The following is a 522,782-nucleotide window of genomic DNA, read 5'->3' on the forward strand; positions in this document are numbered from 1 at the left end:
GGTCACCTGTTCACCCAAAGAGCCAAGGTGACAACACTTGACCTCAGCCCTTACCCATGGGAGGGGTCCCTCCTTTTGAGTGTCCACAAGGGGGCATTGTGATCCCACAGGCTTGAGGACCAGACCTCAGGCAGGACCTGAATGTGAGCCACCCACCACCCCCAAGTTGCACCTAAGCATACAGGACTGAGCACCGGGTGCCTTGAGGTCTCTTCCCTGAGTCCTGGGTACCCAAGTCCCCACTCAATGAACACTGAACAGCCTGGGTGCTCTAGGCATCTGGCTGCTCCAGGCATGCGGCTGCTGATGACTTGGAGCACCTGCCATCCCTCCATAATCTGTTCCTCTGGGTGGTAGATGACCAATCTACTCCCTGTCTAACCCCTGAGGGTTAGGGCAAGGGTTAATCCAGTCCTGTGGATGGAAAGTGTGGCTCCATCTAGCAGCCTCCAAGGCCCAACTCTGTCAGGCCCAGCTCTGCCTCCCTCACACATCACCTCTCAGCCCCTGTCTCTACCCCTCTCTCTAAGACATAGGGGAAATGGTGGTGCTCACCTGTCCCTGGCCATGGTGGAGTCCTTGGGAGGGCTGGTCAGGGTCAAATGCTCTCTATGGTGATGATCCTTGTCCTCCCAATTGTAGGTCCTTCCCTTGCCCACACCCCACTCTGGCTTTCCTCTGCCTTCTGCCCTCCCTGCAGAGAAGGAGGCCAGTGGCCAAGGGAATGTGCTCACCCAGAGCCTGTGCCCCACTTCTAGACCATACCTTAGGGGCCAGGACGTGAATTCCCAGGACAAACAGCCCTGTACAAATCTTGCACCAGTTATGACCTACAGAGGGCAGGTTCCCTGCTGGTTTGTGCAGCCCTGGTGAGGTACAGAAGTGCAGACAGCTCAGTGGCAAGCTGGGGTACACTCCCAGGAGAGACTCAGCTACAGGAACAGGGGCCAGGGCCAGCTGACCTGCCATGTTCAGGTTCATGCAAAGAGTGCAGGGAAGCCTGAGAGGGTAAACCCAGATAGGCTTTCCAGGTGCTGCAATGGTCCAACACGAGAGACGTGTTCAGCCCATGGCTTGTTGCTTGAGGAGCAGCTCTGGCATATTCTGATGACACAGGTCTGTGCCTTTCCTCGCCCCGCCACCAGTGGACTAGCTGAGATGTGACTGATGATTCCTCCCAGCTGTGCAAATTCTATCCTCCCACAGTTCAGGAGTTCATGATTCACTTCTTTATGTATTTTTTTGCGGTACTGGGGATGGAACCAGGGCCTTGCAAATGCTAGGCAAGCACCCACCACTATGCTACATCCCCGAGTCCTGATTCTGTGATTCCTTTGTAATTCTGTGACCCTTTTACTTCTCTGATGCTGGGAGGGAGATGGAGCAGTGGGACCCCGTAGACCAAGCTTTTCTCCGGAGTGACTCGTGAGCCTTGCAAGGTTCTGACTTTGGACATCCAAGAGGGAAACAATGGTGCTTGGCCCAGAGCAGCGGCCATGGAGATGCCAAGAGCCCACCTGATTCTGTTGCTGAAGGAAAAGCCAATGAGACTTCTTGGCTGGCCGTGTCAATGGGGTCAGCATAGTCACCACCCAGGCTGTCTGTTCCTGAAACATGTAGGTGTGCTGCCTGGTGTGGGGGGCAGACTGAGGACTAGGTGAAGTTACAACTCCCTGCTGGCCAACATCCCCAAGAGCCCTTCCAGGGTCAGACTTTTTCTCCATCTTGCTCCATTTTCCTGGCATAGTTAAGACTGGGGCATTTTTTCAGTTACTCCAGCCCCAGAGAGAAGATTCTAGGGTTCCAATCCTTCCTACAGGAGCAGAGAGGCTCCATGTTTGGGCCACCTGCCTGGATCCATGGGGTCAACTCCTGTGGCCCTTAGTCTTCTCTTCCAGGCCTGGGAAGTAGAACTTCCTAAACTCCCGAGGAGGCTGGCAGAGCAAGCCTCTCCCAGTGGGTGTCCCAGGGACGGGGAGGATTGAAGACACCCCTGAGTGCCTGTGACAAGCTGCAGTGGTGGGTGTGGAGCATGGTGCTCAGGTTCTCCAGGACAAGAAGCCAGTGGGCCCCAAAAGGGAGAGGGCCACGCCTAGCGGACTCCTGGTGCCCTGGCAAGTTTCTCTCTGTCTAGTCTGCATGTTTGCATCTGTTTGGCAGACAGAAGCCAAGAGGGCCCAGGTATCTCTTGAAGTGCAAGTGAAGGGGAGCTAAGAGCAGGACTGGCTAGAGGACAGCAGGGAGCCAGGTCCCCTCTGCAGGGCTCCTGGATGTACCTTGCCAGGCTAACACTGGGCACTTCTTCCCAGTGGGCCAGAGGATCTCTGCAGAGATGAGGTTCTGTGTTGAAGACAGAGGACATGGTGTACATGTACATGGTGCTGAGACCCCAGCCCCATCCTACCCTCAGTGCCCAGAGAACTGGACAGAGGCCTCCCCCAGACAGGACACCACGTGGGGTCTCTCTGGGGTCTGATCAGCTGGGGAGGATTTCCTGCCAGGTCAGTGCCTGGTGAAGCCCCCAGGGGCAAGCTCTATGAGTGTCCTCTTCCAGCCAGTTAGGGCCCTGGACACCAGAGGATGCCTCTGACAGAAAGAGAGAGACAACAAACAAAAGGGCTACCTGTAAAACAGACTGCTCTGGGAGAAGATGGCTCAGAAAAAACTACTATCATTATTATTATTCCAGGGTCTGGCGATGTCCCGAAGCTGGCCTCAAGTTTGTGGACTCAAGCGACCCTCCTACCTGCCCCTCAAGTAGCTAGAGCTACAGGAACGGCTCAGAAAGGATCATTAACATCTTTTTGTTTGTTTTTGCGGTACTAGAATTGAACCCAGGGGCACTCTGAGCTATATCCTCAGTCCTTTTTCTATTTTTAAAGCATTATTTCTATTATTCCTTTTTCTATTTTAAAGGATTATTATTAAAATAGAAATAAATTTCTATTTTTAGGATTTTAAGCCCACATAAATACAGTTATCTCATACTAGACAAAGTTGCCAAAAACATACACTGGAGAAAAGATAGCATCTTCAACAAATGGTGCTGGGAAAACTGGAACTCCATATGCAGCAAAATGAAATTAAGTCCCTATCTCTGCACAAAACTCAGCTCAAAGTGATTCAAGGACCTAGGAATTAGACAAGAGACCCTGCACCTAGAAGAAAAAGTAGGTCCAAATCTTCACCATGTCAGATCAGGCCCCAACTTCCTTAACAAGACTCGTATAGTGCAAGAAATAAAATCAAGAATCAATAAGTGGGATAGATGGGGCTGGGGATGTGGCTCAAGCGGTAGCGCGCTCGCCTGGCATGCGTGCGGCCCGGGTTCGATCCCCAGCACCACATACCAACAAAGATGTTGTGTCCGCCGAGAACTAAGAAATAAAAAATGTTGGAAATTCTCTCTCTCTCTCCCTCCTCTCCTCTCACTCTCTCTTTAAAAAAAAAAAAAAAGTGGGATAGATTCAATGCTAGGAGCCACAGAAAAAGTATTATGATACATGACACCTTTGTTTTAGGTGACTGCCAGCTAGCCCTTGAGATGATATGAGTATGTTAAGATTTACATTCATATGGAAATTGGACTCCTGCTGTTCACCTCGGCCTGTTCCGGGACTCGTGTTACGGGACTCCCGGAGAGTTCCCATTGGTTGGGGAAGGATGGTAGGAGGGTATTTCCAGGGGAAGTGCGGGGGGGGGGGGGGGGGGGGGCGAGCCGGTTCCGGTAGACACACACATGTGTGTGGACCGGCTCGCTCGCTAGCGGGACGCACATGGACCACTGGCGGCCTTTTTAAAAATAAAACTTTGTTTCTGCTCCAACGGCTTGTGTTTCTGTGCCCAGCCGGGTTGTGGCATTGCAAGCCGGCACGCGTTAGCAGCGGCAGCGTGAGCACCGAGGTGCCCAGCAGGAAGGTGGCAGGCTGAGGCGCGCCTCAGAGCCCGGCGGAACCCGCGTGTCGCACAGCCGCGCAGCCTGCGGCAATTCAAACTAAAAAGCTTCTTCTCAGCAAAAGAAACAATTTGTGAGGTGAAGAGAGAGCCTAGAATGGGAGCAATTTTTACCCCACACACATCAGATGGAGCACTAATCTCCAGGATATATAAATAACTCAAAAAACACCAAAAACAAATAACCCAATCAATAAATGGGCCAAAGAACTGAACAGATACTTCTCAGAAGATGAAATACAATCCATCAACAAATAAATGAAAAAATGTTCAACATCTCTAGCAATTGGAGAAATGCAAATCAAAACTACTGTAAGATTTCATCTCACTCCAGTCAGAATGGCAGCTATTAAGAATACAGGTGGGGCTGGGTTTGTGGCTCAGTGGTAAAATGCTCGCCTAGCACATGAGAGGCCCTGGGTTCGATCCTCAGCACCACATAAAAATAAATAAATAAAATAAACATATTGTGTCCAGTTACAACCAAAAAATAAATAAATAAATAAATAAAAAGAATACAAGCAACAGGGCTGCGGTTGTAGCTCAGTGGTAGAGAGCTTGCCTTGAACATATGAGGCACCAAATAAATAAAGATATTGTGGCTATATCAACTAAAAATTTTTTTAAATGAATACAAGCAACAATAAGTGTTGGCAAGGATGTGGGGAAAAGGGCAAACTCATACATCATTGCTGATGGAACTGCAAATTGGTGCAACCAATCTGGAAAGCAGTGTGGAGATTCCTTGGAAAATAGTGGACTTGAACTACCATTTGACCCAGCTATCCCATCCTCTGTCTATACCCAAGGGACTGAAAAACAGCATACTACAGGGACACAAACATCAATGTTTATAGCAGCACAAGTCACAATAGCTAAACTGTGGAACCAACCTAGGTGTGTTATGAGCCAGGCTAGGCAATGACCAAACAGACTCCATTTTACCCTGAGACTCCATATCAGGTAAGAAATGCTTCTCCCGTGGGAAAGCCCCACCTCTGTACCCATTAATAGTTACCTAGCAATTCTTATACAATGTAAAATTATTCTCTTTGCTTTCCATATTTCTGGGGCAATGTACCTTGTCAGATTAATTGTCTAGACGTTAGTAACCATTCTCTAACTTATATTCAACTAGGGTCACTTTGACCCACTTCCTTTCTGCTTGCTTGCTGCTCTGCCAACCTGGAAAGTCCTGTGGGAAATACCAATGTACCCATTGCATTGTCTCGTTAACTGCCCAATTCAGCTTCTGAACTTGCTTGCTTACATTAGCTAAACCCCCAAATGTCCCTTTTGTGGTTTTTTGGCTTAAATATGAGGCCAACTGAAGGCGGGCACGTCATTCTGCCCATCTCGCTTTTAGAGAGTAGAGTGTCCGCCGCTGGCCAGCAATGAAGGCTTTATTGGCATAAAACTGTGGTCTGAGAGTTATTTGAGGGTCTCAGTGTAATATTCATTTTGGTATAACAGATGCCTTTCAATAGAAAGAAACTATGGTATATATACACAATGGATTATTACTTGGCATTAAAAGAGAATAAAATCATGGTATTTGCAGGTAAATGCATGGAGTTGGAGAATATCAAGTAAGTGAAGCCAATCCCCAAAAAGCCAAAGGCTGAATGTTCTCTCTGATAAGTGCATGCTGATTTTGAGTGGGGAGCATAGGAGGAATGGGGGAACTTTAGAAAGTTCAAAGGGGAGGGAGAGGAACAGAGGGGGCGTGGGGTAGAAAAATGTTGGAATGAGATGGACATCATTACCTTAAATACCTGTATGAAGACACGAATGGTGTGACTCTACTTTGTGTACAACAAGAGAAATGAAAAACTGTGTTCCATATGTGTACTATGAATTGAAATGCATTCTGTTGTCATGTATAACAAATAAATAAATTTTTTAAAAAGATAGGATTTTGCTGCCAGACATGGTGGCACAGGCCTATAATCCTAGCAGAGGCTGAGGCATGAGGATCACAAGTTCAAGGCCAGCATCAGCAATTTAGTGAGGCACTAAGCAATTTAAGAGGCCCTGTTTCAAAATAAAAAAATAAAAAGGGCTGGAGATGTGATTCAGTGATTAAGCATCCCTGGGTTAAATGATCAGTACCAAAAAAAATGATAGGGTCTTGCAAAGTTTCCCAGGCTGGCCTTGAAATTGTGATCCTCCTGCCTCTGCCTCCCAAAGAGCTAGGATTACAGAAATGCACCAGTGATTATTGATATCCTTAAGAAGGAAGCATAAAATTTTGTACATTTTCATGAAAAAAGAACTGGGCACTGGAAAGAAGGAATATTTAGAGAATACGAAGAGCTGTTGAAAATTAAAAATATAGTGATAGAAACTGAAAATGCAGTACAAGGTCTGAAAAATAAGAATGAAGAAATCATAAAGAAAGTAGAGCAACATAATTGAAGGAAAAAAAATGAAAATGAGAGAAATATCAGCATCATGAGCATGCCTGCAATCTCAGCTACTACTTGGGAGGCTAAGGCAGGAGGATAGCAAGTCTGAGACCTCAAAATAAAAAGCCAACTTCTGGGTTCAATCCCCCAGTACTGAAAAAGGGGGAGGGAGGAGAAAGAAGGAAGGAGAGAAGAAAGAAAAGAAAAAGGTGAAAAAAGGAGAGTGGAATATTTGAAGACCAGTAAAAGGAGGTCTAACCCCTCCACATAAGGTCTAGAAAGGGCGGGGAAGACACCATCCAAGAAATAATCCCCCAGCATTTCACAGGCACTGACCCAGTTTCCAGGTTCCACTGAGTGCTCAAACCAGGGGAGCAGAGTTGCACACTTAGCTTAAGGGCCACCAGAGGCAACTCTGGAGTCAGGGGGAGAACAGGGACTGTACAGAGGACCAGGCCCAGAGTGGCACCAGGATCCTCAACAGAAAGGTGGAAACTCAAAAGAGGATGAATGAAAGATCTCAAAATTCTGAGTTAAATTATTTCTAACCTAGAATTCACACATAATAAACTATTAATCCCGAGGGAGGGTCAAAGAAAGATATTTTTAGAAAAATAAGTCCCTCAAAGAAAGTGCTTCCCTTCCCCCTTTCTCAGAAAGCCACTTGTGTCCCTCACAAAGAGGGAGCAAGGGCTGGGTTGTGGCTTGGCGGTGGAGCGCTGGCCAGCATGAGCAAGGCCTGGGTTTGATCCTCAGCACCACATATGAACGAACAAGTGAAGGTACTGTTTCCAACTACAACGAAAAAAATAAATTAATTAAAAAAAAAAAAGAGGGAGTGAACCAAGAAAGGGGAAGTGGTAGGATCTGGAAGCAGGGGATGCTACTGAGGCCAAGGGAGGTCCCAGGTGAAGGCTGTGTCCAAGCTTAGAAAGAAAATCCAGTCGGAACTGACAGAATATCTGATATGCTGGAATATTTTGAGAGATTTGAACAGAATCTTGGCAGAATTTGGAGTTGGATTAGTAGTAAAAAAGCAAAACAAATTAAGATGACATTTATTAATTCCAGCGAAAATAAAAAGGTGAGCAGGAAAGGAGAGTTACAATGAAAAGAATTGGTGTGGTATGATGACTCACGCCCTGACCCTGGACCAAGCTAAGGGCACTGTGAAGGTGCTGCAGCAAGAGCGTGTCGTCTGGAGGTAACGGAAGCGCCAGGGGACATCTCTGGCCATGGACCCCAGGCAGGTGGGTGCTGTGTATAATTTTGAAAGACTCATGGAACCATGGAACTCTTTAAACGACACGCACTTGTCACCCTCCTGCAAAGCAGAAACTAAATGCAAGCTACATTCAGGGGCTGCCCCCAGCTTTGCCTTGGTTACTCAGCAGGACCAGAACACGTGTGCCTCAGGGCCACTCTGCGTGTGTGTGCGTTCCCCCACTTAACCGTACCTCCATCTCTTTGTTTAAGTGTTTCTGTATTCACTTTTCTTTTCTGGTCACATCCAAGTCACCATATCTGCTGGCTCTTTCTTTTATACTCTGAAGTTGGTCATCTGTACTTGTGGTCACTGCACCACAACAGGCCACCTTATCTCTGGGACATGTGGCCATCTGTATGTTCTTTTAGTGTGTTTTTGAGATCTTTATTAAGTCTTTGAAGTGGCGAGATTTACTTGAGGACCTCTCCCGGGATCGTAGCTAGGCATCCTGACATTATTTAAGAATCAGTTGGGCTGGGATTGTGGCTCAGGGGTAGAGCGCTCCCCTAGCATGGGTGGGACCTGGGTTCCATCCTCTAGCACCACATAAAAATAAAGACATTGTGTTGTGTCCATCTATACCTAAAAAATAAATCTTAAGAAAAAAAAAAGAATCAGTTGAGGGCTCAGTGGTAGAGTGTTTGCCTGGCATGTGTGAGGCACTGGGTTCAATTCTCAGCACCACATACAAATAAATAAAATAAAGATCCATCAACAACTAAAAAATATTTTAAAAAAAAGAATGAGATAAGTGGTCTTCAGACTTTTACAGAATTAAATAAACAAAAGCAGCCCCTCTTCTGTATGGGTCAATTTGAGCCACACATGGGCTCTGCAGACAGACTTCCTGGGTGCAGACCCCAATTCCTCAATGTAAACCAGAGATTTGGAGGTTTGTCCCCATGGCAATGGCGATTTCCTAAGCAAGGTTCATGGTGAGTGACCAGGTGACAAGGTCAGAGTGCGGCTTGACCAGTCTCGGGATGACCCTCCTTTTACAGGCCGTGAGTGAGGAGGCTGTATCAACTGGTGGTCTTGAGTGTCTGATAAGCATGTGGCCTGTGGACCTGGGTTTTCTGATATGAATTTGATCCATCTATGCACCCTGTGCTTCTGAACAACTTGATAAGTCCACAGGTGGTCATTCTTACTATCACAAGAAGTAATTCAGGCACCAGTTTGTGCCGTATGGTGGTGCTGGGCAGATGGTGCTTGTTCATTTGTACAACAAGGTGTGGAATCTTCCATTTAGAGTCAGCACTTAGAGGCAAAATGGAGTAGTGAAGGGTCAGGCACAGCCTGAAAAGTGGTGCTCTGCACCCCATGGAGCCTCCCGGGAGGGCTGGCCCCTCTCCAACCACCTCACACCTGTCCCAGAGCCTGTCGTCCAGGTCTAGCTAGGGAAAGATCTGGGTGGCTGGTGGATTCCCTGGAGAGGATGTGGACCTTCACGCTGGGAAGACCACAGCTTCCCCTACCCTGGCTCCGTGGACTTCCCCTTCCAGACCCCAGTGCCTTCCTGGAGGTCACGTGGATGACAGGGTGTCAAGAGGTGGGGGGAGTAGAGGAGAGAGAAGCCTTCTGTGTGTGCAAACTCTCCTCCTCCACCGTGGGCCGGAAGCTCAACCCAGAATAGAACAGGCTGCTTTCATGTCCCAGACCCGGTTGTTGCGAGGCCTGAGAGCAGGCGGGTTTAGATGTAAAAATAGAAAAGGGGCATGTGCGTGGGCCGGGCCTCCACCCACGGGGTTGGTGTTTTTAAACAGAACTTCCTAGGAGGGTGTGCCTCCCACTGTCATTTTACATAGAAAACTGACCCAACCAAACCTCTTGGAGGGCAAAGCCAGCAGCCAACCAGGGCTAGGGGTGCCAGGCAGTCCCACTTGGGGAAGAGAAGAAGATGTGGGGGGCTGAACTGGGAACTGCTGCTCTGTACACAGGGAGTCACGGGGGGCAGGCGCAGCCTGAGGACTGCTGCTCTGCACTCCTAGGCGGCCTGATCTACAGGGCTCTGGCTCAGACCTTCCTCTCTGCCCTCCAGGGCTGAGCTCCTGCCAGAAGAGCTGCAGAGGTCGTCGGGCCCAGCCTTGTCCCACTATCCCCAGAAAGCCTCTGTTGACATTGTCAGCTGGTGGAGAAGCCAGGCCTGTCCTCGGCACAGGAAGCAGTAGGCACAAGAGAGCACATAAGCTGGAGTTAACCATCAGGTCAGACTCTGAGCAGGACCCTGGGCTAAACAAGCCTGGGGACCCAGAGCTGACCAACAGGGCCCTGGCCCAGGGAAGGACATGGGTGGGCATCAGGCAGCCTCAGGCAGCAAAACGAGGCTGTTTCTCCTAAGAGGCATAGAGGAGGGCCTGGAGTAGGGCTGAGACCTGAGCAGACCTGGGGACGAGAGCCTCCCCACCTCTGGCCTGCCACACAGGTTCCCGTGAACCACCCTCTGACCCTGTCCCCTCTGCTGCTCTCACCTCTTCCCAGCCAGGGCAAGACCAGTGTGAGAGGGCCACAGTGGGAAGGTCTGGGATCAAGGAAGGCCAGGGGCCCAGAGGGCAGCTCCTGCCTGGGCCAGATCCCTGGTGTGTGTGCTTTCAGCTCACTCTCCTGGCAAAGGACCAGCCCTGGACCCTGTCCTCACAACTGGGCCACCTCCTTCCCAGACTTCTCTTCCCAGGTAGATGGTCCCCCAGTGAGCTCACCCTCAGCCTCTCTCATCCCTTCAGTGCTCCCTGGTGGCCAGGGAGTTCCCAGCATGACTCCTGCCAGCCTCCCCAGGGGTGGGAACCTGCCCCTGCTGTCCCTAACCCAGCAGACTTTGACCTTGGCCCTACCCAGGAATAGCCCTGCCAAGGTGAGGCAGCCTGGTAAGAAGGTGGTTGGTCCACCGTGGGCACATCCTGTGGATGGGAACAAGTGAGAGGGCAGGTTCATCCTCTGGATACGGGAACCCAGTTAGATAGCACTGACTGAAACCTCGCCTTTCTTTGAGCTTTTCAGGTTTGGCTTCATGTATTCATCCATCAACCATTTATTGAGCTCCTACTGTATTCTGGATAGGTGTTTAGCCCTGTGGTGTAGCAGTGGCCTGGGCCAACATAGGCCTGCCTCTGTGAGGTGACCTTGTTGGCACAACCCATCATTCAAATCCATGCCAGGGACAGGCACATGGGGGACCAGATCCCTGTGGGCCTCACCTGTGTGCCCTTCCTACGGTGCTCTGCAGAGGCTTGGTCCCTCTCTGTCTAGCCAGGGGCCTTGCCTCCCTCACTGCACTGCTCACTGCACTGGACCTGCATCCTGCACACCCTCCCCGCTGGGGGCTAAGTCCTCCTCACCCACGCCTGTCCTGCGGGCTCTGGTGGGAACCCCCAAATGCCCCCTCCTTGGGCCTCAGCCTCCTGCAGCTCCTCACTCTGACGGCTTCTATGAGCCATCCTGGGCATCAGCCAGGGCTCCCTCCTCCAGACTGGGGTTGGGCTGCATGGGAGGAGAGGAGTGGCCCAGTGGTCAGAACCTCCAAGGTGCAGGCTGCGCCTGTCCCCATTTAGCCTCAATGCCCTGTGTACTACAGCAGACTTGCATTGCTGGACATTATCCTCTGGGCAGTGGGTCCATCCAAATACTGCAGTGAGCTTGGTCGCTGCCTCTGGACTCCCAGCCTGGCATCTGAAGCCAGCTCCATCCCCATTCATGCTCCTGAGGGGGCCACCATGTTTGGCTTGGCTCTCCTCCTCTCCTGGTCTTGGTCCTCCCTCCCCACCATCCTGTGGGGATAGGACACTCTCTGTGACTCAGTGACATCTGCTCACATGTCTACTTGCCCCCTTCCATGAGCCACAAGGATGGGGATTTCCCTGCATGTAGGGGGTTTCCAGGGCCTGGCAGGGGGCAAGACCCTTGGCTGAACTGGACACCCAGGTCTTGTGTGTCCAGACCTGAGGTCACGAGTGCTGGGTCATGAGCCTCAGCTCAGTCCTGAGCCCAGTCCCAGGAGAGAGGCAACCATGTGGGGTGCTAGTGGGGGTACCCAGGAGGCGTTTCTGAGGGCTGGGAGAGCAGGATTTGGGGCAAGGCAGCCTGGTACCCAGCTTCTGGGCCCTGGAGGGCCCAGCAGCTCCTATCTCCTCCTCCTCTCCCAGGACAAGTTAAAATGGTCCAAGGCAGGAAGTGGCAGAGGGTCACAGGCAACTCTAGGTGGGGTGAACAGAGGGAGACCTGGGTAGCCAGGCACATGAAACCTTGCTTTGGGACATAGGCAGGCAGCTGAGAAAACTAGCATCAGCAGCCTGCACAGGCTCCCGAGTCACTGGGGTTCAAGTCCAGTTCTGAGAGCTAGACTGCAGGTGGACAGGGCAGCTCTGGGCTGAGCCAGAGAGTAGTTTCAACCTTGAGGGCTAAAGGGCTTCCCACCAGCTTCTCCCATGTGTCCCCAGCAGCAGATGGCCCCTGTCATCTCACACATGGGGAAACTGATGCCCTGTTGGCTAAAGGCTCCTTTTCTCTCCTGCCTGCACCCTCCAACTCTGGTGTGCCTGGTCTCTTGTCTAGGCTCAGGGTCTGGCCACTAGTTTTCTGGTCACTTCCAGTCCCACCAACCTAGGTAATCTCTCTGACCCCAGTGTGTCTCACCAGCAAGGAGGTATATCCAGGAACCAAGTGTCCCCTTCTGGAACTGGGAACTTTAGTGCTGGGCAACCTTGGGATAGGTGAACAGTGACTGGGCTCATTCTCAATCCAGCTACTATCCTGGACTTCCCCTTGATCTAGTCTGTCTGCCAAGGTCCTCAGGTGTCTCAGCCTAGATCATTCTCACCCAGTCCTTCACCTGCTACTAGTCAGCCCCTGAATGCCCCTGTCCCTGCCTGCTCTGGAGTGGCCATCCAGTCCCTGTCTCTGCTGCCCTGCCACACTTGGGTCCCTCAGGCCCAGCACATCAGGGCAGATGTTGGCTGGCCTCCCATCTGGGTAGGGCCTAGCCCCTTGTCCTGCCCCCAGCTCTATGGCCACCGGCCATATCCTGTCCTTCTTCACAGCTTCCTGGGCTCTGGGATTCAGGATCTAGTCCCCATCCAGATCAAGTTTAAGCAGTAGGTGGCTTCAGTGGAAGGCTCCAGTCTTCCACCAGCTCAGCAGGCCTCACTCATCGCCCAAGGACACCTCCTCTCCAACACTGGCCTGCTCCTGAGGGCTCTCCCAGGAAGTCATTTCTTCCTAGGAAACCCCTTTCCCCCAGACCCCTGCCCCTAAACAGGGTTATCTGGGTCTACAGATGGATTTGTGCCCCACCTCCTCCCCACCTGGGCAGCAGCAGAGAGGCCTTGGTGCTTCTGCCCTGGTCCCAGCTGTTGTCTTACTGCAGTGGCTGAAAAGTGTACTGGAGGCTGCCTGGAAACAAGAACAAGAAAGCCCTCCCCAGCCCTCCCCAGTGCCCCATCCTGACTCTGGACCTGAGTCGGACCCACTAGGCAGGGTCGCTGTCTCCCCCAGGGTCAGGATCAAGGGTTGAGAGGTGGCCAGGTCTCCTCCAGCGGGGCCCCCAGGTTTGAAAGGTGCGGGGATGTCATGGGGGTAGACACGCAGGAGGTTGGCACTGTGTTGTCATGGTCTCGGGCCTGCATTTAGTGAGCACCTCCTGTGTGTCGGACGCAGACCCTGTGCTTAAGCAGTGCCCACCTTCTTCTCTCGGCGGGGGCGGGATGTGGAAGGACCAGAACCAACGGAATTGCTAGCTCAGCCGTGGCGTCGTCAAGGTCTGGGCCCAGAGGCCAGGGGGCGGGGCGCCCGAGAGGAGTGGGGCGGGGCCTGGCTTCCGGGCGGGGCCTGGGCGGGTTTACGCCCGGGAGGCGGAGCCTGCAGGGCAGGGCGGCGGGACCCGCGGGGCCGGCGGGCGGAGCGCCTGGCAGCGGGCCGGAGCTGCGGCGCCGGCTGCCGGCCGAGCGCTACCCGGACGTAGTCGCCGGGCGGGAGGAGAACTCGGCGGTAAGGCACAGGGCGCGTCTCGCCGGCGGGCCCTGGCGGGCGGGGTGCGGTCGCGTCCCCCGGGCTGGCCGGGTCCCGGGGCGGGTCCTGCCGCGGGGCGGGAGCCGGGCGGTCAGTCCCGGCGCGCGGACTGACCTGGACACTGCCGTAGGAAGCGCGGAGCTGGGTTTCGGTTCCGGAGCCCAGGGTGGGGACAGTGTCGCGTCTGTCCCGCGTTCCCGCCGCCTCCCTGGCAACTGCCTGCCGCTGGGTCCCCTGCGTGCGACCACCTGGCCGGGCCTCCACAGGCTCAGGTGGGGGTTTGCTGCCTCTCTTTCTGTCATCCACACTTTGCCCCACTGGCGCGGAGTTCTGAGTCTCCGAGGGGATGGCCGAGTGGCTGGCAGCTTGGCGTGTCGGAGTGCCGGTCCGGTCCCGGCAGCCCAGCCTTGCTCCGCTCGGGGCCTCGCCCCCTCTGGACGGGTGGAGAGCCCGAGCCCTGTGCTGCCCCCTCCACCACCCTGCATGTGCTCAGTGTGCTCATTCCTTGATAGTAGTGCCTCCCATTTGAGCGACCATGCCGAGTGCCCCTAGGAGGCCAGTGAGTGCTCCAGATGGGTTGCCTCATGAACAAGGGTGTGTGGTCTTGCAGGCTGTGCTCATAGCCAGGACCCTGCTCAGGAAATGTTCCGCTGTGACCATGACGAAATGTGTGGAATTTTTTCACAACGGTCTTGAGGGCAGAGCCCTGGGTGCTGTCCTGGGCTGGGAGAAGGTTCCTGGTTCAGGTCAGCCTGGCATGACTCCAAGTGACCTGGGCAAGACTGCCAGGCTGCCTCAGGCCCCGCAGGGTCAGAGGGAGTGCTGAGCTCCACTGCTTCCTCTGTCCTTGACCCAGACACCCTGGCAGGGCCCCAGTGAAAGCCCAGCCTTGGGGCCCACATCCATTGCTCCTCTGCTGGCAGAAGCAGGCCTGGGATGGAGGCTCCAAAGGGCTGAGGACTCTGTTCACCTCCCCTTCCTGCCCCCTTTGCGCCCACTGGCTCCCTGCCCCATGTTGGAGCACACCCTGGAGATGGTCAGGCCAGAAGGATGGACAGGTGGGCAGTCCAGTCCAGAACTGGTAGCAGGATCATCTGGGAAAGGGTGATGATAGGGAACCTGGCCTCTCTGTGGAGTCCCTTGGGCCTAATGGGCAGGGAGGAGCTCACTAAGCAGGCTGGCCTGAGGGAGACAGAAGAAGGGATCATGGGCTGCAGGTCTGCTGTGGCCCTTCCTGTTCACATGGACAGAGGAAGTAGGGTGATGAGCCAGCCCCAACGAGCACCCCCACTTGGAGGCAAGCACACACGCAGGTCTACAGATGGGAGGCCCAAGGGTCAGGAGAGAGAAGATAGCCAGCCTTGGCCACAGAGGGGCTGGAAGGAAGAGCTGGGTTCGAGTCCAGGGGTGGCTACTTGCCAGCTGCATGTCTTGCCTAGGAGCCTCCCACACTGAGCCTCCATTGGCTCATCTGCAAGACCAGGTGGTGAGCTTCCAGCTCGGGGTGTCTGAGCACCAAGGACTGCTGGTGGCATGTGGTTGGCATGGAGTGACTGTGAGCCACTGAGGGTGCTTTCTCTGGTCCTAGGCTGCTCTGTATCCTGGCCAGACAGGGCCAGCTGGGGTTAGAGTAGGTGAAGAGCCAAGCCTGGAGAGGCCTGGGGCAAAGGGCAGGCTTCCAGGTTCCTGATGTGGGCAAAGCCCTCAGTCCATAAAGATCTGGCTGGTATTGGGGAGCTACTTGGGACCTCCCCGGTTCTTTCCTCAAAGCTCCATTGTGGAGACACCAAGGGTCAGTGACTGTGGCAGACCCTGCCCTCTTCTCACTGGCCAGTGGCCTCAGAAAGTCCTGGGCACTTTCAGCTCTTTGATAACCTCAGGTGGTTTGTGAGGTACTGGGGGGAGGGAGTAGGTGGTTGGGTAGAGGTGGGCAGCTGGGGAGCTGGGGAAGGTGAGGTCTGCAGGCAGGAGGAGGGCCTCGGAGCAGGGTGGGCAGGCACAGAGGCAGGGATGGGCTGAGCCAAAGCAGGGAGTGATAATGAATCCGGGTGAGTGGAGTGGCCTGTGTACACCAGATGTGGCAAAGATGTGGAGGGGCCTGGGGATCAGTGGAAAGAGCCCTCCAAATCCTGGAGTCCTCTCCTCAGAGTAGGCCTCTGGATCCCTCCAGTTACCATTAGGGAGAGGACAGGAGGAAGCCAGAGAAAGCATATGCCTCTGGGCCTTGGTCCAGGAGACCTGAGCCTTCCAGACAGATGATGCTTCCCACCCTGTTTTCTGGACTGTAGAACAGGGGCAGCAGTCCTGGCCTGGGCCACACTGCAGGACTCAGGCTCAGTACCAGGCTCCCAGCTGCTCATGAGCTCCAGGGGTGTGGCCTGTGACACAGAGGGCCAACTCAGGGGCAGCTTGGCTCAGAGTGAGGTCCTCCTGGGCATGAGGTTGGGAGGACTTCCAGGAGGGGCCGAACTGCCCCAGCTGCCCTCCCCGCCCTCCTTCCTTCTCCCCAGGCACTACAACTTCTGAGGTTACAGCTCCAAGGCCACCAGAGCCCCCCCTCTGCCCCCCATGGAATTGCCAGCCCCAGGGTTCAGAGGTGGCTGTCCCACAAGGGTTGGGCTTGGTGGGTTCCAGTCATACTTAATTGATCCTTGCCAACTGGCCTCCAGGAAGAATTATGGTTTTGGCTGTGACAGTGGCCTGGGGAGATCTCAGGTCCTGAGGGAATGGCAGGACACCTTCATGGTATCCACGCCCCATCCCTGTGGCCACATTGATTCCGAGAAGTGCCCTCTGCTTCCAGTGAATCACAGGTTGTTGTGCGCTTGCTGAGCCCAGGGTGGGGCAGCCCCCGCCAGCACGCCTGCTCCAGGTGGTGCTCAGCATGGCCAGGGTTGTGCTCCCTCAGTAGCAGAGGGCTGTGCCGGCTCCTGCACCTTCCTTGCAGAGTCTCAGAGCAGGAGCCATGCATGTGAGGCACAGAGCTTCTCCCAGAAACCAACGAGGAGCTGTGTTCCCGGCCTTGGGAGCAGCCTGTGTCTTTGTCCTCCAGTGCCTTGTGACATGGGGTTCAATCAGGTTTGACTCATTATCAGAACAATTAAATGAGATGCTATGAAGGAGTCCTCACTGTGGGCAGCACAGGCTCGGTGAGAGGCCCACCAAGGCCGTATCCTCAGGCTTGGCTGGGCCTCCCTACCCTTCACCCTGCATGGGTGCGCAGTTCCATTTCGGGGAGTGTCTCCAGCCTGGGCACAGGTGCTTTATACTCTAGTGTCATGTTCTGTGGTATTAGAGAGCCATCCCTTTGTCCCTACTCCCTGGCTCGCCACTGGAGCCCTTCCCATTGCCTGAGCCAGGAGTAGGGGTTGACCAAGTCCTGGTCCTCACTGCTGGCTGTCCCTAACCTAAGTGGGAGAAGTCAAGGGCAGTGTGGGGCCGAATGCTGGGGCGGGCCTTGGCTCTGCCTCACAGCCTTGGGCGCAGGGCAGCACCATGGCCTGCCTCTGGGCAGAGCTCCTGCAGCCCTGTGCCCTTCTGTGCTGATTTCCCGTGCACCCGTTCAGGATGAGGCCCAGGCTGCAGGAGCAGACAGGCCCACAGGCCAGAGGGAAGGACTCGCTGGCCGAGGCCCACAGGTAGCAGCTCCGCCTGTCTGGCTCACCTTGCCCTTTTGTTCAAGATATGTGTCCTTCTTGCTTAGTGCTCAGGGGACCCTCCTTGGCTACCCTGGCCCAGGCAGTGGTCATTGTGTGTGGTGGCCTGTCTGCCCTCCCCTCCTGCCTGGGAACTCCTGTGACACAGGCTCTGAGTGCCCAGCCCTTGCAGTGTCTGCAGGTTTCCAGGGGACAAAGGCCCTCCCAGCCTCCCTCCTGGGTCTGGACCTTCCTGCAGGCCTGAAGCAAGCAGCAGGCAGCACAGCCCTCTGCCAGGCTCTCCCCCCCACCCCCGTGTTCAGCTCTCCACGGGGCATCGGAGACAAACGCACCCCGTCATCCTGGAAGCTGCGCCTGCCCAGGTTGGCGGGGTTTCCAACCAGATCAAAACAGGTTGTTGTACCGTGGCCACCGCCTTCGTGAAGCTCTCCAAGTTTCCATCACAGGACCCACCCCTTTGCCGGCTCCAGCTGCTACCTGGCTGCAGGAACCCAGCCACTCGGGTGGGTTCCAAGTGGTCCCACCCTGAAGGGAAATGTTTCCTTTCTCCTTTGGAAAGGTGTGTTGGGGCCAAGATTGGGGTTAGCCTGGCCTCTCCTGAGCCGCCTGCCATAGAGGGGTCCTGGGTGTTGGGTCCTAAAGAGTTGGCACTCAAGGTAGGTGCCAGGAAAAGTGGGATTTGCAACCACTGGAGGAGTGGTGGAAAAGGAGCCAGAAGAGCTAGCCTTTGACCCTGAATGGACAGGTGAGGGACACAGCCTGCACGGGGCTGGGCTGGAGTGGGCAGAGGTATGCCAGGAAGTAGCCTCATCTTGTCTCCCTAACCCTAGCTGCTTCCTCCCTCCCATGTGAGGCCAGAAAGGGAAGTCCCTTCTGGAGGAGGAGCCAGCGGCTAGCACTGTCCCTCTTGGTCCTCCTGTGGCTAGGCAGGTTGTGTGCGTAGAGACTGGCACTGGCAGGCAGAGCAGCAGTCAGCTGGGTGTTTGATTTTTGCAGTACTGGAGAATTGAACCCAGGGGCTCTACCCCTGAGCTACCCCCCTAGCCCTTACTATTTTTTATTTTGAAACAGAGTCTCATTAAGTTGCCTTGAACTTGGGACCCTCCTATCTCAGCCTCCCAAGTAGTTGGGATTATGTGCCAGTTAGTTGGGTGGGCAAAGGATGGAGTCCCCTCTGCACAGGTCAGGAAGTGGCTTCTCTGCCATCAGCTTCTGCTGTGTAAAACCTTCAGGAGCACAGAGGTGACTGTGATGGGATGCAGGCACCCTTTGCAGTATCTGGGCTGGACAGGGACAGAAGTGCGGCTCATGGGGTTTCTAGGGGTGGGGTTGCCCACTCAGTTGCTGGGGGTTGGACACATGATAGTGACCACTGGCAGCTGTGCACAGAGCAGGCCTCAGAGCCTCCAGAGTTGGCACTAAGCCATGAGACCTCCCTGCCCACTGGAGCTGATGGGCACTTGGGGCCTCAACCTGCTGCTGGAGTCCCTGCCACCGGTCATCTTCACCTACCCAGCTTCAGGTTGCACCCCTGTGCCCACTGGTCACTCTCCTCCATGAATTCCTCCCTATCCTACTCCTTGTCTATCCAACGCCACCCAGTAGGGATGGCTCTGGGGGTACCTTACCCAGCACTTTGTGCCTGGCAGCCTCCAGGGTTAGGACCCCCAAGGACAGCTCCTTGACCTGTGGGGGAGCTGTTCCAAGGTGAGGCTATAGGGGCAGAATCTCTGGACAGATCTTCCTAGGGGCCCTCTCCAACTAAGCTCTTTCCATTCCAGACCCCAGAAGACCACCTAGGAGGTGGGGTGGGGCAGGCCTGAGGAGGCGGCTTCCGAGAGGAGGAGGGGCCCTGGCTCCAGTTTCACTTGATATAAAGTTGGGGAGGGACAGAGCCCACCTCTGAGCACACCTGCCATTCAGGCCTGGCTTGGAAAGTTTGCCACTTGTTGAAGGGACTATTTAAGATCCGTCTTCCCATTTTCTCAAGGATGTGACCAAGAGGGCAATGTGCTCTGGCCAGTGTTAGACATACCCACTCCAAGGGCAGGAAGTTGCTGGGGAAGAGGGTTGTGAAAGGAGCTTCCCCTTGGGCAGGGCCCCTAGGCCAGGGTTCCTGCCCTCTGGGCCCTCTGGGCCAGCTGCTCCAGGGCTGCTGTCCCGAGAAGTAGGACGAGACCCACTCCAGGGCCTGCGCCAGCCTCCTCAGAGGCAGTACCCAAGGTGGTGCCCTGTGGTGCTCTGAGTGGGGCCCTGGGGAGCAGGAAGAGGGCCCAGGCCGAGTCAGGGAGAAGGGAGAGAAGCTGGCGGGTGGGCCAAAGGCATGGAGATCCCAGCAGGGCTGGTTGTTCTCAAAGCTCCCCTGGGATTTAGGGACCTTGGCCCTGCAGTGAGTGGCCCAGGTGGCCCAAGGAGACCCAGAAGGGGCTTGTGCAGTGAGGGGCCTCTGGAGGCCTGTGGGTGATAGGTGTAGGAAGTTCAGAGGGCCAGGATAGGATTAGGGACCTCAAAGAGGGGCCCCTGGGGATGGGATGAGGAGGCTGACTCTGCTGAGACTGGAGGGACATTGGGCCCTGGAGATTCTGACTGTCCCCGGGCCAGCCACCCCCACCACCCAAGTTCAGATGGCTGGTTTTCTGACGGATGGTGGCCTGGCCCCTGGCTTTCTCCCTGGGGAGGAGGGGGCCACACCCCATACCTTAGGCTCCACTGTTGACCTGTAGCCCTTGGGCCTTGGGGAACCAGTACTTTGTTGAACATCAGATGGTCCCACTGGGCAGATGACCTGGCCAGCCAGGCCCTGCACCTGGGGAATCCAGTGATGCCTTCTGAGGCTCCCATGTTGGGTGGTGGGGGGTACAGCATGGATGGGCAGATAGATGAGAGAGCCCAGGTTTGCAGGGTCTTATGACCCTGTTGTGGTCAGGGTCCCTGATTGGACACATCTGCATCTCTGACGAAGGACCAGGCCTGGAGAACCTTCTCCAGGGAACAGGCTCTGGGAATGCCCAGAAACTGTGTTGGGGCATCGTCACCTGGCCTGACCAAGGGCATCAAGGAGTCTCGGGGTGACCTGAGCTGGGGACAGAAAAGCAGGCAGGAGTTTGTGGGTTTGGACAGCACAAGGAGGTCAGGGAAATGTCCAGTGTGGCAGAGCACCAGGCAAGGACCCTGAGCCCTGAGGACAGGCCCAGCTGCTGTGAGAGCCCCTGGTGCTGTGTCTAAGGTGGGCACTCAGAGCAGGAGGCCTGGGCACAGGGGCCTGGCCTGGGAAGGTGGACAGGGCAGGGGGAGGAGGAGACCCATGGCTGGAGGAGGAGACCCATGCCCTCCTGTCCCAGGACTGGGCCAGACTGCACTGGAGGAGACTGGGGGCTGGGCTCCTCTCCTGCCCACCTGGGCTGCCGCCAGCCCTTGTCCTCACAGCACCTCTGAACAATGGAGCAGTGTGAGGGTGCCTGGGAATGTCTGGGTCGGCCTGGCCCCTGTGGGCCCATGCTGAAGGGTGAGGGCAGGAGCCAGTGGCCATGAGTCATCGCGTCCACTGACCAGGCCCGGGAGGCTCTGGGGTTCCCAGGCCCAGGAGGAACAGGCTTCTCTCAGTTCCCCAACCTGGGGTCTGGCCTGCTGCTCCTGCTTTGGGCCTCTCAGCACCTCTTCCTGTGCTCCTCCCAGCTCCTAGCTCCTCTGTCCAGCCAGTGCCCCAGGCCTGAGGGTGGCCGCAGCCTGCTTCCCTGGCTCCTTTCCACTGCAGCTCCCGTGGAGGGGCTGGCCTGGCTTCTGAGCCCCCTCCAGGGGTCTTAGATGACCCAGAAGTGAGGGTGTAAGACCCAGCCTAGCACAGAAATCAAGGCTCCCAAGAGCCCCCGAGGTGTGCACCTGCAGTCCCAGCTACTCCGGGACCTGAGGCAGGAGGGTCCTTTAAGTCCAGGAGTTCAAGGCCAGCCTGGGCCACATTATAAGACTAAGGAACAAATATAACAAAAGACAGAGAAGCTGGAATGCAATAAATCCAGTGCCAACTGGCTGACACGTCAACGTGGACAGAACACCCTGAAAACAGTTTTGAGATACTGGTGTCAGAGAAAGAGGGGAAAAGCCAGGGGTCCTGACAGAAGATACCTACCCGCCAGCGGGCGAGCGCAGGGAAGGGCCCTGCTCTGCTGACTCAGCCTTGGCGGCCTACGGGCAGTGGGCCGGAACACCCTCTGGACAGATAGGGTACTGAGTGGGATTCCTGGGCAAGCGAAGGACCTGGGGACATAGCGGTGCCAGGAGGAGCTGAGATTGGGGGCCATGTCTGGTGACGTGGGCCCTGGTCCATGAGCTCATCTGGTGAAATACTGCGGGCGAAGCTCTGAGGAGCAGAGGTGGCTTTGTGGGCCAGAAGGAGGCTGCCATGGCACAGGAGAGACTGAAGTGTCCTGTTCAAGCAGCAGGTGGCAGGTGGGCCCAGGTTGGAGCTGGTGGCCCTGCACCTGCCCTGGGATGTCCCCCAGGTGGCAACAGTGTGGAGGGCTCATGCAGGGCCCAGCCTGAGAGGTAGCCGGCGCCCAGGCAGGGCCCCCATTGTGGTCAACCTGACCTCTGCCGTGGGCTCTGGCCAGGACAGTGGGCTGCACCTCGACGCCCCCACCCCACAGCACACTGGGCATGAGCTTCTTGGCTTCTGCGTACAGTGTGCCCCTTTGTTGTCCCTTGCTCTGGGGTTGGGGCTCAGCAGGGTTCCCCTCACCAGGCACCCTGCACTATGCTGGCTCTGCCTGTGGCAGAATCCCCATGAGCCTCATCGGGCCCATTGGAGGTGAGGAAGAACTTGGGGAGTGAGGAGAGCTGGTCTAGAGCATAGCACAGGGCGCAGAGCAGGGATGCAACCCAGGCCTGCGTGGAGCCTGGGCCCAGGAGCTGAGCCAGGGCAAGTCAGAGCACCCATCTGCCCATGCTGGGCACATCATGGCCTTCACAAGTGGTTCTGATGTGCCCACCTCTCTCCATCATGTCTGAAGGTACGCACATTCTCTTTCCCTGACCCCAGGACCTTTGCAAAAGCCTTCCTTTGAGACACTGCCCATGTAATCTCCTTGCTTGGCTAGCTCATGTAGAAGATGACTTTCAGATCACTGGCTGACGTGTCAGTGTCTGGCAGAACGGATGTCACAAGGCTATGAGTCAGAAGAGGCTGTTTCCACAGCAGATTGGTAGCCCCCGATGGAGGATGGCAGTGGCTTGGATGCTGGGGTGCAGGGTGTGGTGTCTGCCTGCCTCTGTCCTGGTGTCATGGGAGTGTGGGTGTGGGGAAACACTTATGGGAGACAGGTCCACTGCACACTGTGGTGAGAAGCCCCCTGGTCCTGTATGGCACCCTGCCCTGCGGCTGTCAGGCGCTGCCCATGTGCGTGGCACTTCCTTCTGCTGGAGTGTGGGACCCGCTGGGCTGGGCTGGCAGCCCTGGATGCCATGGTTCAGGAGACCGAGGCCTGGGTCCTGAGAGCCAGGCTGGGCAGGGCCCAGGCCATGGTGTGGGCCGCGCGGTCCCAGGGGGTGGGTGGCTCCAGCCATCCTGGCTGGTGGCCAGGGTGGCTGCCCGCACTGCCTCAGCCTTAGAGTCCCCGATGGGAGGGCAGAGGGCTTGCCTTGGCGGCTGACAACTGAGGGCCAAGCTGCCTCCTGGCCCGGGGGGTGTTCCTGGGGCTCCCTGTCCCCTTCTGGCGCTCCTGACAAAGGTGCTGCGGGTTTCGCCTCAGCCACAGCCCTGGAGACAACAGGCCAGACCAGGCTGAGGGTGCGTTTGCGTGGTCCCGGCAAGGGAACATCCTGCCCTTGCTTTCTCAATGCAGACACTGAGGCTGGAGAGGTGACCCGGGGCCCAGCCCTGCTTCCTGGGTGCTTACAGGTTCCCCTGGAATGAAGAAGTGGGGGTACTTGGGCTGGATGACTGATTTCGTTTGGCAAGTGACCCTGTGCACTGGGCGCCACAGGCACCGGCTGCTGGAGTGTAGGTGACCTGAGCTCGTGCTGCAAGCCAGTCCTGGTACGCGTGTCTCGAAGGGCACTGTTCAGGCTCTGGGGACGCACAGAAGACAGACAGGTCCCTGTCCCCAAGGACTGATGCCAGGGTGGGACATAGCCCAAGGGTGGGAAGAGGAGCGTAGAGGTGGCAGGAGCTGGGAGGAGGTCCCACAGACAGGGCAGTGGGCTGGGTGAGGGACCCCCGGGAGGGTGGTGCCCCAGTGGCCGCTCTGAGGGTGGAGGTGGACAAGGGACCAAGGCTGGGATGTTTGAGTGGAGCTCTGACCTGGGGGGATGAGGTTGATGGCGCCTCCATGGGCCAGCCCTTAGGGTGTGACAGGAAGCACTGCTGGACTCTGAGGTCCTCCCCCCCTGACTGGCTTGGTGACAGTGTTGCCAGTGGAATCCCAGGGGTCAGATGTCCCTGGAGTAAGCCCACCCACCACTCGGCCAGGTGGCCCATACTGGAGCTGTCAGCCCCACTCATCAGACGAGGAAACTGAGGCCCAGAGTGGGCCGCAGATCTGGGAGGAGGGGCCTGAGTTGGGTCTGCACCCTGTGCCGCCTGCTTTCTGACCACAGCGCCATCCTGCCCACCAAGGTCCTGCAGGTGGAGCAGCACTCTGGAGGGGGAACCGTGGGCCAGCAGGATGGAGTGTCCTGAGCTGGGCTGGGGCTCAGGTGGCCGGTAGTGAGCCCCAGGGGCAGGCTGCTCTGTGGGAACTGGGGGGCCCACGGCCACACTCGGGGGCTTTTCTCAAGCAGTTGAAGGGAAACACACCCGTGTTTGTGGTGAACTCGAGTGTGAATCCTGCACCCTGCACCCTGTGGGAGGTGGGAGAACAGCTGGGGTGTGCAGCTGCCCCACCAAACCAGCCCCATCTTGCCCTCATGCCACTGCCACCGGTCGTCAGCTGGGCCTGGCATCTCCCTGCAGCCACCACGCAGTCCTCCGGGCAGGACAGAGCTCAGCACCGAGTGAGCCAGGGAGACGAGGGCATGCTCCCTGGGGACTGTCAGCAGCCCTGGCAGAGGAAGGCCCCGGTGGGTCCCTTCTGGACGAGGACAGAGCGTCCCACTGTAGAAGACCCAGCCATGTCCCCTGCTTGGGCTCTGCCCCCCAGAGGCCCTCTTCCTACATTTCCCTCAGTTCCCTGACCCCTTGGATGGGGAGGGAGTGGCAAGTCCTCCACGGTGGGTGGCCCTGGGATTCCCCAGGGCATCTGGACCCCAAGCACACTGTCTTTGGGGAGACCAGACGACTCCTAGGTATTGGCACCTCTCCACTGTTCAGTGAGCAGCCTGGCACACCGACCAGTGCCATCTGGTGTCCTGTCTCACCCAGCAGAGGTCCTGAGGCAGGGCAGGGCAAGAGCTGCAGCCTCACCAGACACCAGTCCCTTGAAAGACTCTTGTCGAAAGTCCCACCACACAGGTCCGCCCCGCACGTCTGAGCTCCGGGGATGCTGTCACTGCAGAGCAGAGGTATGGCCTCACCCGGGACTGAGCCTGTCTTCCATCTGTTCATCCACCCACCTCTTGGGCTCTAGGGATTGGGTGGACCCAGGCCCATGAGTAAGGATGGACACCTTACGGTGACACTGGTGGCAGCGCGGTGCCATTGATGCGAGATTCCAGAGCAGGGGTGAGGTTCTAGATGGTTCCACCAGAAAGGACAAGGGCTTTCAGTTTCTGGGTGGAGACTGTAGGTGCTGGGAAGGGGCAGTGTGGCCCTGAGTGAAGCCCACCAGGGGTGCGGGACAGGTGAGGGGCCTCTGTCCACAGTGAAAGCAGCCTGGCTGGGCTGGGAAGGGAGGCCAGCGAGGGGCGGGCAAGTCTGCTGAGGGTGGGCCGAGAGTGGCCTGCTGGGCTGGTGACCAGCATGAGAGCTGTGGGAGGCAGGTGGCTGGACATCAGGGAGGCCAGCTCAAGGGTGCCCGGCCCAGCTGGACGCAGCTTCACAGAGCCTCTCCCTGATGGCAGGCCAGGAGGTGTGGTCAGATGCGAGAGATGCTGCTGAGCATGCTGGGAAGGGACTCGGAGAGGCCTCTGTGGATCTGCACCGGGATGCCCCGAAGGGCCGACCCCCAGGGCGGGAGCAAAAAAGATGTACTTCTCTCATTCCTGGAGCCAGAGGCAGGCCACGCTGCCTCCCAAGGCTCCGGGGAGGACCGTCCCTGTCTGCCCAGTTGCTGGGGGAGGCTGGCCTTTTGTGGCTCCTGGGCTCCCAGCCACATCACTGCGGCCTCTTCCCCATGATCACATGCCGTCCTCACTGCTCATGTGCTAGGATGGTTGTCATTGGATTTAGGGCCCATCTGACTCAGGCAGAGTGACACCTCACTTTACTACATCTGGAGGCCATGGGGTCAGAAGGTGGACATATCTGCAATGGGGCCACCATTCAGTCCAGGTGCCACCAGGACCTGAGCACGGCCCTGCCCTCTGGGCCACTCCCTCCCTCTTTCCAGGACTGAGTTTCCAGGATGCTGAGTCTCGCCTCACTGGGCAGCAGGCAGAGTGAAGCTAGAGACAGGAGGGGGCTGGCCAGCAAGAGCCTGGGCGCTGGTGGCCCAGGGCGGGCCCAAGCCCTCTGGGAGGGGTTGACTTTCCCCAGGGGGGTCTCCCATCCTCCCTGTGCCTGGAAGGCCCTTTGGCATGCTTACATCTGTAGGCAGCCAGCAGGTACCAGGCTGGCAGGAGCCCCGGGTGCCAGGAAGTGGGTCCCAGTTCCTTGCCACGGGACCCTGACTGGGGGCCAAGCAAGTGCCTTCCTCTCTGAGCCTCAGTGTCCTCCGAGGCTGAGTGCAGACGGCAACAGGGCCAGCCTCAGGCTGTGGGTGCTGAGATGAGACGGGGCTGTGAGGCGTGAGGTGCCAGGGCAGGGTGGGCTGTGCCTGCAGCAGACACCACCGCACTGGGTGTTGGCCTCACTCCCGGCAGGCGGAGGTCCTCAGAACCCAGCGTGAGCATGCCCTCTTCTTTTGCAGGCCGACTCTGAGCCCCTGCCCTGCCCCGCTGTCAGCTCCTACCACCTGGTAAGTGTGCTGTGCCCGGGGGCGGGAGGCAGTCTCTGAGCCTGGCAGCTTGGGACATCAGCCAAGTGTGGGAGGATGGAGTGTGGCACTCAGCTGCTTCACTCAGGTGGCCCCAATGCTTGCCACCCAGCCACACACGTCTCTGTCGGTGTGGGTCATCTCCATGGTCCCCAGCCCAGGGCGAAGATTATGGAGTCACCATCTGGGTTCTGAATGTCCTCTGGCTTCAAGAGTGGGAATGACATTATTGTTTGCTGCAGGGATTAAATGAATTCTGCCTTGGGAGGAGATGGGAGGGCTCTTGGAGAAACTGAGGCCCACAGCCGAGGGGCTTGCAGAGGCCACATAGCAGCTTGGGACTCCTCACCCAGCCTTCCTCTGGAAGGAAGGACTTGGGGAGGGGGTCCAACATGGGCCTGCCCTGCATGGGGGTCCTTCATGCAGCCTAATTCTCTCCTCCCGGCTGTGGCCCCAGCCTCACAATGCTGCACCCAAGGTGGGGGCCTGGGGGGGTTGGGTGGGGGGGGCCTCTGCTCACTTCTACCTCCTGGTGTTTATAAAGTGAGGCCCAGGGAGAGGGGGTCTGGCTCCTGCCTCTGCATAGGCCTTGTTCATCCTTCTGTGATCTGGAGAGTGGCACATCCTGGAGAGGGCTGGCTGGCTCCTGGCTCATCTCCTGGGGGCTCTCATCCCAGATCGTCACGCGGCCTCCCCTGCCTCCTGGCCTGTGAGCTTCTCCCAGCTCTGCGAGGGGCCACACTCCTTGGTGCCCCCTCTCCTGGGAACTGCCTCCCTGGCCGGTCCTGGCTGTTGTGTGGCCCAGGAGCCCTTACTTGCCATTCTAACTCCACCCTGCTGCAGAGGGAAGTACTCGGGAAGGGGCCCCCCTGCTGACCCTCCTGTGCCCACCCCCTGCCATCTGTCTATCTGTCATGCCCAACTTTCTACTAAAGGTGTAGACTGCCCTTGGCCACCCGAGGCATGAAAGCTGGCACAGGCTGGAGAAGCCTGAAGCACTGAGCCCCCTTAAGGAGGCCCTGGGCATCAGATTCAAGCTTCCACCCTCCAGGAGACAGCAGGTGGTCTTGGCCATGTGGGGCCTTGGCAGCCTGGCTGGTGGACATAGCCTGGGGGACAAAAGCTGCCTCCTTCTGCTTCCAAGCTGCCCTTTCTGGGTACCCGATGGCAGGTGGAGTTGGTGTGGGATCTTGCCCTAGGACCCCGGGAGGCAAGAACAAGACCCTCAGCTCCCAAAGGCCCTGTGGTCTGCGGCTTCTGTCACCCTCAAATCCTGCCATGAGCGTGGCCCTCGGCCCCAGAACATCTTTTCTCAGCTGCCTCCTCCTAAGAGTCCTGTCCTATCTGGGACCGGAGCTCAGTGCAGAGGAGCAGGGACTGGGCACCCTGTGGCTTGAGTTGGAGCCCTGTTGGGGCTGCCCAGCAGGGGCCGAGGCAGGAAGAAGGCTGAGCTTGACGGAAGCAGAACCGCTGGAGGGGGCTGAGTTCTGAGTGGGCCTAGGGAGGGGCCGATGGCAGGGTGTGCTTTGTCACCGAGGCCTTTCTCTCAAGCTGGGTGATTAGCAGAGCTGGAGGCTCTGAAGGCAGAGAGACTGAGAGACCCAAACCCACCCTGGTCTTCCACCATGCGACCAGGCCTGGCCTTCCACCATGGCTCCCCACCCTGGTCTCTCCGTCCCTTGGTGTCAGAACACACAGAGGGAGCCACTTTGAAACCTACAGGACCCTGGTGCAAGAGGCGCAGCCCTTTAGGCTCCAGAGGACAGGAGTGGGCACCGTGTGGGCCGGGGAGGGGCGTGGGGTATCAGCACTATCATTGTGTGGGGCCAGTAACCTGGGCTGTGAGGGGCTGTGTGGTTTGCTGGCCAGAGGCTAAGTGTGCAGAGGTGACCTGGGGAGGGAGGGACAGCATGAAGTTTCCTCCCAGGGGCACAGCTGCCCTGGAGCCCAGATAGCTGTGCCTCTGACCACAGTGGGGAACAGGAGGATGGTGAGTGGGGACTAGACCCCCCAGACAGACCAGCACTGGTAGGCTGCAGCTTTCAGGGCCTTGCAGGTGGAAGGCAGGAAGTGCTTGTTCCTTGGGGCAGCCCAGGGAACCAGCAACAGGAAGTCCCAGACCAGGAGGAAGCCCTACCAGCTACAGGTCTCAGAGGCGCAGAGCTGAGCTGTGGCACAACAAGCCGGGCAGCCAGGGGCCTCGGCCTCACATGCCTGGGAGATGCAGGGTGTGGCCTCTCCCCACAGCCCCTGAGCTGCATGGCTTCCCTGGGCCCCAGGACACCAACCTCCAGCAAGTTACCAGGCAGCAGGAGAGCCATGTGCTGGGTCAGTGCCATCAGGTCAGTGGGGTGGCTGTGGCAGAACCGCAGGGCTGGGCGGGGTCATGGGAGCCAAGTTCCCCCCAGGGCTGGCCTGTGAGAAGGGTCAGGCGCTGAGAAGAGTGGTCCCAGATGGGCCCAGAGGGAGCCAGAAGGGGGACCCCATGCAGGAACCTGGGGCGCCCCTGCCCTGCTTCCTGCCTCTCAGCCTGCAGCCCTGGGAGCTGCGCCCCTCCCACTCCAGCCTTGCCTGGTGGCCTTGGTGTTGGGGTCCCTGTGTGTGTGTACACATACCTGTGCAGGGGGACAGGCAGGGAAGTGTGGGTCCCCACTGCCCGCGTGGGACGCTGTGCTCAGGGGACCTTGGGCCCCAGGGACCCGCTGGGGAGGGGGTCTGTTCTCGGCCCCTTGGCTAGCTGTGGGCTCTCTGGCATGGCTGGTCACTGGGCCTTTCTAGGAGCATTTTGGTTTTGATTCTTTTATAGAGAAAGATTCTGGGAAGAGGAAGGAGGGGGAAGGAAACTAAAAGCAGAGTATGAAGTGGTGAGAGGCAGGGTGCCTAGGGGACTGTGCTCGAGGAACCCACTAGTGCATGTGTGTTCTGGGGAAGTGCTCCGCTTCTTGGACCCTCGGTGTCTTCATCAGTGACATGGGATGACTGAGGTTTAAGCTCTGGAGTGGCGGGGTGAGCAGTGCTCTTGCACAAGTCCTGAGCCTCTCCCAGCCCGTGTCCTTGGGGAGTAAATGTGCAAGAATGTGTGGGTCACACACAGAATTGTGAGGTTCCTGAACCCACAGGACCTGGCACCAGGCTGGGCAGGGCTGGGGTGGTGATTCTGGTCTGTGCCCGAGCGTTCTGGGGACCACTTATAAAGGGTCTTTTTGGCCCCTGGTGTGTTGTGTGGATGGTGCTCACATGAGTGCGAGCACGTGTGTGAGCATGTGAATGAGTGTGAGTGTGAGTGTAAGTGTACATTCGTGTTTGTAAGTGTGAAAGTGTATATGTGGAGTGTGAATGTGCTTGAGTATGTGGACAGGACTGGATGCGTGTGTACATGTGTGCATGAGTGTGTGTGTGTGCTGTGCACTGGGGGTCCTCGTCTCTGCTCCCTCAGGCTGGGACGCTGGCCCTCCCTCGCTCTGCGGCTTCACAGCAGGGCCGGCCTAGTCTCCGTGAGCAGTGAGTCCCTGACACCGTGGTCACCCAGGGCGCCGCTCACTTACCACAACAGGCCATGTCTGCAGGAGCCCGGTGCCTCAGGGCTGCCATGTCACTCTCATGCACAGGCTCACAATGTGCACATATATGTCACACACACACACACTGGTGTGCACGCGTGTAGTCTCCCACTCACTCCCATGTCTTCTGTGAGTGCACCTGTGACATTAACTGGGCTTGCGGAGCTGCACCTTGTGTGTGGGCCCCTGCAGGTGAGGAGCATGCATCCTTGGGGCTCAGGGCCCCAGAGGTGGGAGCCGCAGAGCTGCATTGGTGGAACGGGCTGGGGCTGTCTCACCAGCCTGTGCAACCCGTCCCCATTCCGGCAGCTTCAGGGTCCTTGAGCCAATATCACTGAGGGAAGGTGCACCCCACAGGGCCACACGGGCTCAAAGCACTTCCACACCTGCACACGCGAGGATCCTGCACCTTGTAGAAGGGTTCCTGGAACCTAGCAGCCACCACCAGCTCCAGCCACTCCAGGCTGACCTGCCTCCAGAGTCCTCCTCAGTCCCTCCTTAGTGTGTTGGGCCTTGGAGGAGTTAACTCTTCCATGCCCTTTTTTTAAAAATTTTATTTTTGTAGTTGTAGATGGACAGGATGCCTTTATTTTATTTGTTTATTTATTTATAAGTGGTGGTGAGGTTCGAAGCCAGCACCCCACGCATGCTAGGCAAGTGCTCTACCCCTGAGCCCAGCCCCCGCCCTCCCATGCCCTTTTTTAACAGCAGGAGATGGCGGCGCTGTGGAGGATGAGACCCAGAGAGATCTGAAGGCAGGCTCTCTCCCTCGTGACTCCCACCCACGGTGCTCCAGCCAGTGCTCCCACCAGCCCAGGGGCATCCCTGCGGGTGGGCATCTGAGGAGGGACGAAACTACCTAGCAGGTCGGCAGGAAGGCCTGTGGGAGCCCCTGGTGAGTGAGTGGCATTTAGCCTTCAGGTCACGAGGGAGACTGCCTGGAGGTCAGCTACCCTCAGTGTCCCCAGGCACAGGTAGGACTGTCTATGAGCGAGGCTAGGAAATGTGGGAGCTGTGTGGCACGGTGGCCCACCATTGTCCAGACCCTCGGGCACCACTACCCGTTTCTGCTTCCAGCCTGGCCCAGCACTGGGTTCCTGGGCACGTACTGTCCGGGCTCACCTGCTGGGGCAGGTTGGGGCCCCTCTGGAGAGGGACTATGATGTCAGCATGAGGACATTCCCAGGGGAGGTGAAGGTGGAGCATGACCTGCCCTCTTCCCAGGGTCAGTAAATACCTCCTGAGCACTTCCATCCTGTTGCAGGGGGAAGGCACCAGCTGGAGATGAGCCCTTCTCCTGCCTGCCCCTGCCTGGCCACTGGGCTCAGACAAGGTGGGGCATCACCTGCCCAATTGCTCCCCCAACCTCCCCCAGCCCCAGGAGGAGGTGGCTCTGTCCTCACAGTAGCTCTGACACAACTGCCAAATGTCCATTCGCTCAGGGCTGGTGTGATATGCCAGGGTGGGGCTCTGTGTCAGCCTCTGTCCCTCTAGCCACCCACCAGGGCCAACACTGCTTCCTTCCTTGGGGGCACCTTGGGTGCCCACTCTGCTGGGCCTGGGCTCTAAGGACAGAGGACTGTGACAACCTAGTACAGCCAGCATTAGGTGGAGGGAAGGCTGGGCTAGCCCCAGGGTGGGGACAGGATCTTCTAGAGGACCTAGGAGACCTCCTGGAAGAGGGGATGCCTGAATTAACTTGTCTTTCCACTGTGGATTGCTCGCTGCTGGAACGGACGTAGAAACACAGTGGACTTCCGTGTTGACTGGGATCCCGCTACCTTTGCTGAACTTGTTTGTCCTAATATTTTTCTTGTGTGTGGAATTCTTGAAATTTTGTATATATAAAATAATCTCATCTGGGAATGGTTTCACTTTTTTCTTCCAATCTGGATACTTTATATTTCTTCTATTGCCTGATTACTTTGTCCATGACCTCCAGCAGGACACTGAGCAGACATGGAAGGACGGACATCCTTGCCCTGCTCCTGTCCTTGGGGAAGAGTGTTCAGTCTTTCACCACTAGAAATGATGTGAGCAGGAACTTTTCAAAGATACTCTTTATCATGTTGAGAAGTTTTCCTTCTATCCCTGGTTTGTTGAGTGTTGTCCCTGTTTTGAAGGATTGTTGGATTCTGTCTACGGTTTTTTCTGTAGGTGGGTCTGTTTTTTGTCGATGTGGTATATCACATTGATTGGATTTGAAAAGTGAACCAACCTTGCATTGCTGGAATAAGTCCCACTTGACCGTGTTGTCTAATCCTTTCTATATGTTCCTGGATTCCGTCTACTAGTGTTTTGTTGGGGATATTTATGTTTATGTCTGTAAGAGATTGGTTGTAGTCTTCACTTGTGGTGTCTTTGTAAGGGGCGAAGAGGGCATGAGTTCCCTCTTCTTTTTTGGAAGAGTCTGTGAGGGATTGGTGGTCTTTGAGCCACCTCTTGAGGGCTGAGATAGTTCAATTGCAAGTACAGGCAGTGGCAACAGCGGGAACAAGCCTAGAGGTGGTTGTGGGCGGAATTAGGGGTACTGTGTGTCTGGCTGGCACAGGTGCACACAGGGCAGAGGGCAGGAGGAGAGTTTGTGAGAAAGGCCCAGAGGGGCCAAATCGGGAATGGCTAGGTGTGCATAAGGAAGCCCAAGACTTAGAGAAGTGACTGGAAGGGTCATGTTGGAGGACGTAAGGCAGGCACTGGAGAGACTTTAGAAGAGGAGGTGCTGGGGACTTCTGAGAGCAGTGAAGATGCTGATGGGCAGCCTAGAGGGTTTTGTAGGATTCAAGGGGAGATAAAGGCAGAAGCGCTGGGAACAGGCTTAGAGGTGGCCAGAACCAGGATGGAAGCTGCAGACTCCAAGGTGCTGGGAAGAGCACCTTTGAGGTGACCTGAGGTGGAGGCGTTGGAACCAGTGAGGGTTGCCCAACATGCAAAGCTGGGTAGGAATGGGGCCCAAGTTGTTCACCACCAAAGGGCCAGGGTAGGGCCTTGTGCTGCATTCTGCACAGGTGGCCCATCCAGCCCCAGCCTGTAAGTGCTAGGAGATGGAGGAGGCAGGCAGCCTAGTAGCCACTGAGGGCCTTCACAGCCTTTGGCCAGTCAAAGGAACTCTTCCGGGAGAGGTGACCTGCATGCCATGGCCTAAGCAAGTGGGAGCTGCCAGTGAGCAGACCCCCGACTCCTGGGAATCCCTGGGAGACACTGGCAAAGCAAGTCTGCCCTGGGGAAGTACGACCACTGTCCCAAGGTGCTTGCCATCAAGGAACCAGGCGGGATGGAGACGTAGGCGGGGGCTAGGAGTTGCAGGTTTGGGGGCTTCTGATTCCCGGTTACCCTTATAATTGGCTTCCACTAGCTGCAGTGCCGCACGTGGGGAAACTGAGGCCGGGAGTGGGCGGCCCGCCTAAGGTGACGTGAGGGGCGGGCGGGTCCCTCACCTGCCCGCGGACCCGCCCCCGTCTGCGAGGGGAGGAGCCGGCGGCCGCCTGGGCCTGGGGCGCGGCGGGCATGGCGGGCGCTGGGTCCCGGCCGCGGAGCTGGGGCCGGCGGGAGGCGAGCGCCCGGGACGAGGCGGCTGCCGGGATCCCCGGCCCGGGGCCGTGTCGCTGCGCGCAGGGGAGATGGGGGCTGGCCGCTCCCCGGAAGCCGGCGGTGCCCGCCGCGTGGACGCCGTGAGTACTGAGCCCGGACCCGACGTCCGCGGCCCCGGACTCTTGGCTTCAAGCCTCGGGACCCCAAGTCCCCAAGCCCGGGCCCCAGACCTCTGGAGCACGACCCGGGACTCCGGGTTCCGGGAGCCGCAGGCACTGCGCGGTCCCCTGGAACAAAGGCGGGCGTGGGCCGGCCGCTGGGTGGGCCGGGGGCTGCGGCTGGGCGTGGGGCCCTCCGTGTGCCACACTTCCCCCTGGATGGGCGAGAGCACCCGGTGCCCATCTCCCTTCCCGCTGCTGGGCTCTCACTGCCCCGCGGGGCCGGGCAGAGCGGGGGTATGGCCGCGCCTTTGTTCCCAGCCTCAACCCAAGTTGGGGTCCCAGCTGCCCAGTCCTCACTCCCGCCTCCCTGCATGGAAGAGTTGGGAGCCATAGGGGACAGCTGGGTGGCCCCGACCTCCAGGCTCCCACTTTCTCCCTGGGGGGGGGGGGGTGGGCACTCTGTGCAGATGAAGCCTTGGGAGACAGTAGCAGAGGCTATGGGGGCATTCTGTGTCCTTGGGGTGGTGACTTCCTTTGCTTTTTTGATGGAGTGGACAGTGGTTTTCTTATGTGTGTGTTTCTGGTTGGAGCTGTAGTGGCAGGAGTCCCAGCTGATCTTGGCCTCTGGATCTGACCCTGGCTGCTCCACCTTGGGCTCTTAAGATACTGGCCACTATCCAGTTGCACCAGGGTCCCAAGCTAGACCTGCCCAGGGTAGGCACAGACTAAACAGAGCAGGATTGGGGGACTTCAGACATGACTGAGCACTTGGGGTGCCTCACAGGAGAGGAGCCCTCACTGTTGTTCCTGAAGGACAGCCAGTGGGATTTCTCCATGTGGGTAGTGGGGAGGTCACTGCAGGCAGAAATGTTCAGCAGCCCAGCTGGATCCAGAGAGTCTGGGGCTGGAGTAGTGGGCAGGGCCTCTGTGACAGTGTGCAGCGTGGTCCCTGAGGCTCAGACAGGGAGGGTGAGTGACCCCCCAGGCTGAGGAGGTGGATGCCAGTGAACTAACCACATGGTTCTCAGCCACTGTGGCAAGGGTGTGCTTTGGGACAATTTAGTCCACTTTTCCCTCATGGAAAAAGTCCAGCAGCTGAGGCCTGGGAATCCCCCAGAAAGCCAACCAGGACACAAGACCAGGCTGTTGGAACTGGGGGTTCTTGGCTGTCTGTTTCACTGATGCTTGGTCTCAGGGCTTCAAGAAAGGGATGGACAGAAGCTGCTGAGGATGGACATCCAGGGGCTATGCTCTTTACCTCTTCCCCACTGAGGGTCAGAGCTGGTGGACAGGGTATGCAGGGTGTACCCCAGCCCCTGTACCTCTTTAATTTCTACTTTCAGGTTGTGACCCCAGTGCCACCTCCTCCAAGAGGCCACTCCTGACTTCCTGTCTGGGCAGGCCCCTTTATGGCTCACCTGGCATTGGGACTTGGGGTCATTATGGCATAAAGCCTGCCTTACCTGGGCTGGGTTCCCTCAGGCCACTCGTCATCGTATGCTAGCCCTCACAGGGTGGTGCACTCACCAGATATGTGCCCAGTGAACCAGTGACAAAGGACACAGTTCTCAGCATCCTGGGATTGTGGCCAGGGACCAGGTGGAGCTGACCAGGTGGACCACCCAACCTTTTCCCCAGGGTCAGTTCTGGAAGGCTGGGTCCTTCAGGAAAGGCGTTTCCTCACCCCCACTGCCTTGACCTTCCACACTGCCTCCTGGAGTGTGGCAGTGTCCCCGTGAGTGGCCCAGCTAAGACATTCCCTGTCCCTACCCCTGGCTGAGCTGTGTCTCTTCCTCTGTGATTCCAGCTTCATGGCGGCTGAGGAGATGCATTGGCCTGTCCCCATGAAGGCCATCGGTGCCCAGAACCTGCTGACTATGCCCGGGGGTGTGGCTAAGGCTGGCTACCTGCACAAGAAGGGCGGCACCCAGCTGCAGCTGCTCAAATGTAAGTCCCCGGGCAGTGGGCACCACAAGGGAGAACTTGTGGCAGAACTGGGCCCTGTTCCTGTTTCTCCACTGCTCTGCTGGGACTTCTGCCACCTTATGTCCTGGGTCCTCGGGGGTGTCTCTTCCTTCTGTAATGGTCAGCTCCCCTGGGGGACCTGAAGGCAGCCTCTCCAGTCCCAGAACTTGACAGGGTTCAGGGTGGTGCCTGCAGCTGGTCAAAGAGGACAGTGCACAGTGCTGACCAGCTGGCCATGGGAGCTTCTGCCTGCATCCAGAGCGGGGTAGCCTCAGAGTGGCCTGGAGGTCTGGCCCCTGGGTGCTGCCCTTTTCCTCTCCGCAAATGTTCAGGGAATCTGTTGGCCCTCACGTGATGGGTCCATGTGCTAGGTCAGAAGCCAGCCGAGTACTGGGACTCTGAAGCTGCCTGACGCTCGGGTGTTGGCCCCTGGGGACAGTGGGCTGCGAGATCGACAGATGTCCAGATATGAAGGCAGAGAGAACCCGGGCCTTGCCTTTCTCTCTGATTCGCCATGGGTACTCCGTGCCTGTGCCCCAGCAGTGCCCTCTGCCAAGGGTTCCCTGCTCCAGAGCTGCGTAGCTGAGGTGTGCCCCACAGGACAGTCATTTCTGGGTACCAGTCTAACTGGTACCTTCTTTGCATAGGGATCTTCCAGAGAGAAACTGTAACTGACCTTCATCCAGGCCTGAGTTGGTGGAGCTTGGGGCATTGCCCAGCTGGAGTACAGTCCAGCCCAGGGGCTCTCTTACCCCTGCTCTCCTCATCTGCCAGCTGGGCTGAGGAGCCTCCTGCAGCCCCACAGCACCCAGCAAGGTGGTTGCGGCCTCCTGGGCCTCTGGCCCTCTGCGGTTACTGCACATAGCCCCTGAATGGCCCAAGGTGCACAGGGAGGGGTGGGCAGGCTTGCCCAGGGGCTGGCCCACATGCCCTGGCCCACATGCCCCTCCATTTGCCCACACTTGGCCCCGTCATAGACCCCTGAGGAGGGGCTGCAGCCCAGCCTGGCTTCCTGTCTTCCTCTCAGCAGTTCTCAGCAGCCTGAGGCTGGCCCAAGGTGCACAGGCCTCCGGAGGTGCCTGGCATGGCCAGCCTGGCATGCAGGGTGCCTGGGGTGGAGGGTGCCTGGCGTAGAGGTGCCTGATGTGGAGGGTGCCTGGCATGGAGGTGCCTGGTGTGGAGGGTACCTGGCGCGGAGGTGCCTGGTGGAAGGTGCCTGGCGTGGGCCACTGACAGCCCTGGTGACCGTGCCCTGCCTGCAGGGCCCCTGCGGTTTGTGATCATCCACAGACGCTGCATCTACTACTTCAAGAGCAGCACGTCGGCCTCCCCACAGGGCGCCTTCTCCCTGAGTGGCTACAACCGGTGAGTGCCCACCCTGCCCAGAGCGTCCCCTCCCAGCCCACCTGGCCAACAAGGGCTTGGAGCCAGCTCTCACCCCCGCCCCTGGGGAGGACCTGGCTCTCCCCAGATGGCCTCCAGCAGCCCAGCCCTGCCCAGTGTTCCCAGGCCTCTGCTGGAGCCTAGGAGTGAGCTCCTTACGGAGGCTTCCTGGGGCTTTGGGGTCAGGTGTCAAGGGCCTGGACAGCCTGCTCTGCAGTCCAGTCAGTTGCTGCCCAGTGGCATCTGCTTCCCTCCCTACCCTGCCCCTTCCCCCTCCCAGCTCTTCCCAGGATACCATCCCCTGTGTCCTAAACACAGGCCCTGTCCAGACTTCCTGGCTCCAGGGTCCTCCCAGGCTGGGGCCAGTTCCTTGCTTCACTTGTGCCATGGGCTAGCTCTATCCAGCAAGTGGCCATGAGTCTGCCCTTCAGGGCTTCCAGGCTGATGGGCAGGGGGACACTGGGCCAGAGCCCTCTGGTAAGTTGTGGCATGCTGGAGCTTGTGGGCCTGGTAGTCCCACCTGCATCCACCTCACAGCCTTGGGCCCACAGAGCAGTGCTTGAGTTCTGGGCCCAAGACTCTGCCACCTGACCCGTTGTCCAGCAGCACTCGTCTGCCTTTCACCACCCCATTAAGGCCCAATCCTTCCATCCTGTGAGCAACCGTGGGTCACTAGGTCTTAGTGGCAGGACTTGCTTTGGTAGTTACTCAGGCCCAGCTCCCATTCTGCCACAGCCTTGGTGGGGCAGCCTTGCCAATCAGCCAGTCTAGCACCAGGCCCCCATCCACCCAGGGCCCCGGGCAGCAGGCAGGCACTGGTGATCAGAGCTTCCCCAGGCAGTCACTTTCTTCCCTCAGACACGCGTGTGCCAGCCAGTTCACAGCTGTGTCCCAGTGTCAGGTACAGCTGTGCCCCCGGGAGTTAGTGCACCCGTCAGGCCAGCTGGGTCTGAGAGGCTCTGTCCAGGTCCCCTGGTAGCTTCCCCCAGGTCGACTTTGGGATCACCGTGCACAGCCCACAGCCTGTGTGGGTTAGTAGGCCGCAGAGCAGATACGACATGAGTCACTCCCAGAAATGCATGGGGGGCTGCTGCTGGGCAGCGGGCAGTGGGGGCTGGCCAGAGCCCCATGAGGGTCTTCAGCAGTCAGGCCAAGGGCACATGGGGCAGAGATGGGAGGAGACGTCCGATTACAATGACACTGGTGGGCTGTGGGGTGGTGTGACCTCATCTTTGAGCCTGCATTGCTGCTCTCCCAGGAAGCCTTGAAAACTCAGATACCCACTGTTGCCCACCTCTGCCATCTGCCCATAGCATCTAGGTCCTCTGCCTGGAGTATGGGCAGGCAGGGACTGTCCAGATCTGCTCCTGTCCTTGGCTTATAATGCTGGGTGCCAGACCCAGACCCACATAGGATGGGCTGCTCAGGCCACCCCTGTGAGTAGAGCAGGTAGTGACCCCTGTGTCCTCAGAGTGATGCGGGCGGCCGAGGAGACCACATCCAACAATGTCTTCCCCTTCAAGATCGTCCACATCAGCAAGAAGCACCGCACGTGGTTCTTCTCTGCCTCCTCTGAGGACGAGCGCAAGGTGATGGGGTCTCCCTGTTTAGGAGGCTCCCTAGTCCCAGGGCCCTGGCCTCCTGTCAGCTCTTGGCAGGAGGCTGACACCATCTTGTCTAGGCCCTGAGAGATGTACTGAGCAGGGGAAGCCGGGTGGTGCTGCCCAGGGCCTGGCACCAGGGCCCACCCTAAGAGTGTGCCATTCGGGAAGAGCTGGGGGGCTGAGGGGCAGCTGCCGACCCAAGGAGGGGAGGCCACACCTGAGTCACACAGCCTGGGCTGGACACAACTGGGGCTGTCTTCGCTGGCCTTGGTGGTCACTGCAGAGTAGCTGGGGCGAATGAGGGAAGAGGGTGATTGGGGCCCTGTCCTGGCCCTGGCCCCTGACCCTGGCTAACCCACAGAGTTGGATGGCCTTGCTGCGCAGGGAGATTGGCCACTTCCATGAGAAGAAGGAGCTGCCCCTGGACACCAGGTGAGCTACAGGGCCTGGAGGAGGGTGGCAGTACCTGGGGCTCCTGGGTTTGACGTGCATGTCCGTCTCCAGGCTGGGTGGCCTGGCCACAGTGCGCTCCTTGAAGGGCCACGTGGATGTGGAAGTGTGCACCTTGTGTATAAGCGTGTGCGTGTGTGCCTGTCTTTCCCTGTCCTGCTGTCCTCTCCAGCTCCATGTCACCATGTCTGACTCTGTCATCTGTTGGCAGCTCCCCATTTGGGGGTCACAGCATTTCAAGAGTGTAGAACTTGGGGTCCCAGCCCCCGACACCTACCTTGGCTCTCTTGGAGGGAGAGCAGATGCATCGTCCAGGGAGGGGTTCAGTCCATCCTGGTCTCAGCACCCTCACCAGTGAGATGGCCCAGCAGGTAGCAAGGGACTCTCCAGGGGGTCCTAGACCTGTCCTTGCTTTCGTTGTCAGGAGCAGGTGGACACATGGGCCACTGGACACTGGGCCCAGCCCTCAGCTCTCCAGCCAGTCAGGGTGGCAGGCACCACAGAGGCAGGGAGGGCGGCACTGGTCCACAGCCCCTTCTGTCCTTGCAGTTGTGTGTCTATACGCTTGCCTGTGCACGTCCTGCCTGGGGTTACCTGTGTGGCCTGAGCGTGTGGTCACAGGATTGTCCCTGCCTCTCCATGTCTGTCTGTGCATAGGCGGTCTGCATGCATGTGCAAGAATGTGTCTGTCACAGTGTCCCTGAGTGCAGGTGTCCCTGTGAGTGAGTGCCAAGGACCCCAGGCCTGGTGCTGACCACCTGCCCCTGCCGCCTGCCCTGTGTTTCAGTGACTCCAATTCAGACACAGATAGCTTCTATGGTGCTGTGGAACGGCCCGTGGACATCAGCCTTTCTCCATACCCGACCGACAATGAAGGTGAGGGCTGGGCCACACCCGCCCCTCCAGCTCTCCACACCTTCCTGCTGATGGCCACAAGGGACCAGGGCCCCTGTTGGGAGGCCCCTCCTGCCATGCCTGTGCCCTGTCCTACAGTGTAACAGTGGCCTGGGTTCAAATCCTGATGCCTTATCCTAACGCTCCCGCCTCCTGGGTGCTCAGCTCCTGTGACGGGGCATTGTGCTGAGGCACAGTGGGCACTGCCACCCCGTCTTGTGTGGGCTGGGCCTGAGTCTCACCCTCCATCTGCCACAAACAGACTATGAGCATGAGGATGAGGAGGATTCATACCTGGAGCCCGACTCCCCAGAGCCTGTGAAGCCCGAGGGTAGGTGCAGGGGCCTGGGGGTCCCGTGGGTAGGGAGGGGGCTGGGGATCTGGTTAGTAAGGCCAGGGGCTGGGGGTCCCGTGGGTAGGGAGGGGCTGGGGGTCCCGTGGGTAGGGAGGGAGCTGGGGATCCCATGGGTAGGGAGGGGGCTGGGGATCCCGTGGGTAGGGAGGGGGTTGGGGGTCCCGTGGGTAAGGAGGGGGCTGGGGGTTCCATGGGTAGGGAGGGGGCTGGGGGTCCCGTAGGTAGGGAGGGAGCTGGGGATCCCGTGGGTAGGGAGGGGGCTGGGGGTCCCGTGGGTAGGGAGGGGGCTGGGGGTCCCGTGGGTAGGGAGGGGGGCTGGGGATCTGGTGGGTAGGGCTAGGAGCTGGGGATCATGTGGGTAGGGCCAGGGGCTGGGGATCTGGTAGATGGGGGCAATGGGGAGTGAGTAGGGGATCCGGAGGGAACAGGGTCTAGCACCAGGAGTGGCACCTAGGCTGGGGGAGGTGGGTGCCTGCCTCCTTACTGTGACTCACTATTAAGAGGTTCAGAGAGGGTCTGGGGATGTGGCTCAAACGGTAGCGTGCTCACCTGGCATGTGCACGGCACTGGGTTCGATCCTCAGCACCACATACAAATAAAGATGTTGTGTTCACGGAAAACTAGAAAATAAATATTAAAAAATTCTCTCTCTCTCCCTCCCTCCCCCTCCCTCCCTCTCTCTCTCTCTCAAAAAAAAAAAAAAAAGGTTCAGTGCTACCCTGTCCCCCACCTCCCAGGTCAGGCCCCATAGACAGAGGGGAGGGATCTGGGGAGGCTGAGGCAGGAGGACTGCAAGCTAAAGTGACATGTGGAGCCTGGGTAGCCTGGCTTCCACAGCCTCCACTCTTGGCCCTGAGGACCACCTGCCTAGGATCCTGGATGAGTCCCCTGGCTCTGGGGACATCAGGGCTGCAGTTGTGCCCTTCCTGCCTGGGAAGTGCCCGGATGTGGAGCGTGTTGGGGGTGGGCTGCTGAGAGTAGGGACGAGCGTGAGGGTGGCCAGTCAGGGGCAGGTCTGTGTCTGGGCTGCCAGCTCTCTGGAGCACAGCCATAGGTCATGCTGTCACCAGCAGCCCACGCCCACCCACCCCACTCCTGGAGCACTCGGGCTCCTGGGGAGGCGGGCAGACAGTCATGTGAGGGTAGTGGAAGTGCAGGGCTGGGTGGGGGTGATGCCTCTGTCCTGCCCTCTGTCCCTCATGCTCAGTCCTTGACCCCCCCGGGTCCCCTCTCCAACCTCTCTAGAACTTTCTTATCCATCACTTTGTCTTGGGATGACATCCCCCCCCTTGACCTCTAGTGAGTGGCCTTTGTGACTCTGGGTCCCCTCTACTTTGGGTACCAGTGTCTTCCTCACTCCTCTGGGGCCAGCTCCACAGTCCTTCAGCCCCTGGCCTGAGGCCATCTGCCTTGGTCACCTCCCACTCACACCTCAGCTCAGCTGCCCAGGTCTAGAGATTCTCCCTCTGTCCCATCCTGCGCTGCAGATGAGCGCATGGGAGCCACCTGCAGACCTACTGTGTACTCCTGTTCCACTCTCCCTTCCAGCCTCTGGACCCCACACACTGACCTCCCCTCCCTCCCCTTCCCAGACCAGCACTCTACACTGCCAGGTGTGCCCGGCTGTGCCAGCATCTACTCCACACCCTCCTTTGCCTGATGTGCCCAGACCCCCACCAGCTCCTCAGCCCCTGGGCCCATCTGGAGGGACACCACCCCAGGGCTCAGGCCTCCTTGCCCTGAGGCAGGACTTGACCCATGATAGTCCCTGCAGCCATGAGCCACAGCCCTGGACTTCCCATAGCAGGACTTGACCCCCCACAGTCCCTGCACTGTGACTCTGGGTCCCCTCTACTGTGGGTACCAGCCCTGGACTTCCCATAGAGTTCTCTCAGACCTCGTCTTCCCAGTGCCCGCTCCTGCTCGCCTCTGCTCTTGGGAACCCACCCCTCTCTCAGCCTGACTTCCTGGGTGTCCTTGCTCTTCTCTCACTCCCGCCTCTGGAACCCTCGGCTCCTCCTGTGGCATCTAGGTGTCAGGAAGCTTGTGGGGCTGCTGCTGGGGGAGGGACAGGGAGGGCCAGGTGGTGGTGGTGAGCTGGGCCCGGGGAAAGGCTGGACAGGGCCCTGGGCACTGGGCTGCAGCACAGCAGGCCGCCTAGGGTGGGTGTGCTCTTACTCAAGCCGCTCAGCCCCAGTGCCCCACCCCAGCAGGTGGTGGCATGGTCCAGCTTCTGGGGGTGGCGCTCACTTGCTTCTCTTTGCTCTGTAGATGCCCTGACTCACCCGCCGGCCTACCCACCACCTCCAGTGCCCACGCCCAGGAAGCCAGCCTTCTCTGATTTGCCCCGTGCCCATTCCTTCACCTCCAAGAGCCCAAGTCCCCTGCTGCCACCCCCGCCCCCTAAGCGTGGCCTCTCAGATGCTAGTCCAGCTCCTGAAGACACTAAGAGGGACCCACTGGGCCTGAGGCGGGCTGAACCTGGTCTCAGGGCGCCTGCCACTTCCCGAAGGATGAGTGACCCTCCACTGTGCAGCGCGCCTGCTGGGCCTGGCCTCCGGAAACCAGAGCCCTGGACCCCTGGCCATGGGGCCAGCCCTGCCTCCAGCTCTGCCACCACGGCCATTGCCACCTCCAGGAACTGTGATAAGCTCAAGTCCTTCCACCTGTCTCCCCGGGGGCCACCCGCAGCGGAGCCTCCACCTGTGCCTGCCAACAAGCCCAAGTTTCTCAAGATCCTGGAGGAGGCCCCCCCTAGGGAGACGGCCAGACCTGGACTCCTTGTGCCCACTGTGGCTCCCAGGCCTCCTGTGCTGAAGCTGTCTATGCCTGAGCCCACAGCTCGGCCCACGGTGCTGCCCAGGCCAGAGAAACCGCTGCTCCCCCACCTCCAGTGAGTCTGGCTGCAGTGGCGCCCTGCTCCGAGCTGCTGGGACCCCTCCCCAATCCAGCCTGGTCTCTGGCCAGTGCCCTGCACCCCCCAACTGCACTCAGCCCTGGTGGGTGGCAGGTGCCAGAGTACGAAGGCCTGTGTAGGCGGAGCGGCCTCCCTTCTGGCTGGCCCTGGCTGCCCTTGTGAAACACATGGCCTAGTCAGGGGGCCTGGAGCAGCAGCTTCAGGGTCAGTGGTCAGTATAGCTTTGGGGATGCAGGTTCCATGGAGCTGCTGCCATGCAGTCAGCTGAGTGATGGGGAAGGTGGCTCTGAGCCACCAGGCCAGCATGCTCCACAGCCCCGTCCTGGACCTGGGCCCAGCCCTGTCTGGTTCTGGGCGTCTCCTGGCTCCAGAGCCAGCAGCACTGCCTTTGTGTCCTTCCCAACTGGGAAATGCCTGGAATGTGGACCTGTCCTGAGTCAGCCTGGAGGCCTGCTGGCATGCCTTCTACCTGTCGCTGGATAGTGCTAGGGCCTACAGTGTCCCCCATTTGGTCACCAGTGGCCCCTGGTCAAAGGTGTCTGGGACCCAAGGTGAGCTTTGTACCTCACTTGGTGGGTGAAGGCCCTGGGATGCCCTTACTGGCTCACCCTGAATGCCTTTGACCACCCCTAACCCAGGGTTGTGTTGGCATCTCTGAGATCCATGCTGCTGGTGGGAAAGTTTCTGGGGGACCCCTCGCCACACTTGCAATTCTCTCTCATGATTGGCCACAAAGGAACAGATAGTCAGCTGTCAGTCATTGTGCCCAGACCTCAGTCTGGCAAGGGCTATGGGTTACTGTCCAGGACCTTGCCCATAGCCAGCAATCTGACCTGGCATGTCCTCGTGGTCTTCTGGCCATTTGGGGCCTCCTTGGTTTCCCTAAAATCCTGGAGGTTTGGCTGAGGACCACCTGGCCACCTGTGCGGTGTGCAGGGCTCTTAATGCCTGTCCACATCTGTCCACTTCCGTGTGGCTCTGAGAAGAGTGTGACTTGACCAAGGTCACAGAGCCATCAGCAGAGCTGGGGCCTCAGTGGTGACCCGTCCACTTGTCCACTGGAAACATCTGTGTTTGAGTGCCCAGGATCCTGTCCCCATAAGGACCCACTGGCTCTGACCTTCTCCTGGGGCTTCCAGGCCTCAGGCAATGCTTGCTACCCCAGGCAGTGAGGACTGGCCTCTTGAACCGGGTCCTGGACCTTATGGCCATGGAGGCAGGGACACTGTGGATTCTAATTTTGCTGTCTGCCCTCCTATGGGGGCTGCATGAGCAGGGGACCAGGAGCAGCCAGTTGGGTGGGAGGGTGATGTGGTCTGCCTTCCTGTTCTGCCCCATCCCAGGCGATCACCCCCTGATGGGCAGAGTTTCAGGAGCTTCTCCTTTGAAAAGCCAAAGCGACCCTTGCAGGTGGACACTGGCGGGGAGGACTCAGATGAGGACTATGAGAAGGTAAGACTCAGTGGATAGAAGGCAGGGAGCTGCAGGCTGGGTGCCCCTCGGCTTCCTGAGCAGAGCCCCCAGGACTCTGGAGCTAAGGGGACAGGACCCTGCAGAGCCCTAGGTGGGAACTGTTTGCGGGAGAGGTAGTGTGGGTCTCCCTGTCCTCTGCACACAGCCCTGTTGACCTCTCCAGGTGCCACTGCCCAGTTCTGTCTTTGTCAACACCACGGAATCCTGCGAAGTGGAAAGGTCAGTGTGAAACCCCTCTTGTACTTGTATGAAGGTAGGTTCCCTGTTCTCGGTCCCCTCTTTGGACAGTCACTTGACCAAGTGCATGGTGCCAGGTGCAGCAGAAAACCTGAGGGACTCTTAGCTCTGTCCTTCCCACTGGCTGTCCTGGCCTCTGGGCCATCCGCTGCTCTCAGGACTCAGGGCAGAGGCCCACGGTGTTCAGAGGGCAGAAAGCCGAGCTGTGGGGGTGCGGCTGGAGGGGCCCCACCAACATGCTGTCCTATTTTAGGCTGTTCAAAGCCACGAACCCCCGGGGAGAGCCCCAGGACGGACTGTACTGCATCCGGAACTCCTCCACCAAGTCGGGGAAGGTGGGTCGCCCCATAGGGACTCGGGCACTGTGCACCCAGCTGATGGGGGCCCAGGAGTCTTCAGTTCATAGGTCACCTCCCCATGCAGCCGCTTACTGAATTCTGTAGGGTCCCAGCAGCACCCTCCATCTATTCTCTGGAACTAGATGCCCTCTAAAGATCAGAGGCCATGATGTCTCCTTCTAGCAGGGCTGTGGAAGGAAGGGGAGGGCTGGGCTGCCAGGACTCCAGGGATGGGCGGGGGTTTGTGTACCCAGAGTGGGGGGGAAGCCACTGGGTGGTAGGAGTGGCAGGGGTCCTCACTCCCTGTGCCAGTCAAGGGTGTGGTGCTCCACGTCACTGAGCTGCACTAGCCCCATGTGTCAGAGAGAGGTGGGTCCCGGTGGACTGGGTACCCCTGATGCCCAGTTCTCACCAGGGGCTGAGAGCAGGAGGAGCCCCTGCTCAGGTGACCGCAGCTGGGCAGGGTATCTGCAGCCCCTCCCACCTCCCTCCAAGGGCTTCAGCACCCAGCCTGGTGGTCTGGCCCACCCACTCTGGCTCCCGCGATGGGTCCTGCACCCTCTGGTGAGACATCTGCTTGACACTGCCCTCCCTGTAGGTTCTGGTTGTGTGGGACGAATCCTCTAACAAAGTGAGGAACTACCGCATCTTTGAGAAGGTGAGGGGCTCTGAGGGTAGGTTGGGGACTGTGGCCCCAGGGCTCGGCTGGCATCAGGCAGTGGGTGCACTGAGACTGGCACTGCAGGGAATCAGCCCTCCCTCCCCACTGCACAGCCTCCCTTCTCTCCTTGCCCAGCTTGTCCGCAGGGACCCTGGAAGGGCTGGTTTATTCACAGATCTTTCCTGCAGTGCCTGGGTGCAGGCTCTGTTTGGGTCACTGGGGACGGGAGAGTGCGGCCTGAACTTGGGGAGCACAAGCGTGATGGGGCAGCAGGAGCAGGCCCGACTGTCCTTACTGCCTACTGCCTCATTTTACATCCGGGGCTTGGGGCAGAGGAGACAGGCTGAGCGTGGGGGACTGGGCCCCCCTAACCCTGCTGCCTTCCGCCCGCAGGACTCTAAGTTCTATCTGGAGGGCGAGGTCCTGTTCGTGAGTGTGGGCAGCATGGTAGAGCACTACCACACCCACGTGCTGCCCAGCCACCAGAACCTGCTGCTGCGGCACCCATATGGCTACACCAGGCCCAGGTGACACCTGCCCTGCACGGCTGCTGGGCAGAAGCAGCCAGAGGGCCACGACCCTGTACCACACAGAGGGAGCCTCACCTGCATGGGAAGAGGAGCTGGAGTGAGGCTGTGCTTGATGCGAGGCTCAGAAGCCTGGTGAAATTTGGCCAGGCTCCACCCAGCAGCTGGGTTCTGGGCTGGATCAGGACCCAGCTCCAGAGGACTCTGTGTCTCTCCAGGCCGACACACCCCGCTTCCTCCTTCCCAGGAACCCAGGCTCCAGGACCACGCCCTGCCTGGGCTTCTAGGACTAGAAGTCTGGTCCCACTGCACACCACCCTGCAGTGGGCTGGGAGCCAAGCAAGGCTGGGGCAGTTGGGTGGGACTGGGGCTGGCCCTAGACTCTCCTGGGAAGAGTAAGACGCAGGCTCTGGGAGGGAACCTTGCCTCCCAATAAATCAGAAATGATCTTTGCCTCGGTGACCAAGGCTTGATTGGGAAGGAGTGGGGTAGCTGCTTACTGCACACCCACTGACATCCATGTGGGGAGTGCTAAGAGTGGTCTCCCTGTCTGCTAAAACACAGGTCACTGAGTGACTTGCCAGATTGCACAGGGTCACAGGTCAGGACTCAGCTGGGGCAGTCTTGGCTTGGAGCCGCCACTGTTTCCATGGGTCACACCCAGGACAATGGGGCTCCAGAGCTAAAGCGCCCCCATATCTATAGTTGGCTCATTCTCTGCATTGACAGAAGGCTGTGAGTGCCTCCTGGGCTCTTGCCCCAGTGCTGGAGCCAGGTGCACTGTGAGCAGGCCCCAGGCTCAGGGTGGCCACGCTCACAGCCCAGCAAGGGGACAGCTGGATGTGAGGTGCAATGCAGTATCCAGGGCAGTAGGATATGCAGTGGCTATGAGCTTGGAACCCCATAGGTGCTCCAGGAAGACTTCTTGGAGGAAGTGATGGCCACTATGGGGCAGGAAGAGTTGCCTCTGAGTAGGCCAAAGAGAGGTGGGGACAGTGGCATCCAGATGCCCAAGTCCTCTGAGCAACACCCCACTCAGGTGCAGCCTTCATCAGTACCCTGTTTCTTCAGGCCCTGCTCCCGGGCACAGCCTTTCCAGGATGGCTTTTTGTGAAAACCAACACATTTGGGAGTCAAGGTTGGCAGGGCCCCGGGTCATCTGGTGCCCACTTGCTTCCCCTCACGTTGGGTCATAAGGTTGAGAGGTAAAACCCAAGTCGAGGACTACACTGTGCCCCAGCCAGTGACTGCCCAGAGTTGGCTCTTTGTTTGGGTCCCCAACCCCTGCTATATTCTGGGGGCCTGTGGTCTCCTGGATGAATCGGGACATCACATGTGGGAGGCTGCCACTCCAGGGCACCTTGGCTGCAGTGGGACAACAGGCTGCCACCTGCTTCCTGGAGCCAGGTGTCTACCTCTGCAGGTGTTTCCTCTTCAGCCTTCCCTGGGAGAGGAGTGAGAGCACAGAGAACCTTTGGTATTCCAAACCACCTCTGGGAAATTGGCCAGTCCTCCTCCCTGCAGTCGGAATTCTTAGCGAAGTCTGCCCTAACCCCATTAGGGTCCCCAGAATGGTGCACACCACTCCCCCCTGTGGCTACAGTTTCCAGTCCTGTGAGATCTGCATTTTCTGGTGGTGCCTGGGGGTCTGCTGGCTGTGCCACAGAGCACTTGCTTTTGGAGCCAGCTCGGTGGCTAAAATGTTTTTAATACGTTTTTTTAGTTGTAGTTGGACACAATAACCTTTATTTTGTGGTGCTGAGGATTGAACCCAGTGCTTCTTGCGTGCTAGGTGGGCACTCTACTGCTGAGCCAGAACCCCAGCCCAGATTTTATTTTTATATATATATAAATAAATAATATTCTTAGTTGCAGATGGACACAATAACTACTTTATCCATTGTAGGTGGTGCTGAGGGTCAAACCCAGTGCCTCACCTGTTTGAGGAAACGCTCTACCACTGAGCCACACCCCAGCCCTAGAATGTATTTTAAAAAGCAAAAACTGGGCTGAAGGTTTGGGGGTCCTGGGTCACAAAGCTAGGTGATGAGTCCTACTGGCTGATTGGACATCTGAGCCTAAGGCTGCCCAAGGCCCACCCCCACCTCAGGCCTGGCCCAGCCTCTCCTCACCTCCTGGGTTGTGGGCCTCCCACCCACATCTTTGTGGATTGCGCCTGGCCCAGGGCCTCATTTGCAAGGGCACAAATGTGAGTGTTGGAGGGTTCCCAGTCTTGGTCCTGCAGTATGAAGAAGGGTCCCTAAAGGGTTCCTGCTCTCCGGAGACCTGTGATGAATTTCTGTTCCACGCATGGGGCTGGGGGACGTGGTCACCTGTCTCTGAGGCAAACTACATTGGAGGTGCTGAGCTGAATACTTGACATAATTGGCTTGGAGAAGCAGTTTCTGTTGGAAAAAATATTCCTTTGGCAGCTGAGAGAACCAAAGTCAAGGCCCAGCCATGGGCACTCACTGTGGTGGTCCTGTCTGCCTCACTGCTCAAGCCAAGGCCCGCCTGGCTCCCCGAAACCCCTCGTGCCTCCCGCAGTCACTGTGGGGTGTCCTCAGCTCTGTCTCCCACAGCTGGAGGGTGCCCTCTGCCACCCAGGGGACCAGGCTCTGGGGAAGCACTCCTGCTGCTGCTTTGCCCTGTGGTCCCAGGCTGTGAGGACAGCCTCAGGAGGCCCAGGCCCTGCCCTTGGGCAACCCCATTTCCCCACTCTGCTGACAGACATGGGGGCTTGGAGAGAGTGACTGTCTTGCCCACCATCGGGATGTGTGCTAGGACTTGGGAAAGGGGCCTGCACCCTTTTGGAAGTTTCCCCAAGCCAAGGATTAAGCCGGTTTTGTTTCCCAATATTGATCTGTGGGGTGTGGGGAGCCCTCTATGCCTTCTGTGTTTTAACTGAGATTTTTATTGTTAAAAGAGAGATTCTTTTTTATTTTACTGTTATTTACAATGCTAGGATTGAACCCAGGGCCTCACATGCTAGGCAAACGTTTTCCCGCTGAGCTACACCCGGCCCTAGAGACATTTTCAAAATCAGAAGAGACCTCTCACAGGTCCCAGTTGCTCCCAGTTCCCACCCAACTCCCAACTCCCAGTCATGGTGTGGGGAGCGCCCCCTGCTGGTAGGGGCTCAGACTACAGCTCCAAAGGTTCTGCATTCCAGGCTGGGTGGGGTAGCTCTGAGTAGGGGGCAAGGGAGGACAGGACAGTGAATGAGGCATGGAGCCCCAGTGCTCATTGAGGCAGACAGTCATCCTGAGGCCCAGAAGGAATGAGCCTTTTGAGAGTGACTGAAGCCCTGGAGACATCAAGGTCACACAGGGATCATGGGCAGAACTGAGACTTGAACCAAATCCATGTGTCTCTAGAGGTGGGAGATGGGGAGGGCCACAGCTTGTCTCTAGCTGTGACCATCTGCACGTCCTAATACCTGCACCAGGTGGCAGGGAGGAGGCAGGCACCCCTGGAAGTGTCTGAGATCCCTCTTCAGACTCCTGTTAGCTGGAGGGAGATTCTAGAGGCACTATCTACCCTCTTTTCAGACTCTCAGTGAGCTCTGCAGGACTGGAGACTGGCCAACAGCTGCCCTTGCATTGATCTCTGGTTTTATCCCTGGCCACGCCCTGACCTGTTCCAAGCTGAGGCTACACCTTTCCTCCTTTATTTCCTGTGGAATAAAATATACAGAAAATTATACAGAAGTGTACAGCCAACACATAGATCTGTGCAACTTCCAGGGAACAGCCCCCCGATGCCAGCGCACCGCCCCCCCCATCCCAGCACCTGCCCTTGCTTAGGGAAGTCCGCCTTCTTGTTTTTCTAAAAAGCATTCACTACAGATTATGCGCCCACCCCAGCCCCCTCCTGGCTTTGTATTATACAGAATGGAGTGTAGGTGAGCTTTGGCCTCCGGCTCCGGCCATCCTGATCTGTAAGGTTCTTTCATGTCACTGCGATTGTTCAGGCCACTGCAGCACACCCGTGGCTCACAGGTCCCTCTTACTGTAGATGGATGGACATTGGGTTGTTTCGAGTTTGGGGTAATTACAAATGCTGCAACAGTCTTACCTAAGTCCTGTGCAAAGGAGTTGGAATTTCTCCAGGATATGAAGATCTTTCACTGTTGTTTCAGGATACTGTTCTAGTTCACCAACTGGAAAATAATCTCCTTGGCTTCACATCCCTGCCAACACTTGATACTGCCAGACTTTTCATTTTTACCAGTCTGGTATGTGTATAACTTTGGCTCTTATTTGCACTTAGCTATCTACTAATGAGATTGAGAACATTATCATGTATTTATTAGCCATTTTAATCTTGTCCATGAAGTGTCTATTCAAGGCTTTTGCCCATTCTTTATATGCTTGTTTTTTTTTTAAACTAATCTATAGGCATTTTAAAAAAAATTTAGTTGCTGATAGACCTTTATTTATTTATTTATGGTGCTGAGAATCAAACCCAGTGTTTTATACATGCTGGGTTGGCGCTCTGCCACCAAGCCCCCGCCCAGCCCAGCCCAGGCTCAGCCACCCAGGCTCTAACTCTAACTCAGCCCAGAACTCTAACCCTAACCCTAACCCTAACCTCAGCCACCGAGCCCCTCCCCCCGCATTCTTCACATAGTCTTCATGTAGTGATGTGCTGCAAATATTTTCCCCAAGCCATTGGCTTATTTTGACTGATTATGTTTTTTTTTTTTTTTCCTTTTTGGTACTGGAGATTGAATTTAGAAGTGCTTTACCACTGAGTCACATCCCCAGCCCTTTTTGAGACAGGGTCTTCTTAAGTTGCTTTGTCCTCATTGAGATGCTGAGGCTGATTCTGAACTTGGAATCCTCCTGCCTCAGCCTCCTGAGTCTCTGGGATTACAGGCATGTGCTATCACATTTGGCCCAGACCCTATAAATTTTAAAACTAACTTGTCCATTCCAATAGCAACAACCCATTGGCTTTTTTTTTTTTTTTTTTTTTTTGTAGTACTGGGGATTGAAACTGGGGATGTTTCATCACTGAGCCATACCCTAGTCCTTTTTAAAAATTTGAGACAGGTTCTTATAAAGTAGCTGAGGGTTTTGCTAAATTGCTGAGCCTGGCCTCAAATTTGCAGTCCTCCTGCCTTAGCCTCCCAAATTGTTGAGATTATAAGCATATATTTTGACACCCAGACACATTTTGATTGGGAATAATAATGTATTCCATTATAGCTATGAATCAGCTTCAGGAAAATTGACAACTTTATAATCTTGAGTCTTCAGATACATGAATGTGATCTATCTTCATTTGTGTCTTCTTTAAGGTTTGTCAATAGGATTTCGTAATTTTGTTAGTTTAATATTGCTTATTTTTTTTTTTACTAAGTATGCTTTGATGGTACTTTATATTTCCTTTAGTCTATTGTAAAATGTGTATTTTCTTAATTTACCAATTTTTTGTTAATAGCATATTAGATGTATCTTGTCTTTTTACTGGAGTATTGTTTGCATTTAATGTAATTAAACTTATTAGTTTATTTTATTTGCATTGCTGGGGATCAAATCCAGGGCCTTGTGCATGCTAGGCAAACACTCTGCCACTGAGCTACATCTCCAGCTCTTATTATTTTTTTGAGGGGTTACTGGGGATTCAATTCAGGGGCATTTGACCACTGAGCCACATACCCAGTCCTATTTTGTATTTTATTTAGAGACAGGGTCTCACTGAGTTGCTTTGCACTTCACCATTGCTGAGGCTGGCTTTGAACTCATGATCCTCCTGTCTTAGCCCCCCAAGCTGTGGGGATTACAGGTATGTGCCACTGCACCCATTTTTTTTTTAATATTTGTTTTTTAGTTGTAGTTGGACACAATACTTCATTTTATTTTTTTATTTATATGTGGTGCTAAGGATTGAACCCAGGGCCTTGCACATGCTAGGCAAGTGCTCTACCGCTGACCTGCAACCCCGGCCCCAGCTTATGTTTTTATTGTTCCTTTTTTTTTTTTTTGAGATGGGGTGTCTCTGTTGCCCAGGCTGGTCTTGAACTCCTGGGCTCAAGTAGTCCTCCTGCCTCTACTCCTGAACAGTAGGAATACAGGGGCACACCACTACACCTGCTTCTTTTTCTATCCTTTTTTTCATTCTTTTAGATTGAACAACTTTTGAAAAATCATTTCACTTCTCTTTCTACTAGTTCAAAAGTCACATACACACTATTCTTATTAGTGTGTGGAGTTAAAACCATTAAATCTTGGGCTGGGGCTGTAGCTCAGTGGTAGAGCACTTACCTTGCACGTGTGAGGCGCTGGGTTCGATCCTTAGCACCACATAAAAATAAATAAAATAAAGTTATTTGTCCATGTTAAAAACAAAAAACAAAACAAAACAAAAAAAAACCATTAAATCTCCTCCACAGCACAAGTCCTTGGGTGACTTTGCCTTCACTGACCTCCTTCATGGTTTCATACATATTGTACATCATTTGTGGATTTTAACCCTACGTAGGCAGTATTCTTTTTGATTTTTTTGTAGCTGGAAAGAGAAGGTAAATTTTAATAGCACTGAAATGGTGAGATCTACACAAGATAAAAAGAATCATTTGCCATTTCAAAGTACATGGTTCTGTGGCTTTAAATATATCCACACTGTGCAACCATCACCACCATCAATCTCCAGAAATTTTACCTTCCCACACTGAAACTCTGTCCCCATTAAACACCAACTCCCCACTCCCCTGCCCAGCCCTGGGCATCCACCATTCTACCTTCTTTGTCTTTAAGTACTTGTACTTTATATTCATACAGGTGGAATCAAACCTTAATCCTTTTGTGAGTGGGTTGCTTCACTTAGCAAAATGTCTCAAGGCTCATCTGTGTTATTCCATGTATGAGAACTTCCTCATTTTAAAAGGCTGAATAGCATTCCATTGTCTTTCCACTCATCATTCAGTGGACACCTGAGTTGCTTCCATTCTTGGGCTATTGTGAACAATGCTGCTGTAAACACGTATGTTACAAATCTGTTCAAATTCTTGTTTTCCTTTTGCAGTACTAGGGACTGAACCCAAGGGCACTTTTCCAGAGCTGTAGCAGCAGAGGACGGAGGCAGGTTGATACTAATTGGCTGTGCCATTCTGTTTGCTTGGTTGTTAGAGCTTAGATGGGCTGATGGACATTAATACAAAGACCTGCATCCTGGTGCCAACTCCCATCCATGTGCCCCTTCCTTAGAAGTCTTCATCCTCTAACTTCCAGATCACCACTTCTAGGATCCTGACCAACGAACTAAGCCTCATATCTCTCCACACAAGGGAATGGCTGGGATCTCCCCTGGAGCTTTGCTAACTGGGGTCAGTCCTAACTACTGTCTTTCACTGCAGCTGCTGAATGGGTTTCAGCTCACCAATATACTGAGCCCACTTTCCTTTGCTTCTTGTCAGTGTACCATGCCATTCGTATGAGCTGAGTGACACTGGACTGCGGTGGGTGACAAGAGGTCTAGACTACCTATTTCTGTACCTGCTTGAATCCGTTCTGGATCCAAAACTGTTTATGACTTGGTGGTCAAACTCAGCTTATGACAGATGGTTCTTGCCTCAGAGTTAGTTTTGGTGTTCCATAGAAAATTCCATTTCTATTGGAACCCAGAATTCTAGAAGTTACTTTTTAAAGCTTCTTAACCTGTGGGTTTGTATCTTTAAATATTATTTCTTCCTTCCAGCTGCCATCACCATTTTCAGGGAATATGAGGATGAAGTGGTCCTAAAATTCTGCAGTTCAATCTTTCCCAGATTCTTTCTGGTTTAATTTAGTTCTTCTCCTAGCCTTCAAGTTCAGGAATCTTTTGTGTCTAACCTATTAATCCCATCCATTGTATTTTTCACCTTTACATGTTTTTTGTTTAATGTCTCCACTCTCTAGTTGACATACTTTCCAGTCTTCTGCCCCACCAGCTTTCCTTCAGCATCTCCTTTTTGTTGTTGCGGGACTGGGGATGGAATCCAGGGCTTCACGGACGCCTGTCAAGCACTCTGCCACTGAGCCACATCCCAATCCCCTTCAGCGAGACCACTGCACTGGATGCTGAGGATTCGGAAGTGAAGGGACAGAACTGGGGTCCAGCCATCTGAGGACAGGCAGTAGGCAAGAGCAGGTGCCTAGAGTAGGGGCTGCTGGCGCTAATCCACGGCAGTCTCCCTGGCCCAGAGGCTCCGACGGGAGCAGAGGCCTGCGCGGGCTTTCTTTGGCTGTGCAGGGAACAAGAGCCCTGCCCAGCGGGGACTCGGACGAGACAGTAGGAGTAGCAGTGTGCGGCTGGACGGCCTGCCAATGGCCGCTGCAGGCTCATTTCCCGGTTCTGCGGAGGTGCCTGGCGCTTGGCATCCGCAACCAGCAGGCTTTCCAGTCGGCGCGACCTTATCGGGGCCCGCAGGCCACGCTGTCCCGACCCCACCCTGACTGCCAGCCGGGCCCCAAGCCTGCCTGGGGCCCTCCCGTCCGCGCTGCCGGGTACTGGGGCCCGCCAGCGCGTTGCGTAGCGGGGCCGCAGCAAGCCCCCGAAGCAGTCGCACAGTTGCCAGCGGCGGCGCCCCACGTTTCCGGGAAGCAGCCCCAAGGGGCCAGACCCCGCCCTCCCTACCGCCCGCGCGGCCGGGCTTGCGCAGCTGCGCCGCAACCGCGAGGCCCCGCCTTCCCCAGGTGCCGCTCCCCGCGTCTCGCCAATAGGAGAGTGCGATGCTGGATGGTGGCGGCGCAGGCCGGGCCAATGGAGAGGCGCGTCGTTGAGATGCGGCGCCGCAGGCCGCACCCAATCCGGGCGGCGGGGGCGAGCGAGGGCGGCGGGGCCGGGTGGGCCGCAGCCGCCAGGGTGCGCGCGGCGGGCGGGGGTGGAGCCGGAGCCCCAGCCCCAGCGGAGCCCGCAGGCGGAGGCCGCACTCACGCTGAGAGGCTGCTCGTTGCTCTCGATTCTCTGCGGAGGTGAGGCGGGTGGACGAGCGCAGGCCTCCGCAGCAGCGGGCCCGTCGCTGCGGGCTTCTCGGTGCAGCAGCGCGGGCCACGGGCCTCGGGCACGGTGGGGCGGGTCCCGCCGACGTCTGGCGGCTGCGGGCCTGGCGGACGGAGGCCGCGGGGAGCGGGAAGCGGGTCGCCGGCGGCCGCGGCGGGGACGACCTCCTGGTCGTCTTCCTGCGCTCTCCCGCCTTCGCTTTCCCTGCGTTTTGGGAAGAGCCGGAGGACCTCTCCCTGTCGTTATTTTCATTTTTGTTCTTGTCACTCGTAGCCGAAGGTGTCTGGTAGGTGATTTGAGTAGTTTATGCAGACGCACCTTGGGATGAATGTTTTGGTTCGCCCGAAACTGCTGTTGGCTTGACGGTGCGATTTCATGCCTAAAATGACCTAAAGCAATCGCCCTCTCCCAAAGGCCTTTGAACAGCTGCTGATAGCTGTGTGCGTTGCAGGTGAGTTTTGTAGAGAGATTTTTATGTGTCGAAAACTGATTGCCATCTTCGTGGGGATGGGAAATCGAAAGTTGAAAGATCCAGTTCGTCTCCTTTGCAAAACACGTGCGAAAAGGAGCCTTCAGCGCGTCCCGGAGAGGGGAGGCCATTTCAGGCCGAGGGTGGACTTCAGTACGGGGTGGGCTTATGACAGTGCAGCCTTCAATCTCTGGAGAAAGCCAGTGGTGTAGAGTATCTTTAGATGCAAATTTTGGATAATTCGCTTTAGTTCTTTCGGGGAAACTAGAATAATATAGTTATTTTTTAAGGAAATGAATGGTTTTGTCAGTCAGAATTGCTTCTCAGAGTTTTGATGTGGTTTACCCCGGCATCATCCGGTAGTTTACTACTTTGTATTGTGTAGCTTCTAGAGTTTCCGAGACTCAGAGTCTGTGAATGACCTGAATCTAAATCCAAATTCTACTCAGTCTCCAAACTGCGATAGTTTCTTTAAAAAAAAGTGTGGGCGTGCAGTTTTTGCCTTGCCCCTGAGAGGCAACCCTGTACCAACGAGCTACATCCCGGCCTCTGCTGCTTATATTATACAGGCTGATACTTTCTTGCTTTAACTCTTGTGATGTAATCTGATTCTGATAAGGTTTTGCTTAATGTTTAATTTGTTTCTGATTTTACCATAAAAGATGCTTTTTTCTTTAAATTTTTTTTTTTTTTGCAGTAGTACACGGACAGAATGCCCTGTTTGTTTGTTTGTTTGTTTATTTATAGGTGGTGCTTAGGATTGAACCCAGTGCCTCACATTTGCTAGGCCAGAGCTCCAATCCCCAAAGCTGTTTTTTTTATGCTATTGTTTTTAGTTCTTGTATGTAGTCGTTATAGTGATCAGGAAAGTAAATATTAAAATACTTCAAAAGATACCGTTATTTTTATTATATAAAACTCAGAGTTTGATTGCCTTTCTTCCTCCTTTCCATGTTGAACTCTTCACACACACACACATTGAGAGAATAGCAGAGTTCCTGTTTACTCTCATTTAGTTTCAACAATTGTTAGCTCTTAGCAAGTGTTTTTTTTTTTTTCCATCTGACCCTTCAATCCCAGATGTCATATCTGTGTTTTTTTTTTTTTTTACGAGGGGGGGGCAGGTAACTGGGGATTGAACCTAGTGTTGCTTTATCACTGAGCTACATCCCCAGCCCTTTATATTTTTTTATCTTGAAATATAGCCTTGCTTAATTTCTGGGGCTGGCCTTGAACATATAATCTTCCTTTCTGCTTCAGCCTCCAAAGTCACTGGGATTACAGGATGCACCAGAGCGCCTGGCCAGATATCATATCATTTTAACTGTTAAGTGTTTCAGTATGTGTATCTTAAACAATAAGGACTTTTTAAAAAGGTAAATATGAATACCAGTATTAGAAAAAAGGAGTTTCTTTAATACCTTCAAATATGCAACTACTATTAACATTTTGATTGTCTCATAATTTTTTAAAATAGTTTTGAGCTAGGATGCCAATGTCCCCATACCATTGTAACTTGTTTTAATCTATAGGCTCCCCCTCTATCATCATCAACATCTTTTCTTTTTTTTATTTGTTGATGAAACCTGACCTGATGTGGAGTAATCCGGACTTCAGTCTGTACTATTTTTTAACAATACAGAATTTGCTGTAAACTGATGGCTAGATAGAAAGGTCTTATCAGATCCAGATTTGATTTATTCTTTCAAGATGACTTTTAGGTAGGTAAACAGATAATGGTGCATAATCTGGTTAGCAGCCCTTGCTGCTTGGTGCCTAGAGTCATTAAGCTTTGAAAAATATTGATGTTTTAATTCTGTAACCTCATCAATGATTAACTGGAATACTTGTTTTTTTTTTTAAAAATATTTTTAGTTGTAGATGGACACAATACTTTTATTTATTTTTATGTAGTGCTGAGGATGGAACCCAGTGCCTTCCACATGTGAGGCGAGTGCTCCACCACTGAGCTGAAACCCAGCCCCTAAATGGAATACTTCTATAGAGAAATTTTCCTTCATTCACTATTTGATTTCTTCTAGAAAAGGCAGGATAAATGCTTAATTCCTATTATTTTCTAGTTTTCAAAATTAAAGAGTTGATTCTCTAATATCCTTTAAAAGTCGCCTGTGAATTGTATCTATGTGTTTGTTCTTGTGAACTCAAGAGCTTAAATGTATTTTTCTTTTTTTGGTACTGGGGCTATGTTCCCAGGTAGGAGGATGGCAAGTTTGAGACTAACCTCAGCAATTTAGTGAGGCCCTAAGGACTTAACCAGACCCTATTTCAAAATAAAACAGGGGTGTTACTCAGTGGTAAAGCACTTGCTTAGAACATGTGTGCAAGGCCCTGGGTTCAATCCCCCGCACAACAAAGAAAGAAAAGTTAGTGTATATGAAACGTAAATAGGTTATATGTTTAGATTTGGGTTCCATCCATAGATATTTCACTATGTACATGCAAATACCCTAAAATCTGAAAAAATCCTAGACACTTTTGGTCTTATGTCATTTCAGATGAGAAATACTCAAATCTGTGTTTAGAAACAACAGTTCAGGCCTTTGGGCTGCTTACTGTACTAGGTTAATCATTGTTTCTAGATCCTTTTAGTGGGCTGATTGTGTGTTACAGATACTTTCAGTGCCAAAGTATGAATTGTGTTCTACTTAACCTCAGCCTTATACCTGAACCTTTTTTCCTTCTAAGCCAAACATTTTGTTTCTTCTTATTCAATCATTTTAGCCTGCACTGTACAATTTATCTCAGAAGACTGTCAACACAAGCACCAATGAAACTGTTAAAGAATTTTTTTGTGCCCTTGTTAGGTCTATCTAGTCAAATTCTGTTTTAAAGTCATTTAGAAGAGTTACTATGTGGTTTTGCCATCACTGTATGTATAGTTTAGTTCTATAGTTTGGTTTTTATTTTGCTGTCACTATTTAAAAATTGCTTTTTAAAAATTTAATTTTGAGGGCTAGGGCTGGGGCTCAGGGTAGAGCCCTTGCCTAGCATGTGTGAGGCCCTGGGTTCCATCCTCAGCACCACATAAAAATAAATAAACAAAATAAAGGTATTGTGTCCAACTAAAACTAAAAAGTAAGTTTTTTAAAAAAAACTTAATTTTGATAGGGCATGGTGGCACATGCTTGTAATCCCAGTGACTCTGAAGGCAGAGGGAGGATTGCAAGGTTGAGGCCAATTTCAGCAACTTAGCGAAGCTGTCAGCAACTTAATGTCTCAAAATAAAAAGGGCTGGGGGTGTGGCTCAGTAGCTAAATGCCCCTGGGTTCAATCCCCAGTACCTCCCTTCCCAAATAAAAAGTTATAATTAAAAGGCTTTCAAAGTCAAACCCGTAAAACAAGTATAGTTGAATCTCTGTCTCCTTCATCTTATTCCTTCCTTTCCCCCTACATATTCTTTCCAACTTGTATTTTGGACCTGAGATCCAACTCAGGGGTGTTCTAACACTTGTAGGTGGACATAATGCCTTTATTTATTTATCTTTAAGTGGTGCTGAGAATCTAACTCTGGGCCTCACCTGTGCTAGGTGAGTGCTCTAGCACTGAGCCGCCATCCCTCCAGCCATCCCCCCCAGCCATCCCCCCCAGCCCTTCTTAATTTGCATTTTGAGATAGAGTCTGGCTAAGTTGCTGAGGCTGGCTTTGAACTTGAAATCCTCCTGCCTTAGCCTCCTGAGCTGCTGGGATTCAGGCATGTACCACCACACCTGGCAAGTTATAACTGCCTTTTTTTTTTGGTACCAGGCATTGAACTCAGGGGCACTTGACCATTAACCCATATCCCTAGTTCTATTTTGTATTTTATTTAGAGACAGAGTCTCACTGAGTTGCTCAGTGCCTCACTTTTTGCAGAGGCTGGCTTTGAACTCAAGATCCTCCTGCCTCAGTCTCCCAAGCTGCTGAGATTATAGGCGTGTGCCACTATGCTTGGCTAAGATATAACTGCTTTTTAAGGAACATTTAACACAAACATCTTGCCTGGTAATGCTCTTTTTTTAAAAAAAAAGCATTTTATTTTAGTTGTAGATGGACACAATATTTTATTTCAAAAATTTATTTATGTGTGGTGCTGAGGTTCGAACCCCAGTGCCTCACATATGCTAGGCAAGCCCTCTACCACTGAGCTACTGTCCCAGCCCCTGATTTTTTTTCTTATTCTATAATTTGGTGAAGATTTTCTAGTACATTTAAAGGTATAGAGTCTAAAGAAATTCTTCACATAGGGATGATATCATACTCCAGAATTCTCTTCTGTCTAGAAGACAACCTTAGCTTTTTTGTTTTGTGGTGATTAATGACTATAGGTTAAACACCTCAGTTTTATATTTTCCTTTTTGTAAACAGTTGCCCTCAGCCCCTCAACTACAATAATATAGTTTTGTGTTATCTACCGTTTCTGAGGTACAGACATCAAACTCATATTGACATAATAAATACAATGTGCCTTAGTAGTGTTTTCCCCTGTTGTTACCAATGTTCCCTTACAGGTCATCCGCGTGTTCATTGAGCTCTGAGATAAGTGTGTGAGTAGTGTGCCTGTAGCTGTAGTCATATGTTATGATTTGCTCACATCTGTTCTGCCTTCAAGATGCTTCCTCAGGGGCTGGGGATGTGGCTCAAGCAGTAGCTCGCTCGCCTGGCATGTGTGCAGCCAGGGTTCGAGCCTCAGCACCACATACCAACAAAAGATGTGTCTGCCGAAAACTAGAAAATAAATATTAAAATTCTCTCTCTCTCTCTCTTTAAAAATAAATAAATAAAATAAAGGTATTGTGTCCAACTACAACTAAAAAATATATATATATATTTTTAAAAAAGATGCTTCCTCAGGCAGTCCTTCTGTGCCGCCTCCACTGTCACTGCGTGGGTCCTGGCAGTCCCTGTCTCTCCCTTGGACTCCATAGCAACCTCCAGCTGGTCTCCTGGACGCTTCCTTCCCAGCTCCTACCCATCATTTAGGGTGTTTTTCATAAAATACCATTGGATCACGGTCTGTCCTGTTTAAAACTCATCAAAGACTGATAGTCATTGTGTCTAGGTATAGGGGATGGGGTGGCTGTTGGACAGGATTACAGACAGTCCTCAACTTAGAGTTTTTTGAGTTTACAGTGGTATGAAAGCATATCCATGCAAGTATTCTGTTTTCAGTGCAGTATTTAATACATTACAGGGGATATTCAGTACTTAATATATATCAGCTTTGTGCTTGATGACTTTTTAGCCCAGCTATAGGTTAATGTCAGCATTCTGAGCATCTTTTTCTTTTTTCTTTTTTCTTTTTTTGGCAGAACTAGGAATGAACCCAAGGGCACTTTACCACTGAGCCACATCCCCAGTCCTTTTAAAATTTTATTTTGAGATGATCATGTTTAGTTGCTGAGGCTGGCTTTGATTTGCAATCCTCCTACCTCAGCCTCCTGAGTCATTGAAATTATAGGCCTGTGCCCAGCTTCTAAGCATATTTAAAGTAGGCTCAGCTAAGCCCAGATGTTCAGTAGGTTAGGTGTATTTTCAACTTACAGTATTTTCATTTACAATGGGTTTATCAGGCCATTATTCCATCATAAGTATAGGAACATCTATATGCCTTTGGAATTTTGATTATTTGCCTGGATTATGTATTCAGACTAATAAGTTTTATAAAAACAAAAGGGTTCAATTCCTTGTACAAACAAACAACCCCTGCTGCCTTGCTCTTAGAATGACAGTCCTCCATTTGACTGGTGTTATGGTTGGATATGAGGAATCCCCCAAAAGCTAACACATGAGACAATGCAAGAGGGTTCAGAGGAGAAATGACCGTTACAGCTTTAACCTAACCAGTGAATTAATCCCATCATGAATTAATTCCTAATGGGATTAATTGGGTGGTAACTGGAGGCAGGTGGGCTGTGGCTATGGGGAATACATTTTGGATCTGGAGAATGGAATCTCTCTGCTTCCTGATTGTCACCTGAGCTGCTTCCCTCTGCCACACTCTTCTGCCATGATGTTCTGCCTCAACTTGAGCCCTGAGGGAGCAGCAAAAAAGTCACAGCAGCAAAAAAGCTGGCTGAAACCCCTGGCGCTGTTGCACTGCCTGCGCACAGTGGGTGCAATCTGTTGTGGGCAGTGCCTTTGCGTTTCCTCGCCGTGTGTTCCTCTGTTGAGGCGACTGTTGATAAATGGGGATATGCTTTTATTTGGCAAAATAGAAAGTATAGAGTCCACATTATACATTTTGTTTTTCATGTTTTTAAGCACATGCAGTTTGCTAGGTATTGTGCTTTTATGTATATTTAATCCTTAAACCTGACAAGCAGGTCCTGTTTCAGATGGCAAACCAGGAGTTTTACTGAGTTGCCCAGGTCCCACAGCGAGGGGGCTGTAGCTGTAGTCATGTGTAACGATTTGCTCACATCTGTTCTGCCTTCAAGATGTTTCCTCAGGTAGTCCTTCTGTGCTGCCTCCACTGTCACTGCATGGACTCCATAGCAACCTCCAGCTGGTCTCCTGGACGCTTCCTTCCCAGCTCCTGCCCATCATTTAGGGTGTTTTTCATAAAATACCATTGGAGATGTGGAGTTGTGGAGATGGAGTCCAGGCCTGGGGAGTCCTGCCCTCAAGATGATGCTTTTAACTGGCCGGTGCTGCCCCCCTTGGTGGACTCCTCAGTCCTAACATGAGGCCTCTGTTGGCAGCTGCTGTCCTGGTCTTCCCCTTCAGTGCATTCACATCTATCCCTGTGTTGGTTCACTACTGTACTTCTGCAGTCTACCACGGTGCCAGAAACAGTAGGTCTTTAAGAAATATTTGTTCAATTAAAGATTTTTAGTTATTTTTTAAAAGCTTGGTTATGAGGAAGAATGTTCATGGATGATTATTACAGGAGATATGGCATCAATTCCCCTAAAGCAGGAGTTGGCAGATTTCCTTTGAGGGGCCAGGCAGTAAATATTTTGGGCTTTGAGGGCCAGGTGTTCTATTGCAACTGCTCATCTGTATTATTATTATTATTATTATTTTTGTGGTGCTGAGGATTGAACCCAGGGCCTTGGAATGCAGGGCAAGCACTCTAACAACTGAGTTATGTCCCCAGCCCGCTCATCTGTATTTTGAACAAAAACAGCCATGAGTGATATGCATGTGGTTATCATATATCTCATAAGTTGCCCTGGAACTTTTGATCCATTTTCTTCAACCTCTTGTGTAGCTGGGATTACAGGGGTACACCCCTGTGCCTGGCTTGTGAACCTTAAAAATATGAGCATTGGGCTAGATTTGGTTGGGGAGAGTTGTGTTTGTTAATTCTTGCCCAGAGTCTTAAATCTTTTTAGGTCAGATTTGTCACTGGATTTCTGGACAGAATTTGTCTGCCTGTGTTGGTTCTTTGAAAACACCATGCTTTGGTCTGTTTAGGATTATAGATGACATCCTGTTTCTATCCTGCTCCTAGACTCCCTGTGAGTAGACTGTGCACTGTCCATTATAATAATTTCAGCAAGAAATCTTAACTTTTCCTTGAGTAAAGTGCTGTCCCAGAATGAATTTTTATATTTCGTTTTTCCTTTTAACATTTTAAAAATTTTTATTTATTTTTACTAATTTTTTTTAGATGGACACAATACATTTTTTTTTTGTTTTATTTGTTTTTATGTGGTGCTGAGGATCGAACCCAGTGCCTTGCACCTGCGAGGCAAATACTCTACCACTGAGCTACAACCTAATTTTTCACTAATGGTTTCATAGAAGTTCTTGGAGTTACAAAAACCTGGTTATACCTAGCGGTGCAACTTCTGTTTTAGCCAAATTACTTAATTTTTTTTCTTTTTAATACCCTTATTTTATTTATTTATTTTTACATGGTGCCAAGGCTTGAACCCAGCGCCTCGCATGTGCTAAGTGAGTGCTCAACCGCTGAGCCACAACCCCAGACCCCTTAATCTTGTTTTTTGAATTATAAATGAGAAGGGATATTTCCTACTTGTGCCTTTTGGGTATTAGCTGTAGTGTAAGTGAACTGGCTAGTGGTGTGTTAAAAGAAAAATCAAAGTAGAGGAAGACAAAATGAAACAATTAAAAATGGCTATTAATTATTCCCAAGCAGACGTCTTTAATATTTCTGGATGTGCTCTAAATGCATGCATAAATTTTAATTGGTTTTCTGTCCCACTCTTTGCTTTGTGAAAATAGTGTGAAATCATGTACATTTAGGAAGAGCAGAGTTAGGTCCTGCCTTATTGGAAGAGAGGTAGAAGGGAACCCAGTACAGTCAACCGGGACGGGTACATCAGCTGGTGGTGCGTGGGTGCCAGCTGCACTTGCTTCTGACATCTCAGCTCTTGTTTTCACTAGGCAGGGCACAGGCTCTGACTCTAGAACTCCCTGTCTTGCAGAGCGCTGGGTGTGTACTGTATGTGTGTGTGTGTGTGTGTGTGTGTATGTATATGTATTCTCCATCTTCAGTTTTTTATAATTCTCAGAATGAGAATATTGAAAGAAAAGCATAGTAAAATATAGTTTAAGTTTTTTTTTTTAATTGTTGATGGACCTTAATTTATTTATTTTAATGTGGTGCTGAGGATTGAACCCAGTGCCTCAGCTAGGCAAGCACTCTACCACAGAGCTACAACCCCAGCTGGTAAAATATAGTTTTTAAATTGATGTAATTTATATATGGTAAAATGTAATTCAAGTATTTAAGTCACATTTCCACAGGAAAAAGACATTGATCTGATTCCTTGTTCAGCATATTTGCTTGTGGTATTAATACACTTAATTTTTTTTTTTTTTAGAATATGATTTACATTACCTTGAAAGTTCTTCCTGCAGGTAGGAGCATGGTCTAGAATCTGAGGGTGTGGCAGAGCAGTTTGCATCTTTATTGTAAGCTTGTTCTCTGTAGGGATTGTGGATAAAATGTCTAATAAGCAGAATTTGTGATAAACATCAAGTTAATAAAAAAAAGAAAAGATTATTTTTTTTTTCAGTCCAAGCTTTAAACTTTGTTTCTACTTCCCTATCAGAAATCATTCAGTCAGTGTGATGTATTTATTGGCTTGGGCCTTTTGTAGCATGTTTTTTCTCTTGCTCTTTAAAATTCCCTCTGTCCCGCAGCTGTAGTGTGTTGGCTGTGAATGGCAACATCTTTTTCTTTTATGTAAAGTGTGTTCCTTGAGAATTAAAACTCATTAAGGCAAAAAGCCCACTGTTTGTCACTTAGTTATTTCTTCATGTTTTGAATGGTTACTTGGGCAGGTATAAGGGATGTCCTTTTTTGAAATACCTTATTTTCTAATAAGGCTTTAAATGCTGAACCTTATGTAAGATTCAGTTACTTAACAGATTAAATATACTAATACCTCCTTAGTTCTGTCAGAGCCTATCAGCTGTCACATGGTTCCTTAACATAGTTAGGAATTGAGCATAGCATAGTATAATATTAAACTTTAACAGAACTGTTTAATAGTTAATACTTGTCTGACTTTCTGCGTTCAGGATACTTGGGTTGGAAGGAATGAAGGGAAGCAAGTTTAATTCAGTATTCCTTTTTGGCTTTTTTTTTCCCCCTTTTAAACAATTCTTTTTAAAAAATATTTATTTTTTACTTGTAGTTGGACACGATACCTTTATTTTACTTATTTATTTTTATGTGGTGCTGAGGACTGAATCCAGGGCCTCGCCCATGTTAGGCAGGCTCTCTACTGCTGAGCCACTACCCCAGCCTCCTTTTTAAACAATTCTTATGAGTAACATCTAACAGAAATAGCATTCTTTTTTCTTTTTCATTTCTCTTTTTATGGTGCTGGGTTGAACCAGAACAGTTGTTTTTGATCTTGTTACCTTCACAGTGTTGAACATATTTTGACAAGGTTTTATATGAATTTACGCTACATAGGAAGAAGTTACATAGGACTAGAGTACGTAGAACAGTTATCCCAGCTTTAAAAAAGAGAGAGAGATTGAGATGGGATCTTCCTGTGTTGCCCACGTGGGCCCTGAACTGCTGGGCTCCAGTGGTCTTCCTGCCTCTGCTTCCAAAGCAGCTGCAATTGCAGGCGCACCCAGCTTTAGAATGTGGTTTGGTGCTGACATTGATTGAACACATGGCCTTCTGCATGCCAAGTGCGTGCTCTGTCCCTGGGCCACACCCCTAGCCCTGTCCTAACTTTTTACTAAACAGTTTCTTAGGAATCTGCTCTGCTGGTATGAAATGACAACAGCATGTAAAAAATGTTATTTTCGCAAGCCTTTTTCCCAGTCTAGCTTTTAACTCGGACATTGGTCCCATATGTTTATTTGTGTTCACTGAAAGCCTGTTTTGTACGGTGTACTGCCATACAGGGAATGCCCTGTTTTCCTCTCCTGGGAAGTTTGTCCCAATTAAGGAATGACTGGGTGGCATATGGTTTGCGATCCTCCTGCCTCTGGAGCAGCTGGGATTATAGGCTTCTATAATCCCAGCTGCTTCTACTTCTAGGTAGTAACCTGGCTTAAATTTACGTTTTTGTTTGTCAGCAGCAGTAGGGGGTACTCGCTCACTTTCAAGCCTGTTTCTCCCTCATAAAATGAAGTACTCTAAGACACAGAGGAGAGAAGTTGTGAAAACACTTTGAAAATGTAAATGCTGAGTGAAAACATATGTCTATACAAAATCCTGTGTGTGCGGGTTCACAGCAGCATTATTTTAATAGCCCCAGAGTGGACACAGCCCAGGTGTCCATCAGCTGATGAGTGGATGAGCAAAATTGTAGACTCTCCATATAATGGAATAATTTTCAGCTTATAAAAAGTGTTGAAGCACCAATACCTCCTCTAGCTTGGACACCTGGGCAACATGCTGGGTGAAGGAAGCAGACATAAAGGCTAGGTGTTGTGTGGTTTTATTCATGTGAAATGTCCAGAATAAGCAAACCAATAGGGGCAGAAAGTAGATGAGTGGTCATCTGGGCTGGGGCTGAGGAGAGGGTTAGGAATGAGGTGTAATTGCTAGTATGAGTGAGATTTCTTTTTAGGTGCTGAAAATGTCATGGTATCTAGGTTGTGATGATGGCTGCACAGCCCTCTGGGAATGCCAAAGCCACAGCTGTGCAGTTGAAGTGGGTGAAGGTTTTGGTGTGAGATATCTCAGTCCAGCTGTAAAAAGGTGAATCCTGGAGGAGGACTTTCATTCTCACTGAAGTCAGCCAGCTGTCATTGGTATAGTGACAGTGTTAGAGTCATCATGTCAGGGTGTGGTTGTCAGTTTTGTCATTGAAAGTATGTTGGTGATGAGCTGGGGATGTGGCTCAAGCGGTGGCGCGCTCACCTGGCATGTGTGCGGCCCGGGTTCAATCCTCAGCACCACATACAAACAAAGATGTAGTGTCCGCTGAAAAACAAAAAAATAAATAAAATTCTCTCTCTCTCCTCTCTCTCTCTCTCTCTCTCTCTCAAAAATATATCTCTTAAAAAAAAGAAAATATGTTGGTGAAGGTCTCCATCTCTGTGTAAGGCAGTACCAGCAGTGGTCATGTCCAGATGGAGGAGTGTGGGGCCATAGGCCTCGTACTTTCCTCCCTTCCCTTCCCTCCTGTCTGTGCAGAGGGAAGGTGCAAAAGAGGCAGGAGAGAGTGAGTCCTCTCCACTGGCTTCACCCTCACAGTGAATCCCAGGTATCTATCTGAGGGTTCTATCCTCAGCACCACATATAAATAAAATAAGGGTATTGTGTCCACTTATAACTTAAAAATAAATATTAAAAAAAATGGGGGTTGGGGATGTGGCCCATTGGTTGAGTGCTCCTGGGTGTTCAATCCCCAGTACCAAAAATAAAAAATAAAAAGCCTTCCTTGGACCAGGGATAGTAGTGGGCATCAGGGACCCGCAGAATAAGAGAGAGTTCCTGCACTTAAAGGGATCTTGCTGAGGTATTCTCTGTAGGACATAAGGGTAGATCCCTGTGGGAGTTTTTTTTTTTAATATTTATTTATTTTTTAGGTATAGATGGACACAACACAATGCCTTTATTTTTATGTGGTGCTGAGGATTGAACCCGGGTCCCGCCCGTGCTAGGAGAGCGCCCTACCTCTGAGCCACAATCCCAGCCCTCCTATGGGAGTTTTGAGGTCACTGAGATGGTTTCTATCACAGCAATTTTTATCAATTATGGTTTTATAAAAAAACAATATAGTGATTCTTCTTTAAGAAAATGGTAAACAGTAAATAGAAAACATTCTAGATTTTCTTTTTAATTTTTCTAGTTGTCGATTGACCTTTATTTATTTTTATTAATATGTGGTGCTGAGAATTGAACCCAGTGCCTCACACGTGCTAGGCAAGCACTCTACCACTGAGCCACAGCCCCAGCCCCATTTTAGTTTTTCTTGGTGGGTAATTTCTGTTTTGATCCCTTGGTGTGCCAGTTTGAGGGAGAAGTAGAACTCTCATGAAAGCTGTACGTCATAGATTTATATGCTCTATTCACACAATCTAGTATTTGTTTTCATGGAAAATCTTACTTGAGTAGTAGTGCCTTACTTAGGATAATTCTAAATGTTATTAGTAGGGAAAATGGTGATTGGGTGTGTGTGAAAATGTATGAAGAGCGTGTTCAGTTGTGAGGCTGATCCTGAAGTGTAGCCTGGGGTCTATGGAGTGGGTGAGTGTCGTGTCATTGGTCTCTTGGTATTCAGGTTGGCCCATACATGAAACTTTGGTGAAGTTATTACGTTCTGAAACTCAATTTTGTTATCTGTGAAGTGATATGGTGACATCTAAACTTCCTTCTGGAACTAAAAGTGTATGCCTCTAAGGCTGTGTTCACTGCTCTCTTGTTCTATTGCAAATGTTTATATGTACATAATTATTTTATAGATAGATATATAATATATAATTTTATTGGTACTGGGAATTTAACCCAGGTGCTCCCCTCTTTCTTTCTCTTTTAATTTTTTTTTTTTTTGGTAATAAGATCATTGTATTTTAATTATTGAACCTGAAAAACCTATCCTCAGAGCAGATGTTGAACCCAGGTCATTTAGGAGAACACCAGGCATGCTCACCAATATAGGGTGACTACCAACAGCCTGTAAGAAGATATCCTTTCACAGGATTTTAAGCAAAAATCTTGTAGGTAACTATGCTGTTATTTATATATTATTCATTAGTATTTAGGGGAGATTAATAATTTTTAGGCCATAAAATGAATAAGAACTAACTAAACATTTTCTAATGTAAGTTCTATCTTTTGTGCCTTCCTTTTTTTTTAACCTTTATTTCATTTATTTATTTTTATGTGGTGCTGAGGCTCAAACCCAGTGCCTCAAACATGCTAGGTGAGCATTCTACCACTGAACCACAACCCCAGCCCCTTTTATGCCTTTCTTTTTAAAATTTTTAATTTATTTTACACATGCCAGCAGAATGCGCTTTCATACATCATACATAATGGAGTATAATTTCTCATTCTTCTGGTCATGCCCGATGTAGAATCCCACCCGTCATAGGGTAGTAATGTCTACTATCCTTCCTACCTCTCTACCTGCTCGCCTCTCTTCACTTTCCTCTACCTAATCTAAAATCAATCTGTTCTTCCCTTTTTCTTTTTAATTTTGAGATGGTCTCACAAAATTGCCTCAGTGATTCCCAAGTCACTAGGATTACAGGCATGCACCCAGCTGACTTTATTATATAGTACCATTTCATTGTTACATTAATAAGAATTTATTTAATGTTTACTGTGTTCAGAGCATTATGTTGAGAATATCCGAGGTAAATGATATTGAATGACTCCTGCTTTGGGTAAGCTGCAGTCTAGTGGTTGGATTAAGACTTCACTGCAGAGCAGGGAGATGGTTGGTAAGAGGGAACTATTAAGTGGTGGTCATATGTGTCCTGTGCTCCTACCAACAAGGGTTACTCTTGTCCATATAGTCCATACAGATGCTGCTGGTGCTGCTAACAAAATTGATTGCTACATTTATTTGAAGTTTACTGTGTGCATTATACTAAACCCTTGATGTAAATTAACTAATTTAATCTTCAACAAAATAAATAGATAATGATTTTCTGATTTTATAGATGAAGAAACTGAGGCATATAGAGAATAAGAGTGTGCCTAAGAGCTGGGGATGTGGTTCAAGCAGTAGCGTGCTCTCCTGGCATGCATGTGGCCCGGGTTCGATCCTCAGCACTACATACAAATAAAGATGATGTGTCCGCTGATAAGTAAAAAATGAATATTAAAATTCTCTCTCTCTCTCTCTCTTCTCTCTCTCTCTCTTAAAAACAAAAAAAAGAAATCACACATTGTGAGTAGAAGTCTTTCATGAGTGAAAAACCAGACTGATTGTTTAAAAAAAAGAAAAAAGAGTGTGCCTAAGCTAGCACAGCCGGGCTGTGAACTGGGATCAGCACTTAGGGTCTGGTCCAGAGTCTGGACTCCAGATATGACTCAGACACCTTTATTGGTCAGTCAGCACTGGGAGGAGAATGGAGTGTTTACGAAGACCCAAGCCAGATTATTTTCTGTGCTAGTGATATCAGACAGATTTTAGAAATATAAGTTCAGTGAAACAGATGGTTGGCTTATCTCTAACTGCCTCACCCAGGGTTGTTTTAGAAACCACGCCCGAGACTGTTGGTTAAGGGGCTGAGTTAAAGTGAGGAATCTCACCAGAGATGTCAGGTCAGGTGGAACGGGGAGCTGTACTTCAGGTACTGAAAGGTAAAATAAGTTTATCATCGAATGTTATTTATTTATTTATTTTTTATATAAACATTTTTTTAGATTTTTTTTTTTTTTTTTTAGAGAGGGGGAGAGAGAGAGAATTTTAATATTTATTTTTTAGTTCTCGGCGGACACAACATCTTTGTTGGTATGTGGTGCTGAGGATCCAACCCGGGCCGTAGGCATGCCAGGCGAGCGCGCTACCGCTTGAGCTACATCCCCAGCCCCTCGAATGTTATTTTTAATTAAAATGCATTTTAACTTTAGTTGGTTACACTTAATGTTCATGAAATTTTGAAGTGAAGTTTTTGGTATGTTACTTTTGTTTTCTCATCAGGTACTGGAACGATTAATATGCTCATTGTTTGTAGGGTACTGCAGTGTGCCATCATCCTGCTGCCCATCTCACACTTGTCCCTCCTTGCGGCCTCGGCAGTCTTGGAACATATGACTAAGTGCATTTTGTTATAAATGAGGAAACTGAGACACAGAAGATGATGAACTTACTCAAGGTCTAAGTCGAAGGTTATAAAGCAGTAGTGGGGCACTGCTGCTGCTAGGTTGAAGTGTGTGTCCAAAGCCCTGGAGGGGAGCAGAAAGACACTTCACCTTGTGGGGAGGAGGGATTCATGGCATGAGATAACTGGAGAACATACCATTTATCAAAATGAATCTCAAATGGGTTAGAGAGAAATGTATAAAATTATATAGATGCTGTGGAGAGAAAGCAAATAAAATGTTCATCAGAGATATGCTTTAAAACTTTCTTGGGATGGGTGTGGTGGTGCATGCCTGTAATCCCAGAAGCTCAGGAGGCTGAGGATAGGAAGTTCAAAGTCAGCCTCAGCAACTTAGTGAGGCCCTAAGCAACTTATCGAGACCCTGTCTCTAAATAAATATAAAAAAAGGTCTGGGGATGTGGCTCAGTGATTAAGCTCCCTTGAGTTCAATCCCTGGTACCAAAAACAAACAAACAAACAAAAAATGAAAAAAATCCAAATAACTTTCTTGAAACATTTTGTTAGGTGTATGCCTGTGAAGGAATAATGACATGTAGTTGTCAGTATGCAAATGCTCAAGTATTTACTCATTGAAAAATAAAATTATGCTGATGATCTGTGGATAAAAGGACAAATTTTTCAAATTTACAGAATAAATACATCCAGATCTCAACATGTAGTTAGAGGAAGGGAATGAATAGTTCATAAGGGCAATTTCAGATATAAATAAAAAAAAAATCATCCTCGCCTACTACCCAGAGGAATGCCAAAGAAAGCAGAGAGTTTGGCTCCATCAGAGGGAAGCGTTGGCCATGCACTACAGGCTATCCTGTGGGAGACTGATCTCAGTGAAGAAAGAGCTGTTGGGACCCAGCCGTAGCCTAGCAGGCAGTATGTTCTTATTTCAGCCAACAGGTAGTAGGGCTGCGAGAGGAGAGGTTGATAGACACGTTGTTTAGCAGATGTTGGCTTCTGCCACTTTATATATATTTGCCTGTTCCATGGCTGCAGTACAGTTTTTTATTTTTTTATTTTATTTTATTTTTTTTTAAATATTTATTATTTTTTAGTTCTCGGTGGACACAACATCTTTGTTGGTATGTGGTGCTGAGGATCGAACCCAGGCCGCACGCATGCCAGGCGAGCGCGCTACCACTTGAGCCACATCCCCAGCCCAGTACAGTTTTTTAAAAAAAATATTTTTTAGTTGTTGATGGATCTTTATTTATTTATCTTTATGTGGTGCTGAGGAACGAACCCAGGGCCTTGCATGTGCTAAGTGACTGCTCTGCCACTGAGCCACAACCCCAGCCCCTGCAGTACAATTTTGTACATGCTATTTTAAATTTTTTTTGTTATCAGGGATTGAATCCAGGGGCATTTAACCACTGAGCCACATTCCCCGCCCCTCCCTTCTTTTTTTAAAGAGAGAGAATTTTTTAATATTTATTTTTTAGTTTTCGATGGACACAACGTCTTTATTTTATTTTTATGTGGTGCTGAGGATCGAACCCAGCGCCATGTGCATGCCAGGCGAGCACACTACCGCTTGAGCCACATCCCTAGTCCCCCCCCCCCTTTTTTATTTAGAGAAGATCTCACTGAGTTGCTTAGAACTTGCTAAGTTGCTGAGGCTTGTATATGCTTTTTAAAAAACTTATAGCTTGGGACTGGGGGTGGAAGAGCGACCGCCTTGCATGTGAAAGGCACTGGGTTTGATCCTCAGCACCACATAAAAATAAAATAAAGGTATTATGTCCATTTACAACTAAAAAATATTAAAACTTATAGCTTAAATGATTGGCCACATCTTAGCTATTATTTATAAGATCATCTTTATGACAAAATACATTTCCATACAATTTTATAATTATTAAACTATATCCCCTGTACATGTCCATGTTTTTTTTTTTTTTTTTTTTGAGGGAGATAGTCTCAGGCTAGTGCCATTATTCCCTCCTGATGTATTTGATTGGAATTAGGTTGTAGAGTATTCCCGCCCCTATCAGATCTGCAGAGGGTCTTGTCATACTGAGTGTCTGGTCAGTCTGTGCTTCCTGACTTGGCTGGTTTTCCTGTAGTCTTGGTGGGTCACTGGAGTGCCCACATACTGAGTTATAATGTTTCTGAGGTCTGGAGTTCCCCCTTTTCTATTTCTCTGCCTCTGAGGGCCATACATGCTGGTATCTCCAAATTTAGTCAGCTGGAGGCAGATGCAGCTGTGATCCTTCTGCATCTCAGCTTTGGGAATTGACATCATTCTTAGAAACATAAACCCATTTAACTCAGACACAAAACCCAGTTAGATGCACAGTTGTCCCCTTGCAGGGTGGAGTTTCTTTCCGAGTGGCGAGCTAGAGATAGGAATCTGTTTGAGTGTGTGCTCTGTCTGTCCTCAGAGTCTCTTGAGTTGTGTATCGTTGTGAGTGATGACCGATGTGTCACACAGTCAGATGCCACTAGAATCCAGAGTGAGAATTAGATCAGCACTGCGAGTCCATCATGCTCACCCTGGACCTGTATCTGTCCCTCATATGTGTTTATGTGACTGCCTCGGAGTGCAGTAGTGAATGAGACAGCCTCTGGCCCTTCTGGGGTGCGCCTTCCCATGGGGAGACAGTCCTGTTAGTAGCCTCGTTTCAGTTTTTCTCTATGTCTGACATGCATCAGCTGTATGAGGTGGGTACTAGTGTTAGCCTCATAGTTCATGAAGGAAAGTTAAGCCGTACCAAGGTTACAGGGCCGTCAGTTGCTGGGCTGGAATTTGAGCCTCAGCAGTCTTGCTCTGGAGACTCTTCTTTGGTGGTGGTGACAGGTGCTGGGGGGTGGGGGAGGAGACACAAGAACCCTTGTGAATGAGAGCCCAGAGTGGGGCTGCTTCATGTGGGTAGTCAGGGAAGTCAATTTCAAAATTCAGAGGTGGTGTTGGACCTGTGTCCAGAGCCTTGGAAGCAGGAAGATTCTGGGTGTGCTCCAGGACCGGGCGGGGGGGGGGGGGGTGTTTGGGGCTGGCTGGCTGGCTGGTGTATCTGGGACATGGTGAGGGAGGAGAAGGCTGGGCTGGGCTGGGCCACTCCGGGAGGTCCCTGCAGGCTTTGGTCAAGACTTTGTTTGCGACTTTGTTCTTCGGCTGTGCGAAGCCATTGGTGGGAAGTAAGCAGGCACATGGCCTTGGAATTTATTTTGTAGAGAATGAATTGTAACAGAAGTAGAAGCAGGGAGATAAGACTGGGGAGCGCGAAGCTCCCTTCGAGTGAGTTAGGTGTGATTGGACTGTAGATGGCCAAGTGGGTGTTTTGTCAGCATTGACATATGGAAGTGGAGCCAGGGAAGGAGTTCGGCCTAGAGGTGGAGCTGTGTGTCCAGTGGTACTGTGCTGGCACAGCCCATCGGAGTCACCTGGAGCTTTGCATGGGTGGATGTCCAGGTCCCGCTCCCAGAGATTGGGGTGTGCTGGGTGCCACAGTGTTGTTGTTTTTTTAAAAATTTTTTTTAGAGAGATAATTTTTTAATATTTATTTTTTAGTTTTTGGTGGACACAACATCTTTATTTTATTTTTATGTGGTGCTGAGGATCGAACCCAGCGCCCCGCGCATGCCAGGTGAGTGAGCTACCGCTTGAGCTATATCCCTAGCCCTGCCACAGTGTTTTTGAAGCTCTCCAGGCTGTGCCTACAGAGCCAGGCTGGAGAGTCACATGTCAAGGTGCTGTTTGAGACACAGGAGGGCCTGCATGCTGCTGTTAGCACTGCAAGCAGTATTGTCAGGTAGAAGCAGCAGCTCAGGATACTGGAGCACCCCCTCAACAAAGAGTGGTTGAGGGACAACAAGGGAGGCTCACAGGAGTGCTTAGAGATGTACGAGAAAGACAGTGCTTCCTCAGGAGGCAGGGCAGTGCCAGGTGCTGCTGGGAGCCTAAGGTGACCAGGGAGGAGCTGCTGGTAGCTGGATGGAGACAGTAGGTCTTAGAGGCTCCCACTAGGCAGGGTTTTAGGAGCTACAAATAATTTCTCTGTATTTTCTGGTGGTGCTGGGATTCTGTTCCCATCTCTGGGGCTGGTTTTGAGTGTGGAGTGAACCAGGTGCTCAGCCCTTTGCTTCACCGCTTTGCCTCTTGGCTTTTGCTTCCTTTTTTTTTTTTTTTTTTTGTGGGTACTAAAGATTGGACCCAGTGGTGCTTAACCACTGAGCCACCCCAGTCTTTCTTAATGTTTTTATTTAGAGATAGGGTCGGCTGAGTGCTAAGTTGCTGAGGCTGGTTTTGAACTCGTGATCCTCCTGCCTCAGCCTCCCAAGCCACCGGGATTCCAGGCCACTATGCCTAGCTGGCTTTTGCGTCTTTCAAATGGCTGTTTGCCAGGCCATTTGCAGCAGTGTTCAGAGATCTTTGAGAAGCGATTGGCTCATGAGGCCATTAACCTCATCAGTTGATGAACCATAGATGGATTCAAAGCTGAATAGAATATCGGGAGTTGGCAAAAACTGTAGGAGGTGGAGCCTCATTGGAGGACAATCACGGGTGCTTCCTGGAAGGTAAATCTCCTGCCCCTTCCTGGATCTCCCTCTCTCCCCATTCCTCATGCCATGAGCTGAGCAGCTTTTCGCCACCAAGCCTCTGCCGTGAAGTTCTACCTCACCTCAGGCTCAGAGAAGTGGAGCTGCGCTCTGCATTGTTTTTCTCAAGTATTAGTGACAAAAGCCCACTAATGGACTCTCTCCCCTCCACAGTTCTTACCTTTGGCTTTGGCTCTGGCTGCCCCCTGCCTGGAGTGCTTTTCTGGGTGCATGGCCATCACCACCTGAGTCTCTTTGCTTGGCTGTCCCCTTCTTGGGCTTCCTCTGCTCTTCCTGCCTAACATGTGACTTCCTCCCCACCTCCTGGGCTCCAGTCTCCACCCATGGGCCTTCCCTTCATAGGGACTGCTGTGTGGTTTGCTTGTGGCCCCTGTCCTCTTGGCTCCTCTGGGAAGGTGTGCACCCTGATAGCAGAAACCTGCATTTGTTTGATGTTTGGGTGGTTGGACAGTGCCTGGGGCAGGCTTCCCGTAGCCTCTCAGTAGAGCTCAGCGAAGGCTTGACCACTGAGTGCATGTCAACTCTCTGGGAAGTGTGGCGGCAGTGCTGTGTCTCTTCTTGCTGCATTTGAAGCCATACAGGATCTGCAAGTTCCAAGGCCTGTCAGTGGAACCTTTTTGAGTTTGGGTTCTCCCCTCTACCTGCCTCCTACTGTCATGTCTGTTGTGGCACTGTTTTGGTTAAGTAAAAACTAATAATAAAAATATATGCTATTTCCCTTTGTCTGAATTTGCTTTTGGTAACTTTATTTTCCTTTTGTGACTAAATTTTACCCTTTAAAATATCACTTGGATTTTTTTGGGGTGGGGTGGGGTGGGGGGGATTGAACTCAGGGGCACTCAACCTCTGAGCCACATCCCCAGCCCTTTTTTGTATTTTATTTAGAGACAGGGTCTCCCTGAGTTGCTTAGACCTTGCTAAGTTGCTGAACCTGGCTTTGAACTCGAGATTCTCCTGCCTCAACCTCCAAGCCACTGGGATTAGGCATGTGCTGCTGTGCCTGGCATAAATATATTAAGGTGGAATGGTGTCAACGTATTCAAAGCTAGATGAAATAAAAACAAAAGAAAAAAAGAAAAGTGGGTTGGGGGCGTGCTTAGGACTTCACTAAGTTGCTGCGCCTAGCTGGCTTTTGCTTCCTTTGTAGCTTAAGAAGGAAACCTGGCACTGTCCTCAGAAGTCCCAGAGATTGCTGAGCAGCTGTGCTCCAGCCTTTGTGTATACATAACATGGATACATTCCTTAGTGCTCAGCAGTTGTGTAGTTCTCATCCCCTAGCCACTCTTGGTTCAAAGCTTCCTTTTATCATTTGTCTTCTCAGTGAACCAGTCACTTGACAATATTCAGTTGCTGACCATTAGATTCTGAAAGAACTTGCCTGTCTGTTTTTTGTGGTCAGTATTTTAATCTTCCTTTTACCTACAGCCCTGTCAAACTTACCCTCCCTACCCCCCACCCCAATAAAAATTCAAACCAAACCATCACTTAGTCTTAGCATACTGCCCTCATGGAATGAAATTCAGGATAAATTTTCGGGCTGGGTGTGGCTCAATGGTGGAGGGCTGGCTTAGCATATGCAAGGCCCTTGGTTGATTCTTAGTGCTGCAAGGGGAAACAAACCAGGAAAAGTTTTCTTTGAGTAAACAGTAAACTTTGAAAACTTGAGTAAAAATAAGAAAAACCGTAGTGACAGAAGGACAGTCACAGTACCATAAAGTAGCGCAAATAGGGAGAGCACCTGACATTGCTGCAGGATGAAGCTGTGTGCTGCTTTCTTTGCCATGACGGCCGCATCTCAGAACAGGTGACTCATCCAGTAATTCCAATGCAGGCCTCTTGTGTGGTGTCAGTCATTGTCAAGTATATATCATTATGTCTCCCAGATTCCTCTCCTGAAATCTCGATTGTTTGCTTTGTGGAATTTCTTCTTGAAAGCACTTAAGAATATGTGGATTGGGCTGGGGATGTAGCTTTGGGTAGAGTGCTTGCCTAGCATGTGTGAGGCCCCAAGTTCAATTCTCAACCCTGTTAAAAAGAAAGAAAAAAAGGGCTGGGGTTGTGGCTCAGTAGTAGAGTGCTCGTCTGGCATGCGTGGGACCCTGGGTTCAGTCCTCAGTACCACGTACAAAATAAATGAGTGACATAAAGGTATTGTGTCCAACTATAAAATGAATATTAGATTTTTTTTTTAAAAAGTGTATAGATTGATATTGCTCATGGGCCATGTGAAAGTAATGGATGTCACTTTGAATAGAATGATTTGGAATGAAAGTAAATTTTGTTAGTAACACAGAATAATTTCTGTATTTCTTTAGCATTGATTCGTTTTGCAGGTATTTTCTGAGCCCTTTTGTATGCTAAATGAGGGGAAACAGTGCTGAACTGGGAGGAAGAGAGAGGCCTTCTTGTTCTTTCTGCACCAACCCCTTTGACTCCTGTGCGGCAGTTCGTGGCATTTGGAGTGAGTGGTTTTTTGGGTTGGGTTCAGAGTGGGCCATTTCTTTACTGAGGCCTGTGGCACGCAAACTGAGTCAGTTCTTCCATCAGCAGATGAGATTCCTCGCAGGGTCATTGAATCGAGTAGCTTTTTTGTGGATGTGCCTGCGGTATGTGAAATGGCTGCAGTGGGCTTTGGCAGTGTCCCTATGAAATACACATGCTAGCTGTGCTTCTGGGTCCCCTGCATTTCTTTCCTCTCTCCTTTGTATTGTGGGTTGAACCCAGGAGCTCCTACCACTGAGGTGCATCGCAGCCCTTTGTTATTTTGAGACAGGGCCTTGAATTGTTAATACTCCTGTCTCAGCCTCCCAAATTACTGGAGTTACAGATGCACACCACTGTGTTTGGCCCAGCCTTGCTTTTGTGACTTGCATTCTCTGTAGCTGAGTTTGGGAAACATTAAGTCTGGAGGTTGGGGATCATAAGGATGAAGATTTCGGCTCTATCCTGTTCTACCATTTCTTCAGCGTGTTCTCAGCTGCGTCATCTCACTTGTTCACTAGGTGGAGGTGAGGATGCTTCATGCATGTTGAAGCTTCACAGTACTGGGAATGGACTGCCGCCTGACTCCTGGCCTGGTCCTGACCTGTGTGTGGGCTTGAGGTCCCACTGTCAGCCGTAAGAAGGTAGAGGGCCAGCTCTACACCATTCTTAAATCACTGCTTCTCTGATTATTGCCTATTTGACCTGAAGTAACTAACTGGAATTCTCCTCTAGTTATCCATTGTAGGATTGATAGAAGCTCTAGTTAAAAGCAGTGACATCTATATTCAACAAAAAAAAGGTGGAAGGTTTAGGCTGGGATGCTGTTAGCTAAAGATTCCATTGCAGCGAGAGGAGCAAGAGGACCCACCTAGGTAGTCAGTTCCTGATTAACTGGAGATATGTGTGGGACACAGCAGAGACACGGTGCTTTGTCTAATTTTTACATCTTTATTTTTGGGTTTTTTTCTCATTTGAACTGTGCTGAGACTTGAAGCCTGCAATGGCAGAGTACAGTTTCATGAGGAAGGACCTGTGCAGCCTGGCTGCCCATTCCTGCCTGCTTTACCTTCATTGGGCCTCAGTGTCCTTATATGCAGGAAAAATGAATTGACACATATAAAAATGAGTTTATTCAAATCAGTACTTGGCACATGGTAAGCAGTGATCATTTTAAGCTGTGATTATTGTTAAAGAATCTTCTGAGTTTTCATCTGAGGAGAACATCCGGAGACACAGGAATAGAAATGATCCGCTCAAAGTAATTAAAGGCTTTTCCTAAGCCCTGAGGTCTGGATCAGGACACTTTCAGTTTGCTTGAGTGGAGAAGAAGCAGCTTCAGCCAGCGTGAGGTCGTGAGGTTGTGTCTGTCTTTTCAGGGAAGTGGAAGTGCATTCCTAGCAGGCCATGTAAGCAGGGAGGGTTCTGCCCTTCAGTTGGCTGTTCCACTGGGGAGAGTTCAGGTGGGTTCCCTCTTGCCAGTGGATGTTAGGGCCCCCTTTTTAGTGCTGTGGTCTTTCTAGGTTTGCAGGTTTCTGAATTGTCCTGAATTTGGGGGCTCCTGTGCCTCTTCTGCTTTCTCACCCATGGTGTTTACTGGGTGTGCTGACTTTGCTGCCCTGGGCCTGGGTGTGACCTCACTGTTGGCTCCCCCAATCTTTCAGTCTGGTCACTCTTCCCAGCAGACTCTGTCTTTGACTTTGAGAGTGTCCCAAAGATCCAGTTTCATCCTAGATGCCAGCCTTCTCAGAGCCCTTCCTCTCAGAGAAGTGAGTTGTCCCCTGTAGCAGATGACTTACTTGAAGCACAATCTCAGTTGAGCCCCTGCTGTGTGAGATGCTGGTGGTGATGGGGGCTCATTTACAAAACAAGGTAGAAATGGATTGTCTCTGCTCTGATGGCCTATGGACTGGTGGTGGAAGGAGCATTTACCCAAAGAGTTTTGTCCTGTTTAGAAATGGCTTTAAAGGAGGTAGGAACTAGGTGTCCTGGCATGTGGGAGGCCAGGAGCCAGGATTGGGGCAGGCTGCACAGAGCAGGAAATATTTGAGTTGGCCTTTGAGTATGATTGGGATCTGACAGGTTTGAAGGGAGAGAATACTTTAATTACTTCATTTAAAATTTACTCAAGAGAAGGGTGCGGATGGTGCATGCTTGTAATCCCAGTGCTTCTGGAGGCTAAGACAGGAAGATCGAAAGTTTGAGGTCAGCCTCAACCATTTAGCAAGGCTCAAAGTGACTTAGTGAGACCCTGTTTCAAAATTAAAAATAAAGAGGGCTGTGGATTGTAGCTCAATGGTAAAACATCCCTGGGTTTAATCCCTGATACCAAAAAAAAAAAAAAAAAAAAAAAGCAAACTAGTTTATTGGGCATCTGCTGGGAACTAGGCAGTATAAAATCTGAGGGAAGTTGGCCATCAGCGTCCTCACTGTTGCGCCTCTTCAGGGCTCAGGAGGTGTCCTTCACTAGGTGGTGCTCCCTCCCCAGGACGCCTGGGAAGCATCTCTTCTGTAAAGGTTTCCTAGGTATGCTATAACAAAGTAATACAAACCTGGGCCTTAAAAGATGGCGCCTCCCTGTCCTGGCGGCTGCAAGTCCCCATCAATCTGTCCAGGGCTTGTTCCTCTGAAGGCTGCAAGGGCCCTTCTGTCCCGGGCTCAGCAGCTCCTGTTGTCCTGGAATCCCTGGGGCTCCTTGGCTTGTAGAACCACCACACACCTCTGCCTTCATCTTCACAGGGCCTTCTCTCTGCCTGTGAGTCTGGGCAAGCTCCCCTTCTACGAGGACACAGTCTTGGGGGACCAGGGCCCACCCTACTCGAATATGACCTCATCTGACCTGATTACACCTGAAAGGACCCTCTTTCCCTGTAAGGTCACATGCTGGAGTACTGTGATTGAGGATTTTTTTTAATATTTATTTTTTAGTTTTCAGCAGACACAACATCTTTGTTTGTATGTGGTGCTGAGGATCGAACCTGGGCCGCACACATGCCAGGTGAGCGTGTGCTACCACTTGAGCCACATCCCCAGCCCTGTGATTGAGGATTTTAACATAGAAATTTTGAGGGAACACCATTTAGCCCATAACATGCCCTATTTTGCTCTTTCTACCTCCCTTCCTGCTGACAAATGATAGGTAGATGTCTCTCTGGGAAATACTTCAAGAATGTGTAGAAATTCTGGCAAGAGTTTTCCAGCAGGCATTTTAACCCAGAGAACTTATTTAATGGCCACCTTCTTGCTTGTTTTAATCTTTGGTTTGGTTTCAAATCCTGGCTTTAGGAATTCAAAAGTAAATCATGCAAACACTTGAAATAGTTGCCCATTAGTAAAAATATCTGTCAACGTGGAAGGTGCTGAGAAATAACAGTTTGACCAAAGGCTCTCGGATCAGTTCCCTAGATGTTTTAGAGAAAATGTGTCTGTCTGGGTTTTGGTCTGAAGGTAGATCATACATTAGTGAGGATGGATCATTCTGGCCCCGAATACCTTTGTTACAAAAAAGTACAGGAGGGCGCCCTTAGTGTTTCCAGATTCACCTAGCATCTTCGAGTGGTGTCCTCTGGGATGTTAGAAAGGAATGTTAATGATGAAATTGTCTCCCATCCTGATGCCAGTGGAACAATGCTGAGGGAGCGTACAGGGGCTGGCATCTGGAGCCTGTTGTTCAGGTCATCATGGAGCATTGCCGGCCTCCTAACCAGAAGAGCAGGGACCCTGGGCCTCACCCTGCTGCAGTATCACCAGCCCATGGCCAGTCGTCTTCTTGTGTGTACCCCTACCTGCTCCCCCATGTTTTAAGTAGATTTCAGGCATCATTTTATTTCATCCATAAATATTTCTCTGTTTAACCGTGGGAATATCACAATTAAAAATTTTAACAGCAGTTCCTTTCTGGCATTAATATTCAGTTTTGTCCAGTTGTCTCAAATGTCATTTTTGGATTTATATTTTACAATTTGTTGAATTAGAATCCAGGTATTAGCTGCAGGTTTTTAGCAGGGGTGTGAGTGATATGATCTGGTTTTATATTTTAAAACTCTGGCCTAGTGGTGGAGAATGGATTGCTGTGGGGGATGGATAGAGGAACCATTAGGAGGGTGTTGTTGGTCTTGAGAGAGAGAGAATGCTCTGGATTTTAGCTGTGTGTTTGCAGGGGGTGGGACAAAGTGGATGCATGATTGTCACATGGGCAGGCCAACCTTTTCTGTTACAATCCATCCAGACTTGTTTTCTTTTGTGTGTGTGTGTGTGTTGTAAAGGGTTGTTCTCAGGACTTTCATTAATTTAGGTGTCAATATATTGCCCATAGTGAAATTGTTAGGATTTATTTTGCAAGTAAAATTGTAGCAACTTCTAGATTATTGAGATAGAGAAACATTAACCCATACTTTATTCTACTGCTTCAATACTATTTGCCATTATATCATCTTGTCTGTGTATATTTGCCATTATAATATAACATTATATAGCAGAATAGGAAATTTTATAGTTTTGCTGTTAAATGCTCTAACCTTTTTTTTTTTGTAGTATTGGAGATCAGATCCAGGGCCTTATGCATGCACACTAGGCAGGCACTCTACTACTGAGCTGCATACATCCAGCCCATGGTTTTAGTTGTATATAGATATCATGCTAAAGAATTTCTGTAGTTTCATAATTTTGCATTGAACATATCCCCCAGCCACCACATTTAGCCCATTAAGCCCCAGGTTTTCAATTTTGTGAATATTTCAATGGAAGTGACACAGGTGCATTAAAATAGCTTGAAATTCATAATCTAGAGCTTGTAAATTATTATGTTAATATTATAATCATTGTTTAATCATTCATCTATAAGTGTATATTGCATAATTATATATTGTATACTATATTCATATAAGTTCTTATAGGTATTCCATCCACATCTGTGACAATGGGATAAAATGGGTAAAAGATTTGTTTTTCTCTAAGTTGTCAGGAAAAGTAATTTAGAGTGGGATACACTTGCATAAATAATGAAAATATTATAAATATATGAATGTCATAAAGTCACAGTGTTTTGGAATGCTCCAGGACCCTGGAAAATTTTAATCCAGTTTTCTTATTTTACATAATGGGAAACTAAGACCCACACTGGTGTTTAATAAAGGCTGTGGAAAGAAAATCAATGTAGCATATTTCCTATTTTTTTTTTTTTCTGCTGAAGACCATACATCTGCATGTACCTGTAAAGGAAAAATGGCATGGATATTCAGTGCTTAAATTGAGGAGTATTATTATTACAAGTGAAACTTAAAGTTAACAGTATAGATTCATGGGGGGGGGCAGAACACATTTTAAGGGTCAAAATAGTAGATTTATGTACATTCTCAGTAAACTGATTCACTGGGCTTTTAAATTTTTCTGACTTTTGAATTACCATTGGAACGGCATAGCATTGTTTCCTAAAGTTATTTTAGAAATTACATTTCCCATTTTTTCTATAAATAATACTGTGGCTTTTATGATGCACAAGTACACATTGAGACCCGATAGTAATGTTTTCTGATCCCTTGCGCTTTCTGAAATGACAGGCATGCTCATGGGTTAGAGTCCATTGCCCCCAGTCGCTTGAATGAGCTTTTCTTTATTATTCATTTTAATGTTAAGGAATGAACACTTTAGTACCAAGTACTAAACAGCCTTCCTTTAGAGGCACAGTGATTGGAAATAAATATTAGCACAGATTACTCAGTCGCTTTATTTTATTTTTGCTGTTAGCCCCACCCCCAATGTTTTAAGTTAGCTGGGTTTCTTTAAAACTTGTGCTTTTAGTGTGTCATTGATTGATCCTAAACTCCATGCTTGGTCCTTCCAGTCATTCTTTTTTTTTTTTTAAGAGAGAATTTTTAAATATTTATTTTTCAATTTTCGGTGGATACAACATCTTTATTTTATTTTATGTGGTGCTAAGGATCGAAACCAGTGCCCCGTGCATGCCAAGTGAGCACGTTACCGCTTGAGCCACATCCTCAGCCCTCCTTCCAGTGGAACTAATTCTACAATTCGTCCACCTCCCCAATTCACCTGCCCAATTCCTCCCTTTGTGCCCCTCATGAAGCATCTGTGGAGAAGAAAGACCATACCTTAATGAAAGATTCTGCCTCCTTTCCTGCAAGGCTGAGTTCTAGTGACAAGCATGTCTCTGTTCAGCAGCAGGAGAAGCTGCTTGGGAAATGTGGTTTTGAGCAGATTTTAATAGTTAATATTTATTTTGTAACCATTTATTGTTAGACATTAAGATTAGTCCTTTCAGGGCTGTGGATACAACTCAGTTGATAGAGTAGTTGCCTAGCATGCACAAGGCCCTGGTTTAACCTCAGCATCACCACCAAAAAAAAAAAAAAAAGATCTTTTGCTGGGTGCTGTGGCACTCGTCTGTAATTCCAACGGCATGGGAGGCTGAGGCAGGAGGATTTCGAGTTCAAAGCCAGCTTCAGCAACAGCCAGGCACTAAGCAACTCAGTGAGACCCTATCTCTAAATAAAATACAAAATAGGGCTGGGGTTGTGGCTTAGTGGTTGAGTGCCCCTGAGTTCAATCCCTAGTACCAAAAAAAAAAAAAAAAAAAAAAAGATTTGTTCTTTTAAAATTATTATTGTGATTTTCAGTTGTAGATAGATACAACACTTTTATTTTATTTGTTTTTATTTTTATGTGGTGCCAGGGATCGAACCCAGTGCCTCTTGCATGCTAGGCAAGCACTCTACCTCTGAGCCACAACCCTGGCCCTAAAATTATTTTTAATTAGTCCCTTTTAACATTATTCTTAAAATCACATTAACAAAACCCAAAGCCAGAATTGAGAAAGGCCAGGTATAGGTTTGTACTTGAAAAGTAGGATCATGCTTAGTCTTGACTACTGAGCTCAGAATATGTACATTTTAATTCTAATCTTATTTAAGGAGTAGAGTGCAGGCAGGCCTGGTATGTAGATCTTCTCACGCCATTCACGGTTTTGGCAGTTTCCAGCAAAAGGAAAGCAGCCTGTCTTATCTTGAACATGTTGGCTTCACAAAGAATCTTTTCTTTCAGGACTCTGGGAACTCTGGGAATCAAGAAGCAAATCCCACCCGTTACTTTCTAGCTAAATAAGTTTCCTCATCTTTAAAGTGAGCAGAATAATGGTGTATCAACTCAGGGGCATTGAGAACAGATCATATACAGTTCAAGCAGTGTCCAGCATGCAGCCTGGCTGCTGGCCTCCTCCTCCTCTCCTTTAATTGATATTTATGTTTTTTTAGCTGTTTATTCCAGCCCAGAAAGCCATCCCAGGATTGAGTAGCTTAAAATGATTACTTTTTCATATGTCGTTATTTTGCAAATCATGAATTTAGGCAAAGCTTAGCTGTGCAATTCTGCTCCATGTGGCATTCATTGTGACCCCTTGATGGTTTTCAGGGTCTTAAAAAAATATATTGTTTCAGGGCTGGGATTTTGGCTCAGTGATAGAGCGCTTGCCTAGCATGTGTGAGGCCCTGGGTTCAAACCTCAGCCCCACATATAAATAAATAAGTGAATAAAATAAAGGCATTGTGTTCATATGCAACTACAAATATGTTTAAAAAACTCTTTAAAATAAAATTACTTCAAATATCAAGTTGTGGCAGTCCTTGACATTCCTGGATGTGCCTTCTCAGGCAGGACTTGAAAACGCCTCCTCTGCCCGTGGTTGCCTCCTGTGCTCCATGGTGTCTTGTCCAGCACAGTGTTTCCTTGTGAGGAGGGCTACAGCTTCTCCCTGTCCCCGGCTTTTACCTGTGCATGTGGTGTCCAGTAGAAAGCCTGCCTTGGCCAGCGCCCAGGATCTAGCTTCTTGTCTTCTGCACATTATATAGTGTTTGCTGCTGGGTTTGGATCTGTGGTCAGGCGGGCACCAGCTACTTTTTAGTTGCTAATCTGATTAGTCCTTAACTCTCTACCTTCTCATCTCTGTGGCCTGAGGAGCTGATGCTCAGTCACCCACCATTAGAAATCCCTGCCAGTGGCCTCGCAGACATTTGTCTTGTATCTTTTACTTCTTATCCCTTATTTATTGAAAGAAAACATTTTTTTTTTTAATTTTGTTCACAGCCTCGCACATGCTGGGGACTGTGGTAGGTGCTAGTTCCACAGTTGAGATGGCCAGTTTCCCTGTGGTCTTGGCTGTTGTCTGTGGTCACAAGGGCCTGAAGTTGGAGGGAGGAAACCTAGGGAAGTTCGTCAGGGTAGCTGTGGGCCAGGCCAACAAAAACTGCACCCCTTCCTGATGTGTGCTGAGACCTTTGTGTCCTGCTCACAGGTGCTGCTCCTGGGTTGTCTGTCCTTCCCCAAAGGTCCCCACTTTGCCTCTCCTACGCAGCTAGTGTAAGTTCAGTGTCAGTGATTTGTGCTTCCTTCTCCAATTTTCCTTAAGAAAAGGCCCGTGTTTCTGACTCTTCTGGCCCCGTGGCTGGTAGCTGCAGACACTAGTCCCAGGCTGGTCCTTTTCTGGCTGGCTTCTGTGACAGCTTGGTGAACTCTTTAATTTCAAACATCCCCTGGTTTCAGAGTTTTTGTTTTAACATCTCAAACAGTGCCCCTGCCTTTTACAGTGAGTCTGTCTCCTTGCTAAATTGTGTCTGAACTGTTTCTGGAGCGTGGTCGTGTCCAATTTTTGTGCCCAGTGTACAGTGAACTGGATGTAGGAAATGCTCTGTATGCTGTATGTATATTTTTGAAGCAGTCTTTCAGTATTTTATAGGAACAGAAAAGGAACTATTAAATGATTAAAGGCATTTCTTAGGGATTAAAGATGAACATTATATAGTATGTAAGAACATCATTTTAGGTGAGGGGTTGTGTTAAATAGAATGCAAAGTAAGTAGCTGTGTCAGCAGACTTAAATTTGAGCCCTCTTGGCATCTTTTTATATTGTTCACAAACTGGGGCATATTGACACTTCTTGTATTTACTGTTATTTATTCTTGGTACCAAAAATGTGATTGTTAATGGGGACTGTTTCCATCTGCATGAATGTAGATGTGGTAATAACTTCTCTTCCTCTGACCTGTTTGGGGAATGCTTTGCAGGGATACTACTGATACATTTTTTGAAAACTATTAGAAGTCAGATTTCTCAAGGTGGTGCTCTATGCTCAGCATAGAGCATTTGTTAGCGTGTGGAAAGCCCCAGCTTCATCCCTAGTACTGGGCAGGGATGGGGTGGGGGAGGAGAAAGAAATCAGATTTCTCCAGCAATGAACTGTGCTGCTATTAGCAGATCCTTTTTGTGTGGGATAAATCAAGAGTGTGAATAATCATGTAGTCAGAAGTTTAGTGTTCAGTTCTCTTTGGATTTGTCAGTGGACACAGTAGCTTTGTTAGATTGTTCTCCTGTTGTCTGATAAAGAACATGGCCACTGAATATGGAGGACGGGAGACTACCAATCAGCTTGTGCCTCTGAAGCCACAAAGAAACCCATAGGTCATGGCTCCTGTTGTTGGTTATTGTGTCCCCATGCTGAAGGTTGTATTTACCAGGCTGATGTGCTCATGGTGAAACACTGTTGGACATTTGAAAACAATAATTCTTTTTATTTTGTTTCTGTAGGGCCCTAGAAAGAGTGTACAATGAATGGTGATACTCGATCCGCAGTGGTGACCTCACCACCCCCAACCACAGCTCCCCACAAAGAGAGGTACTTCGACAGAGTGGATGAGAACAATCCAGAATACTTGCGGGAGAGGAACATGGCACCAGATCTTCGCCAGGACTTCAATATGATGGAACAGAAGAAGAGAGTGTCCATGATTCTGCAAAGCCCTGTAAGAGGAGTGCTTTCTCTGAGCAGATGTGATCTTCTTATGCTGTTGTATGAGTGGCCTCATCATGTTTTCTACCACAGGAGGTAGTACATCATATCGAGGTAGATGGTTGTTGAAGGAGTTCAGCTTAGTCTGTGTTTTATCAGACACAATGAAGAATCTTCAGTGTCAGAACGGAGAGGAGGCCTTTATTTCTCTTTCTTCCTGTCTTAACTGCTTCTCCAGAGGGCTTACTTTTTAATTTACTTATTTTTTGGTATTAAGGATTGAACCTGGGGTGCTTAACTACTGAGCCACATCTCTAGCCCTTTCTTTTTGTTTTGAGAGAGGGCCTCACTAATGCGGAGGCTGGTCTTGAACATGTGCTCCTCCTGCCTCAGCCTCCCAAGTGGCTGGGATTGTAAGTGTACCACCATAGTCCCTGGCTCAGAAAATAGGTTTTTTTTTTTTTTTTTTTTTTTAAGGTACTAGGGCTTGAATTCAGGGACCCTCGACCACTGAGCCACATCCCTAGCCCTGTGATGTATTTAGTCTCACTGAGTTGCTCAGCGCCTTGCTTTTGCTGAGGCTGGCTTTGAACTTGTGATCCTCCTGCCTCAGCTTCTTGTGCTGCTGGGTGTGTGCCACCATGCCCAGCAGAAAATACACACACACACACACACACACACACACACACACACACACACACACATATATATTTTTAATGTAAGACAGCGGAATGCATTACAATTCTTATTACACATATGGAGCATAATTTTTCATCTCTCTGATTGATACACAGTACATTCACATCAATTTGTGTCTTCATACCTGTACTTTGGATAATAAGGATCATCACATTCCACCATCATTAACAACCCCGTGCCCCCTCCCTTCCCCTCCAGCCCCTCTGCCCTATCTGGAGTTCGTCTATTCCTCTCATCCTCCTATCCCACTATGAGTCAGTTTCCTTATATCAAAGAAAACATTCCACATTGGTTTTTTGGGATTGGCTAACTTCATTTAGCATTATCTTCTCTAACTCCATCTATTTACCTGCAAATGCCATGATTTTATTCTCTTTTATTGCTGAGTAATATTCCATTGTGTATATATGCCACATTTTTTTTATCCATTCATCTATTGAAGGGCATTTAGGTTGGTTTCACAGTTTAGTAATTGTGACTTGTGCTGCTATAAACACTGATGTGGCTGTGTCCCATGTGCTATTTTTAAGTCCTTTGGGTATAGACCGAGGAGAGGGATAGCTGGGTCAAATGGTGGTTCCATTTCCAATTTTCCAATAAATCTCCATACTGCTTTCTAAATTGGCTGCATCAATTTGCAGTCCCACCAGCAGTGTATGAGTATACCTTTTACCCCACATCCTCGCCAACACTTATTGTTGTTTGTCCTCATAATAGCTGCCATTCTAACTGAGGTGAGATGAAATCTTAGAGTGGTTTTGATTTGCATTTCTTTAACTATTAGAGGTGATGAACATTTTTTCATGTATTTGTTGATTGATTGTACATCACCTTCTGAGATGTGTCTCTTCAGGTCCTTGGCCCATTTAGAAAATCATTTTCAACATCACATTTAACTGCATTAAATTGGCAACCCGATGGGGTCAACCAGAATGTATCTTGTTCACCTCTATAGTCTCTCTGTTTTCCCCTGGAACTTCACCACTAGCAGTTCCAGGTGACGTTTAGCTAGCTGCTACATGTCTTTGCACATGTTCTTCCCTGAATGCCCTTCTTTTGCCTCTCTCTATCTCCCTCTGGCATCCCTGTGAAGTCTCGCTCAGGGGGAGTAGGCCCTCTTTTCTTTTCTTTTTTTTTTTTTTTTGGTAGTGTTGGAGATTAAACCCAGGAACATGGAACCACATCCCCAGCTCCATGCTGTTTTTTTTTTTTTTTTAAAGAGAGAGAGAGAACTTTGATATTTACTTTTTAGTTTTCGGTGGACGGACACAACATCTTTGTTTGTATGTGGTGCTGAGGATCGAACCCGGGCCGCACGCATGCCAGGGGAGCGCAATACCGCGTGAGCCACATCCCCAGCCCACAGGCCCTCCTTTCTATGAGCTGTTTCTGACTCCGGTCTATAATGGAACACCTGCAGGACTGGCTCTCACTAACCACTGGCTGAGAGGTTCTGCCATTGCTTGTTCTTCCACATATCCTTGGCATGACACTATTTCAGACAGCAGAAAGGGGAACTTTCTTATTCTCATCCACTCCTCAGAGAATTAAGAACTGTGTGCACACCAAACGCTGTGATAACGCTAGGGATAAAACAGTGATGTTTTCAGAGTATACCTGTTAGAATTTTCTCCGCCCCATTTGTTGTTACAGTGGGAGGAAGGAAAGATAGATTTGGATGGTTTTTACCACCTAGAGTCTGAGTGCATATCTTAGCTTCATCATTTGGTAGTCCTGTAACTTTGGCCAAGTTTCCAAGTTTTTCCATACCTCAGTTTTCCATCTGTAAAGTAGGCTCCTTTAGAATTGTGACAGGGGTCAAGTGGGTGTTATGTGTAAAGCTCTTAGACTGTCTGACGTGGTGGGGTTTTGGGCCTGAGCAGCTAGAAACACGGAAATGAGCATTTCTAAGACTGGGGAGAAGTCGTCCCCATCTCAGCATTCCCACGTGGAGAGCTTTTGTAGGAGTGGGATTTTAAGCCTGAAGTTCGGGGAGAGATCTAGGCAAAGAAGCCAGCGTGGGAGCCCTCAGCACACTGTGTGGGCAGAGGATCTCATCAAGGGAGGAGTGCTGGCAGAGGAGAGGACTGAGGGCTGTGCTCTGGGAGATGGGCAAGAACTAGCAGAAGAATCTGAGAAGGAGCAGCCAGTGGCGTGGGAAGAAAACCAGGAGAAGCCCAGTGCAGGGAGTCTCTGCAGAGGCTGGAGAGGTGGCTGGGCGGAGTCCTGCAGAACCTGGTGTTGGTCTTGGGTAATTTGGTGAGCCGCAGGTGAGAAAGGCAGAGCCCCTGGACTCCAGAGGGTGTGAGGAGAGAATTCGGACTGTAGAGCTGGACAGTTCTTTGAAGCCTTTTGCTAAAAGGGAGCACAGAAGCAAGGCAGTAGCTGGAGGGGATGTGGGACTGAAGAAGTCTTCCTGGTCAGGTGGGTGAAATGACAGTGCTTTTGCACAATGAAGGAGCTGTCCAGGGGAGAGGGAAAAGCCATGGCATATCACTGCAGATGTCCTGCCCTTTGATGGGCCAGATGGCATGGGAGCCAGAGTGCAAGCGGAGGGTGGGTCTCAGCCCAGTGAAAAGGGGGAGGCGAGTGGGGCACTGCCTTGATGGCTGGTGGGTCCAAACAGGAGCTTGTGAGGTTTCTCCTAAAATAGGTAGGATCACCTGCTGAGAATGGGCACAAGGAGTGGCACAGGAGACTGCAGAAGAGAGAGGGCATGAAGAGGAGTGGGGTAAAGGGCCAGGAGAGTCAAGAATGGCCTGGGTTATTGCAAATGGGGACCGAGCAAGAGGCCATAGACTTGGGTCAGAGAGCGCAGAGCAGTTATGTGGCCCGTCTTCATTCCTGCCAGCCCCAGCCCCTTTGCCCAGCACCAGGAGAGGGAAGGAGAGTTGAGATTTTTCCACGTCAAATGTTAAGAAATTGGAGAAATGACTTTATTAGGTCTAAGCTAGGTGAGGTTAGGACACGGAAGGTGAGGGTCATGATAGGATGGAAGAAAGATGAGTTGGCTGCTAGGAGTGGACATATCCGCAGGATGGCCTCGGGATCCAAGAGGGGCATAGTTACCAGGAATGACAAGGCCTGGGGTGTGGCCATGAGGATTGGGGGCTGAGGTGGGCTGGAGGAGGGGGGATCTGGAGGCGGAGAGGCAGCATTAAGGAGACTGAGCTATTGGGAGTTGAGACCGCAGGATCAGGGCGAGGGCCTCGGCTGTGCCTGCTGTGGGGTTGGGTGCTGGGTGCAGGGGGGACCTCCAGGACTCCTGGTCACCGCCCAGCTAGCCCCTGGCCGTTTGTGCTGTAGATGCACAGGACCTCTGCACTGTACCTTTTCCCTTTTGTTTTCTTCACTAAGGTTTGGAGTTCTTATCTAAAGTTTGTCCTCAGTCTGTTCATAGTGGTGTAAGTGGATTTGGAAACCACTGAGATGGGTTGGGTGAGTGTTCAGCCTGAGGGCCCTGAGCACAGAGGTCCTGTTTCTTCAAGGCTCCTCGCACCCCCTGTGGCCAGCATTGCTCACCCGCTAGAGGCCAACTGTATCTCTCTCATTTATTTTTTCTTGGTTCTGTGGATTGAACCCAGGGGTGCTGTACCACTGAGCTACACCCCCAGCCTTTTCTGGAATTTATTTTGAGCCAGGATCTTGCTGAATTGCCCAGGCTGGCCTTGAATTTGAGATCCTCCTGCCTCAGTTTCCTGAGTTGCTGGTGTGCACCCCTGCAGCTGTCCATTGATTATGTTATGATGATTTATTTCTTGGTTGGTTTTCCCTCCCTTATTGACCACCACAAAGTATGATCTGTGATATTACGTATCATGATGTGGTGGTAGGTAGGGGTTCTTGAGGGCTCTTTTTCTTTTTTCTAAGTACTGGGGATTGAACCCTGGAGTGCTTTACCATTGAACTACACCTAGGCCTTATTTAAAAAAAATATATATATATATTTTTTAGTTGTAGATGGACACGATATCTTTTTTTAAAAAATATTTTTTAGTTGTAGTTGGACACAATTGGACACAGTACCTTTATTTTATTTTTTTATTTATATGTGGTGCTAAGGATTGAACCACACTGCACTTGTGCTAGACAAGTGCTCTACCCCTGAGCCACAACCATAGCCCCTCTTTATTTTATTTTTATGTGATGCTGAGTATTGAACCCAGTTGCATGATAGGCAAGCTCTCTACCCCTGAACCACAACCCCAGCCCATTCATCCAGACTTTAAAACAATTTTTTTTTTTTTTTTTTTAGTGAAGGCCTCAAACTTGCCATCCTCCTGCCTTAACTCCTGAGTTGCTGGGATTACAGGTGTGCCCCATGTTGACTAGCTCTTTAGTGGGCTCTGGGGTGACACCTACTTCTACTGCTGAATTACTAGCAGTGGATTTTTTGTTGCCCACATCCCCAGGCTGTCCTTGGCAGTTTTCCGCTGATATTCCCAGTTCAAGCAATGAAGAAGTAGAAGTTAGTTGAATGGGGGATCATCCTAGAGTACTTACGATTACGAGTGGGTCATCATCAGGGTGCTCACGTTTTCATAGTGGATACCACTTACAACTCTCTGATAAGAAGATGAGTATTTCTTTATAGACTACATGAAAAATTGTATTAATTAAGTTTACAGAAACTATAAAATATCTGCTGTTACAATAGTGACTTTATATTACAAGCACCATCAATCCAATGGAACCTTTTTGAGTAATTTAATATTTGGTAAAGGATGTATACATTAGGGTTCCTTTTTCCACTTTAAAAAAGTAATTTTGGAAGCATTTTGGAGAAAATACTGGAAAGCACAAAATAGAATATGAAAATTACTAGTAAGAGAATTATAATTAATGTTTTTTATGAATTTACTTGTAGTCTTTTCTGTTTAGATATATATTTTACTCTTACAGAAACTGGTTATATTGCTTTATGACCATTTTGACTCAAAAATGCACCAAGAGCAATTATCTGCCCTTAAGTTTTTACAGCTTTTGAATGTGTACATAAAGTTCTCAGGGAATCTACTCAGTCCTCTGTTGTTAGAAATGGAGGCTAACTTTCTCTCTTTTTTTCCCCTTTCTATATTGGGGATTGAACCCAGGCTTTAGACATGCCAGGCAAGTGCTCTACCTCTGAGCACCCAGACCCTGTTCTTGTGTTTTGAAAGTAATGCTGAAATGCATGTTTTTATGAACAAATCTTGGAGGACATTCTGATTATTTTCTTGAAATAGATTCCTAGGAATACCTGTTTATATTTTTAAGTTTTTATTTTATGAAACAACTTAGTAGAAAAGAATGTACCTTTTATATTCCCAGTAGTAATGTATGAGAATCTCTCTTAACTTTTCCAGCAATGGCTGAAAACAAACAAATTGGTTTATGTTACCCCTTAACACACAGAAATGTTATTTCACTTGTTTTGTTAGGCTTTCTGTGAAGAGCTGGAGTCAATGATACAAGAACAATTTAAAAAGGGGAAGAACCCCACAGGCCTATTGGCATTGCAGCAGATTGCAGATTTCATGACCACCAATGTACCAAATGTCTACCCAGCAGCTCCACAAGGAGGGATGGCTGCCTTAAACATGAGTGAGTAGTTCTTATCTTTTTGGTGGTACTGGGGGGATTGAACCCAGGGCCTTGTACATGTGAGGCAAGCAGTCTACCAACTGAGCTATGTCCCCAGCCCCATGTTGAGTAACTTGGAAATTAATGTGTTTTAGTCAGTTATGGTGAAAATGAGGCTGTGAACCCAAAATGTCTTGAATGTAGAGGACCCCTTTCCTATTAAACTGAGAACATTCAGTTGTTTCTAAGGCACATGACTTTATGTGATTTCGAGGCCCTTGGTGGATTAAAGTGGCTAATCAGGGATCATGCTCACGTGTAGCACATCAGTTTTGACGGAATTCATTTCATCTAGGCCAGCATTTCTTACACATGAGTATTTCTTACCTGACCTGCCAATTCTCAGTGCTGCTTACAAACTAGTGAGAAGTGCCCTGGTGAGGGTGAGCGCAGAACAGCCTTCAGGGGAGTGCGCTGTGGCTGCCGACTTCATGCACACAACGTGCCTGACCAGGCAGTCTGGCCCCCTGTGTGTGGTGTCCTGGGTTGCTGCCACTGAGTCCAGCTGGAGAGTCAGACCTGGCTGACTCTCAGGTCACAGGTTGCCTGCCTGCTCTGTGTGTTCTCAGCGGGTGACTGGCGGTCACTCCATTAATGTCTGTGGGGCACTGAGAGTTGCATTTGGTTGGCTAGCTGAGGCTTCTGTCCTGAAGTCTGATGGCTGTGGCAAGGTTTTCATGTGTGTGGTGTTTTTTTTTGTTTGTTTGTTTTTTTTAAGGCGGGGGTACTTTTTTTTTTTTTTTTTGCAGCTTTTCATGTTTTTAACAGGTTTCAATGATATTTGGTATGAATTAGATAGTAATAGATTTTTAGTTGCATATTGTTTTCTAATCAAAGATGAAGCAAAAAAAAGGAAAAAAGAGAAAGGAAAGAAAAACGAAGGGAAACAGACCTCCTCCTCTCTCGAGTCCTTTTTCCTTCTTGTGCTACTGCTGTGGCGGGGACCCTGGCACAGTGTCCAGGGTCCAGTGCAAGGGTGAGCGCTCAGTCCTGGCATTGTGCCTCATCTTATGCACAGCACGTTCAGCCTCTGGTCAGGTGTATGTCAGGTTGGATTTTCGTAGATAACCTTTTTGAAGTTGAGGGTGTATCCTTCAGTTTCTATTTGCTGAGAGCTTTTATCCTGAATGTTGTTGGATTCTGTGGAATGCTGTTTCTGAATCTGGTGAGATGTCCCGTGGCTGACTTCTTCAGTGTGGTGTAGGGAGTGCACTGACTACTATTTGAATGCTGAGCCATCCTTGCATTTCTGAGATGAGCCCTACTGGTTATGACTTTTTTTTTTTTTTTTGATAATTTTTTTAGTTGTAGATGGACACAAAACCTTTTATTATTTATTTATGTGGTGCTGAAGATCAAACCCAGTGCCCCATGCATGCAAGGCAGGCTACCACTAAGCTATAGCCCCAGCTCCCGGTCATTTATCTACTGCTGGATTATTTGCTAAGGTTATATTAAGTACTTTTTGGTGTAGGAAAGTTTATGAAAAGTATTCATCTATTTTTCTTGTGATTTCTATGTGTGATTTGGGTAGTAAGGTAATGCTGCCTCATGGATCGAGGTGGCAAGTGTTCTGGAAGAATTTGTATAGACTTGGTATTATTTCTCCCTAAATGGTTGACAGAATTCATAGTGTCATCTAGGCCTACAGTTTTTTTTTTTTTTTTTTTTTGGTACCAGGGACTGAACCTAGGGGCGCTTAACCAGTGAGCCACATCCCCAGCCCTTTTTAATGTTTTATTTAGAGATAGAGACTTGCTGAGTTGTTTAGGGCCTCCCTGTGTTACAGAGGCTGGCTTTGAACTACTGATCCTCCTGCCTCCCAAGCTGCTGGGATTACAGATGTGTGCTACCGTGCCCTGGCCTGGCCTAGAGTTCTCTTTGTGGAAATGGTTGTAACTATAAATTCAGCTTAATAGGACTTTTAGGATATGTGTTTTTAATTTTTAATTCTTTTCTATATCTTCTTTAAAAACCAGCTTCTAATCTAATCAAAAACCTCAATTTTACAACAGTCATTAATATGATCTTATGTAAAAATGTGGATGTGTAACCAATGTGATTCTGCAACTTGTATTTGGGGTTGTCCTGACCGGCAGGACACATCAACGTGGGCAGCGAACCTAGATGGGGAGGAATGAAGGGACAAGAGACACGAAGGGTGACAGCAAGACAAAAGTTCTGATCAAGCTGCAAACTTTTATTGTTCACACAGGGGTATTTATGGGTGGGGATGGGGGGAGCTCTCTTATCGGCAGTTGCTAGAAGTCTTCACAAGGTGAGATAGCGCAGGATGTTTCAGGAAGACAGATGGCCGCAGAATGTCTCAAGGAGATGGATGGCTGCAGGGTGTCTCCCAGGCGAGATGTCTCCCAGGGGGCTGTTTCTTGTAACTGTCAGGCTATTCTTTGAAGGAGAACTCTCTTTTGGTCCCTGGCAGGGGTGAAAAATGGGAGTTCATAACCCACTTGAATCAAATGTATGGAAGATGATATGTCATGAGCTTTGTAATGTTTTGAACAACCAATTTAAAAAAAAAAAAAAACCTTAATTTTTTTTTTCCTAGTTTTTATTTTTTTGGTATGGGGATTGAACCAGGAGCACTAAACTACTGAGCCATAGCCTCAGCCCTTTTTATTTTTATTTTGAGGCAGGGCCTCACTAAATTGATGAAGCTGGCCTTGAACTTTTAGTCTTCTGCCTCAGCCTCCTGAGTTGCTGGAATCACAGGTGTGCACTACATGCCCAGCAGTGCTCTGAGTTTCCTTTTAAGCATGCTACAGATTTGGCTTCCTTTTCTCTCTGTACTTCTATCTTACTTATAGTAATTAATATTGAAGAGCATGGTCTTTCTGTCTTTGAAGTTTTTGAGACTTTATGAATGAATGTGGAAGATAAACATCTCAGAACTTACGTTATTTGATTTAAATTTGATAGGAAACACTAATATTTGAGTTTTGTTTTTCTTCATTCCAGGTCTTGGTATGGTGACTCCTGTGAATGACCTCAGAGGATCGGACTCCATTGCTTATGACAAAGGGGAGAAACTGCTGCGATGTAAACTGGCAGCGTTTTACAGGCTGGCAGATCTCTTTGGGTGGTCCCAGCTCATCTACAATCACATCACGGTGAGTGTCACATGGGGCAGGCGCTGAGCAGGAGTGGAATGGCCCACGTCTGGCACCAGCCCCTGCAGTCAGAAGAGGGAAGCAGCCTTACAATCCTTTCTCTTCAGACGTTAGACTAAAGAAGAATGATCTTGAGAGTTGGCAAGTCAGAAGTTATGAGGATAGCTGTTTTTCAAAATTTCTTCTTGCCTGGTAACCTAATAAATGAGTATTTACCAAATTATAGGCAGTTCCTAAAAATCTTTTTATACTTAAAATTTCCTTCCAAATCAGATCAAGGTCTTCTCTTTTTCACACTTATCTCTTCACCTGCTCCAGTTTTAAGCTTTTTTTCCCAATATAATCAGTCCATTTCTTTTCTTCAGTACATTCTTGTAACAAATATTACCGGATATCTACTTTCTTGTACCAGCCTTGTTCTAATTTGAATTATGTCAGTGAATGAGGAGTCTAACCCTGGTGGGTGGTTCCTTTTTCATTCTAACCATCAGCCCTTATTTGCTTGCTTTTGTCCATCTTTCTTTCATGGTCCATCATTTCAGTCTTGTGCTACTTGCTGCTCCTGCATCTCTGCAGCCAGATCCTTCGGTAGAGTCTCATCACAGACCCCATTGGCTTTCTGCTGTCTTCAGAGCTCCAGACCTGCCCCCCAGCAAATGACCTCATTATGCCACAGAAAAAATGGGCCCTGCCTCTGATCAGACTTCCTCTCCTGGCTTGGCATCTCATCTGCTCCTGCCCTTTTACATTGTTCAGGCATCAGCAGGTGTCTTGTTAGTATTGTTGTTCTTTTATAGAGATGGCTTTTTTCTCTGAACTGCTTCTTTGGGTTGGTTTTTAAACTTTTGCAGTCGCGCGCGCGTGTGTGTGTGTGTGTGTGTGTGTGTGTGTGTGTGTTTCCATTTAATTTCCTTTATTGGATATTTAAAATTATTAATACAGTACCTACTGTTGTAACATCTCTCTTAGGAGGGCCACTTAGATTGTTTAGTCCTTTTCTCTCTCTCACACTCACGCACACTGGCACACATGCATGCACTCGCACGCACACACACATGCATGCACTCACACATGTACACACTCCCATGCTCACACACTCATACTCACACACACACTCCCACAGGATGGTTTTCCGCACATGGACTCGTGCCCAGTGGTGCTTGGTTCAGATATCTTCTGGACTTGAAGGACTGTCCAACTCCCTGAGCTGATAGTCTAGAGCCCACCCTTGTGGCCAGTGTGGTGGGTGTCTGAGACTAGATATTGATCTCAGGCAGGGCTCCTGAGTTGCTCTCTCACTTATTTATTCTCATTGTTTAATGTGAACTTGACAATTACAAAATGCAGGCTGCTCCTGTCCTGCCCATGTGCTGCACTTACATGGTATGGTGCGCGGCTTCCCATAGCAGTGGCCTGGCCTTCCCTCTGTGAACTTCTTTGTTGATTGGCTCCACCCACAGCAGTGTCAGGTCTCTAAGGGGTGGTACAGTCCTGGTCCCTGCTGTGGCCCAGTATCAAGAATGGTGCCTGCTTAGGATCCACGCCATTAGTACCTGTGGGGTGATGAATGGAATGACAGCCCCGCTGAGCCGAAATTACCTCAGTAAAATGACAAGCAAGAGCTGCTAGGCCTTTTGTTTTTTGCTCAGTAATCCAGTCAGCCAGCACATTGTGGGCTCCCTGGTGTCTGCTGGAAAGTTATTGGCCTCTGGTCATCATGCTTGACAGGGTGCTCTAGTGGAGACTCAGTGCTGGATAGTTGCCTAAAAACTAGTTCCATGGAAATGTTTCCAGCTGTAATAGGAAATGTAATCCATGGCTTTAATAAAAGCTTCACATTCTTTGCAGATTTTTAAAATACTGTCTACCACTAGTCCTTTTATAACACTATATTTAGGTAAATCTGACTCATGTAAATTATGTGTTTTTTCCTTTAATTGTTTAGGAATTGATAGAATTAAAACATTATAGTTAAGTGTTTTAGTCTCCTGTGAATGGTCACTTGGGTCTTAATGCTGAGTGAAAAGAAATCCAAGTTACCAAAAATATTTTCTAAATCTTGTGAACTAGAACTATAGTTTTTGAGGAAGAGAGATTTAAATAAATAAATAAGTAAGTAAGTAAGTAAGTAAATATATATAGTTTTTATTTTTTTGTTTTATTATTTGTGGCTTCTATTTTTTGTTTTACTAAGTATTGTCGTATAGATACTTGACAGAAAAGAAATATTAATTAATAATGCATTCTGCTGTCATTTATTTTTAAAAAATCAATAAAAATACAAAAAAAGAAATATTAATTATGTTTATCAGTGCAACAAAATGGGCCAATAGGTCGTTCCGCCCTTTCTTGAAAGCAGGTCAGGGGGATTATCCACTCAAGGGATTTAAAGTGCTGACAGGTCTCAGAGGACTGGATTGGAAGGTCTAGACTAGATCTTTGTTGTGAGATGGTGTTGGATTTAGAGCCTTTGGGTAGAGGAGGGGCAAGCCAGGGTGGCCCAGCTAGCATGGTGGACTCCACATCTTTCCTTGTGGTCCATAGCTGGAGGTGTCTGTATTTTACACTTTCTCCTTTTTGCTTCAGACTCAGAGAATTGTATTTTATAGATCTGCTAAGCTCACAAATGGAAGTGTGTCAGGAGGAAATAAGTCAAAGTAAAACATTATGTACAAATGTATTAAATATAGCATTATTTATAGCAATGGAAAATTATCCAGCAATAGAAAATGGCTTGGTTATTTTTTAGGTATAGATGGACACAATGCCTTTATTTTATCTTTTTTTTTTTTTTTAAGAGAGATTGAGAGAGGAGAGAGAGAGAGAGAATATTTAATATTTATTTTTTAGTTCTCGGCGGACACAACATCTTTGTTGGTATGTGGTGCTGAGGATCAAACCCGGGCCGCACGCATGCCAGGCGAGCGCGCTACCGCTTAAGCCACATCTCCAGCCCTTTATTTTATCTTTTTATTTTTATGTGGTGCTGAGGATCAAACCCAGTGCCTCACACATACTAGGCAAGTGCTGGGCCACTGAGTTACAACTCCAGCCCCATGGCTTAGTTACCCAACGTCAGTTTGAGAGAACATTATATTCTGTGAAAAATAAACTTACATGAAACATGACAAATAAAACATTATTAGAAATGAGAAAATATAAAATATGTCTATTGTTTACAGCAGTGTGAGAATATGTGTACATGTAGACAAAGGAAAAAATGATTTAAAATAACTATGTTTTTTTAAAAAGTGAACCCTGACAGCATGTTTCTAAAATTTGCATGGTTTAATTCCCGATACAAAAAAAAAAAAAAAAAAAAAGTTATAGCCTAGGTCACTGCATTGGTGCACACCTACAATCCCAGCTGCTTGAGTCACTGAGGCAAGTGGATCACAAGTTTGAAGCCAGCGTGGGCAACTTAGTGAGACCCTGTCTCAAAATAAAAATGTCTAGGAGGTAGCTCAGTGGCAGAGTGCCTAATATTGCAAACTAAAAAATTTTTAAAAAGCTTACAATCTGGAAGATTTTGCCCCATATATACCTAACAAATTAATATCCAGGATAAAGAACTATCAATAAGAAAAGGAGAAACCAGTATAAAATACACAAAATGTAAGACAATAACTTCACAAAAAGGGAAATGTCTTTTTGCCGAAGTCTGGCTTGGCACAAATCAGGAGCCACTTGTCAAAAAGAAACTAACTTTATTTTTAGAACTACAAACGCCAAACAAAACAGCTCCAGGGAAAAACCCTCAGAGCCCAACTGCCACCACCGGCTTCCACAAGCCTCTCTCCCCCACACCAGCCTTTTCCTCCCACAATCCTCCTCCTCTTGAGGCCGATTGGCTGGGTTGCGTGGGCAGAGCCAAAGAAGTCACCCAATGAGCAGCTCCGTGGAGGAGCCAATCAGCTAGATGTTGCTGGGGCAGCTGTGAGCCAATCATCAGCTGGCAGTCTGAAGGGCAGGGAAACAGCCCAATGAACATCACCGCAGAGGAGCCAATCAGCTAGATGTTGCTGGGGCAGTCTGAAGCTTGCTGGCAGCTGGAAGTTTGCTGGGGCCCCTTTGGCTGTGGCTCTCAACATCTTTTAAAAAAATGGAATGTTGCTCATTGGTAACCAGAAAATTGTCAGTTAAAATCACAATGAAATATGTTGCAGACTTCAGATTTAAATTTCAAAAAAAAAAAAAAAAGATGATTGTGGAAGCCCAGAACTGTTGAATGCTTCAGGCAGGAGTGTGCATTACATCATGCCCTTTGGAAAGGGACTTGGTGTCACCTCTTCGTTACCCCCTGGAGAAACTTGAGCATGTACATCAAGATACAGGTGCAGGAGCTTTCATAGTAGCCTGGTTTATACAGCAGAAGCTGAAGCCACATGCCTTGAAGGGAGAATAGATGCATAAGCTGTAGCATTTCACAAAGTTGCTGCTGCACAGCTGTGAGAGCAAGCTGCAGCCGTGTTTTGGAGGACATGAGAAAAACATTGGGAAAGACACTGCTGAAGAATGCATAGAGCAGGCTTCCACCTGCATGAGGCTCATAAATAGAAATTAAATATCATGCTGGGCAGAGATGAATGTGTATGTAGGAAAACTGTAAGGAAGAGAAAGCCTATTCTTAATATATAATTCAGAATAGTAGTTATTTTTGAGATTTGGGAGAAATGGAGCTCCTGAGTTGTTATTCTATTTCTTAAGCTGATTGATGGGTTCCTGGCTGCTTGATTTGTTATTATTTTTAAATTATCATATACTTTCCCTAACTCCTGGTTTATTACATGCTGGTTATGTGCTCTACCGTTGAATGACACCCCCAGCTTGAATTTGAAGATCATATACCTTCTAAATACCCTTGTATGTGGGATTTCAAAATAGAAACTTAAGATAATCCAACAGAATCTAAATTGAGTTTTTCTTTCTTCCATCCTTATTTTTTCTTTATTCCAATTAATTAAACAAATTCCTTCTTTTATTTTGTTTTGACCCAACTTGGAAGTTAAGGCAGTTGCTTTGTTTTGCTTTAGATAGTCAAAAAGGTCAGTATACTTTTTTTAGGTAGAAAAGAATTGACTTCAAGAAATAAAACATGCAGCTGAATTACCATTGATGGGAACGTGCAAGCACAAAGCATGCATACGCTTTGGAAATTCCCGAGAGAGCCCAGGCCCCGAGCAGCAGAGCTGCATGGAGATGGGTATTACTGAGTCCGAGTGTAGAGAAATTGTTCGTGATTTACTACTGTTTCTCCTGCTGCCAAGAGCAGTAGTGGTGGGGCAATGCCATTTATCCAGAGCTCTCTTGTGAGTAGGAACCCTTACCAACCCCGTTCTACTGAGAGAATCAGGTGAGTTTAGAATGAGGGTGACATTAAGGGAAGCAAGGATAGTTTCAAATACCTGAGACTTGTCAGAGGTAGAGCTTGCTCTGTGTTGCACACCAGCAACTGTCATGAGAGATGGGACAAGGCGATTCTGCTCAGTGACAGGACTGCCTGATCAGGAGGTCTGTCCAGGTCTTTTGGTGGTTATTGCAGTATCACGGTGCCCGCAACATAGGCTCCCAGCAAGAATTGCTGAGTGATAAATGGAGCAGGCTCCATTAGGTTGTGCCCAAGCCTACCCTCAGTTAAATGGGATTTTCTTGTGGGCAGGACTCTTCTGTTTTACTGCTGTGTTCCTTGTCTGGTGTGTGCTTGGTGCATAGTGCCACATCTGTAGTGAATGAATTTTTTTGGAGAAACATACTTTGGAAGGAGCAAAGAATAGTGAGGTGGTGTTTTTTCTGATGAAGCCCTAAGGAGAGATTGCTTTCATTTATAATTTTTAATCATTTTTCTATCATGCCACAGGTTTTGAGTATTAACAAAAAACCATTTTGACTTTTAAAAAGTAGGTTTTTGGTTTTCCTTATTATACTTCTGAGAGTAACCTTCTTGCCCATTTGCAGTAGAATAATCTGGTATCAGAGGGCTAGTGTGGAACTGGTTATTCTCCACAAATCATTTTTCATGAGTGCCACCAGGAAGCACTTAATGTACTTTATGTTCAATTACTATGTGATATAAACCAAGAAGGCTTCCAGTGCCTCTTGGTTTGTGGTAGGCTCTCTGCCGAGGGGCCTCCCGTAACTCAGCTGTGAGTTGTGCCTGGGAGAGATGCAGGTGCTTTCAGCATGACTTGAGAACTAATGCGGTCATTTTCCCACAGACCAGAGTGAACTCGGAGCAGGAGCACTTCCTCATTGTACCTTTTGGACTTCTTTACAGTGAAGTGACTGCATCCAGCCTGGTAAGAATGTCCTCCTTTGCACCAAGTTTGAACAATCACGCTGAATCTTCAAGTGCTTTCAAATCTGTTGGCATACACAGTACTCAAGGAGTGGGAGAATCCAGTTGACATATAGAACTGATTAATTCAGTTAGAGAACAAGCTTTGAGAGAAGTTGGAGGCTCTTTGAACTTGGGTTTTAAACAGTTTACAGTTGCCAGGCGTGGTGGTGCACACCTGTAATCCTGGCAACTTGGGAGGCTGAGGCAGGGGGATCTTGAGTTCAAAGCTAGCCTCAGTAGCGCAGTGAGGCCCTAACCAACTTAGCAGGACTTTGTCTTAAATAAGAAAAAAAGGGCTGGTGATGTGGCTTAGTGCTCACATGTCCCTGGATTCAATCCATGATACAAAAAAAAAAAAAAATCAAGTTCTCTTAACATTTAAAATTTTTGTTTCTTTTATTTCAGGTTAAGATAAATCTACAAGGAGATATCGTGGATCGTGGAAGTACTAACCTAGGAGTGAACCAAGCTGGCTTCACATTGCATTCTGCAATCTATGCTGCACGGCCAGATGTTAAGTGTGTTGTGCATATTCACACCCCAGCAGGAGCTGCGGTGAGTGCTGCCCGGGGCATCGAGGTCCTCGCTGGAGGTGCTGCACATTACCTGAGTTGCACTTGCTTGTTTCATAATAGGGATTGAGTCCAGGGCCTTGCACTTTCTAGGCAAGCACTCTACCACTGAGCTATACTCTAAGCCACTAGTTTGACTTTCTTAAGAGCAAAAGAAAAGATTTCGTCCTTCTGCAAGGATTACGGAGAAAACTACGTAGAAAGTGGCTCTTGGAAATGGCCTCAAAGAATAGGCCAGATATGACTGGCCAGGTCAAAAGAAGAAGCACCTACAGACAGCCACAGTGCAGCTGTGGACAGCCATGGGAGGCAGGGACCTAAATAGTCACTTGCTGGATCCAGATTAGAATACTGTCCTAGGGGTGCTGTGGTTGTGGCTCAGTGGCAGAGCACTTTACCTCTTTGGGGATGTATGTACAATCTAATTTTGAAGAACCTCTAATAAATCTGAAAATGTTCTTTTGACTGTATGATTAGAGAATCACAGAGGGTTGAGATGCTAGGGTCAAATTTCAGTGTGTTGAGATCTGTGGGGTAGAGGCTGGTGTGGACTCAAGGAGAGACTGTGGACACTGGGACTGAGCCTGCAGATGGGAGGGGGGAATCTCGGAACCAGCCTGCCAAGCTGCCCCACAGACCTTCTGTCCAGAGCCAGAGGACCCAGCCTGGGTCACTGGGCAGAGGCATAGGTAGTGCAGCTGCCAGGAGATCTGGCCTCCAAGCCTAGAGCTCCTGGGACCTTCCTGGGGCCTCAAAAAAGGAAAAAAGAGAAGGTTTTGGAATAACTTCCTTGGTAAGGCAGTTCCTATGAAGGTGGATCCACTGAAAGGAACTCTGTGTGGTTTTGTCTTTTAGATGAGCTTTTCCTCTGTGCTGCTGTGCTGTACGTGTCCGAATCTTTGGACCTTGTCAATCTAGTCAGAGCTGCTGTGTGTAGAAGACCTTCAGAATTAGACATTTTAAGGCCAATTTGGGGGAATTTGAGGAAGTGTAAGGGCTATGTGAACACTCAAATTTTTTTTCTTTCAGTCTTAATTTTACATAAATGTAGAGAAATTGTACAGTCTCATTGTCCTAAACTCTTGGTTTATTTGGTTTTATCTAAATTTCAGGTGTTTTCTGTTTGCAACTTGACATAAAACTATACCATATGCAGTGGCTAAGGAGGCTGAGGCAGGAAGATCGCAGGTTCAAAGCCAGCCTCAGCAACTTAGCAAGGCCCTAAGTAACTCAGCGAGACTCTATCTCTGAATAAAATATAAAAAGGCTGGGGATATGGCTCAGTGGCTAAGTGCCCCTTGGAACATCTATTTTTGAGGAACCCATGAGGCTTTCTTTGTGCTGGACCATGGCTCACTGAGTCCATACGTCTCAGCTTATATAGCACTATAACCAGTGGAAACTCCAGAGATGTAGGTCTTGTCCCGAGTGAGCCCAGAAGTGCTGTTTATGCATATGTTCATGTGTTCATTCACCCCAAGGAAACGTGTGCTTTCTATATCTGTGAGGCGAGTGCTTGCAAGCCAGTTGCAGATTGATGCTGACTTTTCCTTCCCTGGTGACAACTGACTGCTTGTTCTCCAGGTCTCTGCCATGAAGTGCGGCCTCTTGCCCATCTCCCCAGAAGCACTTTCCCTTGGAGAAGTGGCTTATCATGACTATCATGGCATTCTGGTTGATGAAGAGGAAAAGGTTTTGATTCAGAAAAATCTGGGGCCCAGAAGTAAGGTCAGTGGGCCTGGCACCTGGTCTTTCCTGGAGGGAAGAAGAAGTGCTCCGAGGCATGTCCGTCTCGTTGCCTGGCTCCATCCCACTCCATGCTTCCCCTCAGGTTCTCATTCTCCGGAATCATGGGCTCGTGTCAGTGGGAGAGAGCGTGGAGGAGGCTTTCTATTACATCCATAACCTCGTGGTCGCCTGTGAAATCCAGGTGAGGGTAGTCGTCCCGTGGGGTGTGAAGTTCACTTGCTGTTTTCAGGGGTCCTGAGCCTTTGAGCAATCTTTGCCAAAGATGAGCTCATGAATTTGGAACTTGGCCAGGACAAATGCATTTTACTGATTTAAGTTAGCAAAAGATTACTGTACTTTTCGATCCTAATTTTTTATTTTTCAAATACATAAGTTGTCAGCATTTATGGAGCACTGGTATATGCCAGGCTTCATGTTGGGCACTTTTTTTTTTTTTTTTAATATTTACTTAGTTGTAGATGAACATACAGTATCTTTATTTATTTTGACGTGGTGCTGAGGTTTGAACCCAGTGCCTCATACATGCGAAGCAAGTACTATACCACTGAGCCTCAGCCTCAGCCCCGTGTTGGGCACTTTGTGCAGGTTGTGTGTGTGTTATTTCCCTCTGCCTTTACACGCCCCTTTTGAAAACGCTGGAGCTGAGAGGTGGGTTCATCCAGACTCGTGGCCGGGACACTGCCCGAGCTCTGCTCCAGGCCAGGCTCTCACTCTCCCTGACTTAGGTTTGGAGCCAGTGAGGCTCCAAGTCTTGAGGGTCCTGAATGGTGCTTTGTTTTCCTATTTATCTGCCAAGTGTAAATGCCCAATGCCTTTGTCATGCTGGAGAAGAACTCTGAAAGTCGTGTTAGGGTCAGTGGATCAGTGCCCACAGTGCTTTTTTTTTTTTTTTTAATTCTTACCACTGATGGCTCACTTTGTTGAAACCTGCATAGCTGTACAAGTATGTGTCATAGTCGTCTGCTTTTCTGAGTCTCTCTATGGTACGCAAGCCATAGTGTTTGCTTGTTTTGGAAAAGGTTCGGACGCTGGCCAGTGCAGGAGGGCCAGACAACTTAGTACTGCTGGATCCCGGGAAGTACAAGGCCAAATCCCGTGCTCCAGGGTCTCCGGCGGGGGAAGGCACTACATCACCTCCCAAGTGGCAGATTGGGGAGCAGGAATTTGAAGCCCTTATGCGGATGCTTGATAATCTGGTAAGAATGGTGCTGCTACTCGATTAGAAAATTTCTTTCCCGAAAGCACATTGATTTTTTTTTTTTTTTTTTTTAATGGCAAGCAAGATGGCTACTTTTACATGTATCTGAATGTCACCCTCAAAAATCATGAAGCTCGGGCTGGGGTTGTGGCTCAGTGGTAGAGTGCTTGCCTAGCGTGCTCGAGGCCCTGGGTTCAATCCTCAGCACCACATAAATGTAAAATAAAGATATTGTGTCCACCTAGAACTTGAGAATTTAAAAAAAAAAATCATGAAGCCGCCAGGCTTTTTAATTTGTAGGCTGAATCACAGTTAGCCACAGTGGTGTTTTGTTTTCCCAGCTAATGTTGTGTTGGGGCAGGTGGGGCAGGAGCGCAGGCTCCTGCTGGCCAGCGTCCACAGGCAGGCTGGAGGGCCTTGCCACATTGTCAGCCTGGTGTCTGTGTAGTTGTAGCTGCTTGGGGCCTGGTTGCTGGGTTCCACAGCTCTCTACCTGTCGTATTGGTGGGAGACCCTATGCTACTTATGTCAGGGACACAGAATGGTACCAGCAGGGCAGAGAAGCAGGATGGCTTGCAGCATTAATGTCAAGGGCAAGACCACAGACCACAATGGCTTCATGCAGGCCAGGTCTATGCTGGGGCGGCTGAGGACGGATCTTGTCCTTCTACAAGGATCAAGGAAGAAACTGTACGTAGAAAGTGGCTCTTGGAATGGCCTCAAAGAATAGGCTGGAACATGACTGGCCAGGTCAAAAGAAGAAGCACCCACAGACAACCAGAGTGCAGCTGGGGACAGCCATGGGAGGCAGGGACCTGAATAGTCATTGCTGGATCCAGATTAGAATTCTATCCTGCAGGGCAGGGTCATGGCTCAGTGGCAGCGCTTGCCTAGCATGTGTGAGACACTGGGTTCCATCCTCAGTACCACATAAAAATAAATAAACGTGTCTATCTGCAACTAAAAAATAAAAAAAACCCACTGTCCTAGCGTTTTTTTGGTGACTTAATGGCTAGAGATAATTTTTATTGTTGTTGTTTTGGGGTTTTTCTCTGAGATCTAAGTAGTGAACCCAGGACCTTACTCAGGCCAGGCAAGTGCTGTACCCCTGAGCCACATCCCAGCATTGTCCTCGAGTTTCCAGCCCTCCAAACACATCATGGGGCTTTAGTGCTGCCACAGGGCCCCTCTCATGCCACATTGTACCTCTCAGGTGGGCTTTGGGAAGGCCCATCCTAGTGCCCCATGATGGCCAGTGTGCTGCATGTGACGCATCGTCCCCTCCGTGGGGACTCCTCGCCATCAGCTGCATTCCATCAGGGAGGAGGGGATGACAGAACAGTCTCCCGTGACCTCTGCATCCTACATTCACTGACCCCCTTCGCATGGAATCTTGAGAAGATTGCGGTGTTTGGCTCAGGAGTTCATGGCCCTGTGATAGGAAGTGGCAAACAGATTTCAGGTCACTGTGTGATCCAGGGGTGACAGGCACAGTGGGAGGGACAGAGACAGTGGCAGGGCAGGAGCCTAGGGCCCAAATTGGTTAAGGAACGCAGGAAAAGGAGCAAAAGCTAACATATCAGGTACAAGAAGCTGTTGGAATGAGGGGGCAGCCAGAGTTGGTATCCCTTCAGGAAAGTTGTAGCTAGAGAAGAAGTGGCCTGAGTGTCCTGAGGTGAGGAGTGCGGAGGTGACCCAGGCATAGGGTTCCTTCCTCCTGGTCCACCATCCCACCCCGCTCCTAGCCAAGAGTCATATGAGGAAGGGGGAGAGGAGATAAGGCTCTGCATACCTACTCATCTCGTGCTTTCAGGACATTTTGGAAGGTGGAGAGTGAAATCTAAATTAGGCACTAACTCTGATTTAATAGAAGAGGAAGGCTAATAGTGAAGTGTGTCTTACAGAAAGTGTATTTTATTTGGTTTCTTCAGTAAGTGCACATTATTAGCAGTTTTAATATTAAAGTTCTGTGTAGCTTATAAGAAATAAACTGGAAGCCACGAATGATGATGCATGCCTGTAATCCCAGCAATTTGGGAGGCTGAGATATGAGAATCGTTAGTTCAAAGCCAGCTTCAGCAACTTAGTGAGGCACTAAGCAACTCAGTGAGACCCTGTCTCTAAATAAAATACAAAATAGGGGTTGGGATGTGGCTAAGTAGTTATGTGCCCCCGAGTTCAATCCTCAGGACCAAGAACATAAATAAATAAATAAATAAAAAGGGATGGGAATTTAGTGCACCTGGCTCACTCTCAGTACCAAAGGAAGGAAGGAAGAGAACAAACGAACATCAGGCTGGGGCTGGGGTTGTGGCTCAGTGGTAGAGCACTTGCCTAGCACGTTCCATCCTCAGCACCACCTAAAGGTAAATACATAAAATGAAGATATTTTGAAAAAGAAAGAAATGAACTGGACGAGAGTTGCCGACTGTGGTCTGTGTTTACAGCATCTGATTTGCTGCCGTGCTGTCTGCTAATGATGGAGCAGGTAGAGAGCAGGTGAGAGTCCCACGTCGTAGTAGATGTCTCATCTCAAACGTCTACACTTAGGAGAAATGCGCACTTGTTTCCACAGCAAAATAGAACTTCAGCTCCTCCAAAAAGGAACAAATCTATATATCTTGTCTATCTGCTTACGTGTGTGTGTGTGTGTGTGTGTGTGTGTGTGTGTGTGTGTGTGTACGCGCACGTGTGTGCGCGTGCATGCTCTGGGGGTTGAACCCACAGGACCTGGGCACTAAGCACAAGCTCTACTGCTGAGCTACATCCCCAGCACCCCCATATTTTTAATCATGAGCCAAATAATTGTTCACAGGATCAAGTTATTAGAGAATTCTGGTTTGACAGCATTAGAAGGGAAGAATTAAGAAAAACCAGTGCCCTGTCAGAATAAAATGGTGTTTTTGGGTCCTGAGTCTGTACCCTGAAGCCAGGGAGATGCCCCACGTGCAGGCAGAGGCGGCGTCGACAGAGCTGTGTGTCCAGGCAGTGCTCTGTGGCCGAGTCATCCCTCAGCAGAGCTTGCTCATGGAGGCAAAGTGCCTGTGCAGGTAGATCTCGCCTGTCTGAGGAACACAATGAAGATGACTCCCTTAATGAAGATGGCCATTTAAAAAAATTTTTTTTTAGTTGTAAGTGGATACAGTATCTTTTTATGTATTCATCTTTATGTGGTGCTGAGGATGAAACCCAGTGACTCAACCTGTGTGAGGCAAGCGCTCCACCACTGAGCCCCATCCCAGCCCCAGCCTGAAGATGGCTGATTTTAAAAGTGTATCAAAGCAGTGATGGGTAATAAAGATACCCAAGGAGGAGCAGAGCCAGAGAGAGAGACGGTTTCTGAAGTGGGAGGTATCATCCCTACTTCATACTGTTCTTTGTTATCTGAGATGGGGACTCACTGTGTGGCCCTGGCTGGCCCTGAGCTCCTGGGCTTAAGCCACCCTCCTGCCTCAGCCTCCTGAGTAGCTGTGACCATAGTCATGCACCACCACACCTGGCTAGAGGGTCCACCCCTGAGGGCTCCTGTGTGTCTTCAGTCACCCTGTGTCCTTTGGCGAGCATTGTGACGTGCAGTGAGTGCACACCTGTCCAGGCACCGCCAGCCCTGTGCTGTGTGACAGCATAGCTCTGGTGTTTCATAGCCTCCTGGGGGGCGGTGCAGGGCTCCAGGCGCAACTCAGCTCGGTCTCTGCCTCACAAGCCTGCAGTCAGGCTGTTGACCAGGGCGGGCTTCTCATCATAAGGCTCCATGGGTTCGGGGAGGGGTACCCCCCTCTGAGACTCCGTTTTCCTACAGGCGGTATTCATGATGGCTTGCATCTCCAGAGCTAGCAGGGTGGGACTGTACGCTCTTTGTTGCCTGTTGCAAATGCCAGAGGCTAGAAAGCATGGCGGTTGTTGCGCCTGGGCTTGAAGGGCAGGGGCAGTCACAGGTGGAGCTGAGGGCCATCAAAAAGTCTGTCACATCTACTAAGTGCTAAGCTCTGGTGAGGAGAGATGAGGAAGACCCCCCTTGTCTGCAGCTGCTGCCTGGGGGGACAGCTGGCAGGTGCTGCAGCAGAGGGGCACGAGGTGGCACGCACCTGTGCAGGCACAGCTGGGGGTCGCGAGGCAGCGTGGAAGGAGGAATCTAAGTGCCATATGCAAATTTTGCTGAGAACCAGTTGCCATGAGTGGTGTGTGGTCTTACCTGATGGTTACCACAGTGTTGAGACTGTGTGGATGAGTCTGCTCTGTGCAGTTGTCAGCAGCAGGTGAGTCCTGTCAACTTGAAAACTGAAGTCGCCACATAAGCAATAGCCAGATCAAAAGCAATGCTGGTACTCCACAAGCTCTCGGGTCCCTTTTCAGTCACTTGCCATCTCAGGTGGCTGCTGTTTCGTCTCTACAACAGAGATTGCTTTTGCCTGTTTTGTGCTTTTTACAAGTGGACCCAGACAGCGTGTGTCCTTTTCCACTGTGTTTCCCTGGGCAGTCGGTTTGTGAGCATGGTCCACGTGGGTGCCATTGCTAGTAGAGCCTTCTCTTTCCTCACCACGGTCCACCGTGTGAGCATGACAGTTTCTTGTTCTACTTTGTGTGGTTTTCTGGGTGGTTGTGGTTTGCTCGGGCACAGTGGTCCTGCTGTCAGCATTGCGGCCTGTCTTTGGTGAGCCTGTGCCTTCTCGGCCACGTGCTTAGGATTCGAGTTGCAGAGCTGTGTGTTCTGCCTGTGGATGTCTCCACAGTGAACCCTGCTCTGAGATCTGGAGCACTGACTATCTTTTCTTCTCTTTGGACCTAGGGCTACAGGACTGGCTATCCCTATCGATACCCTGCTCTAAGAGAGAAATCTAAAAAATACAGCGATGTGGAGGTTCCTGCTAGTGTCACTGGTTACTCCTTTGCTAGTGACGGTGATTCGGGCACTTGCTCCCCTCTCAGACACAGTTTTCAGAAGCAGCAGCGAGAGAAGACAAGATGGCTGAACTCTGGCCGGGGTGACGAAGCTTCTGAGGAAGGGCAGAATGGAAGCAGTCCCAAGTCGAAGACTAAGGTGTGGACGAACATTACACACGATCACGTGAAACCCTTGCTGCAGTCTCTCTCGTCCGGTGTCTGCGTGCCAAGCTGTATTACCAACTGCTTGGTCTGTGCCTACCTTACTGTTCATAGTTAGATGATGTAGAGCAAGTTGGGCAGCTGGGGCTTCGGAGGCTTTGGGACCCTGCCCTCTGACCCACATTGACTCATGATCCTTCCTTGTTAACTTGCCTTTCTTTTGAGCCAAAGCCCACTTTATGCCTCAGCTCAAACTCGAGTAATACTCTGCTTGAAACTGCTTAAGATACAATGCACCTCTTTAGTCATTGCCCCTGAGGCCGACTCCACTCACAGTGGAGCACTGAAGGACTCACCTGTGCTAACGTGAAAGCAGGAGCTCTCTTGAACTCCAGTTGTGTCGGCTCTTCACTCCTCATGGAGCTCTGAGAGGCCTGACCCGTGCGCCAGTGCTGCCCACCCCTTGCTTCCCTCTTTGTCACAGTGTTTTCTTAAGCAGTTTTCCCCGCGGCCCGCTGGCCCGTTCTCTGCTGATTCTTGTCCTCTCTCAGCACTGTTCCCTGCCCTCTGTCCCAAAGCCTCGGAAGGCTCATGCCAGCTGCCCTCTGCATGGACTGTTGCATGTGAGTAGGCGGCCATGGTGGTGAGTCTTGGACTCCTGTGGGGTGCGGCATGACCAAGTGCAGCGCAGGCCACCTGCAGGCACCAGCGACAGATGCTGCCAGGGGCTCATTTCAGTGTTAGCACTTTGCAGGGTTCCTGTCCCCTCAGAGGAGTCCCTGGTGTCCTGCTGCCAAGGGTGCTTTCCCCTCCCATAGGCCAGCCCTTGAGTCTGTCCAGCTCACACCTCAGTGCAGCAGAGGCCCTTTCTAGAGCCCTGGATGGAGTCCCCCGTGGGGCAGCACAGTGGGGCCAGATCTGGCTGCATGCTGAGCTCAGTAGAGTCGGCAGCCCAGGTGTTCCAAGAAGCAGGAAGCCAACAGCCACATTTCCCCTTTTAGCAGTGCTTTTACTTGATAAGTTTACTTTAAAAAAAAAAAAAAAAAAAGGTTTTGTCTTCCCCAGGTGGTTCTGGTGTTTTCCTGCTATGCAGTTGGCGCGGAGCCACTGTGGTCCCGAGCAGCTGTGTCACGTGGGCGAAGACCCTGTGTGGTGGCAGGCTCAGAGTGTGGGAGCACGTCTCTTCCTCTCCTGCCCTCCCTCCCTTCTTTTCTTTCTTTGGTTCACTGGTTAGAATGGTTAAGCTTAAAAACAGAACCCCTCTCTGCTGCCGCTGGGGTGCTCTGCCGGCTGCCTGCCAGGTCTCTCCAGAGCGTACCCACAGCAGGCTGTATGGCTGTGAGCTCTGTGATGGTCGCCTGGAGGCAGTCCAGTCAGGCTGGTGTAGCTCGCAGCGGAACACCTGCCTGGCAAGTGCAGACCCTGGGTCAGTCTCCCAATTTAAAAAAAAAATTGGAAAAAAGTCACTTGAGGCCTTTTAGTCAATGAGCACATTGAAGGGGATCTTGCTCAGCTGTATTTATATGTGTTTCCTATTTCCTGGATTAATACAAATTCCACGCAATGTTCCCAGGTTGGTATATTTTACTTTATAATAATTCATATTAATTTTTTAAATGGGTTCAAGCTTCTGAGGTGGCTGTTTTAACATTTTGACTAGAATTATTTATAATAAGACGCTGAGTTGTCTTTTCTCTGAGAAGGTAACCGTCAGCGAGTGCCCGCAGCTCCATGCCCATTCCACACTCCTTCGCAGTGGCTAAGCCTTTGACAGTTTGGTTGCTTCCTTAAGGTCATATGGTTTATGGCTATCTTATTGCCTCTCAAAAATATTCCGAAAGGCACAGCATTTGCTTTCAAAGATGGCTTGTGTTAGTGTTCAGTGCCTACTCACGCCTCGGAGTCAGAATCTGACCCAAAGCCCATCTTGATTGGAGGCCTGAGCAGCGATGAGCAGGAGGCACTGAGGCTAAGCAGCCTTTGAGGGCTCACCAGGCGCTTTATTTTGTTGGAACGGTTTTGCAACACTCAGAGGTTTCTTTTGTAAAACATGATGTCACTCCCCCACCTCGTGCTTGGGAGCTGCTGCAGCGTCCCCTGGTGGACAGTGCCGCTGTGTGTCTGGTGCTGCCACTCACTTCCACGCACAACTCTGGTGGTGCCCACTCTGCCTGCAGTGCGGACTCTCGCCCTTCCTGGGTGGCTGCGTCACATTGCTTCTCATGATCCTGTCATCTCACGCTTCCAGTTGGCTTTGGTGTTGGGGGGCTCTCAGGGCGGTGGACCAATGGCCTCTGAGGGGCCTGACCCAGCTGGTCATTAGCCTGATTGCCCCGGCTCTTGTGGGCTTTCCCACTGGCCACGCCTCTAACGCCACCATTCAGTGGTTTCTGCGTGGCCACGTCTCACCCCCATGTCAGTTCTGTAGAGTGGCCCAGGGAACGTGGCCATTGGTTCAGCCGTCTGTGAGGTTCAATGCATGAGCAGATGTGAGGTCAGTTGGACAGACGGATGCTGTGGTGTTGTGACTACTGTCATGACCCTGACTTCTCGACTGTTCTTGATATTGCAGTGGACTAAAGAGGATGGACCTAGAACTTCCACCTCTGCTGTCCCTAACCTGTTTGTCCCATTGAACACTAACCCAAAAGAGGTCCAGGAGATGAGGAACAAGGTATGTGCTGCCCTAGGCACTTGGAGGGAGCTGGGTGCAGGGTTGGAAGGGATGCTGGCTGCTGTGGAGCAGAGGGGTGCTTGCTTCCAGCAGGGCAGTCTGCGCTCCCACTGGGGAAGTGAAGTCACCTCCTCATGCTGAGGCTCCCGCCATCAGTGTGGAGCAGGGGCAGCAGACATCTGGGGCCTGAGGAGTGTTGGGGTTATGCTTGCTCAGTAGTGGGTCTGGAGTAGAAGCCCTAGAGCCTGATCCAGCAAGAGTGGGTGGCTGCTCTGCCTTTCAGACTCATTCAGAGGCTCATAAACTGCACTGATCAGAATGTGGGTTGTCAGATTGTCAGTGTTCACAACCCCCACGTATTCCCCCAGGTCACTGGGTACAGTGAAGGGCTGGGGCCCTGCTGGAGCCTTCTGGAATGTGTGGGAATTGGGACTAGTCCCTCCATTTCTGCTGACCTACACCCTGCTAAGTAGGGTGGGCCAGTGCCATTAGGCAGGTGTTCCTGGGTCGTCTTGCCATCTGGGCTGGGTGGAACACAAGATCACCTTGGGGGTAGTGGTCCAGGTGCACAAGCAACATGACTGACAGCCACAGCATGACCTCTTTGTGCTGCTTATGTGCTTTTCTTTTCCTTCCCTTCCTTAGATCCGAGAGCAGAACTTGCAGGACATTAAAACTGCTGGCCCTCAGTCCCAGGTTTTGTGTGGTGTGGTGATGGACAGAAGCCTCGTCCAGGTGAGAGCTCAGAATGTCTCTCGTATTAGTGGGTGGTGACTCTGTCTGCTCCAGAGTTGTTATTAACTTGGGAGAGAATGACTTTATGAGGTGAGTATCCTAGGCAACCAGTTATCTCTGCTATGAATCCTCTTGATAAGAAGTAGACCAGCCACTTCCCTTGAGTTCTAGACCTAGCATCAGCATGCAGAGGGCTGTGCCCATCCCTGCAGACCCCTCCTTGTAGTGCATGCCTATGTGAGGGCGCGTATGGCCAGCTCCGGGGTTAGCAGGGTGCTGTGTAAGTGCTAGAAAAAGGAGGGTTTGATGGGCCTTTGTTCTGGAACAAGTCACATCTGCAACATAACACTGCTTGGGCTGCAGAGGGAGGGCCTGGTAAATGTGATCCACATTTACATGCATTTCTGTAAAATAACTGTACTTAGTGGCACATTGAAGATAATTGTGTAAGTAGTTATCTTAGAATATGAAGATGCCACCTGATGCTTTCAAACCTGACTCTTCAGGGGTAGATGGTGATTGTTGCATTTTCTGAATCTGGCCAGCTGTGGTCCTCGTTTCATGTTTGGTGTCTGCACGTACCACTGTCACCACTGCTGCGTTCACTGTTGACCGCTGTCCCTGCTGCATGCTCTTAGCTGGCTTCCCCCTGCCCGGGTGGTTGTAAGCTAGGCCTGGTGTGCTCTGATGACTCAGTTTACTGTTGCAGGACGCACCCCTCTCTGACTGTACGGAGACTATCGAAGGGCTCGAGCTTACAGAGCAGACCTTTAGTCCCGCTAAATCTCTCTATTTTAGAAAGGTACTCAATGCCCTGACAGTGCGCGGTGCTCTTCTCCCTTTCCTGCCCCCACCACCTCCTGCTTGAGACCTTGTCTTTGTTTCTGATGTAGCTTGAAAGAGACCTCTAAATCATGTATGAGACTTCAGCAGACTCTGTTTTGCCTATTCTGTTCCTTAATTAAAACAGGGGTGTGAAGCATTGTACAGTATTGAGATATTGCTGGGAAGTGGCCAGTCTGAAGGAGACAGTGGCTGCATTGCTCAAGTTCTGCACATGACTGGTCAGTGCATGCCTTTGGGCTCCAGAGTTTACCTTTCACAAGATGCCCATTGCAGATGGTCTCGTCAGGGCTCTGCTGGCAGCCACAGCTCCCCCACAGCCCCTCCCCTTGCTTGTTCATCTTTGACCATAGCCATCAGGGGTCATTGCAGAGGAATGGATTTTTTATTTTATTTTATTTTTTTGAGAATAGAACCCAAGGCTGTTGAATTATATCACTGCCCCAAAGAAGTGGGAAATAAAAGCAAGACAGTCATTGTCAACCTTCATTGATAAAATTGCATTTATTTTTACCTTTAAAAAAAACTTGAGTGCCTGGGGTTGTGGCTCAGTGGTGGAGTGCTTGCCTAGCATGTGTGAGGCCCTGGGTTCGATCCTCAGCACCACATATGAAGGAGCAAATAAAGTAAAAAAATTCATTGGCAACCAAAAAATATTAAAAAGAAAAACTTGTTACTGTTGCAGGGGAGAAAGTCATGAAAATCTGAAGCCCCACATTTTGATCTCTGTGTGCGTGGGTATCTATCTAGCCTGTCCTGGAGGTAGACAATCCTAGGTAGTAAGGGTCCTGAAGAACTTGGTGTCCATGATGGAAGGTGGCTGCCCACCGTGTCTAGAGTCTTCAGTGTTTGGCCTTCATTCGGAGGCCGTAGCTTGGGCTCTGTCTTCCGCTGTAACATTTTCAGTGTGATGCAAGTCTCACTTACTCGCATTCCAGTTCAGCTAGAAGCAGCTTTGTGCCAAAGTGCCATCTTCCTCCTGGAACCGCTGGTCATGATGTGTGGCTTCATGTACTAATGCAGTGGGTTCTGCTTTCCCCTTGCTTAGAAGTTACTCCAGCTACTGTTTTGGAGGGGTTCTGAGGGGGGAGAAGGATGGGTTCCCTGGCAGCTTGTGTTTCGAGCCAACACATTGGGCCACGAGCCGTGGTGTTCTTGTGGGTTAGCAGCACGTTGTGGATGTGCCAAGTGCCTGGATGGAGTGCGCCCTGTACATAAAGCAGGCCACAGCCAGTCACTGAAGTACTGTCCTCTTGGCACTGTGGTGCCTTTAAAGGATTTCATCTGTGTTGTGTTCAGCTCCCCAAAAGGCAGGCCGGCACGTGTCCCAGGACGTGCTTCTGCCTGGTGTGTCGTCTAGTTACAGCTATGCTCTGCTCCAGTGGTCCTCAAACATTGCACGTCATAGTCACTTGGGTGTTTCACAGATAGATGGAGGGTCCCCATTCTTAACAGAGCCGCCTCACTGGCTGGCCCCAGTTGAATAGATGTGGACTCCCGTCCTTTATTGCCCCAGTGGTGGGGATGGAACCCAGGGCCTCGTGCCTGCTCAGCTACTGCCCCACCACTGCGCTGCCCACACTCCCAGCTTACGTGGACTCTTCCTCGAGATTTGTGCTTCTTATCTCCCCATTTCTGAAGTTCACATTTGTGTTTTGATCTTCACCCCCATCCTGATGAGATATATTTCATTTTAATGGCAAAAATGTGCTTTGACTCCATGGATGTCCTCTACTGGAGCTATTATTTTATTCTACTACTTTTTATGTCAACCTCAAAATGCAGACAGTACTGCTCCTTTGGTGCAGGGAGCTGCTTCAGCGAGGACGTTGTCCCAGAAACTACCCCCCAACATATAGACTCTGCTTCCTGTCTGAGGAACAGCCCTTAGGACTTGGGAAGCTGGGGCTTTCTGAAGAACTTTCTTTTGCCTTTAATTCCTCCCTCACTGGTGACAGCCATTCACAACTGTGAAGGCCACCTTCCCATGAGGTAGTAGTTATCATTTCAGAAAGGAACCCTGTACCCAGTTGGAGGCGCCTTCAGCTTGAGCCTTTGGGCATCTCAGTGCAGACCTGCAATGATGTTGCCACCTTCTGAATTTTATTGCTAGTGGATCGAGTAGCTGGAACAGAGGCGTGAAGGTCTGTGTTGTAAGGTGTCCAGCTAGGAAAGGGACTGCGTGGTCTGTGTGTGCACTCTCCCCTCATGCTGTAGCGTAGGAATGCACAGGGCAGTGAGCCCACCTCTTGGACTCACTGACCCTGTGCTGAGCTCCCAGCATGCTCATGGCCCACCTAGGAGCATCCCTTTGGCTCTGCCCTGGTCTTCCTTGCAGATGAAAAGCTAAAGCTCAAAGAGCTTAGGCCTCAAGCCCAGGCATGCAGAGCTTTAGGGCTGGAGCCTTTGTCTTGCCCAGATGTCTCAGTCAAGTACACAGTTACTGGGCCTCTGTGTTGCTGGAGTCCTTAGTAGGTCACTTACAGTTGGAGAGGGAGGAGGCTCCAGGCAGCCTGCTGGAGGGATGGGCTCTGCCGCGCCCTAACTGTTCAGCCCACTTGTCCTGCACTTCAGGCTCGGCCTTGCTTTCCCTCAGAGCCAGAGGGTCACTGCCTGAGGAGCATCACCATTTGAAGTGGTCACCGTGTTTGGCAGCCCAGCAGATCCCTCCAGCCAGTAGTGAAACTGAGGCTGCTGGACAGGAAGGGGCCTGTCTCAGCCAAAGCTAATGAGTGGTGGACAAGGATTTAATTTGCTGTCTTGCCGTGGCAGGGTTGCTTCTAAATGAAAAGCCACCAACCCGAGGTCAGGCCTAGGCAGCAGGAGGGCTCCCTGCTGTGATGGGCCTCCAGGCTGTGCAGTAGAGCCCCTGCTCCAGCAGGCCCTTCTCCCCAGGGTTCTGTTATGGTTAGCCTTGGAGTGCTTCAGAGTGCCTGGCAGTGCCACTCAGCCCAGACCCACTGGGCTCCCGGCCCTGCCACCAGGACACTCTGCCTCCGGTGGTGCCCCTTATGGAGATGAGTGCTGCGGGCACAGAGGCTCCAGGCCTGGCAGTGTGTGATTCAGGGTCCTCCTGTGTTCACTGGTTTTTGGAAGCTGGCGATGAGTGAAGCCTGTGTGTGAGCTCTTGTCAGTGTTTTCAGAATGGGCCCCAGAGCGTTTGAGAGCCAGCCCCAGACAGAGCAGCTCCCCGGGACTGGCAGCTCTCTCCCTCGGGCTGTGCCGCTGCCTCTTGAGACTTGGCCTAGGAGCTGCCTTATTGCTTTGCTTTTGCTTTGTTTACACAGATGCTCAGTTTTCCAAAACCCTCAGGCACACTCTGGTGTTGAAGGGCATTTTGTTTTGGGATGTGTTTGGGAACTGGTTGTAAACTGTGGGCAAGACTTACCTATGCTTGGGCCTTGCCATGAGAGAAGGGAACTCCCACTGTGATCAGCACAGAGAGGCCCTTTTCTATTACTGTGCTCAGTGGGCAGGTGGAACCCTCCAGGTGGTCCGTGCTCTTGGGTCCGTACTGGGTGCCTTTACTTTTGAACCTGAAGGACCGTGGTTGGGTCTCTTTTCTGGGGTTTGTTCGGCAGAGTTGAACCGTGTTTCCACATCTTCTGCCCCTGACGGCTACGCTCAGTCTAGGCCCTAGGCCCCTGGCTGTGCAGTTTTGGGCTGGCTGTCTGCTCCTGGAAAGCCTCCCTGCCCCGCCTGCAGCCTGCCTGGGAGGAGGGTGTGCCCCTTGGCCAGGCTCTTGCAGACCATGCCCCTTCTGTCCACAGGGGGAGCTGGTGACGGCCTCCAAGGCCATCATTGAGAAGGAGTACCAGCCCCACGTCATCGTGAGCACCACGGGCCCCAACCCCTTCAACACACTCACAGACCGAGAGCTGGAGGAGTACCGCAGGGAGGTGGAGCGGAAGCAGAAGGGCTCTGAAGGTGAGTGGGAAGCTGCAGCCTGAGGCTTCCCAGCGAGGAGAGTCCTGTGCATGAAGCGCAGACTGTGGCCTTGTTGAGGCCTGCACATCATCCAGCACACATTCCCTAGGATTTGAGAAGTTGAATGCATTTGGGAAGAGTGCCGGGAAGGGGTGGCCTCAGAGAACTCTGTGTCCCCGTCCCCCATGTGCACCCTGCACCTGGGGTTGTCCTGCCTGGGAGCGGCCTCAGCAGCAGTTGGGCCCGCTGTGCTGTGCAGAGAGCTCTAGGGTGTGAGGGGCCGGCTGTTCTTCCAGCGGGGTCCCGTCTGTGTGGAGCGATGAGAGATCCCAGGAGAATCCGCTAGTTAGTGGGGGAGCTGCTCGAGTGTCCACGACACTGGCTTTTCATACGCACAGTGATTCAGCTTCACAGAGAAGAGGCTGCCGCTGCTCCATGAGAATCACTAACATTGAATACTGATGGTTCCTAAGGGCCAGCCCCACAGTAAGTGTTCTGCCAGTAGACATCCTGTCTCCTTTTCAAGGTGACCCTGAGAGGAGGGCCCACCCCTGCAGCTGGGTCCTGAGGCAGAGACGGAACTCTGCAGGAACACGGCAGCTCTGCCCGTCCTAGCTCTGTGGCTTGGCGTTTCTGATGTGTTATTTTCCTCATAGACCCTGAGGGTTTCCCTGTGCTGGGGTGATCACTGGCCGTGAGTAGCATGTTGATACCCTGATGATCTCAAACCATGCCCAGAAGGGGCCACATGCTGGCCTAGCCTCCTTCTCTTGGTGACTTACTGACATAGGTCGCCATGATTTTGTGAATGATGATTAGACACTTTTATAACACATGAAAATAAATAGAACTGAGTGCCAGAGTCTCGAGGAGCAGGTATTTCCAAACTATAGGTTTTTTTTTGTTGTTGTTGTTTTAAAGAGAGAGAGAGAATTTTTTTTTAATATTTATTTTTTAGTTATTGGTGGACACAGCATCTTTGTTTTTGTATGTGGTGCTGAGGATTGAATCCGGGCCGCACGCATGCCAGGAAAGCGTGCTACCGCTTGAGCCACATCCCCAGCTCAAAAACTATAGGTTTTGAAAAGTGGAACCAAAAATTTTGAGAACTAACAAAGAAGTAGTCCTCCCATTGCCTCCTGGAATGCTGGAGCAGGGCACATGTGGCTGGGAACTGGGGCTCAGAGGCCAGCACCTCTTCTTGGTCAAAATTCTAGTCCTGCAGGGAGGAGACACTCAGGCCTTTGGTTTCTGGAAAGCAGCAGTGCCCTTGACCGGGAAGCAGCTGGCCTGGGAGAGGGGTCTGTGGTCAGAGAGTGGATGAGAGGTCTGAGGAACAGGGTTGCACGGACTATTTTTTCTAAGTGAGAAACAGGCAGGGGTTTCTGAACACAGGGTTTTAGTTCCTGCAGTTTTGTTTCCTTTTGCCGCTTTATCAGTGGATTTCAGAAAAAGAAAGAAAAATCATTGCAGTTATCAAGTTTACTTTATTGATAAGAATGTTCTGCGTAAGAAATCAAGACCAAAGTTGTGGTGGCATGACACTGGGAGATGGTGAATGGAACTGGGAGGTGGTGAGTGGGACGAGGCCGTGAAGCTGCCGGCCACTCGCTCCACAGAAGATAGGTGGGTCTAGCTTTTCAGTCTGTCGCAGGGACACTGGCAAGTTTTCTTGTGAATAAGAATAGAAATTAACTTTGTACCCAAGATTGGTTAAACTTCAAATAAACACTCACTTGTAGTCAGTCTCTTGATCCTTTTCCAAAAGCTAGCAGGCACAAAGCCCTGCTGTGGCTCTTCCAGAACACACCCTGGGAAGCCAGCATGACCTCTGAGGCCATCTACTGCTCAAGAGGTTGGGCTAGTTGGTTTGCCTCGCTGTGCCTCTCTCCTACCCGGTGCATAGGACACCTAGAAGGGGGAGAGGTCTCCTTGGGCTTGTGGTTCCTGAAGTTTCAGTCCCTGGTTGGTGGGCTCCCTTGCTTTGGGCCTATGGTGAGCAGCTGTCATGGCAGGGAGGGCCTTGTGGAGCACCGCTCCTGCCCTTGTGGAGGCAGGGAAGAGAGATGGAGGCTCCCGATATCCCCGTCAAGGATATGTCCCGCAGGGACCTTCCTCCTCCACCCAGGCTTCCCTGCCTTCCTGAGGAACCGTCAGCCAGGGACCATATCTGCAGCACATGAGCTCTTGTGGGACACCTGTAAACTTCAAAACCTAATGCAGGCTGAGGGTCCTGGGGTTGCAAGTCCCATGCACCATTTTCTTGTTTTGTGTGTACCTGCAGACAATCTGGATGAGGCGAGAGAGCAGAAGGAAGAGAGCCTTCCAGACCAGTCGGCTGTGCCCCACACTCCCCCCAGCACCCCTGTCAAGCTTGAAGAAGGTGAGCTCTGGTGGAGGTGGGGGTGCGGTGGCCCTGATGTGGGAGGGTGCATGCCTGTGCACTGACACCTAGTTGTGGCACTAGTTCTGTTAACCTGAATAAAGAAGTCTGCAGGCCTGACCCAGCTCTGGAGTTCCCCTGGCTTCTCCTCTGTCATCTGTCTGTGCTGGGTAACCTGAGGCAGAACAGACTCCAGCCATTATGATCGTGGGAGGGCAACTTCAGGGGTGGGACCCACCACGGTTCTCGTGCCAGCTTTGCCCGTTGCTTGCCTACTTACCATCCTTCGTCATGTCGAGAGGGCACCTGAGTGCCTTCCATTGTCAGGCTGCAGGATGCTTGACCTGCCACATCAGGCAGGTGCCGAGAGGCTGTGTGTACCCTGCTCGCCTCTCGGACTGTCTCACGTCCGTGATGTGTGATCTGACACGTCTGTGTCTCAGTCTTGTACATCTGTGTCTCCCGTGAAGCCTGTGGCTTCCCTCCCCGTTCTGTGTCCTACAAGAGTGGCTCGGCCTTTCTTGTGGAACCCGGTGGCTGTGACTGAGTGCATAGACTCTCTCCTGTGCTTCTCTTTCTCGCGGCCGCCTTTCAACAGGAGCTGGATGTGCTAAAGAGTACCTGCTGCCCTAGTAAGTACTGCCCGCGCCTGGCGCTCTGCTCTCACACCCCTGCCTCTGCTTTGCCTCGTTCTCCTGCTTCTTTGTTGTTTATTAAGTTTTGTTTTCTGTTTATTCAAAACAAAAACAGAGGCCCTCTTTTTTTTGTACCCAACCCTTCAGTGGCCTCCCCATGAGTGAGTTACCTGAGCACTGTGCAGGGCAGCGGCCTGCATGGACGGTGGGATGGACTGTCTGGGGCCGCCACACACTGCACAGTGTTGCTCAGAGCAGCCTGGGTCTAAAAATGGAGTTTTTTAAGTTCATCCTCTGAGAATCTCTCTTGATGGTTAGGTCAGATGTAAATGCAGATGAGGTTCTGCCAGGTGGGTTCTTCTACTAGGTGCATGGAGTCCTGTTTATTTGGACCTGTGTTTAAACTGGCATTGGTAATTTGAAGTGAGCTGAAGAGGGTATTAATACTATTTAAGAAATGTGACATTTGTCAAATGATAGAAAGTTAGAGTGCATGCCGGGGCCTCTATCTTGGAGCATTAGCTGCTGTGAGCTTGGCAGAGGGAGCCCTAATCCCTCCGGGTGGGGAGGTGCCTGCACCCCCAGCCTTCCCTCCTGCTCTGAGTGTGGCGTGGAGTGAGGGAAGAGGGCAACGAATAGGGTGGACTGTGGGGCACCCCCTGCTCCCTAAGCTACAGCAGTGTCGGGCCTGGAACATGTGTGGCCAGGCCTCTCCAGCCCCGCTTAGCTCCCCATCCTGAGCTGTGCTTGACTTCTGAGTACTAAGTGGTTTGGTGTTGCCTAACATGCAGCTGCTTGTTACTTTGTAGACTACGTAAAACCTCCAACACTGGTGTCCCTAGGGTGGGTGTAGGCATGTGGGTAGATGGAAACCAGGCTTTGTGGAGACAGGTGACATTTTGCTCTTTCCTGTTGTTATTCAGATTGTGAGGGTGGCTTGATTTTGTTATTGTTGTTTCTATAACTTCCCATGTAGTTCCATTTTTCTTTCCACTCTCCAGCCTAAATGGCTGTTTTGTTGGAGGTCTGTGCTCCTGGGGTCTGGGGTTCGCTCATGGTTCTCTCCTGGCTGCCCTTGGGGAAGACCAGATGTTGTAGAACCAATTCTAGGCATAATTTTAGGCCAGAGCTCAGTATGAAGGCTGTGCTCCTCAGGAAGCTTGAGATGCTCCCCGCCGGAGGCGCCAGACATCCTTGGAGACAGACCTTTTCCAAGGTTAGCTTCACCCAGCTAAGGTAGACAAGGTCTAGTTAGAGCTTCTTGTCTTGGAAAACGCAGAGTCCCTTGAGTGGCCGCTCCTTCTGCTGACACTAGGCAGCTGGCGACCAGGCAGGAGCCCTAAAGCCTTTCTCCCACTCCCACCCTGCTGCCAGACCTCCTGCAGGAGCCGGCTCCCGGAGACGACAGCGATGCTGCCACCTTCAAGCCGATGCTATCTGACCTGTCCCCCGAGGAGCCTTCAGAAGCACTTGGCTTCTCGACTCTAGAGGAGGAGGAAGCCCAGGGTCCCCCAAGCCCTACCCCAGACCCCGCTGCTGACCCTGAGCCAGCCTCAGCCCCAGTAGCTGAGGAGACGGCCCCCCCAGCTGCTGAGGAGGGGTCTGCTGTGGAACCCGGCAGCGACGGGTCTCCAGGCAAGTCCCCGTCTAAGAAGAAGAAGAAGTTCCGCACTCCTTCCTTCCTGAAGAAGAGCAAGAAGAGGGGCGACTCCTGAAGGCCTGGCCTGCACTGTCCTGTCTGAAGCAGCCCTGAATCTGCCAGAGTCCCTGGTTATGTCTGTGTTCTGTCCTCTTGTGTAATGGAATGCGAAAAGCCAAGCCCTCTACCTAGCTAGGCCCCTCCCGCCTGTGCCCAGCCCCATGCAGACAGGTGCTGACCACCCATATGTGCCCTCTTCCCCCGCCCCCCCTGCCTCGGGTTCTGGGGGAGATGGGCCTCTAAGTCATGGTCTTGGCTGGAAGGCACCAGAGGCTTCTACCAGCTCTGGCACTGTCCCCCTGGGCCTTGACCACTTCATCCTTCCTGTTGTGAAATAACTCTCTGCTCGGCTTCCTCTTCACCCTAAGGTGTCTCAGGTGACTGAATCGACTTGTGGCTTTTGCTGGCATCACCTGCTCAGTGACCTCCCTCTTTCCTGCACACAGCCTTGGTGCTGTGCAGCACTCCTTTGCCCAACCCCTGGCCCCAGGGCTGCCTTGAAGAGGTGGGTTTGGGCAGGATGCTGGGCCTGCACATGTCCAGTGCTATGCTCCCTATGGGCTGATGGACAACCCCCACCACAAGCAGATTCACAGGGAAGGGGATGCCCAGAGGGGAGAAGAGTCTTTTCTTTTGGCAGGTTTGCAATTTAGCTTCCTTTTTCACTAAATGTGAACAGACCACTTTAGTTTTCTTTCTGGACCTCTGGCAGACTGCAGGGAGCACTGCCTGCCTGTGTGGGGTTCAGAACCGATGGCAGGCTGTTCCCATCCTAACTCGGCCTATAAGATGTCCAGGTTCTGATGAAAGTGAACTCAAGACAGAAGTCTTGACTCGGTGGCCTCTTGCATCCTTCTCTCCTTTGTCAATACTGCTGTGAATCTTCACTTAACTCATCCCTGGAAAAGGGCTGGAGGCTGCTCAGTGGGTGGCTAGGCAAGCCCTCAAAGGTGGCTGGTGCCAGGAGCTGTGGGGTGCCTGCCAGGGGGCCCAGAGGTGTCCCACCAGGGAGCGGTGGGCAGCACCAGTGCCACATCTTCAGCATGGTGGGCTGAATGCCCACAACCCCACCAACACCGTGCCTGAGCGGGACCCAAGGCTGGTGGCAGGGTGGCCCAGGGCCTGCTGCCAAGGTGGCATGAAGTTTCCCACCTTTGTCCTGGACCCTGCCTTTTGTCCCTCCTCACCCCCTCCCTGCCCCATATACGCAGTGACCTTCAGTTTTCACTTTTGTAGTCTAATTCTTTGTATCACAACATGAAACGTAGTTGCACTCACGATGCAGACGCCTGTGTGTCCTTTCCTCGTTGTAACATGTTTTACTCACAAATAAACTCTTTAAGCAGTTTCTGTCTGAGTATTTTTCTTGCCTTAAAGTAGGATTTCCAAGTTTTCCTGTCCCCACCCCCTTTTTTGAGATGGGGGTGTCTTGCTGTGTTGCCCAGGCCCGTCTGTCAACCCAGGGGCTTAGTGATCCCTTGCCTCAGTCTCCAGGCAGTTTGGGTCGCTATCCATGCCACTGCGGCCACTGTCAGTCAGCTGTTCCCTGCAGCTGTGGACTGGGAACGTATATCTAACCTAGTGCCCCTGCTGGGCCTCCCTGGGGAACCTGAGGTGGCATTTGGAAGCTGCTGGACAGGGCACTGAGCACATGAGCCTGTCCTGACAGTCTGTCCCCCAAATGTGAATAGACCAAGCCTCACTGGAATAGGAACAGCAGTGTGGCCATATCTGATAAAGAGGGGTCAGGAATAACGATAGCCTAAGGCTCTGCCTCTTGTCTGCCAGCAGGACTGACCCACAGCCTTGGGTCCGTGCCTGACTCCCCAAGCATCTGCTGAGGAGGACACAGGCTCTGGGACACTTGTGTTCTGTCCTAACCAAGAGCCACCCAGCTGCAGATTCAGCTCTTGGCGGTGGCTGGTGGGGCAGAACAGAAAGGCACTTGGTAGAAAATAGTTGCTTTATTGGACATTAAGAAGCCTGGGCAGTGGCCAACATCACCAATGACAGTAACGAACAGAAAACTTGATATTCTTGGTGTCACCAACCCTGCCTGGGCCTCTGGAGTGAGAAGAGAGTAAGGCTGCCCAGACTCGCCCCATCCCACCCCGGGGTGGGGGAAGAGTGGGCAAGCCTCTCTGGGAAGGCAGAAACTTGGGGACAGGGGCTCTGGTCCAGGCTCCCACTTAGAGCAAGGGTGGCCCCGTGTGGGCCACGCAGCTCAGCTACTCGGCCTTGAGAACTGGCGCTGGATGTCTCAGCTTCAGCAAGAGGAGGAAGGGGAACAGGAAGAGCCCCGAGCACACGGTGAAGCAGACCTGGGCCCCAGCCAGCCAGTACACTGTGGAGAGTCGGACAGGCTCACCCGGGGCCCCAGGACCGAGGACCCCCGCACCCCCCCACTCCCTTTCAGACCAAGTGAGGAGCCAAGAGCAGCGCTGGGTAGCCGAGGAGTCACACAGCACACTGAATGCTGTCCCACAGCCCTTACCTGAGGCAGCTACCATGGGCCCCACCGCTCTGGCCAGGGCACCCAGGCTCCGCAGAGTGCCCATGACAGTGCCCTTCTGTCCTGGAGAACCTGTGGGGAGAGACCTCATCAGGTGCCTGCCGGTCACCTCTCACCTTGGTGTCCTTGGCCCTGGAAGGACTTACCATAGCTGGCAACCATGGAGGACAGGCAAGGCACCACGACAGCAGCGGCTGGTGGGGACATTGGAGGCATCTGTCAGCCCAGAGGACAGGGATGGGGCTCCCCCTCCAGCCCTGCAGGGCTACTCACCGAAGGAGTAGAACAGCAGCCCCAGGCCCAGCACGGGCAGTGAGTGTCCCCAGCCAATGAGAAGGAAGGCTGGCACCAGCAGCAGCAGGGCCTGTGGTGGTCACATGGCTTCAAGACCAGCTCTACTGCCCACCCACAGAACCCAGGATACCACCTATCACCCACTGGAGGAGAAGCCCCTACCCGCTTGACAGCTGCCACTTCCCGGCCAGGGCTGATTCGCCGAGCATAGGTGCCCTGGATGGTGGCCATGGTGAGACCGATGAAGAAAAACATCTTGCCCTGCTGCAGGCTGGGAGGCAGAGGGTGAGTCCAGCCCTCGGCCTGGGGGCCTGGAGCCCAAGTGGGGCAGGGGTGGGGCAGAGGGCAGCAGGCTGCTGGGGGGAACTGAACCCTGAGGCAGGGCCTGCTCAGTGGGACCCACCTGCTAAACTGGAAGTGCTGGTGCGCCAGGAAGCTCAGTGTGTACTCCAGCCCCGAGAACAGGAAGAGGTAGAGGAAGTAGACCAGGCCCAGGCCGCGCAGGCTGCCAAGCTCTGCAGGGCAGCAGGGGGCTCACGTGGGCCTCGGACCAGGCAGCCAAGGTCTGGAAAGCCCTGGTATGTAGGGCAGGCTCCTTACTGTCTCTGGTAGGTGGGTCCTGGCCTCGAGCAACAGCTGCAAAGCGCAGGAGGGCCACTGGGCTGAGCAGGTCAGCAGCAGCGCGGAAGCCCAGGGCGACGGAGGGTGCCTGCGGGGAGTTGGAGAGGCCTACCAGCTTAAGGAACAGCACTGCCCCAGCACTGCAGGCCCCAAGACACCAAAGAGGGCAGCATTGCTCCCTTGGCACCAGACAGTGACACAGACTGAGAGGACATTCCATGGGACCCAACCTCCAGCTTACGCGCTTCTCTGGGGGTAGCGTCTCTGGCAGGAAGCAGAAGATGAAGAGCAGGTTGGAGACTGCGAAGAAGAGGCTGAGCCAGGGTGCCATCTCCACAGACAGGGAGGCACCGAGCATGGGGCCCAGTGTGAAGGCCAAGGAGAAAGCCACTCCAATCACTGCCTGGGGAGAAGGCCCTCAGAGCTGGGCAGAGAGGCCCAGGCCCAGGCCCCCTCATCCAGGCCTGTGCACTCACCATGCCTTGGCTGCGGGCTGGAGGTGAGCCCAGGTCAGCAACGATGGCTGTGGAGAGGCTGACGTTCCCCTTGCTGATGCCCCCAATCACCCTGGAGGCCAGAAAGGCCGCGAAGCTCCGGGATGCTGCCCACACTGCATAGGAGGCAACCAGACCCGCCTGGCAGGGCAGGTGGAGTCACTCGTGGCCAGGAGGGGCCGCGAGGGGGCGAGCAGGCCCAGGCCACGCTCCTTGGGCCCCGCCCCAGCCCCCGGTGCTCCAGGTGGCAGGAGCGGCCCAGGCCGCCCGGCTGGGCCGCCGGCACCAGTCATCCTTCCAGGGCCAACCGTGGCGAGGAGGGACCCACAGCCACCCCTTTTTTGCCCATGCCCAGCCAAGCCCATCCCGCGGCTGCTGTGTGGGCGGGAGGAGGCCGGGTCACCCCGTGGGCACCTGGTTCGAGGAACGTACCAGGGACAGCAGCATCACTGGGCGCCGCCCCAGGGAGTCGGAGGCGGCCCCCGTGAGCGGCGCGGAGAGGAACTGCAGGAAGGAGAAGGCCGAGCCGATCAGACCTGAGCGACAGGGACAGGTCAGGAGCGGCCCGCGCGCCCGGGCAGGCCTGGGGGTCGCGGAGGGCCGCGGGCAGCCTACCTCCAAACAGCACGCTGTGGTAGCGCTCCTCCGCCGGCACCCCGATGGCCGCGGCGAACCAGTCCACGCCGCGCTGCCACGAGCCGTAGAGCGGGTCCTGGGGACAAGGAGTAGGGGCTGGGCGGGCGCGCGGGGCGGGCGGGCGCGCGGGCGCAGGGGCAGGACGGGCGGGGGTCTCACGTGCGCGCGGCCGTGGCTCTCCAGCAGCCCGGGTAGCAGGGGCAACAGCAGCGTAAAGGCCAAGAGGTCCAGCAGCAGGCCCAGGAAGAGCACGACCACCACGCGGCGTTCGGGCGCGGGCCGCCGGCGGATGGGCGGGCGCGGGGTGCAGCTGGAGTCCGCTCCCCACCCCATGGCGCACCGGGCCTGCTGCACCCACCACCGAGGCAGAAGGGCGCGCGGAAACGGACGCGGGACACCGCCCAGGCCCCGCCCCTTCCGGCGGCAGGACGCTCCGCCCCCACCGCGCTGCAGCCAGGGTTCTGGGGTGACTCTGGGCGTTTTTGCGCATTGCACAGCGGGACAGCACCAGTGGCTTGGTCCTGTTTCTCGCCGGCCCTCCCGGATGGGGCAGCCGGGCCAACATCCAGAGCTCACTCAGCTTACAGGGGATGGACTGGAGGCTGTCCAAGGGTCCCGTCTGCGCTTAGGTGGCCGCAAAGAAGGGACCAGCCTGCTCTTCTGGATGTCGCACACCTGGCAAGCCTCCCAGAAGGATCCCAGGTAGCCTGCGTGGGGTCCCCCTGGCCCGCGCCTCACGGGACCGCCTTCCCTCCTGCCAGCCCACAGTGTTCTTGACAATTTTGGCTTGAGCCTGGCATGCCACTGAAGCCAGATTTAAAGATAGGTAGGTAGTTAGGTAAATCGGGTCTAATAAGGATAACAGAATGGAGCCCAGGAAAGCAGAGGAGCACTTGGGAAATTGAAATGTTAATGAAGCAGCACCCAGCAAACATGGAGACGCCAATCCAAAAGGCCTTCCTTCCCAGATTACTCCTTAGGCCCACTTGTCCCCCACCCTCTGGGCCTTCCCACCTACATTCCATGACTGAAAGATAACAGAACAGAGGACAGGAATGTGGGAAAGGTGAAAGATCTTAGTTATAAAAAGGGGAAGTCATCCGCCCTTCCAAGGATTCCACCTCTAGGGTCCCTTTCTTCCTCCAGGGAGAAAAGTCTTTTCTGCTGTCCTTTAATAAAGCCTTCTCTGGTGCTATACTTCAGCATTGGGGAAGCAAGGTAAACACGGGTAAACAGTGGTAACACCCCCTGTTGTCCTGTGCACTCCATTCTGAGCCCCAGACCTGCCAGTCCAACAGTGGCCCTGACACTACATCTTTGTGGTCTCAACGGCACTCCACAAGTGTTCATTCTGGGTCCCAACCGTGGCCACCTCTTTGGTGAGATGTCACATTGCACTAGAGAAGTCAGAAATCAAGGTGACAACAACTCATGTGGACACAATAATCCAGCTGTGTTCAGTCATGTTCTGCTCAGCAGTGAACTTGTGACGAGATGTGTAGCTGGCCTGTTGTGCAGACGTCACAGAGTCCTTCAGTTAGGACATCAAACAACACTAGGCAGTGTCCTCTCATGGGACCACCATCCTGAAGTGAAATACTGTCCGGCACAGTGAGTGGCAGATCCCAGTGACTCAGGAGGCCGAAGCAGGAGGATAGAAAGTACAGACCAGCCCCAGCAATTTAGCAAGGTCTGAAAAGGGATGGGGTAGTTCAGTGTCCCTGGGTTCACTGCACAGAATGGCTACAGTTTATCAGCACAAAACTCACACAGAGGATTGTTCCTAAAGTATGTTTTGGAATTCATTCTATCTCATCACGATGTTTTAAAAGGAACTCAAAACCTAGGGAGACCCAGGCTGACGTAGCACCCCTTCTTACTTTCATTACACAATACAACCTCGCCTCATTTACAAAATAATTTATTTTTTGAACTTCTTCCTCTTGAGAGCTTTCCATTCACCCTCCTGTGTAGCCAAGCTGATAAAAAGCTGCTTCACTCTCCGCTTTCTTTCTGCATCCCTATAAAAGAAGCAAGTGCCCATTTTTGGAGGAAGTCTTGTGACCCAATAACAGCTCAAAACGACACCAGCTACCAAGTCCAACCCAAAGGGAGAGAAACAGGGGGGAGGGTTGGGGGATGAAATTGCTCAGCCCTGTAGAGGCTGCTGCATACCAGTGTCTGCAATCCTGGTGCCAGAGACCAGGGGCCTGGGAGTGCTGCAGTCTCGACAGGGTCCTCCTCCCACCACAGGGTCTTTACCTTTCCATGATCTCTGAGAGCTGCATCCTAGCCAGGAACTGATTGTCCTTGCGGATTTCTCGGACGGCACCCTTGAATTCCCGTTTATGTTTGTGGATCAGCCTCTTCCTTTCCTGTTCTTCCTTACTGCCGCCTTGTTTCCTTCCAAATTCCAGGCTGAAATTGGAAAGCCAAAAGCATTATGGGGGCAACCTCTCAGCCAGAGCCCAGTGCCCTGGCCCCCCCACTCACACTTTGACCAGCCGAGGGGTGAACAGCTTTAGCGGGACTGGCTTGCTCTTCTCACACAGCAGTGGCCGGTAGAGCTGCTTTTGGCTTTCCACCTCTGCCAGTGTGCTTTGAAACAGCTCCTGAAAAAACATGAAGCAGCTGTCCTGGGGCTACCTGTCTGAAGTTCGCCCTCACAGAGTCTATGGGGTCCACAGCCAAGGCAACATGGAGACAGCCCAGCGGCCTCAGCAGCCAGCCTGACCCCAGTAGGTAAGTGAAGGGTGGTGGCTGCTCCAAGGGCAGCACAGCAGTGAGAGGAGGAGCCTCCTTCAAGGAGGAAGGAGACCATGTGCAATGGGACTGGCCACCCTGGCTCAAATAAAAGGCTCTACTTAGGCAGTGAGAAGCCATGATATCCATGCTTCTATTATGAAACTTAACAGAATCTCTTCTTCCTAGAGAAATGTGCTATCGACACACTTTCCATGGAAGTGCAAGGAGCACCACCTCTACTGAGATGGTCTTGGTGCCTGGAGGAAGGTGCTATGGGGCAGCTGGTGGAGCCACACAAGGGGACAGGTGAGGCTGCTGGGCCTTATCTTCACCAGCACCACGGCTAGGACGCTTCAACTGAGTGCTGAGAGGCCACTGTGGGCTTCTGAGGAATCTCCTACAGGCAGCTCGCTGATGCTGGTCCTACACAGGTATGTTCTGGAGCCGGGGCTGCTTGGCTTCCTGTGCCCATAGCATGGCCATTTCTTAGCCCAACCGGATGTAACCTGAGTGCCTAGAAACCTACATATCCCATCACGCACTCTTGGCTAGCCCAAATTCTGTAAGACCAGGAGATAAAATTCTCTGTCATTTAAACATAAACACAGCCATGTCCACAGTAAGTGGGTGCAGGTACAAACATCTCGTCCTCATCTGCATTTGACAAGTTGTCATGACTTTGAGGATGGTGACATGGTTTGCTCTCGGCTCTCGAGACTGGGCCAGGATTAGGACAGCCAAGCCACTGTCCTAGAGGGACAGAGATGATGGGGCAAGCACTCAGGGGTGGTCACACTGAGGGCAAGAGGCCCAGGAAGCACAGTGGTGATGTGGGGAGGCCTGGTGGACAGCCACACAGTTCTAAGGAGAGTTCCAGGCAAAGACCAGATAGGAGGATCCCAGGGCTTCTGAGGCTGAGCCTGTGAGGTAGGAGCACACGAGAGCACAGGCAGACTGCCAGGCTAGGAGGCACCACACTGCAGCGCCCAATGCCGTGGTCAGCACTTGCCTGTTTTTGTTTGTTTAATATTTTTTAGCTGTACTTGGACATAATACCTTTATTTTATTTATTTGTATGTGGTGCTGGGGATCGAACCCAGGGCCTCACCTGTGCTACCACTGAGCCCCAGCCCTAGCCCTTGCCTCTGTTCTTAATGAAAAGGGAATGCAGTGGAGGGCCAGGGCTCAGAGTGTGACTGGCACCTCCTCCTCCAGTGACCCCCTGGGCCAGTGCAGAAGAGCCTGTGCTGTGGGCAGCAGCAGGTGGGGCGCAGGGCATGGATGCACTGGAGGGTCTGTGGTGACGAGGCCCAAGTCCATGGAGGCCAGCCCTCAGGGCTGTGCAGAACAGAGGGACCACCCCAAGAACCCATTGGGTAGCTGCAGAGTTGAGGTGCTCCTTGTGCTGCAGACCCAGCTGCAGGCCCCACCTGGGCTCAGTGGTCTTTCAGTGCAGCTCCCTGCAGGTTCCGCCCAGTAACGGCATGGATCCAGACTTTGCTTGAATCCAGCCCAGTGGTGCTCAGAGACCAGGGACAGTACGATATCATTTCCCATTCCTGTTTGATTTTGTAAAGATGAAGTCCTTAGCTTAAATAGCAACTTCAAGGACAATTATGCCCCATTGACCCACTGCTGGCTCATCAACACCTCAAGGATCAGGAAATCGTACCTGGAGCTCGTGGGGGTGGCTGCAACGCGTCAGGTGCTCTGTCAGGAGGGCCCGGAAGGGCCTGATGATGGCATGGAAGGACGGCAGTGTGCCATACATGAGGACGCAGTGCTTTAGCAGGGCCAGACACACAGCCAGGCAGGACAGTCTGTAGGAACAGGAGACAAAGGCAGGACATCCATTTGTTCCATGACAGCCAGTGACTGGGAAACCAGTACCCTGGGTGAGAAGGTCACCCCATCTGTGCTACCGAGAAGTCATGTGAGGGCCCTCAGCTCACATGTTCCTGGGGGCACCCAGGAACAGCTGTCTCCTTCCCACACAGGAAGGAGGGCTGTGGGGGAGACACTGCCAGCTGGAAAGGACGGCTCCCTTCACTTCCCAGGTTAACACTGAAACTGAGCAGGTATGACTCGAAAAAAATCCACATTTTTAGGAAACTTTTTAGACATCAACCCAAAGGGCATGAGAAACACACCAGCTAAAAACACACTTTCAGGTGGTGAGTGAAAAGTGCCCATGTCTTTCACCCTCCTGGGGTGCTGTCTGATATACCTGGCGTGGGTGGCCTCAGCTGCAGTCGGGGAGCTCGGCCCACTTGCCCAGCGCAGGGGGAGGCTTCCCCTCTGCCAGGTGGCCACATCTTCTGCTTCAGAGACCAAGAGCAATTCGGAATTCTTCCCAAGTGCTCTGAAAGGATGCACCAGAGTAGAACCTGAATTCCAAGCATGACAGAGATGATGGGATGTTACTGACTACAGGTTGAGCCTGTAGCACCTCTGCCCCCAGGCTCCCTGGGTGGTGCCAAACCTGTAGTCAACTCAAGGAGGCAGACAGCATGGGTACAATGCTGCCCTGGCAGAAGCTTTGGCAGGGGGTGGTCAGAGACATACCTGAACCCTGTCTTGGAGGCTTGCTGGCAATAGACTTCCTGTGGACCTACTATGTGTGGTATCAGAGGCTCTAGGCCTTGACCAAAGCCTTGGGAGACACAATAAAACCCACAGAAAGAAACGAACTAAGTAGGAAAAGGAAGAGTGAAAGAGATGGCCAGGAGGAGAGGACAAGGTCAGGCAGTTTTCAAGTCTGGAGGAGGGATGTCAGCAGAGACCCAGAGGGTGTGCAGCAGTTAACCTGCCCACCACCTGGAAACACAGATGCTGGGGGCGGGGGCAGACTGCTGCGGAGACCTGAGTAGGGCTGAGCAGAGGCAGCTGGGCAGATGGTTGGACTGCTGTCAATTGCCCCAGGCCAGGCCAGCTGCGCTTTCCGCCACCATTGCACGCTTCCCAATCCCACTGCATGGCCCCGGGGTAGTTCCTGTAGCTCTTTCCAGCAGAAGTGCTGTCGTCTACCCTGCATTCCCCTTTTGGGGATCACGTGGATGGCTGTGCCTCTTTGCCAACACTGAGCAGGACACACATGTGCCAGCAATGGCCACCAGTGCCACCAGGGACCAAGGAAGCCACATGCAGGAAAGTCCTGTCATGGAAGAAAAGCTGAGGGGCAGGCAGTAGGAATGGAGTCCTGATTGAGGAACTGCCTAGATACCGCTTCAAAAGAGCTCCTACCCAGGCCCTGCACAGGCAGCTCTGCTCTCTGCTAGCCTCTGGGCATGAAGCAAGTGAGATGAGGCCAGAGCCCTAAGTCTGGAAAAGATCCAGATGGGACAGAGACCAAGCACCCATCACAGTTCCAGGGAGGAAGCTGAGTGAGAAGTTTGCAGAAGGAAGAGTCTGCGTGAGGAAGCCCTGACCAGTAAAGGGCACTGAGCCAGGACCAGGTTCAGAAGATCAGCCAGTGATCACAACCCTGCTTCACTACTGCGGGCTAAGTGACCTAACATAGGACAAAAGAAGAGCAGGGTGCGGGGAGGCTAAGGCAGGAGGACTAGTTTTGAGCTCAAGAGATCAGGGCCAGCCTGGGCAATATCCTGACACAAAAACCAAACCAAACCACCATGCACCAGGCCCCGGGCTCCCTCCCATGTACAACTAACCTCCCAAATTAAATTAAGACCGATATTCTGTTTTGTGTGTGTGTGTGGAGCTGGGAGTGCACCCAGGCCCTTGCATGCTGGGCAAGCACTCTACCACGGGGCCACATTCCCAGCCCCGTTTCTTTTCACAATATTATTTCAATGCCTAAGAGAGAAGTGTGTCAAGATTTTTATGTATATTTCTTGACACTGAGCCCTGGCTGCATGGTGTCCTCTTCATAGTCTCTGCTCAGACTTGCACGTGTGACCTCAGGCCTGGAAATCACGTTCCCTCAGCAGCAAGCTGAGTGTAGGTGGGTGTGGGTGTGGGTGTGTGCACATGCACACTCAGAGGACAACATGCTGCTCTGGGTGACAAGACTGCAGCAGTGTTTGTTTTTGTCTCTGGGGAATTACTCTTTACAATACATGTCAAGGAAGTTCCTACACACCAACTCACCTTGGCTTTGTGTGTTTGGAGTCGCTATGTAGAGAATCCCAAGAAGAAAATTAATAACCTCAGGTACGAATCTGTGAGACAGAGCCACAAACTCCAGAAACAAGCAGCACACAAAGAGGCCTTTCACCACGTCTTGAAGCGAGAGCACCGGGCACTGGAAAGGAAGCCACAGGGGAGCTGGTGCTCTGGACTCATGTTCTGGGAACTGTGTGAGGCAGACACCTGGATGCCCAGGGGAGCTGTGCTCTAAGCCTCACCCAGAGCAAGTCCTGCATCCCGACAATGACCCCTGCAGATGACACAGCCTTACCCACGTGTAAGGCAGGATCACTGCAGTCTGTGTGGGCCAACTGTATGCCTCACAAAGGGAACTAATTTAAAATCCATACCCCCAAAGGGAACAAAAGCCCCTATCAGATTGATTTGCCAGCTCCTTCCTGGGGACACATCCTCCACTAACCATGAACCTCTACACCAGACTCCCATACCCCGCCCATCCAGGGAAACGCTCAAGGGTGCTGCGCACCTTGTCTGCCAGACTCTGACCTCTTACTTCTCACAGGTCCTAAAGACAAGTGGGCTTTGGCCTGATCTCACGGTCAGTATCCCTGAACCTCAGCCATGCTCCTTTCAACATGGCCCTGAGATGTGCTGGGAAGAGGAGACACACCTTCGTGAGCAGCTGGCTCAGGCACACGAGGGCAGGGGTCACAACTGGGTGCCGGAAGTCAGAGGTCGGAAACAACATCCCAGCAATCTTCAAATAAATGAGCTGGAGAGAGAGATTGCCACAGATTACAAAAGGAAATGAAGCTCAACTAAAGCACACTCTTGCAAGGGGCCCAGGAGCAGAGCTGGTTTAAAGTCCTGGTGAAACAGCCGGCATCAGTGGGCGCCATGCTCCCCCTCACCTAGGTCTTCTGAAAACATCACCCAGAGAAAGCACGTGAACTGCTGAGCATGACAAGGTTCTTTAGAACAGGCAGTTACTTTCAGTAGGTCCAATCCCAGAGCAGCAGCTTCCACAAGGAGCCTGCCACCAGCAGCAGATGGGGGTACTCAGGGGCAGCTGCCAGGGACCCACGTTAGAGCTGGAGGAGTCTGAAGTGGCCTTCATACAGCAGCAGGGAACCTTCCACCCACACTGGTGAAGATGCCTTCTCCCTGGCCCAAGGCACCGCTTCATTGGTTTGTTTTCATTACAAAAACATACAACAGTTCTGGGTGACATGCAACCTCTAAAACCAGCACTTCCGGAAAGCTGGCGAGGCTCCATTTCCCATCTCGGGTGGTTGCAAGGGCAACGAGCCCAGCAGCAGCACATCAGAGGGGCCGCATCACCTCTGCAAGGTGGCTCAGGTCAAGGCTCCAGGAAACAGGACAGCACTGCCCAGCCCACTGTAGCCTCAGGCCAGGGCCTGTCACAGGTGTGGTGAGGATTCCACTGGTTAGGAAGGGAAGCTCTCTCATGCCGAAACCTTGATATCTCCACCAGTTACTGTAACGTGAAAGCTAGAGTAAAAGGCCACATCCCTGAGGAAGAGGGAGACCTGCCGTCTCCAGGACAGGAAGCTGCCTCAACTGAATTTCCCCAGGGCCACGTCAACACTCATCCATGTAGCTGTTCTCTTTAATGATGGCAGCCAGTTATGCTCGCAGGACACCTATGTGTAAGTCAGATGTGGGGGGCGACAGGTGACACTGACGGAGAAGGGTGGCTGGCAGATTAACTGCCCTGTCTGGACTCTGCAGCATCTCAAGAATGCCCTGCTTGACCAGGGGCACCAAGAAATCCCCCAAAGTACCCACAACTGTGTGGCTCTGACCCATGTGAATTTAAAAATAGCAGACACATGCCAGCAGGCTCCATTTCCTCCTTTCTGGTGGTGACAGGGACTTACTACAGAGCTGTAAGAGGGTGTCCCTACCTTAATTTGGGGGTTCTAAGGAAAATGAGGCCCAGGGAGAGGTCTGAAGGGAGCTCTTGCCAGTGTCCCGCATCCTGCCCCAGACAATTTGACCCAGGGTGCTAGCCACTGAGCCACATGCCCTTTCCTATTTCATTTGGAAACAGGGTATCACTGTTTCCTAAGCTCCTTGAACCCGAGACCTTCTTGCCTCCACCTCGGGAGCTGCTAAGATTGAGAGTGTCTGCCACTGCAACTCCGCATTTCTTCTTCAAAGATACTAAGTGTCACATAAGGCTGTTACAAATAGTCAGGGGTCTCTAGGAAAACACAATGCTTCTGTGAGTCTTAAAGCATCTTTGCCATTAAGACCAGACACAGCCAGGCACAGTAGCATACAACCTGTAATCCCAATGAATTAGGAGGCTGAGGCAAGAGGCTCACATGTCTGAAGCCAGCCTCAGCAACTTAGACCCTGTTTCAAGATAAAAATCTAAAAAGGCTGGGGATGTAGTTCAACGGGAAAGTTCCTGATTTCAATCCCTAGTACCCACCCCACCAAAAAAAAAAAAAAAAAAAGTCAGATATAGCCCTGTCCATATGGAATCAAACCAGAATCTCTATCAGCAACTTCAGTTAACTGTCCTCTCAGGTCTGTTGCAGTCCTCTCCCCACCAGTCTGGAAGCTCTAGGGCACAACCAGCCTCTCAATGCAAAGACACATGCACCCTCCCGGTCCTTGATACCACACTGAACCCGATTCTCATGGCTCAGGACCATGCCCACAGACCCCGCATCGCTTACCACATCCAACCCTGGGAACACTGCACGGCCCTTGGTCTCAATCATTTCTTCCATCTCATGCATGGCATCTCGAAGAACAAATTTTATAGAGTTGCTTGCAGACTCAGGAAACATCTGGCAAAGATTATATAACTGCCTATGAAGCAGAAATTTAAGTCAGGAGAGGACTCTGGACAATAAAACACAGAAAACTCTTGGAAACTCGTTCTGTGCAGTCACCTGCTAATTGTTCAAGTCAGAAAGGGAAGCCTCTGGATGAACCCTTTGAACTCGCTGGCAACCCTCACACGCCAAGGGCCTGACCTCCATGCAATGCCCCAGTCTGAGTGACTCACTCTTTTCCTACTGCTGTCTGCTGAGCTCTCTGATGACCCAGGTAAGTTTTCTTTTTCGGGGGCGGGGAGAGGTACTGGAGATTGAACTCAGGGCCCAGTGCATGCTAGACAAATGCTCTACCACTGATCCACATCCGAAGCACTTTATATTTTGAAACAGGGCCTCACTAAAATTACTGAGGCTGATCTCAATTTGCAACCCTCTTGCCTCAGTCTCCAAGTAGTTGGAATTACAGGCATGTGCCACCACTCCTGGCTCCAAATAATTTCTAATGGTGTTTTATGATAATCACTGTACTTAAAACTTGCTATTTCCTAACAATCTGGTGATGACCTTTGAGTGGAAACATTACTATTGGGCACATTCTATGTGCCAGCTATGGTACTTTACACATTAGCTCATTTATTCCTTGCAAATGCTTTGTTAAGACCATCCTTCTGTGTGTGCCAGCAGTACTGGAAGCCAGAGGCCACCGTGAGCGCCACAAGCTTCTAGTGGAATAAGGGTCAGAGCCCACCCATACCATCCCTTTGTAGGACACAAGAGTGCTTTCCTAGCAGGAGATCACCAGCTCAAGTAGAGCCAGTCTTGTCAGGATCCACAGAGGTGGTGATGGACCTGGCCCACAGGGCTCAAGTTCCAGTAGTGACAATGGGATTCTCTACCATGCATTCCAAATACTTCCCAATCCCCCAGAGCTCCATTGGGAAACTAGGTACTCCTACTATAAGTGAGTCTGAGGGATTCATTTTTTAAAAAACAAGGTCCCATCTCTGTGGGGCTGGGAGCAGCATGAGCCAGAGTGAGAAGGTGTCACTGTTACTGCCATGGGTTTGTTTTGTGAGTCCTGTTCACAAGCTCTGGGGACAGTACACCTACCTGCTATGGTCACGTCACCAGACTGCCTTACTGATTTCAAAATGTGTATTTATGACCTAACTGGGAGAAACATTGCCAGTTCAGCCTCATATCCTTAGGAACATAAACAGTTTTTACTTACACCACCAACTTATCAATTACTTTGAGGTCTGGTGGATCATTTGTAGCCAAATCTCCAATGTATTCCAAAAGGAAGCCGAACAGTTTCTGTAGGAACATGAATTAGGAAGAGAGCTTAGTGCTAAGCACCAAGATCGGAATCTCAGGCATGTAACTTCTGTTTTCTAGTGTGGCAAAGGAGGTGGGTCAAGGGACCCTGCCACAGACATGGGACCTGTGCAAAATGCAGAGGCTCAGCTGGAGCACAGGGACACTGGGAGGTGTCCAAGGACCAGGTGGCACTTGCAGACAGAGACACTGGTCACCAAAACTAACAGGGTGACACGTATCACCTATGGAGCAAGGGGGAGGGACATGTGCTGTTGTCTCAGTAGGCAGAGCCATGGGATTGCTGTGAGCCATTTGCTCTCAAGTGAAAGGAAGGGCCTGTGCCAGGTTTAAGGGAGGTGCCCAGTGCCCAGGGGTGATTCTGTTGTGAGGCCTGCTCACAAGCTCTGGGGGACAGTCATGTGCTCCCCAGCAGGAGGCACCCTTCATATGTGTAACCTCAGCAATCCTGAGGCTCCGACTGGGGGCCTGATCCTGCTCCTGATACTCAGCACCTCATCATTCCAACGTACTTCTAATTTCTCCTTGTTCCCCACTGCAAGACTTGGATGGTTGCATTTCTGAATTCGTTCCACCACCAAAAGCTGCTCTTCCATCGATCTTCCTGATAATGCAGATCTCAGCTCCTCATAGGACTCAGGAGCTACCGAACCCAAACATACTTACATTTAAAATGAGCATGGCTCCCCCTGTGCTGACACAGGGGGACAATGGCCACAACAAGCAAGGCTCCCTGCTTTAACAGAAGAGGTTAAGACACATCATACACGTGCTTTTGTTCACAAACACATCCAACGTAGCGGACACCTAGCTGAACTGGGCTATCTAGGGTTGACCATGCACCCGAGGACAGCCCCAGTGCATTTTTGGCCCACCACCCTTCCCTGAGTAGGACTTTGATTCAGTATCCACAACCCAGGGGTCACTCAGTGTCAGTGTTAGTTTTACTGCCTCAATGCCCCAGATGAGCTGGAAGGAGACACAAGAGCTAAGCAATGCCACCACCCGAGACTCTCACCCATCAAGGTCACGTCCCTGGAGGTGAGCCTCACTGCTAGCTATCCTATGGAAAGAACCTCCAGTCACAGGATAACTCAGGGCTATTTACTTGAACTAGTTTTAGTGAACGTCAGACAAACCCCTGAAAGTTTAGGTAGAGGGTTATGTGGCTAAACAAGTGCTCAGGCCTGAACACAAGCCTCTGGGATCCACAGAGAGAATGTGAAGACACTAGGTGAAAAGGTGTGACTGCCTCATCTGCATACAGCCAGCCCACAGAAACTGCCTGGTGCAGACACAGCAGACTCCTGTGCACTCAAGCTGCACAGCTTAGCCAGGTCACAGAGGTTGTCCCTGGGTCCTAGAGAAGCAGCACCCTGCTACCTGCAAAGGTGTAGGGCAGCTCAGTTCTGGCAGCCTTTTGAGTGTTCTGGTCATCACTTCTCAGTCTCTTCCCAGGAGTCTGCCCTTGCGCTCTCGGTGGCTTCCCACTTTCCTCCTCACTCTCTGCATTCGAGTCCAGGTCTGAATGGCTGTCCGGGTCCCCCCTCTCCCCTTCGGCCTCCTCCTCGTCGCTCTCCTCTTCGCCTTCCTCCTCGTCGCTCCCTTGGATGCCAGCTTTCCCGCTTAGTTCTTTGTGGACATCCTCCTCAACGTTCATCTTTCCATCCTAGAAAGGGACCAGAGACCAGGAGCATCACTGCGCAAAGCACAGATTACACAACAGGTACAGTGTGTTCCTACCTGTCCGTCCCCTGAGCCTGGTCCTCCTTGCCCACCCCCATCTATGCTGTCAGACACAGGAGATGAAGGTTCTAGAATGATTTGGAGATGGTACATCTCTCCAGGGCTCCTGTGTTGGAATCTTCATCCTCAGTGTGGTGCTGTAAGAGGTGATGGATCTGCAAAAGGAGGGGCCTAGGGCTGGGGCTGAGTGGTAGAGTGCCTGCCTAGCATGCGCAAGGCCCTGGGTTCAATCCTCAGCACCACATAAAAATAGATATTGTGCCCACCTGCAACTAAAAAATATATTTAAAAAAAAAAGGTGGGGCTACTGGAAGTTCTTAGGTCAGGAAGGGCAGTGTCCTAGGAAAGGATTATGATAGTTTTCCTGGGACATCCTGGTGAGTTCTCAGGACAGTCTTTAAGAAACATGTGAACCTGGCCCCTCTCCCTCTCCTGACTTCTTGCCTGGTGACATGATCACTTTCTCTTGTCGATACTCAAACCACCATGATGCCTTCACTACAATTGAGAAGATGCTGTTGCCAAGCCTTTGAATGTCTATGACTGTGAGCTACGTAAACCTCTTTATAAAACCACTGAACCTTAAGTATTCCATTATAATAGCAAAAAAAAAAAAGGACTAATATAGGTTCCTAGTGAGTCCTGCCAAGACTGGGTCTATGTCTTGCCAGGGAGCTGTGCAGGAAGGTGTCCAGAAACCCCATTTCTGCTATTCCAGATAACCTTGGATTTTTTTTTGCCAGCACCAGTTTCCCGTCTTGGGCTCTTTTTTGTTCAAACAGAGCCTGTCTATATTTCTGCTTTCACCCTTGCTATACTCTAAAAGGACAAGTGAGTAGAGACCTTTCTCATTTTTGTGAATAAAAATATACCCGTCTTAGAAACTTGATTACTCAAAAATATTCAAGAGCCATAACCCCGCATTAGTTGCCTGTTTTGCCGAGATCCTGCAGCTAACCAGTTAAACTGTACGATGAGAAAGTGCTTATTGTAACAACTGAGGAAAGTGGCAAAGACAGTCCACGTGACTCATCATCAGGCACCTTCTGCAGAGGGAGGGAAGCAGAGCACACACAGGCTCCTTTATGAAGTTCTGATACCTGAAACCCACCAGCACTCAGATGAAGAACTTTAGAGAAATGGTTTCAGATTTGCATTCTCATCTGTGATGAACTCCTTATGTTTTCAAATTAAAAGGAAAGAAAATGAAGCCAAATATCTTACTTTGTAAGAAAGCAGGCGCCTGTCATCTTTGTCCAGCACAAAGCCGTCATTTAAATCATCCGCTGACGTGTGGTTTGGATTCTTCATACTTTCATCCTCCTCCTTTCCAAGCATTCTTCGAAGTCTCTCAGCCTGACAGGAAGGAAAAGAGAAGCCACATGGTGTGAGCAAACACATGAAAAGAGAGTGTGTGTCCAGCTCCGGACCACAGGGCCTCCAGCCTGCCTTCTGCCATCTTCACTCAAAAAAGAAAGAGAGCACTGGGTGTTAAGTGGGAGACTTCCATATTTATCAGACTATTCAATCTTGGTAAATACTTTCCAGCCACAAGGAAGGAAAACCTATTCCTCTAAGATCTGACCCTAATGGAGCTCCACGGACTTTCTCTTTGCAACACAACCTGTGTTACATTAAAATGGCCAAGTGTAGAATAGTATGTCTCTATCTTATCTTTATTTAGCTGTAGTTTGACAGAATACCTTTTATTTTATTTACTTATTTTTAATGTGGTGTTGAGGATTGAACCCAGGGCCTTGTACATGCGAGGCAAGCACTCTAACGCTGAGCCACAAACCCTATCTTATGTTTGTTTAAATGGAACAACATTTAAAAATTTTTTAAGCTAGGTGCTGTGTCCTAGCAGCTTGGGAGGCTGAAACAAGAGGATCGCAAGTTCAAAGATAGCCTCAGCAACAAGCATGGCTCTAAGCAACTTAGTGAGGCCCTATCTAAATAAAATACAAAATAGGACTGGGGATGTGACTCAGTAGTCAAGTGCTCCTGAATTAAATCCCCAGACCCTACCCATCCAACCACCCAAAATTTTAATACACAGAATAAAACCCATAAAGCAATACAGTCAACTACATTGTTAGCAGATATTTTAACAAAGAGAAATTGTAAGGAATGTCCATTATTTTATTTGGTGTGCTTGGGTATTAAAGCATTTTATATTTTTGCTTTAGTAAATACAAACTTTAAACACACCATATCTGTAATCCATCTTTCAAGATAAAGCAGACAGGGCTATAAATGAAAGGCAGCAACTGAATCTTACAAACAGGAAACTGAGATTCCCCAGAGCCTGTCCATGCCTGCTGTGTAGCACGCAGGCCCCTGTACCTCCAGCTTCCTCAGCCGCTCTTGCTCCTCCTTTGCCAGCTCCTCCTCCGTTTTCATCCTATTAGACGGTTGTGCCTTCATTTCAAAGCCAAGCTCACGAACCATTATGTCATATGCATCAGGCTACAGTGGAGAGAAGACATTTTTTAACAGTTTAACAAAAAGAAAAGATCTTTGCTTTGCTTCCCGACACACTCTGCAAGGGCCACGCAGGGTACCATTATCTGAGCCTTGTCCTCTGCAGAGAAAGCGGTGCTACAGATGGCCACATGATGTTACCAAGCAAAATCCTAATATTTCCCTGGGAATCCAGCTGTTCAAACAAAGACACCATTTTCCAACAATTTAGACATAAAAAACAGCAGAGTGAAGCAACACTGTCCAGAAGAATTAAGTGTATATTAAAAGTGTATATTTAAAACATACCTCAGTGTAACACATGTGGAACAGGGAGGTTCAAACCCTACTGTCTCCACCCACAGCACTTCTCGCCAGAGAGGCATGCTAACCACCTCAAGCAGACACTGAAGTAGTGAGTCCTGAGTTGTTTCTAACCCAGCTCAGCACACATCTGGTAATTCAGCAGAGATGTGCAACTGAAAACCGGTCCCAACAGAGGAAGGCCAGGAAAACATCCTGGCCTCAGTTTCTTTCTTCTCCAAAGAAGAACCAAGTCAAAAATGTAAGTTCACTGCAGTTTTCAATCCCTTAATTCCTACCTTAGGTTTCTCTTTTTTCTCCTGCTTCTCTGATTTGGGAGTTTTGTGGGATAGCAGGGTCTGGATTTCTTTCCAGTCTTGGTCCAGCTTCTCCGTGAGCTCAAGGGCATCTTCTCGTTTCGCCTGTCTCTCTCTCTGGAAAAACAGACACACCCTATGTATTGTCAGTGCAGACACAAAAGCAGGCTCAGGGAGAGCCCTCCTCTCTGTAGCAGGGCTACAGGCTTCCCTGCTCACTTAGATGCTCTGGGCAGTCACTACAATATCATGTGCAGTGATAATCACTTTCACAAGCACACCCTGACATACATCCAACACCAAAGCCAACAACTACTGGTTGGAATTCTATGCTTGGTAAGATTAAAAAGATTAAAATTCCTCCCCCAAATGAATGCTCTTATTAAACCCAGAAATGCACAGGGAGAAAGAGTACAAGCTGGGCATTTCCCATACTGGAGCTACTCCACAGAAAGAGCACCAGCTACCCACCTTCTCTTGCTTTGACTTGACAATAAGCTCTTCAATCAGTTCTTTCCGTGACTTTGGTTTTGCCTCTTCCTTGCCTTCTTGCTGAGATATTTTCTTGTGAAGGAGTCCAACTCCGCCTCCAAAGTGGGCAGCAGTCAGCTCAGCTAGAGAGAAACACCAGAAAGCACCACCATAAAAATTGGGCCCTGGTTTGGTAAGCATTTTTTTTTAGCACTCTGCTCACCCTAAGTTGATGACCTAGCTTACTATTTCACTAAAAAATAGTCCGCAGACCACAGTCAACCAGAGTGGTGCTGGGTCCTAGGACTGTGACTCCTCCAGTTATCCAGAGCTGTTTGGGGTAACCCTCACCTCGACACTCGTCTCCCCCTTCTCAGATACCAAGCAAGCATGCCCGTCTCCCCTTCTGTAGGATCACTCTTTTATTGCCCCTACATTAGAACACTCAGCAAGCACTCTCGACCCCACCTCACTCCATGACCTCCTTCGACCCCACCTTACAATGCCCCCAGGATGCTGTGTCTACTCCATCTTGAATCTGACTCCTCTCCAGCTTTGCCCTGCCTTCTGAAATGGAATCCTGCTGATCTGTAGCCAGTACTTGACGCATCTTACTCTCCTCTGGGAAATGCTTTGTCTACATGGATTCTGGCTACCGCCCACCTGTGGCCTCTTGGTCTCCTATTCCTCAGCTCTTCAGGCTGCAGCTCCTGCCATCTCTATCCATTCTTGCTCTCTTGGTGGTTTCATATGGTCTCCATGCTGGCACCTCTCAGTTTGTGCCTTTACCTGTGTTCTCCCTGAGCTAGCCTCTAGCTGCCCTCTGGCACTGTCCCTTGTCTGTCTCACAGGCACGAAAACTCCCCCAGCTTATCTGTCCTAGTTTTCCCCATCTCCAAGAAAGGTAACAATTCCTCCTAGTTGCGTGGGCTGAATTCCTTGCAGCCACCCGAGTTCCTTTCCTCACACTATATCCAACGCACTAGTAAATCCTGTTGACCTGGTCCTATCAGACTCCATGGCACAGACATCTCTAAGGCTTCCTTTCTGAGTAAAAGCCAAGCTCCTCTCTGTGGCCAGAGGTCCTGTGTCTGTATGTTACCACTGCTTCCTGTGCTCTCGGCCAAGATCGCCCTGCTGCTCTGCCTCAGACACTCTGGACTCCCTGTTCCCTTTGTGGGGTGCTCTTGGCTTACAGGGCAACACCACATGTTCTCAGGGAGGCTGGTCATGACTTCCAAAGGTACATTCCAGCCCTTTCCTGGCTTCCTTTTTACTTTCCACTTTGTTAGATGGCATAATGTAGTGACATACTTTGCTTATTGTCTGGATCCCCAGCACAACAGGAGCCGCAAGAAGGCCCCTTCACAGCACAGTAGGTTCTGCCCCACAGGCTGCCTCAGTTCCTCAACCTTTCACCCCTGTATTATCCAGAAGCAAAAGGCAGCTTTGGGGAACAAGCTTTGCTGTCTCAGCTTTCCAGGCACTAAACACAACTGGGAGTCAGTTTTAGTTCTGTGTAGATTTCTTCTGAAGATGTTGGAAAATGGGATTTACCCTTCACTTATAAGGAATGTGAACAAGTTAATATCACGCCTGCAACTTTATAAACAGAACCCAAGATTATTAGACACCAGCCAAGTTTTCAACAGTGATAATCAAGGCCAAGATTTTCTCTATTTCAAGTTATTATCTACAGATAATATATCCTGCACAAAATGACTGTAACTGGTCCTGTAGGAAGACTAAAAGAAGTATGTACACACCATTGGTTCAAAAAGGTCAGGATTTATAAACAGCAGGCAACAAAGCACTGCAGTTTAGTGTAAAAGAGCTGTCTTGTGAGTCAGTGAGATCAGTTTCATTCACAGCTCTAATTCTATCTTAAATGGCGCATTTAAGCCATTGAAAATGGCTTTTTCAGCCTGTGTAAGCAGCTGTCTCCTACCTACCCACACTGTCCTCAAATTCTGAAACTTTTTTAGAAAAAGCTAAATGCAGAATTTACTGAGATGAAACGTGTGTGAAACAACTTTCTCTAGGTCTCTGAGAGGAGGCAGGACAAAGTCCAGTGAGCACTATCCCTTGCAACAAGGCCAAGGCTCGGGTGGCAGCACCTCTGACCTTACCAGACAGCGTTCCTCTTTCTTCATCATCACTGTCACTATCCACGATGTCGTTATGCTTTTCGATGTCTGCCAAAGACTGGCCATAATGGGTTAATTCTTCATCTTCATTTAGGTTGTAAATACTTTTTTTCTCATGATGTCGCTGACAAAAGTGCAGGGCAAATCAGTTTTCCAAAATTATCATTAATTTCTCAGCAAAAAAAAAAAATATTTTTCCATTATGTGTGAAACATGACAACATAGCCTAACCAGCCTTAAGATTATGCTGGGTCATGTGATCAATGATTTAGGTATAAACAGAACCCACGGATGGAAATTCTTAAAAAAAATCAATGGGACAGCTAAGTTACCAATAAATCAAGCAGTCTTTCCCGCCAACAACGCTCCTCCACCACTTACTCCCCGCCTGACAGAGCTGAGGGCTGGCCTTTTAGTGAAGACTCCAGTATGTGCTGCTGCCTTCTGCTCTGGTTCCGATGTTTATCCACTTAATAACTAGCATTTGCAGAAGGTCATGTTCCCTTGGGCCTACCTGACAAGGTATATCCCCTATAACTGGCAGGTAAGTAACCCCAAAGGTAAATGAGGAGAAACAGCTCTCTCTTTGAGCTTGACTTCTTTGTAAAATTTAAAGCAGACTCTTCTGCATTTTTCTTATCATACCTGTTGTTCCAGAGCAAATCTCTTCATCATCTTTTCCTCTGGGCTTATGTTGCTATTGTATTCCCCAAAGCGTTTATCTGTAAATATATTGGACTTATCTCTTTCTTTGTACTCCTTTAGTAAAGTCTGCGTACGCTGGGGGGGAAAAAAAATCAAACAATTTTTACAAAAAAATCCCTCAATTGCCCCTAATGGGAGCGTCAGAATGGTGTGTATTTTAAAGTTCAGAGCTGTGTGCTGTGAATGTCAAAAGTCTAACCACACTATTTTTCATCCACAATAGGTCTTCCCTAGTAAGAACAGAACTTTGAGAAGAATTAAATCAACTCATTTTCAGTTAATGGGATAATTAGTTTCCTCTTTAGAGTCTACCTGGTGCTGAAAGAAAGGAAGGGCCAAAAGCATTAACAGTCAGGCTATGCTGAATTGCTCTTTCGGCTGTCACAGCTGCCTCAGGATTTAAAAGTGTTCACTCAGGCCTGATTCACTTGGAAAAACAGAGTAAGTTTGGATTCTTTCCATCATGGAGGGACGGTTATTTCCACTGAAGGTACTCCTAAGAAATGCAGAGTTATGCTTTGCACACGACATGAGGTCATAAAATGAGCTTATCAAATGAGGGAAGTTTGTACCTTATCAACAAGGCAATATTTTAAACTCAGAATTCCAACAACTGTATCAAGAATCAAGTAATTTAGTATTCTCCCACTAGCAGCAATTAATGAGTTCAATATTATTCAAGGCTGGCTTTCATTGGGGTTGAATCCCCTAAAGCAGAGATTAGACAGAAGGGCGTGAGGAATGCCTGTGGCCTCCAAGACCTGAGCTGGCTGCAGTAGGAACTTTTGCCTATCACAGAAATTACTGTTTGCTAAGAGACTACCAATTAGCAGGAGCTTATATATGACCAGGGATGAAAGGAAGTGGTACCCAGACGGGATCATCACACAGGGGGGACCCTGGAACGATCCAATTCCATGGATTTACAAACCCTTAAGCATAAGCTGGGTGCCTTGGCAGATATTCCAATCCCTATCCCAACCCCAGACTAGAATGTTTCTTATACTCTTCAAGGATTCTGGGCGAGCCAAACATGCATTATCCAGGAGGCCCGAAGGCCTGGGAAGGGGCATGGAGAAGCTATCCAACACTGGGAAGGAGTATTCTTATGACACAGCATGAATAATAGTTCCTGCATCTCTGTCCTCTCCTCACAAAGGCCTGAGAGGTACAGTCCAGAGCATGGACATGCAATTCCACTAGACTTACCAACTCCTCGTCAGGACTTTGGACTGTCCCCAGTGGCCACATCTGTTCAAGAAGATATCCACCTATCTCAGGCAGTCTTTAGAGGTCGCATAAGCCAATCAGAGATCACTAGGAAACTGCCCCAGCTTGTAGTGTCAAGCACTAGAGCCTGGGTTTAGATCTGACCCCACCACTTCCAACTGGAAGGTAACATACTTGTTCCCTGCCTCAGTGTTCTTAGGAAAAAATGAAGATAACAGTACTTCCTTCACTAGTCTGTGAGCATTAATCATAAACATTTCAGTGACCTACTATAAGGAATCTGGAACTAACTACAACAGTTTTTTTGTTTTTTTTTTTTAATTTTCTTTATTGGGGATTGAATGCAGGACCTGGCATATGCTAGGCAAGTGTTCTACCCCTAAGCTACGTTCCAAGCCCCTTTTATTTTACCTTGACACAGGGTCTTGCTAAGTTGCCCACACTGGCCATGAATTTGCCATCCTCCTATCACAGGTTCCCAAAAAGCTGGGATAATAGGTGTATGCTACCAGTTAATAATTGTTATTTTATAATTTATTTTAGAAATGAAGGAAGAGAGGCAGAGCTATAAAGCGATGATTCTGGGGCTGTCCTCTTACTATTACTTTGAAGTGCTGTCCCAAAGCACCCTAACTAACTAGATTTGACACCTGGGACAGCCCATTTACTCCTCAAGAACTAGTAGACATGGAAGGACTCAGGCCCACAGCTTAGCTGTGTGCCCTAACTCACACACATATCAAGTTTTAACTTGCTGGATGACCTGCTGTACCCCCAGCTCTGAGCTCTTCAATTATGTGACTTGCTCACATCCTTCAATGCACTGGGACAATGTGCTTTCTACCTATCCCCAAAGTAGTCCACTCACTCAACCCACAAGCACAAATGTGATTCCTTCTAGGAAGAATTTTCTGACTTTCCTAATTATAATAGGACATTTATCATCTCTGAAAGTAGTACTCAGGTTCTACTTCTGATTCCTTCCAGTATCTGAGTTTCTACCATAGGCCAAGTCCTGGGAACTTGGAGAGGAGTCACAATTCCCCTCCCACATCAGACACAAGAAGTCTCAGCAAGCTGTCCTTTTTGGGCTGTGGAGCTTGCAAGGCTGTTGGGGCTTGGGAGTAATGATTGGGTGGCTGGGATGTAGCTTGCTGCCTGGCACGCATAAGGCCCTAGCAGCAAAAACCAAAAAGAAATGATGACTTGAGCTGCTCATATATAAGCTCCTGCTAATTGGTAGTCTCTTAGCAAACAGTAATTTCTGTGATAGGCAAAAATTCCTACTGCAGCCAGCTCAGGTCTTGGAAGCCACAGTCATTCCTCATGTCCTTTTGTCTAATCTCTGCTTTAGGGAATTGAACCTCCTTAACCGGTCAGACTATGAAGGAGTCTGAGAATGACAAGGCAAGAAGTCTAACAATAAAGATATTTAGAGAGTGAGTACCAAGCACTGGGTGTAACACTTTTATTCTCATAACCACCACAAGGAAAGATGTGCATTATTATCACTTTAAGAGTAAGAAAACTAAAGACAGAGGTCTCTCTACTAGAGGTTACAGGCCAACCTACACGTCAGGCACTGGAGTGTGCAGTGTCATCTGTCTTGCTATTATAATGCTGTCAGCTCCTAGTGGTAGTGATCTTCCCCTCCATTATCACCTGGTGTACATTCTATGAAAGAATGCAGATTAGAGCTCTTGAGGGCAAGGACTAAAGCTGGCTTACCTATATCTCCCCAGAGTTAGACCGGGCAATCAGTGAAGCATAAAGGCTTTGAAGACATTGATCCTGAATGCAAGCCCAGCCCTTACCAGGTGTGGGACTATGGGGAATTCACCTTTTTCTTCCTGGGCCTTAATTAATTCACCAACCTCATAATGCGTGTTCCTCAGAACAACCATAAGAATTGCTTTACTGCCGCCGCTGTGCACGGTCCTGTACGACCCCGGACCCCGAACGCGCAGAGCTCAGAGCAAAGGGAAAGGTCAGGCCGTGCTGTGCAGGACGCCCGGTGGCTTCCGAGGGCTCAGCTCTGCCCGGGCAGTCAGAAGAGTCGCCAGAACCGCGCACGTGCAAGGGACCTGCCCACGCCACAGCAAAGCACCGAACCGGCCCGCGCGGCCTCCATCCTGCAGCCGGGGAAACGCGGCGGCGAGAAGCCGACGGCCGAGCCAGCTCCGGCAGCCCCTCACCTTCCTGATGGCCCGCGCGCGAGCCACGCCGGGCAGACCCACGTCGTGGCGCGTCTTCCGGCCCAGGATCTGGAACTTCTGCCTGTTGATCTTCACCTCGAACGGGTTCGGGTTGGCCTTCGCTGCGCCCCCGCGTCCCCCCAGGGGAGCCCGGGGCGCCTGCCTCCGCGCCGCGGCCAGCCTGGCCTTCCCCATGCCGAGCGCTCCGCCAAACTCGCGCCGCAAGCTAGGGAACCCGCGGCGGCCGACAGCAGTGTTTTACTGGGGAAACGCATGTGCTACTGCGGACGCCGCCGAGCGTCATCTCGCGATAACTGCCCAGCTCTCACGGGACCTAGACCAGTCCAGGAGGACGCCGACGGTCTCCCGCTCAGCCTACGTGCCTATTGGCTGAGCGACTACAACTCCCGGCAGGCTACGCTCCCGCGGGCTCTACGCGGGGCCTTCTGGGAGTCGTAGTGCCCTCGAGGCGCCGCGGCCTCCTCGGGCGCCCTCTTCTGGGAAGCCGTTAGTGGGAGCCGGCCGCTGAGCCAGGAGAGGGCGGCGGCGGCGGCGGCGGTAGCCGTCGCCGCCGGGGGCGGCTCCCCTTCCAGTGGGCCCCGTGAAGTGTGGTGCGGCGCAGTCTTGGGGCTGCCCGGGAATCGGACGCCGAGGAGAGGGTCGCGCGCGCTGGGCGGGGGCGATAAGGCGGACCGGAGCCCGAGCGACGCCGCAGCGGCCGTGACCGAGGAGTCCCGCGGCCGCCGTGCTGCCCGCACCTCGCCCCCCGGCCACTCCCGCGCTGGAGCCCTCGGCGAGGCCCCCGTGGGCCGACGTTCGCGCCGACGGCGGCGCCGGCGCCCGTGGTGGCGGAGGTGGCGACGCCGGCGGCGGCGGCCGCGGCGGGGCGGCTCCCGGAGGTCCTGTCTCCGGCCGGACCAGCAGGCGGCGCAGGGCGAGGGATGCGCGGAGCCCACGGCAGCGGCCCCTGCGACTCTGGCCCGCAAGCGCTCCCTGCCTCCCCGAGACCGCAGACGCCGGCGGCGGCCGCCTCGGGCCCTGCCCATGGAGAACATCGTGGCCAACACGCTGCTGCTGAAGGCGCGCCAAGGTGGGTGTGGCCGGCGTGCGCGACCCGGGCTTCTCCCGCGCGGAGCGGTCCTCGGGGCCTGGGAGGCGGTGAGGGGTGAGCCGCGTCCCGCGGTGGAGACTGAGCCGGAGCAGAACTGCTTCCCCTCTCTCAGCTCCCCCAGCGACTCCGGGTCGTGCGGAGTGCGGCTCAGGGGAGGGCTTGATTGGCAGGCACCGCGCCGCCCGCACGGTGGAAGCCGGTCCGGGTCGCCGTGCGGGCCTTCCTGAACAGCAGTGGTGCCGGGGTGGGAAACTCGAGTTAGGGCTTGGAAAGACCTGCGGCCAGAGGGCTACGAAGGTGCAGCCGCGGAAAGTTCGGTCCCACGGAGCCAATAACTCGAGTGGCAGAGTGAGGAAAAAATGCTTTGTTCTTAAAAAAAAAAAAAAAGCCGTCTTGCTTAAGGGTAACGGGCGCAGGGCTTATATAGGGACTTCAGAGCAAGTATATCAGATGGGCAGCACCAGGGTAGCTATAAGGTTCAGTGATGTGCTCTTCTGGTGCCCTGGCTGCAGTTATCTGAAGGTCACCTGATACCCTGGGTTCTGTGAATCTAAAGAAAAGCTACCGGTTATAATGTCTTATGATTTATGCTTTTTAAGTTTGTTTTCTCAGGAATAGCTAGCTTTGCAGTTAATCGTTTAGATACAGAAGGCATCTTCTCAGTAGGGGAACAGGACAATATTTGGCTTGGTAGGCAACTTGGCTCAGAGGTGTCTTCCATAGCAAAGCTACTGGGATACTAATGATTACAACTTAGCTGGGTGACCTCCTATAAAAATCAGCTACAAGCAGACGAAGCTAGAGGGTTGTATAGATTTCTCCTTAGTTACAAAGAGGCTGGGAATGTAGCTCAGCAATGCAGGGCACTAATTGTGTCCAGAAAACAGAGACTTCACCCTCAGTACTTTGTGTGCTATCAAATTTTTTTTGTGTTTTAATTTTCCATCCATATTTCCTTCACTTATTATTTTAATTAGGTATATGTGACAGCAGAATGCATTTTTGGTTCATTGTACACAATTGCAGCTCAACTTTTCATTTCTCTGGTTGTATATGATGTCCTGACGCAGTCATACGTGTTCCTAGGTAATGATGTCCATCTCATTCCACCATCTTTCCTGCTTCCATGCCACCTCCACTCCCTCTCCTTTGCCTAATCAAAGTTTCTCCATTGTACCCATGTGTGCCCGCCCCCCCCCAGATTATGGATCAGCATCCACTTATCAGAGAGAACATTCAGCCTTTGGTTTTGAGGGATTGGCTTACTTCATTAGCATGATATTCTCCAACTCCATCCATTTACCTGTAAATGCCATAATTTTATTCTTTTTTAATTCTGAGTAATATCCCATTGTGTATATATACCACAGTGTCTTTATCCATTTATCTATTGAAGGGTATCTAGGTTGCTTCCATAGTTGAGCTATTGTGAATTGAGTTGCTATAAACATTGATGTGGCTGCATCACTGATTTTATGCTGATTTTAAGTCCTTTGTGTATAAACTGAGGAGACCCAGGGATAGCTGGGTCGTATGGTGGCTCCATTCCAAGTTTCTCAAGGAATCTCCGTAGTGCTTTCCAAATTGGCTGCACCAGTTTGCAGTCCCACCAGCAAAGTATGAGTGTGCCTTTTCCTCCACATCCTTGCCAACACTTATTGTTGTTTGTATTCTTGATTACTGACATTTTAACTGGAGTGAGATGAAATCTTAGTTTTGATTTGCATTTCTCTAATTGCTAGAGATGTTAAAAAATTTTTTCCTATGTTTGTTGATTGATTATGTTTCTTCTTCTGAGAAGTGTCTGTTCAGCTCCTTAGCCCATTTATTGATTGGGTTGTTGGCTTTTTTGGTGTTAAGTTTTTTGAGTTCTTTATATATCCTGGAGATCCGTGCTGTATCTGGTGTGCATGTGGCAAAAATTTGCTCCCAAAACATAGGCTCTCTCTTTACCTCATTGTTTCTTTTGCTAGCAAAATTTTATATAGAAGAACTGAGGCTGGGCGGGAAGCAAACCAGGGCTTGGTTTTCTGTTAAGGCAGTTAGGGAATCCGCAGAGCAGTGTGCACTCTCTCCACCTCCCTCAGGGGCATCCGACTGTGCCTCTTGTCTCTCATTCTGAACTCCAGATTGCTCATGGAAGTGGGGATAATCCTCATTGGAAATGAGGTCTGACTGTTTTTAAGTCTGACCTGTGTTTTTTCCCCTCTGCCTTCCTATCTGGGTATAATGTTTATGTAAACCACAGTTTCTTTATAAAGGCACCAAGAAAGAGAATATTGTACCAAGCAGGCTTTGTCATAATGCTGCAGAGGTTTCATGATGAGGTAGATATAAATATTCTACAAATGCCAAATAACAAAATCAACACTTCCATGGGCTGGGGCTGGGGCTCAGTGGCACCCCTTGCTGCTTGCCTGGCAAGTGTGAGGCACTGGGTTCAATTCTTAGCACCACATATCAATAAAATAAAGGTTCATTGATAACTTAAAACATATATACACACACACACACACACATATATATATATATATATATATATATATAAATAACACTTCCTTCCACAACAATAGTGGTATTTAAAAAATGAAAGTTTTAATTTATATATAAAACTTATAAAATTTAATTTATATATAAAACTTATTTTTTATAAATAATTTTTAATATATATATAAATTATAGCACCATAAAACTACATGGTGCTATAATTCCTTCAGTGAGCAAGAATATTTATTCCTATTTGGAAAGAGTCATTATATACAGTTTGATTAATGTTTTAAAGAAGTTGAATATGAATATCAGAAATATATGGACTTATTCTGGATATTGGTTCATTTATGGCAGTTTTCCCACTTTGGTAATTGTATTTGTTTTTTCGGTTTGACCATCTCCCAGAAAGTACTAGGGAGTGCCTTCTTGGACACATGTCTGTTCCTAAGTAATTCTTTGTTTCTTTCTTTAACTCATGTATTAGAGAATTAACTTTTGAAATGAGTGGACATAGCATAACATTTGTATGTTGACCTTGGGAAGTATAATATTTTTGGCTTAATAGTAGATATTCCTGGAGTTATTTAAAATGTTGTGAATTTCTCTCTCCCTTTCTCTTTCTTTTTTATCTCTTGTCTCAAAGGCCTGAATGTTTATGGCCTTTGACTCCAAATTCATATGTTGAAATTTAACTCCCAAGTGTTGGTATTATAGGGTGAAAGTTTGGGGAGATAGGTCAGGAGGGAAGAAGGCCCTAGTGATGGAATTGGTGCCTTTATAAAAGAGACCCAGGAGACACCCCTTGTTGCTTCTGTATGTAAAGAGCACAGTGAGAAGGCACTGCCCATAAATGAAAAAGTGCCTCTAATTACACTAAATCTGTTTTGTTCTTTAGATTTTCCAACATTCACAACCGTGAGAAACAAATTTCTGTTGTTTAAATTGCTCTGTTTTATGATATTTTATAGTAGCATCCCAGACAAAGATGTTATGTTTTTAAACAATAAAAGATTGTTTAGAACTGTTTCCTTCTTTGAGAAATGCTGGTAGAGCCTGTGCCTTGAAAACATTGTTGGTCACAATGGGAGAGAGAAAAGCTAGGCATGCTTTAAGGAAGTTTGAAATTATCATCTCATTAACAAAATAAACACAAAATAATTACTTTTTGAAAACTTTAGGACTTTTTTTTAACCATATAACACATTTGTTAAACAACTTATGATCTTTAATTATTTTAAATAAACTTAAATTGTTTCACATCATAGTTCTGAGGGACCTTAACCCCATTTTATCTCTTGGAGAAATTGCAGCATAAATGCAAAGAGGAATTTATGACAAGTACATTTGAGGTGGGTTTGGTTTTATATGTAATAATTCTATTCTGACTGCACGATGTGCTACTATAATTTATTTAACAGCAGAAGCTTAGATCATATCTATTATCTTGAGGAGCCTTCCTCCCTTAAATATTTTGGTTACAAAGATCTAACTTAAGCAAATAAAAATTGATGGAAAGGATATAGGGTGGCTCAGAGAATCAAAGCAAGAACCTTACAACCAGGCTGGAAAAGGACAGAAATCAGGATCTATTCATTGATTTACTTTTAGCAGATATTTTTGAGTACTTTTTGTGTGCTAAGGGTGTTCTAGATCCTGTGCTTATAGCAGTAAACAACATGGTCAGAAATTTTTGCCCTTATAGAGACCACACTCTTTATTTGCTAGTTTGTTTTAATGGACACATAATAATTTTACATACTTAAGAAATGCAATGTGATATTTCAGTACACACATACAAATGCAATGATCAGATTAGGGTAGTTGGCTACTCTATTTAGCTCATTTATCCTTTCTTTGTTTTGGGAACATTGAAAATCCTTTCTCCTAGGTTGGGCATAGTCGTACATCTCTATAATCCAGTTACTTGGGAAGCTGAAGCAGGAGGATCACAGGTTTGAGACCACCTTGGGAAACTTAGCAAGACCCTGTCTCACAGTAAAATTATTTTTTAAAAAGCAGAGGGGCTGAGAATGTAGCTCAGTGGTAGTGCACTTGCCTAGCATATGCAAGGCCCTGGGTTCAATCCCCTGTACCACAAAATTCTTCCTCCTAGCTGTTATGAAATATACAATTTATTATTGTCAATCCTAAGTACCCAACAGTGCTTCAGAACATTAGATGTTACTTTTTATGGATTCCACATTCGTATAAGGGAGAAAGACATAAAACCAATGAATTAATGAGGGGGCACCAAGGGAAAAATTGAATCAGGGATGAGGGTAGGATGTATCCAGGTGTTGGAATTTGTAATTTCAAAGGGAACTACTGATAATCAGGTCTCAACTGCCTCTGCGATTGTGACAGAGCAGATTCCTCCTCTCCCCATTTTTCCTCATTCCTTTTGAGATTCATTGCCCTGGAAGAGACAGCATCAGCCAACTAGTTTGGCTTCCATCCCCTCCCTGCATCCTTTGCATCCTTGGCTGGAGAGAGCCAGGAACCTGGACTGACATTTCCACCAAGAAGCATGCAGTGGGGGAAAGGTAAGGAAGGGACTATGGATGAAGCCAACAAAGGAAGTGAGGTATAATGTTTTGATTGCTTTTGCTGAATCAGTATTAAAATGTTTGGTTATGCTGACAGTGCAGCCAGTAGCTCCACTTGGAGTATTTGCATGTACATCGTCAGCACAAACAGCAGGGTTGCCCAGAACAACTTGCTTTAGCACCTGCACCTTTCCTCTATCTTTGCTTGCTTCATTTGTCACAGAACTGTCAGCACCTTCTGGAGCCCTTTACATGCCTCTCCAAGGTCATTTGCATAATGTTATGGCTCATTGTAGGAGCTTAGGAAATATTTGATGAATTAATGGATGAATGCAAATGAAGAAATGTTAGGACATGTTAGGTATGCCTGGATCTGAAGCACAAGTGGCCCAGAAATGCAAGGAGGAAAAAGCTGGAAGACGAGAACGGAGAACAAACTGGGTGGCCCCAACAACTGGTAATCATTGTCTTTCTCATAGTTCTGGAAGCTAGAAGTGCAAGACCAAGTTGTTAGTAAGGTTGGATCCCTCTGTGAGCTAAGAGGGAGAATCTTTTCCAGGCCTTTCTCGAGCTCCTCATGGTTGCTGGCAATCTTTGGCTTTGTTTTGTAGATGCATCACTCTGACCTTCACATGATCTTTCTGTATACATGTCTGTGGCTAAATTTCCCCATTTTTATAAAGATACCAGTCAGTTGGATTAGGTTCACCCTAATGACCTCATTTTTAACTTAATTATTTCTATAAAGACCCTGTCTTCAAATAAAATAAGCTTTTGAGGGCTAACTTGGGGGCTAAGATTCCCATTCTTGGGAGGGCCAGGCAGCCTATAAAGAATATCTTTAAAACATATGGAGGCATCTCATGGGGGAATCCTGGGGCTTTCAAAGGCTGTGGCCTGAATTCACTGCCTGCCTTTTGGGATCTTAAGAACTTTCCTCTGAGCCCGGCAAGGTAATACACACCTGTAATCCCAGTGGCTTGGGAGACTGAGATAGGAAGATTGCAAGTTCAAAACAAGCATCAGCAACTTAGTAAGATTCTCTCTCAAAATAAAAGTAAAAGAGGGCTGGGTTGTGGCTCAGTGGTAAATGCTCCTGATTTAAATCCCCAATACCAAAAAATAAAACAAAAACCAAAACCTTCATCTGACACTTTTTAACCAGTTTTCTGCCTGAGTAGACTTTGCTTCTTGTGCCTACTCATACTTTAAAATCTGTACATGGTCTGTGGCTGTGCTAACCATTATTGCCCTTGGCACTTTAGTTCCATAACTGAGGGTGCTCTGCTTTTTCTTGCCTAAGTTCTTCACTTTTTTTTTTTTTTTTTTTTTTTTTGGTACTCAACCACTGAGCTAACCCAGCCCTTTTTATTTTTTTATTCTGAGACAGGGTCTCACTAAGTTTCTGAGGTTGGCATCAAACTTGTGATCCTCCTGCTTCAGCCTCCCAGGTTGCTGGGATTACAGGTGTGCGTCATTGTGCCTGGCAGTTCTTCATTTTTTGGCCTGTCTGTCTTGATGTGATTTGACAGCACAGCCTGCCCACCTTCAGTCTGTTGGGGCCTGTTTGGAACAGCAGGGGGAGTAGAAGTGGACTTTGCTGTGATATATTAATGGAGACTTTTGGAACCAAGGGCAGTTGAATGGGGGACAGAGTGACTGCTAGGGTTCACCAGCACAAGAGCCCCAAACCTGCAAGGAGGGCCTATTCTTCTTTCTTTGATTTTGTGGCACTGTTCCTTAGACCAAGCCTGGTCCTTATAGTGGGTGCTTACTCGAGGTGTGGGTATTGAGGCTCCGTGTCTAGAGGTGTGCAGCATGTGAACTACTGCAGATGTTTGTCATTCTTTTTTTTTTTTTTTTTGGACACAATACCTTTATTTTATTTATTTATTTTTATGTGGTGCTGAGGATTGAACCCAGTGCCTTACATGTGCTAGGCAGGGGCTCTACTACTGAGCCCCAGCCCCAGCCCCTGTCATTTATTCTTCAAACAGGTAAGTAAGGAGTAATTGTGCACTGGGTGTCAAGCCCTCAGACCTTAGTCCTTATCTTCTTGCAGCTGTGGATTGCACATGACATAACTCATCATGCTTTCTTCTGTGAATACATTCCCCTATGATCATTGCCCTTCCTGTCTCACGGCTTGCCTCAGACTGAATGGTTGGTTCCCCTTATGTTTTTAATAATGGAGGCTGAGATAGGATCATGAGTTCAAAACGAGCCTCAGTAAAAAGCAAGGCACTAAATAACTCAGCGAGACCCTGTCTCTAAATAAATATTTTTGTTCATTGATCTTCCCCTTCCAAAATGCAAACTTCATGAAGGAAAGAAATTTTGCTTGTTTTACTGCAATATCTGTGGTGCCTAGAACAGTGCGTGGCACAATAAATGCAGGCACAATGCCTGCTCAATGCCTTCCTACAGCCCCATAGGTGGAGCTATGCTCACCTGTTCCTTTGTAATATTACCCCTTGCCCTGTTTGGGATAGAATGTTCCATGGAAACACCCTTTGTGTGTCCCCTTATCTTACTGTGCCCTTGGGTGTGGCCTACCTAGGTGTCAGTTAACCTGCTGACTGCAGACTCAGGAAGCTAGACTCAGGCCCCTGAAACTGACCTCTTGCCTCATTTGAATGGCTTCTCCCCAGTAAAATTGGGTCAGCACGTGTGGGCTCTCTTCTGTCTGTCTGTCTGTCTCTCTCTCTCTCTCTCTCTCTCTCTCTCTCTCTCTCTCCCCTTAAGATCAGAGGAGCTGTCACAGCACCCCCAAAGAAAAAGGTATTTCTGTCTCTTGTATGGTTATTTCCGCACAGCCCAATTAGCCCAGGTCCCCTGGAGTGACCCTGAGGGTTTTAGTCACAAGCAACCCGGCAGATATTGATCTGAAATTCTTTCCTTGCCATGTCTTTGTCTGGTTTTGGTATCAGGGTGATACTAACTTCATAGAATGAGTTTGGAAGGGTTCCCTGCTTTTGTGTTCCTTGGAATAATTTGAAGAGGACTGTTGTTAATTCTTCTTTGAAGGTCCGGTATGAGAATCTGTCTGGTCCTGGGCTTTTTCTTTGTTGGTATTCTTTTGCTGGTGTCTTCAATTTCATTGCTTGAAATTCACCTTTTCTATGTCCTTCTGATTCAATTCAGGTAGGTCAGTATGTCTCTAGAAATTTGTTGATGTCTTCAAGATTTTCTATTAGAGTATAAATCTTCAAAATAGTTTCTGATTATTGTCCGTATTTCAGTAGTGTTTGCTGTGATATTTCCTTTTTCATCATGATTTTTAGTAATTTAAGTTTACTTTTTCTCTTTGTTAGTTTGGTTAGGGGTTTATCAATTTTTATTTATTTTTCAAAGAACCAACTTTTGTCAATTTTTTAAATTGTAGTTGTAGATGGACACAATACCTTATTTATTTGTTTATTTGTTTATCTATTTATTTATTTATTTATGTGGTGCTGAAGATCAGCATCAGTGCCTCACACATGCTAGGCAAGCACCTTACCATTGTTTCAAGTTCATTGATTTCAGCTCTGATTTTAATTATTTCCTGTCTTCTACTGCTTTTGGTATTGATTTGTTCTTTTTCTGGGGCTTTGATATGCAAAGTTACGATATTCATTTGGTGCTTTTCTGTTCTTTTAATGAGTGAGCTCAATGCCATGACCTTTCCTCTTAGCACTGCCTTCAGAGTGTCCCAGAGATTTTGATATGTTGTATCACTATTCTCATTTATCTCTACTTATGGTTTTAAATATATTTATAGACTCTTAAGTATTTTTTAAATTTCATCCCTGGTTTCTTCTGCTTATCCATTGGTCATTCAATAGCATATTACTTAGTGTCCAGTGTTACAGAGTAGCTTCTATATTTTGTCATTGATGACTTTTTTTTAATATTTATTTTTTAGTTGCAGTTGCACACAATATTTATTTATTTTTATGTGCTGAGGATCAAACCCAGGTCCTCAAACACACTAGGCGAGCGCTCTACTGCTGAGCCACAACCCCAGCCCCTTATCATTGATTTCTAATTTTATTTCATTATGATCTGATAGAATGTAAGGTATTATCTCTATTTTTTTTTTTTTTTTTGTATTTGCTAAGAGTTGCTTTGTGGCCTAAAATATGGTCTATTTTAGAGAAAGATCCATGTGCTTCTGAGAAGAAAACAAGTAAAATAAAGAAAGGTTAATTTCTTTAAAAATAAAAAGAAGCAAATATTTATAAGCAGCCCTGTCTGCTTATAATGACTTATTAGATTCAGTTCACAAATTTGGAAACTGAGGCTCAACAGTGCTACTTAGAGAAGATCAGAATCACATGGTTTCTAAATGACAAAGCCAGTGATTGGTTGCTTTATATGGAAATTTTATACTTTGTCAAGTTGATTTCCAGATAGGACAAGTTGTTATAAGCTCAGATTTTATTCATCTTAGGTGCCAAACTATCCAACCATATGTTAGAGTCAAAAATTGTTGTACTTGGGCTGGGGATGTGGCTCCAGCGGTAGCGCACTTGCCTGGCATGCGTGCGGCCCGGGTTCGATCCTCAGCACCACATACCAACAAAGATGTTGTGTCTGCCGAGAACTAAAAAAAAAAAAATTGTTGTACTTGAGTGTTTTTGACAATTATAAATGCTTTTTTTGTATTACACTATATTGATAAATTTAATATTATATTAATAAAGAAACTGAGAAAAATGCCTTCCCCACCCCCCAAATTTAGGAGGATATGGCAAAAAAACTGGTCGCAGCAAAAAATGGAGGGAGTTACTGAAGCTGCCCCCTGTAAGCCAGTGCAGTGAGCTGAGAGACTCCATTGGTGAGTACTTGAGCCTGCCTACCTACTGTCAGAGGGGCCGGCTGTGCTCCCACTTTCTGTGTTCTGTATTTGTTTCAAGTATTTAGTTAGTTCCTTTCCCAGTACTGGAGATTGAACCCAGGGACACTTCACCTCTGAGCTACACCCCCAGCTCTTTTTATTTTTTGTTTTGAGACAGCATCTCCCTAAGTTGCCCTGCCTGGCCTTGAACTTGTAATCCTTCTGCTTTAACCTCCCAAGTAGTTAGGTTACAAGCATTTGCCACCTTACCTAGCTTGGTTTATAGTATTTTTTTCCATATAGAGATTTTAGTTCTTTACACAGACATACCAATCTTTTTTTATTATTATTATCTGCTGTGTTTTGTATTATGCTTTGGAAGGACACCTTTATTCCAAGATTATTTTTATGAATCGATTTGTGGCTCAGTGGTAGAGTGCTTGCTTAGCATGCACGAGGGTCTGGGTTCAATCCCAGTACTAGAAAAAACAAAAACAAAGAACCATCAATGGTACTTGGCACAATAGGGCATGTCAATAATCCCAGCTACTCCGGAGGCTGAGGCAGGAGGATCACTTGAGCCCAGGAATTAGAGGATAGCCTGGGCAACATATTGAGACCCCCATCTCAAAACAAAAAAATCACTGACTGTAAATATAATAGTGTTTTTCTAAACTCTTGTGATTGCATTTAGGGCTCAGTAAAAAACCCGCCATATCAGCATCTTTTATATAATCACATATGCAGGGACCCATTTTCCAAATAAGGTAACATTTTCCGGTTCCAAGGATTTGAATCTGTTATTCTGGGCGGCTATTATTCAGCCTTTTATATATAATAACTGTTCACTTTGTGAGGAACTACTAGACTTTTCCTGTAGCTGCATTATTTTTCATTTCCCCAACAATAAACAATGATTGGACTTCTTCCATGTCCTCACAACACTTGATGGTTTCATTATAGCCATCTTGGTATGTGTGATTTGAATTTCCCTGATGCCCAATGATTTTGAGCAACTTTTTAAGGCTTCTTGATCATGTGCATATTTTCTTTGGACCAATTGATATTTGGCCTATGGTTTTAACAGTAATTTTTTCTGAGTATAGCATAGACAGATTAGTATGGAAATTGATTCCATTATTTGACATTTGTATTGTAATTATGTGTATTTTTCTTTTGGACTACTTATGATTTTAAATATATTTATAGACTCAAAAATTTTATTTTAATATACATTTGCTTACACATTTATTCAATATGCCTCTAATTCTTCAGGGTAGTTTTTTAGCACACAGAAGAAGTAATTTACATTAAATGTCCCATTAGTTAACTTGTTAGTATATTTTCACCATGTTCCAAGGAAGAAGGTCTGCTACCATAAATACAGCAGTTGAGAAACAGACCCAGTCTCTGCCCTCAGAGCTTATAATCTCTTGGCAGATATAGACATAAAATAGAAAAATGATCAGAAATAAACATAATTACTGGCTGAGCGCCATGGCACATGCCTGTAATCCCAGCAGCTTGGGAAGCTGAGGCAAGAGGATCATGAGTTCAAAGCCAGCCTCAGCAACAGTGAGGCGCTTTGCAACTCAGTGAGACCCTGTCTCTAAATAGCATACAAAATAGGGCTGGGGGCTTCAGTGTCCCATTGCCCCTGAACTCAATCCCCAGTACCCACTCCGCAAAAAAAAAAAAGGGTGGGAAAAAAGAAATAAACATAATTACAAATTGTAGGGGGAAAGTACAGACAGCCAGGTGAGAGGAACTTAATCTGATCAGGAGTGAGGTAGAGAGGATCAGAGAAGACTTCCTAAGGAAGGCACTGGGCTAGGAGCATAAAGTGCAGGGTAAGAGGGACAGGAAGAGAATTTTCCAGGCAGCAAGGTTAACAAGTATAAGGGCCTCAACCTGGGAAGGTGTATGGCAATTTCCAGGGTCTTGAGGAAGGCCAGTCTTCCTGGAACAAAGATGGAGGTGCAGAGCGGCACTGAATGAGTGGAAGGAAATGGTAGGAGTTCTAGGCTTGGGAAGGGGAGGTCTTATTGAAGTTACAAAAGATTGACATTGCCAAGTTATTAGCAGAGAAGAGATGTAATCAGATTTACATTTTAGGAAGTCTCTCAGGCTTCAGTAGGAGAATGGGAGCAGAGGGGTCAGCATGGAAACAGGAAGACTGTAGAGACTGTTGATGTTGTCCAGGCAGGAGCTGAGGGCAGCGTGGTTTGGTATGTGGTGATGGAGTTGAAACAATCAGATCAGATGGGACTGTGAGAGACTGTAAGTGGAACCCAGTCGCTTTCTGTGTGGGAGTAAATGCAGGGGAGTTCTTAAGGAAGGCTTCCAGGTCTGTGTGTTCAAGAGGCAGCACATGGGGTGGAGCCCAGCCGAAGCTGTGCGTTCATGTGGAGGGCTCAGAGAAGTCTGGGTGGTATCTGTACAGGTAGCATGTAGAAGTCGTGAGACTGGAAGTAGATAAGATCCTCCTCAGGAGAGAACAGAGGGAATGGGGAAGGGGCTCTTGACCAGCTTCAGAGGACTTTTCATCCTGTTTTGGCTCAGTGAAGAGGAAAGACTGGTCAGATGGACCTAGCCAGACGCAGTCATAAGATGGATCCATGTAGAGTCTGGAGAGCTGGGGGTCCAAACAACTAGTGGCTGGGACAGTTTCAGGTAGGTGAGTGTGTCATAGAGATTGAGGACCCATTAGATTGGGCCACTGGTTCTGAGTCTGTTTTTTGGTCCCTAGAGCACTGGGCATGAAGTTGTGTGAGTGAAGGAGTCACAGTGACTGTGTACAAGCAGCCCTCAAGGAGCGCGGCAATGTGCTCCGAGATGTGCCTCTGCTCTGCTCTGTGGGCACATCTTGGTCTATGGCCTTTTTTATTGTTTAGTTTATAAGCATTTGACTTAGTGTGGCAGAAAGCATGCCTGAGAGTTTTCTAATTTTCATCCTTTGGTTGTTCTGAATTTGTAGAACAGACTTCATATAGAATAAGCAAGCTTGGTGCTTTGAGTTAGTGTTCTTCCTACAGGAGGGTTAGGGAGGGGAGAGAGAGAGAATGCATGTTGATAAACTTGGGAACCAGTCTCCTGTTAGCTGGTTCACATGTAGACAAGAGGAGTTGTTGAAACACCTCTTCCTCTTCTTTTTATTTCTCCACATTTTTAAATTCGTGCATTATAGTCATACATAATGGTGGTATTTGTTGTTACATATTTGTACATGCACCAAATATAACAATATAATCTGTCCAGTATCCTCCCCAGCACTTCCCCCTCCTCCCTGTCCCCACCCCAGCCCCTTCCTCCACTCTACTGATTTCCCTTTGACTTTTGTGAGATCCTTACCATCTTTCTTTTCCTTTTTCCTCTTTCACATATGAGAGAAAATGTATGACCCTTGACCTTCTGAATTTGGCTTATTTTGCTTAACATAATGATCTCAAGTTTCATCCATTTTCATGTAAATTACATAATTTTGCTTTTCTTTTTTTTATTAGCTACGCATGACATTACAGTGCATAATTTCGCTTTTCTTTTCTGCAGAATAAAACTCCATTGTGTGTACATACCTTATTTTGAGGCAGGTTCCATAGTTCAGCTATTGTGAATTATGCTGCTATTAACATGGTATACATGTAGCATGATAGTATTTTGACTTTAAATTTTTTTTAAGAGTATATTCTTTCTTTTTTTTAAAACATTTTATTTTTTATTTATTTTTAAGGGTTGTTGAGGATTGAACCCAGGGCCTTGCATGTGCAAGGCGAGTGCTCTACCGCTGACCCCAGCCCCGGTTGACTTTAATTCTTTAGGATAAGAATAAATACTGAGGAGCGGTCTTTTAGCTCTGTGGCACTGTGGGCTCAGGACCCACATGCTTCCTATGTCTAGTCTGCCAGAACTTCTCCCCTCTTGGTGAGTCTGTCTTCTGCTGGGGACCAGTGCCCTCTTTCCAAATACTAATTCCCCTCTCTCTGTTGTTCATCTGTGGCACCCAGAGCAGCCTCTGAGGGTCACCAGGCTAGGAGCTAGGTCCTTTGGCCCTGCAGAATGGGAGCCTCTGGTGGCAGCATCTGTCTACTGCTTGAGAGATATTAAATTTTGTGACATATTTCTGTGATTTGTTTTTTTGTGTGTGTTTTGTTTGTTTTTCATGCCATGTGAAATCTAACGCGTGGAAAAGTGAAATCATTAATGAAATTTTGAACCAGATAGGGTAAAAAGGGTTTTTCTTAGCTGCTGCTTTTTTCCAAAATTGGAGCTCTGGAGTTGCTTATCCAAGTCTGTAATAAGGGTGCATGTGTGAATGCCACAGCCAGCACTGCCCTCTCTGGTGGTTGCATAGTTCTGTTTTCCCAACATTCTCTCCAAGTGGGGTTCTATTGTGGCATGCTAATGGGGCAGCATCCCCATAAGGCCCCTGTCCCAGTGCACAGCAGAATTGTCCACTTTGCTAGAAGACACCTCTGGTTCCTTCAGGAGTGTTCTGTGTCTCCCTCTTGGGTCCCAGCATCTCTACTACTTGATTCCTAGCCTTTTGGCCAGCCACTCAGGACTAGACAGCAGGCTCCTGTGATGCTAGGGAGGGACATACTTAAAGAGGTCCAGCTTGTCCTTGGGTTCAAGTTAATGGTTCTTTTATTAATCCAACCCCATCAGCTTTCTCTCTTCCAGGCAATATGTAAAATTCTGACTCCTGGAGGAGCCTTACTCTTTTTCTGAGTTTTTTTCTTTATGTCATTGTTTTGTCTTTGTTTTATTATTTGGTCATTTTTTAGGAATCTGGGAGAGAAGGAAGGCAGACCTATGTTCTGGTCTACCATCCTCAGATGGAAATGAGGAGTGTTTCTGACTCTTTGGATGAGGGAGGAAAGTATTAAAAACTTTCATATTTCAAAAACATAACTTTTGACTGGCTTGTTTCTCTTGCTTTCTTAAGTATAGTTAGGTAGTATCCCTAAAATAAAATAGAGTAGCCAAATTGGATGAAGTAGGTTGTAGAACTTCTGAAAAACTGTTGTGAGGTTTGTGAAAACAAGCAGCTATATCCTGGCCATCCTGAGCTCATATCCTTGCCTTCATTCTCCATGTTCAGACTCAGTTGTCCAAAACAGGATCCTCGGGATGACACTTGGCACTTTTGCCAGAATGTAGTGGTTGAGAGGTGACTCCATCAAGCCATTGAGATGATGATGGTTATGTTAAGCTGTGTATTCAATTGTATATTAGACCCATGCTGTCTGCCTGGCCTGGTACTTTGGAGTTCTCACGGGGATTCCTGGGGAGTTCCATTGGTTGGGGAAGTGCCGGAGGAGGGATTTCCGGTTGGTGTGTGGTGTGTCCCAGGAGAAGGCTGCGTGTGCGTGGCATTTGTGAGAGTTATTTTGTGCCCAGCCAGATTGCGGCAGTTTCCCAGAGTTACATGGTGTCAGTGATGCTTAACAGAAGGATTTGTTAATGACTTGCTCACTTTTTGTGAACTTTATGTTAATTCTTAAGCTTTAGAGTCACATTAGGAGACCTAAACATGTTTATTTCAAGTTGGGAGCCACTGTTCAGAGAGTAACTGGTTTTCTTTCTGAAATACAAATTAACCTATTTTGAACCTAAGTTTTATTTTGTTTTATATACTTATTTACATATTGACCAAATGTTAGTGCCCTATTCTCAGAACTATAGCAGTGTTTGAGGTAAGGTATACAGTGTTTCCTACAGGAAAAAAACAAAACAGTTAAAGAGATAATTAAACATATATTTGTGACTTTTTTTTTAATACTAAGATTGAACCCCAGGTGTTTACCCTTGAGCTACATCCTCAGAGCTTTTAATTTTTCCTTTTGAGATAGAGTTTCACTAAGTTGCAGAGGCTGGCCTTGAACTTGTGATCCTCCTGCCTCAAACTCTCAAGTCATTGTGGTTACAGGCATGTTCCAGGGTGCCCAGCTATATTTGTGACATTTTAAGTACAAAAGGTAACAAACTGAAAAAAGTGTTTTAAAAATCTAACAGTACATTCCTGAAGGATATTTCACATTCATGCAGTTGATTCCAGTATATAGGGTGGGTACTGTAATGGAGGAGTCTCTTCCTTCTCCTTCCTTCCCTGTGGGGGCCTCTAGGGAATCCCCATCCCTGTGTGTTTCCTTTTGGAGAAGAACAGGGCCTGCAAGTCAGGATTCACTCATCCTTCTGAGTTCTTGAGTTATCTTGGGTGCTAAGTATTTTAATGTTCATCATAACCCACTCTAAATTAATAAATAGAATAGTAGTTAAAAATAATGCTTCAAAAATAATATTATTATGTTTCTACTTTCATTGTATCTAGTGAAAATATTAAGATGCAGAATAGCATTTAGTAAATTATAATCATTATATTTGCTTGTTTCCCTTCCCCTTTCTTCTCCCAGAAAAAGATTATAGCAGTCTCTGTGACAAGCAGCCAATAGGAAGACTTCTCTTCAGGCAATTCTGTGATACAAAACCAGATCTTAAGAGTTGCATTGAATTCTTGGTTGCAGTGGTAAGCGATTCATTTCAGGGTTGAACTGCCCAGTCTGGTTTGAAAATTTAAAAACTAGACCTGGACAATGACACAGAGATTATGGATAGACTGGTTGTATTGGTGTTGTAGTTATATTCTTAGTATGGAAATCCCTTCTGTATGAGATGATATGGTCACGGAATTACATCCCCAGTGCGGGGGAATTGCACCTGCTCACTGAGTGCTTTTGACCCTTGCTGCCTTCATTTGTGGAAGGTTGACAAGCAAAAGAAGGCCATATGCTTCTTTAGCCAACTGAAGTGTACTCTTCCTGCCCTCTGTGGTAGACCTGTGGTCCAGACGCATTTGGAAGGGATAATGTCATTGTAAGAAAGATGAGTTGGAGTTTACCAAGCTCTGCGAAGCGTCTACCATTCTCTTGTATCCTGTTTGAGATTTATTTTACCTGTGATTTTTTTCCCTTAGGTTAAGAGTTTTGTGTTTCTAAGTATTTATGAAGACCACTGGCAAGCCTAGAATTTCAAGACTATGAAGTAACCAACCAATAGAAAATGGGTGCAATTCAGCAGAAAAGCTCTCTTACTTTGTTATTTATACCAAGGTTGTGACCCTTCCTCTCAGCTTTGGCCAGTTCTGGTTATATCAGCAAATATAATTCCAACACTTATTATATACAGAGGGCTGTATTATATCATTGCATTTGTATTCACTTTCTCGCCATAATAGCCTTATAAAAACTTCTTGAAGTTATTTATTTATAATGACATTTTTCAGAAAAACATTTGAAGCTCTTTTTTATTTGCTTCCTACCCCTCAAAACTTCCCTAGTCTGTACCTTTCTGGCACTGTTGTTAAAAGAAGACAAAACTGGGGCTGGGGCTGTAGCTCAGTGGTAGAGCACTTGCCTGGTATGTGTGAGGCCCTGGGTTCCATCCTCAGCACCACATATAAATAGATAGATAGATAGATAGATAGATAGATAGATAGATAGATCCATTGATGACTTAAAAAATACAAAAAAAGAAAAGAAGACAAACTTAGAAAAGTGTCAGTTATTTCTTTTTAAAGGCAGATTCTGATGCAGTGGGCCATGCCTTCTTGGTTCAATGAGTGGAAAATGAGTGTAAATTTTCAAGTAATGAGTTATGTTTCCCAAACTGCCTTACTTTAAGAATTTAGGGACCTACAATTTTTATTTCCAGTAAAATGGCTAAATTGCATAGTTAAAATTCTATTTTGGGTGTAAATCTTCTGATATTATCATGATTCCCATTAGTTACTAGGTAACAGGTTTAATTTTGTTTTTTAATTTTTAAAAAAAATTCCTGGTAACAATTGTGTAGATTCAGAAAGAGCACCTGATGGTGCTGTTCATGCAGCACTTACTGCTTTGACTATCCTGTGAAAGGTGATTACAGGTTTTTGGTGTAGAGACTGCATCTTATCTACCCTGCCCCACAGTACTTGACCCCTTGCTCAGTATTTGTTGAATGAATTAATGGCATCTATAAAAGTTAGGATTCAGCCAGAGAACCAGAGTCATTAGGAGGTAGATTTGAAAAGACTGATTTCAAGACATTGGCTTACGACAGTGGATCTGACTAGGAAAGTCCAAAATGTATAGGATGGGCCATCAGGAAGGACATGATATAACTCTCCAGAAATAGGACTCAGCTGCTGTCCTTAGGCGGAATTTCTTCAGAGAAGCCTCAGCTCTGCTCTTAGCTCTTTTCAACAGTTTGGTTGAGACCCACCCGGATATGTAGGATAATCTCCCTTATATCAAGTCAACTGAAGTAAGGGAGAAAAATGCTCAATTGTCAGGAAAAGTTCAACTCTGTTCCCTCCCCCAAAACATTGGTATAAATGATTAAACAGCTGCCTAAAGTAGGTGAAGGAGAATCTTGTGTGTGGTTGAAGAAAATAAGATTTAAAAAGCAAAAGTGATTTGTGGAACTGGAGAGTTGAGACTGTGGTCTGCTGGAGAGTCCCTCCCAGAACCTTGTTAGGACTCCCAGCTTCATGTCTAGGATCGAAATCAGAGGAAAGGCATTCTACCTAAACTTTCCCCCAAAGCCTCAGGGACTTATAATATCAGCTGGAGGCTGTTCAGTTCAGAGAATGAAGCAGGTCTGACCAGCAGTATTCCTGGTGAAGTGCTGTGTGCCCTAACAGGAGCTGCGTGTATGAATGCAGGAAGGGGCTGCAAGCTCACGTACATCACCTTTTCCCCAAAGGAACCCCACTTCCTAGAGGGCCACCTACTCAGTACCTCCTGTGGAGTTTCCCCCAGGCCCAAAAGTGGGTTACAGAGCAAGTAAGTCCCTGGTGATTCCGTGATGCAGAATGTTCAAGAGTCTACTAGCTGAAAGAGATTTCAAGATGGGAGAATTAGAGCAGGTTGCTTTCCTAACTACTCTGTGGTGTGAAACCAAGAAAGCAGACAGGCAGCTTCCTCAGCAAGGTGGGTGAACGAAAAAAAGCAGGGGGAGACTTTACTGGAGTTTAATACTTGACACTCAAAGCAGACTGGGGACTCAAGAGGTTGTATATAATAAATTAAGGAAGAAATCTCCAGCACCACAGCCACTACTGTAGCTGGAGGTGCCAACCAGAGTGGTCCTTTCATGAGCACAGTGGAGAGATAAGGGAACTAATGAAACCACATCTTTAGGAGGACTTAGGCATGTCTGGGTACAGAGTTTGAGATCAAAGACACTGCCCGACTAAACTGAAGTGTCTTTGATCTCAAGACACAATAGCCTTGCACAGGAAAGAAACCGCATCTCTCCTGGTGGGGTGCAGAGGACAGAAGGAGGAACCATTTTACAGTCGCGATGCTGGGACCAGCAGTTGAGGGAGCCAAGTCCTAGCAAATCAAGGCTGGCCCAAAATATAGCCTGGCAAACCCACATTGCACAACATAGAGTGTGCCTAAGTGACCAGGAGAAAATCAAACGTGGAAAGAGGTTTACACAGGGGACTAGTGGTTATGGAAACCCACCCAGCTCTATCCCTCTCTCTCTAATCTGACTGCTTGCAGGACTGGCTGGGAGAGATGCACCTGGCCAGGAATTTGAAAGGGCAGGAGAGACTTGAGTTTGGAGACTGAATCTGAGACCAGGAAACTTGACGTCCAAAGGTGGAATCACACAAGTGGAACCCAGGGTAGATCCTGGAGTGCAGTCTAATAGTGTGGACAGTCTTATTCCTGGGCCCTGAGGATGTGCTGATTTAGAATCTCCAGACCCATTGAAATTCCGAAAAGAGCCTGGAGCCTACCTAAACCTAAACTCTGCCTCCAAGAGTTCCGCATACTGGATTACCTCTCACTCCAGTGCCCTAACAGGAGCTGCGTATATGAGTGCAGGAAGAGGCAAGCATCATACTTCAGACACCCTACCTAAAACTTTTGAGAAGGGAAGCTGAGAATATTTTAGATTCCAACAGAAACAATTCTTTTGACTTTACTTTGATATATTTTTTTTTCTTTTCTCTGCTTAATTGTGACCTTTATGGTTCATGGACATTTATACATATTCATATTTTTTTCTTTTCTCATTTTTAGCATTTTTGAAACCAGTTATTTTTCATGGATCAGTTTTTTGAGGACTAAGAAGTTTGATTAGTATATTTCAGTTTTGTTTTATATTATTTTTCAATTTTTAATTTTTCAATTTTTTACTTTATATATTTTTCCTCTCACTTGTTTCCCATGATTCTCTCTTTTCCTGCTAACAGCCAATCTCTGTTGTTCTCTCCTTCATGCTTCCTTCAATTTTTCTACTTCTATTTTCTCTTCTTCTCCCTCATAATCATCACATCCTATATTACTTCTGTTCTCTCCCTGTTCACCATTTGAAATTGTAAACCATTTTGCAAACTTACTGCTTTTATTGATGGCAGTAATGTCATTTCTGTTCATTGTGACAACATTGTAGATTCATAGTAGGAATGTTTGGTTTAATGTTATGTATATTGTTTGCATTGGTTGTTGTTATTATTTGTCACCCCCTAAACAGTGAGATACTGAAAACCTTCAGGTATACTGTAAGTCCACAGGGTAGGAATTCTACTGCTTCAGATCCATGTTGTTAGATGGTTAGACATACAAACAACATGAAAAAACAAAGGAATGAATCTTTCCATATAAACCAAGAGACTTCAATAAAAGAATCCATTGCAACCACAGTGGAAGAAATATCAAGAGAAGGAGTTTAGAATGTAAGGTGAGGGATGATATAAGGAGTGATATCCAAGAGAAAATACAAGAAGTGAAAGATCACTTAAATAAAGACAGTCTGAAAAAAAAAATCAAGTAGAAATCCTCAAAATGAAGAAATCAGTAAACCAAGTTAAAAATTTAATAGAAAGTGTCACCAACAGATTATACCACTTGAAGACAGTTTCAGGCAATGAAGACAAAATATATAATCATGAAAATAATGTTGACCATGGAGAAAAGAGGTTAAGAAACTGTGAACAGAACTTCTAAGAAATATGGGATAATCTGAAAAGACCAAATTTAAGATTTATTGGAATGAAGGCTCATAGATATAAACCAAAGGAATGCACAACTTTTTCAATGAAATCAAATCAGAAAATTTCCCAAACCTAAAGAATGAAAAAAAAAATCAGATAATGCAGGATGTTTATAGGACTCCAAATACACAGAATTACAACATATCCACACCAAGGCACATTATTATTGAAAATACCTAACATACAGAATTAGGATAGAATTTTAAAGGCTACCAGAGAAAAATGAAAAGTCACATTTAGAGGGAAACCAATCCAGATCTGAGCTGATTTTTCAACCCAGACACTCAAAGCTAGGAGGTCGTAGAATAATATATATCAAGCTCTGAAAGAAAAAGAATAACAGCCAAGTATACTATAGCCAGCAAAATTAAACTTCAGAATTGGCAATTAAATAATAACCTTCCATGTTAAATAAATGTTAAAAGAATTCACAACTAGGGCTGGGGTCCTAGCTCAGTGGTAGAGCACTTGCCTAGCATGTGTGAGGCCCTGGATTCAATCCTCAGCACCACATAAAAATGAATAAATAAAGATATTGTATTCAACTAAAAAATATTAAAAAATCTGCAAGAGACTCACTTCATAGGCAAAGACATCCACAGATTGAAGGTAAAAGAATGGGAAAAAACATTTCACTCACATGGATCTTGTAAACAAGCAGGAGTATCTATCCTCAGATAAAGTGGACTTCAAGTCATAGTTGATTGGAAGGGTCAAAGAAGGCCATTTCATACTGCTTACGGGAATTATACATTGAGAAGATATAATAATTATAAATATTTTTGCCCCAAACAATGGAGCATATACATACATCAAACCCCTCTCAACTTCAAGAATCAAAGAGCTCAAAATCCAATAATAAAGGGTGACTTTAACATACTTCTCTCATCACTGGATACATCATTTTAAACAAAAACTAAATTAAGAAGCTGTAGAACTAAAAATATACTAGCTGAAGAACTCCTGCTATGGTGAGCTTTTTGTACTTGGAGAGCACCTGCTCACATAAATAGAGCCAGCCCTGAGCAGCTTGTCCCTCCCACCAGCCTCTGCCTCAGAGAGCTATTGGGATGTTCAGGCTAGATTGTTCTCTGGTAAAGGGTTAAGCCTCACATAGGATACAATTTAGTTCCATCCGCATTTTGGGGGGAGGGTACTGGGGATTGATTGAACTCAGGGGCACTGGACCCCGGAGCCACAGCCCAGCCCTATTCTGTATTATATTTAGAGACAGGTCTCACTGAGTTGCTTAGTGCCTTGCCATCGCTGAGGCTGGCTTTGAACTTGCAATCCTCCTGTCTCAGCCTCCTGAGCCACTAGGATCATAGGAATGCACCACCATGCCCGGCTCTATTCCCATTTTTTAAGGACACACCAAGCTTGAAAAGGCTTCCAGAGTTTTCAGAAGCTAGATGATTTCTTTTTCTCTAGCAACAGCTGGATGGCATTATGTGCTCTATGGTCCCTCCCCTGACTCCTGGTGAAGGGGATGCTTGCTTTGGTATCACCATTTCTGACTCCCCTGGGAGCTGTGGAGACAGCTTTTCAAGGGGCTCTTAGAAATTTCTAAAATGTTATTGTCTAGTCCATATTTATTTAGCTACAATGAATGGGTTGAAATATAATAGATCTTGGGGCTGGGGATGTGGCTCAAGCGGTAGCGCGCTCGCCTGGCGTGTTTGCGGCCCGGGTTCGATCCTCAGCACCACACATACCAACAAAGATGTTGTGTCCGCCAAGAACTAAGAAATAAATATTAAGAAATTCTTAAAAAAAAAAGAAATATAATAGATCTTAGAGAGTATTATGAAGCGTGTTGCTCTACTACTTTATTAATCCCCTTTTAAAAATGACGTTTTAAAGCTGGGAGTATAGCGCAGTGATAGAGCATATGCTTAGCATGTGCAAGGCTCTGGATTATATCCCTAGTGCCCCCCAAAATAATAATTGACAGTTTCACTCCCTCCTGACCCTTAGACTCCCAAAGAATAGCTAGAGATACTTGATCCGTAGAACTGCTGTCTGTTTCTAAGGGTATCAAGTCAATTCTGTAAGTCAGAATTTGAAATATGAAAATATTATAACGAAGCACAACTTACATTTTTCTTTTCTCCTGTCTCTCTAATCAGACAGAATATGAAGTTGCCATTGAGGAGGAACGAAGAGACTGTGGACTATCAATCTTAGAGAGATTCTTCAATAATGAGGTGTTTTCTTCATTAGAATAAATATTTATAAATAACTTACTTAAATAATGAAAGTACATAACTATTTTTACTTTGATATTACAAATATGTTAAATGTTTTAATTTCTTTCAAATCTTCCTTTTCTGTGGTTTTGTTTGAGTAATGCATTAACAATTAAATCCCTTAAAAAATGATTCAACAAATTGAAACTTTATGTTTCTTCAATCAGAATGTAGAATTAGAGTTTTATTTGCTTCTCTGGAGAACAAATAACATTTTTTCCTAAAAGCCTTAACCGATCTTAGTTTTTATTCTTTTTGACTCAATTTTATGGTTTGGATGTGAGGTGTCTCCCAAAAGCTCACGTGTGAGACACTGCGAGAGGGTTTAGAGGAGAAATGGTTCAGTTTTGAGAGCTTTAACTCAGTCGATGAATTAATCACCTGGTGGGATTGATGAAGTGGTAATGGAAGGCAAGTGGGGTGCGGATGGAGGACTGAGGCACTGAGGGTGGCTTTGGGGTGGGTGTTTCTATTGGTGAATGGAGTCTCTCTGTTTCCTGATCATCATGTGAACTGCTTCCCTCTGCCACTCTCTTCTGCCATGTTGTTCACACTCACCTTGAGCCTCAAGGAATGGAGCTGCTGTCTCTAGATTGAGACCTCTGAAACTGTGAGCCCCCAAATAAACTTTTCTTCTTCTACAGTTATTCTGGTTGAGTCTTTCAGTCACAGCAGGAAAAAACTGACTAAAACAACTCACAATATTCTCTCTTTTTTTAATTTGGGTTTGTGGTACTGGGGATTGAACCCAGGGAGGCTCTACCATTGACTACATCCCCAGCCCTACATCCACTTTTTAAATTTTGAGAGTGGGGCCAAGGTTGTGGCTCAGTGGTATGGTGCTTGCCTAGCATGCATGAGGCACTGGGTTCGATCCCCGGAACCATGTAAAAATAAAATAAAGGTTAAAAAAAAAAAAAGATTATTTAAAAAAATTTTTTTTTTGAGATGTGGTCTCACTGAATGCCCAGGCTGAGCTTGAACTTGTGATCCTCTTGCCTCAGCCTCCCTGATAGTTGAGATTTCAGGCATGGGCTGCTGTGCTAGCCTGACTTGCCAAGTTCCTGTTTCCTTTCCTGTGGCTTCTGTTTTGTAGGCTGTTAGAAGTCCTAGATTCTGGAAGGAAAACAGTAATGACATTTCATGAACACTCTTTAAGTCTTGCAAATGTGACAAATTATAATGAATTTATAGATATAAAGGTTGGGAAATCCAATATCAAGGTACCAGAATCTGGCAGTGGCCTTACTGTGGCATCACATGGCAGAAAGGCAAAGAGAACAAAAGCAGAAAGGGATGCACCTACTTACCAGAGAGCATTAATCCATCCAGGAGCTGCATACTTCTTAAAGGTCCCATGTCCCAGTACTGTCACAATGGCACTTAAGTTTCACCATGAGTTTTGTAGAGGTTGGATATTCAAACCATGGCACTTGATGGTAGTGAGAGATGTTCATACACCATTTCTCTTCCTTTATTTACCGTCAGCCTAGGAACTGCCACACTCTTCCTCGTCTCCACCTGATGCCTTGCCCTTGTACTTGGTCATCATTGTAGTTGGTCTTTGCTGATATTTTCTTTAACAACAATAAGAACAAAATCTATTGATTTTACATACTAAAAATGAGAACTTCTTAAGGTCATTTATTCAAATTTCAGAAACCTAGAATATGTAAAATACCAAACGTAAGAAGAACACTGTGTGTTTTCGTTCTTGTATCCTTTCAATCATTCTTAGTTTTCTTAGTTTTCATATCAGGTTTCTCAGATATTAAAATTCATCCAGGTTGAATGTACAATTAAAAGGAATCATGACAAAAACCAGTTGGATTTTGTTGGGAATACAACATTGGTTCAATAGCCAAAAATGATCTTCTCCTCTGGTATATTGTATTATCGTTACAGGTATTGTGATAGACACAGAAAAAGCATTTGACAAAATCTATATTCTTTGGTAATAAAAATATTCAACAAACTAGGAATGGAATGGAACTTTCTTGGCCTGGTAAAGGATATCTATGAAATACCCTCAGCTAATATCTTATTTCAGGGTGACAGACCGTATGCTCTAGGGCTGGGGCTGGGGCTCAGTGGTAGAGTGTTTGCCTTGAATGTGTGAGGTACTGGGTTCGATCCTCAGCACCACATAAAAATAAATAAATAATATAAAGATATTATGTCCATCTACAATATAAAAAATTTTTAAAAGATTAGGAACAAGATGAGCTTGCCAGTTCTCACCACGTCTATTGAATGAAGCTGTGACAGGATATCCCATTGTACACACATAAAGAAAAAATACTAGAGCTAATAAATGAGATTATAATGATGGCAGGATACTAGACCACTGTCCAAAATTCTACTGTATTCTTGTACACAGCAATTAAAATCCCAAAAACTAAATTAAGAAATTCCATTTATATTTTCATCAAAAATATTTAAGAATAAATATAACAAAATGAAACATTTGCTTACTAAAACCACAAATCATTGAAAAATTACAGAAGATCTAAATGAATGGATAAATATTCCATGTTCATGGATCAAAAGTCTTAATGTTGTTAATATGGCACTATTCTCCAAATGGATTTACAGGTTTGAAAGAACGATCAAGTCTTGTTGGTTGGTGGTATTGGGTGGGAGAGGTTTGGCCTCTGTGGTGGATGAGAGGGAAAGGACAGCATATCCCGCCACTTTAACCCCTTTGTGTATAAAGGAGCTACCATCTGAGAACCAGAGGAGGTCCAAAGAGGGCAAGGTCCAAAGAGGGCAGGGGTCCCTCAGAAATGGTGGTAGGGCAGGGTAAAATCGTCTCTAATACCTCCAGGCATTTGTGGACAGGATCTTGTGAGGGAGAAGATGGGAGGAAGAAGGCAGCGTTTAATGAAGAATAGGACTGAAAAGAGATGGAGGGATTTTCAAGGAATGAGACAAGGAGGGATAGAACCCTGGAAGGAGGAAGTGACTGTAGCCCCTTGTAAGTGAGGAAATCCTTTAGATGGTGAGGAGATGAGATGGTTAGGGGGGAGCCAAAGGTAAGCTTGTAAGCTTCTTTCTGAAGGTCATGGGCCGCTGCTAGGGCTCTGAGGCATGGGGGCCAGCCCTGATGGTGGGGTCAAGCTGTTTGGATAGGTAAGCCACTGGTGCAAATGTGGGGCCATATTCCTGACCCAGAATGCCCAGACTTTGCCCCTGTTTTTCACGTACATAGAGGGTGAAGGGTCAGGAGAGGTCCAGGAGATGCAGGCGGGTGCCCGGAGGAGGGCCTTCTTAAGGATTGTAAAGGGCTTCCCTACCACTGAGGGTAGGGGTTCATCTTGGGGGCCCTTGGCCAAATTATATAGCGGCCTGGCGAGGAGGGAAAAATTAGGAATCCAGGCCTCGAAGTACCCAGCCAAACCCAAGAAGGAGAGTCATCTTTGGTCTTTAGTGTCTTTAGACCCAATAAGTTGTTTTCTGTCTACTGTAATGGCCTTTTTCCCTTGAGAGATAGAGAACCCTAGATAGTGACCTCTTTACATGCTATTTGGACCTTTTGTGGAGAGACCCGATATCCCTTTAAGGCCAAGAAATTAAGTAGGAGAACTGTGTCATCTGTTGAGTACCCTTTGAACGGGCTACAGAGGAGAAGATCATCAACATATTGCAAGAGGTGGATTTGGGGCACTGGGGGTGAAAAAATTGGAGGTCAGAGGCCAAGGTTTGTCCAAAGAGGTGTGGACTATCTCGAAATCCCTGAGGAAGGACAGTCCAGGTTAGTTGTGGAGAATGTCTGGTGGTGGGATCTGTCCAGGTAAAGGCAAAAAGATCTTGTGATTCGGGGGCAAGGGGAATGGAGAAGAAAGCATCCTTTAAATCAGTGACCAAGAAGTGGGTGGCAGTGTGAGGGATCTGAGACAGCAGGGTGTATGGGTTGGGAACCAAAGGATGTACGGGCCTAACGGAGGTGTTGATGAGTCTAAGTCCTGAACTAAGCGATAGGACCCGTTGGGCTTTCTTCCACTAGTATGGTAGTATTGTAAGGGGAATGAGCAGGACGGAGGTACCCCTTGCTAAGAAGGTCCTGAATAATAGGTTGTAGGCCCAGAAGAGCTTTTGTGGACAGGGGATATTGAGCCTGATTGGGGAAGGTGTTAGGATCTTTGAGATGAATGTTAACTGGTGGGCAGGAAACCATGGAGGGGGTGTGGGTATCCCATACAATTGGGTCAACCAGGTTCGTAAGGAAGGGGTCCTTTTTCATGTCAGTCTCACAAGTGGAGCAGAATGGCCAGTCTTCTGCCAAATGGGCCAGAAAAGATGAACAGGCCGATTCTGGGGCCTGATGCCAGGAGCCCGGATGTTGATTGTTGTATTAAATTTAGAGAGAATATCTCAGCCGAGCAAAGGAGCTGGACATTGGGACATAACTACGAACGTCTGAGAGAATGGGAAGTTGTCTATGGAACAGAGTAATAGGGGATTCTTTTTTGGATAGATGTTCCTTCCTCCTACCCTGACAATAGGAGAGATGTACGGCACTGTTTGCCCCCAGAATTCTGTCAGGACTGAGAAAGTAGCCCTGGTGTCAAGGAGAAAGTCAACCTTGCGCCCATCCACCTGAATCCACACCCTGGGTTCTTGTTTATTAATTGTTACGGCCGGCCAGGGACAAGGACCCAAGGCTCTGTCAATCTTTGATTGCTATGCCCAGAAGGTCAGAGGATTCCCTGGCTATAGGCTTCCTACGGAATCTAGGACAGTCAGAACCCCAATGACCTTGTTCTTTCAAGGTTCAGTACAACCCCTATCAAAATTCTAGCTGCCTATTTTGTAGAAATTAGGAAGCTGATTTTTTTTAAGAGAGAGAGAGAGACAGAGAGAGAGAATTTTTAATATTTATTTTTTAGTTCTCGGCGGACACAACATCTTTGTTGGTATGTGGTGCTGAGGATTGAAACCGGGCAGCATGCATGCCAGGCGAGCACGCTACCGTTTGAGCCACATCCCCAGCCCCAAGCTGATTTTTTTTTAAATTTTGAATTCATATGAACATTCAAAGGACACAGAATAGTTTTAATATTCTTGAAAAAAACAGGAGTCACACTTTTTAATTTCAAAACTTAATGCAGAGCTACAATAATCAAGACAATGTGGTACTTAGATAAGAATAGACATACAAGTCAATGGCATAGAATTGAAAGTCCAGAAATAAATCTATACATTTACAGTCACTGGGCTTCTGATATGGGTGCCAAGACAGTTCAGTGAGCAGAAGAAGAGTCTTTTCAACAATTGAATCCAGAACAACAGGATATTGTTGAAAATGAGGTTGGACCCTTACCTCAAACCATAAATAATTAATGCCATATAGATAAAGATCTAAATGTAAGAACTAAAAACTATACAGCTTTCTAATATTCAGGTATATTAAGGACTCTTACAACTCAACAATAAAAACACAACCCATTTCAAATAAAGCTCGAGAAGTCCTACTTGGCTGTGTGCAGCCTCGGACCAGTTGCACTGCACGGTAACTTGCTGTGTTATGCGTTAGCTTACCTTATCTCTCTGCTCCTCGATTTGGGAGGCATGGCTGTTCCTTTTTTGGCGAATGAATATCTATTAATGTAAAGCGTTTCTAAGATCAAAAATAGTCTTTATTTGAAGTTAATCATTGAACAGTCTTTTTTTATTTGTTCTACTTAGTTGTATACAACAGATGAATGCATTTTAATTCATCATACACAAATGGAGCACAACATTTCAATTGTCTAGTTGTACATGGTGTAGAGTCACACCATTTGTGCATCATACATGTACCTAGGGTAATAATGTCCATCTCATTTGCCGTCTTTCCTACCCTCATAAACCCTCCTCAGCCTCCCCTTTGCCCTATCCAAAGAACCTTCATTCTTCCCATGCCCTGCCCCCTATCATAGATCAGCATCCACTAATCAGAGAAAACATCCAGCCTTTAGGGTTTGGGGATTGGCTTACTTTGCTTAATATAATGTTCTCTAGCTCCATCCATTTACCTGCAAATGCCACCATATTCTCTTTTAATGCTGAGTAATATTCCACTGTGTATATATACCAAGTTTCTTTATCCATTCATCTATTGAAGGGCATCTAGGTTCCACAATTTAGCTATTGTGACTTGTGCTGCTATAAACATTGATGTGGCTGTGTCCCTGTAGTATTCTGTTTTTAAGTCCTTTGGGTATAGACTGAGGAGTGGAATAGCTGGGTCAAATGGTGGTTCCACTCCAACAAGTTTTCCAAGGAATCTCCATACTGCATTCCAGATTGGCTGCACCAATTTGCAGTCCCACCAGCGATGTATAAGTGTGCCTTTCTCCCCACATCCTCACCAACACTTATTATCGCTTGTATTCTTGATAGCTGCCATTCTGACTGGGGTGAGATGATATCTTAGAGTACTTTTGATTTGCATTTCTCTGATTACTAAAGATATTGAATACTTTTTCATATATTTATTGATTGCAGGTGTGTCTTCTTCTGAGAAGTGTCTGTTCAGTTCCTTAGCCTATTTATTGATTGGGTTGTTTGGGGGGTATTAAGTCTTTTGAGTTCTTTATATATCCTGGAGATTAGTGCACCGTCTGTAGTGCGTGTGGCAAAAACCTGCTCCCACACTGTAGGCTCTCTCTTCAGCTCAATGATGTTTGTTTTGCTGAGAAGAAGTTTTTTAGTTTGAATCCATCCCATTTATTAATTCTTGATTTTATTTCTTGTGCTTTAAGAGTCTTGTTAAGGAAGTCGGGGCCTAATCCGACGTGATGGAGATTTGAGCCTTTTTTTCTTCTATTGGGTGCAGGTTCTCTAGTCTCTGGTCTTCTATTGTGTGCAGGTTCTCTGGTAATAATGTTCAGGTCCTTGATCCACTTTGAGTTGAGTTTTGTGCATGGTGAGAGATAGATTTAATTTTATTTCACTGCATTTGGATTTCCAGTTTCTGAGCACCATTTGTTGAAGAGGGTATCCTTTCTCCAGTGTATGTTTTTGGTGCCTTTGTCTAGTATGAGATAACTGTATTTATGTGGGTTTAAAATTTTATATTAAGGGACTGGGGTTGTAGCTCAGTGGTAGATCATTTGCCTTGCATGTGTGAGGCACTGGGTTCAAAACGTAGCACCACATAAAAATAAATAAATAAAGATAGCTATTATTTAAAGACTCTATATTAATGTTTAAAAAATAAAAAAGGACTGAGGATACATACAGCTCTGAGTGCCCCTGGATTCAATTCTAGTACCACAAAAAACAAAAAGATATTAGTGATCCTTTCTGAGCCGGTGAGGTGCCATGCTCCTGTAGCTCTAGCTATTTGAGAGGCCAGGTAGGAGGATTGCTTGAGTCTCTAAACTTGAGGCCAGCTTGGGCAACATAGCAAAACCCTGATATCATCACCCTCTGCTTGCTGTCTCTGTCATTTTGACTACCATAGTCATCTTACATATGAAATCATATAATGTTAGCCTTTTCGTCACTTATTTGACTGAGCAGGATTTTGTCAAGATTCGTCATATTGTAGCATGTGTCAGAATGCTCTTTCTTGGTGTGATCCTGGACGTTGAGCCCAGGCCCTCATGCATACTCAGCAAGAGTTCTGCCACTGAGCTAGCCCAACGTTTGAAAGTCTTTCCTTTTTAAGGCTGCATGCATATGCCACATTTTATTCGTCCATTTGTGGAAACCTGGATTGTTTCCACCTTGGGCTAATGTGAGTAATGCATATTCTTCTTCAAGGCTCCGCTTTCCATTCTGAATTTTTTTCTTAGGGGCTGGGGATTGAACCCAGGTTCTCACGCTGATGAGGTAAGTGCCTGCCACTGAGCTGCACCCGCTAGCCCTCATTCTGTACATATCTGGAGTGCAGAGGAATGGGTCTGGAAAGGCAGGCAGCAGGCTGAACTCTGGAGAGCAGGACTGGGGTGGGGGGATTTGTTATTGCATACATTTTATGTTTTCATTTTTTAATAGTAGGCTTTTAGGTTCTTCTTACAATTGGTCAACTGTGAAATTACTAATTGTTATGTGTTTGTTTTGTGCTATATTGAGAAGAAAGAAGCCCTTTTACCAGAAATACCTCCAGATATTGTGCGGCATTGTAGATGGAGTCTGAAACAGAACCCCTCCAAAGATGTCTTTGAGGAATGCACTAGGTAAGAGTATTTTCCAAATTAAAATGACCACTTTCCCTAGAAGGAATGACTGTGGGGTGATGATGACATGTATGTGAGTGGTCATGTGGTGGAGACTGTGTCCTAGCAGCCCTGGGATACCTCTGGTCATCTCTGCACTGCCTTAAAGAATGCCATCTCATTTTGTGTAAGCACACTTGATGGTATTCAGATGATGATGAAATAACATTTATCAGAGTGTGGGTGCATTGCTAAGTGACTCATGACCACTTTTAAGATCTTTTCCTATGTATTTTTAATGCCCAAAGAGTTTTCAAAACCTTATCTTACATTGGTCTTACATTGATGTTGCAAGTGGGCACCAAAACTCAGGGAGTTGAATTTGCTCATTTATTCATTCAACAAATAATTTATTGAGGGCATCTATTACTAAGGTCTACTCTAAGTAAAAATTTTATTATTTCTATAACGAAATTATAAATAAAATCTAAGAGACATGACTAATCTCATAAAATTTCTTCAAGAAGCTTAGGGGTTGGGGATGTGGCCCAGTGGTAGAGCACTTGCTAAGCATGTATGAGGCCCTGGGTTCAGGCACCACAACCAACAACAAATAATAACAACCATAAGAAAGAAAGGAAAAAAGAAATGTGTAGCCTAAAGTAATTTATTGGGTACTTTATATTCAGTTTCAGATGTGTCACATATTAACATTTTCTACCAAATGACTATAATCATTCTGATATTGCTTGCTTTAGTGTTGTGGCTCTTTTTTTGTTTTTTGTTTTTTTCAAGTCCTGGGGAATGAATCCAGAGGCACTTTACCACTGAGCCCCTTTTTAAATTTCTTTTCTTTCAAGATGGGTCTGAGTTGCTCAGATTAGCCTCAAACTTGCCATCCTCCTGGCTCAGCCTCCCAAGTAGCTGGGCTTACAAGAGTATGCACTGACTCCGGCCCACTTTAGTCTTATTTACAAAAGGTTTGAATTTTGTAAATTGTGCATGAAACACATACATGCACACACCTTGAATGCTTTTTAAACTCTTGTCTTACTAATAGTATATTTTTTTATTGACTTAAGATGGGAGGGTAAAGTGATTTCATGTCTTTTAAATTCTTCCTATTTTTAGTGATAGCACTGGAATTCATTGTGAATTTCTGTAATAGCAGTTGTATACTGAATTGTGTATAATGATGGACCGTTCCATATTCTGTGTTAGTGTACTGAGACATAGATGTTTTCATGTTTTTACACAACAAATGTATATAATTACATAAACTCTTTTTCTAGAGTTGTCCATAACTATTTGAGTAAAGATCCATTTGAAGAATATCAAGAAAGCCCTTATTTTTCCCAATTTCTGCAATGGAAATGGCTAGAAAGGTATGTTTTAATTTAAAACTCAATAGAAACAAGTAGTTACTTCTAATAATGTGTACTGATTGAGGTCTACTTTTCTATCTGTCAAAACACTACTGTAAATTCTGAGGTATATATGGCATTTTTATACAGAAATTATTAACAGGTATAGTATTACATAATTTCTTTTGAGTCAATGAACTCTAGTTTCACTTTTTAAAGTAGTAGTCCTGTTGGTACAGTGGTTAGAAAATAAAACATCCTAGACATATAATAATATAATATGATGGTTGAAACTGCAATCTAGGCTCCTGTTCAGCCTCTTGCTAGCTGTGACCTCAGGCAAGTAACTTAACCATTGTGAGCTTCAGGTCCTGTAAAGGAGATAATTCCGGAACTTGCCCTGTTGGGCTATTGTTAGAATCATCTGGGAAATGCATGTGAAATGTTTAGCCCAGTTTGGGCACACAGAATTAGTGCCCTGACAGTGCTATTATGATCACTATTATTGTTACTGAGATTATTGTTGACTGATTAATTTTCCAGTTGCAGTTCACATGCTTCTTTTGGAACATTGGGTATAAATGTTTTTGAGGTTCTTTATTCAGAGGACAATGTGCTATGTTATGCATTTTCCCTAGCAGCTCTCTGGCAGGTTCAGAGGTATGCCTGAGATAGTGCCATGAGTTTAAACATGAGTATTTCCTAGCATGGGCTGCTTACAGACCTGTCTTCAGTTAGAAAGGATGACTGGACTGCTCTGCATCTTGCATTAGTGTTTTCAACAAATCTGAATTACACTTGTCTCTGTGAATGCAGTTCCCAAGAGGAAGCCCTGATGCCTTGGTTCTGGGCTTTCCTGGGGAGCACAGTTGGTCACCAAATATGACTGGCCTGGGAGCTGCTAGGCTTCTGTATTTTAAAATAACATCATGTATGATATAAGACCTGAAACCTTTTTTTTAATTGATTAGGCAACCAGTAACAAAGAAGACTTTTAGACATTACAGAGTTCTAGGAAAAGGTGGATTTGGAGAGGTGAGTGATATGGGCCAGTTATGAGCAGTACTTTTGTTCTAGACAGGTGGGCAACCAGGTCATTGGAAGACAGGAGCTTCAGGTAAGGTGTCAACTTTACCACTATATTTATTTCCTTGCTGTGTGTTTTGGGAATTGGTTAACCAATCCTGAGAATGGAGATAAAAGTTTGAGCAAAAAATACTTTGCTACAAGCTTTTAAAAAAATCCCTCACCTTTTTGATTTCCTATTTTTAAAGGAAGTTGTTTTCCTGTGCTTAATTTTCTTTTTTTTTTTTTTTTTAAAGAGAAAGTGAGAGAGGGGGACAGAGAGAGAGAATTTTAACATTTATTTATTTCTTCTTAGTTCTCGGCGGACACAACATCTTTGTTGGTATGTGGTGCTGCTGAGGATCGAACCCGGGCCCCACGCATGCTAGGCAAGCGCGCTACCGCTTGAGCCACATCCCAGCCCCTCCTGTGCTTAATTTTCAAGTTGAGGCAGTTTGTCCAAATTGAAAGATAATTATTTCTACAATGTGAATTTTTTATTATTCTATTTCTATAAATTAGGAGTAGCCCTAAAATTCAGATAATTCAGAGTACTTTTTTTTTTTTTTTTTTAAGAAATGTGGTGTCACTCTGTTGTCTGCTGTCCACAAATTCATGGGCTCAATTGATCCTTCTGCCTCAGCCTCTCTAGTAGCTGGGACTCTAGGTACCAGCCACCTCACCTGGCCAGAGTTCATCATTAAATACTTACTTAACTCATCTGTTTCAAAGGTGACATGTGCCAGTTATGAAAATTACCATTGGTGACAATGTTGAATGTGAGCACTTTCGGTCAGGAGTAGGGAGAGCCATCAGGGAACTAAGTTCAAGTGTTCAAGTCAGAAGTAGGTCACACTGTCCACATGTGATATAAACCATGCATGCTCCCAAATTTCAGAATAAGGCAAAAGCCACCAGCACTGCCTTTAAATTATTCAGGGAGCTGACCCAAAAGTGAGGCACTACAGTGAGGTGTTGCATATTTGCATTTTGATACTCAGTGAGAAACTGGCTGGCACAGTCATCCCTCCAGGCTTGAACTTCTTTTTTTTTTTTAATAAATATTTATTTATTTATGTATCTTTAGTTTTAGGTGGATACATTAGTTTGTTTTTATGTGCTTCATGCATGCTAGGTAAGCACTCTACCACTGAGCCACCACTCCTGCCCCCAGCCTTGAACTTCTTAACTTGAAAAAGTTAAGAATCTTCTTTTTTTTTTTTTAAAGAGAGAGAGAGAGAGAGAGAGAGAGAGATTTTTTTTAATATTTATTTTTTATTTTTCGGTGGACACAACATCTTTGTTTGTATGTGGTGCTGAGGATCGAACCCGGGCCGCACGCATGCCAGGCATGCCAGGCGAGCACACTACCGCTTGAGCCACATCCCCAGCCCAAGAATCTTCTTAATTTTGTATTTTAAAATATAAAAAGCAAAATAGATATATGGGGACATATTTAAACTAAACAGATTAACATGCCACACATGAACAAGTTCCATATAAAAACATGGCATTACATTCACTTGACTGGGCAGCCTCTCACCGTGAGAAGCTAGGATAAGAGATGAAGAACAAATTTGAAAGCTCAGTGTATCTTAGGCTGTTGCAGGAAACAGACTGTTCAAGAAGCGGCAAGCAGCTGGAAGACAACTCAAACTTCATTCCAGAAGATCAGCCAGAGATCAGACTCCAAATTCTAAGCATCCATCACCAGTTTTCCACAACATTTATAGGCTATCTAATGTCATAAATTTTCTAGTCTAAATGTGGTTGTGCGAGGGTTTCAAGTGGGAAGCAAGAGTGTGATAAAAAGAACTGTCTGTTTGAACTAGGCCTCTCTAGCCTTGGGCTGGAGCCTCCACTAGGGTTTACACTTCAAAGGCATTTGTACCTCAAAGGGAAGTAGTTAGATCTTAGGGAAAGTCATTTCCAGTTCAAAAGATAGGAGTGGAAGATGCTGATCAAGTTTCCTGAAGACTAGCTGAGGGGAACTCTCCCTTTCCAGGGCACTAATTCTGATGACATTATTAAGATAATTTATTTTGCATCCAGGCAGGGGGTAGTTACCCATTACTAGGGCATGCTGGTATGCACTTATAATCCCTGCTACACAAGTGCAAGGCCAGCCTGGGCAAATAAGACCAGTCACAAGATAAAAACATCCAAGTCCTGGGGATGTGGCCCAGTGTAGTGTTTGCCTGGTGTGAGGGAGTCCCTGGTTCTGTCCCAATACTGCACAAACAAAAGGAACCATGTGATATGTTCACAACTGAAATGCCCTTGGCTTCTCAGGTTTTGTTTCTGAACTTTACTAAAGAGGGTTATCACAGAATAAACAGGTGTTTGTGTGTGTGTGTGTGTGTGTGTGTGTGTGTGTGTGTGTGTGCGCGCACGTGCGCCCCAAGAATCACAGTTGTATATAAACCTTTTCTTTGTTTAAACTAGGTTTGTGCCTGTCAAGTACGAGCTACAGGAAAAATGTATGCCTGCAAAAAGCTAGAAAAAAAAAGAATAAAAAAGAGGAAAGGTGAAGCTATGGCTCTGAATGAAAAAAGAATCCTAGAAAAAGTGCACAGTCGATTTGTAGTAAGTACTTTCTTTAGGGAGCGATAGAGAACTGAGGTGCCACAAGAGGTCAGACACTGGCTGCCAAGGCCAACGGAAGGAAGGGTGTGCGGCTGAACCTGGCTGCAAGCCCACCTGGTGGGCAGTCCACCTCTCTTATCCTCCTTTTTGCCTGGATCGGAGGAGCTCAAGGTTGCCATCTATTGACTGGCTAATCTTAAAATTGGGGCCAGCAAAGGGAAGGGCTATAATTAAAATGGCTGCAACTGGAGCTTATGTTCCAATTAAGGCTAAATGCTACATTCTGAAAACGAGCCACCCGACTTACTGTTTCTCAACCCTGTAGGATATATTGTAGGCTGTAAACTCCTGTTGGAGCCCTGGAGTCATGCTCTCTGCTTCTCAGTGGAGTTTATTTGGGGCTTGCTGTCCAGTGGAAGGGAGAGTTTGTCTTCCTTATGCAGATCTTGCGCAGAGCGGTGTTGATCCTGCTGCCAGCTGTGTCTTCCTTTCTGTTGCTGCCATCCATTCTACTCTCAGCCCCTCTTCACTTTTGTACAGAGGGTTATTGTCCCCTCAGTTACCTTGGCGTTTTCTGGTGGCATGCTCTCTCCTTCCTTGAATGGCCTCCAGCTAGCTGCTCTTGCCACGTAGGGCATAGTGATGTGAATGTGCTGAAAATACTCTTTAGCCTTTCTCCCATCTGGGCCTTCTCTGTGGCTGAGTCTCTCTTCCGTCTCTTTGCCTTTTATGATTCCTTGTGTGTTTATCACTAGTGTACCCCAGTCACACCAAGCCCAGGGTTCCTCCTTCATGGTTGCAGGTACGGCTTGATCAGGGCAGGCTGGAATCAGGTGCCTCCAGGCCCCAGCTGTGCTGTCATTGTGTGGTGCAGCATCCTGTCCAAGCCGAGGTTCCTCCACCTGCTGACACATTCCTGCAGCCTCTACTGCAGTACGCAGGCTAGTGAAAAGGGAGAGTTTGAAAAATAATTTCTAAAATGACTTAGAATATTGAGTTATTTCCTCAAAGTCATTTGTTTCTTAGCACTGGAATCAGCTGGTTTACAATGAGGGACAAATTCCTTCACAGCCCACATCTGAATTTAGTGCACATGTGCGTTGGTATGTGTAGTGTGTCAGTTTCATATGCAATTACATGGAAATCTTTTTAATAAAATGGGCTTATCCTTGAATCGCTTTAAACATGTGTAACTGAAACCAGAGACTAGATTCCCCACTTTGCCAATTTCCTTCTGGGTTCTTTTTTTTTTTTTTTTTTTTAGTTGTAGTCAGACACAACACCTTTATTTCACTTAGTTATTTTTATGTGGTGCTGAGGGTCGAACCCAGGGTCCCGCACATGTGAGGCGAGCGCTCTATGGCTGAGCCACAACCCCAGCCCTCCTTCTGGGTTCTTGTCTCTAAAAAGTATCAAGACTATTGGCTGTATCCTTTAGCCTGGGTTTTAATTCTTCCTCTAAGTCCCACTGGGGTTCACTCCTACTGTTTTCCCCTACCTTTCTAGAAGTGGAGTGTTCCCGCAGGTGAGCTTCATACAGAGGAGAGTCCCAGGAGAGGGGGAGCTCAATTCGGGACCATTGTGCTTCTTGTTGGAAAAAAGTTTCAGCACGAGCCAAAGTCATAGACAGGTTTATTTAGTAAGGTAGACACACATTCAAGGGAGAACGTGGGCTGTCTGGAGAGTGAGAAGCAACCTGACTTGGACTGGGGGGTCCAGTACTTACAGAGGCTGTCTCAGGGGCCAAACTGGAAGTGGATCCAGGGTAGAGCTGCACAATTTTGTGCCAGTTTTACCTATGTCTGAGTATTTTCCTCATTTTATAAGGAGAACTGTGCTTTCTACATCTCAATGGCTTGTGGATGTTTCCTTTAAGATTCAGTTTTCTCTTTCTTTATCCTAAATCCCTAGTGCCCATTAATATTTTTAAGGGTTAGCCTCCTGGCATGGTCTCTTTCTTTGTATAAGACCTTAATTGGGGCCCTTGCCTGACCATTTCTAATTGGATTCTTAACCATACATCTTATAGGCTTTATGGTTAGAAGGAATTATCCTTATCTCCCTGAGTTCTGGGATCTGATCTCTGAAAAGAGATACAAAAGTCTCCCCCTTCAGAGGAACTTGGGTTCCTCTTATCAACATTATTTCTGGTCTGCATTTCTCCTGCAGATAATAGGTAATTTGCTGAGGGATGTGACAAACCTGTCCACTTAAGCCTGGCAGAGCTGTAGATGAATTGCTTCTTTGAAAAGAAAGCATGTGGGCATCAACACAGTGGGCCTATCTTATAGGATTATTCCCTTAACCATGTGTTCTGTTCCCTCTGCTCATGTCTGCCTTCTATCATAACTCCCTTGAAACATAGAAATCCCAAATCTAATAAAGATAATAGATTTTGAAAAAAAAAAAAAAGAAATCCCAAATCTAGTTTTATGAAGGGGACATAGTAATAGTCACAGTTTATTCCACTTAACAATTTAGTTTCTGTAGTGTTGGGCCTTCCCAAGGAACTTAGAAATATTTTCCACCAGCCTTACACAGATTACAAAGATCAGCAACACAGAATGTGGGAAGGGTGGGAGCTGTGGGATCGCTCTTGCATGGAGGGTCACTTGCATGCTGAATGCAGCACTGCAGACATTCCCATGCTGGTGCTGAGGCCAGGAGAGCCCAACACACAATACAGGTGTTTTTGAAGCTTTGCCACTTCCTTATTCACACCTAGAAAGTTCTCTCCTCTCAATGCAGAGCTGCTGCAGTAAGACCTCTTGAGAGGCACATTATGTAGGGGACCCATTTCTCTAAAGCATGTAGTAGCTTGGTGTTCTAGTTACAAATCCAGCATGGATAATTGGAATACTGTTAGCAATTAGACCAAGTCACCAATGAATGAGGAGACTTTTTGTGTTTTATTTTTTGTGATGCTGTGTCTTTAGGTTGGTTTAGCCTACACTTACGAAACCAGAGATACCTTGTGTTTGGTGCTAACCATCATGAATGGAGGGGATCTGAAATTCCACATTTACAACCTGGGAAGTCCTGGCTTTGATGAGCAGAGAGCTGTTTTCTATGCTGCAGAAGTGTGCTGTGGCTTGGAAGATTTACAGAAGGAAAGAATTGTGTATAGGTAAGAGTGGTGCAATATAATGGGGCCTGCGACCTTTGAAGCTATTCCCTGCAGGCCTTGGGCTTCACACTGGCTGCTATGGGCTGGACAGGGTGCAGCTGGGAGTCCCTGGACAGCAGTTCTCAGGGAAATGTGGCCAGTCAGAGACATGTTTGCTTTTCTTTTTAGTTTCTTTTCAATCTCGTTATGTCTTTCTGAAGCAGAAGTTTACTTTTTACTAAACTAATCTGATAAAGGTAGTGGTGCTCCTATAAGCATGAGAAAGTTCATCCCAACTGGGATATTTTGACAGTGCTGATAATGTCACGGGGCTGGAGGCCCCAATTCTTATGATCAAGTCAAAGATTTTAGCCACATCGCTCAGAGTAATAGCCATGAGTTTATTGAGGGGACAGGAGAAGGGAAAGGGAACATTCTCAAGGGAGAGAGTGAGTCTTTTCAGAAAGAACAGGAGCCACGTGCTTCTCCTACACTCCAGAGAACTTTCCAGAGTCCCACTCAGGTCTACCTCTTAACTTTTTCCTGACAATAAGGATGACATTAGACTCAAGTGCCTGCTGCCATGGCAACTGTAGGTCCCTTTGGCCCGTGCTGGTAGGTTCTAATTGGATTCTTTTTTTTATTATTATTTTCTATATTTTTTATTTGTAGCTGGACACAGTATATTTATTTATTTATTTTTATTTATTATTACCTTTTTTAGTTGTAGATGAACACAATACCTTTGTTTAATTTATTTATTTTTATGTGGTGCTGAGGATTGAACTCACACATACCAGGCAAACACTTCACTGAGCTACAACCCCAGCCCCATATTTTTAATTAATTTATTTATTTTTAAATTTTTATTTATTTATTCTAATTTGTTATACATGACAGCAGAATGCATTTCAATTCATTGTATACATATACAGCACAATTTTTCTTTTCTCTGGTTGTACCCAAAGTAGAGACATACCATTCATGTCTTTATACATGTACCTAGGAGTAAGGATGTCCATCTCATTCTACCATCTTTCCTACTCCCATGGCCCCTCCCTTCCCTTCCTCCCCTTTGCCCCATCCAGAGTTCCTCCATTCCTCCCATGCTTCCCACCCTCATCCCCATTATGGATCAGCATTCACATATCAGAGAAAACATTTGGCCTTTGTTTTTTTGGGATTGGCTTACTGCACTTAGCATGATATTCTCCAACTCCATCCGTTTAGCTGCAAATGCCATGATTTTATTCTCTTTTAATGCTGAGTAATATTCCACTGTGTATATATACCAAGTTTCTTTATCCATTCATCTATTGAAGGGCATCTAGGTTGGTTCCACAATTTAGCTATTGTGACTTGTGCTGCTATAAACATTGATATGGCTGTGTCCCTGTAGTATGCTGTTTTTAAGTCCTTTGGGTATAGACCAAGGAGTGGAATAGCTGAGTCAAATGGTGGTTCCACTCCAGCAAGTTTTCCAAGGAATCTCCATACTGCATTCCAGATTGAGACTGCAATGTATGAGTGTGCCTTTCCCCCCACATCCTCGCCAACACTTATTGTTGTTTGTATTCTTTTTTAAAATATTTTTTCAGTTGTAGATGGACACAATATCTTTATTTATTTACTTTTTAAATGTGGTACTGAGGATCGAGAACCCAGGGCCTCACACATGAGAGGCAGGCACTGTACCACTGGGCTATAGCCCCAGCCCCTGTTTGTATTTTTTTTCTTTAATTTTTGTTTTTTTGGTAATTATACATGGTCAGAAAGCCTTTATTTTATTTGTTTATTTTTATTTAGCGCAGCAGAGGATAGAACTCACATGTGCTAGGCAAGCGCTCTTGCCACTCAGCTACAGCCCCAGCTCATTTGTATTCTTAATAGCTGCCATTCTGCCTGGAGTGAGGTGAAATCTTAGAGTAGTTTTGATTCGCATTTCTCTAATTGCTAGAGATGATGAACATTTTTCATATATTTGCTGATTGATTGTATATCATCTTCTGAGAAGTGTTTTTTCAGCTCCTTTCCCTATTTATTGATTAGGTTATTATTATTATTTTTTTTTTGGTGTTAAGTTTTTTGAGTTATTTATATATCCTGGAGATTAGTGCTCTATCTGATGTGTCAGGGATAAAAATTTGCTCCCATTCTGTAGGCTCTCAGATTGTTTCTTGTGCTGAGAAGAAGCTTTTTAGTTTGAATCTATCCCACTTATTGATTCTTGATTTTATTTCTTGCGCTATACGAGTCTTGTTAAGGAAGTCGGGGCCTAATCTGACATGGTGAAGATTTGGACCTATTTTTTCTTCTACTAGGTGCAGGTTCTCTGGTCTAATTCCTAGGTCCTTGATCCACTTTGAGTTTCATTTTGTGCATGGTGAGAGATAAGGGCTTGATTTTATTTTGCTGCATATGGATTTCCAGTTTTCCAAGCACCATTTATTGAAGAACCTATCTTTTCTTCAGTATATGGTTTTGGTGCCTTTGTCTAGTATGAGATAACTGTATTTTTGTGGGTTTGTCTCTGTGTCCTCTCCTCTGTACCATTGGTCTAAAGTCTATTTTGTTTCCCAATACTATGCTGGTTTTGTTCATATACTACAGAGCAATATTAAAAATAAATAAGGTCTGGTTATAGTGATGCCAAGTGCTTCACTCTTCTTGCTGAGGATTGCTTTGGATATTCTAGGTCTATTTTATTTATTTTTATGTGGTACTGAGGATCGAACCCAGTGCCTCACATGTGCCAGGTGAGCACTCTACCACTGAGCCATACCCCAGCTGTCTAATTGGATTCTTAACCATACATTGTTAGAGATTTTATGGTTAGAAGGAATTATTTTTTTTTAATTTTTTCTTTACTCTTTTTAAAATTATTTTTAATTTTAGTTGTAGATGGACACAACACCTTTATTTTATTTATTTATTTTTATGTGTGCTAAGAATCAAACCTAGTGTCTTACATATGCTAGGCAAGCGCTCTATCACTGAGCCACAACCCCAGCCCAGGAGGAATTCTTATCTCCTAGAATTCTGGGATCTGATTTCTGAAAAGGGTCACAAAATTCCCCTCTTAAGGATAACTTGGGTTCCTTTTAATGGACATTATTTCAGTTCTAATTATTTTAGTGTCATCAATATGTTTAGTATTAGGAAAACACCTCTCTCTCTCCCTGAAAAGCTGGGTACCTAAACTTTGAGTCCCCATTTGGTCACTCTTCATGAGTTCCTTCTTTTCTCTCTGGGTTTATCTACCCAGTACTTGGAAATCATTCCCTAGTAAGAATTTCTAACCTTGCCCTTTTTCCTAAATCCCAGAGGGTTTTGGGGTATATCTCTTGCCCTCATTCTCCCTACTTGTTGTTCACCAGCTCACTTGTGAATACCTCACACATTCTATTTTGTAGGGTGCCTGGCTCGGTTGATGTCTTCTTTAGGTCAAGTGGCTAGCTGAGAGTTGAACTGGTGTCCCTGATGCCACTCTTGTCCTAGTGCCTGCTCAAGAGACCCTGATAAAGCCTTTCTGAATGCAACCTGGTCCTGTTGCATTGTCCTCTGGTGTGGGACCTTAAGCATCTCCCTTATCACCTGGTAAGCCAGGCTTTCATGACCCTTTATGAAGAGGTTTCCCACATACTTTGTCATCCCCAAGTCCTGCTGCCCCATGGGTCCCCTCCAGCCTGTCATTGTGAGCACGTTAGTAGTTCCCAGAGCTTTTGGGTTTCCTCACGTCTCCTTGCTCTGGCAGTGCTGTCCCTCTAGGAACGCCTTCTTCACTGTAGGAGTCCTGCTTGCTCTTCCCAAGTTAGCCTAATGACTTCACTCCTTCCTGGCTGCACACGTGCCCGCCACTCCATAGTAGTCTGGATGGACAGTGTCCACTCTACAGCTGGTCATATCAGCCCATGCACTTCTTAGAACCCTGATCTTGTTCACCCTATTCTGATGGCGCTTTGGCTCTTCTTCTTTACCCTCTAACTCCTGTAGCCAAGTTAAATATTTTCCAGGTGTGAGACACCAGTGTGGCAATGGAGCTGATGCAACCTCATCTTGGGTTATTGCTGCCCTGGCCATGATTCCTCTTGAGACAGAGGTGGTAGTGTCTAAACTGAGGTTGCCTTGTTGCCGTTACTTAGAAGTAGAGTCTGCTGTCTGGATGGGGCACACACCTGTAATCCCAGTGGCCCAGAAGGCTGAGGCAGGAGGATTGTAAGTTTGAGCCTAGGAAACTTAGTAAAATCCTGTCTCAAAATAAAAATAAAAGGTCCAGGTTGTAGCTTAGTGATAGATTGCTTACTTGCCATTTATGAGGCCCTGGGTTCCATCTCCTTTCTGTGAAAAATCTAAACAAGAAACAGATTCTGTTGGCGTCAATGCAGGGGTAGCCCAGAGGACATTTGGTTCCTGCATTACTCATGGAGGTGCCTATAGTTAGGACTCCTGTACTTTCCTGCAGTCTTTTTTTTTTTTTTAATCCATTAAACAAATTTTAATATTAATTTAAAGGTTGTTACAGAAGCTGAAAACATTCCTCTCTTCCTAATTTTTCTGCACTGCCTGCAGTCTTAAAATGAATTCAGATCGACTAGAAGATATTCATTCTCTTCTTCCTCTAACCTCTGGCTGAACAGCTGGAGGTGTGGTTCGCCGCACTCCACGGGGCTGGACCTGTTGCCTTCCTTCCACAGAAGTGGCCTGCATTGAGTGCTGTCCATTGTTTGGCGACTGATTGACCAGTGGCTGTCAGCTCCTACTGGTGCCCTCCTTTTTGTTGAGAGACTCTTAGCTCCACCTACATGCCTCGAGGGAGAGGTTTTTTGTCATCTTTTCCTGTTTTCAGACATTGCCACCTAACCATTTTTTAAAATCAAACCAGGTAACAGAGATGAACTTCCTTTTTGTGTGATTTTAGGTCTAATTTTTCAGCAGTCTGAGGTCAGAAAAAAAGGAGGAACTTCTGAAGAGGTACCATGTGGTAGGACTTTGAATAGTCCTTGCAGTCAGAATCAGGAACCTGGAGCCTGCCTCACGCTCCCCATTCCTGGAGGGGAGACTGCCTGGGCTCGGGGGGTTCCCAGGGAGGTATCTTAAAGTGCAGTCCCTAAAGGAACCTCAGGGCTGGGGTCACAGCACACTTCAAGAGTCTGCCAGGGGAGCCCCTCCAGGGGCTCCTGAGAGTCTCCCAAGAAGTCCTGCTTTAAATGAGGCCCAGCAGCAGCAGAAGGGTTGCCCTTCCAAGAGAGGGTACTCTTGTGAGTGTCCTGGAAACAGCAGGTGGAGCAGCCCAGCCATCCAGCTGTTCAGAAGAGGTCACGAGGAAGAAACAAGCACCGCTTTGGCTGGCTCTGCCCTAGGCTGTGCCGTTTTGTGTCTGTTGTTTGTTTGGAGAAAGTGTTAGGAAGTGAGTAAAAGCCATGATGTCACAGGGCCTTTTACTGCAAATATCATCATCCTGGGTGCTTCCTCTGCTCTCCACAGTCCTCGTGTATTTGTTAGATAGAAGACTGAAACAGCGAGTCCCTGAAGGTTGCAGGGCTCAGCGTGGCCTAGGAACACTGGCTGGAGGCTGCTGGGACACTTGCCTGGGACAAGCGGGGACAAGGGAAGAGTGGGCTCCCACCTGACAGGCCTGCAGTGTCAGTGCATAGGTTGTACACTTCTCAGGCTGGTGTGGTTTGTGTCCTGTCCTTGGTCTAAAGTATTTGATGAAGAAAGAAAAAAGCAAATGAAATAAAGTGAAGAGTTCTAAGGGAAGACCTGTGACGTGCTTTTCAGTACCAACCAGCTCTCAATTTAAAAGTCAACCTTTCATTTACAACGAATACCCAGTTACAAAGCAAATGTGTGTGTGTGTGTGTGTGCGCGCGCGCGCGCGCGAGCACTGCACATGTGTCTAATGAAGAACTTCACTTTCCCCCTCTTTCCTGACATTCCTTTTGCCTGCTTATTATGCCACAGTCTAAAAGGACAAGCTTTCTGCAAGGAAGTCCTAGGCTGTTAGTAACTAGATGGAGAACAGCAGCCTTCTGCGTGCTCTCCAGCCTTTCTGGGAGGGTGAGTTTTAATAGTGTAGTGTCTTTTAAAAGTTTTAAGAATTTATGACTGTGCACAATATGAATGCGTGTGGATATGGTAAAATTGGAAAACTTTAAAAGTCGACCTTTTTTATTATTTTTTTTAGTTGTAGTTGGACACAATACCTTTATTTTATTTATTTATTTTTATGTGGTGCTGAGGATTGAACCCAGCGCCTTGCATGTCTAGGTGAGTGCTCTACTGCTGAGCCACATCCCTAGCCAAGAGCTGACTTTTTGAAATGTTTTCAACTTACTTGTGTGTTCTAGCAATTACAGAAACAAGGAAAACCCAAAGAAGGTGATATATGGGTGAAGGCCCTGAGAAGTCTGTGTTGGTTTCCAGGGCCTGTGTCTGTGGCATCCAGAGCTTCACCTCCACCCTAGTTCAGTAACTGCATGTTGTCCTCAGTCATACCTTACCCTTCAAGAAGTGGGATGTAGCCAGTTGCAGTGGTGCACACCTGTAACCCCAGCAACTCTAACTGAGGCAGGAGAATCACAAGTTCAAAGCCAGCCTCAGCAGCTTAGCAAGGCTCTAAGCAACTTAGTGAGACCCTGTCTCAAAATAAAACATAATAAGGGATGGAAATGGGACTGGGATTGTGGCTCAGTGGTAAAGTGCTTGCCTAGGTTGGGTAAGGCACTAGGTTTGATCCTTGGCACCACATTTAATTTTAATGTTCATTTAATCAATAAATGAACAATTTTTTTTAAAGGCCGGTAACATGGCTCGGTGGTTAAGTGCCCCTGGGTTCAATCCCTAATGCAAAAAAAAAAGGTGGATGTCACACAATCTTGTTATCCCTTAGCATCTCTTTTGCCCAGTAGGCATAAGCAGGATATGTCTAAGAGGTCAGGGTGCTTGCTTAGGGTGTTCCAGGTAGGAAGAGTTGTTGGATTGGGATAGTGGTTTTCCCAACTCTAAAAGCTAGATAGTCATTTTTCTACACCTTACTGCTTCTGAAGAGTAAAGCCGGTGTCACCAGGTGTGGTGGTGTATGCGTGAAGCACAGTACTTGGGAAGCTGAGACAAATGGATCACTTGAGCTGGGGAGTTTGAGGCCAGGCTGGGCAGCATAGTATGGACCCATCTCAAAAGAGCAAGAGAGGAACGAGGCCCCTCGTAATAATAAGGAACATCTTTTGTGTTTGTGCCCTGTCCCATGCTGTGTGGAATGCTGGGCGTGAGCCATGGCTCTAGGTGTTCTCATTAGCCTTCCTTGCCATTCTCAGGAGAAGATGTTGCTTAGCATCCCCATGTTTTAAAAATATTTTCTTAGTTGTCAGTGGACTTTATTTATATGTGGTGTTGAGAATCGAACCCAGTGCCTCACACATGCTAAGCAAGTGCTCTACCACTGAGCCCCAACACCAGCACCAGCATCCCCATATTATAGATAAGGAAAATGAGGCTCAGAGGCAAGTCCACCTGTCACACCACCAGGAGTGAATGTCAGGGTAGGTCCCAACCTAGGCTTTTAGAGTCTGGACGACATACTGCCTCAGGTGGGAATTTAAGCTGTCATTCTGTAGAATGACATTCATAGGTTTTAGAAGAAGGATATGCCATGAAATTTCTTTTTTTTAATATTTATTTTTTAGTTCTCGGTGGACATAACATCTTTGTTTGTATGTGGTGCTGAGGATCGAACCCGGGCTGCACGCATGCCAGGCAAGCGCGCTAACGCTTGAGCCACATCCCCAGCCCCCATCCATGAAATTTCTTAAAAAAAAAAAAAAAACATGCAGTGAGACCAATATATGTGATACAAAATAATTTGACTGACTTTCGGGAATAACAGTACTAGGGATTGAACCCAGGGGCACTTAACCCCTGAGCCACATCCAAAGCCCTTTTTCATATTTTATTTAGAGCCATGGTCTTTCTGAGTTGCTAGGTGCCTTGCTAAGTTGCTGAGGATGGCTTTGAATGCACAATCCTGCTGCCTCAGCCTCCTGAGTTTCCAGGATTACAGGCATGTGTCACCACACCCAGCTCTAAAAAATCTTAAATCCTAGCTGATTTAATATGTAGGCTAGGGAACGCTAAGAATGTACATAGAAATTAAAATCTTGGACCAACAGTTAGTTAGTTATTCTCTCTAGGCCTCTTTTTTCTTAGGTAGTTATTTTAATCATTAAGTCAGTTATTTCCTTTATCTTTATGGAAAATAGAAGTTCTAAACCAAGACTTATATTAAGATGTATCTCTGTAATGTCAACTTCATTGAAGTTCTCTTTTGCAAATGAATCCATGAACTTAAATGATTGTGTAATAGATGGTGGATTTATTAAATGCTGAAATATATTTCATTTGTTCTAAAGGTATCTTTTTTTTTTTTTTTTTTTTTGGGTACTAGGGATTGAACTCGGGGGCACTCAACCACTGAGCCACATCCCCAGCCCTTTTTTGTATTTTATTTAGAGACAGGATCTCGCTGAGTTGCATAACGCCTCGCTTTTTGCTGAGCCTGGCTTTGAACTCATGATCCTCCTGCCTCAGCCTCCAAGCTGCTGGGATTACAGGAGTGCACCACTGCCCTTGCACTGTGGCCTTGTTCCTAGGCTCACTGCCCCACTCTGCTGGCTTCAGACCTCCTCTGGAGAAGCCCATAGATTGATAGCAATGCTTAGAGAAGCTGAATTGTTGCGACAGAGTCAAATGTGAAGTCAGAGTTGAATATAAGTGCTTTAAAATAATATCTTCTCTTGAAAGTAAAATAAACAAGTAGTTTGAGATATGGCACTTAAGATATTTTAGTCTTTGGGCTGGGAGTGTAGCTCAGTGGTAGAGCATTTGTTTAGAATACACAAAGCCCTGTGTTTAATCCCTAGCACTGGGAACAAAAGAGAGATTTTAGTTTTCCTATGATTTATAAGTTGTGGCATCCCTCTACCTTGTGAATAACAGCAGCTGCTGTTGATGATGTCTTCCTCCTGGGAAACTCCATCTCCTCCGAACCCTACGGGAGCCCCGTCAGGCAAGGCACATAGTGACCCCTTACGTCTTACAGGTGTGGAGGCTAAAGCTCAGAGAGTGGATGGCCTTACAGCTGAGAGGTAGCAGAGCTGAGGTCTGAGTCCTAAACCAGAGTCTTCTAGTGTGGGACGTTTTCAACAGTTGAAACTTCAAAATATATTAATAATAAAAGATACACTAGTAATTTATTTATTTAAAAATATTTATTTAGATGTTGATGGACCTTTATTTTATTCATTTATTTATATGTGGTTCTTAGGATTGAACCCAGTGCCTCACACATGCTAGGTAAGTGCTCTACCACTGAGCCACAGCCACAGCCCAAAAAATAAATTGTGTCAGATTTATTAAGGACTGATTGCTTTACTGGACTGTGTATTTAATCACCAAAAAGTCTTCAAATCTGCATGATCTGCAAAGCAGTTCATTGACACTATCGTCATGTGTAAGTTGTTTGCTGAGATGAATTTTGTAGTATGGTTACCTGTAGTTGTCATTAAAACCTGTACAAGGATGGTTTTACTTGGTGCTGGTCTGCTCTTGCAATCTTGCAATTTCAATTGCCTTGGAATCTGTGGTTATTTCTGATCAGCACGCAGGAATCAGTGCAGACTTGTGAATAATTGAGCCTTTTGTCAATTCGATGGCCCAAGCCTGTAATCCCAGCAGCTTGGGAGGCTGAGGCAGGAGGATCGTGCGTTCAAAGCCAGCCTCAGCAACTTAGTGAGGCCCTAAGCAACTTACTGAGACCATGTCTCAAAATAAAATGTAAAAGGGATGGGGGAATGTAGCTTAGAAGTTAAGCACCCCAGAGTTCAATTCCTGGTACTAAAATAAGTAAATAAATAACGGTTCTTTGTTCTTTTTCTCCCTTGTAGAGACCTGAAGCCAGAGAACATCCTCCTGGATGACCATGGTAAGTGAGTGTCCTGGCTCCTGCATAAGTTTGTTATAGGAACTCAAAACAGAAGGTGAGCGTGGACTTAGCAGCTAAACCACTGTGGAAACGGCAGCAGGAAGCAGCTCCTGGCAGGCAGCCTTAAAACGAATGCAGTATAGAGACTTGTCCTTCCCTGTATGTGTTCAAGTGGAGACGGTCAGGTTTTCAGTTCCTGCTGAGTTTGGGAAGCCTGTGAGAGTACTGAGAGAAGAACATTGGCCTTCTGTTTCTGCTGTGGGTCCACATCTTGCTGCATTTTCCAGATGCCTGTTCTCATGCCCCCTGTACCTTAGGCTGCTGCCCTTGGTGCTGTCCTCTTGTCACATAGCACATAGGGCATGGTAGCTGTGTGGGGGCCCTGTGCAAGTGGATGGGGAGTGGCCCTTTGGAACTGTCCCTTATTAGCATCCTGGGTACCACTCAGACTCTGGTTCCCTGAGTGACAAGTGCACCTAGAACCAAGAATGGTCCCTACCACTGGATGGCCAGTGGTACTCACTCAGCACTCCATATTGCATCGCTGTATGGAACTTTTGTCCAATGACTTTTCTTGGCTCTGAAGAGGCTTAGAATCTAGTAGAGGACATAGACAAGGCTGGGGTGGCCGCTGTGGAGGAGAAAACCGGTGTCTCAGGCAGAGGGTTCCAAAGACAAACATGGGACCCTGTGTACAGTGCTTTCTGCTTGTTGTCTAATTTATGCATGGAACACCCATCCGGTGAAAAAGGAGGGTACCAGGAATTTCGCCCCACAGGCCATGCCAAGACTTGAAGTAACTCGCCCACAGTTGTGTCCACAGCTTCTGGGTCTTGACAGTTGTGCCACACTGCTGACCCAAGGTGACAATGAAGTGGCTGTGAGGAGGGAGGGAGGACACGTTGGTGTGGGATGGGGTGCTCTTCAAGCTGTGCTGGCTGTTGGGGAAGGAGCAAGATGCCGAGCTGTGAAATGGGCGGCTTTTATGTGAAAAGGAGGGAGATACCAAGGAAGGGTGGCGCAGGGCAAGGAGGTGAGTGCAGGCCAGGCTGGAGCAGACTCAGGCCTATGCTGAGTCTTCTATGTAAATAGGAGATTTTCTTGTGTAGCCCCCTCCTCTCCAGAATTCCACCCCACAGACTTGAGCTGACCTATCTTTCCCAAATCTGATCTCTGCCTCCTTAACTTTGCAAGTCCTTCTGCTGAGCTTAGGTCTGCCCTTCCTGGCCACGACCTCCTGGGGTCAGCCAGCTTTTTTTTTTCTCTTGGGAATCATAGACTTCTGCTTTCTGACCAGATTTTAATTGTTACTTTATTGAAAGGCAAATTTTTAAAAATATTTTTTTAGTCATCAATGGAATTTATTTTATTTATTTATATGTGGTGCTGAGAATCAAACCCAGTGCCTCACACATGCTAGGCAAGCACTACCACTAAGCTACAACCCCAGCCCTGAAAGGCAGATTTTTAATCAATTGTTCATTCTTGGCCAGAAACAGAAGTTTTGACATTCTTAATGTTAGTGTATTCTGCTTTGTTAATTATTTTTCCATTAAGTTTAATGATTTTTGTGTTTTGATGAAATCTTTGTCTATTCCTACACCATAAAGTTTTCTGCATTTTCTTCTAAGAACAGTATTGTTTTATCTTTCCCATTTACTTCATCTGGAATTGGTTTTGTGTCTGATGTGGAGTAGCACTTACAGCCCTTTATATATATATATATATATATATATATATGGGGGGGGGCTGGGGATGTGGCTCAAGCGGTAGCGCGCTCGCCTGGCATGCGTGCAGCCCGGGTTGGATCCTCAGCACCACATACCAACAAAGATGTTGTGTCTGCCGAGAACTAAAAAATAAATATTAAAAATTCTCTCTCTCTCTCTCTCTCTCTCTCTCTCTCTCTCTCTCTCTCTCTCTCTCTCTCTCCCCTCTCTCACTCTCTCTTTAAAAAAAAAAAAATATATATATATATATATATATATATATATATATATATGTGATCAGTTGGCCCAGCACCGTTCATTGAAAAGGTCATCTGTTCTCTCGGCAGCTGTGGGATCTACTTTGTCAAAAAGCACATGTCTTTGTGTGGGTGGCTCTTACTGTAGATCTAGAGTCTGTTCCCTTGCTTGATCTTTTTGTTTATCTGGCTGTACTCCCTAGTCTCTGAGTCACAGCCCCTCATTTCTTCCCACAGTTCTGAGCCATTTAAGCTGTAGCAAGTCTGTATTTGGATTCTGTCAAGTCTTCCAGTGTTACAGGCCTTCAAGATTGCCTTTGGGGCGGGGTAGCTGAGATTGTGGCTCAGCGGTAGAGCGCTCCCCTAGCATGGGGAAGGCCCCGGGTTCGATCCTTAGCACCACATAAAATTAATAAATAATATATATTGGGCTGGGGATGTGGCTCAAGCGGTAGCGCGCTCGCCTGGCATGCGTGCGGCTGGGGTTCGATCCTCAGCACCACATACCAACAAAGATGTTGTGTCCGCCGAGAACTAAAACATAAATATTAAAAAAAAAAATTCTCTCTCTCTCTCTTAACAATATTATTGTTAAGAGATCTCTTAATTGATCTCTTAACAATATTGAATCAATTTATCAATGTTGATATAGATCTGTGTATTGGGGTCGGGTCTCCTTTAATTTTTCTCAATATTGCTTTATAGTTTTCATTTAAAGGGCTTATATATTTTGTTATTTGACAGTTTTTAATGGTATTGTTTTTAAAGTTTCATTTTTTACTTGCCTGTTGCTAATAGTTAGAAATACCACTTCCCCCGTGATTTATATTTCCTATTGTGTGGTGCATTTGTTAAATGATGAACTAATATTGGTACATTATAGTTTATACTGAAGTATGTTGTTTACATTAGAACTCATTCTCTGTGTTGTACATCCTATGGGCTTTGACAGATGTATATGACATGTGTCTATACAAACTGCGTTGTTCATTGCCCTAGAATCTTGTGTTTCACCCATCCTTTCCTCGTTCTCTTCCCCCAACCTTTGGCAAGCACTCATCTTCTTACCCCCTCCAAAGTTAGCCTTTTCCAGAAGGTCAGAGTTGGACACATACAGTATGGAGCTTTTCACCTGCTTTCTCTTGCTTAGTAATATGTAAGTTCCCCCACATCCTTTGGTGACTTGACCGCTCCCTTAGTGCTGAATAATATTTCACTGTCTGAACACCACCATTTGTTCATCCATTCTCCTACCGAAGGACATTCTGCTTGTTTCCACATTTTGGCAATTATAAATGAAGCTGCTGTAAATACACATGTGCAGGTTTTTGTGGGGCTTAAGTTTTCAATTCATTGAATAAACACTAAAGGGCCTGATTGCTGGATGTATAAGCTTAGAGAATGCTTTAAATGCTAGCTTAGAGCTGGCATTGAGCTGCTTAGTTTTGTTAAAAAACAAACAAACAAACAAAAAACTGCCAGCCTATCCCCCAAAGTGTCAGCACCTTCTCGTTCCTGCCAGCAGTGATAGAGTCCCTGTTGCTATATATCCTTACCAGCAATTGGTGCTTCAATGCTCTGGGTTTTTGTCATTCTAGCAGTGTATGGTGGTGGTGTATTACTATTTAAATTTGCTATTCTCTGATGACATGATGTTAAGCATCTCTTCATATTTATTTGCCTTCTGTATATCTGTGGTGTCTATTCCGATGTTTTGCCCATCTTTTAATTGGATTTTTGTTTTCTTGTTGCTGAGTTTAAGAATGCTTTTTGCATATTTTGAAACCATCCTTTATCAGATATATGTTTTAGAAAGATTTTCTCCTAGTCTCTGATTTATCTTTCATTTTCTCACTAGTATCTTTCACAGAGAAGTTAAGTATATATGTGAGTATATATTTATGCCAAGGATTGAACCCAGGACCTTGTGCCTGCTAACCAGCACATGCTTTACCACTGGGTTACAGCTTCTTTTGGGTCCTCCTACATACACATCATGACATCTGCAGAGGGGTTTATGTCTGCCTTTCCAATTCTTATGCCTTCTTTTTCTTTTTCTTGCCCTGTGAAACAGGGTAGGACTGTCAGTACTGTGTTGAATAGAAGTAGCCCCTGGGGCAGCATTTCAACATGTCACCCTTAAAAATGAATTTGTTGGAGGGCTGGGGATGTGGCTCAAGCCGTAGTGTGCTCGCCTGGCATGCGTGCGACCCGGGTTCGATCCTCAGCACCACATACAAACAAAGATGTTGTGTCCGCCAATAACTAATAAATAAATATTAAAAAAAAAAGTTAAAAAAAATGAATTTGTTGGAGTATTTTTGTAGAAATACTTTATCAGATTTAAGAAGTTTCCTTTTTAAAAATAACGAGTGGAAACAAATAATGAATGGTAGTTAAATGTTGTCAGTGCCCTTTCTATCAAGATGATCATGATTTTTTTCTTATTATTGTAGTTAATTTCTAAATCTTGAACCAGCTTTCGTTACTGACATAAATTCACCTTGGGCATGCTGCCATCCTGTGCAAAGATTGCTGCATTCACCTCATGTATAAGGGAGGGGATCAGTTCTGCTTCTGAAGTGCCAGTTGAACTCCAGAATCTGTTCTGCTGGCTCTTTCCCAGCAGTAGCCCTAGGCCTCATCTGAGTTTCCAACCTCTCACTGCTGCTAGTCTGGGTAGGTTGCAGCTGCAGGCTGCAGAGGTCTCAGTGAAGTCGTGCTCCTGCTTTGTACAGTGTGTGTAGGAACTGCCACCACATGCAACTCACCTCTGTAGTCTCGCTCTGGAGGCCAAGTACATCCAGACCACACTACCACCTTGGCTCACCAGTGCCTTCAAGGTATGACTCCTGTCATCTGGGGGGCTCTCCCAGTGTGGTCAGCATTAGTGCCAGCCTGCCCCAAGCAAGATCCCAGGGACATTTGTGCCCTTGTATGACTCACAGAGCAAGCCATGGTTCAGAAAAATTTTCTTGTGATAGTTCCTGTTACCAGGCAAATCGTGTGAGAACCTCCCTTTGTGGCTTCCTTACCTCCAACTCTCCGTGTCAGAATTTGACACAGTGACTCCATTTTGATTCTCACAACTTCCATAAAGTCCCAACCTCCAGGAGTGCAGGATGTGACTGTGTTTAGAGACGGGACCTTTACAGAGGTAACCAAAGTAGGATGAGCTCATCAGGGGCTGAAGAAGTATCTCAGAGGGAAAGCACTTGACAGGCCCTGGGCTCCATCTCCAGCACCACAGTCAATAAAATGAGGCAGTTAGGTTGGGCCCACTTCCAATTACAGGTGTCCTTATAAGAATATTTTCCACAATGTGTTATTTTTATGGGAATTCAATAAATGTTTACCCCCTATGCCCAAGGCATTCACACATTGTATGGCTCTTTGAATGAAGTGCCCTAATTGAGATTGTTATTTCCCTGACTCTATTACATTTGTTCTCTAGGAAAAAACCTCCATATCATTCATAGATAGTTGTCCATGATAAGCCTCCTGGTCTGGTACTCTGACAGAAAGTATTTGCTGTTTTATAGTTGATCTAATAGTCATTGTATATTCATATGTATACCTGGTAAGTTATAACAGGTATAATAATATAGTGTTTATATCTTATGTGGTGATTGTCTATGATTAAAGAACTTCCCAAACATAAATCTAATTTCTAGTTGTTAGTGAAACTGAATGCACTGTGTAGAATTTTATTAAATGTGAAAAGGTTAAATGTAATTTTTAAAAATGTTTTTATTTTAATTTTTTTTTAGTTGTCATTAGACCTTTATTTTATTTATTTATATGTGGTGCTGAGAATTGAACCCAGGACCTCACATGTGCTCCCTAACATTGAGCCACAACTCCAGCGGTTAAATGTAATTTTATATTTAAAGATTTCAGAGTTTGAGGTGCTAGTTTTTTCATCCATGGCTTTTAAGACAATTTTTTTCTCCAGTTGTTTCTATTACTAAAATGGTATTGGGGGGCTGGGGTTGTGGCTTAGTGGTAGAATGCTCACCTAGCACACGTGAGGCACTGGGTTCAAACCTCGGCACCACATAAAAATAAAATAAAGATATTATGTCCACCTACAACTAAAAAATAAATATATTTTAAAAAAAAAAGGTGTTGGGGCAGGGTTGTAGTTCAGTAGTGGAGCACTTGTCTAGCATGTGTGAGGCCCTGGATTCAATCCCTGGCACCACATAAAAATTTAAAAAAAAAAAAAAAAAGGTATTGTTTCCATCTACAACTAAAACAATATTTTTTAAAAAATGGCATTGCTTCTCCCTATGATCTGTCTATCGTGTTTCAACACACACAGGACACATCCGGATTTCAGATCTTGGTTTAGCCTTGCAGATCCCAGAAGGGGAGATGGTTCGAGGAAGAGTTGGAACTGTTGGCTACATGGGTATGTAAAAGACCACCTCAGTGGTCTTCGGCCTTTCCCTCTAGATGCCAGAATGCCTCTGAACAGAGCAGTTGCCACACAAGGGGCCTGGTGCTCCTCCTGACACGGTAGATGGTTTCAGGTTGTTGAACTACTGAGGAGGCCCCTCGACTATACCCCTCTTTTTACAGACAAGGAATGAGGCCTTGGAGGTCTCTGGAGTCCTGAGGTCATACCACCGCATGAGGGAAAGTCAGGACAAAGCTGTCGGTCCCCTCACTTTGCCAGTATCCTTGTGCATGTGGACTTTGTAGACCTCCTGGGAAATCATCTTAATCTGCTTCTTCCAGGGAATCTGTGGGCAGAGCCAGCCCAACCCTGTGGCCTCTGAGGGAACTTCAAGCCACTAAGAGCCCTGCAGAAGATCCCATGTCACCATTCCTGCCCTCACTGGCTTAAGGGATTTACACTCACTGGCAAACAGTGACAGTGCACTAGGGACACCCATGGGTGGCTCTGAATGGCGGGCATCCCCTCAGAAAGCACCTTGGCCTCATGGTGTTCTCCTGCCAACTTGAGCTCATCCCGTGTGTACAGACATCACATACCACAGAACCCAACAGTTCCAAGCATACGATTTTGTGGATTTTAGTGTATTCATAGTTGTGCAGCCACCACCAGTTTCAAAACATGTTTTATCACCTTAAAAAAGAAACCTGTGCTCATTAACAGCCACTCTTTAACCCTCCCCTTCTAGCCCTGGGCCCGGCCACAGGAGTTTACTTTCTGAATTCTCGCTCACTCTGGTTGTCTCCATGCATTGTTCTATTCCATCTGTTTCATATAAGCAGAATGATGTGTTATTTGACCCCTGTGTCTAGTTTCTTTCACTTACTATAATGCTTTTAAGTTTCCTCCATGTTGGAATTATATATTAAATATATAATTATTTAGAATTGATAGATTTTAAACCAAAATTTAATTGAATTTTCTGTATTGTTATTTAGCTCCGGAAGTTATCAATAACGAAAAGTATACATTTAGTCCTGATTGGTGGGGACTTGGCTGTCTGATATATGAAATGATTCAGGGACATTCTCCATTCAGAAAATTCAAAGAGAAAGTCAAACGGGAAGAGGTTGACCGAAGAGTGAAGAGGGATCCTGAACAGTACTCTGCCAAGTTTTCCGAGGACACCAAATCCATTTGTAGGATGGTGGGTCAGGCTCTGCCGGGAAATTAAACTTCTAACTCACTCTGGTAGTTTTTGTGGAGCAGGCAGGCTTTTCCCAGCTCTGTGCAGCCCCTGGCCCAGCACGAGAACCCTGTGGAGGAGGCTTAGACTCTGGTGGCAAAGCAGGTGTGAGCAGTGGTCTGATCCTGGGTGGATCCTGAAGGCAGAGCCTAGGGATTTGCCCATGTGGAGGGGAGGGGTCTAGGCTAACTCCAAACTGATGGCCTGAGAAGAAACAGCTAGGGAGGGGAAGACTCCAGAGCCAAGATCTTGCAGTAGGGAGAAGAGGTGATGGAGGAGAGTGTGGGTGGGCCCCTCCAGAGTCTGCACCTAGTAAAGCTGGCAGAGTAGATGTGGGCAGGGGCTTCTGTATATAGGTCCTCAATATCAGTGGAACAAGGTAGGTGTTGGGGGTATAAGGACAGAGGAAACAGTTGAAGGACTAGGGAGTGAAAGAGGGTTCCCCAGAGGGGTCCAGTGGATTTGCAGTGTCCCTGCCCCACGCAGTGGATGGTACAGGCTCAGGCAGAACAGCAGTCATGCTGCCCAGCTCTGCAGTGTGGTGGAGCAGGAGAGAGGCAAGGGGGCTGGGCTGTGTGCAGAGGACTGGCTTGGTGGTGGGTTGTGGACTCTAAGCACTGAGAAAAGGGGGTGCAAGGTGTAGTGGCTGGAGAATAGTTATTTTGATTTCCTCTCATTGTGTTTCCACATATGAAACTATGGGTGCTGCAGGCTTGTCACTGAGCTGTGGGATCAGCTTGTTTTTTCTCCCAGCCAACTCACTCTGTTTGGAGGTGACGACCTGTCACAGCATTCCGATCAAGCTATTATTTATATTCAGTTTGCTATATATATATTTGGTACTAGGTATTGAACCCAGGGAGCACTTAATCACTGAGCCACATCCCCAGCCCTTTTTTATATTTTATTTTGAGGCAGGGTGCTTAGGGTCTCACTAAGGTGCTTAGTGTCTCACCAAGTTACTGAGGTTGACGTTGAACACGCGATCCTCCTGCCCCAGGCTCCTGAGCCACTGGGATTACAGGAGTGTGCCACTGCACCTGGCCAGTTTGATAAATATTGACTGAGTGGTTTGCTCTACCCTCGACAGCTGCAGGAATGTTAGAAATAGAGCCTGTCCCTAAGGAGCCCACAGTTTAGTAGTAGGCCTAAAACCCATCAAAATGATAGATAGAAAAAGCAGTGGGTGCCATAAACAAAGATAGAGACAAGAGCATAAGGATTTGGGGGATGAAATCCCACTGTGCTGGCCGCACTGGGCAAGAAGGTGATATCTACGCCTGGGGCAGTGTTGTGAATAGCCAGCTCTGGAGTTTGGTGGTGAATCCATCTTTCCGCCATGAGCTCACCTCTCCGAGTCCCAGTCTCTATCTATAAAATGTGGGTGGGAGAACTTCTACCTTACAGGATTATTGGGAGGATAAAATGAAATAATGCACATAACATGTTCAGTATCATTTAACCTTCATTATCTGCTAAGAGAAGAAACCCAACTTAAGCTGGGTGCTGTGGAGCATACTTGTAATCCCATCTACTCAGGAAGCTGAGGCAGGAGGATCACAAGTTAGAAGTCATCCTGGACAACTTAATGAGGCCATAAGCAACTTAGTGAGATCCTGTCTCAAAATAAAAAGGGCTAGGGATGTGGCTCAATGGCAGAGCACTTTGGGTTCAATCCCCAGTACTGGGTTGTAAAAAAAGAAGAAAGAATGAGTTAAATTTCAATGAATAGATTGGACGAAGGCATCTCAGAGAACACCAGTAACTTGCACAAGAGTCACACAGTCCCAGCAGAGAGCAGGGAGTGCAAAGCACCTGCAGGGATAGGACCTGGGCCCGGGCCCAGGCCCAGCTCAGGTGTGCAAAGCAAAGGAGGCCTTGCCCTGTGTGCCTTCCCATTTGCTGTACAGTGCCACCTGCAGGCACTGCTCCCTGTGCATCTGCTGAGGGACTGAGCCAAGCGAGGGTTAGGTCAGGGTGTTCGCTGGTGTGCAAGAGAGAGATGACAGGAAAGGAAAGAGAATAGGTACAACTGTTGGCTTTTTACCGTAATCCCGATGGGAGTTCACACTAACCTTACATTAGATAGCTTTTATAATTTTTAAATATCTTGTTTAATTTTCACAATGGATCACATGTTACTGTAATAGCCACACAGTTGAAAAAGAGTTTTATTTCTGTGACTCACACTGTGCAGCAGGAGCAGTTGTGCCGGACTTTGTCCTCTGCCCTCTGCCACCTGCTCGGCCATGTCTTAGTACACTTGGACTACCATGACAAAATCCCTAAGCGTGGGTAATGTATAATAATAGAAACTTACTCTCACGATTCTGGAGTCTGGGAAGTCGACGATCAAAGTGCTGCCAAGCAGGTTAGGTGCCTGATGAGGGCTCAAGTTCTGGTTCATCGCTGGTGTGTTCTGATTGCTCACAGGGTGGAAGGGGCAGGCAAGCTCCTTGGAACCTCTCTAACAAGGACACACTGATCCCATTCACAATTGATATAATTACCTCCTGTTAACACTTCACAAAGAAGATCAAGTTTCAACATATGAGTTTTAAGGGGACAAAGATATTTAGGCCATCCATGGTGTTCAACTGGTATGTGTCAGTAGCAGGCTTGATAATGGAGTCATAAAACCTCTGAGATGTAGGAATTGTATTTAGCATTACACTTAATTTTTAGGTCTGTGTCAGATTAATAAAGCATGCAAAGAGTAAATGCACTGAGCAATTTTTATTGAGCACCTGGGGACAGAGCAGTAGGCAAGAGAGTCACACAGTCTCAGCTTCAGGAAGCATCGTAGACTGGCAGTAAACAATTAGCCAAAGGATTAATTCACAACTATGGTAAAGGAAAAATAGAGGATGTTTGAGGCTGTCCTGCTAGAGGAGGGGAGCCTGATCCAGTGTGGGCCGGGGAGCAGGGAGCAGGAGGAAGCTGGGGCCTCTGGAGTTCATGACTCTGCAGGGTGGTTTTCTAGACACAGGCCTGGGCACACAAGTCTGAGGAAGGAAAACAAAGAATATCTAGAATTCATCTGTTTGTCCCATGCTCCCCCTCCCCACCCATTATGAGTCAGCCTCCTTAGATCAGAGAAAACATTCAGCATTTGTTTTTGGGGGGATTAGATTCTAGATAGGGAAGAGGGGTGGGAGGGAAAGGGACAGGGCAGGGGATTAGCAAGGATGGTGGAATGTGAGGGACATCATTATCCAAAGTACATGTATGAAGACACGATTTGGGTGTCAACCTACTTTATATTCAAACAGAGATATGAAAAATTGTGGTATATATACATAATAAGAATTGTAGGGGCTGGGGATGTGGCTCAAGCGGTAGCGCGCTCGCCTAGCATGCGTGCGGCCCGGGTTCGATCCTCAGCAGCACCACATACCAACAAAGATGTTGTGTCCGCCGAGAACTAAGAAAAAATAAAATAAATATTAAAATTCTCTCTCTCTCTCTCTGTCCCCTGCCCCTCATTCTCTCTTTAAAAAAAAAAAAAAAAAGAATTGTAATGCAAAAAAAAAGTACATGTGTAAATAAAGACAGGAATTGGCATGAACATACTTTACAAATATATAAAAAATGGTGCTCTATATGGGTAATAAGAATTGTAGGGGCTGGGGATGTGGCTCAAGCGGTAGCGCGCTCGCCTGGCATGCGTGAGACTTGGGTTCGATCCTCAGCACCACATACAAACGAAGATGTGTGTCCGCCAAAAACTAGAAAATAAATATTGAAAAATTAAAAAAAAAAAAGAATTGTAATCCATTCCACTGTCGTGTGTTCAAAAAAAATCAATATAAATAAATAGATAGAAACAAAGAATATGAGGCTGAAGGTCTAGGGTGGGAGCTGGAGCCCTTCAGATGAGCTGGGTCTGGAGACGGATTTCTGTTCAGAAGAGCTGTGAGTGCTGGCCATCAGCTTTTGGAGTCTGTGTGGGGCCCTAAGTAGATGCCCCCCAGGCTCTGCAGGTCTCCGTCACATTGGGTTTAGTGTTGCCACTGCAGTGCCCAGCATCTGTAAGCCCGAGTAAGCATGGCTTGGCCATGTGGTAGTAAAGCCTTAATTCACAGAAACAGCTGGTGGGATGTGGCCCTGGGCTGCAGCTCCCCAACCCTTGGTCTAGGCTGTACTAACATTCCAGATTTTTAATGTGTTGCTAGAATGGCCTAATCTTTTCTTTCCTTTTTTTTTTTTGTACTGGGAATTGGACCTAGAGGCACTTCACTGAGCCACATCCTCAGCCCTTTTTATTTTTTGAGGCAGAATCTCACTGAACTGCTTAGGACTTCACTGAATTGCTGAGGCTGGCCTCAAACTTGCAATCCTCTTGCCATAGCTTCTTGAGTTGCTGGGATTATGGGCATGTGCCACGGTGTCTGGCTCTTTCTTTTTCTCTTCATTTTCTTTTTTAATATTTTTAGTCGTAGGTGGACACAGTACCTTTTATTTTTATATTTATGTGGTGCTGAGGAATGAACCCAGTTCTCACAGTGCAAGGCAGGTGGTGTACCACTGAGCTACAACCTCAGCCTTTTGCTTATTGGTTCTAATATAAGAGACAGGGTTCTTGCCGTGCTAGTCTCGAACCCCAGGGCTCAAGCCATCCTCCTGCTCCAGCCTTCTACGTACCTGGGACTATAGGGACTACCACCCCCAGCAGCCTATCCTTTCTAGATTTGATAGTAATTGTGGATTATTTGAATTTGTGACAGTGGCAAACACATATGAATTTATACATTATTGAAAGAGACACTTTTATTAATTTTAAGAATATATAGTTTCTAGAACCAGGTTTGCTGAATTTTTGCCTTAACCTTAGTTAGCTGATTGATTTAATGAATAGATTTAAAGTGGTTTCTAATTATAAATATAATTTAGTATTAAAATGATGTTTCTGAAGTTCTCAACTGTTTTATTTCCTTTCAAAAAATTCCCCTATGACATAAATATTTTAACTTAAGGGTTAATGTAGCCAAACCCTCGTTTACTGGTAGCTCAAAGGCAAAATTTTAGTTTTGCCTTTTGGGAAGCATCCTGTGGTCAGAATTCATGTGGTTTGGTAGACAATGTTACTTTGAGGTTGAAGTGACTGTGTTTACACATATGTGCTTTCTGCTGTCCCTGGCTCCTTGGTTATTATGGAGTCTGTCTTGAGTTTCTGATTTTATCCTAGGAGCTTAAGTTGACCCATTTTTTCCTCTTGTGCAGCTACTCACCAAGAATCCAAGTGAGCGGCTGGGCTGCAGGGGCGAGGGGGCTGCAGGAGTGAAGCAGCACCCGGTGTTCAAGAACATCAGCTTCAGCAGACTGGAGGCAAACATGTTGGACCCACCTTTCTGCCCTGATGTAAGTACGCTGCCCTCAGGAGCTGGTGTCTGAGAACACTGATCCCAAACAGATACGGTATCTGATGCCATCGTGGTGTGGCTTCAGCTCTGTGGGGCAGGTCATGTCTGCTGCAACCTCCTTCCTCACTCCCAGCCCCCTCAGCCACTCATAGACACCTCACCACCACCTCAGACCTCCCTGGCCTGCCCTTCCAGGCCCTCCCTGTTACACAGGTCCCTGTTGTGCTCTGGGTCGGTTTTACCTCTTGTCCTGTGCTCACTTTCTCACAAGCAGTGCCCTCCTGCTACTTCAGTCTGGAACAAGTCCCCGCTCCAGTTTTCATAAGGTCCTGGGATGATAGCCGGGCCCCACCCTGAGGACCCTGGAGCTGTCACCGTGACTCCTTTTGGGCAGGCTATTGGTATCAAATGATATCATGTCTCCAAAGTGCTTAGCATAGGGCAGGGCACTGGCCTGTGGGAATCCAGCACAGCATAAGTGTAAGTAAGCACATGAGTGCACAAATGGCGGAGGCGGGGAGCAGATTTCAGATCAGCAGACTTCTCTTTATTCAGTGGTGGGGTCAATTGTTCAAATACCTGATATGGCTCACTTTCAGGGATAAAATAGCTTCTGGCCACAAGGTTCTGGACTTTATTCACAGCCTTAGCAGAGCCAGGCCATGGGAGGGGTTAGTTACTTTTGGCAGGCAGTGGCAGGGCCAGGTCATGGGAGGGGTCTGGTGGCAAGATCATTTAGGGCAGGACAGGAAGACAGGTAGGTAACCATATTCTTTATTAAATAAACTCAGAGCAAAAGCAGCTTCAACTCTATCCTGAACAGCCTGCTACAGACCCTCTAGAAACATGAAGGCGAGGAAGTGTTGTAGGGTTGGTGGAGTAGAGATAGGTGTATGATTAAAATATTCTTAGTAGTAGTAGGACTTGCTCAGGACTTGCTTTGTGTCTTTATCTTCACATTATATGTTACAGCTTCCTTGGAATTGATTCCCGTGTGACATATTTAACAAATGCCCACTACCTGCCAGTCAGCGCTATAGGTATTAAGGCACAGGGAGAACAAGACAGGCAAGGTCTCTGCAGAGATAAGCAGTAGGTCAGGCTGACCAGCACATTTGGAACAGCATCATCTGACAGGAGTCCATGACAAGAACCTCAGATGGGCCATCTGGTCTAGAGAGGTGGACTGCTTAGGGTCAGGAACAGGGAAGGCAGGCTCTGAGGAGGGACCATTTCCATAGTTCTGAGAAGGGTTGGGGAACATGTAGGTCAGGGGCCTGGGGTAGTCCTAGACTGCCTGTGTCCTCACCTTAAGCAAACAAGGCCACAGAGATAGCTCACGTTATAGAGCCATTATAGACCAGTAACACCCCAGCCTGGTGACATTTAAATATGGGTTTTACATGCCTTCGTTCTTTGTGATTAAGGGAGCTAAGGATTACTCCACTCATCTCACGAGCTGATGCCTTTCTCTGTTCTTGGGGCACAGCCTCATGCCATTTATTGTAAGGATGTCGTGGATATTGGACGGTTCTCTGCAGTGAAAGGAGTCTACCTGGACACCACAGATGACAGCTTCTACGCTCAATTTGTTACTGGTTGTGTCTCCATCCCCTGGCAGACTGAGGTACTATCCTTTCCAGCAGAGCAGGTTTATGCTACTTCCAATAGTGACAGAAGTGTATGTGGGTGTGGGTGCTTGCATGCTCACATTTATTCATATTTGGAAGGTGAATTTGTGCCAGGCATTTAATTCTGTGACTAGACCATGGACAAGCCAAGACCATATTGGCAGTTACCCAGAAGTAAGTCACAGTAAAGAAGTGTATAGGAGGCAGCCATCACAATGGCTTGCCTGCCGTCCTGGAGTCCTGCTCCCTAAGCAGGGTGCTGACAGCTGTGGTATTAACTCCTCTGGTGGCACACTCAGAGAGGAAGAGAAGAGGCCACAACACTTGTTCCAAGAAGTGATCAGGAAACAGGGAAGAGGAGTCTGGGAAAGGGAACTAGAATGGGCTGAGGAGCTCTGAGGTGCCCTACATCAAGCCTGGGTACGGGTAGGGGCAAATGGCTCTGGGGGACCCCTAACCTTACATGTTTCTGCAGCTTCTCTGTGCTCTCTTCTGTGTGTGCAGATCATCGAATCTGGATGCTTCAGGGATATCAACGAAAGTGAAAATGAGGGAAGTTTGTCATTGGATCTGAAAGCAAAGGAATGTCCTCCAGCTCTCAGACGAAAAAGAAATTTCTTCTATAGAGTCTTCAGTGGAGGGGTAAAAACTTTAAAAGAAATATGATGTGTCATTGAGCACAGTGATGCATATCTGTAATCCTAGCAAATTGGGAGGCTGGGGCAATGAGACACAAGTTCAAGGTCAGCCTCAGCAAATTAGTGAGGCTCTATCTCAAGACAAAAAATAAAAAGTACTGGGGATGGAGTGCAGTGGCAGAGCACTCCTGATTCAATCCCAATACCCACATACATGTACATATGTATGTGAGTGTGTGTGTATATGTGTATAGGTATATACACATATAATGTGTCAAAAGAGAAACTGTTTACCAAGGTAAAAACAGTACTTTATTTTTGCAATGTCTTCTATTAGAAATTTCATATAGTTTGCCAGGCACGGTGGTGCATGCCTGTAATCCCAGTGGCTTGGGAGCCTGAGGCAGGAGGATTGCAACTTCAGAGCCAGCCTCAGCAAAAGTGAGGCAGTAAGCAACTCAGTGAGGCTGTGCCCCAAATACAAAACAGGGCTGAGGATGTGGCTAAGTGGTTGAGTGCCCCTGAGTTCAATCCCTAGTGCCCTCCCCCCCACAAAAAAAAAAGAAAAGAAATTTCATATAGTTTAAAAAACATGGCGTTACTTACAGTTGGGCCAGAATAACTCCTCACAATATTTGCTGATTAGGAGACTGTTCTGATTCAAAAAGCCTCAGTGGCTTACTGCCTAATGCCAATGTCTTGGCTTGACACAGAATCACGAGCCACCACACAGCTTTGTAGGTTCAAACAGCAATTCTTTATTCCCGATCTCACATGGCCTTCACACAGGTTCAGGGGCAATGCCAATTCCCCCCCCCCCACACACACACACACACACAATTCACGTCCTAAATACTTTCTCTCCATGAGAACTCAGCGGGAACTCAGGCAGCAGGCACGCCCTACTCCCAGCAGGAATAACCTTCAACCTCCAGACTTCCCTAAAACTCCTATTGTCACGCCCTAAACCCAAGGACCCAAGAACGGGATACTTCCTGCAGGATACACCCTAATCCTGGATCCACCCTGGTGATTGAGCAGGGTCATCTTTCTCAAATACACAAGCAAGGTCGCAGCAAATTTCCAAGGCAAGTCCATTTAACATGGGGTACGCTGGCAAGGATTACGATGCGTCATTCCTACTTGGTAATGGCTCTCAGCAGCTTACCAGCATTTCTCACAGTAGCTCCTTGCCAGTGAGGAGGCATTTTGAGCTAAACTCAGAGACTAGCATCCTGTGGAACCCCCCTGAGCAGGGCCTGCTGCTGACCTCCTGCATGCTGTGCTTGCTCCTCAGCTATCTTGGGGCCTGCTCACACATAGGAAGCAGGTTCCTTCCTGAAAAGGGATTCATTTGAAGAGATTTTCTGTAGTAGTATTAAATTTAGAAAAAAAAATCGCCAAGAAAAATTTTCTCCTTGGATGAGTGCATTATTTGTGCTCGTATCTGACCATTCTCAAGGAGTTGGAATGCGAGCATTCTAATTTGTCTTTTTCAGTATAGGTGGAAAAACCTCCCAAAGTAGCAATTGCCCTGACCACATGTCCTATGAGAACTAGGGCAGTCATGAACTGACCAACCTGTTCTGCCCACCTCTGCTCTGAGTGTGCTTGGAAATGCTCTCTTGGGGCCTGTTAAGGTGTCCATGTCATGGAGAACCTGCAGATGAGAGAATGTACTCATGCAGCATTACACAACTCCTCACCATGCTGCTTCTTGGTGAAGGAGCCAATAAACCTCACTCCCTTTATGCTCAACAGTGGGCTGTGTGAATTTGACTAAGAATGACTAAAGAGCGGAACTTATCTGAAGCATTTTCTATGTATGCAAATTAAGCATCTTCCGTTTTTGAAGTAAATAAGGAGAAAATATTTAAGATTTTTGCCTGCCTTACAATTAGCATCCCCTGGAAGTTTTTCAACTGTTGTATACAGTTGTCCCTCAGTATCTTTGGGGGATTCATCCCAAGACCACCCCTGCTAGGATACCAAAATCTGAGGATGTTCAAATCCCTTATATAAGATGGATAATATTTGCAAATAAGCTACACATCCTCCTGTATTCATTTGCATCTCTAGATTTCTTATAACACCTAATACAAATGTAAATGCTACATGAATAGTTGTTATATTTTGTTTTAAAATTTGCATTATTTTTTTGCTATTGTTGAATTGTTGTTTTATATTGTTTTCTAAAAAATATCTTTGACTCGGAGTGGTTGGATCCATGCATGGAGAAACTGTGGATCCTGATATCTGAATGTGCACGTAAGGAGAGTTGAGCCAGTTTGCCTCGGAAACGTGCCTGAGGCTGGCCATTGCGCTGTGTGTTGTAGGGCTGCCTGGGCACCAGCCCCAGCGAGAAGGAAGGGGAATCAACACTTTGACCACTCACCATGCAGACTGCAGAGCCAGACCTGGTGCCACGAGGGAGCACGTGCTCAGTGTCCCATCCCCTCCATAAATTATAATAAACACAATCTATGATGAAGCTTAAAGTGTGCCTTTACAGATTTTTCTGCACTAATATCTTTATTGTCTTTTCATTGTAGCTAGATTGAAGGAAAAAATAGAGTACCTCCAAGGTACCCAGAAACTCTCTGGTGCTTTGGTCAAGCTCCACAGGTGCCACAGAAAAGGGAGGAGGGCTTCGAGTCTATGACAGTCCACCCTGTCGGCAGTGCCCTGCTCCTAATCCCAGGATACCAAAGTACCAAAGTACTCCACAACGGACGCCATGGTTCAGGAAGAGAGGGAAGCAGGGGAGGCTGTGGGTGTTACAGAGCCCTGGCTCAGTACATCCCCTTTGTCTCTCCATGGCCCTGTGTCCACCCTCCTGATGTCCATGACTCTGTGGCTGAGCATGTCTCTACTGCCCTCTGAAGAAGAGTGGTTTTCCATGGTCAGGGCTTAGCAGGCAGAGGCTCCTGGAGCAGCATGTGAGAGTGATTTGTTGTTGTTGTTGGTACCAGGGACTGAACCCAGGGATGCTTAACCACTAAGCCATATCCCCAGCCCTTTTTAAAATATTTTTTTGTTTAGAGACAGGGTCTCACTGAGTTGTTTAGGGCCTCGCTAAGCTGCTGAGGTTGACTTTGGACTTGAGATCCTACTGCCTCCGCCTCCTAAGCCACTGGGATTACAGTCGTGTGCCACTGCACCAGGCATGAGGGTGATTTACCACAGAGTGCTGTGGCTTGACTGTGCTTCTGGCCTGTGTGGGCCTTGAGTTGTTGCAGTTCATGTCAGACAGCGACTCCAGTGGCTAAGGGCACTGCTATGGTTTGAATAAGTGTTCCCCAGGGCCCGTGCTGAGGGCTCAGTGGTCACCAGGGTGCACCTTGGGAGGTGGTGGGGCCTAGTGAGAGGTGCACCCTTGAAGAAGATTGTGGGAGCCCAGTCTCTCTCCTCTTTCTTTTTTGCTTCCTGGTTTGTGATGTAAATGGTTTTACTTTGCCACTTGCTGCCTCACCACAGGCCCAGAGCCATGAGCCCAACCAGTCATGATCCAACCGGACTGAAACCTTCAAAACTGAGCCAAAACCAGTCTTTTCTCTATATTAGTTGATGATCTCAGGCTGGAAAGCTAACCAGGCAGGTCTGTGAGAGGCCTATGCTTGTGTCTTGGATGAGTGTGCCAACATTCCAGGTATTTTTGATTGGCACTCAGTTTAGGAACTTCCCACAGAGATTAAGGGATGCCAGAATTTAAAAATTGATAACTCACATTTATAATTTTGGTGGATCTTTTTTCAGTGATGCTGGACACTGGGAACTTTGGGATGAAAATAGAATTAAAATCAAGTAATGGGAGTGCATATACATAAGCAAATTCTTTATTTGGTTCTCCCCTGCAGAAGGGAGGCCTGGCTCCTGCAAGAAAATGTCAGGCGGCTCTCTAGAGCAATAAAAAGAGACAGTTTTATTGTCTGTGGTGGAGTGGGGAATGTCATTCTGAAATGCTAAGTGAAAGTTGCCCTGGTGAGACACAGGGACCACACCTATGATCCCAGTGACAGGCCGAGACAGGAGGGTCACAAGTGTGAAGCCAGCTTAGCAACTCCATGAAGTCCAAAGCCACTAAGACTTGGTCTCAAAAATATAAAGAGCTTGAGATATAGTTCAGTGTAAAGCATTCCTGGGTTCAGTCCCCCACAAAATACAGTTCCCCGGCTCCACTGATGCCTCTGGCCCTGTCCGAGGATGCATAAGTGAGGCACATTGAGAACTAGGGTGGGACCTTCTTGTGGTTGTCAGACCATAAGCCAAGGTCCAGGAGCTGTTTGCCCATGGAGGGGCAGTAGCAGGACATGTATGGAGGGCACACATACCAAGGAGGGCAGCATTGCATTTTTCTTTTCTTTTTTTTTTTTAAGAGAGGCAAAAGATGATTTATTGTTTTAATTCTACTTTGCATCAAGAGTTATTTATATAACAGTTCAAAATTGCTTTCACTTTTATTATCTCATTTTATTCTCAATTGATCTTCAGAACAATCTCTAAGGTGGCAAGGACAGGCGTTACTATCACAATAAGACAAAGTTAAACCATTGAGTGACTTGCCTCCACTTACATTGAGCGGCTGAATTTTGACTCACAGTTCAACTTTTTATTAAAAAAAAAAGACATGTAATTTAAAGCATTCTATTATAGGTGACTTCAGAGTTTATTTTTAGCACAGAGAAAGATAGCAATTGCAGGAGCACAATGTGGCAGAGACTGATGTTTTTCTCTTTGTATCCTTCCTCCTCCTCTCCTAGGAATAGAATTTTTAGCTGGGCTTATAGCTGCCCAGCATTGCATTTTTCAAGAGGAGGGCACGTCTGAGTTGAGCAGGAAACCAGGGGGAGGGAGAGACATCACTTAACCAGAGAGGGCTTTCAAGATGGTCCAGAATTCTCTGTGGAATTTGGACTTTCTTTTCCACCCAGTCCAGCAGGGACTTCTGCAAATCAGGAGCATTCGACAAGGTCGAGGCTGGACAGGGCCCAATGGGAGCCTCCATCTTCTCTGCCTGTAGCTGAGAACTTCTGCTGTGTAAGAAGTCAGGGGACAGATCTCTGTGACTTTGAAGCAGAGTGGTGACACCATCAGACAGCTGTGTGAGGAAGGAATCCTGCGTGCTCAGGGCTAGAGCAGAGGCCGTTCAGGTTGCCTTCCTGGGAGCGGCACAGGCAGCTGCATCGGAAGCAGATGGCCCACCTGCTCAGCCACTGCCAAGTTGCCTGCACCCCCAGTGCTTTCTGCAGTCTAGTTCGTATCCAGGTGTTTATGAAGTTGCTTTTCCACACGTCCTCTGCAGCTCAAGCACAGTGGCATTTAGGCCAGTGTTTTGTCTCTGTGAGGCTGGGAACCTTCTTTGTATTGGGATGAGGGGACAGGGAAGTTAATTTGGGGATCTGAGGCCTTCAGTAGTAGGATGGAAATGACTTTGTTTATCTTCTGATTGAGGCAAAATAGCATAAGAGAGCTGGGTGCCATGGTGCGTGCCTGTAATCCCAGCTACTTGGGAGGCTGAAGCAGGAGGATTGCAAGTTTGAGACCTGTTTAATGAAATCCTGTCTCAAAAACTTTTTTAAAAAAATGTTTTTCATTGTTGATGGACACAAGACCTTTATTTTATTTACTGATTTTATGTGATGCCAAGAATTAAATCCAGTGCCTCACACGTGCTATGCTTCAAGCACTCTACCACTGAGCTACAACCCCAGCCTTCAGAACTTTTTTAAGGTACTGGTCATGTAGCTGACAGGTAGAGCGCTCTTGGGTCAGTCTCTAGTACGTACACACACACACACACACACACACACAGCATTAAGATTGAGGTTTTCTGCAGGCTGGTTACAACCGCTGCCTCTGGCCCCCTCTCTTGTCCACCTTGCTGTCCTCATCTGTAGGATGAAGATGGGAATTCCTGCCTCGGGGGACACTGTGAGGAAAGCTGTGTCTGAAACATTTAGCGGGGTGTTTGGTACATGGCAACTGCTCACCTTTGTGCTACCATCTGTTTACAGTCCAAGTCCATCTGTCTAGGTGGTCCTCTGTTGGTGCAGGTGCACAATGGTGAACTTACTTCCTGTATGCACAGAAGCAAGTAGTCTTGAACCAGGAAAACAAGGAGCCTAATATGCTCCCTCGTGGGCGCCAAATCTGCCGCGCGACTAGCACGCTAGCTTCATACTAGAGGTTCCAAACGTATACAAGTTAACTAGTGAAATCAAATTAAAGACACCTAAAACTCAATTTACCTTTTTCTTGCCCAGTTAACACACGGCTTCTCCCAGCTCCTACCTCTAGCCACCTGATGTGGTAGTGAGGTTTACACAAGAGACCAGTAGGAGAGAGGAAGAAGCACGCCAGAGAGTGGGCTTTTATTGGGGAACAGAAAACTTGGGAAAATTCTATCCAATGAAGGTCGAGGGGGACAGCATTCCAAGGTCAGGATCAGTGATTGGTTTCCAGGTCAATGGTCAGTCACACCCCCATACAGACAAGCCCTCGCACCTGGAAAGGATGGGGAAGGCTCTGACACAGCTGGTCTGAGCGCCTCACACCCAGTCAGGGAGGTAGCTTAATCACGTGCGAGAACGGCTTCTCACACTAAGATAGGAATAAACATTGTTTTCTTTCCATATTCATGCCACTCTCAAGACATTTTGACACCAAATGTGTGGGATTTTCCCCACAGGAACGACTCTGCAGCACACACTGGGTGTCCTACAATTCAATTCAGTTCTGACACACTCGGATTAAGGTACTATAGGAACACTAGGTATCACTCTGGTTTGAACATGAGGATTGCTCTGAGGGCTCCATGCCAGCCTCCCTAGGCCCTCTCCCACAGCAGGAGGAGGATGTGGGAAGATAGACCACCTGCACCTGTTTTCCCCAGAATCCCCTCTGAAGCCAGCCTTGAACTCCTTCCAGGTGTCTCATCTAGATCTCAGCTTCCATGGGCCAAGCATATCCAAAGGCTTGCCAACAGGTGGTGTTTTGGAGAAGAAAGGACACGGTTCAGAGAGGTAGGCTGGTGGGGTGTCTACTTGGGGATGTGTGAGGTTCTTTTTCAATGGAAGAGCTGCATGTGGGAAGAGAAGGGAGGCAGGCGGTGAGTGGGTCTGGAACTCTTCCCATGTCACCATCTCTTGGTGTCCAAGAATTTCCTGTCAATCTGACCTTCCAGATCATTATGAAAATGCTGCATCAAGATAGAAGCAAGGGGGGCTGGGGATGTGGCTCAAGCGGTAGCGCGCTCACCTAGCATGCGTGCGACCCGGGTTCGATCCTCAGCAGCACCACATACCAACAAAGATGTTGTGTCCGCCGAGAACTAAGAAAAAATAAATAAATGTTAAAATTCTCTCTCTCTCTGTCCCCTCTAAAAAAAAAAAAAAAAAAAAAAAAAAAAGATAGAAGCAAGGAGTGTTACCCCGAAAAACCTAAATAAACCCTCTAGCTTCACTTTCTCTTAATTGACTTAAAAATCACTAATTTTTCTGGTCACATAGCTGGGCAACATAATGTTAATCTTTCACTTGCTTCACACAGTCACGATGGTGGTGATAGTTGCCTGGGTTAGTTTTCTGGGACTAAGGAATGCTGATCCTTGGCTTGGGCCCACGGGATGGCTAGAGTGGGTCTGTCTTCACAGGAAGTTTGTCTGTTCTGCAACCTTTACGTGCGGGTTGGAAAACCAGCCTCTATCTCAGAGCAAAGCCTGTCCAAGGAAGGGACATGGCCTTTGTCCTTGGAAAGACCCACAGAGCACTCCTAGGCACATTTCCACCTTGCTAAGTTGTTTATCTACAAATAACAGGAGAGATCTGCCACACCAGGTGTCCCTGACTCAGTCAGGCTAGGTGGGGACCCATAGCAGCCTCCTAGCAGCCACCAATCAGCATGAGACAGGGAAATACCTGAGATGCCAGATGACCCTCTCAGTAGTTTATGGTGGTTGATAACATGTTGGGAAACCATGTAGTTCAGCACGTCCTCCCCTCTTGGCTTAAACCAATCAGTTCAAATAAATACCCCTTTTGTACTGACCAATCACCCCTACCCAATTTGTTCCCACCAGTGAATGTGCTAATCATGTTTTAGAGTTGTTATTTGATTTTCCCAAGGTGTGTGATGATTTGCTAAAAGAGGCTATGATGTATGTGAAGTCCCTGCCTTCTCCAAAGAATGTATAAAACTGCTACAAACCCTGGGCTCGGGGCCTCTCAGCGTCACCAGTTGCTGTGTGTGTGTGCGGAGGACCGAGCTAGCTCGCAATAAACACCTCTTTGCTGCTTACATCGATCTTGGATCTCTGGTGGTCTTTGGGGGTCCCGAATTCGAGCATAACAGGGTGAGACTCTATTTGGCTTTGCACGTAGACATGTTGATCACTTAAAAATGGTTTGCCAAAACTATAATATAGTCTCATAATATAGGGTTAACTTGACTTAGACTCGCCTTGCGTCTTTCTCTCCCTACCTTAAAGCTACAGGTACCTACCAGCCACCATTGCCTGAAACACCAGACCGTAAAAGGAGTAAAAAGAGGTGGCACTCAAGTTCCTGGAAGATCTCTGCCTATTCCCAGAAAAGAAATGAGTATTCCTCTCCTTTATTATCCTCTCCCTCTCTATTTATAAGATCTCACCCCCTGAGAGTTGGCAAACTGATCTGTGAGCAAGGCCCTCCATTCTCTGGCCACTGAGTAAACCCACTCTCCTATGGAGAACATCAGTTTTTCTACAAGAGGAGCCCCTGAACCTGAGGTCAGAAACAGGATGTTCAGACACAGGGTAAAAGACATCACATATTACATGGCACATTTACCTGTGTATAGTACGTGGACATATGGTACTTGGGTCTCCATTTTCATACTTGTACTAGACCCTACCTATGGTAGGAGTGGACCTAAAACAAGAGGCTGCAGATATCACAGAACACTATCAACTAGAAATTTTACAAACTCAGAATGGAAACAGACAACTTGAAGATTTAAAGTGAAAGCTGACCAAGGAAACAGCTTTTAAGAAAATCTTTGCCCCATTAATGGAGATTAACTTACAAGATGCCGAAGAGACAGAAACTCGGGTTCAACAGGAAAGAGCTAAGAGGACAAACGGGAAGTGAAGAAGAGGATCAGAGAGACAATGAGAGGGAATCTGGCTCTACACCTGAGTGAAATGTTAAAGACATAGGAGAAAGCATTTGTAATATAGATTTGAATCAGACCACGACAATGTGAACATGAGGCTATTTAATAGCACTGAAGCACACACTCCAAACGGTTAAAATAGAAGTCTGTATATTTTACCACTATAAAAATGAATGAGGGGCTGGGGATGTGGCTCAAGCGGTAGCACACTCGCCTGGCATGTGTGCGGCCCGGGTTCGATCCTCAGCACCACATACCAACAAAGATGTTGTGTCCGCTGGAAAAAAAAAAAAAAACAACTAAACAATAAATATTAAAATTCCCTCTCTCTCTCTCTCTCTCTCTCTCTCTCTCTCTCTCTCTTTCTCTCCCCCCCCCACTCTCTCTTTAAAAAAAAAAAATGAATGAATCAGGCACTGGGATAGCAGCCCACAGTTTCCTGGCTTGAGCTCTGAAAGGCCAGAGGCAATGATAGCCCCAATCAAAGAGCTCCCACCCCAGGCTCATCAAGAGCCTAGGGCAACTTGCTGTGTCATAAAATAGGCAAGTGCTCCAGAGGACACAGACCTACCTTAAGGGGCTTCCAGGGAGGTAGGACAGTCATCAGAAGACATCATGGCCCATTTGATTTTTTAATGGTCTTTGGTAAGATTCAGAGAAGAAAAGGAAGAGGGTAAAAGAAGGAGCGCCAGGCAGTCAGGGCAGAGTGGGTGGTCGCAGCTTTCAATTCCTCATGGGCATGATTCTGGCCAGAATCCTCGATGGAAGCCCCAATCCCCCGTGAAAGCCTCCTGGGAATACACATTATTGCAGATCCAAAAAACAATCACAAATTGTTTATTGCAGAGGAAGGAGGGCAGTCACCCTATCACCAATCAGACCCAGTGATGAGAGCACCCTGCCTCTGGGACAAGCCCCACCTGGGGAAGTCTCCTTTCTGGAGGCTCCACCTGAATCTAGTCAAATCTCTGCCACAGCTGTCTAAAAACAAGCTGGTCACATATGTCATTTCTGAAAAGTAAAAAAGAAGCAACTTTAATTATTTAATTATTTATTTAAAGGCCACTTCTACATGTAATCAATGTGAATACAGTAGGATATTTTACAAACTGTATCTTGTACTGAGTATTCAAACTCCAATACACATTTCAACTGCCCTTGTAGCACATCATGATCATCACATTTCAGTGTCTTCCAGCACTGTGTAGTGGAGGCCCAAGTACTGGGCGGGGCGGGGCAGCTGCAGCAGGCTGTTGGGAGCACTGTGGCTGACATTCATAGAGCTCACTCACACGTCGTCCAGCCCACACTGTGTGTCACCAGCAGTGTGATGCCCTGACCTGGGGGATTCCAGGAGACAAGCCCACTGCCTCACAGAATCCACTCTCGAAAACCTTAAGCTGACCTTTCCAAGGATGGTTTAAACTCCCCTTATGAGGGGAACACATGGTAACCAGCTGGCTCATGATGTAAGAAAAGAGAAGACTCCTCCAGACTCAGAATGGGCTTTAGACAGACACCCTCCCAGTCAGGCAGTCATCTTCTACACCCCAGCCTGCTCCCACCATTTGACATGCAGCTGCTGGAATAAACCGCCTGAGCCTCAGACCTTGGCGTGAGTCTGCCAAAGGGAGAAGTTGCTCCTGGAGAAACTGTTATCTAGAACCACTGAGAACCCTGAACATGAAGGCAGCTGTACACATACTTTGTTGTTCCTCTTTAAAATGTCAATTCCATTTGAAAGAAACAACACTGGGAAACTATATGCTGAAAGATATCACAACCAAGTGCAATGCATGAACCTTGACTGGGTCCTTGCTTTAAAAAAAAAAAGAAATCAAGACATTTAAAGACACACTTGGGGGGGCTGGGGATGTGGCTCAGGCGGTAGCGCGCCCGTCTGGCATGCGTGCGGCCCAGGTTCGATCCTCAGCACCACATACCAACAAAGATGTTGTGTCCGCCGAGAACTAGAAAATAAATATTAAAAATTCTCTCTCTCTCTCTCTCTCCTCTCTCACTCTCTCTTTAAAAAAAAAAAAAAAGACACACTTGGAGACGTCTGTATATCTGACTGGGGACCAGATCATTAATGGTGTCATGAGGCTCTTGTTAGACCAGGACGCAAGAAAAGACCACTGACTCCAATTAAAATCAAGTTAAAGCAAGCTTATTATTTCGACCAGCAGGGCTGCCTCTCCCTCCCAAAAGGGTGGGAACAAGACAGCAGCAACCCCAGCTTTCCTGCAGCCCAGCTTTATAGCCCAGAAAGTTACACAAAGGGGGGTTACAGATAACAGAACTCTGACTCGCATCACACTAATGGTAGTTTACATTTTTTGCTGGCCCCAACATCAGAATTTATGAGGACCATTAGAGCCTCAGAGAGGGCTGCTATCTGGTCAGAGAGATAGGCATTCCAAGCAGGTTCAGAATTTGCAGTAATTTATAGTAAAGCCGAAATTATCTTTTCATGGCTTTGTGGTGAGATGGCTCCCAATTTTAAGAAAAGATCAGGTTGGGTCTATCAGCTCTTAAGGACTGAGGACACAGGGATACAGATCAGTTGATAGAGTTCTTGCCTCATGTGCACAAGACCCTGGCACCACAAAAAAATAAATAAATAAATTATGTGGCTCTTAGCCCTTCGGAGTTATTGGTTCTACCCTTAGGAGGGTGCGTACACGAAGAGTAAAGCAGATGCCTGGTTTTTCACAAATGTTCAGACAAGAGGCCTGCTGGAGACCTCAAGAGGCACCCAGCCCACTGTGTGAGAGGAGCCAACACCTGGACAAGGAAGAGTGGAAAGGTTTGTGCCGCAGCTGGGAAGCAGAAGTGGCAATTTGTCACAGCTCTTCTTATCTGCTGGCTTGACCTCCTTGGGTCAGGAGGCCGTCTTACTTACTATATCCCTAGCATCTGGCACATGCTAAGCGCCCCAAAATGTGGTTGCTGCATTTAATTAAGCTACTAACCAGTGCTGAAAGTAAAGGCTGAAGGATGGGAGCTGGCTGAAAGGAAAGCGCCGTGTTCTTATGTTGGTGAGTAGTTTATTCTACATCCTCGTGTCCAGCATTCATCTATAATGTAAGCTTTGCTGACTTCTAACGAGTACCCGAGGCCATGGCAATAGGACCGAACCAGGAGATAATGAAAGTTGAGTTCCATAGAAAAGCCAGAGCAGTTGCCACCTCAGCCTTATGCAAATCCATTTCTTAGATTCCCACTGCATCCTCCTCGGTGAGGAGTTGATGTCCTCGTGGAGCAGACATTCTGGTAGCCAGCTGCAGCACCTCTAGGAGAGGGCCGCGTGGGAAACAAGCTCCAATGTGCAGGGTGGACATTGTGTGGGCAGGGGTCCCACCAGGGCAGGCCTCTCGTCAGAGGAGTCATCAGAGCAGTCACCTGGAGGACAGGAGCCAGTCCTGCAAAGAGCTGCGTATTCTTGATCTTTATGAATGTACCCTGAAAGAGGACAGGAATAACAGCAAACTCCCAAGACATCCCCACAGAGCCCCGGCCCACGGATAGGCTCCTTCTACTGGTCCTCTCTGGGCACAGAGCTTGGTTACTTACCAAATCTACCTCCAGCCAGTTGGAGAGAGTGTCAAAATACATTACTGGAGGAAAGTGGGCTAGAGTGGGATGAGGCATATACAGTGGTCATAATATGAAATAATTTCTGACATAACTAAAACCAAACCTACACCATAACATGTAAATGGTGTTAACTTGCAGATTCAAAGGAAACTTTTTCAAATAGTGTCTCAAAGCAAAACCCTGCTCTGTGCTGTATCCAAGAGACACGTCTGAAACTGAGTGAGAAAACTTAAGATCTAACCATTGGCAAGTGCACATGGGCAAAAGTGACAGAAATCAACAGTCAGCGTCTTTCCATCAGGCCAGGTAGACTCTAGGCCAGAAAACATGAAACATGAAAACATGAAACACCAGGATAAGTCCGTCTTCAAAGAGACCAAGTGGTAGGAAGCTAACACCATGTCACAGCCATTCTGCTAAGGCAAGGATGAGCCGAGTTCCCTCTCTGTCCATCCAGACTCTGCAGGGACGGAAGGCCAGAGGCCTTAGGAGCTCAGGAGGGCTCATCTAAAATGGATGCAAACAGAGTCAAATACAGAGGTAGTTATAACCAATATTTTATCATGAATAAAATAAACCTATGAATTAATAAAATTAGTAAACAAAGAAGACTCTGTCACCTGGAAATGTAATGACCTCTACTAAAATTCTTTTGTGTGAACCAAAATTGCAGAGATTTGTAAATGAAAATGATATCATCGTTCATCTGGATATATGTGAGACAACCAAAACAGTTCTTAAAGGAGAACACTTCTACCTTTTAATTATATCAATTAAAATAAAGGCTTAAAAATAAGCAAATTGAGTGTCTAGCACAATGGGGTAGAAAAGAAACAATTTTTTGAAAATATTTTTTTAGTTGTAGATAGACACAATACCTTTATTTTATTTTATTTTTTTAGTTATAGGTGGATACAGTGTCTTTATTTTATTTTTATGCAGTGCTGAGGATGGAACCCAGTGTCTACACATGGTAGGTGAGTGCTCTATCTCTGAGCCACATCCCCAGCCCAATACCTTTATTTTATTTGTTTATTTTTTATGTTGTGTAGGGGGTTGAAGCCAGTGCCGCCCGCCCGCATGCTAGGCAAGTGCTCTACCACTAAGCCACATCCCAACCATTTTTGTTTGAAAAGAAAAAAGAAGAAAGAAATGAAAGCAGAAATGATTATAAAACAATAAACTAAATAATAAAGATCTGTTGTATATAATGTGGGTTTGTCTTTACATATTCCTATCTGCACACAACAATATGATTTGGCCAGTATTGCTCCCAGGACTCTCCTCTCCCCTCTTCCCTCATGCCCGGGCCCCTTTCCTCTACTGACCCCGATTTCCCTTCAGTTTTCATGAGACATCCCCTACCTTTCTTTTCCTTTCCTCTCTAGCTTATATATATATATATCACATTTTGTCTAAACAGACTGATTTCAAAGTAGAAATGGAGTTGTCAAAGAGCTACCCTTCGATTGCTGCCACTGACTCTGGTGCTGCCACCTGAAGTCACCTGGAGGTTTTCTTTCTGGGATGCCGCAGAAGCCACTGTTGTTCCTGGGTCTCTTCCCAGAGGGTGGCCTTGGTAACTCAGATGTAAATTCTGATGCTACCTCTGGGGTCGCTCCTGCTGAACCAGTAGTCTTCTGTCAATCAACTGCCGCCTGCACTGCTACTGCTATTGCTGCTGGCTCTGATTCCACTGCTACCAGCCTGAAGTCACCTGGAGGTCTTCTTTGTGGGTGCTGCTGCCACAGAAGAAACCACTGTCCCAGATGCAACTGAAGCCGACACTGCTGCTGACCCCAGAGATCACCACTTCAATAAAGAGTTAGAGATGGTAAAAAAAGCAAAACAAACAAAGCAAAAAACCAACAACAAGCAGAAATCCTTGAAATGAAGGAATTAGTACACCAAATTATAAATTCAATAGAAAGCATAACCAACAGACTAGACCACTTGGAAGGCAGAACCTCAGACAATGAAGACAAATATATAATCGTGAAAGTAGAGTTGAACACTCGGAGATAATGGTAAGAAACCATGAATAGAACATTCAAGAATTATGGGATAACATGAGAAGATCAAATTTAAGAGTTATTGGAATAGATGAAGGAGCAGGGATATAAGCCAAAGGAATGCACAATTTTTTTCAATGATGTAATAGCAGAAAATTTCCCAAACCTAAATAATGGAATGGAAAATCAAATGCAAGAGGTTTACAGGACCCCGAATGTACAAAATTACAGCAGACCCACACCAAGACAATTATAATGAAAATTATAATGTGAATGTGTCTCTAACACAGAGAATAAAGATAAAATCTTAAAGGCTGTGAGAGAAAAAAAATAAAATTATATAATAGGGGGAAACCAATTTGGATTTCTCAGCCCAGACCCTCAAAGCTAGGAGATCCTGGAATAATATATTTTAAGCTCTGAAAGAAAATGGATGCCAACCAAGAATTTTATATCCAGCAAAAGTTTCAGATTTGAAGATGAAATCAAAACATTCCATGATAAACAAAAGTTAAAAGAATTCACAACTAGAAAGCCTACACTGCAGAGCATTCTCAACAAAATATTCCATGAGGATGACATGGGGAAAAAAGTGAGAACCAGCAAAGGGAGCATCTACACTAAAGGGACATTCAACCAAATGGGAAACCAAGACAAATCAAAACCAGAAATAAAATGACAGGGAATACAAATTACATCTCAATAATAACCTTGAATGTTAACAGCCTAAACTCATCAATCAAAAGACATTGACTGGTAGATTGGATTAAAAAGCAAGCCCCAACAATACACTGTCTTCAAGAGACTCACCTCATGGGCAAAGACATCCTCAGGCTGAAAGGACAGGGAATAACTTATCACACATATGGATTATGTAAGCAAGCAGGGGTTTCCATTCTCATTTCAGATAAAGTAGACTTCAAAGTTATTCCAAAGAAACAAAGAAGGGCAGCTCATACTTCCTAAGGGAAGTATATATAAGGAGGACATAACAGTTATAAATATTTCTGCTCCAAACAGTGGAGCATCTATGTACATCAATTTCAAGAGTCAAAAAGACCACAACACAATAATACTGGATGACTTTAACACACCTTTGTCTCTACTGGACAGATCTTCCAAATAAAAACTAAATAAGGAAACTACAGAATTAAATAATACAATCAATAATTTAGACTTGACAGACATATATAGAATATTTCATCCATCATTGAGCAAATATACTTTCCTCTGAGCAGCACATGGCTCCTTCTCTAAAATAGGCCATATCTTATACCCCAGAGCAACTCTTAGTAAATACAAAAAAAGAAAAAAAAAGATAATACCCTGCATTCTATCAGATCACAAGGGAATGAAATTAGAAGTCAATGATAAAATAAAAAATAGAAGCTACTTAACAAATGAAGACTGAGTAATACACAATTGAATGATGAATGGATAGTAGAAGAAATTAAGGATGAATTATAAAAATTCTTAGAGGTAAATGAGAACATTGATACAACATATCAAAATCTCTGGGACACTATGAAGGCAGTACTAAGAGGAAAGTTTATTGCGTTGAGTGCTTTCGTTAAAAGAATAAAAAGTCAACAAATAAATGACCTAACACTACATCTCAAAGCCTAGAAAAAGAAGAACAAATCAACACCAAAAACAGAAGAGGGAAGTAATTAAAATAAAATCTAAAATTAGTGAAATTGAACAAAAGAATTCAAAGAATTGACAAAACAAAAAGTTGGTTATTTGAAAAAAATAATAAAATAGATAAACTCTTGGCCAAGCTAATGAAGAGAAAAAGAGGGAAAACTTGATTTACTAAAATACAAGATGAAGAAGGAAATATCCCAACAGACATGTCTGAAATACAGAAGATAGTTAGAAACTATTTTGAAAATGTATACTCTAATAAAATAGAAAATATCAAAGACATCGACAAATTTCTAGAGACATATGACCTACCAAACTGAATGAGGAGGGCATACATGCTTTAAACACATCAATTTGAAGTGCTGAAATAGAAAATGCCATCAAAAGCCTACTAACCAAGAAAAGCCTAGGACCAGAAGGATTCTCAGCTGAGTTCTACAAGACTTTCAAAGAAGAATTAACACCAATACTCCTCAAAGTATTCCATGAAGTAGAAAAGGAGGGGACCCCGTCCAAAAAACGCTTCTCAATTTCATTCTATGAGGCTAATCACCCTGATACCAAAATCAGACAAAGACACATTAAGGAAAGAAAACTTCAGACCAATATCCCTGATGAACATAGATGCAAAAATTCTCAATAAAATTCTGGCAAATTGCACACAAAAACATATTAAAAAGATAACACACCACGATCAAGTGAAGTTCATCCCAGAGATGCAGGGTTGGTTCAACATACAGAAATTAATAAATGTAATTCATCATATTAATAGACTTAATAACAAGAATCATATGATCAACTCAATACATGCAAAAAAAGCATTTGACAAAATAGAATACACCTTCATGTTCAAAACACTATAAAAACTTGGGAAGTAGGAACATACCTCAACACTGTAAAAGCTATATATGCTAAACCCAAGGCCAGCATCATTCTAAATGGAAAAAAATTGAAAGCATTTCTGCTAAAAACTGGAACAAGTCAAGGATGTCCTCTTTCACCACTTCTATTCAACCAAAAACCAAATAACCCAATCAATAAATGGGCTAAGGAAATGAACACACACTTCACAGAAGAAGAAATACAATTGATCAACAAATATATGAAAAAGTGTTCGTCATCTCTAGCAATTAGAGAAATGCAAATCAAAACTACTCTCACTCCTGTCAGAATGGCAGTTATCAAGAATACAGGTAACAATAAATATTGGTGAGGATGTGGGGAAAAGGTACTCATACTTTGCTGGTGGGACTGCAAATTGGTGCAACCACTATGGAAAGCAGTATGGAGATTCCTCAGAAAACTTGGAATGGATCCACCATTTGACCCAGCTATCCCACTTCTTGGTTTGTACCCAAGGACTTAAAAATCAGCATACTATAGTGACACAGCCACATCAATGTTTATAGCAGCCCAATTCACAATAGCTAAGCTATGGAACTAACCTAGGTGTCCCGCAACAGATGAATGGATAAAGAAAATGTGGTATATATAATTAATGGAATATTGCTTAGCTTTAAAGAAGAGTTAAATTATGGCATTTGCCAGTAAATGGTTGGAGTTGGACAATATCATGCTAAGTGAAACAAGCCAATCCTACAAAATCAAAGGCCTAATGTTTTCTCTAATATGCAGATGCTAATCTACAATAAGGCTGGGGGGGGGTCGAGGAAGAATAGAAGGGAAGAATAGCATTACCTTACATTAGGTAGAGGGACACTTCCCTCTAGGGAGGGGAGGAGAGGGGATGTGGGGATAGGAAAGATAATAGAATGAAACAGACATTATCACTGTATGTATCTATGTAACTGCATGACCAATATGATTCTGCAACATGTACACTCAGAAAAATGAGAAATTATATTCCATCTATGTATGATATATCAAAGTGCATAAATGCATTCTACTGTCATGTATAACTAATTGAATTAAAAATTAAAAGAAAAGAGCTACCCTTCAAAAACATACTGGGCTCAGGTGATTTTGTAACACACAATCATGTGAGCACTGGAGGGTTCTTGTCTCACAAACCAGAAGAATGAAGTAATCATACTCTGGAGGGTGAGAATTCTATAGCAGATTTATTAGAAGCAAGCAAAGAAAGCTCCCAGGTACTGTTGTGGCTGTCTGCCTGGGTTTTTTCTTTTTTTTTTACTGTTTCAATGAGGAACTAACCTTTCATTGGCAAGTCTTCCTTGATTGTTCTCTTTCTCTGGCTCAGTGGAAAGTATGTAATTTTATTTTTTAAATTTTTATGAAAGATTCACTTCCTTTTTTTAAAAGAGAGAGAGAGAGAGAGAATCTTAATATTTATTTTTTAGTTTTCAGCGGACACAACACAACATCTTTCTTTGTACGTGGTGCTGAGGATCGAACCTGGGCCGCACACAGGCCAGGCCAGCACGCTACCGCTTGAGCCACATCCCCAGCCCTGTAATTTTAATTTCTTAGTGCCATATTGGGATGGTTTAAGGTGTTTGTGTGTTAACCTGAGTTTGTCCTGTGCTTGTTCCTTAAAACAAAAGCACTGCTTGGGTTCAGAGCAGCTATTGGTGTTCAAAACACTATATATTATTAGGGTAGTCAAGGAAACCTGGGGCAGCAACAGAACATATGGACATCCAAGCATGAGAGGTCCTTTCAGTTAGGCAGCCAAAATCACCACCACCACAAACAAGCTGAGCCTAGGATTTTAACCTGGGGGGTGGGATCCCACTCTCCAAGTCCCCATTTCTATATTCTGCCTCAATATGACATGGAAATGTTAGCAAACCTCAAAGAACAAATAGTTCAAATGAATTTAAATGTTCCAGAACCTATAAAAAGAAAACCTCCCAATCCTATTTATAAAGCAAGTACAAATGGATGACCATAATCTTATGTAGACCTCACAAAGAACTCCATGTTCTTTTATGAATATTAATGTAAAGATCTTTAATAAAATATTATCAAACAGAAGCCAACAACACATTTAAAAATTGCATCATAATGTTATGTGGTTTATTCCAATAATTCATGGATGGTTCAATAGTAAGAACTCTAGTAAAAACAAACTTGTGAATAGGTTCAAAGGAAAAATAAAAGATCATTTTCATAAAGTCTATAAAGGCATTTGACCAAATACAACACCTGTTTTTTTAATATAAATAAATGGTTGTGAAAATAAACAACTATGGGGGAGTACTAGGGATTGAACTCAAGGGCACTCAACCACTGAGCACATCTCCAGCCCTATTTTGTATTTTATTTAGAGACAGGGTCTCCACTGAGTTGCTTAGTGCCTCACTTTTGCTGAGGCTGAAAATCCTCAATTGAAATTGGACTTTCAATCCTCCTGCCTCAGCCTCCTGAGCCACTAGGATTACAGGTGTGTGCCATCTCGCCTGGCTTCAAACAGCTACTTCTTGAGCATGGTAAATATATCCATCAGCCCCCAAATGCAGCACTTTACCTGATAAAGGAGGCATTCATTTTAAAAACAGAAATAATGGAAGGATCAGGAGTCTCAACATTATGTTTAGTATTTCTGGGAGGAACTTCAGTATATATTGATGGACTATAGAACATAGATTATCCTGCTGATGAAAATAAAGCTAGATAAATAGAAGCATCAGGAGAAAGTGGATTTTGTGGATAAAGTCAGGAAAAGTTGAATACCCAGATACTAGGGCGGCTTCTGCTGATTTGCACAAGAGACCCGGGAGACTAGGGAACGAAAATCAAATCCAGAGCATGCCAGAACTGGGGTCTCAGGCAGTGCACTCTCCACTATGGGCTCCAGCCCACCCAACAGTAAGGGCAACTGGGAAATAAATCAGCTCTCAAATATACGTGGTCCACTGGGACCAGACCAACTTTCTGCATTCCAACCACATTCCAACCATTTCTCAAAACTGGAACTTGGATTAAGAGAACCCAAGTCTTCCAGGATCCCTAGGAGTGTGGCATTGAAAAAAAATCTTTTTTCTGGAAGATAATACCTTAACTTTCAAATTACTTCTATAATGATTTCCAGATAGAATGTCCAGTACACAAAGATAACCATGCATGCGAGACGAGGCCTGGTGAGTGAGAATGGGCAGGTACTTAAAAGGAGAGGCATGCTTAGAGGCTCCAGCTTGGAACTGAGAAACTCTGAAACAGCACACTGTGAGGTCAGGAGAAAGCCTGCGTGGCTGGAAGGTTTTTCAGGGAACTAGAACCTAGCAGAAGTGACACTGCTTACTGTAGAAAGAGGTAGACATTCCAGTCCTGAAAACTACAAAATTCCAGAACTTGATGGTTAAGCAAAGGTTTAGTAGCAGAACAGAAACAACCAGAGGGGATTAATAAGATAAACCAGATGAAACTAACCAGAACAGAGCCACCAGAGGCAAAACAGTAGAAATGACAGAAGATGGGGTCTGGTGGAGAGCCCTGACAGACGCTGACCTGGAGTGCCAGGAGGAGAGGGGCAGAGGGACAGAACCTGAGAGGGCTCCAGGCTGGTGAAGGCCACCAGCACATTGATCCAGCCCAGCTCATTCCAGGCAGAGGCAAGGAAGGCAGATTCACACTGCTACCCACGCCCAGATAATGACAGGCACACCCGCGGGACAGGCATGCAGTGGGCTTAATGGGGGAAACAGAGTCACCTGGAGAGGCACCTGTCTCCCACGTTCTCATCATCCTATGGGACCTAAGTCAGTGTCAGGTCCTGCTGGTCACAGCACACTCGGTACAGCAGGACAGGTTCTTTGTTCCTATCATACTGTGTATATCCAGGGATTTGGAAGGAAACAGCCTGAAAGGCTTCAAACTGGCCAGTCAGGAGACTCCAGGCTTGAGCACCAGCCTGCTGGTGAAAAGAACACCACGCTCACCTCTCCCCTGCCTCCTGCTGGATGCTGAAGGGCATCCCAGGCGGCCTGTCAACAGTGGCTGGGTCTCTCCTTGCACATGCAGGTACTCCACACCAACTACAGAAACCAAGGATCGTTTTCATAAAGTGGCCAGAGCAAAGAATCACATGCGATCTTCTTGAGGAGCAACTGCTAAATCAACAGCTGACTTCTCAGTGGTGAGCATGTGAAGCCAGAGGTGGTGTTATCCGGGTCTTCAATCTGCTGAAGGAAAATAACCGCCAACAATGAATTCTATCCCCAACCAAAAAGCCATTAAGAATCAAGGAGAGGGGCTGAGGTTGTGGCTCAGCGGGAGAGTGCTCACCTAGCTCTGCGAGGTCCTGGGTTCAATCCTCAGGACCACATAAAAATAAATAAAATAAAGGTATTGTGTCCAACTACAACTAAAATATAAATATTTTTAAAAGGGGGGGGGCGTGGTGCCGTGCTCACCTAGAGTGTGTGAGACACTGGGTTTGATTTTCAGCACCACATAAAAATAGATATTGTGTCCACCTAAAATTGAAAAATAATATTAAAAAAAAGAAGGTGGAGTCAGGTGTGACTCACTGCAGAGCACTTGCCTAGATTTCATTCCCAGCACACCCCCACCCCCAGCACCAACAAAAGAATGAAGGTAAAATCAAGAATTTTGGCAATACAAGATCCACTGTCAGATAAATTCTAAAGCATGTATTCCAGGCAGAAGAAAATTATCTCAATGGAAGATTATAGATATACAAAAGAAGAGTAAAAAAAAGTCATAAATAGGTGGGCCGATTTAAATAAATGCTAACTATTCAGCAATTACTGTATCGATGTCTTTTTTAATATGTGTGTGTATATCTGCATTTAACTAAAACACATGCCAATAATACCCTCTAAACTGAGAGGAGAGGAAAGTTGTATTTACTATTGTGAAGTTTTCTGTACTAGGGAGGAAAGGCTAAAGTGTTGGCCATTGCCAGATCTAGATACCCGGAGGACTGATGCTGTAATTTCTAGGGTGTACACTGAAAGAAGACAGTGCATAGCTTTCAAACAAGTGGAGGTTCAAAAGTAGAATGAGACTTTAACCATCCCCAAATAGGCAAGACAGAAAAGGCGACAAAGGACTGATGGGAAGTGCAGAGAACAAATGGGAGACTGAAACCCAAACACACCAGTAGGGCCAGTTAATACAGTACAAAGTCACACCACAGCCTAGTCACTGGAGGGACAGCGGCAAAGCGAGACCATGCCCACGCTTGCTGTGTGCCTGCATCTGGGCAGGGGCCCCTCTTGCTCCACTCCTGGCCTACACCTTCACCTCTGCTCCTGCTCCCACCTCTTGTGGGGGCAGGGCCAGGGCCAGCCAGGCAATCTCTCCACTCTCAGTAGCTGCTGGGTCTCCTTCATGTTTCCTTCCTTTTCCAGCTTTGCCTGGCCTGTGCTTCCACCTGGCCTAGGACTCAGGACTGCCCTCCCCGTCCCCAGCTGGTGAGAGTTGGGCTGCTTCACTACCTCCTCTCTTTGATCAGTCACAAGTCTGCTGCTAGTTTCATTTTTAGCTGCCCATCCAGCTATATATTTTTCCTCTGAATAGTACTGCTATTTCACTGCTGAAAATTTGGAAAACACAGAAAAGCACAAAGATTCAGATATAGATCACCCTTAGGGCTAGGGATGTGGCTCAAGCGGTAGTGCGCTCGCCTGGCACGCGTGTGGCCTGGGTTTGATCCTCAGCACCACATACCAACAAAGATGTGTCCGCCAAGAACTAAAATAAATAAATAAATAAATATTAAAATTAAAAAAAAAAATACATCACCCTTAGTTCCTCTGTGCAGACAGAGAGTCACTGTGGACATCTTGGTGACTAGATACCTAGTCTCTTACTATGTGTATGTGTGTTTTTCTGGATAAAGGGGTGTGTGTCATGATACACACAGTAATCTGCCAATGCTCTGTAAACTTTGCTGGGTCACAGATGCACTTCTACGTGGGCTTCTGCCATGGGTTTTCTGTCATATGACTGTATGATGATTCATTTAATAATTTGCCATTTGTATTTTTTTGTTCTGATGTTGCTGTAACAAATGATTCTGTTTTTTAAATTCCATATTCCTGGTTGTTCTTCTAGGATAAATTACTGAAGTGTCTTTGCGTTCAGGCACTGTGCCCATTTTTAAGACTTTGGAGAGACAAGGTCTAATTGTTCACTGTGTTAATCTTTTCTCTTTTTGGATGATTCCAAAATTTTCTGTGAGCTTTAAAACTGAACTTTATAAAACAAAAATTTATAAATTTCTACTATTTAAACCCCAGTCTGTGGTACTTTGTTACAGCAGCCCAAGCAAACCAATGCCCTATCCGTGGCTGCATTGTAAGTCATCCCAAAATGTAGTGGCTTTCCAACCCACAGTTGGACCTCAGTTTCTGTAGGTCAGGAATCTGGGCATAGCTTAACTGGGTCCTCTCTTCCCCCACGTCTGACTAGGTTGGCTCAAGTAGCAGCTGCCTCTCAGTTAAAAGCAGGACTGGGAGAGGCTCCCTTCCAGCAACTGGTTGTGGCAGGACTGTTCCCCTTGGGTCATTAGGCTGAAAGCCTCAGTTCTCCCTGACTCTTGGTTCAGGCCACGTGGACCTCTCTAATTTGGCAGCTCTTAGGGTTCACAGGGTTTTGGTTCCAGGAGGTGGGGCTCAAGATCCATAGTACAAATCTGCCTAGGGCAACAACTAAGAACCTAGAGCCCTGCTGGCATGGCCTGCCTCTGTGGGAGCTGGCATGCCCACATAGTGGACAAAGACCTTAACAACTGGGAACTGAATCCTAAACACGGTTCTCTGCAGTTCTTCCTGGGAAGAGAGGGCTGCTGCTATCCCTCTCTATTTCCCTTTACCTGATCACTTTGGAACAGCTGACAGGATCTGAGAGCAGGTGGAGGTGTAAACTGTGGACACCCAACAGAGACTCTGAGTTGCAGATGTGTTCCAAGTGGGCTGTAGCCGCTCATCACTGCCCAGAATGCTCTCCCTGAGGCCAACCCCACTCCCTGCTGCACAAACTGCAGGAACTCCCCATTGGTGCCCCCCACCCTTGGTGCCCCTCTGCTTGTTCTCCCATCTTCCCATCAGGCAGGGAGATCCTGGAAACTAGGACCTGCCCAGCGCCTGCTTACACGCCTGGGCACAAGGAGTGCCTTGGAGGTCCTGCCCAACGTCCAGGGCAGAGTTGCTCTCCCACAGAGGGGACACCCCTGGGCTGGAGAGTTCTTCCTGTGGGGTGTCTCTATGATTAAAGCTGCTTCTCTCTGCACTAACTGCAGCCTCTTCGGGCAGCAGCCATGGCTCATCTGTGCCTGTCCCAGACCAGTCCCTCTGGAGGCCTGGGACCACACGGAGCCCCGAGTCCTGCGCAGGGGCCACTCACTGTCTCCCTCCTCCTGTCCAGGAGCCCCCAACATGGTGTCCGCCGAGCTGTCGAGAGCAAGCCCCTAGCTCAGGCCACCGGCCAGCTCGATGGACAAGGAGGCACGCAGGGCCTCCAGCTCCGCGCTAGAGCTGGTTCTTGCGGAGAGTCCGGGAGTCGCCTTGGGCCTTCCCCAGCGCGCGAGCGCCGGTCACTAGGACCTTTCCTCCCGGAGAAACCACCCGCTTTCGCCGCGCCCTGCCCACCTCCTCGCCCCGCCCCGCCACCACGCCCACAACCCGCCCCGCCGACAAGCCTCGCACTCGCCCCGCCCCTTCCGCTTTGTCCCGCCTCCTAGCAGATCTCCCCGCCCCCTTTCCGCTGAGTCCTGCGTCTACGCTGAGGAGTGGCGCCGCGATCTTTGAGGGGCGGTGGCTACTAAGGGCGACCGTGTGGAGGCGGGGGTGGGCCAGCGCACCAGCCGGCCATTGGCGGAGGTCCCCGCCTCGGGCTGTCAATCCCGCAGGCCCTGCGTGGCCCCTCCCCCGCCGGCGCCGCGTTGCGAGACGCAGGGCGCTGCGGGGGCTGCCGGGACTGGCCCAAGATGGCCGGGCGCTGGGGTTCCACTTCTCCCTGTGGCGCCGAGCCCCATTCATTACTCCTCTGTTGAGCTGCGCCGCGTTGCGCGAGTCGGCCCGAGGCCTCCGGGGGCTGCCCCGCGAAGCGGGAGGCTGTCATGGCGACCCTGGAAAAGCTGATGAAGGCCTTCGAGTCCCTCAAGTCCTTTCAGCAGCAGCAGCAGCAGCAGCAGCAGCAACCGCCGCCGCCGCCTCCTCAGCCGCCGCCGCTGCAGTTGCAGCCGCCCCCGCCGCCGCCGCCGCCCGGCCCGGCTGTGGCCGAGGAGCCGCTGCCCCGACCGTGAGTCCGGGCGGACCCCGCGACCTGAGCCTGCGCGCGGGCGACGGCGACCGCGCAGCCCCACGGAGGGTCGCCCGCCCTCGCCTGGGTGCCCTCTGCCAGGAGGCCTGTCCCCAACTCGCCGATGGGCGTCGCCCCGGCCCTCTCACCCTCCCCTGCGAGTGGAGAGTTAGGGAGCGAACTTGCTTCTCTTGGCTGGCGAGGAACCATGACTGTGGTGGGGCCGCGCCGGGGCCCGCGGCCGCTCCCTCTCGGGGCGCAGCTCGCCAGGAGCGGGCCGGGGCGCGAGCTGCGGGATAGTGGGTGACATCATGCCTGTCGGTCTGCTCCGCGGCGCGGGGGGGGGGCGGGGGAGCGAGGATGCGTCCAATGGGAGGTTCCCTTTGCAAGTGGCACTTCAGACAGCCTGTGACTTGAGGCGCTCCCTACACGAGGCATTCCTTTAGTTTTTGATGGCAGTGGAGTAACAGGGTTTTAGAACATCACCGGAGAGACTCATTTAAGCTCAAGTTGTTCTGCAGGCATTTTGCACGAGTCGTGATTCCCAAGTAGGTGGTGAACTACTTACAGAATTAATAAAATTGATTGGCATTTTAGGAAAAGTTGACTGAAGCGTATTTCATATTTTCTGTTAAAAATTAAGCCGACACTTAGTGGGGTGCAGTTTTTTGTGGGGGGATGAATGAGTTTTACATTTCAGCTATATTGCATTGAGCTTGCTAGAGCATGGGGCATCTGCAGGCTCCAGGAACATCTCAGGCGTGCCGGTAAAAGAGCTCCTGTTTGCTTCATTGCTGACATTCGTTACTCTTTGGAAGCCAGGGGGATCTCTGCTGCTCATTTTGGGGAGAATTTTTGGAACAGAAAAAGACCATTAATAATATCTAACGGAACCATAGGTCTTCCCCTGGAAATCTGAATGCTGAACGTTGGGCCTGTTCCTTGCTGCAGTTCAGGCCTTTCTCCGACCTCTGAGCGTTTTATTTCTGACCGAGATTTGTACAATATGGATGGCAATAAGGAAGCAGCACCTTAAAGAATCTCACTCCATTGAAAATCATTCATTTTAGTAATATTTCTTGTTCTTTATTTTCTGATGGAGTCCTTCCCTGTCCTGAGAGTTTAATTAGAAAATGAGGATTTGGAGAGTAATGTTGGTTTGTTTTTTGGAATAAATTTTTCTTCTAAAAGGGGAAAAATCTGTTTGGATACTTAGAGGAATTTAAAAAAATCAATTTGATGTATTTCTGCACAATTAGTTTCTGGTCATTATAAAGTCTTATTGTAGTGCCTCTGTGTATGGTAGGAGTCATGGAACTTCACACATTGCATGTATCTTGTATAAACACTAAGCAGGCTCTGGATGGTAAGAAAGACCTTACTGCTGTGAGGCTGCTTTAAACAGATTTAATCTATTATTTTTGCATAAGTGATACATTAACATAACTCAGTTCCATGCTTTCTCCTGCATGCCTAGCTCTATCCCCAGGATCAAGCACTGTGGTATACTTCTTATGTATCCTTCTGGATACAATCTGTGCATTTATTACAATAGATTTTAAATTATTTGAAAACAAAAGCAGTTTAGCATAGTAACTTTTAAAGGTTCTTAGCATGCTCTGAAATCAACTGCATTAAGCTTACTTATAGTTCTTTAAAATAAAATCTATCCATATCATATTTCTGTGTATTTTGCTGTTGAGAAAGCAGATATTCATCAGTCTTGAGGAACAAACTCACTGCTGTAAGTTTAGATTTTGGCATACCTGTTCATGTGCTTTAGCTGAAGTCCCTTCCTAAAGTGAGACTGGCCAAAGCAAGGTGAAAGTATCTGTTCTATTTTTATGGTTTTTGTTCTATTGTAGGAAACTATAGTGTTACAGCCACATTCAGAGTGTCTAAGTGCCTGCTTTTTGCTCAGCATATAGGATGCAGACTTCTCTGTGGGGCTGGTCATAGTCTCTGCAAGTCTGGCATGCTTTCTAGGGCCCTAACAATTATTGTGAGGCATTGGCATTAGATTTTGACACATTCTCATTCTTCGGATTCCCGCCTAGTTTTCCCCTGATGGTAGTTGTATTTATTCATCAGTAAATGTTTAGTGATTTCTGTGTGTCTGGCACTGTTACGAATGCCGGGCTCAGCAGTGAACAGAGCTGTGCCCTAATGAAGTTTTCATTCTAGGGAGAGATGGAGACAGCAAGAGAGATAAAGTGTATAACATGTTAATAATAAGTGAAGAGGAACAGCAGAGCAGGGAAGGGACTAGGAAACATCTAAGCTAATACAGTTTTGATGTTTTAGATAGGGTGTTGAGGGAGTGTCCACTAATTTCATGGCTTTTCATTACACCCCAGAAAAGTGTCAAGGATCTAATGCACAGGTGTCTGGAGGGACATTCCATACACACTGCAGTGAGAATGTGTCCAAAGCACCCCCTGTGGGATGAACAGCAAGGAGGTCATTTTTATTGGGTGACTTGAGTTAGGGGGCAATTCTTGTAGGAGGTGAGGTCCGAGGGATGCAGGGCATATGGTACCAGATCAATACCACTTTCCTTGTGGTGAAGTAGACATTCTCCATTATTTGAGGGAGAAGTCATTGGAGGATTAGATCAGAGTAGTGGCCTGAATGCCATTTTAAAATGCACTTTGACAGTGGAGTAAAGGGGAACACAGACAGAAAACAGGAAACTAGCTGAAAGCCATTGCAGTGATCCATTGGGTGAGAAATGATGTTGAATTATGTAAGGGATGGGCAGTGGGCAAGGTGAGGAGTGACTGGATTTTGATGGTAGAACCAAGAGGACTTGATTAGAACAAAACGCCCTAAGCAACAGTGAGACCCTGTCTCTAAATAAAATAAAATAATAAAAAAAAAGCGTTGGGGATGTGGCTCAGTGGTTAAGTGCCCCTGGTTTCAAACCCTGGTTCCAAAAAAAAGACTCCCCTAGTGTCTGCTCATTTGTTCTGATGGAGCAGGACACTGAGGGGGCAGGGAGATGGTGCTCTGTGGCAGGAGGCTTAGTGGGCTCTTCCGTGAGCTGTCTCCTGCTGACTAGACATCCAGGAATAGTTGAAAAAAACCCAGTCTGTCTTGCTGTAGGATGGAGAAGAGGCAAAAGCAGAAACATCAGGAATAGTGGGAGTCCTCATAAAGCATCCCCCTTGGCCCCAGGGCCAGTTACCTGTCATGTGGAGAGCTTCCGCTCCTGAGAGACCACCAAGTCTAACATCTCCTTGTTTAGCCTCGGTGTGTTGTCCTGCTCTCTTGAAATGTCTTGACTACTTTTCCTCAGCAGGAGTCAACAAGAACCAAAAGTTGTCCTCAGTCTGGTGCTGTGGAAGGTTTTCCTATCCTGGTCCTCCAAGTTGCCCAGTTCCTGCATCTCAAACCATGACCACATCTCACATAGGACTCTGCCTTTCTCTTGTAGGACTGGCCTTGGTCCTTGACGTGCCCTGTTTGCTTGTAGATTGTGCCGCCTTTTTCCTCTCATTAGCCTTCAGTCTGCATCTCAGTTCTTCACTGATAGTGTGAAGCTCACTTCTAAAACCACACTTCTCCTGTAGGTGAGGTCTTAAAACCTGTTCACTTCCACCTGAGTAAGGGGCTTTTTCAGATCCTTCCTGTGTCTTTGTTCCTGTAGTTGGTGGGAATGCATGAGAACCTTGGGCTTTTAGGTTGGTTTCTTCAGTAACATCTGAAAGGCTGTCTTCAAGTATCAGCGTCACATAAATGCTTGTGGACTTCTTTTCTGACATCTTCCAGAAAGAAGTCCACTGCTTCAGCCACCTTTAGAAACTTTGCAGAATCTCTGGACCCTACTATAAACAAGAGGCCAGGGCGTTCAGTAGTCTGTCAGCAGAGTCTCAGCTCTCACGCCAGCAGATGCTGGGCTAGCATGAGTCATGTTGCTTCATCTGTCAGAGGTCCTTCCCTCTCTGCTGCAGCCTCAGTTCCCTGCTTCCCTGTGGTGGGTGTGTTAACAGGAGAGGGCCCGGGTGGCCTGTCTGTTGCTTTATGTGCCTATGGAGCTCACGCCAGGTGCTAGGAACATCCTCAGTGTCCTTCAGGTTTGAGTGAGTGTCAGGTCTTGTGTGGTCTCACTCTGGCCTAGCTGCCTGCAGGAGCTGTCCCGCAAGCTCTGCATGTGACTTATCAACCAAAAAATCTTATCCCTTCAGCTGCCCTGTAAACTGTGGAGCCAGAAAATATGTTCTGTGTAGCTCCTGAGAACTTGGACAGATTGCTGTTCAAAGTAATTTATGAGAACATTTGGAATTCAGGGGCCAGGGGTGGGGGAGTTCCTACTAAAAGGATGTAAATGATGCTTAGCTTTTTTTTTTTTGTTTAATTTTATATATATATATGTGTGTGTGTGTGTGTGTGTGTGTGTGTGTGTGTGTGTATATATGTATTTTTTTCATTCATTCATTCATTCATTCATTCATTCAGTGGACCTTTATTTATTTATATGTGTTGCTGAGAATCCAACCCAGTGCTTCATACATGTGAAGCAAGCGTTCTACCACTGAGCTACAACCCTGGCCCGATGCTTAGGTGTTTTTGTTTTTGTTTTTGGTACTGGGGATTAAACCCAGGGGCATTTAGCCACTGGGCCACATCCCCAGCCCTTTTTTGTATTTTATTTAGAGTTGCTGGTATTACAGGCATGCGCCACTGCTCCTGGCTTCCCATACTTAGCTTTTTAAGCTGAAACCCACTAACTTGTTTAACTTACAAGGAAGTAGTGTTAATGGTAGAAATAAACCAACATTTTAACAATGCTTTCTTAGAGAAAACAAATTGTGAATTCTAAATCAGACTGCCAAGAAATCTGATATTACTGTGCTGGTCCCTGCCAGAGGGCTCCTTGTTCCACTCACTGGCAGGAATTTCTGGGTGGTGGTAGGAAAATTCAACCTGCAGCCCTGGGCTCTGGGCAGCAGTGCCCTGCCTTCCTCCTGACTCCACCTCCCCCTTCTCCAACTCTTAGGCTGTGAGCTGGATAGTGTGCTTGCTGCAGGAACGAAGGAGACACTGCCCAGGTGAGCCCAGCTGTGTGGGTGTGGCGGGCACCTGCATTATCAAGATGCTGTCTGCAGGGACTGGGGTTGTGGCTCAGTGGTAGAGTGCTCGCCTCGTATGTGGAGGACACTGGATTTGATCCTCAGCACTGAATAAAGATAAAATAAAGGTATTGTGTCCATCTACAACTAAAAAAAAAAAGATGCTGTCTGCATCAGAGATTGGCTGTATGTGGACATTCTGTTTTCAACCTCCAAGGTACTGTGAGAAAATACTAGTCCTTATGTTTTTATTAATCCTTAAAAAAATCTTAATAGTATCTGGTGCCAACATTTTTCTGGAGCTGCAACAAAACAAGAAACTTGTTCTCACACCCAGTGTGACAATATTTTTAAAATTTCATAGCCATTTAAAAATGTAAAAGCATTTCTTAGCATGTGGACTGGCTAAAATCAGGCAAACTGCATTTTGCCCACTCCTCGATTAAAATAGTGAAAGGACTGCTTTGGGGAAGCTTTTCTTTTTTGGCTGCTTTTATTAACTAGTTTAAAAAATTTTAGAAGCCACACATATATACCATAAAAACATCCTCAAGCAGCATGAAGATGGAAAGCAGAATATCTCCCCCAGTTCACTCTCCTAGTCTTATTCCCAAAAGATAACAGTTATTTGTTTTCTACCCAGATTTTTTTTTCTTTTTTCTTCCCAGATTTTTAAATGCATAGGCAAGCATTTAAGTGTTTGCTTTTGTTTGTAGGACACTATATTGTATTTTTTTCATAGCAGTGTATATAGTTCTTATTAATTGATTTGTAGGATATCTTTTTAAAAAGACAACTGTAGGCAAACTTTCACATTTTCCTGCTTTTAGAATGTGTGAGTAGTGTGTTTTATGCACCTTAAGAGTCCCCACCTCCATCACTGCCAGCCCCTATAGGAGAGTCAGCTATTTGGTAAACTGCCTCTGAGTGGGTCCACCCTCAGGACATTCAGTCTGTTCAGACAGTGAGAAGGAACTTTTTAATGTTGCAATAAATTGAATCAGCTCAGGACCAGAATCTGTGTTGAGATCAGAAATCCTTGCTGTTCTGGTGTGATCTCAGGACTGTGTGTGCCGTCTTTTGGGGGCTTTGAAGAATGCAGCATTTCTGTCTACCCTTGAACCTACCTAATCAGAGCCTGCATTTTAACAAGTTCTGTGAGTGATTTATATGCATATTAGAGTTGAGGAGCTGCATCTGGGCTTCACCTCTGTTGTTGAATTTGGAAGGGAAGAGTGTGTCCTGGTGTAGCTGAGGCCATGTGACATTTGTCCTAGAGCCATTGAGCCGAGCTTTTGTGTAGCTGTGAAGTAGGTTGTGCTCCCAGCTACTGGTCATGAGGCCCTAAGTGGGGTCTGACTGGGTGACCTGAAAGGATCCCTTTTACACAGTGCCTAGGGTGTATCAGGTGCTGTTCTGGGCCCAGGGAACAAGACCAGCAATGACAGATACTGTGGAGAACAACAGCGGACTGAGAGGAGAGGTGGCAGGATTTGAAGTGAGCTGCACTGAAAGGTAGCACTGGCACAGAAAGAGGGGTGAGCATTGGATATGTGAAAGAAGAGAGGTCCAGGTAGAGTGAACAGAAGGTAGGAATGTTTTCCATATCACAGGGATGGGAGGTGGCCAGTGGCAAAATGAAGGGCAGAAATAGGAGACTTGGTTAGAGAGGGAGGCTAGAGTAGAAGGTTGTTCATGTGGAAGGCCTTGTACACCAATAAAAGCTTGTGTGGAAAAACAAGTAATATATGTTTTTAAAAAGCAACACCAAATGCTGGTGAGAATGTGGTGAACTGGGTTATTTCATTACTGTTCGTGGGAATATAAAATAGTATGGCTTCTCTGGAAAGTGGTTTGGCAGTTTCTTATACAAACCAACATTTCAATTTCTGTTGCAGTGACCCTGCAGCTGTACCTGTGGGTATTAATCCTGGAGAAATGAAAACGTAGGTTCACACAAAAAGTTGTATACCAGTATTCCTCGAAGGTTTAGTCGTAACATTCCCAAACTGCAATCAGCTTTGAAGTCTTTCAATGGTGACTGTTTAAACTGCTTGGTCAGTAAAGAGGAACTCAGCTGCTGATACCTGCAGTGGTCTGGATGAATCTCAAGGAAATTGTGCTGGTGAAAAGGCCAATCCTCACATTTTTACTTATTGTATGATTTCATTTGTATAATATTTGAAAAATGACATCATTTTAGGAATGGAGACTGGATTGGTGGTTGTCAGGGGTTAGGGACAGGGTAATGATGTGGAGATGTGGAGGGGGGAAGGAAGGAGGTGAGTTGGTAATAAAAGGGCAGAGCAGGGTTCTTTTTTTTTTTTTTTTTTAAAGAGAGAATGAGAGAGGAGAGAGGGAGAGAGAGAGAGAGAGAATTTTTAATATTTATTTTTTAGTTCTCGGCGGACACAACATCTTTGTTGGTATGTGGTGCTGAGGATCGAACCCGGGCCGCACGCATGCCAGGAGAGCGCGCTACCGCTTGAGCCACATCTCCAGCCCCAGAGCAGGGTTCTTGTGATGGAAATGTTCGCTATCCTGAGCTCTCACCTGGTTCCCCTCAGTAGAATGGGCTAGCTGAGAAATAAAAGCTAGGAAAAATAAAACAACGAAGGACTCAGAAAATATTTTCAAAAAGCCAGGGCTGGACAGGTTAGCCTATCAGAATGATCGAGCTTCTATACTAAAGGCAAAATAGAGCCCCACCTGCTTTATTTATATTGGGGGACTTCAAAGGTCTTTCATAGAATGTTCTTCTCCAAAAAAGATTAAAGGTGGGCTGTCCAGTTCCCAACAGGTTATACCCATCTCTGGAGCTACCAGGAGAGATCTTCCTAGCAGAGGGAAACTAAAGGTCATGTGCCTTGGGCAATGTATTGCCTGGCAGTTCCCAAGGTTATACCTAAAAGCTTTATGTCAAGAGAAGATGCTCATGTGTTTTTTACTGATGGCTTCCTGCACTTAGCTGTGTGTGGGTGTGTGTCAATGCTGATAATTCTGATTGTGATAAGCTGTACTTTTGCAAAATGTTACCATTGGGGGAAACTGAGTTAAGTATATGCTAGATTTCTTACAGCTTCAGGATAATCTGCAGTTTTCTCTATTAAAAACCTGAATTACAGCAGCACGGCTGCTCTGGTAGTGTGTATATTTGCGTACTAGTTTATCCTTCTATTTGTACAAACCTGTGTTGATGAGCACATGGCCTGAGGTTTCTCTTGAAGACTGATCAGGTGATCTGTCACTGTCTGGTCCCTTTCTCCGGCTTTGTTTTTTGTTAGCATCACCTCAAGGTAGTTCTTTGTGTGCCTGACTCCTGTCCTAGAATGTGAGCTATATGAGGACAGAGTGTTTGTTTTAATTGACAAGTCCAGAGTATCTAGCTCATACTAAGTTCTCAGGATATAGTAGTTATAAAATGGGTACTGAAAAGTATAACCTGTATTTTGTTAAGCACAAAACACTTCATCAGTTCTACTTGATTGTTGGTTTTTTTTTTTTTAAGAGAGAGAGAGACAGAATTTTTTAATATTTATTTTTTAATTTTCGGTGGATACAATATCTTTGTTTGTATGTAGTGCTGAGGATCGAACCCGGGCCGCATGCATGCCAGGTGAGTGCACTACCACTTGAGCCATATCCCCAGCCTCTCTACTTTGTTTTTCAAGATAAGTATTTTTTCTATTATTTTCCTTCCTTAACCAGTGTCACGCTTTAGAATCTTGTTTTCCTTTGTATTATAAAATGTACTTGCAGAACAGTGTGTGAAACTAGTCACTGTTGTCCAGTCATAGAAGAACATTAGTCTTCTATACCCTAGAGGACTCTGCCTTCAGTGTTTTTCCCTCATCTTCCCCCTTAGCTGCCTTTCTGATTTTATGGTGATTACTTGCTTTGCTGTCTAGTTTTACAAGCATACATCTTTAAACAATCTGGTTTGGTTGTGCCCAGTTTGTTGGTTTGGGTGGAGAGGTCACTGGGGATTAACCTGGGGCCCTACACATACCAGCCGATTGCTTTCCAGTGAGCTGCATCCGTAGCCCATCGTTTAATGTTATATTTTAAAGATTTAATATGTAGTTTGACTTTTTTTTTTTTTTTTTAAATACCATTAATTGAACCCAGGAACATTCTATCACTGAGCCACATCTCTAGCTCAGGCCTTTTTATTTTTTTATTTTGAGACAGGGTCTCACTAAGTTGCTGAGGCAGGCCTGGAATTTGCAATTCTGCCTCAGCCTTCCAGGTTGCTGGGATTATCACCATGTGCCTCTGTGTCTGGCTAGTTTTATCATTTTTGCTGCTATGTAATATTCTATTGTTTGAATATGCACCAATTATTTTTTAATCTTCAGTTGAATGTTTGGATTGTTAAGCTTTATTAGGTACTGCTATGAACCTATCTCCTCCTATTCTAGTAGTTTGTCTTTTCACTCATACAGTGGTGTCTTTTGAGAAACAATTCCTGATTTTAATGAATTCCAATTTATCACATTTTCCCAGCATGGGCAGTGAGTGCTGTTCATATCCTGTTTGACTGACTTTTCATAACCTCAAGGTCATGACTGTTGTGTAAAAACCTTGTTAATGCACATTTTCTGTTGAGATCCTCTGTCCACTGGACCTGGTTTTGGGGTTTGATGTGGGATAGGCCCTTTGTTTATCTTTCCGTGTAGACACCTACTTCTCCCAGGTATCTTCTCTTCTTACTGTCTTGTAGTGTATTCCCAGCCTTGAAAAAAATTAGTTGTGTGGTCAGTGTAATTTGCTCACATTTAACTACAAACTTCAGTCCTTGTTTGTAAGTGAATTCACTTTAGACTTCTTTTGGTACTATTATTTTTATTTTTGGTACTGGGGATTGAATCCAGGGATGCTTTGCCACTTTTTATTTTAAGGAGGAACACTTTTACTATTTTACTATTTTAAGGAGGAACACTTTTACTAGCAATACTCTGATTGTACAATCTATCTTTTATTTTAGGAAATTTTAACACTGTATAACTGATCTTTCAGTATTTTCTATAGATTTTTTTTTGTTTCTGTCTGATGAATGATGATGTCACGTCCAAGTCATTTGCCATTCAGAAAGCTGCAGGATGTTGCTACTTCAGAGACTGAATTTAGATAGTCAATACGTTTTTATATGTGTGTGTGTGTGTGTGTGTGTGTGTGTGTAACCGCGTTCAGTGATAAACTAAGCATGCTTTTCTAAACCATTGCTACTTGAGAAAGTATGAAATGTAATTCCAAGTGCACTGATGTCCCATTCCTTCTTACAAACCTCCTCTGACAACGTCCTAATTGTTCAGGCCCTCTCACATGAGCATAGCACTTGGCAGAAGCTGGAGAGGGGCTGCTGAGTGATCGGTTTCCCTGGGTCCCGGCCTGTCACTCAGTCCTGGGCCTGCAGGTAATGCTGCTCCCAGACCCCAGTTCTGTTTGCAGCTTGGGGTGTGTGTAAAAGTCTGGGGAGGACGGATGGTGAGGTAACCAAAAGAGTAAAAGCTTTCAACTTCCTTGGGTAATCCAGCATGATCTTAAAATTACATAATTCTAAAGATAGGAGTTTAGATGAGAGGGCCTGAATTTATATTTTCGGAATTAGTTCTTTGGTAATTAAAAATTATGTTCCAGCAAGCAGGATGTCCTTGCTCTACGTGCTGCACGTGTACCTGTGCAGATGCTCCCCTGCACACTAGAGCAGGCTGATCACGGCTCATTTCTTTTGCAGGTGGAATTAAAATGACTGTATTTTTCCAGAGTGGTAGAAAAAGTAATTTCTGCTTTCTTTGATCTTTTAGTTTTAGAAACTCAAGTTTAAAGAAAGGAATCTTTATTGTTTGTCTTCTAAATTCCATAAGACTAATTTAAAATTTTTTTGAGTCCATTCTACTGCATACTTAAACATTCTATGGAAAACATTTGGTTTCCCATACCTCGATGGGCTCTTTGTGGAGCCCTGTGAAGTGTGTGCTTTACACTGAATGCTAGTGGCCTTTGTGCTCAGGCATCTGTCCTCCCTGGGGAGGAAGTCAGAGGAGTCTGCCACAGAGGTGCTGGCAGGCCCGGAGAAGGGCTGTGGGAGGAGCTGGACCCAAACAACAGAATAATGAAGTTTTATTTCATTGATGGGATATAGTATTCTCTTTGCAGTCATAGAGTATGTAGCTCAATGGTTAATGATAGATTTTGGCTAAGTAATTCTTATTGAAGTCAGTCCTGGTGGTAGGCCTCTTGAGCTAGGGCCATACTGTTCATTGCTAGAACTGTATTCTTTTGGTTTATCTTGTATATGAAGAGAAAGAAAACTTTTGTAAACTTGTATTTGTATTCATTCTATGATTGATTAAAAAAAGGCCATGGGCCTATCCAGTTCTTTTTTTTTTTAATATTTATTTTTTAGTGTAAATGGACATAACACAATGCCTTTTTTATTTTTCTGTGGTGCTGAGGATCGAACTCGGGTTCCACCTGTTCTAGGCGAACGCTCCATCACTGAGCCACAATCCCAGCTCCCCCATCCAATTCTTCATTGGACATATGGGTAATTAGTGTGAAGCTGGGTTTTTTTTGGGGGGAGGGGGCGTGTAACCAGGGATTAAACCCAGGTGTGCTTAACCATTGAGCTACATACTCTATTGACACAGAGTCTTACTAAGTTGCTTACTGCCTTGCTGAGTTGCTGAGGCTGGCTTTGAACTTGGGATTTTCCTGTCTCAGCCTCCCAAGCAACTGCGATTACAGGCATGTGCCATTATCCCTGGCAAGGTTTTTTTTCGGGCTTTCCTAGTACTCTAATGACTCTTCCTGATAAGACTTTGGACCCCACAATGATTTTTTTTTAACCACACAGATGGTTGGCATATTGACATGCTACTTTCCTCAATGTGTGCCTTGTAAACTCTAGTAACAGCTGTAGGGAACTTGGGAATCACCTCCTTTAGGAGGCCTTGTTCCCCAGTCATTTAGCATGATAGTCTTTTTTTTTTTTTTTTTTTTTTTTAATATTTATTTTTTAGTTTTTTAGTTCTCGGCGGACACAACACCTTTGTTGGTATGTGGTGCTGGGGATCGAACCCGGGCCGCACGCATGCCAGGCGAGCGCGCTACCGCTTGAGCCACATCCCCAGCCCCGCATGATAGTCTTCTTGAAGACAGCTGAGGTTTACTGTTCTGGGCAGCCACAACCCACTCATTACAGTAGGCCCATCAAAAAAAATCCCCGTTGACCATCCTGCTGTTAGCTGAGCTTTTCATTTGTGGATGGGGAAAGTTGGATCCAGTGAGAATGGATCTGCTGTGAATCCTACCTTTCAGCTCCCTGCCTTTCAGGCCTGGAAGTGGAGACTCCATGGTCATGAAGGTTCTGCTTGGACTTCAACACTGCTGAAAATTCCAGACTGTGAATATTTCTATTCTGACCACCATTAAGTTGCTAGGCCTACTGAGTTCATGTTCATCAACCTTTCTTTTCATCGCCACCATGCGGCGAAGTCCTCGTAGGCACCAGTGTAACAGAATGCCATGTTGAAGTATGCGCACATTGCACTTCTTTTAAGGCCTTGGGCAGATTTTCACTTTGGAAATCAAAGGATAACAGGGCTGGTGAGTTAGTTAGCTCCTGAGAGCTTGACATGGTCAGTGATCTCTAGTTCTCTTGAAGGCTGTGGTAAAGCTAAGCTGCTATAACGAGGCTTTAATCAGTGGTTTCAAGAAAAGAGCATTTTTATTCTCATAGTGTTTTTTTTTCTCTCAATTGAGGTATAATTTAAATACAATAGTTCTCTGTCGTGTTCAGTTCTGTGAGTTTTGACAGATGCATAAAGCCTTATAATTAATTATTACATCCATGCCTCTTTTTCTCAACTTCTTGCCCCTGGAAATTATTGAATACTTTTCCATTCTTGTAGTTTTTTTCCCAGAACATTCTAAAAATGGAATCACTAATCTTGGAGTCTAGCTTGTTTCCCCAAACACAGTGCATTGTGCTTTGCCCTTGTGTCCATTGGTAGTTTGTTCCTTTTCATGGCCAAATAGGTTTTCCTCGTTTGGCTGTAGCATTTGTTGATCTGTCACGGTGGAACCACCCAGTTTGTGTCATTTCCATAATCACACTTTTGAAGTGAGGGACTTGTGAGGATGGGAAGTCTGGGGGCCTGGCTGCTTATGGTCACCTTGGGACCTAAGATCCTTCTGTTCTGTTGCTTTCATTGTCATCTGCATAATCAAAAGCTGGGTGTCCGTCACGTTCTGTCTGGAGGCAGATGGAAGTGCAGGCACCAAGTCTACTTCTGTTTCCATTTCGTCTGTGGGACAGTCACCTGCCTGCAGCTAGCTGCAAAAAAGGAGGCCAGTCAGGGCAGTTTCTAACTAGGGCCGTACTTCTAATAAGGGGAAATCGAAGTTCCAAGGGCGATTAGCAGTCTGCAGTCTAACTCATCATAAAAGTCCGTTTTAGGAAAGAGATAAATGGTGAGCACTTGCTCCCTGGCTCATAGTAATGCCAGGCCCTGGCAGTAACATTCAGGCCTTGGTCCTTTTCTGTGTTCTTCTTGACCCCTGACTTCAGTTTTTTACTCTTTGGAGGATCTCCCTTGCCTATTTCCTCCCAGCCAAATCTGAAATGCCTTTTGGAGGGTGTTCCCTCAGTGAATTTGTGCAGTTTTAATAGTCTTTGCCTTCCTATATACTTTTAGGAGCCTGGAGATTACATTAGGCATTAAATTATCACAGGTGTTAATAAATTAGGTTTTTTTTTTAACTTTTAAAATTAGTTCCCCCCAAAACTTGGGGGTCTCTGGTTTATTTGCTTCCAGTTAGTACCCTGTTTTGGGTTCTCCCTCTGCTATATGTTGATAGTGTCATCTTTGAAGACATCTGAAGCCATAGGTTTGAGTGGGAAGGAAACACTGTGTCTGATTTCTCTCTCTTTGTTTTTCGATACTGGGAATTGAACCCAGGGGTACCACTGAGCTACCTCCACAGTCCTTTTTACCTTTATATTTTAAACAGGGTCTCCCTAAGTTTCTTAGGGCCACGCCAAGTTGCTGAGGCTGGCTTTGAACTTGATCCTCCTCCCTTAGCCTCCTGAGTTGCTGGGATTACAGATGTGTACCACCATGCCTGGTATTAGTTTTATTTCTTGACCAGACTGCTTATCTCCTTTTTCTTGCTGAGAGTCTTAATAAGAGGCTTATTTCTGGCTGCTGGGGATATAGAAGTGGTTAGCCACACCTCATTGAGGGCAATATAGTATGCTGACTATAGTCAGTTAACGTGATTTTGAGAAATGGAGGCATCTGGGTACATAGAGTAGGTTCAGTATTATTGTTTCAATGAGTTGTCTGTCCCTTCACCTTGATCTATGTCATTGACTTCTGTTCTGCTTGAGAAAGAAAAAAAGCTGCTAATTACACTGTGACATGCCATTGGTTATAAGATGCGTTCCGGTTTCAGTGATGTTGACAAGTGAAAAAAATGTGAGTTGAAGGTGAATTGGTGAGCTGCTGCAGGGTAGATTTGAAGCTAGAAGATCAGTCTTGGCTGTGTTACTTCTTACCCTATGCAATCTTGGGCAGGTGACTGTTGGCACTTCCTTTTTTTCCTTCTCTCTAAAATGAGGGGAATGAGCTGCTTTCAAGAGATCACCTGATTTTCGGTAGAGCCGTGTGGTTGGGAGTCTTTGGTTGTGCTCCTCTGTGCTTTTCTGTCCTGATCCCACCTGGTTCCAGCACAGAGAGAAGTGACTAAGTCCTAATGGTAAAGAAGTACTGGCTGACTGGATGACTGAGGTATAGAATGAATAAGCGGATGATTCAACATGTTCACTTCCTTTTTTTATTTTTATTTTTAGAAAGAAGGAACTCTCAGCTACCAAGAAAGACCGTGTGAATCATTGTCTGACAATATGTGAAAACATAGTGGCACAGTCTCTCAGGTAATCACACTTTGAACTTTCTAGAGGAAATAAAAACTGTTTTCACTCTTAATGGGTTAGCATGTTCTTTGTGTTCCCAGTTGTCTTTATGCAATCCATTTTAAATAAAGACTCTTTCCCTGCATTTCTAGCTAGGTGTTAGGGATGTCCAGACTCTATCATGAATGATGTTTCCATTTTGTAATTGTAAGAACAAGAATTGTAGCTGTTGGGATAACTGAATTGCACCCTTGATGACACACCATTTAAACATCATCTTTGGTTTGATTTTTTACATGTATTGTAGTACCTGGAGCAGCAGGAGCCATCCCATGTGTGGTCTCTGGTTTACTGTCTGTACTTGCTATTGCCCCTTTGCCCTGGGGTTATGCCTCTGCTCCAGCAGTGCTGGTGCCCACTTGTCTGGGTTGGTGGGGCTGTGGGCAGGTGGCAGAAGGCACTTCCCTGCTGAGCTTTCTTGCTGGTGAACCAGCAGCACTTTTTTTTTTTGTAGCCCTTTGTGGTTCTCCTTGTTTTTGTTGCTTTCTGCTGTCCTGGCTCTTGTTCTGACGAGCTGTAGATGGTAAATATTTTTAGGCCTATTTCTAATGATTGATTAGGAGACATGTGATTTCTGAATTCTGTAACCTAGGTGGGTATGTATGAAAAACTCACCTTGGTATTCTCTTCCCTTGGAATAAACAATTCCTATTATTTTCTTGCTGAAAACCTGGTAAAAGGGCTTCATAATCTGTTAGAAAAACTTTGAGGGCTGGGGATGTGGCTCAGTGGTTAAGCACTCCTGTGTTCAATCCCTGGTACCCAAAACAAAAACAAAAACAAAAAACAACTTTGAAAAATGGGCATTGAACTCGGGGACTTGCTTATGCTAGCCTACCACTGAGCCACATCTCCAGCTCCTTTTACTTGTTTTTTAAAAATAATTTTCCCGTGACCATCGCTTTTCACTTTGTTCCTTTTAAAAAATTCTGGTAAAATGCATACAACTTGGGGCTGGGGATGTGGCTCAAGCGGTAGCATGCTCGCTCGCCTGGCATGCGTGTGGCCCAGGTTCGATCCTTAGCACTACATACAAACAAAGATGTTGTGTCTGCCGAAAACTAAAAAAAATAAATAAATATTAAAAAATTCTCTCTTTAAAAAAAATGCATACAACTTAAAATACACATCTTAACCATTAAAAAATATATTTATTTTTTAGTTGTAGTTGGACACAATATCGTTATTTCACTTATTTATTTTTATGTGGTGCTGAGGATCTAACCCAGGGTCTTACAGGTGCGAAGCAAGTACTCTACCACTGAAGCCACAACCCCAGCCCCACATCTTAACCATTTTGAAGTACACAGTTCAGCATATTCATAATGTCACATAATCTTCACTATTTCCATGGTCCTTTTCATCTTTTGAAACTGGAACTCTATTCCCACAAAGTTGTGACTCCATATCCCCCACTTTCCCAGCCCTGGCCACCACCATCCTCCTCTCTGTCTGTGAATTTGATTACTCCAGACCTCATGTGAGTGGAATCTTGTAATGTTTGTCTTTTTGGTGGCTAACTTGTATATAATGCTACCTTGCATTTGTATTTTATACTTTCAAAGTGATTTCACAAACATTTCATTTTAGTTTAACTCATTCCATCATTTGAAATGTGGTGGATGATTCTGTTTCCATGTAATTTGTAGAAATATTGAAAGAAAGTGAAATAACAAATGAGAATGTATACTGAAAATAAGAATATAAATATTATCAGATGCTATTATAGAAAACAGTACTATTGTTTTAGTCAGGTTTTGGGCCACTACGACTAAAATACCTGAGAAGAACAAAGTTATTTGGGGCTCATGGTCTCAGAAGTCTCAGTCTATAGATGGACAACTTGAAGCAACACCTCATAGCCCAAGGGAGCAGTGAAGGAAAGCTGCTCAGCTGGTGGCAGCTAGGCAGCAGAGATAGGGAGGGAGAAGGGCCACAGGGAAAAGGCACCCAGGGCACACCGCTAGTGACCTGCCCCTCCAGCCAGGCTCCATCTGTCAGCAGTTACCAGACAGTCCATTCATTTTACCTTCAAACATTCCTCCATTAACCCAGGAACTTTCGGGGAGCACCTCGCATCCATACCATAACAACTTGATAAAAGTAGAGAAAAACCAGGTTTTTATTCCATCTGTGTCTCTCATATATTAGGTGGGTGGTTTTAGATTAGTTTCAGCATCTTTGAACCTCTTGTCTCGAAGGGACAGCCCATTTACAGAGTTCTGGTGGGATCAGGTGACACAGCGAAGCACTAGAAGGAAGTAGCTACATAGGGCTGTTCACTTGAGAAAGCAGCATACGCATCCACCAGGGCGCACACTGCCGAGAGCTCTGTTAAGTGACATGGTGCTCTGCTGCAGTAGCCTCGCTTTATTCAGGGGTTCTCTCTCTTTGAAAACTACTGACCCAGAAGATATGATCCCTTTGAATCTGAGTGCTTCATATTTTATGCTTGTCATTTTGTTTTTTGAGAATTATCTGGAATTCATGGAATATCAGCTGAGATTCACATATTACTGAACTATTTTCACATCTCATATTTTGAGATATCTTAAGATTGATTTGAGGTTCCATTTTCCATCTTAAATAAAAGTAATAGCTGTTGATAGTTTTCACATTAGTGTGTCCCTGTTTTTATAGAGTATGTTGGGTGTTCACCATATTTCTGTTTCTACAAAGGAATATGTTAACAGAGTGTTTTTTTTTTTTTTTTGTATGTGTGTGTATGTGTGTAGAGCTGGGGATTGAACCCAGGGCTGTGGGCATTCGAGGTAAGCACTTTATCAATTGAGCCATATCCCCAGCCCAGCAGGGTAATTTTTGAAGCCAGAGTAGTTCTTTGTCTCATCAGATTAAGAACCAGTTTGTTTAGGATACTCTCCAGGGACTTTAGGATACTTTGCAGGGACTTCAGGGTGCAGAGCTGATGTGGGTATTTTCTACAAGCATATTTTATGCATAATTATGGTTGACTAGTATTTTCTCTTGTCTCCCCTTGAATTTGACCAACCTTTGGAGCTTTTCTTTTCCTTGTGAAGTAATGGGGTTTCAGTCTTGGACGTTACCCCTAGCCCATTTTTATTTTTTATTTTAAGAAAGAGTCCTGCTAAGTTGCCCAGGCTGACCTTGAACTTCCAATCCTCCTGCCTCAGCCTTTTGTGTGGTTGAGATGACAGTGTGCACTGCGTGGCTCTTTGGAATATTCCCATAGCTTCTGTGATATGCTGATTTTTGTCTCCAGTACGGTTATTGAGATGGCAGCTTCTGAAGCTTCTGATGTGAGAAGTCACATAAAACTTTATGCATGTTCATTCACACACTCTGTAGTCTGCTTCTGTACTCAATTTGATGGTTTAAGCTGGTGGGTCCTAAATGTGCATGAGCATCAACTGGAAAATTTACAAAGAGCTCTGTGTTAACCTTGCTGCCTTCTTTCCCAAACACAGATCGATCCCCAGCACCACATAAAATAAATAAAAAGGTGTTCATCTACAACTAAAAAAAAAAAAATTAAAGGATTATGTGGGGGCTGGGGTTGTAGCTCAGTGGTAGAGTACTTGTCTTGCATATGTGAGGCATAGGTTCGATTCTCGGCACCACATAAAAATAAATAAAGATATTGTGTCCAGGGCTGGGATTGTGGCTCAGTGGTAGAGCACTCGCCTAGCATGGGCAGGACCTGGGTGCATTTCTCAGCACCACATAAAAATAAAGGCATTGTGTTGTGTCCATCTACAAAAAAGATACATGGTGCATGGCCCATCAGCCTTTCCCTCCTTTCTCTCTCTCTCTCTCTCTCTCTCTCTCTCTCTCTCTCTCTCTCCCCCCCCCTCCCTCTCTCTCTTTAAAAAAAAGATATTACGTCATCTATTACTAAAAAAAATTAAAAATGATTATATGGAAATATTTGAACAATTTTATGCCACTCAACTTGGCAACTTGAATGAAATTGGGTAATTTCCTTGAAAGACTACTGTAGGTATCAAGAAGAAATAGAGCTGGGCATGGTTGCGCATGCCTGTAATCCCAGCAGCTGGGGAAGCTGAGACAGGATTGTGGATTCAAAGCCCAGCCTCAGCAACAGTGAGGTGCTAAGCAACTCAGTGAGACCCTGCTCTAAATAAAATACAAAATAGGACTGGGGATGTAGTTCAGTGGTCCAGTGTCCCAGAGTTCAATCCCCAGAACCAAAAAAAAGAGAGAAGAAATAAAAAACCTGATTAGCTCTATATCTATTTTATATTTAAAAATCAGTAGTTGATTAGTTGGAAAGAGTATATGAACTTCTTCATCTGTCAATTTTATGAAATCTAAGTGTAGATAAGTATTTCCAGTGAAAATTCAGTGTCTGTATTGAGATATGCTGTAAAAAAGCTTGTTTTATATATCAGTAATTTCATGTTGACTGCATATTGAAATACTGTTCTGCATTGGATTAGACAAAGGGGAATGAAGGGAAGGGAAGGGAAGGGAGGATAGGAATAGGAAAGACAGTAGAATCAATCAGACATTACTTTCCTGTGTTTATAATGAATACATGTAACATGAGTTACATGTGTAACTCCACATCATGTGCAACTACAATAACAGGAACTATACTCCATGTATGTATGATATGTCAAAATACATTCCACTGTCATGTACAAAGAAAGCAATCCAATACTATTCTGGCTGTACTGGGTTAAATGAAATGTTAGAAGAGTCTTGCCTGTGTGCTTTTCATTTTGATGTGACTACACAAAGTGTGAGATCATACTTGAAACTCCTGACAGCTGTGCTGACTGCACTACTTTGGAGCACAGGGTCTGAATGTTCTAGCTCATCAGAGACCTTCCCTCCATAGCTCTTTGTTCATGGCTGTATTCATGTAGACAAGGGAAATGTTGCTAAGTGGAAGTCTCGGGCTTGGTCTTATGTTTTTGTCGCTCATAGAATTGAACAGCTGGATGCCTTGCAGCTTGACTGTGCAGTCTTGCTCACCCTTAGACTCATGACTGTCTTCTGCCTACCAGTAGGAATTACTACTTAGGGATAAAGGGGGAGGAGGCTTTCAGGGAACTTTTTAGGTTGAGTTGCTAGGACATCAATCTGCTTAGTGTTTCAGGAATAACACAAGCCCTTATGTCCTGGGGTTGCTTCCACCCTTGTGTTGGGATACCTGAGTTTCAGGTGCATGGCCCATCAGCCTTTCCCTCCGTAGCTGGGTTTAGTTGGTTGGATCATGATAGCCTAAACAGTTCACAGTGGCCACACTCCAGTTTTTGTGACAATGGTATCTTGTCTAGTGCTACAGAATCAGTTTGACTATGATCAGATGCATTCTTTTTTTTTTTAATTTTATTTATTTATTAGTTTTCTGGCAGACACAACATCTTTGTTTGTATGTGGTGTTGAGGATCGAATCTGGGCCGCACGCATGCCAGGCGAGCGCGCTACCGCTTGAGCCACATCCCCAGCCCCATGATCAGATGCATTCTACAGTGAAATATAGTTATATTCTGGAGCATATTAAGAGTGAGATGGAAAAGGAAGAGAAGAGATAGATTGTTACACTGATTATCAGAGTAAAGTTACCTTTTGGCAGAGACAGATGGCTTTCTGGGATTTAATGGTCAGAAACAGTGTCTCTTAAGGTTTTTAAAATAAAACTTCAAAAAAAAATGTGATTTGGATTGCAAGTATATTCTCTTCTTTTGTTAATAAATTATTTTAGAATACTTTCAGATTTATAGAAACGTTACAAGAGCATAGGAAGTTCCATGTACCCTACATCTAATTAGTTTGGTTGATTAGCATCTTACATTAGTGTGGTGCAGTTTTCACAATTAGTGAGTCAGTTTTGATGCACTCTTAACTGAAGTCCAACTTCATTCAATTTTCCTTAATTTTTATGTAATCTCCCTTTTCTGTTCCAGAATCCTACCCAGGATAACGAATCCTTTACTACGTTTTGTTGCCATGTCTCCTTAGGTTCCTTTTGGTTGTGACAATTTCTTTTCTTCTTTTACTTAGAAATTCTCCAGAATTTCAGAAACTTCTGGGCATCGCTATGGAACTTTTCCTGCTGTGCAGTGATGATGCGGAGTCAGATGTCAGGATGGTGGCTGACGAATGCCTGAACAAAGTTATCAAAGTAAGAACTGTGGATGTGCTCATGGGCCTAGAGAAGACGCCATCAGGTAGTCTCTGTGTCTTAGTGGCCTGTTCTTAGGATATCTGCACTTCTTCCATTCCTGGAGTGTGGTTGTCAGGACACAGATGGGGAGAAAGGAGATTCTGGCATGGGGTAATATAGCCAGGACACCCAAGCTGGCTGGCAGTGGTGCTGGGAAAGACGAGAAGAGAGATGGGCCCCTGACTTGTTCTATCACTGTTTCCTGATGCAGAGCCTGTGCAGACCCCGCAGCTGTAATCCAGTGTTCCTTTTTTTGTTTTCTGCTGCCATGGAAAATTAAAGTCCTTCTTCCATGCACTAATTTTTACTGTATTACAAAACTGTCTGTGTTTTTATCCTTCCCTCTTCCTCTTAATGAGTCCCCAACCTGTCCTGGTCCACTGATTCCAGACCACCTTTGCCTTTGCCAGTGGGCCTTTTGAATTGTGGGTCCAGAATTAAATGTTGTTCCCACACAGGCTGACCAGCACTGAGGAGGGCTCTTTAACATAGCTCTCTACACTTCTCCAAAAGCTGCTGCCTGATGATGGTGAGGAAGAGCATGTTTCTTGTTCCCCTCTTTGCAGGAATCCTTGCTCATTGGTAGTTCTTCCTCTTTTTTCTTTACCTGACATTTAGAAATGACTTTGAGAAGAGGTGCCATCTCTTCTCTGTCCTGGAAGACTGTCTTGCAAGTAATACTTGCTTGAATGGAACCAGAAACTCCAGCTTACACAGTCATTTCCTTTCCCATTAGGATCTTTGAGTAGAGCTGTTCCTTGATCTCTTCAGAGTCCTTTTTTGCAGAGTAAATTTTACTTTTGCCAAATAATTATCCTCTCCTTTCCCTCGTGGTCCTGCCTTCCTGAGGAAGGGTTATCACCCTCTTACTCCTGTCAAGGCTACTGAGCATTGTTGCCAGGCTGAGAGCACAGAGAGATCTGCATTAGATCTTTGCTCTGCCACTTCCTAATGGAACAACCGTTATACTTAAAAAATCACTAGTTGGAAAGAGTATAACTGACAACATAGCTGTCAGGGGTTCCAAGTGTGATCTCACACTTTGTGTAGTCACATCAAAGCATACAGGCAAGACTCTTCTAACATTTAACCCAATACATCCAGAATAGTATTTCCTTCTTTTTACATGACAGTGGAATGTATTTTGACATATCATACATATGTGGGGTATAATTCCTATTATTGTAGTATATGATGTGGAGTTACACTAGTCTATGTAGTCATATATAAATGGGAGCAGACAGAGTTTTTGTAGAGAGTATAGGAGTGTGTGTGTGTGTGCGTGTGTGTGAACTGCCACATACTGGATCCTCAAGGTGGTAAGTATTCTTATGAGTAATGAAATTCTCACACTATTCCCCAGCGAGGTGGAAGGCATTGCTTTCTGTCTTGTGTTACATGTTGCATGGATCCATGGAATTCTGCTGCCCCAGGAATCATTCCCACCTGGCTGCATACAGTCTCTTGGTTAGCTCAGCTTTTTGTGGTCAGGATGTGGCTTCTCTGTAGCTTGGGTTCTGGCTCCTATTTCCCAGGCAGACTTTGGGAGATCCCTCTGTTGTCTCTAGTAGTCACTGTGCCTTCCCCCTGCACCTGCTCTTTGTGCCTGTGCTTACCCCTTGCCTCTTATGATGGCCTAATGGTCAGTTTCACCAGTTCTGTGTGCATGGTACTGTGTCACCCTTTTGCAGGTGGTGTTCCACAACATGTTTGCAGATGTCCTGTTTGAGTTTGGTTTGCTTCTCCAGGCCTAGATACCCTTGGTTTCGTTTCTTTTTTTTTTTTTTTTTTTAAATTTTTCCCACTGGCAGGACCAGCTGGGCTTTTCCTGATATTTGAATTCTTGGTCTGTGATCCTCAGGGTCAGAAAACCTTAAAAGAGGGCTGTTGCAGGTTCCCTTATTCATGCAAGTCGGGGGCTAGGGGAACAGAATGACCCCAGATTGCTCTGGTTCTGGTTACTGCACACATGGGCTCTATTCCATTTTTTTAAAAAATATTATTTTTTAATTGTAGATGGACACTAATGTGTGTGTGTGTGTGTATATATATATATATATATATTTTTTTTTTTTTTTTTTTTTTACTTTTTTTTAACGTGGTGCTGAGGATTGAACCAGTGCTTTACACATGTGAGGCAAGCTCTCTATCACTGAGCTACAACCCCAGCCCTGGGCACTGTTCCATTTTAAGACTGTCTTGCTTAGAGTCTGCTGCCAGAACTGCTGGTCACAGTGACTTGATGTCTGCAAGCAAGAGCCCTGGCTTGTAGCTTTAGGTTCCGCTTCTTTTTGCCTCTCTTCTTTTCCATTCTTTCTTCTAGTTTCAGTTTCCCAGTGCAGAGATTCCAGATTCTCGTGGTACACCTCTGAACATAAGATAAGCTCAGTCTCTCTTATTCTCTTCCTTTTGCTTAAAGTTGGCTTCTCAGATTTCTGCCTTCTAAAATACTATAGTCATCAGGTTCCCATGGCACAAAGTGGGGTCAGGATCCAGCTAGACTTGCTTTTACTGTGGCAGAGGAAGGGCAGGCTGGGAGAATATAGGTGGCCCCAGGCAGGTCTGAGGGATGGGCAGGAATGCAGGAATGGTCACCTACCAGTCAGATCCTGGACCTTTGTCTCCTCTTGAGAATTGTTGTATACATTTTCTAAGGACCAGATTGTAGCCTAAGAACTTTGGAACATTTTGCTTGTCATTTCTGTAGAAAATGTGTTGGGGTCTGACACAGCCTGTCAGTGAAGCATGTGTGTCCAGAAGTAACGTGATATGTGGTATGAAGTCCGTATTTACAAGGACTGAGCAAAACACCAGACAGTCAGAAGGCAGAGTGATGCTCTCTGTCTAGGGAGAAGAGGGACCTCTTGGAGGCAGTAAGGACCTTCTTTCCCTGTGCAGTATCCTTCCCTCAAAAGGAGGATGGACTCTTCTCATGCTCTGGAGAGTGGGGCCCCTGAAGGGTCAGTTCCAGGAGTTCATATTTTGATGGGGAATGAGGAGCTCTTGAAGATCTTTGACACAGTCAGTGGAGGGCATTTGGTTTTTTGGTACCAGTTATTGAATCAGGGATGCTTAACCACTGAGCCATATCCTCAGCCTTTTTTTTTTTTTTTTTTTTTTAATAATTTAGAGACAGTATCTTGCTAAGTTCCTTTAGGGCTTGGTTAAGTTGCTGAGGCTGGCTTTGAACTTGCAATCCTCCTGAGCTACTGGGATTTGCAAGCTTGCACCATTGTGCCTGGTCAGAGTAGGGCTTTGTGTTGGAAGCAGGACCTGGTGAGGAATAGAGAGAGGCCTGGTAGAGAGAACCAAACAAGGATCCTTGCCTGCACAGTCCAGGAGAATAGGGCCCAAGCTCTGGTGGTGGCACTGGGGCCAGGACCAGGAGGCAGCCAGGCTGTGGGCTGGGTCTGGCCATGAGCATGGAAGCAGGTGTGATGGAGGATGAAGCACAGGTGGGCTGCATCACTGCTCTGAGGAGAGTTGAGTTTAGTTTTTTTCTTGTTATAAGTTTGAAATTGGGTTACAAAGCATTTATGAAGCTAACTCAAGCTTTGCTGAGGCTTCTGATTTGTTTGAGAAGTTGTGTTTTAATATATTTGTCTAGTTTGGTTTGCTCATTTAAAGACTTCAGAATGAACTGCGACAGTAGAATCGGGATTGTAAAGTTTCCTGCGTCAGTGGAATCAGGATTTTAAAATTTCTGAGCCATTGTAATACTTCAGAATCAGTGCCCCTGCTTTTGAATGTCAAGTTTGCTGGCCTAGTGGGTGAACTCCACTAGGACCAGCTTTGTCACTGGACACGAGGCGCTGTGCAGCATTGTGAGAAAGGGCTTGTTCCAGTCTCGACTCTCAGTAGGCCAGCATTTGCAGTGCCATTTTAGAAGAGAAGGTTTGCAGGGTGAGAGTGGGGAAGCCCTTCTCTGTTGGGGACTTCATGCCATTAGCCATGGTTAGAGGTTCAAGTGGGCACGTGGACATAATTGCTGGTTTCGTCCTGAAGTGAGTAGGGACTCGTAAGAAATGAGCTGCGAGGACCATGAGGCTCCTTGTTGGCACTGGGGTTGGGGGCTAATGAACATCCCAGCCAGCAAGTGAGGAGGCCAGGCCTGCAGGAAGGATGTTTCTGTTCCAGAAACTGTTTTCCACCACAGCGAGGGGCTGAGATCCTACAGCGTGCCCTCAGCTCCCCAGCCCTGCAAACTTCCCAGGGTGCCCATCTCCTGGGCTGTTGTTATCTGACAGAATGTAAAGAATGAAGGTTTCCTGTGAGAACTGTGAGAACTTTGATTTATTTTAGTTTTGATATTATGTAGTATGTCTAGTGTTTTCAGTAATGTCCTGTGTGAATTTGCTTTTTTTTTTTTTTGTTTTTTAGTACCAGAGATTGCACCCAGGGGTGCTTAATCACTGAGCCACATCCCCAGCCCTTTTTTGTATTTTATTTAGAGTAAGGGCCTCGCTGAGTTTCTTAGGGCCTCACTAAGTTGTTGAGAGCTGACTTTGAACTCAAGATCCTCCTGCCTCAGTCTCCTGAGCTGCTGGGATTACAGGCGGATTACAGGCAAGCACCAGCATGCCTGGCATGAATTTGCTTCTTAGTGAATAGCTTCCTAATGTATTTTACATTGTCCCCAAATTAAAATTTTGGTTGCTTTTAGCTTTGTTTAGAACTGTAAATGGGCTGTCTTCTATGAGCAAATCTCTTTGTGTTTCCTTGTAGGCTTTGATGGATTCTAATCTTCCAAGGCTACAATTAGAACTCTATAAAGAAATTAAAAAGGTGAGCCCTTACTTTCCATTCTTGAAAAGATGGTACTATTTCACTGTTTTGAGCAGGATTATGTGAATTTTTATATTTTAGTTAATAAGTAAAATTGTTAGGAGGAAATATTGTTTGATAAGGTAGATTTTATTGTCTAAAAGCTTAGTCTTAATTTTTGTTAGATGAGATATGACTTTAAAATGGCAATTTGGTTTTTGATATTTTTATAATTGAAGCCCATTAGACCTCAGAATCTTAGAAGCAGTTACCAAAAGTTTTACACATCTATCTGGCCTTTTCTTTAAACACGGAAAGTAACAATGAAAGTGTATGCTTTGCTTATATGCAGCCCTCTTGGTGACTAGTACATGTGGCTCTTAAATGTAACATGTCCCTCCTTAAACCCATGCAGAATGGTGCCTCTCGAAGCCTGCGTGCTGCCCTGTGGAGATTTGCAGAGCTGGCTCACCTGGTTCGGCCTCAGAAATGCAGGTAAGTTGTACCTCTCTGGGTTATGTTTGTCACTATTTTTGGTGGGTGGCTAGCTTTTGCTGATCTGTTGTCCCAGCTCACGTGACCCTTCTTCAGAGGTCTCCCTTTCCAGGCTCTCTGAAATGGCCCACTTCTGCACCTCTAAATTGCAGTCAGCAATTGGCCAGCTTGTTCTTGCATGCTATAGTAGTGCACTCTTGGTTTCCTGTCCCATCCTTCCTCAAGAGAGAATTAAGAGGTATGTGGTCTAGGGCAGCAGTGGTCTTCCCATCTTGTTCTCTGCTGCAGTCCCAAACCAGTGATGGGATCTGCACATAGTAGTTGCTCACCAACCTCATTGTTACCAGGTGTAAGAGTCATAGAAAAGTAGGCTTTGTCTGTTTTGTGGATTCGAAGATGGGCATTAAACTGTGCGTGACATCCTGACCAGTGAAACAGTTCTGATAGTTGATTGAGAGAGCACAAGCACCACTTTTGTCATTTCTTCTCCTTAACCCACAAGACCTTCAGATGTCCCGGAGACCCTTGGCTTCACCCTGGGTGACCTATAGAGTGGCCTAAACTCCCACCGTTAATAGGAACTATGATATATTTCATCGAGGTTGAGTTTCAGTAAGAATCTCATGTGGCTGCAGAGGTACAGTCAATAAGGACATTTCTTTTTACAAAACCTTTTTCCTTTTACTGTCCATTTTGTCCAGGGCCTGGGGCCTGCTAAACATGCTGTACCACTGAGCTACTCTCTAAACCCAGCTATCTTTATTTTGAAATTATTTTGTTGTATTTCTGAAGCAATGCATTGCAGTGTCACCACATAGCAACCAAAAATGATCTTAAAAATACAAAATTGTGCTACCATTCCTTTTGTGAAACTCTTTTACTCATTGCCCAGTGCTGTTCAGATAAAATCCAGAGTCCTCACCCTGGCCTAGACAGTGTGGCCCCCACTGGCCTTGTCATTACAGTGTTGACTCACTGGCCTAGTTTTAGTTCTTCCATCAAGTCAGGTTGTCTTATATATCCCCAGAGTCCTCTGCTGTTTCCATTTAGAAGTCCCTGCCTCAGTGCTCTGGCACTGCATATTGCCTGTCGCAGCCACGCCCCTGCAGGCACCTGGGCATCTTCTACCCCTCATGGCCCAGAATCTGTTCAGTGAAGTTTTCTAGCCTTATCTGTCAGTTCTGTGACTCATTCCTTATACCTTACATGTTCTGTTTTTCCCTCTAGAGGGCCAGACCATATCTTGAAGCCCTCATTTGGTTTGAATGTTTTTTTCAAGTTTGTCATGCTCCTATTTCAAGAAAGCTTTATTTAGCAGGGCAAGTTGATGCCCATCTTTAACTTGGGAGGCCAAGGCAGGAGGATTATAAGTTTGAGACCAGCCTGGGAACTTAGCAAGACCCTGTCTCAAAATATAAAATGGGAAGGGCTGAGGTGTAGTTCAGTGGTTGAGCATCCCACAGTTCAGTCCCCAATATTGCAAGAAAAAAAAATAAAAAGTTTATTTACTTCTAAAAATTTTTGTTTTCAGTGTTTGTTTATTGATTGTTTTCCAGTTAAAACTCATGGTATTTTAACAACTATTGTAATCTATTGCAAATGATTTTTAAACCTAGCTTCTTATAGTCCTTTGTGACCATGGGAAAGATGGAGGACAGTTGAACCTCATCTGTGGTTAGACTTCCTGTTCCTTTAGCTGAGCCTTGTATAATCTCCATTAAGGACCATTTTGCTGATAAAACTGGGTTTTTGCTAACAGGGAACTGATTGCTTCTATTTCTTGTTAGAGAACACCTGAATAGTGACACATTATTTTGTGTACACAGGCCTTACCTGGTGAACCTCCTGCCATGCCTGACTCGAACAAGCAAGAGACCTGAGGAATCAGTACAGGAAACCTTGGCTGCAGCTGTTCCCAAAATCATGGCTTCTTTTGGCAACTTTGCAAATGACAATGAAATCAAGGTCTGATTGCACCACTAGGCACACATGTGCTAATGACACAGGGAAGGAGTGTTTCAGGGCTTAGGATTTTTGGACAGGCTGTCACTTGAGAGGATTTCTTGGTTGTATTATGCTTCCTAATTTAGCTACCACTATTTGTGTCATTTTGAGGCACCCCAAAAGCTTTTTTTCAGTCTAACTTTCCTATCACGGGGTGAAGAGTTGAATAGGGAGATGGCCTATAGATAAATTCCAAAGGTATTTTTCTAGAGCAGATTGTTTTTTGGCATACTGAATTGGCTCCTTAACCTAGCTGAGGAAAGAAACGGATGATACCAAGTCTGCAGGTAGGAGAGCTTGCTGTGTGCCCTGTGAGTGTATGAGTGCCCAGCAGCTGCCAGGGCTTACTTGGCTTCCTGTTTATGCTTTATCCTAACAAGCAACCTAAGTCCCGCTTTAGTATTTCCTTCATAACATCCGGAGGTTGTGATTATGTCACACGTTTTGCAGATTGCAGGATTTTAGGCCTTCTCCATTTTTGTGGTCAAGTCCTGGGATTGAGTTGTCTTCCAGGGAGGTCATGGAATGCAGAGGTGAGAGCACTGCTCTGGGGATTAGACTGGAACTAGAATTCTGCCCTGTTGACCATCTCTTTCCCTTTACACAAATTACCCAATAGCTCTTCACTTGTCCCTGTCCTCTTCTGAAAAGCAGGACATGAAGGCCATTCTGGGAGTGCAGGAACTGTGTGCATGTGGAATATAGTATAGGACCTGGCCTCTAGGAAGTGCTCAGGTGTTAGCTGAGACTGCTGTCATTAGCTGTGTGACCTTGGGTAAATTATTCAACTTCTCGTGGTTTTTCTCTGAGCTTTTTTTTTTTTAAAGAGAGAATTTTTTGATTTTTATTTTTTATTTTTTGGCAGACACAACATTTTTGTTTGTATGTGGTGCTGAGGATCAAACCCGGGCCTCACGCATTCCAGGCGAGCGTGCTACCTCTTGAGCCACATCCCCAGCCCCTTCTCTGAGCTTTTGAAGTTTTTTTTTTTTTAATTTTTAAAATTGATTCATTATAGCTATACATAATAGTGGGATTTGTTGTTACATATTCATACATGCAACAACATAATTTGTTAAAGTTTCATTTCCAGTACTCCCCTTTGAAGTTTTCTTGTTAATACTAAGGTAATATTAAAAACCAGTTTCATAGGCTTTTGAAATAATGAAGGGAGCTTATGAATATAAAGAATTTAGTAATTGAATTATGCTCAATTATGCTACCACTGCTGTTATTTTATTCTCCCTCTTTGGGTTGGGGGCGGATGCTCCTGGGAAGTCTCAGGACTTGAGAACTGCATATCCCCAGTGTGCCCACCAGTCATGGGGGTCCTCTTGTGGACAATCACCTCTTGGATAACTCTGACAGGGCAAAGAGACCAGGCAGATGGTGGATATTTTGGTAGTTCTTCTAATCCTGTAACTTAGTTTACCATTTAAGTAAGATGATGCTAACCTTTTTGTTGTTGTTGTTTGTTTTTATATAGAGTTGCTACTGATTTAACTTCTTCCTATTTATTCTCCTGTCCCTTTACCCATTTATGTTTGTTCAAAAAACATAATCCAGGATTATTAAAAGGATTTTAAATAAATAAAGATACTAGTCCCTCTACTTCTCCTAATCCTGTGTCTCAGAGGCAGCCACAACTCTTTGTTTCTTCTGGTGTTTACCTCCACATTTCTAAACAACATGCTTAGACTGTTATTTTTGGATTTTAAAATTTTAGACACTTTTTACTTTAGAAGAGATGAATTTAGTCCTAATCCTTCTCCTCTCTTTTCACTAACATTATATCAGTATTCAGTGTATACATTATTATGTCCAAGTAAATAGTCACAGCTGGTTAGGTATGATTATATTTCTTCGTACAGCTTTTTGTTTTTCTAAAGTTAGTAGTTGCTTCTTTTTTTTAATATTTATTTTTTTAGTTGTAGTTGGACACAGTACCTTTATTCCATTCAGTTATTATTTTTTTGTGGTGCTAAGGATTGAACCCAGGGCCCTGTGTATGCTAGGCAAGCACTCTACTGCTGAGCCACAATCCCAGCCCCAGTAGTTGCTTCTTTTTCACTTATATTCACTGGCCATTTACATCATTTTACATCTTCTGATGGCTTTGTCAGATGCATCTCAGTACAGCTTTCTAATGATAGGTAGTTTATTGGATCCTTTTTACCTCAGTACACTTGTCTTAGAATTCTCAGCTTTCCTTAGTCTGGATAGTTGCTCATTAAGTCTGTTGCCAGATCAGTTCCAGGGCCTGTCTTTGCCCTGGAAATTGCCTTACTGCTCTCTTATTGATGCCTGATACTTGGATGGCATATCTATTTTTTGTGTGAGTGTGTGTGGCACTTGTGATTGAGCCATGGATTCCATGTCTTTATCTTTCTAGGTCTGCTCCCCTGTTTTGGTAGAGCACATCCTCTAGTAGCTTCCTTAGAGGGATGAATGGGAGGAATATTTTGCATTCCTATAATGCCTTTATCTCTCTTGGTTGGGTATAGCATTTTGGAATGGAAATCATTTTTCCTCAGGAATGTGAAGTCTTTGTCCTATCGTCTTGCAGTCCACTATGGGAAGTTCCCTGACCTGATGTCTTAATCTTTGAAAGCTTTTCATTTTGGGGAGGTGGGTTGCTGGGTACTTGGTAGGCCTTTAATTTGGAAATATGTCTTTAAATTCTGGGAGATCCCTTTACTTTTGCTGGGCGGGTGCACCAGGAGCACTTAACCACTGAGCCACATCCTCAGCCCTTTTCATATTTCATTTAGAGTCAGGGTCTTGTTGAATTGCTGGGGCTGTCTTTGAACTTGTGATCCTCCTTCCTCAGCCTCTTGAGCCACTGGGATCACAGTATGCCATTGCTTCTGGCTTCTCTTGGAGTTCTGTTTCTGGATGTATAAGGAAAGAACTGAATGAAGGAAATAGAGAGGAGGCGGATCAATAGCAACACAGGTTTATTTGGGACAGACCAGCAGAGGAGGGCTCAGTGGAGACTGAGACCCATCTGGAGTAGTTATAGAGACCTGAGGGAAGGGGGAACTTTTGCAGTTAAGCCATTGCTAGGGAAGAGTCCTTGTAGTCATTACCTCTATTCTTCGAGGTGGTCACTATTCCATGTTGAACCAGGTATTTTCATGATTCCAGCCCCAGATAGCAATTTCCTTTCTTTGCATGATGATGGAGTATTATTTAGGTCAGGTTGAGTCAGAGTGACTGTGAGGTGACTCTTGTTCTAGGATGGAGGATATGTTTCAAAATGCCTATATCAAATTCTTCCTGACAGTGTGCACTTGCTTTTTTGGGGAGCCTTCATAAACTTTCCACTCAACCTCCAGAAAAGCTTGTGTCTGACCTTCTTCCTATGTTCTGGGTCAGCCAGTTACCACTTGTTACTTTCTACCTTCTAAAGATTGGTTGTTCAAAAAAAACAATGCTCTTCTTTCTGCCCTTATAAATGTATTCTTTAAAAAACTTCTTTACTTGATTCTTGTGGGGTTTCTGGGTAGTGGAGATTCATGTTAGATCAGAAGTCTCCTAGGCTGTGGTGGGTGCATTTTTACTCTCAGGATTACCAAATACTCAGAGTTCTTGACTTTGAATTTTTTACCCCTGGATATACAAAGTAAAAGTAGAACAGTGTGCAAATCAATAAGTGTAGCCCTTGATGAATAATTACAAAATGAACTTACATAGTAGCCAGCACCCAGGTCAGAAAACAGAATCTTATATGCACACTGGAAACCCCCTGTGCTTTCTTCCTGTTACTATTCTTTCCTTTCTCCTCAGAGATAGTCACTGTCCTGGCTTTTAATGCCAGAATGAGTCTGTTTTTAAATTCTATATATGCAGAATTTATATATTTATATATAAATTTTATATAGCATGTGTTCTTTTTTGTCCATCTCCTCTGTGCACGTTCAGCTTGAGAGTCTGCTGTGTTGTCCTGTGTGTTAGCAGTTCCAGTGGTTTCCTAGCTGTGGGCATTCTGTTGTGTGCATGAGCCTTAGCTTGTTCATTTTGTTGTAACTGGACGTTTGCGTTATTTCTCACATCCGCCTACACTGCTGTTAGCATTCTTACATGTTTTTGGAGCACATGTGTCATTTTCTGTTGGGGCTCCTTGGAGTGGAGTTGCTAGGGTTGCAGGGCACATTTAGCTGCAGTGGATACCACTGAGCTGCCCTCCTCAGCGGTCACAGTTGATTCCAGGTGCTCTGTACGGCAGTTGTCAGTAGTTTAGTTCATTTTTTGGGGGGCGGGTACCGGGGATTGTATTCAGGGGCACTCAACCACTGAGCCCCATTCCCAGCCCTATTTTATATTTTATTTAGAGGCAGGGTCTCACGATTGCTTAGCGCCTCATTTTTGCTGAGGCTGGCTTTGAACTCAAATCTTCCTCCTGGATCCTTCTGCCTTGGTCTCCTGGGCTGCTAGGATTATAGGCATGCACCACTGTGCCTAGCATTCAGTTAGTTCTTTTTCTTTCTTTCCTTTTTTTTTAAAAGCATTTCTTTTTCTTTTTTTTTGTAGTTGTAGATGGACAGAATTTATTCATTTTATTTGTTTATTTTTAATGTGGTGCTAAGGATTGAACCCAGTGCCTCACACATGCAAGGCAAGTGCTCTCTGGCAGTCATTTAGTTCTGAACACTGATTATTCTGATATCACATTGCAGTTGTAATTGCCATTTCCAGTCCCTAAGTACTCTTTTTTTTTTTTTTTTAAGATGGACCGACTATCTTTATTTATTTTATTTATTTTTATGTGGTGTTGAGGATCCTAAATACTCTTGACTCTAAAGTTTAATGATTTATGCATCTTTTCCCTTTTGAAGTACTCTAGGAAATATGTCATGGATGCGTTTTGAAAAGTGGAGCCCTCCATGTAGCACATACCCTTCCACTATTCTGAGAAGTACTTAAGCCAAGTTTAACACCTCCTTTCAGCTAGAATGTTCTTGGGATTGTAGAGGTTTAGTTTTTAAAAGTCCCCTTGGAGCTCTCAGGTCAGATTTTATTTATTTATTTATTTTAGATTTTATTATGTCTTATCCAAAACTGTTTAGTTTCACAGTGGACTGGCTATTCATAATAGTGCTTAGTGTTCCTTGTGCTTAGAAATTTGGATTAATGTAGAATGATTGTTAATTTACTTTTTCAATAATGTGTATGTGCACATTTTCAAAGGAGTTCTTTTAAGATGTCAATATCTTGTCTTGCAGCTAAAAATGTTTGTCAGAGTTAATGGATTCTCTACATGATGTCCAGGGGGAAATGGCAGGCTACATACTATTAGGGGTTTCCATGGTGGGAGACTAGTCCTTTGCTTCTCAAGTCCTAGAGTCTAATCCAGAAGTCACTGAAGCTTGATAAGCCTCTGAGAACCAGTTTATGCAACCTCACTTTTGAGGAGACCCTTATAATCCACTGCTAGTGGATGCATCTATGCTGTTTGCCTGGGTATTGCCCTGATGAATCCCTGCTCAGGATCAGTTGGACTCCATGCAGACCCAGTGCTGAGCTGTCATTCCTGAGAGCAAAATGAGTTTTGTTGTTGTTGTTTTTGGTGGTGCTGGGAATGGAACCCAAGGCTTCATACATGCTGGGCTCTTTTATTGTGTCACATCCAGCTCTGGGAATGGATATTCTTTTTTTTTATAATCTTCATTTTATACATTTATTTTTATGTGGTGCTGAGGATCGAACCCAGTGCCTCACACATGCTAGGCAAGCTCTCTGCCACTGAACTACAGCCCCAGCTCCTCTTTGTCATTCTTTGGAGAGTTTTTGTCAAGACTTAATTGGTTGAACTTATTGCCCTTCTCCTTAGTCTTATCCTGGACGTCTAGTGAGAACACCTTGGTTCTTGATTTCTTGGGACAGCTGTGGGTACTATGCTATTGCAGCTAGTCAGATTACAAATGTTTCCCCTTTGCAGACACACCAACCTGAGAACACCTTCTAGCACTTTTCCAGGTGTGTCTTAGTCCAGGACACTGTTATAGTATCTAGTTGTCTTTTTTCCTTTATTTCAGAGTTGTTGATTTTTTTAAACTCTTTTTTATATAGTGTCATTACTCACCCTGTGTCCAAATAATGTGAATACATATCTTCTGGAATCTGAGGCCTCTGCTGTCAGAGAGAGAATATAGATGCTGAGTCAAGTCACTAGTATAGTTTATGTTTGTAAATTGCTCTTAACTCGCTCAAGCTTGGAGTTCTTCCATTCAGCTATTGGGAAGTTTTAATTATTTATTATTTATACTCTGCAAGAATTTGAAGTTCCTAGTTCTTTTTTTATTTTTGTTTTTTTGCAGTTCTGGAGATCAAACCCAGGGCCTTGCATAAGCAAGGCAAGCACTCTACCACCAAGCTATTTCTCTAGCCCCAGAGCTCCTAAGTCAAGTCTAGTTTTATGGAATATATGGTAAGCTTCATAGGGAACTCTTCTTTCATCAGATTGAATTTTCACTTTCATAGGTTCTGTTAAAGGCTTTTATAGCAAATCTGAAGTCAAGTTCACCCACTGTTCGGCGGACAGCAGCTGGCTCAGCAGTGAGCATCTGTCAGCACTCTCGGAGGACACAGTACTTTTACAGCTGGCTCCTAAATGTGCTCCTAGGTAAGATGCGGGCAAGTGAGTGGACCCGGCACCATTGCTTACACAAGATAGACCTTTGAAAATCTTTAACACCATATGATCCTGTAGCTTCTAGGCTGGACCGCTGGCTAATGGGTAGATATGAGCTGCATTGGGGCTGCTCTGTGTTCCCATGGGGTCTTTGAACTCATGCAGAATACTCTGTGCCCAAGGACACCAGGCAGTGGGTATAGGCCAGTGTTAGCCCCACCTTCCTTCCCAGCCTGGCTCTCCATTCATGGGACCTGAGGCTGTGCTTCAGCTTCCTGTAACATTTGTGCCCTTTTAGCCTTTGCTACCAGCCTTGGGGTTAAGCTCTCCTGTGGTCCCTTCTTTATAACAAATTATACTATGCAAGTATAATCTCCAAGTAGCAAATCAGCTGTTAAAAACAAGAATGTGGCTGCCTTTGTAGGTCTGCTGGTTCCTGTGGAGGAAGAACACCCCACGCTCCTGATCCTTGGTGTGCTGCTCACATTGAGGTATCTGGTGCCCTTGTTGCAGCAGCAGGTCAAGGACACAAGCCTGAAAGGCAGCTTTGGGGTGACGCGGAAAGAGATGGAAGTTTCTCCCTCTGCAGAGCAGCTTGTCCAGGTGGGAGCCATGGAGGTGATTCTAGTTTCTACACTTAAAAATAGCACACACTTCAAGACCCAGTTAATTTGGATGAAAAGAGGCAGAGCCACAGGCCAGCATTGTGGGCTCTGGAACATGACTGTTGGGTTCCATCCCAAGAGGCCACCTCTAGCCTGTGACGTCTATGTGTCATTGTCATTTCACATAAAGGTGCAATGTATCACATTAAGCCCTTTAGAGTTCCCCCCACCTGGCATAGGGACTGCTCTTAGCCTGTTTTAAAACCAGGGGTTATGAAATGTGCTATTCCACTCAGTGAATACTGCTTTGGTGCCCATTGTGTGCAAGACATTGGGGTGGGGCAGCTATTGGGAATGCAGGGAGCATTTCTGCTGCAGCATCTCCCCACAGTCTAGTGCACTTATCTGGGCAGGGTCGTACACTAAGCATGTTGGGGCAGAATATAGCCTTTGGTAGACTGGCAGGAGCTCAGTGTGCTTTTTGAAAAAAGTTAAAGGTGTATTCCACAAAAAGAAGAAACACATTTAACAAATTCAAGAGACCAAATCTTTAACCCGGGAGTGTATTCAAAACAATCCTGTGATAACTGTTGTGTAGCATGTAGTTCAGTTAGGAACTCAAGAAGCATGCCTTGTGACAAATAATATGACCAAGAAGCTGGGAAAGGGAAGCACATCCCCGTGTTGTTCACCAGGAGGGGAAGAGGCAGTGAGTGATTCCATGAAAACCAGCAAGATTTATAGAGGAAACTTGATGTTCCAACTGTGAAGCAGGGCCTCATGCATGCTAGGCAGGTGCTCTCCCGCTGAGCCACATTCCCAGCCCCTAAAATGTAGACTAAATTTAGGTATGTAATGAAATGAAAGAGAATCTATTTGACCATTACTCTTGGAAGATTTTAAGTGACACAGTAATAATAACATACTTCTTTTTGAGTTATTACATTAATAAGTTTTGGAGTAAATACTGGTTATGTGCACGTGATAAAGCTGAGTTTTAGACTTCCAGGTGGAGTTTATTCATGTAGTCTTAAATAGCAGCATGTACATGTGGTCAGTCTGGGCAGTATGAAGTAGTACTGTTGCTGACATTTCTAGAGCAGTAAAGGAGGTGAAGGAACATGGGCAGTGGTCTCTTATTCAGATTGGCAGCTTCACATCACAGGTCTAAGTTGACTACCTCAACAGGGTCCGTAAGCATTTTCTTTTCTTTTTTTTTAATTTTTATTTTTAAAGCATTCTTTAAAAAAAAAAAAAAAAAACGCTTTATTTTATTTATTTATTTTTATGTGATGCTGAGGATTAAACCCAGAGCCTCACACATGCTAGGCAAGTGCTCTCCCACTGAGCCACAGCCCCAGCATCTCCACAAGCATTTTCTATCAGGGGCCAGAGAGTAAATAATCTAAGTTCTGCAGGCCTTACCATGCCCATTGCAGCTACTTGGCTGTACTATTGTAACATGACAGTGGCCACACACAGCCATAGGTATGATGAGTTCCAGTGAAACAGGAAAAGCAGGCCTGAGCCAGATGTGGCCTGTGGACTTCAGCTCACCAACCCCATGATTTAGGGCTGTGGAGTTTTCCATCAGAATGGAAATCAAAGATTAAAGGTAGCTCCCTAGAGGATTTTGCCTTTTTATTTTGTACTTTCCTCTACTGATTTTTTAAAAATGTATTTTATGATAGTAAAAGTAGGGTTGGCCAGTTTAGCAAATAAAATTACAAAATGCCAGTGAAATTTGAATTTCAGATAAATAGTAATTTTGTAATGTAAGTATTTTCCAAATCAGTGGGACATACTTATACTATAAAATTATTGTTTTCTGAAATTCAAATTTAACTGGGCTGCTTGTGTTTCATTTGGTAACTCTGAAGTGTAAAAGTAATTCATTTTGTTCATATGAATTGTGATTGAGTATTAAAATCACTAATAAGGTTTGACATATGCCTTTAAAATTTCGGGTGAATCTGTTGACGTCTGTCATGTTTCTGATTGCTGAATGTGTTCACCTGACTCCACCTCAGTGTCTCTTGGGGTTGCCCCTCTTTCCAGTTTCAGAAAATGGAGATGTGAATTGACTTGCTGCTGTTTACTTTAAAGAATATGCAGTGGGGGGCTGGGGCGCGGCTCAGTGCCAGAGGGCTTCCCTAGCACCTCTGAGGCACTGGGTTCAATCCTTAGCACTGCATAACAAGTAAACTAAAGGTATTCTGGCCATCTACAATTATTAAAAACAATAACAACAGTGTGCTCCTGGGCACGCCTGTAATCCCAGCAATCTCAGCAGCTCAGGAGGCTGAGGCAGGAGTATTTCAAGTTCAAAGCCAGCCTCAGCAAAAGTAAGGCACTAAGCAACTCATCGAGACCCTATCTCTAAATAAAATACAAAAAAGGGCTAGGGATGTGGCTCACTGGTCAAGGGCCTCTGAGTTCAGTCCCTGGTATTTCTCCCACCCCTAAAACAAAAACAACAAAAATGAGCCAATGAAAAATCATAGGAAATTAGGAAGCAACCTGGAAACTAATGCCCACAGTGATAGAGGTGATAAAGAAGAGTCTGGAATTAAAAATTCTAGGCTCAACCTTTGCCCGCAAAGGCCTGTTGAAAGACAAAGTGAAAGCTGGGACTGATATCTGCCTCCGTTTCTAGGTTTACGAACTGACTTTGCATCACACGCAGCACCAAGACCACAACGTGGTGACAGGAGCGCTGGAGCTCTTGCAGCAGCTCTTCCGCACACCCCCTCCAGAGCTGCTGCAAGCACTGACCACGCCAGGGGGCCTTGGGCAGCTTGCTGCGGCTCAGGAGGATGCCCAGGGTCGGAGCCGCAGCAGGAGCATTGTGGAACTTCTAGGTGTGTTTTCAGGTTCTCAGTGAGTTCTGCCACAGCTAATTGTGTGGTATGCTTGTGACCTTCTGTTGCATTGTGGGTCCGCACCCAGTTCTTTGCGTAGACTTGCAGTGTAGGCTTTACCAACAGAAGACCTAAAGTTTAGAAAGAGAGGTGACAGAATGAGACCAAACATTTAAAATCTGGCCTCCTGGCTCTGCCTCTGATTTGGCTACCCCTCCCTTGGATTTTTAGGTGTCATTAAATGAAAACATTAGGGAAAATATTCCTAGGACCTTGTGCTAATTTGTCCAAGATGGTATCTTCAAGTCTGCATGACAGTTGTATAGTTCCTTGTGCCCTGTGTTTTCTGACTTTCGAAAATCCCTATGATTTTGAGCCCTTCCACAAGGCACCTCCCCAGCCCAGTCTGCTCTTTTTGAGAGCGTTGGACCCTGATTCCCTGAGGGGCTGAATTCTAGAGCAGGGAGCTTGGTGAGCCCTTACTCACCTGAGGTGGCCCTGGGAGCTGGGCTAGCTGGGAAACCCTGCATCTCAGCCTGCAAAAGTGAGCCTGGGGTACAGCAGATCTTTGAGGGGATGCTTCTGACCCCGGGCCTCTCCTAGGCTGCTGCAGTGTGTGAGCACACCTAACAAGGTCTTTATTTGTTGCATGGACACACTTAGACACTTAGAATTTAGACATCTGATTGCTTCTTTGTAAACGTACATGTTTGCCTTGAGCAGAAAACTTTAATAGGCTCTTTCTGCTGTCCTTAGCATTGAAAGACTCTTTTCTCTATGTAATACATGCCTCAGAGCTAATTGGTGAAATACTCATCCTTAATGATTTTTCCAATGAAAATTTATGCTTAATTATTAGTTGGGCAAAAAATCCGAGATCTCTAAATAGTTTTGATTTGACTTCTAAAATGCAACTTAATTTAGCTCTTGATATTTTAATCATACTTTTAGAACTATATTTGAATGTAAATGTAACTTTTATACTAAAATTAAAGTGTTGAACTTTGGTGTTTTAGCACTTCCTATGGAAATATGTTCATATTTTCCCTTGTTTTAAAGTTGAATAAATTTTTTGATGTTTTAAAAATTTCTTCTAGATTTTAGCAGCTTGTTACTTTTCTTTCATCTGTTACTTTCTATGATTTGCAGCTGGAGGGAGTTCTTCATGTAGCCCTATCCTTTCAAGAAAACAAAAAGGTAATGATTTCAGAAATCTAAACTTTGTGTTGAACCTCACTGCTTTTCCTCTGTCTCCATGACATATCTGGTCCTATCTTCACCTAGTAGAGTGGTTGTGTGGGCAGATGTTGCTAGAATCTGGGAACTAGGTCTGAGGCTATGTAGGGTGGCATTTTAAAATTGCTTCTCTATCAGAATTGTTTTGTCATCAATTTCTTTCTTTTTCTTGGTTATGATATTTTATTGTTTTCAGCATTAATTTTTTAATGCCTTAGGTCAGAGATCAGTAAAGTTTTTCTATAAAGGGATAAACAATAAATATTTTTGCCTTATGAGCCAGGGGGTCTCTTTTGCAAGTGTTCAACTTTCCTGTGGCAGGAAAGCAATTACAGACGATATATAAGCAATTGGACATGTCTGTGATCCAGCAAAACTTTACACATGCAGGCTAGGCAGCTCCTACTTCTAGAGAATGTGTTGTATTTTATAAAGGCAACTTACCCTCCTAATAAATTTGCTTAGTATTAGGAATGTTATTAGATAGTATCTTTTGTAGTTAATTAATTTAGGCCCAGTTGTCATTTGTTAGCCATATTTTAACTTTGTACATATCAAAATGTTCTGCTACAACTAATTCATTTTTATTTATTTATTTATTTTTTGAGAGAGAGAGAATTTTAATATTTATTTTTTAGTTTTCGGCGGACACAACATCTTTGTTTGTATGTGGTGTTGAGGATCGAACCCGGGCCGCACGCATGCCAGGCAAGCGTGCTACCGCTTGAGCAACATCCCCAGCCCTCATTTTTATTGTTAGTGTGTTTCTGATATAATCTGATAGTTTTCATATCCAGTTTTTTTTTTTTAGTTTTATTGATTTTATTCTTTTAAATACACGACAGCAGAATGCATTACAATTCTTATTACACATACAGAGTACGGTTTTTCTTATCTTTGTATCTAAGGTATGTTCATGCTAATTCATGCCTTTATAAATGTACTTTTTTTTGCATTACAATTTTTATCACACATGTATACCACAATTTTTCACATCTGTTCGTATATAAAGTATGTTGACACCCAATTCAAGTCTTCATACATGTACTTTGGATAATGATGTCCATCACATTCCATCGTCTTTGCTAATCCCCTGCCCCCTTCTTTTCCCTCCCACCCCTCTTCCCTATCTAGAATTCATCTAATCCTCCCATGCTCCCCCTCCCTAGCAGCACCAATTATTTTCTTTTCCATTGTAGAGTTCCATAGGAAATAATTTCTTTCATTCTCTTTTGAAATCTGATCAGACTAATCCTTTTTCTGTGTGTGGTGCTTTGTGTTTGAGAGCCTAATACTACTTGCAATATTGAATGGGATCTTAACAAAAATAATATTCTTGCTGTCTCTGAATTACATAGGCCTTTCTTGGAATCAGTACTTAGGAATCAAGCTGGGTGAGGTGGCTGGTACCTGTAATCCCAGATGTTTGGGAGGCTGACGCAGGTGGATGACTTGAATCCAGGAATTTGGGATAAGACTGGGCCACGTAGCGAGGGCCCATCTAAAATAAACCAAAACATTTGGAAACCATCATAGTGTGGAGTCCTTAGTCTGTGATTTTAGAGAAACATAGAAATTGTTTAAAGACCAGTGGGATTCTGGGAAAAGTCAGTCTCTGTGTTCTTGCGATAGGAGAGATTTTTGGACACATAACAAAATTTCTGAAAAATTATTTATTAGTAATTTTTCCAGAGACACTGAATTAGATGACTGACATCACTTAAGATGAATTGTTCTCCCCTCTTATAAGTGCTTAGGACATGGATATTTCTTCAGTCTTTGCATATGTTTTTCTGTTGTTTTTTTTTTTATTTTAAGACATTTTTGTGGCAGTCACAAAATGTTTTTTTTTTTTTTTTAAGTGAAATTGAAAAATATGCCACACTGGCACATTTTTCCTGAAGATGAAAAGCATTGTTGTGTTGGATGTGGGCTAAGGGTAAGGATCAGAGGTGGCCTGGAATCTCTTCTCTGGTTGCAGCCTGCCCTGGTTCCTTCTAAGAGGTGCCCTAGGGAGGCTTCCACAGCACATATTTGTACACCTTTGAATTCAAGGATGAAGACTGTATTAAGGTCCATGTTCACTATTCTGTGATAAAAGACCCCATTGTTTAGTTTTATGCCATGTTGCTGTATTCATTTTACCTAGATTTTGGGTTTCCTTTGCTGATTTTATTTTGTACTTCTAATGTCAGGTCATGTAAGTTTATGGAAGTTAGCACAACTCTGACTTATGTTAGAAATTAGAAATTGCCAGTAACTATTTAGACAGTGTCATTTAGTGACATTCATAAGTAGTGTAGCCATAATGGTTGTGTCCAGTTAAATCCTATTTCAACTTTTGGTTTCTTTTTTCCTTATGAGTGTAATTTTGAATATGAACTATAAAATGTATTTTTAGAACTTTCTTAAATATTCATCCTCTCACATCATATAGTACTTGAGTTTTGGTAATTAATCATAGTCTAGAAAATTAGAAGATAATAAAATGAGAGTCATTTTTATTTATATATAAAATTTTTTTGTATAAATTCTGATGTGCTATTGGATATAGGAGTTGGACATTTCACTGCTAATAGAATTGGATCTTTTTAGTTATAACTTGCCATTTTACGTTAAATAGTCATATAAATTTATTTGTAATACTAGTAAATATTAAGATATTAATTATTAATAATTAAAATATTTTGTGGTACAGTTGACAATCATTGCTGTTAACATTTTTCCATATAGGTTTGAATTTAATAGTATTCTAAACATAATATGTTTGCATTGTTTCTAGTTAACATTTTTTTAGAGGAATAAACATGTATGATCATAAACTATGAGGATAAATTAAGTATGATTTTCAGTTTAGGATGTATATTTATTTGATTTTTCAAGTCCTTACTCCCAGCAAACTTACAGGGACTGTGATTACATTATTTATCAGGCAGAGTGCTCATGGGAGAAGAAGAAGCCTTGGAGGATGACTCGGAATCCAGGTCTGATGTCAGCAGCTCTGCTTTTGCAGGTAGTTTTTGTCAGAAAGTAGCTGGTGTTGACTTTTATCTGCTGTCCCCACCTCAGCCCGCCCCCACCCCTCAGCCAGCAAAGAGCACTGGTCAGGCCTGGCACAGTAGGGTCAAGACTGCTCAAATAGTGGAAAGCTCTCCCAGGTTCTCTTTTTATGTTGACTTTGAAATGTGCAGGACTGTGTGTGCTGTGATGGGGGCTGTTGTGAAGTTACGCTCATCCTTCCCGAGCATGACTGTCTCCTGGTAGGGCTGGTGGGTGGAGGATGGGTCCTGCTGAGGAGGAGGAGATAAGGAATCGTCTGTTGATGATTTAACTTGGAAGAATCTACCTCTGTTTACACTTAGTTATCTAATTAAGTTCTTTTTATGCTTTTCTATAAAAGATGAATTTTAACTTAAGACATTAATAACTCGATTAAATGAAGTGGTTTGCGATGTGTAATCCTATCCAAAATAATATTTTTAGATAGATGAAAATAGGTCCAAGGTATTTGGGAAGGGAAATCCAGATAAAGCCAGTCATAAGTACTTTCATTTATATTCCAAAATAAAGATAGATCTTATTTCTGATGATAAAACTAAAAAAGAACAAAAAATTATCCCTGTATTAAACAGTATAAACCTCAAGTGCTTCTGACCTAGTTGCCCCCTGGAATGACCACTGCCCACAGCGGATCCATCATTTTGAAGTAGTTTTTTTTTTCTTCCTTTTTTTAAAAAATATTTTTCTAGTTGTCAATGGACCTTTATTTATTTATTTATATGTGGTGCTAAGAATCGAACCCAGTGCCTCACACATGCTAGGCAAGCGCTGTACCACTGAGGCACAGCCCTAGCCCCTGAAGTCGTTTTTTATGTCGTGTTTTGTTTTGTTTCTGAATGGAAATTTAAAAATGAATCTAGGCAAATGTGGTATATATTTATCCTGCAGGAGACTGGGACTGGATTAGGGATAATAAGTAGGGGTTGGAAGAAGGCACATGCCCCAGAGCAACTGAGAATCTGCCATTGTTCCTGACCACTGCTAGCATAAGAGCTCCAGGTGTTTGTGCCCTACAAGGGCTGGAGTAGTTGCTCAAGAACTTAAACATTTGCTTTCTTCATGTGTGTTGTATTGGGGATTGAACCCAGGGTACTTTACCATTAAGCCATACCCCTAACTAAGCCTTTTTTCTTTTTTCTCTTTGAACATTTGTTATTGGTGCATTATTGTTGTACATATAATGGGATTTGTTGTTACATATTTGTACAGGCACACAATAATAACAATATAATTTGGCCAGTATGACTCCCCAGCACCTCCACCCTGCTTTCCCATTTTCCACACCCCCCCACCCATTTTCCCTTTTTCTGCTGATTTCACTTTGATTTTCATGAGCTCCCCATGCCACCACCACCTTTCTTTGCCTTTTTCCTTTCTAGGTTCCATATAAAAGAGAAAACACGTGACCCTTGACCATATGAATTTGGCTTATTTTGATTAACATAATGGTCTCAGGTTCCATCCATTTTTTTTGCAATTGACATAATTTCATTTTTTTTAAATTTCTAAGTGAAACTCTTTTGTGTTTACATACCCTCTTTTCTTTATCCATTCATCTGCTGATGAACACCTAGGCTAGTTCCGTAGTTTGGCTACTGTGAATTGTGCTACTGTAAATATGGGTATGCATGTGTCACTGCAGTAAGATGACTGTAGTTCTTCAGGGTAAATACCGAGGAGTGGTATAGCTGGGTCATAAGGTGTTTCCATGCCTACTATTTTGAGAAGCCTACATTTCCAAAGTGGTTGTACTACTTTCACCAGTAGTGCAAAAGTGTTCCTTTTTCTCTCCAGCATTTATTATTGTTTGTATTCTTTTTTTTTTAATTGTTTTTTAGTTTTAGGTTGACACAATATCTTTATTTTTATGTGGTGCTGAGGATTGAACTCAGTGCCTCACGCATGCTAGGCGAACACTCTGCCACTGAGCCACAACCCCAGTCCTATTGTTTGATTCTTGATGACCACCATTCTGCTTGGTGTTGAGCATTGGCTTTTATAGTGAAATACCACTTGAAAATATTCATAGCATTTAAAAAATATCTGCGGGACTCTGGATATGGCTCAAGTGGTAGCGCGCTTGCTTGGCAAGTGTGAAGCTCTGGTTTGATCCTCAGCATCACATAAAAATAAAATAAAGATATTGTGTCCATCTAAAAAATTAAAAAATAAATTTAAAAAAATCTGCTATTGAAGGTTTTCTTACTTTTATGATTACAGTAGTCAGGTTTGAAGATAACCCTGTGTGCTGCTACTTCATGTTTCTACTGGATTTCAGGATGCTTTGCAGTTAGAATATATGATGGCAGTGAACTTTTTGTTATTTGGACACCTCTGATGCCCTGGTGGAAGTTTTCTCTGGCCACCTGACCAGTGAGCATTTCTTTGTCTTTAGCCTCCGTGAAGGGCGAGATTGGTGGTGAGCTTGCTGCTGCTTCAGGGGTCTCTGCTCCTGGGTCTGTGGGTCATGACATCATCACGGAGCAGCCACGGTCGCAGTACACGCTGCAGACGGACTCTGTGGATCTGTCTGGCTGCGACTTGGCCAGCGCTGCCACTGACGGGGATGAGGAGGACATCTTGAGCCACAGCTCCAGCCAGGTCAGCGCTGTCCCATCTGACCCTGCGGTGGATCTGAACGATGGGACCCAGGCCTCCTCGCCCATCAGCGACAGCTCCCAGACCACCACTGAAGGGCCTGACTCAGCAGTCACCCCTTCTGATAGTTCTGAAATTGTAAGTGGGCAGAAAGTTCACCATCTTCCAGAACTCCTGTGTGTACTCCTTAGCTCTTTCCTGGAGGCCAGACCCGGGTCCTCCTGCTCATTGTTCTCCTGTCTGACCTCAAACCCCCGACCAGTAACAGTACAGCACAGAGGCTGCCTGCTCTGGTCTCTAATGGAGGGCTGGGTCTTGTCTGATACCTTCACCAAGGAAACAGCCTAGTGTCTTTTGAAAACGAAGGTCAAAAACTAGGTGAGCTGATTGTAAGCACTGCTGAACTATGTTCACTTGACTTTCTTTAAGATCTTTTATTGGGCCCTCTTTAATTTATTGTGTTTTAAATTCCCAAGGAGCCCATTATTATACTAATCTGTAGTCTTCAAGAAACTTGATTGATAACAATAGTGTAAATTATTTTCAACACTTTTTTTGATTTTTCAGAAGCATCTTCAACATGTTCCATTTTATTTATTTATTTATTTATTTTTTAAAGAGAGAGTGAGAGAGGAGAGAGAGAGAGAGAGAATTTTTAATATTTATTTTTCAGTTCTCGGCGGACACAACATCTTTGTTGGTATGTGGTGCTGAGGATCGAACCCGGGTCGCACACATGGCAGGCGAGCGCTACCGCTTGAGCCACATCCTCAGCCCATGTTCCATTTTATAACAGTATGAATTTCAGTCCCTTTATTCATGGACAACAGTCAGGGTTGTCTAATCAGAAACTTTGGTACAAATATATGCTGAATTTTATGCCCCTTATTTTTCTTTTTTATTTTTTTACTGTAATAATGTATGCATAACACAAATTTTACTATCTTAACCCTTGTCCCCCACCCCCACCCCCTGCCTTAGTGGTGCTGGAATTGATGTCTGGACCATTTTGAGGTGTGAAGTTCTGTGGCATTGAAATACATTTGAACGTTGTCATGCAACCATTACCATCATCAAACTCTGCCATTCTTTTCATTTCCCTAAACTTGAACTCTGCCTCTGCGGAACCCTAACCCCCTCTCCAGCCCCTGGAGACCACCGTTCCCTTTTCTGTCCCGAGTGTGGCTTGGGTCCTTCACATAGCTGTGAGGTTCGTCTTCTGCATTTGGCGTGTTTCATTTCTCATCCTGTCAGGATTTCACTTAGTAGTTGTCAGAATTTCTCAGCTTTTTAACCCTAAATAATATTCTATATATGGATTGACCACATTTTGCTTATTGCTTCTATATTTTAACTGTTGAAATTTGTGCTGTTGTGAACAGGGACATTGATATATCTCTCTGTTTTCTGTTCTTTTGGATATATACCCAGAAGTGGAATTGTTTTTACATCCCAGGTTTAATTTTAAGAAGTTTATGTAATTAAACGTTTTACTACTATTGAGTATATTTTATTAAGGACATGGTGTGAATTTTTCAGCTTGTCTCTAAATTTTAAATTATGCAGAATATTTCTAAAATAGAAATGAGATGCTGGAATGAATATAAAACACTGAATTACAAATAAGAAGTAGAGCATGCATTGAGATGTGGCCACAATAGTGCTGGTCGCCTCCCCTGCCCCTGTGCTGTCACCAGCAGCTTATTGTCCTGATGTGCCTTCAACTTGGATCTCTGAGCTCACAGATCTTTAAGGAGCAAAGCGTCTGCCCTTAATATGTGACCCATCGCCTGGTTCTTCTAATTTATGAGGTGCTTCCATATCGTTTAATCTCTTAATTGTTTTAAATTAAATTTATCTTTTAAACGATAAATTCATTGATTACCTCTTTTCTAGGATTGTTCCAAAAGTGGGGGGTGAAGTCTAAGCTCCAATGCCTGAAACTCCTCTTTGCTTTGACTGATATTCAGGGCAAGGGTTGTCAGACCTTTCTAGAAGGGGTCAGATAGAAGGCAGTTGGTGTTGTGGGCTGTGTGGGCTCTGTGGCCAGTTCAGCTTCTCTCATCTCTCCTGCTGAGTGTGAAAGCTGACTCAGACAGCATGTAAACATCAGGCTGCACTGTCTTCCAGTAAACCCCTATTTGAAAGTAGGCCCTGCGCCAGGTTTGATCCCTAGGCCATCATTTACCCACCCTTTTCCTAGAGAGTGCTCAGATGCTGAGGACAGATGATAAACCAGCAATCAGATTACATAAATAACCGCATAGGCAGGTGGCAGGAAGTGCCTCAGAGAAAAGTGAGCCAGGATGCACACACTCCCTGTGCTGGGAGGAGCCTTGGCTCTGGCTGTGTGGCCCAGAGTCCTGTATCCCTTCTGTGTCTCACTTTTCTGTTCCATGAAGGTGAGGCTGATGGGTACTGTGTCTCTTGGAGACGAAGGAGGCACTGCACGTGAAGCATGGAGGATGTGTGGTGCTTCCATTCCACAGCAGACTGCCTTCTGGGCAGTGAATGTTATTAACTAGCTCAACCTGTGGGAGGTCAGCCTTCAGGAGGTAGGCAGAGGAAATACCTTTCTTAATTGCTTTTGAGTAGGTAGCTTGATTTTTTTTTTCCTTTTTCTCTCATGAGGAATTTGAGTGTTTTTTAAAAAAATGATACAGTAGTATAATCATTTCAATAATAATTTACTAGTCGTCTTAGAAGCCATTGATCATTTTTTCAGATAAATCATACAGAAGATTTCAAGTGGAAATGAGATGTTTAACAGGATGGAATTATGATCCGAGTTTATGGCTAAACAATAGCACTTATTTTTGTTGAGAAGTGTTGTCTTTATTTCTAAGTTACCATAAAATTTATTCTCAGAGACATGAGTTTTCATTGGGTTTTTTGTTTTTTTATCAATGAGAGAAGTTTTTTGTTTGGAATATTTTTGAAATTTCAGAGTTATAAAGCTTAAATACAGTTGTGGATGTGCAGCACACTCTTGATGGTTTCTACACATATGTTGATGCGCACTGCGTGATCTTGGTTTTGTGTGTGTCACATGCCCTGTGCTGTTTGTGGCTTTTGCCTTGCTGCATTGGAGGGCTGGCACCTCAGTGATCACACTTCAGAACGCTCACAGACCCCTTTGTTCCATTAGGTGTTAGACGGTGCTGACAGCCAGTCCTCGGGCATGCAGCTCGGACTGCCGCAGGAGGATGAGGAGGAAGCTGCAGGGGCTCTTCCTGACGAGGCCTCCGAAGCCTTCGGGGGCTCCTCTCTGGGTGAGCCAGCCATAGGTGCTGCACAGGAAGTGCTCTCGCTTTCAGCCTTGACTTCTTAATTTCATCTTGCTTCTAAGAACAAGCCTTTTGATACCTTTGTTTTTGGAATTGTCAACAGCAGATCAAAATGGCCCATTTAGGAATGATCATATTTTCTTGATCTAAATTGTGCTTTTATGTGATTATTGTGTAGCTGTGCATGAGTGTCTTTATTGGAAGCTTGTCAATCTTTATTTTTTTATTTTTGAAGCCCTTCAACAAGGTCATTTATTGGAAAGCATGGGTCACAGCAGACAGCCTTCTGACAGCAGTGTGGATAAGTTTGTATCAAGAGATGAAGCTGCTGAGTCTGCTGATCAAGAAAACAAGGTGAGCTACTTAGGCAGGAGGCAGCTGGGTACTACTGACCTGCCTTGGCTCCTGTTGATTGCTTTCTGTCTCTAGGCACTGACCACCCCCCCAGGCTACCTTCTTCTCTGTTGCTCTAGGGACTACACAGATTCATTCTCTCTGGAGAGTCCTGCCCTGACACATCTGCTGTGTGCTGAGCACTGGCCTGGTTTCTTGGGCCGTTCGTTTGATGATGCCTATGCATGGCCTTGTAACATTTCTTGTTTTCATTTTGTTGCACAGTTGAAAATGTCCCTTTTTATATTGTTAATCTTTTACATATAATTTTACTGTCTTCCTAGTTAATTGGTAGCAATGGGAGTGTTTCATAGCATAGTCTCATCCAGTAGAAGGGCATCCTCCAGCAGTTCCTTCCAGGTCCCCCTTGTACCAGGCCTGTTCCTTCTAACCTTGTGACTTCTGCCTCCTGGCTTCTTCATGTCCAGGGCACCGTCCCTGCCTGCTAGTCCTCAGCCACAGACCCATGACCCATGTCATGGGGCTCTGACCTCTCATGTATGTGGGCACCTCTGTCCCCAGCATATGGCATGATTGCTGTTCTGGAATTATTTGTTGAATGAGCTAATGATTGAAGATATTGGTTCTCTGGTTGTAAGGCACACAAATGTCCCTTTCTCTGTTCTAGCCTTGCCGAATCAAAGGTGACATAGGGCAGTCCACTGATGATGATTCTGTCCCTCTGGTCCATTGTGTCCGCCTTCTCTCTGCTTCATTTTTGTTAACTGGGGAAAAAAATGGTAAGCATGGAAGGGCAGTTGCAGAGGTGAGATTCTTGGGGTTTCAGAGGTCACCATGGTGACCAGTTTTCACCTCGTTATTGGAGAGAGCTTTGCTTTCCATACACTCATAGGAGGAGGGAAGAAATGAGGGGCAGGTAGCATATTGGGTCCAGATTTGTTGATTTGAAGAAGCTGAAGGTGGCCCTTGTGGTTTTGTTGTTGTTGTTTTTTGTAGCCCTGGTTCCAGACAGGGACGTAAGGGTTAGTGTGAAGGCCCTGGCCCTCAGCTGTGTTGGGGCAGCTGTAGCCCTTCATCCAGAGGCTTTCTTCAGCAAGCTGTATAAAGTACCTCTCGACATCACAGAGTGCCCTGGTACGTTCACAGTTCTCCTTTTTTCCCTCAAATTGTATCACTATTTTTAAAACTATTTCTGACAGTTATGGCACTTTCAGTTTTAGAGCAGTGTTTCAAGTTAGTTGGTGCATGTGAGCTGTGTTGTAGCTTTCCATAGACACATAAATAGTAATAGTCCTAGTTTCATGGACTCCTTTTAGATGCTGTGTTTGCAATGGAAATACACGAAACAAGAAAATTGAAGTCTGGGAATATCAGAGCTATTTATGTACATACTGGATTTATACCTAAAGCACAAACTACGTTGTCAAAATTGTTCTGAGTCACACTCTTTTTGGCCAGCCGTTCACACTCACAGATGAGCAGGGACCAGCTGAGGCTAGCGAGGGCAGCAACAGGCCCTGTCTCCTGTCCTGTGGTCATTGAGTAGTAGAAATTATCTCCTGCCTTCTCTGTGTCTTTTTCTATGGGCAAGATGGCACATTTTGCTTTTGAATTTACACTAAGTAAGTGTGTAATAGTTTAAATTTTTCTAATCTTTATTTTGAAAAAAAAATCTTGGAATACTGGTTGTTATCTGAGAGCCTAGAATTATAATCCAGAAAATCTATTATATTGAGGAGGTATCAGCAATATGATGAATCTAAAATCCTAAACACGAGAATGTTTTTTGCCATTTAGGTTTATTATAGTCAAGTTACTTACAGATTTGTAAAGCCCCCACTATTTTTCTTTTTTGAGAATTAAACTTTTAGTTTGAGGTAGAAAGTTGATGGTTGCTGGTTGGTAGAAAGTTGTACAGTGACCGGGCAATTTGTCCCCACAGAGGAACAGTATGTGTCAGACATCCTGAACTACATCGACCATGGAGACCCGCAGGTCAGAGGAGCCACTGCCATTCTCTGTGGGACCCTCGTCTGCTCTATCCTCAGTAGGTCCCGCTTCCATGTGGGCGACTGGCTGGGCACCATTAGAACCCTGACAGGTAACTGCCAGTTCCCAGTAATCTTTTCCCAATTCCACTGCCATGTGAAGTTCATGTGAAGATGTTTATCACATGTTCTTCTGCTCAGGAAATAAATTTTCTCTGGTGGACTGCATTCCTCTGCTGCGGAAAACTTTGAAGGATCAGTCTTCTGTTACTTGCAAGTTGGCTTGTACTGCTGTGAGGGTGAGCACAGTCTTTTGTGTAAACCATTCCTTTGATGGGTGGACATTTTACCATTGTTAATAGTTAAAACTGGAGCTTGGTTGGAAAAATTCTCACACATTCTAAAGTTGTAAACAATAGTTAGTGTGTGTGTCCATCACTCAGCCTTAGAAAAGGCATTGCCAATCATGTTAAAGCCTAATAAACTTTAAATTTTAATCCTTAAAATATGCTTTCTCCTAAAGGGAGGGTATATTTAGAAATATATCTTGCTATTATTAAATGTAAGATCTGTACAATTAAAAAAATACTGTCTTAGGCCTACAAAATGCCAGAAGTCAAAGTGAGCCCTATGGATAGTCTTGGTCCCTGAGTTTAGTGCATGTGGGAACTTTATGGCTCATAAATCACAGTTCACAGTCAACAGTGGTAAAAATCAACCAGTAAAAGTCAGAATGAGAAGCACCCTGCGTTGGTCAAATGTGTGGGAAAAAAATCTCCCTTCTAAAAAAAATCTTATGGCCTGATAATAATTTTTCTTTTGTTCCAATTTTGCCAAGTCTGAGTCAGCCATGTTTCCTTTTTTTGTTTTTTCAATACCTTTATTTTAGTTATTTATTTTTATGTGGTGCTGAGGATTGAATCCAGCACATCGCACATGCTAAGCAAGCACTCTACCACTGAGCCACAACCCCAGCCCTCATGTTTCCTTTTGAGCAGAAGAGGTCAGGCATAGACAGCAGAGTTGTACTGTTAGCTGGGAATCAACACACTCAGAGGTCTTGGGGCCACAGAAGCTCTGCTGTGGTTCTCTTGTGCAATGAACAACACAGGAACCTCCACCGGGTACTCCTTGGTGTGGGGCCCTTGCCCTTACCTAGCCTAAGGTTTATGTTGAAAGTTGGTGGTAGGACCCAGGTGCTGTGGTGCACATTTATAATCCCAGAGGCTTGGGAGGCTGAGGCAGGAGGATTGTGAGTTCAAAGCCACAGTGAAGTTCAGCAACGGTGAGGCGCTAAGCAACTCAGTTAGACACTAAAATACAAAATAGGGCTGGGGATGTGGCTCAGTGGTTGAGTGCCTCTGAATTCAATCCCCAGTACCCTCTGCCAAAAACAAAGTAAGTAGATGGTAGGATTCTGTTGTACATGTCCCTTATAACCGATGATGAGTATTCTTGAAATTGCTGTTTGAGAGTTGAGGCCATGACGTGGGAAAAAATGAGCAGAAGAAAGAAACAAAATTCTGTGAGAGGAACACATACTTTTAAACTTGATTTTACTAAGGTAAAATGTGTACCATGAATATTTATAAGAGCCTCCTGCTTCTCTGTTTTGAAAGCCACAAAGCTAGCTGGCAGGTGTGTGGGATGCTGTTTAAGGGCAACAGTGTGGCTGCTGGTGGCTGACCCCACTGTCCTCCCCATGACTTCTTCCAGCTCTGTATCATGAGTCTCTGCAGCAGCAGCCACAGTGACCTAGGGCTGCAGCTGCTCATCGATGTGCTGGCGCTGAGGAGTAGCTCCTACTGGCTGGTGAGAACAGAGCTCTTGGAGACTCTTGCAGAGATGGACTTCAGGTGAGTGAATTGAGTTCCTTGGTGTAAGGTATGAAAGCTCAGAAGCTCACTTGAGAGTAGAAAGTCCTGGGCCACTTGCTGTAGTTAGTGATGGTGCTATAGCTCCTGTCTGTCCCACGTCTGTGGCGGTCAGGTGGAAGTCGGCGATGTCCTCCTTTCCAAGGTGTTTTAGCTCTTTGTCTTTTTGCTTTTACAAAATCAAAAATAAATAAATAAATACAGGCAGAAGACCAGATGTTTCTGGTAGTCTCAGTTGGGTGTTATGGGTAGTGGGCGTAAGAGCCCTGAATCTTCTCACCTTGTCTTAAACTTTTGTTTTCAGTTTGTAGATGGACACAAAACCTTTATTTTATTTATTTATTTATTTTTTGGGGTGCTGAGGTGCTGAAGATTGAACACAGTGCTTCACATGTGCCAGGCAAGCACTCTTCCACTGAGCTATAGCCCTTGTCTTAAACTTTTTTTTTAACCATATATTTTCTGTTTTTCATTATACTGAACATAAGAGAGGCTGTTGGATTGCATTTTGTTGCAATTAAAAACTAATTTGAATTGGTATAATCCCCATAGCTCGGGAAGCTGAGGCAAGAAGATTGCTAGTTCAAAGCCAGTCTCAGCAATTTAATAAGACCCTAAGCAACTTTTCGAGAGCCTGTCTCTAAATAAGAAATAAAAAGGGCTCAGGATGTGTCTCATTCATCTCCTGTCATTTTGAGGAAGTGCTGGTTCTGAGCGCTCCTCTGGCCCGTGTGCAGCTTTGAGGCCCGGCCGCAGAGCAGTGCAGGCTGGCCCTGAGTGGCTGCTGAGTGGCTGGTGTCACTGTTGATATGTTCTCTTGTTAGGCTGGTGAGCTTTTTGGAGGCAAAAGCAGAAGCCTTACACAGAGGGGCTCATCATTATACAGGGGTAAGCAGCTCGTTTTGTGAGACTGTCCTGCCTTCCAGGAACCTGTGCTGGCAGGGCCTCCGAGTGGTGTGAAATTTCTCTGAATGCTTGATGAAAGTGTGACTGTCTGGTGGGAATTTAAGACTAGTCATCTTGAGTTCTTGCCCACCCGCTTTCTAAATACCTCAGATTTGGTCAAATACAGAGATTATGTTTATTTTTATTACCTCTAAAGCTTTTAAAACTGCAAGAACGAGTGCTCAATAATGTTGTCATCTATTTGCTTGGGGATGAAGACCCCCGGGTGCGACATGTTGCCGCAGCAGCATTAGTAAGGTATTTGCCAGTGCTTTATCTCTTCACTCTTGTAATTGAGGTGTAAATAGTAAGAGAATGGGAAGAGTGGGAAACTCAGAGGGATAAGGAGTATTTTCAAGTCTCATAGCTTGTTTTAAACATTTCTCCTCTTAACTACAAAAGAAAAAAAAAAAGATTTGGTAACCTGAGTCAATTGATAATTTAAAAAGACTAATCTTCTAATTTAAAAGTAATATATTTGCATTGTTAAAATTTTGGAATATAGAGAATAACACTAAGAAGGAAAAAAGTCACCTTCAGTTCAGATGGCCTCCTGGCAGTAGGCTGTGCCCTGTGCACCAGAGTTTCTGTTACTGACACGGCTCAGGCTTAGCCCTGGGAGGGGGCGGTTGGGGACCTCGGGTGAGTCTCACGTGCCTTCTGAGTATATCAGCCTTCCTTTCACGGTAGGCTTGTCCCAAAGCTGTTTTATAAATGTGACCAAGGACAGGCTGATCCAGTGGTGGCCGTGGCAAGAGATCAAAGCAGTGTTTACCTGAAACTCCTCATGCATGAGACGCAGCCTCCATCTCACTTCTCCGTCAGCACCATAACCAGGTAGGTACCTCTGTCCCCAGGCTTATTGGCAGAGCAGGCCTCTCCTGGCACCCTCCTGGGGTGTCACCTGCAGGTGCTAACTTTCCTAAAGAAGATAGGTTAGGTCAGGATGCTGGAGCAGGTCTGCCTTTGGAGACCTCCTGTCTCTTTTCAGGACGGGCATGCCACCTCTGTGGCAAAGCCCTGCCAGTCACACAGTGGTGACTTCAACAGGCTTGTCTCTTGTCATGAGTGCATCGCCTCCCTCATGCTGACTACTACATGTGTATGTTGTTCCCACGTGTGACCTGAAAGCTTGTTCATTGAATACTCTCACTTATTGATGTCCCCTCTGAAGAGAGTGTTACTCCTGTGATTCTTCAGGTGGGTAGGCTAGTACCAAGTGACCATTCTGTTTGGGGTGGCCCCGGTTCAGGGAGTGAGGTGCTGCCTCTTGGCCTGTGTTGTGCAAGCTGGGCCGTGTCCACCAGCCACATAGACTCCCTCCCGCCTTCTAGGCGAGCACTGCAGGAGCATGTTGACCATGGCGCAGGTGTCTTCCGAAGACTGCAGAAGTGATTGTGCTGTGCCTTTAAGCTGTCTTTTAAGTGTTATTTTGAATGTTCGTTTTATATGATGCTCTTCTTTCTGTTGGAGTTTTTTTTTTTTTTTTTTTAAGTTGACCAAGTGATTTCTTAGTTAAAATGATCACTTAGTGGAACTCAGCAAAATCTGAAGTCATTACTCCCAAGTAAATGTATTTTCTTGTGTAAAGACCACTTAAAAAAACAAACACAGAGCTTGTTTCTGGACTGTTTTCTGTCTCCTTTTTAGAGAGTGTCCTTTTTTAACCTCAGAGCAGGTGTTTTCCTGTCTCTGAAAAGACTCAGTGTAAATATTCCTTGAAGACAAATGGAAGTAGTATGAGACTTTGATTTTGAAGAAATTGGCAATCTTGGGCTGGGGATGTGGCTCAAGCGGTAGCGCGCTCGCCTGGCATGTGTGCGGCCCGGGTTCGATCCTCAGCACCACATACAAAGATGTTGTGTCCGCCAATAACTAAAAGAATAAATATTAAAAAATTCTCTCTCTCTCTCTCTCTCTCTCTCTCTCTCTCTCTCTCTCTCCCCCCTCTCTTAAAAAAAACAAAAACCAATGAAGACTAACCATACATTTTTAAAAAAAAGAGAGAAAAAAAATTGGCAATCTTAGAGTAAATGGCTATTTTTATTTATTTATTGTTTAATTGATTTTTTCTAAATACACGACAGCGGAATACATTACAATTCTTATTACCCATATAGAGCACAATTTTTCATATCTTTGTATGTAAAGAAGTTTTGTCTTCTTCCAGACTGTATTTTCATTTCACACCAATTCATGTCTTTATACATGTACTTTTTTTTTTGCATTACAATTCTTATTACGCATATATACCACAATTTTATATCTCTGTATATAAAGTAGGTTGACAAATTGGGTCTTCATACATGTACTTTGGAAAATGATGTTCATCACATTCCACCGTCCTTGCTAATCCCCTGCCCCGTCCTTTTCCCTCCCACCCCTCTTCCCTATCTAGAATCCATCTATTCCTCCCATGCTCCTTCTCCCTACCCCACTATGAGTCAGCCTCCTTATATCAGAGAAAACAATCGGCATTTGTTTTTTTGGGATTGGCTAACTTTACTTAGCATTATCTTCTTCAATGCCATCCATTTATCTGCAAATGCCATGATTTTATTCTCCTTTATTGCTGAGTAAAATTCTGAGTAAAGGCTTTTTTTAAATGCTATTTCAGAACAAGAATACAAGAGGGCAACAGAGATGGGTCTAACATGGCAATAAAATGGTCGCCAGCTACTGCTTTGAAAAGTCATGCAATTGCAGACAGGAGCTCTTCTCTGGGCACCCAGCTGTGCTCATCTGTGTCTGTGTGGCAGACAGGTTACCAGCACACCCAACTGCCTGCTCTGTTAGAATCTCTGATTCTCCAGTTTCCTTGTTGAATGTTGTGTGGAAAAGGTTGTGAGGGACATGAAAGTGAATCTTATGTGATTCCTGTGTGGGCTTCATTTAAACCATTGGGAAAGCAGAGTTTGCAGGGCAGGAATGGATAGATGGCACGGATGGAACATGGAGACAATGCCTGAGGGGCCCAGTAGTGTAGAAGGGGATCTCTTCCATGTTGGGCTCAGGGTTGCTTTGGGTACCTCCAGTGGGAGGGATGCTGGATGGTAGGTGAGTTGTGAGGAGCGCAAGCCCTGGTACCACTAAAGGTGCCTGGAGGGTACGGATGGGTGCTCAGCCTTTCTTTCCATATATGACCAGATTTATTTCTAGTCTTTCCTTAACTTTAAAGTTGAGTCTTTTAAAGTTTTGTCTTCTTCCAGACTGTATTTTCATTTATTTCTCACAGTGTTAGGGATTGAACCCACGTCCTTGCACGTGCTAGGAATGTGCTCTACCACCTGAGCTTTACTCTCAGCTTTGGTATCTGATCTCAAAGGTTTTAAGTGACATTAGACCTTGAAAAATACCACATGCTTTAATGATGGATCTCAAATCTCTTCTTTTTTTCTTTATAGACTCTATAGAGGCTATAGCTTATTGCCAAACATAACAGACGTCACTCTGGAAGGAAACCTCTCAAGAGTGATTGCTGCAGTGTCTCACGAGCTCATCACCTCAACCACACGGGCGCTCACAGTGAGTCTCTTTCTTAGATGGGTCTAAGGAATTATTTCCAGCGTGTTGTGATCAGTTGTGGTCATAGTGGTGAGGCTCTGGGTCAGACCTTCAGCATCTATGGAGCCTTCTTAGGGACTGTGCTTTGTCACTGGAATCTTGGCTTGTTCCAACAGGAATGGTGAAGAGCTCTTTGTTTCTGATTGTTGAAGTAATACATGCTCAGTTTAAAAAAAATAATAATAATCAGCTAATTTAGGAAGACACAAAAATGAAATTAAAACTCACTAGAATCTGAATTGGTAATGTGATAATATATTAGAAGGTTACCATATCTCCAATAAAATTAACTTAATGATTATATATAGTAAGGGGAAAGAATCAGAAATGCCAACACAGATATTTTGTATAGCTAACTATATCTTTATTTATGATGCTAAAATTGAAAAAGATCTCTAATATCCAAAAATCCAGGAATGATCAAATTTTTTATTATGATTTAATTCTTAACATTATGCTTTGGAGAAATTTTAACAGTGTATAGAGATAAAAATCTGGATTATAATGTTTTATGAGAAAGATAAGTCTATCTTTCTCATAAAAACTGTGTGTGTGGGTATGTTTGGTTGGGTTAGAGGTAAGAAAAATACTATTCATGAATATACACTTCTCACGTACTCAGAAAGTGACTAGCAAAAGTTGCCAAAATGAGGTTTTCAGACTGTGGGTGAGTTTTACTTTCTTCTTTATGTTTTTCAAGGAGTCCCAAATTTTCTAATATGAGCAAGTATGACTTTTATAATAAAAAAGAACAATTTGGGGCTTGGGCTGTGGCTCAGCAGTAGAGTGTTTGCCTAGCATACATGAGGTGCTGGGTTCGAGTTTCAGCACCACATAAAAATAAATAAATAAAATAAATATTAAAAAAACTTATTAAAAAAAAGAACACTTATACAAACGTAATGTTAATTTTCTGATTGGTAGGATAAACCTTTTTGTTTATGTGATAAAAATACTTGGATATTACTGAAAGCTCAGACAACGGAATCCTCTGTCTTGCTAAGTAAATAATTGCTTTTGAAACCTAGATGTGTTAAAGGGATCATACACTTGATATATTTTGTTGTGGCTTCTGTGTAGCAAGCACTGTTCTAGGCTTGGGATGCAAAAACCTCATGCTGATTTCTGCAGTCTGGTGGGAGAGATTGACTAAAGTCAACTGGCTTCAACTGAAGTCAACTAAAGTCAACCTTCCCCTGCAGCTCCAGGCCTGCACTGACCACCTCTGGCCCCCCTTCCCTGGGAAATGCTCTGCCCGTAGTAAGACTCCTATTTTAGTGGTCTAGCCGTATGTCTTTTTAAAGTCTAATTTGCACCCCTGCCTCCCGCCCCTTAAACAGCCTGATGGTTATTGCAGACTCAGTGTTCTCCCCGTGATTGGTAATCTTTATGCAGGGCAAGCCCTCTAGGTGGTTGGGTGTAACATTCTCACTCGTATCTTCTGTAGTTTGGCTGCTGTGAAGCTTTGAGTCTTCTTTCCACGGCCTATCCGGCCTGCATCTGGAGTTCAGGGTGGCATTGTGGGTATGTATTCCCTCTGTATATAGTTATTCCAACTACATGCTACAGCTGTAGTTACTGGAATACTTTTTTTCTTTCTCTTAATGTTTTTGTTAAGTTGGCTTTTTTGAAATGTATCTGAGAGAATACTTGTTTTTGCCCTATTGTGAAAACTAGTGAGAGGAGCTGTTGGAAAATACTGAACTAGTGGTCAGTCTAATGAATGCCAAATGTTCTTAGGCATCCTAGGCATTCAAGAGTGTGATTTCTGGGTTCATTTAAGGGAATTTTCATATTTAGGCAAGAGACTCTCCATTTCCCAAAATATAATCAGTTATCTTCTTACTATGCATGAGACCCTGGGTTCAATATCCAGCACCAAAAAAGAAAAGGACTAAAACTTGGGATAAAAGAAAAAGTGATAGTAGTGTGGATAGTTTAACAGTAAATTTTCAGTGTAAAAACAAATGCAAATTTGCAAATATCTGTTTTATTCTTTTTTTTATTGTTGGTTGTTCAAAGCATTACATAGTTCTTGATATGTCATATTTCACGCTTTGATTCAAGTGGGTTATGAACTCCCATTTTTAGCCCGTATACAGATTGCAGAATCACATCAGTTACACTTCCATTGATTTACATATTGCCATAGTCGTGTTGTTTTATTCTTAAAAATAACTAAGAAGGGGCTAGGGTTGTGGCTCAGTGGTAGAGTGTGCACCTTGCACATATGAGGCACTGGGTTTGATCCTTAGCACCACATAAAAATAAATAAAGGTACTATGTCCATTTACAACTAAAAATATATATATATTAAAAAAATAGCTAAGAAACTAAACAGCTGACAAGCCTTTTTTAATTGGTTTGATTCTTCCCAAAATTACTCTGTGTAATAAAAATCAAGGCTGGGTACAATGATGTATGCCTATAATCCTAACAACTCAGGAGACTGAGGCACGGGGATGGCAAATTTGAGGCCATGTTGATCGCAAGTTATGAGACCCTATCTCAAAATAAAGTGGCTGGGTGTAGCTCAGTGGTAAAGCACCCTGGATTCAAGCCCTGGTACCCCCCAACCCTCACAGGTAGCGCATGAAGTTGTGATGAGCTGTGAGGTATACTTTGGAACTGTGGTGCTTACCTTAACAACTTTCATTTAAAAGTCCTTTCCCTCCATATATGGCCTGCCAGCAAGTGCGCAGTAGTGCTGGGTCTCCTGCTGCACTAGGGAGTGTGCTCCATGTGTTCCTAGGACTGAGAGAGACCGTGGGGACTCCTATCACTTTGGAAGCGATGCAGACTTCTTGTCTGTCACATAGGGCCAGCTAACATTTGCTTTAAGTGGGTCTCATTCTTGTGATGACTTGACTTTCATGGGAAGAAGGGAACTAGTGACTGAGCAGCTACGGTTTCTGATCAGAAGTGCAGCACTAGACTTGACTTCCGAGCACCTTTGGCATAGGAGTAAAATGTGGTAATTCAAATGCTGAAAAAAAAACTGAAGTGACTTTCTGAGCTGGTTTAGCGTGTTGTGCAGTGCCTTCCTCCTGGAGTGCGAGGCCCTTGCCTGAGCCAATGCCCTTATTTGGCCTTGTCTGTGTGTTGCTTGCAGGGTGCCCCCACTGAGTGCCTCTGAGGAGTCCAGGAAGAGCTGCACTGTGGGGATGGCCACCATGATGCTTACCCTGCTCTCCTCAGCTTGGTTCCCCTTGGATCTCTCAGCCCATCAAGATGCTTTGGTTTTGGCCGGAAACTTGCTTGCAGGTACTGATTCCAAATTGGAAGAGATACTCTGGGACTTTAGCTTCTGATTTCCTTATGAGGAGTACCACTGGTGGAAAACACATAAGGGAAGAAAAAAAATCTTGTGAATCATTAACAGGCATATCTTGTTACAACTTTAGGTGTTGCTGTATGAATGTGTTTATAAGCAGCCATTCTGTGCTGGGTATTTTAAGGTATCCTTTTCCCAGTCCAGCCCCTTGGCTGGCTGTGGTAAACTCATCTTGAGTTTCATTTTAGTGGGTACCAGTACCAGGCACTGTTGTAAGCCTGAGGGCCATAAGAAGGTATGGTGTATGGGTGCCATTCTCAAGTTGATTAGACTGGAAGGGATTTATGCACACAAGCCAGGGGCAGCACCGAGTGGCTGTAAGTAGCTTCTGTGTGCAGATTTATGGGCTGGCAGAAAAGGGCACACCAGATGGGATCTGGCACATGCAGAGGCATGGAGATGCGACATTGGGAGGAAGATAAGTTACTGTAGATGGTCATGTGAGGAAATGAGAGAGGAAAATGTGGCCAGTGAGGAGGGCAGAGTCCACTAAAACTGGATTGGGGAGGGGTTGTTCTCTTGGCTTTGGGAAGCCATTGACTGGTTTCATGAAAGGGACTAAGAGTCCAGGTCTTGAATTAGGAAGGCTGTTCCACTGGCTGAGTAAGTGCTGCAGGAAGAGGCGGGGAACTCGGTTACAAGATGGATGTTGAACTTCAGGCCAGAGACAGTCCAAATAGATAATGTCTTTGGGATTGGAGGGGGAGACTGAAAGGGTGAAGGAGGCAGAATCACAAGGCCTTGGTCTCCAACTGAACCTTTGTTGTGAGGATGTGGAAATTGGAAACGTAGATTTTGGGGGGCATGTCACTTGCATGTTGAATTTGAGGAGTCCATTGAACATCAGGTGCAGAAGTCCAGCAGAGTCTCAGCATAGCTGGGTCTAATGACATATGTCCCCCAAGCAATTTTCTCATATCGTGGAGGTTGGAAGTAACATGTGAACCTGTGTCACAGCCAGCGCCCCCAAATCTCTGAGAAGTTCATGGACCTCCGAAGAAGAAGCCAACCCAGCAGCCACCAGACAGGAGGAAGTCTGGCCTGCTCTGGGGGACAGGACCCTGGTGCCCATGGTGGAGCATCTTTTCTCTCACCTGCTGAAGGTGATCAATATCTGTGCCCATGTGTTGGATGATGTGGCTCCTGGGCCAGCAATCAAGGTAACTTCTTCCCCAGGACGGCTGGTGTACTCCAGTTCTCATAGTTGTGGGTCTCTGGGCCACCTTTCTTTAGAAGTCTGTTCCTTATTCTCTTTTGCTCTAAGTAAACAAAATTGGTCCCATCCTGCCAGTACATTCAGCATCAGAACAAGGGCTCTGTTCCTCCCCATCAGCTCCTGTGGTCTGGTGGAGAAGCCTGCCCCTGCCTAGGCTCTTGGTGTGTCTTGATTCTTTTCATCCTTAAGCCTCTCATATAGCTTCATGCTTGCCTGTCTATAGCTCTGTCTCCTATCATCACAAGCTCTTCTTCTTTGGTCCTGTGTGTCTGGACTCTGCCCCCTCTTCAGCCATCCCTTCTTTAATCCTTTCTGTTCTGATTTCTTTCACCACCCTCTGGAACATTCTTCCTGCCAGGGTCATGTCTTTAAATCTCTAGGGCACTTCCCTAGCCCTGTCTCTTCTCCCCTCTGTGGACTCCAGAGACCCCCTTCCCCATCTAAGCCTTCTCTCTAGTCTGCTCCCTAGTGGCTTCAGATTTCCTCCATCCCTCCCTAAAACTGTGGTCCAGTGTTTGTTGCCCACCTTTAAGTTTCTCTCCTAGGGCTGGTGCACATGTGCTCTCCCCGGACATGCATCAGAGCTGTCATAACTCTTCCCCTCTGCTCACAGACATCTTTGAGCTTAAAAAAAATTTAACAAGCTGGAAACTCAGCCCCTAAGTCACACTAGACAAATTCTGAGGGCTCAAGAGTCACAGGTGGTTAAGTGGATAATATCCTGGCTGATCCAGACATGGAACATTCCCATTGTGGCAACAAGTCTCCTTGGGGGCTCTAACAGCCTCAGGCCCTCCTGACTCCCTGAGGGACCTGTCCATCTCCAGCCCATCTGGGCTGTACCTGCTATGGTTGTGGTGTGGGACAGGGTACGTACAGTGGCTAGGCTCTGTAAAAATGGGTTCAGAGAGCACAGTGAATTGCATGGGTTAGTGCTTTTCAACACACAGTAAAACCACATATTGTAGTCTTCGATTTTCTGTATTTGCCACTTGGGTCTTGTTTTTGTTTTCTACTTTAGGCAGCCTTGCCTTCTCTAACAAATCCCCCTTCTCTAAGTCCCATTCGACGAAAGGGAAAGGAGAAGGAACCAGGAGAACAAGCATCTGCTCCACTGAGTCCCAAGAAAAGCAGTGAGTCCAGTGCAGGTAGGAAGCTGCCGGGGAGAACGGGCTGCTGTGTGTCGTGCAGCGCGTGAGCTCATGCTGCCTTCGGAGTCGAGAGCCCAGCTTGGCACTTGGTGCTTTATGGAAATCAAGTAATGGGAGTAGAGTCAGAGAAGCCTTCCCTGGGAGTGACTTCAGTTGTACACACCAGTTACTGAATGTCTGCAGACCACCTTTGGTCTTAAGGGTCTCTAAGCATCTTGCTGAAGCACATTCACTACACCTGCAGGCAGCTGGCCAGGGCACAGGGCCTGCTCTCCTGTGTGTCCTCCCTTCTGCCCTCTCTTTGAAGGAAAGGGGTGCTCTGCAGATGAGGACTCCTGATTTTCAGTGAGGGAGATAGCGTGAATGGCTGAGAATAGGGATGGGGAGATTGATTGGCAGGAATTCTGAAGCCAGAAATGGAACGTTTGAGTTTGGAAGCACTTAAGAGAGGCAGTGGGGAAAAAGTCATCTGAGTTGGAGGAACACAAAAAATTCACAGGTGTTAGAGGGGCTTCTACAGATGAGGAAATGTCAGAACAGAGCCCTGGAAGTTTGATGTGACTATACGTACTGAATTCCAACTGCCCTCGCTGCTCTTACTGGGGACCTTGTCAGGGATAAGGGAGGGCAGAGCAGGAGGTATCTGTTGTCTCTGCACCCAGCTCCAGCCACATGCTTTCCACCCGCCGCTGTGTTCCAGAGTGGTCTTGTGATACGCACATACACACAGGAGTGGCTGATTTACATGTGCATTTATTACTTCATGTACTTACCTTGTTTTGTGGAGCATTTTTGGGTACACAGTAGCATTGTTACTAACTGTAGTAACTGTATTGTTCAGTAGTAGGTCTCTTGAACTTATTCCTCTATCTAAAATGAAATTTATATCCTTTGACCAACATACTAAGGCTTCTAAAAAGATGCCCCCCCCTTTTTTTTTTGGCCTTCTGTCTTTTTTGTTCCATATTTTAAATTGTGCATTATAGTTGTACATAATGGTGAGATTTGTTGTTACATATTTGTATATGCACACAAAAAGATGCTCTTTTCTAAGGATTGACTCAAGTACACCAGAAAGAGACTTTTTTAAAAGCTGCGGACTGCACATGTACACAACTATCAGCATGTAGTCATCTTGCTGATGAATTAAATGAATCAAGCACTCCACGTCAGAAGTCCTTAAAACTGTAGTAGAGACAGTTGTATATGGCGCTTTACCCTTTAACATTAACATTAATTTAATGATAATGTTTGTGCTCTTTATAGTTTTCAAAACATGTCAGCCTGTTTGATTGCTTAAGGGGCTGATGACTGAGTTGCCTGGGGTTAGCTCTGTGTTCTCCAAGGAGCCTTATAGGTGGGAGGGCCCTGGATAGGCAGCAGCCGTGCAGCTGGCAGACCCATGCCTTATAAAGCAGGCAGCAGCAGCAGCAGCATAACATCAGTATCACTCCTATTATTATTTTATGTTGTTTTTTTAGGTCTCAGGTTCTGCTTCTGTGTACTAGTCAGTTTCTCCTTATATCTTATTAACCAAAAAGTTCAAGGAAAGTTTTGAATTTGTTTCTACTAGAATACATTTAAAAGTCTTTATTGTCAGTTGGTATTTTCCTTTTGGTCTGAATGTTTATTTTCTGTTATTTTAGCCTCACGACAATCCGACACCTCGGGGCCTGTCACAGCAAGTAAATCCTCCTCCTTGGGGAGTTTCTACCATCTCCCCTCGTACCTCAAATTGCACGACGTCCTGAAAGCTACACATGCCAACTACAAGGTGTGGGCCTCTGTTGCTTGCTCAAATATGCATGCACCTGTGCGTGTTTCTGGTGACTGTTCACGTTCGTATTGTGGTTTATAATAGCTTGGTAGCTTTATAAATATTTTTTGGTTTCACATTAGCAAAATGATCTTTCCTGGTTTGAGGCTGTTGCACCTGGGCTTTTCTAGACCTCCCCACACATTCAGATATACCAGGAGGATTCCTGGACTCAGCATGCAGGTGTACTCACAGCATAGGCTCGGCACAGTGAGGTCTTGAGGACACACAACCGGGTTACAGGGCAAGTGGCCCTGACAGAGTGTAGAGGGATCCCTGTGCAGGCTTCCTGTGCCCTGTCCCTCTGTGAGGCTCACTTGAAAGTGCAGCATTGTGCTGTCTGCCTAATGTGAAGCAGAGCTCCAAACAGAAGAAAAGCACCTGGTTTGTGTTGAGCAAAACCCAGGTGTTTCAGATGATCAGTGCTTACAGCTAGGAGACGTCACCAACTCTCCTCTCCTTGGCTCCTCCTACAGCTCAAGGCACCTTCTCCCCTGTTCTGCATAGCTTGCCTGTCGTGCCCCCACCCCACCCCACCCTCTTTCTCAGCCCTGGTTCCTTTCCTTGAATCCTGTGTTCTCCACAAGACCGCTGTTCCTCTGAACTCCTGGGGCTGCCACCTTCAGCCCTGTTCTGCTCAGAGGCTAGCTAGGTCTACTTGAGGGCTTGCTCCCTCCAGGTTCCTAGGCCCTTCCCTTTCCCCTTTCCATTTCTGGAGAGGAAGCATCGCTGTGCCAAGTAGAGGGGACTTTCCTCCCTGAGCTCTTATCCTCGCATGACATCACCCCATTCCTCTTGTCCTCAGTGGTCTCATTACTGGATGTCCCTTCCTTTCCCTGGCCTGTTGAAAGCCACTCAGGCTATCCCAGCAAGTATAGAAGGTAGATCCACTCTGTTTTCACTCTGAGTCTGTCTCCTGCCTCCTTCCTCTGCCTTTGCCCATCTTGGGTGGTTAGTTTTAATATCACTGGGCACATTCTATTCTATCAATGTTTTTGGTAGTGTTTATTTTTCATACGCAGTCCCCCTCACACCCTTGTTTTTTTATACATTATGTTTTTGGTCATGACCCATCCTCTGAGTCTATAAAATAAGGAAATTACTGTGTAATTTAATTAAGCACAATCTTTTAGAAACTTAATTTACTCCAACACTGATTTAATATTTTGTGGTAGCCAAACTGAATAACTATATTTGAAATGGTTTCTGCCAGGGATCCCAATGAATATGGCATAGGTCTTTTGTACTTTATACTTCTTGATATGTATATATCAGATACTAGTTATGAGGGGCATTTAACAGTTTTTTTCTCTTTACGACATAAGGTCAAGAATTTTGCTTTCAGTAGTGTCAGCATAACTGGGAGAATAACAGTGTTTATGTAGCTATTTGAAAGAGTAGTTTCCTACCAAGGTTTTTGCCCAGTGCCAAAAGTAGTAAGCACCTAGGTATCCTTGATTGGGAGTGTGAAGAACTGCATGCCAGGAACATCTTATGCAGAGGGCATTTGTGTCACTGTTACAGATAATCAGATTGCAGCCATGCCAATAACCCTGTGCTCTCTCCTTCTGCCTTACCAAGGTCACCTTGGATCTTCAGAACAGCACTGAGAAGTTTGGGGGGTTTCTGCGCTCAGCCCTGGATGTTCTTTCTCAGATTCTAGAGCTGGCGACACTGCAGGACATTGGGAAGGTCTGTGTCTCCTTTTTTCTCCTTGAGCTGTGGCTGGTACACTTGATGTGTGCCCGTGGGCTAGGGCTTCTCAGGAAGAGGTCCAGTACTCCAGGCATGTCTAGGAAGCAGCAGCAGCAGTGTGGAAGGACCTTTCCCTAACTCCACATCCTCATGTCAGGCTCCTGGTCCCTCTGCTGTCCCAGATAGGACATGCGGAGAATTTATGTTTGTTTTCAGCATGTTAGTTTGGTGCTGTATAATGGTTCAGACCCAGTTTATTCTAGAAAATTTGGCTTAAAAATGTGCTGATAAAATCCTTTATTTTCTGGGGCTGGGGCTGGGGCTCATCGGTAGCACACTTGCCTAGCATGTGTGAGGCACTGGGTTCTATTCTCAGCACCACATATAAGTTTAAAAGAAAATAAAGGTCTATCAACAACTTAAAAATTAAAAAAAAAAAAAAATCCTTTCTTATTTGGCCAGGTGGAAAAGGGCAAGAACAGACTCAAGATAGTGTGTGACTGGTTTTCTGTACCTTAGGAAGAAGCAGAGCTGGGGGACACGTGTTCTTTGGGTTGGTTTTGTTTTGTTTGTTTGTTCTCATTTTGATTCTGGGGATTGAACCCAGAGGCACTTAACCCCTGACCACATCCCCAGCCCTTTTCATTTTTATTTTGAGAAGGGGTCTCACTAAGTTGCTGAGGTTGTCCTTGAAATTGGGATCCTTCTGCTTTAGCCCCCCAAATCGCTGGGATCTCAGGCCTTCACTATGTGCCCAGTGTTCATGTTCTTTGGTTTCAAGTGCAGTAATCCCCCTCCCTACATACGACCACTTTATAATGAAAATGCTCAAGCATGTGGGAAAGTTATAAGGGTTCTGTGGTGAATACTTGAGTCATGGACCCAGAGTCTGTAGTTTTTGAACTTCTCTGGATCTGCTTCTTTGTATGTAGCAATCGTCCATAGAAACGACATAGTGAATTCATGAAATGCTGCATTATCCCAAGATTCAAAGGTAAATAATTATCAGTTCACATTTTAATCAAGAGCGACATGAGTTGATCTTTATATTCCTAAAGTCAGGGCTACTGTTCTGCACGTGTGGTAAAGGTGTATATAGAAACTTCTGTTCTGAAAATCATTGTGTTTGGGACAAGAAGAACTGGAGAATTCAGCATCTTTTCCCTGTGTCTTTCATATGAAGGTTTCCTGTTTTTGTACATTTATCTTCCTTGCTGTTCCACAGAGGCCTCTATTATCTCCAGTTACAGCTTCTCCAAGGTGTTTGTACTTGGAGGTCTATTCTGCAGGCTGCAGTTTCCCTCTCTAGGCTTTCTAGTGAGGTAGGTGCGGAAGGAGCCTCTGAAGGTGGTTCTTGGCACTGGGCCTCACTTTTGTGAGGTTTCCTCTTCACTGACGTGTGATCTGGACAAGGTTTGAAATCCATTCCTGCTGCACTATAATCCTGGGTTAGTTGCAAAGGTACCATACACTTGAGGCACCTGGTCAGCTTGAGATATGCAATGGCAGCCTAGGTTGTGACTGCTGAGGGAGAGGCAGCTGGAGCTTCCGCTGTGTGTGCCTGGGTCTGCGCTGACTGCCTGAGGGCAGGCGGCGCTCAGGTAGCAGACCCCTGAGCAAGGCTTCAGATTTCTGTGAGCTTGGCTTGTTATTAGAAGACAAAGAGAGATTTTAGAGTAAACACAGGGTTGTTTCATTTTGTTTTTCTAAATACCAACACTGGGAATGAAAAAAGTAATAGTAATTCCATGTCATTGACAAGTAACTTTTATTTTTCTTTCATCTTGACCTTGTTTATTCTGTCCTCCTCTTTATACATGATTGAAATTTAATGTGTGGTGGGTGCTTTGCATTATATATAATGCCCGTTTTCTCATATAACTCCATATTGCTCTATGTCTTGTTTTCTGTCTTTAAAATCTATACTGCTTCCCAGCGTTTGATTGTCATGTGCCTTGATGTAAGAAACAGCACAACTTGTGTTTTTTTGTGGTTGGGTTTGTTGAGCTTCTTGAATTTGGGTTTTATAGTTTTCTAAGTTTGGAAAATTGGGAGCTATTATTTCTTCCAATATTGTTTTTGGACCACTACCCTCCCCCCATGACATTCTAATTACCTGCACATCTGGTTGCTTAAAGTTGTCCCTAGCTTACTGATGCTCCTTTCAGTTTTTAAACCTCTGTTCTTTATTTTGTGTAGTTTCTACTGTATCTTTTTGATTTCTTCTAGCTTTTCTTCTATGATGTTTAATTTGCTTTAAATCTTGTTAAGTGTATGTTTCGTCATTAACTTTGTGGATTTTTTATCTCTAGAAGTTTGACTTGTGTCTCCCTATTTCTCTTTTGACTACTAAACATTTTGAATACAGTTGTAATAGTTTAATGTGCTTTGCTAATTCTCAAATCTTGTTTGTTATAGGTTGGTTTTGGTTGATTGAGTACTTTCCATTATAGACTGGCCTTTCCTGCCCTTTGCACACCTGCTGATCTTTGACTAGTTGCCCGATATTGTGAATTTTACTGTTGGCGTGGGGTCTTTTTGTTTTCCCATAAGTCCTGTGAGGTTTGTTCTGGGATTCAGTTACATAGCATGGAAACGGTTGTCTCTGTTTCCAATCCAGTGCAAAATGGATTGGTCATATGTTTTGGAGCTGTGCTTAATCTGCGCACTGATTATTCCCCTCTATCAGGAGAGGCTAGGACTTCCTGAGTGCTCCATAAAGGATGAGTTTTACCATCAGGCTAGTGAAAAGAGTGACCATTTCTGGTCCTTTGTGAGCCCTGACATTGTCTCTACTCCTGATGATTCTTTCTTGGACCTGCACTTGGGTAGTATCTTCACAAACAGGCACCGATTGCTGGAGTCCTTCCTGTTGCCCTCCAGCCCCTGAGCTCTCCTGCTGAGCGCTGGAGTCCTTGGTACCTCTCCCAGACCTCCAGAATCTGTCTGTATTGCTCTCTTCCTAGTACTCTGTCTTGTGGGTCATAGGGGACTTGGGTGTCCTTGAACTCTGGGTTTTGCCTTGTCTTGATTTTCTGGGCTTGGCTTTGTCCATCTTCCTCGTGGATGACCTGGGAATTCTCAAGGCAATGATCTGGGACAACTGCAGGCTCACCTTGTTTGCCCCTCGTCTCAGCCTTGCTGCCCTTCATGGCCTGATGTCCGTGTCTTGAAAACTGCAGCTCTAAATCTTTGATCTGGACTTTATTTTTCAAAGTTGTTTGTCTCAGGTAGGAATATGAGTCTACTTCCTCTCACCTTGTTCTGGCCAGAAAGGGGATATCTCTCTGTATTACATTAGATGTTAATGTCTGCAACAGGGTGCTGGTTCCTGTCACTCTGGAATTCTCAGGCCGGAAACAGCACCCATTCTCACTGTTTGCAGTGCCTGCTTCAGTTTCTTATGCCCACTAATCATTCCATACATATTTGCTAGGAAGGTTCTTGAGGACAAATTGCAACCCAAAAGCCTCTGGTTGTAATTCTTTCTGTTAGTGTTTATGAGATCCACTATGAGGCAGGAAAAATAAAAAGGGGCATATAACAGGTTCAATCCTGGAAAGTATAACCTTGAACATGAGCATATCAGAATTTCTGAAAATACCTGACTTGTGTATTAGATACTAGCAGTACTCTGTTCCTTATATATATCTTTATTTTATTTATTTATTTTTATGTGGTGCTGAGGATTAAACCCAGTGCCTCACAGGTACTAGATGAGTGCTCTACTGCTGAGCCACAACCCTAGCCCGCTCTGTTGCTTCTTAATACAGAAAGTTCTGTCTCACAAATGCAGAGAGGCACTCCCGCCTGCTTGGTGCTGATTGACAGCAGCTGACAGGAATTGTGGCTCGAGGCTGATCGGGCAGCCAGGAATCATGCTATTGGAACTGCAAGTCTGGATCCATGGTGTTTTTAGAGTCATTCTTCTCCGCCCTCTTGATTCTTCAGGAGGATTAGTACCTTAGGCCTCATTTTTGATGGTAGAGTAGCTTGTGAGAAGGATGACAGCACTCTGTTCCTTCTTTATATATATACTTTTTTTTTTTTTAATCAGTCATTTTAGTTATTTTGGTCAATTGCCATGAGATACTTTGAGATCTTATTTGTAGTAAATCACGTAGCAGTGTGCTCCAAGGTGCTATGTTCAACCAAATATATCCAGCTGCTCTGCAGATTTAGAGCTTCAACTCCTTTGCACTCTTCTGAATTCCGACCCTGGATGCAGAGTGGACAGCAGATACTCCATGTCTGTTCATTGAACACAGATGAATGGATGGATATATAAGTGTGTGAAAGAATGATTTTCATGTTTCTATTTCAGGACTTTTGACTGTTCAAGGTGATAAACTGAAAACTTCCCACTGATTTTCCTCTTGTGTTGACACAATTTAAATGGCAGCTGTGTGTGTCTTTGGTTTCTGTCTGCAAGTCACTTATTCTTTACCTGCTCTTTCCAGTGTGTGGAAGAGATCCTTGGATACCTGAAGTCCTGCTTTAGCCGAGAACCCACAATGGCGACTGTTTGTGTTCAGCAGGTGAGAGTGTCATTTCCTGCCTTTCTCAGTGGCCCTTCAGGCCCTCTGACCAAATACTACTTCTTTCTTAGAAGCTGGTGCTGGTGGCATGATCAGCAGGAAGGGCTGGGTGGTCTGAGCTGTCACTCTTTTGCTTGCTTATGGTGGGCCAGGAGGGCATCCTCCTCCCTCCTTAGGAAGATGTGAATCACTGTGGGGAATGGAGGACTTTGAGCTGTGCTGGATCCCTTGCTGTCTTACACTTGCGTTTGTCCCTGTGGGTTCCTGTTCAGAATGCCCAGTCTCGGAGCACAGGGAATTCCCAATGCTTAGGTGCCGGCAGCACTGCTCGGCGGTGGTCTCCCAAGGTACTGCATTTCAGAGTTTTTGTTGGATTTGCTGCTTGCGAGGAAGAGTTTTAACGTGTTGCTCATTCTGGATTATGTCAAGTGTCAATGCTTCATTTTTTTCACTCCAGCTGCTGAAGACTCTCTTTGGAACAAACCTAGCTTCCCAATTTGATGGCTTCTCCTCTAACCCCAGCAAATCTCAAGGCCGAGCACAGCGTCTTGGCTCCTCCAGCATGAGGCCAGGCTTGTATCATTACTGCTTCATGGCCCCCTACACCCATTTCACGCAGGCCTTGGCAGATGCCAGCCTGAGGAACATGGTGCAGGCAGAGCAGGAGCATGACACCTCGGGGTAAGTCCTGGTGGGAATCTGTCACTGGTAGAAACACAAAAGATAAGCAAGGAATACTTTTGAATAGGCATTTAAAAATAAAAGTAAGTAAGCTATGTCTCCTCACTTTTCACTGTGTTCCAAAAAGACTAGAAAATATGTCGATGCACAGATGAGTCATCTTTCTCTGCAAAGCAGCGCCTGGCCTAGCCCAAGGCTGGGAAGCAGGAGCCTGAGCAGGTGTCTGGGAAGCACCAGCTCTGCATTCCAGTGGTGCTCAGACCAGATTGGGACATACCTTGTCTTCACTCAAGAAAGCTTGTTCTGTTTTCTATACTCATAAGTTATGTGATGTTTTCCTTTGCACTAGTGTGATGTGTGTGGTAGCACTTTGCCAGTTTGAGTGAGAGACCATTTAGCATGGCTCAGTGGTGTTGGTATTCAGAGGTATTTAATGGTCATAGAAAAGTTTCAAACATGTTACTTTGTGTTTTATAAACTGTTTTGGCTTTTTTTGTTGCTGTGACCAAAAGACCCTGTTGAGAACAATTTTAAAGGAGGGAAAGTTCGTTTTGGGGCACCCAGTTTCAGAGGTCTCAGTGCATAGATGGCTGACTCCATTCTTTGGGGCCTGATGTGAGGCAGAACATCCTGGTAGAGGAACACAGCTCAGGACATCACTACTATGAAGCAGAGAGGGACCTCTCCTCACCTTGGACAAAATAAAAGCCCCAAAAGTGACCCGCCTCCTTCAGCCACATAGAACCCGCCTACAGTCAGTACATATCAGGGGATTAATGCACCGATTAGGTTAAGACTCTTATAACCCAATCATTTCACCTCTAAACTTTTTGCATTATCTCACATGTGAGCTTTTGGGGGACACCTCATATTGAAACCATAATGAAAACTTTCTGGTTGAAAATCTTATTTCACTTAAATTTACCCTTGTCTTTTCAATGCCTGGAATACAGAAGGTATTTCTTTTTTTTTTTTTTTTTTTTTTTAAGCTGTGCTACAGATTGGACCCAAGCCCTTGTACATGCTAGGCATGCATTCTGCCACAGAGCTACATCCTCAACCCTGGGTATTTCTTAAGTTACCATAATTATCAGCCAGTATTTGAGTTGCTACTCTTGAATAGTACCAAAAATAGAATCCTTAATTTTTATTTGATAAATGTAGTGATCACACAGTCATGATTAAAATACTCTATTTAAGGGCTTTATGTAATCATGTGGGATGTAAGTGAGTGAGTGAATATGTGGCCAGGTGCTCGTGTTGCTGCTGTTTTGTTTTTGAGATGGAGGGTTGCTGCATTGCTGAGGCTGGTCTTGGCCTCCTATGCTCAAGGGGTCCTCCTGCCTCAGCCCTCTGAGTAGCTGGGATTACAGTGTACCACCACGGCTGGTACTGTTATTGTCTCAATTTCAGATATATTTCTTTAAAAGAAAATAATATAATCAGTGTAAATATTATAAAGATTCCTCCCAAGAAAGTCAAGTGTTGTCTTCTAAATCACTGGTCACCTCTCTCAGGTCCTCCTGGAGTTTGGGCTGAGTGTGGGTTTCCTGGAGCAGAAGGCCTTCAGGTGGCACCTTGTGGCTGCCAGGCAGCTGTGACTCTGACTTGAGTCTCACTCTCTGCAACCCTTGCTGTTGCTGCATGGAGTGGCCACTTGGTTCTCCACACTATGACATGTTGGCATATTGCCAAGTTGAAACTGGTTTTTAGTGAAGCATATTTCTTGCTCCCCTCTTCTTGCATTTGGCAGATGGTTTGATGTACTCCAGAAAGTGTCCACTCAATTGAAGACAAACCTCACAAGCGTCACGAAGAACCGAGCAGATAAGGTAAATGGTGCCATAGCTGGTGACAGGCCGTGGACCCCTCCGTGAACACAGGGTGCTCTGGTGCTAGAAACAACACCCAGGTTCACCGTCCAGAGGTTCTGGCTGAAGCTCACTGGATTTTCTTTTCTTACAGAATGCCATTCACAACCACATTCGTCTCTTTGAGCCTCTTGTGATTAAAGCTTTGAAGCAGTACACCACAACGACATCTGTGCAATTACAGAGGCAGGTTTTGGATTTGTTGGCGCAGCTGGTTCAGCTCCGGGTCAATTATTGTCTTCTGGATTCAGATCAGGTTTGTGGCTTTTGTCTCTTGTCCTCTATACAGATCTACCTGAATAAAGGTTACCCTAGAAAGATGCTAGCATCTATCTACCTTAGGGAAAAGTGAGGTTTGATTCTACCCCCAACACCAGTTGCTGCCTCCTGACACTTTCATGGATCCAGAGGCAGAAGGCCTGGGCCCTGGTAGGCCAAGCAAGAAAGGGAACAAGCCCCAACTGCCCCACGTCTACATTGAGCTCTGGTAGGGTTAGCCTTTAAAAATCTGCCAAAGGTTTCCCCATCCATTTAAAATGCCTTCTCTCCTTCTGTCCAAAATAGCCCTGAATTTCAGTTACAAGATATAATGAAGATTTATTGTTTTGGTGAGCATTTTTGCAAAATCCAGAGACTTTAAATGCAGTTGTAGTTTTTTAGTTGTAGATGGAAATAATACCTTTATTTTATTTATTTTTATGTGGTGCTGAGAATTTAAACTGGTGCCACACACTTGCTGTACTACCACTGAGCCACAACCTCAGCCCTTCAGGGGCTTTTTAAAAGTAAATTATCAATTATTGTCTGCAGTTTTAAGCAATATAAAAAGTTGGCTTGTCCCCTTAGAAAGGAACATAATCTGCCCAGGCTAATAGCTGAGACCTATGCCTGGATCCTCCAAGGGGGCTCTGTGGCCTGCAGCTGCTCTGTGGGCAAGAATCTCAGGCTAGTTGTGTTCCTTGGTGATGCATGATCCAGACTCTTTCCAAGTAAGGCTCGTGCCAGTGCCTTCATTAAGGTTTAATTACCTTTAGGTCATCACGATTTGTTGTTGTAGGGCCCTGCTTGCCTATGCAAGGCAGGAAATGTTTTGAGGTAGAATTATCATAGTTCACCATTTCCTTTTAGACATAGGTATCTTTAGATCTTGTTCTCTGCTCCATTCACCTTATGGATTTGCTCCTGGGAGAAGCGAGGACACGCCTGATTGGCCCAGGCTAGTTTCTAATGAGAGGAGTCAGGCTGGAGCATGGCTTTTATGCTTCTTCTTTGATGAAAGCTACTGGAGAAAATTGGCCCACCGGACATTCCCTTTGGGGAGCTTCATTCATTTCCTCACTTAGTTTCCTCTGACACTGAGGCTGTGTGGGGAGAAGTGGGGACCGGGGAGGTAGGGATGGCGGCAGGTGTCGAAAGGGCAGGGAGGAGGGAAGCCAGGGCACCACTTTGGTGTGTTCTGCTTGGAGCGTGTCCAAGACTGCCATTGATGCTTCCCTTCTGATTTCCCATTTCTGACTGGGCAGAGGTGGAAGCTTAGTTCTCATGTGGCAGTTATGGACTGTGGCTTCTTTGGGGGCTATCTTCAGTGGACAAGAAGTAAATAACTCCCCTCTTCACAGACTTGTTGGGCAGAGGACTTTGCAGCCTTGTCAGATTTTTTTTCTGTAGTCATTCTGTATGGATCCTCTTTTTAAAATAGAGTGATTTTTGTCACTCTCTTCTGTCACCCTAAAATCTTCCTCTGATACCTAAACACTGAGAAGGGTCAGCCTGCAGATTCTCAGCACCATGCTCTGCACGTACGCTGATGTCGCCTTAGTGCTTCACCTGTGCCCCTGCCACTGCCCCATGCCAGTAGAGCTCTTTGTCAGCCACCCTCCCCTGGTGGAGTTCTGCCTTTCTCTCCCCCAAAGCTCTGGACTCCCATTTGTTCTGTTGGCTTTGGTCACATAGCGCCTTTCCTCCGGCACTTAGGTCTCAGTACAGGAACAGTTTCATGAACAAGAACGAGGCTGTGAAATCTAGTTCTTAGTGATTCCCTGAGCAGCTGCTGAGTGTCTGTCCAGGGCTCTGAGGACAGAGAGTCCTGCCTTGTCTGTGGGAGCTTCCTGTCAGGGCAGAAGAGCTGGGACACCCACACCACCTCCGCTCTTCAGGTGGGCTGCCCTCTTGGGGCTTGGCACTAGACTTTATTGAGCACAGGTAAGAGGAAGAATTGGGGCGTTATATTACAGGGAACCCCTTTTGCTTGCTGGGTTTGCCATTCACCGGAGCACACAGTCCTCTGATGTGATTTAGGGTAAAGTTGGCATCGCCTGGAATTCATCATTTGTTTTCCCAATGAGGTTTGGCTCGTTCAGTGAGCTTGTCTCTGAAGGGATTCCTGGGAATGTTCTGCAGTTACGAACAGGTTTGTCTGCTGTCAGGAAACTTGTTCAAAAAAATTTTTTTAGTTGTTGATAGACCTTTTTTTTTTTTTAATTTATTTATATGTGGTGCTCACACATTCCAGGCAAGTGCGCTACCACCCTGCCACAGCTCCAGGCTCATCAGAATTTATACAGATAGCATGATAACATGGTTTTCTATATTAATCCTGTTATTGATGTGAAGCTTGTGTTCCTGCCTTTAGGTGTTCATTGGATTTGTCCTGAAGCAGTTTGAGTACATTGAAGTGGGCCAGTTCAGGTAAGGAGCATGTTGTCATTTAGAGTCCTGTCCTTGCTGTGTGGGCTGCACTGCTGTTAGACATCTTGCTGGGCTTTGTCTGAGCAACATGCAGTGTGTTTCCATTTCTCTTAAGATTTAAGACAGACCTTCTCATGACTGCTAGAAGTTCTGCACCTGGTCGTCACACAGGCTGTTGGTTTCGTTTCACATTTCAAGGGTTTGCTGATGGTGACAGTTGTTCATTTCTGACTGACGGAACCCGTCTTTTCTAACCGTAGACCAGCATCTCAGGGGCAGTGGATGTGTGCTCCCTCCAGTGGCTGCAGCTTTCCTGCCCTAGGCATTAGTGCAGGCATTAGGCTGCAGCACACCTGCCATGCCTATTAAGGTTTGTGGGCATGAGCACTGAAAAGTAAAGCTCTTTAGTTTCTGGGGCACTTCTTAAGTAGACTTTTGAATAAAGTGTTGAAGGAGAGTGTTCCAAGAGTCACTGAGGTCTGGAGCCCCACGTCTTGTCCTTATGATGTGACACCTTGACTATGGTTTTGGGCAGAGTACTTTTCCTCCTTCAAGTCTGAGGTGCTTCAAGAGTGAAGGGGCAGGTGGAGAACCAGGTCATCCATGCTGCCAGGTGCCCTCTACCTGCTCCTGCTTCACCCTCCTGGCCATCAAGCTCTCTGTACATGGGAAGGATCAACAAGGTTGCGGAGGCTGTTTAGCTCAGTGTGTGCCTTGTCTTCCAAGGCTGAATCTTGAGTTATTTTGTATTGTTTATATTGATCATGTATCTTAATTTTGCTAAGAAATGTCTAAATGGATGTTTTTGTTTCCAGGGAATCAGAGGCAATTATTCCAAACATCTTTTTCTTCCTGGTGTTACTGTCTTACGAACGCTATCATTCAAAACAGATCATTGGAATTCCTAAAATCATTCAGCTCTGTGATGGCATCATGGCCAGTGGCAGGAAGGCTGTGACACATGGTAACAGGCCACACCTTTCCCTGTCTTCAAGTGTCGTGACATGCCCGACAGTGTTAGTCTTCTTCCACCACTTGGAGCTGTGTGGATGCCAGCTCTGCTGCATGGGCCCTGTGTCTGAGCGTGTGTGGGTGGTGTGTACATGCACATGCAGGTGACAAGTGCTCACAGAGGAGCGGGTACATTCTTGAGTCTTAGGAGTCCGGAATCTACTTTTTGGATAAACATGAGAAATAGTAAGATCATAAAACAGTCTGAATGTAAATGCTCCTGTTTATCCATATGAAACAAAATTTTTTTACATATTTTTTAAATTGTAATTGAACACAGTACTTTTTTTTTGTTTTTTAATGTGGTGCTGAGGATCAAACCCAGTGCCTCACACATGCAAGCAAGTGCTTTATCACTGAGTCATACCCACAGCCCTCTGTATGTTTTTGACCTTTGATGGGATGTATTTAAGGATGCTTGCAGACCACTAGATGCAAAATACTGTTACCACATCCACTATTCTCCCCCTGCAGCATCTGCAGGAGAGTACAGACAAGCGGTGCTGAGAGGCAGGTCTGGGCTGCCCTCTTAGGCTCCATATTAAGCCAGAGGGCTGGGACTTGGCCTCTCAAAGGTTTCAATTCAAGTCTCAGCAAAACATAGATTATTAAAGGCATGGTATTTGGGTCACTGGGTTTAGTTGAACATTCAAATGTCAGATTCAGGGAACTAATATTTTCTTAGTTTCTTGGACTTGGAGGGTCTTTGGGCAGAGAATCAGAGTCAGTGGGCAGCTTAAACCTGTACTTTGTACAGGGATGCTTGTTTCCCTGGAGGAAGTCAGTTAGTGTGTCCATGTGTGCATGTCTTTGGGTGTGTGTGTGTGTGTGTGTGTGTGTGTGTGTGTGCATATGTCACTAAGAGTGTACTGTGTGCCAATTACAATAAATTATGTTTTTTTCTATAGAATAATCAATTTAGTTTGGTTCCTTTTTCAGCCCAAGATAACTAGGGAACAAAATTTTTATCTAATGAGATAGTTTACATAGAAGGTCTCATCATCTGATACTGTGACAATTCTGTAGGAAAAGTATTAATTATCTTTGTAGGCAAATCAACTAGATTATACACGAGACCAAGGCTATTACTAGTTTGGTTATTGGGAAAGCTCTTTTATTTTTTGGTACTGGAGGTTGAACCATGGATGCTGTGCTGCTGAGCTTTAGTGCTTTCTATTTTGAGACAGGGTCTTGATGAATTACTGAGGCTGGCTTCGCACTTGAAATCTTCCTGCCTCAGCCTCCTGAGTAGCTGACATAATAGGTGCACGGGCGCCACTGCTTCCAAATGACTTTTCAATTTAAGCTCTCTTTTGTCAGAAATGATGTTATATTAAAGGAAACCCCCCCTTTTTTTTCTTTCTTTTCAGAAGCTTTCACAAAACTGTTGGTGTTCAGAGAAAGAGCCTTGGTCTCCCTCAGTGGTAGAATAATAATTTCACAACTCACTGATGAAACCAGGGCTTAATTCATCTCCTATCACAAACTAAGTACAGGCTAGGGTTTTACTTATATCTCGAAACTGTTTTGGAGGTGTTTAGACCTGTCTACCGAATGCAGTGTTCCCCGGAGGCTTTATTAGCATGCTCTTCTGTGCCCACAGCCATCCCAGCTCTGCAGCCCATAGTCCACGACCTCTTTGTGTTGAGAGGAACAAATAAAGCTGATGCTGGGAAAGAGCTTGAAACTCAGAAGGAGGTGGTGGTGTCGATGCTGTTGAGACTCATCCAGTACCACCAGGTAAGGGGAATGTGCATGGAGAGTGGGAGACACGAAAGGAAGTGCCGTGGGGTCCTGCATGTGTTGACCTGCCAGCTTTGGGCTCTCTGGGCCTGGGGAGAAGCCAGTGATGGAGATGGGATGAGCTGGCTGTGTCTTTACCAAGACAGTCTTGATCACAATGGTAGAATTCTATGAAATGATATAAATCTCAAATCTGAAATTATTTGAAGACTTTTCTTCTTTTATATACTGCTGTTTGACTGGTAAGAGTCTTTTTCTTTCTTTTTTTTCACAATACCTTTATTTTATTTGTTATTTTTATGTGGATCCAGGGTTTGAACCCAGCACCTCATGCATGCTAGGCAAGCACTCTACCACTGAGCCACAACCCGGGCCCGTGAGAGTCTTTTACATTGAACTGATTTTCTGCTTTTGGTCTTCTTTAAGGTAGAGCAAGAATTTCAAGACACTTCTAGGCAGCCCAAGTACAAATAAAAATTAGCTTTTTTTTTTTTTTTGGTAGTTGTAGATGGACAGCCTGTCTTTATTTTATTTGTTTATTTCTGTGTGGTGCTGAGAATCAAACCCAGCACCTTGCATATGCTGGGCGAGCGCTCTGCTGCTGAGCTGCAGCCCCAGCCCTGGACACTCGTGTTGATCACTGTGTGTGATATCAAAATACTTCCTGCTTAGCTAAGTCCCATGACTGTGATAAGAAGGGAGAACACTGCAGGGTAGCATTAGAGCAAGCAACTGGCCTAGGCCAGCACAGCAGTGCAGCCGTGTGCTAGAGGGACTTACCATCTGCACGCCTCACAAGAGACTGAGCACACTCTGGCATGAAGGGGTTAGGTTCTGGTGACTTATGTGCTGTCCTGAGAAGGCAGCTGTGGAGATGGTTGGTTGGGAGGGCTTTATAGGGATGCCCCTGAGGTGGCTGTGTCTGTCTAGCAGCCTTGCAGTGTCGCCCAGGGGTTGCGTATTTGGTGGGGAGCACCAGGTAGTAACTTGGTGGACGTGGTGGCCCAGGTGGTCCGCTGCAGCTCCTCAGCTCTGCTGTCACAGCTTGCTGTACGTGAACGCCAGGGCTGTACCCAGAAGAACTCATTCCACAGACAGGGATGGGCCGTCTATCACAGACCTTCACCAGTCAGTGTCTCTGTCCAGAACAAACCCTGTTCTCTGTGTGGAGAAACTCACACAGCCCTCTGTGACTCTTGGAGGTGGGTGTCACGCAGGGATCACCTTGTACAGAACCCAGAGTGGATTCGATGTGTAGACAAGTAGGGGCGCCTGCAGAGCAAGCTGGGTCAGGCCGTGTTTTAGTTTTCCCATAGACTGATACAAGTTTGATGTTTCATTTTGTTCCTTTTCTCTGAGTGTGTGATCTTGTAAATTCCATAGAAATAAGACCTCCTGTGAGTCACCCATGCAGCAGGTGACTCACACACACCCTGAAGGGACCTGCTGAGTCTCCCCTTGCGTTTTCTTCTGGTTCCCTCACATCCACATGTCACAGGCGAGGATGCGCCTGCTTCCTCAATCCTTAATCAAGGACACATCTGCTTGGATCCTGGACTTGTCCAGCTAAACCAGTACCAGGTGGGGGATGAACAAGTAAAAATAAGGTGCTGAGCTGTGAGGCTTGCTGACCACTCACGCTCTTGCAGGTGCTGGAGATGTTCATCCTTGTCCTGCAGCAGTGCCATAAGGAGAACGAGGACAAGTGGAAACGGCTGTCACGGCAGGTGGCGGATATCATCCTGCCCATGTTGGCCAAGCAGCAGGTCAGTCACCACTAGCCAGCTTGCTGCTGCGCAGCGCTCTCCTCCTGTGTGAAGTACACTGAGATCCTTGTGGAAGAGGGTTGGATGGGCTCGGCTTCCCCTCAGATCATGGTGGAGTCATGCTTTGGTAGAGTCCTCAGTGCTTGTCACGGGGCATGACTTCTTTCCACAGTGACCCTCTCGGGTTGTGATTGACTACCCACTTTATAAGTGGGGAAACCAGGGCTCAGAGGTGTTGTTGAGACTTTCCAACATCACACAGCTAAAAGTGCTGGGGCTGGGCTTGGGACAGGTCTGACCAAAGCTAGGTTTCTTTTTCTGTTTTTTTTTTTTTTTTTTTTTTTTAAATACTGTCTCCTTTGTTCTTTAGCTTTTTGGGATTACTACTTTATCTCTTATAAAGTAATGAGGTTATCCATCATTTAGTCAGAATTCCTGCAGTCAAATGGTGTGACTGGTTGTTTGCACAAGTGCAGTGAAAGGAAGGGTCTGGTGTGCCACGTCAGGTGGAGCCCACAGCCCTTGGTGTCCAGGCACAGTGAGCCTTGTACCCCTTGCAGCAGCACCTTTGTGACCGGGGGAGGGCTTCAGGGACTGCTGCAGATCATCCCATCAGAAGGTCCCATAGCTGCCTGGCAGAGCACTGGCCTGCGATTTGGGTTCTGATTTTGTTTTGTGGCGCTAGGGACTGAACCCAGGCTTGCTCTTCAGCTGAACTCCATCCCTAGCATTTTTTATTTTTTATTTTGAGACAGGGTCTTGCTGAGTTGCTGAAGCTGGTCTTGAACTTGCAATCCTCCTAATCTTCTGAGTAGCTGGGACCACAGGTGTGCACCACCACACTCTGCTCATGCTGAGTTTTGAATGGGGTCATCAGATGGGTGTTTGTCACTTTGTTCATCCACACTGAACAAGTGCTCTTGAGTAGCAAGTAGCTACTCATAGTTTGGGCATTTGATAAAAACAGGCTGACTCCATGGATAGTTACTATCTTCCTAACTTTATCTCATTCTGATTTCTTGATGGACCTGTTATTCCAAGATAAGTTGGGCAGTAGAAGGAGGACTCTTGGCTTATGTAAGAGTCTTGGCTTCTGGTGGGATCAGCAGACAGGTTAAAGTGGTGAGGGACTCCAAGCCCATATGTAGATCCTTTCCGAGCACTGCTCTGGTTGCTCTGTCCTGTTCTCTTACCTGTGTAAACAGTTTGAGGAAGACCGAAATAGAAGGCCTGAGTGCATAGTCAATGCCTGGTTTCTCTTCTGCTTTCTGTGACACTGACACTACCGGTGGGTAGGTTGCACACGTGCAGCTGCATTCAGAAGTCTTGCTGGGCAATATTGCAGGTCAGACACCTTCAGTAGGTACATCAGTGAACAAGTTACGTGGGAAAGCTTACCAGGGGATGTTTGAGTACACGTACAGGAAGGAAGGGGTGATTCTAGCAGAGGCCTGGGAGGGAGTATTTTAAACAGAGCACACAGCAGTGCAAAGCCCTGAGGTGGGAACATGCCTGTCAGGGTACAGCAGGCTGGCCTGCTGGAGCAGTCATAGGAAGAAGGATGGGCAGCAGGGCCTGGTGGGAAGGCCAGTGTAGTAGACTTTGGGAACCCTTTAGAGGGCTTGGTACAAAGGAGCAGTGTGGTGATTTGAGTTTGCCCAGATCAGACTCAAGGGGAGATGAGAGCTGAGCAGGAGGCTCTTGTGAGGCCTCGTGGTGCAGTGGTACCTATGCTCAGAGTGTGCAAGTAGAACCAGCAGGGTGTACTTGTGGCTTGTCCCTGGGACTTGTGGAAGAAAGGTTTCAGAGCAGGAAGGTGCTACCACAGGTGAGACAGAGTGGGGACAGTGGCTCTGGGAGATCAGAACCTTGCATGGAAGTGGTCAGCGGTTGCGCCTGTTGGGCACCTGGTGGGGTGAGAGTGTTGTTTGAAAGCGAGTGTAGAGCTGTTGAGAGAAAGCCAGTCGGTAACATCTGAGACTGCCTGAGGTCACAGTGGACTGAGCCCAGGTGGAGGGGCGGAGATGCCCCAGTGCCCAGACCACTGAGTCTAGCTCAGAGGTCAGGGATGTGTGGAGATGCTGTTGGGGGACAGGAAGGGACATCCACTGCCAGGTGGGGAGGCAGGCAGGTGTGGTATTAATAAAGCCAGGTTTTAAAAAGCATTTCACGGAGGCGGGGGTGGGGAGCATTTCATGGGGGAGGCAGGGGTCAGCTGTGGGTGCCCTGAGAACTCAGCTGGGATGGCAGCACCAAGGGCACTGGCAAGCAATCTTGGAGGAGTCATTAGAGCCAAATTGTTACAGGAATCTGTTCTGAAAAGAAGGAAGAAAGAAATTGGAAAGACATTTGAAAGAGGAAACCGAAAGTGGTGTAGCACCACAGGAGGAGAGGGGTCAGTAGGAGATGGTGTTCACAGAAACAAGCAAATAGAGAAGTCATGTAGGGGACAGACGGAACGTTGCCCTCATAGTGTCCTTCAGTGGAAGGCAGGGTCAGGCTCAGCTATGTAAGTGGCAGGTAGTCTCTTGCTGTGGGTGTGGGGTGCCCTTACAGAGTAATGAGAGGGCAGGCAGAGGTGGTGGCACCTGCGCAGGCCCAGACTTGGGTAGGTGTGGAGCTCAGAAGTTCTTATCCTAGAATGTGGCTCAGTGCTACAGGAGTCAAGTACCCCATCTCTTTGCAGTTGTTGAGGTGTGTACACCTTAGTACTAATAAAAATGGAAAGCGGAGTCCAGCAGTAGGGCCTGATTGAATAAGTTGTGGCACAGACTTGATTGGAGCATTTTGCATCCATTAAAAGTGATGTTAGGAGCTGGGGTTGTGGCTCAGTGGTAGAGCGCTTGCCTCGCACATGTGAGGCACTGGGTTTGATCCTTAGCACCATCTAAAAATAAATAAATAAATAAATAAAGGTATTGTGTCTATCCACAACTGAAAATTATTTTCTAAAAACTTTTTTAAAAATTAAAGTGTTGGTTTTTATAAGCCGTTGCTTTGGGTGTTCTTCATTGTATTGTAGAGTGAGTAAAACTCATGCTTGTCATGGTTTCTCCGAGCAAACAGCCACCTCCCCAGTGGGCAGCCGTTTGGTTCAGGAGCATGGCATAAGTTAAGATGCCATGGGGCTGGGCTGTGGCTCAGTGGTAGAGTGCTCGCCCAGCAAGTGCAAGGCACTGGGTTTGATCCTCAGCACCACAGAAAAATAAAATAAAGATATTGTGTCCAACTACAAAAATTTTAAAAGTTGACGGCGGCTACCCAGCATGTGTCAGCATGTTACTGGCTGGCAGAGTCTGGCAGGGCACAAGCAGAGCCAGGAGAGAGCAGGAGCAGCTTCCCCCTCTGTGAAGGGATGCACAGGAGCCTGGTTCACAAACGCTGAGGCCAGTCGCACCTGGGTGGTGGGTTCCAGGTGGCTCTTTTCATGCTTTTGTACACTTGGTCCTTTTACAGGAAGCAGATATCGCTTACCTAGAAAATCTAAGTAATGTTTTTACTGTGGAGAAAAACACAGTGCTGTCCCTGAGAGCGTGCTTGCTTCACTGCTGATCTTCCAGTGCTGTGATAGAAGGGTGGTAATGGCAGATGATGAGGAAGACGTGCCCCTGGAGAGCCAGGACCTGATGCATGCGGAGCTGCGTCTCTATCGGCTTATGTGGAAATGTCCATGCTGTTTAATTCCACAGATGCACATCGACTCTCATGAAGCCCTTGGGGTGTTAAATACTGTATTTGAGATTTTGGCCCCTTCCTCCCTTCGCCCTGTGGACATGCTTCTGCGGAGCATGTTTGTCACTCCAAGCACAATGGTAAGTTGCCTGATCCACCTGCAGGGCAGGGCCAAGCACAGGCCTGCTGTGGGCAGGGGGGCAGAGCTTGATTTCCATCTTTGCTAGGTCCTGGCTGACACTGGTATGGCTGCTCTGGGACCATGCTGGGAGAACCAGTGGGGTGGGGATTTGTTGATGGAGTAAAAACGGGGTGATTTTCTTTCATGAAATGGGCAATCAGGGAAATCTTTTCTTTGCTCTTTCTTTCTCTAGCTACAGTTTATTTATCCTCTCTTTTAGGCGGCTGTGAGCACTGTCCAACTTTGGATATCTGGAATCCTGGCCATTCTGAGAGTTCTGATTTCCCAGTCAACAGAAGATATTGTTCTTTCTCGTATTCAGGAGCTCTCCTTCTCTCCATTTCTAATCTCCTGTCCAGTGATTAACAGATTAAGAGATGGGGACAGTACTTCAACACCAGAGGAACACAGTGAAGGGAAGCAAATGAAATATTTGCCAGAAGAAACATTCTCAAGGTATTCTCTCTTTCTGAACCTGTGCGTGACCCTTGTCCTCTGGGAAGCCATGTGCCGCTGCCTCATGATCAGTACGTCTGGAAAAGTTGCTAGTTTCCTGTGCTCTGTGAGCTGGATCCCCATCCAGCAGTGTGTCTGTGTTTGGAATCCAGTTTGCCTCCGTGTGGCCCTTGCTTTGCACATCTCTTAAGGTTTTGTCGTGTTGTCTTTGTGCTCTTTAGCAACTCTGCAGCAGTGGCCACACAGAGGAGCTTTGGTAGTAGGAGATGCATTGTCTGCAGAAAAATTAATAACCTAAGGAAACTCCTCTAAGTTGGTCTTGTGTTTAGTCTCACTGTGTGCTGCAGTTCTCGCTCTTGGGAATGGGGACTCACCCTGCGTGGGAACACACCACTGTGTTCCTGCAGTGTGGTCCTGCCTTCCCTCCTCTGGGGCAGTGGGCACAGTTCCGGTGGCTGTTCGCACTGATGTGTGGACGCGCATCCTCCCTCACTCAAGAGTGCTCACTAAGTCCAGTTGCCCCTGCAGATATCTCCTCCTTGCCTCCTGTGTCTCCAGAGGCCGAGACACTCAGGGTTGCTTGTGGAGGCCACCCCTGGAAACCTATGCAGCACCCGTTTATTCGCAGCTTCAACAGGCAACTCTCCTGCTGTTAAACTGAAGCAAGTGATGAAACAGATGATGTATTTTATTCTTGACATGGATTATGAGCTTTAATTTGGTAGCACTTGATAGTTTAGAAAGGTTTTTAAAAATATACATCATTTTATCCTGACAGTCCTTTGAAAATGGTATGATCACTGCCATTTTATAAGTGAGGAAGGTGGTCTGCGGAGAGGCAGAGTGACTTAATCTGCAGCAGTGATATTAAACTTTTCATATGCGCTTTGTTCAGGGTACTGTACCTGCATCTTCACCTGCATTATTGTATTATTTCATGTATTTGGCTTGAGTGCTCCGTGGATAGTCACCTGATTCACTGTCCTCCTTTTCCCTTTCTCTGAAGGTTTCTGTTACAACTGGTTGGTATTCTCTTAGAGGACATCGTCACAAAACAGACCAAAGTGGAAATGAGTGAACAGCAGCACACTTTCTATTGTCAAGAATTAGGCACGCTGCTGATGTGTCTGATCCACATCTTCAAGTCTGGTAGGTGAATCCCAGAAGTCTTGGTGCTGTCTGACTATGTGCTCTCCTGCACACTGTACTCTGAGGTACAGGGACCATGCTGCCCAGTGGATGCCTTGGAAAAATGCTTTGTTGGTGGTAAGAATAGACCTGTTACTATGTGTTCACCCTTGGGTAGTGGCCCCAGAGAATGGGAAGCAGAGTGGTTAGAAGGTGTGTGTGTGTGCTGATGTTTGTAATAGTTGTTTGTCATTCACAGGAGCTCAAGTGTGCAAGCAGCTCTTGTCCTTTGGTAGGCTGGCTATTGTGCTGATAAACTAAACCAGACTCAAAAGGACTAGTGTGGTTCCAGTTACATGAGCTATTCAGAGGAGCCAGACTCAGAGATGGGAAGTGGAATGGGAGCTTCTGGACGCTCGCTGCAGGGCGATGAGAGCTGCGTAATTAGAGTGGGGGCCTTCGGTTTCACAGAATGAGAAGAGTCACGGAGATGGATGGTGGAGACGGTTGTATAATATTGTGAAGGTATTCAATACCAGTTTTATGTACTTAGAAATGGTTTAAGAACATTTTGTTAAAAATGGGGAAGTCACCTAGGAGCCTCCTGCTGTTTTAAGGTGTTTTCACCTTTACAAATGATTGTGAATTAAAAATGAGAGTGAACCCAAGAGAGTAAATCACAGGGTGCCCTCCTTGCAGCAAACTAGGAACATCCAGGCCAGAGTGGAGTCAGGGAGGGTTGCAAGACACCAGCCTACTTCAGATGGAGTTGTCGGAAGCTGGATGACTGGCACAGCACAAGGACAAAGAGGAGGAGGAGCAAACAGGAAGCTATCCAGGATGTAACATGCTTCACAGCATCGACGTGGTGGAAACCATAAATTCCACATATGATTCTCCTCTCAGTGGCCAGGGCTCATGGAAAGTGGCAGCCCTGGACTTCTTGGCTCTGTTGGGAACTTTATTCCATAGCCATAGTGTAAAGTCGTTATGACTTTCATTTGTGCAGTCAACATTTTGAGTAAAACACTAAAGACTTCATTACTTAAGGACAGAGTGAGCACCCTTAGGTGACTTCCCCATTTTTAACAAACTGTTCTTAAACCATTTCTAAGTACATAAAGCTGGTATCAAATACCTTCACAATATTATACAACCATCTCCACCATCCATCTCCGTGACTCTTCTCATTCTGTGAAACAGAACCCCCCCACTCTGATTAAGTAGCTCCCGTCGTCCTGCAGCGTCCAGAAGCTCCCATTCTACTTCCCATCTCCATTAGTTCTGACAAATATAAGAAGAAAATTAAACAAGCTAATTGGGGAAATGAGTGGTAGAAAAAGAGGTGGGGGTGGAAGGGGCAAATAATAGTCTCATCTTGCATCATTGGGCTGTGTGATAATGTCCAGAGTTGACAGAACAGAAAATAGACTACAAAGGAATCCAAATAGATCTGAAAATACAACTCAGGATTGGTAGGAGGCAGTACACAGGTGCTGAGTTTCCTCGTTATCAAGGTAGAGTTAACAGGTAACGTCCAAGGTTGTTTGAAGTCTACAAATCACAACAAGAGCATGGTGTGGTTCCTGGATTCAGCAGTCTTTCAGTTTCAGGGGTAAGACTCCAGCCCAAACCAGAGCAAGGAATGGAGCTTACGGGCTTGAGTGCCTGGCACACACAGACAGAGCCCTGTATCTGGTGGTCTCACCTGTGGTCTGTGTGGTGTCTACAGCTCTGCTTCTGTGTGGACTTTGTCTTCCAGTGGACTTCTTTGATGTGCAGAGGCATGGTCTCTGCTCTTGTGGTTTTAGCCCCTGAATTATTCATGTGACTGGCCCTGTGTGACTTGTGTAGATGACAGTGAACCTCTGGGTACTCCAGCCAGCCGGCTACGTGAAGGGTCAGATGGCATTCCTTAGAGGGTGGGTTTCACTGTATGTTGCAGTATTGTCCAGTAGAACTCTCTGGCGAAAATGAATGTGTCATGACTACATTAGTGTTATTGGGCACCCAAGATGCAGCTCATGTGCTGGAGGCATGTATTTTTAAGTTTTATTTAATTTTAATTGACTTAAATTTAAATAGCTCTCCCTTAGACAGCACAGGAGTTCTGAAAATGCTCTCTGGGATGATCTCCGGCTTGGTTAGAGTGCCTGGCCTTGCTCGAGTTTCTTTGTATATTACTTAATTGGTGCACCATTTTCAAATAAGGTGCGTGCGTGTATAAATGTTTCCTCTCTCCTTGTTAGTATGATTGCATTTCTCTTAAAGCCACCAGGTGGCATACTTGCTGTATTTGGTTGACGGAGAAGTGGGGCTAAAATAAATCATCTTTTACTTTAATAAAAACGTGGAGCACTTAGCATATAAAATGGGATTCATAGTTGTGCATTGCTTTTAAAAAGGCACTGTATTCCACCCATTCACTGAAAATTGATACCCTTAAATTTGTCATTTCAGGGTTTTGTTATTTTTTTTAATTTTCATTTTTTCTCTTTAGTTATACATGATAATAGAATGTATTTTGACATATCTTACATATATCTTCCCATTTTTGTGTTTGTACATGATGTTACACTGGTCACATATAAACATAGGAAAGTGATGTCCAGTTTCTTCAACTGTCTTTTCCATTCTCTTCCGTCTTTCTTCCCCCAGCTCTTTCCTGTCCAATCAAGTGATTCAGTCATTATTTCTTAAAAGAGGAACTAGTCTGAAGAGTAGCTCTGACCACTAGTTTTCTGCTATTCTTCTTGCTGGAGGAGGAGGGATTTATCCCAAAGTTGTTTACTTATTTCAGACTCAGTCCAGTATCATAAGAATAGCCAAGGAAGATACTGTTCTCTGGTTTAAAAAAAAATGGGAGTAACCAATATTCTTCTCTTTAGCCTCAGGATACACCAATTTAGAAACAGAAGGTGGGACCCAAGGCATGGGGTGGGGTTCATTCAGCCCGCTTGTCCACGGTTCTGTACCCACAGATTCAACCAACTGCCATGGAAAATACTTGAAGAAAAATTTTCATCTGTGCTATGTACAGACTTTTCTTATTATACTATTCCATAAATTATGGTTTAAAATGTGTGGGAGGATATTAGGAAAATTCCACACCATTTTATACTAGAATCTTAAGGGTCTGCAGGTTTTGATAAACATGGTGTTAATGGGGGGAGTCCTGGAAGCAATCCCTGCAGGTGCTAAGGGACACTGTACCTGTTTTGACTGTTGTCTGTGTGGTTGGATTAAAGCTGTCTGGCCTGTGGCCTCATAAAGCTTCCTAGCGTTGCCACATGAATTCTAAGTCAATATCTCTGTCCCTTCCCCATATGCCATCTAAACACTCATCCAGTCAGGAGCAACAGAAATTGATGCCTCCCTCCTGTTTGAGTCTGGGCAGTGGGCACTGGAGACCTGCTGAGCAGAAGGGGCAGAATGTGGGTGCTGCATGCCCACTTCCCTCTGGGCAGAGGTGGGCAGGTGGGTGGGAGCTCTCCCCTGCTGCTTTCAAAAGAGCCAGTATTTCTGTTCTATGGCCAAGTGGGGGTAATTGGAAGAAAGAGAAAATGGTGCTTTCTACCATGCTCGGGCAAGGATGAGGGTTGATAGAGTTCATAGTGAAACTGAGTTTCTCCACTGCGGCTGGTGGGTGGGTTCTGCTCAAGCGGCAGGGCTCTGCACCGAGGAAGCTATCTCTTTCCCGCTCCACTGAGTGCGTGTTGCAGCTCTTAGTGGCAGGCCACCCCTCCAGTGCTACAGCACACTTCTGCAGCTCACTGCCAGTTTCTTCTTTCTGGGTTTTTGTTTCCCAGATTCAAAGAATGAAATCCACAGACAAGGATGAGTGAGAGAGTAGGGTTTATTCAAGTGTGAACAGAATCAGAACTCCTACAGGGCGAGAGGGACCTAACGGGTTGCTACTTGAGAGTGCTGGTCTAGGGGTTCATGTAGCACGTGGTCAGTGCTGTTGGTCCAAACTTATGCTACACGGTTTGGAATAAAATTCATGCTAGTCAGGTTTTAGAAAGTTACTGATGCTGTTGATTAGCCCTTGAGTCTGCACTTCCACTCAGGTCTGCCCCACTTCCACTTCCTTTCTGCTGGCTGCAGTTCCAGCTTCCCATGGAGGTTGAGGTTGTCAGATCCTGGAGGGACCACGGGGAGGAGGGGCTGCCTCAGGATGACAGGGCAGGGTGCCTGGGTTGCCTCAAGCCTGGCTGGCTGTGCCTCAGGGAACACTAGTGTGGCATGTTCTGTGGGGGTGTGGCCCGAGCTTGCTGCCCATGCTCCAGCCTGCCCAGGCCACTTGCTCTGCTTCTTGGCAGGAATTGGTGGGCTGGCTGTGCGGTTTAGTAGCCCGGGATCCGTGTCAGTAGTACCAGGAGCAGTGAGCTCTCTCGTGAATGTAGTACCATTTACTCGCCTCATCACACAGGATCCTTACGACATCTCTGAATTATTTCCACTTTCTACTAATGAGGAGGGAACTTAGGTTCCAACAGGCTTTTGTAAAGCCAAGAATGAAAACCCAAGAATGACTTCATTGTCCTTTGGGTTAGGACAGGCTGCTGCATGGTTGGTGATGGTCAGCGCAGCAGCTCACACTTGCAGCTAGATGAGACAATACCATTGTGACCATATTATAGCTAAAGAAGCAGCCTCAGAGTCCTAAGCAGGAGCCAGGGTATAAACCCAAGATTCTGCCTGAGCTCCGCAAACCTCCTTGTCCCCCTGCCTTGATGACAGCATCATCTCCAACTACTGCCTCCATTAAGCTCCTAGTGTCTTCTATTAGCTCCCAGCACAGGGCTAGGGAAACTATGCAGTGCCACCAACCGCTGTCTGTCCTGTGCTGCCTCGGTGCCCTTAGCCTTATTCTCTTCTCCTGGGTCCCTCCCAGTTTCCTTGCCTGCCCTGCACCAGCTCCTCCGTCCACAGGCCCTGCCCTCTTCTCTGTCTCAGACAGCTGGTCACTACTGCTCCCAACACCAGGAAGGGAGGCTCCTCTGGGAAGCCCGTTCTCAGTGGTGGAGTACACATCACCATCCAGTGGCTCACACAGTCCAAGGCTGAGTGTGTACTGGGCACATAGCTCTTCCTCCATGAGGGGATTCAGGCGCCCAGGCTGTTGCCTGTGGCTCTGCTCTTCCTGGGCTGCAGCACTCTGCCTGATGGGAGGTGGAGAGGGCCTTATCACCGTAGACCAAAAGTGACCTGTGTCTGTGTCCCTTTTGCTTCTGTTGCTCTGGCAGTGGCTGGTCATGTCCCCATGCCCTACAAGGAGACTGGGAAAATGTCTTCTTGCCTGGGTAACTGCTTCCCAGCCTGGTGGGCATTTACCAGGTGGAAGCAGCTTGTTTCTTTGTCTTTTTCTTTTTTTTTAATATTTATTTTGTAGTTGTAGTTGGACACAACACCTTTATTTCACTTATTTATTTTTATATGGCTCTGAGGATCGAACCCAGGGTCTCGCACGTGCGAGTCGAGTGCTCTACCGCTGAGCCACAGCCCCAGGCCAGCAGCTGGTGAGGAAGTCAGGGAAACCCTGGGGAGGGGAGGGGACAGGGCAGTGTCACAACAGTCAGTGGGCACTTCAGGTGGAGCTTTCCAGGAGTCTGTCCTCCTGGCACATCCTGTGTATTCTTCAGACCTTACTTCCCAGCAAAGTCAGCCCACTTTTTGCAGAAAGGAAAGAGATCCTCCTGGCGAGTGAGTGTCCAGTCTTCCTCTTCTTTGCCTCAAGCCGCTGCCCTCTCCCTGTTCTCCTGCCTTCTTCCTCGTCCTCGTGTGTCTGCTTCCCCATCCTCACACCCTCTGTTCTGTCTTGAGTTTTTCTTTACGTGCTCATTAGGTGGCCATTATGCACTCGTTGCAGCAAACCCAGGAAGGTGGGCTCTCTGCCTCCTCTCCTGCTGGCTCAGACAGCCCAGGTCCACACACTACGAACAAGGGGACCTTCTTGCCATTGTTTTCTCAATTGCTGGTCTCCCCCTATTTTTACTGTACAACTTCCAAAAAAAGGAGGGGGAAAAAGGTCTCAGAAGTTTGTTCTGACTGTTCTGCACAGTTGTTTCCCTCTTGGTTCCTGTTCACAGGTGTGTCCCTTGCCCTCTTTTTTATTTTTAGTTTCTGAGAGAGAGAGTGAGTTGGTACTGAGGATGAAACCCTGGGTTGCTGTTCTGCTGAGCAACATCCCCAGCCCTTTTTATTTTGAGACAGGGTCTCAGTAAGTTGCTTAGGGCTTCACTAATTTGCTGAAGCTGACCTCAAATTTGTGATCCTTCTTCCTCGGCCTCCTGAACTATTGGGATTATAAGCATGTGCCATCATGCCTGGCTCTCTTGCCCTCTTAAGCAGAAAAGCGGTGTCCCTTTCTGAGTCCTCAGGGACTGTGGAGCCCCCTCTTCCTTCTAAGGCTTCCCATCATCAGCTTCCTCTCTCGTCTTCTCTCTCAGTCGCTCATGTTGCCTTGTTCTCCCTTCTCTGCTTCCTGCCTCTGTCCCTTGATGTGTGACAGGTTATTGCATGCATGGGTGATTCTGTCCCTGACCGTGTGGTCCAGTCACCCGCCTGTCTCATTCTCTTTTCCATCCCCCTTGCAGACGTGGGGCTTGACCTGCTTAGCCTTGAACACAACACTAGCATAGCTACCTTCTCCAAGGCCTCTTCTCCCTGTTCACTAGCTCCACATTTAACAGGAGGATCGTCCAGAACCCCAGCTTTAGCGGCAGCTCCTTCCCCTGCCTTGTGAGCCCCGTCTCACCACCTTCCTTTGTGGTGTGGGGACCCTGCCCCTGTACAGTCCCTCTCCTCTTCATCTGAGCTCTTTTGACCGTGCTCAGCAGTATGGGCAGCAGCAACAGCCCTGCAGCCCCTGCAGGCTCCAGGCCAAGCCCTGAGCTCAGGTTTTGCTCTCCAGTCCCTCTGTCATGTGAGGAGGCCAAGGCCCCAGTCCACCCAAGGAGAGAGTGGTGGAGCCTGCACTGATGCCCAGTCTCTGAGCAGAGCTCTAACCTGCTGTCATCCACTCTTGGCCTTTGTTCTATGCTCTGTGCCCTGGGCCCGTGCTTCTTGTCTCTTGTGTCCCATGCAGTGATGGAGGGCCACAGGGAAGGAGGGGCCAGGCCTAGGCACAACGGAGTGGGCAGTGCTGATTGAGAAGCTGTGCGGAGAAGTCTGGACTCCTTGAGGGGCTGTGACCAGGCGAGCACTGGGCCTCCCTGGTACTGCTGCTTTGTCTCAGCTGTGGTTTTGGTGGGTCATGAAGTAACAGAAGGCTCTAGTCTTTGCCTGTTTCAGGGCCTTTTCACATTTGTGATGTGTTGGAATTGAAAATAAGATTCTGATTCCATCCGTGATGCCGGAGACCCAGCCATGGGGGAGAGCGAAACCCTGACCTCTCTCCTTTTTGTTTTCTGATGTCACCTCACATCCTCTCCCCGCTGTGCTTTGCCCTGCGTGTGTGTCCATCCTTGGGAAGGGCTGGCCCCTGTGAGGCCGTGCAAGGTGAGCTGACTCCAGTGTTCAGCCAAAGGAGGGGTCGTGAGGCTAGTGCTTCCTGCCAGGCCTCCCCAGGTCTGTGCTTGTGTGCAGTGTGGAGGGCGTGGGACTGGTGACTTGGCATGCTCAGTCCCTGGGTATTCTGGGGTCAGCACGGAGGCTACTGCCTGGCTCCCAGCCATGGGTGGCCTGTGAGGAGCACACGGGAGCCTGGGAGTACTGGGGGGCCCATCTGCTCTCTCTCAGAGCTTGTCATGTTGCCCTGCCTGGCCTCTTGTGGTGTTTGTTTCTTAATTTCTCAGTAAGCCAGTGAGCAGGAGTGGGTCCCCACCCATATGTCAGGGGCTTAGTGTGTGGAGACCCCCAAATGACTTGAGTTCAAGGAGCTGAGGTACCATTGGCACCTCCTTCTGCACAGTTGCGTCCAGACCTTGTAGCACCTGCCTTGAGCTGCTGAAGAACCTGGTGGTGCCCCCGTGGGGGCAGGCAGTGGGGAAGTATGGACATTTGGGGACCAGCCCAGTAAATGAGCACAGTATCTATTTCTGCTTAGAAAAGTGACAGTTCTCCAAGTGTCAAGTGTCAAGGAAAGGGTTGTGTGTCTATCTTTTTTATGCAAAGTCTTCACATAGCTACCTGGTGTTGGACTATGATGAACATCAAAGATGTTTCTCTGTAATCAGTTGTATTATGTTTGGTTCTAGGAATGTTCCGGCGAATCACAGCTGCTGCCACAAGACTCTTCACCAGTGACGGCTGTGAGGGCAGTTTCTACAGCCTGGAGGGCCTGAACGGGCGTGTGCGCTCCATGGTGCCCACGCACCCAGCCCTGGTGTTGCTCTGGTGTCAGATCCTGTTGCTTGTCAATCACACAGACCACCGCTGGTGGGCAGAAGTGCAGCAGACACCCAAGTAGGTGCATGTCCCTGAGCTTAGGGTGTGGCCTGATGCTAGTGGGTGCTGCACCGCCGGAGGCTTGGCTGCAGCTGTGGCAGAGGCCCTTTCATGTCCATGCTCTGTGAGGCTCTGAGGGCTTTTGGCCGCAGGCTGGTCTTTCCTTGCAGGCTCTGTGTTGTGGGGATGTGCTGACCACAGGTGTTCAGAGTAGCAACTGCTTTTTCAGTATGATTTTCTTCTTCTTTTAAATTTTTGTACTTGTAGATGAATAGCATGCCTTTATTTTGTTTGTGTGTTTATTTTTATGTGGTGCTGAGGATTAGACCCAGTGCCCAACACATGCTAGGCAAGTGCTCTGCCACTGAGCCCCAGCCCCAGCCCATGGTTTTCTTTGACAAGCTCTCCAACACTGTTCCATCTGCGGGGTTGCTCTTGCCAGGCAGTGTCCCTCCTGCTAGATCCTGTCACTCGAATTGGTTCCATAACCAGGCATGTTGCAATGTCTTAACTTCATTATGAGTGAAATGTGGTTCTGCTTATTCTTAGATAATGAAGTAATTATTTAGCAAATTTCAAAGCTATTTGGAAGTATCTTATTATTTTTTTTTTTATCATTCAAAAAAACTAAGTTTCTGATTGTGGGTGGCCTCTTTTTGCAAAAAGTATTTAGCTTTAAGCCTCAGTGTTCAGGTGCTTCCTCCCTCACACATCTGAACGTGCTTGGACATAAAGCTGTGAGCCCTGCTGAGTCCTCAGCACAGTCTCTGTAAGACGTAGGAAGAGTGCAAGTGTGGTCCTCTGCCTGGCTCGGAGGCCCCGGGCTGCCATCCAGGCCCTCCAGCTTGGCCTCCCTGTTGAGAGGCTTGATGGCCCCTCTGTTCTGTGTCGTGGGGTCTGCAAAGGAAAAAGAGACGCAGCTTCCCACCCACGTGCTCATCACTCAGTGGGGGAGACAGACCCATGACAGCATCTGAAATGTTCGAAGGATGTCTTAGACCTGCCGCAGTAACTGAACACTAAGAGCCAGCAGACAGGAAGCCAGGGTTGCTGGGTTTTGTGCTTCTTAAACATGTGTGCGCTTCGGGTAGGGAATGAATAGAGCAAGAATCAGAGGCAGTATCTGGCCAAGGCCCGGGAATCTGTTTCCACCAGACTTCTGACAGTGCAGTGTTGCCGATCCCTGGGCCCGCTGAGCAGGAGGGTGTCCTCAACGACACGACAGTGCAGTCCTCAGACACCTCTCTCCACCAGGCCCAATTACCAGGGCCCCAAGAGCCTTTTAACAGGTTCTCAGGAGAACCCAGTAGGAACACCCAGGATTGAGGCGTACTGGGCGAGATGGAGGGGCAGAGCCTGGGTTAGCTGTGGGTGAGGTGGCGTGGGTTTGGGGGAGGCAGGAAGAAAGTGAGGTGTCCACAGCCCGTCCAGCCCTGCTTCTCCCCATTGGTGGTCAGCAGATGGGGCAGGAAGCACACTGTAGTTCGTTCAGAAGAGATGGCAGCCTGAACCTAGCTGATGGTGAGCAGGCACCCTTTCCACTAGGGCTCCTGAGACCCATTGCCACATTAGGTGGAAAGGAACAGGCAGGACAAGCCAGAGCCCTTTTAAGATGCAGGTGATGTTGTGGTCCCTGGGTCCCAGTCGCCAGAAAGGACATTGCTGGGCAGTTAGAAATGTGAAGGCAAGGCTGGGAGGTGCTCTCGGGAGGCATCTGCTCAGGGGCTCAGTGTGGCCTGCCCTGAAGGACACTTGCTCTCACGTGGCCTGGGTGTGCAGTGTGTGGGTCTCCTGGGAGCAGGTGTGGTGCTTGTGTGGGCTGTGCTGTGGTGTGGTGTGGTGTGGTGTGGTGTGGTGAGGTGAGGTGAGGTGAGGTGAGGTCGGCTCAGCACACGTGTGAGAGCATGCTCATGAACTCTGTGCTGCGTCTCGTTGAAGGAAGAGCATGTGGCTGTTCAATGGCTCCTTCCAACTTTTCTGTTGGTTCAAAGTTTTCAAAATAAAAATTGAGGAGAGAAGATGGTGAGAGAAGGGATCTCTTAGCAATGGTAGGCAGCTCTCTGGCTTGCTTTAGAGGGGAGCAGAGCCACGAGCAGCAGTAACTGAACAGCAGGGTCACCAGAGAGGACTTCCAGTGAGAAAAGCAGTGGCATGGGTGATCCAGGGTGACAGGTTTGAGCCCATAGAAGAGGGTCATCTTTGAGATGGCAAGACTGGGTGGGTCTAGGCACAAATGTTAGTTGATTGTGCTTATTTATTGCTAGTGTTTTAGAGTTGAATTTTACAGTTTTTTGTCCCTTGCCCTCCAGATACTAATAAAGACAGATTGTCCCTTCAGTATGACAGCAAAGCTGTCACTGCTGTGTTCTTAGCCCAGCATGCCTTCCTAGGGCACCCTGCCCTGACTTCTCTTTATTGAGTTAGGTGTCTGTCTGCTCTCACGCCAGCCTGTGCCCCTTCTGTGGAAGTGTCAGGGCTATACTTAGACCTGGGTTCGTGTTAGTATCTGTATCCCCCTCTAGACCGTGAGCCCCAGCAGGGCAGGACCTGTTTCTGGGTTTGAACCCCCCATGTATCCCCAGCAGAACCTGAGTCAGTGACCCTAGGAGCAGAAGCAGTCATGGTTACTGGTAGAGCCCTTCTGCATGTAGGTGGACAGTCACTGTCTGGTGCCCACATTCTGGGTGGGGACTGCTTTCCAGGAAGGGTATCACTTGTCCAGCGTGTGGCAATGCACAGGAACCCCCATTCTACTGTTTTCCTTGTCACTGGCTAGACTGTCGATTCCTGATATACTATATTTTGTTGCTTCAACACAGTTTTCTCTGGCCCTCCTTCTCCCTTGATTGGGCAGTTGGGCTGCTGTGCAGCTCTTAGGCCACATGGTAGTGTGGCTCTAGGAAGTCCCCACATGAGCTCTGCTCTCTACCTTCCTTTCAGGACTCTGTCACTGTGGATTTGATTATTTTTTGTCTGTCTCACTTTTGACTGAACTGTGAGAGTCCTGACCCCACTGTGGCTCATGTGGGAGTGGTGTTGGGTCACAGTCCACACATGGGCCACTTCCATCTCGAGTGCTCAGGTGCTGTCAGCCTGGATTTGCGGCCCACGTGTGCCAGCAGCACTGTTTGGGGACTTGCACTGCTACAGATTGGGGGTAAATTTGTTTGATCTTGGGCCTCCTAAGCATCTGCTGCCAGCTGTCTGAATCACAAATGCCGGCTGCTCTCCTTCAGAGGATGTTGTGGCTTGTGAGTTTAAGTCATGTGGAGCCACTGCAGAAGGGTGGGTTTTGTATTTGACAGTTTTTTGACGTGACTTAGAGTACAATGCCCTCTTTTGTACCAGCTGTAGTCAGGTAACAAGCACGACCATCACTTCAAGCAGGTCCCTCTTGTCCTTTTGTAGCCCCCCTCCTGCTTTCCCTGGTGACTGCTGATGCACACCTGTCCCTCTAGCCTGGCACAGAATTCCCTGGACATGGAGATCTCACTGTGTGGTCTTTTGAGTGTGGCTTCTCGGGGGAAAAACTGAAGTGGCCATTAAATCTTTTTATCTGTAGAATGTTTTATACTGGTTGTCTTCTAAATCCTGAGGGGCTTACAGGAAAAGTTGACAATTGCAGAATGTTCTTGCCCTCATGGAACCCCCATCCTCACTGAGCCTTGGCAGGACACGGCACAGGCTTTTTGCTACCCTGGGAAGGGTGTGGTCCCTGGTCAGGCATTGAAGTCAGAGCAGCAGTTTGGGAGTGTGCCAACATGGTGTTTTAAATATTTTGGCTAGAATTAAGAGCCTCAAGTTTATAATTCCCGTTTGTTTAGAAAGAAAAAGATGTAGTGAGAAATAAATGTGAAGTGAAATTACCCATTAGTGGAATGAAATGCTTTTAAACGTGTTCCCACATTAGCACACGCACTGTGGACGGACTCAGAGTAGTGCTGTTCTGATGGGAAATGGGCAATAAAATACAGAAACGGATAGTGTCCCCTTGGGCAGTCAACAGTATGTGTGGCAGGTGGGAGATTTCAGCCCAAGTGCTGACTGAATGTGCAGCTTTTTGGTGGGTCCTGCCTTTTGGTCCAGCATTTAATCTTCTGCCTGCTAAAGCCTCTGTGTCATTTAGTCTTTCTTTTTTACTTAGGTGCTTATTGTCGCCTAGGTCTGGATTACTGAAAGTGTCTGTTTCACTCAGTGTCTAGAATGACTTGTCAGAGACGAGGATCAGGGTAACCAACACAGTGCACTCTCAGCACACCTCTCTCCCCTCCTAGGAGACACAGTCTGTCCTGTACCAAGTCGCTTGGTCCCCAGATAACTGGTGACGAGGAGGAGTCAGACTCGGCAGCCCAACTTGGAATGTGCAATAGAGAAGTCGTGCGGAGAGGGGCGCTGATTCTCTTCTGTGATTATGTCGTAAGTTTGGAACCGCCTACAAGGGGTGGGGAGAGGGGCCGTGTGGAAGGTGCTGTGTGGACCCTCTGCCCGCCATGCCTCCACTCCCTTGAAACTGAAAATCAAAAGTACTGTCTAATAATCCACCGTGACATGATGAGGATCCGCCTTCCCTCTGCTGGGTGTCTCAGCTAGCCTTCGTAGGCTGTCACTCACCATCACTCATTCAGCAAATCCATAGCAACTGCTCTGTGCCTGACATAATGCTGAGGATTTTACTTAATTTGAGGGAAGCAATGAAATAATACATAAATTCAAAAACAAGCCTTAGGTTGACCATAATGGGATCCGATTAAAAATTTTTCTGGAAGTCAGGCATGGTGGTGCAGGAGGATCATAAGTTCAGAGCCAGCCTCAGCAACTTAGTGAGGCCCTAAGCAACTTAGCAAGACCCTGTATCTAAATCAAATATCACAAGGGGTGGAGGTGAGGCTCAGTGGATAAGTGCCCCTGGGGTCTGTGTTTAGCAGGGAAGGTGTTAAATGTTCAACATTATATTTTAAATAGATTGCTGTTTGAATGCCATTCTTTTAAAAATGATTACTATTGTGGCGTTTTAACCATAAAACTAGCATCACACATTTAAAGTACAAAAATACAAAATAAGCAGAAGGAAATAAAGGCTCCTTTAAGTGTGTTGCTCCAAGATGACTGGCTGTCTCCTCCTGCGCGGGAGTTTCTATACTAGTTACTTGGTAAAAGCATGAGTGTTCCTCTTACGAGCTAGGCCTCTGGGTTGTGCTGTCCCCATAGCAAGACGGGGATGAACAGTCTGGGTCAGTAGGGTCCGTGGCTTCACTGGGAAGCTACTGTGCACCTTCCTTTTGGTGTGGCTGATTATCAATCCTCACGTTTTTGCTTAACATTCATTCTTGAGGTTGAAATAGTTTTCCTGTCTTGTTCCACTTTTGAGAAGTAATTATATAATGCTGCTTTTCACAGATGTAATAAAAAGAGGCAATACTGTCATATGATCCCAAATGTCAAAGAATTTATCATGTTTTGGTTTCTGCCTGCAAGAATTTTGAATTAAGATTAAGGGGTTACACATGTGTTTACAAATGGACGTATCTTATTTTCTTATAAATCTTGAGTGAAATTTCTTCTGTATAATGTGTGGGAATCCCTTCATCTTTTAGATTCAGGAATTCTATCAAAAATGTGGCAGTTATAGTGAGTTTTTTTTTTACATTGAAATGTTGCAAAATTGGAGACCAAGTAAGTGGAGAGGGAATACCCCTTGCTGGGCCAGCCTAAAGTCTGGAAGGGGGCAGCAGGCGTTGGTCAGGGAGTGTCCCTGGATCCTGTGCATACTGTCACTGCAGGCCACTCCTGCTGTTCCTGCAGCCTGGATCACACTCGGCCCATGCGGGCCTCCCTTTGACCTCTCCATGGAAAGGAGCCCAGGTTCTGTTTATTCTCTCTCCTTCCTGTGCCGGTGTCCCCAGGAGCAGGACTTCTGCAGTGGGTTCTGACTTCACATGGCCTCCGCCTCCGTGTGTGATTGGAGGTGGTGGGCTCTGTGCTGTGGCCACTTTCCTGCCTCCTCAGCCACTGTGTTCAGACAGCTGTTACTTTCAGTGAGGCAGGTTTGTGTGTGGAATCTGCCCTCTCCTTCCTGCCCTGTTTGCCTGTCCTCTTATCTACTGGGAAACAGACGTTGCATCACTCTCTCCCAGTGTCAGAACCTGCATGACTCGGAGCACTTAACGTGGCTCATCGTGAATCACATTCAGGATCTGATCAGCCTGTCGCATGAACCTCCAGTGCAGGACTTCATTAGTGCCATTCATCGGAATTCTGCTGCTAGTGGTCTTTTCATCCAGGCCATTCAGTCTCGTTGTGAAAATCTTTCAGCTGTAAGTCTTCATTGCCAGTCAGTTTTTCTGCCTTAAAAATGGAGTCCTGGAATTTTTTAAGTGCTAATTTCCAGTTGGCAAAGTAATCAGCTCCTGTTCTTCTCTTAAACATTAGCCAACCACTCTGAAGAAAACGCTCCAGTGCTTGGAAGGCATCCACCTCAGCCAGTCAGGCGCAGTGCTCACACTGTACGTGGACAGGCTCCTGTGCACCCCTTTCCGTGCTCTGGCTCGCATGGTTGACACCCTGGCCTGTCGCCGGGTAGAAATGCTTTTGGCTGCAAACTTACAGGTACTGAGAAAAATATTGATGCTTATTTATATTAGAACTTGGCAGATAGAGTAAGCAGAACATTAAGCTGGGTTTTTCTCTATCAGCCTGGTCTTGATATGGCCACAGATGGGAACACATATGCCTTGTGCAAACCTGTCATTCTGTGTATGTCTGATCCAACTGCTTCTGGTCTGTCCTTGCTATAACAAACTCTACATACCAGTTTGTCCTTTTTAAATGAGCATGAGGTCATTATGGCCCCTGTCATATTATAAATCCATTGATGTGTTCTTGTTTATTTAGAGCAGCACGGCCCAGTTGCCAGTGGAAGAACTGAACAGAATCCAGGAACACCTCCAGAGCAGTGGGCTTGCACAGAGGTAATGCTGCAACATAGCAGTGCCTATGTTCAGATAAACCAGGCTATAAAGACTTAGACTGGCACAGGAGCAAGTTCACAGGCTGAGAAAACAACATGCCCTTTAGGTGGGTTTATTGCAGCAGTGGCACAATAGAAAGACTTCTTGAATTTTTTATAGAAACAACTGGCAGTTTCAACACCTGTTGCCCACATTGGGGGTAGCCTGCCATATGTCAGTGTCTGAGGGTAGCAGATATTTCTGTTACCTCTATGGTAAAAGGGAATCTGAGTTACCATCTGCATAACCTAATCACTAGATAAGAGTGGATGAATCTGAAAGCATGACCTGATTCTTGGCTTTTGTTACATCCACATCTTGTTAAAATGTTGTCTCTTCAGCTAGACACAGTGGCACATGCCTGTAATCCCAGCTTCTCAGGAAGCTGAAGCAGGAGGATCTCAAGTTCAAGACCAACCTCAGCAACTTAACAAGACCCTATCTCAAAACAAAACAAAAAAATTTGAAAGGCTGAATGTAGCTCAGTTGTAAAGTGCACCTGGGTATAATCCCCAGTACAAAATATCTATGTGTGTATTTATACATGTATGTTCGTAACTGTTCAATCCCCTAATTCTGTTTGTAAGACTTTTAGAATCCTTTATCACAAATATTTTCATCTGTAAGATATGTCCATGGCTGCAAAATAAATTGAGAGGAGCTTTTACCTCTTTTCTTGACCCATATGTGTGGGGAGAGCACATGTGGAAGAAAGAGGGAGAAAATAATTTTGCCATGATTTCAGTCTAAAGGAGGGGTCTTGCTGAGGGTGTTTTTAAATAGGACAGTGTGCAGTGGGTGACTCTTTAGTCTGCAGGGCCGAGTGATGATGGCCAACTGACATCAGGAAGCTGTCACTCATGGGACATGCAGCAGAGCAGACTGATGTGTTTTGACCCTAGACCCAATTGCCAGCCCAATTGAAGAAGATTATAAAAGTTTGTAAATACCTTGGGCCACATCAGGTGATTCTTTTAAGAAATGTCCATTTAAAATGATATACGTGGCATCTTTCTGAGGGATTAAATGGAAGAGTTTGTGTACTTGGATCTTAGATGATCTTTTGCTTATATTAATAATGCCTTCATTAGTTGTCACACCTTTTGTTGCTTGTTACAAGATATAAGTGAAAGTTTGTGGTGTAAGCTGTGGTAATTAAAGGATCAGGGCCTCTGTTTGCACTGTGGCCTGCTGTGGCCTGCGGTGAAGAGGAAGTCTGAGCAGAGTGCGTATCGCCTTAAGGAGCCTCTACCTCCCTTCCTTATGTGCTTCCAGAAGCCAACAGACTAGAAGGCAAACCTCACTGTGGTTTCATTTGTGTTTGTGTTTCAGACACCAAAGGCTCTATTCCTTGCTGGACAGGTTCCGTCTCTCCACTGTACAAGACTCTCTTAGCCCCTTGCCCCCAGTCACCTCGCACCCCTTAGACGGGGATGGACACATGCCATTGGAAACAGTGAGTCCAGACAAAGTAAGTGTCTATGTCCTTATGTAGTGCTCGTGCACACGGAGGCACTGATGCCTCTGTTTACCTGTGTCGAGTGTAAAGTATTCAGGGGCTCAGTGTATGCAGGACGTGCCGATGCTTGGCCTTGGCAGCTCTGATCGGGGACTAGGGTGGAGACATTTGGGAACCTTTAAAGCCCTAATGAGAGAGGCTACACTGACATGGGATTCCTATGGCAGGAGGTCGACCGTAGCCTCCCTCCGTGTTCCAACACCTTCTCCTTCCTGTGAATTGACACCAGCCCTGGTGTGTTGTCATTACTTCATCACTCACCTCAGAGTTAGGGACCATCTGGGGACTTGGGAGAGATAAACTGAGATCTCAAAAACCAGCACCTGAGTGGAGGCAGACGCAGGTTCTGTCCTGCACTCTTAGGCTCTCTTTCTTCTCAGCCCTGGCTGCTGGGGAGAGTTGAGCAAAGCAGATACTCAGTGACGGTTTGTGCAGTGTCAGGGAGTGGGCAGAGGGGAGGGTTGCTAGCCCTCAATACTTCTGCAGAGTTTGCAAGGACTCCTGGAAGTTGTTCAGGTGGAGGGGAGAAGGTGAGTGTCCCAGCAGGAGCAGCAACTGTAAAGGAAAGACCTGTGCTTTGGCAAGCTGCAGACACAGGGTACGCTGGCAGCCCGTGAGGCCAGCCTGGGGCCTAGTGTAACCAAGGCTCAGTCCAGCCCAGGGGAGCAGAAGCCTCTGGGTGCCTGTCTGACCACATTCCTTTTCCTGTCTTTTTTATCTTCCCAGGACTGGTATATTCGCCTTGTCAGGTCCCAGTGTTGGGCCAAGTCGGACACCGCGCTGCTAGAAGGTGCAGAACTAGTGAATCGCATTCCTGCCGAAGACATGAGCAGCTTCATGATGAGCTCGGTGGGCGAGCAGCGGGAAGTGGGAGCTCTCTAGCTTGTGCTTGGTTTCTCTCAACTTCACGCAGCTGACTGACTGCAGCACATAGGGGGCTCTCACCCAGAATGGGACAGTGCTGGGGTGGGCACTCTTCAAGATGGGAGCCAGAGTTTTTTCAGCTAAATTAGAATCAAAGAGGAATGTGGTTTTTAACTCGCCTTACGTGCATTTAAAGGAAATGTGGGTGTCCACAGACTGCAGTCAGGTCATCATTGGTGCCATAATGCTGTGCTATTTGGGAAATTGACTTTTAGTGGTAAAGCTCCCCCCAACCCCACGTAGAAGAGCTACAGTGAAAAATCAACAAAGATTTGGTCCAAAATCAGTTTACTATAGTTCAATTTATCTTAAAATGCATGCAGTCAAAGCTGATTTACTGAATGATGAATTTGCTTAGTGACTAAATTTATTGGATTTTTCGAATTTGCTAATTGGCCTTTTAACAGCTTTAAAGGTTCTGGCTACAAACTACAAGAATGTTGGGTTTTAGGCACTGCTCATGAAATACATTTTTCTAAATATTAAACTAAGATTGATGTTCTACCTGAGTAATTAGACCCCCCATCCTTAAATGGCTAAAAAGAAATTAATAAAACACACAGTACAAATTACTGAATGAAATGCTTTTTCCAAGTACCACTTGGCATTTCTGTGCCCCTCTACCCTATACAAGTTGCCTTTGCACATCTTTTGCAAACTGCATGAGTGCTTGGTACTGCACTAATTTCTTGGATGGCACATTAGTCTTGATGTTGTTGCTTTATCAGTTACAATTTGTACCCCAGCTGGGCACAAAGGCACATGCTTGTAATCCCAGTGACTTGGGAGGCTGAGGTAGGAGAGAAGCAAGTTCAAGGCCAGCCTGGGCAACTTAGTAGGACCATATCTCAGAATGGCGGGGCGGGGGGGGGGGGGACAGGAAAAAAAAAACTTAAAAAGGTCTGGGAACTTAGCTTAGTAGTAAAGTATCCCTAGGTTCAATCTCTAGCATCACCCCCTAAAAAATAAATAAATAAAGTACCCCAAAGAGACCAGAAATACATTTTACTGAGCAAAGGTTGAATGGAATTGTTCTTATATTTATAATAGATATATATTCTTAAAGCATTCCTTGTGGTATATTAATCTGTATTATCTCAAAAACACTTGTGTTGACTTTGATTTTTTGTTTTTCTTGCCTAGTTGAAAGCATATAATCTTTGCTATGGTTTGTCTAACCTTCACTGCTCTGATTTCAGGAGTTCAACCTAAACCTGTTGGCTCCATGTTTAAGCCTTGGCATGAGTGAAATTGCTGGTGGCCAGAAGAGTCCCCTTTTCAAAGCAGCCCGGGGAGTGACTCTGGACCATGTGACCAGCATCGTTCAGCGGCTTCCTGCTGTCCATCAAGTCTTCCAGCCCTTCCAGCCCGCAGAGCCCACGACCTATTGGAATAAGCTGAACGATCTATTTGGTAATTTGAAATAAAAACTTGTTTTATTTTTAAAAAGTGTTGCAGGGCCAGCTTAGTGTTTTGCACCAAGCAAATATACAAACAGCACTGCTGATCAAAAGTCAGCTCAGTTGCAAAGTGTTTGCTTTGCATTTGCAAAGCCTTGAATTCGATCCCCAGTTCCAAAAAAAAAAACAAAGAGTAACTGGAGGGCTGGGTTGTGGTTCAGTGGTAGAGTGCTTGCCTAGCCCTGGGTTTGATCTCCAGCACCATATAAAATAAAGGTATTGTGTCCGTCTACAAATAAAAATATATATATTTTAAAAAATAACTAGAAAACAGCATCAGTGTTCATAGCTTTAAAATTTTTTTCTGTGCACTTGCCACTTAGCTTCTTGTGGGTATTAGTCAGTGTCCCAAGTGTTTCAGGAAGACTGGGTGGTCCCTCAGGGAAGTGCACATGCAGAACCATGTGCAGTCATGGGCGTGTTGCAGGTGTGCCACCTGGGTGGGATATCTGGAGCGCTTTTCAGTCCTCACAGAATTGTTTGGCTGCTTCTGAAAGTGAAGGGCTATGCAGGGTTGCAGCCGCCCATGGAGGTCTCGTGTTTCAGGGGATGCTGCATTGTACCAGTCCCTGACCACACTGGCCCGGGCCCTGGCACAGTACTTCGTGGTGATCTCCAAAGTGCCTGTCCATTTGCAACTTCCTTCTGAGAAGGAGAGGGACACGGTAAAGTTTGTGGTGATGACCATGGAGGTAAGAGCAGCTCCAGAATTTGCTGTGGGGAGGGAACGTGACTAGCACTGAGAATGAGGCCGTTCTATTTAAACCAAGAGCTCTGAGCAGTCTGGTTGGCTCCTCCCATCCTCAGGAAGTCAGTGCCTATCTTCAGGTCCTGTTTGCCTGACCTCACCAAGTGCCTTCATCCCTCACTGCACTATTTCCCCAGGGACCATGGAGGTCAGCAAGATGCTTTCTCATCCTTGTGCTACAGACCTAATGTGTACCTGAATTTTTAACAATTTGGTCAGTGTGTTGCATCTTAAACCAGTCAGTAAATCAGGGTGTTTCAGGCATAGGGCAAACATTATCCCCTAAAGTATGTTTGCCCTCTGGGCACATTGCCTTTCCATACCACTGCCTATCTCCCTCAGGCACCAGAGATTGGCCATCCTAAGCAAGGAGCTGCCACATCACACAAGGAAAGGGCCATCCCAACGGGATGCATGCGTCAGTCATGAAGCAGTGAGGAAGTTCCACTCTGAGACAGGCTGAGTCAGGTGGTCCACGACACTATCCTTAGCCTAAAGGGAGGCTAAAAAAGCAGAAGGAGCTTGCAGTACAGACAGTAGCACCAGGCATACCCTATGCCTTGTGTGTAGGACAGAGCACTACACCTGCATCTTTGCATTAGGTTCTCACACTAAACCTGTGTAGTGGGCTCTTTATGCCCAATTCACAGATGAAGAGAGCAAGGCTTGGAGAGGGTCAGGGACTTAGCCAGCCTAGCCCAGCATTTGAATATAGGTCCTGCTGTTCCCATAACCCACCCCTTCAACTTAGCTTCATGACTGACAGGTAAGATCCGTGCTGCAGAGGCCCTGGAGAAGAGCCTCTGTCCAGAGATGCCGGGGCCCAGGAGAGGTTGCTAGAGGCGCTGAGGGAAAGACATGTGCAGAAAGGTGTGGGTACTCTGGAAGAGGGAGCTAGGAACTTTGAGGGGTAGGCAGGTCAGGATTAAATGTAGGGAGTAGAGGATGGCAGCCTGGGAATAGCTGGGCCAGTGCCGTCCTTCCAAGGTCTTCTGGACTCCTGGCCTCTTGATCTTTGCTCTGTCCCCTCCCACCATGAATGGCATTGCCTGCCTGAGGCCCTGGAGGCAGGAAGAACCGGGTGGATGTTCTCTGACACATGCTTCCCTTTAGGCCCTGTCGTGGCATCTGATCCACGAGCAGATCCCTCTAAGTCTGGACCTCCAAGCAGGGCTGGACTGCTGCTGCCTGGCCCTGCAGCTACCTGGCCTTTGGAGTGTGATCTCCTCCGCAGAGTTTGTGACCCACGCCTGCTCCCTCATCCACTGCGTGCGATTCCTCCTAGAAGCCAGTGAGTCCATGTCCCCAGCAGTGTATCTGCTCTTTTAATGTTTTTACTTTGTGCCAACTATTTACATGAGCTAAGTAAGACTTGGGGGGTGAAGAGGTGGGTCTCTGTCTCTTCACCTCCAGAACCTATGCATCTACACTAGAATCAACTCAAATTTGCTATTCTAATCATTTTGTTTAGATTTTGGATTTGAAGCTTTCAGAAAAATGCTTCTAAGCTTCACGTGCCTGTGATCTCTGGTCTTAGTGGACCATGTCATGTTTTTAGCCTTAAGTGATTGTAATATTAGTAAGATTATATTCAAAAGATGATTGTCTCCTGTTAAGAGTTGAATGCATATTTCTATATACTGCATTGTAACACTAATATATCGTAAAATAAAAGCAATTCATCCTTTTCAAGGAATAGTATTCTTAACAAGGAGTCATTAGCTAAAATTTTTTAAAAATTGGGCATTACAGTTTACATGTTGGAGGGTGTTTTGAAGTTTTGTATTTTCAAATTAAACGTTATAGAGTGGTGTTTTGATGTTCCATTGTTTAAATTGTTTTCATCTGTGCATTTGTAGTCAACTTGGAAACAGAGGTCCAGGGATTAATTTTTAAAAGCCAGGCTTCTTGGGGTTCGATTGATGATGTTTTCAGTAACAGTGAATCATGGACAGTTTGATAAAATCCTTCAGGGCAGAGACACAGACAGCACAGTGGACTGAAATCTGAGTGTAGGAGCACAAGTTCTTGCCCATACACAATCAGCCGGGAGACTGGCAGTTACCTAGCATTTTCTATTTGAGTAACTAACGTCAGTTCTAGAACTCTAGGCCTCATGTGACATAGTCCACCACTGAATTCTTAGAGGGTGCACAGATGTGAAGATTTGAGTAGGAAGGAAGAATAAAAGTGTGTGGAAATCCTTATCTCTTCTGTGATTTTTAGTTGCAGTGCAGCCTGGGGACCAGCTTCTTAGTCCAGAAAGCAGGACCACTACTCTGAGGACTGTCAGAGAGGAGGAAGTAGATTCAGACACACAGAGTAAGTCTTAGAACCTGTTTCTTTGTTGTTGTTGTTGTTGTTGTTTTTTAAACCTGTGTTCCTTTGGGGTCTTGAAGTTGGTTCACAAAAGAGACTTGTAAATGGAAAATGTGGACTGTAAAAATGCTTAAACTTGCCCTTGCTCATCCCTGAGTTTCAAGGGGGATTGAGTCGTTGCTGTGCACATACTCTTCACTCTTTCCTCTGTCTCAGCACCTGTGCCGCCTCCTCTGGCTGTCTGACCTGTCCAGCCTGAGTTCCTCCCAGTCTACACCCTTTCACACAGCCAGGTTTGCTCCCACCTGAGAAGCCCCCATCTGGCACATAACTGCAGTTACTCCGAGCTCTCGAGGGTGGTGACTGCACTTCCTTCTCTTGTGTTCCCAGAGTTAAAACTTGGCCACTTGGCTTCAAGTGGTCAGCAAATGTTAATTGAGTGATAAATGGATCAAGAGGAATACCAAGGAACTTGAATTTAGTGGGCATGCCCATGGAGTTTAATGTGACCCAAGTGTGTTACCGCCATCTTATTTGGTGGGTTTTTCAAAGAACATTTCTGCTCTCTACAGAGAAGTGTCAAAATTATTTAAAGCTCATTTAAAGCTCTCCTGGGTCAGACATGTGCCACAACTTTTCATGTCCCTCTCTCCTGATTCTTGGGCAGCTGTTTTACTGTGACCATGGTAGCAAGGCTGTTGGGGAGGAAAACATTCTGGCCAAGTGACTCCTTGCTCTCCCAGCCTTCAGCTTCTGGGCCCTTTCAGCTCTCATAGTCCAGGGACCAATGGGAATGCCACCTGTGCATCCTGTCCCCCAAGGATGGGAAGATCGGCTTCTGGGCCACTCTTCCTGGACTGCCAGGAGTCCTATTCCTGCTCCCTGCTGCAGAAGCAGGCCTTGTGCCATGGACACAGTGGTGCCTAGTTACAGAGCCTCACCGCTGGTTCCCCATGTGGGGTTTTGTAATTGCATAATGACCCAGAAGCAGTGCTGGGTCAATACCAGCCAAACTCTTCTCTGTTTTTTTGTCTTAAACTCTGGTTCCTGTGGCCTTTGTGATTGCAGGGTTTCTCATTGCGCCTGAGAAGGGGGAGGTACCTGCCTCTCCAGCTTGGCTCTTTTCTGGCAGAGCAGCAGCGCAGACCACTCCCTCTGTGCTTTTGCAGTGAGGCTATAAGATATGACTGGGGAATTCAGCCACGTAGAGTACCCGGAGCAGCCACAGCTCTGTTGTGAGTGCTCAGCCGATATCTCCGTGATTTCCATCTCCGTGATTTCCGTGACAGTTTGAATTCCCACAGTGGTGCAGACTTTCCAGAGCCCAGTCAGAGCTAGCAGACTCCGTGGCTGATGCATGGTTAGTTTGGGTTAATATAATTTTGTACATTCTCCACGGCCCTCTTTAGGAGGGTTCATTTAATCCTAGCCAGAGAAGGAAGCTAAGTTTTTTTATCACCCCTACAGTTTGATACTTCTTGAAGATTGTCCAGTAAATATTAATGCCAGCCTCATTTCTTATTTCTTAAGGCCAATAAAACCTTTTTTTTTTTTTTTTTTGAATCAAGAAGTTGCCTAAATTTGATTGTAATGGGCCATGGGTAATATTCATCTTGTAAACAGTTATCAACTTAACAAAACACTTTTTAGTCCCACACTTTATGTCAGACTCAAGGTAAATGTGAACAGTCTCTGCCCCCAGGTCCTGGCAGCTGCCCGAGGTTCTTACCTGAGGTCAGAAACTTTCCTCAGCACTTTGCCTCTGGCGTTCCTATAGGAACTCACCCCATCCATGCAGCAGACTTGATCCGGGGAGGTGGTGACCAGGGATCATAGCATGGTTCTTGGCAGCCTTGCTAGGGACATCACATCACACCCATATCCCGCGTGGGCTGTGGAAAGGGGTTTCCTTTGATGGAATTGGCTGAGAAATAAAAGCTAAGAGAAATTAAATGGCAAAAAAAAACCCCACTACAGAACACAGAAAGTGATTTCAAGAGTTGGGGCAGGACGGGCAAGCCAATCAGACAGGTCGAGCTTCTAGACTATGGCAAAATGGAGTTTGCATCTGCTTTATTTATATCGGGAAACATCAAAGGCTTCCATAGAACATTCTTCACCAAAAAGGTTAAAGGTGGGCTGTTCCGTTCCTAACAGGCCACACCCACCTCTGGAGCTACTATGAGGGATCTTCCTAGCAAAGCAGAGGTAAAGGTCATGTGCACTGGGCAGTCTTTTGTTGTGGGAAAGCCAAGGTTTGCAATGCCAACCCAGATGTCCCTGGCTGCAATATTGAGAGAAGACCCTCATGTAACTCATGGGTGGCTTTCCGCAGTCACAAGTCCTGTGAAAGCCGGAGGGCAGGGGAATTGTTCTGAGGGAAGTCAAAGCTGAGCAGCCACGTGGTGGCTTTAGATGTTGCAAGCCAATGCAGGAAGGCTGGGGTCATGGCAGGACTGAGGTTCAGACGCATTGCCATGGTCCTGTGGGAATGGAGAGCATTGCATGGTTGAGAAACATGTTAAAGAGGTAGAACCTATAAGCCTTCGGCAATTGACTCAAAGTCCAGGTGGTCTGAGCAGCGCTGCTCGGCTTGCAACTTTTCCATGGGGCACACAGGAAGGGTGGCAGAGTCAGAATGTGTTTTAATGGAGTCCTTTCTTGACCATGTCACCTGTGTAGATCCCAAGTACATCACCACAGCCTGTGAGATGGTGGCGGAGATGGTGGAGTCCCTGCAGTCAGTGCTGGCCCTGGGCCACCAGAGGAATAGCAGCGTGCCAGCATTTCTCACAGCAGTACTCAAGAATATCGTGGTCAGCCTGGCCCGCTTGCCCCTGGTCAACAGCTACACACGCGTGCCCCCCTTGGTGAGTTTGGCTGTGCCTTTGCCAAAGACAAAAATAGAGTGCGCAGACAGCCCTGGGGCCCAGGCCTTCGGAGGTTGGGCATGGACATCTCTGACACTCCCTTGCAAAGGCCAGAGTGTCTCACTGAGTGTGGTTGTGACGCTCTGTTGTCCTTGGACGTAGTGCACATAGCAGTTGTTAGTAGAAGCACTGGGTTTCCTGAGATGACTGAGGCACCATCTCATTAGACAGGATCTCTGCCCCCTGATTGACAGTCATCCCTGGAGCTGTGTATGCACTTGGCACTGTCTCAGCTGAGGTCCTGCCTTGGAAGTGCCTTTGGAACCCATTTAAAATGTATGTGAATCGGTCTGAGGCTGTGGCTCAGTGGGGGTAGAGTACTTGCCTAGCACATGTGAGACACTGGGTCTGATCCTCAACACCACATAAAAGAGATAAATAAATAAAATAAAGGTATTGTGTCCATCTGCAACTAAAACAAAGAATTGTAGATGAACATTTATTTATTTATTTGATCCTGGAGGATCAAACCCAGTGCCTCACACGTTCTAGGCAAGCCCTTTGCCACTGAGCCACATCCCCAGCCTTAAAAAAAAAAAAAAATACCTAATAAAATAAAATGGATATGCTCAAAAGGGACTCTTATTGCAGGTGGTAGAATGAGGTTAGCATGACAGGGATAGTTGGTGGCAGCTGAACTGACCCCTCCCCAGTGAGATTGCATCAGCAGGACCTGCTGTCATCAAGCAGGAGAGAAAGGCCAGAGCCCAGAGCCAAGGGAGGTCCTTGTTTCTGCCTTGAGAAGGCCCACAGCTGCCTCTGGGGGCATAGCTTCTGCATGGGCGTGCTAGCCCTGGGGATACTGGCACCAAGAAAATGGTATGTGTTGGACTTTGAGGGATGCTGTGGAGGGTGAAGGTGTTTGGAGGATCCATTCTGTGAGTGAGAGGTGCTACCTGGCGGTTTGGAAGCACTTGGGCATCCAGGAAAAATGCAGGAGAAGCAGCTATGGTGGCTGTGCAGGGTCAGCCCCAGCCCCCTCATGCAAGCAGCCCTCTTGGGATTGTGGGCATGTGATTCTGAAGTAGTGCTGTTCCTTTAGAGGGATGGACTAGGAAGTCACAGTCCAGAGGTCATCCACCTACCTGGCACTGCACTGCAGTTAAAACTCCAGCAAGGGCTTTTGTGCACTCCCTGGAGAGTCCTGGTCAGGGTGCAGCTAGAGCAGGTGCCACAAGACCCCTCTCTGGACATGCTCCCAGGAGGGCTTTCTAGAATTCACATGGTTTGGCTGGCTGAGTCAGAGCCCTCTCTGCCCTCACACCAATGGGCTAAGGGGAGAGATGTGGAGTGGGCTTTGGCGTGGGGCTCCCTTGAGTCCTGTGCGGCTGAATTGGTCCTGCTGCTGGGACAGCATTGGGTCTGCTTCAGGAATTCCTCTGTGCCAGTGCTTGTCCAAGCACCTAAGGACAAAAAGCAGGACTTCCCGAGTTGGCGGTGTGGTGGTTTTGTGCCTGCTTGCTAATACATATTCATAGGAGGCAGGACTTCATTAATGTTGCTCGTACTCTCACCTGTCTAACACACCTGGGTGTGGGGTCCCTCTGATGTCCATCCACCTCAACCAGCTTCTCCAACAGGGAACATGCCTGTGGCATGCACCAGCCAGGCGGGGTGTGCAGGCAGTGGCTCGAACAGTGGTGGGCCTGGTCTAGGAAGGGCAGGGCGGAGTGGGAATGGGAGGCACATTTGGTGCAGAGGGGTCCTGGGGCGAGGGCATGAGAGCTCCTCTGGGGAAGGCCATGGGCCCACTCTGGGAAGGTCTGGTGGGCTCAGCTGGGAGGCCCTGGAAGAAGCAGTGCTGCTCTGCTCCTCTGTGTGCCTTCCTGCTTGGCTGGTGAGGCTCTTTCCTCTCATCTTCTCAGGTGTGGAAACTTGGATGGTCGCCCCAGCCAGGAGGGGACTTTGGCACAGTGTTCCCCGAGATCCCAGTGGAGTTCCTGCAGGAGAAGGAGGTCTTCAAAGAGTTCATCTACCGCATCAACACTCTCGGTACCCCACGCCTTGCCCTGAGGGCCCAGACGGCTGGGGCGTCCCAGATAGCTGGGGAGACCCAGGCACCAGGGTTAGGGTCTTCTCACTTGATGTCAGAAAGACTCGGGGTGACAATGACAGACACCTCTGTAGACACCCTTGGTGGTGTACGCAGAGCTTCCTGCTCTGGTGAGGAGTTGTGGGTGGGAGTGCGGTGCCAGGTTCTGGGTGCCGGGCTTGCTGGCAGCCAGGGTAGGTAGGTAGGTAGGTAGGTGGCTGACAGACAAGAGGCCTTGTTCTGTCATGGTGGTGTGCACTCAGGCCAGTGGTGGCAACGATTTTCTCAGGATGTTTTCTCATGCCCACTGGTTTGATCTTGTGTTCTCATCGATGTCATTTCCTTGCGTATAGAACCAACAGCTGAGGAATGTGATGGGCTAATAAGTGTCTGGTCCTGACCTTTCCCAGGATCCAGGATGGTTAACTGGAGGGAAGGTAGACTTGGAGTGGGCTGGCCCTGGCCACTCTGCTAATCCTCCTGGCTGCTCAGTGTGGGGCAGGTTATTTATCTTAACCTCTAGGACCCTCTGTTTTGTCATCTGTAAAATGGGGTTATACCTATTCCATGGAATTGTTGCAGGTGTAGAAATTAATACAAAACTGCTCTCTCAGAGCATCTCAGGAAGTGGTAGCGTTAGTAGTTCTGTCAGGACTCTTCTCTGCTTTCTGAAGAGCACAGTTGCTCTGTTTTTCCCGTTTTGTGGATGGAATTAACACCTGGTGGTGTGGGTATAGTCAGGAAATCAGGACTGTGCCTCCCATGGCATTTCCTGGAAAGCTCCCAGCTTGACCTGGGTCCCTGCCTTCACCGTCAGACCTGACCCCTCCACTCCTCAGTCCCTCTGGTTCCTGCAGACTTGATGCTTGTTCTGATTCCAGAAGGTTCTGGCAGGAGACACCTCACCATGATCTGCCCTTCACACAGCTAGAGAGTCATCACCCTGTTCTCAGGGAAACGGGAGTCACCCACTGTCACGGAGCTTTTCTTCCTCATTTTCCTTAAAGGCTAATCTCAGGCAGCCTCCCCTGCCCCTTTCCCAGTGTCAGCTTCTGGTCCTCCTGGGCGGCCACACCCAGAGCACCCATCAGATCCATGGGACCAGGCCAGCTCTGTCATTTTTCCAGGGAACCTGCCTTTGCTGTATGCACATGGTTGTCAGGGCACAAAGGTCCCACATGCCAGGCTTGCCAAGGAGGGCCTGGTGGTCGGTGCTCCAGTTGTCCATCTCTCCCCACCTTGTACCTGTGCACTTCAGGCGAGGGCTGTGGCTCTCCTAAGGACACAGTGACAAACAGTTCCAGAATCAGCCATTTGTTGGATTAGGCTGTGTGTCACTGGTGGGTGAGGCCAGAGAACAGCCTCTCTGATGGGTTCTGCTGGGTGCTAGGGTGTGCCCGACCACCATGGGCTTTTCTGATCCATCTTCTACACACACAAAACAGTTCCTGTAGCTCAGCCTTAACAGCTTTATTGAGACAGAATTCACACACCGAGTTAAAGATCTGTGGGTCTGTCTGCAGCAGCGTAGCCATCTGCACCTCCTCAGTCAGACTGGAGAAGAGAACGCCTGGGGAGCAGAAGTGGCCAGCCCACTCAAGCATGGCCTACCTGGACGATCCTTCACTTTCACTGCCCCCACGTGGGGGTTTGGGGTGGAGAGGGTTCCGGGGCTGAGTGTGGCCTGTGGTCCTCGCCTAGAGTTTGATTTTAGACAGCCTAGCTGACTTCTGTGTGCTGGAGTGTTCTTGTTGGTAAAATGGGGAAAAAATACATTTATTTCCTACCTTGTAGAATTATCTGAGGAGTTTTAAAAAGTTACTGTATGTGCCTGACAAGGTTGGTGCTGTTATCCGCGTAACCCTCCACACGTGTGAGAAGTGGGTGACGCTATCTAAAGTAGCACTTGCATTCCCAGGGTGGACCAGTCGTACACAGTTTGAAGAAACTTGGGCTACCCTCCTTGGTGTCCTGGTGACCCAGCCCCTTGTGATGGAACAGGAAGAGAGCCCACCGGAGGTAAGGCTGCTGTGACTTAGGGGCTGCAGGTGTAGCCGCTCCTCACTGTCTGGTGTGGACAGATGTTCCAGAGCAAGAGCACATCTCCCCAAGGTGCGAGATCCATGGCTACTATGTCTAGTGCCTTTTATTACAGTGCATTCCACATAAAGGATCAGTAAGATTGTGTCCTTTAGTGGAAGTATCTTCGAGTTCTGTTTATTTATCAATATCCGGAGGAGTACAAATTGAATTAAAATGAAATAAGGTACTTGATCTAGGCCCTATGCATGCACCTGGTTTCTTTTTCTAATTATTCTGCAGAGGTTGTGTTCAGCTTTCGGAAGGTGAATTTCGTTAGCTTCCTGTGACATGGATAACAGCCATGCTGTGGTAAAACAGAACCTAAGGGATGACGATCATGGGTGTGACCCTTGGTTCTGGAGGAAGATGCTCTATGAGCTTGCAGAAAGGATAGTTCAGGTTCATCTCTAGATGCTAACAGGTTGTCTTATGCAGTGCCCCTAAAAGTAGTGAGGGCCTTTAAGGAAAGTTTCTTTTAAAAAAATTCATATTTGGAGTTTTGTGCTCATAGGAGACCTTACTTTGAAAAATAGACATTTGTCCATTAGTTTATTCCAAGGCACAGATTTATGGAGGTGCTGCCCCCTGCCAGGTGAACTTTCGTAAGACAACAGATCCTGGCTGGGGGGAGCCATTTCCCTCCACTCCTCCCTCCTAGGCCATGTGGCCTGCAGACACTGTGTGAAGTGGAGGCAGAGTTGGTTGTGTTGTCTCACTGTCCCATTGTTGATGTGTGGACTGTCCATCCATCCAGGAGGACACAGAAAGGACCCAGATCCACGTCCTGGCTGTGCAGGCCATCACCTCCCTGGTGCTCAGTGCAATGACTGTGCCTGTCGCTGGCAACCCAGCTGTGAGCTGCTTGGAGCAGCAGCCCCGGAACAAGCCCCTGAAGGCTCTTGATACCAGGTTTGCCTGAGTTCCCATGTGTCCTGTATCCCTCTGTGGGGGACAGTGAGGTACCCCCTCCTCAGGGACCAGCAGTCTTCCCCAGCTCTTTTCTTTGTTGCTGGAATTGAAACAACTTTGCATGTGGACCTGGCACAAGTAAGCAGATCCAAATAATTTCTTGCCCAGCTACAAGTTCAGATTTTGACCTGGAATTATGGAGGCCTTTGGGATGTTTAAGGGCAATGTCTGGCAAGACAGGAATGAGCCCCTGCCTAAAGGTATACGGACAGGAATGACTTATCAAGTGGGCTCACTGGCTCCTGTGCTGTTTCTGGAAGCAAAGTGGAGAGGAGGTCCTAGGGGTTTTAACCTGTAGGATTCTAAAGGATGCAAGATGGTTGGTGTTTGGTTTGTTTTTTTTTTTTTTGTAGGGGGGAGGGTACTGGGTTTGAACCCAGTTGCTGAGGTGCATCCCTAGCCTTTTTTTTATTTTGAAACAGGGTCTAAGTTGCAGAGGCTGGCTTGAACTTGACATCCTTCTGCCTCAGCCTCCTGAGTTGCTGGGATTCCAGGCGTGCACCAGCAGCAAAATGTTCTTTACTTTTGTCCAAACTTTAGGTTTGGAAGGAAGTTGAGCATGATCAGAGGGATTGTGGAGCAGGAGATTCAAGCAATGGTGTCCAAGAGAGAGAATATCGCCACCCATCACCCATACCAGGCCTGGGATCCTGTCCCTTCTCTGTCACCAGCTACTACAGGTATAGGAGAGGGATGTCAAGCTAGGACTAGAGTGAGAGTGACCGGCACTTCAGCATGCCTCCCGTGCTGTATGCTGAGTGTGCTGCATGCACTTGCAAGTAGGAGTCTTGTTCAAGCCCAGGAGAGTTTCAGTCTTAAGGAAATAATGAAATCCAGAAGTGAACTGGAAGCATCATCTCTTGTCATTTGAGTTGTGGGAAGCCAAGAGTTCTCAAGGCTGGAAGACTGGCAGCTTGCATAAGATTTAAAAGCCAAATTAGCTGGTCACATTTAAAAAATAAGTAGTTATGTCTGACTGATCCATATCTCCAGCTCCTCATGAGAAACCCAATGTATAGGAGAGTGTGTTCCTGCTCCCCCCGTGGCTGGTTTCCCTGGCCTCAGTGCCCCACTGTCCCGGGCTCTGTGCTGTGCTCCTCAGGCATACACTCCACCTCGGCCTGCCACTGACAAACACTGTAGTAGTTTGTCGTCGTGGCTTAAAGGAGAGGAGAGGTTTGGGGGTTTGTTGTTGTTTTCAATTTGGTTTATCTTGTTGTTAATGCCTGGTTTTGTTGAACAAGCAGTACTTTAGCTTTGCAGTCCCTTCATATGTTAGTCAGAGCTATAAGTACCTTGAAGGCTTTATTTAGAAGTGGCAGAAGAGAGCAGGTCCCGGGAGAGGTGGCCCCAGGAGTGGAGGAGAAGCATATGCTTCTGGAGGAAGACAGGTGGCACCATGGAGAGGCTGTGAGACACAGAGCTGGCTTGGGATTAGCTAGGGCAGTACTGTGTATTACAGAGAAAAAGCCATACTCCAGTTTTCCCCTAGCCTGCCAGCTTATAAATGACAGGGCTGTCCTGACAGTGACTTGGGTGGCACCTGCACGGGCAGCAGTGGAGTTAGCACCAAGTGGCCCTGCAGCCTGCACTGCCTGGTGTTCCCACGGGGTTGCTTCACAGGTGCCCTCATCAGCCATGACAAGCTGCTGCTGCAGATCAACCCCGAGCGAGAGCTGGGCAACATGAGCTACAAGCTGGGCCAGGTGCGTCCCGTGTCCCCCACTCCTCACAGTCTCCTCGGCTTCCCTTGGATTTGGGCACACCCCCAGGGAAAAGTTCAATGCTTTTCCTAAATGGATGGAGTTTTTCCTTTGGTTTCTATTTACATTCTTTGCTCTGAGATGTTTTAAGATGTGTTGCTTAATTACACCATGCGTGTAAAGCCACAGTGTGGTGGGGGAGGGTGGGGGATGGGGACACTTCCATGTACCTGCTGGATCAGGGAACTATGGGGCCAACTCACTTTTCTATTCTGTCACCTTTGCAGAGAGGTTCCACCCTGAGCAGTGGTGATGGTAAAACTGTGATGTACTTTCATGGAGTGAGAGGCCTGGGCCTGCTGAGGGCCCTGGCTGTGGGTTCAGGGACACTGGCTTCATGGTCACCCTTTCCCCTCTGGCTCTGTTGCAGTCAGGGCTGTGTCAGTATCCATTGTCCACAAAACTAACGTGGTGGGATTGTATCAGGGTAAAGGACAGTCGCATCCCTGCCTATCTGGAACACATCAGGTCCCAATGTCACTGGGCCATCACCTTCCTAGATGACAGTGGAGACTTGCCCTCAAGTCTGCCTGCCCTGCCCACAGCTTGCTCACTGCAGGATGCTAGGGTCACAGGGGTTTTCAGAGCAGCAGGCAGAGCCAGGTTGCGGGTTGTGCTACGGCTCAGTAGCCACTTGTTCTGGTGAGGCTCCAGGTTCCTTCCTGCAGCAGGGTACCCTTCCTGGGGACAGTTGACTGTCTCTGCCCCACCTCCCCCACCTGTGGCCCTCACCTTCCTGCTGCCATCTCCAAAGTAAGCACATCACTCTTTGCAGTATTGGGGCTTCTTAAATAAGCAGCTTGAACAAATGGAGTACACCACCAGGAACTGCCTGTGAGGGGCCAGGTTTGAAAGAAACTCCACGGATCAGCTTCCTGTTTCCAAATCTGCATCCAGGCACCCCTGGGAACTGTAGCTAGTTTGCCCTGCCACAGGCCCTCGGGCTCCAGTGGCCTCAGCTCGAGGGCTTGGAGTGCTTGTGCGGAGCCAGCTGCTGTGTGCTCAGTGTTGAGAGCCCGGCTGCACCTATCCACCAGGAACCTCAGGCCTCCTGGGTGCCAGGCTGAGGGTCCTGTGTCTGTGGCAGGTATCCATACACTCCGTGTGGCTGGGGAACAGTATCACACCCCTACGAGAGGAGGAGTGGGATGAGGAGGAGGAGGAGGAGGCTGACGTCCCTACGCCGGCTTCTCCACCCACATCTCCAGTCAACTCCAGGTTTGCATTGGCCTTTTAGTTTTTAAAGCAGTTTGAAAATTCTACTAGTTGTTTGGTTTTATGGTGCTTCTTGAAATGAAGCTGTTATCTGTGTATGGGGAAAATATCCATCCATGTTTTATACTCTGCAGGAAGCACCGGGCTGGAGTTGATGTCCATTCCTGTTCCCAGTTTTTGCTTGAACTGTATAGCCGCTGGATCCTGCCATCCAGTTCAGCCAGAAGGACCCCTGTCATGCTCATCAGTGAGGTGGTTCGATCTGTAAGTTCACCTTCCCCATCCTTCTCTCGCAGGAGCATGTAACCAACCACACACACACACACACACACACAGGCACTACCATACATGTATGTACCAGATGCAGCATTTATGCACAAACAGCATGCACACACAGGGACACGTGTGTATCACACACACATGGTTTATAATGTCTAAGAACCTTTGAAAGAAGGGCTGGGGTTATAGTTCACTTGGTAGAATGCTTGCCTTGCATGCAGAGGGCCCTGGGTTCAAACCCCAGCACCACCAACCCCCACCCCCACCCCCAAAAAGAACCTTTGAAAGAGCTTTTACAGACTCCTGGCTGTAGGCTGATACCTTAGTGTTTCTGAATTGGTAAAGAGGTGGTTTTCTTCATCTGCAATCCAGAGAATGTTAATACTCTTTTATTTTGGGGATTGAACTCACTAAGCCAAATCCCTAGCCCTTTTTATTTTGAAGCAGGGTCTCACTAAGTTGCTTAGGACCTCATTAAATTACTGAGGCTGTCCTCAAACTTGAGATCCTCCTGCCTCAGTCCCCCAGGTGGCTGGGATCACAAGTGTATGACACTCTCTTACGGTGCACGTGTGGTGAAATGTCGTTGCTTTCACTTTCCAGGTGTCTGCCCCTTCCAGGTCTGTGGCAAACAGCCCCACACTCCAGGTTCCCTCTTCTGAGAAGCACCCATTCAGAATATCTCAGATTAGGAGTCTTAGCTCTTAGGGTCTCAGCTCTTCAGCTAGTGAGGACCTCAAAGGGCACTTGCTTCTGTGGATTATATCAGTATTCACAGGGTTGGCAATACAAACTTTACGAAGTAGTTGTTTAGTCCACTTTAAACAATTTTTATAAGAAATAATTTTTGAAAAGTAGTGAGTGGCTTTATTTTACATGTTTGCAAAAGTCTAGTTTATTAGAAAATAGAACCTCTAGAAAGTTCCACCGTGCACTGAGAGAGATGAGGGTGAAGTTAGTATGATCATGGGAATGGTTTTGCCTCTCAAGCCCCTAGAAAGGCTCAGGTTTCTGCGTATCCTCGTGGCCCCTTGTGAACGCTGGTCTAGATGAGTTACTGACTCCAGCCTGCCTTTGGCACCTGGCTGAGACCTAGGTGTGGTGTGAGAGCTGATTTTGGAGACAGGAATGCTTGGGAGACAAGAGAGTGGTTGCCCAAACTCATGTTTTGAAACAGCTGAATCCCCCCTTTTTTTCTTCCTGAAGGTTTTGAGGGCTATAGGGAGGGTATGGGGTGAGGGTCCCTCACAGGTATGACCTTAGCTTGCCTCCACCTGTGATGTGTGTCTGGTCCACATACACAGGTGGTATCTGTGTGTGGTGTGTTTATTGTATGGTGTGTGTAGCAGAGGCATTTTTAACAAACAAGACACTCGGGGAGAGGTTTTCATCCTGTGCTTTAGGTCTCCAGGTTCGCACTGAGTTCTTTTTCCAGTCAGGGCCCCTGTGGAATGCCTGTATTTTATTCTCCTGTGGATGTTAGGGTGTGCCTCACCCCCGGCAGCCTTTGGCCTGAGTTGCTCCTGTTGCTCCTAGTGTAACTCTCCCCTCCTGTCCCAATGTCTCCAGCTTCTTGTGGTCTCTGACTTGTTCACTGAGCGCAACCAGTTTGAGATGATGTATCTGACGCTGATGGAACTGCGGAGGGTGCACCCTTCCGAAGATGAGATTCTCCTCCAGTACCTAGTGCCTGCCACCTGCAAGGCGGCTGCTGTCCTGGGAATGGTGAGTCAAGCTGGCATAGAGGCTCCCTGTGTGGAGGCCCCTCGGGCCTGCTCTGCATTGGGGCTGGTGTTGGCCAGACGTACTGAGCATGGCCACATCCCTCATATGCCTGACCCAGGCTGCACTCCCTCTCACATGTGAGCTGTGGCTGTGGCCAGCTAGAGAGGCCTCAGTTCCTGTCAGTGCTATCCCACAGGGCACTGTGGCATGCATTGTGGCTGAGTGCAGTTTTGGACTCCTATACACCTTGGTTCTGTCATTGCAATAGACTGTCCGCACAAAGCCACAAGTCTGTGATGGCACAGGGACAGCACAGAGGGGGGACATGACTGGCTTCTCCAGTCTGCCTGCAGCCTGGCAACCCCACTACTTTTCCATGTGATCTGGATCCCCTGTGCTTTTCAGCTGATGCAGTCTCCCCCTTGGGGACCTGTTGTCACCCTAACCATTATTGCCACTCCCAGAGTCTGGATCCTAGAGTCTATTCTTAGCTTTGGGCTATCTTAGCCCATTTGTGTTGTCACAAAATACCTTAGGCTAGGTAATTTGTAAACAACAGAAATTGATTGCTCATAGTCTGGAGTTGGGAAGTCCAAGATGAACATGCTGGCAGCGTGGTGCCTGGGGAGGGCTGTTCTCTGCTTGGCAACAGGCACCTTCTTGCTTGTCCTCATGTGGAAGGGCAGACAACTCCCTGGGACTTCCTTGATAAGGACATTATCCTGATCACTGGAGCAGAGCCCCCATGACAAGTTCCTCATTCTGCGGCCACTTTATCAGAATCCCGCCAGTGTCGTGTGACTCCCTGCCCCATGTGCCGTTACCATGTGATCCTCACTGTCCAGACCTCTAGTGCACACATGCAGGCGATTGCCTGCAGACCCGTCCCTTGTTAGAGCACAATGCAGAGTGTCAGCACTGCCATTACAGGGACGGATCCTGATTGTTGAAGCAGGTGTGTATTTGCTCTTTTTGTCATTTAGCATTATCCTGTAATTGTGATGTTTCTTATTCACTCTCTGGTAGCAATAGAAACTCATTTATTCAGTGGACACAAGAGTGGCCGCCATATACCAGGCACTCAAGACCCCTGGCAGGAGTACTGAGGAGGAATCTGCCAGGACTCATCCCCCACATGCCTTGAGCTCTGCTCCAGTGCCCCATCCAGTCCTGTCCAACCTGATAAAGGTACAGGACACACAGGACATTGTGGAGTCCACTCTCACCCTCCCCAACTGTGCCCCTGTAGAATCTGCCATAACTGAGCACAGAGGCTAGAGCAAGGAACAGTCTATCATAGGTAACCTTCGCCTGGGTCATGGTGCCATGGTGCCATGCAGGGAGCAGGAACAGTGAGCACCTGGGTCCCCTTGAGTGAACGCGGCTCTTCAGGGCAAGTGCCCTGTGGGTGCTGCTGGCTCGTGGGAGGTCCTTTCCCCCTATGGAGCTCAGCTGCTGGGGTTTGGCCTTCATCCCAGCTGTGGCTTTGTGCTCAGGCCCAGATCCCCAGCCAGTTTAAATCAGATACATCAAGTGAGTAATGATTTCCAAAACAAACCCCAGGGCAGTATGGCACATGGCCCCGGTTCCCCCTTCTATGCACGCAAATGTTCCTCTGAGATTGAATGTGGCTGCCTGCTGTGTTGCTGCAGACCGCACTGGGCCCAATGCACTGTTTTCTTTGCCTGCTCTTGTCAGAGCTGCAGCCCTTAGCAGAAGTGGGACTGCAGGCCTGGGTGGGAGCAATCCTCAGGAAGGTGCCACACAGTCCCAGGGGTGTGGGTGGGGACGAAAAGGAAGTGAGTGGCAGAGTGTCACCTTCCTTCAGACTGAGACCACCAGGTATAGACTTCCCCAGAGAGTGGATGGCCAGATGCCTCTTGTTGCTGTTGGTCCAGTGGAGGCCCTGAACCTGCCTCTCCTGAGGCACTGCCATTCACACGTGTCTCCATCTGCACGCCTCTTCCTGTGGAGTCCTCTCTGCTGTTCCTGGAGTTCCTGGTGGAGGGTGTACTGTCTAGCTGTAGAAAATACTCAGTGGAATTGATACCATTCCGGCCAAGTTAGTATAGGGTCCCAAGACTACCCTTAGATTCATTCTAGAAGATGTCAGAGCTAAAATTTATTACAGTGAAAAACTGAAAGAAAAATTAGCAGCGGGAGAAGGCACGTTTCCAGAGTCCCCTCATGGTGGAGGCTGGGGGCATGCTTGACTCCCTAGCAAGGAGCTGTGGCAACACCTGTAGAAATGCCAACCAGAGAGCCCAGGAGAGACTCAGTGTCCAGGGCGTTCACTGGAGCTGGTCCCCTGGGCACCTTGGAGGGTCCTGCCAAACCTCCAGACTCCCAGAAGAGGGTAGCCAAACCTCACTGTCTGCGTCAACCTTACCATCTCCACAGACTGTTGGGCACAGGGGCCACCCCTGCACGCAGCCTGTTCTCAGTGGGTCTTGGCCACTCTAAGAATTCTGCTGCATGCTGGACTTCACCGTAGCATGGGGACAGCCCCCTCTTGGCTGGGGAAGTGGGCCACTGAGATAGGAGCCTTGAGGTGTCTTGGGCAGCTTGTGTCTGTGCTTGTGCCCAGGACAAGGCTGTGGCAGAGCCAGTCAGCCGCCTGCTGGAGGGCACACTCAGGAGCAGCCATCTGCCCAGCCAGATTGGAGCCCTCCACGGAGTCCTCTATGTACTGGAGTGCGATCTTCTGGACGACACGGCCAAGCAGCTCGTCCCATTTGTCAGCGACTACCTCCTGTCTAACCTCCGAGGAGCAGCCCAGTGAGTGGGGCTGGCTGGGCACAATTTGGGAACAGGAAAGAGCCTGACTCTTGGAGGGCATGCCCAGCCCCCGGCCAGATGGGCAAAGAACTGGGTGGGTGCACTTTTCTGGGGACAGTGTCTGAGATCACTGATACAAGAATAGGAATGTCTTCCAAAAACTTGTGTGGATGCCCACAATTAGATGGCATGTCCTGTCTCTGCTGCCTTTGCCCCAGCACTTGCCACACTCTTTGGTGCAGTCATCTGTTACTCCTCGGCAAGGACAGCAGTCTCATCCTCTGCCAGACTTGGCACCCTGATTGCAGCTCCCTCAGGTGGTCACCCTTTGTGGCTCTGACCTCAATCTCATGTTCCCTTAGCTTAACGTAGAGTTCAGCACAGATATGTTGCAGGACCCCATAGAAGATAGTCCAGGCGTGGCGCAGCACACCGGTGGTCACAGCAACTTGGGAGGCTGAGGCAGGAGGATCACAGTCTGGGAAATTTGTTGAAATCAAGTCTCACAAATGGCTGGGGGGATGTAGCTCAGTGGTAATGTACCCCTGTGTTCAGTCCCCAACCAAGAAAAGAAGAGAAAGAGGAGTTCATCAGAAACGTGTCCTACATGTAAGCCCTGGGGAGGTCTGGGGCAAAGTGGGTGCCTGCACAGGGAGCTGTCTTCAGCACCTACCTCAAGGAGTGGGTCGGGTTTCATCAGGCCTAGACTCGGGGTTGAGGGCAAGAGTGAGGAGCTGAGAAGAGGGCTGGTAGGAAAACCAACCGTCCTCTTTGACCAGAGTACAGATTGGGCATGGGATCAAGGGTGAAGTTAAATATGAGATTTGGAATGCACAGTGAGGGTCTTAGACCCAATAGGTATGATGCCACGAGGGTGCAAAATTCAGACAGTGTAGAAGTGTGTGGGCAGGGACACACTGGGGCCTGGCAGGGCAGAGACCACCTCCTTCAGGCCAGAGGTAGCGCAGGCCTGTAGGGGGCCCTAGCTGCCCATTGTCCTCTTGATCGCAGAGCCTGGCATCACAGGAATACAGTCTGTACTGAGAGTTGCCAGGGCACAGAGGAGTGAGGGGCACAGGAGCTGCAGTGTCTAGGCAGAGATGGTGAGCACTCCTGGCTTCAGTTCCTTGAGCAGAAGGGGGAGTCCTGGGTAAAGTAGTAGAGGCAAGGCCTCCTAGTGACCGATAGGAGCATGCCGTGGGCCCCCTGAGTGTGGGTGATGGTGCAACGGCTCCCTCATTCAGTGACCACTTGTCCAGTCACAGGCCAGGGACCCCTGGGAGAACCCGTGAGTCAGTATTATGAGGTGATGTGTGCCTCACAGGGAGAGCACTGCACCCTCAAGAGCAGATGGGACTGCCTGGTGTGAGGGGTTCTGCAGGCCTCGCTAGGGCAGGCAGCACAGAGTGGCTTGTAGGACAGAGGGCTCTGTGTGCAGCCCTGGAGACGGCCCAAGTGCAGAGGCCTGGAGGGGCAAGTGTGGCCTGTGGCTTTGTGCTCACAGAAGGGCTGACTGTTCTAGCTGCGGGTAAAGCAGGCTGCTTGTGGCTAAACTTGGCCATCGGCTCCCTTTCCAGCTGCGTGAATGTGCACAGCCAGCAGCACGTGTTGGTGATGTGTGCCACTGCATTCTACCTGATGGAGAACTATCCTCTGGACGTGGGGCCGGAGTTTTCAGCATCAGTGATACAGGTGAGCAGGCCTCAGCTGTGCTCCTGGATGCGGGAAGGTCGGTGTCGATCCAGGGGGTGGTGGGCAGGGGGGAGTGCTTGAGCCTTTCCTCTCGTGCAGATGTGTGGGGTGATGCTGTCTGGCAGCGAGGAGGCCACCCCTTCCACTATCTACCACTGTGCCCTCCGAGGACTGGAGCGCCTCCTGCTCTCTGAGCAGCTCTCTCGGTTGGATGCAGAATCCCTGGTCAAGCTGAGTGTGGACAGAGTGAACGTGCACAGCCCACATCGGGCCATGGCGGCCCTGGGCCTGATGCTCACCTGCATGTACACAGGTGAGCAGTCTTGGATTGTAGACTTGCCCAGGGCCACTGTGCTCAGCGATACGTGAGAGAGGAATACGCTCACTTGAGGGACACAGGCCCAGGCCCCGGGTATGCAGCACCTTTGGTGTTGTCCTGAGCCATCCCCTCACTTGCCAGAAGGATTCAGAACCCTCTGTTCCTCGTCCCTTGGCTGAGGATTGGGGTGTCCTTGCTACCCCTGATGATCTGTGGAACTCGGGCACACTGGGAAGTGTCTGTGCAGCCTTGGGGTTTCACTTGCATGACCTTCCACTGAGCGCTTTTGTTTCAGGAAAGGAGAAAGCCAGCCCTGGTAGAGCCTCTGACCCAAACCCTGTGGCCCCCGACAGCGAGTCTGTGATCGTGGCTATGGAGCGGGTGTCTGTTCTTTTCGATAGGTAAGAGGTGCAGCCCACCTGGCAGCCTTGAACTGCCCTGGAGCCAGAGCCAGAAGGAGCTGCCTGGTGCCTGCATATTTGCTCCACTTCTTGGCGCCTTTGCCATGGTCCCACCAATTTCCTTGCCCCACCCTGATCCTGCTTGGGCTCTCCTGTTGAGAGGCCATCCTTGGACTCAGCACTGTGGTGCTAACCGCCACGTTTGTCCCTTTCTCCTGAAGGCTTCAAGGACGTCACCTACAGTCCTGGGCTGTGGCCTGGGCACTTAAATGGTCAGATGCTGGGAGGCTGGGCATGCAGCAATTAAAATGCCCTAATCCTGCTGCCCTGCTGCCCTTCATGAGAGAGGAGCCAGGTGGTAGCAGGGTCCTTCTTGCCCTCAAGGGCCATGGGAGGGATCCCATGGCACCCAGAAGCAGTGTCGGAGACAGCACTAGGAAGAGTAAAGCAGAACTAACAAGCATCTTGAAAAGCTGTGAGGGGTGTGACCTTTCGGCCCCACACCTGGAGTGCACTTTTATTCAGTGCTAACTTGACTCACCAGCCCTGGAGAGCAGGTGCGGCCTTATTGGGCTTTCTCTCAAGAACAATGCCCTACTTCTCCCCTCAGACCTCTTGGTCCAGGTAAAACTGTTACCACACTCGGCCTGTAGTCCCTGCTCATTCTAGCAGTGGGAAGCTGTCGGACTTTACCGCGAGCACTCTCTTTGAGGAACCTTGTGTGTCCTCCCAGCATGTTAAATTTCCATGTTGAATTTTGGAATGAGCTTTGCAGCACCGCATGTTCATAGAGTACCACCACAGCCAGGCTCAGGGGCAACTGGGGACAAGCAAGTGCACAGCTGAGCCCCTGCCCTCAAGGAACTTACAGTCTATTGCCAAGGAAGTAATTGCTCCAGTGAGCATTAACCCAAGAATTCAGCTGGCCACCGTCCAGCAGCCGAAATGGGAGGTACTGGTTGAAGTGACAGAATAGGACTCCTGGTCAGTGCCTGTGCTTCATAGCCATGGACACAGTTGTAGGGTCATCACAGATGAGAAGGGTGCTGCAGTGGGCAGGCTCTCGGCTCTGTTGAGAGGACGATTGACAAGAGAACTGTTGGGGTACAGATTGGGAAAGAAGAAAAGCATTCCTGATTCAGGGCAACAGGATCTGTCATAGACCATTTTGACGTAGAGAATTCCCCTCCGTAATGTTGCCACCCCGCCACCCCTTTACCTGATAGTCGCTCCCCTCTGCAAAGTCCACTCTGTGTACTTGGAAGCCCTGAGCCTATACCCAGTGGCAGTCATCTTCCCCATCCCTGTGAGGAGGACAAGGGACAGCCAGAGTTTGGCCTTTCTGCTTTCAGAATTCATACTCAGGCAGTAGCCTGTGCCCCAGTTGGAGTGTCCCTTTTAATCAGGGGCCCTGGTTCCATGTTGGCTCTGCCAAGGCAGGTTTGGGGTTTAGGGATAAGGCTGAGTCTCTGGCCCACCCCTTTCTCCAGGATCAGGAAGGGCTTTCCCTGTGAAGCCAGGGTGGTGGCCAGGATCCTGCCTCAGTTCCTGGATGACTTCTTCCCACCCCAGGATGTCATGAACAAAGTCATTGGAGAGTTTCTGTCCAACCAGCAGCCATACCCACAGTTCATGGCCACTGTGGTCTACAAGGTGAGCTGTCTGTGGGACAGGGAGGGGGCAGGGAGTAGATTCCAGTAGATTTGCCAGGAGGGCCAGGTTCCTCCCCTAAAGGTGACCATGGGGGAATAATGCATGCTCCCCCCCCCCGCCCCGCCCCACCCTCAGGCCCTTCCCTGTGCTCAGGTGTCTCGCTCCTTCCCAGGTATTTCAGACTCTGCACAGTGCTGGGCAGTCATCCATGGTCCGGGACTGGGTCATGCTGTCCCTGTCCAACTTCACGCAGAGGACCCCAGTCGCCATGGCCATGTGGAGCCTCTCCTGCTTCTTTGTCAGTGCGTCCACCAGCCCGTGGGTTTCGGCAATGTATCCTTCCCTGGTCCTCATGGCTGGGTTCCTGCCTGCTGCCGGGCCTTGCCCGTCCCAGGGCACCTGGGTTCAGTTTTGTTGAAAGCTTAGAAACTTCTTCACCTTTGCAGAGCCCCACAGATGTTGAGGAGAATGTAAAACATTGACAGGGACACAGAACAGAAGGCCAGGCATTTTTGAGCCAACCAAGGCTGCCCAGAGGGGCTGGTGTGTGGCAGAAGTATTATGGCCAGTGGAGGGGAAAAAGGGGAGGCAGGGCAGCCTGGGAGTGCTGGGCTTTTCCTGTGCTGCTTCTCATTAGCTCTCATTGTGTGATGGCCCTCCTGGGGAGAGGCATAAGTAAAGATCCAGCCCCCATCCCCTGACCCATCCTGCAGTGCTGGTGGCCAGGAGCTCCTCCTTAGGCAGCCCTCCCCCAGACAGACCACAGGAGCCTCTGACCAGCACAGCCTCACCCGGCGTGCCTGGGAGGGTCGGCCAGGCAGAGGCCCTCCCTGCCCTGAGCGGGGTACACGGAAGCATCAGCCACCAGCCAGCGCTGCCCAGGTGGCCTGGCCAGGTAAGTGCCGTGGCACAGAGCGCCAGGAGCGAGCATATGCCTGCAGGGCTCCCACCTCCTGGGCCAGCTCTGCCCACGCCCCTGCCCTGCTGGGAGAGGGTTATAGGATCTGCTGGTGCTGACATTGCAGTGCAGGATGCTCCTTGGCTACTCTGGCCACCTTTGATCCTTTCTTTCTGGGCGTTGTGGAGGCCTGGTCAGGAAAGAATCTCCCTAGGAGCACAGTGAGGCTGTCCCCAACTTTGCCAGCGTTCTCCCTTGACTCCTCCGCCAGCCTTCCACACGTCGTCAGCAGGATGGGCAAGCTGGAGCAGGTGGACGTGAACCTTTTCTGCCTGGTTGCCACAGACTTCTACAAACATCAGATAGAGGAGGAACTCGACCGGAGGGCTTTCCAGTCTGTGTTTGAGGTGGTCGCGGCACCGGGGAGCCCGTACCACCGACTGCTGACTTGTTTGAGAAATGTCCACAAGGTCACCACCTGCTGAGAACCTGTGGAGGCAGAGGCCACGCAGAGGTGGCCACTGGGGCCAGGGCTTATGGGAGCCTGCACCAAGCGCCCTGTCTCTCAGGGGCTGCCTTGGGCACCGTGGCTCTGGCTTGGGTCTCGCGGGCAGCCAGCCAGCTATGTGTGTGTCTTTGCCCTGTGGCAGAAGCTCTTGGCAGTGTAGGTCCTGGACAGGGAACATGCAGCGTAGTGGGGTTGAGCCTGAGTCCTGTGTCGCTGTCCTCATTGCAGCTGGTGGCAATGCCTGTCGACCAGGTGTTTGTCTTTCTCCTAGCTTTCACCTGTACCTCGTCACCAAGTCACAGCTGCCCTTGTGTCCAGGATGTAAATCCTTGCCCTTGCAAGTTGGCCCTGAGCCCACCCTGTCCCATGGGAGGAAGTGGCCAGCAGCCTGAAGAGCAACGCACAGCCCTATCCAGCAGGGCACCTGCCACCGGAGTCTAGCTGCACAGGCACTGTGTTGTGTGGCAGCTGGGAGCTGGGGGTGCCAGACGCCCAGTGCCCTTCTCCCTTTTCTCTGTTTTCTTCTCAGGACTTAAAATTTAATTATATCAGTAAAGAGATTAATTTTAACGTAACTCTTCCTATGCCCGTGTAAAGCGTGTGACTTGGTGAGGGCTGTGCTGCATGTAACAGCGCCCGTGGAGTGGAATCCTCCAACTGGCAGGTCCCTCCCGTGCCCTTCTCTTCTCATTCCTGACCACTTGGTTGCACGTCTCCCCCCTTTTCACACATTCACATCTGGTTAGAATGATGGAGGTGCTGGTATCCAGGTGTCTGCAGCAGAAGTCCTCCCTGGAGCTGCTCTGAGGCCTGAGGAGAGCTCTCCTCCCACTCATAAGGGACGTGGCTTCCCTGTCACCCTGCCTGGCTCTGAGTGGCCTCCACTGCATCCAGAATTGCCAGCTCTGACAACTGCAGCCCAGTCCCGAGCTGGCCCCGGGCTGTGGCCTACTGGTGCTGGATGTGCCAACCTCTTGCTGCTTCTGCACAGTGGGGCCCAGACGAGGGGCCTGGTCTGGCAGTCTCATGGGTGTCTCTGACTTATACCTTGTCCGCCCCGCCCACCCTTGGTCTAGAGCAAAGCTCAGTGTCTTGGCAGCTGCAAGACACCTCTTCTCCTTTCTTGCATCATGCGTGGGGCCCCTTTTAGCCCAGGAATAGGGCTTGATCTCAGGCAGGATGAGGTAGTACCGAGGGAAGGGTCAGTGACTGGTCAGCTCCACGTCCCCGTCAGCCACCACTTGTGTCGCAGGCCCTGGGTTTCTGAACCAGCTTCCTGTTTCTAGGCCTAAAATAGCCAAACTGTTGAAATGAAATGAAAACCCTGGACAGTGAGATGCCCTTGGCTCACTGGCATGCTTTGAGCACTCTGCTTGCTGCTGGGCCGTGCCCAGGTAGGTGCTTTGCCTCCCAGTTCCCAGGAGGCAAGCCTGGCTAGTCTGGTGTCAGTGGTGCTGGTTGATTGCTCTTGATGATTGGTGTTCCAGGTGTTTACTGTGACAAGTGGGGGTCATTTGGAGGTGTTCTGGAGCTTGCAGAGGAGGAGAAATCTTTCAGTCTGTCAGTTGACTACACATCAGTCTGTGGGTTGCTATCTTGAGGCCCTGAGCCTCCTTCCCTCTCCTGCAAAGGGCAGCTGGGGTGCAGGGTTGCACGGCACACAGTGCATCAGAAGAGTCCATCTGAGCCACTGCCTCAGCCACCATGAGGCCTCCCCACGCTGGGATCACCCATCCTGATGCCAGTGCAGCAGAAAGGGTAGAAATGGATCTGGTTTTAGAGAAGAATCTTAAGGGAAGCTACAGAATCTGTGTGACAAGTAGGAAAGTCACCAGCTCTCCCTTAGCGATTTGGGCCTCACGTTTCTTGTCCCAGCGTCCCTTAGTCCTGCCTTGTAGAGTTGGGAACCACAGAAGCTCTGCCCACCCCCAGGCTGTTCAGCAGCTTGTGCAGAAGCACTGGAGGGAGACTGTTCCTGGCTAGATGTTTACATTTGTGAGAAGTAGCACTGTGAATGTGACATTTGGGGCCACCCCCATGGGATTCTTACTACTGGGTTCTACAAGGTTTAGTTGGCCACCTCCACGTTTACCCTGTGATCTGAAACCCAGCTCTGGTGACGATGCAACCCAAACACCTTCCTGTGTGTGCGTGGAGTCCATGAGAGAAGCTGTCGCACCCATGCAGAGGTACGCAGGTACAGGCACAAGTCCAGACCCATAGTTTTATTTACACACACACTTCGAGACAAATATGCAAGGCCTCCAAGAATGCAGTGTCCATTCTGCCTGGAGGTGGACCTTTCTTAAAGACCTGCCGAGGAGTCGGCGGTGTGGCTCCAGCCCCTCAGAGTGGGCCTCGGGGAGCCCTACTGCAGAAAGCCACCCTCCTTGTCAGCTCTGCAGAAGGCTTGCACTTCATCAAGCTCCTCCTAGTCTATAGCTTTCCAAATGTTGTTGAAAGTGTCATTTTGATTGTTAAGGTTTTGAGGGGAGGGTGGGTTATTGTTTTCCTGCTGGTACTATCAGGAAAGATTTTAATGAAACCAGGGTAGAATTATTTGGCAATGCACTTAAGCATGTTTTTTTCTCCAAAAATGTGCCTCCCTTCCACTGATGGCCCCATACGGAGGTGACTTTCCAACTCCCAAGGGCCCTTTATTGTTCTCTCCTTTTGGCCTGCACTTGCCCTTCAGGAGGAAAGACTGGAGTGGAAACACCTCCAGAAGCGGAATGTAGCCTCAGGGAAGGCTCCTCCCCTGAAGGGCCCCTTGGCCATCCGGGAGCTTCTCCAGGTGATCTGGGGCTGCCCTACCTGGAGCTCGGCTGGTGGGTCTCAGCAATAAGTTAGTTCACGCCAGCTGTAGCCCAGGAGGCCGAGCGCCCCCCACCCCTGGAGAGGAGATCTGGAGTGAGTGAGCTCACGGGTGGGATTGTGGGGGTGGAACTCATTTCCTCTTGTTAGCTGTGAGCATCCTTCCTATCAAATGGCATCCTCGCTTGGGCTTCGTCCCTCCCTCCCTCTGTGCTGGGTGCCTGGGACCATTGCAACCAACCTGGATGAACTCAGATCTGCCCTCTGGGCAAAGAAAAGACCTGGAGTTGCTGAGGCCCGGTGGGCGGTGCAGGCTGGCACAGGTGAGAGAGGACTGTCCCACACTGGGCCTGGAGCTGCCGGGAAGGAAGGACTTGCTCTGAGAGCCATGTGACAACTGAACGCGACGCGGAAGGTTCAGGGTCATCTTCCCCTTGTGCCTGTCGTGCTTTAATGCCGTCCAGCAAGCCCCTTCCCTCTGCCCCAGGCTGGATGGAGGGACCTGCCTGCAATGTTTTGTCTCCCGTCTAGGGCCTCCACCAGGTCTGCCGTTCACATTGTGGGCTCTGCTGGGCCAACAGGGCAGTGATGGGCCAGTCCCGGAGCCCAGCCCAGACCTGACTGTGCACTGCCGAGAGGAAGGACTGATGTGAGATGTATATTTACATTTTTTAAACTGCTGCAAAAATTGTATATCCAATTAAAGGAACAATGAAACCATTCACATTTGCTGTGTGAGGCCTGCTTTGCTCATTGAGAACGTGCTTTCCAGGGTTGAGGAAACTGTCCCTCTCTTCTCCAGGGGTCAGTGCTGACAGCCTCCCAGTAGTCAGCAGACACTGTGGAGCCAGGTCCACATGTGATGGGTGCCTCCAACAGGGAACCCACAGGCCATGGTGCAGCCGGCTCCCTGCCTAGCAGACGTGGACCGCTAAAGCTCTGACAGTGGGTAGGACCGTGAGCTGGTTGGGCAGGAACCTCAGGTGTGTCCCTGTTTCTGCTCCACATTTGGCTTCAGTGCACTAGAGGGTGACAAGATCTGTGTCCTCACACAACCTTGGCTTTGGTGTCCCCTCATGGCCTCACTGACCCTTTTGCCCCCTTGGTCACTGATGTCCTGTCCCAGCTGCACCCTGCTGTCCCCCAGCACAGCTGTTCTCCCCTGGCCTGGCTTGGCCACCATGTCTGCAGTGCCCCTCCCAACCTTTTTAGCTTGTAAGTCCTTCCCATTTGAAATACCTCCTCCCCAGGACGTATCTGCTTAGCTCTACAGGGACTCTTTCCTTCTTGGCTGGAACCTCCTCTGGAGCCTTGGTGGTCAGTGTGGTGGTGATCTTGGGTTGTGGGTTGCCCTGAGCAAGGTGTTTAGTTGCACTAGTGTTCACCAAAGGTCCGTGTGGTTCCAGCTCGCTGTCAGGTGTCGTCCCCCTGTTCCTCTGCAGAGCAGGCCCTGCAGTTGTTTCCAGGAGAGACCACAAGGACCTTTCAGCTCAGGACCGGGCGGCACCTGCTTGTTCTAGGCGGAATCCCCTTTCTCAGCACAGGGTAGTGAGCATCGGCCAGATGGCCTGGTGGATGGCTCCACCCAGTCTGTTTCTTCCCTCAGTTGCACTGAGTGTTAGTTGGAGTCACTTCAACACCCTGAATCTCAGTGACAACTCCAGGGTCCCTGATGGCCTCACCCTTTGAAACTTGCTAAGTTCTGCTCATTTCAGGGAAACCAAGCACCCTATTCCTCACTGAACCACCATTGTTTGGGTGAAAACAGGATGGTCCTTGGCATACCTGGCATGGCTGGTGTTTCCAGACCAGTGGAGCTGAGCAGGAGCCCCCATGTGTGTACCACCTAAGCAGAGGAGAACCTGCCGCCACCCTCTCCCCCTCTCCACAGCGTCCCCTGCGCATCTTCTTGTGGGAGCTCTGAGGGCTTGGAAGTCCTGGGGACCACCCTCTGTGCCTCCAGTGGCACCCATTTCCAGCTGTAGCTGGCTTTGTTCCAGAGAGCTCTCTGAAGTAGTCTCCCAAAGAGGGAGACTTACTAACCCTGCCCAGTGGATGAGCCAAGTGGCCAGGGTAGCTGGGTCCTGCCTTGGAATGGTGTGACAGCCAAACCGGGACAGGGAACCCCGCTTGGGCAGCACAGTGGTGGGGGCCCCGAGGCTGGCCTGTAAGCAGCATGGTCTGTGGTCCAGGGGCCTGTGGACAGAGAGGGCCCAGCTCTTTGAAGTCTGCAAGACCTTCAGCCTCACAGCCTAGCAGAGACAGGACTCTCAGTCCCACCTAGGAGATGGGCATTTGACCCTTGGGTACCTGGTGGAGCTAGGGCAGGGGCCTGTCAAGTGCAGAAGAAGGCTAAAAGTTATGGGTCTGTGTTCCTCGTTGGCATGAGGAAAAGGTGCAATGCCCAGGACATGAGCCAGACCCACAGGCTCTGTGTCGTGCACCCTGGGATCGGCAGCCAGGCCCCAGGAGCTACTGGGGCTCATTAGACCTGAGGGGGATCTGACCCTTCCCACCCGCCACTGTTGGTTCACCTCTTCCCTCCCTTCCTAGAGCTTCTCAAGTGCTCAAGGCCCCGTGGCCTCGGCCCTTCCATCTGCCCCCCAGGGACTACATTCATGTACCCCACCACACCCACACACTCCTGGTGCTTCCTGGCCTTTGCCAAGTTCTGAATCCTTCAACCTCCAGATTCTCCCCATGGGTTATGTACTTCCTGCTCTGGGCTTCACTTGGGAAAAGCCCTGCTGATCCTCTGAGTGGGTCTGGCTTCCCGCAGCCCACCAGGCTAAGCAGCACCTGTACCCTAGATGCTAATGAAATGTGCCTGGGGGCTGGGCCCCGCCACCTCCTGTAGAAGGAAGACCAGAGAGGTGGGCCTTGCCTGTGCACAGGAGGACCAGCGTGGACCCACACCGTGTGCCTCGGCCTCCTAGGGGTGCTCCAGCTGAGGCCTGACTGCACCCTCTCCCCTGCAGGTGCTGCTGGGTGCCCAGCCCTAGGCCCTCTGACTCCTGATCCCACAGTGACTGAGGGTTCCAGCGGGCCATGCAACTCTGCCAAGGTATGGAGCCCCTCCCCTCGGGAGACAGATGGAGCCACTTAGCAGGGACAGCTGGGGCTTGGCCCACCTGACTTGACCAGCCCAGTTCATTCTTGTCCTTGGGATTTCAGGCAAAGTTGCTTCTTCCGGAAGTAGCCCCAGAGAACACCCTATCCAAGGTTTCCAATGCACCGTAGGTCTGAGAAGAGAAGGTGAAGCCCACCCCTTGAAGGTGCCACCTAGAGTATGGTTAGCTATAGGGTAGCTCCTGCTAGGGTGGCTCTGCCACCCTGTGCCCACTGGGACTTGGGCAAGCTGAGGATGTAGCTGCCTCTCTGGAGCAGTCTGGCTGCTGGGCTCTGAGCACAGCAGTGACACCTGTTGGCCAGTAGCTGTCCCTCAATCAGGACAGCACACCAGGTTCTGTGTTCTCCAGAAGCTCTGAGGAGATTCAGAGAAGGGGCGGGGAGATGGCAGCAGGGCCCCTTGTCCTCAGGGGCTTGGAGGGGCTGTACCGGAGGCCTTCTGAGTGACTGAGAGTCATCCAGCCAGGTCCTGTCCTTCCCACTACAGAGATGAGGAGACAGGTTGAGGGACGTTGTCAAGGAAGGTCGTGCGAGTCAGTGGAATGGAGTCAAAGCTGTCGGCCTGGACTGCAGTTCCTGCCCCCACCTCCGCCCTTGGAGAAAGGCTGGGAAAGGCAGTGGAGTGGACCCCCTCAGAAGGGACAGACCCTGAGTCTGCAGGAGCCGCTGCCTGGAGGAGCGGGCCTCTAGGCCCTCTGCCAGTGCTCCTGAGAGCTCTGGGAGCTGGATTCTAGGGGCAGCAGCAAGCCATCAGGCCAGCAGTATGGCTGAACGTGGCAGAGAGTGGGCTTAGAGGTCTCTCATGGGTGCCCCTATGGGAGGAGTGCAGCAGTTGTGAACCTCCCTGGGGAGCACCGCACAGCCAGCGGGTAGAGACAGTGTCCCTGGATCTCCAGATGACACCCAGGGCCCAGAGAGAAAGGGGGTCAGCTGGGCCCCAGAGCTGATGCCTAGACCAGGTAGTGGCTTAGGTCTGTGAAGGGAGTACAGGAGCTCTCGGGCTCCCCGGGCACCCTGCTGCCCTCCCAGGCCCTTCCCTTCTGCCTGCATCCTGTACTGCCTCCATGCTGGGCAGGACAGTGGGGTCAGGCACCCCAGCTGCCCTCCTCCTGGGGTTGCCTGTGTGCAGACAGTGCCTCCTCCAGGCTCAGCCCTCCTGTCTGGTCAGCGTTCTGCAGCGTTCTGCAGCGTTCTGTTTCAGCCTTGGCCTAGGGGCTGGACAAGACCAGCAGGGGTGCACTGGGCCAGTGGACATCGAATCAGGCTGGTACCATGTCCACCATGGGCTGTCCAGCAGAGGGGCCTTGAGCTCCGTGGAGTCAGCCACCGGCACCCTGAGGTGACACATCCCCTCTGCAGACCCCCAGCTCCACCACCCCTGCCTCCTGGCTCCTGAGGCTGAGGGGCCTGCTCACTCCTCCTGGCGTTTCAGTCGCTCAGCCCCACAGGGACAGAAGCCCACTCCCTGGGCTGGCCCTGCCTTCCCACACTGCACCATGTGTCTCCCTGCCCATTGACACGCTCCAGGCTCACCCTGCCTTGCTGCCCTTGCCCCACCCAGCTCTTTCCAGTGATTGTCCTCTGAACGTTGCCAGCTTTTCCAATGGCTCTTCCTCATCTCTCAGTACAGGACTTGCCTTCACTATCCAGTGCTGCCCTCAAACCAGCCTATGCTAAAGGTCAGTCGGTCAGTGTCCGTGTGCCCCTGACCTTCACTAAGGGCAGGGCTTGGCTCTGACCAGCTTGGGTTCCCAGTGCCCACGTGACCTGAGGCCCAGGGTGTTTGGTGGGTGGAGCAAGAGAAGCAAGGAGCAAATGACAGGAGAGGCAGGGTCTCTTGAGAAGTGCTGGTCCTCAAGACCAGGGACCCACCCTCACTTCTACCTGACAGGGCCCTCCTAAGGGTGAGGGTCTCTCAGCCAAGGAACCCCCAGCACCAGCAGCCACTTTGTCAGTCACCACCGGGGATCGCAGGCTCCCTGTTTGCCTATCTCTCCTCTCCTTCCCCCACCGTGCCTCCATTTTGACAGTCTTCCCACGGCCCATCCTGGACTTCCCTGGACTCCTGGCCTCTGTGAGCCAGGTGGGGCTGAGGTGGGGGCTGCTGCCCGGACCTTGCCTTTGGTAGCTTGGCCAGCATGGCTGGAACACCTCTCCGCATGGCCCAAGGGCCAGGCGAGATGCAGGCAGAGCTGGCCGCCTGGCCGCTGGGTTTGGGCCCGGCCGCTGGCTGGCTACAATATTGATGGCCCGTCAGCACGGCCCCGATTCCTGCGCTTTCAGTTAAAAGGTTTCTGTTGTTGTAGCTTATGCAGTTGCTCTGTTGCTATGGAAACGTGACATCAAAATGACGTTTCCCGTTTAAAAGCTTTTAACTAAATTCCTGCCTGTCAGACGTAGGCCCCATTTTGAGCGCGGAGCTGCCTCAAGCGAGTGATTGCGGTGCCTCCCGCCCATGGTGTGTGGGACGGGCCTGGGGCCCCACCTGAGCACCATCCTCCTCCCCGCAGGTGCCTCCAGCATGGCAGCAGCCGAAGTGCCTGGCTACCTTGTGTCTCCCCAGACGGAGAAGCACCGGAGGGCCCGCAACTGGACGGACGCGGAGATGCGCGGCCTCATGCTCGTCTGGGAGGAGTTCTTCGAGGAGCTGAAGCAGACCAAGCGCAACGCCAAGGTGTACGAGAAAATGGCCAGCAAGCTCTTCGAGATGACCGGCGAGCGCAGGCTGGGCGAGGAGATCAAGATCAAGATCACCAACATGACCTTCCAGTACAGGTGGGCTCCTCGGGGCGGGAGGACATGTGGCCTGGCCGGGGGCCCACCTGTCACTTGGGCCCCGTGGGAAGAGATGGCCTTCAGAAACCACCTGTGCAACCTCCCACTGGGAAACGGGAAAACCAAGGCCCAGAAGGACAGAAAGCTGGTCAGGAAATCCTAGGTGGCTGGGCTGGGAGTGCTTTCAGCTTCCTGAGTCTGGGCTTGGTGCCAGGCCGCAGCTCCAGGGACACACGTTGGACCTGCTCACTGCCCCACCATGCCTCAGAGGTGGACACCTAGTGCAGGCATCACCCACCTGACCAACCCCCTCTCACCCTGGCCAGTGTCGACAGGCTTTCAGCCAGGCTTGAACCACCCTTCCCCAGCCCCCAAGCCCAGCAGGGAAACGGAGGCCAGAGTGAGGAGGCTCAGCTCCTGGGCCTGTCCCCTCCTGATGCTCAGGGACTTTCAGCATCAACGAGCCCCTGCTGTGTGTCCAGCACGGAGCTAGCTTCAGGGTGGGAAGAACGGCATTTGGATCTGATGTGGAAAACCCCAGAGTGCCCAGACAGTGCCCAGTTCATGGACAGGGCTTCACTTGTAGAAGAAGTCGAGCCCAGCCCTGACCCCTGAACTCCCTGACTGGGAGTCCCCAGGCCTGGTCTCCATCTCTGCCACTGTCACATCCCAGGCTGACTGTCCCCTGCCGGTAGTTGGAGGGGGCCTTAGAGGGGATTGCAGGTGGGGAACAAAGATGGCTCCTAGGCCTGGGGTGGCTCTGGCATCCAAGAGGGAGCAGTTGTGGCCCCATGCCACAGACCTCACAGTGCATGAGGCCTGGCCCATTTAGAGAGTCATGGGTGGGCATGAGGAGGTTTTGTGTGGGGTAAAAGTCACAGCATGGGGTGAAGGTCAGGGCTTGAGGAGGTGAGAACAAGGGGCACAGGTCACAGCAGGAGCTGTCTCTGCAGGTTGAGCCTGGGGCTGCCCAAGAGCCTGCTGTATCCCAGGTAGGGGCGCTGTCTAGTAGGAGGCTCACAAGGTTCTGGGGATGGCAGGCAGGTGAGCTCCGCTGGCCAGGGTGCTGGAGACAGAGGGCACCCTGCGGGTTGGCCTGTGAGCACCTTAGCCACACTGCATGCGAGAGAGGAGTCCCACCTCCCGCTTGCAGGTGGGGAGATGCCTCCACCAAGACTGGAGGAGAGCCCCATCCCTGTCCCATGGCCCCTGGCTGCCCTGGGAGCTGTGGAAGAGCCATTAGGGTCATGGATCAAAGGCCACGAGGCTCTGTTTCCAGCTGTGCTTTCATGGCCCCAAAAGGAGACCGTCTGGAGCCTGTCCCTGTCCCAGGACTGTTTCTGACCTGGTCCCCTACCAGGCCTGGGAGCCAAAACCACAGTCCTGCAGCTGCTTGGGGTCTTTGACATCAGAGTCACCTAGCACAGGTGATGTCAAACCTGAGCCCTGGGCCCAGGATGTGAGGAAGTCTGGTGACTGCTGGGACAGGCATGGGACGGCAACTCGAAGTCTGGCCTGCCTGGCCTTCCTGGTCCCCACAGCGCCCGTTCACATGCCTGGTGAGACAGGGACTCTGAAGGTGGTGGGCGGCCATGCTGGCTATCTCCCTAGACTCCCTCTGACTCAGTTCTTCAGGAGCAATATCCCTGGCCTCCCCCAGTCAGTGTCTGGCTGGGCTCTTCATTGTTTATCCTGAAAGCCTCCCTCAGAGTCCCTGTGCAGGGCTATGGGTACTCGGACTTCGTAGTTTAAGAAGCACATGCACACCTCTCCCTTGGCTGCTCCTGAGGAAACTGAGGCCCGGAGCAGGAGAGGGTCTTGACAATAGTCCTTAATTGGCCAAAGCTTTGGCTGGGTGACTGGATCTCATCTACCCACTCCCAGCCTCCCCACAACAGAGACTTTTTTTTTAATAAGAGCTCTTTACGTATTAAGTTGTCAGGCTAAGGAAGTTGGAGAAGGTGGCTGAGTTTTGTGGAGCATGATTTGTCGGAATACCATTTGGGACCTCCCATGCTGAGGGCAGGCTTTTCCCCATTTCTCTGGGGAGTAGAATGGAGTCTCTGGAGGAGACTGGGCAGAGGCCTGTGTGGGCACCAGATGTAAGCCTTGCCTTCCCCATGCCCCCAGGGTAGATTGGGGGCAGGAATACAGGCCAGCCTGGCCTTCCTGTGATCTATCCCTGGCTTTCCACAGAGACTATTCCACTTGGTGGAGGGAGCCTGGGCCTTGGGGAGCCTCCTGCTACAGCTCTGTGCCCATTTGTTGGGTGTGACTCATTCGGCCAGATCATCATCTCCAGTGCCTAGCGTCAGCAGAGGCCACACCCTGGCGGACAGCCTCGTGTGGGAAACGGAGGCATGCCCCTTTGCAGGTGTGGGCCCTGGCTTCAGGGAAGGCACTTGTGACACCAGGCTCGAGGGTCAGATGAGGTTAGCAAACACGTGGGGAACCCTGGGCCTTAGGAGGTGCTGGACCCGGTGGGCAGAGATTCCCCCACCCACTCCACCCTGTGGCAACTTCCTTGGCCTGGCCAGAGCTGCCCAGCTGCCCTGAGGCCCCATCTCCCAGCCCTCACCTCCCAGCAGAAGGCTGCCATCCAGGGGCTTTCAGGGCCTCTCAGGTGATCAGAGCCTCACTGTGAAGACCCTCAGCCCAGGGGCCCTGCCCCACTGCCTCAGGTCAGACTGCAGATTCCAGAGCTGGACCCAGGCTGCTGTTCAGGCAGCAGCCTGGGCTTAGGGTGCAGCATGACCTCCTGCTAGGTTCAGCAAGAGTGGTGCGAGAGTCCTGTATGCCAGGCACCAGGCATGGCTTTCTTAAATCCTCCCTTCAGCCTTGAGGGGCTTACTCCTTTATCCCCATTTTACTGATGCAAAACTGGAGGCTCAGAGAGGTTAATGAACCTGTCTAAGTTCACATAGCAGTGGTGGAGACAGGATATGGACTCAAAGCTGTGGATGCCTGTGCACCCATGGTCCTCTCTCCCTGAGGTCAGAAAACTGTGGCGCTATGAAACCTTATGACTGTATTTGAACTATACAGCTTATTACGATATTTTATTATTTTTGACTAAAGCATATAAGAAGTACTGTGGGTTCATTGCCATTATAAACTACAGAAAAGCAAAGAGAAACAGGACCTAGCCCAAGTTCCCAGCCTCTGTGGACGCCCAGAGGAAGGATGTGTGCTTCCCTCTTCACATCTAAAGCAGGTCCCAAAGCCCGCTTCTTCCTAGTCCAGTATCACCTGCATCCTGGGGCCTGGCTGATTTTGCTGGGGAGGACCGCACTGGTCAAGAGTGGCTCCTGCCTGACCCAGCATGGCTCTCCCTGGGGTCCTGGAGCCCTGTGCCCCCGCCAGGGACCAGACGGGCTGGCTGGGACCAGCTGCTTCTCACCTTGGCTCTTGTCTCTCGTTGCAGGAAATTAAAATGCATGACAGATAGCGAGTCCGTCCCGCCGGACTGGCCTTATTACCTAGCCATTGATAGGATTCTGGCCAAAGTCCCTGAGTCCTGTGAGGGCAAACTACCAGACGGCCAGCAGCCGGGGCCCTCCACGTCCCAGACCGAGGCGTCTCTGTCGCCGTCCGCTAAGTCCACCCCTCTGTACTTACCGTATACCCAGTGCTCCTACGAAGGCCGCTTCGAGGACGATGGCTCCGACAGCTCCTCCAGCTTACTGTCCCTTAAGTTCAGGTAGTGTGTTCCCTCTTCCTTCTCTGACCAGGTGCCTCGCCGCCCCGCCTCTGCCCACCCCCAGGCAGCACCAGGAGGCCAGATGGGCAGAGCAAGGGGCTGGGAGTGGCGAGGGCGCCTGCTCTCCTGGTGTGGTATCCTCAGCCAAAGTCACAGTGTGTGCCTACCTCCAGGCCAGGCCAGGCCAGGCCAGCCCTGGCCAGCAGGGCTTAGTGTCGGCAGGCAGGCGGTTCCGCGCCCGGCTCCGTTCCTGGAGCTGATGCAAGTTCCTTGACCTCTCTGGCCTCAGCCTCCCCCTGTAAAATGGGGATCAGTCCGTGTTTTCCTCAGAGGGCTGCCAGGAGCATGGGAGAGGACAAGCTGGCCCCACTGTGCTCGCCCTGCCCACCCTGGTCCCCACCCTTGCCCCTGCAGGCACCTGAGAAGGTAGGGCTGAGCCTCCAGGGTGGTGGGTGGGCCCTGCCCCCTCCACTCCAGCACTTAACACAGGAAGGCTTCGGCCACCAGACCATGCCCGCAGGGTGCTCACAGACACTGGCAGCCAGGCTGTGTCCAGGAGAGGTGCCCTGTGGAGGACAGGCCAGGGAGCCCAGAGCAGCCACTTATGAGAAGGGGACATTTAGGACGGGCTTCCAAGGTATAGTAGAAGCTGATCGGTTGATGAGAGTAGGAAGATGTGGCCTTGAGTCAGTCTCTCCCCGTACCCTGCTCATCAAGTCTGTCTGATGGCAGATAGGGCAAGGAAGTCATCTCTGAGGAGGGTCCCTTCGGCCAGCATCCCCAGTGCTGGGCGCTCTACTCAGTTCACCCAGTGCCCTCCCTGGAGGGAACTTCTCATTGAAGATCCCAGACAAAAACGCCTTTCTGCAGCCAGACCCAATTAGCACAAGGCCTGAGATTTATGGCCAATTGTTCCCATGGATTATTGAGCCTAGTTCCCAGACTCGGCTGCCTGGGGCACCATGCCGGGTGGGATGGGGCCCCACTCTCCCATCCCCAAGGCTGGCTGGTCACCCGCTCTGCTTAGAACACAGCATACAGGCTGGGGACATGTAGGCACCAGGGCAGGGCCTTGGGGTCTGTGGCGCTTGGCAGTCCTTGCTCTCCAGCGAGGCTGTTAACCAGCAATGCCCGCCACCCTGACAACAGAGCACCATGGGACAGCCACAGGCTAGACTGCCTGGGGCTGCCTCTACCCTCTGCAGCTGTCTGTCCTCCTGTCTCCCTCAGCACGCTGGTCCCCTCTCCATGCTGCTGGGAGTGGGAGGGGTCTCCAGCCTCAGGCCCTTCCTTCTAGGACCCGTTTCCCACCTGTGCACGGCCAGCTGGGCCTGATAGTGTCCAGCTTCCCTATAGGAGCACAGAGGCCACATACTTCTCAGCACCCCCTCACACCCAGCCTCCATCTCACCCTGGGGCTAGGCCTCCTGCCTGCCCAGCTCAGAGGGCTTGGTGCTCTCATGGCCGTGTGCCCTTCACAGCCCAGAACACTCACCTTCCCCAGACCTCAGCTGTGGACCATCATGGATTGCCTGCTGGTTTCCATGCCCCGGTGCCTCTGACCCCATTACCAACCCACTGTCGTGGTGGGTGGGCTCCAGCCCCTCCTCACATGTGTGGGCTTGGGGGCCTGAGCAGGGGCTCTGCTCCTAGGGCCTGGGAGACCCTACTTGTCCTTCAGGGTGGGCGGGGGTCTCTGGCCAGCCTCCCACAGCGGCACTCCTTGCAGGTCAGAGGAACGGCCAGTGAAGAAGCGCAAGGTGCAGAGCTGCCACCTGCAGAAGAAGAAGCTGCGGCTGCTGGAGGCCATGTTGGAGGAGCAACGCAGGCTGAGCCGCGCCATGGAGGAGACCTGCCGCGAGGTGCGGCGCGTGCTGGACCAGCAGAACATCCTGCAGGTGCAGAGCCTGCAGCTGCAGGAGCGCATGATGAGCCTGCTGGAGAAGATCATCGCCAAGTCCAGCGGCTAGGCCGCTTGCAACCGCCAGGCCGCAGCCGGGCAGCAGGGTCCTGCGGAGGGGACAGGCTTCCACTCGGCCTCCAGGGGCTGCCCCTGGTAGGGATGTCCCTGATGAGGACCCCATGGGCCCTGGGTGACCATTTGGCCCCTATCTATCTCCAGCATTAATGTCCTTCCTTGGACAAGACCAGGGACTCTCAGGTCACTCCTAGTAAGAGTGTCTAGAACCCACCCTCCACGGTAGTCTTATCAATGATACCTGAAATGGCTTTTGATATTAAATGTGTACTTTTCACTATTGCCTGGAAGCAGGGCTCACTTTCTCTGGCTTGGAAGGCCCACACCAGGTTGATCTGTCCTGCAAAGGAAAGCAAGTGGAGATAGGTCAGGGTGGGCTGGTGCCCATGCGTGCTCTCCTGGACCTGCTGCATCTGCCCTGAGGTATCTCTGACCCCAAGGCAGATGCACAGGGCTGCGCTGCCTTCGGTGGCAGATGTCACGGCCACCTCCTTAGCAACAACACCAGTACGAGGAACAGGCTGCTTGCAGGCCTGCCTTACTGTTCTGGACCCTGGAGGTCGCCTGGTAAGATACTCCCACTGCAGTCAACAGAGGAGCAGCTGCAGACTGGCCAGTGCTGCAGGGGAGGTCGGCCAGGTGAGGAGCCAGGACCTGGTACTGGAGGACAGTCTGCGCAGCAAAGAGCCAGTGCAAGAACCCAGAGATGGAGAGTGGCCAGAGCAAGCCCCGGGCAGACAGAGACAGGCCACCTGCAGCTGGGCCACTTGGTTGTGTGCCTGCCGGGGCACTGCTGGTGTTTTTCAAGTGCATTCTGAGTTGTCAGCTGCTACAGCTGTGGATCTGACCTCAGCAGTGCGGGGGTGTGTGGGGGGTGGGGGGGTGGCTTGGGGCCAAGGCAGCCCCAGTGGCCAGCTTGCTGCACTGCCTCTGGCCTTGCACCAGTTGAGCAGTTCTTTCTAGAAACCCTTGGCTGAATTAACCTGTGTCATTTACTAGGATTTGGCTTTGGTCATCATAGCTGCATGGGAGTCTGGGACCAGGCCTGTTTGATTTATCCCCTAGAACTAGGCAGATTGCTTCCTGGTCCTTCCCAGACGGGACAGGGTTCTGTGTGGTGGGTCAGCAGGCAAGTGACAGGATTTGCCTTGTGGTTTGGAAAAGTGCTCTTTGGCTGGGTGCAGTAACACATGCCAGTGATCCCAGCAAATTGGGAATCTGAGGCAGCAGTATCACAAGTTTGAGGACAATCTCAGCAATTGGTGAGAACTTGTCTCAAAATAAAAAGGGCTCAGATGTAGCTCAGAGTTAGAGTGCCCCTGGGTTCAACTTTCAGTACCAAGAAAAAGGCCTTTCTCATTGCTGGTAAGCAGATTGCTGGGGATAAGAGTGGAGGCGGGCTCTGCCAGGCTCTGCCACTGTCATTCTGGTGTGAGACCACCCGCTTTCCTGACCCTCCCTGAACCTGGAAGTCAGCCAGGCAAGGGAGTGTGGGACCAGCCGGTGGTCAGGCAGTACAGAGGTCAGCCCAGGCCAACTGGGGGAGGTGGCATGGGCACTGAGAAGATGAGCAGTTTCCTGGGCCCCTTTGCTGTGGACTCAGGGAGCACCCCACCAGCCCTGTCCTGGGGCAGTACAGCACTTGCTGATGATCTGTAGTGTAAATATCCCCATCAGAGTCATTTTCCAGCTGCGGATGTGGTACCGCTGCCTCTCTAGCCAGGGAGTGGTGTATGCAGTTGACTCATGCAGCATAAGCAGCTCCAACTATTTCCTGGGAAACAGAGAGGGGGCTCTAGAGGACAGGAGATTGGAGATGTCTGTTGGAGACCTGAAATTGGGAGCCTGCCCTGGCTCATTGGTAGCTCAGGTCCACCTGCAAGACACAACTCTTAAGAATTCATGAAATAGACATGCTCAGTGCTTATGTAGCCCTCAGTGGTGGGGACTTACCTATGGACACCCAGTGACCTGCCCATGTATACCTGCTTGCCCTCCAGCTGCTGACCACTGACGCAGGTCAGCAGCTCCCATGGACTGGCCATGGTTCCTGATTCTCGCTAGAGGAAGAGCAGCTTCAAGCCTTCAAGGGGGAACAGAGCCAGGGAGGGTGCTGAGACTACACCCTGATCTCCTGTGGCCCTACAGGGTGGCCAAGCTCCTGCAAGAGGTGGCTGATCAAGCTTCTCTGTTATACTTGAGACTCCTCCACGTGGCCACCACACACTGCTGCTTCAGTCCCTGCAGGGCTGGTTCCAGTACTAGATTGACATCCTTGAGCTTATGTTCAGAAGGAGTCTCTGCATCCTTCTTCTGCTGCCTGAGCAGAGTCTGGGGCTCCTGCTCAGTTGCACCAGGTGCTGCCCCCTTCCCAAGCTGGAGCAGAGTCCTTGAAGTCCTTGTAGGACTTGACTGTCCTGCACCCAGAGCTGCGCCTTCCACAGTGTGCCTGTGACACTTCTCAGTCTTCTCTGGTTGTTGGTCCACTGAGGAGAAGTCTGTCAGCGAATGTTGCAATGTTTAATAAGATCCAGCATCCCAGCGTGTCGGCACTGAAACTCAAATCAGGAACTCGGCAGACATCCTCACTCCCACCTTTGTTATTTATGTTGCTGTGACATTTACAGCAAATGCATGAAGATAAGTAAACAAAATAAGCAGAATGAGAGATGGAATGAAGTGAAAATTACCTTTATTTTCATACGATATTTTTGTAGACCCAGAAAACTAAAAATACAAAAGATCAAAAGCTCTTTAAACCAGCTGAAGCCTATTGAAAAGGAGAAGATATGTTCCATTCGGAGTTGTGACTCAAAGCAGGAGAAACCTGGGAGTGAGCCTGACCAGCAGCACACAGGACCATGTGGCTACCCAGGGCCCAGCTCTGCACTCGGCATCATGTCACTGATGCAATTCCAGCTGCATGCTCAACCACACTGTTGTTGTGAAATGGATGAAATTATGTTTAAATTCATATGAAAAAAGAAAGGGGCCCGAGGTTAGAGAACAAGTTCTGTGTGAGAACAAGCTCTGTGTGAAGACATGCTTGGCCTCCTGAGGAGTACAGACCTGGAAACTGAGACCCGAGGAGCCACGGCCTGCTCAGAGCTTGGCTGGGCCTGGGCATGTGGAGGACTGGGAGGAAAAAGAAGTGGGAGCCCGTGGCAGTCTCCGCCCAGCTGCTTCACTCCTGAATCCGCTGCCTGACTCCAACCTCTACCCCTTGCAACTTGAAAAATGATCAGAGACACCAAAGGACTTTGCCTGGGGGTTCCAACTACCAAGGTGGATGCCTGTTAGTAGACTTTATTAGAAATTAGACTAGATATTTGAAAGACATTTATTCATTTCAAGATAACAATGAACCATGATGTTACACTGGTAACAATTCTGGGAAAAATATATTTTCCCAAACAAGAAGGTTTTGGTGAGAGGAGAGAGTGGCACTGCTCTTCAGGGAAGCCACCTGGGCCACCTGCACCACCTGCTGTGGGCACTGTTGGGCTGCGTCTGGAGTGACTCAGAAACCAGTGTCCAGGGAAAGAACCGGAGAAGACAGAACTGGGCGCAGAGGCTGTGAGGCGGAACTCGGGAGTGTGGTTCTTCACGTGCAGCTGAGGCCTCTGCAGCCACCGCCACCACCTCCCTTCTGCATCCTTATGATCTGCCTGCCACCTGCCCTTCAGTGACTGCCACTGTGGCTTTGTGACTCACTGTGACGGGCATCTTCCTGACACCAATACAATTCACCCAGCAGCATCAATCACGTTTGCTGATGTCACCATGGGTCCCCACAGAGAAGCCTGCAAGCAGGGAAGTTCCAAGCTCCTGGTGGGGACAAGTTTTTCAGATTTCTGATTTTTGCATGAAAGTTTAGATTTCATCACTGGTAAATGCTGCCAGTTGACTCCCTTGGGGGACAGGCCCATTTTCAAGACGGTATCTGCCAGATGCCCATGGCAGAACACCCAGTCTGCCACTTGCATCTGTGGGATCCCATTGTGTCTGTGGGACCTGCTCCTGGCAGGCAGCCCCCACTGCTACGCACACTCACCTCCACCCACTCTCACTGGCGCTTCACGACACTTTCTGCTTGGTCACATGGAACCTCAAAGGCCAAGGCCTAGTGCTGCCTTCTCCAAGACATTCTTAAGAGAAACTGGCATGTGCTGCTGCAGGGCGGGGGGACAAGGACAGCCCCCGGAGTCTGGTGCTGCAAGGCTTCCCAGACCTCTTGGCCATCAGAAGCCACTCAGTGAAGATCAAGAGACCAGCTCAGGTTTTTACGAAGATGGCTGTGGATTTGGTGACCTTCTGGGCAGGAGTCCATGTTGTGGCCTGTTCAAACCAAATGCCACACGCTGCCTCCTTGGCAGAAGGAGCCCACAGGGACCCCCTCTGCAGTGTGTCCACATGTTTTCCTCCCAGGGGGCTGTGGAGTAGCCCCCGGATGGCTCTTTCTCCTCCACCCCACCATTTTGATGGCTCCCCTGCCATGTCCTAGGCACTGGGGACAGGGTCATAAAGTCCTCTCCTTAGAGTTTATAGTCAGTGGGGCTCAACAGGCAGTGACTACAGTAAGTAAATCAGTTAGCAGTTTAGCAGGTCAGTGCTCTAGAGCCACAGGAAGCGGCAGGGTGGGAGCCCTGTGTGTCCTGGAGTGCAGTGGGAGGTGGCCACTGTCACATGGCTTCTTAGCAGATTGGGGATGGGGGAGGAGCCACCTGATCTCAGCACTGAGAGCTTCAAGGTGGAGGGGGGCTCTTCCTCTCTGCCAGGAAACAGGTGGGGTGGGCCTTGACATGAAGCCCCTGCTCTCCATCAGGATCACAGGCCCCCATGGCCAATAGCCAGGTGACAGCTGAGGCCCCAGGTGGGGGGCTTCCAGGGGAGGCATCTGGTGTCACGAGAAGGGTCTCCCTGGCACAGGCCTTCACTGGCCAGGATGGAGGAACACCCACATTCCCACACCCCATGGGCTCTGCTAGCGGTGATGGCTGGACACAGAATGCAGCAGTGTCTCCTGACTGGTCCGTGGGGTTCTAGCCCAGGCCTACCCGGAGGGATCTGGTGGACGTTGGCTGCGCATCCAGAGCATGAGGACCTCCCACAGGAAAGGCCAGTGGGAGGCCTGCCCCCCAGATGAAGCCAAGTTGTGCCACAGCTGGGCATGGAGCCTTGTGCACCTCGGGCACTGCTGGGTGGAGGTGTTGCAGGGGACAGGGCCCCATTGGCAAGGAGGCTGGCTTCCTGGAGCAGCCCCTGCTCCAGCACCTGGGCCCTGCCTGGGCCCACCCTGCCCTCCTGTGTGTCTTGCCAGGCACTCATTCAGCTTCCTTCTCTGAGGCCCATCGCACCCTGGCTCTGCACAGTGGAGAGCCTCCAGGGACTGGTCATGTCATCTCCCACCAGAACTCTGTTTTCCCCTGTGCAGGTCAGACCTGGGGAAGCTACACACACGGAGGGGAGGAAATGTGGAGCCAGTGACCTTGGGGCATTAGGATTGTGTCTGTGGCCTAGGTCACATCAGGATTTGCTCTCTACACTCTCCAAACAAAGGGCAGCCCTAGAGACCTTGTTTGAGTGCCTCCTCTGACCCTTTTTCCAAGTGACCCTCAGGCCTCAGCTAAGGAACCCAGGGCAAAAAAAGACCACAGTGGCTCTGGGCTGCCCTTGGTCTGGGGAGCTGGGTGCTCACAGTGCCTGCTAGAGGGGTCATTCCTGGGGTCCCTGATGGCCTTAACCAGGGACCACAGAGATCCCTGCAGCTGTGAACCAAGCCACACCATCTTTGGCCATCCCTGTTCTCTGGAAAACAGATTTTGGCCCTGTGTACTTCTGAGCCTGGGCTTCCATCCTCTGAGCACCGTGGCTCCCACCTTCCTGTGCCCCTTCCTGCCGAAGCCTACTCAGTGAGCCCTGGGCCACATCCACGAGCAGGACTGGCAGGCCATCTCGCCAAGCGACCTCCTAATGGCCACGGTCTGCCTTGCGCCTGGGTTGCCGGGTGCTTAGCGAGGTGCCACCCATGGGCGAGCCTGGACACCCTCCTCCTGCACCTCGAGTGGCAGCCACATCAGCAAGCAGCGGTGCAGTGGCTGTCGCAGGGTGGACTTGTGCGCCTTTCAGAACCCATATTGCTGTCAACTGGAGGGAATCTCGAAGCTCAGGAAAGGGAAAGTCCCATCTGGGAGATCGGCTGGCGGGGAGCGGCCAATGGACTTCTCACGCCCCTGGCCTCGCGGTGCCGTCGGGGTGGCTCTCCTTCCTGAGCTCCTTCTAGAAAGCCTGCACTGGGCGGCACGGAGGCCTGTGCACCACCTGTGCCATGGTGGCCGTCCGCCTCCCCCCGCCCAGTGTAGCCCGCAGCATCGCACGGCCAAGTCTTGAGATGTGGGATGACCCACCTTTCCACAGCGCTTTTGATTTTAAGACTTGTTTTGGGGTCCTAAGACCTCAGCATCTTCCCATTTTTTTTTTTATTTTGGTAAAACACATACAATAAAAATTTACTGTTCAAATCACTAAGCGAAGCATCACGGCTCTGGGCGCCGCCCCCAGCACCATCATCCTCCCACGCAGAAGCACTGACCACTGGACAGTGTGGGATTTACCTTCCACGCACAGCCTCAGCTTCCTGCACTCCCCTTTGGGGGCTGGACGCCCATCCCGTCCCCGCGAGCTCTCGGCTGCTTCCAGCTCCGGCTCTGGTTAGGTGACCATGCTGCCTGCACATGGTGTGCAAATACCTTTTGAGTCCCTGCTCGCAGTTTTTTGGGTACATCCACGGGTGGAGTTCCTAGATCATATGGGAATCTAGGTTTAATTTCTTGAGGAATCTATAGCAAATATTTTTATGCCATAAATTCAGCATAGAGAATTGCTGTATCAAGGAAGATACATTCAGATTTTAACAGATGTCAAAATGCCTTCCCGAGGTACTCTTCATTGTTCATTTTTCAAGATATTCTTTAAAATAACTTGGATCTTAAGGCCAGGGCCAGTGGCACACACTTGTCATCCCAGCGACTTGGGAGGCCAAGGCAGAAGGAGGGCAAGTTCCAGGCCAACTCTGGAGTAAGTCAGCACTTAGCCAAACTCTCTACCAAAATAGGAAGGACTGGGTGCAGCTCAGTGGTACAGCACCCCTGGCTTCATCCTCACTAAAAAAGAAAGTCGAAATAACAAACTCTCTCACATGGTTCAAAAAGACAAAAGTGCCCCCAATCACATTATGAGCCAATTCAAGCCTCGCACCAATATCTCCAACAGAAGGATAAATGTGGAGATTCTAAGTGAGACAGCTGGCATGTGTCCAATGCCATGACCAAGTGGGCATCTCCAGGGAAGGGAGGCCCATGAGGGCCCCACCCTGCCCCTGTGCAGGGTAAAAAGGGCATGTGGAGCCCTAAGTCAGTGGGCAAGTGAGACCCCAAGAGGGGCAAGGAAAGGAGTTGGCGTCTGCGGAGGAAGGTAGAAGAGGAGCAGCCCAGGGCAGCTGGCCAGCAGCGAGACTCCTTCAGCACCTGCCTCTCAGGGTCAGGGCTGTGGGGACCAGGGGCAAGCCCACCAAGTAGCCTGGGAGTGGGTGGGAGAGGCCGTCCAGAGCTTTGCATTCACCATGAGTGCCAGGGCAGCCCATGCTCACTGAGAGTGACCGCACGGGTGCCCCTGCAGGAAGACAAGGGTGAGCTGCTCGTGGCTCACACCACGTTGGCTTCAGGTGAACTGAAGGTCTGAATATTAAATGTGGAGAACTTCTAGAAGAACTTTAGAAGGATATGTAACCCTGGCGTCTGTTCTGACAGAGGCAATTTCATAAAGGGAAATAGTCTAATTCGATGAATACAATTCTAAAACATTTTTATGGCCAAGAGCTTTAAAAAAGTTGAAAGATTCACTAAGTATAATGAGGGCACACATAGGACAGAGAGTATGTGTGAGGTGGAGGTGTATTTTCTGTTCTTGTGGTGTAGGGAGGGACCCAGGGCCTGCACATACCAGGTGAGCACTCTGCCACTCTAGCTCCACGGGGGCTTTAAAGGGTCAGGGATGTGTGCAGCCCCCAGCCAGGAGAGGCTGTGACCTCCTGGAGCAGAAGACTTCCTTCCCCATCAAGACAGGTGACACTCTACTTTCCTGGAAACTCCCTTCCTGTGGACCTTCCAGGAACCTACTCCATTCCCTTTGTAAGGCTGAGGGTCCAGGTGGGTCTGACGCTGTTCAGGAGGTTCTATTCTACAAATATTCTACCTGGGCACTACCTTTCCTAGAAGCCCTACTCTGTTTTGTTTTGATTTGGGGTACCAGGGGTTAAACCCAGGGATGCTTAACCACTGAGCAACATCCCTAGCCCTTTTTATTTTTTTATTTTGAGACAGGAACTCGCCAAGTTGCTTAGTGCCTCTCTCAGTTGGAGGTTGACCTCTTGTGATCCTCCTGCCTCAGCCTTCCCAGTTGCTGGGGTTACAAGCTTGTGCCACTGCACCTGACTGGAAGTCCTACTCTGTACATTCTAGGGTAGACAGGAGAAGATGAGCCTATGAGGGATTTGGGAGGCAGGAGGTTAGAGGCCAAGGTTGGTTGGAGGCTGCTGTTGGTCAGGAGCATTTGGAGATGACCCATCAGCAGGTGCCGGCGTGCCCGACTCTCCAGCACCCAGCCTCCTTCCTGAAGGCTGGCCCTGTCAACCACCCTGGGGCCTGCCCATCCTCGTGCTTCCTTGGGAAGTCCCGGGTGGCAGCCACAGGAGCCAAGCTGCACACAGATGTCACATAGCCCATCAGCAATAGGAGGTGGCTGGTGTGCCTTGTCCCTGCAGGCTTCCCTCCAGGGCTGCTTGGAGACTCTTCCCAGTCCTTCCAAAAAGGAAATGTTGGAAATGGCAGTTTCAGCTTCTAAAACCCAGAGCTGGCTCAGTGGGGCTGTAGAGTGGGGGCCCGTGTCCCTGAGATGCGGCCAGGCCCCCACACAGCGTGGGGCAAGGGAAGAGAGCAGGAAGCCGTTCAGAACTAGTGGGTGTGGTCGCCCTCCTGCCAGCGGCAGAGTCCATAGCTGGTGAGTACAGGACCATGGGAGCCTGTGGGCCGTGACCTGTGCCCTGGGCTCAGCGGGGAGAGTGTGAGGAGAGGCTGGTCTCAGGAGGGCAGCATCATGGCTGCCAGGAGGACAGCAGGGCCATGTAGGAGGCAGCCGGCACCAGGGAGAATAGAGAGGAGGGGCCCCAGCGAGGAGGCGCAGCTCGGGCCTCAGACCAGGGCTCAAGATGGTGGAGTGAGGCCAGGGCCAGGGTGCTCAGGGTCCAAGGTGGAACCCCCTTTCACCTGCACCAAGCTTGCCCAGTCCCCAGTCAGGAGAAGGGCGGCCAGGAGTGTGGCTGGGCTGAGGCTCAGCCCTGAGCTGGCCCAGGCCTCTCCATCCAGGCTTCACTTCCCAGGGCAGAGGCAGGGAGGGGCAGAGCCAGCTCCAGGGTGCCCCTCAGAGCCTGGTCTCACCTGCGATGGGGAGCAGGGCGCCAGAGGGCCTGGGCGCCATGGACCCCCTCCAGCTCCAGCTGCCGTCCACTGTACACCACACAGCTCTCAATGCAGCCCTGTCTCACAAAGGACTTCTGCCAGCTTCTAGAACCTTCCCCAAACTGTCGCACCTACCGTGTCCCTTAATCCACACCTGGCTATATTTCTGATGTTTTGCATTAGGAATCCTCACCCTTTTATTCAATTCTGCCACCCAGGGGTAGCCCACCTGCCTCCTCCAGCCAGGCTATCTCCACAGAGGTCCTGATTGAAAGCCCATTCACGCTCAAAATTAAGATTCCAACTGTGTGTCTCACCCCTTCTCGCTCATTTCCCAAAATGCCTTTGTCTCTTCCTGTTCACAGAACTTTCAAGAGACTTTCCAAGTTCTGCTAGGGAACAGTGCACTCCCCAGGGCACCAGCTGGCATTTGGTGCAATTATCTTTAAATTACAGGGACAATTTTAATTTCACAATAATTAGAAATATCAACTGCAGCTCAGGCCTTCGAAACTAATGGAATTTTAATGGGCAGCTGCTTAGGTGACAGCAGGAATAGTAAAGCTCCACTGTGCCGGGCCCTGAGGGGGCACTGGCCTGTAAGCAGGAGCCGTGTCCTGGGGAGCCCCACCCCTGGGAGCCAAGATACCTGGGGGTGGCTGTGGGAGGTGGGTCTGGGTCAACTGAACCCTCTGGAGCCATCCTATAGAATGAGAAAGGAGACTCCGGAGAGCTGGGACTGGCCTGGCCAGGTGGAGGACTGTATCTGGGACTAGGGACCCCACAAGTATCTCCCCCTGAAGACCCAAAACTTGAGCCCTCAGCTCTGTGCTTGGAGCAGTGCCCCGGGGGATGTCACCCCAGGCCTGGCAGCCTGGAGTACCACAGCGGGTCTGAGGGGCCCTCTGCAACACCGGGTTTCAGAAGGTGCCCACCCCTGCTCTGACCCAGGCGCTGCAGCGCAGGGCGAGGGAGGCTGCGGCCAGAACTTGTGGCTCCATTTCTGCTGCACGGGGGGGGGGGGGGGGGGGGGGGGGGGGGGGGAGTTAATGTTGTCATTTACTTCTCGTTTATGGCTCCGGTTTTGTGTCCTAAGATATCCTCACTAAGGTCCCAAAGCTGCTTTTCCACCCACTGTTCCAGAAGCTGCAGTCACATTTGGCTGTGTGAGCCGTCTCAGGTGGCCTGATACGAACTGGGCATCAAGCTGGTGTTTTCCATAGGACCATCCTGTTCCAGAATCGGGTGTGAGGAGTCTGTCCTTTCCCATTGACCTTACTGGTTCCTTTGTTGGAGACCACTTCATAGAACAAGGGTGGACTCATTTCCAGACGCTGTGGGGTCCCATTTTCTGTGTGTGCCCGTGACCTTAATCACTTTATAGGCTGTCTTGAGGATACATCAGGAAAGTCTCCAACTTGCTCTTCTTTTAAAAACGTGTTTTGTCTATTCCATGTCTTTTGCATTTCCATAAATTTTCAATCACTTATCTATTTTCTACCCCCCCCTAACAAAAAAGGAAGTCTGCTGAAATTCTGATTGAGACAGCACTGAACCCTAGATTCACCTGAAGGAGACTGGCGTGGGAAACAGCTCGGGCTGGGGGCTGCGAGCAGGGCTCCCTCTCCCTCCGCGAGCTCTGGAGTAGCTTTGTCACATCTGTTCGTAGTCTTCAATTTTCTAGTCCTTTGTTCTAGGATCCAGAAGTCCCCTACTTTAGTTCTGGTGGCGGGGCTCTGTCCTCACAGGTTGGGTAGGTCTTTTGTTTCCTGTGTGCGATCATTTCCTCCTTTTTATTGTGACTGCTGTTTTCTCACCTTGGTCCCCTGGCTGGGCCTACAATGTGACGTTGAAAAGACGACAGTGGCTGCCCCTGCCCTTCACTAAATCCAGGCGCTTACCTTCTATTTTTAGTTTTTTGAGTTTTCGTCATAAATGGGTGTTGAATGGTGACAAATGCCACCTCTGCGTGACAATGATCACAGGGTTTTTCTCCTTTATTTTGTTCATGTGCTGAATTTCAAGGGTTACTTTTCGAATGTTAAGCCGACCTTGATTCCGTGGGTGACTCCCACGTGATTCCGACTGTGTCCTTGGTAGTGCTCTCCTGAGGACTTGTGAGGCACCCTGCTCGGTACTGTCCTTTCCTCATGACGTGTCTGTCAGGTCTACGTCAGAGTTGTGCAGGCCATTATAAAATAAGTTCAAGAGCATCCCATCTTTCTCTATTTTCTGAAAAGACTTGTGTAAGGATGACATCATTTCCTTCAACCTCTCAGGGAAAAATGGACAGGATGACGCAATGACTAGCAAAGCTGGCTTCCTAGTGACCTTCTACCCCACGCATTGTCGGCCCATCATCTATCCGTCCATCTTATGTTTTGACACACTGCACAGGAAGTTGCAGACTCCGTCTCTGTGAAGGCACTGAGCTGTGGTTCATTGTCTTTAATGAATGCAGGGCCTCACGAGCTTTCTGATCCTCTCCAGCAGCTCTGTGGTGTGACTTCTGCGAGGTGTCATGAAGTCACCCGTGCTGGCTGAGGACCGAGGACCGTCCGTGTAGACTCCGGTCGTCTCCTGATGTCAGCAATTGGTGTTTTCCCTGCTTTTCATTTGCCATTGAGGGTTGGTAAATTTCATAAATAACTTTGAAAACCCAATTTTTGGTATTTTAGTTTTTTTCTATGGTTTGGTTGTTTTTTCTTTCAGTTATTTCCACTGTTATTTTTATTATTCCCTTCTTGTATCTACTTTAATTTTAATTTGCTTTTCATTTTCGGGATTAATGTAGAAGCTTATGCCACTCATTTTCAACCATCTTTTCTCCACACAAATATAAATGTGGCCTAACTGCTTTGTCAGTTCTCCTTTGACTGTGAGTTATTTATTTACTTATTTATTTTTAAACATCTATTTTTTAGGTGTAGATGGACACAACACAATGCATTTATTTCTATGTGGTGCTGAGGATGGAACCGGGTCCCGCCCGTGCTTGGCGAGCCCGTTACCCTGAGCCACCACCCCCGCCCGTGACCTATGAGTCGTTTTAAAGTGTGTTAATTATCAGGAGCCAGTGCTCCTCTAGGCGTCATGATTGGCTCTGTTCTCCAGACCCAGCGTGCGCCTTAGTTCTTCAGAGTCAGCTGGGTCGGCGAGGGCCCAGCAGGTTCTCTTGGTGCCCGTGGCTGCGAGTGCCTGCTGTGCGTGTGATGCGTCTGGAGTGCCGGGTGGTGGTGTGCAGGCTTCTGTGTCCCCACTGATGACTTTACTGGGGTTTCCCAATAGTCTGTGATAGAGTAAGGCTGACTGCCAACTCGCAGCTGGTTGTCGGGCTGTTCTCTTGCTCTCAGAAGTCTGGCCTCAGGACGTCCAGAGGCGCCTCTCCAGATCCCCCGGCCGGCCTTCTCCTTCCACCCCTGACTTTCAGCCGGCTCTGCTGAAGGGGCTTGAGGCGGCTCTGGTTCTGACACGGAGGCCCCGTCGCGTCCTCCTGCTGAGCGCCAGCCGGGGCCCTGCATGCAGTGCTGCTGCTGCTGCTGCTGGGCACAGTCCGTCTGTGAGCCCTTCTCTTTGTCCAGTCCTTTGTAACTTCTCCCTTCTTTTCTCCCTTCCTCTGGATTAAATGATTAAAAATCTTTAAAATTTCATTTCCTTTGCTGGTTTTTTAGCTACTATTATGGCAGTTGCTCTGGGGATTCCAATGAACCCCTCGCCTGGTCTCTCTGCCCACGGGGGTGCTGTCTGCTGTGCGCTGTGCACACCTCCCGACTTTCCTTGCCCTCCCTGTGCTGAGCCGAGGGTGCTGTGCACGGGCTTGTGCTCTAAACCTCAAGTGCATGTGGTTTGTGCTTTAAATGTTCAGTTTTTAAAAAGAAATTAAGTAAAAGTGAAAACAGGCTCTCACAGGCTCCCATATTTGCCCTTCCTGGTGTCCCCCCTTTGTGGGGACATGTTTCTGCCTGGTGCTACTTCCTCTCAGCTCACAGCCCCTCTCTGTTTCCTGCGGGGGGAGGACTTTGGCAACAGTCACTCAGCTTGTTTTTTCATCTGAAAACCTCTACTTGATCTTCATCTTTCTAAGATGTTTTCACTAGATATAAAATTTTCAGTTGACAGCTTTCCCCAGTCCTTCAGAGGTGTTCTCTTGTCTTTTGGGCTTCTTTGTTTCTGATAAGAACTCAGCCACCTGGGTGTGTGTGTGTGTGTGTGTGTGTGTGTGTGTGTGTGTGTGTGTGTGTGGTTACTAACTTGCTGAGGCTAGCCTCAAACTTGTGATCCTCCTGCCTCAGCCTCCCAAGTCTCTGGGATGACAGGCATGTGCCACTGCACCAGCTTCTGGGGCTTGGAGGCAAACAAGGACCTGCAGTATCTGATACAGTGTGTGTCATATCTGACCTTAGAATCACCCTGGAACCACAGAACGAACGTCAGCTAAATGCTGTGGAGCAATTAGATAGAATTGATTTATACAATATTCACGAAGTATTGGAAGAGTTAAGTGAGACAGCAGAATATTCTCCAATAAAGAGGATTTTTATCTCGAGTCAGTTTTCTCTACTTGTTTGCATGCCTGTGACTTTGCATACACTCCAGAGTTGGGTGTAGGTGAACAGTGGAGGACACAGGCAGCGCTTGGCTGTGTTGGCTTTGATGTGCTTATTTCCCACAGAAAGCCAAGCCTTTCCTGGTGAGGGTAAGGGGCTCAGCACTCAGCAGCCCCCAGCCCTGGGGCCGGGCCACACCTCTAATTACCCGTCATCCGCCTCCCCCCACAACAGCCCTCTCAGGTCTTGTCCGAGACTGGCCAGGGACGTGGGCTACAGGGTTAGGGACGTCTGCTTCAGTGTGGATGTAACCTGCCAGCCCCCAGGACCCAGCCCTGCAGGGACTTGGAGGACCACCTGATTTCCATCCGGGCCGAGGCACCTGTCCCGACTTCCTTGGCAGAACCTGAGGCGGGGGTGGCTGGCTGGGCTGAGGACGTGTCACCTGGCCTGGCCGGCCCCTGGGCGTCCTGCAGTGTCCAGGTAGTGGCTGGCTCGCTCCTCCGTCTGCTCAGACAGACCAGGCTCCTGGTGCAGGCGTGCCAGCGGCTGCCGCTGCCTGAAGGAGCTTGTCTCTGGGCACCTGTCCATCAGAGCCTGTCCTGCGGTCTCCTGAGGCCCAGGGAGAAGTCCCGCCTTTCCTTGGCCGTGCTCCAGGACAGAGGTGCTCAGGGAAGTGAAGGGTGTGCAGCGGCTCTGGGGGCGCCATGGTGGTGATGTGCCCCAGAAAGCCCATCGCCTGTGGCTGGTGGCTGTGTATCTTGATTCGGCGTGTGTCAGAAGTGACCTGAGACCACTCACCACAGAAGGCACTCAGCTCAGTGCGGAGCACAATCAGGTTGATTTATATGTGTTCACGCTGCATGGGAAGAGTTCAGGGAGAGCGGGAAATGGGATCATCTTTAATGTGCTGGGTTCCAGTCATTCCGTGTGCTGACTGCTGTTGATGACATTAGCCAGAGCCTCCCCCCAAAAGAAGAAGAAACAGAGTGGACAATTTCATCTTTTACAAAATTAAACGCATCTTCTTAATTGGGTTGAAAATGGCTCTTTTCCCCACTGGAAAAACAAACCCCTTCATGTGAACTATGCAATAAACGTAGCATCTAGTAAAATCTGAGACATCAGAACAAGGAGATGTGCATAACAATGAGATGACTGTGAGACCAGGATCTTAAGTCGGTGGAGGTGATTCCCACCACTTGATATGACTCTGCTATCAATGGAAGAGCCACAGACGAATCGAGGAATATTCTGATATCTAAAAAATAACATTTGAAAGGAAGATTTATTTTAGAAATACTGTATAAATCTATATACTGCTTTAAGTGGAATCTTTTTTTTTCTTTGTACGGGGCATTGAACTCAGGGGGACTTAACCACATCCCCAGTCCCTTTTTTTTTTTAGTTGTAGATGGACACAATACCTTTACTTGATTTATTTATTTATTTTAATGTGGTGCTGAGAATCGAAGCCAGTGCCTCACATGTGCTAGGTAAGTGATCTACCACTGAGCCACATCCCCAGCCCTTTTTCGTATTTTATTTGGAGACAGGGTCTCACTGAGTTGCTTGGGGCCTCACTAAGTTGCTGAGGCTGGCTTCGAACTCGTGATCCTCCTGCCTCAGCCTCCTGAGCCAATGGGATTACACGTGCGCACCACTGCGCTGGGCTGGAGGTAGAACCTTGCTGTGAGTTGTAGAGATTCCTATGATGAAATTCAAGCAGCTCGTACTATTTTCTGATTCTGGTAACGGGTCCTTGGCAAGCCCCTTAACAAGGTCTGACCAAGGTGCACAGAATCGGCGGCTCCTTCTGAACTGTCAATATCCGCCTACAGAATTTTCCTGACAGTGACGGTGGCTTCTGCTTAGCCAGGAGAAGTTTCGCCAAGTTGAACAGGAAGTGCGCCTCACGTGGGAGGTCTGGTCAGGACCACGCAGCCGAGGGTTCAGCAGAGAGTGGATTGGGATTCCCGTGTTCTTGCCGCTGGCTGGTGTGTGTCCACTCCAGGGGCAGCTCTGCTGGCCACCCAGTCCCAGACACAGGCAGCAGGACTTTGTCAACTGTGGTTTTTTGCTGTTGTTTATTGACAGGAAAAAAAAAAAGTGCAGCTTCTCTGCTTTTGTTGTTTTAAAGGAATTTTTGTCAAAGAGCGAGCCCGGCGTTTCAGGCTTGTTTCTGTTTGTCACCTGTGCGGTCTGGCGTCTACGTGCTCACCATCTGAGCTCTCACTCTGGCTCCTGAGTACAGGCCTGCACAGGAGGCAGCCTGCTGGGAGGGACCTGCCCCTACTCTGCCCCTACCCTGGACGCAGAAGCCTTGGCCTGTGTGTGAGGCACACGGAGAGCCAGTGTCTGCGTGAACAAGTCTGCGCAGCAGAGGGACCCACTGCCCAGCAGGGCTTCTGCGGGGAGCTGCCTGGTGGCAGGGCCTGGGAAGGAGGATGAGGCCCTGGAGACCCCCTGGTGTTGGGCACGGGAAGCACCAGCCCCTGGACTGGCCTGTGGGTGGGAGGACGCGGACTCTGAGGTGAGGGAACAAGTGGCGGCTTCCCAGGAGACCTTGCCTCTTCTGGACAGACCCTGCCTGGCCTGGGGCCCAGCACACCCCTTCCCCTCAGGGAGACGCTGCATGCAGGTCACCTCACAGCACGGGATCTAGTAGGTGACAGAGAAGACGCCAGGATTGATTCCCAACATTGTCAGTCCCATTGTCACCTAGCTCCGTGCCTAGCTGTGGCACTTTCACAGGACAGCTGGAAGGGTGGGCACACCCTAGAGTGAAGGTGCCTACAGGGGGCTGAGGCCTGGGGAAGCGCCCCCTCACCTCCTCCGACTATCAGCTGCACACACGGGACCCAAAGGAGGCAGCGAGGTGCAGCGGCTGGAAGCGACCTGAGCAGAGCACACTGTGTGTGGAGTCTGAGTCCAGTTGTGTTCCTCCTAAAACCTAATCAGGTCAGCACTTCCTGAGGAGCAGGGCAGGACCCAGGAGCTCTGTGACATCTTCCGCTGTGTCCAGTCTGCAGCAGAGCAAGAGTGAGGAGACCCATGCAGCAGCAGACCTGGGGCGGCCCACATGTTCCATTAGTATGCAGCAGTCTCTTTTGGGGGTGTTCTGGGGATTGTCCCAGGGGCACTGGACCACTGAGCCACAACCCAACCCCATTTTGTATTTTATTTAGAGACAGGGTCTCACTGAGTTGCTTAGCCTCACCATTGCAGAGGCTGACTTTGAACTCGAGATCCTCCTGCCTCAGCCTCCCCAGCAGCTGGGATTACAGGCGTGCGCCACCACACCCAGCAGTGTGTAGCATTCAACATGCCTTCTGGGACTTGAAAGCAAACAAGGACCGGCAGACTGTGGGTGGGACACGGCTGTGCTCAGGCTGGAACGTGAGTGGAGACGATGGGGACCAGGCCACTCCAGAGCATCCATGGAGACAAGGACAAATGGCAGGCTTATGACCAACAGAGGGCACGGGGAAGACTGAAGAGTGCTGTGTGGCTGAAGGGTCTCCTTGTCTGTTGCCAAGCAGGACAGGTGCGCGAGGACCGGGAGGGCCCCGTGGAAAGCTCGCCCACACGGCTCCCATGAAGGGCTGAGCCCCCGGTCCTCAGCAGGGATGAGGGCCCAGGTGGGCGTAGCCAGACAGAAAGCAGTGAGATCAAACTTCAAACCTCAAAGTTCACCGGAAGAGGCAGCCCTCACTTGCCTTTAAAGACGTCAAGGACCTCAACGCTAAGCCTCACAAAGGGACTGGCCCAAGCCCTTCTCTGCCTCCAGGCCTTGATCAGTTCCATCCTGGAGAAGCAGAGGCCACCCTGGGACAAGCTTGCCCTGAGGTACAGGAGCTTGTGGAATGTGGTGGCACAGTCCCGGGGGCACTGGGAACAGAGGAGGGACACAGCCATCTGAGGTAGATGGCATCTGCCCCGGGCTGGGGCCTCTGTGGGGGGGAAGAAGCTGCTGGGCTCCACGGAGACGTCAGAGCCACCAGCAGGACCACCTGGCGCTGCGGGGCAGGTGGGCTGCTGCTGGATCTGTTCTGTGCAGCTGTCCAGCCTCTCCCGACACTACCCCCACTCCACCTCCGTGTCTGCTGGCTGCACAGGAGCTCAGTAATAGCCCAGGCCCTCAAACCCCTGAACTGCCCAACCTCTAAGATGATGTCAGGTGATCTACATGACCACGTGGCTGGGCCATGGTATCCAGTGTGTGAGCAGACAGCAGTGAAGACCTTGCTGTGGAGGATGACAATTAAATCAGTAGGCCTTCTCAGATGGACCCAGCTACTATGTATAACTATAAAGCTCTGATTAAAGAAAAAAAAATAGTAGGCTTTGAGTACAACAGATTGCCCGCCATAATATGGGTGGGCCTTATCTAATCAGTCAAAAGGCTTCAAGAGAAAACAGGGAGCGCCCCTGAGGAGGAGCGGTTCTGCAGCCCATGGCCCTGGGCTCAAGCCACAGCCTTCCCTGGACTGTAGCCTGCAGCTTCCCCGAGAACCTCGGATTGCCACCCCTGCCCTCACAGGGACTTTCTCAGAGCAAACTTCTTCCTCTCTTTCTCAGCTTTGTCTTAAGGTTTTATCACACAGATAACGCACACACGAGTATGGGTCACTCCTAAATGTTCTTCTTGCTTCCCTTTCTCCGGAGAGCCTAGTACAGGTGTCACAACACTCTTGGGGCACTTGGATTGAAGCAGCCCCCTCCCAGGACTCCCTGGGGCCCGGTTGCTGTCTGTGGTGGCGGGAGGCTCTGGCAGGGAGGCCCTGCAGCCTTGGGTGGGGCCCTGGCAGCTGCAGATATTGCCGAGCCTTCTGCCCTGGCTCGCTCGCTCCCAGTGCTCTGGTGGAGAGCTGTCTGGGGAGTGAGTGGATGTGGGGACAAGGGGTACTGGGCAGGTGGGGGCTGGGATACGACTCCAGGGGGCAGGCGTGGGCGGCACCACGCTCTCGCCTCTCGCCTCTGACTTTGTGTGGCCTTGCTGCACCCTTCGCCCTGGACGTCCTGAGCCCGAGGACAAGGCCCATTTGTTTTCCCTGGCACCACCAGAGGACAGGCTGCTGCCCTGTGGGGGGCGGGGGCGTTCCAACTGTGGCACGGGCAAGAAAGAATGGGCAACGTGCTGGTCACTCCAATCCAACAGGAAGAGTGGGGTTGGGTCTGGAGCTGGAGACCACCTCCTTTGCCTCATTCCGAATCCTGGGCACCTGGAGCAGAGTGGCCCCAGGGCCTGGGCAGCCCTGCAGCCCCTCTGGGGAGGAGGCTCAGGCCTGCAGCAAGGCTAGGGTGGGATGCATGCTGGGATATCAGGCAACACCCCCATGGCTCCGAGGCACTGCCTGAGGGGCGTCTGTGGTGGCCTTGCCTGTGAAAAGTCTCCTGGGCTTACAACCTGCAGCTCCCACAGCCTCCGTCTGGGGAAGAGCAAGTGCTTGGTGTGTGTGGTCCCTGGTTCCATCCCCAGCACCAGGAGGCAGGGGTGAAAAGCAATCCAATCTCTAAACTGACTTCATGGGGATCCTGTCATCTGATATCACTGAGGACAGAGGCTGCAGGGCTCTGGAGATCTGCTCCTCTCCACTTCTGTGGAGGCACCTGGGGACCTGGACTTCTCCCTGCAGGCTGTGGGAATAGAGATATGGCACAGGTAGGGACAGCAGGGTCCTTGAGGCCCCCCCCCCCATGGCCCATGTTGAGGATACGGGTCATCTCAGGGGTTGCCTCAGCTAAGGAGCCACATTCCAGTCCCCTTTCAGGGTGGGCTGAACCCCTGCTCAAGGCACACCCTGCTCTCAGTTGCAGCCATTGTTGTAAAGCTGGCTGATCCTGAAGTACCCACCTTGAAGGTGCTTGGGCACTCTGTGAGCCAGCCAAGCCCTGCTTGCTACTCCACGAGCTTCTCCAGAGGTGGCCAGAGCCGTCAGTGGCTGCAGACTGGCACTGGAAGGGGCGTGAGGCCTCAGGCTGAGGTTGGGGACCACCAACCCTGCAGGTGCAGGGAGGAGATGGGAGCAGATGGGGGTTGAGCTGGAGGCAGCAGGGATGTGATTTCCTGGGTGTCTTGCAAGCCAGGTTGGAGCTAGGGTGCTGGCTGAGGATTCCAAAAAAGAGTGGGGGCAGGGAGGGAGAAGACGGTTGAGCGGGGTGGGGACAGAATGCTGTCAGGGGCTGGGGGTGGCATGGCCTGGACTGATGGGGAGACTTAGGGAAGTAGCCATGCTGTGGGGCAGAGCTAGGGCCCAGCTGGCTTGGCAGTGCAGTGGTGGGGGAGCCCAGGATGGCCTAACTGGTACTCAAAGAGCAGGGCCAGTGTGGAGGTGTGAGGGACTGTGGGAGGGACTGGCCTCCCCACTTGGCCACACCAGCTACCTGGGGTCCCAAGCTTGGCTACACAGGGGACCACCAGGGGATCTTTTCTATTCTGCTTTCTGCTTCAAGGGTCTGGGTGACCAGAGCAGCAGGGTCTCCAACACTGCTGGGGCTCTTCTGTGAGCCATTCAGGAAGCCAAGGAGAGATGAAGAAGCCCCAATGAAAAGAAGTCACCTCCTGCCATCAGGGATGCCACTGCCTGAGGCTCCAGCTTGGTTCTGAGTGAATCCCTATCCTGCACATGCCCAGGCAGGTGCACAAGGCCCTGAGTGTGCCCAGCCACCTCATCCCAGGGATAGTGTGGGTGCCAGGCACAGCCTTGGTGCTGCACGGGCCCAGATGTGGGCCCCACTGGTCATGTGGCTGGACGAGTGCTCATCCTGCACAGTGTGTCCATGTGCCCAGCACTGAGGACACGTGTACTGGGCTCTCACGACAGCTGCACACCTTGGGGTGCTATTTCTTCTTCTGCTTTAGAGGTGAGGAAACTGAGGCAGAACCTAGACAACCCCCTAGTTGGGGCAGAATGAGGATTTAAATGCAGGCAGTGGCTCTGAGATTGTGCAGCTTGGCATTGGTCACATGCCTGAGACCCCAGGTGCCAAAACTCACATGCCAGAGATTTGTGCATGTCATTCCCCACATAAGGGGCAGGAAGAAGGGCCCAGTGCTCTGAGTCAACTTCTGGGCTGCTTGCAGGGACTGGGCCACCAAGCAGCTAAGTTCCAGTAGCACAAGAAACCAGTGCCTGTGTGACAGACACACAGCCATCCCCGCCCAGACCTGGGCAGCACACTCAGCTCTCTCCAAGTTCCTCTCCAGGATTCCATGAGTAAGGTCATGTGTAACTTGCCCTTCTGTGCCTGGCTTGCTTCACTCGGCACAGTGCTCCACCGAGTGCTCCAGGAAAGGGCAGTCATGCCATTTTGGCGTTTTGTGACTAGCTTATTTCACGTAGCCCAATGTCCTCAGAGAATGTTTCTTTGTGTCAGGTGGCCATACCTCATTGCTCAAATGGGACCCCTCCTGGAGGGAAAGCAGAGTGGGCTGCGACAGACAAGGCAGGTCTGAGTACCCTGCTGACCTAATGGGGATGCAGTGACATCTGAGACCTCCAAGTTACTCCAGTGGGGGGTTCCAGGCTGCCTGTAAGTCCACCTTGATGCTTCTCATCCCTGGGTCCTGAGCCCTCCCTCCGTCCAGGTCAAGGTGGCTGTCTACTCTAGTCATCAGTGTGCCCAGGCTTTAAGGGCTGCCACTCAGCTCCTTATACCGCCTCCCGCCTGGCACCTCATCCCAGCAACAAAAGGGGTCTTTGCAAAGTCATTTCATACCTATGTCACTGCCCCAGCTCTGAAATCCCTGTCTGATAAGCTAGACAGGTTAGACACAAAGGTGGTTGTCCCCTTGAGCCCTCCCCAGTTTCCTGGGCTTCTGCTCAACAATGTGAGTCACTCTGAGCAGCCCAACAATGTGGGAAATGATGGTGTCCAGGACAGTTAACAGCATGCAGGGGACTGTTTCTATGTCCAGGGCTCAAGGACAGGCAGGTGACCATGGGAAGACAGAGAGAGAGAAAAGACACATGTATGGATATTTAAGCCAAATGAGGCAGATGACACACTTGAAAGAGGAAAGAAACAGGAGAGGCCTGCACTGAGTGTTTGGGGTAGGATACAGATTTGGAGAGTGGACAAGCAGTGAGTGGGGAAGAGAAAAGGCAGAAGATAAAGAGATGAGGGCAAGAAGGAAGGCACAGAGAGGTGGGCACTGGCCAAAGGAAGCTGCTGCAGGCTGGACGGCGGGGCCCGCGTGAGCCTTGGCTCCGCTTCTGCCCGCTGCTGTTTTCACCTGCTGCCTTCCTGCTGGGCGCTTTCGCGGGTCGCTGTCAGTGCACGCCGGCTTGCGATGCTGCAATCCGGCTGAGCACAAAAACACAAGCCAGATGGAACTGAAACAAAGTTTTATTTTGTGAGAGGCCGTGTGCGTCCCCCTAACAAGCCGGTCCACACACCCACACACGTGTGTCCCTACCGGACCCGGGGGGCTCCACTTCCCCCGGAACACCCTCCTACCATCCTTCCCCAACCAATGGGAACTCTCCAGGAGTCTTGTAACTTGAGTCCCCAAATGGGCCTAAGTGAACAGTAGGAGCCCAATTTCCATATGAATGTAATACTTTGCAGTGGCTCCTAGCATCTGCCCCCTTCTGTTTAATTAAGCAATGGCAATGTGGCTAGGGACCGTGCCTGGTAGGTTGTCCAATTTAACATGTGGTTCTTACCCGTCATGGGAGAACTGACTTTTACACGTCAGTTTCCTGTCTTAGGTTGAATCCACTGTAATCAGATCAACCCGTCACTGACTACCGGTCTAGCATAGCCATGCTTGTGGATAGGCCTAAGCACCAGTGGGGGGGTGAGGTTCTTGCCTCACCTCTGTTGGCCCCCAAATTTAACTTTGGTGCCAGTGGGGGGGTGAGGTTCTTGCCTCACCTCTGTTGGCCCCCAAGTTTTAGACCATCACTAGTAGAAGGGAGGAAGATACAGAAATGCCACGACACCAAGCCAATTGACGGCTCCTTAGGAAGAACAGTAACACTGGTGACACAGCAGCTAAGATATTTCAGCACTACCATAATTCACTGTATCAACAAATAGAGCACAATGCATACAGGTGATACATAGTCCAGGCAAGTTGTGTAAGCAGTTCAAAGTGGAGGAGTCTATCAATATGTCCATTTCCTCCCAAAGTAAATTAAGTCCTTGATTGAGCAGTTCAAAGTGGAGGAGTCTGTCAATATGTCCATTTTCTCCCAAAGTAAATTAAGTCCTTGATTGAGGATACTTATTGAGTTATATTGATTGATGTATCAGTTTATATAGTTTACTGTGATAGCTATCATAGAAGTTGTAGTTTGGTTTTATCTTAGTCTTCACCGGCATTGGGATGGAGATGGGAATTCTGGCCATGGTGCTAAAGAGACATTATCTTGAACAGAATTGTTAAATATAATGAAAAGGAAAGGTGAAAGTAAACAAACAGATCTGTTAACCACCTTTAAAAGCAAAATTTATAACAGCTGTTTACCTAATTTAAATTAAACCATATAAGTCACGTGATTTTTTTTTTTTTTTGGAACTGAAACAAAGTTTTATTTTGTGAGAGGCCGTGTGCGTCCCCCTAACAAGCCGGTCCACACACCCACACACGTGTGTCCCTACCGGACCCGGGGGGCTCCACTTCCCCCGGAACACCCTCCTACCATCCTTCCCCAACCAATGGGAACTCTCCAGGAGTCTTGTAACTTGAGTCCCCAAATGGGCCTAAGTGAACAGTAGGAGCCCAATTTCCATATGAATGTAATACTTTGCAGTGGCTCCTAGCAGGAAGCAAGAGAATGAAAAAGGTATCCTGGCCTAGCAAGGTCAAAGGAGATGGCTGAGACAGGCTGGAGAGTTTCAGGAGAGGTGGGAGGTGGCTGGTGACACAACCAGGAAGGGCCTGGTGGGGTGGGGTGCTGCCAAACTGCTTTCCTGCCCCTCCCCTCAGGTTTCAGGGCACAGACTCGGTTCTGCTTTGGACAGTTAGTTGGCCCCAGTGCCTCAGGGCCCACTGCTTGGCAGAGCACAACATGGCCAGTATATCTGCCAGTACCACATGACTTGTGGAAACTCAAGGCTGATGTGTGAGATGCACACTGACAAGAAGCCAGGCATTTGCAGAGCCTGGTGGTCATTCTGGAAGCACAGAAGGGGAATATGAAACCTGACTTACACTCGTTAATTGTATACAGTCAGAGGGGCTGAGAGTCATGGCTGTGCATTGGTGATGATGATTTAATATGCAGCCCAGGAGGCTCTATCTAGCCAGGGTGGAATGCTGTTTGCCAAACTGAAAAGATCAGAACCCAGCCACTGGGGATTCCTAGGCTCGATTTCCCCCCATATTTAGATATTGCAATAAAAGGCCCAGCGGACTGAAAATTTTTGAAAATACTTTGAGCAGTCACTACAACTAAATGGGAACAGAATTTCTAAAGAAACTGTGATAGTGGAGGAAGAAGACAAGCAGAGGGACCAGGGGCACCGTCACAGTCCTGGGCTCACTTTCCCTTAAGATCTTTGGGGTGAATAAGGCCACGTTGATCTGGACAGGTCAGGGCAGAAGGCGGAGAAGCTGGCGTAGAGAAAGGCGGCCCGCAGCCCCAGCGGTTCTGGCGGCCCGGGCAGGAGCCCCCCAACCCAGAGCTGCCCCTCCCCCGGGAGGCGCACCCAGCCTCGCCCTGCCGCCCGAAGGACGTGGTCATCGCCGCGCTTCTGGCCGTAAAGACCCACAATTCCCATCTCGCTGCCCTCACTGAAAACTAAAGGCATTCCTGGAGTCGCGTCGGGGCGGAGAACACCGCGGCAGCGGGCGGGAGGCTGGGGAGGTGAACACTCCGCGCCGGGACAAGCGCTCCGCCTCCGCGCGGCGGAAGTCCCGCCCCGACCCAGAGGCCCCGCCCCATCTCTGTGGGGCATTCCCTCTGACCCCGCCCCTTGTGGTCCGGCTTCCCGTCTGCTCCAGCCCCGCCCCCACCTCCTGAGGGCTCCCCGTCCCGGAGCTCCACCCCTCATCGCCCCGCCCCTCGTGCCCCTCCCACTGGCCTGTCCCGGAGCCCCGCCTCCTAGGAGCCCCACCCGGCCAGCCCCGCCCTCCCGAGCCCCGCCCCTCGCGGCGGCGACCGTTGGCGCGTTCGGCCCGGCGCCCGAGCGGTAGCGAGCGGCTCGGCCCGGTAGGTGTGGGCCGGCGCGCCGCCTCCGCCCTGCTGTCTTCCGCGGCGCGCGCCCGGTCCCCGCCGCCGCCCACCCGGCTGTTCCTGGGCCGCCGCCCGCGCCTCCTTTGTTCCCGCGCCTCCGGGAACTCGCGCGGCCCGGGGCGCGCGGGGCCGGGGCGGCGGCCGAGGGCCTCAGAAGGGGGTCCCGCCGGCCCGACGGGGAGCACTTCCGAGTTGGGGCCGGGCCGGGGCCGAGCGACCGGGACTGGGTCGTGCGGGGTGGAACGCGGCCGGGAAGCTGGCCGGGCTTCAGCGCTGGGGTCCGGTCCGTGAGTCTCGTTGGACTTAGCGGGCGGCCGCATTGTTTGGGCAGCGGCGGTCTCCAGGGACCCAACTCTGCAAGTGCACTGCAGGAACGCAGGTCAGCCGTCGCGAGGCTGGGGACTGCGGCGTGCACCGAGGGGCTCAATGCGGCCATGTGGCAGAGGGGGCTCAGAGTGGGGCAGTGTGGACAGGGGGCTCAGAGTGGGGCAGTGCAGTGTGGACAGGGGCCTCAGAGTGGGGCAGTGCAGGCTCAGAGTGGGGCAGTGCAGTGAGAAGGGGCTCAGAGTGGGGTAGTGCAGACAGAAAGTTGTGGAGTGTAGACAGAGGGGACTCAGAGTTGAGCAGTGCAGGCTCAGAGTGGGGCAGTGCAGACAGAGTTGTGGAGTGTAGACATAGGGGGCTCAGAGTTGTGGAGTGTAGACAGAGGGGGCTCAGAGTTGTGGAGTACACACAGAGTCAGTCCCAGACTTTTGGAGTGTAGTTGGGGAGCTGGCCCACAGTTGGACCATCTGGCCTCTCACCTTCCTGGCTAATTTGCCCAGGATGTGCCCTTGGGCTGGTGGTCTGCTCTTGTATACCTCCATTTCCTCTTTGGCCTGCTTGTGAGGCTGCTCCAGGGTTGGGAGGCTTTGTCCCACCTGCAGCATGGTCCTGTCAGTTATTTTCATAGCAGCACCTTGGGGCTCTGAGGCGTGGGAACCTGTGGGAGGGACCTGTGGCTGGGCTTCCTTCCCAGGCAGGCAGTGGCGGGCAGTTGGCTGGCAGTTCACAGAGAAGAGGCACATGCACAGGGCAGGCTGTGGTGCCTAAGGAGGGTGGCTGGTGGCAGGAGACCACCTTAAGAAAAGTCTTGGAAACCCTGAAGGGGGTTGAGACTTGAACCCAGAAGTGATGTGGGGAGGGCAAAACTGATTCTAAACTGGAGAGACTGTGTTTACATCTTTAGAAACATTGGGAGCTTTCTCCCCCTGAAAAATTGGAATAAAAATGTGCACCTTTCCCAGTGGTTTGGTGGACTAGATGAAGGATATCAGGTGCACAGGGCTGACACAAGACCTGAGTTTTAGGAGAACTTCAAATGGAGAAGCCATGCTGACTGAGGGCAGGTGTCCCTGCACACCTGTGGATGTTGAGGCGGGTGCACGTGGGTCTGGGTCTTCTTTATATATATATATATATTTTAGTTGTAGTTGGACACAATATCCCCATCTTATTTATTTATTTATTTCTATGTGGTGCTGAGGATCGAACCCCTTACACGTGCTAGGGGAGTGCTCTACCACTGAGCCATAACCCCTGCCCCTGGTCGTCTTTGAAAGCTGCAAGTCCAGACTTTACTGTGATATCTCTTGAGGCTGGAACCTACTCTCAGCCAGGTTCAGACTGTAGCCTGTGACTGAAGACAAGCAGGGAGGCTTCTGTGACAGAGAGGAGCAGAGGCAGGTGAGACAGGGCAGTGAGGTGGTCAAAACCAAGGGGTGAGGAAAGGCTCCTGACTTGGGCTGGAGGTGTGGGGGGTTGGGAGAGGGCAAGGGTTGGTGCTGGAGGGTGCCAAGGTGCATTGTCATGGGGAGGGTCACCAGGTGATGAGGGAGGCACTGCCTGGGTCCTGCATGCTGTAGGGGAGGGGATCCAGGGGTGGGGCTGGCTCACTTTTTGCCCTCTATTTTAGAGTAGGGTCTCATAGAGGAAGGGGCTGTTGCCAGCATGAGAGGCTGTGGCGCTGGATGTTGGGACGGTGTAGTCCTGGAGACGGAGGCCTGGAGGTGTTGGCTGGGTCCCAGCAAGCCTGGCTGCCATAGGCAGGGACCTATGGGAAATCTGGAGGTGGAGATTGAGGGAGTCAAGGCTGTGCTGAGTCTCAGCTCTCAGAGTAAGTAAGGAAGGAAAGTCTCAGCTTATCTCCTGGGAAGGTTGGGGCTGTGGGTTTCTGATCCATTGTTTTTTATTTTTATTGGTTTATTGGTCATCTGGAGTGGGCCAAGCAAAGCATCCTGCTGAGAGAGAAGGACTGTGTTAGTTGTTAGTTACCTGGAGCTTTCTGGGCAGCTGGCGCACACAACATGGTGCAAGCTTGGAAGTTTTGTGCTTCATTTCAATTTGTGGAATTCCTGTAAACATTTTGTTTACTTTGTAATTAGCACTTGTATTAGTTTGCTGTTGCTATAGTAAAGCACCACAGACTTAGTTGCTTAAAACAACAGAAACTTGTTGGCCAGAAGTTGGAGCTTGTCTCCCAGGCACTTCCCCTGGCTCTGGGAGAACCCCTCTGTTTTCCTCTTCATGGCTGGAGGCTGGCCTCATTTCTGGGCTCATGGCTGCTTTGTGTCACGTGGCCTTCTCTTCTGTTTTTCACTTTCCCTCTGCCTTGGTCCTGTCAGGATGCTGGGATTGCATTTAGGATTAGGACCAACTGGATAATATAGAATCCACTCCCCATCTTAGGATCTTTAATTTATTCCCATTTGCAAGGTCTCTGTTGTCCTAAGAGGGAACATTCACAGTCTCAAGGAATCAAGACTGGGTATCTTTTTTTAATAACCACTTTTATATATTTTATTTATTTATTTTTATGTGGATTGAACCCAGGGCCTCATGCTTATTATTATTAGCCAAGTGCTCTGCCATTGAGCCACAACCCCAGCCCAAGGACCTGGGTATCTTTAAGGCTCCTGTTTAGTCCCACTCATCGCTCCTGATGCCATTTTGAATGTTCCTGTGGTTTTCCCCCTTCTGTGTGGAGGGTGCATGGTCTCACTTGCTTTCCTCAGATTGGATGGGTCTGTCAAGGGCCCTGCCACACCTGCACTGCCCTGCCCTTGAGGGGAAGCTGGATCCTTCTTGGAAACTGGTGTCCTAGGAAGATAAACCTTGTTTGGGACGCGAGTTCCAACTGTGAGGGTCCCTGCAGTGATCTGACTACTCTTTTGGGAAGTGGCGGGGACCGTCTCCTTTGGCAAGCTGATGAAAACAATCTTCTTCCTTCAAAAATGAGCTCTTTCCCCGGGCATGTGCAACTTGACTTATGATTTTCAGGGAGCACTATTTCAGAAGCTCCCCAGAGTCATCCATGGAGGTGCTGGTGTGGGCTCTGGGCAGGAGCCCTGTGTGGAGGCCCTTTCCCTGCATTTTTTAAGGTCTGTGTTAAAGGAATGAGAAAGGAGCATGCGGTTTGGCCTTTCTATTTTTCTTTCCTCTTTCCTTTTCCATGGCCCTGCTGTCCCCAACCCTGTACTCTTGGGGGTGTTCCGATGTGCTCCCTTCCCCATCTTTCTCCTCATTCATGCAGTCTTGAGAGGTACACACTGAGGACAGGCACACACTACATGCCACTTACATATATTTTTCTGTTTTCTGTGTGTCACTGAGCAGCAATTTGGGTTTTCTTTGCAGGACACTTGGCAGAAAGCTAAGTTCCTGGATTGAAAATCAAATGTTATTGTTCTGTGTCACTTGCCCCAGCCCCCAGAGATGCTGTTCTGTGTTCTGTTTCCTTTGATATCTCCTGGGCTTCGAGCTGCCCTTGTAGAATTTACTTGAGACTTATCTTTTGCTTCCTCTCACAGGTGGAGGGAAACATTAGCTCTCTGCCCACCCTCCTTTCCCTTGTGTCTCATCTGTATCATGTCACCTCTTTTGGTGAAGTTAGCCACCATCACCCACATCTTCATGACTCTTAAGGACTGCTCATTCCTGAGCGGAGCAGGACCCTGGGCACAGTTTTCTTTGCACATAGCCCTGTGCGTGTGTGTTGCCAGCACTGATCTGTCAGAGCTGGTTTTCCTCATATCCCCACACTAGCCACCCTCTGCTTGTGTTGCTGGGAGACCCTTCCTGTTACAGTCTGTCCTGATTTCTCGGAGACTTTTGCCCACCTGTCACCTGGGGTTGCCCTGTGCTCTCTTCCTCCATGTTGGGTCTCTTTCCTGGATTCCTCTTCTCTGACTCGGCTCACTCATCATTTTTCTGAAGTTCTAGTCTTTTGATACCCAAGAAACACCACATAGATTTTTTTGTTCTTGATTTCAAAAACATGTTTATTTTACTCTCCAATTACCTTTTAGTTTATCTGGGTATAGAATTCTAGATGGGGCTGGGGTTGTAGCTCAAGTGATAGTGTGCTTGCCTGGCATGTGCAGGGTGCTGGGTTCAATCCTCAACACCACATAAAAGTAAAATAAAGAAAACTAAAAAATAAATATTAAAAAATTAAAAAAAAAAGAATTCTAGATGGATGGCTGTCTCTCAGGATTTTGAAAGTGTTGCTTCACCATCTCAGTTACCTCCTTTCTGAATTGCTTCTCACTCTATAGTCTGCCCTACCTTCCCAAACTCCATTCTCCGACTCTTTAAGCTGGGGGTGATTGTGACTTTTTATTTGGGCTCCAGTTGTTTGTACAAACACATCTTACCTGTGTAGCCCTCTTTTTGGAGATAACTCCCTTCTAGTCCCGATTTCATAGTGTTCTTGGACCTTTTTTTTGTGTGTGTGTGTGTGGTGCTGGGGATTGAACCCAGGGCCTTGTGCATGTGAGGCAAGAAGTCTATCACCTGAGCTATATCCCCAGCCCACTCTTGGACCTTTAAGTACACCTTTGTGTCACTTAAAGGGAGACATTCTGAGAAGCAGGTTGTTGGGTGACGTGTCCTACAAACATCATAGCGTATACTTACATCAACTGAGTTAGCTACCATGTCACTTGGTGCTTTAATCTTATGAACTACTGTTGTGTAGCCTTGTATTGACTGAGACGTTGTTATGCAATGTGTGATTATGGTTGGTTTATGTATTTTAGCCCTGGTTTGAAATTGGTGTAGCAGCATGGGAGAATGCGTGAAAATTTGTCAACTTACTAATAAACCTCTTGGCAATTTGGTTAGTAGCCAGGCCTTGGTCTTTGGCAGTTTTCTTGTTTCATACCTGGAAAGTCAAACTGGGAATTATGCTGCTCTTGCCTTAAAGAAAGCACTTCCTACAGGCTTGACTTCTAGGTCCAAAGTGGGGTCAGAGTGCCTTCCCAGGTGTGGGTGGATCTGACTAGTGGCACTGTGCATTCTTGTCTTCCTTGGACACAGTCTCCTTAAGGATAGGAACTGTGGGTGGTTCGTTGCCTTTCCAGAGGCAGACAGCCCTTGGGCTCTGGCTCTGTCCAGGCTTGCTGAGAGCTGAAGGGGAGACACAGTCAGTACCTTTAGATACCCTGTCTACACCTGCCCTCATCACCTGTCTTACCTTGGACAAGCTACTTTCCCATGCCACAGTTTCTGCCTGTAAAGGAGGGCAGGCGTGGTGTTGCACTCCTCTAGTCCCAGCTACTTGAAAGGCACAAGCAGGAGAAGCATTGAGTCCAGGAGTTTGAGGCCAGCTGAGCAACAGAGCAAGACCCAGTTCCAAGGGGTGGGAGGGAGGGAAAGAGGGTTAATAATAAGACCTCAGTGGGGATTAAATGGGTAATGTGTGGAAGATGGCAGGGGTAGGGCTGACACCAGGGAGTTCTTGGAAGGCTTCTGCTGTGGTGCCAACACTGGGAGTGGGCATGCCCTCCAGGGTGCTTGGGCCTTTGCTGAGCTCCTTGGTGTCAGGGAGCTCCTAGGTGCCATGTTGTGGGAGATGGCAATGAGTGTGACTGTCCAGAGCTGCAGCCCAGGGAGCATTTTCCCAGGGTGGCACTTTGGGATGAGGTGCCAGACTGCCACTAGCGAGAGCCCTTACTATACTAGGCACCTGCAGTCCAGCCCTGGGGGGAGTCAGAGCCACACCACAGGCCACACCACTGTTGTGGACTTAGCAGTTAGCAGCTGGGTGGCTTCCTTACTGTGGGGGTTAGCAGTTGGTCAAGGAGCGGGGGAACCCCCTGAGTTCATCCCTCATATGAGTTTCCTGCATCTTTTGTCAGGACGTATCAGGAACTGGAGGCTTAATCAGCAGAACCTACCTCATCCTAGTTCTGAAGGGCAAAGGTGTCCACAGGGTCGTTCTCTCTCTGAAGGCTTGAGGGAGGACCCTTCCTGCCTCTTCCAGCTCCAAGTGCCTCTAGGTATCTTTCGGCTTGTGCTTGCAGTTTTCCAGTCTCTGCCTCTGTCTCCACGTGGTGTTCTCAGTGAGGCCTCCCTCTGCTTCCTCTTAATATACTTGTGATTGCGTTTAGTGCCATCCTGGATAACCCATGGTTATCGCCACTTCTCAGGATCCTTGACTTAATCCCAGCTGAAAGACTGTTTTCAAATACTGTCACAGTTCATCCCACTACTCTGCTTGGACTGGATCATAGTGGGACAGGCCTCTTGCCTAAGGAGCCTCCTCTGGCCACCCATGTCTCTTGCTCCCATGGGGTCTTGCTGTGTGTGCTGGACAAGCTCACAGCTTATCCTGCACTTGCTTGATGGTGCTTTGTATGTTTGCAAAGATCTTATTGCTGTCTTGAGAACAAGTAAGGTGCTGAGAGCTAGGGAGTCCCTTGACTTCTGAAGGTCCCAGGTGAATAGTGGCAGCACCTGTTTTCCCTTGGGATTGGTAGGGGTGACTAGGTGCAGGTGGATGGGTGGATTGCTAGGTGGTAGGCGGCCTCAGGTGAGACCCTTGTATTGATGAGGACAGCTGATTGGCGTCTCTCCTGGACATTGGGCTGAGGAGAGGAGGCTGCGGTGGTGGCTTTGCCTGCTCCTCTCCTGTCCTGTGCTCACCACCATGCATTTTGTGCAAGGAAGCAGGTGGGAGGCGAGCAGTGAGATTCCCAGACAGGGGTGATGGGGAAGAGGCATTGCAGCCTTGGCGCACAGCCTTGACCCTGGACAGCTGGACTTGCGGGAGGAAATCCTACTGCTCACACTTACACTAAAGGGCTATTAATCGTCTATCTGAAATCAAATGTGACAGCACAGCCTGTGTTTTTGTTTGCTAAATCCATCAACTCTATGTATAGTTCTGTTTTTCACAGGTTTGAAAACCATAAATAGAAATAAAGAACAAGCAGACAATGAAATAAAAACAAACAGGAAAAATTGGGATGGTTTACCTTTCAGTATTTCAAAGATTTTGAAACAGTATTTGTTTCTGGGATCAAAAGTAGCACTGTGGTGCCCTCAGCTGTAGAGACCATGTCCTGAAAAAAACAGTGACTTCAGTATGTCTCTGTCTGTCCTGAAGCTTGGTGGTTGCCAGGCTGAGGCCCAGGCAAGTGCAAGGGGCTGGCGGGGTGCTCATGCCGGCATGGGCCCTGGCTGGCATGCTGGTGGATAGGAGTTGGGAGCCTGCTGCAGCCTTGGTGTGTGAGCCGGGTCTGTGTGCTGCAGCCTCTGCAGTGGGAACTTCTGAACTTCACAGGATTTTGAGGTCTTGGGACCTTTGTGGCTGGTGTCCTAAAGTGACCAGATCTGGTTTCTTGTGGCTGACAGCTCCTGTTCTTGCCCACAGGAATGGTCCTCCCACCCTTGAGGATACCTGTGTGTACCCATAGCACTGAAGGGGAGAGCCCTGGAGGCAGTGGTTCAAAGCCACGCACAGCGAAGCACAGTGCAGGCCCTGGTCTGCAGGCAGGTGCTCAGCAGGGTGTAGAGAGAAAGGGAGGTGGAGGTGGGGGTCTCCGGGAGAGGTGCAGCTGAGCTGGGGTGCTAGGGTGCTGGGGAGGAGGGAGAGGGGTAGTTTCAGAAGTCGTGCAAACGATGCCCTCCTGCTCGTCCCTGCCTGTAGTCATTGCGCATCATGGTCTTGGCCTGTTCGTCTGTGTTCCCCAGTGGCTGCTGGACCTGGAGGTGGGGCCATTTCTGGTTGTCTACCTGGCATGGACACAGAAGCCACTCAACAGTTTGACCCAGTGAGTGGGCAGAAAAGTCACAGGCCATGAGGAAAGGGTCGCTGTGGGAGGCATGTGGAGGGTGGGCGTGGCCCAAGGGGGAGAGGCTCTGGGAAGGGTCGATAACCAGAGAGAAGGTGAGGACAGGGGTGGGTGGTATCAGGTGTGGCCACACTGAAGGAGAAGGCTGAGGACCCAGGCCCCCTAGGCCACAGTGAGTGCTGGTGCCACGGGCCCACCCACCCTCTCCCACTGGCCTTCTCTCCTGAATCCCATCAGAAGTTTGGCTGCTGTGTGCCTAGCGTGCGCTGCTTTTCTTGCCGTAAAGGAGACCCTCATGAGTCCTTGGTCTGTGGGAAGCGGAACCTAATGTCATTTACCAAGTGTCTTAGGGAGCCCAGCACATGGAGAGGCCTGCAGTGACTGAGGAGAGTCCTGGCCAGGCTGGGGGTGGGCTGGCCTGTGGCAGGAGCGCCTGGCCACAGTGGATGCTGGTTTACCCCGTGCGTCTGTCTGTCTCCTGACACTGCAGACGGATGCCATGTGCCGTCCATGCTGTATGTGTGAACCCAGTCAATATAGGGTCATGTAGTTGGGGTCTTTATTTTTCTAATCACCAGTTGTCTTGATTTTTATTTCTTTCTGTTGGATCAGGGAGCTTGTACATGCTTGTTTCTGTGAATTAGTTAGACTTTGGATTTTGCTTGATGTAAACTTTACATTATAAAGGGTTAGAATCACTCAGAGAGATGTAAAATTTAAATGTTTTTGAACCAGAAAAACAGAACTTTGTAATTTAAGATAGTATCTTTTCTGCTAAATCTGGACTTTCTTCACCCAAAGAAAAGTGCTGGTGGGTTAGAGCTGATGAGGCTTCCTGGATTAGTGCTGGGGTCCCGTCTCCACAAAACCCTGCATGCTGGGCCTCCACCAGGGCCCTGGGCACTTGGGAGTAGGCCCCTCCTTGCTGTGGTTCCTGTGCCGCTGGCTCGCTTGACTTGCTCTTGGGGGAGGTGAACAGCAGGGAGCTGAGCCCCCTGAGGAACAAGCAAAGCCACCGGTGATGTGCTGTGGATGAGGTTAGAGGGGCCAGCTAAGCTTGGCCAGTGCTTCCGCTTTCTGTATGGATGAGTGCACCATTAGTGTAACTGCTTCTTCGCTGTGTTATTTTCTGAATTCCACTCCCTTTGGTGTCCCTGGGCTTTAACAATGGCAAAATATTCCCAGAGAAGCAAGACCTGCTTAAGGCTACCTGTCTTTAGTTTCTCTCTCTCTCTTATCTCATTCTCAAATTCATGTTTTCCAGGCTTCGTGGTCTGAGAACTGCTTTACTGTTTGAGTGAGTTCTTTTCTTTCTTTTTGGCAATGCTGGGGATTGAACCTAGGGCCTTGTGCATGGGAGGCAAGCATTCTATGAACTGAGCTACATCCCCAGCCCCTGGGGACTTTAAACATGAGTCTCCATGCTTCTCTTTAGCTGTGGCGGGAGCATGTCTGATTGGGACTGACTTGGACAGGGCGGATGGGGCTTGCTCTGGGAGACCAGAGTTGAGGCACTTAACACACGTGTCCCTGGCACTTGGCCTGGACTGTTAAAGCCTAAGAACTGAAAGTTTTAAAAGACCCACACAGGGACCTGCCCAGTGGGTGTGCTGCATGGAGCACTGCATGTGGCGCTCTTCTGCTGGCCTACTCCCAGACCCGGTCACTCATGTTCTGCTTTGAGATATGAATTTGTCAAGGATATTAGCCTAACCCCAAGAAACAGGGAGTTCGTTCTTTCTTTCTTCCTTCCCTTCCCCTTCCCCTTCCCCTTCCCCTTCCCCTTCCCCTTCCCCTTCCCCTCCCCCTCCCCCTCCCCCTCCCTTCCCTTCCCTTCCCTTCCCTTCCCTTCCCTTCCCTTCCCTTCCCTTCCCTTCTTTTTGAACCCAGGGCCTTGTGCATGTGAGGCAAGCACTTTACTACCTGAGCTACATCCCCACCCCCCAGGGGAGTACTTCTTGTTGGTAGAGATTCTCAGGGAGCTTGGTGCGTTTGCCCATGTGCTTGGTCTAGGGTGAGCTGTGCATTGGTTTTCTTTTTGGTCAAATGGGATGCACACTCAGGTAGTGAGACTGAGATTGGGGTTGACCAGGCAGCTAGCCAGTAGCACATCCTGGGCTACATCTTCCACTCTGTTGTCGTTGTTTCTGGTGCATGCAGCATGGTGTCCTTGGTCATCACAATACAGACATGATTTTGGGGAATGCTTTTTTATTTTTTAAAAATAGAACTTATAGTTATACATAGTAGTTAGGTTCATCCCAAAAAACTCTTACATGCATGGTATTCAATTTCAGTTCATGATCCCCTCTTCTCTCCCTTGGGAGAATGCTTTTGAAAATACCCAATTATGCATTGCTACCTAGAAAGAAATACACTATTTTTATGTGTTTATAGTAGGAATGGTAGCATACCCAATGGTAATATTCATATTTTGCGTTGTAAGCTGCATGATCTACTTGTACACAACAATTTGTTCACAAAGAGCAACTTCTAGTAGCCAGTGCTCATTAGCTCACAGTGTAGTGGTCAGAGATTTCCATGAGGCCTTGGTGAGGCAATGGTCAAGGTGATGGCCAGGCGGTAGTGGACAGGAGCCCTTGCAAGCTCACTTTGTGGCTGTTGGTGGTGACAGGAGACCTGCCTCTGGGGTTGCCAGCACTGCTGTTGGCAGTCGTCCTGCCTCGTTGGCTCCTGGAAAGGCGTCTGTTCCTTGTCATGCAGGTGTCTTATTAAGGCCGCTCAGAGCCCTTTGGGTGAGGGAGAGGATGAGCAAGACAAAAGCCACAGTCCTCTTGTAACCTGATCTTGTGAGGGACATCTTATCACAAGATAAGATGGCTTCCTTCAGCTGGTTGCTAGGTCGGCCTGTACTCAAGGGGAGGGCTGCCAAGGGCAGGATAGCCCTCTTCACTGCTGGTCCCTCCCTGTACCAAGCACGCTCCCTTGGGCCCTCCCCTGAGCTCAGCTCAGTCTGCTCAGGAGTGGACGGGTGCCTGGCTCCTGGAGAGCACTGTATTTTGATCTGTAGATGAAACTGAGGTGAGTTATCAACCCACCCACCCACACCCAGGATGCAGTCATGGTGGACACAGAATACCAGTGGAGACCTTGATGCTCAAGTGAGGCACAGTAGGAGGTCAACAGGAGTTGGGGTACAGGATCCTGAAATCCAGACTCGCTCGTTGGAAGTCCCTTAGACCTCAAGGTTTGTGAATAATGGCCCCCACCCAGCCTTCTGTCTTTCTGGTTCCCCTTTCCCAGCTGTCCTGCCGCCTCCTCAGAGATAGTACCTGTTTGCAACTGAGCCGTTTTCCCACCCTGCTCTCTGCCAGGAGAATTTTCAGAATTCAGGGGCTGCTTTCATCTGGTGTCACTTCTGACCCCTCACTTACAGCTGGCAGGGTCTCTGCAACCTTATAGGTCTCCCACAGATTTCCTTGGCGACACTCTATCAGGCCAAAGCTATGCCCTGGACTCTCCTCCAGATAAGCTCTCTGCACGTGGCTCCTGCAGGGAGGAACAGTACCCGTGAGCTTCCTGTAGGCCCCACTGGTGATGTCCTTCTCAGCTTGTGCTCCTCACAGTGCTCTGCTACCCTGAAGGAAGGGCTTTCCTTGGACAAGGACTGCTAGAGCATGAGGGCCATGGAGCAGGGGTCGGGTGGCAGAGGTAGATGACAGTAACGTGCATCTAGAGAACATGTGGACAGGAGGAGACGTGCAGATGCGCTTCCCAGGGGGATGGAAAACAGGTGTGGTAACAGGTCATCTTTGCTCAGGGTCCCCTCTCCTGTGCCTTTGAAATTCTGTTGTGTGATTGGGTTTTAACTGGGGGCTTCTGCCCTGCCTTGCTTATCTGTCTAGGGTGTCACCTGCTCCTCTGTTTCTGGGAAGGCAGTGCTGTCTGTACATGCAGGTCACATGCAGTCGGCAGCAAGGCAACCCAGTGGGGCAGGGGAGCGGTCTGGCTGGCTTCCCCAGCCCTGTAGCACTCTGCTGTGGGCTGGCTGGGAGCATCCTGGGGTGGGGTGGATGGGATCCACAGCTCCCTTACTGGTTATCCTGGCAGGTGGGCTGGCAGCATCTATTGGGTTCAGCTAGGTAAAGGGATTAGGGGTGGGGGGTGGGGTTTGAGGATAGAGAGTGAAGCTGGGCCCTAGCTTCCTTTCTTGGAGGTTAAACGTCCCTGTTGCTGTAGGCTCCTGGGAAATGTTCCCTGGTGGGCTCTCATCAGTCTTCTCGTGTTTGGTTCCCCCTCCAGCCTTTCACTGTTTTCGGAGTGTTGCTGTCAACTTGTGAGGTGGTCAAGGTTGCTGTCAACTTGTGAGCTGGGAGCTCTGTGCTCCCTGCTCCCAGCCTCATGTCCATCAGGCGCAGGCTCTCCTATGGTGACCATGTAGTCCCCACTGACCTTTGGTACTGAGCTGTGGCCTTTTGTGAGTCTCCCACACACAGATCGTGAGGGGTGGGTCCCCTGAGGAAAGTCTGCTGTGGCTCACAGCCTTGGAGGTCCCAGTCGGTGGTTATTGGGCGCCACTGCTTTTGGCGAGGCAGCACATCCTGGCAGGGAGCGTGATGGAGCAGCGCGGTCTGCCTCGTGTGTCTGGAGGCAAAGAGACAGGAAGGGGCTGAGGTCCCAGCATTCCTCTAAGGATACACCCCAATGGCTTCACTTTTTCTTGCTAGGCTCTACCTCCTGAAGGTTCCACCATCTCCCAGTAGCACCATGGGCTGGTGGTCAAGTCTTTCCCACATGGGCCTTTGGATCCAGACTGTAACATGGTCAAAAATAATAACTTCTGACACATGGAGAGATCTAAGAACATTGCAGCCTAACTGGTTCTTGGAATACCCCTTCATTCCCTGGCTCAGTGCAGGGATTTGCTTGGCCCCCACACACTGCTGTGGATTCTGTCTCAGTCCCTTTTCCACTGCTATAACGGAAATACCTGAGGCTGGGTGCTCTGTAAGTTTAAGAGGTTTATTTGACTCACAGTTTTGGAGTATGAAAGTCCAAGTTCGAATGGCCCCATCTGTTTGGCCTCTAGTCAGCATCTTCTGACTGTCATAACATGGCAGATGACATCATATGGCAAGAGAGGAAATAGGAGTGGGGACTAGGTTTGCTCTTATGACAAACTTGCTCCCCCTCCTGCCTGTGACCCATCATCTCTCATTTGGCCCCACCCCTTAAAAGACCCATTACCTTTCAATAACTTTGCCCTGTGGAGTTAGGCTTTAACATGAGTTTTGGTGGGGACAAACCACATTCAAATTAGAGCAAGTCTCTAGAAACCCTGAGGGGACCACATATGCACATGTGTGTACAGCAGGGCAGGGAAGCAGGGCACTGTGATTTGAGTCTTTCAACTTGTGAGCTGGGAGCCCTGTGCTCCCTGCTCCCAGCCTCATGTCCATGCGGAGTGGGTGTGGGAAAACATTGCAGAGGTGAGTGCAGAGGAGGTGGGTGATGGGGTGTGAGCCAGTGGGCTCTCGCCTGGCTTGCTGCCTGGTTCTCACTGTCCACACACTGCCGCCGTGTGCTCTGCAGCAAGGGCCCTGGGGGCGGGCTGTTGTCTCTGTTGTTTGTTTCCCTTGTGCCTAGAAGAGTGCCTGGCACAGAGGAGGTGTTCATACTGATGTGGTCACAACAGCTGGCTGTGTCATTGGAACCCTCTGAAGCGCTCCTGGGCACTGAGGGCGTCAGTGCTGCATTCATACTTAAGAAGCTGTGCTTGACAAGAAGCCCTTTAGAACCACTCTGTCCTCTCACATTCCAGGTCTTTAGAGAGGCAGGTGGTACTTTCCTTCCCTGGAGCATCTAGGCCCCATGGGCATGCTGGGGAACTGGGAGCTCAGCAGCACTGTGGGTGCTGATCAGGTTCTTAGAGTTGCACCCCTTGACTGAGCTACCTTGAGATCGGTTGGTGTGATCAGAAATCAATAGGAAGACTGTCCTGGAGACAGTGTGTGTGGGCACCTGTCTGTGGCTGCTAAAGGAGGGGCTGTAACCTAGTTGAAGAATTGCTTCTGCTTCATCTGCTGACCCTTGGTGAGGGGCATGGGACAGGGTGTGGTCAAGCTGCGGCAGACCCCAGCCCTGTGCCCTCAGGGCCAGCACGGTTCAGTGTGGATGATTAAGACAGTGGCATCAGTGGGAGCTCCAGGACGAGATCAAGTCCGTTCACTGTCTCAGCAGTCTGAGCAGGACAGGTGCAGACACGAGAGGTGAGTCGGGAGCTTCCCAGCTAGAGGTGGGCATTGCACTGAGGCAGGGGTGGAAAAGCTGCGTGTCCGGCTGCCCTGCCTTCAGGAGCTGCTGGAGGTTGGAGGCCTGGGACCTAGCTGGAACATCTGCACTACTTACCCAGGGGGTCTAGGTGTGAGGTGCCTGGGGAAGTGTGGGCTGGACCTGGTGCTTGGGGATGTGCGGGGTGTGTTCCTGCTGAAATTCCCTACCCAGTGCTTCATCCTTTGTTGTCACCCAGCAGAGCCTTGGCACCTCACAGGTGGCCTCTGCTGGGGCCTGGCCTGCGTGTTCTCAGGTGACTTGTGCCCTCTTAGAAGGTCTGTTTGTGGGACTTTTGCACTTGGCTCTCTGGATATAGGCAGTCCTGCCTGTTCATAGTGCTGGGAGGTAGGCTGTTAATTTTTGGAGCAACTAGTCAGGCAGGTGTTATTGGGCAACCACTGATCATTGTTCATAAGTTCAGTGGTCAGTGGCCCCCAACTGATCTCCGCAGCCACGTAGCCCTGTTCCTCAGGAGCATCCTGTTGCTGGAGGCTTGGCAGAACTGGTGGCTTGTGCTGCTCTTCTGTCCCTGGGGCCTTAATGCAGTGGCCTGTATCCTTGCATTGCAGGGTGGGGAAGGGGTTTCATTCACTGATTGGGATTACCCAATTGTTTTTCCTCCACACCTTCTTGCATTGTCTCACTTGTGAGCTTTGGGGGACACCTCATCTGAACCATAGCAGAATTCAAAAGAATGGTTATGAAAATGATCAATGAATTCCAAGAAAATAGGGAGAAACTAGTGAATGGATTAAGGAAGTCGGTACAGGAGGTGGATCTTGTGGCCTCAAGATTCCTCCACCACTTTTCGGGTTTTTCTTTCTCTCAGCGCGCGCTCTCTCTCTCTCTCTCTCTCTCTCTCTCTCTCTCTCTCTCTCTCTCTCTCTCTAAGTCAAATGAGGCCAAATATCCTACCAAATGCTAAAAACTGGCTTTAATTTTGGCTGCTGCCAGGTTCCCAGGGAGAATTCTGTATTCAGCACATAACCTCAATTTAAATCAGACAGCCCACACCTCCCTTCCCAGTTTGGGGAGCCCTCTGACCGCTTTTCTAGGTGAACAGATGCCTTCCTTCCCAGGAACTCCCAGGTTGATCCCCTTGGTCTCCTGTCTCTCTGTAATGTCCCCCACTCCTGGCTCTGGGCTGTGCCTTTTTTTTAATATTGTGGTGCTGGTGGTTGAACCCGGGCCTTGTGTGTGCAAAGCAAGCGCCTCACCTCCTGAGCTGCACCGCAGCCTGTGTGTGCTCGTGACTTTCCTGCCCTGTGTTTGGATCAGGTAGTCTCTGCTGCGTCAGCTCCTTGTCTGGAGGCCTCTTGGCGTTTTTGTTTTGGTCCTGGGGACTGAACCCAGGAGTGCTCTGCCACTGAGCCACATCCCCAGCCCTTTTTATTTTTAACTTTGAGACAGGGCCTCACTAAGTTGCTTAGGGCCTTGCTAAATTGCTAAGGCTGGCTTTGAATTCACCTCCTAAGTTGCTGGGATTCCAGGTATGTGCCACTGTGTCCAGCAATACTTACTTTCTCTCTCTCTCTCTCTCTCTCTCTCTCTCTCTCTCTGTAGTGGGAGTTGAACTCAGGACCTCATGCATGCCAGGCAAGTCATTTACCTTCGAGCTACATCCTCAGCCCAGGATGGCCTCTTCTGGAGGCTGTGTCCTCTTGCATCTGCGTGTGTTTAGGCTGGGGAGTGCTCTCTGGGACTTCCCAGGGCCTGGTGCCTTCCTCTCTCTGGGAAGATGACCATCATCCATGGGAACACCAGGGAGGGAGCATTTGGACTTATTTGTGCTGTGTGCTGGCGGGAGATACGCTGAGGGAGAACTGGCCTTGGGTGCCAAGACCCCCCAAGTGATGGGAGAGCTGGGCCCCATGCTAGAAGCCCACCAGAGCAGGAGCAGCAGTAAGACGGGGAAGAGGTGGCGGCAGGTGGCATGGGAAGGGCAGGGAGACTACATTTAGGAGGTTGGACAGGGTTCATGTTGCTGTGAGGAGAACAGAGAAAGGCCATAAGGCTGATGGGGTGAGAGAGTGACTTCAGAGGGAACCTAGGGCCCACTGGCCAGATGCCCCACAGCAATATCTGCTCAGTGCAGGACTGGGAAAAGCCATGGTCAGTTCCTACAGGGTGGGGTGTCTGGGTGGGTGTGAGGGACATGGGGTGGGTAGCAGTGTTCCTAGCTGATACCTGGGATGCTGGATTGGGTGAAGGGGGCCTTAGAGTGGGAGAAGTGAAAGGGTCAGTGGGGGACCCTAGGACCCTAGGTTTCCTGGTGGTCACAGGAAAGCACGAGTGGAGTGAGGCTGTGGTCACAGAGTGTGTGGCCATGAGCAGAGGACAGGTCCAGAGGTGGGAGGCTTCCCGAGAGAGGAGGCAGCCATCTGGGCGGGGTGGGCTGCAAGGCAGGGCCCCAGCAGGGGCAGGGTGCTTCTGGCAGAAGGCGTTGGTGTAGACACCTGATGAGGTGACAGCAAGGGGGCAGCAGCACCAGGGTTGGAGCTTAGAAGAGACTCCTGGGCCATGTGGAGATGGTTCCTGAGGGTAGGAGGCAGGGATAGGCCTTGGGTGGGTGGAGTGGGGGGCTGGGAAGGGCTGGGCTGCTCTGCCTGGGGAAATGGGGATTCTGCTGACCTGCAGAAGGGTCAGAAGCAGATGGGGTGGGCTGGTTCTTCCCTCAGGGTCAGAAGTGTCACTTGCCTCCAGGGTTTCTTGTCTGGGCTGAGTGGTCTTTGTAGGAAGGGACTGTGTTCTTCATGTTGCAGCCCCAGGCCTGGCTATATGACACCATGTATGGTAGGTGGCATGTCTGCTGTTGGGAATGTGTGGCCAAGGAGCTGGTCCCCAGGAGATTTAAGAGGACTGACTGCTGCAGGTGTTTGTGTCTGAAGGGATAAAAGTGTGCAGAAGGCATTGAATATCGATGACAGTTAAATGGCCTGGAAGTGGCCTCCTCATCCCTTGGTTGGGGCCCGTCCTGAGACTTAAGAATCTGCCAAATCATCCCCTTTGGCACCATGTCCTGCTGTGTCCTGGCATCCTCCTGGTGGCCTCCTGAAGATGACCTAGTGGTCAGGTCTAGCTGGGCCAGACAGACCTGTTGGGTAGGGATTGAGATTGGGGCCTCGATAGTGCTCTTCAGGATGGCCCAGGGACCTGGGGTTAGGATCCAGCTGCTAGATGGGATGGTAGGGGACAGGGTAGCTGGACATAGGAATGGTCAGTGTCTTCTGTGTGTGGTGTGTCCCTGGGGACAGGTGTATGTCTTCCTGGTGTTTGTGTGTTGCCCTATGGGGGTTGGGTAGATGGCCAGGGTCAGCAGCTTTGACCATTGCTGGATGGTGGTCGGGACACGGGTCCCAGTTGGAGAAACTGGCTTGGTAGCACCTGTGCTGACCAGGCCAGGCTGAGGGGAGGGACCAGGGAAGCTGACATCACCCTGTGCTTCAGGTCCTATGGCTTCTCTGCTCAATTGACTCTTGTAGTCTGGTAGAGAAGGAATAGGCCTCCTGTCCCTGGGTGAGGTGAGGCTGTGGTCACAGAGTGTGTGGCAGTCACCCTGGGAGCGGCAGTGGCCTTGGCGTATTGTGTCTGCTGTGGGTCGACTGGATTCTGGGATGTTTTAGGAGGCTGTGTATGCTGTTCCCACCCCTCAGGTGCCGAGACAGCGCAGCTTATCCAGTGGCTGAAGAGCACAGATGTGCTCTCCTGCAGGTCCCAGCTCAGTCCGACCAGGCTGGAATTAGTGTGGGCAGGGCTGGGCTCCTCATCCTTTGACCGGGCCCGTCCTGAGATCCCTCCACCTGCCTGTCCTCTGATGGGTCCTCTGACTCCCCTCATGGAGACCTTGGGATTACATGGGGCCTGTTGAATAATCAGGGGGGTCCCCCATCTCAGACCTTCACTTGATCGCATCTGCAAATCCCGTTGCCATGGGAGGGGATGTGCATGGGCACCGGACATTAGGATGTGGACCTATTAGGGAACGTTATTCAGCTATTGCACCCCTTAAAAGATCCAGCAAAGAGTCCTCAACACACTTATTGATAACTTTACTAAATTTGTTACCTTCTCTATTTCTTCTTCCATCTTCTTTTTCTTTTTTTCTGTTCCTGGGGCTGGAACCTCAGCCCTTGTGGCTGCTGTGTCCTCTGCCACTGAGCCACACCCCCAGCCCCAGTAGGTATGTTCTTACTGATGAATACCAATCAGTTAAATGCTTAGTCCAAACATTTAAATTACTAATTTAGCACCATTTAGGTATTAAATAATACAGTATTTGTAAATAAATTGCTTTTTTCACACATACATTTCAAAAAATGATTTTGTTCAGAGGTGCATCCTGAGAGTCCATTGTCACCAGAAGCTGCTCCTGAAAGCATCTGATCATGCTCTTCCACCCTCAGCTGGCTCCCATCTTCTGTTTATGACTCTGATACTGGAAACTTTATCCCTAAACACAAGAATCTCTTCTAACAACAGATTTTTAAGTCATGTTCCATGTTGTATTCTGGAGCTTCACAACGCAGCCACTGGCTGTGCTGGTTTTAAAGGGTCTGGTGCGGTGGAGAGTCCTCCTGGCAGCTGAGATACATTGAGAATAGGCGTGTGCAGGCTGGCTCCCAGCTGGCCTCTACACCCTGACTGATGAGAGGCCCCTGCACCTTAGCAGTCTATGTAGAAGGTGAGGTTCATGCTGATGCCTGCCCCACTTCTGGGAGTCTGGAGGTTTGGCCCGGACCCTCCGAGGTGCCCAGGGGACCAGCCCCAGTGAATGCCCTGGACACTGAGTCTCTCCTGGGCTCCCTGGTTGGCACTTACACATGTGCCGTCACAGCTCCTTGCTTTGGAGTCAAGCATGTCCCCAAGCTCCACCAGGAGGGGACTCCGGACATTCGTCTGGGCTCCTGGACTTCGCCTCATGCCGTCTCCTGCTGTGGATTTTGCTTGGAGCCCCTTTGCTGTAGTGAGTCATAGCTGTGCGTGTGTCTTTGTGCTGAGGCCTGGGAGTCCTGGTGGCCACTGGCCCTGGGTGGTCTGGGGTCCCTGACACAGGTCTGTTTTCAGTGATATGCAGTACTTTGAGTGATGAAGTCCTGCCCTGGAATAATTAAATTAATATTACATTTCCTTGCTTGTTTTGGGTGGTTGTTTTATCTCTTCTGTTGAGTGTCCTCTGTAGCTTTATAAATCGAGGTTGTTTTAAACTAATGTGTTTTCTGCACACAACACTTTGTTCAAAAAAGTTAATTGTGGGAGGATTGTGGGATATGAGAGAACATAAGTGACCCTGTCTCCTGAGGGAAATGCTTTGAGGGGATTCATGAGCAAATCAAATGTTGGGTGGAGCCATCTTTAGTGCCTTGACCCCAGGACAGCCCTGTTGTTCTGCTGATCTCTGCCACCCAACGGGCACCCTTGGTCACACATGGCCCGCGGTGGCTCCTGGGAATGTGCAGCGGGGCTTGTTTCCATCCCGACCTACATGTGGGGCTAATCTGTGGAGTCCTGCCCGAACCTCCTCAGGGGTCACCCCTGGGAGGCACTTCACAGCTGAAGGGAGGGTTCTTTTTTTTTTTTTTGGTTAGCACAATACCTTTATTTTGTTTATTTATTTACTTTTATATGGTACTGAGGATCGAACCCAGGGCCTCGCCAGCCAGACAAGCGCTCTACCGCCACAACCCCAGCCCTCAGTCCAGCTTTGAGGTGCAGCGGCATGAACTCTGCTGCTCCCTCCTGTGGGATCCGCATGGCAGCCGGGCGGGCCTTCCTTGTGGACTCTTTCTTCCTCAGTGGTGGGGATGGCCTGCTGATAACGAGTGTTTTCTTTCCTCCTAGGGCCTTGTCTTAAGAGGAAATGTGGTAGCCTCGAGCACCCCTGAAGCATGGATCCCCGGGCTTAGCGGCATGCTGTCCGTCTTGGGAGCGCCTCAGGATGTACAGGGCTGGCGAGCCAGGGAGGCGCGTGCGGAGTGTGGAGGTCGCCCGTGGCAGAGCCGGCTACGGGTTCACCCTCTCAGGACAGGCGCCTTGTGTGCTCAGCTGTGTCATGAGGGGCAGCCCCGCCGACTTCGTTGGCCTCCGAGCTGGAGACCAGATATTTGCTGTCAATGAAATCAACGTGAGAAAAGCCTCTCACGAGGACGTGGTGAAGTTGATCGGGAAATGCTCTGGTGTCCTGCGCATGGTGGTTGGCGAGGGCGTCGGCCACCTGGAGTCCTGCTCCAGTGATGAGGAGGGTGGACTTTATGAGGGGAAAGGTTGGCTGAAGCCCAAACTTGACTCTAAGGCATTAGGTATCAACAGGGCAGAGAGAGTTGTGGAGGAAATGCAGTCGGGTGGGATTTTCAATATGATTTTTGAAAATCCAAGTCTTTGTGCAAGTGGTTCAGAGCCCTTGAAACTGCAGCAAAGGTCCCTGTCGGAGTCTGCCGCCCCACGATTGGACCCAGGCTTCGAGGCACTGAGTGCCCCGCGTCCCAGCATGCTTTCCAAGGAGGAAGTGTCAAAAGTCATCAAGGACGACTCGGTTTTCAGCGTAGGACTAGAGGGTCACGATGACTTTGGGCTGGATGCGAGTATTTTAAACGTGGCCATGGTGGTGGGCTATTTAGGCTCCATCGAGCTCCCTTCCACAAGCTCCAACCTGGAGTACGACAGCTTGCAGGCCATCCGTGGTTGCATGCGGCGCCTGCGGGCAGAGCAGAAGATCCACTCACTGGTGACGATGAAGGTCATGCAGGACTGTGTGCAGCTGTGCACAGACAAGGCCAGTGTGGTGGCTGAGTACCCAGCTGAGAAGCTGGCCTTCAGTGCTGTGTGCCCAGACGACAGGCGGTTCTTTGGGCTGGTGACCATGCAGACCAGTGATGACGGGAGCCTGGTGCAGGAGGAGGAGGGTGCCCTGCGGACGTCCTGTCACGTGTTCATGGTGGACCCAGACTTATTTCATCACAAGGTCCACCAAGGCATTGCGCGGCGGTTTGGGTTTGCCTGCACGGCCGACCCTGACACTAGTGGCTGTTTGGAGTTCCCAGCGTCCTCACTTCCCGTGCTCCAATTCATCTCTGTCTTATACCGAGACATGGGCGAGCTAATCGAGGGTGTGCGGGCCCGGGCTTTCCTGGACGGGGACGCTGATGCTCACCAGAACAATAGCACCAGCAGCAACAGTGACAGTGGCATTGGGAATTTCAACCAGGAAGAGAAGAGTAACCGGGTGCTCGTGGTAGACCTGGGTGCCAGCTCGAGCAGGCACAGCCCGGGCAGTGGCCCTGGGTGGGAGGGTGCAGGCGGGAGGGGCTCTCAGCCCTGGGGTGTGCTCTGGAATGGGGCCTTCTGCCGTGACCCTGAGGCGGTCTCCCCATTTGAGGCTGGTCCCCAGACGGACAGGTTCTGGGACTTAAACAAGCATCTAGGCCCACCCTCTCACATGGAGGTGCCCCCAGCCTCCTTGCGGAGTTCTGTCCCTCCTTCTAAGAGGGGTGCTGTCGGTGCTAGCTGTGGTCTGAGCCAGCGGTGGCTCCCGGTCCATGTGCTCCAGGAGTGGCAGTGTGGGCATGCCAGCGACCAGGAGTCATACACAGATTCTACCGATGGCTGGTCCAGCGTCAACTGTGGAACACTGCCCCCTCCCATGAGCAAGATCCCCGCAGACCGATACCGGGTGGAAGGCAGCTTCACGCAGGCCCCACTGAGCTCCCAGAAGAGGGACTGGCCCAGGAAGACCTTTGGAATGCAAAACATTTTTGGGCCCCATAGAAATGTTAGAAGGAGCAAAGAAGACAAAAAGGTAAGCCTGCCGGGGTAGTGCAAGTCAGATACGCTTGGTGGCATAACTGGGCCTTCATATCCCGCGGCCTCTGGCAGGTGCCACAGCTTATTTGCTCTGCCTCAGGCGGCAGGCAGACTGCATTGCCCAGGAGCCCTGGCTCTCCATGGCTCTCATCCTCCTGCTGCCTGGGCCCTGACGCCTGGTCAGCAAGTGGCATGAGAGGAAAGGTGACTTCTCAGCCTGGGCAAGGCCCTCCTCCTGTTCCTCTCTCTGCTGAAACCTTCTGCGGGCTCCTGGCTGGTTGGAGCCAGAGCAGGTGTGGAGCGGAGGCCTGGCTGGGGTGCCACCCTGGAGATGGGATGTTGTTCTCACACCTGAGTCCCCTCCAGCCCTTGGGATTTTCTTGTTATGAAATACTTTATTGAAGGAGACAATGGCTCTCCTGTAGTTTTACCTCTCCCGAGAGTGACTGTGGGAAATGCTAGTGTGTCTGAGGACAGACTTTTTTTTTTTTTAAAAAAAGAAAACCTGTTGTAGTCTCATGGATTTTCAACCTGATTTTTTTTCTTTTTATTTTCTACAACTAAAATGAAATGCATGTTTAATAGGTTGTTCTGGTGGGGGTCTTGTGTTTTCCTGTCCCTGGCAGCTCTGAACCCCAGATGGGACTCTCAAGGAGGTGTCCTCTGCCTTCCTTGCAGGAGCACTCCTAGGGCTGGCCTCGGGGAAGGGTCGGGAGGTCAGGGACTGGAAACTCACTTGAGATGGGATGTTGGTGGTCTCTTGGGCACATATTTAAGAACATGTTCTCCATTGTTCTTATGTAAGCGAGAGAGACACCCAGAGCCGCCTGGCTTTTTGTGGCGGTGGTGCCCTTGCCCACATCCCAGGAAGCAGGGTGGCTTAAGCACAAGACAGTGTCGTGCTTTGCATGATTTACGGTCCTGGTTTACGGTTGCCTGGGAGACACACATATCCTTGTCTGGTTAGCAAGTGAATTGACTGACCCTTGAGGCTCAGGGAGGTCAGCCAGTTGGGAATCTTTCTAGTCTGTCCCCACTGAGCCAGCTGCCTTGGACAAGTGGGGAGCCACAGCCCAGGCTGGACTGAGGCGGGAGGATGGAGTGCCTCTGGGGAGCTGGGGCATCAGTGCTGGACTCAGGCACAGTGCCCACTGCTTTACGACAGCACCAGTGCCTGATCTCACCTTGGCAGGAATTCTTTCTGCCATCAAGCAGGTGGCTTTATTTCCGTTTTACTGGCAAGGAATCGAAGCGTCATGAATGTTGAGAGGCTTGCCCACCACCGGGTGGCAGTTCAGTGCTGGCAAGTCTCCTCCACCCCCGAAGACAGCCCTGCTGTGAAGCAACAGGAGCAGTTGGCCTGGCCACAGCAGAAATGCCCTGTTGTTTGGGGAAGCGGACTGGTCGAAAGGGGCATGCAGCTCTCAGAGAGGAGGACAACTCCTGCAGACCCAGAGGAAGACAAAACTCCAAATTCTGACGTCCCATCCACAGTTTCTCACAACATTTATAGGCTGTCTAGAGTCGTAATGTTCTAGTCTACCTGCTATATGGTTGTGAATGGGGTTTCTAGTGGGAAGCCTGTTTACAGAAGCAGAGTGGGATAAGGGGAAGAACTGGCTGCCCCTAGCCTGGAGCCTCCACAGGTGTGCTTACACTTCAGAGGGGAGTAGTCAGACTCCCAGGGGAAGTTATTTACAATCCAAAAGATAGGGATGGGGTCAATCAGACTTCCTGGAGAAAGACTGAGAGAGGGGAGGGGAACTGGGCCCTTCCTTCCCAGGCTTTGGTTTTTCACCGGCACATTTTATAAGTCCACTTCACAGCCAGGTCTGGTTTGCCATCCCACTGTGTCCAGCTGGGCTCTGCTGTACTTTCCCCATGTGTCTGTGCCTTCCACTTTGCTAAGTGGGTTTCTCATGTCATCAGTGTGGTCTATTCCCACAGCCCCCAGTGGGGAAGCTTCCAGGGGTAATGGGGTGGCCATCAGATGGGTCCTGATGTCCCTCCAACAGGTGGTAGTGACCGGCTCATATAGTGAGGCCACTACAGATGCAGGAGAAGCAGAAGAGAAGCCGGGGACTGAAGCAAGGGCCTGGACATTGGAAGAGCAAGAGGAATTAGAGAAGGGAAGGCAGAGATGCTGGAGACTGTGGACGCGTCAGGCGGCCAGGCTTAGCTGCCGTGAGTTCCTGTGGGGACTGCGGTGGCTGGAGAGCATCACAGTGCACAGCGTAGGCTGAGTTAGTTTGGTCTAGCCAGGAGAGAGCTTGACAGAGGCTTGATCAGGGGAGGGCAATATAAAAACCGGGGGAAGGTGGGCCACTGCTGAGGGAGGGAGGAGCTTGCTAAGGCCAGAGGCATGCAGAAGGCTGAGTTTGGAGAAGCCACCAGGAAGAGACAGGGACCCTTAAAGGAGAAGGCCCTGGAGGGCCGAGTAGAGTTCCGAGGAGCAGCATGTCTGCACGGTAGTGACTTGAGTGCTGGGAGGGTGGAGGGCCTGGCTGCCAAGGAGGAACTGTCATCCAGAGCGACATCTTAGGACCACCATATGCCATCCACGCACCACCACCTGGAAAGCAAAGCCCAGGAGAAGGAACACCCACCCAACCTGGATGCTTCCTGCAGCCCCTCTGTTGGCAGAACCCAGCGAGGGGAAGGGAACAAGGTGGTCAGCCGGGCCCAGCTCGAGGATCAGAGGCTGGGCAAGGAAGGGAGGGTGGGGTGTCGATGATTGGTATGCACCCTGTTTGGCCACACAGCATCCATGCCTCTTCTGCACACACTAGGTCTTCCATACACCAAGGGTGGCCTAGGTGGACCCCCAGGACAGGACTCTCTTGGCGAGGACACTTGCTCCTCAGCTCCGCCCAGCAGTTGGCTGCCAGTTGTTGTGTTGTCCTGTGACTCCTCTGATCCGATTCTGTGAAGTGTGTTCTGTTACGTGTCCACAAGGTTGGCCAGCTCTGTGGTCAGCTAGCCGCTGGACAGCTGCTTCTTTAGGTACCTGGCAGCCGGTCTCCTTGGCCCAGCTGACGGCTCAGTGTGCACTCTATCTTGGCCTCCTTTTCCTTCTCAAGGTCAGAGGTGAGAATTTGGGGCCTTCTCAGGCATTCTTGGACATGTGGCCTTCTAGATGCCCAGGAGCAGGCTGGGGCTTCTTAACCTCCCTGAGTATTTCACTTCCCAGCTTTTTCATTTGAGCCAGCCATGGCCTGCTGGGTGCCTCCTGTGACTGGGGAACTTCTGGCTGGGCAGCCTTGCAAGCTCCCGTGTTTAGTGGGTCACAAGCGTACCATATCCAGGATGGCTGAGCCCCGGGCTTGGGCGGGCCCTGCCAAAGTGTTCTTTCCTTAGGCACTCTCTCTGAACCGCAGATAGCTGACCTCCAGGGAATGGGTCGGTTCGAGTTGCCCAGCTGCTAGAGTTCAGGTGGAAGGCAGAGGTGGAGACTACCATGAGAGCCGGCTCCTCCAGACTAGTGCCCTTCCTCCCCCTCCACCTGCTTGAAACATCTGTGTTGGAGGGGAGAGGACTGCTGGAGGGGCGGTGGCAGTCAGGAGGGGGGTGTGGGAAGACTCCCCTTGATGTCCTAAGTTCTCTGTGCCCCAGCAGAACCTGCTTCTTATTGGCTCAAGAGTATATGAAACCTGTCTTACCTGGGTGGCTGGAGTGGACAGGACTGCCCTGCAGGGCAGGAGAGGGGCAGAGGGATGGTCCTGAGCTGCAGGAGAAGACACTTGGAAACCCCTGTGGGGTTTCCCAGGTCCTGAAAGGAGGGTGCCCCGTGCTAGTGTGAGTGCACTAGCCTGCACTGGCTGCGTGGCCAGGCTGTGGAGGGGCACTGTGCGGCAAGTGGGGCTCCACAGAGGGCTGCGTGAGCAGTGGGCACTCGCCCTCACAGTAGTGGTGGAGCGTGGGCCTCCCGGGTCCAGGTGTGGCAGGCTGGCTCCTCCTGAAGCTACTCTACTTGGAGTGTGTGCGGTGTCTCCCCATGTCCTCACAGAGTCCCTCCTCTTCTCATGAGGACACCAGTCAGACTGGATGAGAAGGCCACATCTGCACACAGTCACCCTGGGTTTGGGGTCAAGGTTCAACGTGTGGATTTGGGGGACCACAGCTCAGCCTATCCTGTCACCCCTTTGGATTGGTTGAAGCCATGTCTTAAAGTGGCCACTGCCAGATCCTGACAGCTCTGTTTGTGTCAGCGGCAGGAGTGATGTTGGAGGATGAAGTGGGCAACGTGGGTCCTGACAGCAGTGCTGGCCTGCCCTGTGACAGCAGGACTGAGGTGCCCTGTGGTGTTCAGGCCGCACTTAGAGTCCCGTCTGCTGGAACCCCATGAGTGTGGGGAACTGTGGCATTAAACATCAGAGAAGGACTTAAACATGATCTAATAAATAATTACAAACTAGAGGCGGCTGAAAAATGAGCTGGCCTCGCTGCTGACTTGCACATGCCTGAATGAGATCCACGTCAGATGTGATGCTGGGCTTAGAGCTAGGAATTCAGTTTGAATTATATAAACACAGGCACATTTTAACATTATGCTTTTAGCATGACTGCGCCCCAGTCTGCTGTGTTCAATTGAGGACAGCAGGCTGAACCACTCTGCCCCTACCCATGTGGCTATGAAAGGAAGGGAGGCCAGCGTGGAGGGAGGGAGGCCGTAGAGGAGCCTGACCTGACCAAGAGCCTCCCAGGGTGTGGAGAGAGCAGGTCATGACAGCAAGCCCTGACTGGTGTGACAGTCTCAACACCCTCAGGCCATTTTAAAAAATATCTTTATTTTGTTTATTTTTATGTTGTGCTGAGGATTGAACCCAGGGCCTCCCACTGCTAAAGGAGTGCTCTACCACTCTACAGCTGAGCCTCACCCTCAGGCCATTTTTAAGTGAGCATATGTATATATGTAAATATATGGGAAAATGGGAGGGACTGCTTCAGATCAGTAACAGTGGCTACCTCAGGGATCAGGGAGAGCTGGGAGGGGACAAGAAGCTCTATCTGGTATTGGTTCTGTTTTTAACAATGGGACTGTGAACATGTTTAATTTACTTAAACATCCCCTTGGAGAAAAAAAAATAACTGTTTTTCTTTTAATTCTTCTAATAAGAACAGTTGGCGAGCCTTGGCCATAGCCGTATTCCTAGGCATAGCTAGTTACAGCTCTCAGGTATCCACCAGGAGAGTCCTGAGTGTACTGACAGCTGGTGTACACTAATGGCACCGTGAGAGCGAGTGTGGGAACAGATGGTGAGAACAGTACCTGGAGAGCAGCGAAACACCACGCCCCAGTCCTTGCTGTGTCCATCTCTAGGGAAGGGCAGCTGTGACCCCCACCTGTGTGACAGTGCTTCCTGGGTGGGGCTGACCTTGCCCAGGTTTCCTTCCAGACACATCAGGGCTGTGTAGGAAGGGACTGTGCGTGTGCCTGCGCCCTATTGTCTCTGGGCCCTGAAGAGTTCATTGGCTCAGAGTTCATCCTGCATAGTGTCACCGTGCCCCAGATCATGGAACAGGAGATGTGTTGGCCTCTGGGACCGTCTGGTGCCTGTGCAGAGTGCTGCGTGAGGGAGGGCATGAAGGCGGAGCAGAAGGCATGAGCCTTTGCTGACTGGAATCAGAGCGTGGGGCTCCCTGAGGTGGGGGGAAATGAGCACAGAGAGGCGTAGGCAGAGGGTGTCCATTCACCTGGTTTCCAGAGGTGAGACTGTTCAGAGCCAAGGGGTCACTCCATCCTGCCAGAACCAGGAGAGTCTGTATTTGAATCACAAACAGTATATTAATTGGTTTTGCTGCTTCTTGAGCCGTATCAAAATGCCTTCATGGTGTAGTCTGCAACTTGATTCCCACCACCCCCACCATACTAGGTATCCTACCACTGAGCCACATCCCTAGTCATATTTTTTTATTTGTACCAGGTATTTAACCCAGGGATGCTTAATCACTGAGCCATGTCCTTAGCCCCCTGTTAAAAAATGTTTTTTTGTGACAGGGTCTCCCTAAGTTGCTGAGAGCCCCCTAAGTTTCCCAGGCTGGCCTTGAATTTGCAATCCTCCGCCTCAGCGACTCAGCCACTGGGGTTACAGGTATGCACCTCCACACCTGGCCAGCTGTTTTTATTTTGAGACAGGGTCTTGTTAAGTTGCCCAGGCTAGCCTTGGACATTCTAACCCTCCGCTTCAGTCTCCTGAGTATCTGGGATTACAGGCCTGCACCTCTGAGCCTAGCTGCAATTGGATTTTTCATCATTCAACACAGTTTCAAAGATGAGTCTGAGGTAGTATGTGTGGCTGCAGTTTATTCTCTATGTACTACTATGGTGTGTGTGTGCCACACACACACAAATTACTAGTAATACTGTGCCATCTCTGGGGGTGGTTGTCAGACTCTTAGCTTTGTGCCCATCTGACAGTAGTGGGATGGCATCTCGCCATAGCTTTGATTCCATTCCCTTCATGTTGGAGGTTTGGGCTTCCTCTTTACTGAGGCACCTGCTCAGTCCTCTTGCCCATTACCACAGGGTGGCCTCATCTTCATGGGCCTTAGACACTGGCTGCTGGTCCTCTGCTGACAGTGCTGCCCATGGATCGGTCCCCAGTCTGTCTCCTAGTGTTTTTAACCCCCTGTGTGTCTTGGCAACCAGGAGTTCTTAATTTGAATGTAGCCAAGTGTGGGAGCCCCTTAAAGTTTTCTTTTGTGTCGTTAAGTAACAAACTTTTAAAAAAAATTTTTAGTCATTGATGGACCTTTATTTAATTTATTTATTTGTATGTGGTGCTGAGAATTGAACCCAGGGCCTCACACGTGCCAGGCAAGCACTCTATCTCTGAGCCACCACCCCAGCCCCAAGTAACAAACTTTTTTTAATATGTATTTTTTTAGTTGTCGGTGAACACAATGTCTTTATTTTATTTTTATGTAGTGCTGAGGATGGAACCCAGTGCCTCACACATGCTAGGTGAGCACTCTGCCTCTGAGCCCCAGCCCTGGCCTGTAAGTAACAAACTTATTACTACCCAGAGGTCAGAAAGGGCTTCTTCTTTTTCCTCCTCTCTGTTTCTTGGACTTGACGTTGCATGAGTACCATCAGTGGGATGAGGGAAGTGCTGTCTGTGGAGGAGCAGTTGTCCAGCTCTGTGTTCGTCCTTTCCCCAGGTCCCTTGCTTGCCCTCTGCCAGAGACCCCATGAATATATGTGAGGGCTCTGTTCCCCGGTTCTCTGTCTTTCCCGTGTGCTTTCAGACACCATTACAGCTTTCTACAAAGTCTGTGTGCCCAACAGGCAAGTCCCCCCACCCCCCACCCCCGCCTCACCGTGGCTCTGCTTGGGCCAAAGCCCTGTGGGCATCCTCACGTCCACTGCAGCTCCATCTGCAGTTGAGTTTGGGATGATCGACATCTGTAGGGAAACAGGCCTTCTTTGTGAAATGGTATCCCCTTGGTTTTGGTTTTCTCTGTTTTCTTTCAGAAAACGTATGATTTCCATCATGAACACCCATAATTAAAGGTGCTGTTTAAGGTTATTTACTCCTAGGTACCCTACATAATTTCACTGCTACCTTTATAAAACATTAATGCTAGCTCTCATAGTCTAAGAAGTGCGTCGGTCGTGACTTGGTGTCCAGTCGCCTGGCTGAGGGTTAGGAAGTTCCCTTCTGTTCCTCTTTGTTAATACTTGTTTTTATGAATAGGTGTTTACTGTTAGCTTTTCTTTCTGAGTAATTTTACATTCCTTGAGATGGTGTGGGTTTCCTATGTTTGATGCTAATGAGGCAAATTGCAAGGATAGTGTTCAGGTGTTAGACCATGTCTGCACCCTGAGGTAGGTGCCCTTGCACCAGGATCTTTTCACACCCTGGTGGATGGGGATATCTCTTTTTTAAAGAGATACAGACAGATTTATTTAGAAAAGCAGAGACACATTCAAGGGAGAATGTGGACCAGAGGGAGAGACTACTGGTTTGCTAATATTTTTTAAAATCTGTGCTTATGAGTGAGACTGTAATTTTCACTTTTCTCCTTGCCTTTGTTTGGCTTTGGTATCAAGGTTATAGTCTCATAAAATCATAAAATTAATTGTAGGGCTGAGGTTGTGGCTCAGTGGTAGAGCACACGTGAGGCACTGGGTTCAGTTCTCAGCACCACATAAAAAAATAAAGATGTCTTGTTCATCTACAACTAAAAATATTTAAAAAAATTAATTGTAGACTTTCTTTCTCTCTCTTCTCCTCCATTCTCTCTCTCTCTCTCTCTCTCTCTCTCTCTCTCTCTCTCTTTTTTTTGGTATATTAGATATTTTATTTATGGGGGAAAAAAACCAAAAACCAAAAAACAGATGCAGTAGCTCACATCCATAATTCTAGCAACTTGAGAGGGTGAGGCAGGAGGATTGCAATTTCAAGGCCAGCCTCAGAAATTTAGTGAGGCCCTAAAGAACTTAGTGAGATCCTGTCTCAAAGTAAAAATTAAAAAAATCCTGGGGATGTAGCTCAGTGGTATAGCACTTGCTTAGCATGCATGAGATCCTGGGTTCAACCCAGTACCGTAAAAATCCCAAAACAACTGCGCATGCACACATGTACGTGCACACACACACACACACACACACACACACTGTTATAACACATAAACACGTGAACACACATGCAGGCACATTCACACTCAAAAATACACAGCGACTCACACATAAGCATGCATACTCTCACACACTTGTACATAAACACACTCAGGCACTCACAAACACTAGCACACACTCACAAGCACAGATTCACACACACATTGACACACATTCACACAAACAGTCCTAAACACATTCAGGCTCACATACACTCATAACACATACTATACAATTCCAGACACACTCACAGTCTCTTTCATGCATATGCACACTCACACATATTTAGTCATTCTCACCTACACGCTAGCACATTCCTAGTTTGTCACACCCATACACTCACAACTCCTCCAGTCATTCTTATGCTCATTCTTTCACATGCTTGCACATCCATGTCATCCCACTCATGCAACCAGACACACACACACTCTCACAGCCACACACAATACAGGCACATATACTTTTATACATTTACACACTCATATACTCTCAGTGCACCGAAAGATGCTCTCATACTCATTTCTATGCACTCACTTTCTCCTTAAAACATACTGGTGTACATACATGTACTTCCATTCACATACTCAAAATACACACATACACACTAACTCACTCACATTCTCAAACTCCAGACTCGTGTATACTGACATGCTAATGCATCCACACACTCACACACTCCTGCATGCCGACAGAGACACACTGTCACAGTCATACAATTCCCACAGTGACACACACACGCATACACATACTGACGCACCGTCATGCTCACATGCTCACAGGCAAACACACGCTCACACAATCACACTGTATCCCAAGCATACACTCTAGCTCAACATACCCATAGTCTCTCTCATAGTCTCTCACACACTTGCACACGGACACACTGACAGTCTCACGTGCTCACATATATCACGCACCACATTTACACCCTCACACCCTCACTGACACACACATACCCACACACCGATACACATAGACTTGCACAGTCACACACAAACCCTGCCACACTGTCATCTCGCATTCTCACTCTGGCTCATACACACTCTTCTAGGGTGAGTTCTGCGTCCTCGAGTCGTGCAGCCAGCTTTCTGAGGGCCAGCGCTTTCTGCCCTTTCATGGAAGCTCTTTGCTTCTGTGTCGTGGGTCGTTGCAGGAGCCGTAGGCAGGCAGTAGATTGAGACCCTCAGGAGGGCCCAGGAATCAGGTCTGGATAAGCGGCTGGTGCAGCCTGCTGTGCCCTGGCGGCCGGGCCCGGGAGCCACGGCTGCTCCTGGCCTCCCTGCCTGAGCTGTTGTCTTGTGCTGGGGGCCTTCAGCTGGGGCGGTCACGCCTGTCTTTTTTCATCTTCAGAGGTCCTAGTCCACACTGGTTTCCGGCACACACTGATGTATTTCCTCCATAATTTAGTTTTCTGTCTCTACTTAAAGTTAAATCCTTTCCTTTATATTCATCTTTTTCTCTTGATAGAAGGCTTAGTTTTTTTCTCTTGTCTTCCTCAAAAAAAAAGGTAATTCACTGTGGCCAGAAAACTTTCCTTCAGCAGCTTAGACATACAACACTCCAAAGCCGTTGCTGTGCTTGTCTAGTTTTATGTTGAAAGGGCCTCTGGGTGACTCTGCAGTTGTTTTGATTTGGGGCTTATGATTTTTCCTGATACATGGAGGTTTGTTCTAACAGACTGAACTGGGAGTTCTGGTTCTCCGCTACACCTTAGCCCCAAGCCTAGCTTTGTGACTGGCCAGGGCTCTGCATCCTCCTCCTGTTCCCCAGCTGGATCCTTGCCTGGCCCTGCCTCCAGAGGGCGCTAGAGGGCACCAGGCAGGTAGAGTATGGTGGCAGCACCTCACCCTGCATGTCAGTTCCTTCCTCTCCAGCCCCCAGGTCCTCCTTCTTCCCCAGTGGGCAGACAGGGCCCCCAGAGATCCAAGCCTGACCCAGGCCCCTCCATGGAGTTTGGACAGTTCCCCTCTCCTCCCTTGGCTCTCCAGCCTTAGAAGAGGTGACTTCTGTGGTGTCTCGGGGCCCCTTTGCCTTCCCCATCGTTCAGCCATGCCGTTCTTCAGGTGGAGCTCTCTGCTAACACGCTGGGCGGGGGGCGGCTCCCCTGAGTGGACCTGCCTGATGCTCTGGAAAAGTAAATCTTCCAGCTTTAAATCTCACTTCTCAGATCTACTGTGTCGCCTCTCTGGAAAAGCTTCAGGTGACCTGGTGTCTATGTTAAGCTGAATTGTCTCTGCTTAGAGTTTATTTGACTAGTAAATTCTGATGAGTTCTATGTACTCATCACTGGGGGTGCGGGGGAGTGGGCCAGGACAGACAGAGGCCTGGCCCTGAAGGGACTGTGGTCTAGGGTTGAATCTATTTGGATTAGGCATTTTGAGTTCTAGCAGTGGAGGCAACAAAAGAAAAAAATATATACAGGTTACATTACATTAAAAGTTGCATTTAGGGGCTGGGGCCGTGCCTCAGTGGTAGAGCACTTGCCTAGCATGTGTGAGGCACTGGGTTGGATTTTCAGCACCACATATGAATAAATAAATAAAATAAAGGTCCATACATATAAAAATATTTTTTTAAAAAGTTGCATTTATTAAAAGCTCAGCCACCCAAGTGGAAAGCAGCAAACAGGACAGGAGAAACATTTGCCAACAGCACAGCTGGTGTGGGTTAGCCCAGATGCCGTAGGAAAGCCCCACTCCTTGACGGTGGTGAACACCCGTCTGCAGAGCGGGGAAAAGACCTGCATGGACCTTTCTCCAAAGAAGTTGTTCAAGTGGCAGTGGCAGGTGAACGGATACTCAGCATCACTACCCACGAGGTAAGGGCCAGTCTAAACCAGTGCAGCTCACTCCCAGTAGGATGGCTGCTGCCCCAAAACTAGGTAATAAGAGTGTGGGAGGAGGTAGAACAGTGAGAACTCTTGCACACTGTTGGAAATGTCGGTGGTGCAGCCATTATAGTGTGTTAGTTCCCTAAAAGTAGAGCCCCCAAATGATCCAGCAATTCCACTTCTGAGGTGCATTTGCAAGCCTAAGAGCAGACTCAAGAGATGGGACCGTGTGTGCAGCAGCGTCATCCGCAGGAAGCACCCAAGTGTCCCCCACAGAGGAATGGAAATACAATGTGCCCACTCTCCCTGTGGAGCATGATTCAGCCTCAGACAGAACATCCAGAGGCATGCCACGGCAGGGTGGAACTGAGGACTTCACTGAGAAGGATAAGCTGTTCAGGGACAGACACCTGATTCAGTACATCCCAGGCTGGGAGTCCTGGAGCCCATGCAGCAGATAGCATGGTGGTTCGCAGGGGCTGTTGGAGGTGGTGGGAGCTAGTGTTCAGGGAACAGAGATTCTGTTTGGGAAGATGGGAAGCTCTGGAGACGGAGGGTGGTGTTTGAACAGCCCTGTGAAAGTGCCTGATGCTACCCAAGTGATCAAGATGGCACATTTTGTGTTATGTGCATTAAATGGCAGATTTATAAAAGTAACTCAAAAAGCACAGTGCAGTAATAGAATAAGATCTGGGAGCCAGCCATGGTGACACATGCCTGTAATCCTAGTGGCTTGGGAGGTTGAGGCAGGAGGATCCCCAGTTCAAATTCAGCCTCAGCAACTTAGTGAGGCCCTGTGTCTAGATAAGAAATAAAAAGGGTTGGGGATGTGACTTAGTGGTTAAGCACCTTGTGTCCCTCCACCCCCCCAAAAGGATCTGAACTTCATGGCAGACCAGCCGCCCTCCTGGGCCTTGGCAGTTCTCTGTGTCTTCTGTTCTCATCTGTTTCCTGAGGGTTGGACTAGCTGGTTACCTGGTCACTTCTTGCCCTGCATTGGGGGGTTCCAGGGGAGAATGTGTTGTTGACCCAGAGAGGGGTTGATGGTTTGGCCCCAGAACAGCAGGCAGGGGTCAGCAGACCCTTACCCCATTTCTAAAAATGTTTCATGTGGGGACCTGTCAATTTAAGAAAACAACAAATAGTGCCATTTTTACCCTATAGGTGAAGTGTCACTTCAGTCACTTGTACTCATTCCCAGAGTTGATTTAGCTTTTTGTAGGAATGTCTGTCTGTCTGCTGGATTGTTAGATTTTTTTCTTTCTTTCCATTTCCAAATCTCACAACCTGTCTGCATGTAACTGGGTGCAGGCTTCCCCCTGCCTGCACTGGGGTACAGGTCCCCAAGCCGACTGCAGCAGGGCAGCTTGCAGGTGTGGCCGTGATGTCCCAGGCAGAATTTCCTGTGTAGTCACCTGAGTTTTAAAAATTAAGCTTTTTCTTATCACAAAGCCATGGGTTAATTACCCACTCCCCTAAATGCAGAAAGTACTGAATAGCTATATAATTTGTACAAAATAGACTCATTTTGTACAGATTTTGTAGCCTTTTCTGGTTAGCAGTAGACTCGGGATGTTTCACATGTTATTACTTGTGCTGTGACAAAGCCATCTGCATGGCTGCTCGGCTGACCTTGGACTTGGGTGGTCCTCCCCAACAGCTGTTGGGCAGTCAGCCCCCACATTGTTCAGCTTCATTAAGCCACTCAGCACCTTCCCCTCTGTCCTCTCAGCAAGTCCTGGGTGCTGAGCACTGTGCTGGGCGGCGGGTTTAAGAAGGGAACAGACAGAAGCTGAAGCCAAAGGTCCCTGCCACTCTCGTGGACGTGCCAGTCCACAACAGGTATGTGCAGATGCTGGCAGTGTGCAGTCTCGGTGGTGGGCAGGAAAGGCAGAGGAGGGGGCCCTGGGGAGTTTAACCTAGACCAGGGCCTGCAGTCTAGTACAGGAGGGGACGAGGGTTGAGGGCCCTGGGAAGTCTGTTTGGCAGGACAGGCCTTGCAGCCTCAGCAATAGCAGAGTAAGACTGGAGTCCCACAGTTATGAGTGGGTGGTCAGGAGGGGTTAGGCCAGCCTCGAGATGCTGGCCTTTCAGATCAAATATATTTTTAGACTTAGAATGAGCTTTAGGCAAGTTTTTGAAAAATGAATTTCTCTGACAAGTGTTTCTTGAGACTCTTTCACATTCTTTACTTGCCAACAAGGAACCCAGCAAGGTGGCCTGGCACACGGGCTGTTGCAGTACGAGGGCAGGTGAGGTGTGGACCTGAGCTTGCACACGGACACAGCCCAGGCCTGAGAGAGTGCTGGTTCCCTAGCCAGACTGTAATGCCATGTCCATAGCAATGCTTTCTCAGTTGTCACACCAGACCCTCTGTGGCAGGTAGCCCGATGTGCCTGCCATCAGGAGCAGACACGATGAAGACACTTCTGTGCCTGCACCGCAGCCACAGGTTCACTGCCCCCAGCAGGAGGCAAGAATCCACATCAGTGCAGACACCCAGTCTCCAGGGGCCTGGCAGGAAGGGTTCCCCAGGCTTCAGCTTGGAGACCTGCCTGTGCAGGCTGTCCACTCCTCAGCTGGGGACACAGGTCTTCCTGTGCAACTGTGTCTTGGAGTGAACTTGACCTGGCCCTGGCTGTGAGGTGCCCTGTGGTGCTCAGCTCTACCCTCACCCCTGCTGGTCTTTCTTTTGTGCTGCCTGTAACTGAAGGGAAGCCCGCTGGGTCAGCTGTGGCTTTCTGGAGGGCTCTCCTCAGAGTTTGGCTGTGGAGGGTGAAAAGAGGGTGCTTCCCCACCCTGGCAGCCACAGCCTCTGGTCCTAGGGCCCCTTGCCTGCCCTCCAAGGCTGCCCCCCCAGCTGCCCTCCAAAGCTGCCCCCCATCTGCCCTCCAGGGCTGCCCCCTCACTGCCCTCCAGGGCTGCCCCCCTACCTTCCCCTTTAGGGCTGCTCCCCCCCAGCTGCCCTCCAGAGCTGCCCCACCTGCCCTCCAGGGCTGCCCCCCACCTGCCATCCAGGGCTGCCCCCCTACCTGCCCTCCAGGGCTGCCCCCCACCTGCCATCCAGGGCTGCCCCCCACCTGCCCTCCAGGGCTGCCCCCCACCTGCCATCCAGGGCTGCCCCCCACCTGCCCTCCAGGGCTGCCCCCCACCTGCCATCCAGGGCTGCCCCCCACCTGCCATCCAGGGCTGCCCCCCACCTGCCATCCAGGGCTGACCCCCACCTGTCCTCCAGGGCTGCCCCCCACCTGCTCTCCAAGGCTGCCCCCCACCTGCCCTCCAGGGCTGCCCCACCTGCCCTCCAGGGCTGCCCCACCTGCCCTCCAGGGCTGCCCCCCACCTGCCCTCCAGGGCTGCCCCCCACCTGCCATCCAGGGCTGCCCCCACCTGCCCTCCAAGGCTGCCCCCCCACCTGCCCTCCAAGGCTGCCCCCCACCTGCCCTCCAAGGCTGTCCCCCACTTGCCCTCCAGGGCTGCCCCCCAGCTGCCCTCCAGGGCTGTCCCCCACCTGCCCTCCAGGGCTGCCCCCCACCTGCCCTCCAGGGCTGCCCCCTTCCCAGCTACCTGCCCTCCAGGGCTGCCCCCCTACCTTCCTCTTTAGGGATGCCCCCCCAGCTGCCCTCCAGGGCTGTCCCCCACGTGCCCTCCAGGGCTGCCCCCCCCCAACCTGTTGTCCAGATCCTCGCCCCACCTGCTGTTCAAGGCTGCCCCTTACCCCCTGTCATACAGGGCTGTCCCCGCTACCTGTTGTCCAGGGCTATCCTCCTCCGCCAGCTAGCATTCCCCGCCCCTCCAGCTGCCCTTTAGGGCTGCCCCCCCCCCAGCCTCCCTTTTGCCTTCTCTGCCCCAGGACACAGCTTCTTAGGGAGGTGCTACCTCTGGTTCCCTCCTGGGCTCCACTGCAAGAGTCCTCTGTGTTCCTGTGGCATCTGTCACAGGAGGCTGACTGTGGCTCCTCTCTGTGTGCCCAGCACATTCTGCCACTCTTTCCATGGGTCAGCATTCATGTGTTTCCCCTGGCTGGGACCTGGTGTGTGTTCAGGACCTGCTGGTCGTGGGTGTTGGTGGGTGACCCAGCATGGCGGGGGCTCTTTCCCTGTACCCTCAGGTGAAAGGCGTGTGTATTCCTGTTGGATCCCATTCCTGTTGGCATTGACATCCTTCTGAGAGAAGAGCCTCGTGCCCTCTTTGCCCTGCTGTTCTCTTGCAGTCTGTCCCCTCCCCTCCTGTTTCCTCCTGCTGCTCTCTGTTCATAGTCCCCCACTGTTGGTCCATCCAACTGTGTGCTCCATTCTGATGGCCTTTATCAAGTGCCCCCACAGTGTGGCCTTGCTTTGCCTGTCCCTTGCTCTGCAGCCTGTCTGACCGCTGCTAGGATTTTACCAGTGAGTGTGGGGACAGGGATGTGAGAAACAGGTTCACCTGTCCCCACCAGCCCAAAGAGCAGACTGAGAGGCCCGGGGCAGAGCAGAAAGCAAGCTTTACTGTCCGTCTTGCAGGAGTGGCGCTGGGGGGGCAGGACACCCAGAGCAGTTACATCCTGCTGTCTCCTAGTGCCCTGCAACCCTCCCTGGCTGAGTACCATGGGGTGCACAGTCTTCCTGACATCGCCTCGTTTCCTGTCTCCTGTTGGGCTGTTTAAGGAAATATAACTTTAGTGTTCCCATCTCCCTGCTCTCTTGTGGTGGAGAGTTTTCTGGATCTAGTGCCTTTGGCACGGACATAGCTCTCACTTCCTTACTAAGTTACCATTTCTTAACAGAGAGAGCCTCTCTGTCGGTTAGGCCTTCTGGTTGTCAAGGGGCAGTTGAGGGCATGGACTTGGGATCTGCCACATCCACAGGCTGTGATGCTCTTGTATGAGTTAACTGCTTTCCTCTCCATTCTGTTTCTCCTCCAGCTGCCTTTATTACAGCCCAATTTTACATTTAAGGCTAAATACTGGGGCTGGGAATGTGGCTCAAGCGGTAGAGCGCTCGCCTGGCATGCGTGCGGCCCGGGTTCGATCCTCAGCACCACATACCAACAAAGATGTTGTGTCCGCCGAGAACTAAAAAAATAAATATTAAAATTCTCTCTCTCTCTCTCCTCCCTCTCTCTCTCTCTCTCTCTCTCTCTCTCTCTCTCTCTCTCTCTCTCTCTCTCTCTCTCTCCTCTCTCACTCTCTCTTTAAAAAAAAAAAAAAAGAGTTAGGGATGTGACTCAGTGGTAAAGTGCCCCTGAAGTTAGAAAAAAAAAAAAGGCTAAATACTGATTCCTGAAAATGGACCACCAGATTTTCTATTTCTTGGAGGGGGTGGGAGGACTTTGTGTGTAAGGGTAGGGTTTCTGTGGTGGCCTCTAGCCCTGGGCTGGCTGAAGGGATATGAGGACAGGAGTAGGGGTAGGGACTCTGAGACACCTGGCATTGGTGGGCTAGAGGTCCTGGTAAAGAGTGTTGGGTGGGACACTAAGGAAAGAAGGTGGGAAGGCAGAAGCTGGTGACTAGAGACACTTGGCATTGAGATGACCAAGGAGGGCTGGGACAAGTGTGGGGCTGGGTGGTCATGTGGGAAAAGGACAGATCCTGACACTGAGGAGGATGGAGGCCCAGTGTGGGGGTCGTGCAGGGGTTCTGGATCTAGACACCAGGAAGAGCATTGGGGGTGGGGGGAGCAGAGCAGGAGGTGGGCTGTGCTCTGGGGTGGGGCGCATGGACCAGGGCAGGTGGACCATGGCTGTACTTGCAGGACCCTGGAAGGCTGGGCCTTGCTCCTTTGCTGTCTCTGTCACCAGCAGGGGTGACAGGGGTCGGTCTGTGGGCCAGGATGTCACTCCTGTGTGGCTCAGAGAAAGCAGCAGTGAGCCAGAGTTCAACCCCTAGTGACTTACAGGGAGTTGTTGCAGGGGTTCCCTCAGGTGGGCACAATCTTTAGGTAACAACAAACAACTTGGTGACCTCCTTCCGCCAGAGGCAGTCTCAGGTTCGCAAGTGTCTGGGGATCCCGCTTGCCGGCTCTGCGGGAAGTTTCTGCCATGTGCTGGGCACCAGGGACTGCTGGTGAGTCTCCCCGAGTCCTACGGGGGAAAGAGCCACAGTCTTACCAGCTGCATGCTTTGGGCGTTGGTGCTGGTTGGCCTGTGGGCTCGCGAGAGCAGCCTGTGCACCATGCTTCCCGCTCCCCAAGCGCTCCCCTGCTCTTCCTTTGGCTCTTTGGAGTCGGCTGTCCTGTGCCTTTGGGGTTAGAGAGTGGGGCTTGGAGGTGTCATCTGGCGCAGACAGTTGGCAACTGGCAGAGCAAATATCTGGAAGTCCTGGGACGTCTCTTTCCCCTTCAACTTTGTTTTGTTTTTAAGAATTTATTTTAATTGTAGATGGACACAATGCCTTTATTTTATTCATTTATTTTTATGTGGTGCTGAGGATCAAATCCAGGTCCCTGCACGTGTTAGGCGAGCGCTCTACCACTGAGCCACAACCCCAGCCCCTCAGCTTTATTTTTGATTGCGTAAAATGTACTAGTGAAGCTCACCCTGGATGGCACCAAGTCTATTACACCTCGACTCCACTGTCCTGTGCAGTGGGGAAGAGCTGAATGTCTGCTCTGGAAGGGCCACCTGACATGCCTTTTTTTGTTGCTGTTGTTTAGGGCTCCAAATTTGTGCGGGGAATTGGGTTCACCCAGACTTCTCAACGAACTTCTGCGCGGAGATCGTTTGGAAGATCCAAGAGGTTCAGCATCACGCGGTCCCTCGATGACCTAGAGGTAGGTCAGGTTAATTCTTCTTGCTCAAGATCCTGAAGCTAAAAATCGGCCTTAGAGATGCGTCCTTCCGTCCTTTGGCCTGCCTGGACCTCCCCCTCCTCAGTGGGAGCCTCGGCTTCCCAGAGAAGCTCCCCAGCGTTGCTTGACCTCTGCTGCCCTGGAGGTGCTTGTGAGCATCCGTGGCCCTCAGCATAGGAGGCACTGTGTAGACAGGAGCTCGTTTGATCCCAGGAGCCTTCCTGGAGGAAGGAGTTGGTCCTGAGGGCATACTGTTCTGGATGGCTTTTTCATCTTTTATTCCTTTTTTTTTTTTTTTTTTTTTTTTACAAATAGTGAATTTTATTTTTGGGGAGCAATTTCAGTTTTACAGAAAACTTGAGCACAAGTCACAAAGCTTCCACCCCCACCCCGCTCCTGTCCTCAGGGCACCAGTTGACATGCTTGTGTAGGAGGGGTGCATGTGTCACAGCAGATGCAGAGCTGCTAACTAGGGCACAGGGCAGTGATCATGCCTTAGCAGGTGTGGACAGGTGGATGATGCAAACCCACCTGGTGGCAGGGGCAGGACATGGCCTTAGACACTGTATGCCTTATTCCACCACTTTTAAAATGCTGCACTGTGTTTTCAAGACTTGCTCACCCAGCTTTAGCTCTGCTGCTGTCTTGTGGCCTGGTATGGCATTCTGCTTCAAGTGCATGCAAAGCGCTCTCCTGCCCAGCTCCATGAGCACACAGTGGCACTGTGCCGGACTGTCCCATGAAAGGAAGGGCCAGGCGAGGGGCACGGCTACATGCTTGCCCCTGTGGCTGCTCTGACTCGCTGTTCAGGGAGGAGGGCAGGGCTGTTGTGTGCTGGTGTCCTGTCTTCCAGTGAGGCTTTCTGCCAGGTATGCTGTCTGGGAGACAAACCAGACAGACCCAGGTCCCTGCCCAAGAGAGGGAGAAACATGTGTGTGCAGCTTTGCTCAGTGTGGAGGGCCACAGGTCACTGTGGTCACTGAGGTGGGCTTCCACTGCTCGTGTTTCTCACATCTCAGAGGTGGTCACCCAGGCCTGGGCCCTGACATCCTCACTGCTAGAAGGAAGTGAGTGGGCTGGCTGTTTGGGTCTCTTGCCTCCAGTCTTGGGAAGAGCCCAGCTGAGGCATGGTCCTCAGTGCCCCTCCTCAGGCAGAAGCCTGGGTGCGGAGACTCTGTTGCTCTCAGGCTTTCCATCACCTGTGCCACCTCTTTTTTTTTTTTTTTTTTTTTTTGTGGTACTGGGTCTTTAATCCAGGTGTCCTCTACCACTGAGCCACATCCCCAGCCCTTTTTTTTCAATTTTGAGGTAGGGTCTCACTAAGTTATTTAGGGCCTTGCTAAGTTGCTAAGGCTGGCTATGAACTTGGGTTCCTGGCTCCGCCACACCGTCTTCTCTGCCACCTGGGAGTGGACCAGAGACAGCGGCAGAGAGCTCTCTGTGGACCTGGTTAGTGAGCAGCACAGTGCAAAGTGACCCGAGGTCAGAGGAAATTCTGAGGAAATGAGAAGGCACTTTGAACCGAAAAATAATGAAAATACCATCTGTCTAAAATTGTGGGTCTTAGCACAACTGTGCTTATAGATTCATCGCCCCTAGATCACCAAGGAAAGGAGGTAGAAGGCATCATAAGTGTGGACAAGGGCCAGAGAAGTCATGGCTGGACAGTAACAATGGTCAGAATAGCAGTTTATGAAACAGGAAACTAACCAACTCAACTTAGAACAGATGAAAGAGGATTACTTCCCAGCTGGTCTTATGAGGTCACTATAATCTTAGTACCAATCTGCTGAGACACTAGAAGAAAGGAAAATTCAAGCAAGCTCACCAACAGTAGCCTTGAAAATCCTAAGCCACACATTAGCTAGTGGAGTCCAGCAGTTTATAAAAAGGGGAACAAACACCACCTTTATTCAAAGGGTATAGTGTTTTTGAATATCTGAAAATCAATCACTATAACTTACCACATTAGCAGAGTAAGGTAGGAAAGGCCTACTGTCAGTAGAGGCAGGAAAGACACTTGATAAAACTCCGAACCCACTTGTGGCGAAACAAACAAAACGTGATACAGCAGAAATGAGGGCCTCTTTTAGTCTGAGGAAGGTGAGGGAACCCATGGCCTGTGTCCTGTGCAGTCTGTCCTTGGAGAGCAGGAGCAAGAGAAAGGCGTCTGATTCACCTTTCTGTTTAAATTTTTGTGGGCCATCCTAGTTAAATGTCCTTAGAAGGTAAAAACAGTAGAAGCCTAAAAAGCTTGCAAAGAGGGCCGCGGCTGGGGCCAGCGGTAGAGTGCTGCTTAGCACATGGGAGCCCTGGGTTCGATCCTCAGCACCACATAAAATATAAATAAATAAAATAAAGGTATTGTGTCCAACTACAACTAAAAAATATTTTTAAAAAAAGCTTGCAAAGAATAAATGAAAATGTTTTTCTCAGGTGATACGATTGCAACCTAGAAAACCCAAATGTGTCTGTAGAGAGTAGTGAGTGAATTGAGCAAGGTTGCTAGACATTTGGTTTCTTTTATTGATGCCTGTGGTGCTGGGGAGGGACGCAGGGCCTCCTTCACACTGAGCCCGCACTCTCCTGCTCAGCTGTGTGGCTGCCCTGGAGGTGTAGCTCATGTATAGGAGCCAGTTATGAGTACAGTTAGAAAACGAGGGTATGCATTTTAGTCAAAATACCAGCAGGCATTTTGTGGAACTTAAGAAAATGACTCTAAAATATTCATGGAAGTGAAAACAAAATATCATTGAAGTGTAAAAGGCTGAGAGTAGCCAAATATTTTTTTTTTCTACTTTTGACTCTGGTAAAGTACACAGAACAGAAGTTGCCATTTCAACCATTGTAGGTGTGCAGTTCAGTGCCCTTAGGCACGTCTGCCGTAGGCACTGCCGTCTCTGTCCATCTGTACCACTTTTTTTGTCTTGCTAACTGGAATTCAACCCATTACACAGGAACTCCCCTTCCCTCCTCCTGGCACCCGGCAAGCCCTCTACTTTCTGAAGCAGAGATTTTGACCATGAGTAGAATCCTGCAGTATTCACCCTTTTATTTCACTTATGCTAAGTGAAATAAGCCCTCAATCCATATTGTGGCATGTGTCAGTTTCCCATAAGAATTTAAATTTCTTCCTTCAGCTGGTAATATTCCTCTGCAGGGAAGACTCACTCTGCTCATCCATTTGTCTGCTGATGGATCCTTGGTGTTGCTGTGAACTTGGGTGTCCAAATATTCCTGCTTTCCAATGCTCAGCACATAAAAAAAATAAAATAAAAGAGATAATATCTTGCATTCTATCAGATCATGATGGAATAAAGTTAGAAATCAATAATAAAATAAAAAATGGATGCTATTCTAACACCTGGAGATTGAATAATGCATTACTGAATGACCAATAGATATCGGAAGAAAACAGGGATGAAATAAAAAATACTTAGAGGTAAATGAGAATAGTGATACAATATATTAAAGTCTCTGGGACATAATGAAGGCAGTGCTAAGAGGAAAGTTCATTGCATTGAGCTCACTCATTAAAAGAATAAAAAGTCACCTAACATTACATCTCAAAGCCCTAGAAAAAGAACAAATCAACATCAAAAGCAGTAGAAGACAGGAAATAATTAAAACAGAGCTAAAATCAATGAAAATTTAAACAAAAAAATCAACAAAACACAAAGTTGGTTATTTGAAAAAAGTAAATAAAATTGATAAACCCTTAGTTAAGCTAATAAAGAGAAAGAGAGAAAACTCAAATTACTGAAATTCATACAGAAAAAGGAAATATCACAAAGGACACTACTGAAATAAAGACGATGATCAGAAGCTATTTTGAAAATCTATACCCTAATAAAACAGAAAACATTGACAAATTTTCTGGAGACATATGACCTACCCAAATTGAATCAGGAGAACAGATAAATTTCAAGCAATGAAATTAAAGACACCATCTCAAAAGCCTACCAACTAAGAAAAGCCCAGGAGCAGACAGATTCTCAGCTAAGTTCTACAAGACCTTCAAAGAAGAATAACTCCAATACTTCTTAAATTTTTCCATGAAATAGAAAAGGAGGGAACCCTTCCAAACTCATTCTGTGAAGCTGTATTACCCTGATACCAAAACCAGACAAAGACACATCAAAGAAAGAAAACGAGACCAATATCCATAATGCATCTACATGCAAGAGTTATTAATAAAATCCTGGCAAACTGCATACAGAAACATATTAAAAAGACAGTGCACCATGATCAAGTGGGATTCATCTCAGGGATGCCAGGTTGGTTCAACACATGGAAGTCAATAAACGTGATTCATCACATCAACAGACTTAAAGACAGGAATCACACGATTATCTCAATAGAAACAGGAAAAGCACCTGACAAAATTCAGCATTCATTCATGTTCACAACACTAGAAAAACTAGGGAGTAAGAACATACCTCAACATTGTAAAAGCTATATCCAATAAACCCAAGGCCAACATCATTCTAGATGGAGAAAAAATGAAAGCATTCCTGCTAAAAACTGGAACAAGACAGGGATGCCCTTTTTCCCCACTCCTCTTCAACATAGTCCTGGAAACCTTAGCCACAGCAAACATACAAAAGAAAGAAATCAAAGGGTATTGAATAGGAAAAGAAGAACTCAAACTACCCCTATTTGCCAATGACATGATTCTATATTTAGAAGACCCCAAAAATTCCACCAGAAAACTTCTAGAATGAATAAATGATTGAATTCAGCAAAGTAGCAGGATATAAAATAAACACCCAGTGGCTGGGGATTTAACTCAATGGGTAGAGTACTTGCCTTGCATGCACAAGGCTGCCCTGGGTTCAATTCCCAGCACCACCACCACCACCACCACCACCATAAATAAATAAATAAATAAATAAATAAATAAATATCACCCATAAATCAATTGTGGGTGATGAATCAATTGAAATAGAATTTAGAAAACTATCCCATTCATAATATCCTCAAAAAAAAAAAAAAGAGATTTGGGAATCAAGCTCTCAAAAGAGATGAAAGACCTCTACAATGAAAACTACAGAACACTAAAGAAAGAAATTGAAGAAGACCTTAGAAGATGGAAAGATCTCCACGTTCCTGGATAGGCAGAATCAACATGGTCAAAATGACCATACTGCCAAAAACACTATACAGATTTACTGCAATTCCTATTAAAATCCCAATGACATTCTTCATAGAAATAAAAAAAAAGGCATGAAATTCATTTGGAAAAATAAGACATCCAGAATAGACAAAGCAATCCCTTAGCGAGAAAAGTGAAGGGGGAGGCGTCACAATACCAGAACTTAAATTATACTACAGAACCTTAGTGTTGGCACCAAAACGGACACAAGACCAATGGTACAGAGTAGAAGACATAGACAAACCCACATAAATGCAGTTATATCATACTGGACCAATGCACCATAAATGTAGACTGGAGAAAAGATAGTCTCTTCAACAAGTGATGCTGGGAAAATTGGAAATTCATATGTAGCAAAATGAAATTAGATCCCTATCTCTTACTCTGCACCAAACAACTCTAAGAGTATCAAGGACCTAGGCACTAGACCACAGGCCCCGAGCCTACTAGAAGAAAAAGTAGGCACAGTTCTCTACCATGTCGCTTAGGAACTGACTTCCTCAACAAGATTCCTAAAGCACAAGAAGTAAAATCAAGAATTAATAAATGGGCCCTGTGTGGTGGTGCATGCCTGTAATCCCAGCAGCTCAGGAGGCTGAGGCAGGAGGATTGTGAGTTCAAAGCCAGCCTTAGCAACTTAACAAGACCCTAAGCAACTCAGCAAGACCCTGTGTCTAAATTAAATACCAAAAAGGGATGGGGATGTGGCTCAGTAGTTAAGCACACCTGAGTTCGATCCCCAATACCAAAAAAATAAAAATAAAATAAAAAGAATCAATAAAGGGATGGTATCAACTAAAAACCTTCACAGCAAAGGAAACAATCAAGAATGTAAAGAGAGAGCCTACAGGAGAAAATTTTTTTCAGGTGCACCTCAAAGCACTAATCTCCAGAATATACAAAGAACTCAAAAAACTTAATACCAAAAAAACCCCACAAATAACCCAATTAATAAATGGGCTAAAGAACTGAGCAGACACTTCACAGAAGAAGAAATACAGCTGCTTAACAAATATATGAAAAAATGGTCAACATTTCTAGCAATTAGAGAAATGCAAATTAAAACTATACTGAGAGGGCTGGGGCTGGGGCTTAGTGGTGGGGAATTTGCCTAACACATGTGAGGCACTGGGTTTGAGCCTCAGCACCACATAAAAATAAATAAACAGAATAAAGGTAATGTGTCCATCCACAGCTTTAAAAAAAAAAAAAAAGAAAAGAAAAGAAAGAAAAAGAAAAAAAGAAAGAAAGAAACCTATACTGAGATTTCATCTCACTTCAGTCAGAATGGCAATTATCAAGAATACAAGTAACAATAAGTGTTGGTGAGGATGTGGGGAAAAGGGTACAATCATACATTGTTGGTGGGACTGAAAATTGGAGCAACCACTCTGGAAAGCAGTGTGGAGATTCCTCAGGAAACTTGCAATGGAACCACCATTTGACCCAGCTATCCCACTCCTTGGCATACACCTGAAGGACTTAAAGTCAGCATACTACAGGGACACAGCCACATCAATGTTTACAGCAGCTCAATTCACAATAGTTAAGCTATGGAACCAACTTAGGTGCCCTTCAACAGATGAATGAATAAAGAAAATCTGGTATATATACATAATGGAATATTACTCAGCTATAAAGAAGAATTTCGAGTTTATGGCATTTGCCAGAAAATGGATGGAACTGGAGACTATCATGCTAAGTGAAATAAGCCAATCCCAAAAAACCAAAGGCCAAATGTTCTCTCTAATATGCAGATGATAATATGCTATAAGGGTGGGCAGCAGGGAAGAATAGAAATTCAAGGAGAAGACAAAGGTGAATGAAGGGAAGGGGGTGGGATAGGAAAGACAGTAGAGTGAATCGGACGTACTTTATGTTCATATGTGAATACACAACCAGCGGAACTCCCCGTCAGTTTCAGCCACAGGAATGGGAAGTCATGCTTCCTGGATGTATAATCTGAGTACATTCTGCTGTCATGTATATCTAAAATAAACAAATTAAAAAAAATATGAAACCAAAGAAACAAATGTCCCTGCTGTCAATTCAAGATTTTGGGGGGACCTTCATACTGTTTCTACCTAGGTTCTGCCATTTGCATTCCTTCCTGCACTGCATGAGGTTCTGCCAGGTCACATCTTGGCTGATGCCTGTCATTTCCTTCTGTTTGCTAGTTGCCACCTGCATGGGTGTGGGGTGGCCTCTCGTTGTATTTTCCTAATGACTAATAATGTTGGGTGTCTTTCCTTGTGGTTACTGGCCATTTGAACATCCTCTTTGGAGAAATATTTATTCAAGTCTTTTGCCCACTTTTAATCAGGTGTGGAAGCTCTCAATATATTTGAGATATTAATCCCTTATCACATACATGTTTTCCAATAGTTTTCTCCCTGTCTGTGAATTGCCTTTTTACTCTTTTGGTATTTTTTCTTTTCTTTCTTCTTTTTCACAGTACTGGGGATTGGATGCTAGTCAAATGTTTTATTTTTTGAGACATGGTCTCACTAAATTGCCCAGGTTGGCCTTGAATTTGTACTCCTCTTGCCTCAGCCTCCTGAGTATCTGGGATTACAGATAAGTGTCACCATGCCCGGCTGATATTATCTTTTGATGTACAAAATTCTTAACTTGTTATGAAGTCACAGGGAAAATTAGAAAACACCTTAGATAAATAAAAATGAAAACACACACACACACAAACACAACCCACGAAAACTCACAGGACGCAGTGAAGGCAGTGCCAGGGGAGACTCACAGCTATCCATGGGGACATCTAGGACCAACCTAAGGAACTGAGGAAGGAGGAGGGAACAAAGCCCTGAGCTAGAAGAAGGAAGGAGACCATCCAAATGAGCAGAGAAAACAGAAAATCAGTGAAACCAAAAGTTACTTCTTCATAAAGATCAAAAAAAGTGACAGATTCTTAACTAAATGAAATAAGGGAAAAAAAGAGAAGACTCAAAATTACTAAAATCAGAAACAAGATGGGGGGCTGGGGATGTGGCTCAAGCGGTAGCGTGCTTGCCTGGTATGCGTGTGGCCTGGGTTCGATCCTCAGCACCACATACAAAACAAAGTTGTTGTGTCTGCCGATAACTAAAAAATAAATATTAAAAAAATTCTCTCTCTCTCTCTCTCAAAAAAAAAAAAAAAGAAAAGAAACAAGATGGGGATGTTATTACCATTCTACGGAAACAAAAAGAATTATAATACAAGAATAAGAAGAGAGTGCTGTAAGCAGCTGCGCCATGCTGCATGGAATTGTTCCAAGTGCAGCCTCAGCCCAGGCGGGGCCCCCGAAAAGTGGGTCTAATCACATGCAGGGCTCAGGACGTGCTGGCAGCTGCTGCCCAACGCCTGCACAGGGCTCCCTGCTCCTGCACTGAGCTGGAGCCGGGCAGAGCAAACGGGTGCTGGGCTCCAGGCTGTGGTGGCTCAGGGAGCAGTGCTCTGCTGCCCCGGGAGCAATGCGGGTATGTGTACATGTGCATGTACATGTGTGTGTGCACGTGTGTGCATGTTCATGTGCGTGTGTATATGTGTGCGTGTACATGTTCGGGTGCGCACGCGCACATTTCCCTGGGCCGTCCTGAGCAGCACTGCTGCAGGGGTCTTTGGCACTGCTGGCTCCCTTCCTCTTCCCACCTGCTCCTATATTGTGTGAGGGGTTGTGCATCTGGGCTGCACCACTTAGGAGGGAACGAGAGGCCAGTGTTGTTATCCTGCCCTTTCCCTCGTCAGGGTGCAGCCGTTGCTCTAAAGAGAATAGTTTGAGAGATTTTTTGCTAAGATCAGCTTCAGGGTTTCTGTTCCTTTGAACTCTGTTTTGAGGCTCAGCCTCTGGAGCCCAAAGTCTTGCTGTGTGTAGCCTCCTGGTCAGTGGCCTCCCAAGGCTGGAGGCAGCTCACTGACCAGTGAGAAGCATGAGGGCACGACAGTGTGACAGCCCGGGGCTGGGGCTGGGGCTCAGCATTACACTCTCACCTAGCACTTGTGAGGCCCTGGGTTCGATCCTCAGCATCACATGAAAAAATAAATAAATGAAATAAATGGCAGTGTGGCAGCACATGTCCTGCAGTGGGAGCATCTCCCTGGGACACCAGCCTGTGGCTGTGACCTTGACTGTTGGGGAGCCCCAACTTTGACTCTAGTGGGCTCTGTGACCAAAAGGTAGGAAATGGGTAAAGTCAGGGTGTTCTCCTTGAGTGCTGGGGCCACCAGCAGTCTCCAGGATGCAGCCCTTACGTCGTGTGCCTTCTGGAATCTATAGAAAGGCTGAGGAGCAGATGTAGGAAGACCTCCACCCTGAGGACAGTGCCACCCACATGTGCCACTAAGTCGTAGAGGAAAGGGAGGAGACGTCTCTCCAGGTGAAGTCTGGGTCACAGCAAACTGTGCCACTGGGGCACTCTGGAGGCCAAGGAGGACCAAACCCCAGCAGTGGTTGTGGGTGCCCTGAGAGGCCATTTGTTCCTCTTCAGGCCCTAATAGTTGGTCAGGCTTGGCAGCAACCATCCCGAGAAGGCTGATGGTGGCTCTGAGGGAGCTAAGTGCTGGCCCCGGCCAGGATGGGGGGGGAGGGAGAACGTGAGGAGCTCTGCACGTGAGGCCTGAGCAGGCCTGAGGGGTTGGGGACAGTGCTGGGTTCACAGAACCACAATTATTAGCGCTTGGCAGCACCTAAGAATGTCACATTTCAAACCATGGGCAATATGGTCAGGGGAGTTGGAGACCCCGGGCCTGTCCCAGCCCTTGTGGAGATGGCCTGGGCCCTCTTCCTGCTGAGCCCAGGCTGCATCACTGCCCCCAACCCCTCAGGCCTGCTCAGTCACCCTCTAGGCCTGGCTCTTCTCAGGGTCTCTTGGGCTCGTGATCCCATTTGTGGTGGTGATAGAGGGTTCGAGCTGTGTCTGAGGGCAGCCTATTGTTGATGAAAGAAACTCCTGTGCACATGCAGGTGTGTGTCTGGTGCCAGGTGCTGGGCGGACTGGCAGTGGCGGGCAATGGGCAGCAGGGGGCGCCCAGGCCTTGCGCATGCCTTGGTCAGAACTTGTCTAGGTGCTAGCTCCAGGTGTCAGGAGCAAGGGAGGAGCTGGAGGTAGAGAGGGGGAGAGGGAGGAGTGAGCACAGGTCCCAAGTGGACTGCTCTTGTCTGCTCTTCCTGCCCAGCAGCCAGAAGCCCGAGCACAAAGCGGACAGAACCCTGGACGAGGCCCAGGATGCCATGTGAGACTGCGGTGGCTTTCCTACCCCCTGGCTGCTCTGGTTCCTTCTGTCCCTGTATCCTGTTCACCTCTGGGGCTCTGGGCAATTAGCAGCCCATTCTCTAGGGACGAATCTGCACAGACATTTCAAAATGAGCTCTTCTTTGCTTGTTTCTTGAATTTATACTTTGCTATTTCCAGGAGAATTAACTTAGAAGTTACATACAGTCTACGCTTTACACAGGAGATTAACTTAATTTTCTTTAGTCTGACTAGCCTAGAGGCATGCAGTAGGATTTCTCATTGCTTTGAGTGTTTTCTCATTCAGTAACTCTTTGCTGGGCATCTACTAAGTGCCAGGCATTGTTCTGGATCTGGGACACAGTAGTGAGCAGAACATGTGGGACCCCTGCATTGTGGGCCTCCTGGTCAGGTTGTTGAAAGTGGGAGGTGGAGGTACAGGCTTCTGAGCAGCATCGGGCTGGGCGAGTGATGGGGTGGCCTCCATCCTGCTGGGCTGGGGAAAGGAGTAGGAGGTCTGTATCACCAGCCGTGCGGATGGTGAGGGGTCAGACTGACTTATTTCTTGCCATTTGTCCAGTTGGTGACACTCAGATGAGGGATGGAAGGTGGGACATTGGGGAAATTTGGGGACCACAACAACCATAGAGGGTCACAGCCCAGGCCCTTGGCTGAACTGCTAGAGGCTTCCTGGGGTAAGAGCAGAAGGGGTCCAGGACCTGCACTTGCAGACAGTGCTTCCTGAGCCTCTTCTGCTCCTGTCCTCATCAGCCTCCTGTAGTCCAGGCCCCTCTTCCACTTTCCAAGCTCAGGGCACGTCTTGGGCACAGCTGAGTGTGTTGAGGTCTGACCGTCCGTCTCACAGGAGATGAGCCTGTGTCTGGGGCCACCTGTGTGTCCCTGTATCTGCTGCTTTCTGGGCTCATTACCCCGCTTTTTTTGCAGTATGGGAGTTTAAATTTAGAGGTGCTTTACCCCTGAGCTACATCCCAGCCCTTTGGAGATAGGGCCTGCCTAAGTTGCTGGGGCTGGCCTCAGACTTGTGATCTTCCTGCCTCAGCCTCTGCAGTTGCTGGGATGACGGGTAGCTCTTCATCCCTGTTTGTGTGGATCCCTTGAGTAGAGCCTGTGCTCCTGCTCCCTGTGGTCCCCCTGTGCCCGGGAGTGGGTGAAGGAGCCAGGAAATCCCAGTGAGGCTGGGGCACTAAGGGGACAGGCCCTGTGTCCAAGGTTGGGGTGGGGTGGGGGAGGCAGGGGAACACTACAAGGTGTGCAGAATCCAGGAGGTGCTCCTTGGCAGACCTAGAGGCCCCTGCTCACAGGACCCCTTGTCTTCACCAGAACTTTTGGCTGGCCAGGCCTCCTGCTGGCCCTGGACACTTCTTGTGGCTTCTCACTTCTGCTGCTCACCCCTTCCCACTTGTGATGCTGTCACTTGTGGTTTTGGCTTCACCCTTGGCCCAGAGCTTTTCCTACCCCCTCATTCCCTAGAGCCTGCACTGGATTTCCCTGCCCAGGACAGTCCCTGCCTGGGGGGAAGGCATGGGCATAAACAGCCTCTAGCCATCTGGGTGCTAGTGAGTGCTTCCTCTGCTTCGAGAGTTCTAGGTGCTCTGGGATGGGCGGGTGCTGGGCCCACGCGTGCTGGCTGGGTCTGCCATATGGCGGCTTTTACTCCTTGGCCTCCAGGTAGCTGTGTAGGAGGCAGCAGGCTGAGCCGAGGGTGAGAATGACTCATGCTTTCTTGGCTGGTGCCTGGCCCGCTTTCTGTGAACCTCTCCCCGTCTTGTCGAGGCCCATCGCCGCCACCTCCTAGGGTTCTGTGCCAGAACCACACTTGGTTTGGGTCTGTGCGGGGCTGTTCGGGGCTCAGGGTCTGAAGCCAACCCAGAGAAACACACCATCCCCACATTGGGGCAGGAGGGAGGCAGGCTGTCTGCTATCAGCTGCTCCTGGGCTTGGTTTCCAGCAGGCTGCTGATCTAAATAAGCAGGATGGCTTGGGGCTGCGGGTGTCACCTCCCTCTCTCCTAAGACTGTCCTCACCCAGAAGAGGAGGGGGAGTGTGGTCTCCTAGGGCAGCTGGGGAGGAAAGGAGAGGGACTTAATCCTGAGGGACCCGGGCTGTCTGAGGGCAAAGACTGAATCACATTTCTTGCTTTTTAGCCCTTGGTCAAACCTGCTGGGACACAGGTTCTTCTGTCTGACATGATTGAAATGAATTAAGTTTGGCATTCAAGTGATCCTTTGGGAGGCTTGCTCCTGAGGCCCTAGCTGAAGGTCTTACTGTGCACACTTGCAGCTCTGGCCTAGGTGGGTGTTGGTCACTAGTGGCTGTCACCAGGGGCTGGTGGGCCTGTGGGGTCAGGATGCTGCTGTCATCTGCTCTGGCCTGCAGGCCCCTATCTCCTCCAGAACTCTGTGGCCTCTCAGAAATCAGAGAGGGAGACTCCTGGGACTGGTCGCAGGTCCAGCTGACCCCCATGAGGACCAACCGTTGCCATTGCAGACACCCAGCTTGCTTTATCTGTGTGTGTGTATGTGTGTGCAGGCGTGTTTGTATGCTCCTGTGTGCACTGGGCAGGGAGCTGCAGGGGCTCGTGGAAGGGAGGATCTGACAGGAGCCCGCCAAACCCCTCAGGCTTGGCCAGAGGCCCTCGTGCATGGATTCAGCAGGGGATATCCCAGCCTTGGGCCTCCTGTCGGGGTGGGCCGCAGTGTGGGGGGTTTACAGTATGAACTGGCTTTCACAACTTGAGGCTGCCTGTGGGGCAGGGAGGTGACATTGTCCAAGGGCCTGGGAACTGTGTGTGGCGAGGCTTTCACCACCTGATTGCTGTGTGTGACAGAGGCCCTCTGGCTCATGGTGCTTACCTGTGAGGCCCTGCCAGGGAAGAGAGCTCCAGGCCACTCCAGCTGGTGGGCTGGTGACAGCAGAGGTGGCGCCCCCTATAAGAAGGGAGCAGCTCTGCAGAGGGAGAGGTGAACCATTTGGGCCATTTCTGCCCCGTGGCCACATGGGGTCTGGCAGAGGGGAACACTGGCTGTGGAAGCTGGCTCCTGGCCTGTCCTCTGTGAGCCCCAGGCCTGCCCTGCCCTCTCCCCTCTCCTCCTGTGCTCAGTGAGTGCTGCTCCCCTGTCTCTGCAGCTCTCCTGGAGAGCTGTCTGTCAGGGGCAGTTTGAGCTGACGCCTCTTCAGGTCTGTGATGGTCACCCTGGCAGGCAGCTGTTGCAGGTTTCTGCATGGAATGGTGCGCACCGTGATGTGGATTCGGCTCCCTAAATGTTCGTGCTGGGATTGAGCTTTTCTCTCATGGCAAAGCTCAGGTGTGGTGAGGTAGGCGCAGGGTGCACCTGGCTGGTAGCCTGACCTAAATTCAAGGCCCTGTCCTAGCCCATAGGCTAGTGGCACTGCCTTGCCACTCCTCAGGGTGCACCACGGAACAGTCTGGGTTTGGGGGATTGCTAGAGCCTGTCCTGGCCAGACCCTCAGGCCCTGCGTGGAGAGGTGTTGGCAGTAAGGAGGCCCTTGGCGCAAGCACCTCCCATGGAGTCCCGGGAGAACAGGGATTTGCAGGACACCCAGGTGCTAGAAGCAGTGCTCTTTCTGTACTCCTTCCTTCTTCAAGCCAGGGTCCATCACAGCTCTTAGCCAGTGCCGCTGGCTGCTCTAGGTGGTGTGGAGGTTCTCAGGAATGTGCTGGGTTCCATTGGCCGCCACTGAGGAAGCGGGTGCACATGGAACAGGCTCATAATAGAATCGGCGGCAATGGTAATTAAGGTTGCAAGCCGCACCGCGCTACTAAAAAACAAATTCTCTGCAGCTGTTGTGCTGACTGAGAAAATACCCCTATCGGCCAAAGTGCTATTCTTCTGATTTGGTAGAGGAAATACTTTAAAAATGATCTCACAGCGTGATTTATATAAACGGCCTTTTTTCTATGCATGAGACAATTGAGATAGCGTCTGAGTCCTTGCAGACCACAGCTTCCTCCGTGTCCCGTTGCCATGGGTTACGAAGGGAGCACATGGAACTTCAGCAGAGACGTCTGAACTTTACTGACATGCACAGGCATGCTGCCGTGTCCAGGGGTGTATTTTAGATCCGGGTGCCTGACTCGCTGCGGAAGTTTTCTTGTCTTGCAATGAATTTGGAAAAGGGGTTGTCACATGAAGCGGATATTTCTACTGACCAGCAGGTAAGATTTTCCAGCTGTTTCTTGTCATTTAAACAGGATTGTGGTAAGAAAGCTTGGCATCCTGGTTCTGCTTTATTTCAGCCTGTTTTGTGAACAGTAGCTGTGGAATTTCCAAGTGACTTTAAGTACAAATTTGCAACTGCTTTTCTCATGTCTGCATTGTGGAGCTTGGAGAGAGCACTGTGGAGTTCATGCAGGGTTGTAGGTCCCTGGCCAGAGCTAGGTGCTCAGTGGGGTCCAGCCTCAAGCCCTGGAGCCCAGCTGCCAGTGCTCTATCAGCCAGCAGAGTGTCAGTGTCTCTTTCCCTCTAACAGATTTGAAAGATGTGAGCGAATTAATTTTGTTGAAATGTTAAATTTCTAAATAAATACATGAAAGTCATGGTACTCTTTAAGTTACTACTTTGTAGCTTATGTTTTTAAGGTGTTGAGTGCTGCATGCTGTACATTCGTTACTACCAGCACGCTTATTTAACGATTGATTAGCATATGCGCTTATGAAGTTGAATGTGGTATAAAGTGTTTTATAAGGCTTGAGAGCAAATAAAAAAGTAAGAAGAGTAATTTCATATAGGGCTGGGATGTGGCTCAGTGGTAGAGTGTTTGCCTAGCATGTGTGAGGCACTGGGTTTGACCCTTAGCGCCACATAAAAATAAACAAATAAAATAAAGAGGCATTCTGCCATCTACAACTACAAAAAAAATTAAAGAATTTTTTTTAAAAAATTCATGTATAGAAGGTTTTCACCAACACTGGGTACCAATTTTAAATTCCTTTTTTGGGAATTGCTTCATCTGATTCAGGTCTTCTACAGAGATACGAAAGAGAAACTCCTAGTTCAAAAGTGACCCATGTGGGTGTCGGGTGTAGGGAAATGAACCGGCCCCTTCCCTGTAGGCGGGGAGTGGGTCTGCCGGGCAGGGTGTGGGTCAGCTGGTGACAGTACATGGGCTCCTGTGGGCTCTGACTGCCCTGTACCAGTCAAGCTGCCTTCCAGACTGGTCCTTGGGCAGGAGGTGGGTGAGTTCCCTTTTACACTGGGTGAGAAAATGAGGTTTGGAGTTGACCATCCTTACTGGACCAGCTAACCAGTGAGCTGTTTGTACAAATGTAGGTAGAACTTTCATTTCAATACTATATTAAGGCAAGTTTTATACAATTTTGTTATTTATTTCTAGTTAAAAAAATAGCCACTGAAAATCTGCCTTTGTATTTGCCTATGTAAATGATCTGGACTGCCTTTTAAAATTTTCGCAAATGCTTAAACCAGCAAATGAGCTAGTTGTTCATGTGAGCGTGTAAAAATCTGGCTGCTAAGGTCCAGGTTTAAGCAGCAGACAGTGGCTCCCTGCTGTGTTGCTTTCCCGGGTGGCTGACAGTGGCTCTGCCTGCCTGACCTGGTGGTAGGGAAGGGGCCAGGTCATCCACTGCACTGGCTCTTTGGTTCTTGAGCGACCACAGGTGCAGGGAAGTAAGGTGGAAGGGACTGTTGAAAGCAGCTCCTGATGGCCGTTCTGTGGTCCTAGGTGAGTTTCTCCTCCCTCCTTGCCTCAGGGGGCTCATCTTTGAAGCTGGGGCCAGGTCTGCTGGTCAGACTCACTGGCCACGGCTTCCCACCTTGTGTAGATTGAAGACATACATGCCCCTTTAGAAGAGAGGGAGCCATCATGATTAGCTGCCAGTCTTGGCCTCTGCAAAGGACTGCTGGAGGGGACATTAATACCCATGGCCCAAGAGAAATCTGAATTGTCACAAGAAAGCCCCCGATTTTGCCTGCACTGAACCTTCCCAGCAGTCCTCCCACTGTGGCCAGCTGTCCAGGAGTGGTAGAGCTCCAGGCCCAGCGTTGAGTGGGCTGAGGTAGGCACAGCCCCGGGGGAGCTCCCAGCCTGTCCTCCTCTGCTCTCACCTGGGACTGGTGGTGGGTGGGTGGTCCTAGGCCTGATTTGTTAGTGCCACAAATTGTCCTTCTCCTCACTCATGAAGTACAAGCCCCACAGTATTAGATGCTGGGTAGAGGTTGGTTTTCAAGGCTATTTGAGGCATATCAGGTATAATATTGGAGTGTCTTGACCTTTGTCGGCTTGGGGAGGTACCTTGGAGTGGCTAGAGTGTCAGGAAAAGAATTTTCTAGGATCCAAAGAGTTTTTCCCCCTTTATGCATTGGGTTTTGTAATAGTTTGAAATAGAAAGGGGTCATGTGGAAGAGAAGCCGACTGTTCTTTTCTAGGCGGTGTCTTGGAGTCTTATCTCCTCAGGCAGGTGGACAGGACTGTGGAGGTAGCCATGCCAGGGCTCCACCTGGAGATGGGGCTGCTGAGTCCCCTGGGGCAGCTATGGCCATGCTCACCACACAGAAAGTGGGCTTTGGGGCCTGGGGAAGGTGGATGGCTGGCATTGGAAGGGGTAGGTCGTGCTGGAACCTGGGGAAGTGAAAAGGTAGTAAGGAAGGTGGAAGGAAGGTGGCCTAGAGAAGTGGGCTTTTCAGATGTCTGCATGAGGGGCTGAGGCTGGCAGTCATGGCTGGGTGGCATGGAATGGTGTCGTGCCCCTGGTGGGACGTGAGAGGAGTGGGGCAGGGGCCCTTCAGGGGACTATCGAGAGATCTTTTTGCATTTGACTGAATCTCTCTTCTTCAGCCCATGGCTTGGTCACCACTGCCTCTCCCACGTACTGTCCTGCTGCGGCTGCTGTGGCCTAGAGCTGTGGGACTGACAGTGCTGAGCTGAGGCCAGAGCACCGGGACTAAGGGTATAGTTGGCCCCAGTGTCTGTGTCCTTGCCTGGGGGGTGCAGCCCCCCATGCATCTGTTGCCCCAACTCTACCTGTCTGTTGTCAGAACAGTTTGACCCTGGTCTCTGTTGACCCTGAAACCATGTCACCTGTCACTGCTTCTCCTCAGCTTCTGCAGTGGGCACCCTTGCCCTGGACCCTAGACCTGTCCATCTCCACTTGGACATCCCAGAGTCTGGACTCGTGTCTGGACCTCAGTTTGATTCCTCCCCCATCTCCGAAGAGGGCAGAGCTGGTCCTTTGGCATTGGCCCAAACTCTAACAGTCCCTGTCAGCAGACTGTGGGTTTGACCTTCAAAATCTACCCCACATTTACACTTTCTCAGTGCTTCGCGCCAGCCTCGCCCACACTCTGAGTGCCCATCTTGCACCCGGAGACCACGCTTCTCAACGGCCACCTTCCCTGCCTCCCCAGCTCCCATTGGTGGGACTGCCCCTGCTGTGCTCCAGTGTTGGCCGTTTGTGCCTAGAGTCTCAAGAAGGCCCTGTGTGGAGCTTGCTGGTGCTCAAGGCGCTTTGTGTGTGAGGGAAGCTTTCCCCCTTGGGTTCCTCACATACTGCCCATCTCTGTGCGTGGAGGCCACCCTTGACCTGCACCTCACAACCTCCAGAACACTGGGTCAATCCTGGACCCAGCCAGAGTTGCTGGGAAGGGGTCAGAGGACTGCTTAATGGGAGGGAGGCTCAACTCCCACCTAACTGTCCTGGAAGGTTGGCATAGGTGCTGGATCCTGGGCCTGGGCCTGGACCTTACCCTCAGGGGCGCAGCCTCAAACCATAGGCACCAGCAAGGGCAAGGAATGCCATTTGCACAAAAGGGCTGCTTCCTGCACAGACGCTGTAGGTGTCTGGTCTCCACAGCTCTGCTGTGGGAGTGCAGCCTTGTGCTGGGACCTCGTGCAAATGTCCTGAGGCCCTGCTGCAGTTCTCCTCCCCTCCCTCTGCTGATTCTCATCTTTGTCAGCCTGTCAGGTCAAAGGACTGTGCATTCTTTGTTTCAGCTAAGAATTGTTGTCGAGTGAACAGCACTTCAAAGCCAAAATGTTACACTGAATACCAAGCCTTCTTGTGGCACGTGTCACCATGTCAGTGTCCTTTGGATTTTTAAAAGTTTCACAGTGAATTAGCTGAGGCTTCACCAAGGGCAAGAGAGGAATAAATGATGTCATGTTCTTAGAAAGATGCTGTCATTGTGGGGTTTGCCCTGATTTAGTTTCTTCTGATCTTCTTGAAGGGTGAATGCTCTGGGGGATGTGTGCGCTCGCGTGTGCGCTTTTTCCTCCCCTAACTGCCATGGTGGTCAGGACACGCTGGCTACTGCAGTGCAGACTCCACCTTCACACCTCTGTCTCATGCTAACGTTTGTCACTGGGTGGCCCTAAACAGAAGTTGGTGTCTCTGGGATCACAGAGTTCTTTCTTTCTTTATTTTATCTTTTTATTCTAATTTGGTATATATGACAGCAGAATGCATCACAATTCATATTACACATATAGAGCACAATTTTTCATATCTCTGGTTGTATCCAAAGTATATTCACACCATTCAGGTCTTCATACATGTACGAAGGGAAATGTCCATCACAAAAACTGACAAACCCTTAGCCATGCTAACAAAGAAGAGAAAACTCAAATTTCTAACATGTGATGAAAAAGGAAATATCACAACAGACACTACAGAAATATAGAAGATAATTAGAAATTATTTTGAAAACTTGTGCTCCAATAAAATAGATAATATCAAAGACATCAACAAATTTCTAGAGTCATATGATTTGGCCAGATTGAATCAGGAGGATACACACAATTTAAACAGATCAATTTCAAGCAATGAAATAGAAGACTCCATCAGAAGCCTACCAACTAAGAAAAGCCCAGAACCCGACGGGTACACAGCTGAGTTCTATAAGACCTTTAAAGAAGAACTAATACCTATACTCTTCAAATTATTTCTTGAAATAGAAAAAGAGGGAGCACTTCCAACTCATTCTATGAGGCCAATATCACCCTGATACCAAAACCAGGCAAAGACACATCAAAGAAAGAAAACTTCAGATCAGTATCTCTAATGAACATAGATGCAAAAATTCTCAATAAAATTCTGGCAAATTGCATACAAAAACATATCAAAAAGTTCATTCCCCACAAGCAAGTGTGGTTCATCCCAAGGATGCAAGGTTGTTCAACATAAGGAATTGAATAAATGTAATTCATCACATCAATAGACTTAAAGATAAGAATCATATGATCATCTCAACAGATGCAGAAAAAGCATTCAACAAAATACAGCACGGCTTCTTGTTCCCAACACTAGAAAACCTAGGGGTGACAGGGCTCTCATTGTGAACTTTCAGGCTTGAGCCTGGACATGTGTCTCCTCCCACTTCTTCCTTACCAACCTGTTCTCCAGTTGTGTCTTTGCTTGCTTATTAAAAGTGAAGTGTGTGTGTGTGTGTGTGTGTGTGTGTGTGTGTGTGTACGCGCACGCGCGTGCACGCGCCACAAGCAAGTGTGGGGTGAGAACAGGAAGAGAGCGGGTGGTGACTGCATTGTGGGCTGAAAACCCCAAGTGTCCTGGTGCCAGGTCAGCCACACGGTGCAGCCCTCTGTCCAGGCTCCTGTGAGGTCTGTGGAGTGGCCCTTCCTGGATACCACTGCTAAGCAACACCAGAACTGCTCTGTGGGGACAGTCGTCAAGTTAGTGGTGGGGACTTCCCCAGGTGACCAGGCGTGGCAAGAGGGTAATAAGGAAGGCTTTCCAGGGGACATTAGTGGAGCTGAGTCCAGGTGGCAAGCTTGCCAGGCCAGGGTGCTCCATGCTGAGGTAGGGGAGATGCAAACTACAGAGAGGGTTGGGTCCTTCCCTGCAGTGGCCATCAGAGTCCTTGGACACCACCCATGATGGGAGTCATGTACCCTGTAGGACAGGTGCACCTGATGTACACACAGATGTGCAGCTTAGAAATGGGCCAGAAACAGCCCAGACCCTGGGATGTCCCTTGTGTTTTCCTTCTGTTATTTGATTATTTGATATGCTGCTCAAGACTCTTCACACTGATGGGATGGCTCTTAGAGAAGTGTAGTTGGAGCTGAAGACCGTGTGCTCAGAGAGCCAGGAGCAGGCCCTGTGCAGAGTGGGTGCTCAGAGGGCAGGAAGGGTGCTTCCTAGCAGCTGTAGGCACAGGCGGGCCCCCCCCCTCAGAGGGCCCCCCAGAAGCCAGCAAGGAATTACCTTGACTGTAAATGGTGAAGGGTTAAAAAGTCGTGCACAGTGTCACACACTTAAAATCTCAGAGGCTTGGGAGGCCAAGGCAGGAGGATCGTGAGTTCAAAGCCAGCCTTAGCAATTTAGCAAGGAACTAAGCAACTCAGTGAGATTCTGTCTCTAAATAAAATATAAAAAAGGACTATAGATGTGGCTCAGTGGTTAAGTGCCCTGGGTTCAATCCCCAGAACCCCTGTGCTGAGCACAGGTGGGACGGTGCCCCCTATGCGGGTACCTGTGCTCACCACCATCTCAAGAGACAAGTGTTCCAGAATCCATATTTTAAGAAGTTGTGTTGAACTTCAGCAAGTCCTACTTATTCTTTTGAATGTGTTTTGGAAACTCTGGGACTCCCTGAATCTCTGCCACTCTGTACTATGTCCCCTGCCAGCTAGGCCCAGGGAAAGCGTAATCTGGTCAACATTTGCCGTGTTGTTGCTGGTGACAGGGGTGGCTTGGGGATGCTGCCTCCTCTTCCCCGTTCTACCCTGCTCTCAGCACTTGCTCCCTGCGCAGTGCTGTCTCCTCCCTGAATCTCAGGTGCCTCCTGCCTGCCCTGTGCCCCTCATGGGCACTAAAATATTCATCCACATCACTTACCTGCATTCAGATTGCAGCCCCTGAGATGTTTCTTAGCTGCTTTTCCTGTCCTGACCACAGGTGCTGGCGTTGGGAACCCCTCAGGGCCACTCTGGCACTTCTCGTGCAGGGACTTGGGTATTGGTTTGTGTGAGGCACAACCTGTCACTTCCAGGTGTGTTCTTATAAATAGAATAAATATTAGACATGAAACAAAGGTAATTAGATTAATGATAATTGTGATTATTTCTTTGCAAATCAACCTCATCAGGAAAAGTTGTCTCCTGTTTCTCTGAAAGAATGTGACCTTGGAGGGGCACAGTGGTCTTGTCCAGGTAATATTGAAATGTGTCCCCATTGATTTTCCAGATGAGCACTTGGTTGATATGTAACCAGGTGCCAGGATTGAGTGGTGAGCAGGGAAGTAGGAAGCCAGGAGAAAAGGGCCAGTGCCGGCCAGTGGTCCTGTGGTCTGTTCATGTGCCTTAGGAGCAGTTCCTGTAGAGCCTGTCTCTCTTTCTTCAGGTGCTGAGTGCAGAAATCAAGGTGCTAAGGAAGACTGCCACGGGGTGGGGGATTACCTGTGACCTCTAGTTCTTACTGCCCACAGGCGAGTCCCTAGAACAGAGTGTCCACCAGCCCAACCTCCGTGGAGGTTCAGGCTTGAAAAGTGCGTTTGGAATGTCTACGCGAGCTGGGAGAGGGAAGGAAACACCTCATGGGAGGCAGAGGCAATGGCTCAGAGACTTCCAGTCTCCTGTAAATTGCCAACAAAGCTTAGTGACCCCTGAGCTCTTCTGGTGGCATCCTTGGCGTTCCCTGAGGCCTCTCCAGGGCTGGCTGCCTGTCCTCTTGGGCTTCCCTGGAACCCACCTCTGCTACTGCTCCCTCCTGCAGCCTCCCTGGCCTTGGGCCTCCTGCTCTGACTTGTTGTGACTGGTTGCCACCTGTGCTCTGCTACACAAGTTCTGTCCCCTCTCTCTGGGTCCCAACCCTCTGCTGCCACCAGCCTGGGCTTTCCAGCACTGTTTTCTGATCCCCTGACTTGGGCTTCAGCAGCTGCAGCTTTTATCATGAGACTGGCTGCCCTTCAGATCTGCCCCTTGCTTCCCATTTTGGTTGGCTGCTGCTCTCTGTGGTTTCATGGTTATCTAACGTCCGCACAGGTCTCTCCAGTGTCTGGGCTCTGCCGCTGCTCTACTGACTCTCCATCGTGGGCTCCCAGGTGCCTACTTCCATGGGCCCGGAGGGCTTTCCTGCCAGAGTGCGTGTGCTTGCTTGCTGCCTGGAGCCGCGTGCGTCTCTGCCGGGTCGACACCCCCCAGGCTGTGTGTCTGATGCCGAGCTTCCCCCGCCCTCACCTCTGTACTGCTCCCAGCTCCTGTCCTCCTCACCTCTCAGGGGTAATCTGACTTTTTAGGAGCAGTAGTCCATTAACAAGCATGTTTGTCTCTGCATTGTCTTTTTTCTATTTTTCTATAAACCTAAAACCATTTGAAAAAAATAGATTACTTTATAAGAAGTGCCTGTGGAACATCACCTTTATCTGTGGCACTGCTTGGAATGCCTCCTGCAGGTTATGCAACTGTTTGCCAGTGCTACAGCTCTGTCCCCCTCCCAGACCTCTGGTGGACACCATATGCCCATATGTCAGCACTTTGTTCCCGGCCTCTCCTGGGCCCCCAAGTGCCCTCTGATTCTGGGTGTGTGTGCATGTTTCCTTGCCCTCTCTGTTTAGCCTTCCAGACTCGCAGAACCTGGGTTTAACACAAATGGGACAGGAAGTGAACCACCTCCTTATTTGGGAAGTTACATTCTAAGTTTACTTTCCAGTGTTGACAGTGTTTCTAATTGGTTGTGGCAATACACATTTCCTTCTCCACCCCATGGGCACAGTTTGCTTCTGGTGTCATTCAGGGTTATGCTGTGGTGAGGGGTGGCCCATGGTGGGCATGGGGCAGGGTGGGTTCTCAGACATGTATGTGGGTGCCTGTGAAGCAGGCCACCCACCTCTCAGTGGCCCCACTGCTCACCGAGTGGGCATCTGCTCTTCCTCTGTCCTGTCTGACAAGAGGAAAGCTGGAAGTGGACACTGCCATGTGCAGTCAGGGGCCAGGACTCTCTGGGTGAGGATTGGGCCTTCTGGAGCACCAGCCTCCTTAGATGTGCCTGCCTGCCTGGCTGCCTTCCCTCTGAGAACCACTGGCAGCTTTTGTCATTTGAATGTCTGTCCTTCCTGCAGCACCCTGGAGGGCCGACTTTCCTGCCCAGCTGTCCTTGTTCCTGTCCCTTTAAAGCAGTCCTCCTTGCCTCCAGCCTCACAGCTCTCCAATGCCTTCTCCATGGAGGCTTCTCCCTCCTGCATGCAGTGGCCACTCTCCCACACCCTTCCAGCCAGCACCTGGGGGGTCCCACCACCTCTGGCCAGGACCTGTCCCACAGGGAGTTGGTCCTCCTGCTGGGCTTGGAGGGGGACAGTGCAGGCAAGCCCCACCCTGCACAGAGTGGACCTGGAGGCCAGTGGGCACTTGGTGGAGCCTCCTCCATGAGTGTGTTAATCACTGAGCTCCACACCCAAGTGCAAATTGTCGTCACTTGGGCCTTTCCCCAGACTGTGATGTCAGACATGCTGGGATTTGTTCTTTTCAAATGGAAATGACGGTGACTTCCCTCTGCTGGAGTCTGGCTGGGGCGGAGTTGGCTGGGGGAGGTGGGAGCCAGGCTTGACTGGTGGAGCCGTTGGGCTGGTCTCCACACCTCTGGGGATAGGCCTCCAGGAGCCAGCCTGCGAGTCTGCAGGCATTGCTGTTCCCTGAGTGCTGTCATGCGGCCTCATTAACTCATGTCTCTCTCTCTTTTCTTTCAGTCTGCAACTGTGTCTGATGGTGGTAAGTCACGATTTTTGATGTGTATTTTTATTTTTTAATGAAAATTTTAAATCTCAAAAATGTATTTGCCATTTGATGTGCTTAAGAAAGATGTTTTCTTTACCCTTCCTTGTCTGCCTGTGGGAAGCTGTCAGTCCTTGCTGGGGGCCACTTTCAGGTGGCTGTGGCCTGTGTTCCCGGAGTGAGTGGCAGATGGCTGCCCTGGGCTGTGCTGCATCGCATACCTGTATGACAGGTTGAAGCATGCTGTGCTGCTTCCTGGCCATACAACCAGCTGTTGAACCAGCCAGTTAGGATTTCAAAGTGCTTGCTGAATTTGAGCAATTCTGGAAATTTGAAGGAGACTCAGTCAGTAAATGCCCTTCTAAGGAGAAGTTTAGTGGATGAACTGAGAGCATGGGTGAAGAATCGAAAACTTGCTTTCTGTCTTGAAGTGGGATTCTTTCACTGGGATAGATGCAAAAAGGAAATAGCCAGAAATGTCTTATTTCACTTAGATGTCTCCAAAGAATCCTTGTAATTTTAGTTCAATGATTTTTTTTAACTCTCCAAAATTGCCTGGAGAGCTTTGCCCCAGCCCCCTGGCTTCCTATAGTACTTGTAGAAACCCTCATGCTCACTTCTGCTGCTGTCTTCTGTGGTCTTTGAGAGTGAGCTGCTGATGTCCCCACAGGTGCCCACACTTTATTTTCACTTCTGTGCTGGGTATGATGACAGCACAAGCTCTAGCTCTGGGACAGGTGTGGGAGTGAGGACTGTGAGTTATAGAGGAAACTTCTGGTTGTCCTTCCACGGCTTACTTCACTCCTGGGCCTTAGAGAGGGCTGGAGGGCAGAGTGTGAGACCGGAGGCAGCCTCTGTGTGGTGCTGGTGGCCCAGGCCTGCTGGGGGCACTCTGTGGGAGGTGCGGAATGAATGTGTCTTAAATTACAATCGTGCTACTACCTGGAGCCAGACCAGAGGGGTCCTAGAGCTCATGAAAGGAGTTGTGTTTCCTGTGTTCTGTGCAGTGCTCTGCGTCATTTAATCAGCCTTAAGCTGGGGGTGGGAAACTTCCTTAATACAAGAAAAGAGGCAGCTGTGTGGCTAGGCTCTGGCCGCCCTGGGTCCTCCACCTGCACCCTGCTCTGCTCATAGAAGACATCCATGTTTGCAGGGAATGTATAAACTAGAGAGGCTCCTGAGCATGTCCAGTTCAGTCATAATAAGCTTGTTCACCTCTTTGTCTACGGACAGAACCCTGGGAGTTTCGCTACAGCATCTTGCTGTAACTTTTACAAGCTTCCTTTTCCAAGCGTGGGAAGCCCCTGGCTGCTCATCCCCCCCCCCCCTCCCTAGGCCATCTCTGGGGAAGTGGTGTCCTGGCTGGTGATTCCCCTGCTGTTGTCCCTGCTCCTTGCCGCAGGCCCTGTGCAGGGATGGGCCCTGTTGCTTGGTGGAGGTGGGCTCTGGCCAGGGAGGACAGAGGGCGATCATGCCTGGGCTTCAGAGCAGTGGTACTCAGCCATATGTTTTACTTCGTCACTTTTAAAAATGCTAATACTTTCCCACCTTCACTTACTTTTCTGATTGTAAGAGTGTAAACAAAGTTGCCTGGTTCAGAGTACCTGTGAATTTCACGAGGACTTATTACCTGCTATCGTTCCAGGTAGGGACACTAAGGCAGAGCAAGAAGTTGATGGAGGTACAGATACTGGGGACACTGCTGGGGCTCAGGCCTGAGTGCTGCAGGCAGCCAGGCCCTTGCCCTCTCTGCCGTGGTGCTCCTCACCCTTCTCCGCCTGCTGGGCTTCAGGCCCTGTCCCAGTGCCACCTCAGCCTGGCTTGCTGCGGCGTCCCAGAGGCCCCCACAGGCATACGTACAGAGGGCTTGCAGAGAGGGCCAGGGGAAGGAAGCGCTGAGATATTTTTACAGTCCTCCTCGGTGGTAGATTGGAGGCTCATGCAGGGGGCCTGGGAACCGCAGTATCATACTGCTTCTGTGGGAAAAATGTGTTCCAAACGCCTGCAGGGGCTGGGAGCAGCCATACAGGGCCTGCTCACATGGCAGGGCAGGGCAGGGTAGGGCAGGGCAGGGCAGGGCAGGGCGCTGCTGCCTCCTCATCGCTGGCTGTGGTGACTAATGGAGTGCCCGCCAGGCCAGCGAGAGGACTCGGGTCTGCCCCCTTGGGCCCTGGCCCTTGTGGTGCTTCCTTTGGCCCTCCCCCAGCTCCACAGCTCCTGTCTAAGGAGGTGAACAAGGCCTTTCCTGTAGTCTTGTCAGCAAAGGGGCCTTCAAGGGCTGTCTCTGGGGCCAGAGACCACCTGGGGAGGCAGGAGAGGAGGGGTCAGAGCAAACTGCTGCAGATTCTGGCTCAGAGAAGGAAGAACCTTCTAGTATTCAAAGCTTCCCAGTGATCTGCCTTGTGGGAAATTATCCAAACAGAAGGTGAGGTCAACCTGGAGGAAGGTCTCAAGTTAAGAACATGTAAAATGTGGGCCGGGTGTGTGGGCCAGCCAGGGGCTGCAGTGGCCTAGCAGCACCAGGCTCTGGGCTGGACTTGGCTCTGCAGGTAAAGAAGAGAGGAAGAGAAATGGGGAAGGAGGTGGAGGGCCGCCCTTTGTTGATGTGAAGAAAAACCTTCCGATTCTCTGATTTGGGGCTTTAGCACACAGTGCTGGATTGCCATGGAGCTCAGGCTGCCCAGAGGGCCGGGGCTCAGTAGATGGAAGTGGCTTTCAGGGGACCATGGCATGTCCATGGGACATCTTTGTCTAAGCCGTGCAGTTGCCTGAGCTTGCCTTCCGCTTTCCCTCCAGGCCTGCGACCCCACAGTCTCCCAGCCCTGGTTCCTGGGTCTGGGCTCCGCCCAGCCACGGTGCTTCAGCCCTTCCACACAGACCTCTGTCTCTGCCTCCTTATCCAGCAGTCCATCCACCGACCTCTGCAGTCTCCCCAGGGCTTTTGCCTTTTCTTGCTGGGGTGCTGCTGCCCCACTTTCCTCTCCAGTGGCCCCTCAGACACCCAAGGTCTTGCCCTTCCCACTGCCCCGCTCTTCCTGTCCCCAGAACCTGCTCCTGCCATCTACCGCTTGCTCTGAGTTGTAGCCCACCCTGCTGTCCTCCCAGCACTATTGGCTGCAGCCCCTTCCATGAGGCAGGTCAAGGCTAGCCATGGTGCCAAGTGCAGGGGCAGCACGAGAGCTGTGCTTGAGGACGACTGTGCTGTGGTCAGCCAGAGCGTCCAGGCACCTCGGGTGGGCGGTAGCCTCAAATGAGCACAGGTGCAGCTCCTCTGGCTGGCTGGAGCCTGGGGTGCTGCCCTGGCCCTCCTGGCCATGGCACCTGTCTTCCTCCAGGTGGCTGCTGTGGCTCAGTTGGCCAGGGACACCAGTCGGTGAAACCTTTGTTTCTACTCTTCCTTGGCTTTCCCTGCTTTTGCTCTTGTCTTCCTGGAAGGTCAGGACAGGCCCTCTTCCTGGCTCCCGGGCAGCTGTGGCTGTGGTGACAGGGCTTGTTTGGTTTGGTTTTGAAATGGAAGCTTAGTGGGAATGGAGAAGTCGATGGTGGGCATGCCGTCCTGTTTTCATCCCACCTGCTCCTAGTGTTCCGGGCGCGGCCAGGGCTCTCCAAACTCCCGAGCAGACCTGATGGGGCTGAGCCGTGGGGGTCAGGGTCTGGGCAGGTGTGGGGATGCACACTCCCCCCAGGCCTGGCACCCCTCCTCCATCCCACAGCACAGCCCGGCTCCGTCCTGGCCCTCCCTGGGGCCGAGGCTGTTTTCTAAGTGCTTTATGTTTCCAGTTTAGCTTTGGCTTTAGAAGTGACTCATTGTGCTAGGAGTTTGAGATTTGGAGGTCTCCCCTTAACTTGTGTTGCTGTACCCAGACAGCCTCCTTGGGGCCCTTGGTTGTCCTTGGAGTGACCTGATCGGCCCTACTCCACACTGGCCTGAGCTCCTTGACTACTGTTCCATGCTGGGCTGTGGACTGAAGATTTGGGCTCCACAGGAAGCCACAGCCCCAGGCTGAGCTCCAGAATCTGCGAGGGGTGCCTTCCTCTGCGCCCCAAGGCTGAGGAAGTCCTCCCAGCAGGTCCCTGCTGCCAGCGGAGCACCCTGGGGTGGCAGGTCCAGCACCTTCAAAGATGGCTGCCTGGTGACGGCTCTTGGTGCTGGAGTGCCTTTGAGGGAATTAAGCTGTGTTCATCTTTGAAACATACAGTAGAGTATTATAGTCACTGATATTTTGGGCAAGTGACTCTACATTCTGGTTAAATCATGAAAGACAAAGGGAGATATAAGAAATTTGAGAGCAGCACCAGGGCTGTGTATATAGCATTACTTAGTGAATTCACATTTTTTTCTCATTAAAAAAACAGAGAGCCTAATTACACACTTTTCAAAAAATGTCTGCTAAATAGCAGAGATGGAATGTGAATTTATAACACATCATGTGGAAGCATTGTTTCAACCCGAGCCCTGTGTGTGGCTCCCTGCATCACGTTCTTCATGGTTGCTTCTGGACTTCTGGACGGCCGACACGCTGTGGCCATCGACAATGTGATGCTGTGTGCTCAAGTCAGATGGGGTTTCTCAGGGAAGCATGGAGGCCTCCTGGCGTCTCATTTCTTTCTAGTTCTGCAAGATTTTGGAGGGTGTTTTTATTAGTATAGTTATATCATGAAAGCATTTTTTTCGGGCAAACAGACTTTTAAGAGTAATAAAGCCAGTGACCATGTGGACGTCTCTCCCTCCCTCCCATATGTAATGTCTGCACATTGGGCAGGATTGCTTCAGAACTTGGTTCTACAGCACTAGAGTGACTGTGGAGTCCCCTCCTGGCTTCATTCCCCATCCTCCCTAGAGACCCCACCTGGATGCAGGTGTGTACCCTCCCTTCTCCAAGGGTTTATTAGTTGAATTCTCTTTCATGAAGCTTAGGCATAAGAAAAGTTGAGTCCTGGTCCAGTGATCCTGGTGTTAGAGGTGGAGAGGGCTTCTGGGGGACCTATCTTGGAGTGGTCAGAGGAGGTGCTCAGGTCCCTGGGCTCGGCCTGGTTCTCTGTGCTTCTAGCTCTGGGCCAGGACAGGAGGCCAGACTCCAGGATACCTGCTGCCCTGCTAGCCTCTGCTGAACTGGGCATCTCTGTCCCCTGCACGTCCATCACTTATCCCAAGAGTTCCTCTGTGTTGGTCAGTCTCCCAGGTGCTGGGGTAAAATGAAGGCACAGGTCCCCGCCTTGCTCTCCACTCCACTAACTCGGGCAATAGGCCTCTGTGTCCAGTGCAGAACCTCCCCCAGGGGGATAGCCCTAGGGTTTTTCTAGTGACAGTCCTCTGGAACTGAGTCTTGGCCGATTTGAATATGTCAAGTGTAGATAACAGCTGGAAAGGAACGTGGATAACAAATGTCTAATTAGAACCCTTAATTTATGTCATTATGCAAATTATACCTCACTTAAATGACACTAATTTAGAAAGGCCTTTCTTCTCCCCTTGTTCATGCTGCTGCCTTGTTCCGACACACCAGATGCATTCTTTTTAGAACTTTTCTTCAAGCAGTGAAAACTTTTTACTGAAGAATAATTTATGTACTGCAAATTGCACGCACCGTCACGAGCACACCTACATTCAGCCCCTAACAAAAGACAGGGGCCCCCGAGACCCCACTCCTTTAGGGGATCACTGACCTGAGTGCTGGCACCAGACCTAGTTTTGCCTATTTTTTTAACTTAAACAACAACAACAACAACAACGATGATGCATTGCATGCTCTGGGGGGTGGCTTCCCTTATTTGGCCCTGGGCTCATGGGCTGTGTGCTCATGTGTCAGAGAAGCTTGGCACCTGTGCCAATGTCCTGTTCAGTGCACCAGTGTTCACTGGGTGCGTGCCTCCTGGTGGCTCTGTGTGGTCAGGCTGCCAGCTGCACAGGTCTTGGTGGTCATCTTTGGCATCTTTGCTGTGGTCAGCTGGGCCACTGAGTGGTGTGGTGCAGCAGGGTGCCGGGAGGGCTCCACCTGAGGCTGGCACTGTCTGTGCCCACTGTGGCTGTTCAGATGTGGTTTAGGTCTGCAGTTCTCTGAGAACTAGTGAATTTCCACATGTCTGGCCATTGACTGTTCCCCATTCAAGGCTTTTGCTGGTTTTCCTGCATAGTGTCTGTCTTAGGGATTCATAGAAAATTGAAAAACATAAATTCTGAAAGTGATTTTTGTGTTGAGTTCACGTAGATAGATAAGCCCTGCATTTGGGTTAAATTCACATTGGGGTGCTGTTCTGTGGCTTACCTTTTATTATCTTAGTGTTCTTTCCATGACCAGAAGTTCCTAAATTATCCACTGATGGTTCTCCCTTTGAGCAGAGCTGTTCGGCCTTTCTACAGCATTCTTTGCCCTTCCCAAGACCACAAAGGTAGAACTACTACTGCTTCCCCGTTCACACATGAGCTCTGGATCCCCTGACGTGGGTTCCTGTGTGTGGTGGGAGGCAGGGGCAGGGTCACGTTTTCATGTGCATCCAGTTTCTCAGCAGCTCCCTTTATTGGAAAGATGGTGGTCCTTCCCCACTGACTTGAAGCTTCACCTTGATCAAGTGATCTGTCTGTGGGTCTGTGTCTGGCCTTCCTGATTCATTTGGTTGGTGTCTCTGTCTATTTTCAGGACTTCTTTCACAATCACTGTCATTCTGGTGCGTCTGGCTACCTAGTGTGGAGCTCTCGAGATTGCTTGGGTCACTCCTGGCCTGTGCATCTCCTTACAGATTGTGGATTCTGTTTTCGAGTCTCTGGCAGCCTCTGAAGTCATCTGCTTCTGTAAGCTGGTTGAGGTATAGCCCTTTTGGAATCTATGTGTGGTGCTTTTACCAGAATTGTCATCACAAGCTGCAGCAGCCACTGGCGTAGTGTGGGAAGCCGTTCTTGCACGTGATTGGGCACCTCCCTGACTGAGTGTGAGGCGGTCCGGTTAAACTGTGTCAGAACTAATCCCCACCCTTTCTAGGTGCGAGAGCCCATCCATGTGGGGGTGTGGCTGACCACTGATCCTGAGACCAGTTACTGACCCTGACCTTGGAATGCTGTCCCCCTCGACCTTCATTGGATGGAATTTTCCCCTGAATTTCTTGTTCCCCATTAAAAGGCCATTCTCTGGCGTGCTCTCTCTCTCTCTCCTGCTAGTCTTGTGTAAACCTTGCTGCCCCACCGGGTGGCTCGAGGCAGGAGCCAGAGGGAGAGCCGTCTCAGACCTGGCCAAAGAAGAAGGTAAATTGAGTTTATGTGTGTTTATTTTGATCTCACTAGTTAACTTCTATGCTTAGAACCTCTAGTATGAAGCTACGTGCTGGTCGCGCGGTTGAGTGTAGGACAAATGGGTTTCTAAAATTGTGTAGTTGGATATCCATAATCTTCATTATGTAGCCACTCACTGTTTTGCCCTCTGCGGATCTTGAGTCCTGTCCCCCAGGAGAAAATACTAAATTTGAGTTGGTTTGTTTGCCTGTTAAACAAACCATCTCTTCAAGATGAACGACCCCTGTAAGCACCTGACCCCAGCATGGACTGAGTGAACTTCAGGCCCGGTGTCACCCCCCAGTAGACTCTGGCTGTGGAGTGAGAGAAGAGCCAGCAGTGGGCCAGACTCTGCAAGGACTTACTTTAAGGGCACTGTCACATCAGGGACAAGTCTATGAGAGGCCACAGAAGACCCCGAGTGACGGAGGCAGAGGGTGGTGGGAGGTGGTGCAGGCTGCAGAGGAGTGAGGGGCACGGTGAGGCCGGCCAGCTCCATGCCAGCCCTAGCCTAGTGTGGAGGTGGGAGGGACAGGAGGGCAGTGGGCAGGAGCCTGGGCGAGAGTGGCTGTGTGTCTGTGCTCAGATGAGCCACTGGAGCCAAGCAGGAGGGGTCCCCAGATGGGCCTCAGGATTTTGGAGATGCTGTGAGAGGGTGGGGGCTGCTGGGTCTCCGTCTTTGCAGAAATGAGAAGGACTAGGATCAGGTGGGGAGAGATGGATGTGGGCAGTCACCAGGATTCTGCTCTGGCTTGTCAGTTTTAGATGTTTGTCACACTGTGTGGTGGCTGGAGACCGGCTGTGATTCTCTGCCTGCAGGTGTAGGTTGAGGGTCATCAGAATATCAGTGATGTGGGATGTACTTGTATGGTGAGAAAAGGTGAATCTGAGACCTGTAATACATCTGGGAAGCCGGTGGTGTGGTTCAGGGTAGAGGGCTTCTCTAGTATGCATAAGGCCCTGGGCTCCATTCCTAGCACGGAGAGAGAGGAGAGAAGTGGGAGAGGCCTGGAAACCAGAAGACAGCTGAGAGGGGCAGGTACGAGCATAAGAAGACTCTGCGTTCGAATCCCAGCTCTGCTGTTTGCTCTTACATGCCTCAATGCCTGCCTCTGGAACACAGGGGCAATAGGAGCCATCCTACCCATCTGTGAGAATTGAAAGCATGAATAGATGCAGGTGCTTGGAAATATGCCTGGTGTGGGACAGCTCTGTAGGCGTGGCTAATAAAGTGTTACTGTGGTTGTTTTAGTGCATTTCCAAAATAATGGATGGGGAAACAATTGCTAGAGAGCATGGGGTGGGGGTGTAGAAGAGATCCTAAGGCAGGGCCTGAGAGGATGACAAGATCAGCAGATGGGAAGAGAGCACAGAGACAGGCGGGTTAGGTTGTCAGAGGAGCTCTGGGTGTAGGGGCGCACGCCTCCGGAGCTGATCCATGAGGATGGCAAGTGATTAGCAAGGCCCTAAGTAACTCAGCAGGACTTGGTCTCAAAATCAAGAGGACTGGGGATGCAGCTCAGTGGTGAATCGCCCTTGGTTCAATCCCTGTTACCAACAAAACAGAACAAAAAAGAGTCTCAGAAATCCAGTCTTACAACAAAGCAACACAAGAAGACTAAAGATATTAAATGAAAGAAGATATAACAGGGAGATATGAAAAAAGAAAACTGGCATTGGAATATTACTGTCAGAATCATTCGGAGTGAATGAACAGTCAGAGAGCCAAGGGCCTGGCACAGGCGGGAGGCAGGAGGGGCTGCCCCAGGGCACACGCAGGGGCTCGGGGTGCAGAGCACAGAGCACCTGAAGGCCAAGGAGCAGACAGGGAACTTCAGTCTCAATGGAGAACATTAAAGACAAGTGGAACACTTGCCAAATTAAAAAAAAATACTTATAAGCAGGCAGATCATTCCTTCTGATAGCAGTGTGATTAAGTAGACACCTGTCCCGCAAAAAGATAACAAAAAATATCCGTACATTTGAAAGTTAAAAACCTATACATCAATAATCCATGGTCAAGGACAAATTAAAATGGAAATTCTAGTGCAATTAGAATTGCTTAGGAATTATAGCACTTCATTTCAGCACCAGTGGAATATAGCCAAAGCGGTTTTCAGAGAAAATTTTGTAGACTTAAATGTATGTATTAGGGGGAAAGCTTGAAAATACAGAAAATAAACATTCAATGTAAGGAGGCAGGAAGCCAGGCACGGTGGCCACACCTAACCCCAGCACCTCAGGAGGCTGAGGCAGGAGGGTCCCAAGGTAAGAGAAACCTTGTCTCAAAATGAAAAGTGGGATACAGCTCAGTGGTAGGGCACTTGCCTAGCATGTACCAGGCCCTGGGTTCCCCAGTCTCCAAAAAGAAGAAAAGAGAGAAAAAAACAGAATAAACACAAAACGAAAGATATGTCGTTGGCAGTTACAAGTAAGAAAATCAGGGAGAAGACAAGGACAGTGCTGACTGTCCTTGGAGGAAAAGTGAAGTGATTAGAAAATTCTGTGAGCTACTTCCTGCTGATGGCCAGAAGGTCGGACGGCTTATAAAAAAGCAGCTCGTCAGCCGGCCCAGGAGGCAGATCTGACGTGGCAGCAGCAGCCAGAGGCCTCCCAAGGCTCTGTGCCCAGGCCAGGCTGGGGACACTTGACACTGCAATAAAAAGCAGTCCCAACCTAGTGCTTCAAACAAAAGTTCACCTCTGACATGCCTAGTGCAGTTTGGTTTTTGGTTCATTCCAGTGTTTCCCCTCCAGGAACCAGGCTGTTGGAGGGGTCTGGGTGGCATACTTGGGCTCTGGGGTGACGTGGCAGAACAAGACAACGGTCCCCAAAGTTGCTGCTCTGCAGGAACACATGCCACCGCATGGTGTGCAGCCTGGCCTCAGAGCCGAGGGCAGGATGAGCCCACCCTGGGGGGCAGCAGGTGCCTTGAGCTTTGCCTTCGGCCTGCAAGGCCAGAAGCTCTGCTCTGTCCAAAGCAGGCTTGGACTGAAGCTTGGTGGTGACCAGTGCAAGAAAAGTAAGTTACTGCCAGTTTCACTTACAAATATGGAAAATTCCTGAATAAAATATGGGCAAATTGAATCCACCAGTGTTTTTAAAAAAGTGCATTCATAGGAACCATGGGTTGTGTGAGGAAGGCAGATTAGGAAATTCTCCATTTTGTCCCCATGAATTCATTCAACAATTATTCCTACTCCATTCTGAAAACTGCTGTGGACACTGGGGTTATGTGGGGAATAAAACAAAGTCCTGCCTTGGGGAAGGCTCTCTGGAGGGTGGAGTGTCACAGGCACAGGAGCAGGTCCTCACGCTGCAAGGGGGTGGTCTAGGTGATTCTCAGAGCCCATGGTCAGGTGTCAGGAGCACTGCTATGAGAGCCAGGAACAAGAGTGTCCCTGTCTCAGCAACCAGCTAGCTCTGCATGGTGGGCCTGGCCAGTACCAAAAGACAGGAACGATATGCGTATGAACTTTAAACTCGGAAGGGAAGAAACTAAATAGTTGTTATTCATCAGCAACATCATCCTCCAGCCACAGGACCTGAGCCGGAAGGGCTCGCAGAGCAGACCTCAGCGGGAGCACGTATGAGTTTCAGTGTAAAAGGACATTTGGAAGAATTAGCACCAAGTTAATAAGCTGGGTTCTCTCTGGGGGTTTTAGGTAATGGTCACGTTGCAGCTTTGATACACATTTATGAAATACTTTCTATCAAAGCTGCAAGACACATGTAGTTTGAAGTCATGTGCCTCTCGGCTTGCAGTGTCTTGCTAACTGGAGTCTAGAACCAATGACCTTATTAGCTGACGTTATTGAGTGCCCTCTGTGTGCCAGGTCTTATAGGAGTCTGTACATCTTGCACACTTGTACACTTGCACACATACACATCTTGTACACTTGCAGCCTGTGAGCACCAGGTAGCTCACTTGCAGCCTAGTGAACAGTGGCCTTCTCACCACGTCCCTCTGAAGTCAGCAAGTTGTTATTACCACTTGGTCCTCACACAGCCCTGCAAGTCAGTGTCCATTATGACCACATACTATAGGAAGGCATGTGGCCAGGGAAACTGGGCAATAGAAGCCAGTGGTTCCAGAGATGAGGCTTACCACTTACTCATCTCTGGCTTCCTAGTGGCACATCCTGCCTCAGGCGCTCACTCTAGAGAGTCCTCACGAGGGGTGCATGGTGTGGGGAGAGAGCAAGCCCTCAGGGATGGCACCTGTCTGGGCCAGCTTCCTACTGGGGAAACATCAGTCTCGGGCAGCAGGACCTCATGGGACCGGCAGGCAGTTAAGAGTTTTGGAACCCCAGATTAGGACAAACGATTTTTAAATTTGATGTTTGGTATTGGGAGCCCTATAAAAGGTACCGACAGCCAAGCACAGTTGTGCAGGCCTGTAATCCCAGCTACTTGGGAGGCTGAGGCAGGAGGGTCTTGAGGTTGACCAGCCTGGGCCACATGGTAAGACCATGTCTCAAAAACAACAATAACAAAAGGCACAAAGATCACATTGTGTTTTGTTTTACACCTAGCATATTAACATACAACCTTTATTATTGAAATTATGTGAAGTTATAACCACCCCAGAAAATCCAGGCCCCAGGAAGGCCATAGCTAACGATGCCACCATTGACTGGTTGTACAAGCACTGTCTGTGCCTCTCATTGTCACCTCTTTCATCTTGGAGGTGTGGCCTCCCTGCAGTCCTTGCCAACCCGCCCTGTGGGGAGCCATGCAGGCGCAGGTCTTGAGGCCGTGGGCTTAGTTACCTGTGCTGCGGCCACCCCTGGCTCTGGGGCAGTGCCGAGACCACTGTCAGTCTTCCTTGTGAGCCAGCATTTGGGTGCCTGTGATTCTGCAGTGGACAGTGTCCCTCCTCGCCCCCCCCCCCCAGCAGGCCGTGTCAGCAGGGCTCAACTCCCGTGGTGGCCGTAGAGAGAGAATGAGAGAAGGATGTCTTCATGAACCTAGCTCACTGTATTCATGGAAATGAAAGAAATGGATTTCATGAGGGACCCACCCAATGAATAATGTAGTTCTTTTCAGTTCAAACCAGCAGACGTGAATCCAGTTGGGTCTTATCTTTGAGAAATGTACCGCATCCTCCGAGTGCATCCAGGGCCCTGTGGTCAGATGCCACCTTCAGTCAGCCGGCCACTCATGATCGCAGATGTTGGCTCCAAGCCTGGGATTCCAAAAATGCAATGTGACAAGTGGTGGGTCCGCTGTCTCATTCCCTGCTTGACACTTCCCACACTGACCCTTTTCGGTTCCCGCTGTGCCCACTCTGGCAGCCTCCGAGCCCACAGCATTGGCCCATCTGCTTGCCATTTCACTCTCCAGAAGGGCTTCGCCGCATTGTCACATGCCGAGAGTTTGTTCTGCTGGGCCCCATGGGACGGTCATAAGTCAGATGATTCTGGTGCAGTCCAGGACAGACCCAGGGTTTAGATTTCTCCTGTTTGGGCCTGTGATGTCTCACAGCATGCTGCTGTGTTTTTTTTTAAGCGTTTTCTGGTCTCATATCCTCCTGCAGGGTTGTGAAGTCTGGCCAGGGTCCGGGGCTGGGTGGGAAGGGCTATGGGGCACTGGGAAGCTCCCAGGGGAGTGGGGAGCTGCCCTGCTCCATTTCGTCACTGTCCCTACCTCAGGCAGTTAAGAGAGTGTCCGAAGCCTCAGCAGCTTCACTGGGAAATGGGCAGTGGGAATGAGTCAGAACGGCAGTTTCTGAACTGTGTTCTGAGGCTTTTCTGTTCAGTTACTCTCTGGGCTCTGTGATTACTGGCAGTTTTGTTCAGGTGATTTGCTGGGTGGCCTTCCTGGGCCTCCCTTGACTGGGGGGTCTTCCTGTCCCCTCCTTCTGCTGGGTGAGCCTGCACCTGTGCCCTCATCAGAATTCCTGAGGCCGTGGGCTTTGGGAGAATGCCTTGCTACATAGACAGGAAAAGCATCCCACAGTCGGTGACTGGGGAGTGCAGAAGGTACTCTTAGCCCCAAAGGGTGATGTTGCAGGAGTATGTAGCAGGATTTGGGTGTGTAGTTGGTGAGCTTGGAGCCCCGGGAAAGCTCAGGGGACTGAGCAGCCAGGACTGCCCTCCCTACACCTCCAGGTTTCCATGTGGAACTTGGGCAAGGTCCAGAATTCCACATCCAAACTGGCCAACAGGAGTGTGAAGGTAGGAAGGTGGAACACATCTGCTGTGGTGTTGCATCCAGACGCTGGTCCAGGGTCCTCCTCTTGTGCTCCAGCCCTGAGTCCCCAAAGTGTTGGTATCTCCCCTGGTGACATGTGATGTAGTGTGAAGGCTCAGGGCTGGGAGGGTCACCTGGGACCTGGGCTCCACCGGGCTCTCCCAGGCAGGGCTGAGTGTCGCCACCTTGGCCATCCTGTTGCAGGTATTCCCAGCCTGCCTCCCTGAGGCCACCAGGCTCCCCCAGCACCAGTGTGGACTTGGCAGTCTTGAGCAGATGGCAGGGCTCTGCAGCTCTGAGAGGTGTGCCTTTAGGCCTGGGCGCTCCATTCCTGATCTGGAGAAGGGTAAGCAGGTGGCCACCCTGGGCAGCGGCTTTGCTCTGGTGGCGTGGCCAGCAGCTCTTGGTCGCTTTCTGTGCTCTCTAGGCTGTGCGAGAGTGCATCACCCAAGGTACAAGGGCCGCTTCCCTGCGGCGTGAAAGGGGCTGAGGTTGGGCCAGTGTGACTCGTGGCTTCCAGCAGGGTTACATAGGGGTAAACATGGAGACATGCATGTGTCTCCTCAGCCTGCCCCTGGGGCCTGGAGCAGTGAAGCCCAGCGGCAGTCTGCCCACGTCTAGTATGTAGAATCAGGACCTGGAGGGAAGACCAGCCTCTGGGCTGGAGAGGGAGAGTGCCGTGGACTCCAGGCTTCTGCTCTGCTGCCCCCACAGAGCACAGCCATGATTCCTAGGCAGGACACAGGGCCGCCTGAGGAGCAAAAGAGAAAGGTATCAGGGAGCGTCAGCCGCGGATGAAGTGAAGTCCGTGGAGTCCATGCTGGTGTAGTGGACTGATAACCAGGACCTTCCTGCTACAGAACCAGGCTAGAACAGAGGAGGAGGAGAATGGTGGGGGACCCTCAGAGAAAGCAGACCATGGACAGGCTGGCGAGCCACAGCTCAGGTTCCCACGGTTGATCCCAGGTTGGGAGCCCTCATCACAGAAACTTGGGACAGAAGGAAGTCTTTCAGATTTCAGAATTTTTTTAATATTAATTTTTACTTGTAGGTGGACACAATATCTTTATTTTATTTTTTAGGTGGTGCTGAGGATTGAACCCAATGCCTCACGCATGCTAGGCAATCGCTCTGCCTCTGAGCCACAGACCACCCCAGCCCCGGATTTCAGATATTTTTAAAGTTTTGGAATATTGCTTGTCCGTAACAAGAGAGCCTGGGGAGGAGCCTAAGTGGGTTAGTGCATCAGCACCTGAGTATGCCCCATCACGGGACGTCAGGTGTGAACTTTTCTGCTTGCGATGCCGTGTCCCTGTTTGGGTTTTTGAATTGTTTCCCATTTCAGATTTGGGAACCAAGGACACTTGACCTGTATTACAAGGGAAAAAATGGGGCACTAACCATGTGCTGGAGCAGTGGCCCCCAGTGTGATAAAGTGACATCAGGCTCCTCCCCAGGAGAGGTGGGGAGAAGGCACAGCTTCGCCTCTGGGTGCTCCTGCAGAGTCACAGGGAAGCACTGGAAGAGCCCAGATCAAGACTGTCTTGAAAGGTCACTGGTTCTCCCTGAGCTCTAGAACACGGAGAAGGGCTGGGAGCACACCCTGGTGAGGCCAGCCGAGCACAGGCGAGCTGTTGCTCCACGCCACCTGGTTTTACCTGACTCTGCTTGCTGCGCCCTCTCAGGTGACTCTGCTTCACTTGTGTGGGCCTTCCAGCCTACAAGACCCCTGGGATCTGTGGCACAGGGTGCAAGGCCCCAGAGCAGCAAGGGGCAGCCCTAAGCGGGGCGGCCTTAGATCCCAGGAGCCATGAGTTATCTCCAGGTGCCTCAACTGTTGCAGGGGATAGACGAGGCAGGACACCAAAGATAGCAGGAAACAGTTTTATTTGGCTGCAGCCAGGTTCGGAGGGCAAAGCTTTCACTGTAATCCATCAATCCTGCTAACCGCGAGTTCAGGCAGTTTCAGAACTTTATACCCAGTGTGTAAGGGGTGGGTGGGGTGGGGTGGCTCAGAAATTCACAGTCTACAGAAGTTCACATAAAGTCCCCCTGAGCCCTCTCACCAAGTCCATCAGCACATGCCTTTGCCCGAGAGTGCCTCATGGTAAGTGCCATCAGACACCGTGGAGGAAAAGCAGCTTTTTCTTTCACTGTTCTGGGCAAGTTAACCCTTCAAGGACAGCACCTGAGAAGGAGGAGAGCTACTTCTCCCCTTTCTTCCCTCCCCTGCCAGCTGTTACCATGGAGCCCAATCAGTAACCTCTTCTCTGTATCTTTGAAATGTAAACATCTCTGTGAAGCCCCAGCCCAAGGCCAGAGGCCTAGTTAAAAAATCTGTTTTTCTTAGCACACTCTGCATTTGTGAACACACTCTACAAACTATTATGCATGTTGTTATTTATGTTAGATAGTCCATAAATGCTTGTGGAAACTAGTAAAGGGCATTCAGCACCTGGAGTGCTGATCTCTTTCAGGCTAGTGGCCAAGGAAGACAGAGCATCAGGAAATAGGGAGTCTGACTACATTGAACTCCTTTGTAGAGATTCTTGTGCTGACAGTCCTGAAATCAATTTTGGGGAAGATTTCTGGAGAAGCTTAATTAAGATTTTCTGTGGAGGTGAGGGTGCCACTACAAAGGTACAGCTGAGCAGTGCGTCCTCTGGAAGGGAGGCTGATGGAGCCGAGCTTCACCGGGAACCTTTGCAGTGTTGTTTCCATAGGAAGTGGTTCAGCAGCTTTTTACCACCACCCAGAGCTGTTTGTGGAGCAGTGTCCAGTGTCCAGTGTCCGCGGAGCACGGCGCTCAGTGTGCAGCTCAGTGACTGGCCCTGGGCCAAATCCAGGTCAGTGCCGCTCTAGAGAGTAAAGGCTGATTGGAGCACAGTCACCCTGTTCTGGAGTGGATGGCAGAGACCTCGGCCCAGAGAATGGGAAATGGCTCTTGCTAGACCCTTCACAGAAGAAAGTCGCCAAGCCCTCACCTGTGGTGTTGCAGGACAAGCCCTGACCTTGGAGACCCCAGAGCTCCTCCCAGGGATTGACTGGGGCCTGGGTGGTGAGGACAGAGGCATCAGAGGCGACCCTGTGCGGCTTGTTCCCTGGGAAGTGCTGGCCCTGCAGACTGTCCTTTGAGAAGCATCTGTCACCTGGCCACTACTTGGCACGTGGTGCTGGGGAAGTGTTCCCTTTGGTGCAGGTGCTTCCTACCTAAGAGGACACATGCTCCTCAGACCAAGAGGGATCAGGGATCATCTTCTCATGGAAAGATGGATTTTGTGATTATTTAATTTAAGATATTTTAATATAATATACATATAGAAATGAGAGTGTGACACCTTGCCGTGGAGAGCTGTAAGTGCTTCTGTTTCCTGCTTTGCTGATGGTTTTGTAGAGAACAAATTACTGAAGGGGGCTCCCTCCTTGGTGTGTGGGCCGACGGCATGGTCACTGTCCCTGTGCTCCACCATCCTAAATAATTCAGGCTGGGCTGGCAGCGCCTGAGGTCTGGAGTGAATTATGCATGCAGGTTTCTGAGGCTTTGTGTGGTGGCTCGGCCTCCTCTCAGGAGCCCTGAAGGGCCAGGGCTGCCTTTGTCAAGCTGGCTGCCTGGAGCCCTGGAGAAGCTGCAGTCACCTGCCCACCCCGGAAGCTGAGCTAAGGAGCAATGTCCCCTCGGGGGTCTCGAGCTTTGCCCTGGGCTGCGGGGGCTGTGCCTGCCGTCCCTGGCATGGACTCTGAGGGGTGGTTTGCAGTGAGTGGCTGGAAGTATTTGGTTAAGTGGCATCACAGTGGCTCTTATCAGCTCTACCCAGGTAAAACCCCTTGTCGGTCTGTCACCTTGTCGTGGTTGTCAGGGCAGGCTGGTCTGCAGCTTCCAAGAGCATTAGCTGGGGCGGGGCCTGCAGGTGCACCTGTGTGGTGATGGGCTTGGAGCTGAGGTTCGAGCATTCCTGGTGTTCAGGTTGGGGTGAGGGTGACACCCTGGGGAGATGGTGATGGGCTGAAGCACGAGTTGCACATTAACTGTAAATTGAATCAGACTTGCAACATGTAGCCTGCATGTCTACCCCAGTGTGATAGCTTTTCTGGTTTCTATAGATGTGAAGCAGGCTGTAAGACTTTCTTCTCAGGACAGCATTTCTTTTCTAGACTGTCAATCGAAAGCAATGCCCATGGGGCTGGGGATGTGGCTCAAGCGGTAGCGCGCTCGCCTGGCATGTGTGCGGCCCGGGTTCGATCCTTAGCACCACATACCAACAAAGATGTTGTGTCAGCCGAAAACTAAAAAATAAATATTAAAAATTCTCTCTCTCTCTCTCTCTCTCTCTCTCTCTCTCTCTCTCTCTCTCTCTCTCTCTCCTCTCTCATTCTCTCAAAAAAAAAAAAAAAAAAGTAAGAAAGCAATGCCTACAGTGAGAGCGGACACAGAGCCTGACGGGCACTGCACGTTCTGGGCACAGGCCTGCTCTCCCTGCCTTGGGAAGCAAATGCCTGCTTCCACCCCAGGCTTGAGCCACCCTGCAGTCCCAGCGGGTGCTGCCAGACGTGGTGCGTGAGCCCCTGGTCTTGAGTGAGGGTGGGAAGCCTGGTGTTTCCTTGTGCCCGACTGCTGCTTGGTGCCCCAGACGGGACCTTGCATACAGGTGCACTCCCTTCCGCGGGGCGAGGACAGTTGTGGACTGAAGTTCACAGCTGAAGTGGGCGTTGGCCGGGAGGCAGCTTGGTGTTGTGGGCTGAGCCACGTGGAGAGAAGCTGGGAACTGTGCTTTCACCACCGGCTCTTCTGAACTCTTCTGTATGCACAGGTACCCATTTTGTCCAAATAGAATAAAAAATTTCAGGATGAGCTCTTATGACTAAAGGAATTCTGCAGGAATTTATTTATTTATTTATTTATTTTTTACAAAGACATTATTCTCTTCAACTGATAATACAGAAAGACAAGACAGTTTTCTTTTTTTTTTTTAAGAGAGAGAATTTTTTAATATTTATTTTTTAGTTTTCGGCAGACACAACATCTTTGTTTGTATGTGGTGCTGAGGATCGAACCCCGGGCTGCATACATGCCAGGCGAGCGTGCTACCACTTGAGCCACATCCCCAGTCCCCTGCAGGAATTTATTATGGGGGGAACTAACTGCCTTTGACTTCCCACTGAAGCCTGTGGGATCCTGGAGATGCGGCCATCGGCTCGAGGTGGCCAAGCTGTTGCCCTAGCTCTCTTCTTACCATCTCCCACAGGCTGCGGTGCTGGACTTGAGGCCCATGCCCTGTCGCAGTGTCACATCAGGGGGATTTATAGGAGTAGTTTCTTGGTGACCGCGCAGGAAGGTTGGGCTCAAGGCCTGCTTGGGCGGCTGCTCTCACCTCCAATAGCACTGGGGACTGCGGGCACCTGCACCTGCACCAGCACCACAGCCCTCACCACAGCAGACAGTGGTCCTGTTTGTGGCAACTAGGTAACTACTTGCTAGGTAGGTGCCCAGCCTCCTGTGTGTGTCTGCACCCTTGGGTGCTGGCCTGCACCCTTGCACCATGTCCAACCTGGGAGACCCCAAGGGCAAGGATGGATGCACTCAAGAATCTGTGCAGATTCCACACTATGGGGTTACTTGGTGAATGTGATCCCAGAACACCCGGGGATTAGTGGTTTGCTTTTTCCAAAATGTTAGTTTCTTACTCAGTTAAGCTTGCAAAGTGTCAGTATTTATTTGAGTCATAGAAAGTTATTAGAGTTTGCCAAATCTCATGAAAATGAGGTGAGTTAAGATAGGGGTTCCCTTTGACCTCAGTATTGAGCCAGTCTGTGTTCATTGATTCCCAAACAGAACACATCCTGCAGTCTGCACGGAGCCACGGCCAGCACACCCGAGGTGGCTGGGCTTGTGTCAAGGGGTGTGGACAGGAGCCCAGATAGAAGAGGGAGTGGTGGGTGCTGAGCTGCTGGCAGGCAGTATTGGGGACTAGCTGGGAAGGGCCAAGGTTCTGTTGTGGAGGCTCTAGTGCCCTCTAGTAGCTGTGCCCATGAGCAGGGAGGTGGGTGCTTTTCAACAAGACACGTTGCTGGAATCGAAACGACTTTCGTTTGAGGAATGAAAGCTCCATTTGCCTTTGTAGGGTTTAGCTGGGCCTTCTGCAGCCCAGTGGGCCAGCCCTCACCCATCTTCCCCTGCTTCCTGTGCAGGCCCCCAGGACCTCAGCTGGGCCTGTGCCTTGGCAGCCTCGAGCTCACCCTCCACAGGAGCTAGAGGGGCCTGTGATGAACACCAGCACTCCCTTGTTTAGGGTGACACCCCACTGCCAAGGTGCCTGGTGTCCCCACCCCTGCCTCCTGGTGCATTGGCCCCTGAAGCCTGGTTGAAACCCTAGCCATGTACCACTTTCTCCTGTCACAGGGCCTTTGCGTGAGTGCACCTGGAATAGGAGGCTCTTGCTGGCTCCCCAAGGTTCCCTTCTGCCCCTCCTCAGTTCTCAGTGCAACCTTTATGGCCTAAGAGAAGCAGCTGGAGGGAAAGTGTTGGGGCACTCACACTGTGCAGAGTGCTTTAAACAGTGTTGCATTTTGTAAGGGTCACCGCATTTGTCAGCACAAAACACTGAAAGGTAGGTGATGCCCTCACCCCCGTTCTGTGTGGGGACCTGAGCTGCCGCAGGCCGTATGCCAGCAGTATGTGAGTTCTGGTCCGACTTTGCTTTTGGGGTTCTGGACACACCTCTTCCTGGGTTGGTGCTCATGAAGCCCAACAGAGACTGGACCCCTCATCCTTTGTGTGGTTTTCACAGATTTTATATTTTTATAAAAAGTAGTGTGTGCCCACAGGTCAGGATTTCAACAGCAGTGTTCTCATGGTGGGTGCTTCTGTGCGGTGCCGGCATTGGTTTTGTCCCTGGGTGTGGTATCCAGGCTGCCCTGGCTGTTCATGCCCTTGGATGCCTAGCAAGTACCTCTGGCTTACATGCCAGCTGGGGTGTGGGGACATGCTTCTGTGGGGCTTGGATCAGTGGCCCTGGGTGTCAGCTCATGCTCCCCAGCATGCAGGCCGGGCCTCTGTGCACAGCCTGGCTGAGCCTGCTCTTGCCAGTTGGGTCTGTAATGGAATCCACCTTAACGTACCATGGTGAGGTCCAACCTGTGTCATGCATCCAGGAGCCTTTACCTGCTGTGTGGCTGGCTGCTCCCCTGTCTCTGCAGCTTCACACCCATCCTTGGTCCGAGCTGTGGCATTTCCATGTGCAGATTCAGATGCCGGCACTAGCACCTGGCTCGGGTCTTGTCTGAACAGACACTGTGCCTTCCCCCCAGCGCTCTTCCCAGCCGGTATTTCACACCGTCTCCAGATTCTCCCCCTCTCTGACTCTCTCCTTCACGTCTAAGATGTTGGGCCACTTGGGTTGGCTTCAGTGCCTTGGAAGGACGGAATATAGCTTGAGTTCCTCAGATATGGCCTGTTCCCCACCCCTGCCCCCAAACATGGCCCTCCCACAGGTACTGTGTAGTAGTGGCACATGGTGGTGGCAGGTCGAGCCGGCCTGCCACATGGCCTGCTTGCTTTGTGCCTCCATCTTCCCATGTCTAGTCTTCCTCAGGGGCGGGCACATGTGGCCTATCCTGTTCTGATACCGCATGTGCATTTGCTAGACAGGGGTCCAATGTAGAGGGCTAGCCCCTGCCAGGATCCCAGCCCCAGAGAAGGGTGGGGGTGTGCGAGTGAGTCTGAATTCATGTGTGTGCTGTGCCCGTGTGAACTGCAGACCCTTCTGTGTCGGGAAGTCTGGAGTGTTGGGACCTTTCAAGCAAGGCAGAGAGGCCAGCATAGTAATAGCCCTGCAGTGCCCTTGGCTCCCAGCAGTGCTGGCTGAACTGACGGCACCACCCTGCCACAAAAGTGTCCCTTGTGGTGAGCCCTGTGTCTTCCAGATGAGCCGCCCACAGCTTGTGTGCCACGTCCTGGCCACAGGCTTTCCTTCCTGTCCTTAGGCACTCTGGTGGCTAATGCTACATGGATATTTATCTCCAAAATAGCATGGATGACATGGTGGTTAAAACATGAAATTGTGTGAGTTCTGGTCCTATTATATAAATTCTTTTGAGCCTTTTCTGTAGCAGTGTGAATTACGTGACTCCTCTTTGACTTCTTTTTTCTCATCTCACTGTTGGTTGAGCTCTGAGCATCTTCTGCCAGGCGTGGCCTGCGCTGCTGCACTCACTGCTCTGCAGACTCAGCTCTGGGGCTGGAGGTCAGACCCCTGGCTCTGCTCCTCACCAGAGGGTGTTTCTCTGAACTTTCCTCTCCACAGCAGGGCCTCCCTCAGGCCCTCCAGGCCCTGGGCTGAGTGCCCAGCGGGGTGGCAGGGGTGGCAGGCATGGCTGACGCCCTCCACTGTCTACAGATGGGCCATGCAGAGAGGCTGGGCCTCACCACTGCCCTTGCTTCCCAGATCTCCCACCTCTCCTCCCACCTCTGGACGGTCCTTTCTGGTAAGAGTTACCAGTTCAGTGTTTGACTTGGAGCTCAAGTCCATTACTACTCCCTGGGAATTCCTGTGGTGGCTTTGATTGCGTGGCCGGCCAGCCCGGATGGCCTACCTTGCACGGAAGGTCGAGGCCGTTGTCGTTCAGAACAGATGAAGAGCCACACGTGAAATGATGATATTTCGTTAGACTGTGAGAACGCTGTGCAAGGTGCCTGTGTTAGTGGGCCTCTGCCAAACGTGCCTGGGCTCACCTGACAGGACGGCGCCTTGTGGAATGCACCCTGCCTGTGCAGAGGGCACTTTCTCTGGCAGTGTGTGAGGTCCCTGGAGCTACCGCGCACACAGGCCCACGTCCCTCCTCTTGAGCTTAGGTTGCGCACTCGGGGAGAGGACGTTGCCACACTGCTCCATCAGGTGGACAAGGGGATGGACAAGGGCTTTCTGGGCACCTTCCACTTGTGATCACCAGTCATTGAGACATCAAGTGACATGAAATTGAATACGCAGATCTGGGCATTGTGGAAACCCCAGGGTCTTCTACGAGTGCAGCATGCATACAAGTCCCAAGCTGCAGCTGTGTGTGTGGTGAGCATCTGCCAGTCAGGCTCTGCTGCAGGAGTCCCAGCATGCTGGCCAGGACCTCACCTGGGGGACTTGGCCCTTGCCCCTCCACTGTGATTGCTCCATGGTACCTCTGTCAGGTCCGACCTTGCCATGTGCCGAGAGCTGGGTGTGTGTGCATTGTGTTGTTTAAGCTATTGCTTCTCCCTCTCCCCCATGGTCGTGGTTTGTTATTGTGAGTGTGTATGAGGGTGCGTGTGCAGCCCGAGAGGCAGAGTGCATTCTGTGCATGCTGTGTCTAGTGTCCAGGTTGCAGATGCGGAGCATGTTGTTGACTGAATGAGGGTTGTAGAGAATAGAGCTGGGTGGGAGTGCTGTGGCCACCTGGGTAGGGAGCACTTCTGGGCAGGAGCAGGGCAGGGGTGCAGGTGCACCTGTGCTGGTCTCGCAGAGTTGACGGGTGCTGACCTGAAGGACTGCGTCAGTAACAACAGCCTGAGCAGCAATGCCAGTCTCCCCAGTGTGCAGAGCTGCCGGCGCCTGCGCGAGAGGAGGGTCGCCAGCTGGGCTGTGTCGTTTGAGCGTCTGCTGCAGGACCCTGTTGGTGTTCGCTACTTCTCTGTGAGTAGGGGCATATGGACTCCTTGCTGAGGCTGCTTGGGTGGGACCTACCACCCAGGGCTTGACCAGTTGCCTCAGATCCCAGAGACATGTCACCCTGTAGGCCCTGAATGGCCCCCTGCATGCGTTTCCTCAACCTAGCCCAGGGTAGGCTGGACACAGGGAGTTGGCCCAGCCTGCCTTCCTGCCCTGCCCTCTGTCCCGAGGCCCTCAGGGTCTGGGGTCTCCCCTCCCTGTCTGAGACATCTATAGCAATGGGCGTTGGGGGCTTCTCCGAGTGCTTGGAAGCCAGGTGCGTGCAGCTAGGTCCAGTTATGAAGACACCTGTACTCCCCAGAAGGTCACTGTGGACCAGAGCCACCGTCCTTAGTGCTGAGAGCTCCCCAGTTTCTTCTTGAGGGCCTCGGGTCAGTAGTGAGAGACCCTGCAGCTTGCTCAAGGGCAGAAGGCAAAGCGAGAGGACACTGGGAGAGGCCAGGCCAGCCCTGAGGGGGACATCCGGGTGGGTCTGCTCACCTCTGCTGTTTTTCTTAGGATTTCCTAAGGAAGGAATTCAGTGAAGAGAACATTTTATTCTGGCAGGCTTGTGAATACTTCAACCATGTTCCTGCACATGACAAGAAGGAGGTGGGTCTGCAGGCCAGGGCCTCACAAGGGTGGCTCCAAGGGCTAGCTCGGGCCTGGCCCGAGCTGCTGAGGAAGGAATGTTTTCACAAGAGCTGAAGAAAGCCACTTCTTTTTCTGAATGTGATTTTAAGTATGTGTGATTTTTAATTTGCCTAAACACGATTTGCACAAATGCCTTGAGCTGCAAGCTCTGCCACAGACTTTGTGCAACCCACATGTTGCAAAGGGACATGGTTTAAAAGGGAACTTGAAGGGACACTTGGGACAGTGCCCTGGCACCCTTTTCTATGTGGCTGAGGATTGCCCTCACTCGGGGGCTTTGTGTCTGCTCCTGACACTCTCCTGTTCCCACTGTGCCAGGGTATCCTGGATGACTCCCACTTGCTATCCTTGGGGTGAGGGTCCCTTCCAGGGGAGCTGTTGAGTCTTGGCACCCTGAGCACAGCCACTCGAAGCTTACAGGGAATGTGTTCTGTGGTTCTCACTGGCCTGCCTTTATTCACTGCCTCAGGCAGAAATACTGGTTGGGGCCCATGAGCATGGGTCTTGGTCCCAGGGCTCCTGTGGCCTCAGGAGTGCTGCAGAGAAATGGTGGGAGGCCTGGGGAGCGCCGTGCTCCTGCTCAGGCTCTGTGCCATCTCAGCTTTCCCACAGGGCCCGGGAGATTTTCAGTAAATTCCTGTGCAGCAAAGCCACCACCCCTGTCAACATCGACAGCCAGGCCCAGCTAGCCGACGACATTCTCAACGCACCTCACCCAGACATGTTCAAGGAGCAACAGCTCCAGGTGATGTCGTGGGGCCCTGTCCAGGGATCCCAGCCAGAATCCCAGCTGATGCATCCAGACACCCCTTGACTGAGGGCAGGGTCGAGGCCTGGTGAACCCGTGTGGGTGAAAACCACCAGTGCACCCCACCTACCCAACATCTGTGCTCGGCCACCTGGTACACCATGGATTCTTGGTGTCAGCCTGTGTTGGTGGGGGCAGAGTGGGTGCTGCAGCTTGCTGCTGCCACCCAGTGTTCAAGAGAGGACCACACTGCAGGCACTCAACCAGGGGCAGATCCAGACTGGAAGTAGGCAGCTTGAGCCACCTGGCATCATCACGAAGGCAAAGTGTCACCATCCAGGGGCTGTCTGTTGGCCTTGGTTTAATTTGGGGAGAGTATGTGATAAGACCCAGGGCTACCCAGCTGTATGCTCTGCTGCCCCTGCCGGAGGCTTGCTGTGGGTTCGCCAGAGTGACATCCTGACTAGAAGGAAGCAGGTCTTCTCCAGGCAGCTCTCCCTCTGTGGGATCCCCAGCTGCTGGCTTCACATGGCTTGTTTCAGAGGGAGGAAGGAAAAGCTGTCTTGTGAAGAGAAAGAGTGAGCTCTGCAGGAGTGCAGGAGAATCAGCCTGGATACCCTCGGGCCCGCCGGGTTGGGCTAAGATGCTATCCTTCCTGAACAGGGCCAGGTGGTGGGTGCAAACCCGTGGCCACCTGGGACCTGGTCAGGGACGAGTATTCAGTTCCTTCTTTAACTGTGTGGCATTGCATTTGCTCCCAGATTTTCAACCTGATGAAGTTTGATAGCTACACTCGCTTTCTGAAATCCCAGCTGTATCAAGAGTGCATCCTGGCTGAGGTGGAAGGCCGTGCCCTCCCAGACTCACAGCAGGTTCCCAGCAGCCCTGCCTCTAAGCACAGCATCAGCTCCGACCACTCCAGCGTGTCCACTCCAAAAAAGGTGCTGGGGCCAGCCTCGAGCCACGGGCGCATACCTGTGAGGGGCTGTTGCATAGGTAGTGGGAGTGAGGCTGTGCCTGCCTGTCCCTTCACCAGCTGGAGACGAGGTGATGCTGGCCCCAGGGCCGAGTCACGTGCTGCGATAGTGCGAGGACTGCCCCTTGACCTGCAGAGATGTAGATGTCTCCACAGAGTCCTTAGGCTTACAGCTCAGGCTTCAGCCCCTTTTGCACTTCATGTAATATTAAAATAACTTCACATTGTTTAACTGAAGTTTCCATTTGCTGACAGTTCAGTGGGAAATCAAAATCAGGAAGATCCCTGAATGAAGACGTGGGGGACGAGGACAGTGAGAAGAAACGGAAAGGGGCCTTTTTCTCTTGGTCAAGGAATAGGAGCACTGGGCGGTCCCAGAAGAGGAAGGAGCATGGGGACCATGCCAACGGTGTGTGCACGTCCAGAGGGCCTGCAGCTGCTATCCCGGGGATGCAGCCCTTGTGCCCCACAGTGAGAGGCCAGGGTGGAGGTGCATGCCTGGGAAGGGGCCAGACAGGGAAGCAGGCTAGCTCTGGAACTTCCCAACTTCTGTGTCCCTCTCCTGCTGCTTCTTGCTATCAAAGTGAGAGGTGTTTGTTAGAAAATTTGGGAAAGATCATCAAGTAAGAAGAGAAGACAAGTGTGCCATCGTTTGTCCACCCAGGGGCAGTTGGCTCTCTGCCCAGGTCTCTTTTAGGCTTGTGCTCCCAGGTGAGCATGCGCCTTCTCTGTGTGTTAGAGATGTGAGGCTATTTAGGTGTCTGAAGCATGTCCCAGGCATGGCTCTTGGTTATTGTAGACCTTATAAAAGCTTGCCCGTTCCAGATGCTTTTACCTTTGACTTTTCTGATACTGATGAGAGTCCTGTGGTGACTGGAGGGTGAAAGGCAGGCTCATTAGTGCTCAGCCGCCTCAGAAGCCCAGGCTGCTGCTGGCTGCTGGCTATGCTGTGTCCCTAGCGCCGTGGGCCGGCAGGCTGGGAGCATACGTGCTGCAGGCAGAGAGAGGTAGAACTGTTGGTTCTGGGCACTGAGGAGGCCGAGGGAGCTGGGAGGACTCTCTTCCCTGGAGGTTTTAGAGAAACATCATTTTTCAGGGATGAGGATCCAGCCTGAAGGAATGGGGCTGACACTAAGCATTTGGTCCCTTAGTTTAAACTGGGCAGTAAACACTACGAGTGACCCCAAGAACAAGACAGGGTGCCCAAGGGAGACAAGCAGGAGGCCCCGACCTCCACAGCTGTGGCAAGCGGCTGGTGCACTCGCTGCCTCTTCCCTCAGAGCAGCTGCTGGAGCTACCCTCACTCCTGTCCTTTGGGAGACCCTAGCAGGTGGGGGCCTGGCCAGCCCCAAGCTCCTGGTCATGCTGGCAGGTGGTCTTTTCAAAGCAAAGGCAGTGAGACCTCAGCAAGGGGCCACCTGTGGGACGGATGTTGTCATTAGGTGGGGCTGGGGCTCCCGAGTTCCTGGGAGATGGGGAGTGTGGGCCCCATATAGTGCATTGCACACTTGGTAAGGCCCATAGAACCATCTGGAAAGGTCTTTTAAAATCCCGATGGCTGGTACTCCCCAGAGTTCAGACGATCCAGTTCAGCCTCAACAGGGCCTGGACAGAGCCTGGAAGTCCACTTTGGGGTGGGCCAATGGCTAGGAGGTCACTGGGACCTGCTGTTTTACTGATCTGTAGCCCTGACCACCCCCAGCCTGACTCAGGAGTAGGCCCAGGTTTTAGAAGTCCTCTCTGTCCAGTTATCTGGTGCACAGGTTAGCCTAAGAGATCGTCAGTGCTGTTAGCCAGGGTCCATTCTTGGCTCTGTAGGACTTTGCAGAAGATGTGGACTGATCACTGATAAGAAGTGGCCATCAGCCTGCTATCTTCTTTTGTCCATGGGAGTTTTATGTAGGCCCAGGAATGGCCCTTTGAGAGCTGCCTATGTCTGCATGTGACTGAAGACACACAGCCTCTCTGTGGGGCACCTGCCATGACTGGGGTGTGAGCTTGGAGCACACAGGGCGGTACAGGGCGCAGGGGTAATCCTGCACAGCTGGGGGGCTGTATCAGCCCAGGCTTTCGCTTCTGTGAGCAGGAAGTGCTGGTGTCCCTTTCTGTCCTGCCACCTGTTCTGCATGGGCAGCAGGTGGAGGTGGGGTTTCTGTGTGTAGTGAGGAGGACACACCTGTAGCTTTGGGCTCATCTGAGTCTGTTTCCCTCATCAAGATTCCCCTCATGCCAATGGAGGCCTGTGCCGCCGTGAGTCCCAGGGCTCTGTGTCGTCGTCAGGGAGCCTGGACCTGGTGAGTTACCACCTCCCCTTGCCTCAGGGACACAGGCTGACCCACCAGCTGATGGATGAAGTGTGTCTCATGAAAAGCCCAGGGATCACTTCACAAGCTGGGCACATGGCAGCAAAGAGCAGCTCTCCCAACCCCGGGTTCCTGGGTTCTGGAGGCAGCGTGGAAAACTATTTGGTAGATGGGGAGGGGTGCTTCTGAAGGACTAAGTTAGTGTTGGTTTTATTTCTTAAACCCTTTGTTCTAACTTAATTCACATGTGGAGCCCCACGTGGAGCAAACAAGCTGCTTTGAACCCAGGTGCCCTGCTGCCATCCCGTTAACTCCAGCATGCCTGTCTGTGCCGCTGCCTGTAGGGTCTCCAGTGCTTCTGCTCCCCCAGCCCACTCAGGGAGCCAGGCACAGCCAGTGACCCCCACTCTAGCTGACTCTCACTCTCTGCTGCTGTGCTCCTTCTGGCCCCGGGTTCCAGTGTGGAAGGTGCTGGTTGCATGGGTTAGGATCTGCTAGCTTCTGTCTGACAAGAATTTTGGGAAACCTTATTGGTTGCCGCATCCTGCCATTCAAAATTGTCAAGTGGAATTAATTAATGTAGACTGTCATTTCTTCTTCAGTTACACTAAGTACTATTTAAGGGGTTTCCAGCCCTTAGTTAACTGTTGCTGCCACCTGGATAGTTCAGAACAGGAATCGTTTGTTACTGTGCTGTCTGTGGGTCAGTTGGGTGGTCCTGCTGACTAGGTTTGCCTCATGCGAGTCTCTGGTCCCCTGGCCTGGTGGCTGGTGTCCTCATTCTGACCCTTGGCTGGCCATGGGACTCTATGCTCACCATCATCCAGCAGCTAGCCCAGTCTTACTCCTGTGCTACTCCCTTATCAACACTGTGGGGTCTCGGGGACCAAGCATGAGCCGAGCAGAGCGGCCTCTGGAGGCCTCGACTGGCATTGGTACTGTCAGCCCCATCTGCCAGCCCAGGATCCGGGGTGGCCACGCTCCTCCTAGAAACAGCTGAATGGATACAGGGAAGGGCACTGTTCAGAAATGGTCCCAACTGGCCCATTTTCTGAAATAGTGCCTTGATGAAAGGGACTCTGAGGCCTTGAGGCAGAGCTGGTGATGATGAAGTGGCATCAGGCCAGCAGAAGGATGCCTGCGGGGCACTGCTGATGCAGAGGGTCTGATAGACCTGGGAGGGCCAGTGCCGTGCCCAGGTGGCCTGTCCTCATTGCTTTGGTACCATGAGCTGCCATGTGGCTGTCTGCTTCCTGGTCAGGATGAGATGTGGCCAGTGACCCTAGCTATGTGGGGTTCTATGTCCACACAGGACAGTCTTGCTTAGATTGACAGCCTGTAAAGTGCATTGCCCATGTTCTGAGAGGTGGGTGCCCTTCCTTCCCAGTGATCAGAAAACCCAGTAACAGTGGGGTTGATCTTGGGGATTGCATGTGTCAAAATTGCATGTGGGACAGACAGCTTGTTGGGTCCCTAAGCCAGGCTGGGATCAGCTCCAGGAGGTTCCACTTGCACTTGTGACTGACTTGCCTGTTCCCTGCCCCATAGGCAGAGACCAGCAGGACCTCTGCACCTGAGAGAGACAAGGCTACCAAGCACTGTCGTGTTCACCTCCCGGACGGGACATCCTGTGCTGTGGCCGTCAAGGCAGGGTTCTCCATCAAAGAGGTCCTTGCTGGACTCTGTGAGCGACATGGCATCAATGGGGCTGCTGTAGACCTCTTCCTGGTGGGCGGGGACAAGGTACAGGCCATGTGGACCTGCCAATGGGCTCCTCTACGTGCGTTTGGCTGTCTGGTTTCTCTGTGTTGGGTGGGCTTGCTGGGAGTGGCTGCATGTGACACGGGGCTGGCACCTGGAGAGAGACAGCCTTCTCTGTGCAGGGCTATTTCGAAGCTGCCCTTTCGTTCTGCACAGCTGTGTGCTCCCCTCTAACTGTGGTCTCTTTGTTCCAAGCCGCTGGTGCTGCATCAGGACAGCAGCATCTTAGCCTCGAGGGACCTGCGCCTAGAAAAGCGTACTTTGTTTCGGTAAGAGAATGATGCATGTGCCATTTGGAGAGTCCTCTGGTTTTCAGGACTTTCCCCACATTGCCAGCCGTGCTGCTGGCCTGGGCTCTCCCGCAGTGGATGTGCGGTTGTCCTGTGACAGGCCGTGAGGACTGGCAGGTGCTGACGATGGTGGGTGGGATGCAGGTGTCCTGCAGATGGGCTGCTGTGGCCCTAAGACAGCAGAGGGCAAGGGAGGCAGGCACTCTCTGCCTGGTGGGCGTGTGAGGTGGCCAGACTGCACCGCAAGCTCTGGATGTCTGTGCAGGACGAGTTCTGTGACCCCTGCTCAGCCCAGCTCCACAAACCAGAAAGAACTGGGCTCCTGCATGGAGGAAGGTGCTTGCAGCAGGCTGGGCCAGTGACTGGGCCGGTGGCTGGGCCTGCCCACACTGTTGTGGGTTCTGCACTGGTACTCCCGAGGTCTCCCAGCAGACACGGGTGTGAGTGCTTTATGAGTGTTTTCATGCTCTCTCCCCAGGCTGGATCTCGTTCCAATTAACCGGTCGGTGGGACTCAAGGCCAAGCCCACCAAGCCTGTCACAGAGGTGCTGCGGCCAGTGGTGGCTAAGTATGGCCTGGACCTCGGCAGCCTGCTGGTGAGGCTGGTGAGTGTGGCATGCTGTGGCCTCCGGGGCTTGCTCCTTGGGGATGAGGGCAGAGCAGCATGTCTCGCTTCAGCACTGTCTTCCCTGGTCAGGGGACCGTGCCCTGTGCTGTTCTCACTGAGTGGAGATGCCTGTTGTTTATTTGTGCCATGGTCATTTTGGAAAGGTCTATTATTTGCCCTGTGGTCTTGCTCCCAGAAACCATAATGAGAGGGACATGCACACAACCATGTGCAGATTTGCCAGAAAGCAGAGCCCTCCCACCCCACCCAGCTGCTAGGCCAGCCCTCTGCTAGGCCTCGGCGCACTGTCCCAGTTCCCAACTGCCCCTTACAGACAGGAAAAGGTCCACCCACCCCATTGTCGTGTGAACGAGGTTAGGGAGAGGAACACTGGGCAGCAGGATAGCAGTGCCCCTTCCCCAGCCCACACCAGTCCTGTCCCCATGGGCACTTACTGGCCAGCAACGGAGTCAGTGGTCTGGCTGTGCGGTGCTGTGTTGGCTGAGTGCTGTGGTGTGAAATCTGCCTCTGTCTTTCAGGAAGTCAGAACAGGGCAGGCTACAGATGGAGCTTGGGGGCCACAGGGCACTGGCCGGCCCCTCCCAAGCCCATAGTCAGCCCCAGCATGCATTTGATACTCTACGTGCTCTCCTGACCAAGGGGAGTTGAAAGTGCCGAACTTTAAGCTCAAGTGTTCTTTTTTAAGCAGGAGTTTTGGTGAAGGAAAAGAGCTCTGGCCAGAGACAAGATTTGGGGTCTATGGAGTCGGAGCTGCTCCTGTGGTTGCTTGTTGCTCTCTGCTTTGCAGTGAGCACATGCTGCTTTCGGCACCCCTCAGGACAGTGTGTGGGACGGGCAGAGTGGTTCTAGTCACGTGGAGGCTGTGAGTCGGACTGAGACCTAGGCCAACTGAGATCAATAGCCGAGAGTGTTTTTTGAGTACTGGCAAACCTTCCAGCTGCGGAAGGAGGTGTTCCAGCATGCGCCAGGGGTCTCCAGTCTCCCCTCTAGTGACTGGTGGGCAGAGCCACATGCCAGCTCCTTGGGGACTGCACTTCCATTTTCACCCTGGCAGACAGCCCTGACCCCAGGGCCAGCTGGTGTGAGAGGCTGTCAAGAAGCAACTCTCTGGGGTCAGAAGCAACTATCCCAGAAGCTCCTATCTGAGTAAATTATTCAGTGCACTATCTCTGCCTTTAGAATGGAGAGAAGGAGCCCCTGGACCTTGGTGCCCCCATATCGAGTCTGGATGGACAGAGAGTTGTCCTGGAGGAAAAGGACCCTTCCCGAGGAAAAGGTGAGCACAGGCAGCAAATCACCAGCCTGCTGGGCCCAGCCCACTGCCCAGCTGCTGAGCAGCTGTGGTCTCTTAATGCTATTCCCGATGGTGTGCACTGGGGCTGAGGACCTCCTGAGGGCCTGTTAACCCCAACATGGCAGAGGACCCTTAATGCAGTATTTCTCATACGGAGACTGGTTCAGCCCCTTGTGGAGCAGGAGCAGGACCAGCAGAAGGAGGCCCAGTTGCCTGGGGTGCAGTTTCTCAGCTATAGGAAGGGCTGGCAGTCCCTGCCCCCCATGCTCATGTGCCAGAGCACTATAGCTAGAAAGTACTAGAGGGTGCTCTCTTCCTGGGAGGCCTTAGTCACTCCAAAACAGGAATGCCGAGGGCCATGCAACCTGGTCTGGGCCCCTTGGTCCTTCACCTAGTGCCCTGATCGGGGCCTGTCCCTCTGGCCCTATACAGCAGGGGCTGAGGCTGGCTCTCCTGGCTTGTCCTACTGTGGTGGCCCATATGTGCCATGAGGCAGGTGTTCACAGAGCTCTCCCCATTGGTACCTCAGTGCCAAAGGCTTCTCTCTCTCAGACACCTCAGGAGTTTGCACCCCTTTGGAGAACTGAGGAGTCCTCAAGGAAAGCTACTTAGTTCAGGAGGGCAAGGCCTGCTTGTAGCTGCTGCAGGCAGAGGAGTGGCCCAAAGGACTGTCCAAATGCAGGGACAGCAGGGAGCCTGTCTCCTGAGGAACTTTCTAGAAACTACGGATGCTCATCTGTGTGGAGCAGTTTGCTTTATACACAGCTATTTCAGGCAACTGGCTGTGCCTTCCTCTCTGGGGCTTGGGCCTAGGTCACCCCCCTAAGGCTGCATCTGAGGTGGGTCACACAGGGCCTGGTGCAGGGCACTTGTCCCTGTCCCACTCCCACTTCCTTGCCCTGAGCTCTAGAGAGTGTCATGTCCCTGCCTCAGCCCTGGAGCCAGGTGGGCTGAGTGCTGTGTGCAGCCCTGGTAGGGCGGCCACCAGCCTTGCCTGGCAGGTTCTGCGCCTCCCTCCAGGGCTAGGCACTGTGGGGCCTGTGGCATCTGCACAGCCGAGCCTCTGGGGAGTCGTGTGCTCGTGAGGCTGAGCAGGGAGCAGGAGAGCAGTGTTCCAGAGGCACTGGGGCCATGCCCAGTGTCACCGTCTGCCCACCACTCCTGCGTTAAGAGTGTGCATGCCAAATGGCATACAAAATGAGGTTTCAACACTACTCTTCCTGAAGTCCCCTGATAAATTTTCAGAGAAGCCGTGCAGTGCCATCACCCAGCAGCAGCGGGAGGTGGTGGGTCTCTGGCTTTAGCTACTGGTTAGATGAGGGGTATGAGTGCCTTCTGGCCTCTGCAGCTTTGGTGTGGAGGGTGCAGCCCAACACTCACCTCTTACCTTCAGCGCCCGCAGATAAGCAGAAAGGTGTGCCCAGCCGAGCGAGCACAGCAGTGAACTCCAGCCCCAGAAACCACGCGGCTATGGTAATTCCCCACATGCTCGGCCCTGTAGCCCCTGCCCCTCTCAGAGGGGCAGCTCTTAGCTCCCACCCCACTGCCACCGCACCTGGCCCCTCCTCTCCCCAACGAGCCCCCTTGTCACCCATTAACCTGGCGGAGGCTCTGTGCGCAGGGTTGGCACCACACCTGGGGGTCTCCTCCTGGCCCTGCCGGGCCTGGCTCCGCCCCTGTGAACAGCAGGCTGAGTTTCCCCTCCTGTGGGGGGTGGCTGGGCCTCACTGCTTCTCGTTCTGTGACCTGCCCTTGCCCTTGGTCTTCGGTGGTGCATGCAGCTCCGCCCCAGCGCACTGCGTCCCTCCGAGCCTTTGCCTTATGACTGGTGAATGATGTGTTGTTATGTGTTGGAATGTGAGTAGAACTTTGACTTTCCTTCTAATGCAGGGAGAGGAAAGAACACTAGGCAAGTCTAATTCTATTAAAATAAAAGGAGAAAATGGAAAAAATGCTAGGGATCCCCGGCTTTCAAAGAGAGAAGAATCTATTGCAAAGATTGGGAAAAAAAAATATCAGAAAATTAATTTGGACGAAGCAGAGGGTATGTGTACTTTTTAAAACTTGCACGTTTTTTAGTAAATGCACTACCAGTTTCTAGTACGGTCACCAAGCCCACTCTGCCCTGTCCACAGCTGGTGACTGCAGACCTGTCACACTGAGGCTTGTGCTATAGTTTTGCTGAAACCCCAGTTTTCAGGCTGAGAGCTAGGCCTCCTGTGGAGTCAGGGGGCCCTGCTGTGCCCTGCAGCACTGACTACGCTGCAGCCTGCTCCCCCACAGCCTGACCCCTGACATGAACCAGGGCCCTATCTCGGGTGGTGGAAAATTTGGCATCAGGGGGCCATGTCACTGAGGGTCACCAGGCAGAACTGGATGCCAGTGAAAGGGAAGTGGGGGTGCCAGTTGGGAGGGCTATGGGCTTGCTGACCTCTGTTGGCCAGTGGAGGCCCTGAAGAAGGCAGCCCACCCCACCCTGGGCCTCCAGGAGAGGTGCAGGCGACCCCTGAAGACAGACTGGGAGATGAGAGCCCTGGTGGACCTTGTTTTATTCCCAAAGCTCCTAACAAAGGGAATCACGGACAGCGGACCAGCACTGCTGTTGGGACCTGAATCGTAGTCCAGGGAGTCCTTGCTAGTCAGCTGGCTCGTCCCAGCTTGCTGTGAGTCCAACCTCACAGTAAGAAAGCAAAAACAGGACTCCTTCGGCCTCCGTGGCCATCAGGCAGAAGACACACACCCTTTGAACGTGTGCATTTCTGAGAATTATGGAAATGTGGAATTTTAAAAGATGTCTTAAGGTTTACAGATGCAGAGTATGATTTAAATACCAGAGAAAGCTCAGTTTAGAAATCCTGTTTTTAAAAGGTGAACTTGAGTTACAGTGAAAATCCAGCCTGACAAAGAAGGGTCTGTGGACCCAGTGACTAAGCCAGGACTTCCACAGAGGCAGGGCAGGTGCAAGGCCCAGGGCACCTGTCTGCCCCGAGCCAGCTTTGGGCAGGACAGGGAGGCTTATAGTGCCTTCTCTCCCATGGCTTAGGAGCACTACCCTCTGCCCAGAGGTGGTGACCCTGAGTGGCAGGCGATTTGAGGGCCATCCATCCCAGCCACCCCACTGGCTGTCCCACTCTTGGTCCGGGGGTTCAGCTGTAGCTGGGGCCTCTTGCTCTGTCTTGCCTTCGTCTGGCCATCACTTCTACCTTGTCCTCAAAAAGGAGCTGGGTGCAGGTGTCAAAGGGACCTGGATGTTAGCCAGAGACCCACAGCCAGGGCAGCACTGGCTGCCCCTCCTCCACCACATACGCGGGAAGCGCAGGCTCTGTGTGCTCAGGCCCGGTGGACAGCTTGGTCCTCAGGGTACGGAGCTGCCTCCACATCCTGAGAAGGGCTCTGCTGCCAGCTGGGCCTCGGCCTCAGTCCTGCGAGGAGGCAGCACTGCGCGCTGGCCTGCCTCGGCCTGCAGCGCCCTTGTGGGTGTGCTGTGCTGTGGCATGCTTCCGGGGAACCTCTCTAAAGAGGGCCAATGTGGATTTTCTTCCAATAGAGTTTTTTGAGCTCATTTCCAAAGCTCAGAGCAACCGAGCAGATGACCAGCGTGGGCTGCTGAGGAAGGAAGACCTGGTGTTGCCTGAGTTCCTTCGCTTGCCTACTGGTTCTGCAGAGCTCGCCCTCTCCACCTTGGCCCCAGCCAAAGGCTTTAGCAAGAGACCCGTGGCGGGCTGTGGCCAGGATCGAGCAGTCCAGCCTTCCGGGAGCTGGGAGCCAGCCCAGGACTGCAGCGACAGCCCAGCCACCAGCCCTGGCTCTGCCCAGAGCCCCAGCTCCACCCACAGCCCTGGCTCCACCCACAGCCCCCCTGGGGTCCCTGGGACTACTGCACCTGGACAGAATACTCCTGGAGAGCCCTTCTGTGCCCCCCAGGGGCAGGAGGGCTCTACGCAGATCTGGAGGAGGCAGTCAAGGGACGTAGAGGCTGGGGACATCCAGACCGTGGAGGATGAGCATGTGGCTGACCTGACCCTAATGGGGGAGGGGGACATCAGCAGCCCCAACAGCACACTGCTGCCTCCATCCCCCAGTCCCCAGGACACACCCGGACCTCCAAGACCAGGTACCTCCAGGTTCTGACCCCTGCACCCTGGTGCTATCCTGCTTGCTCCCCCCCATGGTTCACTCGAGTGTTCAATAAAAGGGAACAGCCGTGGTACGCGGCCCTCATTTAATGAGATGCTCCGTGGGGCAGCCCTCTCCTGATAGTTTTGCCTTCTGAAAGGAGACACTGGGGCAGCAGTCGAGGTTTGCACTTGACAGGGTGGTCACCGAAGGGTACACAGTCCCTCTGCTCTGCAAAGGTGCCATGGGAGCAGCAACCCAGGTTCAGTGACACCCTGAGCAGGGCTGGGACTTCTGTTAGTAAAACCTGCAGAGCTGGCGTTTTTAGTGTTTCAGTTTCAAAATTAAAAAAAAAAAAAAAAAAAGTATTGACCTTGAGTCAGAGAGCAAAGGCCCAGTGGCTCACAGGAAGACCAGGGCTCTGATAAGCTCTCAGTGGGCAGGCCGGACACCCACCAGTCCCCTGAGCCAGTTGGCGCAGGTGCCCTGCTTCATGGTATTGGCCACCCTCCCTCAGCCGGCTGTGCCTCAAGGGAGGCGTGGGCTGGAGTGTGGAGGTGAGCAGCTCGACCTGCTGGCAGGACACCCCACAGCTGCCAGGACCAGGCTGGAGCCAGCAGGGAGTGTGGAGCCAGGCCTGGATGTGGTGACATGTGCTCACACCCAACGCCTCGATTGTGGCCTGTCCTATGGGTTCCCGCGCCCCAGGCTGGATACCCAGGATCAGGTCTGCCAACTCCATGGGCGCCCAGGGCAGTCTTCATGCGTGTCCCTTCTCCACACAGCCGGGTGCTCAGGAGGGCCGCGCTCTGTGGGCTGGGCTTCACGACGCCTCGGGCGCCAGCTGTCCTTCTGCTCTTCCGTCTGTCTGCAGTCCACCTGTGTCTCCTCTTCCAGGAGCAATAAACTCGAGATCTCTTGTCTGGTCTGGCTTACAATTCCTTTCTTCTTTATTTGAAAATGTGCTTCCACTTTAGAAAAACTGCAGAGGTAGTTTAATCTAGGGAAAGTATCACACATTTTGAGACATCAGTGTATTTGCCTTAGCAGACTAGCTTTTAGAAGATATCATTCACTGAACAAAATTCCTGAGCACCTCACATGTGCCTGCGAACACAGCCTGGTGACGGGTGGGAGTGGGCTTGAAAGTGAGGAGGAGCCTGGTGGGCAGGGTTCCTCTGCCGGAGAGCCCCGTCTCCACCTCTGCCTCTTGCCCTCCTTGCCTGGGGGATGGAGAGGCTGAAGTTGTCCAGTTTGTTCCTGAAGCCAGAAGCCAGACCCACCCTCAACTGAATGTGGAACCTCTGCCCTCCTCTCACACCTTAGCCCCTGGCCTGGCTGCTGGGCTGCCTCTGCGCAGGACCAGAGCACGTGGTTTTCCCACTACACAGGGCCGTTGGCCTGGGCAGCGATGCAGCATGGTGCCTGGCCAGACGGCTGCTGCTGGCTTATCCCTGGCATTTCATGGCAGAGGGCGATGGGGGTACAGTCATGTAGAGGGTGAGTCCCCAGCACCCCAGGAGAGAGGAACCCAGGGTGATCCTCTGGCTCTGTCCTGGACATGGCAACATGGATGTGTGGGAGAGGATGTGTGGGACTTTGGCCGCAGTACAGAGGTCTGTAGCTCCCACCAGCCTGTCCGAGGGTTGCTGGACAGTTGTAGGCATTGATGGCCTGCCTAGTCTTCCTGGAGGCAATGACCCTGTTCTGCAGGGCCTAGGGGTGCTGGGGCTAGACTCCTCTGTGGGAGAATGCCCTGCACAGAAGCCTGTCCCTGTGGTGAAGGAAGCCCAGTGTCCTCAGCCTCCCGATGGGGCATGCCTCACTAATTGTGCCAGGTCAGTGGGGGAGGTTGCAGAAAGGCCAAAGAAAGTGCCAGGGACAGCATGGGACATGTATGATTTGCCAGGGAAAGCTTACAAGAGACCAGTGACTGCTCCAGGAGTTCAGTGGGACCGGCTGACAGCACCGTGTTCCTCACAGAGCTTCACCAGGCAGCCTCCTCTCCCTCCCTGTTGTTGGTAGCTGGCTGGACAAGTGGCATGTGCCCTCTCCACATGCCCTCAGCCCCACGCCCGGCCTCACTCGGGGAGGAAGGTGCAGAAGCAGTGACGTCATAGCACGCGGCTGGGCATGTGAGGCGTCGCTCTCTGTGTGGCACTCCTTTGCCCTAGTTCCCGTACACGGAGAAAGCCATGTCCTTCAAGATGACATGTGTCCTGCCCTTATTTTCCTTGACTAGGTTTGGAGAATGGAAAGGGGCCTGCAGGGACGTGGTGTTGTGCTGTCTTCTCAGGGACAATGCAGGCACCTTACTCGCGAGCAGCATGAGTCTGCTAGCCGCTCTGACTCCATTGCTCAGGTCTAGAGGTCCAGGCTCCACCGGGTGCCCTCACTGATTCTAATGCTGTGACTCCTCTCAATGACGTGGTGGCCACGATGAACATTCAGGGAGGGAAATACAATGTGGCAGTGTGGCCACGTCCTCAGGACTCCCACCTGACCCTGTCACCAAGGGCAGGCCACCTGCATGAAGACAGGCTTCACTTCCCCGCACGCGTGTTGCCTGCCAAATAACCCAGGCCCCCTCTTTGCCCCAGGCTCTGCTTGGACATGTGAGGTGGAGATGTCAAGTGGAAGCCGGGTCCGAGCCCAGGGTACTTGAGCTGTCGTGTGTGCACACGTGTGTGTGTGTGTATGTGTGTGTGTGTGTGTGTGTGTGTGTGCATGCACGTGCACACACCTGTGTGGTGGGTGTGTGTGCCTGGGTGAGTCCCTGTGGCTTTGCGAATTTTTATATCCTGACACAGGAAACTCCAAATTACCCGAGTCACCTCACTGTGGGGAAAAGCCAGGAGTGTCCCTTGCTTAGAGGCCCGGCCTTGATCAGCCGTCTTGGGTCCTGCATGGAAGAGCTTTGTTGAGGCATTCACGAGGGCGTGTGGGCCAGGAGCAGAGGGCCGCAGGCCAAGTGCTAGGCAAATCTCAGAAGGCTGCCTTGCTCTTAGTGTTCACGTTGGCTTCTGTGGCACTGTGGCACTGTGGCACTTGTGTTGCCTGCGCCCCACTGCAGCCCCACGACCTTCCCATCAGTGTCTGCCTGGTTTCCAGTAAATGCCCCGGGGCTGCTGGGCTGTGGGGCCCAGCTTTTCTGGGCTTATGACCCAAGGCACTTTGACCCAGCGAGGTGCAGGTCTGTGGTGGTGGAGGCTGAGTCAGACCCACTGAGGCATGAGCCCACCCCACTCCCAGGTTCAACCTCCTTGGGGTCTGGCCCCTCATGGCCACCACCCCACCTTCCCTTCTCTCCCAGCACCTCAGGCCCCAGCAGAGCCCCAGGTCATGTCTCTGAGATCCTGTGGCTAAGCTCCCCACCAGGACTCTCCACTGTGTACTCACCCCCCAGCAGGGACTAAGGCCTAAGATCAAGGTTCAGGGGTCATGCCCTCTCCCTGGGGCTGGAGGTGTGGCCGGGTCCCTCTGTGCCCTCTCCTTGCCTCTGCCTGGACACCTCCCTGGCCCAGCCGCAGCTTCAGGCTGACTGAGGCCTGCATGAGACGGGCCTGCCTGGCTTCAGCTCTGTCCAGCCCTGTCCAGCCACTGTCGCCAGGCATTGTGTCTCAAGAGAGGCTGGTGGCCCCTGACAGCCACAACACAGCTCAGACCTCACCCCCCCACACACACAAGCTGCCACTGGACTTCAGTGGAAGAGGTGGCCATCTACCAGACTGCCAAAGCACTTCCTGTACCTGAGCTCTGCCCAGTGGCTGCTACAGGACTCTGGGCCCAGGGTCTGCTGGCCCTTCCTCCCTCTATTCTCATGAGCTTCTTCAGCCATGCCCAGGCCTCCTGCCCATTCTAGGGGCTTCCCCATTGATTCTTAGGGCTGACCAACTGGCCCATCCACTGTCCCCAACCCCTGGCCTGGGTTGTGACAACCTGGTCCCTAGCTGCTCCCACCACAGCTCCTCCACCTGCCCTTCAGACATTCAGGATGATCCCAAGGGAAAGACCCAAATCTGTTGAGTGGCCCACAAAGCCACCTGCCCCACTCCATGTGCTCTCCAGAATAAGCTCTTCTCAACCCTGAAACCTGCCCTCCCCCTCCCCCGTTGGCTTCTGTCTGTAGCCCCTCCCCAGTGTGGGTTTGCTGGGTGCCCCCTCAGCTACCCCCATGCCCTGTCCACCACACCCTCTAGCTGCAAGCTCACGTGCAGCTGTGGATCTGCCCTGCAAGTTTGCTGAGTGAGCAGCCCTAACCCAGCCCACTGTCACTGTCACCATCCTGGGCTGGGCCTCTGTGGAGGCATGCAGAGAGCTTGGAAATCCTGAGCCAGAGTAGGGATTTAGTGGCCACTCTCTCCCAATGGGGACTGCAGGATCTGGCAGGCCTCAGTGGATGGGTTGCCATGGGAGGGACCAGGAGGGCCAAGGGACAGATGGTAGGGTCCCTAGCCTCTGGCTCCCTCTGCTGGCCCTTCCTCCCTCTATTCTCATGAGCTTCTTCAGCCATGCCCAGGCCTCCTGTCCCTTTCTGGCTGATGGGGATACCTGGGACACAGGAGGTGACCGGACTAGTCTGTGCAGATGATTGGGAGCATGGTGGCAGAGTTGGCGGCAGTGTCTGGGGGAAGGGAGAGTCCCCTGGGGCAGTGGGATGGGCAGCAGAGTGGGACCCCTGGGAGAACCTGGCGGGTGGAAGGCTCAGCCTACACCCCAAGCCTGCCTGGCCCTGCTATCTGCTGCCTCTGAGAGGGCCCAACTGTGGGCCAGGAGCACTGGGCTCTGGGCTGTACCTGCCAGCCCAGGTACAGCCCAGAGCCACAGGCAGCCCACGTGCAGGTGTGCTTGGGCAAGTGAAGAGGGTGCCCCAAGGGTGTGTTGGGGGGTGCTTCTAGGCTCCTGGGGCAGCTGAGTGGCAGCAACAGGCTGGGTCAGCTCAGGGCAGGGAGACATGGAGGTGGCCTGCAGGCAGGAGGAGAGGTCCTGGAGGCAGTGTCTGGGGGAAGGGAGAGTACCCTGGGGCAGTGGGATGGGCAGCAGAGCTGCCTTGCTCTGGGCTTTGGGAGTGTGGGGCAGAGGTTCTGAAGGGATTGGCACCAGGAGGCAAGGCCACTTTGGACGTAGCCAGTTGCCAGTGGCCCCTCAAGCCCCACGGGGTCCTGTTGTGCCTGCCTGGGAGCACTAAGGAGCCCAGCAGCCAGCAGGCCCTGGCACCGGCTGGTGGCTGGGTCAGGCAGGGGCTGCTACGGCTTAGGTGGGCAAGCTATGGCTGCCCCTCCTTGTGCGCACTTCTCCGTCCTGCAGAAGCTCCCGTCCTTGCTGACAGGTGTCCTCCCATCCTAGCACAAGGACTGCCCTGGGGTGGAGGGCCTGTCTTCCAGGTGGGCATGAAGGGGAGAGCTGGCCTCCTGCTTTGTGTGGGGACCAGGCTCTCTCAGAGCCCAGCAGTGCTCTAGGCAAATGCCATGCCCATCCTGACCCTATAACCTGGCGTTTAGATCCATGGGCTCCTGGGAGCAAGCAGGGGACAGATGGGGCAAGGCTGGATCCCAGCTGGCCCTAATGGAGTGTTTATGGGGCTGGCTGGGAGAAGCTTCTGGTCTCTGCCATGCCTCCCTTGGGAGTAGCTGGTGCTGGCACGTGTGGAGGCCAGGACAAGGCTCTTCTGCTGCTTCCACTTGTCTGAGAGGACTGGTTGGGCACCTTCAGAGGGACACCACGCCCTCTGCCCACAGGCCAGGACTTGCTCTGCGAGGCCATGTGGAAGTCTCTTCAGAAAGCTTGGGGCTGAGGGTGAGGTGGGGTGCAGGGGTGTGGAGCAACCTGCCAGTACAGACCCTGGAACTGGGGAGGGCTCCCAAGGGCTCACCTGTGGGCAGGAGCCTCCCCCCTTAGATGAGGAGAGGGTCGCTGGGACTTCCTGGGCCCCACCCCATGCAGCGCCCCCCTGCCCACCTTCTAGGGAGCTCAGTGCAGGGAGCTGATGCCAATCTCAAACTGAGTCACACTCCATGAACATCGTGTCCACTTGCCTGGGGACCCACCCAGGAATGATCACATCTCCATCCTTGAGGGACAGCCAGATGCCAAAGAGTAGCCCCAGGGTGAGGTGGCTGGCAGGAGGTGGGCCTGCCTGCCTCAGGGGCTAGGAGCTTCAGGGGCAGTGTTGGGCAGCCAGGGCCTGTGGGGGTTGGGGTAGGAGCCAGACTGGGACCCACTCTGCTGAGCAGCCTGAAAGAGGGGCCTCAGCACGGAAGGAATGATCATGTAGCACAGGGCAGGGTGGGGGGGACGGGTAGGCGGCTGGAGGCACTGGGAATGGTTGAGGCACTCAGGACCAGAGGCGTCTGTGGCAGTGCAGCTGGCCCAAGGCAGCCAGGCCCGTCGACACCCAGATGGCCTGTGAGCTGCCTCGAGAGTTCCTGCCCTGCGCTGTAAGGCCCATGGGTGGAGATGGTCCTGGCCTCCCCACCCTGAGAGCAAGCCCTAAGGACAGGCCCCAGGTGGGAGTAGACAGCTAAGGCAAGGTGACAGGGACCTCAGTAGGTGGCTTGGCCCTGTCCTGAGCTGCAGAGGGGTGAGGGAGGCTGGCCGGTGTGAGTCTGGGGGGTGTGATCGGGCAGGCAAGGCAGTTCGGGGGCTTCTCGTGGACACAACTTTCCCACTCTGCTGCAAGAGGTTGATTAGACCCAGGCCATGGCCACCTCTGTGTCATCCCGGAGCCCTTTCTGCCACAGCAGCCCACATTAGTGTTTTCACCTCTCCCCACTTACAGCCCTGGTAGCAGGCAGTGTGGCAAGAATGAGGTGGCGCCATGGAAGGTGCCCAAGGCAGAGCAAACCATGGCCACCCAGCAACATGGGCAGGGTGCAGAGGTGCAGACTGCAGGAAAGGGTCCCACGTGGCCTGGCACAGATGAGGGTGGGGTACAGGTGTTGGAAAGTCCTGTGACAGATGGGAGGCCATGGCAAGGACTGCCCAGGGTCCCAGCAGCACTGGGGCCTCACTCCAGACCAGCCTCACGGTCATAGCTTCTTGGCCAGCTGCTCCACACAGTGCTGTCTGCAAGGGCACCAACCTCACTGTCAGCAGGACCTGTGGGTGTCGTGGTTGGGGACAGAGTGCCAGCAGGTGGCACCTGCAGACCAACCTGGCACTGGGGATAGTTAGCTCCTGCCCCTGGCCCGGAGGCCCATGATTGGAGGTTCCCCGCCCCTGGGGTGGCTCTGGGGGGATCTGTGTCTGTGCAGGGCCATCGGGCAAGTCCTGAAAGCCTAGGGCTGGTCCAGGCAGGTGACAGCCTCTCTCCTCCCTGTGACAGGAGGCAGGGCCCGTGGCAGCCGAGGCCTCCCGGTCAACAGGACCATCGATGTGGACCTCGTCACTGATGTGGCAGCCAGGCTAGGCGGTGACGTGCTGGGGGCGAGGGTTGGTGGGCCCCTGATGTCAGGACGCCCTGGTCTGAGCCCCATCCCAGGTGAGCCGGCCAAGCCCCCAGCTAGCACACACCGGGCCACCTATGTCTGAAGCTGCTCCTGGTCCCGTGCAAGCTACCCTGCCCTGACCTCCACGCACGTGGACACCACCTGGCCCAGGACCTCTCAGGGGCACCTGGAGCATGTGTCCCTCAGCCACTACACCCTCAGGAGCCAAATGGGGAGAAGGCGGGACCACCTCGTCGCAGGGCCTGGCCTCAGACACCTCCCACCAGCCCGGTGCTGCCCTCTGCCTCAGACTCTTCCCAATAAAGCATTTTGAAGACCTGCCATGTGTCGGCTTCATACTGAGTGCTGGGGACAGAGGTGCTGAGCTTGGGAGCCCTCGTTCCTGTGGGACTCCAGAAGCATACGCAGGAGATATCTAGGAGGTGACAGAGGGCCCCAGAAGACAGTTCCTGGCAGTGAGGAGCAGAAGGCCCTCCTGCCCTCTGATGTGCAGAGAACAGAGGTCACTAGGGCTCCGGGTGGAGCCTGTGACACTGAGGGGCAGCCTTGCCACATCAAGTTCCCTGCCCTCTGCGTGCCCCACTGCCCGACCCAGGGTCTTTTGTGTCTGTCCCTCCCTCCCCTCTTTAGGGTGACCGCTGGTGGAGCCAGGGCTCTTGTGGGAGCTGTGCTCAGCTGACCACTGAGGTCCCTTTCTTGGCACTGCCCCCACCATGGCACAGCAGGGACCCTGTAGCTGCAGGCTAGTCTCCTGCCCTTAGCTGCACTTGGAGGGTGCCCAGAGAGGGCTACGGGGAGCCGGCTGAGCTGACACCTGCCTGCAGAGGAGGCTGGACAGTGCCCGGCAAGTGGGGAGGCCAAGGCTGCAGTGAGTCTGGTTGGAATCGAGACCCTGTGTGGCAGGAGCCCAGGGAGGAGGGAGGGCCAGCCACAGGGAGGAGTCAGCAAATCCGAGAGGCGCAGTGCCCTGGACCCGGGTCGCTCAGTGGGAGCCCCAAGGCCCATCCTGCACACCATGCCAGAGCTGGGCGATCATACTGGTGCCTGAGAGCTCCCAGCAAGGCCTCTTGAGTGGTTCTGGGTGTTTCCAGGGAGTGGCTCCCAGTGGACAGTACTCTGGGCAGGGGTCCAGGAAAGGCATCAGAATAGAAGGTGAGAGCCTGGCTCTTGCTGTCCCCCATCCACTGTGCCAGGCTGGGTCTCACCAGTGTTCCTTCTTCCTTCTGCACAGATGGGAAAATGGAGGCTCGGAGAGCGTGGGGCTTGGGGTGGACCACGAGACAACTTCAGCGCCAGGCCAACCCCAGGCCCAAGGGGGAGTCTGCCTTCCTGCCACCCTTCTGCCAGCAGAACCTCTGACCTGTGGGGAACTGCAGGCACCTTGCTGGCTGCTCAGAAATTGCAGAAGAGGTTCCAGAGGCAGCTCTGCCCGCAGCCCTTAGTCATGCGCTTGTGGGGCAGGGCCCCTCTGCCTTGTCCCGGGACCCCTGGTGCCTGGCCCAGGCCTGAAGGGCCCAGAGACAGCC

General features: G+C 48.9%; 8 protein-coding genes and 1 long non-coding RNA gene across 72 annotated transcripts; 6 read left to right on the plus strand and 3 right to left on the minus strand.

The window, feature by feature from the left end:
* The first annotated feature begins 13,464 nt into the window (after positions 1–13,464).
* Positions 13,465–46,857, plus strand: Sh3bp2 (SH3 domain binding protein 2). 6 transcript variants are annotated; one of them, XM_040292790.2, is made up of 15 exons: positions 13,487–13,608; positions 24,643–24,779; positions 26,285–26,332; positions 35,407–35,546; positions 36,827–36,929; positions 38,419–38,536; positions 38,913–38,983; positions 39,789–39,877; positions 40,158–40,226; positions 42,522–43,143; positions 44,511–44,619; positions 44,804–44,859; positions 45,131–45,212; positions 45,814–45,873; positions 46,270–46,857. In XM_040292790.2, the coding sequence occupies exons 4-15, from the start codon at positions 35,411–35,413 to the stop codon at positions 46,405–46,407; spliced, it is 1,653 nt and encodes a 550-aa protein (XP_040148724.2). In that variant the 5' UTR covers positions 13,487–13,608; positions 24,643–24,779; positions 26,285–26,332; positions 35,407–35,410; the 3' UTR covers positions 46,408–46,857. The 6 variants fall into 6 exon arrangements, with proteins under 6 accessions (XP_013211303.2, XP_040148725.2, XP_040148724.2 ...); XM_013355849.4 differs by lacking the exon at positions 24,643–24,779 and having other exon boundaries at positions 13,465–13,608; XM_040292791.2 differs by lacking the exons at positions 24,643–24,779; positions 26,285–26,332 and having other exon boundaries at positions 13,485–13,608.
* An 8,363-nt stretch (positions 46,858–55,220) lies between these two features.
* Add1 (adducin 1) lies at positions 55,221–126,516 on the plus strand. 14 transcript variants are annotated; one of them, XM_021722160.3, is made up of 17 exons: positions 55,221–55,363; positions 55,665–55,842; positions 87,721–87,935; positions 94,042–94,204; positions 97,220–97,371; positions 103,587–103,667; positions 104,114–104,263; positions 105,865–106,008; positions 106,112–106,210; positions 107,049–107,225; positions 112,014–112,358; positions 114,843–114,944; positions 115,590–115,679; positions 116,389–116,481; positions 120,293–120,449; positions 122,734–122,832; positions 124,842–126,516. In XM_021722160.3, exons 3-17 carry the CDS (start codon positions 87,741–87,743, stop codon positions 125,180–125,182), a joined length of 2,388 nt encoding a protein of 795 aa, XP_021577835.2. In that variant the 5' UTR covers positions 55,221–55,363; positions 55,665–55,842; positions 87,721–87,740; the 3' UTR covers positions 125,183–126,516. The 14 variants fall into 14 exon arrangements, with proteins under 14 accessions (XP_021577835.2, XP_021577839.2, XP_021577834.2 ...); XM_021722164.3 differs by lacking the exon at positions 55,665–55,842 and adding an exon at positions 123,431–123,464 and having other exon boundaries at positions 55,225–55,363; positions 124,842–124,888; XM_021722159.3 differs by lacking the exon at positions 55,665–55,842 and having other exon boundaries at positions 55,225–55,363.
* Positions 126,517–127,115: 599 nt separating this feature from the next.
* Positions 127,116–131,541, minus strand: Slc75a1 (solute carrier family 75 member 1). 7 transcript variants are annotated; one of them, XM_078020917.1, is made up of 12 exons: positions 129,883–131,541; positions 129,703–129,799; positions 129,520–129,623; positions 129,070–129,203; positions 128,835–128,996; positions 128,573–128,681; positions 128,376–128,487; positions 128,135–128,243; positions 127,952–128,042; positions 127,825–127,872; positions 127,661–127,750; positions 127,116–127,510 (listed from the first exon to the last, which is right to left on the minus strand). In XM_078020917.1, the coding sequence occupies exons 1-12, from the start codon at positions 130,286–130,288 to the stop codon at positions 127,395–127,397; spliced, it is 1,578 nt and encodes a 525-aa protein (XP_077877043.1). In that variant the 5' UTR covers positions 130,289–131,541; the 3' UTR covers positions 127,116–127,394. The 7 variants fall into 7 exon arrangements, with proteins under 7 accessions (XP_077877043.1, XP_077877048.1, XP_077877046.1 ...); XM_078020922.1 differs by having other exon boundaries at positions 127,116–127,575; positions 127,628–127,750; positions 129,070–129,228; XM_078020920.1 differs by having other exon boundaries at positions 129,070–129,228; positions 129,883–130,156.
* Positions 131,542–131,628: 87 nt separating this feature from the next.
* On the minus strand, positions 131,629–152,678 carry Nop14 (NOP14 nucleolar protein). Of its 4 annotated transcripts, XM_005319004.4 has the most exons (18): positions 152,310–152,672; positions 148,825–148,959; positions 148,162–148,303; positions 146,033–146,175; positions 145,544–145,678; positions 144,825–144,947; positions 143,703–143,834; positions 142,116–142,401; positions 141,245–141,375; positions 140,626–140,711; positions 139,290–139,425; positions 137,249–137,350; positions 136,579–136,732; positions 134,696–134,855; positions 134,141–134,288; positions 132,217–132,335; positions 131,986–132,141; positions 131,629–131,744 (listed from the first exon to the last, which is right to left on the minus strand). In XM_005319004.4, exons 1-18 carry the CDS (start codon positions 152,502–152,504, stop codon positions 131,645–131,647), a joined length of 2,583 nt encoding a protein of 860 aa, XP_005319061.2. In that variant the 5' UTR covers positions 152,505–152,672; the 3' UTR covers positions 131,629–131,644. The 4 variants fall into 4 exon arrangements, 2 of the variants coding, with proteins under 2 accessions (XP_005319061.2, XP_077877017.1); XR_013425630.1 differs by lacking the exons at positions 131,629–131,744; positions 131,986–132,141 and having other exon boundaries at positions 132,295–132,335; positions 134,696–134,830; positions 152,310–152,677; XR_013425631.1 differs by lacking the exons at positions 131,629–131,744; positions 131,986–132,141 and having other exon boundaries at positions 132,295–134,027; positions 134,696–134,830; positions 152,310–152,677.
* A 113-nt stretch (positions 152,679–152,791) lies between these two features.
* On the plus strand, positions 152,792–240,169 carry Grk4 (G protein-coupled receptor kinase 4). Of its 23 annotated transcripts, none has more exons than XM_021722146.3 (17): positions 152,792–153,399; positions 163,183–163,278; positions 169,692–169,804; positions 176,458–176,535; positions 184,642–184,745; positions 186,017–186,109; positions 187,060–187,123; positions 189,599–189,739; positions 192,676–192,866; positions 202,787–202,824; positions 209,115–209,204; positions 210,191–210,399; positions 215,662–215,799; positions 217,291–217,428; positions 217,937–218,074; positions 224,998–225,092; positions 239,424–240,169. In XM_021722146.3, the coding sequence occupies exons 1-17, from the start codon at positions 153,354–153,356 to the stop codon at positions 239,500–239,502; spliced, it is 1,851 nt and encodes a 616-aa protein (XP_021577821.1). In that variant the 5' UTR covers positions 152,792–153,353; the 3' UTR covers positions 239,503–240,169. The 23 variants fall into 23 exon arrangements, with proteins under 23 accessions (XP_021577821.1, XP_077877024.1, XP_077877023.1 ...); XM_078020898.1 differs by lacking the exon at positions 187,060–187,123 and adding an exon at positions 187,166–187,205 and having other exon boundaries at positions 153,206–153,399; XM_078020897.1 differs by having other exon boundaries at positions 153,206–153,399; positions 184,645–184,745.
* Positions 222,520–232,399, minus strand: LOC144366575 (uncharacterized). 3 transcript variants are annotated; one of them, XR_013425639.1, is made up of 5 exons: positions 230,196–232,399; positions 228,141–228,231; positions 227,792–228,011; positions 225,328–227,497; positions 222,520–225,148 (listed from the first exon to the last, which is right to left on the minus strand). It is a non-coding gene; the product is annotated as an uncharacterized LOC144366575 (long non-coding RNA). The 3 variants fall into 3 exon arrangements; XR_013425638.1 differs by having other exon boundaries at positions 228,141–232,399; XR_013425637.1 differs by having other exon boundaries at positions 227,792–232,399.
* A 3,140-nt stretch (positions 240,170–243,309) lies between the features above and the next one.
* Htt (huntingtin) lies at positions 243,310–377,268 on the plus strand. 2 transcript variants are annotated; one of them, XM_005319002.5, is made up of 67 exons: positions 243,312–243,671; positions 258,603–258,686; positions 264,738–264,858; positions 269,626–269,685; positions 270,080–270,159; positions 271,986–272,124; positions 278,647–278,788; positions 279,222–279,400; positions 282,059–282,263; positions 283,413–283,460; positions 286,432–286,512; positions 288,955–289,295; positions 292,306–292,429; positions 292,680–292,798; positions 293,466–293,577; positions 293,795–293,932; positions 294,741–294,899; positions 294,988–295,085; positions 296,503–296,642; positions 297,485–297,548; positions 297,763–297,863; positions 298,296–298,442; positions 301,010–301,130; positions 302,617–302,693; positions 304,282–304,433; positions 305,461–305,663; positions 306,741–306,867; positions 308,517–308,644; positions 310,268–310,378; positions 314,842–314,919; positions 315,377–315,600; positions 317,354–317,432; positions 317,566–317,727; positions 320,104–320,159; positions 320,975–321,123; positions 322,774–322,910; positions 324,563–324,679; positions 328,369–328,491; positions 328,753–328,988; positions 329,995–330,137; positions 338,318–338,525; positions 342,782–342,923; positions 344,642–344,821; positions 344,937–345,113; positions 345,399–345,475; positions 346,847–346,985; positions 347,760–347,882; positions 349,157–349,370; positions 349,964–350,109; positions 351,279–351,456; positions 352,392–352,487; positions 355,167–355,354; positions 357,280–357,406; positions 359,365–359,465; positions 360,283–360,437; positions 361,038–361,177; positions 362,121–362,203; positions 363,348–363,478; positions 363,610–363,739; positions 365,324–365,479; positions 368,067–368,257; positions 369,835–369,949; positions 370,049–370,262; positions 370,564–370,669; positions 372,160–372,322; positions 372,495–372,655; positions 373,492–377,268. In XM_005319002.5, exons 1-67 carry the CDS (start codon positions 243,490–243,492, stop codon positions 373,703–373,705), a joined length of 9,342 nt encoding a protein of 3,113 aa, XP_005319059.2. In that variant the 5' UTR covers positions 243,312–243,489; the 3' UTR covers positions 373,706–377,268. The 2 variants fall into 2 exon arrangements, 1 of the variants encoding a protein (XP_005319059.2); XR_013425629.1 differs by lacking the exons at positions 369,835–369,949; positions 370,049–370,262; positions 370,564–370,669; ... (1 more) ...; positions 372,495–372,655; positions 373,492–377,268 and adding an exon at positions 366,506–366,667 and having other exon boundaries at positions 243,310–243,671; positions 368,067–368,202.
* Positions 377,269–377,371: 103 nt separating this feature from the next.
* Msantd1 (Myb/SANT DNA binding domain containing 1) lies at positions 377,372–388,406 on the plus strand. 7 transcript variants are annotated; one of them, XM_040292778.2, is made up of 4 exons: positions 377,372–379,606; positions 382,182–382,446; positions 385,871–386,146; positions 387,876–388,406. In XM_040292778.2, the coding sequence occupies exons 1-4, from the start codon at positions 379,591–379,593 to the stop codon at positions 388,114–388,116; spliced, it is 798 nt and encodes a 265-aa protein (XP_040148712.1). In that variant the 5' UTR covers positions 377,372–379,590; the 3' UTR covers positions 388,117–388,406. The 7 variants fall into 7 exon arrangements, with proteins under 7 accessions (XP_040148712.1, XP_040148716.1, XP_040148711.1 ...); XM_040292782.2 differs by having other exon boundaries at positions 382,235–382,446; XM_040292777.2 differs by lacking the exon at positions 377,372–379,606 and adding an exon at positions 379,613–381,350.
* A 24,851-nt stretch (positions 388,407–413,257) lies between these two features.
* On the plus strand, positions 413,258–521,577 carry Rgs12 (regulator of G protein signaling 12). 6 transcript variants are annotated; one of them, XM_078020923.1, is made up of 18 exons: positions 413,258–413,351; positions 433,625–435,578; positions 453,663–453,779; positions 477,881–477,902; positions 500,854–501,023; positions 501,558–501,650; positions 502,294–502,437; positions 503,202–503,381; positions 503,672–503,825; positions 505,634–505,710; positions 507,268–507,462; positions 507,676–507,749; positions 508,249–508,375; positions 509,578–509,674; positions 511,086–511,165; positions 511,583–511,736; positions 513,240–513,806; positions 521,133–521,577. In XM_078020923.1, the coding sequence occupies exons 2-18, from the start codon at positions 433,722–433,724 to the stop codon at positions 521,336–521,338; spliced, it is 4,314 nt and encodes a 1,437-aa protein (XP_077877049.1). In that variant the 5' UTR covers positions 413,258–413,351; positions 433,625–433,721; the 3' UTR covers positions 521,339–521,577. The 6 variants fall into 6 exon arrangements, with proteins under 6 accessions (XP_077877049.1, XP_077877050.1, XP_077877051.1 ...); XM_040292736.2 differs by lacking the exon at positions 413,258–413,351 and adding an exon at positions 413,443–413,754; XM_005318999.5 differs by lacking the exon at positions 413,258–413,351 and adding an exon at positions 413,941–415,100.
* The last annotated feature ends 1,205 nt before the right edge of the window (positions 521,578–522,782 follow it).

The sequence above is a fragment of the Ictidomys tridecemlineatus genome, chromosome 9, assembly GCF_052094955.1.
Source record: "Ictidomys tridecemlineatus isolate mIctTri1 chromosome 9, mIctTri1.hap1, whole genome shotgun sequence".
Lineage (NCBI taxonomy): Eukaryota > Metazoa > Chordata > Mammalia > Rodentia > Sciuridae > Ictidomys > Ictidomys tridecemlineatus.

Coding starts and splice junctions, on each gene's coding strand:
- Sh3bp2 (XM_040292788.2), top strand. CDS start 33,415: ATGGCGGGCGCTGGGTCCCGGCCGCGGAGCTGGGGCCGGCGGGAGGCG. Junction 38,984..39,788: donor GAGCTGCCCCTGGACACCAG/GTGAGCTACAGG, acceptor CCTGTGTTTCAG/TGACTCCAATTCAGACACAG. Junction 43,144..44,510: donor CCGCTGCTCCCCCACCTCCA/GTGAGTCTGGCT, acceptor GCCCCATCCCAG/GCGATCACCCCCTGATGGGC.
- Add1 (XM_021722160.3), top strand. CDS start 87,741: ATGAATGGTGATACTCGATCCGCAGTGGTGACCTCACCACCCCCAACC. Junction 106,009..106,111: donor ATCTGGGGCCCAGAAGTAAG/GTCAGTGGGCCT, acceptor GCTTCCCCTCAG/GTTCTCATTCTCCGGAATCA. Junction 112,359..114,842: donor GCTGTATTACCAACTGCTTG/GTCTGTGCCTAC, acceptor TTGATATTGCAG/TGGACTAAAGAGGATGGACC.
- Slc75a1 (XM_078020916.1), bottom strand. CDS start 130,288: ATGTTGGCCCGGCTGCCCCATCCGGGAGGGCCGGCGAGAAACAGGACC. Junction 127,751..127,824: donor CTCCATGGTTGCCAGCTATG/GTAAGTCCTTCC, acceptor CTCTCCCCACAG/GTTCTCCAGGACAGAAGGGC. Junction 127,511..127,660: donor GCCCATGGTAGCTGCCTCAG/GTAAGGGCTGTG, acceptor GACTCTCCACAG/TGTACTGGCTGGCTGGGGCC.
- Nop14 (XM_005319004.4), bottom strand. CDS start 152,504: ATGGGGAAGGCCAGGCTGGCCGCGGCGCGGAGGCAGGCGCCCCGGGCT. Junction 143,835..144,824: donor AGCGGCTGAGGAAGCTGGAG/GTACAGGGGCCT, acceptor CCTTCCTGTCAG/GCTGAGAGACTTCGAAGAAT. Junction 134,856..136,578: donor TCCAAACACACAAAGCCAAG/GTGAGTTGGTGT, acceptor CTTGGAATTCAG/GTTCTACTCTGGTGCATCCT.
- Grk4 (XM_021722146.3), top strand. CDS start 153,354: ATGGAGAACATCGTGGCCAACACGCTGCTGCTGAAGGCGCGCCAAG. Junction 192,867..202,786: donor AAGGAAAGAATTGTGTATAG/GTAAGAGTGGTG, acceptor TCTCCCTTGTAG/AGACCTGAAGCCAGAGAACA. Junction 217,429..217,936: donor CCATCCCCTGGCAGACTGAG/GTACTATCCTTT, acceptor CTGTGTGTGCAG/ATCATCGAATCTGGATGCTT.
- Htt (XM_005319002.5), top strand. CDS start 243,490: ATGGCGACCCTGGAAAAGCTGATGAAGGCCTTCGAGTCCCTCAAGTCC. Junction 293,933..294,740: donor CGACATCACAGAGTGCCCTG/GTACGTTCACAG, acceptor TTGTCCCCACAG/AGGAACAGTATGTGTCAGAC. Junction 314,920..315,376: donor CGACTGTTTGTGTTCAGCAG/GTGAGAGTGTCA, acceptor TTTTCACTCCAG/CTGCTGAAGACTCTCTTTGG.
- Msantd1 (XM_040292777.2), top strand. CDS start 381,275: ATGGCTCTTCCTCATCTCTCAGTACAGGACTTGCCTTCACTATCCAGT. Junction 381,351..382,181: donor CAAACCAGCCTATGCTAAAG/GTCAGTCGGTCA, acceptor TCCTCCCCGCAG/GTGCCTCCAGCATGGCAGCA. Junction 386,147..387,875: donor TTACTGTCCCTTAAGTTCAG/GTAGTGTGTTCC, acceptor CACTCCTTGCAG/GTCAGAGGAACGGCCAGTGA.
- Rgs12 (XM_078020923.1), top strand. CDS start 433,722: ATGTACAGGGCTGGCGAGCCAGGGAGGCGCGTGCGGAGTGTGGAGGTC. Junction 503,382..503,671: donor GCGTGTCCACTCCAAAAAAG/GTGCTGGGGCCA, acceptor ATTTGCTGACAG/TTCAGTGGGAAATCAAAATC. Junction 508,376..509,577: donor GCAGCCTGCTGGTGAGGCTG/GTGAGTGTGGCA, acceptor CTCTGCCTTTAG/AATGGAGAGAAGGAGCCCCT.